This window comes from Schistocerca serialis, chromosome 1 (assembly GCF_023864345.2).
Source record: "Schistocerca serialis cubense isolate TAMUIC-IGC-003099 chromosome 1, iqSchSeri2.2, whole genome shotgun sequence".
Classification (NCBI taxonomy): domain Eukaryota; kingdom Metazoa; phylum Arthropoda; class Insecta; order Orthoptera; family Acrididae; genus Schistocerca; species Schistocerca serialis.
The window spans coordinates 1,093,270,604-1,093,758,190 of record NC_064638.1 but is presented as its reverse complement, the minus strand read 5'-3'; the positions used below and the strand labels follow the sequence as shown (position 1 = coordinate 1,093,758,190).

The following is a 487,587-nucleotide window of genomic DNA, read 5'->3' as shown; positions in this document are numbered from 1 at the left end:
GTCACTGAGGTAGGATCTGGTCAGAGATAGTTCTGAGCCTCTAAAACCAAAGCAGTAAACTTTTCTAGCAGGAGTCTATAGTTTTTGATTACAATTTTCACAATAATTGGACAAAATGCCCTCCAACATGCACTCTACATTAACTTATGGAGTATCTCTTTAGATGTGGATGAGGTGTAAATGTACCGATTCTTTTAAATTACTCTAGTGTAGAGAATAATGTGAAAGTTATGCAATAAAAAGTCACTTCCATTTAGTCTTGTGGCAAATAAATCCATAAAACATTCTATCACAGATGTACGGATTAAGATTTTTGCTATTTAACAATCTGTTTCTTCACTGAATCATCGCCACTTTATAAATTCTTTTACTAGCAGTGAATAACAATCTGAAGCTGGTGCAGGTAGGCTACTTTTCATGGAAAGATGCGGTGGTGATGGTGCTAGTATTAATAGTAGTAGTAGTACTGGCAGCAGCAGCAGTAAGTGATTATTGTACAATTAGTGTCTGTAGACGAGTTATGATACTGGAAAGTTTCTGAGACAGGCTTAATTACATCTGAAGGAAACATAGATCCCATTTTTTATTGTACAATATATATCAGAATAACAGTAAATACATTTACATCTGGTAACAAAGTTTATCAATACATAAATCAGCACTCAACATATTATAAAATCACTATACACAAACTTTTATAACCTAAACATATTTATACTATAAAACCTTTAAATAACAGGCCCATTTCTAGCATCATTCTGTCACTTTATGCTAAATATTTATAATTATTTTACTATCTGGCTTTAAAATCTTCACATAAGCAATCCCCTATGTTAACAAAAACTCTGACAAGAATACATAACAATTTTTATTATGTATATATATTTCCAACAAAAACAAAAATAGAAATCTTCCTGAGATGCTAACACTAAAGAACAGCCTTTATATTAAACTCTCTCAAAAGTTTTGTTGACATAAAGTAAAATATATTTCAGTAACAGCTATAATTTGGTGATGTCAGTAGAGAAGTTATTTATTTTTCCCATTTCCCACACCACTGCAGAAAAAGAAGACTTAAAGTGAACCACATTCTCGAAGCTGCCTATTGCCAAGTGGCACAGGAGGCCTGTAATTTTTCACTACAAGGCCTTGAAGTTCATCACAAGGACATTGCTCTCCTGGTCCATAACAGCGCAGACTACGAAATGCTGAAAGCTGTAATAGAGGATAAATAATAAATATAAAGAAATTAACACTTAGTAAAGTAATGAATGATAAAATCTGCCATACGACTAAAATTACTTACATACATAAACATGCATGCTCTTACAAGCATGGAAGGAAAATTAGCAAATCCATTCTTTTGTAAATATACATTTTTTGTGTGTTATACATCCTTGAAGGTCTCATCACTATGGATATATGGAATGAAGAATAGATCTATCTATCTGTCCATAGCTCACATGTCCAAACAAAACTTCTGCATTTTTTTAACACAATAAATTTTTGAAGCCTGATGGTCAATAGTAGTCTCTACTCTTAGATGAAAGTGTTGCAAATCCCTATAGCAGCATATTATTGCCAGTACTTTAAATTTAGTGTAAGTGATTGCCACTTATAAGAGAGGTTGCAGCAAGGCACACGACATTCCTTCTGTGTATCACTGATAATAGTAGAATGTAGGATTTTAGAAGTTAAAAAAGAAATAATATAGTAATAATACAATGAAAAAAAGCAGTTACAACTGTATTAACTAAACAAATGCTTTTGTAGCCTTATTTCACAAACTTTATTATTACTATATGACACGTATTGGGTAGTAAGGTCATTTATTATTGGCAACAATATTCTGAAGTCAGTGGATAAAGCTCACCAAGTTTTTACAAGCATTCAATCAGGATCTATAACAATAGTCCCCTAGACAACTACTTCACAACAATGAGTACAATTTCTGCTGTTATTCACAAGAAGTATTGTAACTTGGAACATACGAACCAGCTTTACTGCCAGTGTTGTTACATTCTTAACTCATGCCATGGAATTCTGTTAACAGTATTTATTGTGTCTCCTAACTACTTGAACATTTCCCAACCTCTATAACAACCTGATCACTTTCTGCACCTTTCCAAACTTCAGTTTCTTGCCGTATTGTTGATGTCCTAATGACCACCTGTGCAAAACTTCTTATGTGCACACTTCTATCAAACTCTATTCCAGCCTCATCACTGATTCAACTTACTTGATTATAGTGGTGGAGGGCCTCCTTATAAATGATGTATACAGGATGAGAAAACTAAGATATGCCTCCCAAAATATATCTAGAATAAGCCAAGGTGTGGTTTCTGCTAAGTTATAGTGGGCACTATGGTGAGTTTTCTAACACATGAAAGTAGTTTTTAAGGTATATGGCTGCCAGAATGGCACTGCTTTTATTTTTTAAATGGAACCATACAATTTTTTCCTTAGCATTGGAAGGAGCCTTTGAGGAGAAGTTCAGTAACTTACTGTATAGAATCTGAGCTGCTTCTGGTGGTGTGACTGTTTTGCCACACCACTTATCTTTTTACTATTTGATCAAGATACACACATTATGTTTAAGTCTTCAATGAGTGCTCTTACCACTGCCACAAAATAGTATATAGTTCCATTAAAACATTAAAAAAAGAACTATTTCCTAGTTAGGATGCAATAAATATTAAAAATTACTGATGCACATCAGTAAATTCAGCACAATGTCTGTTATAGCATAGCAAAAAAAGCACCCTAATAGAGTTGTTTGGGGTGTATTTGGGGTGGCCCATCTTAACTGCCACATGTTATGTGCAACTTTTCTTCAGCTTTCTATGCCTGCATGATGATTGTTGAGTATAATAAGTGGTTCTCTCAGTAATAAGTGTATGCTGCAGTGAAACTCGTAATAGATGAAAACTGTGTGTCACATTGGAACCATAAACTTTCATATGAGTTGTAAAAAAACCATTAGGAGGTTGCTAAGCCTTTCACCATGATGATATTTCTCTCAGGAAAGCTTTCCCAGCAAAGTATGCAGGAGAACATCCTAGTCCAATCAGTGAAGGAAAATCAGGGGAAAAATTCATACAGTCACAAATTATTGTACAGTCATAGGCAGGTGTGCCATGAACAACGTGCTAAGAATCCTGAATGATGGAATGGGAGCAGCCATGTGGGCAGATGATTAAAGGTCACTTTATGGGGGCAGATGATTAAAGGTCACTTTTTTGTTATTCTTCAATAATGCCAAAATCACAGCTTTTGGTGAAAATGTTTCTTGGTACAAAACTAAAATACATTAAATTTCCTACATAAAAAGGGTATCATTTTTTCTGGGACTAACAGTTTCCACATTTCAGGGGAAATAAATTTTGCAGATTATTCAAAAATAGCAGTTTAGTCGTATAAATTGTTAAATGAAATGGGTTAAGGACAAGTATTTAATGTGTGTAACACACAATGATGCAACAGAACTTCATTAAGGAAAAAATTGTGTTATGGGGGTGTGACGGGCTGGAGGGGGGAGGGGGGGGGGGGGGACAGGGACAGATGTGTGATGGAAGGTAGAGTAGATCACCAGATTGTGGTCATGCACTCCCTTCCTTCATAGATCTGCAAACTGAAGAGCGAGCAAGAGAGTCCCCATCTCCCTACACAATTAGTCACAAAAAACAATGACAGGGTGTTTCAAAAGTTATACCAAACCTCAACCTCCAGTAGGTGAATATGGATTGGGGCTAAGGAATGAAAGAGGAAGCCACCTGGAAGAATTTTGCACAGAGCATAACTTAATCATAGCTAACACTTGGTTCAAGAATCATGAAAGAAGGTTGTATACATGGAAGAACCCTGGAGGTACTAAAAGGTTTCAGATAGATTATATAATGGTAAGACAGAGATTTAGGAACCAGGTTTTAAATTTTAAGACATTTCCAGGGCCTCTGACAATCTGTTGGTTATGAAATTATAATTACAGATAAAAACAGGTACAGTGTTCTGTCGAATAGTAGTGATGCCTGCAATAAGGATATGCAAAACGCTAGTGAAGTGATGCAAGACAGTGAAACAACGTCCGAGTGGATAAAAGTGTCGCTAAAAGGTAATCCCTTGTCCACTAAAAGAATAACAAACTCCGTAAAATCTGTCACATTTTGCGATAAAAACAAATACAACATTTTGCAACAAAGTGAAAATACAAATAAACAAAAACCGACGTGTGTGACAAAGAAGAAAGAATCAAAAGTCGACGTCTTTGGAGACAGTCACACCAAAGGAATTTCTCAAGAACTGCAAGTAAATAGTAAATCAACGACAGTCACAGGCATGGTTAAACCAGGTGCTGGTTTCAAAGAAGTGATGAAAAACATCGTAAAATATAACTATGACAAGCAGGACAGTGTTGTAATCTGTGCAGGAGCTAAAGACATTTACGAAAACAATGCTATGAAAATGTATAAACAGCTCTTGAGTCTTTTGCTAGTACTGTCAAATACAAACATTTTACTGGTGAACTTTACCCACAGGCATGATTTACCTGAATGGTCATGTGTGAATAAGGAAATTCACAGAATTAATGTGAAACCTAAAAGTAGTTGTAGGCTATTCAGCAATGTGAAATTAATTGACTCAAACACACTTGACAGAGAATGTTTTACGAAACATGGGCTTCACCTTAACAGAAATGGAAAGGTCAGGTTAGGAAACTTAATAAGGGAATCAATTAAATGCAATTACAAAGTGACAGCCACTGAACTGGGATGGTATAAATCTCCAATAGCAAAACACCAGCAAAAGCAGGAGCAGCACGCAAATGGACCATCCAAAAAACAGTAGCAGCAGAGGAACCTACTACTGAACCAACATTAGCAGCAGCAGAACTAACAACAGAAGCAATAGTTACAGCATCAAAAACCAACCAACCAGAATCATTAGCAGTCACAGCAACATCAGAAGCAGTAGTTCCAACATCAATAACCAAGCAACCAGAATCACTGGCATTCACTGCAACAGCACACAGCAGCAGCAGTGGTAACAGGAGCAGTCATCACACCAGAAGAATGCAGCCACCCTTGAGAAGCCAGGATTTTTGCTGGGGCAAAGCCGTGAACAACAGCACACAACAGGGAAAGAGATAAATGCTTGCAAGCAGAGGAATCCACAACAAGGATTTTTGGTACCCGGCCTCAGTTACAAGACTAACATAAGGCAGATACCTTTAGATACACCAACTTCCAAGTCTAACTGGCAACAGACTCACCTCCACTGTCATCAACAGAAGAATAACCATGCCACCAGCCCATCTAAAGGATTTTTTAGCATCAGGTCTAAAGGGAAAGGCGCCACCAAGATATGTGAAAACAAATGCCTAACAGTGTTTCACCAAAACATTCAAGCCATAAAGAACAAAGCACAACAGCTAGAAGTAGAATTGGAAAATTTTGATAGCCAAATTTTGTGTATCACTGAACACTGGTGCAAAGGGAAGGAAATTGAACACATTGCATTAGCCTCATTTGACCTTGCATGTTACTATAGTAGAATTTCAATGAATGGTGGAGGTTCATGTATCTATGTAAAAAAAAGGTAGGTCATTTAAAGTTAGATATGATCTTTTAGATCTAGGTGAGGACAAACATTTCGAACTTTCCGCTGTTGAAATAATAGGACCTGGCATAGCAAAAAAATTAGTCATATTTTGTGTGTACCGCTCTCCCAGTGGAGACATTGATATATTCTTCTCAAAACTGAATCAAAGCTTAGACAAGGTTTCTGGACCAAAAGCAAATGTAATTATCTGTGGTGACTTAAACATTAATATGATGAAGCCTGATAAGGCTAGCAACATATACGTGAATATTCTAAGCTGTTATGGAATATCCTCCCTTGTTAATTGTCCAACTAGAATAACAAAAGAATCCTCTTCATCCATAGATCATGTAGCTACAGATATTGATAGTAAAAAATGTCATATTGTTGTCCAAAACCTGGACCTATCAGACCACCTCTGCCAGATCTTAAAAACTAACATTCATGTTTAAACTCCTCCTAAACTTTGTACATACAAAAGAATGTTTTCCAAATCAGCCCTGTATCAGTTTAAATCCCAGCTAGAATTGAAGATTGGAGGGAAGTCTATGCAGAAACCAATGCAAATCAGAAATTTATCAAGTTCATTTCAATTTTTAAACTCAGATTTGAAGAGATGTTTCCCAAAACTCTTTATCAAATTAAAACTACAAAGAGAAATCAATGGGTGACTACAGGTATCAAAAAATCCTCAGAAACTCTTAGATATCTCAACTCCCTAAAAATTCATCAATCTAACCCAGAAGTTCTGCAATTCTACAAAAAGTACAGGAAAATATACAGAAAGGTGTTGCTAGCTGCAAAAAAACTTTCAAACAACAAAATATTACTTGAAGCTGAAAACAAGAGCAAAGCAGCCTGGAACATCGTCAAACAGGAAACATCTAACTGCTAAAAAGGACTTCAATTCACAAATAAAAAACAAAGATGTACCAGTAGGTAACCTTAAAAAATTAGCTGATTTTGTAAACTCATATTTCAGTAGTTTTACAAAAAAATTACAGCAGAAATTTCCAGATACGTATGATTTACCTACTCAGAACCAGCCAACAAACTCAATGGTGCTCTTGCCAACTACAGAAAGGGAAGTGGCACTAGTAGTACACCAACTAAAAAATAAAACTTCAGTAGGACTTGATGAAATCCCAGTCTGCGTAATTAAAGATTGTATAGACTCCATAAAGGGCCCATTAACAGACATAATTAATGAATCTTTCGAAAATGGATACTTTCCGGAGTACCTAAAACAAGCAAAAGTTATACCTATCCTTAAAAACGGAGATGTGGAAAATGTAGAGAACTACAGGCTGATCTCTATACTGTCTATCATTTCTAAAATAATAGAAATACTAGTCAAAAAAATGCTAAATTACCTGAATAAATATAATCTTCTTTCCAATGACCAATTTGGTTTTAGGCCCGGAAAAGGCACACAGTCTGCTATAGCACAGTTCACTAAAGTAATTTTAGAAGCACTGGACAAAGGTGAAAATGTAAGTGGTATCTTTTTAGACTTGTCCAAGGCCTTTGATACAGTTGACCACAAAATCTTACTTCATAAATTAGGGCAAATAGGAATAAGAGGTGTGACAAAGAAGTGGTTCAAATCATACTTGGAAAACAGAGTTCAACGAGTTGAGATATCACAAGTTTCAAACAATTCCCTTATAAAACACCTGTCTGACCCAGAAAATGTGAATATCGGCGTCCCACAGGGAAGTGTATTAGGCCCAATATTGTTTCTTATATACATTAACGACTTCCCTCAAAGTATCGGACATGGAGAAAAAATACTTTTTGCTGATGACAGCAACATAGTAATAACAGGTGAAAATCCAACACAACTGTCAGAAAGAGCAAACGAGGCTCTCAATGATGTCCACAACTGGTCATTAAAAAATAAAGTAACCCTAAATGTAAAGAAAACTAACTATATTAACTTCCAATTGAACAAAAAACACAATGCCACTAGTTAATAATAATGTGTAACAAGTACCAAATTCTTAGGGATGAATGTAGACAGCCAACTGAAATGGACAAACCATGTCAACATTTTGGCAAAGAAATTATCCACAGCATGCTATGCTCTTAGAATCCTTGCACCAGTATGCAATAATACCTGTCTTAAAATAACATATTATGGATATCTACACTCAGTCCTCAGCTATGGGATCATGTTTTCGGGAACAAGTGCCAGTAACATACAAACTGTGTTCAAAGTACAAAAAAGAGCCATAAGGATAATAACAAACAGCAACAACAGGGCCCACTGTCTAGCATTATTTAGAAAGCTAGGCATTCAACTGTTTCTTGTGAGTATATCTTTCAGAACATAATATTCATTAAGAAAAATCTCAAAATGTACAACACAAACAGCCTAATACATGACCATGAAACAAGAGCTTGTCACCACCTCCATCTAGATAGAAAGAACAAGGCAAAGACGCAAAAAAGTTATTTTATAATAGGATAAAACTGTATAACAAATTAACAGAAGAAATTAAAGAAATAAATGAGCCCCTCACTTTCAGACAAAAGCTTAAAACCTTTTTAATAAGTAAAAGTTGTTATACTGTAAAAGAATAGTTAACATAGATGTAGATTATTAGCAACATATGACATCCATACAATATTTATTGTTCCACAGATGAATAAATAAATAAATAAATAAATACATGAACTGGAGATTAAAACTGAAGAAACTGCAAAAAGGTGGGAATTTAAGGAGATGGGACCTGGATAAACTGAAAGAACCAGAGGTTGTACAGAGTTTCAGGGAGAGCATAAGGGAACAATTGACAGGAATGGGGGAAAGAAATACAGTAGAAGAAGAATGGGTAGCTTTAAGGAATGAAATAGTGAAGGCAGCAGAGGATCAAGTAGGTAAAAAGATGAGAGCTAGTAGAAATCCTTGGGTAACAGAAGAGATACTGAATTTAATTAGTGAAAGGAGAAAACACAAAAATGCAGTAAGTGAAGCAGGCAAAAAGGAATACAAACGTCTCAAAAATGAGATCGACAGGAAGTTCAAAATGGCTAAGCAGGGATATAAGGATGTAGAAGCTTATCTCACGAGGGGTAAGATAGATACTGCCTACAGGAAAAATAAAGAGAACTTTGGAAAAAAGAGAACCACTTTTATGAATCTCAAGAACTCAGATGGAAACCCAGTTCTAAGCAAAGAAGGGAAAGCAGAAAGGTGGAAGGAGTATATAGAGGATCTATACAGGGGCGATGTTCTTGAGGACAATATTATGGAAATGGAAGAGGATGTAGATGAAGATGAAATGGGAGATATGATACTGCGTGAAGAGTTTGACAGAGCACTGAAAGACCCGAGTCGAAACAAAGCTCCGGGAGTAGACAACATTCCATTAGAACTACTGACAGCTTTGTGAGAGCCAGTCCTGGCAAAACTCTACCATCTGGTGAGCAAGATATATGAGACAGGTAAAATTCCGTCACACTTCAAGAAGAATATAATAATTCCAATCCCAAAGAAAGCAGGTGTTGACAGATGTGAAAATTACCGAACTATCAGTTTAATAAGTCACAGCTGCAAAATACTAACGCGAATTCTTTAAAGATGAATGGAAAAACTGGTAGAAGCCGACCTCGGGGAAGATTCAGTTTGGATTCCGTAGAAATGTTGGAACATGTGAGGCAATACTGACCCTACGACGTATCTTAGAAGAAAGATTAAGGAAAGGCAAACCTATATTTCTAGCATTTGTAGACTTAGAGAAAGCTTTTGACAATGTTGACTGGAATACTCTCTTTCAAATTTTGAAGGTGGCAGGGGTAAAATACAGGGAGCGAAAGGCTATTTACAATTTGTACAGAAACTAGATGGCAGTTATAAGAGTCGAGGGGCATGAAAGGGAAGCAGTGGTTGGGAAGGGAGTGAGACAGGGTTGTAGCCTTTCCCTGATGCTATTCAATCTGTATATTGAGCAAGCAGTAAAGAAAACAAAAGAAAAGTTTGGAGTAGGTATTAAAATGCATGGAGAAGAAATAAAAACTTTGAGGTTCGCCGATGAAATTGTAATTCTGTCAGAGACAGCAAAGGACTTGGAAGAGCAGCTGAATGGAATGGACAATGTCTTGAAAGGAGGATATAAGATGAACATCAACACAAGCAAAACAAGGATAATGGAATGTAGTTGAATTAAGTCGGGTGATGCTGAGGGAATTAGATTAGGAAATGAGACACTTAAAGTAGTAAAGTAGTTGTGCTATTTTGGGAGCAAAATAACTGATGATGGTTGGAGTAGAGAGGATATAAAATGTAGACGGGCAATGGCAAGGAAAGCGTTTCTGAAGAAGAGAAACTTGTTAACATCGAGTATTGATTTAAGTGTTATGAAGTCGTTTCTGAAAGTATTTGTGTGGAGTGTAGCCATGTATGGAAGTGAAACGTGAACGATAAATAGTTTAGACAAGAAGAGAATAGAAGCTTTCGAAATGTGGTGCTACAGAAGAGTGCTGAAGATTAGATGGGTAGATCAACATAACTAATGAGGAGGTATTGAATAGAATTGGGGAGAAGAGGAGTTTGTGACACAACTTGACTAGAAGAAGGGATCGGTTGGTAGGACATGTTCTGAGGCATCAAGGGATCACCAATTTAGTACTGGAGGGCAGCGTGGAGGGTAAAAATCGTAGAGGGAGACCAAGAGATGAATACACTAAGCAGATCAGAAGGACGTAGGCTGCAGTAGGTACTGGAGGATGAAGAAGCTAGCACGGGATGGAGCAGCATGGAGAGATGCATCAAACCAGTCTCAGGACTGAAGACCACAACAGCAACAACAACCAAACCTTCCACAGTTCGCCTTGTGCCAGATCTGTGGAATGTTCTACACTGATTCTTAGTTATCCTGAATGGCAGTTGTAGTGTTCTTTCAGGATAGGCAGCTTCCCCCACCTTGAGCACCGCCCGCTTTTCAGTTTAGAGACAGATCATATCTAACCAGCATTTGCTATCCATTTCTCATATGTGAGTAGACAAAATAACTTCACTGAACTTGTGTTTGTACAGTGGAGTTATTTTCACTTTCCACTTTGCAATCCATTGTTTACATAGGTTGCTTTGGTCTTGTCCTGTCTGCTGTCAGTCAACTGTACTCAGTTCAGCTTCCGCTTGGTGTCACATTCTCTTCTGCAAGTGATCCTTCTGGCTTTTGGTGTAAGGTGTTTCTCTCCTGGGCTCTGATATCCGTGCGGGCATTCGGCCACTCAGATATAGTATAGGTGACAAGGAAAAAGGTAGATGTTGAGTAGTATAATGCTAAATTAGTTTGCCTGCTGGAGCAAAAGCAGCAGCAGCTAATGCAACAGCAGCAGCTTCAGGTGGACAAACTCTGAGCGCATAAGGCCACTTTGCTCCATGCCTCAGCCGCCCTGCAGTCAATGCCACTATTCATCCCTGCATATGTTCTTTCTTCTCCATAAATTGGTGCCTCTGTCTGACCTCTGTTGACTAATTATTATTTCCAGAAATATCATGTGGTACCCTCTAGGCTCAAGTTTCACCAACACTGTAAACAACATGAACAATCGTACCTGTCCTGGGCCACAAACTTCAAATGTCTAAGCCACAAATGCCATTTCACTTGTCCCAATCAAAGCTGCAAGGCTTTTTATGTGGACTCCATGATTTGTGGTGTTGTTTAGCTGGAACCCGGTCCTGAGAACCACTCACAGGATTTAAAGTAGATAACCTATTGTTTGAGGATGTCTTGCACATCACACACTCCTTCAGACTGCACACATTGCTATGAATGATGCACGGTGAGGCCATAAATTTCTGCGATTAACATGCCACCATACGTTCCACCCTATGTCACAGACATTGGGCAATCTGCAGGTTCCAGCAATGTTGCAATTCATTGTTATCCGATGTATCCACGGTGTCTGAGTGTCCAGTTGCACCTTGTCAGTGGTCCTTCAAGCCTGCAGTGATTTTCCGCTCACTCCCGAGCAGATTGTATGGATTGCCAGGGTCCTGCATGTGCTCACGCTCTTTGCTCAGAGTGTCAAAGCTGCACATGCTGCTCCCATCCCACCCAACGAGTGCAGTAGGACACTGTAAATTCACTGCAGTTGCCTCGCATACTGGTCTCCAATAATGGGCCACAATTCACGCCATCTGCTTTCTAATATTTCTGCAAGGCCAGTGGCATAGAACATATTTGCAGCCCTCCATTCCATCCTTACTCAAATGGTGATGTGGAATGTCTCAGTTGGACCTTTAAGCAGCAAATAAAAAAAAAATTTAAAAATGAAAAATGTGTCGTATCCTCTGCCTCTATGTCAGACTTCACCCTGTTTTTGAGCACTTATCAAACCAAACCGATTAACAGTTGTAGTGCTATTGAGCTCCTCTGTGGTTGGCAACCGCAGACCCTGTTCCATCTTTTGATGCTAACCTCTTCAGAGACCCACTCCCACCCCTCCCAGTCTTACATACCTGACAGAGCTATGCACGCCTGACACTACAGCTGTTAGAGGGCACAGTCTTACCACAGCACTGTGCTTGCAGCATGAGTGCGCCACTCGTCTGGCCACATGAATACACCAGCCAGTGCCATGTGAATGGTAAGTCAGTTCTGTTCTTGCATCTGATGTTGCCAGTTACTATCATTGCTGTACTCAGACTTGTACACCAGTGGAGACCCATGGGCTGCAGGTTACCTCAGTCCAAACACAGAAGGGACTCAAGCTGTACTATCACAACCCGCTCTGGCCTCCAGTAGAGGTGTTACCACCACCACCACCACCACCACCACCACCACCACCACCACCGCCTTCTCCACTTCCTCCTGGTGCCAATGTGGTGCCAGCCTATGTCTCCACACTGTTGCACCAGCAATTCCCAATTCCTTCCACATCCATGTGGATTGGTGGAACACCTTGGCACACCCAGCACCAACTATGCCTTAATGGACACCACTGAACATCCTCCCTTTCTGCAACTGGCTGTCAAGGAACCAGATCTTCAAACATGACTCCAGTCTACCCCCATGGCATTGTCTGGGGTGTTTCCAACTACGTGCCTGTTTCAGAGGGGAGGATATGGTATCTGGCTGCACAGAGGTTGACTGCCTGCCAGAGGAAATAATCCTAGATGGTTTCTAGAGGGCACAATCTCACCACAGCACTGCAATTGCAGCATGAGCAGCCACTCATCTCGCCATGTGAATTCTCCAGCCAGTAGTGTCCCTTGTGGCTGCTGTAAATATGGCCACCAAGTGAACAGTCAGTCAGTTACATACTTGCATCTGATGCTGTCGGTTACTGTCACTGCTGTACTATGGACTATTCAATAATAACCTCGCTTGGCACTTGGTCTGGTCATGATTCAAATTGTCTCTCTCTTTGCTCTTGACCATTGATATTGTTGTAGCAAAGGTTTCCACTTTCCACTTGATTGTTTGTGGGTTGCTGTTTTCTTCTCCTTCTCTGTGTTCTATCTAGTGTCAGTCAGCTGTGTTTGACTTGGCTACATCTTGATATCATGCCCACTTCCACATGTGACCATTCCACTTTGCAGCCTGCCTTAACAGTTATGACACAATAATGGTCTAACAACTTTTAATATTGTACTTGAGAATGGCATAAAAGCCAGACTCTGGATAAAACAAATGTAGTAATACACAGTCAAATGGCAGTTTACTCTTTTAAACAGTATTTCATGACTGTAGCTCAACATCTTCGAAAAGAATTTCTTCACTATTTCTACTATGCACTCCACAGTTTTGAGGTTAAGTTTGTTAGTAATCTCATTTCTGTTGCTTCTCAGTAGTTTTTTTTATTTTTGCATTGCTCTAAGTCCATATTCTATGCTCAATCTACTGACCATTCCATTCAGTACACCTTGTTATTCCTCCTCCTTTCACAGAGAATAGCAATATCGATAGTGAATTGTATCATTGATATTCTTTTACTCTGAATTTGAATTCCACGTCTGAACCTTCCTTTTATTTCTTTATGACTTCTTTGATATGCTGCTTAAAATATAGAGTAGGAAGAAATTTCAGTTTCCTGTTACCTTATCCTGATTTGTCCCTTTGAGCCTATATTTCAAATAGTGTTTCATATGAGCAGTCCAGTGTCATCCAACTAAATCCCTTTTTTCAAAAATACTCGATTTTTGCAAGTTGCTAAGGTGAATGCTGGGATGGTTCCTTTGATTAGGCCATGGTCAACTTCATGCTCTGTCCTTGCCTAGTCTGGTCTTATTTTGTTTCTGTTTTTTATTTGTATATGTTATTTCTGTAGTGTATCTAACAAGTCCAGTATTGTTTTACTGAATAGTCTAAGGATAGTAAAAAAAAAAAGTGAAAAAACTTCTGGTTCTGAGAGGTTCTGTTGCTTTTGTTCATGTCTATAATCTGCTGCCCGGTAAAAAACAATTTGTGCTTTCCAGATGATCCACATAAGGTGTTGGTTTACTTTTCTGCTGAATGCTGTATTAAGTTGTCACTTAATTCTACTAAACATACCTGACTTCCAGATACTCGAATTGGTTGTTTCGGGATCATCCATATCACGCTTTCGGTGCATGGTGGGGTTGTCAAGGAGCCCTCATAAGTCCAGTACTGACTGAAGTCTGAAAAATAAACAGGCATTACTTGTAAAGAAACTAATAACTTCAATAGCTGATAAAAAAATTGAAAAATGCTGTCAAAACAATTAACAGCTCTCAATCATAAAATCAGTGTTAAGTTAAATTGCAGGTATCATAATTATGATGGATATTGCGAAATTATAGAAGAGTAATGTTTAACCAATCAAAATGGTACAACAGATTAAAAATAAAATCATTCACCACATTATGTGTTTGCTACCAAAATAGTAATTGCTCTATAAATGAAATAAAATAAATAGAAGAAACTCTAACTTTTCTAGAATGACTTTGAAGGTGGTATTGACTTATTAAAACAGAAATATAGTCTTCTCTTTTGAGTACCCTGTTTACCTTAATGAAAACTTTCTTTGTTACAGTGGTATGCATTTCAGCAACTTTATCACTTCACTAATTCCATATCAGCTCTAAAAACAACATGCTTTAGCTCATGTAGTGCAGACACTGTGAATTGTGAATTATGGTTTATTTGTGTCATGACATACATTTGCAATCCATTTTGTTTGTTTACAGGAGACATGTCAAATATTTACAATACATTTACAATGATTTTTGCATTAATAAATAATAAATAACACTATAATGATTACATTGGGATACATAAGTTGCATCCAGCTCAAATTACCAGTTTGTCCTGCAGGAATTCATCCACTGAGAAATAGTTTCAGTATCTGTACCTCATTGTCTTTCTTTTGGGAACCTAAAGTCATCTGAATTAACCTACTCCATTTTAATCTGTTGTATGTATTCATTCGCATATATTGAGGTGCCTAGGCATACAGTTCAAGGTGGAGGGAAGCATAAAGTTTTCTCTCTCTCTCTCTCTCTCTCTCTCTCTCGTGTGTGAGCCAAATGGTTTCCCCTCAAATAATTCCAGCCTAGTGTACCTCCTAAGGGCCAACGGCCTTGCCGCAGTGGATACACCGGTTCCCATTAGATCACCGGGGCTGTCGGGTGTGGCCGGCACTTGGATGGGTGACCATCCAGCTGCCATGCGCTGTTGCCATTTTTTGGGGTGCACTCAGCCTTGTGATGCCAATTGAGGGGAGCTGCTTGACCGAATAGCAGCTGCTCTGGTCAAAGAAAACCACCATAATGACTGGAAGAGTTGTGTGCTGACCACACGCCCCTCCTATCTGCATCCTTAACTGAGGATGACACGGTGGTCAGATGGTCCCGATAGGCCACCTGTGGCCTGAAGACGGCGTGTACCTCCTGAAAGTCATCAGGTGCGTTTTCTTCAATGTTTCAGCAGATATTTGCAATTTTGGTTTTACATTATGTAGATGGAGTCAGCCCAAAACAATACTGCTCATTATGTATTTCATGTGATGCCCATTGTCAATAGAAAGTGTCAGTTTGGTCTGCAGTCCAAACAAAATCATTTTTAAAGTAGATTTTTACATATCCAGTCAATAGAGCAGACCCACATCAGTCTAGTACTATATTTGTTTTATCTGTATTGGAAGGGACAGTAAAACATTAAAAATAAACAGTACTACAGCTGCACTGGCCCATGCTGGTTGCTACTGCCATGCAGCACTGTTGCTCAATCGCTGCTGGAGTATTGGTTATTGTTCATATTTTTATGTCCATATCAATAAATATTGATAAACAAATATCACACAAGACTAATTTGAGACCTCTAAGGAAATGGTCACATAAAATTCCACTTCCTGTGTAGTCTGGGGGAACAAACCTAGCCTCGCTCTTTAAGATTTGGCAGTCTACACACATGTTCTGTGCTAATGGAAAAGCAGAACCAACACATGGTTTTAGATGTAGATCCCTTGAGTCATATTCAAGCACCATGATGGGCTTCCTCACTCATTTGAAAACAAGAGAAGAAAAAACAAGCAACACACACCACAAAGCAAAGCAGAGTATACAAAGCATCTGGTAGTGGCTGTCATACTTGCTGGTCAAAAATTTGGTGATGTAAGCCCAATCTTTATTTTGTCTTAAGCAACCTTAGTTTAAAACACCTGCTGTCTAAAATTGTTAGAGTGTAGCACTATCTCTCTTTTTGCAAACACCGGGTGGATTTGACTCTAGCACACTTGCATGAGCCAACCTTGAAACATTGTGCACATGCGTGAATTTTTTCCCGCCTGTTGATAGCATCAGTTTCTGGGAAGCAGCAGTTGAGTGAGGTAGTGTATGGTGCTTGTGTAAGTTTTTCATTGCAAGTGAAATGACAGAACGACTGGAGGAACGCTACTGCATTAAATTTTGCCAGAAACTGGAAACTGCCAGGTGGAAACCATTCAGAAGATTCAGACGGCTTTTAGTGATGATGCTATGGGCTTCATGTAGATTAAGGAGTGGTACAACCGGTTTGAAATCTAAGAAGTGGTGAGAACCAGCAACTTTTCAACACATTCCATTATGATGAAAGATTAGGCCATGAAGAGACTTGACAAATTCCTGCCAAAGCTGCTGACAATGGAGCAAAAGCAATTTCACATTGAAGCCTCACAGGACATGCTGGCCTCCACAAACAGTGACCCTGACTTCATGAACACCATAATCACTGACAACGTGTACTGGGTGTACGGAAATGCTCTGGAAGCCAAATTCCAGTTGTCACAGTGAAAGCATTCAGCATCACAAGACCAAAGAAAGCCCGCCAAGTGTACAGCAATGTCAAAGTGATACTGGCTGTTTTCTTTGACTCAGTGTGATGCATCATGAGTATGCACCACAGGGTCAAACAATCACCAAAGGTCACCACTTTAGCTCTGAAGAAGTCTCCCGTAGTTGGAGAGGAAATGTTAGGAGAAAGTTTTATACATTGACCCCGACCTATTAGCCTGGAAGTCTGAAGTGAAATCACAAAACATTACTACAGGGATGTTCTCCATTGCCTACACGATGTTGTGTGGCACAAAAGACTGGGCTTGTGGTCAACAGGAAATTGGCACCACTGTCACGACAATGCTCCAGCAGATTCCTCACACTTGGTTCAGAATTTTTTGGCAAAAAAAAACAGATTCCTGTGCTTCAACAGGCTCCTTACTCTTCTGATATGGCGCCCCAGTGACTTGTGGCTATTCCCCAAACTCAAGAGGCTATTGAAAGGATGGCGATTTCAGACAAGAGGATGTTGTGGCAACAACGACAGCTGAGCTAAAGTCCTTTCCAAAAGATGCTTTTTTGGCATGCTTCCAACAATGGTGGCACTGCTGGGAGAAGTATGTGGAGTCACAAGGGGACTACTCTGAAGGTGATAGGAGACTGGAACACCCCTCAACCTAGGGTGAACTTCCCCTCCTTTCCAATCTTTCTCAATTCATTCATTCATTCATTCATTATGTACTGTAGCTCCCATCAAGAAGGAGAACCATCAAGGTTGTGGAATAAATGAAGGTATACTTTGACATAAGGCAAAGAGATCATAGAAACTTAATCTGTATACTGTATAAACAATAAACTATTACTAAACTGCACATATGCTTTTCATACTTACACCATTTACATTAGACCAAGTGAATTAGCAGGGACGCTGCTACCTCATAAAAGGCTGCTGCTTTCTCAGTTTTATGAAATAGCTGCTACTAGTAGCTTAATATGCATACTTGACAGCACAAAAAATGGCCATGGCTGGTATTTGAATTACCCACCATGTTACACAGGAGCCAAGTACATTACAGGCTTTACAGATCTGTTCACAAAAGTAACAAAACTTCTAACACACTCACAATTATGAGTGTTAACACCTTTCTGACACTTAGCATAAGGGCTTACCCTCTAAAAACATGCAAGAAAACTGTGCGACATCATTTGTAGGATTGCAAACCTAGTAAAGGCACTTGATTTTGTGACGAGGAGTCAAGTAAGAAGTATCTAAATGTCAGCAGCTGTATCATAATGCATTTGTAGCTCAGTGATAACATTGGTGGTCTGCCTGACAGTAATGTTTGGTTTGTATCTGGCTTAGTGCAACTTTTCACAGTATTATGAAAAGGAAAGTTGCTGCTCACCATATAGCAGAGATGCTGAGTCACAGATAGGCGCAAAAAAGACTGTCAAACAAAACTTTTGAGGAGGAGGCTGGGGAGGGTATGGGGATGGATAACAGGGTAGGGGTGGCAAATGGTAAAGTGCCACTTGTGTAGTGCTGGAATGGGAGCAGGGAAGGTGATAGGTGGGTAAAGGACGTTGACTGATGAAGGTTGAGGCCAGGAGGGTTATGGAAACATAGAATATATTGTAAGGAGAGTTCCCATCCGCACAGTTCATAAAAGCTGGTGTTGGTGTGAATGGTCCAGATGGTACAGGCTGTGTAGCAATCACTGAAATGAAGGACGAAGTGTTGGTCAGCATGGTCAGCAACAGGGTGCTCCAGCTGTTTCTTGGCCACAGTTTGTTGGTGGCCATTCCTGCAGGCCAACTGCTTGCTGGTTGTCATAGCCATATACAGTGCAGCACAGTGGTTACAGCTTAGCTTTTAGATCACATGACTGGTTTCACAGGTAGTCCTCCTGTTGGTGGGATAGGTGATGTTTGTGATCAGACTGGAGTAGGTGGTGGTGGGAGGCTGTATGGGACTGGTCTTGCATCTACCTCTATTACAGAGATGTGAGCCTTGAGGCAGGGGGTTGGGAGCAGGGGCTATGTTGTTTGAATGGACAAGGATATTGTATAGGTTTGGTGGGTGGTGGGAAGGATAGTGGGTAGGACATTCCTCATTTCAGGGCACGATGAGAGACTGTTGAAACCCTGGTGGACAATGTCTTTCAGTTGCTCTAGTCTTGGGTGGTACTGAGTCACAAGGTGAATATTCCCCTGTAGCCAGATGAAGGGACTTTGGGAGGTGGTGGGTGACTGGAGAGATAAAGCAAGGGAAGGTAATTACAGTCTGTGAAAACCTCAGTGAGAACCGTGGTATATTTCGAGAGGGACTGCTCATCACTACAGACGCAACTGCCATGGGTGGCAATTGTTGAAGTGGAGGTGGTGTTGATGGTTAGTAGATGTGGTATGGACAGAGGTACTGTTGTAGCCATCTTTGAGGTGGACAATAACATCGAGGAAGGTGGTCTGGTGGATAGAGGAGGATGAAGCAAACAGGGGAGAACGTGTGAAGGTGCTGGAGGAATGTGGGTAGGGTGTCCTTCAGATGTCGTCGCTGAATCTGAACTGTGTGAGAGGTTTGGAATTCTGGGTGGTTAAGAAAAAATTCATGGAGGTGTTACATGAATAGGTTGACATAGGATGGTGCCAAGCAGGTGCCCATAGCCGTACCCTGGATTTGTTTGAAGGGTGATATCTTCACAGGAGAAGTAATTGTGGGTGAGGATATAGTTGGTCATGGCCACTAGGAAGGAGGTTGTAGTTTTGGAATCCATTGGGCTCTGGGAAAGGTAGTGTTGAACAGTGGCAAGGCCATGGGTATTAGGGGTGTTAGTGTATAGGGGGGTGGTGTCAATTGTGACATGCAGGACACCATGCGGTAAAGGAATAGAAACTGTGGAGCATCAGTGGAGGAAATGGTTGGTATCTTTTATATGAGAGGGTAGGTTGTGAGTACCAGGCTGAAGATGTAGGTCTATAAGAGAAGAGATTCTCCGTTGGGGCACAGTAATTGGCCATAATTGGATGCCCTAGGTGGTTGGTTTTATGGACTTTAGGAAGCATGTAGAAGGTAGGTGTGTGGGGAGTGATAGGGGTGAAAGGAGAGATGGACTCTGGGGAGATGTTCTTGGATGGGCCTAGGATTTGAGGAAACACTGGAGATCATGTTCAACTTCTGGAATGGGATCACTGTGGCAGGGTTTGTAGGTGGATGAATCAGACAGCTGGCAGACTCCTTTTGCCAGGTAATCTTTGCAGTTGAAAACAATGGTGGTGGAGCCTTTGTCAGCAGGTAGGATTGTAAGGTTGGGATCAGTTTTTAGGTGAAGGATTGCGGTTCTCTCTGTAGATGTAGGATTAGCATACAAAGGTGGCATGCTGCACTACTTCCTGGAGGGCAAGAATTTCAATGTGTGATATGGGATCCAGGAGAGACTTTACCAGATGAGATGCGTTAGTCTCCCCTGATCCAGGGTTCTGGGTGGCTTTTCTGAACTGTGCCTTTTTACCTAAACCTCTACAGTCCTATTCCTTCACCTCTCTTCCTTCCCCTTCAACTCTTCTGCCAGAAGAAGAAGCCACTGGCTCTGAAAGCTTGTAAAAGTTAAACACTTTTGTGCGTGTGTTCCCCTGCCACGGCTTGGTGAGTAGATTTTTGATCTATCAATAAATTATTATTTCTGTTATTATAAAAATTCTCTCTTATTTATGCCATTTGTTCAAAGGAAATTATACATACAGTATTATGTGCTTTATTGTACATGATACATAACTAATTCTTTTTTACTAGGAAGCTATCTATAGTCATTTGTTTCTGCTTATGATTCAACACTTGGCGAAGACGTGACACAGCATATTGTCAAATAAATTTGTAGTGCGTGTAGCCACTGCTTTATTGGGGTGATGATTTTTCAATGTACAGTGCACCTGATTCCCATGCTTTCAGTACTGCACCAGAAGGTTGCTGCTTTGCTGTTACCACCTGCTGTATGTGTGTGTGTGTGTAGCTATCCTTTTCATAATATTGTTACATTCCTCCCAGGTTTTCCATTGTTTTATCTTTAAGACACATAATTTTCATTGTTCAAAAACATTCTGTAAGGATAATCTTGGTGTTCACCCATGACCATCTTGTAGACATCTGTTTAAGGAGTTACCAATTTTGACTATGTTGCTTCTTTATTTCATCATGAAGTTTGTTGTAAATGTCCCATTACATTTAAAAGGAATGATGATGTACATAATAACAACAGAAGAGAAAATAACATTGATTATTTCATATTAAGGTAGCCTTTAGCACAGAAAGGGCTGCACAATGCTGACACTAAAATTGTGAGCTCTTGCGCAATGATATAAAATGTCTGACAGTCAGCAAAGCTAAATCTGAAAACAAACTGAAGAGATTTCTGTTTGACAACTCCTGTTTGATAGAATAATTTTTATTTATGTAAAATGTCAAAGAAAGATGTAAACAACCATATAAAAGTCAACACATTTACATGTGAATGTATAATATTAATGTAAAATGTCTCATTCCATATCATTATGATTAATCATACAAATTGTCCATGTAAAATAAAACTAACCAACCTAGTAACCAACTGTGTAATTATTATATGTATATTATTCAACCAGTATTTACTGAAACTGCACACAACATTGTAACTGCATAGGCGTTGTGAGCATATTAATTCTTGGTAGTCTCCTCAGGTTTGCTGCCAGGTACTAAAATCTAGATCACTCATTATTTCAGCAATGTATCTGTCCATCTTCAGGAGAAATGCTGCTGCTAAGTCCTGCTGAACACTGAATTTAGTGGGACTCAGCAGCAACAAAGGCACCATCTCTCCTGAAGATGGGGGATCAGGTGGATCACCAAAATGTTAATTTACATTGATTTTAGGATCTGGCAGCAAACCTCAGCAGACTACCCACAAATAACATTTTCAGGTAAAATTTGTCAGTCAGTCATTGTATTATTAAAGTGTTGTTATACAACATTAAGTGCTTCAAAATGTATAGACGAAGCCTGATGTGACTTACAAGAATAACTGAAAATACTGACCAGGTAATAATTTGTTGGGATCCACAGGATCACTTAGTTCAGTCTTCTGCCCTTTTAAGGTGATCTTTGGCAGAGCATCAACTATCTTCTGAAACTCCTCATGAACATCACCTTCCTATGCAAAAGAAGGACTATGTTAGTTGATGAAATCATATTTAACTTAATAACAAGAAATAATGGATAACTCGTGAAGATGGTAAGCATTACATGGACACAATACTTTTAAGAGTGTACATTTCAGTTTGAGAGCAACAGAGGGGCATGTAGGCAAATGTTTAATAAATTAAATATCTTACCTCAACAAATATCCCAAGGACACCTAATCCATCTGGTTGCCTAGCTGCTTCACTGAAGCTTTGGTATTTGCTTATGTTCCAGTGTACAAGATGCAACTGTCAACAAAAAAGTTTTTTTTTTGGCAATGTTGAGCTGGTGGTATAGAGTAAGTTATGATTGGATGACTCAATTTCATGCATAATAATGCAAGATTAATGCTTTTATGAAACAAGTAATTAATTAATTATGAATATTATACATTTCTCCATCATCATAAATTGTGTGATGATGCAATCATTTTCAATCACTAAGGCAGGTGATGATTGAACGAGTAGTGAATGAAGTACTGTTCATTCAACTGCTTTGGCTGCTTTACAATGAATCTATTTATTTATTTTATTGATCCATCCGTTGACAATGAATGTTGTATGGATGTTGTCAAGGGTACATGTAAGCCATTTCAAAGAAATGGGACACAAACAATATATACATAAAAAAGTACAAAACAAAATAATACAGTGAAGTTAATAATAATACAATGAAATTAATGTAGTCTATATACATCACTGCTTGTTATTTTAAATGCATAGTCTGTTTTTCATAAGGCTTTAATTTTCTCCTCCCTTAACGGCAAGTCCTCATATACACAACACTGCTTAAGTATATATTTACATCACACAACAGCTGTCCTTTAAGTATGTAAATGTAATGAATGATTAGGCACAGATAGAGTTTTCCATTTTGCCTTTATAAATATCATCAGAAAGAATACATAGTCATATACAGAATAAAAACATTGATCTACTAGAAATTTTTTAAATTCTATTTTAAATTTGTTATCATCATCTAACTGCCTGATGTTGACTGGCAGTGCGTTGTACAGTTTTGCACCAATATGGCTCACATGCCTTTGTGTTTTCGTTCTTTTTGTTCGCCGAGTATGGAGTGCTGAGCTATTACGGGTATTGTAGTTATGAAAGTCGGTATTTGTCTGAAAATCTGCAATGTGGGTCCTGACATACAAAACACATCTGTATAGGTATAATGAAGGTACAGTAAGTATTCTAAGCTTTTTGAATATGGGTTTGCAGTGTGTCTGTGGATAACTGTGAGTTATTATTCGGATGGTCCTCTTCTACAACAAAAAATTTGTTTTAGGTGCCCTGTTGTGGAACCCCAAAATATTATTCCGTATGTGGCCAGAGATTAAAAATAGCCGAAATATGCCATTCTGGCACCCTCTGAGGTACAAACATTTGCAATAATTCTGAGGGCAATAATTCTGACATTAGGTTACATGGTGTCTTATTTTGTTCCTAATAATACATGCTTATATGGTGACACGCAACTTTGAGGCAATCAGTTTGAATCCTCATAGTAGAAGGAATTTTTGTCATTAGTATCTGGCTAGAAACAAGAGGGGTCATGGTGTTAAGTTGTTGATCACCTTATTTTATGCCAATTCCTGGATTAAATCCCAAACTTCACTACAGTGTCTCAAAATGAGAGACTGTTCATTTCCTCACTCGCACTCCCACACACACCATTATGCAACATAAATATGACAACTTTATACCACATGCACATTTGTTACAATTGTCTATACGGACAACAGCTAAACTTAAGAGACAGTGCTCACACAATGTGTGGAAAGGGGCCTTTGTCACAGGGGAAGCAAACCATTCTAATCAGGTGGCTGAGCCTACCAAAGTTTCCCAGTCAAGAATCCCATATGACCTTATTCTCATTGGCATCAGAACCATAGATGAAATGTGATTTTGGTAAACATTTTTGGAAAGCAGTGATCAATTAATTGTTATACTTTGACTAAAGTTTAGTCTTGATCACATCATGTATGTTTTAATATATAGGTAACCGGTTTCGGTTCTTTCTACAAAACCATCATCAGACCTGTGGATAAATTTTAAGAAATACTAGATACCAATCTTTAAATAAAATGAAAGTGTCTAATGATGTTAAAATTTAACAAGATAAAATAAAATTAATTATACCCATGGCTCCCTTAGGATGGTAGGCGGAGCTCTCCTCGCTGCTACGCAGTCAACTGATGGTTATGAGTGCTGAGCACGAGCTTAAATATGCAGAGGCTCCGCCTACTTCCTGTCACACTACTTCACAACTGCCAATCAGCGTTCATAATATGACGCCATCGTCAAAGTATAAAAGTAGGAAATACACTAATAACATAAAATTGATTCATTTAAATGTCTGATTAACAGATAGTTAGTATGTCTACAGCTTATTTAAATTTTAGATAAAAATAGTGAACTACGATGTGTAATAGTTGTGCCCTCTATGGGCAACCTTAATACTACACTCCTGGAAATTGAAATAAGAACACCGTGAATTCATTGTCCCAGGAAGGGGAAACCTTATTGACACATTCCTGGGGTCAGATACATCACATGATCACACTGACAGAACCACAGGCACACAGACACAGGCAACAGAGCATGCACAATGTCGGCACTAGTACAGTGTATATCCACCTTTCGCAGCAATGCAGGCTGCTATTCTCCCATGGAGACGATCGTAGAGATGCTGGATGTAGTCCTGTGGAACGGCTTGCCATGCCATTTCCACCTGGCGCCTCAGTTGGACCAGCGTTCGTGCTGAACGTGCAGACCGCGTGAGACGACGCTTCATCCAGTCCCAAACATGCTCAATGGGGGACAGATCCGGAGATTTTGCTGGCCAGGGTAGTTGACTTACACCTTCTAGAGCACGTTAGGTGGCACGGGATACATGCGGACGTGCATTGTCCTGTTGGAACAGCAAGTTCCCTTGCCGGTCTAGGAATGGTAGAACGATGGGTTCGATGACGGTTTGGATGTACCGTGCACTATTCAGTGTCCCCTCGACGATCACCAGTGGTGTACGGCCAGTGTAGGAGATCGCTCCCCACACCATGATGCCGGGTGTTGGCCCTGTGTGCCTCAGTCGTATGCAGTCCTGATTGTGGCACTCACCTGCACGGCGCCAAACACGCATACGACCATCATTGGCACCAAGGCAGAAGCGACTCTCATCGCTGAAGACGACACGTCTCCATTCGTCCATCCATTCACGCCTGTCGCGACACCACTGGAGGCGGGCTGCACCATGTTGGGGCGTGAGCGGAAGACGGCCTAATGGTGTGTGGGACCGTAGCCCAGCTTCATGGAGACGGTTGCGAATGGTCCTCGCCGATACCCCCGGAGCAACAGTGTCCCTAATTTGCTGGGAAGTGGCGGTGCGGTCCCCTACGGCACTGCGTAGGATCCTACGGTCTTGGCGTGCATCCGTGCGTCGCTGCGGTCCGGTCCCAGGTCGACAGGCACGTGCACCTTCCGCCGACCACTGGCGACAACATCGATGTACTGTGGAGACCTCACGCCCCACGTGTCGAGCAATTCGGCGGTACGTCCACCCGGCCTCCCGCATGCCCACTATACGCCCTCGCTCAAAGTCCGTCAACTGCACATACGGTTCACGTCCACGCTGTCGCGGCATGCTACCAGTGTTAAAGACTGCGATGGAGCTCCGTATGCCACGGCAAACTGGCTGACACTGACGGCGGCGGTGCACAAATGCTGCGCAGCTAGCGCCATTCGACGGCCAACACCGCGGTTCCTGGTGTGTCCGCTGTGCCGTGCGTGTGATCATTGCTTGTACAGCCCTCTCGCAGTGTCCGGAGCAAGAATGGTGGGTCTGACACACCGGTGTCAATGTGTTCTTTTTTCCATTTCCAGGAGTGTATTACAGTGCCAGTTACATCAAAGATGTGACAGTCCTTGGCGTTGTGGTATATATCGATTATACCGAGTCGCCTACATCACAATTGCATCTTTGTTGGATGCTACAGAATCGTTTTATTTTAACTGTAGTTTTTATAGCAATATTCTTTATAGCAGTAGGGTAGCAGCCACGAGTACATTCCACATTATGTATATCTGAATAACTGATGAGACTGCTGATTAAATGTTTTTAAAATCATCGATCTAATAGTTTTTATAACAATCAATGTCAATTTAATAATTTTTTTTATATATATGTAGTGCAGCATATTTTACATACATTGCTTTTGCCATGGGTATAAATAGTCTTATATTTTTAAAAAACAAAAGAGTAGATGCTTTTATTATAAAATTTCGTCAAAAAGGTCATAATAATATTTTTCGCGAAAATCTAATTGTTCATTGAGCAGCATTGATGATTTGGTTTTCAAATGAGCATATATCTTGATTTCTTCTAGGATATTCATAAGTAAGCCTTTATTTGCATAATGAAGAACTTGTAAATTCTGTTCTACTGTCCCCTCAGCATGATTATTGAATGCTATATGATGGCCAAATACAGACTTCGTTCGTGAGGTACCCGACGTATGTTCTTTGTACCTTACTGCAAAATTTCGACCTGTTTGGCCGATATATATTTTCTCACAGTCTCTACATTGGATCTTGTACACTCCTGATCTGGTAGATTTTCCATTATCTTTACTTACGGTACGTCTTAATTTTTGTTGTAAAGTATTGTCAGTTGTAAATGCTATTGCTATTCCAGAATTTTTGAATAAATTAGTAATTCTATCTGATATGTTTCCCATATAGGTCATCTTCATATATTTTGGATTACCTATTAGTGGAGTACTTTGTGATTGTTGTACTTTATTAAAAATGATATCTACCTGTCATGTGTCGAAAGAGTTGGTTTTTGCAATTTGTTTTAACATCGTCATTTCCTTTTTGATCTCATTAGCTTCTAGCGCTAATTTTAGTATTCGGTATATCATGGACTTAAAAATTGCTTTTTTTATACTTGTCAGGATGACATGATGTGGCATTAATAATATCAGTGGTTGTAAGTTTCCTGTATATGGTGAATAAATGTTTCCCATTGTTATTAGTTACAGTGAGATCTAGGTAGTTAATAGATTTTCGATTTTCATGCTCAACTGTAAATTGTAACTTTGGATGCATAGAATTTAATTTTATAGCAAGTTTCTCAATTTCATCTTTTGAACCATTATAAAGTGATAATGTATCATCTACATATCGCTTGTAATATATGATTTTATTTGCAATATCAGGGTTATTTTTCAGGAATTGCGTCTCAATGTGGTCCACGAAAATGTCTGCAACTGTCCCAGCCAAAGAATTTCCCATTGCTAAGCCATCTTTCTGACAATAGATTTTAGTATTAAAAGAGAAATAATTGTCATCTAAAGTGCATTCAAGCAGTTCTATAAATTCGATTATTTCGTCTTTAGTCATATTTTAGTATTGTATTAAGTTATCCCTAATTATATTAATCGTCTCATTAATGGGTATATTTGTATATAAGGCGAAACTTGCACTAGTTGGAATGTCTATATTGTGGATTTGTTGTGCTAGTTCTTAACTGTTTTTGATACTGAAATTGCTGTCATATGTATAGAATGCTTTCAAAATTTTATTAAGTTTCAAATTTAGTTTATATGAAGGACTACTTTTGTAGTTGACAATAGGTCGTATAGATTTCTCTTTTTTATGCAGTTTAATCTGTGATCTTAATTTAGGTATTTGGGGATGTCGCTACTTGACAAAGGCTTAAAATATAACTTAACTCCCCCACTAAATAATACGAATGTTAAACACATAATTGCTGATGTTATAGCAACAAGCAAAATATCGAAAATAAATAAACCCAAAGCACGTAAGATAGCCTTAAAAAGGAAGGATTTAATTTTAAAAGAGAAAAATAAACTGCATAGAAAAACTGAAGATAAAACACTTAAAAATATCAATAATAAACTACTAGCAGAGAAAGCAATTGTGGTAAAGGCCGATAAAGGAAATACCCTTGTTATTATTAAAGAAGACGATTATATATTTAATACACTCTCATTTTTTAATGAAAATGGGATCGTTGAAGTAACTAAAGGCCCAACTCCAAAGTTCCAGTTAAAGATCAAGAAATTAGTCGATGAAAATAATCACCTCTTGACTCCTGAAGAAAAGAATATGATGAAAAATATGAATCCCCAAATACCTAAATTAAGATCACAGATTAAACTGCATAAAAAAGAGAAATCTATACGACCTATTGTCAACTACAAAAGTAGTCCTTCATATAAACTAAATATGAAACTTAATAAAATTTTGAAAGCATTCTATACATATGACAGCAATTTCAGTATCAAAAACAGTTATGAACTAGCACAACAAATCCACAATATAGACATTCCAACTAGTGCAAGTTTCGCCTCATGGGACATTAAAAATTTATATACATATATACCCATTATGGAGACGATTAATATAATTAGGGATAACTTAATACGATACTAAAATATGACTAAAGACGAAATAATCGAATTTATAGAACTGCTTGAATTCACTTTAGATGACAATTATTTCTCTTTTAATACTAAAATCTATTGTCAGAAAGATGGCTTAGCAATGGGAAATTCTTTGGCTGGGACAGTTGCAGACATTTTCGTGGACCACATTGAGACGCAATTCCTGAAAAATAACCCTGATATCGCAAATAAAATTATATATTACAAGCGATATGTAGATGATACATTATTACTTTATAATGGTTCAAAAGATGAAATTGAGAAACTTGCTATAAAATTAAATTCTATGCATCCAAAGTTACAATTTACAGTTGAGCATGAAAATCGAAAATCTATTAACTACCTAGATCTCACTATAACTAATAACAATGGGAAACATTTATTCACCATATACAGGAAACCTACAACCACTGATGTTATTATTAATGCCACATCATGTCATCCTGACAAGTATAAAAAAGCATTTTTTAAGTCCATGATATACCGAATACTAAAATTAGCGCTAGAAGCTAATGAGATCAAAAAGGAAATGACGATCTTAAAACAAATTGCAAAAACCAACTCTTTCGACACATGACAGGTAGATATCATTTTTAATAAAGTACAACAATCACAAAGTACTCCACTAATAGGTAATCCAAAATATATGAAGATGACCTATATGGGAAACATATCAGATAGAATTACTAATTTATTCAAAAATTCTGGAATAACAATAGCATTTACAACTGACAATACTTTACAACAAAAATTAAGACGTACCGTAAGTAAAGATAATGGAAAATCTACCAGATCAGGAGTGTACAAGATCCAATGTAGAGACTGTGAGAAAATATATATCGGCCAAACAGGTCGAAATTTTGCAGTAAGGTACAAAGAACATACGTCGGGTACCTCACGAACGAAGTCTGTATTTGGCCATCATATAGCATTCAATAATCATGCTGAGGGGACAGCAGAACAGAATTTACAAATTCTTCATTATGCAAATAAAGGCTTACTTATGAATATCCTAGAAGAAATCGAGATATATGCTCATTTGAAAACCAAATCATCAATGCTGCTCAATGAACAATTAGATTTTCGCGAAAATATTATTATGACCTTTTTGACGAAATTTTATAATAAAAGCATCTACTCTTTTGTTTTTTAAAAATATAAGACTATTTATACCCATGGCAAAAGCAATGTATGTAAAATATGCTGCACAACATATACATATAAAAAATTATTAAATTGACATTGATTGTTATAAAAACTATTAGATCGATGATTTTAAAAACATTTAATCAGCAGTCTCATCAGTTATTCAGATATACATAATGTGGAATGTACTCGTGGCTGCTACCCTACTGCTATAAAGAATATTGCTATAAAAACTACAGTTAAAATAAAACGATTCTGTAGCATCCAACAAAGATGCAATTGTGATGTAGGCGACTCGGTATAATCGATATATACCACAACGCCAAAGACTGTCACATCTTTGATGTAACTGGCACTGTAATAGTATTAAGGTTGCCCATAGAGGGCACAACTATTACACATCGTAGTTCACTATTTTTATCTAAAATTTAAATAAGCTGTAGACATACTAACTATCTGTTAATCAGACATTTAAATGAATCAATTTTATGTTATTAGTGTATTTCCTACTTTTATACTTTGACGATAGCGTCATATTATGAACGCTGATTGGCAGTTGTGAAGTAGTGTGACAGGAAGTAGGCGGAGCCTCTGCATATTTAAGCTCGTGCTCAGCACTCATAACCATCAGTTGACTGCGTAGCGGCGAGGAGAGCTCCGCCTACCATCCTAAGGGAGCCATGGGTATAATTTATTTTATTTTATCTTGTTAAATTTTGACATCATTAGACACTTTCATTTTATTTAAAGATTGGTATCTAGTATTTCTTAAAATTTATCCACAGGTCTGATGATGGTTTTGTAGAAAGAACCGAAACTGGTTACCTATATTATTAAAACATCCATGATGTGATCAAGACTGTACTTTAGTCAAAATATGAAATGTGATTGACAGAATCCATATCAATATCAGACAACATTTTAAACACTAATTACAATAAAATAAAGAAAATGACAGAAGCTGATTGCATTTAAGTGCCATTTCTGGGAAAGTAAACCTGTCCTGGATCGAACCCCCTCTGGAATTAATGGTGAGGATAGTTGAGCTGGCCATCCTAAATGTAGTTTTAGGTGATTCCCCCACATCCAGCTAGGTAAATGTTGGAATGGTGCCCTTGTGCCACATTGGATACATGCTATACAAACAGATATAAAATGTCCCCACACTCAAACATGAGATTTACACAGACCAATAGGATACCGGTACACAAATTCTGTTTTGGGGGAGTGGTGACATCAGGAAAGGCATCTGGCCACATACTGTCACTAACACTGCCAAAATCCATATAACAATTCCCTAGAGTAGCTGGAACAGGGAAGAAAGAAGAATAAGAAGAAGACTATGAAGTGCAATTCTGCTATCTTAACCTGTTTGTTTTGCAAATATGTTACACAATAATTGAAGTAACTTTTTTAGATGCACATATACTTGCATCATTCTAAATCTATTGTAACAATTTGGCTGATTTCACATTTTAAAAAATAAATAAACTAAAAGAACAATACTGCAGTTTATGTGACAATGAACATACAATCACTAGCATTACTGACTGATCTTAACTAAGTGAACAGTTACCACAATACAGTTATTCAATAATTATAAGATCAGTTTTATGTTTGTGACATTCAACGGGATGCGCAAGTGAGAGCTCAGGAAGACGTGTTACCTCGCCTGCATATCCACGACCATCGACTGTGTGCTCTGAGCAGCCCCAGTGGCAGTGGAACTGCTCAAGTACATAGGTATCTGCCAGAGGTCCTCCTCTGAGCTCTGAAACACAAACACACTTATATTCAAGATTTTTTTCCTTCTATGCAATAAGAGAGACTGAAAACTGATGCGTGCACATGGGCTTTGCTTACTCTAAGGACATCTACCATGACATTGAGTGCATGTTCCCATTTGATTGGTGGCCATTAATGGCGTATTGCACTGGAAATCTTTTGAGTAAAACCCTGTACTTTGACAAATGTTTTGTCAGATATTCTACAGTGCCACTTAATCTGTCATTCACCTGAAGAAAATCTGTTAATCAAACCAGTTATCCCCAGATTGAGTATTACTATGTGACTATAATTTAGTGGTCTCAGGGCATTTTCATTAGACAAAAGTTACCTTATTACATTAGACATATCATATAGAGCTGTATATTTGTTTAGTTTTAGAATTATTTTACATTAATACAGATATAAAAATAATACAATATCACTGGAAGCCTCCCAGGGATGAGTGTCTGCTGCTAATCTTACAGAATACTGTAGATATCATCGTTTGCCAATTTAGCCACATGTAACATGACTCCATACACTAGGCTTATTCTGTGTGCTGTCTGTTTCCTACAGTGTGGAGGGAAAGTAAAACGTTTGTCATGCTGAGTGACTTAGTGGAGATTCTACGTTGTTTATCATCAAAATATTCGTTTTTCTGTCTCTGTTCTGATGATGAATGTGTGGCCTGCAATATAAATAGAAACAGCTGATTGTGGATTTGACATTTTATTTGCAACTGATTGAAAGTGTTGTGTGAGAAACCCAACCTAAACCTAATGAAAACCAAGTTCCTGAAAAAGCTCAAAACATAGGAGCTATGCAAATTAAGAAACAAACCACTGCACAAATTATAAATGGAGATCATAATGCAATCAGTTATTTTCAATCCAGGGTGATTTGAAATATGAATATGGCATGTGAGACTTCCTTTGACTGATGACCACCTTACAAGAATTTAGACAAAAGTGACACCAGAAACAAAACAAAAATGACTGAATTAGAATTGTGAAGTATCACAGACATATCCTCAAACTCAGCCTAATGAATTGTTTTTAGCCACTTCTGACAAAAAAAAAATCATAAATAAGTCTAAAATTTAACCATATAAAAACACGAAAGATGAAACCCAGAGAACAACAGTATAACTGAAGAGTAACACAGCATCAGGTGGAGACTTTGTGCTTACAGAATTTTTCCTGTATGCAGGGGAACTATTAGTCAGTTAACTGGAAGTATTGTTTGACAAGAATCAAAATCAAATGAACATTTTAAAGTTTATAACCTATTTTCCCACTTGAAGAGTATTAATCAGTGACATATTAGCATGTTGCTTTTGCTAATAAACAGGCTTATCTAAAGTTTTCAGACTTTTTTATTTATTCCAGATTCTTAGCTTTCAGGGTGAGACTCATGTAACTGGTATAGGCCAAAAAATATCTGTTCTGAATATTTTGATGTTTCTCTTATAATTCATTGCACGTAATGAATTTAACCATATGGGAATTTAATCATATAGGAGATGCAATCTCTGTTAAACTGAAAATGTGGAATCTGCATTCATATTTATTTATTTATTTGTCCATATAAATCTCTTTTTAAGTACATATTTTGTACACATACTGATAACATAAGAAGATGTACTTTGCACATTTGATCTGCCACAAAATGGACTTCAGTTGCGTGATATCCCCAGGAATTGGTTACTTCTGGAGCACTTCAACGTGGGTGGACATGAAGAGAATGACAGAGGTGCTAAAGATATGGCCTAAGTATTCATAATTATCAAGATTGAAGTGCAAGTTTACCTTCTGGAACACCAAAAACAAGGCCCATAAAGCGGCAGTTTTCCCTGTGATCAAGATGTCATCAAGATAAGTGGCCTCAAGTCATCGAGTAAAACAGAAGTAATATCTGGCGTTCCCCAAGGAAGTGTTATAGGCCCTCTATTGTTCCTGGTCTATATTAACGACATAGGAGACAATCTGAGTAGCCATCTTAGATTGTTTGCGGATGATGCTGTCATTTACCATCTTGTAAAGTCATCAGATGATCAAAACGACTTGCAAAATGATTATAGATAAGGTATCTGTATGGTGCGAAAAGTGGTAATTGACCCTGAATAAAGAAAAGTGTAAATTTATCCACATGACTACTAAAAGAAACCCACTAAATTTAGATTACGCGGGAAGTCAGACAAATCTGAAGGCTGTAAATTTAACTAAATACTTAGGGATTACAATTATAAATAACCTAAATTGGAACAATCACATAGATAATGTTGTGGGTAGAGCAAACCAAAGATTGCGATTCATTGGCTGAACGCTTAGAAGGTGCAATTGGTCTACTAAAGAGACTGGTTACACCATGCTTGTCCACCCTATTCTAGAGTATTGCGTGTGCGGTGTGGGATCTGCATCAGGTGGGACTGACTGATGACATCGAAAAAGTTCAAAGAAGGGCAGCACTGTTCCTCACAAGCGTCTTCTAACCAAACTGCGTGCCTACGGAGTATCGCCTCAGTTGTGTGACTGGATTCATGATTTCCTGTCAGCAAGGTCACAGTTCGTAATAATAGACGGAAAGTCATTGAGTAAACAGAAAATATTATCGCAAAATAGGGAAATAGTGCCACAGACATGATACGTGAATTGGATTGGAACTCATTAAAACAAAGGCGTTTTTCGTTGCGACGGAATCTTCTCATGATATTTCAGTCACCAGTTTTCTCCTCCGATTGCGAAAACATTCTCTTGGCACCCACCTACATAGGGAGACACGATCATCACGATAAAATAAGAAATCAGGGCTCGCACCGAGAGTGGAACGGTAGAGAGACAGCTTGAAGGTGGTTCATTGAACCCTCTGCCAGACACTTTATTGTGAATATCACAATAATCACGTAGATGTAGAGAGTTATTCCTTCTCATTTTACTGATGATACTTGCTGCATATCTATTAGTTTCAGTTTTTATTGCTTTCATAATTTCGTCTGTCATAAAAACACTGAAACAATCTTAAGCACCTGAGTTTCCGTTTATCTGTGCAGTAACTCCACTATGTTCCCAAAAACAGGAGCATGCGGCAAAACATCGTCTTCTGTCCACACTGTACCTTCGTCTTCATTTCGGGAGCGCCGTACCTTTTTGGGTGGCGGAGGAGTTTCAAATTCGGCGGCAGTTTTACGGCGTTTTTCTTGTTCACTTATTTCATCAGCATCGCTATTCTCTGCAAATTACGATGTATGTATCTTAGCAGTGTTGCCTGTTATATACACGTAAAGAGAAAATCAAATAAAATCTCAGTAAATATATATTTTTCACTTCGGCAACTTATCAGTAGTAAATGTTTCATCATTATCTGAAGCACTACCCCATTCTTCAATATCTCCTTCAGAATCAGAATCGTCTTCTTATAAAAGAGCTTAAATATCTTCATCCTAATTCGCTTAGAAAACGATCTTGCACACTTGCTGAAACTAGATACACATGCAAAAAACGCAGGAATTTTCGTAGTCGAAATTCAAGCTACACACACGCAAAAAGTGCGAGAAACACTCAACAGACGGCAGCATATGATGCAGGAAGCTCGACGGGCACAATAACATGCGACGGGAAACTCTACCAACTTAGAAGGCAGTGAAAAATCAGCAGTTGACTGCCTCCCGAGTCACACTCAGGCGCAGGCCGCTCAGCAATAGCAGTAAGCCCGAGTCAGCACTTGGGCGCCGCCACGAAAGTGTTAATATTGTACTTGCCACATGTAAACTATAGTGTTAGGTTACTACACTGTAACAATCTCATTACAGGACATCTATTGAGTGTCATAGCTGTTTATCGGCGTATAAATTATAGTACTTGATACTCAGTTTGGCCATAAACTGTATGTTATCTCATATCAAAGTGCATTTAAAGTATTTGGACTGTAAATCTGATGTGGGCTACATCATTTAAAACAGCCTACACTTTTCATCCAGATTCGACAGAGTCACAGCTACCGAGTGCATATTAGCACAGGTAGATACAACTACACTTCACGTTCCCTTTCTTTATTTCCTGCATACTCTTCTATAGATCCAATGAAATAACTTCGATACTGACAGATTACAGGGGTGTTGCTGATGTGCCGACAGCCTCTCTTTACAAGGCTTTGCTTCAACTTGAAACGCAGAGCACATGTGCAATTCAGAAAGAACTGAGTGGGTAACAGCTGGCGCCTACCATCAGTCTCTCTGAAAGATCAATCATAAATTTATTTTAACCCATAGTATAATTAAAATAACTTGCGACTTTTTATGTTTAGTTCATATTAGGAGACATGGCGTTGACACAGTCCTTCTAATGGTGAGCCAGACTCCTCTCCCACACTACTGATTGTTTTGTTGGTGTAGTACTGTCTGTTGCCAGTCTACCAATAAGTAGGCACACCTTCTGTCACCCATGCAACATAACATGTGTTGTGCACTCAGTGAGTGCTGACAACAACTCACTCTCCCTCCCTCCCCCCCCCCCCCCCCCACCTCACTGTTTTTTTAATCATACTCATAAGTCCAGGTTATCCTCATATTATGTTCACAACTTTTATACTCAAGTAATTCCAAAACTGTACCAGATAAAGACAACTGACTTCCAACATGCGACATGATAGCTTGTAAATTTTTTACATTCTTTTTGTTTTCCAGGTGCTGCAGATTTGCTGAAAAAGTCAGTACCACAGGAAAAAGCTGAGTATCTAGCCTGATTCAATGAGCCAAATTGTGATAACTCAAATGTAATGAAACTGAAGGACGCAATGTGGAAGGGAATCACCATACTGACTCTGCTCATGTCATTTATTGAAGCAGTTAGTGTTCTTTAGGAGTCAAGTTTTCCATCAGTATATATGCCATTGTGGGCAAGATATATCAGTTGTGTACCAGGAATCCAATAAAATCAGTGTGTATGGCAGCTGGAGAGCTGGAAATGCCATGATCAACAGTACATAAAGTCATGCATAAGAGGTTATGTCTTTATGATTACATGGTGTATCTACTTCAGATACAAAAGCCGATGAACCAACCCCAGTGCCAATAGTTCGCAGTGAATATGCTAGCTGAGACTGACACAAACAATGACTTTTTTGAAAAAGATTTGTTTATCCTATGAGTCAATTTTTCATGACAACATCCATGTATGGAGATCAGAGTGTTATCGTGTTATACGTAAACTGATGAACTAAAAAGAGACAGCCCTAAGGTCAATGTGTGATACAGACTTGTGCACAATTGCTTTATTGGTCCACTTTTTTTCCATAAAATGTGCCATCAACAGTGATGTTTTCCTGGATGTGTTACAAGAGGTGGTGTGCCACAACTGGAACACTTGTAATGTGACATCTTCAAGCAGGATATGGTACCACCTCATTGGTTACTAAATGTCCAGTTCCTGGATGAGAAGTTTCTGGATAGATGGAATGGACAAGATGGTCCAACTCAGTGGCCGCCGTGATCACCTGCCCTCACACCACTGGACTTCTTCCTACAAAGTTTGATAAAGAAGTAGAAGCAGTCAACCAAAGCTACAGATAAACATGACTTAAGGACATACATTCTAAATGGCTCTGAACATGTTGGTGTAGTGTTCAGAGAGGATAAGTGGAGAAAAACTGAATATCAATTGGTTGTTGTGACAGCAGGTGCATGTGTATGAATGATGAAACAAAACTTTTCAAGTTATCTTGCCACTTATTGAAAACTAGTTGTTAGGATCTATTATAGTTTGAAAGTCATGAAAGTCTAAAGTTGAAACATAATTTATGGACACCCTGTATAGTAGTGTGCATATTTGCACATACAAGAAGACACATAGCGTCTCTCAGAGTTGTGGCCACTTCACCGAAGCCTTTGGTGATTTTTAGGCTGCAAGCTACTTCCCAGAAAACTGTATGTGCACTATCAAAAGTATCCGGACAACAATTAATGGACATTAATATGAGGCGTGTTCATCTTAGCGTTTATGACGACTTGAACTCTGTTGGCGACACTTTCAGTGAGGTGTCTGAATTTCTGTGGATGAATGACGGCCCCTGCTTCCTGAAGAGCTGAGAGAAGGTTGTGATGTTGGATATTGGGATACGATGTAACTCATCCCAAAGGTGTTGCATAGAGTTCAGGTCGTAACTCTGGCTAGCCCAGCCCATTTCAGGAATGTCATGACCAAGAACCATTGCCTCAGAGATGCTGCTTTATGACACTGCGTCGTCATGCTGATACAATCATTATCTCCAAACTGTTCCTTTACTGTAAGCAATACAGAATGTTGTAAAATATGTTCATATCCTTTCGCTGTTAACGTTTTCTTGAGCACAATAAGGGGAACGCACCCTAACCACAAAAAATACTCTCATAGTAACACTACGTCCTCTGTACTTCACTGTCAATAATATATATGAAGGCGGGTAACGTTCTCCAGGCATTCGCCAAACCCAAAACCTTTCATTCGATTGCCACAGGGTATAGTGTGATCCATCACTCCAAATTACTCATTTTCAGCCATCTGTCGGGCAGTAGCGTCACTCTGTACATCACCTGAAGCAGCGCTTAACAATGACTACGGAAATGTGTGGCTGCTCGATTGTTATACCCCATTCTTTTTAACACTGTACATATTGTGTTAGCTGTACTGCCGGAATAACTTTGGAACTAGTAAGTGTTTTCTTCCGCTGATTTCATGTGATTCTATACAACCACCCCTTACCATCCACGATGGTCCATGTCCGTCAGTATGAGAGGTCTGCCTGGTCTCTGTTTAGCTGTGGTTGTTCTTTCGCGTTTCACTCCACAAACACATCACCAACAGTCGGCTTTGGCAGCTTTAGAAGGGCTGAAATGCCACTCATGGACTTGTTACTCACGTGACATTCAATTATCAGTTCTACATCTACATTTATAAATGTAGATACTCCGCAAGCCAGCCAACGGTGTATGGTGGAGGACACTTTACATGCCACTGTCATTCCTCCCTTTCCTATTACAGCTGCGTATGGTTCGCGGGAAGAACGACTGCCAGAAAGCCTCTGTGCGCGCTCAAATATTCAGCTTCGGTGCTTTCTATCAGCACTTGAAGTTCCGGTACTTCACCAATGCAGATTCGACAGCTTACAATTACAATGCCGAATGCTGCTTGGTCCCTTTATGTCCTGACTTTGCCCCGCACCCTTTGAGGTTGTTCCCCAGTCGGTACTTGCCTGATGCCATCTAACCTAAAAAACCGCCCAGTCCATGCCACACAACCCCTGCTACCCATGTAGCCGCCTAATGTGTGTAGTGGACTCCTGACCTATACAGCGGAACCTGAAACCCCACCACCCTATGGCGCAAGTCAAGGAATCTGCAGCCCACATTCGCAGAAACGTCTCAGCCTCTGATTCAGACCCTCCACTCGGCTCTGTACCAAAGGTCCACAGTCAGTCCTGTCGACGATGCTGCAGACGGTGAGCTCTGCTTTCATCCAGCTAGCAAGACTGGCAGTCTACACCAAATCAGATAGCTGCTGGAAGCCAGAGAGGATTTCCTCCAATCCATAGCGACACATATCGTTGGTGCTGACATGAGCGACCACCTGCAGATGGGTGCATCCTGTACCCTTCATGGCATCTGGAAGGACCCTTTCCACATCTGGAATGACTCCCCCGGTATGCACATGGAGTGCACATTGGTTTTCTTCCCTTCCCTTGCAGGTATATCCCTAAGAGGCCCCATTATGGGACTGATGCTGGAGCTCCCAACTACCAGTAAGCCCACCCTCCACGACTGCCCAGATCTTGCAGACTGAGGGGCAACATCTGGAACAGAACAAGCAGCCATGTCTGGCCAAAGATCAGTATCAGCCGGAGACAGAGCCTGAAACCGGTTTGTCAGACAAACTGGAGAGGCCTTCCGTTCTGCCCTCTGGAATGTCTTTCGCCCCTGCCACACCTTGAGATGACCTCCCACTCTACCACGGGTGAGGGGTCAGCCTCAATGTGGGCAGTATCTTGGGCAGTCACAGCCGTAGTCTGATCGGGGCATGCGTGGGTGAGCTGGCTGTCCCCAGCCAACCCCCATCCGGACCCCCCACAGTGATGACCATTGGCAACAACCTCAAGCTGTGTGACCGAAGCCAACACTGCCCGAAGCTGGGAGCGAAGGGATGCCAACTCAGCCCACATCCGAACACAGCACCGCAGTCCCTATCCGTGCTAAATACTGTTGTGCAAAGAACGTCTGAGCTAATCGACAAAGAACACAAACAATTCAACACAAAATTTAAACGGTTATTAAAATACAAGTCTGTCTAGTAAATGCAGTAATGCTGCTACTTGCGCACTGCTGACACACTGCTCGGCGGCAGAAGGCTAACTGTACTGACAGTAACGTACAAAGACTATTTGAAAGAAATAAACAAATGACAGACGACTACGCGACTTTACACGTCACGGATATTAAAATGCAAATCTGCCCCTGCTAATTACGAAACTACACAATGATTTGACGGATTTAACTAAACACATGCGCTAAGAACACTCAAACAAATTGGAAGCTACTGTTACTGATTCTCTACTGACAACACAATACTCCCTGCCTCCTTTCCTTTTATTCTAAAGCCTAGTTTACATGATGACATTGGGTTGCGCCACTCGTGTGGAATGAGCTGCATGCAAGTGGTTTCATATATGCCTGTAGACACGGCGACACCAGTATACACTTCAGTTTCGCCGTTTTGTAGGTCCCTGAGTCGTGTCTGAAATGAAAGTTTTGGCAGCTGCACGTCGTACGAGTTGTGAGGGAGTTGAAGCTTGTTGCGTCGAATCACTGCAGAAGAAAAAAAAAAAAGAAACTTGTTTCGATTCGTGACTGGATGGAGAAAAGACGTCAGCTCGGTTGCTCAGTATCCCTGCTGAAATAATTTGTAACTGAACATCCAAGAAGTTGTTTTAATTATATTAGAATGTCACCAGAACTGTTTAAGTTTCTTCTAAATAGAATTAATTATGTGATAAGGAATAAAGGTATTGTAATGCATGAAGCACTGTCGCCAAAACTGAAATTACGTATCATATTGCGTGCATTACAATCGGTTTTAGTTGGTGATGACGCTATTTTCTTAACACAATAATTATTACTGTTAATGTTAATAATTATTGAACATTAGCAACAATAATTATTCGAAGCAGGCCGCATTAAGGAAAGAATGGTTTGCAAATTACTCTCTTTAAGATAGATCTGTACAGCGACAACATTTCCAAATTCTAACATATGTGAACAGGGAGCACTGCAGCGACGTTTTAAATAGATGAATATTAAATAAAGAATGCAGCTTCTTAAATTTGTATAGCCTTCCCTCCTGTCAACAATATTCCTTAACAAAGAGTTGGCCAACTCGAACGATGGAATTTTAGTCTTGTAGACGAGAGCATTGCCACAGCTAGAATTACACTTGCTTGTATTTTCTTAATTCAGTTGTATATATGCTGCTAACTCAATAAATTTTGCCCTGCAGCTCAGATATTGCCAAAACGTCTATGTTATGATCGCATATGACAGTCTCAACGGCAGCAATATGTTGCTTATTTTTGTAGTCAGCCTCACTGAAATCCTACCAACACCTATGCAAACCACAGATATCCAAAAAGCGAACATTATTCTCCATTCCCCACATCACATTTCAATTTGTCTACACTCTATGAACACACACAACCTCAAAACTCGTGCAACTAGTGTCGCCAAGGTTGGAACACGCCTAAAGTGTTTAGTTTCACCAACGAGTTGCGCAAACGCACAGCGCGCATGCGCAGTGGCTGGTAGCACAGTTGCCTGCAACCTAAACAGTGTCGTCGTGTAAACTAGGCTTAAGGGGAGCCAGAGGTGCCTATGCTGCCCATGTTAAAATCACTAAGTTTGAGGAACATTTATGAATAAACTACCAAATAGAAAAATTTGAATTTTTTTACATATAGAGTGGTTTAGTATTGCACTTATGACACAGGGGTTTTGGAGTATCTTTTCTAGTTTCCTTTCAATTATTTTTTTTATTAATGACCCAATTTTTTTTACAAATAATTGCTTTATAATTAAACAGAAATGAAACTACTGAACATATTGCCAAATGTCTGTGTTACAATGTAAGTTTGACCACTAGGAGTGCTGTATGAAATTTTCATCTCTCTAGGTTGAGTGGATTTTGAGAAAATGTTCCTTATATTCGAAAAATTCTAATTTACGGGAAATGGCTATCAAAGTTTCCCAATACATTCCTGTACTATAGGATGGATTATCAGGGTCTTCTTCTTCATCCTCCAAAAGCTTCCTCTTCTGTCTTCTTTTCTGGCCTGTTGTTCCATCATACTTCATATGCCTTTCTCTTCTTTCTGCTCCTCTTATCCTTTCTCTGTCAATATTTCTTAGTGCTCGTACAGTGTTCACCCCAGCTGTAAATCCTAATGCCTTCAGAACTTCACACTGTTCCCTTGGTTGTAGGTTGCTATTGCATCATAAATGCCAAAGTGCAGCGTTTTTATGCTTACAAACACCCTTTTAGGAATCACTTTCCAACTCAAATTGTTTACGCTCTCATTAGGATTCTGCTTCTTTCCGTGTAGACATTTGTGTAACAATTCTGGTTGTGCTGTCATGAAAAATTGGTTTTATTGCATTTATCACAGCTGCTGGCAAACCATGTTTGTGATCATAGTCCTTTTTTGCATTATATTTGCACCAGGAATCTTTTGGGCACAGGCTGTGTTGAGGGTATTCATTGGAAGAGGCAGTATGAAGGAACAATGCCCACACTGCTTTCGCATGTCACTAACATTACTAGTATTTTGCCTTATAGCATACCCATAGTATCTCTGTAGACGTTCAATCACCTCATCAGTAAGCCTGTCTCTCCCTCCTATTGTCTTTCCCTCACTGAGTTTACTTGAACCCAAAGTTTGTTTGAGCCTTCGAAACTGTGCACCCGTACGCTTTTGCACATGCCCAATGCATTCCCACTTTTCAACTACAAATTCATTTCCATATGGTTTCAGTTCCTCTATAGTCTTGAAACCTTTGGAGTCACCATCCCCAAGGTAGTATTTGCTAGAAGATGTCACAGGGCCGGCCATGTGTTGTTTAGCAGAAGAACGCACTGTTTCAGTAATTGTAGTATCGCAACTTGGCATTAGTGTTAATTTTCTTTTCCCTACGTTCTTCCTCTTCTTATATACACGGTTACTAAAACGTGGCATCGTAACCAGAACAATGATTTACACAAGAAGTATAATACTACCAACAACAGGCGCAACACTGAACTAATTCGAAACGGTAAACAGCAAAGAGACGATGTTCCGCGCTCTTAGCGCTTCATTTGTCACAGAAAACAATGTAGCCAACCCTTGCACAATCGCTGTATGCGTAACATAAGGCGCTGTATGCGTAACAGGCCGAGAAAATCCCAAGCAGTTCGCCAGGAAGACACGAGAGGGTGTTAAATGCATTCAGCGGCCGCTCATTTCCTCTGCAGGCGTGGGGGAAAATGGTAATAACTCCACTTCTAGGGCGAGTAGGACAATAATTCAAAGTTTACATTAAAGAGGAATGTTCCAATTAATTTTCGGTAGCAAAAAAAAAAAAAAATCGTAATTTTTTGGATTTGACCACCTCCGGCTCCCCTTATGGGTCCACCTCGCGTGACATCTAGTGGTCTGTTCCGCAGTTCTTAGGGGTGTACGGATACATCTGATGAGATAGTGTACACCGTACAGCGAGCGCCGCGTGTGAACTCACCGGAGCCGTGATAGTCGAGGTCTGCGCGCCAGCCGTGGCCCGTGTTGACGAGCACGTTGGCAGAGCACGGGTAGCGCCAGGTGAGCGGCCGAGAGCTCAGCGACGCGTCCGTCAGGGTCCTGCTCGTGCAGATGTCGACGGGCGACTGCCGCGTGCCCGCCGCCAGCGGAAATTTCTCTGGCCATGTTTCTGGTCCTGCAGAGAGACGACAGTTGCAATTTATCACTGGAGCTTTACCGTTCTCCTCCTTCAACGTTTGGAATCTAAAACTGATCGACTTAGGACGACACCTTAGAATGTTCATACTAATAGATTTACCAGTCGATAATGTGTGACAATTTACGTACATGAAGAGTAAAGCAACATGTAATGCCTTTTTAAAAATAAGATGCTGCATTAGCATTAGAAGTAGGTAAAGCTGTCGGCTAGCCGGAGGTTAGTCTGGATATCCCTTGCCTTCCTGCCAAGTTCTAACTGACGTACTAAGCCAGTTATAGAAGAACATCAAGTTAAAGGTACACTGAGCCACAGTACAATTTATACTATGAAGTTATATTTCATTCAATGCCTACGTAACCCGGTAGTTGCTATAAAGGTTTCGGCTGTCAACTCATTAGCAATAGCCCATAAATGTTCTTTGGCTGACGGCTGTGTCAAATCTTTACTGAAACTCCTACAAGAGTACTAATATATTCATTACCCAATATGCCTGACAACTGAATAAAGCTTTACAGGAGAAACTAATGCGCTCACTGATACTTTCAACCAAAAATGTGACAAATATGAACGGTAAAATTTTGCGTTTGGCTCTTCAACCCATCTTTCCCAGAGTTGAAAGACCGGTACCGATCGGAAGTTGAACCTTAGATGATTGGATTTATAGTCCGTCACATACCAAGTGAGCCACTGAGCCACATGTAAGTAGTGTCGGAGGCTCTTATGTATGGCTAAGAAAATGGAGTTTCTGATATCAACAGTCAACCAAATGAGCCACGTGAATAAACATCACTGCCGGTTCATAATTTTTTATTTTTCTGTTCTTCTCCAACGACTTTTCCAAAACCGACGAGGGTTCTCAAATTTACATTATAACTCACGGAGACGGGGAGGGGGGAAAAATGGTTCAAATGGCTCTGAGCACTATGGGACTTAACAGCTGTGGTCATCAGTCCCCTAGAACTTAGTACTACTTAAACCTAACTAACCTAAGGACATCACACACATCCATGCCCGAGGCAGGATTCGAACCTGCGACCGTAGCAGTCACGCGGTTCCGGACTGCGCGCCTAGAAGGAGGGGGGAAAGCGCAGTGCAAAATGCGGTAGCCGCAGTGATCAGTACCAGAATGAGATTTTCACTGCGCAATGTAGTGCATGCTGAAATGAAATACAATCATGTGGTAAATGTAGAAATGCATACATCTTTTCAGTTATTCGACTTCGAGACATTGAGAAGTTTCTTCACGATAACAAGCTACTGCAGAAACTGGTAAACAACAGCACAGTCATGAAAGACTCACATTGGCACCTGTCCCCAAAGTGGGAAGACCAATAATGCTCTTTTTTAACTTTTAGTATGTAAACCAGTGGTCTTTGTGGCAATAAAGAAAATAAGTGAACAGATACAGGAAGAAAAAAAATGGTCCAAATGGCTCTGAGCACTATGGGACTTAACTTCTGAGGTCATCAGTCTCCTAGAACTTAGAACTACTTAAACATAACTAACCTAAGGACAACACAGACATCCATGCCAGAGGCAGGATCCGAACCTGCGACCGTAGCAGTCGCGCGGTTCCGGACTGAAGCGCCTAGAACCGCTCGGCCACCGTGGCCAGCAGCACTTGCTTTACAGAAAAATATCGTAACACTGCGCTACAGATTAATTAAAAAAAAAAAAAAAAGAAAGAGATAGCAGTTTCTGGGTATACATCGCACATGATTCCTATCTCCTGGGATACTGTGAATGGCGACTTTAGTAACAGAAAGAGCATCAGGCTAGAAATTTAAAATAATATAAATCTGGAAAACCATGAAAATAGCAGAAAACTTCGGTAGAACAGATAAACGCCAGGAAAGAGTGTGGCAGATAGTTTTTGGGGTAATCATCATAGGTTTTTGTGTTACCCTTCCGATAACTATTTTATTGTTCCATTTTCGCGAGAAAACTCGTCGCACTACAGTTGCCAAAATCTCTCAAAGGAATGGTTACCGGAATTTTAGCAATATGAAGTGACTTGCATTTCATGGAAAGCCTGTTTCATCATTACCTCTTTTTATTCAATTCCACAAAAAGCTAATTTCTTTCGCCACACTGATTCTTGAGTTCCTGAAGCTGGCGTAAAGTTTTTTATTATTAAAATGTTATACTGCGGGAAATGTACAAAATCTCCCAAGATCCATAACGTCTGACAGAAAGCTTACTTGAGCCTTGACATCACAGCAATCCACACGACCACTGTGAATGAGCGAGACGTTCAAAAATGAAATCAAAAATTTGTTTAAAAAGAACGAATTTTAATATAACAATATTTTTGCCGGTAGCGACTATATTAAAACCACCTGAAAAAATTCAAGAAAATTTGTCAACACCCCTTTTACATCATTATGACGGGTGCAACCGTTATGAAGATATAAGTAGCTTCGATATTATAGAGTATAGAGACAAAACCAATTAGCCAATAAGATAATTTGAAACTTTCAGTTTAAGGGTAATTGATTAAGAATGCAGGTAACATTTTTTTTGGTTGTTGCATTAATGTTCCTATATTGAATTTGTCTCAGAAATTTTAATGTTTTCAACTTTTTTTATTTCTTAAATCTCGCCAACGTTAAGTGATGGGTTACAAGCTTTTAATAGAAATATTGCTCTTTTCACGTTAGTTATGACAAAATTTCTTCTAGTAAAGCCCGCATCGCAGACTCAGCATAGATAGTTATAGAACCTAAATACGGCCTGTCACACAGCACTTACTTTATTGCACGCGGATTGGCTACGTCCCACACATGCGGAAAGTGAATTCCTCAGAAAATATCCCTTTCTTCAGGAAATCGCCATTTTTACCTAATCGCTGAAGAATGTGTACAGCATTCGTTGCGGCTTTCAATACCTGCAACAGTTGCAAGTAGTGTGTGTGTAATTGTAAAAGGTCTCTCGGTCACTGTAGGGATCTGGAGCTCCTGGTTCAAATGGCTCTGAGCACTATTGGACTTAATTTCTGAGGTCATCAGTCCCCTAGAACTTAAAACTACTTAAACCTAACTAACCTAAGGACATCACAAACACCCATGCCCAAGGCAGGATTCGAACATGCGACCGTAGCGGTCGCGCGGTTCCAGACTGTAGCGCCTAGAACCGCTCGGTCACCGCGGCCGGCTGGAGCTCCTGTGAAGCTTACTAACAAGGGGAGGCCGCCAATTGTGAAATTCAGATTCGATTCATACTGCGCATAATGAAAGCCCATGGCCAGAGGTGTAATGTGGGAAAGCACCAAGATGCTCTTCTCAATTTCACAATTGACGGCCTCCCCTTGTAAGAGATACGTGCGAAAGACAACAGGATGTGCCCCGGCTAAGCTTTACTTAAGTTGGACGACCAATACGATATTACACATAAAAACTACAGTACACCTGCATATCGACGTTTGTGGGTGTCGTTTCTTCCCATACGAAATTTGGGAGTATCTTTGCATCTACATTACGGGTTTGATCTGAATAGTATATCCAATACACATCACTCTTGATATCGTATGGAGCACACACAAAGAAAGTTCTGAGTTTATGAATTACATAAGTCAAAAACTGTTCCGTGCGTGTTGCATAGTTCGAATTCTATAACTTGTAGTTGTGGAGTACCTATTGTTTCATAAGATTGTGAGAAACCGCTGAATGTGAATGTTCTGATGGTTCTGTGAGTCCACAGCCGATTTCCTATCCCATCCCTGTACAATTCTCTAAAGACCTCATCAACGACGGAATGTTAATCACTAATTTGCCTTCCTTTCTACCATCAGTTCAGGTATTGTAGTGTTGAATGCGACGTTGGCGGAGAGAATCTCCCATGAGCTGATAAAACTGAAGTCCAAGTTTGGTCTACTGCATTATCGTGTTACAGTGCCATTTGTCTTCTAGCTCTCACGTCAAACTTCTGCGAGGAAGATGCGAGATGACGGTCCAACAACCAAAGGGAACAATACCTGGGTAAGTGGAGTTCTGTATCATGTACACCATCTGTGATACTGTCCATATTCAATTCAATATAACAAATATCCATGGCATGCTGCTTCTCTAAATAAACTAACCATCTTGCCTCTCTAAGACACCATTTCACTTACTTTATGTTGTTTGTCTCTTGTTTACAAAGCTATGAATTTTCAGTGAAAATTTGTAGTCAACTAGAAAAACATGAGATGCACCCTATATTGGAAACAAGCTCAGTACCCTATGGAATAACGTACGGAATTTTCTGGTCCACTTTCAAATTCTCTTGCTCGCCTAAACATTGCGTTGACAGAGGGATGCACGTTATTTTCGCCAATTTTGTTTCCTCTAGAAATCTATACTGAGGTGTCAGTCTTTGGCCAATGTGGGTAAACTTATGACAATATGCACTTTTCATCATCGCTCCCGCCTCAGTCCTGTTAATCAGTTAACCGTTCTGATCGGAGTAAGCACTACTGTAAAAGAGCACGTGCCATCACATCCTGTTGGGAGCAGTAAAAAGCGAGCTCACGAGAAAGTGTTCTCCTCTAAGTGCCGACGTCCACTTCAGCGTGTGTGGGCGGGCTAATTGTCAGCCGTCAGCGTCACGACGCTCCGGATCTGTGGCACGGCTCCGTGCGCACGCGAGGTCAGCGCCTCCGTGACTCACCGCCCGTGTGAAATACGGTTCAGAAGACGCACCGGCTCCCTAGCTTTGCACTCCGGCCACTGGAAACACCAGCGCCGACATTTCGAATGGGTGGTAAATTATTGTAATCCTACAGCGACAGTTGTCGCGTGAGCAGAGTAGTGTTCGTAAACAGTCGTGAACTGTGAGTGAACCAGCATCTATAGGATGTGCTGAAACTCTTGCACCAGAGGGATTAATACCTGCCCCAATTGTATCTTTATTATACGCAAATGGTACAACGTAAGATATTCAAAAAGCTGAAATAGCTCTTTCAGTTGCTAACTTGAGTAATGTGATGTGAAGGAGAAAATTTCTCACCCTAGTATAGAGATGGTCTTAACGTTCAAAGAAAATAGTATCCTCTTTATGTTCGTACATGTTGTGCAGTGATGTTAGTCAAATGTCAGCTTGTTCTGCGGAGCAGTTTTGATTGTACGGTTTTTTAAAGTAGCCGTGTTTGGTATGTTTCATTCAAGTGGATAAATTGCAACTTTTTTTTTGTTTTCGTCGATTCATAGCTAACGAGAACTTTCACTCTAAAGTCGACAAAAGTTGATAAGAAGTACGCTCCTAAATTTTCAATAGCGAGGAAATGGACAGCTAAATTCGAATGTGGTTCTACTTCTTCTGAGGACGATCCGTGCGAGAAAAGTTCAAACAGTGCAACCACAGATGAGGATATCACGAAAGTTCACAATACAGTACTCGGCGATCGGAAACTAAAATGTATGTGAAATAGCTATTGGCGTGTCAAAATGAAGAGCGGAGTACATTTGACAAATAGCTATGACAAAGGTTTGTACAAGGTTTTGCGTCGCATTGTTGAATGTTTATCAACAAAAAATTCGAAATGAATTCAGCAATTATTGGATCATTTTAAAAAGAATATAAATGTTTTTTGAGCCTGTTTGTTAAAGCGGATGGGATATGGGTTTACCAGATTAGGCCAGAAACGAGACTGCAAACAAAAAAGGCACTGTTGGAAAGCTAATGGCACTGTGCAAGAGAAGACGAAGTCAATTTAATTTGACGGAGGGGTTATGACTATTTTTTCTAAGATGCAAAAAGAGCTGCTTCTTATTCATAGCAAAGGATAAAACAATAATAGGTCATTATTACGTAAGCGTTCTGGACAAAAAGAATGGAAAGTGCTTGAGCAGAGAGCTGGAAACAAAAAATTATCTGCCAACAAGATAATGCACCTGCCCACTTAAGTGCGTGGCAATGGGAATCGAAAGATTTGAAGTACAAATTGTAGCCTAGTTAGTTAGCTTTATGTTCCGTGGATCATTTGCACGCTACATCGTAATGATGTGGAAAGAGTCATTTTACAGTCACATCGCAAATTAATCTGTAAATATGGCTAAAGGCTGAACATTAAAAGCTTTTTTTTAAAATATACAGATGTGAATTAGTAATATCTATCAATCACCTTTTACACATTACAATAACACAAATTATTCTATGGAATAGAAGTAGGTGTTATGGAGAAACTTCTTCAGTTTGTTTTCAAATTATATTTTGCTGTCAGACATTTCGTATCATTGAGTAAGTTATCAAAAGTTTTAGTTGCAGCATTGAGCACGCCTTTTTGTGCTGAAGACAACCTTAATGCGAATTTGTGAATGTAATTTTTCCTTTTGGTATTGTAATTGTGTACATCTTTGTTCCTTTTCAAAAGTGGCGCCCCCTTTAGAATCGTCGAATAATTAAAGAAAAATACTCATTCTTAAAATCATTTGAAGCACATGTTAAGAAAATAAATGTAGCTTACAATGCTAATAATTTACGTAAAGTGTCATGTTTGTCTAAGAATAAGCATACAGTTCGTTTCATGTTTTACTATGTACACGACAATGACACTTTCATTATTCTTTCATTACCTTATCTGGTCTGATCTTAAGTTCGTCTGTACTATTGCTGCCTTTGTTCTGATGAATATAAGTGTAACTTCTGATTGAAATAATAATTACTGTAAGGATTCAGCATACTACTTTTACGTCGTTTCCTATCCTTTACTATCCTGTAGTACCTAAATTTAAATGTGGCCTCTGAAATTTTACTAGCTGAATCTGGTGTGGTTTTGCGGACTGATACTGAATTATTTGCGGTCTTAATAGTCTTTACTTTTAGCTTTCGTTTAATAGAATAGGTCTCATTTGTTTACCAAGTTCGATACTTTGTCAGGTTACGCGGTGTAGATCATTTATTCAGTAAAGATATTTTAAACGCAACCACACAAGCCGAAGCTACTCAGTAGCTTTGGCTGGAGCAGAATTTACTGTGTTTTCCTTGGAAAAGAAATTAATTAATCCAAATAGGAATGAAAAACATTATTACGGGCTGTCTTTGCTCGTAAGGAAGCGCATAGATCTTGTTTAACGTTGGATCACATTCCTCTCTGTTGCGAGGAATTTGTAGTTAACGCGCATGAAATATTAATCCAAACCAGAAAAGAAAGATGTCAATCTTCTTATGTTGAAATATATTAAATCGATGTTAGAGGTCAGTTTTACAACAAACTTCATGAGAGATTACTGTGACGCAGTACTCAGATCGCCCCATTTCTTAAACGGACGTGTACAAGGTGTCGTGAATGAGCGTCACGTATTATTCTCACTGCACGTTTTTATCGCAATGAAGACTTTCTTTCTTAAAGATGAGTCATCCCAGAACATTATTCCATATGACATTTTTGAATGAAAATATGCGAAATATGTTAATTTACTAATTTGACTCTCCCAAGATTTGCAATAGTTCTAAGCGCAAATCTGGTTGAACTAAGTTGTTTTAGGAGTTCCAAAATGTATTTTTTCCAATTTAAATTCTCATCAATATGGGTCCCTAAGAATTTTGAAGTTTCCAACCTATTTATTATTTCCCCGCCATGTGTTACACTTAGCATTGGTGTAGTACCTCTAGATGTGAGGAACTGAATATGTTGTGTGTCTTTAAAATTAGGGCGAGACCATTCGCATACAATCAGTCAATGATACTTTTAAGAACTTTGTTTATCATTTCTTTTGTTTCTGTACGTATGCTTGGATTGATTACAATACTAGTATCATCTGCAAAAAGATCTAATGGTGCTTATTGTATATTATACGGAAGATCATTTATATGTACAGGGAACAATAGTGAACCTAAGATTGAGCCTTTGGGAACCCAATACGTGATTTCACCCCAGTCAGAACAATGTCCCCAAACTATAGTGGCTGAATTACCAAGTACAACTCGATATGACATCCATTTGTTGGTTATACCATCAATCCCCTAAATCTTCAATTTATTTAGGAGGATACTGTGATCCACACAGTTCAAATGCCTTAGATAGGTCTCAGAAAATACCAACCAGAGCTATTTTATTATGTAATGCTTGTAATATTGGTGAGTGAACATGTAAATGGCACTCTCAGTAGAGAAACTCTTGTGAAAACCAAACTGTAAATTGGCGAGAGCATTATTGTTGCTCGGATGAGGTACTATTCCAGAATACCACACATCACTTTCTCAAAGTTTTTTGGAGAATTATGTCAGCAGTAAAACATGTCTGGAGTTATTGAAATCTCTTTTATCACCTTTCTAGGTGTCTGACATTGGCATTTTTCAATCTCTCTGGAAAATGCGTTGAGTTAGTGACGCATTACACACTTCAGGTAAGGCAGGGCTTATTATGTGCGCACCGCCGTCACCTTAGAAACCATATCTGATACCGTTCTTCTGTCATCTAACCCCACATCTAAGGAAAGGGTTCGGCTGAAAGACATTGAGTCAAATGGAGAGAGAGAGAGAGAGAGAGAGAGAGAGAGAGAGAGAGAGAGAGAGAGAGATATTTTGATGAATATTTTATACATTTTTTATTAAAAAGAGTCGCATTTTGGGGATGGGATTTACTATGTGGAAGGACCTTGTAGAGAGAGCATTAACCCAAAAGGATACTAAGTCGAAAAACTTGGCAGTAAACTACAAAATGTGATGTCTGCACGGAACTGTAAGCGCCTCATCCATATACCGTTGAAGAAGACAGGAGCATTGCGAAAATGGTAACAACCTCCACCGCAACTCTCCAGGGACTCGTACTGCTTTCACTGCGAGCGTGTCTCTCACTACACGGGATGTCACTGGTGAAAAGCCAAGGACGGTTCTGTGTACGATTAATTTGTTATTTCGTATGGCAGCGAAACGAGGTAGTGCTAATATGTTAATGGAGAACCCATTTACACTGGAAAACAAATTAGTTCCAATTGTGGTCACTAGGTGCAAATCTGGCACTGTAAGACGGCGTGACATCCACGCTATCGTTTGACAAACCACAACGTGAGTGAACTGTATGGGTATCGAGAAGAGAGACCGGGGGCTGTTAATGGAACTGTTTTATGTGAACGGCAGCAATCATAGCGCAGCACTGACAGTCTCGCCGACTCAAAGGTCTAAGGAAAGTCCCGTCATTAAACGGTCTAAAGACGATGTAAATGGAATTCGAAAACACAGATGAGCTTGGCGTGGCATACGGAAGAGGAAGGCGTCCTATACCGATGGAAGTTATTGACGAGGTTGATGTTGCTGTAACAGACCATGCAGCACGTGACTCGGATATTGTCAGCGTCCGTGCATTTTCACGAGAATTGTCCATCCCGTGGTCAACAGTACGGAAAGTTTTGCTGTCTATTTTACACTGGTACCCGTACAAGATCGACACGGTGCAACAACTGAAACCTCATGATCCGCAGCTACGTTCTGAATTTGCTTTTCCGTTTATGGCACGGATCAGTGTGGTCGAACAATACTCTGTTGAGTGACGAGGCACATTTTACACTACACGGTGCAGTGAATACGCAGAACTGCCGAATTTGGAGTATGATGAAACCACGTGCTGTGCACGAAGTGTCATTGCACTCGTGGTAAGTGACTGTGTGGTGTGGATTCACCAGCACTTTTGTTCTCGGTCCGTTCTTTTTAGAAGGCAATACACTCAGAGATCCTGTCAGCTGTACCGTAACGTCTGCACGTCATCGAGACCACCTTGTACCCATGCACCTCATACTGCTCGCCCAGTGAAAGTGCTTTATGCAACGTTCCACGAACATATTATCTCCAGAGGCTTTCCAAATGCGTGGCGCGCACCGTCACCTGACGTGAATCAATCTACCTTTTGGCTCTGGGGATGTCTAAAAGAACGCGATTACCAGGGACACGTTCGATATGTACCTGATCTGAAGGCCAGTAAACAGGAACGAGTTTCCACCGGAACTGCTGCGGCAACTATTGATCACGCCGTTTGACATATGCAGCATCTCGTCGACTTCTCCGTTGCTCTTATTGAACAACCTGCGTAAGCAGTGGTTAATAATAAAATCAACATCATGCCTTTCTCAACTGTTTGACTTTTGCAGCTCACGTTCAGTTACTAATCCATTACATATAGAATCATTTCTATACCTCTTTCTTGCATTCACAGCGCCAGATTTGCACCTGGTGGCCAAATTTGGAAATAATTTTATCCTGCGTAGTTCGGTTCCACATTAACACATTAGAATATCTCCCAAGTTGCGCTGTCATACGTAATTACAGCCCACACTGGACCTCTGCGAGTAGCCGCACTTTAAGGGGAGGTTTACTGTCTTTTGGTACAAAAAATTCATTTTTTTGAAATTTTTGGTTCCATAAAAGTGTTTAGAATCCTTCCATGAAACGGTTTTTCCGAATACGGAACGGAAATGTTTGTTATTCGCGGTTGAACAAAAAAATGCACCTGCTTGAAATCGGCCTTTTTCACGCACCAGTTTTTTTTTCTTTCGGAGGACGAGTTACTGTACCGGTGCTTGGGAGGAAACACACAAAATTCAAATGAAAGTTTGAACGCGTGTGTCTGGAAGTTAGCCCCCAAGCATTTGCATTCTGGTGCGAAGACTGTGGAGGTAGCGACTTTCCTGCCAGTGAGCAGCTTCAACGAAGGGTATTCAGCAATTCTCAGGACCATGGCAACGATGGACGTCACTCTGGGACTCTATTCGGCGCAGTTCGCCAAGCATTCGGACGACCGCCGGATTCAAGCGGCCGAAAACCACTTATCACCGGCAGTGTGAGCGGCTCTGGAGCAGCGCAGAATGGCCCAGATCGAGCAGAACGCCCTCTGTGAGGAAGAGGAAGGACTAGTTTATGGACCCGGAATAGCAGATTGGACGTAAGTTGCACAATATTGCATTTATATGTAGTCAAAACTTCCAACACGTTTTTCTCGAAATGCCTTTTTTATCGCACGTATGCTAACTTCAAATCTACTGAACCGATTGACGCGATTCTCTGTTTCCGACGAAGCTAACTAAATTGTCTAGGAGTTGTACCACTTTTATTCCGATCCATCGACTATAAATATTTTTACTTTGCCGACGAAGTTGAAAAATCGATGAAAAACCCTATTTTTTCAAATGGGCGCCATTTTGTTTCCTGTGGTCCAAATAACATAAGCGAGGTACAACTCCTAAAGAAACTTATATACTTCGCTAACGTCAACTCAATTTTGATTTCAGACGAGCCGGCTGACCTGTGACATACCGCGCGTGGAGGTCTACATCGAAATTTTGTTTCGTTCCGACGGCACTTCAGCCATTGCTCTTCGACGTTCCCGGTCGAAAACATTACAGTTTGTAGAGGGAATATCAATAAACATTTTGACCAAATTTGACATTGATATCTATGACACATCCCGAGAAAAAAATTCTCAAAGAATATGCTTTTTCCGGGCCAAAGGTAGTAAACCTCCCCTTAATTATAAATACCCCGTACTTTCCGAGCCCGTAAGCTGCTCCGTGGGAAGTGGTCGTAGTATTTCATCAGCGCATTTGTTTTGCTAGCCAGTCAGTCACTTTTTTTCAACTGTTTTAAATACAAAATTGAACTTGCCCTGTCACTTCATTTCTAATTTGAGACATTTTCGATGTGTTGGCTGCACAAAATTTTAGTCGTCTTATGGTTTTCAGGCCTCCTTTCAAACTAGCTTTATTAAATTCTCCTCAATAATATCTTAGATGCATTTACTATTAGTACTGAGGACAAGAATGAATCGGGAAGTATAATGTAGCTGTGTGTTTCGAAATCATGTGATAATGTCCACTGTAATTTGTGGACACGTAAGTGAATTGGCACGCCGTGGACTGCAGAACCTATTCCTCGATGAGCATTGAAAGGAAATTAGTGCTTCTTATACCTCTCTGCTTAACGTCGTCGTTGAGAGACTGATAAGCTTTTCAAGAACCACGCGGCCCAATCGATTATAGTCCTCAAGCGCACTGGAGTTCAGCTGAGCTTGCGAGTCGAAAGTGCTGCATCGTCCCTTTGTCGTCAGACGAGTATCGCTTGCAGCGCTATGGCTTCGAAAATAGCTGGCGACGCCTTTCTTACTCCTCAATATTATATCCAAAGACATCGCTAAACTTTTTATGTCACTCGTAAGTATTGTGTCACATCGGGCACTCTCGTCTTATGTTGACAATGAGTATCTGAGTGTTTCTTAATTTTCGTCCTGTCGGTGCAAGATCCGCAAAAATATACACATGTATGAAGTAATACATTAGGATTTATTAGTTTTTAGTGCTGGAAAATTTTCTTTAAACAACGCCACGGCCGATTAGTTGCTCTGTTTAACACTAATCATCCTCTTTCTTCATCTTGACATTGGGAACATGAAATGATTGGGAAGGGATTATTCAGTCATTTTTCGTTAAGAATGGAACCAGTGAGTCTTTCAGAAAAATGCGTCTCGCAAGGATACTTCATTCTTTCTACATTTTTTTGTCTTTCTAGCAACGAGACTCTTAAATTCCACGATTCAATGTTCTACCAAAAACGGTTAGACTGGCTGAAACATTACGTCTGTGTCATATTCCTAAAACTGACTAGACTTTCGTTTTCTTAACTTTTTGTGAGTCAGGTAGGAGGCTATTACTCTCCATAAAGTTTCCGTTCTAATGCTATAAAGACTGCAGGTGCAAACTTTCCTTTATCAATGCACATCTTTAAAATAAATGTTTCTCTCGAATAAGAAAAAACGGTTGTCAAAACTCATGCGCTGTTCTCAGTGGTTTCCGGGACATAAATATTTGAAACTCATGTGCATGCAATGCTGGCCACTTGGCTATACAAGAATGAAACCCTAATATTTATGTACACAGTAATTTTTGACGTTTCTTTTTAATCGGGGTATGGTGCGTTATCGTTAATCTAAATGGCCCGTTTTGGGCAAAAATTACATATTGTCAGACGAGATCGTGACTGACGGATTCTCTATTTTCTCATGAAAAGAATCACAAAAACGATTCACTATGCGGTAACCGGTTCAAACAGCCAGTGGTCATCAGACTGCCAACAAGAAGACGGGACAAAGAATTCTTATAGCATCTGTAGCGCATGTACTTTTACTAGGTATCTTTTTTTATCATTACGTTGATAATTACGCGACAGATTTTTCCAGATTCTATAATGATTCATTGTCTCCTCATTTTTCTACTGGCAGTCTGATGATGACTGCGTTATTAAAGGCTTTTGTGATCGTTGTGATAAGAAAGTAATAGAAGATAGCCCGCATCTCGTGGTCGTGCGGTAGCGTTCTCGCTTCCCACGCCCGGGTTCCCGGGTTCGATTCCCGGCGGGGTCAGGGATTTTCTCTGCCTCGTGATGGCTGGGTGTTGTGTGCTGTCCTTAGGTTAGTTAGGTTTAAGTAGTTCTAAGTTCTAGGGGACTGATGACCATAGATGTTAAGTCCCATAGTGCTCAGAGCCATTTGAACCTAATAGAAGATAATTGCTCCCATTTTATCTAGAATATTTGAGAAATTCATAGCCGGAGCACTTACATGATGTTTGATTGGCGACAAAGCTGGAAAGCACTTGGAAAAAGGTTGGAGTCGTTCACACTACCCGCAAACAACGGTAGGCGCCATGAAACCGTACCTGGAACCTGGACTTGTAGCGCGGTGTTGCATGGCCACCAAGCCACCCAGCTATTCCCCCTTAGAAAACTGTTTGTGGGACTAGTCTACGGGCAAAAAGGGAGAAATTGGCTGCTAGCGTCTTATAAATGCTTGTGTGCGTGTTAAAAAGTACAGACGAGCTTCAAAATCATTAAAATAATGGGTGACTTTTGGAGATAGTTTGTAAAGGGATTCTGAAAAATAAATGCAGTATTAAAAGGTCTAAATGGTTCAAATGGCTCTGAGCACTATGGGACTTAACATCTGTGGTCATCAGTCTCCTAGAACTTAGAACTACTTAAACCTCACTAACCTAAGGACATCACACACATCCATGCCCGAGGCAGGATTCGAACCTGCGACTGTAGCGGTCACGCGGTTCCAGACTGAAGCGCCTGGAACCGCACGGCCACACCGGCCGGCATTAAAAGGTCTGTTGATGACGATCTCCTGTCCCATTTACGCTTTTGACAGTATCGAATAGCTGCACTTCGGAAGCTAATGACAGCAGCTTGTTGTACAGAAGATTTGAAATTCTGATCAGTTGTCAAACGCCACATGCTATTTATGCCCTTGATGCTGCTTCAATAAAGTTCAGCATTGTGTTCTATTTTTCCGCCGACCTTTCTATTTCTCTTTTTTTCTTTATTTTTTACAGGCCACCTATTGACCATATTTTTCTTATGCTTAGTATTCTTAAAAAGATCTTCTTTAAGGTTTGCCGTATCTGAATACAGTATATTTTCATGTTATGAGATACAGGCGTAATAAGAAGTTATATTGTTCTGGTGATATGACTGTAGAGTCCAATTTGAACTTCTTTTGTAATATTTTTCATCATTCAAACCAGGGTACGCAAGGACTCCGGACTTCCTACATTTGGCTGAGGGCTAATATAAATATTACAATTTCGTTGCCGGCCGCTGTGGTCGAGCGGTTCTAGGCGCTTCAGCCCGGAACCACGCGGCTGCTACGGTCGCTGGTTCGAATCCTGCGTCGGCCATGGATGTGTGTGATGTCCTTAGGTTAGTTAGGTTTGAGTAGTTCTAAGTCTAGGGGACTGATGACTTCAGATGTTAAGTCCCATAGTGCTTAGAGCCATTTGAGCCATTTTGAACAATTTAGTTTCACAAAGAAGAGTTTAACCTGGCGTGTACACAGTTTTTTCAGAACCGTTTCCACCTTCAACTTTTTCATTCTTGTAATTCAAACCTGGTCCCGGCGGAGGTTCGAGTCCTCCCTCGGGCATGGGTGTATGTGTTTGTCTTTAGGCTAATTTAGGTTAAGTGGTGTGTAAGCTTAGGGACTTATGACCTTAGCAGTTAAGTCCCATAAGATTTCACACACATTTGAACATTTGTAATCCAAACATTCATATAATAAGAAAGAAACTTGTTCATTAGTGTTACGTACTTCTCAGCCTACATCTCATTAATACAGTGATAGATGCATCTGACTATTAAATACACATTGTGTACAGACGTTCAGAACACGTGGAACATAAACACTCTGTGGAAAATACACAAAATTATATGCGCAGGTTACAATTTTCCTTGCCTACAACATTTGTTATACAAACAGACGATACTGGATTATAATTGACATTGAAACAGAAGTGTTATTAAAGATGTACTGTCGATTCCAGCGAGATTATTTCACAAGGCGTCAGAGTAAGGGGCTCTGCTGCGTTACAAGAGCGTATTTTTACAGAATACTCTCCCTTCAGAGCGGTCAATACTATCGTTTTATATAAGCATGCTTCCTTCTGAAACATGCTCATTGGGAACCTCAATGTACTGTCAGACAATAGTCAATTACGATTGCAGTTGGATCGTCGGGTTTAGACCGTGGATCAATGGAAATATGTCGCCTAGTCGGAAGACCCACGTTTCGAGATACGCCAGATAGATGGTAGGGTCTGGATGTGTTGTCATCCAGGTTAAGGCTGCCCAAAACATGCACCACACCACGGACGCCGAATGATGGGGGCGGTATTATGCTGTGGGGTACACTCGCCTGGGCTTGAGTGGGACTTGTTGCAGTAATTAAGAGACACCATGGCAGCTGTGATCTACATGAACATAATTGCGGATGACCTGAATTCTTTCTTCATGCTTGATATCTTTCCTGACAGTGACGTAATCTTCCAGCAGGATAACTCTCCATGTCACAAGGCTAGAATCGTAGAATCGTGCTACAGTGCCTTGGCCACCAAATTCACCTAATCTGAACCAAATGGAACACGTCTGGGACGCTACCGGGCACCAGATCCGCCGCTACACGCCACGTAATTTACGGGAATGGCGTTACCTGTCTTGCTTAATCACATGCTGCCACATACATTCAGACACATAAGGAGGGCTTGTCGAATATGTGCAACGCAGAAACGCTTCTGTACTTCGTTCCATAAGAGGATCGACACGGTATCAAGTAGGTGGTCAAAGCGTTTTGGCTCATCAGCATAAACAGGAACGTAAAACTAGCACAGAGTATATTTGGCCAACGGATAGAATTATGAAAACTACGGTTCCGATGTGACGAAGATAAAGTTTCCAATCCATTGTTGGGTATTACAAGTTCGACATTGACTTTTTAATGCAAAAACTATTCAAAAGTGGAGAGATGATCAACAAGCGACGGAAAGATGTGTGTTGGAAATTGTCAGGAGACAGACAGACAGAGAGAGAGAGAGAGAGAGAGAGAGAGAGAGAGAGAGAGAGAGAGAACGATCGAGGAACGAATGCGAGAGGCCGAAGTAATTATCATCGTAATGGAAATGGAGTGGCGACAGGAGGAGCCTATACTACCAGCATCGGCAAATGCAGATTAACATGTTGACCTTGTGAAGGTATGGGGTAGAGGCTAGGAAAAAGAAGAATGAACATGAAATGGAGATGGAGATGGGTAAACATGTAGCCAGACGAATGGATGGTAGATGGACCAAGGAAGTTCTTTCCTGGATTCCAAGAGATAAGAAAAAACCGAGACAACATAATGGAGGATGAAGTGAGAAAATATGCAGGAATATTGGGTGCATGTAAGTGAAGACTAATGCATTTAACAGTCTGTAGGAAGTCTCTGTCCAGCAGTGGCTATCAAATGGCTAGTAATGATGACACTAATGAGGAAGCTATTGTTGATGGTGGGGAAATCTGCTCGTGACTTAGCGCAACGCTCTAGTTTGCAAGACAGGCTTGGGGGGAGAGGTCGAAACAGACCCAGATCGAATCCATGCAAGTGACGATCGTTGGAAGTAACGATCGTTAGTGTGGTACAGTGGTCATCCGGACTGTGGCCTTATGGAAGCCACAGTGGTTGTTCGTGGTAGTTTCAACATACGTTTTACTGTGCGAAAGTACACCAATGCGCCAAAACATTATGACCCCTGTTTAATAGTGTGTTGTTCCACTTTTCAACTACAGTACAACAGAGATTGTGAGGATTCCAGAAATACCGGGTGATCAAAAAGTCAGTATAAATTTGAAAACTGAATAAACCACGGAATAATGTAGACAGAGGTACAAATTGACACACATGCTTGGAATGACATGGGGTTATTAGAACCAAAAAAATACAAAAGTTCAAAAAGTGTCCGACAGATGGCGCTTCATCTGATCAGAATAGCGATAATTAGCATAACAAAGTAAGACAAAGCAAAGATGATGTTCTTTACAGGAATTGCTCAATATGTCCACCATCATTCCTCAACAATAGCTGTAGTCGAGGAATAATGTTGTGAACAGCACTGTAAAGCATGTCCAGAGTTATGGTGAGGCATTGGCGTCGGATGTTGTCTTTCAGCAGCCCTAGAGATGTCGGTCGATCACGATGCACTTGCGACTTCAGGTAACCCCAAAGCCAATAATCACACGGACTGAGGTCTGGGGACCTGGGAGGCCAAGCATGACGAAAGTGGCGGCTGAGCACACGATCATCACCAAACGACGCGCGCAAGAGATCTTTCACGCGTCTGATAATACAGCTTCACTAAAAGCGCCTTTTCAGGTAACGTCAACATGCTGCGACTGCTGGCGCATCTGATTCTCTCTCTCGTTACAGCTCCTTCTATACACGATTGTCATGCACATTCACTGACGTTTTGCTGTCCAGCGCCATCCGTCGGACATTTTGTGAAATTTTTTTTGTTCTAATAAAACCCCATGTCATTCCAAGCATGTGTGTCAGTTTTAACCTCTCTATCTACATTATTCATTGGTTTATTACGTTTTTAAATTTATACTGACTTTTTGATTACCCGGTATGTGACACCTGTTGTCTACGTACAGGTCAAGCAATTCCCGTAACCTGCGGGATGGTCGTTTACAGGCATGCAGCTGCCGCCCGATTGTGTTACAGTGGGTTCGTGTAAGGTACATTTGTTAGCCAAGGCATCCCTATAATGCCCCTCAAACCACTGTAGCACGATTCTGTTCTTGCAACACTGACATTTATCCTGCTGGAAGGTGTCATTGCCGTAGAGGGAGCCTTCAAGCATGAAGCGATGCAGGTGGTCCGCAATAATGTTCTCTTAGTTCACTGCTGTCGTGATGGCTTCGATTGCCACCACAGACCCCACGGAAGCACAATCAATGTACCCCATAGCACAATCCTCCCCTCATGTCTGCATGTGTGGCGCGGTGCATATTTCGTGCATCCATTCGCCTGGATGACGGCGTGTAAGACGCAACCATCGACCTGGTGTAACAAGAAAAGGTGATATGTTTCTAGTAATCTACGGTGAAAACTCAGTGATGCTATACCCACTGAAATCGTAACTGACGACGTCGTTGGATCAACACAGGAACTCATAGGAGTCCTGTGATGTGGAGCTCCGTGTTGAACAGTGTTTGAAAAGTATGCTCCGAAACACTTCGCCGTACTCTTCTGATCTGCCACAGATCGCTGCCTATCGTGGATTACACAGAGGGGGACTCTTCGACCTCTACGTTTTGACGAGACGTGGTCGTCCAATACCATGCGGTCTCTCGTTATTTCACCATCCTTCAACCACTTCCCATGTCCATTCGTCTCTGTTCCGCTTACAATCTTTCCTTACTGCGTCACGTGTCCGCATCACCACCAGGAAACGTCCAGTCTCGCGGTGGGCTCATCAATTGTGTGTGTGTGTGTGTGTGTGTGTGTGTGTGTGTGTGTGTGCGTGCGCAATAATATTCAGGTAGAACAAATAAAAACTTAGAAGTTTGTGAGTGACGTTGTTATTCTGTTAGAGTCGGCGAAGGACGTGGAAGAGCAATTGAAGGGAATGGATACCGTCTTGAGAATACGAGGTAAGATGGATAACTACAAAAATAAAACAAAGGTAATGCAGTGTAGTCGAATTAGATCAGAAGACACTGAGGGAATTACAAGCTAAGTGCAGAGGGGCGATTTTTGTTATTTGGATAAAAAAATAAGTAAGATGAGCAAAGCTGAAAGGATACGAAATGGAGATTAGCAATAGCAAAAAAATGTTTGCTGAAAAAGAGAATGTTGCTAACATCGAATATGTTGGGAAGTTTCTATTCAGACAAGAACAGAACAAACTTTTGAAATATGCTGCTTCAGGAGAATACTGGAGGTACTAAATAGAATTGTGGAAAAAAGAAACTTGACTAAGAGAAGTTATCTGTTGGTGGGACTCCTCACGAGGTATCAAGGAATCTCAGTCTGGTAATGGAGGGAAGTGCGGGTGGAGGGGCAGGGGGGGGGGGGAGGGGGGGGAGTAAAAATCGTAAAAGGACCATGACTTGCCTTTAACAAGTAGGTGCAAATGGACGCAAGTTGTAGGAGTTATGCAGAGATGGAGAGGGTTGCATAGCATATACTAGCGTGGAGAGCTTCTTCAGACCAGAACTCAAACTGTATACCAGAACAACACCAACAACATACGCCTGTTCATTGACGTAACTTTGTATCGTTTTGTATAACATTGCTTCTCATTTATTCCCTTTCTTCATACATCTCAGCCAGCCGGAGTGGCCGAGCGGTTCTAGGCGCTTCAGTTTGGAACCGCGCGACCGCTACGGTCGCAGGTTCGAATCCTACCTCGGGCATGGATGTGTGTGATGTCCTTAGGTTAGGTAGGTTTAAGTAGTTCTAAGTTCTAGGAGGCTGATGACCTCAGAAGTTAAGTCCCATAGTGCTCAGAGCCATTTGAACCAGCCATACATCTCATCCGGCCAGTGTGGCTGAGCGGTTCTAGGTGCTCCAGTCTATAACCGCGCGACCGATACGGTCGCAGGTTCGAATCCTGCCTCGGGCGTGCATGTGTGTGATATCCTTAGGTTAGTTAAGTTTAAGTAGTTCTAAGTCCTAGGGGACTGATGGCCTCAGATGTTAAGTCCCATGGTGCTCAGAGCCATTTGAACCATACATCTCAGATTCTGATGATGGCGTAGGCTAAAACGCGTTAAGTTGCTTTGTGTATGTGAATAGATGCAATCAAGAAGGAACATTGTGATAGTTGAATAACTGTGCTGTTATGATCGTGGACTAGTATTCATTGTTCACATCTTTTATTGACATAATTATGAATATGGGTAAGTAACGCATGTACCAAAAACCTTCAAATGGCTCTGAGCACTATGCGACTTAACTTCTGAGGTCATCAGTCGCTTAGAACTTAGAACTAATTAAACCTAACTAACCTAAGGAGGCAGGATTCGAACCTGCTCGGCTCCAGACTGTAGCGCCTAGAACGGCACGGCCACTCTGGCCGGCCCAAAAACCTTCCAAACATCTGCCAGGGAGAACGTGGATACGACCAGGAGAGGAACACAAAGAGGGCGCAGACACAATACGAGATGGCACGTAATCTCCCATTCTCTGGTGCTCATTAGCCAACGCTACCTGTTGCGCAGCTTGCAGCTTGTCACTCGCAGTAGCGTACTCTGCTTTCATGAAGAGACAGGTCCGTCACGGAGTCGTGATGTGGACACACTATCCTGCCGGCGTATGAGTAAGCACGCCTCGCATCGGCGTTGTGTAAGAGCGCGCCGTGCCGTGACCTTACCTGTCCACGTAATTCACAGACACTAGCGCCGACTCAAGGCCGTCTCTCTCTCTCTCTCTCTCTCTCTCTCTCTCTCTCTCTCTCTCTCTCCCTCCCCCTCCCGCCAGCCCCCCCCCCCTCTCACTCACTCCCCCCTGTCTCTAGCTGCCTCTTCCCTATCTCTCTACACGTACCTGTTGTACATTTCAGTAGCTGCGTCATTAGCAGAGTTCGTTCAGCGAGTTTATGCTCCTAGATGTCTGCAACACTCTCCACTCAACACCTGTGGAGTGGCCATCGGCCATATGAACAACCCGCATGCAGGCAGTTTCCTCTTATCTCCGGCGATTTCGGTAGCTTTCAGGCAGTGTCTCTTTCTCGCAAGTGCAATGCTGGATTTCATCTCAAATTCCACCTCTTCTCTTTCACACAGCATCAGAATAATGTTGAAAATCAAAACCAACACACACCAACACAGCTAGAAATACGCTTCTCACATATGTAGAGTTTTGGGATTATCCAGGCAAAATATGTTACTGGAAAACCACTTTGAGGATATTTCGCAGCAGAAGCAGTAGCAGTAACAGTATATTGTTAAAATCTGCGACCTGTTTTCCTCGCGCCGGCCGAAGTGGCCGTGCGGTTAAAGGCGCTGCAGTCTGGAAACGCGGGACCGCTACGGTCGCAGGTTCGAATCCTGCCTCGGGCATGGATGTTTGTGATGTCCTTAGGTTAGTTAGGTTTAACTAGTTCTAAGTTCTAGGGGACTAATGACCTCGGCAGTTGAGTCCCATAGTGCTCAGAGCCATTTGAACCATTTTTTTTTTGTTTTCCTCGCTTACTAGTTCAATGCTATTTACCTCGTAGAAAAGAACAGCTGTTACAAATTTTTTACAACTGTATTTTGTTTTGTTTCTCACTCAAAAACGTTTCATTTAACTGCTTTAGGCATCTTCAACGGCATGCACATGCGTGTGGAGGTAAATGGTTGAGTTCAAGGCCGATCAACGGCTACGGTGCCAAAGAAGAAGAGGTGTAATACAGCAGAATTATTCCAATAATCAATTTCTTATTATACATACTTTGTTGTTATTTGACTGGGTCAAATCGGAGATAAGAAATCTGTTTACTGAAAATCGTTGATTCAGAAAAAATCCTTTATTGGTCAAGAGTCAACATCGTACATCCGTTCTGATGTCTTTTGAATAACATAGCGTGTCAGGTATGTGCTCACTATGAATGTGTGGACAATGTTTGATCCTATTATTAGTTGAAAACCGTCTTGGTTGCAATTTTAGTTTTTTATTTATCAACTACGCGTTTCACCTTTTTTAGGCATCTTCAGACTGATCTTAATTTGGTATTTCTTAGGACGATCCAGTAGACAGTGTAGCTAAAGGGCATCGTCGAGTACATCAGGCCAACATCGCCCTCGTTAACCTCAGTGAATACTTTTTAGATGGACATGAGTGACTCCAAGAACTCCAGGGACGTGAACGCGTTATGCAGGTCTTGGAGTCACTCACGTCCCTCTAAAAACTATTTAACGAGGTTAACGAAGGCGATGTTGGCCTGATGTACTCGATGATGCCCTTAGCTACACTGTCTAATGTATCCTCCTAAGAAATACCAATTTAAGATCAGCCTGAAGATGCCTAAAAAAGGTGAAACGCGTAGTTGATAAATAAGAAAACTAAAATTGCAGCCAAGAGTGTTTTCAACTAATACTGTTAAAAACACTGGTTTGCTGATTCATGCCACAGATGGACTAGAAGAATTTCTAATGTTTGATTCTATTATTACACTACATGGCACGCTACGATCGCGTAAACTGAGGTAAGACGTGTACTTTCAACTTACAGATTCTTGTGACGTGTTCATGCACTATATTATATCGTCATGTTGTAAGTAAGTCGTATAGGTAATTTTACATTGTTGTTCCATGAGGCTGTATGTAGTAATGAAGTTTAATCAAGGTATGACAACGTGGCCCGCTAACAGGTTACTTACACTAAACAAAAAGTTTTTGTGGTGTGTAATTTGTGATATAACTATTTTATTATAACAATTTATGCAATAATGAGATTTTCGCTCTGCAGCGGAGAGTGCGCGGATGTGAAACTTCTTGCCAAATCAAAACTTTGTGCCGGACCGAGACTCGAACTCGGGATCTTTGCTTTTCGCGGGGAAGTGCTCTACCAATCTGCTAGGAAGTTTCACATCAGCGCACGCTCCGCTGCGGAGTGAATATTTCATTCTGGAAACATTCCCAGGCTGTAGCTAAGCCATGTCTCCGCAATATCCAGTCTTCCAGGAGTGCTAGTTCTGCAAGATTCGCAGAAGAGCTTCTGCGAAGTATGGAAGGTAGGAGATGAGATACTGGCAGAACTGAAGCTGTGAGGACGGGTCGTGAGTCGTGCTTGGGTAGCTCAGATGGTAGAGCACTTGCCCGCGAAATGAAAAGGTCCCGAGTCTCGGTCCGGCGCACAGTTTTAATCTGCCAGGAAGTTTCAGTTTATACAGTATTATTTTCCTAGATACAAGTTTCTATGTATTACACATCTGAAGATGCCTTATTAATTCAACCGAAATTATTTATCAATAAAAAATTATGCTTACGATTTTGATTAATGAAGGTTTTTTTTTTGAATCCTCAACTTTCAATACGTATTTTCCTAGAAGAGGTTCAGTTTAAATACACTGTGTTCCTTAGGGGCACTTTCAGACTATCTGGTTGTTTACCTCAGTTATGAGTGACGTACATAGATCAATCACTTATTTTTATTTCTCCAATCTTCTACTGTTCCAATTGCTGATCTGTTTGCTATTTTGGTGAAGGAACAAAATAAAATTCAGTTTGCGGAATACGGGTAATAGTTTCCGTGATATGCTGGGCAGAAATTGGTTGAAATGGTTCTGAGCACTGTGCGACTTAACTTCTGAGGTCATCTGTCGCCTAGAAATTAGAACTACTTAAACCTAACTAACCTAAGGACATCACACACATCCATGCCCGAGGCAGGATTCGAACCTGCGACTGTAGCGGTCGCTCGGCTCCAGACTGTAGCGCCTAGAACCGCACGGCCACTCTGGCCGGCGGCAGAAATTACACTCCTGGAAATTGAAATAAGAACACCGTGAATTCATTGTCCCAGGAAGGGGAAACTTTATTGACACATTCCTGGGGTCAGATACATCACATGATCACACTGACAGAACCACAGGCACATAGACACAGGCAACAGAGCATGCGCAATGTCGGCACTAGTACAGTGTATATCCACCTTTCGCAGCAATGCAGGCTGCTATTCTCCCATGGAGACGATCGTAGAGATGCTGGATTTAGTCCTGTGGAACGGCTTGCCATGCCATTTCCACCTGGCGCCTCAGTTGGACCAGCGTTCGTGCTGGACGTGCAGACCGCGTGAGACGACGCTTCATCCAGTCCCAAACATGCTCAATGGGGGACAGATCCGGAGATCTTGCTGGCCAGGGTAGTTGACTTACACCCTCTAGAGCACGTTGGGTGGCACGGGATACATGCGGACGTGCATTGTCCTGTTGGAACAGCAAGTTCCCTTGCCGGTCTAGGAATGGTAGAACGATGGGTTCGATGACGGTTTGGATGTACCGTGCACTGTTCAGTGTCCCCTCGACGATCACCAGTGGTGTACAGCCAGTGTAGGAGATCGCTCCCCACACCATGATGCCGGGTGTTGGCCCTGTGTGCCTCGGTCGTATGCAGTCCTGATTGTGGCGCTCACCTGCACGGCGCCAAACACGCATACGACCATCATTGGCACCAAGGCAGAAGCGACTCTCATCGCTGAAGACGACACGTCTCCATTCGTCCCTCCATTCACGCCTGTCGCGACACCACTGGAGGCGGGCTGCACGATGTTGGGGCGTGAGCGGAAGACGGCCTAACGGTGTGCGGGACCGTAGCCCAGCTTCATGGAGACGGTTGCGAATGGTCCTCGCCGATACCCCAGGAGCAACAGTGTCCCTAATTTGCTGGGAAGTGGCGGTGCGGTCCCCTACGGCACTGCGTAGGATCCTACGGTCTTGGCGTGCATCCGTGCGTCGCTGCGGTCCGGTCCCAGGTCGACGGGCACGTGCACCTTCCGCCGACCACTGGCGACAACATCGATGTACTGTGGAGACCTCACGCCCCACGTGTTGAGCAATTCGGCGGTACGTCCACCCGGCCTCCCGCATGCCCACTATACGCCCTCGCTCAAAGTCCGTCAACTGCACATACGGTTCACGTCCACGCTGTCGCGGCATGCTACCAGTGTTAAAGACTGCGATGGTGCTCCGTATGCCACGGCAAACTGGCTGACACTGACGGCGGCGGTGCACAAATGCTGCGCAGCTAGCGCCATTCGACGGCCAACACCGCGGTTCCTGGTGTGTCCGCTGTGCCGTACGTGTGATCATTGCTTGTACAGCCCTCTCGCAGTGTCCGGAGCAAGAATGGTGGGTCTGACACACCGGTGTCAATGTGTTCTTTTTTCCATTTCCAGGAGTGTAGTTGCATCTCAACATCATAAGCAACTGTCAAATACCGGAACGCTCACATTTTACGGAAGCAATGTACGTGCTGAGACGCAAATACGAGAAAGCAACTACAGTTGTGAAACGTACCTTGTAAAGTGCACGGGGGAATTTACTAGGTTGTCCTCCTCTGCAAACGTTGCTAACTATTAAAGGGGAAATGTGTACGTAAAAAAAAAACAGGAAGAAATGCGAGCTCGACTTCGGAGGCAGTATCTGTACACTTGCTGTAACATCAAGATGCTTGGGTACAACAGTTCATATAGTGAGCGGGATGGCACTGTTCTGCATCGTGAGCAAAGCGACAAGATTGCCTACAGTAGCTCTCAAGCTTGGCTACCACCGGTCCCAGACAGAGACGGAAGAAGATTAGAGATTACGTCAAGCCATCGTTAAGATAATTTAAGTTGAAGACTGGTTTATTAGGAAAGGGATAACAAGAAAACGGCCGTGCGGTTCTAGGCGCTACAGTCTGGAACCGAGCGACCGCTACGGTCGCAGGTTCGAATCCTGCCTCGGGCATGGATGCGTGTGATGTCCTTAGGTTAGTTAGGTTTAACTAGTTCTAAGTTCTAGGCGACTGATGACCTCAAAAGTTAAGTCGCATAGTGCTCACAGCATGAAAAATATAAACTAGAGAGGGCGAGACCGTTCTCAATCCATTCCTTTCAGAATACGGGTCAGGTTCCGTAATCACAACCCTTAGCACTCATCCATTGGTGGCTCAAGCTCTTTTTTCCTGCCGAAGGAGACACTATGGGCTGCCTGGAAGAGAGAAGGGTTAGCGTTGAACGCCCAGTTGATGACAAGGTACTTAGAAACTGTTACGAACTCCGATTGGGAAGGGATAGGAAAGGAAATGGGCGATGTTTTTTTTTAATGGAACCATCCCAGCATTCGCTTTAAGTGTCTATTTTTGTAAGTCAAGCTCCCAACTGGGAATGTTTAGGAGAGGATTACAAATTTAAGCTCTTGATTGACAACCATGGGAAACCACCTCATAACCTTCGTTGCAACCGGAGAATTGAACATAGTTTAATTGCTTGCTGGGTAATACTATCTCCGATGAAGATATTGCTTAGCAGAATACAAACAAAAATTGTCACATCGAAAAAGCTTCGAATAAAGAGATGTTAAAGTGGTAGCTTCCCAATGGAGAGAATCGTGATTCCATTTCCTGCGTGTCCATCTATATTTAAGATCTGAGTGCTTCGCTGCGACATCCAAGATCAATAGTGAGATCTTCTTCGTACAAGGCCGCGAAAGTTTGTCTTCCTCGATGCAAGGCGGATGTTCCGTCCAGAAATACTTCGAAATTGACAGACACAATATCCTGCCTGGCAAAGGAGTATTGCCTCCATATTCCATAAATAGAGAAAGAATAAAATTATCTCCTGCCTTTGGATGTTATTACTTCAGTAGAGTTCAACACCTTATTCGCAAGTAAAGCCTATTTCTGATAGTAGAGCGATACTTAGAATCAGTGATACACTCGATGACCACATTTTCAGATAAACTGGCATATTATTTACAATAGGAAAGGTTAACTGTGAAGTTTCATATAATTTTAGCGGAAAAAGCTGTACGCCTATCTCCTCCACAGGATGGGAATATTATTGTTGAAAAGGGTTCCATCTTAGATTCAAACCTCACATTTAACCCTAGACAACAAAGATTTGGTTTCTATATGTCCATCCTTGTGATCGATGGTCCGTGGGGCTTCGGCTGTTCACTTACTTTCACTATGTGTTCGTTTCAGTGTTATTTTATTATACGGCAACTAGTTTCGGTGATTCAGAAGCCGTCTCCAGGCCTTAACTGATGCTGAGGGCGTGAACCCCGATCGTATACACGATCCCATCAGTGGCCATCGTCTGTGATCTGGGTTCCGTAGCATACTGTATCAGCGATGATGTGTCAACAACCACCAACTGAGTCACCGGCCGGGGTGGTCGAGCGGTTCTAGGCGCTACAGTCAGGAACCGCCCGACCGCTACGGTCGCAGGTTCGAATCCTGCTTCGGGCATGGATGTGTGTGATGTCCTTAGGTTAGTTAGGTTTAAGTAGTTCTACGTTCTAGGGGACTGATGACCTCAGAAGTTAAGTCCCGTAGTGATCAGAGCCATTTGAACAATCAACTGAATCAAGAAACATGTTACGTAGATGTTGGCCACTGATGGAGTCGTCTATACGATCGGAATTCGTCCCCTCAGCATCAGCTAAGGCGTGGAGACCGTGTAGTGAGATGCCGAAACTGGTTGCTATATAATAAAATAGAATCGAAACCACGGCAGCATGTGTTTCATTTAATTATGCAAGATTTGGTTCGGAAAAACGTGTCCTGATGCAAGCTACATAGTGAAAGGGTGTCCTCTCTGGAGATGAAACACTTGGCAAATGTAAACGCCCGCGCTCTCGCGACTAGTGTTTGTTCGAGGAATTCTAAGCTCACAAAATTTCTATATTGTCTCCTTCTACATTATATCCATTAATACACTAAATTACAGGCCCATATCATTAACGTCGATATGCAGCAGAATTTTGAAACATATATTGTGTTCGAACATTATGAATTACCTCGAAGAAAACGGTAGATTGACACACAATCAACACGGATTTAGAAAACATCGTTCTTGTGAAACACAACTAGCTCTTTGCTCGCATGAACTGTTGAGTACTATTGACAAGGGATCTCAAATTGATTCCGTATTTCTTGATTTCCGGAAGGCTTTTGACACTGTACCACGCAAGCAGCTTGTAGTGAAATTGCGTGCTTATGGAATATCGTCTCAGTTATGTGACTGGATTCGGATTCCCTGCCGGCCGCTGTGGCCGAGCGGTTCTAGGTGCTTCAGTCTGGAACGACGCGACCGCTACGGTTGCTGGTTCGAATCCTGCCTCGGGCACGGATGTGTGTGATGTCCTTAGGTTAGTTAGTTGGGTTTAAGTAGTTCTAAGTCTAGGGGACTGATGACCTCAGATGTTAAGTCCCATAGTGCTCAGAGCCATTTTGAACCATTTTAGGATTCCCTATCAAACAGGTCACAGGACGTAGTAATTGACGGAAGGTCATCGAGTAAAACAGAAGTGACTTCTGGCGTTCCTCAAGGTAGCGTTACAGGCTTTTTCCTGTTCTTTATCTATGTAAACGATTTGGGAGACAATCTGAGCAGCCGTCTTAGGTTGTTTGCAGATGACGCTGTCGTTCATCGACTAGTAAAGTCTTCAGAAGATCAAAACAAATTGAAAAACGAATTAGAAAATATGTCTGTATGGTGCGAAAATTGGCAATTGACCCTAAGTAAGGGAAAGTGTCAGGTCAGCCACATGAGTGCCCCGGAAGTAGTGAGCACTTAAAATTACTCGACGTTCCAAATTTGAATTAAAATGTGATAATAAACAAATGGAGTATGTTCTTGAAGTTCTAGAGCTATCATTTGATTCTTACATCATCATAGTGATGCTATCCTGAGAAGTCAAAAACCAGTTAATGAATAAATAATAATACTATAGTTGTAGAATGTCACGAAGAGTTCCTTTTTGTTCATATCAAGATGTTCTGCCAAGAAACAATGGAGAGTTCAGTTAATGCTAATATCTGAACTTCGTAGGAATCTTCGTTAAAAATACCACAGAATCTATAGTGAAACAAATATATCTTACAATGGGCAGTAGCATGCATCCTAGTATTTTGTCTGTAAATTTATAACTTCTTAGGATGTATTTGGATCTAAGTTCGAGTTCCAGTCTGCTACACAGTTTCAGTGTCGCATAGGATCAATATTGACTAGTTTTCTCGTTGAAATCTCTCACGCTGAACCGAACGTCTTCCATGATTCAGAAATAGATAGCCTACATAACGGTATCTTTGTAGCTGTTTACGGTGGCAGATAATTGTGGCATCCAACTAACATTTCGACAGTTACGGGGAAGATAAGGTGAGACAATAGATTACGGAACGGCGAAACGAATTTGTCAATATAGCAGTAACACTCACTTCGCGCTTTTTATATATAAGAGAGCTGTTTCTAAAGAGACAAACGGCTATGTGCGAGTAGGATTCGCACACCGAGGTTTCTGTACAAACTGAAAAGAATGTTTTAATTTCAAGTTTGAAGTCAGATAACAAATGACAAAATCATTTTTTTCGTGTTATATAATTACAAACATTAGCAATTTTCTATTTTTTCCTTTACTTGTGCTGTGAAACCTTTTTCCTTACCAAATTTCATAATTCTGGGTCAAGGGGAAGTACCATACAGGTTTTAGTGAATGAGTTTACGAGTATCAAAATACGTGACATACATGGCCGTACTTTTGATTCCATTGACTTAGAAGTTTCACTTTTTTACATCGCCATGGGACCGTAGACTTTAATATTTGGCATAAATTTAAATTTGATACGCCGACCCATTCCTGAGAAAGAGAGTTCTGAGCAGTAGGATGGACAGACAGATATACGGACAACAAAAAAATGGCTCTGAGCACTATGGGACTTCTAAGGTCATCAGTCCCCTAGAACTTAGAACTACTTAAATCTAACTAACCCAAAGACATCACACACATCCATGCCCGAGGGAGGATTCGAACCTGCGACCGTAGCGGTCGCGCGGTTCCAGACTGTAGCGCCTAGAACCTCTCGACCACACCGGCCAGCGACGGACAACAAATTGATCCCATAAGGGTCCTGTTTTTACACACTGAGGTACGGAACCCTAAAGGGAATAATAATAATAAAATGGAGTAACACAGACCTAGAAGCACTCAATACACTTACACGATCACAATGCCACAAATATAGAATACATCACATACATTCAGCAACAGAAAGATTCACATTAAGCAGAAAGGAAGGAGGAAGGGGATTTATCGACATAAAAAACCTACATTATGGGCAGGTAGACAATTTAAGAAAATTCTTTCTAGAACGAGCAGAAACTAGCAAAATACACAAAGCAATCACTCATATAAATACATCGGCTACACCACTGCAATTTCATAACCACTTCTACAACCCTCTAGATCACATAACATCAACAGATACGAAGAAAGTAAATTGGAAAAAGAAAACAAACACTACATGGCAAGCACCCGTATCATCTAACACAGCCACACATCGATCAAGATGCATCCAACACATGGCTAAGAAGACGGGAGGATTGATGATTGCAATACAGGATCAAACAATAAACACCAGATATTACAGCAAGCATATTATTAGAGATCCCAATACCACAACAGATAAATGCAGACTTTGCAAACAACAAATAGAAACAGTAGATCACATCACAAGCGGATGTACAATACCAGCAAATACAGAATACCCCAGAAGACATGACAATGTGGCAAAAATAATACATCAACAGCTTGTCTTACAACATAAACTTATAAAACAACATGTTCCCACATACAAGTATGCACCACAAAATGTACTGGAGAATGATGAATACAAATTATACTGGAACAGAACCATTATAACAGATAAAACAACACCACATAACAAACCTGGCATCATACTCACCAATAAAAGAAGAAATTAACACAACTAATCGAAATATCCATACCCAATACAACAAACATACATAAGAAAACAAGAGAAAAAATTGAAAAATACATCCAACTGGCTGAGGAAGTCAAGGACATGTGGCATCAGGATAAAGTTGACATTATACCAATTATACTATCAACTACAGGAGTCATACCACACAATATCCACCAGTACATCAATGCAATACAGCTACATCCAAACTTATATATACAACTACAGAAATCCGTAATTATTGATAGATGTTCAATTACCCGAAAGTTCCTAAATGCAATATAACATATACCGTACAGTTAAAAGGAAGTTACGCTTGATGAAGGTCCGCGTCACTTTCCATTTTTGACCAGACATAACGTATGAGAAAAGAAAGAAAGAATAATAATAATAATAATCCGTGCCTTAACTACGCTCCACGTGAGAAAACCTACGTGTTCGCTGCTAGTAATTTGTTTCATCTTGCATTTGCGACACACTTTGGTCAAGAATGCGCTATGAAGTTAGCAATGAATCGTGTACGAAAATGACCTCTTATTGACCAAAGGGACGATTTCGAACTTCGTGAGACTTATTTGACTCCACTGTGTGACAAGAGCAGTAGCTCCAGCGACAGCATGTCGCAGAATCAAGACGACGTCAGACACATACGAAGAACTTTTCCTGTTCCTTGTTCAAGCTGTGTCGCTGCTTTCTGAAAAGTCGCGCTTCCAGGTACAGGATGTCGCGGTAACGGTTGACCACAAGCGTGACTGTTGCTAAACTAGCTCGAGCCGTCAAACGCGTTATGCCATAAACCTCGCAAAATTCTGCACAGCGGCGTGGGTGCAGACATATGGCCTTAGGCAGTTTCGAGAAAAATACTCTCCCTTTTTCAAATAAAAAGGCAGCTTACGTTGCAGGAGGTAACTCTGTGTCACGAAGTATTTCACATCGAAATAAAAAGTATTGGCTCAGTCTATAAATATGATCAAATAAGTTCACGCGCCAACACCTAGTTACAAAACTATATTTCCTCATTGTGTTAACGTATCCATTTCAGACTACACCAAAGCAGAATGTCAAGTTTAGGTAGTGAGTCAATGTTTTAATTCAGCTTTCCTAGTCAAAGTAAAATCAGTGATTAGAAGTAGTTTACGTTCGATGATTTAATTTGTTTGGCCTTTTCTAAAATTTGATGTACGGTCGAACTAGAAAGGGGAGATGACAAGGGAATTAATGCTTCATAGAACGGAAATGACCACGCGTTTGCATGTCTATTCTTTATACCTTGTTACGCCGTATTTTATGATAGTAATATATATAAAGTCGAGTAGTTGAAAGTCCCCTGCAGATACACTGAGCCATTCTGCCTCCTTAGCCGTCCGTAATTGCGAAAGTGTTGCCAGTGCAGGATTTTGTGCACGAACAGACTTCTCGATTATGTCCCATGTCGAGCGATCTGAGTGGCCAACTAACTCACTTGAATTGTGAGGAATGTTCTTCAAACCAATCACCGAACAATTGTGGCCCTCGCACAGTGCTTTGTTGACAACCTGGTTCCACGGTTTCGTGGGACCTGCGCCATTCTAACTCTACCACCAGCTCTACCAACTGAATCGGAACTCGTATGACGAGGCCACTGTGTTCCAGTCGTTCAGGGTCCAACCGATAGTAATAACTACTGTAAAAGAAATCAGATCCAGAAATATTTCAAGTCTATTATTTTTCCTTAGTCTCTGGACTCTTAGGTACTGTAAGGCCATCTTTTCATTAGTCTACAGCTTGTCATCTGCAACGAAATCGTTATTGAGAGATTAGCTGGAGAGCTCACAAATAATGTGATTTATAAATAGTATTTTGCTGTGCGAAAATATTTCGCTGCTATGTTTTGCTATTACTTAAGTTTAAGTTCGAATTGGAATATGGATCATGGATACGAACTTCGGAGGCAAACTGTAGCCATTGAACTCTTGTTTCTCCTGTCATCATGTGCCCTATAGTCGAACACAGCCTGTAGTAATTTTTGAAATTTTGACGTAACTTGTTAACTTTCACTCAGTTTCAAATCACAAAATACGTTAGTTTGGCGAATCACAGCTTTAAATATTATGGATGGGATGGAAACAACGCGAATACGAGCGCAGAGCGGATTTTCTGTGGTATGAGGAAACATAACTTATTCTCCGAGGTCTTCCTAAAGCATTCGTTTAAAATTATAATCAAGCTCTGGCAGAGTTCTTCGAACAATGAACAGACCGTTGATAAAGTGGAGATGGGCTCCGCCATTTTGATTTGGATCCTTTAGCGGCGTCCTATGCTACCGTGGCGCGTGGATTTCAACGTGTACCAGCCCTACAGTCAAGTTTATAAAGTTAGCTGTTACAATGTAAGTTTCAGATTTCAATTTGCTTTTTTACACATTTCAGTTACTTTGGGTACTATCCGTCCCAGGTTCTGTACCTAGTATCGATTGCGAAAACCTTGGTTACCATAGCGATAATCTGTGAGGTTTACGGGCAGTATCGTTTGGGTTGCCTAGTGAACGAAAGAAGCAGGTCGCTACCTCCCGCGCTAGGAACGCAAGGCTTGAGTTTTGAATGGACCTCTCTCTCTCGTCACACTGGGCGAAGAATGGACGCGTTTGTTGTCGAGTGCCACATACTGCTAGGCGCTGGTCGATTAGATGGTTGAGGTGTTGCTAGGACGCATGCAAGAAATGCACACTTGATGTGTGGTCTCGCTTATCATTTGCGTCGAATGTGTGATTCTTGCTTAACTACTTTCTTCATCAGCTTCGCGAAGTTGCTTTACTTTCATGTACTGGGCACGCTTCCCACATGTGGATCTAAGTTCTTCGTGTCTCTGTGAGGCGAGTTCATTTCAAGGCTCGGTACAGAATCTGCTTGCTATTAAATCATCCGAAGGACAATACTGTCCATGGAGGCACTCAGTCTACTAGTGGATCTTTGTAAATGGTTTGCTGTCTGTTGGATCATACTTGTACTTTGGTTATCTGTAATGCTCCAGACAAACACAGTGTCTGTATAGTTGACTTATTCACTTTGCTGATATCAGTTATATTAATTTAGACGTTTTTTCCAATCATTCTTCTTGTCATAAATTTTCCTATTTCAAAAATTAAGATGATTTGCTAATACACTCTCTCTTGATCTCAAAGCGTGTTACTTGTCCACCTCGCGTCGTATAACTTCATGATTTACTCACAGCATTTTAGATTAACAACAGTCGTAATCTTTACTTTTCTGTGCATGCTTTCAGTAAACAAAGTTAGTTTTGGAGTTAATGCGGGAGGCAGAGATGCAATGCTTGTTCCACGGAAAGTGTGTTTATCAAGTACCTTATGTTTTATGTATTACTGCAACAAAGTGGGTGCCCATTCTCATTGCACTTGAAATGACTACAAGTCACGTTGCTTAAACACTCATGGTTTTAAGATATTTGGTGTGAATGCACAGGCTTGCTTACATTCAAATTTCTTTTTGGTATGCGCACTGTAAACCGTTGTGCTTATAAAGTAACGTTAAATACTTAGGTAAATTACAACATATTCTTTGTAGTCAGATTGCGTTCAAAAATTTGATTCATGGGCCAAAATTTTGCATATGAAAGGAATAAGTTTTCCAATGAGAGCATATTCGGATTTACTTTCAAATGTAATCCAAATTTAAAAACCTAGCAGTAACGTTACAATGATCCTCCGAAACAAAAAAAAGTAATTTTTGAGGTAACAATTAAACCTTCATGAGTAGCCTTCGTATTTTTATGAATATGGAGGTTACGAAATTGCATTGGACATACACTGAGGCGACGTAAATCATGGCATAGCGATATGCACATGTACTGATGGCGGTAGTATCGCGTACACAAAGTACAAAAGGGCAGTGCATTGGCGGAGCTGTCATTTGTACTCGGGTGACTCATGTGAAAAGGTTTTCGACTTCATTATGGCCCGTCTACAGGAATTAACACACTTTGAACCCGAAATGGTAACTGAAACCAGACGCATGGGACACTCCATTTCGGAAATTTTAGGGAATTCAATATTACGAGATCCTCAGCGTCAAGAGCGTGCCGAGAATACCAAATTTCTCGTATTACCTCTCACCACGGACAACGCAGTGGACGACGGACTTCACTTAACGACCGAGAGCAGTGGCATTTGCGTAGAGTTGTCAGTGCTAACAAACAAGCAACACTGCATGAAATAACCGCAGATATCAATGTGGACGTACGATGAACGAATTCGTTAAGGCAGTGTGGCGAAATTTGTCTTCAGTAGGCTATGGCAGCAGACAGCCAACGCGAGTACCTTTGCTGACTGCACGAATTCGCCTGCAGAGCCTCTCCTGGGCTCGTGACCATATCGGTTTGACTCTAGACGACTGGAAAATCGTGGCCTTGTCAGTTGAGTCCGGAATTCAGTTGGTAAGAGCTGATGGCAGGGTTCGCCTGTGACGCAGAAACCACGAAACCATGGACTCAAGTTGTCAACAAGGTACTGTGTAACTTGTGGTGGCTCAATAATGGTGTGGACTTTGTTTACACGGAATGGACTGAATCCTCTGGTCCAGCCGAGCTACCTGGAGACCGTTTACAACCAGTCACGGACTTCATGTTCCCAAACAATGACGGAGATTTTATTGATGACAATGCGCCATCTCACCGGGCCACAATTGTTCGCGATTGGTTCGGAGAACATTCTGGACAATTCGAGCGAATGATTTGGCCATCCAGATCGCCCGTCATGAATCCCATCGAATATTTATGGGACATAATCGAGCCGTCAGTTAGTGCACAAAACCCTGCACCAGCAACACTTTCGAAATTATCGACGGTTATAGATGCAGCATTGCCCAACATTTCTACAGGGGACCTCCAACGACTTGAGTCCATGCAATGGCGAGCTGCTGTACTACGCCAGGCAAAATGAGGTCCTACACGATACTAGGATGTATCCCACGACTTTTGTCAACTTAGTGTAATTTGTTGCCGTTAGCAGTGGAGCGTCATCTACACCCATACTCCGCAAGCCACCCAACGGTGTGTCGCGGAGGGCAACTTACGGGCCACTGTCACTACCTCCCTTTCCTGCTCCAGTCGCGTATGGTTCGCGGGAAGAACGACTGCCGGAAAGCCTCCGTGCGCGCTCGAATCTCTCTAATTTTACATTCGTGATCTCCTCGGGAGGTATAAGTAGGGGGAAACAATATATTCGATACCTCATCCAGAAACGCACCCTCTCGAAACCTGGCGAGCAAGCTACACCACGATGCAGAGCGCCTCTCTTGCAGAGTCTGAGACTTGACTTTGCTAAATATCTCCGTAATGCTATCACGCTTACCAAATAACCCTGTGACAAAACGCGCCGCTCTTCTTTGGATCTTCTCTATCTCCTCCGTCAACCCGACCTGGTACGGATCCCACACTGATGAGCAATACTCAAGTATAGTTCGAACGAGTGTTTTGTAAGCCACCTCCTTTGTTGATGGACTACATTTTCTAAGGACTCTCCCAATGAATCTCAACCTGGCACCCGCCTTACCAACAATTAATTTTATATGATCATTCCACTTCAAATCGTTCCGTACGCATACTCCCAGATATTTTACAGAAGTAACTGCTACCAGTGTTTGTTCCGCTATCATATAATCATACAATAAAGGATCCTTCTTTCTATGTATTCGCAATACATTACATTTGTCTATTTTAAGGGTCAGTTGCCACTCCCTGCACCAAGTGCCTATCCGCTGCAGATCTTCGTGCATTTCGCTACAATTTTCTAATGCTGCAACATCTCTGTATACTACAGCATCATCCGCTAAAAGCCGCGTGGAACTTCCGACACTATCTACTAGGTCATTTATATATAACGTGAAAAGCAATGGTCCCATAACACTCCACTGTGGTACGCCAGAGGTTACTTTAACGTCTGTAGACGTCTCTCCATTGAGAACAACACGCTGTGTTCTGTTTGCTAAAAACTCTTCAATCCAGCCACACAGCTGGTCTGATATTCCGTAGGCTCTTACTTTGTTTATCAGGCGACAGTGCGGAACTGTATCGAACGCCTCCCGGAAGTCAAGAAAAATAGCATCTACCTGGGAGCCTGTATCTAATATTTTCTGGGTCTCATGAACAAATCAAGCGAGTTGGGTCTCACACGATCGCTGTTTCCGGAATCCATGTTGATTCCTACACAGTAGATTCTGGGTTTCCAAAAACGACATGATACGCGAGCAAAAACATGTTCTAAAATTCTACAACAGATCGACGTCAGAGATATAGGTCTATAGTTTTGCGCATCTGCTCGACGACTCTTCTTGAAGACTGGGACTACCTGTGCTCTTTTCCAATCATTTGGAACCTTCCGTTCCTCTAGAGACTTGCGGTACACGGCTGTTAGAAGGGAGGCAAGTTCTTTCGCGTAATCTGTGTAGAATCGAATTGGTATCCCGTCAGGTCCAGTGGACTCTCCTCTGTTGAGTGATTCCAGTTGCTTTTCTATTCCTTGGACACTTATTTCGATGTCAGCCATTTTTTCGTTTGTGCGAGGATTTAGAGAAGGAACTGCAGTGCGGTCTTCCTCTGTGAAACAGCTTTAGAAAAAGGTGTTTAGTATTTCAGCTTTACGCGTGTCATCCTCTGTTTCAATGCCATCATCATCCCAGAGTGTCTGGATATGCTGTTTTGATCCACTTGCTGATTAACGTAAGACCAGAACTTCCTGGGATTTTCTGTCAAGTCGGTACATAGAATTTTACTTTAGAATTCACTGAACGCTTCACTCATAGGGCTCCTTATGCTAACTTTGACATCGTTTAGCTTCTGTTTGTCTGAGAGGTTTTGGCTGCATTTAACCTTGCAGTGAAGCTCTCTTTGCTTTCGCAGTAATCTCCTAAGTTTGTTGTTGAACCACGGTGGGTTTTTCCCGTCCCTCACAGTTTTACTCGGCACGTACCTGTCTAAAACGCATTTTACGATTGCCTTGAACGTTTTCCATAAACACTCAACATTGTCAGTGTCGAAAGAGAAATTTTCGTTTTGATCTGTTAGGCAGTCTGAAATCTGCCTCCTATTACTCTTGCTAAACAGATAAACATTCCTCCCTTTATTATATCCCTGTTTACTTCCACATTCAGGGATGCTGCAATACAATCAGAACCTGACGCGGGTTCACGAGAACGCCAGCGGAGCCAGTTTGCGGGCTCACGCTGCCTACGCGGAAGCTACGGGGAACGGCGAGGCACGGCGCCGAGTTCCGCATGTGTTGCACGGACACGTGCGGCGTGCCGCTGCCGACTCGTGCCCAGGAATTATCTAATCGCCGCTGCCGGTGGGCGGGCGCGTGGCGCGTCACGGCCGCAACTCTTCACGATGCCCGGACATCGCCTGTCTGTCCGCTGCCTTCCTCGTGGCAGCTGCTAAGCCGAGTTCCAGCCTATCGCCTTCACAAACCAGTCTTGTTCGTGTATAAGTTTACTGAAGCCACTCCCGTGATTGCCCACTATATGATCCAAAGCATATGGACAAAAACAAATAAGTAAATAAACATAAATGGCTCTGAGCACTATGGGGCTTAACTTCTGAGGTCATCAGTCCTCTAGAACTTAAAAATACTTAAACCTAACTAACCTAAGGACAGCCGGCCAGTGTAGCCGAGCGGTTCTAGGCGCTACAGTCTGGAACCGCGCGACCGCTACGGTCGCAGGTTTGAATCCTGCCTCGGGCATGGATGTGTGTGATGTCCTTAAATTAGTTAGGTTTAAGAAGTTCTAAGTTCTAGGGGACTGATGACCACAGCAGTTAACTCCTATAGTGCTCAGAGCCATTTGAACAATTTTTTAACCTAAGGACATCACACACATTCATGCCCGTGGCAGGATTCGAACCTGCGACCGTAGCGGTCGTGCGGTTCCAGACTGAAGCGCCTAGAACCGCTCAGCCACCCCGAGCGGCAGTATATGGTCATCCCCTTGTAAAGCGGAATTGACGACTCACCAATATAAAAAGGGGTGGACAGTATGTCAATAGAGAACATGGATGGCGTGGCTACGGCAAGCTTCTTAAACTCAGTTATAGCTAATTTCTTTGTGGAAAAATTCGAGGAGCAATCATTGGAAGCTGCCAACGGAGTATTTCGATTATTTGGTTCCGGTACGTGTATGATATGTGTTTTGTGGTGGCATGGCAGAGAGGAAATAGCTCGTGTTCACAAGTATCTTAACTAATAGAACCTCTTAAGTAATAGAACCCAGTACGTTGTCCTCGATGGTGAGTGTTCATCGGAGGTGAGGGTATCATCTGGAGTGCCCCAGGGAAGTTTGGTAGGTCCGCTGTTGTTTTCTATCTACATAAATGATCTTTTGGATAGGGTGGATAGCAATGTGCGGCTGTATGCTGATGATGCTGTGGTGTACGGGAAGGTGTCGTCGTTGAGGATACAAGATGACTTGGACAGGATTTGTGATTGGTGTAAAGAATGGCAGCTAACTCTAAATATAGATAAATGTAAATTAATGCAGATGAATAGGAAAAAGAATCCCGTAATGTCTGAATACTCCATTAGTAGTGTAGCGCTTGACACAGTCACGTCGATTAAATATTTGGGCGTAACAAAAAAAAAAAAAAAAAAAAAAAAAAAAAAAAAATGGTTCAAATGGCTCTGAGCACTATGGGACTTAACTTCTGAGGTCATCAGTCCCCTAGAACTTAGAACTACTTAAACCTAACTAACCTAAGGACAGCACACACATCCATGCCCGAAGCAGGTTTCGAACCGGCGACCGTAGCGGTCACGCGGTTCCAGACTGAAGCGCCTAGAACCGCTCGGCCACTCCGGCCGGCTGGGCGTAACATTGCAGAGCGATATGAAGTGGGACAAGCATGTAATGGCAGTTGTGGGGAAGGCGGATGGTTGTCTTCGGTTCATTGGTAGAATTTTGGGAAGATGTGGTTCATCTGTAAAGGAGACCGCTTATAAAACACTAATACGACCTATTCTTGAGTACTGCTCGAGCGTTTGGGATCCCTATCAGGTCGGATTGAGGGAGGACATAGAAGCAATTCAGAGGCGGGCTGCTAGATTTGTTACTGGTAGGTTTGATCATCACGCGAGTCTTACGGAAACGCTTCAGGAACTCGGGTGGGAGTCTCTGGAGGAAAGGAGGCGTTCTTTTCGTGAATCGCTACTGAGGAAATTTAGAGAACCAGCATTTGAGGCTGACTGCAGTACAATTTTACTGCCGCCAACTTATATTTCGCGGAAAGACCACAAAGATAAGATAAGAGAGAGTAGGGCTCGTACAGAGGCATATAGGCAGTCATTTTTCCCTCGTTCTGTTTGGGAGTGGAACAGGGAGAGAAGATGCTAGTTGTGGTACGAGGTACCCTCCGCCACGCACCGTATGGTGGATTGCGGAGTATGTATGTATATGTAGATGTAGATGTAGATCTTAGCGGGATTAATCCAAAGATTCAGTTTAACATGGAGAACGAGGCAGGCGAAAGATTGAATTTTCTTGGTGTGCTAGTTTTCAAGAAAGAAGATGGTAGCTTTGGACACACAGTTTCTGGAAAACCCACGCACACAGACCGTTACCTACACCGGGATTCGAACCAACACCCACAACAAAAGCGAGACGACAAAAAAACGTTGGCGGACAGAGCAGGGAACATCTGTGGACCAGAGCTGCTTGACGCGGAATTGAAACACGTCACCAATGCACTACTCAAGAATGGTTATTCGCCCACTGAGGTAAAAAGAGTGTTAAGACCACAGCTCAGAATTAATAGCGATACACAAGCGCATGTGAAATCGAATGTTTTCCTACGTGACTTACGTCACTGACAGCATAGGAAAATTCTTGGAACAACGGAACATCGCGGTACCTTACAGACCCAAACGGAAGACAGAAGATCACTTTAAACTGGTTAAGAATGCTCGCAAACCGCTGGAATAAGCAAGAATTTATAGGATTCCACATAGTTGTGAGGTGTGCGTAGGTACTGCAAAAAAAAAACTGCCAAAAAAACGACTAGAGGAGCACAAGGGCGATTGTAGAAGAGGATAGACTGACAGATCAGCTGTTGGGGAACACGCTTTCCAGCTAGGGGACCACCTCATTCATTTTGATAGGAGTGAAGTACGTGCAGCCACAAGCGGATACCATGGCAGACTATACGGAGAGGCTATAGAGATTGTGAAACACGCCAGGAATTCCAACAAGGAGGAGGGCATGAAACTGAATGACATTTGGATGCCGGTGCTGAGCTGCGCGGAGTGGCCGCGCGTTTAAGGCGTCATGCACGGACTGCGCGGCCCCTCCCGCCGAAGGTTCGAGTCCTCCCTCAGGCATGAAAGTGTGTGTTGTTTTTTGCATAGGTTAGTTTAAGTTAGTTTACGTAGCGCGTAAGTCTAGGGACCCATGACCTAAGCAGTTTGTTCCCTTAGGTATTCACACACATTTGAACATTTTTTTATCCCGGTGCTGAAGAATGTGTGTACCAATCTTCCATCATGCATCATGGGGTGATAGCAACAGCTGACTTCGACAATCGACAAGGGCCATTTGCAGTTGGGTTTTCAAAACACGTAACTGCGAGGAAGAACGCATAAACTGAATTTTGCTTCAGTCAGTAGCGACACAGGTTCTGAACCGGACACTCAAAGGTGTTTGTAAGAAATCGCATGAAATCAGTGGAAGCAATCACTCGTGTGTTCCAAAGTGCTACCAGCAGTACACATAGTGCAATGACTGTACGTAGGGAGTTAAAACGAATGGGAAAAAATGATCTAACAGCTCCTTATCAGCCATACATTTTTGTGGACAGTGCTAAGCGACGCTTTAGGGTGGTGTAAACAGCGACGCCACTGGACAGTGGTTGACTTGAAACGACTGATGAATCACGCTACTTCCTCTGGCAATCCAGTGGAAGTTTTCGGATTTGGCGAATGCCTGGACAGTGTTGCCTGCAGTCACGTGTAGTGCCAACAATGAGGTACAGAGAGGCTGGTGTTACGGTACAGGGCTGTTTTTCGTGGTTAGGTTTAGGTCCCCTTATTGCACTTGAGAAAACGCTAAGTGCGGAAAGGTATGAACACATTTTACAGCATTTTGTACTGCATACAGTAGAGGAACAGTTCGCAGGCGCAATGGATCGTATTAACACGTCAATGCACGCTGTATAAAGCAGTATCTGTGACGAATTAGTTTTGGACAATAACGTTCTGAAATGGACTCATCTGCCCAGAGTCCCTACTTGAAACCAATGGAATACCTGTGAGATTAGTTAGAATGTCGACTTCGCTCCCAAGCCCAATACCTAGCTTCGGCTCTCGAGAGAGAATGGGCTGCCAATTCCTCCACAGACTTTCGGACACGTCATTGAAAGTGCACCCAGTAGAGTTCAAGCTATCATAAAGGCCAAGAGTGGACACACGGCTTATTAATGTCCAGTAATAAATCTCCGGATACCTTGCATCAGTTAATGTATGCTGATAATAAGTAAACACTTCGTAACTACATACTACACTTCATTATCTACTAATCTCGACGCGCTTCGGAAGGTTGGTCCCATTATCAGTTTGCAATTTAGGGTCTTGGCTCATATCTGTTCTGATGCTAAGCTCTCGAAGAAGATACGTTCAATAAAAATGAACTGCACATAAGCAACAGCACTTCCAGAAAGTATTGTTTTGCTCTTTCTTCTAATGCAGATGTGATCGCAGAGTTAGGTGTCACTTATTTCTAAAATTTGCATCATTATTCTTTTCTTGAGGATCACGCGTCTGAGTTAACACTCAAAACGTTCACATAATTGTGCGCCTATATCGCTGACGTTAACCCATTTCAGAATTATGGAACTCATCTTATGCTTGCATGATACAACTTTTTGCAGGACGGAAGATCTCTTCTGTAGGAATCAACATGGATTCCGCAAACAGAGATCTTACGAAACTCGGCTTGTCCAAGAGATCGTAAGAACCATAGTTCATGACGCCCAGGTTGAAGTCGTGTCCTTTTAACTTCCAGAAAGCATTCTATGCAATTTCGCACTGTCGTTTACTTAATAATATACGAGCATGTGTAACGCCGATAAACAAAATACCATCATATAGAGCGTTGTACCAGTTTGTGATTGGATTCAGGATTTTCTGGTAAAGAGAACTCAACAAGTTTTTCTTAACGGGGTGAATTCGACAAATGGGAAAGTATCTTCGTGGGTATCCCCCTTCCCCCCCCCCTCCCCCCTCTCCCCCCTAAGGATTGTTATAGACCTTTCATTACTCCAAAAACATACCAATACTCTTGTGGCCACCGTAGAAAGCTCTGTGAGACGATTGTAAGTATGAAAACGGCAACCCCAGAAAATACAGGAAGACCATCACAGGATCAAGGATTGGTTTGGGGACTGCCAGTCGATCCTAAACGTAAGTAAATGAAAGACGCTTCGCATAAACATGCGGAAAACCGACTACTGTTCTATTCCTTTATTAGCGAAATATTAACTTTTAACAAGAGCAAAATATCTAAGGGTACCCATTCGGAGTACCTAAACCGAACAACCATATAGATCTAGCTGTAGGAACAGTGGGTGCAAGGCTGAAACTTATTGAAAGATGCGCAATGGACTTTAATTTATCCGGAAAGGAAGTGGCTTACAAAACAGTCGTTCGATCGATTCTCGTATATTGTTCGTCAGTCTACGACCATTACCAAGTGGAAGTTGTAGTAGAGAAAGGAGAATCCAAAGTAAGAAGGTAACTATCGCCACCGGCATCTTTAGTCGACTACTTCATCAGGTTCCTTTAAAAAAATGGTTCAAATGGCTCTGAGCACTATGCGACTCAACATCTGAGGTCATCAGTCCCCTAAAACTTAGAACTACTTAAACCTAACTAACCTAATGACATCACACACATCCACGCCCGAGGCAGGAGTCGAACCTGCGACCGTAGCGGTCGCGCGGTTCCAGACTGTAGTGTCTAGAACCGCTCGGCCACCACGGCCGGCAGGTTCCTTTACGTTGGGGGCTCTAACGCATATGGATAGTACTGGTAAACTACTTCTATTGACAACACTGGTAAACGTATTATTGTACACTTTATTAGATCACGTCAGTTTAAAATAAACTTTGATGTTATACTGCACTAAGAACTATATGACATGCTATACGACGAACATAACATGACAAACGACAAGACATGACAACAGCATGTACACACCGGTAAGTAGACAAGCAATCAAGTGGAGACGTAATGAGAATGAGCAAAGCAAAGACACTGGTACATAAAAGCAAAAACATACAAAGATTACGGCTCACTAGAGTCCACAGATGTTCATTTGAGTGCTTTCCGACTAAACTCCAGAGTTTAGTAAATGCAAGAGCATTACAGAGATGCTCATCAAACTCCAGTGGCAGATATTACGACAGGCGCAGTGTACTGCACAGAGGTTTAATCTTACACTTCTGAGAGGACATATTCCAAGAAGAGTCCAACAGTATATCATTTCCTCCCATATAGACATTGTGTGACTACCATGACAGGGAAACACAGAAATTAGAGCTCATTGGACGCTTGCCAACGGATGCACTTCACAAGTGTTATTCGCGAATGGAACGGGGAAGGGGAGAAACGAAAGTAGTATTGACAGGACCCGCCCCCATCCTCTGTAAGGTAGCTTGCGGAGTACAGATGTAGAGCAAAATTGTCACCCAACACGCGTTGTAAATATAATAAATATTTAAGTCTAGTCGCTGGTCACGAAGTGTTTAGTTGGGGGGGGGGGGGGGGGGGGGGGGGGGGAAACTTCAAAAATTAAGTCGCACATTATTATGGCAGGCCAAGTAACTTCATCTGAATGCTGCATTACATTTCACTGACATCGGCACATGGCCATATTTTTCAACATAGTCACCACTTATCTGTAAACAACAGTCGGACAAATCCACGACGACAGAAATCAGTTCCTTGCTCAGGGGGCCACTCGAGAACCGCTGTGTAAACGTCGACATCGTTAGAAAAATCTTCCCCCCCCCCCCCCCCCCCCAGACGTTCACTTAGTTTACCGAAAATATGGAAATCGCGTTGTGCAAGACCTGAACTGTTTGGTGGGTGCTTCCAAACCTTTAATCGAAAACGCCTGAAGCAAAGCTTGTGTTTTTCTCGTCGTGTGCGCTGCTGCACTGTCGTGCAGAAGAACAACGTCTGCTCTTAATTTTCCAAGCATCTTGTTCTTCATGGAGGTGTGCAGTGACGTCATTGTTTCACAGTACGAATCAGCTTAATGGTTGTGCCCTTTGTCATAAACTCTATTTGCAAAACTCCTTCACAGTCGATGAAAAAGGTGGGCATGACCTTCCCTGCTGATGCCGCAACTTAGCATTTCTTCCGTGGAGGCGAGGTGGTGTGCGCCTATTCTATAGGCGCTCTCTTCGTTGCAGGCGTGGAGCGGTGGATCCGTGTCACATCGTCTGCAGTAAAGCTGCTAAGGAAACCAGTTTTCTACGGAGTAACGCACAGGGAGGTCCAGAGACGCCACAAACCTTACGCCACTGTGCAGGTTACAGCTATCGCGCAATGCAGCTAGAGCACAATTTAGGATATTGTAAACGATCTCTGACTAACTACAGATATGTCCAGCTGCTGAGCAAAGCCCACAAGAATCCAGTTGCGATTCCTGCGAACCAATTCCTCAATTCCCTGGACATTATTGTATGTCTCTGTTGATCCATTGTGGACGTGGGACAGCAGCTGGTCAAATGTTTAACAAAGAAATTCGCCAAACATCCGTGAAAATTGAGAAGTTATTTTATTTAATTTCATTTTCACTACCAGTTTCGGCAATTCAATATGCCGTCTTCAGGCCCCACATGCACCTCTCAAACTTTATCAATATTGGGATAATGGGGACATTTGTTTTTGGATGTCGTGAATTCTCAAGTCCTTCCTTCGAAAGCTTGACTGCAACTGTTGCAATCAAGTCATCACACAATCCGCTGCAGAAAGGAAGGTTTGCTCTGTAAGTAAAATATTTCTTCTTCTCTACAATTTCCACGAACGTTTTAGTGGGTAAAAGTAAATTTTGAGAATTAAAGTTAGTTTACTTTTGTTCCAACATGTAGCTATTCTTACATACTAATCTAAGGCATGAAAATAAATATTGTTTGCTTCTTCGTTCTTCTTCTATGCGTTAGCAGTCATCAGCTTACGATGGAACTTTGGTGAGTTGTTGTATGCGCGTCGGTGAAGATTTTTGTGCGTGTAAGAAATACCTACCACCCAGAGGGATGGGGGTGAAAAACGGGTGACATAGAAGCTTAACTCGATGACGTCTGGATCAATTTCACTCAAATTTTGTATGAAAACATTGTGCTGGAGAGAGGACGTGACGTGTCAAAGTATTCGATGAGGACCGATAGTAGTTTCAAAGCTGTAGTTTTCGGAGTCGCTAGACTTGCTGGTGACAGTCAGCATAACGTTTCAACATTGTAGTTGCGAGAGGTACAGAGATAGTGACGTATCGGCATATCTTTGTAAGGTCTGAAAGAATTTCTACCAAAACTGGCACAACTATCTTGAAAAATTTTCTGTGCCACTAAGATATCCGAGAACCCTCATGGCTGAGGGTTTGTGGTGAAAAGGCATGACAAAAAAGGGCAACTCGGAAACGGCTGGACAGTTTCAACCAAATCTAAAATTAACATGACTCATTACTTACATAAAAAATACTGTGGGAGAAAAACACTCGTACTACTGCTAGGGGTGAGGATGACGCCGAGGAGGGGTGATATCTAGAAACTTTCGAAGCCAACTTATTGGTATTTCTTTCCTACCCTTAGCTGACGTGGAATACTTTAGAAGTATGAAGAGCAGCCTAACGCTTCTTTGCGTTCTTCAGTGCGTCAATTACATCGTGAGAATGAGCAGTGCCGCGAGGTAACACTTTCGGCAGCGTCTTTCGGAGCCAAAGATTATACCACAATGCTCAAAACCACAGATAAATTTAACGTCCTCTGGAGTCACCTGGTGTAAAACAGCGGGGTATCAGACAGTAGCCAGCGAAAGTCGTTTTTCTTGAAACGACAGTCAAGTACCTGCAGATTTACAATTTTCCTCAGAATTCAGATGAAGCTGCAGGGCGAAAATGATTACAAATACGAATGAAATGTGTGTGAAATACGTTACACGTAAGTGAAATATACAGGCTATAACTAGTATAAGTGCGGATATTTTTACACGTGGTACCTTAATATGTACACACTTCAGTAAATGATTAAAACAACTGTGCATCAGTCAGTCTTCCCGCAAACACATTACATAATTTACTACCTGATGTTTCCTGATCGGCCATGAGGGCACAACTAACTGGACTACAACTGTTAGTACAGATGATCCGTTTTGCATCCACGTGTCCCCCACTTCAACACATGAGGTATTGCCCAGGAGAAATAATCTTTAATGTTTGCTTTTGTGAAATATACTTTCTTTCTTTCCTTTGCTTGCGCCTTAGTCCCACAAAGATGCAGGGTCGGCATGGTTAATCGGATGTGGCAAGGTTAATTGAAGGGGTGGCCGGATGCCCTTCCTGCGGCCCCCCCCCCCTTAACTCCCGGGACGGAATTAGTGTAGCCCAACTGCCTGCGACTAGTGTAATCCATGGAATAGTGCGAATGTGTTCAGATGTCTGCGAGCCGTGTAACTGAGGTGGGACGGGGGGACCAGCCCGGTATTCACCTAGTGGGTTGTGGAAAACCGCCTAAAAACCACATCCAGGCTGGCCGGCACAGCGGCCTCCGTCGTTAAGCCGCCGGGCGAATTCGATCCGGGGCCGGCGCGCCTACCCGAGTCCAGGAAGCAGCGCATTAGTGCTCTCGGCTAACCTGGCGGGTGAAATGTACTTGGAGGCACTAAAACCAGAACTATCACGCAGCCTGCAACACACGACACGTGGTCAGAGCAACTTCCATTTGTCAGCGTCATCTACCGTGGCAACGATGCATTTCCGGACACATGTCAGAGGACCTTTTTCCCTCCATTTCCGTGTGTGAGTGTGTGTGTGTGTGTGTGTGTGTGTGTGTGTGTGTGTGTGTGTTATCCATAAGCAGGTAAGCCGGAGGAAAAAAGCTCGTTAATTATACCAGAAGGGCTACTGTACGTCAGCAGAGAGTCATCTTCCTTGGAGTGACCTCCGTATAAGGGAAGCCTGCAGTGGGCATCTCATCGCATTGCAAGTGAGTACGTGGCTGGAACGAAAACAACACTGTTACAAAGGAGAAGGCTCGCTGCTGTGCGGAGAGAATTAATGGACCAGAACCTGGCGTGAAGCCATTACTGGTCACTCACTACGTCCACCCGCCTTCACTCTAATAGAACTACTCTCGGGAAACGCAGCTGTGTCAACCTAAACGTTTGGATGGCGCATCTAGAGGGTATTTCCATGATGGTGATACAAATTCACAGAGATAATGAATTTAACGATTGAATCGAAAGCCTTAAGCGAAATGACATCACTGCACCGCACCATTCTGCCACACCTGTTTGTATGTGTCCGCACGTAAAGAAAAAAGAAAAGAAAAAACAGTCTCTGTCTAATACTGTGATGCGTGTCCTCTTATAATCGTTAAAGAAATTAGACGCAATTATTTTGTGAAGACTTATTCGCTAAGTTCTTCCGTACAGTTTATTGGAATGAAGACAGCATTCACCTCTCTCAGGCACCGCGTTCCCTCGCATCAAATTTCGGATGGCGTCCGGTCAGTGGCATGACACTTCAGTTGGCAAAGATGTTAAAACTTTTGCAAGAATTGTTAAAATAATTTTGGCGGTTTGAAATTAGTTGCATTTCTTCCATACCTTACTTCATTCAAATTAGTACCCATTGTTCCCAGGCGCAGTTTCTGGAGCTCCTTAAGCTTGGGAAAACCACATTCGGATTACTTTATTCGTTAACAAGATATTGCGGGAAGGGGCGGAACACTGACCTTAGTCCATTAATCTGCAGCAGGTTTCCTATCTTGCTACTCGTTGCCCCACAGCATAGAAGAAACGCATCCGGATTGGACTCTTCCTCCGATTCGCGAGCCGTATTTAGTTGGTGGCACCTGAAAGCTTTTGCTCCTCCAAGACGCTAGATATGTTACACCCCCTTAGAGACAACTTAAGTCTTAGAGTACCTGGGTTGTATGGCGTACCCTTCGAATGTGGTAGAATACGACAAACTCCTCGCATTTACATGGGGGCATACAATTCGCATTCACGCAGGACAAACTATTCATATTGTTGCTGAGCGTTATGCTGAGCGCTCACTATACATTAAACAAAGGGACTTGAGAAGGCGGCTGTGGCTGAACAGTGCCTAGAATACGGACATAAGACACAATTCGAAGAGACGAGTATCTTGGCTCATGCATCATCATTCCGTTATAAAGGAGGCGGCCGAAACTGGAGTAAACAGGATCGGTTTTAACAGAGCCGATAGGTACACACTTAGCAAGACGTGTGGCGCGCTTAGGATACGAGCGAAAGCGAAAACGGACGCTTGACGCTTTTAGTGTGGTGGGAGCGACAGCTTCAGATGTGACATCGGCCCCTCGTGGCATCTGACGTCACTCGGTCCTGCGGTTGGTCTGAGCTGCCACTGAATCCGCGAAAGACTCAGAGGGCATATTTTTATCTTAGTAAGTACACTACTTGCAGTCTGAAACACCTTCATAAAGTTTGTCTACATCCCTGATAGTGTTGTGATAGCTGCAACAGTTACGAAGGTACTATAAGTAGCTTCTTTTATATGAAGTATACGTGCAAACCATTTGAACAACAACATTATTTGAAACTTTCAATTTAAGGCTGATCGTTTGGGAATGTGTTGTATTTGAATTAAACACAAGAAAAATTTGCTTGGTCCTCACATTCATTACGTTGTCTTCCATTTGCTTAATGTTTGCTTATACATAATTACGATACGTCATTTCTAATAACAGAATACTGATTTTGCGTGGACATGATCAACTGCTTGTTCTTCCCTAAACAATATATTATTTATAGCAATGTTAATCATGTTGAATTGTTTATTGATTTCAATTGTTTTCATTTTTTAAAATCATCAATTCGTTACATAAAAATTTTTGTACTATTAAATACTAAACTTTAAATGATGCGTTATACGCTTCAATTTCGAATATTATTCTAAAACGTAATTTTTTACGAGTTACCAGAAAAAATTTCCCGGGTAATGTCTGCTCCGAAGGTTCAGTCTAGGGATCTATAGATCATAAATACGGCCTTGACAACCATGGTGTCGTTCGAGCGACCCCTCGTCGGCAGCAAGAAATAACAATAAATGTGAAAAAGGTAGCTTCTGAGTTGTGCATACAATTGAGACTACCATCAAGAGGTTTCTGTATGGTCGTTCTAGTGATAAATGCAATGGAGATACTTTGAAATGTGTAAGTTGCTCTTAGGGAGATCGGTTTGGTTCAGACTTTTTTATTAGCAAGAAAGCAAGCCTCGTGTCAATGGTAGCATTCTTAAATAAATCGTATCTACGGTGTCGAGAGGATGGATTCAGTACAGTGTGTGCAGAAACAGACTGAGAAACTTGCAACCTAAGAATTACCTTCTGCTTTCCCACACGATTTTCATTTGCGTTCAGTCTGATTCTAATCATAATTTCACAAGTTCAAACGTTTTCTACAGGGGCGTTCAGGAATTATACTACTTTTTGGACTTAACTTTTCCTCAAAATCATTTTGGCTAGTACGCTGCGTTTTGCTTCGCACCGCAATATACTGATATGTGACTGTTAATGTAAGTGAACGGCGGCTCTTTGAAGAGCAAAAGCTCTGCAAACACCTCCATCAAGAAAATAAACGTAACGTAAATTACGACATAATTGCCCAGGCTGTTTAGCTAGATATTATCAGATATCTGAGGATGTGTCACGCTTAATCTTGCGGTAATATGCCTGATGACGGAACGACGCACGGTATCTTCTACAAACACTACTTAATCCCTATGCATAGGTTCAGCCAGGCCTCTTGACTCAGAGGAGACAATACACTGATGAGCCAAAACATTATGACCACCTGCTTAATAGCTTGTTTGTCCGTCTTTGGAACGAAATACATCACTGATTCTGCATATCAGGGATACGACAGTTTGTTGGTAGGTTTTTGGAGGTATGTGGCATTATATGTCTACGCACAGGTCATGTAATTCGCGTAAATAACGAGCCATTGATTTGTGTACCCGTTGATGGCGCCCGATAGCGATGCAGATGGGTCCCATAGGGTTTACGTCAGGCGCATTTCGTCGCCGAGGCGTCAAAGTGAGTTCATTATGATGCTCTTCAAACGACTGTAGAACGGTACTGGCTCTGAGACACGGACATCTATGCTGCTGAAAGATGACATCGCCGTTTGGGATGCAGGTGGTTCGCAGCTGTCAGCGTGTCTTCGGTCACTACCACAGGTCCCATGCAAGGGCAGGAGAATGTCTTCCATAGCATGATACTGCTCCCACCAGCCTCAGTCCGTGGTTACACGTTTCGAGCCGCCGTTCACCTCGATGATGGCGTTTGTGGAGACGACCATCGACGTAGTATAGCAACAATGTGGTTCACCCGAACAGCTGACACGTTTCCATTGACTGATGGTCGAATCTTGATGGTCCCCTGCCCACTGCAATCGTAATGGACGATGTCGATGGGTCAATATGTGAACTCGTAGGGGCGGTAGCGGCGGAGCTCCATGTTCAACAATGTACGACGAACAGTGTTCTCCGAAACACTTGTGCGTGCATCAGCATTGTGCTCTTTCAGCAATGATGTCGGATCACCATCTATCCGACTTTACAGAGCAGATAAGCCTCCAAACCCCACGTTTTGTGAAGAGTCGTGGACGTCCAGCCATTTAGCACCTAGTGGTAATTTCACTGTCCTCCTACCTCTTTCTGTAGATATTCACGACAGTAGCACGTGAACATTCGATCAGCTTCGTCATTTTCGAGGTATTCGTTCACACGCTCTGCGTAATAATAACATGCCCTTTGTCAAAGTCGCTTATCTCAATGGATTTCCCCATATTCAGCCCATATCTCTGGTAGGGTGGTGATTCCTCGTCCGTGTTTTCTCCGCTTACATACTTTTTGTTACCCCGTCACGCGGGCAGTGGACATAATGTTTTGGCTCGTATTTCTACTTTACTGTTGACGAGAACGTAGAATATACTTACGCTGTGATGAGCTGCATCAATAAAGTCAAGCTCATTGAAACACTCATGCTCTGGAGAGAGACTGTTGATCACTCACAGGTTAATTTGGCGACATGAAACAGCTCAGCAAATTCTTAAAAACTGCTTAATGGAACAAGCCATGAAAAGAACGGGATAAAATAATGTTCTCATCGTTCCTATTTCTCTCATTCTCGCGCTGCATTATTTGATGATATCGTAGTGCACAGTGTATAGATGCCGCAATAAATTTTCGCAGAAATAGAAGAAGGAACCGTATGGCATTGTTGACTGGGACGCCCCTAAAAAAATTTCGCTCACAATTGCCGCTTTCCACGCAGGGTGTCAGTTTTGTCCTAGGTGTATCTGATGAGTGTATTTGACTGTAATGGGTTTTTGTGTAGTGTGGCGTCATGTGTGTGTTCCATGGTGATGAGGGAATGGAGAGGGTGAAACTCGGTGCCGGCACAGCTCAGGAATAGCACCAAGAGAGCCGCCGGACTCCATGTCCACATCCAACAGGAAGATCAAATGTTTTTTATTCCAGTCTCTGATCCAATATCAATTCTTTAGACGATGACCGGTTTCAGTCCGTAATGACCATCCTCAGATCTAAAATATATAAATATATACATCTAGTGAACAGTGTGTCTTTCAACATAAAACAGCACTATGTATCACAATATACTGTCATACAACCAGGGAAATGTACGGATAAAATATGGTATAACATACCGTTTTTACACCATGTCCTAAAGTGATAAGGCCATAATGACATAGTCAAAACATATCAATATAATCAGCACAGCATCGCCACATGGATCTAAAATGAGGTGTAGAATAGGCCACATCGTTCACACAGTGATTATTGCAACTGGCTACTGAAGTACAGTAGCAACCAGAAACCTGTCCTGTTTGCCTACATTCTCCCTAGATGTAGTTACTGTGGGCTTACTTAGATGTAGTCATCGTTTACACAAAAAACATAATCTGATAAAAACACATTAGGTAAAACGCATGTAGCAGACTTATTAAAATTGATGACTATCATCCTAGCGGCCGACCCAACAGAGGGCGCTGATCATTGATCTGTCTCTTTTTCAACTGTCATATAGACATTTTATCTTTCATAAGCAATTTATAGGTTGCCACAGGTAATGTATTACGTATATTAATTGTTGACCGTAAATTCACCATAAAAAAAGGATCGGACCTATTCTCTTCATATATTTCCTTGTAATAATTTTATATGGGTAACGGCATTCATCATCTTAATGTATTACAATTAGTTTCTGTGATAGTCATCAATTTTATGTCGCAGTTGGTGACAACAAGATCACTGAACAGTGTCATCAGCCCTAATTTCCTAGGACACTGCGGGCTGATTTGGAGACTTTAATTCAGGAAAATGGAGCAAAGTGTGTGAACATGAACTTTACCTTACCACCTCTCCTGCCTTTGGCGGCCAAATACTGGTAGTGAAAGTTCCTTTTCCCTTAAGATTCAAATCCGCTACCTCTGGGTCGTGCGTAAGTGCACAGGCATGAGTTACCAACCTCGGATACGGACACGAGTTTATAGCAGAAAATGTTAACGCAAGCCGGCCGGAGTGGCCGAGTGGTTCTAGGCGCTACAGTCTGGAGCCGTGCGACCGCTACGATCGCAGGTTCGAATCCTGCCTCGGGCATGGATGTGTGTGATGTCCTTAGGTTAGTTAGGTTTAAATAGTTCTAAGTTCTAGGTGACTGATGACCTCAGAAGTTAAGTCCCATAGTGCTCAGATCCATTTTTTTGCTAACGCAATCTTCGCTCAGCGTTATAAACTGATTTTCTCCAGATGCAATGAAAGAGTAAAAAGGAGGAGGAGGACATTAGTGTTTAACGTCCCGTCGACAACGAGCCTATTAGAGATGGGGCACACACACTGATTAGGAAAGGAATGGGAAAGAAATCGGCCGTGCCTTTTCAAAGCAACTATCCCGGCATTTGCTTGAAGCGATTTAGGGAAATCACGGAAAACCTAAATCAGGATGAGCAGACGCCTGTCTGAACCGTCGTCCTCCCGAATAATGCGAGTCCAGTGTGCTAACTACTGCGCCACCTCGCTCGGTTATGAAAGAGTAGGGAAAACAGAGACAAATGAGTGGATTAGATTTACAGTTCTGAGGACAGACAGCCTACTAAAGATGATCCCCAAGCTCTGGCTCCTGACTGATTAAAATTATCTATCCTGCTTCCATTCTTCCTAGGCCTTCCACCGCACGGCCACTTCGGCCGGCCTGACGTCATCGCTCACGTGGTTGTCCGTTGACCGGAATGCCATTTTCCGCGTAGAACATGACTTAAATCACTTAATAAAGGCAAGGCCTCCGGTCCAGATTGTATACCAGTTAGGTTCCTCTCAGAGTTGCTTATAAAATAGCTCCATATGTAGCAATTATATATAACCACTCGCTCACAGAAAGATCCGTACCTAAAGACTGAAAAGTTGCTCAAGTCACACCAATACCCAGAAAGGGAAATAGGAGTAATCCGCTGAATTACAGGCCTGTATCACTAACGTCGATTTGCAGTAGGGTTTTGGAACATTGTATTCGAACATTATGAAGTACCTCGAAGTCAGAACGGATCCAGAAAATATCGTTCTAGTGAAACACAACTAGCTCTTTATACTCATGAAGTAATATGTGCTACCGACAGGGGATGTCAAATTGACTCCATGTTTTTAGATTTTTAGAAGGCCTTCGACACCGTTCCTCACAAGCGTCTTCTAACCAAACTGTGTGGCTATGAAATATCGCTTCCGTTGTGCGACTGCATTCGTGATTTCCTGTCTGAAAGGTCACAGTTCGTAGTAATAGACGGAATGTCATGGAGTAAAACAGAAGTAATATCCGGCGTTCCCCAAGGAAGTGTGAAACCTTCCCGTCTCCTCAATACCTCTTTTGTTATTGATAACCTTCCCTTTTACAATACACTATGAAACCTTTCCTTAGGATTTCTGTCTCTTGCTTAATAATAACAAATGAAATCTTCCCTTTGAAATTTATTCTCTTTCTCTATCTTCGCATACAAATTTAATTGCTGCTTATTAAAAGTGATTTTCTGATTATTTCGACGAAACATAGAATGTGTCGTCGTCGTCGTGGCCCTCAGTCGTTATCTGCAATAACCCAAAACTGTTCCTTACCTGTTTTAATGTTACTGGATCGCCATCTGACTGCTACATCGAACTGCGACATGAATATACTTACTCTGTTTTACTACACTCTAGTAGCTGCTGGTGGGCTTTCATAATAAGTGGCTGTATTTATTACCAAAGCTGACGTTATTCTTTAATTAATTTGACTGAAGTTACGTAATTCATAGTTAAACTTTTTCTTGATATCAATAAAATTTTGCAAAGTTTTACGTCGATGGTTTTTGGGATGGATTAATAATTAGAAATGCAGTATTGCTGGCAAAAGTTAATTATATTCTGAGTGAAATGATTTTACAAACGTTCAAATGGGACTTACTTTTTACAATAATTTACAACTAGCAATGCGCAAACATACCTTCAGTAGTGTTGAGTTTCTCAAAAAATTAATTCAATAATGTTAGTTCCTCTTATTATAATAGTTAGCTGATGTCTCTGTACATCCGTTTATAATCTCTTGTAAATCATAGCTAGTGGCTGGCAGGCACACAGCTCCTCTCAACCTCTCGCTTCAGACCTGCTACCAACTCGCTTCACATCTCGCTTACTACTGACTTCCTACGAACGCTAAAGTGCGGTCTCTCCTGCCAACAATGCTTTCTGGTGCAGACAATCCCTGCTACCATTACAAAATGTATCAATGCGCAGTCTTTCCCGCTCTTTTCTTAAAATGTATCCATACGCGGTCTCTCCCGCCCTTTTTAAAATTATATCAATTTTCGGTCTCTCTTGTCAACAATACTTTGGTGCAGCCATTCCCTGCTACCACAATTATTTCCAACATGACAAATATTAATTATTCCTACTTAATCCTATTAATAAAATATAAACAACTTTCATAAATTGTGATTTGACAATAGACAATAGAAATATACACGTCTTACAACTGTTATAGTCCCTCTATTGTTCCTGATCTATATTAATGACGTAGGAGACAATCCTAGTGCTTCTTAGATAGTTTGCAGATGATGCTGTCATTTACCGTGTTGTAAAGTCACCAGATGATCAAAATGATTTAGATAAGATATCTGTATGGTGCGAAAAGTGGCAATTGACCCTGGATAAGGAAAAGTGTGAAGTTATTCACATGAGTACTAAAGGAAATCAACTAAATTTCGATTACGAGATAAGTCACACAAATCTGAGGGCTGTAAATTCAACTAAATACTTAGGGATTACAATTACAAATAACCTAAGTTGGAACGGTCACATAGATAATATTGTGGGTAGAGCAAACCAAAGACTGCGATTCATTTGCAGAACACTTAGAAGGTGCAACAGGTCTACTAAAGAGACTGCTTACACTACACTTGTCCGCCCTATTCTGGAGTATTGCTGTGCAGTGTGGGATCCGCATCAGGTGGGACTGACGGATGACATCGAAAAAGTACAAAGAAGGGCATCTCGTTTTGTATTATCACGAAATAGGGGAGATAATGTCACAGACATGATACTCGAATTGGAGTGGCAATCATTAAAACAAAGGCGTTTTTCGTTGCGACGGGATCTTCTTATGAAATTTCAATCACCAGTTTTATCCTCAACATTCTGTTGGCACCCACCTACATAGGGAGAAACGATCATCACGATAAAATAAGAGAAATCAGGGCTCGCACCGAAAAATTTAAGTGCTCGTTTTTCCCGCGTGCCGTTCGAGAGTGGAACGGTAGAGAGACAGCATGAAGGTGGTTCATTGAACCCTCTGCCAGGCACTTTATTGTGAATAGCAGAGTAATCACGTAGATGTAGACTATACGGACATCAGTTGACAGTTTGCATGATTATACGGTGAATTAGACACAAGACGGGGAAATAGCGTTTGGTTGCTTTAATTTTGGCCACCAGTATACATTATTCGCGTAGGATGCCAAATTACTGGTGATGTAGGAATGTGAGGTAGTACGATGACCAGCGGCAGACGTCACAAGTATCCACTGGCAGCGCGGCGGTGCGCGAGGCTAGGGCAGGACGCAACAGGTAGCGCCGCACCGAGGCCAGCTCTGCAGCGCGATGCGGCCCGCGTCGCCTGGTGTCTGTCGCCTCGCGCCGTGCCAGGAATCACTCGTTAGCGGAAGCGTGCGGCCGCCGCTTAGCGTGCCAACGGCCCGGGGCGCGGGGGCCTTAGCGGACGGCTAACTGCGGCTCGCCACGTGGGCTCCCCATTATCACCGCCAGCCACGCTCTACATATAGAGCTGCCAACCACGGGACGTCACGGCCAAAGTGATGAGTTCGCGTCTGACGCATCCGGGCGCGCTAAACGTGTTACGATCTCACCCTGTTCCTATCCTCTCCGCACGATTCCCCTTTTTCGTCTCGCTCTCTGTCTGACTCACTGCTCTGATTTTTTTTTTTATATTGAATATCGATTCCCCCCGAAGGGGGCGGGCTGGCAGCAGCTTAGTACGCTGCTCTGCAGCCTACAGACTTTTTAAAACGTAAGAAGAAGTGAAGAAACAATAAAAGCAGGCGATAAAACGGCGACTTAAATTGTAAAACTGAGGAAAATTGTGGAAAGTTAAAACATAAAGCAAAGGGTTGGCAAAGCGAATAAAGTACTCAGGAAGCAGACAGGTAACATAGTAGACAGATAATTAAAAAACATGGCGACTGTCTGGGTTCTGTTCGCAAGAGATATAAAATCACACCCAGTGACAGTATGATGTCCGTTCGCAGCACTTCGGAAAAGACACATGACACTGAACACTCACTGTAAACACTGCACTAAAATGTCGGCACAAAGAGGATACACCATAGCCTAGGGCAGATTGGGGGGGGGGGTGGACCTGGACAGATGAGGGGGCAAAACAAGGAGGGAGGAGAGGAAAAACGAAAGAGGGGGGGGGGGACCAAAGGAGGCAGAGGACTCATAAGGGGGGGGGGGCAGGGCAGACGCGAGAGGGAATGGGAAAAGGCAGAGGAGGGAAATACAAAAGGACTCGGGGGAGAGAAGGGGGACAGAGAGAGGGTAGGTGGGGGAAAAAAAGAGGATGGAAGGGGGGGGGAGAGGGAGCCCAGGAAAAGGACGGAGGAAAGGTGGGGGGTGAGGATCAGAGTTGATAGGAAGGATAAATGGAGGGAGAGAGGGCATCATCCGGGAGGGGGAGTTGATGGAAGCTACCTTGGGAAAGGAGATGAAGGCTGTAGAGATGGAGGGTTGGGGGGACACAACAGTGAAGACATTGCAGGGAGCGGGGATGGGAGAGGAGAGGAGCAACCAGGGGGTGAGGGGGATCAAGGCGGCGGGAGGTGTAGAGTATGCGGACATGTTCGAGGAATAGGAGCAGATAGGGGAAAGGAATGAGGTCATAGAGGATCCGCGAGGGGGATGGGAGGCGAGGCGGAGTGCGTGGCGCTCAAGGATCTGGAGGGACTTATAGAATTTAGGTGGGGCAGATATCCAGGCGGGACTGGCATAACAGAGGATGGGACGGATTAAGGATTTGTAGGTGTGCAGGATGGTAGAGGGGTGCAACCCCTATGTCCGGCCAGAGAGGAGTTTGAGGAGTCTGAGGCGGCTGTGGGCTTTGGATTGGATGGAACGGAGATACTGCTCTGATTTTTTTTCTAAATATATACACCGCTAACCGTTGAAGTTGTACATGCAACAAACGTCGAATTGGTCTGAAGAGTATTGCGTGCTTGGATAGGCAAACAATTAGCATTTCAGGGCAACTGCGCTGTCTATATTCAGTATACAGGGTGGTATATTCATAGTGACTGGGCCAAATATCTCACGAAATAAGCGTCAAACGAAAAAACTGCGAAGAACGGAGCTCATCTAGCTTGAAGGGGGAAACCAGATGGCGCTGTGGTTGGCCCGCTAGATGGCGCTGCCATAGCTCAAACGAATATCAACTGCGTTTTTTTAAATAGGAACCCCCATTTTTATCACATATTCGTGTAGTACGTAAAGAGATGTGAGTGTTTTAGTTGGACCACTTTTTTCGCTTTGTGACAGATGACGCTGTAATAGTCACAAACGTATAAGTACGTGGTATCATGTAACATACCGCCAGTGCGGACGGTATTTGCTTCGTGATGCATTACCCGTGTTAAAATCGACCGTTTGCCAATTGCGGAAAAGGTCGATTTCGTGTTGATATATGGCTATTGTGATCAAAATGCTATGTGCTATGTATGCTGCTCGGTATCCTGGACGACATCATCCAAGTGTCCGGACCGTTCGCCGGATAGTTACGTTATTTAAGGAAACAGGAAGTGTTCAGCCACATGTGAAACGTCAACCACGACCTGCAACAAATGATGATGCCCAAGTAGGTGTTTTAGCTGCTGTCGCGGTTATTCCGCACGTCTGTAGCACACAAATTGCGCGAGAATCGGGAATCTCAAATACGTCGGTGTTGAGAATGCTACACGAACATCGATTGCACCCGTACCATATTTCTATGCACTAGGAATTGCATGGCGACGACTTCGAACGTCGTGTACTGTTCTGCCACTGGGCACAAGAGAAATTACGGGACGATGGCAGATTTTATGAACGCGTTCTATTTAGCGACGAAGCGTCATTCATCAACAGCGGTAACGTAAACCGGCATAATATGCACTATTGGGCAACGAAAAATCCACGATGGCTGCGACAAGTGGAACATCAGTGACCTTGGCGGGTTAATGTATGGTGCGGCATTATGGGAGGAAGGATAATTGGCCCCCATTTTATCGATGGCAATCTAAATGGTGCAATGTATGCTGATTTCCTACGTAATGTTCTACGGATGTTACTACAAGATGTTTCACTGCAAGACAGAAGGGCGATGTACTTCCAACAAGATGGATGTCCGGCACATAGCTCGCGTGCGGTTGAAGTGGTATTGAATAGCGTATCTCATGACAGGTGGATTGGTCGTCGAAGCACCATACCCTGGCCCGCACGTTCACCGGATCTGGCGTCCCCGGATTTCTTTCTGTGGGGAATGTGGTGTCACCGCCAGACACCACACTTGCTAGGTGGTAGCCTTTAAATCGGCCGCGGTCCGTTAGTATACGGCGGACCCGCGTGTCGCCACTGTCAGTGATAGCAGACCGAGCGCCACCACACGGCAGGTCTAGAGAGACGTACTAGCACTCGCCCCAGTTGTACAGCCGACGTTCATAGCAACAGTTCACTGACAAATACGCTCTCATTTGCCGAGACGATAGTTAGCATAGCCTTCAGCTACATTTGCTACGACCTAGCAAGGCGCCGTATTCAATTGATATTGAGATTCTATTAATGTATCATCAAGAGCGATGTTCTACAAATGTGGATTAAAGTTAAGTATTCCAGAAGCTACGTACTTTTCTTTATAGCATTCATTACGTATTCTACAGCGTCAGCACATTGTCAATGCATGTGAGGACATTACGGAAGGCGAACTACTCGCTGTTGAGAGGAATGTCGTTACACGTATTGCCAAACGCATTGAGGTTGACGGCCATCATTTTGAGCAGTTATTGCATTAATGTGGTATTTACAGGTAATCACGCTGTAAGAGCATGCGTTCTCAGAAATGATAAGTTCACAAAGGTACATTTATAACATTGGAACAACCGAAATAAAATGTTCAAAGTACCTACGTTCTGTATTTTAAGGTAAAAAACCTGCCTTCTACCAGCTGTTCGTCAAAAATTGTGAGCCACATGTTTGTGACTATTACAGCTCAATCTGTCACAAAGCGAAAAAAGTAGTCCAACTAAAACATTCTTATTTCTTTACGTGCTACAGGAATATGTAATAAAAAATGGGGATTCCTATTTAAAACGACGCAGTTGATATCCGTTTGACCTATGGCAGCGCCGTCTAGCGGGCCAACCATAGCGCCATCTGGTTTCCCCCTTCAAGCTAGACAAGCTTCGTTCTTTGTAGTTTTTTCGTTTGACGCTTATTTCGTAAGATATTTGGTCACGATCAATGGACCACCTTGTATAAGGAAAGATCACGCAGCGTGTTTCTCATTAGGAGATCACATTGTCGGATCGTGTTACGCGTCGTGTAAAAACAGAACCTACTATCAGCACATATTGGAATTCCACAGTGGCAGGATCGTGGCCTATCGAGACTGCTATTTCTCGTCCCCTGATTTTACAGCTCTCGTTGGTCGGGATCCCACGACTCTCGTACGAATATGGAAGCGATGGATTCAGGAGGACCACACTCAACGCCAAGCAAGGTCTCAACGAGTCCCGTGAGACTAGCGCCCTAGAGGACACATATTTTACACTAGATCATGGTGACTCTTAAAGCACCCCTCACGCAGCTTCAGTCGGGAAGTTAGGCCTGTCCACAGCATGACAGTATTCACTGGGACAGTGCGGCGACGTCTGGAACACCACGAACCGTGAGGATCATTGGCACGGCAGAGAGAGGCGCACCATCAGTGATACGTCCTACGACAATGCTTGGTTCAAATGGCTCTGAGCACTATGCGACTTAACTTCTGAGGTCATCAGTCCTCTATAACTTAGAACTAATTAAACCTAACTAACCTAAGGACATCACACACATCCACGTCCGAGGCAGGAATCGAACCTGCGACCGTAGCGGTCGCTCGGTTCCAGACTGTAGCGCCTAGAACCGCACGGCCACTCCGGCCGGCACGACAGTGCTGGATACAGGAGTAGCACAATGTAGTCCTTTCAGACAAGTCCTACTTCTGTATACGACATCACGATGGGCGTGTCCGTGTATGGAAGCTAAGAGGCGAACAAACGCTACCACATAACATTAGTCATCATACGGGCCCAGCACCTCGCATGATAGTATGGGATCCACTCGATAGATAACGCAATCACCTCTGGTTCGTATAGTTGGTAATTTGGACAGCTGGCGTTATATTTCTGACATAGTAGGGCCAATGGCTGTGTTCTATCTTAGAGGTCTCTGTGACGTCAACTTTCAACAAAATAATGCAAGACTGCATGTTGTCAGCGCTGTCGTGATTTATCTCGATAGATAAGGTGATGGACAGTTGCTCTGGTCAGCATGGTCTGCTGATATATATATATATATATATATATATATATATATATCATTGGAAACGTCTGGTCGTGTGTTGCCTATAGAGTGGCATGCACCCACTCACTAGCCGCTACGGTTGATGAACTGTTGCACAGAAATGAAGTAGCGCCCATGCTCACAGTCAATTCGACTCAATGCCCATCCATCTTAGAGTCTTTGTTGCTGCCAGAGGTGGCAGGTCTCTATACCAAATTTCGCATCCTGCCTACCCCTAAATCGCCTGCAAATTTAATCACATAATGATCCTACTACACTGCATACACACGACACACAAATTTCGTTAATTGTTATCCTTTCTGCAGTTCCAATTTCAAAGGCCAGCAGTGTAGATAAGGAGGAGGAGAAGGCCAGGGCGACAGCAGTGACTTTATTTTGGATAGGGAGGCTTTTGCAACAAAACCAGTTAATTGACAGGACTGCAATGCACAGCCGTAAAGTTTCGACTTGGTTTTGAATGTGTTAAAACTCACTGAAGCTACCAGTAGACGGTAACAGTTGTTTAAGGATGAGTTCATGTTGCTTTGAAATTTTTTCCTAAACCGAAACCGTGTTTTTTATATGTAATGTGAATATAAAAATGTGTTTCATTTTTTATAAGTAAAGCCATCATCATCATATTTTACCAGGAATAGTTTTACTGTAAGTGATGTATCTTTTCTTCCTCATACTAAGTATTGCAACAGGTGAAAGTCACATTGAGTGCCAGACATAGTTTAGTACATACTGGGGATCGAAGGACAAATTTCTACTCTTTGACATTTACTCTTTGGAACAAGAAAGGAAATATTTACGTAAATGTATTACTTGTCTTCTCAGAACCGATGCAGCTGTTAACCAAGTAATGCTATCTTAGAGATTATTTTGCGTCAATATCGCAGCTGATTTAGACCCACGCAAATTTCATGTAGCCATCTATCATTTTATTTTACTTCCTTCTCGTAACGAACATTTTCTCGTTAGTGATGTTTGCTCCGGATGAAAAATTCAGACAAAAGCCTGCGAGAGCGGTGGTGCGAAAGCTTGTAGTCTGGAAAAATGGGGATCAAATTCTCGACCGGCTCTCCTGACTGATGTTTCCTGGTTCCTCGCATCACTTCAGGCCAATTCCTAGACGCTACAATGCAATACGGCCACAGTCATTTTCGTGCCCTCCTTTCCCGTTATGGAGCACACCAGCTACTTCTCTGTTTCTGACACTAACGCCTATGAGGCAGTGTATAATATTTCTTTCATCCTTCATTCGACAGAAAATTCGGAAAATGAGCCGATCCTTTAAAGCGTACTTTTTGATAATAGCCCTGCACGTCTAAGAAAAGGATGTAAAACCAACGGAGAGAGTCACGAAGTGATTATCCCCTAAACATCTATCAAGCGATCCTATCTCCTCTAGCTGAGACTCGTCGGCCATTGCCGCTTTGTACGAAGACTAGACTTTCCTGGCACAACACAATTGTGTGATGGAGCTGGACCTGGTGCATCATCCACATTTCGCTGGAAGCAAAGCGATGTATATTGCACCGTGCGTGATTACAGATCCCATTCACCCAAACTGCATTCGCGGATCTCTACTTTCTTCATATTCGAGGATATGCGTCAGGTGCACAGCATCGATCTTATCACGAACAGTAATTTCGTCATACAAAAGTTGCGACTGTACGTCATTCCTCTTTAAATCTGCTATCCTCAAGAAGCATTTGCGTCTATCTCCCGAAGCTGGTTAAGCTGTTTCAAAAGTGAGACAGAAAACTTGCTCCTCTTTAATCTTCATGCGGGACAACATGGCCATTGTTCACATGCCAGAGCGCGAATCTCTGAGCTAAACACTCGGCTACACTTTCATCATTTGCTCAGGTGCGGTCTAGCTGCACAGTGAGGCCAGCGCTCTCACGGACTCCATTTAACACCCCGTTACTTAGAACAAAAGCGACAAACGCGAGGGAACATCCTTCTTTGAGACTGTTAGCTCTTCTCTGGGAACGTCGCGCGAGAACAATGGTCTCGCCAGACCGGTGGCCGGCGATTACCCGCGAGTGTGTTGGCCAGGTGGCCGCCAAGTTTGCGTCCCTGGCGCGTGGCATTTGGTGACCAAGTTCAAGGACGCTGCGTCGCGTGCTGCGTGCGTGCTAACTGACAACCAGGACTAGTCCACAGCTGGCTGACCGCGTGCCAGGCAATGTAATGACACACGCCTACCACATTTCTGTCTGCCTTGTACTAGGTCCACGAAAAAACGAGCGGGAACAGTAAATGAACCAAACGAGTGATCACTTTTCACATCATCTCAGAGTCGTATTAGGAGGAGGAAGCGAACTATTACGAATCTACGGAGCGGAGAAAAATTACAGCTTGTGTAACACGCCGATCAAGGCTGAAATAGCTTTTATTCTTGAAACTTCCAGGCAGTTTAACATTGTGTGCCGGACTGAGACGCGTGCTTCGATAGTTCATTTGGTAGGGCATTTGCCCGCGAAAGGCAAAGGTCCCGAGTTCGAATTTCGGTGCGGTACATAGTTTTAATCGGCCAGGAAGTCTCATATCAGCGCACAATCCGCTGCAGAGTAAAAATTTCATTCTGGAAGCTTTTATTCTTGTTACACATCTTCCAACCTTTCAAATTACTTACCCGGGCAGCCGTTGGAGGAAATTAAGTTTAACGTGGGCTTCTAACCACGGTACAACTTGGCGTATCTCTGGGACCGAATAAACACATTTACACCACAATTCCGGGAGGGAGCATTTAAAGACCCGATATTGCACCGGTGATATTCGTTTATTCGCAAACCTTAACAGTCGTCCATTAGAGACTGTTGAGTATGCAAAGCAGAATTCGATCTTTAATTGCCACTACATCCAGCCGAGACGAAAATGTGTTTGTGAAGTTATTTGTGTAGTGAAGCGTGAGATGAGTCGGTGATTGGTAATCAACACTGCGTATGTACTGCGAATGGTTACGATGAAGTTATGACGAACTCTTCTTCGTGGATATGTTACGGATGTAGAAGACTGATCATTCCCATGTTTTCTTGTATCTGTTATGGTGCAAATATATTATCTTGATTCTGATGCTAGTGGTGATAATGATGAACACATCACTGCAAGCGGTACTGAAAGGCAAGTTCGTAAAGGAGCGATGGAAGCAATGAAAGTGGATTCCAACCTTCTCCTATTAAGAAGTTTAAAGTCAAAAGCGTCATCACGGTATCTGATGATAATACACTAGAGAACATACACGATGATTATAATGTCAGAGGTTTCGAAGCATATGACAAGGTCCTGAACAGATACACTGTACTGTAGGCTAAAAGCAGTATTAAAAGCATACTGAACTATGTGACAAAGAAAAGAGAATGCTATACAGTTTTCAAAGGAAATGTTACGCTGCAGTTCAACGACGTCAAGAAGTGTGTAATGGGGAAGTTGGACGAAGCCAGAGAATGTAGTTCTTCCGTTCATTATTGACATTTACAACATTGAGCTTTGGACGTGGCCAAAAGTCTCGGCTTTAAAAACTGTACAGCGTCACTGTAATTCATTACTAATTTGAAAAAGTAGTTTAGGATAATATCATGCCGTATAACTATGCTCCAAGCACGAAAAGATAAGGACGATGAAGAAGAGAGGATTCAAAGAGCTCAAATATTTGTTGCTGAAGTCAGTGCGCATATCACGACAGTTTGCATCCGCATGGTTCTGTATGAAATTGCGATCAGAGTCAGTTCAGCTACGAGCTTTCTGCCGGAAGAAGGCTATCCATGAAAATGGAGAGAAACATGCCTCGACGTTGCAATCAGTTAAAAGTGCAATACACAGCTACACGATCGATGGTCCTGTATTAATGGACGGACGAGTGGCAGACAGCTTTCAAAAACCAAACAAAAATCTTGGACCCTGTGTGTCAACAAAAACAGGAAAACGGTACCCTCCAAATGTCTTCGTAGATGCAAGTGTGAGCAGGGAGATGACGAAAGAACATCCGCAAACGTTTCCTCTGTCAGTTTAGAATCCATGTTTGCCAACAAAGTCGCTAGTACTTTGTGACTCATGGTCTGGACATAAGAATGAACAAGTACTACTGAAAGCCTTTTGAGAAAAAAGTGTAGTTTTAAAATCATGCCACCTAAAACTACAAAATGAGCACAACCTATGGAAGTGTATTTCTTTAGGAAATATAAAATATATGTCGAGAGAACAACATACTTCCTTAAAGTACGTTCCAGAAACATGAAGCCAAAATTGCATGACAGATTCTTTATCATGAAAATGCACTGTGCGTTTTGTAGTCATTCATTTGAGCATAAGTACTCACTTAAATTTACAATTAAGTTATCTGCATTGCGTTTGGCTTCTACGACGACATCTGTAGTGCACATTTGCAGTCTTGCAGGAAAACGACACTCACCAGCACATTGAGAGGTAGTACCGGTCCTGCAGCCAAAATTTCATACACGTAAGTTCCTTCGAACGTAAATAGTTTCCTTCTCAGCTACGCTAATCACTGCCAAAGATGGAAGAAGACGTTAGCGACAGCAAAAATCCTAGAACAGACTGAGGGTTAAACCTCGTGTCTTTGGACTAGACTGGCACTTAATTATCTATTCAGACACTGTATGAATGATACCTCATTATCTATTGTTAATTACCAATTATTATGGCAGCCCAAGTAACTTAGACTGAATGCTGCAGTGCACATCAAAATGACACAGATACATACCACTGTTTTCCGCATCGACACCAAGTCTCTGCAAACACCAGTCGGAACGTTCTACAAATAGCTCAATTTCTCGACAATAGAAATTCGCTCCTTGGTCACGGGGCCATTCGAGGAACTCCCTGTGGACGTACTCATCGTCGGAAAATCTCTTTCGCTCCAGATGTTCTTTCAGCTTACCGGAAAGATGGAAACCGCAGGGTGCAAGCTCTGGACTTCCCGACCAGCACCAACGCGCCTGTGCGGCCCTTGTCACCTATCGTCACCGTTTCACCGCAGCTGGTCACGACATTGTATTTGGTCCATTTACCGCCAAAATTTCACAGTGAATCTGTGTGCAGTTTTGCCCACACTGTCCCGCATACTTCAGCCACGCCATTGCACTTCCACAGTGTTATGCACCTGTTATCCGTACATCGGCAGAACTGTGTCCGCAGGATATCCGGAAGATGTACTCTCTTCTACGTACCACTCTTGTGCAATGGTCTTAGCGTGGGACGACGCGTGTAACTTACTTTCTGAGGTCTTTACGCATTAAAAAAGCGGTAAAGTCCTTCTTCTGGCGATTCAGGCATAATAATCTAATAAAGCCCGCCAGTATCAGTAAAGATAAACGAAATTTCGTTGAAGAATTGTAATTGGTTCCCTCAAAACTTTGAGAGAACGCAGTTCAGTCGATAACTGTACCAGATCTGACATCTTGATTAAAGTGGACGAGGACAAATCAATAAATAACTATGAAGCTTTTTTAAAAATTTGGGTGTACATAATGATGAGAACTAAAATTGGAAGTTACATGTTAAATATATTGTTAGATGATAGTCTCGATAAATCTGCAATACAATCAGTTTAAATGTAAATAAGTTAATGATTTTTATTGGATCTTGTAGCTTGATATTCTGTGTTTAATCCTTGATTGAAGAACGAAGTGTACATTGTAGAGGAGCGTGTACCGAGGACAATATATGGTGTACGCCGTAAGACCTGTAGAAAATCTGTAGACAGCTGAGTATTTTTAAAGCAACAGCCTAACAGTATTATATTTACCCACTTTTGAGTTTCAGTATAAAACTACAACACCTTAAATGAGGAGGAATTCGAGTGCGAAAGTTAACGGCCAATAATGTGACATTCTGAGTTCTAGATTGCTCAGATGTGGATGTCATTTCGATCTTTGAGCCTCAGCGACCTCCTTACAGAATTCTGGTGTAAACTACTGAAATGGAGAAGCTCTATTTGATGAAGGGTCGACTCCTAGAACGCAGAAGTGAGTGAAGGGTCGCCTTATCATTACGTTCACGTTTCATCTTCATTACTTGAATGACAGACTTCGAACGCTGGATAATATTTGGAATGGTCTTTAGTAATTTGTGTAGCGCTTAAGGTCTCCAGTTACGAGCAGAGTCGGACGGAAGTGGAAAATCGAGATTGTTTCACATTGACAACGTGGAACAAAATCACACAGTCGAAGGACCGAAAAGGGGAATAGGCATTATAAAACGGCCACCTAATATTTCCGCAGCGACATCCCCGGTAGCAAAAGTATACAGTTTCAAGCGAAAGATTTTTCTGACAGCATGCGGCAAACTGTATAATACGTGGAAGCTTTTCTGCATGTCGGTCATCATTTCGACTATCGATGATCCTCGAATATCGATACTTGTGACTGTAATGCCATTGTGAACACAGACAGTCGCGATCAGATTGCAACATGTTGTTTCTCGCGAATCATCGCACTTTTTGTCGAACAACCTTGGCTGAGCGGAGTACTGGATAACTTCAAAGTGTGCGAGAGGTACCAGCAAGTATTCGTCACATCACGAAGCCAGCACAAAAGAAGCAAGATTACACCTGTAGAGATGAAGCAAATGTTCAAATTGAGGGAGGATGAGCAGTGAACTTGGCCGCGTGATGACCCGACGGAGATTTGAAACGCCATTCTCCAGAAAGCAAGTTCATTGTGTTACCACTCGTCACCTTACGTGGTCAGATAGCAACGAAGGATGTGTGAAGTCCGCCTGCTTAGCTGCAGTGTCAGATTGCTAACCGACGGGGCCCGGGTTCGATTCCCGGCCAGGCCAGAGATTTTCTCGCCTCTAAGATTGCGTGTTGTTTTGTCCTTACATTCGCATCGTCATTACCGAGACGAAAGTCAATTCGAAAACATTGTTGTATAGTCTTTCCACAACTAAGATGGCTGCATGGGCAGGAAACTATAGTCAGTACATTGAAATAAACAGAAAGCAAGTGTGTGTGAATTTGTTAGGCTCATAAAACTGAGTGCGTTCTTTCTGATCGCAAGGGGGCACTAAACCGGCATGGGACAAGGCGTTCACATGTAATGTGAGAGCCAAATGAAGAGGTACAGCAAAAACCACTATGCTAGTGGTGGCGCCCAGCTGAAAGCGAAAAAACCCGGCGAGTCACAAAGTTGTCAGCTGATAATCAGCCTGGAGGAATCTAGTGCGACGTTACAGCAGTTAAAAGTTGCAGGCTGAAACATTTGCAAGAATTTTACTGTCAAGGTCTACCACCTGTCACCGACTGATGATTCTGTTACTGCTTCCGGCAGTAAACATACGCAGTTTTACAAGCCCCGGTCAAAATATCCTTATTATACAGATGTTCAACAGAAAACACTATCTCTACAATTGTTCCATTGTAATCTTTAATCGTATTCGTGGATTTCCCACCCGTCTGATACATATCTTCGTAACCGACCACCTACACGACCAATTACCGCCACTGTGACGTAATAGATGGTTCTAAATCAGCCTTGCGGTGCCTTTGGACTTCGAGCGTTTCTCAACTGATGGTTTGTTCATCACTCGACGTGTGTACGAGGACGACTTTTGCTAGCAGAGTTTCCTGTAACACTTATCCCTATGTTTGCAATCTCCAGCAGATATTGCATAGCCAGCAGATACTGCTTATTTCGTGAACTATGTATTCACTCGCATCTCGCTGAGACATGAGACGAATTTGATTCTTCACGTATCCACGAGTTAAGCGTCAATACCGTTTCCATTGTCGATATTCAGACTCGTAGTGAAGTAATATGTAAAGTCACAAGAGGGCCTCTTCTTGTAATCGTCTATGCGATGTCATCGCACTATTTAGCAAGATCTGCTAAGATGAGTCTAAAACCGCCAAGAACAACATAGTATGAATCTAGTAAAAATAATCAAGAACAGTTTTTAGGTACCAGGAAGCTTTATATAAGATCTGTAACAGTTCTGCAATCAATAAATGATACTGTCGACCAAAGATTCAATTGTTGTTAAAGTGTAGAAATGGAGATAGAGGAGACATGCTTCACATGCACATACATAGCCTGACAAAGTGAAGCACACAGAAGACACTGTCAGATGTCAACCTAACTTCGTACAGATACACTCCTTCAACGGGTATATTAAGTAATTCGAGTTGCAATTCTCTCTGACTGGTAGAATGGCCACCAGAGTGCATTAGTGTTGTTCAGAATTTGAAAGCGGGCCTCATTGTGGCTGGCTAGTCGAATCGTGGAATATCTAGATTTCTGGGGCATTCGGATGTGACAGCTGCCCGATATTGGGCTGCATGCTCGTTGTCACAGTTATGATCGACCACTTCTGACCACCGAGAGATACTGTGCACCAAGCACATCGTAACATCTGAACTTTTCATGCAAGAACAAGTAAGGGACACACTAAATGTTCTGTGTCATCCTGTACCATTGGTCGGAGAGTAGCAGCACCCGAACTAGGGGATTACCGTCCGATGCTTAGGCTGCCGTTGAACCACAGCACAAACGGCTCTGTTTGGAGTGGTACCCTGACCGGGAAGCATGCAATGCTCATGAATGGCGTCGCATTGTGTTCGGCGACGACACGCGTCATGGTCGGTGAGTATGGCAGCGACCTGGGGAGAGATCCCATTATTCCAGTGTTTTGGAGAGGGAAATGGCGGTATGATGATGTGAGGAGACTTCGGGTATGTATTCGATCACGGCTGATAGTGATTAATGGAAATCTGATGACAACAGTACTTTACGGGCATCCTGCGTTCTCATGCGACAGTATCGTGCTTCCACTTTTCAACAAGTCGGTGCCTTCAGCGTATGAGACGTGTCTATGAACATTCTTTGTTGAAGAGTTCCTGTGACCAGCAAGATCCCCAGATCTGTTCCCGAGATAGCATGTGTGGGTACACCTCGGTTGTCAACGCCATCCCAGCGCCAGTATTCAAGATATCAAGCACCAGTTACAAAAGCTGTGAAGCGGCTTGCCTCGGGAGACGATGCAACATCTGTACGTTAGCTTTACCAGACTAATCAGTGCATGCTTTTAGGCAAAAGGGAGGCGAGTGGGGATGCAACATCACACTAATATCGGGGCTAATACTGCCAAATTATTTGTAAGAATTTTGACTCAATTTTGTAACAACCGAAATAACATCACACACCCTCTCAACCCATGCATGAAGTTTCATTTAGTTTCTCCCTCTCCCTGTCGCCTCCACCCCTGTCGTCTATATATATATATATATATATATATATATATATATATATATATATATATATATATATATATATCTCTCTCTCTCTCTCTCTCTCTCTCTATCCCCCCCCCCCCCCCCCTGTCTGGGCGCTTCACATTTTTGTCTGGCAGTTGAAATACTCAAATTAGAAGAAAATGATCACCTTATCATCTTACTATAGCAAATTATTCTGAGACTATTAAGTTATTTATTGTTTTTCTATTTTGTTGATCACTTTTGTTGAGATACATTTTATGAAAGTGGAACCCCACAACTCCTAAATAATCAAAGAAAGTCTTGTTTATGTGCTTCCTAGAGCAGCTGAGAAAATAAACCAGTTTCGATAGAATGTGGCAGCAAATCAAGTTGTACTTGAAAGTTCGTGGCTGATTAAAACTGTGTGCTGGACAGGGACTCGAATCTAGGACTTTTTGTCTATCGGGGGTTAGTGCTCTACCGGCTGGGCCATCAAGAACTTTGCACAGCAGCGTGAAAATTCATTCTGCAAAATTTTATTTTATCAGCAGCTTTTGACGATACTAAAATACGGCTTACTTTCATTGATTCGTTGTGCCTTCTTCTTAGTAGCATGGTGTGACCGTAACTGCATTTTCCCCGCAAGAATACTGAATTTTTAACTGAAACTGATATTGAATTGTTCTTATGCTGAAATGAATTTTTCGTTCTGTCTCCAGTATGCCACGAGAAGATCAAGGAACAACCACGAAAATGTATCACTTTATAAACATATGTATGAAGATATTAAACTTTCACGTGTAAGCCGATGACTGGCGTTCATGAAAGTGGCGAGATTGGACTGAGCAAAGTTGGGAATTTGTACGGGCGTTCATAACCGCGCAGATGAGCGCCCCACAAACCAAACATCATCATCATTATCAACACGTGCAAGCCAAAACTTCGACATAAAAGCGTGACTTGGTATTGTTTTTACCTAATTTGTTAGTAACTTCTTTTTACGTCTTTGGTAAGGCCGAATATAAATGTTTGCTTCCAAAATTATGGTGAGTGCTGTAAACATGAAAATTAATTTTCTGCTCACCTGTGTATTCCTCTTCCTACGCCACTATGCGCCGCTAGATGAAATTTAATTGGTACGTACAGTGATACGTGAGCAGCTACTTATTACAGTGCTACGAACGAGACGATGCCCGAGAGCGCGTTAAAAACGCATTAAGATTCCTACAACCATCGGCTGATAGGTTCAGGTCGACTGGATGTCCTCTTTGAATCAGGCGATGCACGGCCGTGTGCGCTGCATCGCAGGCAACGCAATCTGTCTGTGTTTTCGTGGCAGAGCTAACGAGCCGAATGAGTGTCTTCCTCATCTGTGAGGGGGAATGGGGGAGACGCTACACTCGCCGCGTGTATCTCAGCGCCGCCGGTGTTTGCTATGGGCACACGTGTTCGCCTAACTTCCGCCAAGTCCCCCATACCACATTCCCAGTCTCCTAGAAAAGTTATGTATCTTTTACCATAGAAAGTTTATTTCATTCAATCCTCACGGTAATGCTCGCTGAACAAACTACCAATTCCAAATAACCCGTCCAAAAACTTAAAATTTAAGAGTCACTTGCATACTCCGATCTTTCTTATACCACAAATATAACTTTCAACTGCCGGCCTTATGGCCGAGCGGTTCTAGGCGCTTCAGTCCGGAACCGCGCTGCTGCTACGATCGCAGGTTCGAATCCTGCCTCGGGCATGGATGTGTGTGATGTCCTTAGGTTAGTTAGGTTTAAGTAGTTCTAAGTCTAGGGGACTGATGTGCCGCAATCGTTTCTGCATCCTTGCTATATTTTCCTATTTGGATGTTGCTTACCCAATAAATACATACGACGTACAACCACCGTCGCTCCTTTAATTATCTAGACTTCAATCTCCCTTTCTAAGAGTTAGATGGGTTAGACAAGAAAGGAAACATCGCGAGAAATGCGTGCTTGAACACGAATCCAGATGCTAACTAATCCTGCTGGTTCGCTGTTGTATTTGACCATGTGAGGCACTTGTGCAAGTGTCCTTACGTTGCAAGTGTTGAGGTCAGAACAGTGATCTGTGTAGTTGTGAGCTCATTATATCTGAGATAAGTGAATTCGAACGTGGACAATTTGTTGGTACTCGTATGGTGGATGCTTCCACATCCCAGCTAAACAAACTGTTTAGTGTTTCAAGAGGCACCGTATCGAAGATTTCTACCACACACAGGAAAAGTAAAAAAAGCATCTTCTAATCATACAATGTAGGCTTTCACGGCGGCGTTTTTTTCGGGTTAAACTTCCGGGCTGAGAGGCCGTGGTCAATGTATAAAATTTCCACCTAACGTTTCGTCTCCATCTGCGGGAGACATCTTCTGAGGTCGTCCGGCTACTGCCACTGAGGCTCAAGGTACTCTCGCATTGGTAGAGCGCATAGAGGGCACCATCATTCGTCGCGTGATGCCGACGGTATGCCGATCTTTGGCAGGCGTCATCATTCTCGATTAAGAGTAATCGATTGTCATTCTGCTGGCCCAACGTCGACATCCGTATTGTGTCTAATTTTAAAACTTCCTCTTTTCTATTGAAACTGTTATGATGTTTGTGAATCTCTATCGCTTCTCTGTACATGCGCGCATGATAGTGGGATGCTCGTGCTAGAACGCTTTCTCATTAAATTTAATTTCGTGGTTCTCATCTCGAAAAACATGCTCAGCTCATCTTCTAATTCACAGCACAGCCAAAAGCGTGCGTAGTCAACGCATACTATATCTGCATACTGGACCAAAAGGCGGACCTCGCCCTTTACTTCTTCCCAGTCCCTAATGACATGAAAGCTGGAGAGAACGGTGATCGTAGAGGTACAAATGCTGCCTGCCGACAAGAAGCACAGCGTGAGACGAATTTTATACACACCTTTCCTTTAATTTAATCCGCGAACCATATGAATGGCAACAATGGGCTCAGCATATGCACATATGTAAATGGAGAATGTGCTGCATGACGTAAAAATCGGACGTTTTTCAAACTTTATGTTGATATTCATATAACAATTATTAAATTATTAAACTTTAGATGCATCCAGAACTGATGTCCATCATGAACAGATGACGGTTGTATATGCCCGTTTATTAAATAGCCACCAATTTTTCCGCTACCGAAATAAATCCTTAGCAATTGTAGATATTCCTCTTGTGATTATCTCGCCGTAAAACGTATGTGGCGCAGACGTGGGATTATTTTTTCAGTTATTGTGAGGCAATGAGAATTAGTATGACGACAAATACTAAGCTATCCGCTGTACAAAGTTCCTTACGTAACTAATTATCGGTAATTAGATAATCTTGTTATTTCTGTTTACATGCGAACAACTGTGAGAAACGTGGGTGATAAATGCAGCCTCTGAAAGCAAGCAACTTCTGTTCTCTTAATTATCTGCACGGCAACGCTTCTTCTCGACAAGCAACTCACAGGATCCGCGACTGTACAGGAAAACAGCTGCGTAGTGGAGAATTCTGCAACTAGTATTGTTTCCAACATCCTGCACGCGATATTCCCTCTTGCCTTGCGTGCACGACGTGCGCCTCGGTCCAAAGAAGAGTCAACATAAGGCCTTTCGCGCACGTTACCGTAGCGCAGATAATAGTCGAGAGCGTATCTGACGCTGCGATTAAACGTTCTTACCAGAACGGTGTCACAGAAAACCAGAAGACTTTCAGGTTCACTCTGAAACCAGCAACTGTGTTTTGCTAAACATCAATGGTGTTCATTACTGCCGAACTTCCTATCCCATGCCGTTACAAGGCCCTGAAGTTCAACTATCGCTATACTTTCGGAAGATTTATTTTTGAGAAGATCAAATTCAAAGACATTTGGGTATCGTCTAGAAGCACCTTTCGTTTATACACAATATCTAGCCAGAATTGCGAGTGGTGAACAAACAATCAGTTGAGTAGCGTGAAAAGTCCAGAGGCACCGCAATCCACGACCGCTTTCTACATTTTTGCTGTTGCGAGACCGGTCTGGAACCCTCTTCTACTACATCACAGCGATGGTAATTAGTTGTGTCGGTGGTTGGTTACAGTGAGATGTGCTAGGTCAATGGAGAATATACGAATACCTATTAAATATTACAATGGAGCAGACTTGAAAATATAGTGTTTTCTGCTGAATATCTGTAGAATAAGAATACTTTACCTGGTTCTTGTAAAACTACGTATAGTTACAGGTGGAAGCAGTCGCAGAATCAGAAGTCGGTCATTTAAGGTATATCATCTCCATCTATATCTGCATCATACTCTGCAAGCCACCTAATGGTGTTTGGCAGAGGGTTCTTTCGGTACCACTATCTGATCCCTCCAACCCTGTTCCACTCGCGAAGAGTGCGTGGGAAGAATGATTGTCGGTAAGCCTCTGTATTGGCTCTAATTTCTCATTTTCTCCTCGTGTTCAATGCGTGAGATGTATGTGGGGGGAAGTAATATGTTGTCCGACTCCTCCTGAAAAGTGCCGTCCCGAAACTGTCACTCTCTCCGTGATGCACAACACCTCTCTTGTAACGTCTGCCAGTGGAGCTTGTTTAGCGTCTCCGGACGCTCTCTCGCCAGGTAAACGATCCCGTGACGAAACGCGCCGCTCATCGCTGGATCTTCTCTATCTCCTTTATCAGTCCTACCAGATAGGGATCCCAGATAGATGAACAACACTCAATAATCGGGCGAACAAGCGCCTCATAAGCCACTTTTTTCGTGGATGAATTACATTTCCTTAAGATTCTTCCGATGAACCTGAGTCTCGTGTCTGCTTTTCCCACTATCTGTTTTATGTGATCATTCCACTTAAGGTCGCTCTGGATAGTTACGCCTAAATATTTTACGGCAGACGCTGTCTCTAACTGTTTGTCATCAATAGTGTAGCTGTACAGCAGTGAATTTCTTGTCCTATGTATGCGCAATACGATACATTTATTTACGTTCGGGGTCGACCGCCAGAGCCTGCACCAATCATCAATTCTCTGCAGGTCGTTCTGCAAGTTCTTACTATGTTTTGGCGTTGCTACTTTGGTATAGACAACTACATCATCTGCGAATAGTCTTAAAGAGCATCCGACCCTTTCTACTAGATCATATACATATAATGTAAACAGCAACGGTCCTAACACACTACCCTAAGGTACTCCGGATATTACCTTTACTTCTGTCGAATTCGTTCCGTTAAGAGCGACGTGTTGAGTTGTGTCTGCAAGGAAGTCTTCAATCCAGTCGCAAGTCTGCTTCGGTACTCCGTAAGCTCTTACTTTTTTCATTAAATGGAAATGCGGGACGGTGTCAGATGCCTTGCTGAAATCTAGGAACATGGCATCAACCTGAGCGCCGTTGTCCTCTGCGCTGTGGATCTCATGGAGGAACAGAGCGAGCTGAGTTTCGTAGGATCTCTGTTTGCGAAATCCATGTTGATTTTTATAGAGGAGATGATCATTTTCCAGAAAATGTCATAATTCTTTAGCATAAAACATGTTCCATATTTCTACAACAGTTTGACGTCACCGATATAGGTCTATAATTGTGTGGATCTGTCTTACGACCTTTCTTAAAAACGGGAATGACCTGTGCATTTTTCCAGTCGTTAGGTAACTTTCGTTGCTCAAGCGATCTACGATAAATTACTGCTAGAAGGGGAGCAAGTTCTTTCACATAATCTTTATAGAATCTTATAGGTATTTCATCTGGTCCTGACGCCTTTCAAAACTACTAAGCGATTTTAGCTGCTTTTTAATTCCACGATCGGTTATCTCAATATCTGCCATTTCAACGTTCGCACGACGATCGAAAATTGAAAGAAGGGACAGTGCTACGATCTTCCGTGGTGAAACAACTTCGGAAGACCGAATTCAGTATTTCGGCCTTCTCTCTGTTATCTTCCGTTTTGGTACCGGTGTTCAAATTCAAATGGCTCTAAGCACTATGGGACTTAACATCTGATGTCATCAGTCCCCTAGACTTAGAACTGCTTAAACCTAACTAACCTAAGGACATCACACACATCCATGTCCAAGGCAGGAGTCCAGCCTGCGACCGTAGCAGCAGTGCGGTTCCGGACTGAAGCGCCTAGAACCGCTCGGCTACAACGGCCGGCTGGTACCGGTGTGGTCGATGAGAGAATCAATAGATGATTTTGACCCACTTACTGATTTTACATACGGCCAAAATTTCACTCAGGTCGGTTGACAACTTCTTACTTTCAAAATCATCGAATGCTTCTCACATTGCTTTCCTTACGCTCACTTTCGCTTCGTTTAGCTTTTGTTTGCCAACAGGACAGTAAAAATCTTGCAAATGTTTCAGCCCGCAAGTGTTAACTGCTGTAACATCACATCGCATTCCTCCAAGCTGATTATCAGCTGACTGCTTTGTGACTCGCCGTCTTTCTTCGCTCTCAACTTGGCACCGCCACAAGCATAATGGTTTCTGATGTACCTCTTGGCTTGCCTCTCACATGACATGTGGACTCCTGCTCCGAAGCCAGCTTAGTGCTCCCCTGCGATCGGAGCAGACGCACTCAGACCCATGTGCCATACAGCTGCCTAACAAATTCACTGGTGCTTTGTTGGTGTCTCACCATGCGAGGTGATGCAGTGGTAACACAATGGATTCACATTCTGCAGGATGGTGCTTCAAATCTCTGCCTGATCATCCAGAGTCAGGTCTTCCGAGGTTTCCCCGGTACTTAGAGACTTCAGAAAGTAGGTTACATGTGTAGCCCCACGCTAAGACCATTACGCAACAAGAGTGGCACAACATCAGAGGGGAATACATGTTACGGATATCCTGCAGGTACAGTTCTGCTGCGGTGTGGATAACGGATGCATCACAGTGCCCGATTGAAATGGTGCGGCAACTGAAAAACTTGCTTCAGAGTGGAAGTACTCAGGAAGGTACGATTTTTGTGGGTAAAATGTCTAAATTGCACAGATTCACCGAGAAATTCTAGTGGCGCAAGAACCAAATGCAATGTCGCGTCCAGCCGCAGTGGAATGGTGTCAACGATTTGACCAAGGACGCACGGACGTTGGTGTTTCTGATGGGGATGTCCAGATTTTGCTCCATGTGATTGCCATCTTTTCGGCAAGCTAGAACAACGCCTGAAGCGAAAAATATTTCCAACGGTGACGAATCTCACAGAGAGGTCCTTGAATAGCTCCGTGACCAAGGAGCGGTTTTCTGTTGTCGAGGAACTGAGTGACTGGTAAAACGTTCCGACCGTTGTGCCTATGTTGAAAACTAGTGTTATGTACCTATACCACTAAAGTGTAGTGCAGCATTCAAAAAAAGTTGCTTACTCTGCCGTAATAATGTGTAGCCGCGCGGGATTATCCGAGCGGTCTTAGGGCTGCAGTCATGGACTGTGGGCTGTTCCCGGTGGAGGTTCGAGTGCTCCCTCGGGCATGGGTGTGTGTGTGTGTTTGTCCGTAGGATAATTAAGGTTAAGTCGTGTGTAAGCTTAGAGACTGATGGACTTAGCAGTTAAGTCCCATAAGATTTCACGCACATTAGAACAATAATGTGTAATTTACTTTGTCCCCTTGTAGTGTCGAGGTACAGCGCAACAATTTCTTTTCTAAACACAATACAAAATTTCAACGCGGTCTTCTTATTCGCTGCTAAGAAATGCTTTTATCTTTAACAACAACCTATTTTTATCGTGATATTTTGTGTGTACTCTGCATGGCACTGTTTTCGTGAACACTGGTATCTAGTAATCAAATCAAAAGACATATATAAAAGACCCACCAGATGTCATCGTGTATAATTTGGTACGATTTTAGGCTAGTGGCAATATTGATACATACGTACATTAATTTAAAAAATGCAGATACTTTTAAATTTTTACTTTGTCAATAACAGTCACGAAAGAAACACTACTATATTCTTTGCTGATTTCACTGCACTTTTATTCGCAGCGAGTAAAACTGCTGTAAGCTCTCAGTCTCGAAGTGGTCTTAAATTGTATTCGATAGTGGAGCTTTCTTTGGTTTCAGTACTATCAAATCCTTTGGGATTTTAGAATTTAAACAACTGATACCGTCATGGATTAGTTCCAGAAAAGAAAATTAAACGAATAACCCATTGCCTTTCATTGATTAAAAACTGTCCCAGAATTTTTCTGGTGTGACGTATTTCCGATCAGTTGCTACTTGCTGCAAGCCAGTGGTTTCACAGTTAAGTGTATTCCTCCCAAAGTCACTGAAGGATAGCGGGCAAAATAACAGACATTCTTAACTCTCAGATTAGATCCACCCACTTACTGTTTAGTCTTGGAGTCACCTACAGGATTCGGAATAAACGGGTACGCTGTACACAGAGGATGTTGGATAATAGCCAATGCCTTCAACGCCTCTTGTCCCAAGTAATGCAGCATCTGTCAGGAACATTCTTCACAGATCCACTGATACGATAAAACGCTAAGAGCAAAACAATAACGTTCTATCCGATGAGAGCTATCATAATTGTACGAGAAAATATTAGTTTCTGATCTACAGTAACCTCTTTATGTATATGTGCATCAAAATTCTGCATGGTAGAGTGTGCTTGCATCACAAGTTACGGTTTCTCCCCGAGACACACGGAAAGGCCATTGAGAATAACGACTGCTTGCATGGCTCTGTGCAAGCTGTTACTCGCCTAATTTTACGCGCGCGGTCTCTACGGGCTGCATGTGGAGGGTGTACGTAGTTTCTGCGTCCGAAGCTCTTTTGAGGTTATCTCACTATGTTGTTTCGACACGTACGGCGTCTTTATTAGTGTATCTGTTCGTTAAGATTTTTCCTTTCTGCTACACTCTCTCTCCACTTAAACATGGCTGTGACCGCTCGCGCCGCCTATCTTTACAAACTTTCGATGTCTTCTGTCAGTCCGTCCAGGTATGGGTGTCAGACACTTAAGCATTATTAAAGAATGAGCCTTCCAGACGTTTTTTTTATCTGTAACTGTACTTAGGTTATGATTTTACATCATATCTTTTCACATTGTTAATTCCAAATCTTTGTACAACAGACAGGATCTGATTGTGATTCATTAGTAGTAGTCAAAAGATATTACGCATTTACATTTCGTTAAGAGCATTATTTGCGCTTCTCTACATTAAGAGCAAATTGGCAGACTCTGCACTTAATATCTAAGCTGATTCACTGTATTTTCTAAGCAGACGTTCCATCGACCTCTGTTTATTGCTCCTCCTCACCGTGGTCAGCAAGACGAGAATTTTCTAGTCACCATAACTCGACAAGTTTCATAAGTATGCTACATTTTTAGAGCTGATGACCGCGAACAAGTTTATCTTGCTTGTCACGTGCGACCAGTAAGAACACAAAAAACACTAAAAATATGAGGACTGTAAATATTTTGTAATGATCCTTGTAATAGAACATATTAAAGGCTTTACTTTACCGAAGTATGTGATACCCGCCAAATTCAACCAGTTTAACGAGTATTTATGATTATAGAAAAGTTATTGTGTATGTTAACAATGATTGCACAACATGTCTCCATAAACAGTCAACCCATTAAATCATACTGAATAACTGACCCACACAAAAGTTAATATCACTTGATCACTGATACAGCAAATGTCATCATGTAAAAACACTAAGTTTATCTTAAATAATTTATATGAAGTACGAAAAATAGTAGCCAACTTAGGTATTTTGGATCTCCTTAAATAAAAATCACCCAGTGAAACCTATTTGTTCACTAGGAGTGTTTTCACTCAGTATTCACGTAATCAATCCTATTTTAGACGAAAACCAATGTAATTCTTAATAATTCATGTTACTTACTTATTTATGCAAATTAGAGAAGTCAATTGACAAACTTCTAAAAAATGGCCTTTTTGTAACAGAGAATTATTCTGTCAAGTCAACAAATCTGTCTGTCATTTTCATAACATGTTAAATTATGTCACTCGATGCAAATTAATAACTTATCTGCACAAATTATGATAACAGATGTACATGTGACTTATAAACTATATCTCTTTTTAGTAGTTCTTTGACAATGTTATAAATACAAGCAGCAAGAAGGGTCGAGGAGGCAGTCGGAATGTCACTCTGGTAAAGTGTGTTTGTGTGTTATTGTTTGAGGTGGATAAACAATGCAAAGATCATGTAATGGAAGTACTACTTTGTGTTGTGTCATGGTCTTTGGTAGACAGTGGAATTAAGATGGCCACCATAATAAATATTTGAAGGTTACATATTTGTTGGTTTCGCTCGTTCTTTATCATCAAAAGCACATAAAAAACACGGGACCTCATGTTTTTAACCCTAGACAACCAGATTTAGAGCCAGCATCAGCATCGAGACACAGCAGCGATCCAGCAAGCAGCAGCGATTACTACAACGCATTTGTAATGGTGCCAACCTAACATCAAGTGCTAACAAGCTCCGTAAATGGGAGTGAAATAGTGCGATTACAGCAATTAGCTATATCAACGACTAGGCGACCATTACAAAAGTGGGGGCTCGTCCGGGATCTTTAAGTGCATCGATGATAATAGTGCAGCGATAAATTTCGTAAGTGCTTAGCACTTCAAAAAAAAAAAAAAAAAGTTTATTTGTGCAGTGTGGCAACAGTGAAGATATGTCAAAGTGAAAAACAAAAAAACGTGTGTATGTGAGATTACGAAAAACTATCATCACACCGCTCAGAAGATTAACGTCTGGATTGTCAATGGAATTCATCAATCAAGATAAAACCGAATAGATGTGAAAAAAGCCAACAAGAACACCGATCACATCAGAGTATAGCTACATAAAGCAAGGTATTTTGTTGTTGTCATTAAAAAAAAAAAAAAAAAATTTATAGTTAACATGTCTCTACCTGAGACCGTAGGAAATGTAAAAATTGAACCAGGGGATGGTGAACAATTAAACTTAACAGAGTGGCTAGTAGAGTTTGCAACTCAAATAAGCTCGCAACTTAAACAATCGAGTGGACAAGTAAGTTTGAAACTTAAAGAAAACACAGATAGACTGGGTAAGTTAAGTTTGAATTTTGATCTATTAACTACTCATCTCAATGAGAAGTGTGAGGAAATTAAAACTACCCTCAGTAAGGACACTAGCGAACAGCTGATACACTTCAGAAAAGAATTTCAAATTAAAGTTGAAAGTTTAAATGAAAATATACAAGCTAACACAGACAGTATTGCTGTCATCTACAACAGAGTAGATACTGAAGTTGAAAGATTAGATCAGAGAATAGACAAAACATCAGAAAACCTTAAACAAGAGTACAACCTGTATACCACTAATGTAGATACAAAAGTAGAAAAGATACACACTAAATATACACAATTGGAAGATGCATTGATGTCAAAACAAATGTTTTACAATCAAAATACAATGTATGGGCACATCCAAGTGAAATGCTTTCCTGGTGAAAATCTGCACCCTATTGACTTTATTCATCAATGTAAGGATATGTTTGTTGTAGGAATGACAGATAACATAAAAATTAAGTTAGTAAAACGGTTTCTAGAAGGGGAGGCCCTATCCTGGGCAAATGAGAATAATGATTCTTGGAATACTTTTGAAGAGTTTGAAGCTAAATTTATTTGCAAATTTTGGTCACAATCCATACAAGCCAGATTAAAGTCAGAATTTCTAAATGGACCAGTGTATAGAGGGAAAGTAGGGGGAATGCAAAAATTTTGCAGAGATCAATTGAAAAAACTTGCTCACTTGAATAACTCTTTTGATATTATGACACAAATTGATGTTTTAAAAAGAAGGTTACCAGAGAGACTGCAGTGGGAATTGGTCCATGGACCAGACGATTCAATGGAAGAGTTCCTGAAATTTGTAGATAGATTAGATAGGGCCTTGGAAAGAGAGAATAACCAAAGTTTTGGCTCTGGCAACAATCAGTATGGGGGGTGGAACAGGAATGTAAATAGAGATTATTATGGGAGGAGAGACTTTGAAAATTCTGGAAATAATGCTCCAAATAGGGGAGATAGGAGATATGAAAATGATTTCAGAAACAATACACAGGAGGGAGGATGGAGGAGAGATAACAGGAATGATAGAAATAGGTATTGGGGAAGAGAACAAGATAGAAGGGGGTTTGTTGAAACTAGTGAACAAAACGACAACTACAAACGGACAGACCGAGGGAACCAGCCGGGAAACGGTGGACAGTCCCACTAGATGTCCGTAGTTTTGGGGCTAGACAATATTATGATAGGACAACACATAACCGAAACTGGAAAAGGAGAGAATACAATGTAAAGAGTAAATACCATGAAAATACTGATGTTGTTAGAATGAATAAATTAGAATTTAATAAAAGGTTTTGGGATACTATGAGTAAAAGTGATACAGTTAATAAAAACAGTGTTCAAGCACAGGTAGTTAGTGAAAGTGCAGAAGTTGAAGGTATTGCAGAGTTCCTTAGTTGGGCTGAAAAAGATACTGGTGTTAATAACAAGTCAGACACACCACAAATAGAATCTATTTTGGGGGGTTTATTTGATAAGAAGGGGGATGCCGAAGTGTTTAATGGAGCCAAAGGCCCAATTGCTGAGATTCAGATACATAGGGGGGAAACTGAAGATGGGGTTGTTGTGGAGGAGGAGGAAGAAGTAATAGAGGGACATTTAAATAATGATCCTAAATCAAGTGATGTTATTGATGAGAGTGTGGAGGAAGAAATAAAAGTATTTGTAGAATTGAAAAGTGATTATGTAGTAAAGGTAAGTGATGTGACAAACATGGGTAATAATGAGGTTAATTTAAGTGAAATGCAGACTAGGGAATGTGTATCTGAGGACAAGCTATTGCCTATTGGGAACTATGAAACACTAATCTATGAGAATGGTAATAATAATAAAGAAAATATAAAGGGATGGAATGTAAATGTGTGTTTTCAAGAAAAAGGGGAAAAGTTTTTGGAAGTTTTGTGGAACAACTATGGAAACTGTATAAACAAAGATGCCTTTTGGAAAGAATTAGCAAAGGTAAGTGCAACCTTGTATCCTACATGGTGGACAAGAATCCGTAGTGGACTTTATAAAAAATGGGGTGAAAACAGTAGTTTGTTAAGTGACAACACAGTGTTAAGAGGAACAGATGAAAACAAAGGTTTATGTTTAATTGTCAATGCTTTGCAAAAAGAGAGGGATGTGTCTATGTGTAGGAAAGAGACATTAGACTTAGGAACTAAAGAAATTGAAAATGATCTATTGTTTGAAAATACTGAAATAGACAAAGATGTTGAGCTAAGTTGTCCATATGTTAAAGTAAACATTTACATTTGTCCATTTGAAATAAAAGAAAGCCCACATCCTAATGCGTATAGACTTATCTTTCCCAGATCAAGAAGGTTATTTGGATTAAGAAACATCACTGAATTGAAACCATATAAACATGATTAAGCACATTTCCCTGTTTGTATACAGTTACTTACCCATTTTCCGTAAAGCATTTTATCAGCAAAGATTTTTACTGGGTGTGTCAAATAGCAACTACCACTCATCCTACAGACCCTGGAAAAGTTGCAGATCTCTGAGAGAATGTTTTTATATTTTTATTGTCACTATTGAATATTAAATTTGGAGACATCTTCTTTACTTGCAAGGGGCAAGTTTAAACATGCACCCAAAGAGGTGACAAACATTTATTACTTTCTGTTTGTATTGTTGAATATGGGACATACTTGCACCAAATATAAAAGACAATGTAAAAATTGTTGTGCAAGACCCATCATTTTGTTACTATTTTCTTAAGCATAAGATTTGTGTACAATTTTCTACAGCTAATCAGATGTTCACCAAGTTTGATGTTTGTGTTATGTTGTGACCAATTTAAGTGTCCAATTTTAGTATTAATATGTTCTTGTACTATCTTGACTGTCTCAATGGGAGACAAGTTTTTTAAATATTTCCTTTTTTTAAAATGCATATTATATTCATACATGTGACTTCTCTAGTGTTTGTGTTTATATATCATGTCCATACTTCTAATTATGTTTTTTGTTTTCATTTCCTTTATGTGGCTCAAAAAGAGCAGACAGTTGCAATATTTTCCTATGGACATCTGACCTGTCCATCTATGTAATATATATTATGTTCCTTCTATTATCTTGATTATTCTGTGACTCAATGAGAGCTGGCTTTGAAATAATTTACATATATTTTTTTATATATCTTAAGATCGCATGTGATATATTTGTGTCTGTTTTTGATCATTTTCCATGTGGCTCACTGGGAGCAAAGATTAAGTTTTTTTTTTACTTTCATATATTACTAAATATTTTTATTATGCTGTCGTACTGAGAGCCATAACACAAAGTGCATTTGAAAGAACATAACTAAAATATTTGCAGGAAAAAGTCATTTTGAAACGGTGTAACGGTCATGGTATACATACACATTATGCATAGTAAAACAAAAAAAATTATTAAAGTAGTACTTTTCCAAATTTTAAGCATTTGACACATTTGTCCTAGTCGGCTAATATCATTAACATTCTGTAAATGATATTACCGGAGGGGGGTATTGTAATAGAACATATTAAAGGCTTTACTTTACCGAAGTATGTGATACCCGCCAAATTCAACCAGTTTAACGAGTATTTATGATTATAGAAAAGTTATTGTGTATGTTAACAATGATTGCACAACATGTCTCCATAAACAGTCAACCCATTAAATCATACTGAATAACTGACCCACACAAAAGTTAATATCACTTGATCACTGATACAGCAAATGTCATCATGTAAAAACACTAAGTTTATCTTAAATAATTTATATGAAGTACGAAAAATAGTAGCCAACTTAGGTATTTTGGATCTCCTTAAATAAAAATCACCCAGTGAAACCTATTTGTTCACTAGGAGTGTTTTCACTCAGTATTCACGTAATCAATCCTATTTTAGACGAAAACCAATGTAATTCTTAATAATTCATGTTACTTACTTATTTATGCAAATTAGAGAAGTCAATTGACAAACTTCTAAAAAATGGCCTTTTTGTAACAGAGAATTATTCTGTCAAGTCAACAAATCTGTCTGTCATTTTCATAACATGTTAAATTATGTCACTCGATGCAAATTAATAACTTATCTGCACAAATTATGATAACAGATGTACATGTGACTTATAAACTATATCTCTTTTTAGTAGTTCTTTGACAATGTTATAAATACAAGCAGCAAGAAGGGTCGAGGAGGCAGTCGGAATGTCACTCTGGTAAAGTGTGTTTGTGTGTTATTGTTTGAGGTGGATAAACAATGCAAAGATCATGTAATGGAAGTACTACTTTGTGTTGTGTCATGGTCTTTGGTAGACAGTGGAATTAAGATGGCCACCATAATAAATATTTGAAGGTTACATATTTGTTGGTTTCGCTCGTTCTTTATCATCAAAAGCACATAAAAAACACGGGACCTCATGTTTTTAACCCTAGACAACCAGATTTAGAGCCAGCATCAGCATCGAGACACAGCAGCGATCCAGCAAGCAGCAGTGATTACTACAACGCATTTGTAATGGTGCCAACCTAACATCAAGTGCTAACAAGCTCCGTAAATGGGAGTGAAATAGTGCGATTACAGCAATTAGCTATATCAACGACTAGGCGACCATTACATCCTCCAGAGCTCCGTCCTCCTTGTACCAGCTCCGCAACAGTCAGAACCAAGTAATTTCCGAAGTGGCTAATATAAGAGGAAAGGATTACTTTCAGCGAAGTCCCTTGACCCTCGAAAAATGACATTTAAACTGTTTTCAAAGCGGAATTTCCTTTGCCTATTCAAAAGTGCCATGCAGCAGCGCTGCCCAGTCGCTGTTGGAGTTTGTAACGGGAAGCAAACCGACGCTTTCTGTGGACATAGGGCGTCGCATGAAAGATGCGATGAGCAGTATTTGCTTGGACTGACCTCAGCTACACACTGATTAAACGAAACTGCAGATATCTGGCGAAACATAAGAGGAAATGTCTCTGAAAACTCTTGCGAGGGACACTCAGTGTTTGGTACGACTTAAAAAAAAAAAAAAAAAAAAAAAAAAAAAAGGTTCAAATGGCTCTGAGCACTATGGGACTTAACAGCTATGGTCATAAGTCCCCTAGAACTTAGAACTACCTAAACCTACCTAACCTAAGGACATCACACAACACCCAGTCATCACGAGGCACAGAAAATCCCTGACCCCGCCGGGAATCGAACCCGGGAACCCGGGCGTGGGAAGCGAGAACGCTACCGCACGAGCACGAGCTGCGGACGACTTCAAAAAGTAAGTTACAAATTATTATGGCAGACCAAGAACTTTTATTCAATGCTTTGCTACACTTCAGAGTGACACAGATACGTGATACTGTGTTGTGCCATTTTGTTGGGAATGCAGGAGGAAGGCGATTTCAATACGGCTGGACATAACAGTGCATTTGGTCCACATATCGTCAGAAATCTGTGTGAAATTTTAACGTATTGTCCGCAACAATCATACTGCTCTACGTACTTCAACTTTAGAGAACGTGTCCAGTTGTTACGCCATTTTACTCCCACCTTGTGATGCACTTTTTGGCCGTACCACAGCAGAACTGTGTCTGCAGGAAACTCAGCAAATGTACTCTCTTCTGACGACGCGCTACTCTTGTTGCACAATGCTCTTAGAGTCTGACGATATGTGTAACTAACTTTTTCAAGTCTCCTCGTTTATATATATGGTGTATTATAATCCAGGGCAATATTATGGAGATGAAAGGACATAGATGAAGATGAAATGGGAGATATGATAATGCGTGAAGTGTTTGACACAGCACTGAAAGACCTAAGTCGGAACAATGCCCCGGGAGTAGAAAACATTCCATTAGAACTACTGATAGCCTTGGGAGAGCCAGCCCTGACAAAACTCTACCATCTGGAGAGCAAGATGCATGAGACAGGCGAAATATAATTCCAATACCATAGAAAGCAGGTGTTGACAGATGTGAAAATTACCGAACTATCAGTTTAATAAGTCACAGCTGCAAAATACTAACGCGAATTCTTTACAGACGAATAGAAAAACTGGTAGAAGCGGACCTCGGGGAAGATCAATTTGGATTCCGTAGAAATGTTGGCACACGTGAGGCAATACTGATCCTACGACTTATTTTAGAAAATAGATTAAGGAAAGGCAAACCCACATTTCTAGCATTTGTAGACTTAGAGAAAGCTTTCGACACTGTTGACTGGAATACTCTCTTTCAAATTCTAAAGGTGGCAGGGGTAAAATACAGGGAGCGAAAGGCTATTTACAATTTGTACAGAAACCAGATGGCAGTTGTAAGAGTCGAGGGGTATGAAAAAGAAGCAGTGGCTGGGAAGGGAGTGAGACAGGATTGTAGCCTCTCCCCGATATTATTCAATTTATATATTGAGCCAGCTGTAAAGGAAACAAAAGAAGAATTTGGTGTAGGTATTAAAATCCATGGAGAAGAAATAAAAACTTTGAGGTTCGCCGATGACACTGTAATTCTGTCAGAGACAACAAAGGACTTTGAAGAGCAGTTGAACGGATTGGGCAGTGTCTTGAAAGTAGGATATAAGATGAACATCAACAAAAGCAAAACGAGGATAATGGAATGTAGTCGAATTAAGTAGGGTGATGCTCAGGGAATTACATTAGGAAATGAGACACTTAAAGTAAAGGAGTTTTCCTATTTGGGGAGTAAAACAACTGATGATGGTCGAAGCAGAGAGGATATAAAATGTAGACTGGCAATGGCAAGGAAAGCGTTTCTGAAGAAGAGAAGTTTGTTAACATAGAGTATAGATTTAAGTGTCAGGAAGTCGTTTCTGAAAGTATTTGTATGGAGTGTAGCCATGTATGGAAGTGAAACGTTGATGATAAATAGTTTGGACAAGAAGAGACAAGAAGCTTTCGAAATGTGGTGCTACAGAAGAATGCTGAAGATTAGATGAGTAGATCACGTAACTAATGAGGAGGTACTGAATAGAATTGGGGAGAAGAGAAGTTTGTGGCACAACTTGACAAGAAGGAGGGATCGGTTGGTAGGATACATTCTGAGGCATCAAGGGATCACCAATTTAGTATTGGAGGGCAGCGTGGAGGGTAAAAATCGTAGAGAGAAACGAAGAGATGAATACATTAAGCAGATTGAAAAGTATGTAGGTTGCATTAATTACCCGGAGATGCAGAAGCTTGCACAGGATAGACTAGCATGGAGAGCTGCATCAAACCAGTCTCAGGACTGAAGACCACAAGAAGAAATTATAATCGATAATGATGGAGCTGTTGAGAGTGTCACAAAAAGTTTTATTTGTTTTTGAGTGTTGAACTCGATGAACAGTTTCATTTTCAGCATGGTTCGTACTTTTAAACGGAAGAAATAGTATTATCATACTGGTATTAATATTTAAGCGGTGTTATGCAGAATGTATCGCAATAATGGAATTATGATCACTGAAGCCGGTTTCTGTTTGACCTTACTTTATGTGCAACGTCAGCCTCGTAGTATGGGTCATGCAAGAATCAGATGGTAGTATACCATGTAAGCATTTTTTAATTGTTTTGTTTTTAGGGCAAAATGACAGGGTTGAAAATGAGGCATGCCAGTGCAGGTCGATGAGAGTGGTCTGATACTGCAATGAAGTTAGAGGTTTCAGGTGTTTTGGAGGGCGAAATTACCAATAAGGGCTGCTTCCGATAGATATGTTCTTAGAACTTCACTACAAAGGAGATTAAAGTCAGTTGTAGGTAATCGGAAAACATCTGTGACACTTCAGATGCGTTTTTCTGAAAGCAACTTTTGAAGAGAAGTACGAAGAAATGCTTGTAGCACACATGAGAGATTTAGATTCCAGATTAATGGCGCTAGCTAAGATTAAGTTTTGGAGGCTGGCTTGCTGTTAGGGGCAAAATTTAGAACTGCATCAGATATATAACAGAGAAAAGAATTTGGCAGGTAAAGATTTCTGTCAAAACTAGATGAAGGAGCATCCAGAACTATCTTTCAGAAAACCTCAATCCATAAGTTTAATGCGTTTTGTTTTGTACAATAGACCAGAAGTTGAAAGATGTTTTGACCAACTGTGTTTTACAATCTTTTACTTTTGATATATAAACAGATTAATTTGTTTGTGAACTACAGAACCACTATTTTTATTTAAAAAACTCATTTTCTTTTATGACCAATTTACGCAATGCTTTTCTTAACGTCTCTAATCGTAAGTATTGGAAAATCTTTTCTTCTAAGTGTCTTTTTGGGTAGAAATATTTTTTCACCATTTACACCCCAACAGTCAAGAAAAGCTGTTATGGAATTCTACATTATTTCAAAACGACAAAAGTTTGACAGATTTTGGCCTAAGTGTGCCATACCAGCCGCCATTCGCCTACGTTAACCCGTGTCCATTTTCATTATTAATTCTGATAGCCACAACCCGTGCATGTAAGTATTCTGTCTCACAACTGAGACATGCAGTTTGAATGAAAGACAGCCATGTGGGACGGAGCCAGCGAGTGATCTAGGTTTCAGTGTTAGCGAGATCTCCAGCCAATGAATCCACATCACATCAGTTACGTCACACTCGATAAACTACACTGGAGAGCCGATTAAGTAGCGTACAAACACCTAACGATGCTTATCGTGCGTCTTATAGGTGCTCTGAATCCGAAAAATCACGTTTCCACACTCGTCAGTGGATTAAACCATAGCAGTGGATAAGTTGCTTGAGGCAAATGAAGCTTAATAATCCCTGCATAAACAGAAAATCGTCAGCACGATTTACTGTACGTCTCAGAATTTGTAACTGTAGCAAGTTACTAGAAGAAATGCAGCAGCCAGCCATTTTTTGTACAGCTTTATTTGTGTGTTTCGGGTAGTCGCCTGTCTTCAAATATGCATAATACATTTACCCTGAGATGGCAACAGTCATCTGATAGCGACCTGCACATATTGGTAGAGCTGCCATTTGACCTCAGGTGATTTAGGTGGAAAGGTTTCCGACGCAATTATGGCCGCGCGACGAGAATTAACGGATTTTGAACGCAGAATGGTAGTTGGAGCTAAGACGCACGGGACATTCCATTTCGCAAATCGTTAAGGAAATAAATATTTCGAGATCAACAGTATCAAGAGTGTGACGATAATACCAAAGTTCCTTGTCACTACGGACAACGCAGTGGCCGACGGCCTTCTCTGAAGGACCGAGAGCTGCAGCGTTTGCTAGAGTTGTCAGTGCTAACAGTCAAACAACACTGTGTGAAATAACTGCACAAATCGATGTGGGTCGCACAACGAAAGTATCCGTTAGAACAGTGCGGCGAAACTGCCGCTAATGTGCTATGGCAGCAAACAACCAGTGCGAATCCCTTTGCTGACACCGCATCGCCTGCAGCGCCTCTCCTAGGCTCGTGGCCGTATCGATTGGACCCACTGGAAACCGTGGTGTGGTCAGATGAGTCTAGATTTCAGTTGGTAAGGGATGACGGTAGGGTTTGAGTGTGGCGCAGACCCCACGAAGCTATGGACCTATACTGTAAACAAGGCACTGTGGAAGCTGGTGATGGCTTCATAATGGTATGGGCTGTGTTTACATGGAATAGACTGGATCCTCTGGTCCAAGTGAACCAATTGTTGAATGGAAAGGGTTATGTTCATTTACTTGGAGACTATTTGCAGCCATTCATGGTCTTCATGATTCCAAACTACGATGGGCCGCAATTGTTCACGACTGGTTTGAAGAACATTCTGGACAATTCGAATGAATAATTAGGCCACCAGGTCGTCCGTCATGCACCCTACCAAACATTTATGGGGCGTAATACAGAGGTGAGTTGATGCACAGAATCCTGCACCGGAAGCACTATCGGAATTATGAATGGCTGTAGAGGCAGCACGGCTCAGTATATTAAGACCCACTATATGCAGTTCAGACCTTCCAACAGATTTCCTTCTGGTGTGTGTATAAAATACGATGATTTGGAAATAGGAAAAGTTGAGAGTGTAAAATTCTTGGCATTACAACTTGATAATAAATTCAGTTGGGAGCAACATACTAACGAACCGCTAAAGCGCCTAAACAAGTCTGTGTTTGCAGTGCGAATGATGTCAGACATAGGAGATATAAATATAAAAAAAACTGGCATATTTTGCTTATTTTCACTCCATTATGTCATATGGTATCATATTTTGGGGTAACTCCACAAACAGAGAAAATATTTTTAGAGTACAGAAGCGTATATAATAAGAGTAATGAGTAGTGTAAATCCAAGAAAATCATGTCGAAACCTATTCAAAGAATTGGTCATATTAACCACAGCTCCTCAGTATATTTATTCCTTAATGAAGTTTGTTGTAAATAATACATCTCTTTTTCCAACTAACTGCGTAGTACACAGTATCAATACGAGGAATAAGAACAGTATACATAAAGATTTAAAATCACTTACTTTTGCCCAGAAAGGAGTCTACGCCATCCATGAATTTCTCAACAAGTGCAGTAGACCATTTTAATGAAAATTTATTATACTTTAATTTTTGACAATACTGGTTGTAACAGCCAAATAACTACCTACTGTGTGAATGATGGATGTATGGAAAGCAGCTGTAAGTCCTAAGTCTGTAAATAGTGGAAATTTAATTTTAAATCTTGTACATAATCTGACTGTTCTTAACTGAGGATCACTGAAATGAATAATTTACTTTAATTTTTGACACTACTTGGTTGTAATAGCCAAGAAACTAGCAAATGTCTGAATGATGGATTCAATGAAAGCAGATGTAAGTATTAAACCTGTAAATATTAGAAGTTTAAATTTAATTCATGTACGTAATTTTACTGTTTATTGACCGAGGATTATTAAAATTAATGAAACTCAAGTTTTTCTAATTACATTTTTGTAATGTGTTTATCTGACATGTTCCAGACCCAGGAGGGTTCCCTCTTTTATGGATCTATGGAATGAATAATTAATCTAATCTAATCTAATCTGCAGGTGACTTCCAACGACTTGTTGAGTCCATGACACCTGTAGATAGAGCACTATGCCGCGGTAAAGGAGGTGCGACACGATATTAGGAGCTATCTAATGACTTTTGTCACCTCGGTGTGTCTTACTGCACTGAGTCCATACAACCAAGTGGCTGCTGCTACTCTCATTTTTTACTTTCCCCTCTTTGGGGAAGTGTGAGGGGGAGTTTGTAGCCTTTTGGCGTTTACTCCCCTGTGTACGTGTGTGTATGATTTTTACTATACTTGTTAGGTGTCTGCGATATGTGATGGTGTAAGTAGGCTGTTTAGGTTTTTTTATTGGTAACGCCACCTCTGTATGAAAATCACTGGCTGTGCTGTGTGCAGTCTGTGGCTAGTTTGCATTGTTGTCTGCCATTGTAGTGTTGGGCAGCGGCAGCTAGATGTGAACAGCGCGTAGCGTTGCGCAGTTGGAGGTGAGCCGCCAGCAGTGGTGGATGTGGGGAGAGAGATGGCGGAGATTTGTAATTTGTCATGAACTGCTATATTTATATATGATGATATCAAGGTAAATACATTGTTTGTTCTCTATTAATATCTCTCATGTGCTAACTATCCCTATCAGTAGTTAGTGCCTTCCATAGTTTGAATCTTTTATTTAGCTGGCAGTAGTGGCGCTCGCTGTATTGCAGTAGCTTGAGCAGCGAAGATTTTTGTGAGGTAAGTGATTTGTGAAAGGTATAGTTTAATGTTAGTCAGGGCCATTCTTTTGTAGGGAATTTTGAAAGTCAGATTGCGTTGCGCTAACAAAATATTGTGTGTCAGTTTAAGCACAGCCATATATAAATTGTTCAAAGGGGACGTTTCATATGTCGACCCTTAGCCTAGGATACCTCACTGGAATCTTCTGATTTTTCTTGTAGTTTGTGTAATTAGTGTAGATTTTGTTTATTGCTAGCGCGTAATTGTAGAGAGAATCTCCTTTGTAGTTGTAGCCTTTCATTGTTTTACAGTAAAACAGTTGTGGCATGCATGTAGATTTGCACCAAGTATTTCGCAGCTGCGCTGGCAATTAAGTAGACATTATTTCCATTGCTATGTTATTTTATTTTGCTCTTCAAATTGTGCTTTTCTGTGTTATCGTGTGAAATATTGTGACAATTATGGCGTGTGAAAAACGTAATACTAGGCTCCAAAGTAAACTGAGAAATGACAGTGAAGACGAAGGCAGTGTGTTAGCGCCGCAGAGTAATGAATTAACTAATGTTCAAAGTAGTAATTTGGTAATTGCGCGTAGGGAAATGGAGCGGGCGGCAAACAATAGTGTAGACAGTGAAACAGGTAGTGAACAGGGAAGCGTTATCGATCGATTGGTCGGCAACAGCTCGCCTCAGGAATCGGGAATGACAGAACACAATATTGCAAATACTGCAGACTCAGGTTTTGGATTCTCACCGTTTTCTCAAATGAGTCAAGACACATTTTCCGCTTGTCAAAATGTGAATGTTGCCGGTGCAACTTCACTGCCTAAAAGCACTGAGGAACATGTTTCAGACACCACTGCATTGCTATTACAATTAATGCAACAAATGGGACAAAAGCTTGAAAAGTTAGACACAATGGAACAACACCAGAGACAAACACAGCAACAGTTAGACACAGTGGAACAAAATCTCAAAAAGTTAGACACAATGGAACAAAATCAGAGACAAACACAGCAACAGCTTCAAAAGTTAGACTCATTGGAACAAACTCTTGAACAAACGCGTGAAGATTTAACTACTGAGTTACATAACATTGAATCGAAATGTCAAAAAGTCTGTAATGACGTAAAAACTCAAATTTGTGAGCATTTTCAATCTATTTTTTCGCGGCATGAAAATGCATTACAGAATCACGAAGCAGCCATAAAAGAACTGCAAATTATTGTTCATGAAAATCATGAGACCTTGCAAGCTAAATTTGACTCAGTTGCATCTACCGATTCGGTTACGCAACTTGCAAAAACTCAGGAAAACTTTAAGGACACAGTAGATACTCTGAAACTTGGTTCAGAAAAACACACTGAGGAAATAAGTACACTATCGGAGAAAGTAGCCGAACTTTTGGATCAGTTCACTAATTTATCTACGAAGGTAGATGATAATCTGATTGACGCAAGACTGGTAGTCTTTAATGACACAGAAGAGTAGGAACAAATTAGGAAATTCAAACAAAATCAGAATCAAATTAATACACAACACCAAAGAGAAATCCGGGAAGTACAAGATCAGCTGACACAGGTAATACAAGAATTACGTATTTCAGAGGACACTCGCGCTCCAACACGGGAAGAGGGACTTAGAAATACGGAAAAGCCGCAAAATAAGAACACAGGGCATTTCGGAAGTTATGAAAGAAATTGGCAATGTGCACCGAATTTTGAGATGGAACGGCCGACACGACCTAACAATGACCGATATGCGACTCGCCGACATGATGATTTTGACTATAAGCCGTTCATTACTACACGTAAATTCAAAACATTTAAGAATTCTGGCAACGACATTCATCCACAAGCATGGCTCCATCAATTCTCTCATTTTTTCCTCCCAACTGGTTGTTGGAACACAGATTAGAATTTATGTGTGGCTACTTAGAGAATGAACCAGCTGTAAGAATGCGATCGGTCATTCACGATTGCCACAGTGAAGGAGAATTTTACCATGCCTTCCTCTCAGCATATTGGTCTCAAGCCACACAAGACCGAGTAAAACATGGTATCATAATGATGAAACATTTCGAACAATCTGAATTCTCCAGTCTTGTGAAATATTTTGAAGACATGTTGCACAAGAATCAATATCTTTCAAACCCATACAGCCCCTCAGAACTCATCCACATTTGCTTACTCAAATTGCCTGAACATTTACGACATATTATTTTGGCAGGACGTTGCAAAGACGACATTGAAGCTCTTCAGGAACTGTTACAAGAACTGGAAAGTGACACTGACAATCGCGGAACGCAGGAGCACAACAATTACAGATCACATCAGTCGCAATTCCGCGATGAAAGAAATAATAACTGGACGCGACAAGGCTATTCTCACAACACAAATCGTGACCAAAACAGACACCACCTGTATTACAACCGTTGGCAGAGTAGTAATAATTACAGGGAAAGATCACCTCTCCGCGGTAGTGACTATCACAGAGACAATCAGAGAAACAGACAATTTGGGAACCAAAATAATTATTATCAAGGGAGACAAAATAACTTCAGACGCAACAGTTCAGCGCGCAGTTACGATTCCGGGAGAAATTCTCCACCACATGACCGACAAGAAAGAAACTACAGGAACTACCGACATGACGACAGACGATATGGTCGTAACGACAGATCTGAATTGCATCAGAACTGGCGGGATTCGAACAGAGCAGGGCCTTCTCGTCAGAGTGAATTTGTAGAAGTTAGGTCTCCTAATCCCAATAACGACGCGCGCCAACAAAGAGACAGACAATGACTCGCACAGCAGGCAGCTGCGTGCGGCCGCTGGCTCAGGGAAAAATAACAAAGACGCTAGCCTTGAGAAAAGATTTAGCATTCTTTACCGATGTAAACCACATGATAATTGCGTTGAAGTTGAAACTCTGCGTACTAGGAAGAGTAAAGGTTTACACCACATTTCATATGTAAAACCGTTTATTGAAAGATAATCTGCTTTTTAACTTAGTCTTTGTCATAAAATTTTTCGCTTCACATTACTAATATGCTTTGTCAGACTGAGAATCTGTTAACATACAACAATGTTTGAAGTTAAATATCCAATCAAGAACCAAGAGAACTTATTTAAACAGAAATGACGAATGCATTGTTATAGTGAACAGACATCACAGTGTTATTGTGTGTGTACATTCTTGCTTGTTTGTTGCACGATTACGTAACGACTATAAGGCTCACATACTTAGAACATTTACCAGTACTGCTAATGAGATTTTAATGCAACATTTTGGTTTATTTGAAAATACATTCTGAATTTAAAGTGCTTTCTGAGAGATACCAGATGACACAGAGGTTAGTTTATGTGACAGCTACACGATTTTTATCACGACGCTACTAATGTGTGACAATTTACAGTGTTACTTTTGCGGTGTATCTGTTCTATATCTGCACAGTTTTCTGAATTCTTCTGGAAAGAAAAACATGTTTTAGTAGTAACTTTTGTGGTATAGCAACAATGAGACAGCCTTTTTGTGGCACAACAATACGTTACTGCACAGTACTTTCTTCATCACGCCAATAAGCATAATAACTACGATATCTATACGCAAAGCATTTCACTTTGTTTATCATGAGGTAAGTACATTGGCTTCTGCAGAACTTAGCTTTCGGAGGAAAATAACTACGACACTTCCACAGAGATTATCTTACAACAAGATGCACATTTAGCGCTACAGGACACGCATTTCAGTGATTAATTTTGTACTTAAAACATTTATTTTTAAAGATTTTTGAATTACAAAGAAAGTTTTCCGTGATATATTTCATTCCATTGGTGTAATCTGTAACACCTGAGGGTATAATTACATTAATCCTCAGGAGGGTACACGCTTACTTTGTGTACCATGTGTGTGGCAACCACAAGGAACCCTAGCTAATATGGTATTTGCTTATACAACTTTACACATTGGTACCATATTTCTCTAACACACAAATTACACAGCTATCTGATCATTTAACTGAGAGAGAAACATTTTTTTACTACATCAGTGTCACATGTTTACTCAATACACAGTTGGGTAACTTCACACTTTTGAAACTGTATTTTGTCTGTACTTTGTAAACTGTTCATATTTTTTCAGAACCATTGTGATACTACGAGAGCTTTGAATGATGTATTTGGTAAGGGAGCATGATTTTTAAAGTACGTTTGAGGTAGATGACACTATTGAAATGAGCAGAGAATTTTTTTTAGGTTTTGAAATTATTGGAGGAAGCTACGACGATTTTGAGATTTGACTGAGGTGTTATGATGTTATTATTACGACGACGATGTGTACTATGCTGTTGAGATATGTTTATGATCAATAAGATGATGCTACCGTATATGAGGAATAAGAAGTATGTTGGAAACCAAGAATCGTACTTTAAGAGTTATGAAATGTGCGTAAATGCGTGACTGTATCACAATGCTGACGAATATTTTATTTGGACACTTATATTTATAGGATTTTGTTTCTACAGATTTGCAACGCTAATTCTTGACCTGTGAAATATTTTTATCTGAGACTGTCACTGTAGCGAAAATTGCTGTCGTAAATATTTCCGTAAGAAAGTTAAGTGACCACCTGCACGTGCGTCGTCGGCACACCGCTGTGTCAGACGCCTGGAGAAAAAGCCATTATTGCGAGCCCTTTTGAGCGGCACAGGTAGAACAAAAAAAAAGGGGAGGCCATTATCCTCGGAAATATTCTTACATCTGCAAACCTGATAATGACAAGTGTCTTTCTACAAGAATTGAGAGCTACTGACTTACGAAATGCCACATAGCTATTGAATGATGTTTTTATGCTTTGGTTTGCGTAATTGCTTATTTCATTTGATATCTGGTTTCCAGCTGTGTTGCAGCATTGCTTTTATAAAATGAAATGCATTTGCTAATGTGAACACTTTCTGTCAACAGATCTATTAAATAATTATTTTATGATCCACATTCTTTAAAAAAGGAAAGGAAAGAACAATAAGAAGGAACTAGTAACAGTAACACATAATTTTCTTTTCAAGTACATGGTAATATTTTTTTTTACAATAATTTGTTATGGTGCACCACTTTAATTAGTTAGACATTAAGATGTGATTATACATTTCCCTTATCTGCATTGTTATCTTTAGTGTAGTATTTTTTCTGCTTGAGCTATGTCATGTTTAGGTATAAGTTACTGCTGTTTGCCAGGCATAGTGTTATTGAATTTGACTTTGTGTTACTCTGCTAAGCCAGTTTTACTACTCATTTATTTTTATTGTTGCTGCACATTGGCTCATATTAGTTGTAATGTTGCATTGCTTGGTAATTTAGATTTACTGTAGCTTGCTTTCCGATTTTCCATTTTTTTATTGCTGTTTATATTGCCTCGTCCCTTAGTTTAGCATCTGAGCTCAGTAGATTTAAGTTAGCTTAAGAGGGGGTAGACTATATGAGAAACTGACTATGGAGAATAGGTAAAGAATGCATTGCGAAGTTATATAAAAAAGATTTGGGCCCAAATGAGTATTGTACAATCAGAAATAATTATTTTGAAAGAAATATGAACAGAATACAGAAAGCAGGCTTAGATAGGACTTTTTGGGAATAATGATGAACAAAGGGAGATCTCCATGCAAAATACTGCAGTAAACAAACCCTGTCCTTTCCTTTTCTATTATTCCGCTATATGTTTGTGTACCCTTGTGTATTTGTGTTCATCCTGTCTTTATGTGTTTATCTGATACGATTTATGTTGTAGAATTTTTCTAATACTCAGCTACATTCACTATGATGAGGAATACTGTTATCCTCAAATATAATTGGCATTAATAATATGTTATTTACCTTAGAAATATGCTTACACATTATTTATTCTGTTTTGTTTTAATGCTCATGTGTGAAGTTGATGTTTCGAAAGTGATTCTGATCTTTTATTTTTGTACTCATGTAATAATTCCTGTAACACTGATGTATATGTTTATTTCTATTCTTTTGTAAAGCCTGTACTACTAATGTTATCTGTATTGTTATGTACTTTAATGATGTATTTTGTACCTTTGTAATTGTATTTTTATGTTATCAAATTGTAATTGTTACCAGTTCATCAAATTAAGTAACTTGTAAGTTACATTTCACTGCATACGTTTCAGTTGGTCATAGTATATGGACAATATGTGAGAAGTAGGGACTGATAGTGTTTGCATGTGTGTTAATAATTCAGCAAGGGACTGGATAACAGCATTGCTGGTTCTAAGGACAATTCCAAAAACTTTGTGAGTGCACAAGTGGTGGTTTATGGACTTGCTATGTTCTCCGCAAGACTCTTCGATGGTGAATGTGCACCTGCACAATCGCAACAGATGGCTGCTGGCCTTCTCTACAAGGACTACAGTGGGTCTGCATCTATGATGACCCACCAATACCACAATCTCTACCAGGACTACAGTGGGTCTGCTCTGTGATGACCTACCTACCAATATTCTTCAAACTGTCGAATGACTCTGCTGTGGGTTTGCTCTGTTGTGGCCCATTACCTGTATGCATGTCAAGAGTCAGCACTGTCTTTCCGTTGGAAGGACAACACTACTTCTTCAAGACTGCATGGAAATCCACTATTTCTGTGTGCATTTTCTTTTACTGCTCAGACTTTGAGAAAAACTCTGCATTTTTACTGTGATGAACAATGTGGACTGTCTTTATGGACTGTGAGAAATTTTTAGCTTTTGACCAACATTGTATCAATAAGTGTGTGCATTTGATTTCTTTGTTATTGTAATTATGAAAAATTTTTTTCAAATCTGTATTGGCCACTGCCCAATCCAATTTGTAAAAATTTTTGTGGGGAGCATGGGGGCTATGTAAGTAGGCTGTTTAGGTTTTTTTATTGGTAACGCCACCTCTGTATGAAAATCACTGGCTGTGCTGTGTGCAGTCTGTGGCTAGTTTGCATTGTTGTCTGCCATTGTAGTGTTGGGCAGCGGCAGCTGGATGTGAACAGCGCGTAGCGTTGCGCAGTTGGAGGTGAGCCGCCAGCAGTGGTGGATGTGGGGAGAGAGATGGCGGAGATTTGTAATTTGTCATGAACTGCTATATTTATATATGATGATATCAAGGTAAATACATTGTTTGTTCTCTATTAATATCTTTCATTTGCTAACTATCCCTATCAGTCGTTAGTGCCTTCCATAGTTTGAATCTTTTATTTAGCTGGCAGTAGTGGCGCTCGCTGTATTGCAGTAGCTTGAGCAGCGAAGATTTTTGTGAGGTAAGTGATTTGTGAAAGGTATAGTTTAATGTTAGTCAGGGCCATTCTTTTGTAGGGAATTTTGAAAGTCAGATTGCGTTGCGCTAAAAATATTGTGTGTCAGGTTAAGCACAGTCATATATAAATTGTTCAAAGGGGACGTTTCAATGGCTGTTCGGTATGTGTCTGGTATTTGTCTGGGGTTTGCGAGATGTTTGGTGTAATATGGGCAAGGAGCAGGATTTGGGATTCGGTAGCCAAGTGGCACAGACACCACTTCACTGCCATGACTCAAGTCAGTGGTGGAGCGCCACATCACCGCCTGGTACCAAATGGTTCAAATGGCTCTAAGCGCTATGGGACTTAACATCTGAGGTCATTAGTCTCCTAGACTTAGAACTATGTAAACGTAACTAACCTAAGGACAGCACACACATCCATGCCCGAGGCAGGATTCGAACCTGCGACCGTAGTAGCCGCGTGAATCCGGACTGAAGCGCCTAGAAGCCTGGTACCAGTACCATTTAAAGACCTCAAAGTCAACCAGAGCGCTTTATTAAGTGGGCGAGGGCAGGGGGCACTAATATTTGTCCAGTGCGATCTGATCAGTTAAACTTTGAACAATGCCGAGCTGCACATCAGTGGCATAAACGAGACCACGAGAATTTCGGATGTCTGTTGAGAGAGCAGCTGTTGCAGCACGTATTACTCCCCGACAGCCTTAGATGACATTACAGAGCCTATCCTTGGCGAGGGGACCCTGCACGCTCGTCGAACCATTGCTCTGCTGGTGGCAACCTCGTTGTCGTTGAGACCCTCTAAACAGAAGAAATGGAGTGGCAGGCAGGCTGCCAGGGAAAGAGCCATTCTCATTTCTATTTATACGGTTGCGAGTGCAGCATCCGCCAAAACACGCAGCTTCTCGAGCGCGGGCCTACAAACTCTCGCCGGGCCCAGAAATAAGCGCGGCAGCGCGCTGTTGAGGTCTCTGTTGGGTAGAGAGACCCGCGCGCCGCAACTGGACCCCACAGCCTACAGACTACAGGGTAGCCTTGGCCGCCACATGGCGCCGGTGCCTCCCAGCCGAGACAATGCTCGCCCAACACTTTCCCTGCGCAAGGCTAGGCAGGCCGCTTTTTACAGCCGAGCGTAAGGCCGCGCTTGTTGTGGTCACCGCTCAGCTGTGTAAATTGTTGTCCGAGTCCCCTCTCAGAAGTAGGGCACGTCACAAAGTACGCTCGTCAAACTACCGCCCGATATGTGGCAGAATCTGGTCACGGCCCTTGCAATGTATAAGAAATCAATGGTTCTACAAGACCGAAGATTTATTTGTGTAGTATACAGAAGTCTACTACAAGAAGCGTTCAAAAAGTTTCTGATCGAAGGCTGTACAGTACTGATGGGTCGTTCGCGAACTAACGGGTCCAAAGGAACGGTTCACCAAGATGAACGGAACGAGCGAGGAACGAATTCTAAGGAACGGTCTTTCGTAGTTCACTTCGGTCGCGGCTTTCTACTTACAGTTCGCGGGAACGGGGAACGGTCGGCCTTGTTCGCGAACGGCACGTCGGCCGGTCTCGTTCCAGCCTCGGTCCATGTTTCCCTCGGTCTAGGTCTCGCTCGGCCGAACTCGTCCTCCTTCGCAGTTCCACTGCCGACTGCTCATAGTTCAGTATCGAGTTGCTGTTGTTCGTTTCGTTCGCTTCGCACGCCCATTCTAGATCTGTTTCAAACCTTTTTTAACTCTGAACTTCTGGTTCTTTTCGTATTCTATTCAGCTTCCACTACCTGTAATTAAAATGTATTTTATAATTACGTAAACTACACAAAAATTACGTGGTATATAAAACACACATCTTTTCAGGTAACAAAACGGCGTATCAGCTTAATTCACTCTTTCGATAAACAGCAGAAGAAATACTTGTAAAAAAGCAATATTTTTTGTTATTAAACATCAAAGGACGTCGGCACGGCACACACGAGTGGCGATTTTCCGTCTTATTTTGATGCAATGTAAAAGAGCATGTTCAGTGTTGTGCAAGGTAGACCGAGTTACAACCGAATGAGGCCCGCGCTTCGTAATCGAGTGTGTGGTGTCACATTTTGTAGACAGAACATGATAACTCCTACAATATTATTTCACTGGCACGAAAAATCGGCCCCGAGGACTAGACTGCTCATTGTCGCTTACCAATCGTCATCTATTGTTTCGAAGTTGTTTGCATTAGCTTGTTATTTCTTCACTGCCTAATTATTACATGTTTAGCCGGTCGGAGTGGCCGACCGGTTCTAGGCGCTACAGTCTGGAACCGCGCGACCGTTACGGTCGCAGATTCGAATCCTGCCTCGGGCATGCATGTGTGTGATGTCCTTAGGTTAGTTAGGTTTAAGTAGTTCTAAGTTCTAGGGGACTGATGACCACAGCAGTTAAGTTCCATAGTGCTCAGAGCCATTTGAACCATTACATGTTTATCTATTCTGCTCGTAGCGGCCAACAACTTGTGCATAACTGGCGAGCATTCTATACTCGAAGCCGGTTTTTGATGCGCCACCTTACATTATTTCACTGCGTTCAGCCACATAATGCTACAGTTGGCTAAACGAGATGTTTTGCAAAATCATGAAAATTACTAGTGTCTGAGAATCCTGTTATGAATAAAAGCTCTGTACTCCAGGGAGGAGATAAGTCCCCCTCTTGGCGCATTCCTTCTTCAGTCACCTATGCTACTAATTTTCAATTTTTCATAAGAACCATATACCAAGCATAATGAACGATAAACGAGTAAAAATGAACGTTCCCAAAAAGAACGATCACCAGTGAACTAGTTCCCAAGGATGAACGACTTTACCCATCTCTACTGTACAGTCCAGAATCGGTATGCCAATCAGGCGAAATCGCCGTGAGCAATGACGCAATCACCCCACCGACGCACCCGGTTGAAGATACATGTGTATTAACACACCGTGTCCTGCTGCATGACGAATTCCGTAGCTACCTGCTGCACATCTTCGTCCGGCAGTAATCGTTGACCCCCCAGGGCCTTTTGTAAGGCACCAAAGGCGTGATAATCGCTTGGGGAGAGATCAGGACTATAGAGCGAGTGCTCGAGTGACTCCCATTTGCATTGGCGTAACTTCTGCATTATATTTGCGATATAGGGACACTCGTGAAACAGAAGCACCCACCACGAAACGTGGCGCACCATTCCACAACAGTGGTTTTTGACACACATGCTGTCCCATACACATTCTTCATTCTCCGATCGATGTCTACTGGTTTTCGTCCTTCGGCAGCCAAGAAAACAACAACAGTGCATTGTTCCTGTGTGGACGCATTTGGCAATAGCGTCGCCATAGTCCACGTTTCCGTATTTATCGTAAGCACCTTGGAAAGACACGAATCCACACACATCCCTTGCCTACGTGGCGGTGCTTATATACCCACATCGGAGTCTCCTTACGTTGCATCTACGCTGCAGCAATGCCCTCAAACGGTAACTTTTTGATCGTCCCTTACAGTATCAAACATGTGGAAGAAATTTCTGAGAAAGTTCATCAAGCACAGCATTGTATGGGAGAGAATTATGAACTGCGGTAAAATCAGAAAAGAAGAGAATCAAAGTGATAGACATGTGATGTTATAGGATAATGAAATTGAAATGGTCTGGAAAGAGGTGACGAAGATGTCCGCAGAATAGGCCAGGAAAGGACTACATGGAAAACAATGACCTGAAAAGGGACAGGATGATAGGACATACATTAGGGAGCAAAATAAGTTACACGATAAGTAGAGAGCAAAAACTGTGGAAGAGGACAGACATTGAAATATGTTCAACACTTGTGGATGTAAGGACTATTCTGAGATGAAGTTGACACAGGAGAGGAAATTGTGACGGGCCACATTTAACAAATCAAAAGACTGAAAAAAAGTAGATTTGCTCTGTATATGATCACAAACGAAGACTGCCTACTCCAAATGTACCACCGAACAAAGTGACGCAGTCGTAATAAATGGACTCGCAATTCGTGAGAATGGAGTTTCAAATACCCATCCGGACATGCAGATTTAAATTTTCTGTAGTTTCCGAAATCCACCCAAGACAAATGCTGTTATTTTTCTTTCAAAATCGTTGACTGGAAAGGGTTAAGTTCGGCTACTTTGAGACCATTTGCACCCATTCATCGACTTCATGCTCCCAAACAAGTATGGAATTTTTATGGATGACAATGCGCCATATCACTGAGCCACAATTGTTCGCGATTGGTTTGAAGAACATTCTGGACAATTCGAGCCAATTGTTTGTTCACACAGATCGCCCGACATGAATCCCATCGAACATTTTTTGGACATAATCGAGAGACCGGTTCGTTTACAAAATTCTTTCGGCAGGGGACTCCCGACAACTTGGTAAGTCCATGTACGTCGAATTGTTACAATACGCGGCCAAATGGAAATCCTACTGGATGTTCGGCGATATCCCTTGACTTCTGTCACTTCACTTGCTTAGGAGAGCTGTATTTTGGGAAGCCACTAACAAGCAGTGATGCTCGAATTTCCCTTCACCTTGCAAGGTCATTTTACATTATTCTTGTTCAGTCTGGATCCGAGCTTGGGAAGTGACTGTCACTTGTTGCAATGTAAGAAATGTCATTTTCTGCATTGAAGAAATGTCCCAGCAGACAAATGCATGAGCCTAAATCACGAGAATTTGTATTATGTTTTTATTATACGTCTTATAGTGCCAGGAGCCTCCAAACAGGTTCAATGCAGCTCTTGTCATTTAAGCAGAGGAGCTGCATCTTTATGGGAGCTGGAATATGTTAGGAAAGAAAGGTACTCGGAAAGAATTGACTGTGGCCTACAGTGAGGGACCAAACGTAGCTTTTGCCCAAATTGAAAATAGGAAACCACAGAAAACGATTTTCAAGATTGCCAGCAGACGGACTGAAACAACCTCTCATCCCGAATCCAGGGAACCGTACCTCACCGATTCTATACGCAGAGCTACCCGAAGTCAATGGAGAATTTGGAAAACTGGTTGTTGTACACCGTTTTAAAATAAAACGACATCCGTCATTCCTTGAAGCTCTTGTGCCACTCTTCGACTTCAAAGACTGACATGCACCGCTCTTCGCACACTTGTTCCATTCTTTGATTAATTTCCGTTCCCCGCACTGTCAGCAAACACACTACACCCCTTTGCTCTTCTTTTGAAGCCTAAATTTCTCTGTTTTCAGCAAGACAGTGTAGTAGTGGACGGTCAACGCGCGCACGTGCTCGCTCTGTCCTCACGTGGGTGTGCGCACGTGTCCCTCTAGCGGCGAGTTTGAGGCCTCAGCGCTGTTATAGGGACCACACCTTGGCACAATGGCATTACAATCTCTTCAGAGGTTTTCATTTCACAGCCTCCGGCTTTTTTTTCCCCCTTCAACGCCCCTAACAGTTACGCGGTGTATAATTACATTGTCTTATTTATCTCGTAGAAGTTTTGAGAAACATTAGTGAATCGACTTAACGTCACTCATGCTTAGTATTGCAGCGTTTATCAGTTTGCCGTATTATGAGAACATTCATAATGTATCGCTAACTAAATTTCACACACACTTCATATTCAGCCTGTCTTGTGTTGTGTGACCTGTGTTAAGGAGACGAAAATCTTTGTGCAGTTTATATTAGCAAAACAGACGAACATCGCTCTAGCTTGCCGAGTGAAACTTCGCCGGCCGTGATAGGGAAACGATTTCAGTTCGACAGCGAGCAACGACTGGACACTCAAAAAATTGGAAATTTGTGGCAAGGACTTATGGGACCAAACTGTTGAGGTCATCGGTCCCTAAGCTTACACACTACTTAATCTAACTTAAACTAACTTGCGCTAAGGATGACAAACACACACACACACACACACACACACACACACACACACACACACACACACACACACACGCCCACGCCCGAGGAAGGACTCGAACCTCCGACGGGGGAAGCCGCGCGGACCGTGACAAGACGCCTCAGTGGTCACTCAGACCGATGGTTAAATGAATGCAAAGTACATCAAATGTTGTGTTAAGTGACATATGAGACACTGAAATTTGACAGTTATCTGTGACAATCACTCCCTGTACAGAAACGCAGTGCCATTCACGAATGTACTATTTCCACAATAGGTGGTTTCATGTTTAGGAAAAGACAGCTATTAATTTTCTTACTTCCGTCTGGAGGACTAGTAGGGGAGACATACAGTAGAAAAAGGGGATGTGGGGGGGGGGGGGGTAGGGGATGACAGGGTAGTCTGGAGCATATGCAGTGGAGTAATTGACGAGATGCGATTCACAAATACAACATCCTGTGTATGTAAAAGTTAACCATAGCTTTAGAGTAAGTGCTGTAGTATGGTCGACGAAACAAGATCCATGACAACTGATAACGCTGTTGTCAGCTGCCAACTGCGAAGTGCAAACAGCTGCAAGGGAAAACAATAATCGTCTATAGAGCAGCGACAACACTGAGGCATTGCCATGGAAACGTATACAAAATAGTTTACGTGACTGAGGCAGGTGCGCAAAGCAGGTGCGCCAAAACCCCCCTGCAACTGCCAGGGAGGGAATTTCATTCGTCAACTTTAGCACAATGAACATCTTTCGAGGTTCTGGTTGTTCTAAACATCGATCACGCCCCTATATTTCGGGGAATAAAGAAATGTAAAAAGAAGAATCACATCAGAACTAAGGGACGACAACGAGAACACTAAAAATACTGACCAGAATTACAATGCATGTTGAGTCGGAGAGCATGAAAATGCTGCTGGCTTTGAAATTGCCCAGACACCTGACACGTGGTAACAAGAATTGTACTTTTTCTTATCACTTTCTTATAATTCGGTTGATGAGGGAATTGACAGAGTTGATAGCCATTTCTCGCATAGAAACTTAAAAATCATATTGCCTTCAAGTGATGTACTGTAAGCAGACAACGAAAGAAGACATCTATTGACAGATCTCGCAAGTAATTTTAATTTTATCTGACATAATTGCAATCGCCCGTGTATTGTGATAGCTGATGTCACAACAGAGGAATGCCAAGTACATCAAATGTTGTCGTAAGTGACATATGAGTCGTTGAAATGCGACAGTTATCTGCGACAATCACTCACTCACTGTATGGAAACGCGATTTCATGCGATAAAAACTGAAAAAAGTTCCTACAAATCGAACCGAAGATCCAATTGAAAAAATTATTATTTTGTTGCCATGCATCTAAATAATTATTACCGAGTAAATTGCCTCGAAAATGAGTAAAACAATGAAGAAATTAAGAACATAAAATAGAGGGAAAGAAAACACTTTAATTTCATAACTGATAATGTAAAAAGAAAACGTTAGATGCTTCATAATTTCAGCAGTATGTTATTGAACAGCTAGCCCAGGGAAGACCAAGAAGTCGGCTCACGGGGAGTGCTCGTGCACGCGTGCGAATCTCTCTCTTCGGTGTGCGTACTGCCCTCCTCCCCCCGCTCTTTTCACGCCAAGCTGTTTCAGTGAGAAGACGGAGAAGGTGAGGATACTGCGAACACGCTGCACTCGTTTGTGTTTCATATTTAACATATTTCTGGACATCGAGGATGTGCTGGAAAGTAATGCCTCCGATATTTTCATACGAAAACTCTTAAAGCCTTTTTACATAAAACGAACGTCATTAACATTCTACATCTTTATTCTTCATGACTATATATTTGCAGCCCTCTGCCGCTTGACGGCTCTGAATTATAGCGGGTAACATGGCGGTGTGTAATGTAGCTACCTCAGTGCGTGACGAATATACTTGTATGTTGATCGAAAGATCTAAATCACTTTTGTAACATCATTGTGAAAACGTGAAAACTCTTCCCAAGGCGAACAACATAGAAATCCTGGACAGTTTTAAGATAATCGAATTTGTCTTTTAAACGGGAATCATACTGCAGTTCGACCAGTTCAATCTGCAGATGCACAGGGGCGCTTTCAGATGAAATGACAAACGGTCTCGAAAACAACTCAGAACAGGTGTAGGACTAACAGTGTCCTCAAACGTTTAGGAAGCTATTATTATATTTCTTTCAACGCCAAAACGTATTGTTCAGAATCGCGTCAGGGGGCTATGCATTCCACAATACGATTTTCTTTTTAAATGCATCCACTCTGACCATGAAATTAGAAATAAGTTGCTTCTCACTTTGCAGTGTCTTTCTGAGAACAGTCTGCAGTCAACTCCATTTATAATACAAGACCTTTCTTCTTTTTCCGGCTTAAATTCGATAGTAGTGGGCCTTAAATTGAAAACTCGTTCCAGAAACATCCTTTGACTTCACTAACGCCGGCAGCGGTGGTCGAGCGGTTCTAGGCGCTTCAGTCTGGAACCACGCGGCTGCTACGGTCACAGGTTCGAATCCTGCCTCGGGCATGGATGTGTGTGACGTCCTTAGGTTAGTTGGGTTTAAGTAGTTCTAAGTCCAAGGGACTGATGACCTCAGATGTTAAGTCCCATAGTGCATAGAGCCATTCGAACTTAACTAACGTACTTTGCAGCAATACGAGGTGCATTCAAGTTCTAAGGCCTCCGATTTTTTTTCTCTGGAGTGGAAAGAGACAGAAACATGCGCATTGTTTTAAAATGAGGGCGCGTTCATTGTCAATATGTCCCAGAGATGGCAGCACCGTATGGCAGATGGAATTTTACTGCCAGCGGCGAGAATGAGAACTGTTTTAAATACTTAAAATGGCGAGGTTTTCCTTACTTGAACAGCGTGCAATCATTCGTTTTCTGAATTTGCGTGGTGTGAAACCAATTGAAATACATCGACAGTTGAAGGAGACATGTGGTGATGGAGTTATGGATGTGTCGAAAGTGCGTTCGTGGGTGCGATAGTTTAATGAAGGCAGAACATTGTGTGACAACAAACCGAAACAACCTCGGGCTCGCACAAGCCGGTCTGACGACATGATCGAGAAAGTGGAGAGAATTGTTTTTGGAGATTCCGAATGACTGTTGAACAGATCGCCTCCAGAGTTGGCATTTCTGTGGGTTCTGTGCACACAATCCTGCATGACGACCTGAAAATGCGAAAAGTGTCATCCAGGTGGGTGCCGCAAATGCTGACGGACGACCACATGGCTGCCCGTGTGGCATGTTGCCAAGCAATGTTGACGCGCAACGACAGCATGAATGAGACTCTTTTCGTCGGTTGTGACAATGGATGAGACATGGATGCCATTTTTCAATCCAGAAACAAAGCGCCAGTCAGCTCAATGGAAGCACACAGATTCACATCCACCAAAAAAATTTCGGGTAACCGCCAGTGCTGAAAAAATGATGGTGTCCATGTTCTGGGACAGCGAGGTCGTAATCCTTACCCATTGCGTTCCAAAGGGCACTACGGTAACAGGTGCATCCTACGACAATGTTTTGAAGAACAAATTCCTTCCTGCACTGCAACAAAAACGTCTGGGAAGGGCTGTACGTGTGCTGTTTCACCAAGACAACGCACCCGCACATCGAGCTAATGTTCCGCAACAGTTTCTTCGTGATAACAACTTTGAAGTGATTCCTCATGCTCCCTACTCACCCGACCTGGCTCCTAGTGACTTTTGGCTTTCTCCAACAATGAAAGACACTCTCCGTAGCCGCACATTCACCAGCCGTGCTGCTATTGCCTCAGCGATTTTCCAGTGGTCAAAACAGACTCCTAAAGAAGCCTTCGCCGCTGCCATGGAATCATGGCGTCAGCGTTGTGAAAAATGTGTACGTCGAGAAGTAACGCCAGTTTCATCGATTTCAGGTGAGTAGTTGATTAGAAAAAAAAAAAAATCGGAGGCCTTAGAATTTGAATGCACCTCGTATATAACGTCTCCATACTCTTCTTTCAATTCCATCAGAAAACGTTGGAACTGACGCTGTAGTAAAGCATGCGACCTCAGTAAATTTGCTGTACGGACTACCAATTCCATCATGTGGTCCATGCCCACACAAAATGCTTTTTGTACAGAACAACGAATCCCGTACAATTCGTCTATCGATTTTCATAATTTTTAGCTCTTTCATCATCAACTAAATCTTTAAATTCTTTCTGCCTAGTGTTGTAATGCCGTTTCATAGCAAATTTGCGGTACCCATCGATTATGCGACTACGTAATAGATACCGACGGTTCTCATCCTTCTCCTCTATTCTTACCATTCATTTTTAAACACTTTGCGAAGATAAGTTGCTAGATAACCAAATGAAAGTAAACAGACTAGGTGACAAGATTAAAAATACTAGAGGACTGCAAGAACAGCATTTTGGGATGACCGCAACAGCATAAAGACAACTTTAGCACGGGAAAAACATGTAACAATGTAGCAGTCTAAAATCCAACTCACAGTGCCACAAGGTGATTTCAGATATCTTCAGCAAGTCCTGTCTCTTATTAAATGGTTTATATTTCAAAAATAGTCTATTCTACCATTTAATAAGCATGTGGAAGATGCATCACGAAACAAAGCTTCCCAACATAATGTTTTCATAGCCTAGTAAAATAGAACAAGTCTATACTATACACACCGCCCAGTTCCGATTTAATTTTTAGTTATTATGTCAATTTTCTATAGCAACAGAGACAGCTTGGAATATTAAGTGTTTTTAGGGACCTCCTCAGGAAGACCAGTATAAGTATGTAGTAATTATCAGTCTCGAGATATTTACATTTTATTGAGGTCATATATTACAGTACCAAAATTACGCTTAACAGTCCTGTAAATACCCACTCATGAATTTGTACTGAAGTGTCGCAAATACTCAGTTTAAAATAGTTGGAGAGTGGTTTGGCAACCAAGCATTAAGTTTTCGCGGAACTCCTATCAATAAATAATCATTCTCTCTCTTCTGAAATTTGTTACAATTTTCGAGTATCATATGAGCGATATTTATGATAAGTTTTGAACATGGCTGCGTTGTCAGCGACCATTTACCAAGTAAAATTAAAGCAATAACAGACTTCGGTCGCAAAAAGAAGTCTAAAGAAGGAGTTTTTTCCTAGTCCTTTCTTGGGTCCCATCTCCTATCAGATTCAACGCCTTCTTCGTAATAAATACAACTGTAATGTCGCCTTTTCAACCAATAATAATTTGAAAAAAATTTTTATTCATAATTTAAAATTGACCCGTTAACCTTTGAAAAACTCTGGCGTCTGTAAGATTTTTTGCAACACTTGCTTTTCTTACTACATAGGACAAACAGGATGTGCCTTCACAGTCAGATACAAAGAACATCTTTTAAGAAAAAATAGTACTAGCACCCAAAATTCGTCTTTTGCTGACCATCTTTTGATTACAGGTCACGCGCCTAAAGCTGTTCACGATATCAACATTTTGCACACTGAGAAGAAAGGGCGTAGATTGGGTGTTCTGGAAGAACAGGAAATTTTTAAACATCTTTCTCGAAATGATGGCCTCATTCTTAATGAGCAGCTACAATTACCTTCTACGGTATAAAGCCGTTACTTGATATTTGATTTCGTGTTCCCTCGTGCAGTTACCGAAATATTTTTTCTGTCTAAGTCGATTCATAATTTTTTGTTCATTAAATTGTTTATATTCAATACATGTCATGTTATACCGTTTTTCTACTCGCTGAGTTATTCAGCTTCCTTTGTAATTCCGTAATGGCCTTTTTCAGCCTTTAAACTGTACTTCTAAGTTCTTATGTTGACAAATTGTTACCATGTCTGCTGTTGTCAGATAAAATATTGCCTCTTACTTCACGTATTAAATAATGTTCATCATAATATTCGTCTGTCTATATTTTGAATGTTAAGTAGCCTGTTTGTATTTGCGGCTACTAGATGGCACTTTTGGTATGTTTACCTGACCGCAATTGCTAACGCGGGCACTTCAGTCTGATGCTACCGCAGTTCGGTATGTGTGAGCAGCCCTTCTATGTTTTCTATTTTAAAGTTTTGTGATGAAAGCCTTATCGCTTGATATTTATTTTATACATGACATGTAAGTACAATTTCTTTTCTTTTTTGTACTGCTAGTCACTACTTGCAATTAAAAAAGTTTCCTAAAATTTTGTACTTGTGTTATCGGCCAGTTTGAATGTTTTACTTCTGATGAAGGCACTCTTAGTAGTTGCCTAAACCTAGGTCAAAAGACTTCATTTTTGTAACCAAGGGTTATTGCTTTAATTTTATTTATGTTGTCTATCCTATATTACAATTAGCAAGATTACTTCCATCAATGCTCCTATTTTCTTTTGAAAATCTATGACGATTATTACAGCAGAGACCCACTACCCCCCTCCCCCCTCGCCCAATTGGGGAGTACATGAGCAGCATGTGTGAGGAAATGTGTACCTACAAGAATAAGCTGTAGCTAAGATGCGTACATATAATGTACGTGATGCATAACTTGCCCTCGAGCCAGAGACAGAGAAATTCGGCTCTTAGCATCATTTCAGTCCCAACAGCAGTCTTTCTCCTCCCTTGAGTATGAGGTGATACTTTTGGATTGAAGGGTGAAGCCTTACATTTTTTTGTATGAGTCCACTATGTTTGACGGAAACCTTAACCTTGTTCTAAAAGCAGTCGGGATGGCAGACGTTATCTAACATTCTAATCAATAAAAGAACTGGCAAGGTTTCGTATCTCAGTCGAAAATGACAGATACTGCCGCACCATAGTTGTGGCACCGCTGTTTTGATAAAAGGTTAATCAGTCCGCTTAATGTCTTATGCCGAGATAAGCTGCGCATATGAGTCAAGTGTCACACGTAACAATAGATGGAATCGGGCCGATTTAAGTTTTAGACACGATGTATACCTTCCTCGAATCCTTAGAGACGCTGTGTACACAGGAACAGCATGACGCGTTAAGTATGGCGGCGTTAAGGCGGGAGCGTGGTGCACACTCGAGAGGCGGTGCTACACAGGAGACGAGAGGCGGTTGTGATACGAATAGCGCCAGATGCATCCTCCTCATCCGATGGAGATAGTAATGTACCACATCCTTCGCAGCTCGTGACTATTCAGTAGCGAAGATGATCTGGCTTGCATTCATTACAGTTAAAGAAGGGGAAGAAATGTGCCACACTTGACCCAATGGAGGAACGAAATAAGTTTTCCGAAAACTTTCATAATTTTTGCATAAAATGTCAGAACTTTTGTCTTTATTATGTTAGACAAATCAGGGACAGCATTCAGAGAAAAGCAGTAAACTGGAGCCAAATGAGAGGAAGGAACGCACCCTTTCGTCACTCGGGGGAATCTGTCCAACTACGTCGGTAGTCTTAACGGTAAATACAAAGACTCTAGCATGTTCTGGGGTCTGTTGCAGTGGAGTACAAACTATTTCTTGAGATGTGTTGTTAAGATTCGCAGACGGAGATTGTTTACATGTACTAGTGGTTGTGAAAAAATATGGTTGCAACAGCGATGGACAAGCGTTTCGGAACAATAATTTCAGACGAACTTTGTAGGAATGGCACCTTAATTCCCATGCAAAATGCAGAAGGCTCTTCTTTTGCCGAGTGGAAAGAAGTTTCCTTTCTTTACGAAGTGAGACTATAAGGTTTCTGTTTCTTGACACAAGGGGTCACATTTATAGTGAAATCATTCTCACTGAATCAATTGACAGACAAGGGTGAAAAAAACGAGCCGAATGTGAACTTGGTATTTTATCACATTCAGAGCCACGAATACGGCAGTGTATTCTAACTCTTCTAAAGTTGATATGATTCAAGCTATTTGCAAGTTATCTGGAATTCTGGTTCGAGATATCATTGTGGCAGCGTAATAAGAAACCAAATGAGCAATACATTACAATCAAAACTGACAACACCGCAATGTACAGGGTGGGCGAGGAGTCCCCGTACCCCTGTAACCTCTGTTTAGTGCCAACTGTTATACAGGTTGGTAGCTATGTTACTTCTTACCAAGCGTTGGAATCAATAATTGGAATTCATGTTCACTTGCTTTCGTAGTCGCAGTCGAGTTTTAATTTGTAGCTATGGCAGATGTGAGCGGTCATAATTACACAATTGCTGTGTTGTTGTGGTCTTCTGTCCTGAGACTGGTTTGATGCAGCTCTCCATGCTACTCTATCCTGTGCAAGCTTCTTCATCTCCCAGTACTTACTGCAAACTACATCCTTCTCAATCTGCTTAGTGTATTCATCTCTTGGTCTCCCTCTACGATTTTTACCCTCCACGCTGCCCTCCAATGCTAAATTTGTGATCCCTTGATGCCTCAGAACATGTCCTACCAACCGGTCCCTTCTTCTCGCCAAGTTGTGCCGCAAACTCATCTTCTACCCAATTCTATTCAATACCTCCTCATTAGTTATGTGATCTACCCATCTAATCTTCAGCATTCTTCTGTAGCACCACATTTCGAAAGCTTCTAGTCTCTTCTTGTCCAAACTATTTATCGTCCACGTTTCACTTCCATACATGGCTACACTCCATACAAATACTTTCAGAAACGACTTCCTGACATTTAAATCTATATTCGACGTTAACAAATTTCTCTTCTTCAGAAACGCTTTCCTTGCCATTGCCAGTCTACATTTTATATCCTCTCTGCTTCGACCATCATCAGTTATTTTACTCCCCAAATAGGAAAACTCCTTTACTTTAAGTGTCTCAATTCCTAATGTAATTCCCTCAGCATCACCCGACTTAATTCGATTGCATCCCATTATCCTCGTTTTGCTTTTGTTGATGTTCATCTTATATCCTACTTTCAAGACACTGTCCATTCCGTTCAACTGCTCTTCCAAGTCCTTTGCTGTCTCTGACAGAATTACAATGTCATCGGCGAACCTCAACGTTTTTATTTCTTCTCCATGGATTTTAATACCTACACCAAATTCTTCTTTTGTTTCCTTTACAGCTGGCTCAATATATATATTGAATAATATCGGGGAGAGGCTACAATCCTGTCTCACTCCCTTCCCAGCCACTGCTTCTTTTTCATACCCCTCGACTCTCACAACTGCCATCTGGTTTCTGTACAAATTGTAAATAGCCTTTCGCTCCCTGTATTTTAGCCCTGCCACCTTTAGAATTTGAAAGAGTATTCCAGTCAACAGTGTCGAAAGCTTTCTCTAAGTCTACAAATGCTAGAAATGTAGGTTTGCCTTTCCTTAATCTATTTTCTAAGATAAGTCGTAGGATCAGTATTGCCTCACGTGTTCCAACATTTCTACGGAATCCAAACTGATCTTCCCCGAGGTCGGCTTCTACCAGTTTTTCCATTCGTCTGTAAAGAATTCGCGTTAGTATTTTGCAGCTGTGACCTATTAAACTGATAGTTCAGTAATTTTCACATCTGTCAACACCTGCTTTCTTTGGGATTGGAATTATTACATTCTTCTTGAAGTCTGTGGGTATTCGCCTGGCTCATGCATCTTGCTCACCAGATGGTAGAGTTTTGTTAGGACTGGCTCTCACAAGGCCGTCAGTAGTTCTAATGGAATGTTGTCTACTCCCGGGGCCTTGTTTCGACTTAGGTTTTTCAGTGCTCTGTCAAAGTCTTCACGCAGTATCGTACCTCCCATTTCATCTTCAGCTACATCTTCTTCCATTTCCATAATATTGTCCTCAAGTACATTACCCTTGTGTAGACCCTCTATATACTCCTTCCACCTTTCTGCTTTCCCTTCTTTGCTTAGAACTGGGTTTCCATCTGAGCTCTTGATATTTATACAAGTGGCTCTCTTTTCTCCAAAGGTCTCTTTAATTTTCCTGTAGGCAGTATCTATCTTACCCCTAGTGAGATAAGCCTCTACATCCTTACATTTGTCCTCTAGCCATCCCTGCTTAGCCATTTTGCACTTCCTGTCGATCTCATTTTTGAGACGTTTGTATTCCTTTTTACCTGCTTCATTTACTGCATTTTTATATTTTCTCCTTTCATCAATTAAATTCAATATTTCTTCTGTTACCCAAGGGTTTCTACTAGCCCTCGTCTTTTTACCAATTACACTAAGCGCTTCTTAATTACACAATTAAGAAGCGCTTAGTGACAAGTGTGTCGATGCACGAACGACAACACACAGAGAAGAAAGCGAGACAGATTATGGGAGTATTGCAGGAAAGATGCAATAATGCTCCATCGCGAAAGACAATGCTTATGGTTGGGGAAAGACGTGCTCTGCTTTTGACAGTGTAAAAAGACAGGTCTGCTGAGTAGAAGGAAGAAGACACGAGAAGAAACATTTGGCGACATTCTGCTTCAGTCGAATAGTTTCCTATGGAATCGACAAGTAAACGGGCTTCGGAACTCTATATACCTAGGACAATCCGAGATCAAATAAAAAAGACCTTAAGGTCAAACCTTTTCGACCGACGTTCGTAAACGAGTTATCGGACATAGACTGAAATCAACCCGTTTTAGCATGTCGGGCTTTATTAACTGAATTTAAAAGTGCGGTGTACTGTTCCAAGGTTAACTTTTCAGATAAATGTGCCATTTATCGGAGCTCGTGTGCTAGAAATATTGTCATTTGTACTAGAAAAAATCCTTATTACACAGTCAAATTATAAAGGAACCCGCCTCACGTCATGATATGGGCAGTGACGACATACAATATCTGCTTCGAACGTTATTTTTTGAGGGGGCTGTCAATAGTGCAAATGATTTAGCCACGTTACAACATAGCTAATGCATCAGCTTGAGAAAAGGGACCTAGCAGAACGCATAAATTGCAGCACCTCCTCAGTTCGCTCTTGCAGTGTGTGAGTTCCTAAATGTACACTTTCGATGACGGATAGAATGTGGTTCATCAGCAGCAGTTTACCATAACTTGCACTCGTTACGGGGAGTCATTAAAGCGCATGTATCTGCACGTCGTTATGCTACAAACGAGGAACTGTACTGTGCCGCTGAGGATGCATTTCGCACTATAACACCAGACATACTCAGAAATATGCCAAGAACAACATGGAGGCGCATAGAAATGTGTTTACAGCATGATGGGAAATATACCGATACACTGGATACGTAATACATAGGTAAGTACTTGGACTAAAACAAATCTATTAGCATTAGATACTAAGGGGGGGGGGGGGCGGGGGGTTACGGGGACTTCTCGCCGATAGTGTATTACAGACTGGGTTTGACAAAGCTTCGTAGAACCCTGTACATCCCTATTTCAGGATAGATGTTGAATTCGCTAAACGCTCATAATAATAATAATAATAATAATAATAAGCAAAATAACCGTCAATGGACGTAGCGCGGGCCATGAAAAGATTGTCTGGGTGCATTGCTTTCTTCATTTGGTAATATGGATATGACTCCAGACAGCGCCATACCTTAAACCCCCCTGTCTAGACATTCGCGCCACGCCCCATACATGTGCACTGCGGTTTAGAGAGAGACCATTGTCACGCGAGGTTGGCATGAGACTACAGTACGGTTTCAGAAAGAGCACAAGGAGGAATTTTAGAAGACATAGAAGGTAGGAAGAAAGGAAGTCGGCTGTGGTCTTTCTGGAACCTGGAATTGCCTTTAGTGATTTAATGAAATAACGAAAAGTCTGAATCAGGATTGCCGGAAGGGATGGGAATCCTGTTTATCCAGCGTAATAACCTTTCTCGGTAAGATGTAAATGGAATGACTCCAGAGAGGCCAAAATACGAATATGAATAGAGCGTACTGAAGGTTCGGCAAGTTGCAAATTCTCATATTTCTCTGCTCCTACCTTTATTTGTGCTAGGAGGGAGAGGGGGGGGGGGGGGATCTGTGGTCAGCGCATATGAAGTGAGAGTAAAAGAAAGAAAGTAAGCTTTCCTATTCAGTAAGTCAAATACTTCAGATAGCAGCTGAGGATGACGACGAGGTACGTTGTAATATTGTGCCAAAACAGGCGACATACGAGCCACATACGTTGTCTGAATATGAACGTGTGATGTTAATCTCAGTGAGAAAGTAATTCCATAATCTCGGCTGAAACGTCCTCACCAAATCACTGGAGTTCACTTGAAGCTGTTGACTATTGCACATAGCGACACGCGATGCTAGAGCGTTCCTTTTGCCGAAGGAGATTTAGGAACCGTGGATAAAAATTACTGGCTTTATGAAAGCTGTTTAAAAGGATATGTGACTGTGAGGAACCTTTTGACCTGACTCCGAGTCCATGGGCACTGCCTCGCCTCATCTGCATCGCAGCTAATATTCCCTTAATGTCTGCACAAGGACTCAATTACTGGTGAATAGCAGTTTTATTAAGGGCGCTCCGGTTACTCTGCCATGCGGTATTAACGTATTTACGCACCGCAGGGATAATTATTGTTCTTTCAGCGGCATTCGGATGCAGCTAGGTTTCAGTGACAGCGTATTACATGTTATAGTTTCCAGATTCCTCACTTTAATTTATTGCAGTACTTTAATACACTTTATGAAACCATTTATATTAGTATTCAGTGTTTTAATGGCGAGCTTTGCATTTCTTCGAAGTCTGTAGATTTATTTTAACTTTTATTTTTGTGAGTTGCCACTCTATTTCTGAGCCGGAAAATTTTTTGTTTATTGACCAGCTCGTAGCACGTAGTTGCGTAGCTCACGAAGCAGGGAAGTAAGCCAGAATTGGATCGGAACCGCGTGTCATATTGACAAACATTTCTCTGATACACCCATAACCCTAGGTCTTATTTTGGACTCATCAAACATACAATGCCGTGACATAAATACACACAGCTCAAATTATTCACAGACAGGTAGAATGTACGGCTCTTGCCTTTGTTTCGCGATACTGTGACGTGCAGAAATGAAGAGTACTTCGCGAAACAGCGTTATGTATACGGGAAAACGACCATAATTCACCATATTTCCCAAAAATGCAACAAAAGTGCTGAGAAAAAGGGAGTGATTAAACTTTATTTGCCCTTTGACTTGGATATTTTCTACCTGGATTTATCCTCGGCCTATTACCAATCACACATAAGCAAAATGTCGGAATGAAGGAGTCATTTTTGTACAAGCTAATACGTACACTCAATACCTGGACGGCTTATAGTACTATCATGCGCTTTTTAAATGCCAGAAAGCGAAGTCCGCAGGACAATGGTACGATTTCTTGTATAGAAATCATATCTGTTGGAAGTGTACCTCACCTGCAGTCGACTTCAAATTTCTACAAAATTCCTTAGGAAATTATTATTAACTCGCAGTGTCTGTAGCCATGTACACTAGCTGACAATGGGGATACTTTCATGGAACATTGAAGCATACTGCTGTTTCACCACATAGTATGACATACAGAAATTTCAGAACCCGATTCAAAGAACATTTAGACTGCTACAGACTTGATAAATGTAACAAATCAGCAGTAGCAACTCACATTAAAGACACAGGCCACCCTTTGAAAATCGAAGACATTTTACACAAAATAGGAAAAAGTAAAAGAATGGATATCATGGAAGAAATTGAAATTTTCATACGCTCATAATACAAAGCATGGAGATAGCATTCTTAATGAAATAACCGAATTCAAAAACTCAAAATTCTTCAACAGTCTTAAGCCAGTTCTAACTCAATAGATTCAAGATATGTGACTGTAAATAATTGACTACAAATCTGAAACTTCCAGGCAGATTAAAACTGTGTGCCGGACCGAGACTGTAACTCGGGACCTTTGCCTTTCGCGGGCAAGTGCTGTACCAACTTATATATATATATATATATATATATATATATATATATCATTTTGTTCGCTTTTGTTCGCTGCATCTGTTGGGGGCGGACGTCGTCAGACACCCGTTTTAAGTTCGTTGTTGATCGATTAATTCAATTTTTTTTATTACAGAGGGAAGCTAACCCTCTGACCGAACACGCTGAGCTACCCTGCCGACAGCAACTGAGCTACCCAAGCACGACTCACGCCCCGTCCTCACAGCTTTAATTCCGCCAGTACCTCGTCTCCTACCTTCCAAACTTCACTGAAGCTCTCCTGCGAACCTTGCAGAACTAGTACTCCTGGAAGAAAGAATATTGCGGAGACGTGGCTTAGCCACAGCCTGGGGGTGCTTGGGTAGCTCAGTTGGTAGAGCACTTGCCCGCGAAAGGCAAAGGTCCCGAGTTCGAGTCTCGGTCCGGCACACAGTTTTAATCTGCCAGGAAGTTTCATATCAGCACACACTCCGCTGTAGAGTAAAAATTTCATTCTAGACTACAAATCTGTCAGTAGCAACAATATCGATACAAAACCTCGTTAATCGATACAGACTCACATGCTACAGTCCGCCATCTTGTCTTGTGCGCATAACGTCGAAGCAATTTGTGCAGTGAATTACGTTGACAATCAGTGACAAAATACGAAGTGCAATAGTGTAATGTCAATCAACAGCTCCGCCATTACACCAGTGATGCGAGTGAAGCAGCAAGATGATGAAATCGTAAGTGATCAACTGTCATAACAGCCTTTCACACTATTCTCGTAACACATAACTGATGCAAGTCTGTCTGCATCCTATACAGGCTGTGATATACATAGTCAAGGAACAAAACCAGCAGAAGACATCACTGATTTCGATTTCTAGCCGTACACTGCCCCCCTCCCCCCCCCCCCCCCCCCCGCCCCCCCAGCCGCTACAATAACAAACAATGGACAAAGAGTTCTAGATTAATCTAGTTTAAGACTGTGTAAGTAACATTTCTCTGTATCTATGTATGTATAAACTCCTGAAGATAATAGAACATGTTCAAAACGCGTTGCATTATGTTAGATTAAACATAAAGTAAAAAAGTGACTGGTTGCAGAAACTAGAAATAAATAATTACTTGTCTATCTCATTCATTAATAACTTATCAACACTATAATATCTCCGCTTACTTTTAGGAATAACGCAAGTATTTTGTATTATTTTTATGGATCTGAAAATGGCCGATGCAGACTGAAACATGCTACTACTGTGAAATAACTTGTAATTTTGCTAGTAAATAAAAATTTTAAATTTTTTACTGTGGGTGCCCTTTCAGTACCAACAGCCACGCCGCTAAATAACCTACAAACTCGAACAAAGGCGTTCAGGAGCCAGATGACGGACATACAGAGCGGGTTCCCATTGAGGCGGCAAACGCGCGCAGCCCACACAATCTGGGTCGCAAGAAAACCGCCTCGGCCGTGCTACGTGCCTCTGACGGCGTGTTGCTTCTTACCTCACGTCGCCACACGCACCTGTTTTTATTCGCAACATGCCTCCTCAGTACATGCCAATGGATTGGCATGTCACGCTATACACTACGTGTTGCAACCTGTTTTCCCATGACGCGCGGGATGAAACATCTGCGGTGGAGCAGAGCTCAACACTGGCGCAGTGACGACAGCGGAACGCTCGAACTGTTGAAGGGAATTTGTGAAACCCAGTTGTTTGTGTTCCAACAATAAAAAAATTATTAGTCCTGTTACGTCTACGTCTACAAAGTCTTACCTAACAAGTTAAGTATACAAGATGTCCATGAAGTCTCTTTACAATTTCAAAAAAAGTGGTAAACGCAAGCGGTATCTTCTTCAGGTTTGTACTGTGCACTCAGTAGTTATCGAAGTATTTAAATTTAAAAACACGAAACTGAAACCAGTCAGTTTTTTAAATAGTTATTTATTGATTCTATGACCCGGTTTTCGAACCTTTCCAGGCTCATCTCCAGATAGTTTTCCAGAAGTTACGTAGCTGTTTCAAGCATAATGCTGGGTGCTGGCTTGCGACAGCTTGGGTGGCTTTTTTTGTTAACACCCATCTGTCTGCTGCCGCTGTGATAGCCAGTTGGCTCCACGTGTACTGGATGCTGGCAAAGTTTCTTTATAATAGTGTATATGCATACAAGTTGTATGAAAGTGTGTGAGTGGTACCAACTGGCTATCAACGGCAGCAGTCGTTTAATGAACAAAGTAAAAGCATATGGATTATCAGACCAATTGTGTGATTGGATTGAAGAGTTCCTAGATAACAGAACGCAGCATGTCATTCTCAATGGAGAGAAGCCTTCCGAAGTAAGAGTGATTTCAGGTGTGCCGCAGGGGAGTGTTGCTATTCACAATATATATAAATGACCTTGTGGATAACATCGGAAGTTCACTGAGGCTTTTTGTGGATGATGCTGTAGTATATCGAGAGGTTGTAACGAGGGAAAATTGTACTGAAATGCAGGAGGATCTGCAACGAATTGGCGCATGGTGCAGGGAATGGCAATTGAATCTCAATGTAGACAAGTGTAATGTGCTGCGAATACATAGAAAGAAAGATCCCGTATCATTTAGCTACAATGTAGCTTGTCAGCAACTGGAAGCAGTTAATTCCATAAATTATCTGGGTGTAGGCATCAAGAGTGATTTAAAATGGAATGACCATATAAAATTAATCGTCGGTAAAGCAGTAAAGCAGATGCCAGACAGATTCAGTGGAAGAATCCTAAGGAAATGCAGTCCGAAAACAAAGGAAGTAGGTTACAGTACACTTGTTCGCCCACTGCTTGAATACTGCTCACCAGTGTGGGATCCGTACCAGATAGGGTTGATAGAAGAGATAGAGAAGATCCAACGGAGAGCAGCGCGCTTCGTTACAGGATCATACAGTAATCGCGAAAGCGTTACGGAGATGATAAACTCCAGTGGAAGACTTTACAGGAGAGACGCTCACTAGCTCGGTACGGGCTTTTGTTGAAGTTTCGAGAACACACCTTCACCGAGGAGTCAAGCAGTATATTGCTCCTTCCTACGTATATCTCGCGAAGAGACCATGAGGATAAAATCGGAGAGATTAGAGCCCACACAGAGACATACCGACAATCTTTCTTTCCACGAACAATATGAGACTGGAATAGAAGGGAGAACCGATAGAGGTACTCAAGGTACCCTCCGCCACACACCGTCAGGTGGCTTGCGGAGTATGGATGTAGATGTAGACAAATGGATACTAACAACCAAAGCCGCCCAAGCTGTCGCAAGCCAACACCCGGCATTATGCTTGAAGCAACTATGTAACTTCCGGGAAACCATCTGAAGATCAGACTGAAAAGGTTCGTAAACCGGTTCATGGAATGAATAAATAATTATTTTAAAAAACCTGACTGGTTGCAGTTTCCTGTGTTTAAACCGAATAAACAATGACGGGGTCTAAAACACCCTAATGGATAAGTTTAATAAGTTAGCGAAGTTTTTAATCACATCATTTGAGCGTTTCAGGTACGCTGCTCAAGGATGAGATATGAAGCAAACTTCGTACAAAATGGCTACTACTCAAGAGAAAGCACAGTGTGTATCACGCATTACTGAAACATTATCGGACCTGCAGACTCAACGAAATTTCAGAACGAAGTGTGGGAAAGATCCACCGTCAAGTCCATCAAGTCGTGCATAATACAAAAATATATTTAGGCAGGGACTGTGTTGGATAAAGAGACGAGTGGACGACCAAAATGATCCGAGAAAAACATCGATCGTTTAACACAAGCCTTCGATCGTTATTCTAGAAAGTCTATCCGTACTGCTGCCAGACAGTTACAACAACCACGTTCAACAGTTGACAATATCTCACACCAAAATTTGTGGTTGTATGCGTACAAAGAGCGAGTGTTACACGCAATGGAGCAAGGTGATAAAACTAAAAGAGTATATAGTTAACATGAGGGAACGAACGTCTGCGGATGAAACATTTCATAGTGAAATGTGTGGTGTGGGATCATGTGTAATCGCAGCCCGTTTTTCTTCGGGGAGACGTCAGTAATTTCAACCAACCATCATGTTCCACTAAAACGGTACATCACCGCAAGGGGATTGCATGTTCGTAATCTTAAATATAAAGTATTTCCATGTCAGCTGACGAAAGGGAGGTCCAATTCCTTGGTCACCTAGTTTACCACATATCACACCCTTCGACTTCCTTCTATGGAGTTGTTAAAGACATGGCTTATGGAACGAAAGTACGGGACATCACTGACCTTAGGCAGAATAACTGATGACATTATCACTACTGATGAGAGTGTGCTGCATCGAATATGGCAAAAAAAAAAAAAAAAATCTGGGACAGACTCGATTTGCGCCCTGCTGTTAATGGTGCCGATACTAAAATAATTTTGCAATAAATTTCAAATATCTGTCTTTTGATTTCTATGTAGTAATTTTTTTAATTTGTACAGAGACTCTATAGACAACCGGTATATACGCACGTCTATTGCAGAGTCACAGTCAATTCCGGGAAGACCTTAGACCGAAAGACTGACATAATCAACCTTCGCACAAGTAAACACACTAATCAAGGCTCACTTGGGAAGCCATTGTATTCCACGTTACCTAAAACCCTCCACGTAAAGATAAGGCCCTCATGTTCAGACAGGGACTTAATTCCAGAATGAGATTTTCACTCTGCAGCGGAGTGTGCGCTGATATGAAACTTCCTGGCAGTTGGTGGAGCACTTGCCCGCGAAAGGCAAAGGTCCCGAGATCGAGTCTCGGTCCGGCACACAGTTTTAATCTGCCAGGAAGTTTCAGGGACTTAATTCCTTGCCAAAGAGAACGCCAGACTCATTTTCTGAAGCTAGTGACTGTACTCCTGTTCGTCGATAGCAGGTAACGGTACTGGTTATCATCTTGGACAAGAATGTGAAATCCCTGAAGTGCACACTCGAGCTCGGGTCTGCTTCGAGAGCAGCGGGGACGGGTTCCCATATAGCAATCCGAAACTGAGTATTACGTGCTTTTCCTTATTCGTGAAAACACTTGCTTGGTTCCTTCCTTTCCCATTCTTGTCGAGCCGATCTGGAGCTCGATCAACAATTAATCCGATCATTTTCTTCTGCGTGGGCGCCACAGCCTCAATAAATTTCAAGAACGATATTTTTCCGCCAGACTGTGTATATTTTTTTTACTTTTTACACAACCGATTTCGGGCATTGGCCATTCTCAAGTGTGTCGGAAAACAGAGCAACACAACGCAGCAAAAAACAGCAAAACACATATATAACTAACTGCACTTACCATTACACAAATATAATTTTTAACTCTAGTAACATATGTGGCTACGTCGTCGTCATTAATTTAAAAATCGCATGTCGTGCGTAATAGTGCAAAGCACAGTCATCTAACGTCCTAATCTAAAATATAATGGTGCATGACATGAAAGTGCTTATGAGAGCAAAAGTACTACCGCGTTATTTAAATGTCACATCCAGCGAGAACCACTAAGAAAACAAACCTTGCAATATTTCCTACGAAACACACTGTATACACTTACTCAACGAACTGTCACATCTGCAATTTGCGTGGGGAATTTTGATCTGTCACCCAGTCAGTCACACGCTGTAATTGTGAACGCTTTGTTTTACACTAAACATGTGGACAAACTTTCACATTTTTATATTTTACGTATTAAGATGCTACAATTGAGATTCGAGATTATATCAGTTAACAATATTACGAGGAATTTATACGAAGTAAATAGTTTTTGTCAGTCCATGAAACTCATCTCGACATATGTACTAAAAATTCTGTAACGATTGCTTATGTTGACATTTATATAATACGTATTTCACATAACTGTTACTAAAAGACAGAGATATTTGTGAAATCGTATCAGTAGTTGTAAGATCCTTGTATTTTTATTGTGTAACTGACAGTTCAAAATTTCCCACACAATTTACATATGCGACAGTTCGTTGAGTGTCTGTATACAGTATGTTTCGTAGAAAATATTGCAAGGATTGTACAATTGTACGCCGCACGCGATCTCTAAATTAATGACGACAATGTAGCCGCGTAGGTTATTAGAAGTACATATAATATTTGTGTAATGGTACGTCCAATCAGTTACATGATTTGTGTTTAGCTGCTTTTTACTACGGTGTATTTCTATCTTTCCAGACACACTTGAGAATGGGCAATCCCCGAAAACCGGTGGCGTGAAAAAGTAAAAAGAAATTATACACAGTCTGGTGGAAAAATGTCGTCGTTCAAATGACTACTATGTTGACGGAACGATAAACTTGAAAATTCCTTTGTCCTTTTGTTCCAGCATGCAATTTAATTGAAGACGTGGATTCCAAACGATAAGGTTTTTTTCTGAGCCCTATAAGAATGGATATAGAAAATTTATTTAGAAATACCATTGTACCAACAGATATGGGAATGTGTGAATTCTAACTTGGGTTCACCAGCAACCTGCACTGAAACGAACTACCAGTTCGTGAACAGGATCACTCCTTTTCACATTAAAAGAGTGTATGCTGTTGTCTAGTTTTGCCAATCCATGTAATTACCGATGAGGTAATTTTTTAAGAAACCTCTCATCCCTTAAAATGGTACTGTCACGTAATGACTTTTTTTTCGGACAAAAACCGTAACTGCTCTTACTTTCGTAACTGGAGTTTTTATAATTCGTTCGAGGAGAGAAACGGTAAGTTCTGCCCCAATGGCATCACTAAATAGATCAAAGAATAGATATAAAACAGAACTGGAAAGGAAGAACTTGGGATTCTTGGAAAGGCATGATCTTTTCTCGTGAGTTCTGCTGAAAGTAATTTTCTAGATTAGGTCGTTGCATTGAATGCACGACGCCAGAGCTGCACCTTAGGCACGTAATTAATTTTCTCCGCAAGTCGTGAGTATAATGGCTACCAATTTACGGTTCAATATTCTGAATCGTATATAGTATTCCTTTTGTGAAGCTCGCCTAGCTGGATATGGGGAGTACCTTTAAGGACAATGACGACTGGCTTGCCACTGTTCAGCATGAGACTTTCGGACTCTTGCAACAAGATGGTTTTCCGCTTCAAAGCTCCTGAGAACTCTCGGGTCCAACATGAACTTGTGATGTTTCGTACTAGCTATTGGGAGAACACCATAGAAGACCGAAGGGAAGGTGGGAATAGTAACTTGTAGTAAATAGATTAAAACGGGAAGTGAACGAGAGGAAAAAGGTAAAGAGTGTGATAAGCTGACCCGCTTCTGTTCAGAGTGATCATCAGATGCAACAGCCTTTGTTTTAAGCAGGTCCAGTATTTACCAGCTGAGAGTTGCTGCCGATTCCGGTCCATTAAAAGTGGCAGCGTGGTGTCGATAACTACTGAATGCGCACGAGTAGCTTTTTTACGCCCGTTGTGCTAGATTGTTATTCTTCTCAGGAGAATAGGATTACAAGCCCTGCGCGCGTTAACGAGGATGAAGATCGCATTGCAGTTTTTTTGCATCTTGCGGGTGGTCAACCGACCATGTTGTGAACTGCAAGGGACTGTTGCCAGAGAATGTTGGACCAAATACAAAGCCAGAAAACGCACCAATGCGAGCAACAGAAACACTAGTCCGCAGTAAGAATAATGGTTGTTATTGTACCATCGCTGAGAACAAAACAATTCTACTCAAACTAGCAACAGCTGCCGAAAACGTATCCACCCCCCGCGCTCTCTCTCTCTCTCTCTCTCTCTCTCTCTCTCTCTCTCTCTCTCTCTCTCACACACACACACACACACACACACACACATTTATTTCTCACTTACACTCACGAAGGAGACCCTTGTGCCATAAGTAAGTTTCTTCTTATGTTTTCAGCAATGTTGGAGTCATTTGAAATTGTCCACTAGATGTCAACTTTTTCTTTATGAATGTTCTTTAATAAAGTCATTACTAAGACAAGTAAGTTATGCAAGTTTCGATGACTGTGTTTGGCTTTATTAGGTGTGTCGAATACAGGTTCGTTTTGAGTATGCTGACACGAAAGCTCCGGAGCTCCAAACTTACTGCCGTCCAGAGTATGCTGATACAGTAGCTCCATACTTAGTAATAAAAAATCCAGACTCAAAGACTGGAAACTTCCACAATTCACACCAATACCTGAGAAAGAAAATAAGCGTAATCCGCTGAATTACAGGACTATATCACTAACGTCGATTTGCAGTAGGATTCTGGAACATATTCTGTGCTCCAACATCATGAATCATGTAAAAACGATTTATTGAAAAATACCCAACATGTATTCAGGAAATATCGTTCTTATGAAACACAACTAGCTCTTTATTCTCACGAAGTACTGAGTGCTATCGAGAGGGGACTTCGAATTGATTCTATATTTTTAGATTTCCAGAAGTCTTTTGATACCGTTCCGTATCTGGTAATAACCGACGGAAAGTCGTCGAGTAAAACAGAAGCAATATCTGGCATTTCCCAAGGGAGTTGCATAGGTCCTCTGTTATTCCTGATCTACATACATTATTTAGGACACAAACTTCTTAGGGGGTTTGCAATGATGCTGTCATTTATTGTTATTTAGATTCAGCAGATGATCTAAACGAAGTGCAAAATGATTTAGGCAAGATATCTGTATGGTGCAAAAAGTGGCAATTAACTCTAAATAATGAAAAGTGTGAAGTCATCCATATGAGCACTAAAAGGAATCCGCTGAATTTCAGTTACACGATAAATTATGCAAATGTAAAGGCTTTAAACTCAACTAAATACTCAGAAATTACAATTACGAATAACATAAATTGAGACGATTACATAAATAATGGTGTGGGGAAAGCAAACCAAAGAATGATTTATTGACAGAACACTTAGATAAAGTAACAGGTCAACTAAAGAGAATGCTTATACTAAGATTGTCTGCCGTCTGCTGGAGTACTGCTGTGCAGTGTGGTATCCGCATCAGACCGGATTGAAGGAGGACATCGAAAAAGTTCGAAGAAGAGCAGCTCGTTTTGTATTCTCACAACATAATGGAGAGAGTGGCATGGACGTGATGCACGAACTGGGGCGGCAGTCATTAAAACAAAGGCATTTTTCGCTGAGGCAGGACCTTCTCAAGAAATTTCAATCATCAACTTTCTCCCCAGAGTGTAAAAATATTTTGTTAGCGCCCACGTATATAGAGAGAAATGATGATGAAGAAATAAGAAAAACCAGAGCTCGCACAGGAAGAGTAACGCGTTTGTTTTTCCCGCGTACTGATAGAGAGTGGAACGGTAGAGAAGCAGCTTAAAGGAGTTTCGATGAAGCCTCTGTCAGGCACTTACTTGCGGAATGCATAGTAATCATGTACATGTAGATGTACTGCTGTGTTGCAGCGAGAAATTTCGCCCCTAACTGAAAAGGTAGCACAGTACTTTTGTTTTAAAGATGAAGCGGAGTTCGAGTAGTACTGATTATATACTCGAAATTAATTATATGATTAACTATGTCAATCCTTTCTTCAGGAGACTTTCTACAAATTTCATTTCGACATTCATATGGTACGACTTGGCGAAAGTACATAGTGTATGTGCATCAGGATTGTTTGTCTAAATTTAAAAACAAGTCGAAGTTACTATATCGAGTCCCCACTACCTCGCTCATAAATTCCATTAAGATGAAGTACAGCTACGAAAAGCCCGTAGGGTGAAATGCCTAAACAGATGGCTAGGTACAAATTGAGAAAAGACTTCAGGTTATATTTGGACAAGTCGCATCCAGCTTCAGGGTTCCTTTATATCTGTCCTCGTATGCATTATAATCAGTCTTTCCGTAGCTGTTAATCTGTTAGCATCAACAGACGTCGAGATTTGGAAAGTACATTTGCATACCATTTGTGATATAATAGTTGCCGAGGCAGGCGACACATAAGAGCTTTGAAAGCTAGAGAAGACTACCTACGACGTCTTAACACAATACTGTGGTTAATATCGAAACGGCAAGGAATATGGTTCATGCGCCGATTGACTTCGTCTTTCACTAAGCAAAATGTTGTTACACTACGAGAAACAGTTTAAGAAGGCCAGGATGGTCTAACCATCTGATAGTGTCACAATCTGCACCTTCGTGAAGACAGCATTGAAGTGAGTAATTGTGTTATTTTTGGGTGCTACTATCCTTGAGTGATGAACATCGCATCATACTCCTCAGTGATAAGCAATGGCCAATTTGTAAGGGTATAGCCCATTATACGAGGGCGGTTCAGAAAGTAACCTCCGATTGGTCACAGTGCGGGTTGTGGGGGGAGTAGCGACGCCATCTGTGCGTTCACGCACTCAACAGGTCAGTCGGCATCAAGCCGTGGTCGAGTGAACGTTTTACCTGCGCTAGTTTAGTTTTTGTGGCAATTTGAAATGTGTGCTGCAATAGAAAACCCCGCCAAATGTGAAGTGCGTGCTGTCATAAGATTTTTTACAGCCAAAGGATATTCTGCAGCAGCTATTCATCGTGAGCTTTGTGCCGTGTACGGACCAAGAGTTATGAGTGAAGGAGTTGTCCGTGAATGGGTATGTTTATTTAAAAGTGGACGAGAAAACGTTCATGATGAAGAGAGGAGTGGTAGACCATCATTGGTGACTGACGAACTCGTTCAGACAGTTGATGCAAAAGTTCGTGAAAATCGACGTTTCTCAATGTCGGAGTTGTCTACTGGTTTTCCACAGATTTCTAAGACTCTCTTGTACGAGATAGTGACAGCAAGATTGGGTTACCGTAAGTTCTGTGCACGATGGGCGCCCAAAATTCTTACCGACCACCACAAAACTCAAAGAATGGCCTCTGCATTAGACTTTCTGTCACGTTATGAGGACGAAGGAGAACCATTGTTAAACAGAATCGTGACCGGTGACGAAACCTGGATTAAGTACGTGAACCCTGAGACAAAAGAACAATCAAAGATGTGGGCACATTCAAATTCGCCTACCAAACCAAGAAAAGCCTCGCAAGATTTTTCTGCCAGAAAACTGATGGTAACGGTGTTTTGGGATGCCAAAGGGGTGTTGTTGGTTGAATTCATGGAACGTGGTACGACCATTAATCAAGACGTGTACTGTGAAACAATAAAAAAGTTACGACGGGCTATACAGAACAAACGCCGTGGTATGCTGACTTCCGGTATCGTTTTTTTGCACGATAACGCCCGTCCTCACTCTGCTCGCAGAACAACGGCCCTTCTTGAGTCCTTCAAGTGGGACGTTATCAACCATCCACCTTACAGCCCAGACCTGGCGCCAAGTGATTATCACCTCTTCATGCATTTGAAGAAATGGCTCGGGTCACAGCGGTTTGATGACGACGAAGAGCTCAAAGATGCGGTCACAGGCTGGCTCCAGGCACAAGCGGGTGATTTTTATGCAGAAGGAATTTCAAAGCTTGTGAAGAGATACGATAAGTGCCTCAATCGCTATGGAGACTATGTAGAAAAATAGTGCAAAGATGTAGTTGTAAGATGTATATATTAAAATATTTTTATTTAACTTGGTGTATTTTTTTAAATCAACCGGAGGTTACTTTCTGAACGGCCCTCGTAGGTAGAGAAACCTCGCTTTATTGCTATGATATTTCAACCAAATTACTGAGCCGGCCGCGGTGGTCTCGCGGTTCTAGGCGCTCAGTCCGGAGCCGCGCAACTGCTACGGTCGCAGGTTCGAATCCTGCCTCGGGCATGGATGTGTGTGATGTCCTTAGGTTAGTTAGTTCTAGGGGACTGATGACCACATGTTAAGTCCCATAGTGCTCAGAGCCATTTTTTGAACCAAATTACTGATCATAAATGAGTCTGTTTGGGGATTGAAAGCCGAAGCCGCAGGATGAGTTACTGGTCTGCCAGGAAAATAATGCACTTTGCTTCCTTGCTCCTCATAAGCTGTTGTTTGCAACTAAAACAGTAAGTGCTACAAATACGAAATGAGAAAATATCTCTTTCCAGGCATTTCGTTTTTAATACAATCTGAGATCATATTACCTTGTGTTGAGCTAAGTAAACTCATTGATTACGCCATCGAAGTCAATCTTCGCAGCTGTATCGTGTTCTATCGATAAGACAGGTAAATTTAACGCTGTCTTGCACTCACACTCGACCTTAAGAAGTTCTTTATCGTCTATAATTTGCTGTAACTGCTTACACAAGAATCCGCAGCCGCTGGAGCTATTATAAGTATCCTCAAAACAGTTTCAATGTTTGGATAAGCATATCTTCGAAAAAACTTAGAGAACATCCAAGCCGGCCGGTTTGGCCGAGCGGTTCTAGGCGCTACAGTCTGGAACCGCGCGACCGCTACGGTCGCAGGTTCGAATCCTGCCTCGGGCTTGGATGTGTGTGATGTCCTTGGCAGAAGTTAAGTCCCATAGTGCTCAGAGCCATTTGAACCATTTGAAGAATATCCAAACAGGAAGCCGTATCAATGCTCATCATCCGTTCTTTCGCCTGGAACTTCAAAGTAACTATTTTGTTCACTAGCTCCGCTGCTGTATCTGAAACCAAAATCAGCTGCATATTTTTCAAGTCAAGCAGGCCTTTGCTTACAGGAAATGAGTCATCTGAAAATGGTGTGATATACGATCTGCAGCTGTGGCAGTTCCAGGGATGCAGGACTGCCTCGGTAAGGCTGTGATGTGATCTGAGAAAAGTGGCAAATTGGGTTTGCAGAATCGGTGCCGGATAGCACGGAGGAAGTCATTCTGTTCGAGGTAGCTTGCCTCTTGAGCATATGACAGAAAAATGACGCCTCCTGTGGAATTTCCCCGGCTGTGAACACAAAGTGGTCTGGCGGGAGAGCTATTTGGCGGTGCGCGAAGACCCGCTGCATAAGAGAGAAGCCGTTAGCCGAAGCCTGCGGCGCTAAGCCAGTTATGTAGGCTCGTCCGTACTGCGCCGTCTGCCCGCGGACACCGCTCACACGTCCGCTGCCGCTGCTCGTGGAATCCTACAGTGAAGAACTTACAACCGTAACTGGTCACCGAACACCTAACCTTACTCTTAACAAGCCTAAGGGCCAAGAACTTTGTTCCAAACTTTTTGGTGAATCACCAGCCAATATCCACTTTCTATTTCAGGAGTCACTTTCGAGACGCATTGGGCACGATAGAGCATCGCTAAGATACCTGTACCGAGCTTGTGATTACCGAATTCATTGACTCAGGCCAAAGATTGGATTATTACAGACAATAGATAAAAAGAGCAGAGAGTTATTAACGTGATCGCCTGGCACTGCAGTATTGGATATCGAATTTCAGACAGATAGCCATCATCATTTATTAAGCAGTATATAAATCAATATGGCTGCCAGACGTTGCAAAGACTATTTGATTGAAAACAGCATTGTCCGTTTTTCACGGGCAGGTGAATTCCTGAGAGTTATTTTAGTGAGTGCAGCGTCGGAACTTGAGAAACCTTGCCGCCCAAAGAAGAACCTATGCGGTATCAGCTGAGCAAACCGGTATAGAGCACCTTCCGCGTCATGAACACACTTTCTGTTTTTAACGCTGAATCTCAGCGCCCCAGGACCACTCTTGTCTGATCTTTAGAAAGATCAATACACTGTTGGATGCAAGTGAGAGATAATTCGGTTGGTGCTATCTTACGGCCAGAAAAGTTTCCTTCGATTCTGGTGATTAGAATTGCGAACAACAAACTGGAACCGTCACACAGAAAATGTTCTGAAGAAGGCGAACCAAACATTGCAACAAGTGTGATAAAGAGATTTATTGCACTGCGTTTGTCCATTTTCTTCTGTAATACTGCTGCATGGTATGGGTCCTTACAAGACTGAAATAACGGAAAACATTGAAAAAATCCAAGGACTGGCAACTCGCTTTGTATTACTGTGAAATTGGGGAGTTGGGAGAGGGGATATGATAAGTGAGTTGCGGTGGCAGTTATCAAAGCAAATGTGTTTTTAGGTGCGGTGAACTCTATACACGAAATTAAAATCACCACCTTTCTCCCCTGAAAACAGGTATATTTTGTTGACTGCCACCTAAATAGGGAGAAGTGACCATCGTGATTAAATAAGATAAATCAGAGTTCGCCCGGAAACATTTAGATGTTTACGTTTTCCAAGCGCCATTCGAGGGTGGATCGGCAGAGAAATATACTGAATCTGGTTCCGTGAGCCTTCTCCCAAACATTTAATTTGAATTGCAGAGTAATCATGTAGATGTAGACATGTAAATGAACCCCAAACAAACGATTAGGTGAGACAAGCTGCAGTGTTAAAGACGATCGCAACGCTTTTTAAGACGACAGACCAAGGCGAGACACCGTATGAATGGCGCCGGACTCTTCGCAGTCGAACCAAGTAATCACCTAACACCAAACGATTCTCTCTCTACTATCAAGTCATTGCTCACTAGTCGTCTTATCAAATACCCTGGGCCCGTAAGTGAATCAAGTTGCCTTGTTATACAATGTGTGTTGTATTTCGCAATCTGGCCACCGCGTGGCAGATTAATTTTGTTGGTATTGTAACGAGTGTTCCTGTTTCAACCGTTTGAAAGATCAAGATCGTTGGTGTTACCTGCCTAGATATCTGTCTTCCTGACTGTTCTAATTTTTTTTGTAGTATCGCTAGCCCTTACTGACCCTAAGAGCTAAATTATGTATGTGCCTGCCGGTAGGAGATGTATTCCGACGACTTATCTACTGGATAATGACAGGCGCCTCACTAGCGGCAGAACGTCATAAGAACCACAGGGCCTGGATTTCTACTAACATTAAAACTGTGTCCAGGGTTAAGCTAAGTAATAGCGAAGACACAAGAGACGTTCCGAGCTGCAAGTCGTCCAGCGTCGGTGTGACTGCGCAATCTAAGTGCGGGTCCCCTAGACACGAACCGAGTACGTCCTGCGACAAAATGTGAGATGTCATGGCTACAATGCAAGCTACGAAGTGGTCATCCCAAACTTCCCGTGCAGTAGTGTAAAATGAGACGAATATTCTAACGCAGAATACGAGCTACAGTGTCCTCCCTGCGAACCGTAAGGGCCCAGTAGACACTAAGAAGAGGAGCAAGCCATAGTGAAACTGCGACAACAGCCAGGAATAAAAAACGAAAGTGACAGTTCATAGCTTCAGAAAACATTTAGTCCAGCCGGGAATCTGAAAATCCTAAAGCAAATTCAAGACAGCGGGAAGGTTCTAATACCAGTGACACAGGTGATAATTTTCTGATGGACTCAACTGTGAACAGACTCATCCACAACAAAAACTTATCGTCACTGACTTCCTCTGAAGCACTTTGCTGCCAATATTGGACGTACTCCATGGTCATGACATATGCACGTCAGACTTAAGTTATTTATTTCATTTACTGTTATCGAGGTTTCATTATTTTGTGCCCCACAGTTTCAACATTCATATTTTTAATTATAATAAAATAGTCGTCGTTTAGAGGTTGGTTGATTTGGGGGAGGTGACCAAGCAGCGAGGTCATCGGTCCCATCGGATTAGGGAAGGATGGGGAAGGAAGTCCGCCGTGCCTTTCTAGGGAATCATCCCGGCATTTGCCTGAAGTGATTTAGCGAAATCAAGAAAAAACCTAAATCAGGACGGCCGGACGCGGGTTTGAACCGTCCGTCCTACCGAAAGCTAGTCCAGTGTTCTAACCACTGCACTACCTCGCTAGGTGAGCCCCGAGGTTGTAGTGATTAAAAAGGAAACGTGCTCTGCAGTTTTGTCCGCCAACTTCTACGATGATACATCCATTATGCTGCAAAGCTTGTTCTGGTGCCATACTCATGATACATAACATAGAAGTATGTAGCGCACGATACAGCAAAAGGAAGTTTATACAATTACTTGTTTCTCTCTAGTCTAATGTTTTAGTGAATGGACCCAGGCAAAAATAATTATCCATGTTCCTCCTCCGTGAGTATGCTAATACCTTTACCTCGTTCTGAAGGTATGCAACGGAAGCGACAGAATCAGTTCAGAAGATAATCGGATAATGCCTCTCTAGACGTACAGAAGAGCCGTTAGCGAGTATGTGTTATTTCTTGAACGAATTCCATTGTAGTTTCCTGAGCACTTACACTGTCTCATCAAAAATATCCTGCTATCCATATGTAATACGGAATTGACCACTAGATGTCACAAGAGGCGCACCCTGCGGTATAAAAGGACGCGGGGAGTGTTGTGCTTTCAGAAGAGAAACAGCAACGGCAGGAAGGGTCAGGCAGGAGAGCTCACTGACTCCCATGGCAGACCTGAGCAACAAATCAGTCTCGGACATTTCAACTTCTCCTTTTTTAAGAAAACGCTAAATGCGGGAGTATAGGAACACATTTTACAGCAGTGTATATTTCGTACATCAGGGAACCAGCTCGAAGACGACGATTGATTGATCAGCACGACAATGCACCCTGTCACGAAGAAGCATCTGTGAGGCAACGGTTTTGTAAGCTTCATATAAAAAAATTGTATGTGAGAAAACCGAATATATTGATTTCAGAAATTCTTTCTTCAAGTAACGTGTACTTCAATTTCTGAGCAAAACAGGTTGACCCTGTGTTGCGCATGTGAAAGGCGTCGTGGAATAAAACTATAAACCTCATGACACTTCGTATCACCTAACGTTCGTAATGTACTTCGGTACTGAGTTATAGTTATATAGTGGTTGGAATACCCACAAAAATAAATTACTGCTCTACTCGGAAGAAAATAACTGTTTGAAATTAGCAATACTGTTGACTGAAAATCTAGGATGCAAGACGACATCTGCGCTGAAATAAAAGTGACTTACCTCTTGTTCAGCTTGCTGTTTTGTGTCTGGGGTACTGACGTTTTAGAAAGCATATGCAAATCAGTAGGTGCAGCAGTGAAAGATAAATAATCTACTCTAAATTTTGCTGTTTGCTTGACGGAAACGATCTGTTGCTGCGTGTCGCGTAAGGGGCAAAGCACACAAGACAGAATATTTAAAACTTTGGTATGTATGATGAAGGTGGGCTTTACTTTAAAGAAATTCGTTCTTGAGAATCGAACTCTGATTATTGACAAAAAGACTGCACGACGTAAGAATACTAACAATTACAAAATTCTCTCATTAGAAATAAACTATAAATATACGTTTGAAATTCCTCCAAAATCTTCTCCGTCAGTATAAAGAACAAGAAAGTATTATAAATGAGTTTTTATCTCCATAATAGTCAGTTCCAGATAGTTTCCCCAGACGTGAAGTAACAGATCTCTTTCCCTGAAAAACTCAACTGCTCGCTACTATGCCTCAAATACGTAAGAACACCTCAGCGCTGCACAACTGACTAGCAAGTCAACCACATAGAAAACTAAACACAGACTCAAAGACTCAAGGATGTTATTCACTACTCAAGCTGTATGCTCATTCATCTTTGTGCCAGTACAAGAAAGGTGAATTACAATTTATAATAGCAGAAAACTTTACAGTTTGTCGACAGTAACATTGCTGAATGGGCTAAATTGGTCAGAGCCCCGACCTGAACCGAATGCAACACCTTTGGGATGAGTTAGAAAGTCGAATTCGCTCTAGACCCCAGCGTACAATATCACTGCCTTCTCTGGTTTCGACTATGTAGAAAACGCTGGCATTCTAACTTCTCTACATACATACTCCGCAAGTCACCGTACGGTGCGTGGCGGTTAGTACCCTCAATCACAATTAGCCGTTTCCATTCCTGTTCCACTAGCAGATTCAGCGAGGGAAAAACTACTATCTACATGCCTCCGTATGAGCCATAATTTCCCATATCTTATCTTCACGGTCCCTATGCGAAATGTATACTGGCAGCAGTAGGATTGTTCTGCAGTCAGCTTCAAGTGCGGGTTGTTGAGCTCCCGAAGCATATCCGTAACACTTGCATGCTGATCGAACCTACCGGTAACAAATCTAGCAGCTCGCTTCTGAACTGCTTCGATGCCTTCTTTCAATGCGACCTGGTGTGGATCCCAGACACTCAAGAATAGGTCGCACTAGCGTCCTATATGCGGTCTCCTTGACAGATGAACCATACTTTCCTAAAAGCCTTAAAAAAAAAAAAAAAGAAACGAAGTCGTTCATTTGCCTTCCTTACCTCAATCCTCATATGCTCGTTCCAGTTCATATCGCTTCACAATGTTACGCCCACACATTTAACCGACGTGACATCAGCATTAAGTTACACTTTTCTACATTAAGAGACAGCTGCCATTCATCACACCAAGTAGAGATTCTGTCTAGGTCATCTTGTATCAACATACAGTCACTTATCTTCGACATCTTCCGGTGCACCACAGCATCATCAGTGAACAACCGCAGATTTGTTTCCCACCCTGCCCGCCAGATTATTTATGTATATAGAAAATAGCGATGGTCCTATCACAATTCCCTGGGGCACTCCTGATGTTACCCCTGTCTCCGATGAACACTGGCCGTCGAGAGAAACATACTGCGCTCTATTACTTAACAAGTCTTCGAGCCACTCACATATCTGGGAGCCATTCAGTATGCACGTACCTTCGTTAACAGTCTGCAGTGGTGTACCGTATCGAATTCCTGTCTGAAATCTAGAATTACGGAATCGACTTGTTGCCCTTCATCCATAGTTCGCAGTACATCTTGTGAGAAAAGAGCAAGCTGGGTATCGCACGAGCAACGCTTTCTAAATCCGTACTGATACGTGGACATGAGCTTTTCGGTGTCTAGAAAATTTATTACTTTCGAACTCAGAATATGTCCTAGAATTCTACAGCAAACCGATGTTAAGGATATTGGTCTGCAGTTTTGCGGTGTATTATCGTATTAATGACTGTACGGATGATTATTGCGGTAAAGGGAAAGTGTGAGACTCGCTGCTAGCTACCAGAGGGCAGGAAGGCAGCGCTAAGTTTGACGTGCGAATACTATCGTACCGCAAGCTAACAGTCCACGCTTATATTTAGTTTATACTAAAAAAAAAAAATTCAGTGAAATGAACTACAAATGCTAAGCAGTTATTTGTGACTATGGTGGCACAGTTGCGTAACATTCATAACGGCAATTTCACTGCTCATGTTTTGCTTATTTTCTTCTCATTCATTTCTTTCACTCGAAGTGTCCCTAGCAGCGTTCAAGCAGTCAAAAGGCGAAGGGTAGACTCAGTTCATCTTAATGTCTACTAATAGGTATCAGGATACTTCGGATAGGATAGCGTACTTAAAACTGTCCTGTGTACGAAACACGACTTTGCGTCACGACTTTGACCTGTTTCAGCTCTTCCTCTCATGTCTACTAGATCAACGTCAGCTGTAAGTCATACTCTAGAATGAATCGCACGACTGTGTCGTTTCCTCTGCAGATGCCGGCCGTTGTGACCGAGCGGTCTTAGGTGTTTCAGTCTGGAACCGCGCGACCGCTACGGTCGCAGGTTCGAATCCTGACTCGGGCATAGATGTGTGTGATGTCCTCAGATTAGTTAGGTTTAAGTACTTTTAAGTTCTAGGGGACTGATGACCTCAGATGTTAAGTCCCAAAGTGCTCAGAGCCATTTGAACCATTTGAACCTCTGCAGATGCGTGTTTTTCTGTAATTGTACCTGTACTGTTGCTGCAACTGGTAACGTGTGTGTTCCGCTTCATACCGTTTTGTAGCGACACTCCTTGAAACTACTATGACGAGAAATTGTTAAAAGCTTTATGATTCCGAATCTTAAATTTTGTAAAAATATTTAGCATTTTCGTACGGAGCTGTCAACTTTCAACGAAAGTATTTCGTTCAACAGGCTTTCAGTAGGCGTGAAACACGTACTGTACCTATATTACGATACTTTCGTGTAAAGTAATTCGTATTTACTTCATAACTAGCTCAGCCTGTATGAAGACATTATGTGCAACGCTACATCCGAAAAATGGATTACGCATCTACGCTTTGCTAGCTGACTTCACTACTTACAAAACAATTTTGCTCTTGCTGTCTCTTATTACATTTAGCGGCCTCCAAATACCGAAAGCTAACAGTCCACACTTCCAGTTAACACATTTAGTCTATACCAACAAAAAAAATTCAATGAACTCTACCACAGATGCTAAGCACGTGAGTCTATGGTGGCACTGTTGCGTAACATTCATAACGGTAAATTCACTGTTCACGTTTTGCTTATTTTCTTCGTCTCATCCGTTTCTTAACTCTGTCACAGGTTCCGGACCGCGCTCCTTCAAGGATGTTTATCTCAGTTACGTCACCCCTTTCTCTTATGCAGGCAGCCCCGGCGATACCGTGAGGTTGAAACAGTTTTCTCATTCTTCTTTACAAAGGAAAGAAGTGCCAGAACTTCATGACAAGATTTGCAGCAGATGGTCATGCTTGTAGGCGGTGAAGACCGTTGTTCAACAAGCGAGTCACTGAACTACGATTAACGATTCCTCATGTTTATGTTCATCGCCCGAAAATTTGTAAATGAGTCATTTTTGTGTAATACTGGTCTGTATTACTGGGCGTGATGCTAATGCATATAGCTCTGATCGTTCTCGCCACAAGGTTCTAATGGAGGTCTGCTGTTACCTTGCTCTAAACTATGGGCAGTTTGCAACTGTTTAGTGAGGATGTCAGTACAACGTACTTATGCTGTGTATTATCGTGTTTGTGACTTATGGATGATTACTGCGGTGAAGGGAAAGTTGAAGACCCGATGCTGGCTACTGAAGAGCACCGAAGGGACTGCCAACTTTTGACGTGCGAGTACTATTGACAGATCACCGTCCACCGTGTTCTGTATCTTTAATCCACGATAAAATACAGAGAAGCAGGAATGTTAACCCAAGAGATTAGAGGATTTATTGGTGATCATGAAATGTATGCCACTATGTCTCATTTCTTTACTGGGCATACATTTACTCCACGCCCAGAGAAGCGGCATATGTCATTAATAATAGAATTTTACAGAATGACGTATGAATCGATTATACAAGAGGGTTTGAGTGTGGTATGGATACCTCAGCGGCAGTAAGTGGATGCTAAGAAATCTACAATATTCAGAATATTTGGTATTCGGTGCGACTTGCTTTTCTCAACGAGATACTGAAGCATTTAAATCGCATTCTTAATTGTTGTCATGTTCAAATGAAAATCAAAGAGGCAACCTGAACACCACACTGATGCTAATGCTGAACCGGTTCAGTCTCGCCGTCCTACACCACTGAGACTGGCATAGCCATGCTTGTTCATCGTTGATTGGCCATAGTGCAAATATTCTTATGGAGACCTAGATGGTAGGCTACCGAAAAACATACGGGAACATTATTACTGTAAAGGCCAACGAAAACAGAGATGACTGTGAGAAGTAAACTGCCATTTCGTAGCAATGAGAATAGAGATAAACCTCCAGAACTTAAAATGCAAATTTTACTTTACGCGGCTTACGTAACTAGAGCTCTGTGGTAGTGATTTACGCTTGAGTGATATCTTCACAATTAACAGACAAGGAAGTTACGGACACATTGTAATCACTTCCTGGAAACCTAAGAACCATATGAATTTCTTAGGTTCTTGGAACTGTTACAACAGGTGAATCACGGATTAACTTATTGAGGCTGACACCGTGTACACGTTAGAAGATTAGATACACATTTATTTATTCTGTTCATTTCTTGAGACATATTATTCTCCATACTGTGGGATGAGAAAGGTCTCAAGTCCAAAGACTAAATGACAAACTGCTCTATCGTCAATGTAGCATGTAGCATCAATATTGGCAAGTGGGGCAACACACTAAAACAACTCACTGTATTCACGAAATGCAGCGTTCGTATTCCCGTCCGCCCATTCGGATTAACATTTCTTGGAGCCATTCGCGCGAATACTTGAGTGGTTCTTCTCAATACACCAATGGCAATTTTCTTCCCCGTCCTGCCCCTTCACAACCTCTGTCCTTGTATAACGACCAATGAAAAACTTGACTCAAGTACCCTAGCTTGCTTTCTGAAATACAATTATTTTTCTGTTGAGGAGGCACAGTTAAGCAGGTACTTTGTATACTCGTGTAGTTCCCAAACGAATTCGACGGTACCACACTGTCAACTGATAGAGATACTACTTACGAATTTTCTATTCAAATGTGTTATTGTCTCGAAGAATATTTGATAAACAGAACACAAATCATTGCACTGGAGAGTGAATGTCGTACAAAAAGTAACCTGTAATACTCTCAAAGAAAGCATAAAAGGACCACTAAAATTCTCAAGATAAATTCTGGTACTATCCGAAGATCGTAGTGCACACCAAATTCGGGAACGCCCATCGATACCTCAGACATTAGCGAGGTCTTCCAATCTGCAAAGACGAATGGGAGGCACTCCAAGAGACGCACCTTCTTTCTTGCACCGCAGCGCCCTCACACAGAGGTCAATATAGAGTTGAGATGCGAGGAGCTCCGCTCAGTTCGTGACCTCAGCCGAAGAAGTCAACGTTATCCCGTAGGACTATAGAGTTTTTGAAGTCTCAGATGCAAACGTACTTTTGTAAATGTTGAACACTGTACTTCAAGACAGGAGGTCGTTACTTAGTGCATCAAGTGATGGTTTTATAGTCAGTTACAGTTTTAAATTAGTAAGCACTCTTGTGGCAAAGGACTGAATCTAGTTAAGTAAATCTTATCATCATTCAAGCAATAAAATGAACTAATATTTCACATTTTATAGTTCCAAGGAGCCATGTTCCAGAGCAATCAAAGAATCCTCAGGTATGGTCATTGGTTTGCAAATTCCGTCTGGTCGTAACATAAATAAACTACAGGTTGTTTCAGATGATCCATCCACTTTTACAAAACGGTGTCTTCTGCACGAGACTTAGAGCGAATTTTAAACTACACACGGAACTATAAAGCATTTATTTTCAAGGGAAACATCCGATTTTACAATGATATGTCTTTTACCCACAGGCATGTACAACCTTGGAGTATTCTTTGAATTTCTACTGAATTTATCATGTCTCGTGTGGTTATTGTGAGAATAAAACAAAAGAGAGATGGAACAACCCAGTAGCAATACAAAATTGCTATTTAGATAATAATTACAGTATAAAAAACACTCCGTCTTCAGGCCACGAGTGGCCTACCGGGACCATCCGACCGCCGTGTCATCCTCAGGGGAGGATGCGGATAGGAGGGGCGTGGGGTCAGCACACCGCTCTCCCGGTCGTTATGATGGTATTCTTGACCGAAGCCGCTACTATTCGGTCGAGTAGCACCTCAATTGGCATCACGAGGCTGAGTGCACACCGAAAAACGGCAACAGCGCATGGCGGCCTAGATGGTCACCCATCCAAGTGCCGACCACGCCCGACAGCGCTTAACTTCGGTGATCTCACGGGAACCGGTGTATCCACTGCGGCAAGGCCGAATAATTACGGTATAAGATTCCCCAAATGTCGAGCTATCGCGTGAATTCGTTTAGAAGCAGTTGAGAAACTCCAGAATGAATTTTCACTCTGCAGCAGAGTGTACGCTAATGTGTTGGACCGGAACATGAATCCGAGACTCGGGCTCGAGTCCGGTCCGGCAGACAGTTTTAATCTGGCAGGCAGTTTCACATTTGTGCACACTCCGTCGTACAGTGAATATTCATTCTGGAAACAATGCCACAGGCTGTGGCTAAGCCATGTCTCCGCAATATCCTTTCATTCGAGAATGCTAGTCTCGCAAGTTAGGCAGTTGAACTTCTGTGAATCTTGGAAGGCAGGAGATGAGGTACTGGGGGTAGGGAAGCTGTGAGAGCGGTTCGACGTCGTGCTTCGAAAGCTCGGTTAGAGCACTTGGCCGCGAAAGGTAAGGTCTTAGGTTTGAGTCCCACTCCGGCATACAGTTTTCAATCTGTTCAAAATGGTTCAAATGGCTCTGAGCACTATGGGACTTAACTTCTGAGGTAATCAGTCGCCTAGAACTACTTAAACCTATCTAACCTAAGGACATCACAAACATCCATGTCCGAAGCAGGATTCGAACCTGCGACAGTAGCGGTCGCGCGGCTCCAGACTGTAGCGCCTAGAACCGCTCGGCCACTCCGGCCGGTTTCAATCTGTTGAGAAATTATTTTACGTTCAGTACAGCTTAGTCAGGGAAGAAACAGTTGACTACCTGTGTTAAACTCATATGCAAAAATTTCACGACCCTCTTAAACTTAGTTCATATGGTTCAAATGGCTCTGAGCACTATGGGACTTAACTTCTGAGGTCATCAGTCGCCTAGAACGACTTAAACCTAACTAACCTAAGGACATCACATACATCCATGTCTGAGGCAGCATTCGAACCTGCGCCTAGAACCGCTCGCCCATACCGGCTGGCTAAGCTTAGTTGTTTGCAACATTGATAACTCGCGTGACGCAGTGATCATCGTCATTACCTGCCGAGGCGTAGGTGCCTCGTGCAATGCCTTTTAACTGTCTCGGAAAAAAAGTGTTTGAAGCTTCTGTACCAGGATCCACTCACATCCGTGATCGCACAGGAGAAGCCGTGCCATACATAAACAGCCAAACTGACACGCAAGTTGCCGAAATGGCGAGGAGTGAGAAAGCCTTTCAATAGGACGAGCGGCACCTGGCCTGCAGTGTTTAACGCGATCTGTGTTTGTGATGCACGTCAGCGCTAACGGGGATAAATTTAACGAAGCTGACAGCGGCGAGAGGAGCGGTGCGCGGCGTGAGGCGCCCGCTGCCAGCCGACATCTGCGTGCTTTGGGCAGGCGCGCAGTGCGCAGCCAAGGCCGCCGCCTCCGCAGCCACAACCGGAGGCGCTTCCGGCCCGGCCGCGAGATACGCGGCCAGAGCGCTCATCACCCGCTCCTGTCATTGATAGTCAATATGGCAGATAACAAGACTTTTCTGGAGAGTAGAAAGCTACTCTGTAGGTTTCGAAAAAGACGATCGTGTGAAACCCAGCTCGCGCTATTCGTCCACGAGACTCGGAGGGCCAGCCATAAACACGGGTTCCCAGGTAGATGCCGTGTTTCTAGACTTCCACAAGGCGTTCGATACAATTCCCCACAGTCGTTTAATGAACAAAGTAAGAGCATATGGACTATCAGACCAGTTGTGTGATTGGATTGAAGAGTTCCTAGATAACAGAACGCAGCATGTAATTCTCAAAGGAGAGAAGTCTCCCGAAGTAAGAGTGATTTCAGGTGTGCTGCAGGGGAGTGTCGTAGGACCGTTGCTATTCACAATACACATAAATGACTTTGTGGATGACATCGGAAGTTCACTGAGGCTTTTTGCGGATGATGCAGTGGTGTATCGAGAGGTTGTAACAATGGAAAATTGTACTGAAATGCAGAAGGATCTGCAACGAATTGACGCATGGTGCTGGGAATGGCAATTGAATCTCAATGTAGACAAGTGTAATGTGCTGTGAGTACATAAAAAGAAAGATCCTTTATCATTTACCTATAATATAGCAGGTCAACATCTGGAAGCAGTTAATTCCATAAATTATGTGGGAGTAGGCATTAGTAGTTGGTTGGTTGGTTCGTTGTTGTGGGGAAGGAGACCAGACAGCGAGGTCATCGGTCTCATCGGATTAGGGAAGGATGGGGAAGGAAGTCGGCCGTGCCCTTTGAAAGGAACCATCCCGGCATTTACCTGGAGCGATTTAGGGAAATCACGGAAAACCTAAATCAGGATGGCCGGACGCGGGATTGAACCGTCGTCCTCCCGAATGCGAGTCCAGTGTCTAACCACTGCGACACCTCGCACAGTGGCATTAGTAGTGATTTAAAATGGAATGATCATATAAAGTTGATCGTTGGTAGGGCAGATGCCAGACAGATTCATTGGAAGAATCCTAAGGAAATGCAATCCGAAAACAAAGGAAGCAGGTTACAGTACGCTTGTTCGCCCACTGCTTGAATACTGCTCAGCAGTGTGGGATCCGTACCAGATGGGGTTGATAGAAGAGATAGAGAAGATCCAACGGAGACCAGCGCGCTTCGTTACAGGATCATTTAGTAATCGCGAAAGTGTTACGGAGATGATAGATAAACTCAGGTGGAAGACTCTGCAGGAGAGACGCTCAGTAGCTCGGTACGGGCTTTTGTTAAATTTTCCAAAACATACCATCACCGAGGAGTCAAGCAGTATATTGCTCCCTCCTACGTATATCTCGCGAAGAGAGATTAGAGCCCACACAGAAGCATGGCGACAATCCTTCTTTCCACGAACAATACGAGACTGGAATAGAAGGGAGAACCGATAGCGGTACTCAAGATACCCTCCGCCACACACCGTCAGGTGGCTTGCGGAGTATGGATGTAGATGTAGATAAACTTCAGAAGTTACCGTTTCACGGGGTTTGCATCCAGTGTCTGGGTACACAAACTGCTTTACGATCGACTCCGCTTAACCCTGAAGGCGTAAACAAAAAGATGTGCTGCTGAGTCACAGCTTCATAATTATTGAACTATGTGAAATTAAATTTCATAACTTCTGACCGGTCTGCGATAGCACGTTCAAACTGCACGGTTGGCCGCGAGGCTTGATGGGAATTACACTACTGGCCATTAAAATTGCTACACCACGAAGATGACGCGCTACAGACGCGAAATTTAACCGACAGGATGAAGATGCTGTGATATGCAAATAATTAGCTTTTCAGAGCATTCACACAAGGTTGGCGACGGTGGTGACACCTACACCGTGCTGACATGAGGAAAGTTTCCAACCGATTTCTCATACACAGACAGCAGTTGACCGGCGTTGCCTGGTGAAACGTTGTTGTGATGCCTCGTGTAAGAAGGAGAAATGCGTACCATCACGTTTCCGACTTTGATAAAGGTCGGATTGTAGCCTATCGCGATTGGGGTTTATCGTATCGCGACAATGCAGCTCGCGTTGGTCGAGATCCAATGACTGTTAGCAGAATATGGAATCGGTGGGTTCAGGAGGGTAATACGGAACGCCGTGCTCGATCCCAACGGCCTCGTATCACTAGCAGTCGAGATGACAGGCATCTTATCCGCGTGGCTGTAACGGATCGTGCAGCCACGTCTCGATCCCCGAGTCAACAGATGGGGACGTTTTCAAGACAACAACCATCTGCACGAACAGTTCGACGACGTTTGCAGCAGCATGGACTATCATCTCGGAGACCATGGCTGCGGCTACCCTTGACGCTGCATCACAGACAGGAGCGCCTGCGATGGTGTACTCAACGACGAACCTGGGTGCACGAATGGCAAAACGTCATTTTTTCGAATTAATCCAAGTTCTGTTTACAGCATCACGATGGTCGCATCCGTGTTTGGCGACATCGCGGTGAACGCACATTGGAAGCGTGTATTCGTCATCGCCATACTGGCGTATCACCCGGTGTTATGGTATGGGGTGCCATTGCTTACATGTCTCGGTCACCTCTTGTTCGCATTGACGGCACTTTGAACAGTGGACGTTACATTTCAGATGTGTTACGACCCGTGGCTCTACCCTTCATTCGATCCCAGCGAAACCCTACATTTCAGCACGATAATGCACGACCACATGTTGCAGGTCCTTTACGTGCCTTTCTGGATACAGAAAATGTTCGACTGCTGCCCTGGCCAAGCACGTTCTCCAGATCTCTCACCAATTGAAAAAGTCTGGTCAATGGTGGCCGAGCAACTGGCTCGTCACAATACGCCAGTCACTACTCTTGATGAGCTGTGGTATCGTGTTGAAGCTGCATGGGCAGCCGTACCTGTAGACGCCATCCAAGCTCTGTTTGACTCAATGCCCAGGCGTATCACGACCGTTATTACGGCCAGAGGTGGTTGTTCTGGATACTGATTTCACAGGATCTATGCACCCAAACCTCGTGAAAATGTAATCACATGTCAGTTCTAGTATAATATTTATCCAATGAATACCCGTTTATCATCTGCATTTCTTTTTGGTGTAGCAATTTTAATGGCCAGTAGTGTAATATCTGGGTACACAAACTGCGATACGATCGACTCCGCTCAACTCTAAGGCGCAAACAAAGAGATGTGCTGCTGAGTCACAGTGTGATAATTATTGAACAATGTGAAATCAAATTTGTTAACTTCTGAACGGTCTGCGATAGCACGTTCAAACTGCACGTTTGGCTCGAGGCTTGATGGGAATTAGTAAGCGCATGTATGGTTTGGTTTAGCGACGAAGCCCACTTTCATTTGCTTGGGTTCGCCAATAAGCAAAATTGGCGGGTTTGGGGAACTAAGAATCCGCATTTCGCGATCGGGAAGTCTCTTCACCCGCATTGTGTGGCTGTGTGGTGTGCAATGTCCAGTCATGGAATAATCGGTGCGATATTCCTTGACGGCATAGTGCCTACCGAACGGTGCATGAAGGTTTGGTTTCATCCCCATTATCAAAAGTGACCCTGATTTCGACAAGTTGTCGTTCATGCAAGATGGATCTGGACCCCATCAAAGCAGGGGAGTGTTTAATGTCCTGAGGGACCACTTGTTGACCGCATTCTGGCTCTGAGGTACCCAGAGGCCACTAGCATGGGTCTCGATTAGCTGCCATATTCTCCGCATCTGAATACATGCAACTCTTTTTTGTGGGGATATATTAAAGACAAGGTGTACAGCAATAACCCCAAAACCACTGCTCAGCTGAAAACTGCCGTTCAGGAGGTCATCGACAGCATCGATGTTCCGACACGTCAGCGGGTCATGCAGACTTGGTTCAAATGGCTCTGAGCACTACGGGACTTAACTTCTAAGGCCATCAGTCCCCTAGAACTTAGAACTACTTAAACCTAACTAACCTAAGTGTATCACACACATCCATTCCCGAGGCAGGATTCGAACCTGCGACCGCAGCAGTCCCGCGGTTCCGGACTGAAGCGCCCAGAACCGCTCGGCCACCGTGGCCGACCCTAAGATGGTTAAATGAAAATATATGGTTACTTGGCTCTCATTGGTTTGGTACAAAGTCGCTTGGAGAAAAACAGGTTTCCTGATCTCACGACAGTATGAACACTACCCGCACAAAAGTAACTTTCGTCTTAGAGAAAAAGAGGACAAGACGAGACAGAAGCTTATGTCCTGTTCTCAGACTTATTGCTTTATAGAAGAACGAATCGGAAGCTTGTGAATATACTGTTTGTTGGTCACATTACTAACCAGCTACTGGGCTTCCTTTTTAGTGCGCGACTGATTTTCGACCTTGAACTGTGTTTTTACGTTGCGACAGGTCTCATCAAACCAAACAGTTTAATAAAGGAGTGCTTTTTGAGCTCCACCAATTAACGAAAATCACTGGAGCTCTTCAGATCGTCGCAGAAAACGAAGAGCAGAAGTAATTTGAGCAGCGGAAGGAATATCTATGCTCAGAGACGAGTTTTAATTTGAAGTTGACCGTAGCTGGAACGTGGACAAATTAGTATACGAATACCGTTGTTGTTAGTCAGACCTTGTGTTCTACGTTTGATGGAGGATCACAAAAACACAGCCGTTGAGCAGACCGACTTTGGTGAAATAACTCACAGCTCAAGAACACAGTTCAAAGTAGGGAGACAGTCGTGCACTAATTACCCACGACAGCTAGTCACTTTGTAATGTGAGCAGTCTCATTTATTTGGTGTTGAGTATTAGCAAACCCACGAACACTTAAAGATGTTTGGACGCCAATACGCAATTCCATCCAGTACAGAAATAAACAATGGTAACACAATATCTTCGAGCGCTTTCAGGATCAGTGACTATGATAACCTTGAAGCTGAGTTCACACACTTGATAGAACCACTGACAGGCAAAGCGTATGCCGACAGATCCGCAGAGAAGGCTGCCATATATAGGTGTAACGAAAGATCTAGTTAGACTCGCGACAAAGCTTCATATATTTAAGTGGTGTGTGTCGAACATATCCGAAAGAATAGGCACCACTCGCGATGACGCGGCTGGCGCATACATTTATATGAAATAAAGAATGGGAAAGAAAGGGAAGGGCTGGATGGACATACGTGATTTCCGCCGCAGAGGGCAGTGTGGTAGGGCAATGGCGGAAGTTGAAAATTTACGCCGGACCTGGACTCGAACCTAGATTTACCGCTGCTCATGGTTGGTTACCGTCTGGACACGGTCTCTAACCAACTCAAATTTCCAGCTTATCGCACGCTGCAATGCCGTCCCTCGCCTATTAACACCCTACTCGAAAATTGTATTTTCCCGTAGCAGTTCGGAAGCCATTAGTGCATCCTTGACGTTTGTTTCAGTGCTGATGCACTAACGCCGTCCGAACTGCTACGGGAATCAACAATTTTCGAGTAGGGGGTTAATGAACTTTATATAAAGAGAGGTAACTGTTATAAATCCGGGTTGGAGTATGGTTTGGCTAAATTTTCAACTTTAGCCATTGCATTACCACAATGCCCCGTGCGGCTGGAAGTCACGAATTCCCACCCATTCCTTCCCTTTCTTTCCCCATTCTCTATTTTAGATAAAAAAAGCGTTACGTTTCTCAGGCAGCCTCCCTTATGTCGTACAGGTCAAGTGTTCCGAAAGAAAGCGCAGGGAACTATATTTTTTGCCAGAATGAAAAAAAGCACTTCCTTCTGACCCCTCTGGGCTCGCACTATCGCCTTTACAAGGTTTTCTGGTATAATGTATACAGCCACACCTACATTTACATGTAGCCCCATACTCTGCAAACCACTGTAAAATGATGGCAGATAGTACTTCCGCATGCACCACGAATCAGCGTTTCTCCCCGTTCCATTCGCATATGGAAGAACGCAAGCTGCAGCCCCTATATAGGCCGCAGAAGACCCACAACGCGTGCGCGAGAAGGTGCCGTAGCTGCCCTCTAGCGCAGTAAACATACCGCGCCGCCAGTGGTGGAAAGAGGCGAAATCGAGATATCGCTGTCAAAAATTAAAGAAATTTTAAAAATTTTTATTCCGACGATTGAAAAACAGACCGTTGTTTTTTTAATGTCAGATAACACCGGGTCCCAAGTCTTACTTAAAAGATAACCCTTGTCTCTATTAATAAGATTGTCAGATAAACGAATCTCTATGGATTCTTTTAAAACACAGTCCCAATAGCGAGATGCAGGGGCAACCATTTGTGTCGCGTCATATAGCATTCTGTGTCCCTCGGTGAGACAGTGCTCCGCCACTGCGGATTTCTCAGGTTGAAGCAGCCGTGTGTGCCGCTGATGCTCAACACATCGGTCCTGAATGGTCCGGATTGTCTGACCAATACAGGGCGTTTCAAAAAGAAAGAGCAGATTTCAAACATTTATTTCTCAAAAACTACAAATGATAGAAACACAATTCAAACGTTTCTTGTCAGAGAAAGGTTCAAAGTTTTTCAATGGTCCGCGCAGAAGTTCCATGCAAATCCGCAGTGGCGCTGGCGTTTGTTTGTAGGAAAATGGCGACGACACCACAGGAACGATCATTTTGTGTGCTGCAATTTGCAAAGTTAGAGTCCATTGTTGGTGTGCAACGTGCATTCCGCCGTCAATTCAACAAACAGCCGCCTCGTCATAAGCAAATTTATGAGTGGCATCACAGATTCGTAGAAGATGGTTGCATCTGCAAGCGAAAAAGCACGGGTCGTCCACGCACATCGGATGAAAATGTCGAGCGTGTCCGTGCAGCTTACGAAAGGAGCCCTAGAAAATCCACGGCACGGGCAAGTCACGAACTAAACATGTCTAAAACAACGGTATGGCGCGTTCTGAGTAACCGTCTGCACATGAAGCCGTACAAACTGCAGTTATTGCAAGCATTGCGTCCTGACGACCACAACAAAAGGTTCGAATTTTCAACTGCAATTCTACAGGACATGGAAGAGGACAATTTTGCCGAACGATTAATTTTTTCAGATGAATCAACGTTTCACATTTCTGGTAAAGTTAATCGGCATAACGTACGAATTTGGGCGAGTGAAACTCCGAGGGACGTTATTCAACATGAAAGAGACTCACCAAAGGTTAACGTCTTTTGTGCAATTTCGGTAAACAAAGTTTATGGACCTTTCTTTTTCATGGAGAAAACTATCACAGGAACCATTTACCTGGACATGTTAGAAAACTGGCTATTTCCTCAACTTCAGGAAGATTCAAATCACTTCATCTTCATGCAAGATGGCGCCCCACCACACTTCTCTGAACCTGTACGACGGTACCTAAATAACACCATTCCAGGACGGTGGATTGGAAGAGCAGGAGCACAAGATCAATGTCATCGTCTGTGGCCTCCCAGGTCACCAGACCTTACTCCCTGCGATTTTTATTTGTGGGGGTACATAAAGGACTGTGTTTATGTCCCACCTATGCCCGCTACTCTTCAAGAGGTACGACATCGAATTGTTGCGGCCGTGAATTCGGTAACTAAAGACCAGTTGCGTCGTGTGTGGCAAGAAATGAGATACCGGTTTGATATTTGTCGTGTAACAAATGGTGCTCATATTGAGGTACAGTTTTGATATTTGTTGTGTAACATTTGGTACTCATATTGAGTGAAGGACCGTTGGAATTGTGTTTCTATCATTTGTAGTTTTTGAGAAATAAATGTTTGAAATCTGCTCTTTCTTTTTGAAACGCCCTGTATAAGCCTTCCCACAGTGGCAAGGGATCTTGTACACACCGGGCTTCCTCAAACCCAAGTCATCCTTAACAGAGCCAAGAAGCGCTCTAATCTTGGCTGGCGGACGAAAAATACTTTTGATATGATATCTTTTTAGAATTCTTCCTATCTTCGAGGAAATGCTCCCAGCAAAAGGCAGAAAAGCCACCGATTTGCAGGTATCTTCTGGTGGTTCAGGCGATGGTCCAAACTGGAAAGCACGACGGATCTGTTTATCTGTATAGCCATTCTGCTTGAACACAACCTTAAGGTGGTCCAATTTTTTTGTGTCAAGCTTTCTCCATCTGAAATGGCATAAGCTCTTCTTGCCAACGTCCGCAGGACCCCCGTACGCTGGAACGATGGATGACAGCTAGAAGCATGCAGGTAACGGTCCGTGTGCGTAGGCTTTCGATAAGCACTGTGTCCCAGTGTCCCATCATCCTTTCTGTACACCAGAACATCCAGAAACGGAAGCTTTCCATCACTTTCCACCTCCATGGTAAACTTGATGCTAGGATGCAGGGAATTAAAATGATATAGGAGGCGGTCAAGAGCTTCTCTCCCATGAGGCCACACTATAAACGTATCGTCAACGTACCTCCAGAAACAGGTTGGTTTTAAGGGCGCCGTCTTCAGCGTCATGTCCTCCAAATCTTCCATAAAAAGGTTGGCGACTATTGGGGACAATGGGCTCCCCATAGCCACTCCGTCAGTCTGTTCAAAATATTTGTCATTGAATAAAAAGTACGTCGACGTCAGCACATGGCGACAAAGCCTGGTTGTTTCTTCATCCAGTTTCTCACCAATTAATTGCAAGGATTCTTCCAGAGGAACCCGGGTAAAAAGCGACACGACATCAAAGCTCACAAGCAAATCACAGGGACTAAGAAACAAGGACTTCAATCTCTGAATAAACACCATAGAATTGGGAATGTGATGTTCGCATTTACCGACGTGAGCGCCAAGAACAGATGCTAAGTACTTGGCTAGATTGTAGGTAGGAGCACCCAAGTTACTCACGATCGGACGAAGCGGGACCCCTTTCTTATGAATCTTGGGTAGGCCGTATAGTCTCGGTGGCACGGCAGCACCAGGACGAAGTTTTTTGAGAACGTCGTCAGGTAAAGAACTCTTCCTCAGCAGTGAAAGCGTCTTCCGTTTTATCCGTTCAGTTGGGTCGTCCTGCAATGTTCTGTATGCTGAGTCCTCAAGTAAGAGATCCATCTTTCCCAGATAGTCATCACGTGACAGAAGAACCGTTGCGTTGCCTTTGTCCGCTGGTAGAACTATCAGATCGTCGTCTTCTCTAATGGACCGGACGGCTGCCCTTTCGAGAGAGGAGATGTTACTCCGTGGAGGCGGCGCCCGCCGCAATGTATGTGAGACCTCTTGCCTAATCTCTTCAGCTTGGTCCTCCGAAAAGTTGGACACTGCTTGTCCGACTGCACAGATGAATTCGGTGATAGGCACTTTCCTCGGTGTAGGGGCAAAATTCAGGCCTTTCTCCAACACTGACAGCATAGCGTCGTCCAGTTCTTTACTCGTGAGGTTAATCACTGTCCGTCGACGGGTGTCGTCATCAGATATCATAGGTTGAGAACAAAGCCGTTGAAACTTCGAAGACTGTTTCCTGACGGCGCTCCTATGCGTCCAATCTGATAGTGCCCCAGAAGAACTATCCACCCATTCCCAGGATGCATCCGACAGCAGCGACGATAACTCCAAGTGCAAGAAAAGTAAATCCTTGGATATGAGATCCAGTTGTCTTCGAGTGAAGCGAATGCGCTCTTTGACTAAGGCGAAACTGGCACGCTTCTTGATGTTGTTGGCCGTTTTCGTTTCAATAAAATGCACAAATCTAGCAAACTTAGGTATTACTCTTCCATCGCGGCATCTCAGCAAATAGGCGAGGGCACTCAGCAACTTGCCCTTCTTCTTACGAAGTTTATCAAACTTCTTCACAAGTTCCACCATCTCCTCCCCGTAGAGGCTTCTGATGTGACTACGAAGGCTTTCCCGGAGTAATAATTGATAATATTCTTCTCGGGTATGCAGCCGGATCATAACGTCTTCATGACACAATATTTCCGCGGTCCAACTGGCCGCCATCTTCAGGCGAGAGTGCTGGTGCACGATCTCGCCCGGTGTGTACAAGATCCCTTGCCACTGTGGGAAGGCTTATATTGGTCAGACAATCCGGACCATTCAGGACCGATGTGTTGAGCATCAGCGGCACACACGGCTGTTTCAACCTGAGAAATCCGCAGTGGCGGAGCACTGTCTCACCGAGGGACACAGAATGCTATATGACGCGACACAAATGGTTGCCCCTGCATCTCGCTACTGGGACTGTGTTTTAAAAGAATCCATAGAGATTCGTTTATCTGACAATCTTATTAATAGAGACAAGGGTTATCTTTTAAGTAAGACTTGGGACATCTGACATTAAAAAAAACAACGGTCTGTGTTTCAATCGTCGGAATAAAAATTTTTAAAATTTCTTTAATTTTTGACAGCGATATCTCGATTTCGCCTCTTTCCACCACTGGCGGCGCGGTATGTTTACTGCGCTAGAGGGCAGCTACGGCACCTTCTCGCGCACGCGTTGTGGGTCTTCTGCGGCCTATATAGGGGCTGCCGCTTGCGCTGGGAAGTCAGATCCGGCGAGATCGTGCACCAGCACTCTCACCTGAAGATGGCGGCCAGTTGGACCGCGGAAATATTGTGTCATGAAGACGTTATGATCCGGCTGCATACCCGAGAAGAATATATATATATATATATATATATATATATATATACTTCTGCAGGCAATTCTACATTTATGTATACACCTATACTCTACAAGCCACAGAAAAGTGCATGGCAGAATGTCCCATCTCCTGTAACACGTATTAAATTGTATTCCTGTTGGCGTAAGAAGCGCAGGAAGAATGACTTTTGAAGCGCTCCTGTACGCGGTCCCTGTTGGAGACATGTAAAGTGCTGTCACATATCCCTAGATTCCTCACTTAACACTTGTTCTTGAAACGTAAGTAGGCTTTCACGGTATAGTTGGCATCTATCCTCAACCGTGTGCCAGGTCAAGTTTTCCAGCATTTCTGCGACGCTCTCCCCTGCCTCAAACATATGGCCATTCGCGCTGCCCTTCTTTGTGTCAGTATCTTCCTGTTGATCCTGTTTGATAATCGTTCTTACACGCTTGAGCAAAATTCCAAGATGTAGCGCAAGATATATTGCAAGCAGTCCCCTTTGTAGATTGATTGCCGGCCGGAGTGGTCGAGCGGTTCTAGGCGCTACAGTCTGGAACCGCGTGACCGCTACGGTCGCATGTTCGAATCCTGCCTCGGGCATGGATGTCTGATGTCCTTAGGTTAGTTAGGTTTAAGTAGTTCTAAGTTTACAGGTGAACCATTCTTTCCTAAAATTCTTCCAACAAACCGAAGTCGACATTCGCTTTGCCTACCACAGTTCTCACTTGCTAGTTCCACCTCATGTCGCTTTGCAACGATACGCGCAGATATTTAAACAACTTGACTGTTCACGCATGACATCAGCTAATTCTGTATCCGAACATTACAGATTTTATCTTTCTACTCAGCCGCATTAACTTACATTAATCTCCTCCTCCTGCAGAGACAAGTGTCCTGCGGTAAGGACAACAGGTGCATCACAGTGTAAAACTGGAATGGCGCGGCAATTGGGACCGTTCTCCAGAGTTTAAGCACGTGGGGCAGTACGACTCTTGTGGGGGAAAAAGTCTAAACTGCATGCTGATTCACCGTGAAATTCTGGCGGTATTTGGACCAAATGGAATGTCGCATCTAGCCGTAGTGAACTGGCCCAATAATTTGACAAAAGCTGTACAGATGGGGACGATGCTCATCTGCAAAGTGTCCAAATCACGCACCATGCAATTTCCATATTCTCGTCAAACTGGAAGAACACCCGAAGGCAAAGGGATTTTACAAAGATGGAGGCGCACAGAGAGTGGTTCTCCAATGGCTCTGTGATTAAGGAGCCAATTTCTGTCGTCAAGGAACTGAATGCCTGATAGAACATTCCGATCGTTGTATAGAGACTTTATGACTACCTTGCAAGATAGCGTCATATATCTGTGTCACTTTGAAGTGTAGTGAAGTTATTTGACCTACCCTAGTAATGTGTAACTTGCTTTTCGAAGTTCCCACGTAGATCTCAATCTTAAGAGACACGTTGGTTTCATTTTAGCAGTTTCGCAGCTTCCGACCGTTGAGTAAACAATTGGCGGTCTACATAGATTGTTAAATAAGTACACAAATGGCATCCGACAAGCTAGCACTGTCGTGTAATGATAAAAATATGTTACAGTTATCGCCACTTCCCTTAAGTCTGATGTCAGTACATTATTTGACTTATTAAATAAGAGCTGTATACAAACGAACCAGTAACAACAGCCTGTTCTGTAGTTACCTTGAGAAACATTGAAAGCCTTGTATACATCGCCGTAAAGCATAAAGCCAAATTTAACTGCCTAAGAAGATTTTCTTCAGGTATAAATGCTATTTCAACAGTAAATAGTCACTACAGAAGTGCGAGGCGGCTCATTGGAAAGACGTTGCACTCGTATTCGGCGGTTCAAACCTCCGTGCGGTCACCCAGATTTAAGTTTGCGTGGTTTATGTAAATAGCTTAATGCAGATCCTGGGATGATTCCTTTGAAAACGACACCTCGCATATCCTTTCTCGCCGGCCGCTGTGACCGAGCGGTTCTAGGCGCTTCAGTCCGGAACCGCGGTGCTGCTACGGTCGCAGGTTCGAATCCTGCCTCGGGCATGGTTGCGTGTTATGTCCTTAGGTTAGTTAGGTTTAAGTAGTTCTAAGTCTAGGAGACTGATGACCTCAGATGTTAAGTCCGATAGTGCTCAGAGCCATTTGAACCATTTATCCTTTCTCAATCGGAGCATATGATTCACATCTGTCTCGACGTCGACAAGAGGTTTCCCACTAATCTCCCTTCTTGCACGTTACCCTATTATAGCAACTGGAATGTTGTGGCTGTAATGATTTGAAACATGGCACAGTTTAATAGGTTAGAAAATTTTAGATTATATTGTGCGTCTACCGCAGTCGATTTCGGAACGTAAGTATAATTACACAGACTTATTCGTTCTTACCTTGCGCATAAGATTATAGTAGTCTTTCATACTTCATCTTGGAAAAAAGTTTCGCCACAAAGTGCAATTAGTTCATAGTAAGTACTTAACGTCACGTGTGTATAAAAATGTGGTGCCTGTCCGATGTACACTAAACGGGCAGATCTTTTGATATGTGTTTGAGAATTCGGTAACATAGGTAGCAATAAAACAATCCACGGTTCTCATTTTAAAACAATGTGGACATAAAGTAGGAAGAAGAGAAAAACATCTTCATAGCTGTCATCATGTTCCTTAAGGATGCTCCTGAAGACAATCTAAATTTTAACTAGCTTAGAGAAAATACCCAAACGAGTTGTTAGGTAAACAAACCGATTTCCCCAACAAAATCTTTTTTGAAGTATTTTCTTGCCTGTTATGATGTTTCTTCTCCCTGTTTTGCCATTCTGTTTTGTTGTGGTTTCTTATTCTGCCGCATCACAACTTTCTAATTAGTACCTTGATGAGTTTTTCCACACTGGCTACTTAGTCCATTGGCGGCCTCTAGATACTAGTTTACAGTCGCGGATCGCGTCTGCAGACGTGCGTAATCTATATAGCGTGCATCTACTCGTAGCTTATCTACACCATTAGTTCAGTAGATTTTTACTAGTTGATACTCGGAGAAGGTTTGTCTCAAAATTTAAGAAAGCTTACATCGTGCATATTCTTAATCATACGTTTGCAATTTAAAAGTTACCAACTTTATGTTATTACGTAGTCAGTTCGAGACTTCAGTTCCAACAATCAGATCTTATCTGTTTACATTGTGAGTACCTGTTCAGTGGCAGAGTTCTTGTATAAAATACTGAAGTACGTCCTGTTGTGTATAGACGTTAATTTTATTTGTAATTCCTTGTATTTTAGCATCGCCCTTTTCGCTCTCTTCAAACAGATCATTTGATCATGACCTGGGTACAAGATCATATCGGTCATGATATCCCTTCTGAGGCTGAAATATGTAATTAAAAAAATCTTAAGTAACTACATAAAACTTTGTAAAATGGCAGAGAGCCATAAAAATTTCGTTAGAATGAATGTCGAACACCAATCGTGAGAGCTACAAGAGCAATCGCTGTCCACAGTTCTGATCTCTCTGATCTTGTGCCGAGTATTGTTACGGAGAGCTCTGCCGGTGCACGAAGAAGTCTTGCTTCGTTAAGCGTGAACATCTCTCAACTGTGGCGTGGATGTCTCGAGAGTGTGAAGCGAAGTGTGTTTTTTCGTTGTTGCTGCTGTGATGAAGAATGGTCATAAGAGAGGTCTTTGTTTGTCTTTTTAATTAATTTAATCTTTGTGTTGCTTCTACAAATTAATTTTACTTGCTTTACTCTTTCGCTGTAGACGGGATCGAGTGCGATAAAGTTAATGCGATGATATATATGTTTGTTTATTTGCGATACATTAGAGAGTAAATCATTATTAGATCCGTTAAAAACCTGTAATTACAGTTTTTAATCGATCTGACGCAATGCTTTTGTTTCAAGTTAACCTAATGGGTAAAGAGCAAATTATGCGCCAACATGAATTTTGTAACTGAAGACCATAATTCGCTTGTTATTTTTATCTAAAGTGAACCTACATAAAGCCAACTCCTGGAAAACTTCGATCGACTATCATAAGGGCTTTGTAATTTAGCGGAAACACCCCTTATTAGAACGCTCCTTTAAATCTGACCTCGTGCGCAGCCATGGGAATGTTGCCATTCAAGTGGACACAAAGGCCGGATACATCATTGCTTGACATGCAGCACATGACCTTGTGCAGCCTGCGGCAGGAAGACGCACCGTGCCACAGATTACATATGAAGTGGGACGTTGCCCTGCAGGGGCCGAAGTGGCAAAGAGTGTCGGCCCTGAATGGAGCGTCCAGTGTTCATTAGCGGGGAGGAGTGCGCATCTCACGGGAAAATGCAGCTGCCATCAGTGGCCGGCATGGTAGCTCAGCGTGTTCGGTCTGAGGGCTGCGTGCTCTCTGTAATAAAAAAAAAACTGAGTCAAGGAATCAACGATCAACTTGAATGGATGTCTTGTGACCTCCGCCCAGACCAAACGCAACGAACTATATCGGAAAAATGTGGTCAGCGCGACAGAATGTCAATCCCTTAGGTGCACGGGTTCGATTCCCGGCTGGGTCGGAGATTTTCTCAGCTCAGGAACCGGGTATTGTGTTGTCCTAATCATCATCATTTCATTCCCATCGACGCGCAAGTCGCCGAAGTGGCGTCAGATCGAAAGACTTGCACCTGGCGAACGGTATACCCGACGGGAGTCGCTAGTCACACGATATTTGTTTTAGTGAAAACTGCACCAAGATTCAAATGGGGTACGGACCGGTCGGCATGAAGCTGATAATCTCTCGTGTGTCGAGGTTAGTGTCATACGAGCAGGAATGTCAAGCTATAAACATACTGTATAGTTCTAATTATGTACAAGTCCTGCATAACAAGTCACACATGGTGTGTCACTAAAGCTGAGTATGAAATATAGAAACCAAATACAAAACTTTCGCTTTTACTCAAACAGCAGTGAAGCATCTCCGTTCCCTTCTCGGAAACTGGACATTGGAACTTCCGTGACAGAGAATAGATGACTCTTTGCGGAAACAGAGACAGAGAAGGAAATCCAGATTCTACGATTCCGTTGGCTGCTTCCAAACGGATGCCGGCCGGAGTAGCCGAGCGGTTCTAGCCGCTACAGTCTGGAACCACGCGACCGCTACGGTCGCAGGTTCGAATCCTGCCTCGGGCATGGATGTTTGTGATGCCCTTAGGTTAGTTAGGTTTAAGTAGTTCTAAGTTCTAGGGCACTGATGACCTCAGAAGTTAAGTTCCATAATGATCAGAGCCATTTCAGCCATTTTATTTCTAAACAGATGTGCTGTCCGCCTCCGGAGCTAAGTGGTGCCGGCACGGTAACTCAGTGTGTTCGGTCAGAGGGTTAGCTGCCCTCTGTAATAGAAAAACTGTCTTAATGGATCGACGACGAACTGAAATAGGTGTCTTACGACGTTCGCCGCAAACAGATGCAGCAAACGAAATAAACGATCAAAATGAAATTAAAAGACAAACAAACAAACGTGGTCAGAGTATATGACTGTCAAGCGGAGGACCCGATTCCCGATACTGCCAAATATTATTTTCTTAGTGGGAAGCCTGGTACGTGGTGCACTCAGTCTCGCGATGCCAGTTCAGTAGCTATTCGGCCGAGCAGTGTCGGCTCCACGCTCCCGAAAATCTGCAAAACGGCCAGGGAACTGGTGTGCTGACCACATGCCAGTTTATATCGCAACCACACAACGTCCCAAGACTGAGGGTGACTCGGCGGCCGGTGTACATCACTTGCCTCTTCATGACCTGGACGAAGAGCTCCTTTTGTCACTCTGTGCTAGTGTTTCCACTGAAACTGCGTGGCGCATTAACAACTGTAGATCACAAGAAGTGACACTTGTTCTTACGAACTAAAACTTATTGTCCGCCCTGATATGACAAGAGAGATTGTCGTAGAAAATCTGAAAAGCGTGGATGTTATGGGTGGTAAGGTTACTTACAGAATACTCCCATTATCTGTATTGTATGTAATCTTTTTTTAAATTTAAGGGAGTATATTGTAGACAATAGAATGTGATATATTTGTTATTCATTTATGAATGAGAAACAGCTTGTGATTATTATTCAAATAAATGAGAAGCACTGTATGTTTTCATGAATTTAATTAGGGATGAATATTTTGTGGAAACAAATGAGCTGTAGTGGAAGTTGAGAAACACACCTCTGCAAAAGTGAGCAGGTTTTTGTATGGAGGCATCAATCCGTCATTTAATTACGAGGGCCGGCCGGAGTGGCCGAGCGGTTCTGGGCGCTACAGTCTGGAACCGTGCGACCGCTACGGTCGCAGGTTCGAATCCTGCATCGGGCATGGATGTATGTGATGTCCTTAGGTTAGTTAGGTTTAAGTAGGTCCAAGTTCTAGGGGACTGATGACCTCAGATGTTAAGTCCCATAGTGCTCAGAGCCACTTCCACTTTAATTTCGAGGAACTTGCGCGGATTTATTGTAATAAAAGGAGAGACGGCAACTGTGGGAAGATTTCATCCGCAATAAATGATATTGGGCACAGAAATCTAAGCAAACGTCCACCTATTTGTAGAAACAAGATCATGCTTTAAAAAAATCAACCTTTCTTGTAAAAGAAATGATATGGAACGGGGAGATTTTTATCTTTATAAAAGCTCAACAACCAATATTAATTTTGACTCAGTTTAGATCAGTGCACTTAGAAATACAGGATAGAGATGAAATTTAATTTTTAATGGAGCAATGTGTACAGAATGGTCAGCAATTTTAAAAAAAAAAAAAAAAACCTGCGTATCTGCAGTTATTTAAAAGAAAACGCTTTATTCATTTATCAACAAATGTAAATGTCAATAAGTATCAAACTTTTTTGATAAAAACAATATCTTATTTTTAATTACTTTTCATATGAAAATGAACTAAAATTTGATACAGACATGCGAAATGTCTTTTTGTGAGTTGAAAAACAATTATACATCAATGACACTATTCAGTCTGAATAAAAAAATCGATTTTCTGTGTGGTATTTCGCTTTTTTTCTATCTAATTTCAATATACTGTGTGTACTCGTTTATTCATATATATAGTAATTAAAAATAAAAAGATGCTATTTTTATTAAAGCTCAATTATCATTTAAGTTTATTAATAAACGTGAAGTTGAGAAAAAATTAAGGAAAATGGCGAACAAGGATTTTGATTTCTTTTTCTGCTATAACGTATTTCCTTTGTTTTTTATTTTGTGTTCAATAGTGCTACAACCTCACGTTTAAACCCTTTAAAAACTCTCCTGTTTGAATACTTGAATAAAAACTAAAAAGTAATTTAAGAAGCGATCTTTAAAGGAAACAAATAGTCAAGAAAGTACAATAAATAGGAAGCCTTCGGCTTCTTCCAAATAAATTTTTTTTGGATCCTACTATGTCTCTTTCTTCTGATATCCTTTCTCTTGATTGTGACTGTAATATAATGTCGATTTAATCTCACAAATTTGAGGAAATGGAAGCATTTAATTTCTCTGTTCGAGTACCAAGGACCTCATGTCCGGTTCAGCTGCACGTCTCGCTACCACCGTATTCGTTAAAAGTCAACAAATGTTTTATGTTAAACAGCGCTCGGAAATCATCAGTTTTTAAAAGACGCTGCTTTCGAGTTTTTAATTTTGACGTACTGCTTTAGGGGAAATTGATGCCCAGATGTGCGGCGACAGATATTCAAATCCTATAGTTATGGGGAAAACTAGAGAAGACAGTAGTTCGTAACGTCTCCTTGCAAGTTAAAGACAGTGAACATGCAGAAGGTTATATTCACATTTGCTACAATTTTAAAATGACGTCATTAAACAGTTATAAATCTCTGTTACAAAATTAAGGAAAAGACTCTTGCAGAGGTCGAATATGAAATGCAGACGCCTGTATGAGACTGAACAAGAACTGCACGAGATGATACATCTCGATTGCGTGTTTGAACGCAAATGCAGATGCTTTAAGCTTGCAGGTAGAGCTGAAAACGAACGGCACTTGTGCAATGTCCGCAAGTGTCAGTCGTGGTCAGAGAAATATTTGTGCAGTTGTATTACGTCGGGGTTATGACTTGGAATGTCGGCAAATTGTTGGTGCTCTTATGATGGATGCTTCAATAACCAAGGTAACCAAAGTGTTCGGTGTTTCAAGAGGTAACGTATCGAAGATTAATACCGCATACAGGGAAAGCGGGAAAACATCATCCGGTAAGTCATACGCGGAAGAAAGTGTGTCGAGTGATCGCGACAGAGGTTAATTGAAGAGGATTCTGACAAAAATCATAAAAATGACAGTTGCAAAAGTCGCTGCTGGACCGAGTGTCGCACTCACGAACTCTGTCAGAACCAAAACACGAAGGGAGCTGCAGAAGTTCGGAACTGCAAGAATGTAAGAATGTCATTTGGTCGTATGAGTTATTTCACAATGTTTCCAACTTCTGCCCGAGTTTAGGTCTGAGGAGTGAAAAATGGCAGGGGTTCGGCGATGATTTGGGTAGCCATATCTTGGTATTCCAAGGGCCCCACGGGTGCTCTGCAACGTAGCATTACTGCGAATGATTGCGTGACAATTTTGGGTGATCAGGTCCATCTCACTGTACATCAACTGTTTCTCAATGGTGATGCTGTGTTCCAAGATGTTAGGACTCCTGTTCTCACATCGTTCAGAAGCGGTCTTGTGAGAACGAGTATGAACTGGCCACCGCAACCATCCAGATCTCATTATAATTGAGCATTTGTGGTCTGCTTTGGAGAGAAGAGTGCGTGATTGTTATCCACCTCCATCGTTTTTACCTCAAATTGCCACTATTTTGCAGGAAGAATGGTATAAGCTTTCCCTTAAAATCATACATATTCTGTATTTATCCATTCCGAAACGACTAGAACCTGCTTTTAAAGCCAACGATTTCTCCACACCGTAGTAGTCGCGATAATGTGTTGCCTATTTTGATATTTCCACGTTTTCGTCAAAACTCCTGTATATCTATTACGACTACTTTTACACCTGTAAATTAATATTCTAACAGTAATTTACGTTTTCCCGTGGATGAATGTTTTTACTGACATTTTTTTTACCTCAGAATTGTATTTTTATTAATTTATATGTGAAAATTTACATCCTCGCGAGATTGCTAGCATGGAACCTAGCGGCATTGTCCATAGACAAGAATTCACATTACGTAGTAACTGTTAGTAACATTCAACGATGTCTCTAGTTTTTGTTTAAATCGAAAATATATAGTCTGTAGTATCTGATATTCCACTTGACAATGAATTGAACAGGAACTAAAACATTTCTTCAAGTAATTCAATGGAAATTTCAGAAGTTAATTTCCTGAATAGCCACTTCAGTCGGTATTTTCTGCTTCAATCGTTTGCCAGAGCGTCGTTTGGGAAACACCAGTTGACGATGGTACTTCATTTTTTAGATTACATTTACTTTAAAACAGAGTGAGACTGAGTAACTCGTCTGTGCATAGTACTGTCACCGTTATTTGCATGGGCTTCAGTATGTTTGTGACGGGAGACTGCCACTGAGGGAGATTTTATACTTCATTAATTTTTTTTTTAATTCGATAGGGAAAGTTCGTAAATATAACATTTATTTTGCAAAGTCTCTTATTAAATGTATTCCCGTTAGCAATGCTGGTTTAAGGCCATTTGCAGTGCAGGGTGCATTTCACTTACACTCGAACTGATCTTGTATTTTAGCATGATATATACCAATTTCGCTTCTCTTTGCATATAGAAGACTGGAAGCGGAGAATGGTTCTACGCTGTCGACAAGCAGGGAATAAATTTGAATGTGGTAGTGCTACTTGAAAATACTGAGCTATGAGAGAGAAGTGCTGCACAACTATGTTCAAGTTCTAATGGTTACATAGATATAGTAAGTGATCCGCCACTGAACAGAATGTGAAATGAGGAAAGGTATTAGAGGATGAAACAAGCATCATAGTGAAAGACGTGAACAGCTAGGTACAACAAAACACGTTGCGCTTAGCTGCAGGCGTAGAAGTTTTATTAATATAACATTTTTGTCGCAAGACTTTCGAGGAATCTGCGCTGACGGACAGTTTCACTTTACGGGACCAGAGGTAGCCTGAAAACTTTCTTCGAAGTATCACATACGAGGGTCACTCCAAAAGAAATGCACACTATTTTTGTAAAAATACAGTTTTCATTCTGCATGTGTGAAAGATTTACAGTGTGTAGATACATCCTTCCCGCTTGTTTTCAAACTTAGTTCAACCTGTTCCCGTGAGTGGCACCGCCACAGCATGTCTTCAAGATGGCTGCTACACTTGACGTTCGTCAGAAGCAACGTGCTGTCATAGAATTCCTGTGCTGTGAAAACGAGACAGTGGGAAACATGCACAAGAGGTTGAAAAAGGTCTATGGAGATGCTGCTGTCGATCGCAGTACAGTTAGTCGGTGGGCAAGCAGGTTACGTGATGAAAGCGGGCACGGCAATATTGAGGATTGTCCTCGCAGCGGCAGGCCTCGTACTGCACACACTCCAGACAATGTGCAGAGTGTTAACGAATTGGTGGCTGCTAACAGACTCATCACAATTAACGAATTGTCATTCTACGTTGGGATAGGGGAAGGAAGTGTTTGCAGAATACCGAAAGTGTTGGCGATAAAAGAGCTTTATGACAGGTGGGTTCCCAGGATGTTGACAGTGGCTCACAAAGAAACAAGAAAAACGGTACGCAGCGAACTTTTGGAACAGTAAGAGAATCATAGAGATGAATTTCTTGGAAGAATTGTGACGGGTGATGAAACATGGCTCCATCATTTTTCACCAGAGACGAAGAGGCAATCAATGGAGTGGCATCATGCAAATTCACCCAAAACAAAAAAAAAATTTAAACCACAACTTCTGCTGGAAAAGTTATGGCTACTATGTTTTTCGATTCCGAAGGACTCTTGCTTGTGGACATCATGCCAAGTGGAACCACCATAAATTCTGGTGCATATGTGACGACACTGAAGAAACTTCAAGCTCGACTGGGTCGTGTTCGGCCACATCGGCAAAAGCAGGATCTTTTGATGTTGCACGACAGTGCTCGGCCACATGTCATTCAAAAAACCATGGAAGCGATCACAGAACTCGGATGGACAACACTGAAACACCCGCCTTTCAGTCCTGTCCTGGCTCCATGTTACTATCATCTCTTTGGGAAACTGAAAGACTCTCTTCGTGGAACAAGGTTTGAAGATGATGACTTTCTTGTGCACGCTGCCAAACAGTGGCTCCAACAGGTTGGTCCAGAATTTTACCGTGCGGATATACAGGCGCTGGTTCCAAGATGGCGTAAGGCAGTTGGGAGGGATGGAAATTATACATCTACATGACTACTCTGCAATTCACATTTAAGTGCTTGGCAGAGGGCTCATCGAACCACAATCATACTATCTCTCTACCATTCCACTCCCGAACAGCGCGCGGGAAAAACGAACACCTAAACCTTTTTGTTCGGGCTCTGATTTCTCTTATCTTATTTTGATGATCATTCCTACCTATGTAGGTTGGGCTCAACAAAATATTTTCGCATTCGGAAGAGAAAGTTGGTGACTGAAATTTCGTAAATAGATCTCGCCGCGACGAAAAACGTCTTTGCTTTAATGACTTTCATCCCAACTCGCGTATCATATCTGCCACACTCTCTCCCCTATTACGCGATAATACAAAACGAGCTGCCCAGGATCCCACACCGCGCAGCAATATTCTAAGAGAGGACGAACGAGTGTAGTGTAAGCTGTCTCTTTAGTGGACTTGTTGCATCTTCTAAGTGTCCTGCCAATGAAACGCAACCTTTGGCTCGCCTCCCCATAATATTATCTATGTGGTCTCTCCAACTGAAGTTGTTCGTAATTTTAACACCCAGGTACTTAGTTGAATTGACAGCCTTGAGAATTGTACTATTTATCGAGTAATCGAATTCCAACGGATTTCTTTTGGAACTCGTGTGGATCACCTCACACTTTTCGTTATTTAGCGCCAACTGCCACCTGCCACACCATACAGCAATCTTTTCTAAATCGCTTTGCAACTGATATTGGTCTTCGGTTGACCTTACTAGACGGTAAATTACAGCATCATCTGCGAACAACCTAAGAGAACTGCTCAGATTGTCACCCAGGTCATTTATATAGATCAGGAACAGCAGAGGTCCCAGGAGCTACCCTGGGGAACACGTGATATCACTTCAGTTTTACTCGATGATTTACCGTCTATTTCTACGAACTGCGACCTTCCTGACAGGAGATCACGAATTCAGGCGCACAACTGAGACGATACCCCATAGGCCCGCAGCTTGATTAGAAGTCGCTTGTGAGGAACGGTGTCAAAAGCCTTCCGGAAATCCAGAAATACAGAATCAACCTGAGATCCCCTGTCGATAGCGGCCATTACTTCGTGCGAATAAAGAGCTAGCTGCGTTGCACAAGAACGATGTTTTCTGAAACCATGCTGATTACGTATCAATAGATCGTTCCCTTCGAGGTGATTCATAATGTTTGAATACAGTATATGCTCCAAAACCCTACTGCAAACCGACGTCAATGTTATAATGTGGAGAAATGAAAATATTGTTCCTAAAGGATGTATCTACACACTGTAAAACTTTCAAACATGTAGAATAAAAGATGGATTTTTAAAAAAATAGTGTGCCTTTCTTTTGTAATGACCCTCGTATATGATTTTTCTATAGAAACTTAGCACTGATGCGAAATTTTTGCAGGCCACTGTTCATATCTGAACAGGTGGCGACCCACTCTCGTACCGCAGGTCAAGGAGCAGCTGCTCTGTGATGGATGTGATGGATGACGAGGCACAGGCAAGAGCTCTTCCGAGAGCTGAACCCGGATAACAGGTTGGGCCGCAAGCGCAGCGCCCAGCGGTCCAGCGTGCTCCTGGGACTGGCCCGGCGAGTTACGCACCAGAATACGAGTAGAAAGCGCCGTAGTACACACAGCGCTTCGGGGAACCGTCGTGGTGCGACGTGCGTCCGGTCAGGAGGCATCGCCAGACGGAAGCGGCTGTGCTGCCCGTATGGTCTAGTGGCGCAGAAGCTCTGCACTCCACCACAAAGTCAGTCTCGACTTCAGTCTGCGATTGCATTTCGCGCTATTGTACTGCGGACGACGTCCCCATTTCATTAATTCTCTGCATTTGCACACACCACTTTAATTATTACTGAGGGATGTCTAACCAGCTGCAAATGCTTTTAAAAAGTTTTATTTTGTTGCCATGACCTGTTTCTGGCTATTATGGCCAACTTCACATGTGTACACTTGTTTTATTAGTATCAAAATCGTCAGCAGCAGGTCGTCTGCTTCTGTAGTCCAGAAAAATATTAAAGTACTTAGCGCCACTTTACATTGAGATGAAGATAGTCATGGGATAGCTGTATGCACATATACAGATGCCGGTAGTATCGCGTAAACAAGGTATATAAAAGGACAGTGCATTGACGGAGCTGTCATTTCTAGCCAGGTGATTCACGTGAAAGAGTTTCCGACGTGATTATGGCCTCACGAGCGGAATTAACAGATCCTGAAAGTGGGATGGTAATTGGAGTCACATGCATGGGACATTCCATTTTGAAAAGCTTTAGGGAATTCACAGTGTCAAGAGTGTGCCGAGAATATCATATTTCAGGCGTACCTCTCAGTAGGGCAACGCCAAGGGCCTTGACTAACGACCGAGAACAGTGGCGTTTGCGTAGAGTTGTCGGTGCTAACAGACAAGCAACACTGCGCGAAATAACGGCAGACATTAATGTGGGACGTATGACGAAGGTATACGTTAGCACAGTGCGGCGAAATTTGACGTTATCGACATGAGTGCCTTTGCCAACAGCACAACTTCTGCTGCAGTGCGTGTGCTGGGATCTTGACTATATGGGTTGGATCCTACACGAATGGAAAATCGTAACCTGGTCAGATGAGATCTGATTTCAGTTGCTAAGAGCTGATGGTAGGGTTCGAGTGTGGCCCAGACCCCACGAAGCTATGAATCCAAGCTGTCAACAAGACACTGTACAAGCTCGAGGTTGCTCCATAACGGTGTGGGCTGTTTTACATGGAATGGCCTGGGTCTTCTGGTCCAACCGAATCTATCATTGAGTGTTAATGGTTACGTTCCCAAACAACGATGGAATTTTTAGACGTGACATTGCGCCATGTCACCGGGCCAGAAGTGTTCGCAGTTGGTTTATAGAACATTCTGGGCGGTTCTGGTGAATGATTTGACTATCCAAATCTCCCAACAAGGATCAGATCGAGCATTTATTGGACATAACCGAGTGGTCATTTCGTCCACAAAATCCTACATCGGCAACGCTTTCGCAATTAGGAACGGCTCAGTATTGGTCAGAGGACTCCCAACGACTTGTTGAGTCCATCCCACGTCGAGTTTCTGCGGTATGTCAGGAAAAAGGAGGTCAAACACGATGTTAGGAGGTACCCACGACTTTTGCCACCTCAGTGTATATACTGCATGGATGACTTGCGTAGTGCAGAAAAGTATGTTAACGTACAAGTAACTGAAAACAAAGCAAGCCAGTTACGTGCCCTTACATTTGTTATAGTGAACGTAGATTTCTTCCTTTTTTGTACTTCAGCAATCTCTTCCACTTCCCTGGTATAATTCTTTTGTCCTCGTACAGTCTGTTCCTCCGTCCCTTTCAATCGTGGTGCCTTACAAACTTTACTTCTGTATACATAGTTTTATGATTTCCCTGAATCCAGGAAGGTCATCAGTAGATCATTCCAGTACTTAGTGTTGTTCCTGCAGCTGCCTCACTGCAAATATGAGATCTCTTGCGGATGGTCCTGACTTGAAGATGGAAGGCAAGAGAGACAATTTGAAGAAAAGGCAAAGCCATAACTTCACAAAACTTTCTAACAATTAACAACGAGAATTTTCGACACTCTTAACTAACAATCAAATATTTAGGAAACATAATACTGCTGATGGTGCATAGAACATTTCTTTCACGATTATCTGCAAAAACGTAGCAGTTTTAATTTGCAAGGAAGTTTTCAAACCGTACCAGCCTGCATAAGAGTATCGTAAAATAATCGAACAATGACGTTTATTGTATGTAATAAACAACTGATGAACGTGCATACTCCGCCAAGACTCTTGCTACCTCTTCTGAGAGTTTGTCTTCTAATATACCAAACAACTGGAAGTGAAGATGTTGAAAAATGGCGTGGAATGAGTGAGATCTAACACAGGTACTGCACTCTGGTGGGTCATCTTTTTTGTTTTAGGGCGCAAAACATCTAAGGTCATAAGCACCCAGTATAGAACCATCGAATGCATGGACCGCGAGGGTAAAAAACCGTTTCGAAGTCCAATACAGAAAGGAAGAAAAAACAAATATAAAACGTCAAGACGTTACGGAAGAGTATCTAAAAGACGTAGACAAGACACCGGAATCACCAAGTAGAAATCAAATCTCTTGTCATATTACTGCTTTTTAAAAAACCTTAAACGCGAGCCACAGCTCGTTCTTCATCCGCTAAAATGTCCGGCAAAGCGGGCGGCAGCCCGACCCTGAAACGTAAGTGGCCAAAATAGGGGCGGAGGATCAGGAAATGCCTGACTGTTAATGGCTGGCTACAGAAACGACAGCTGAGTGCAGGGTCGCCACTCAACAAGTGGCGGTGACTAAAGCGGCAGTGCCCTATTCGCAACTCAGCTAACATTACTTCCTCATGGCGAGACGGCCGCGAGGAAGTCGACCAGGCTGTTGGGAAAAGTTTGACTTCTCTGTGTTTGTTCCCACGAAGGGAGCACCAATGGTCATGCCAAAGTGACGTGATACGCCGATAGAGAAAAGTACGAATGTCGTGCGAGGGAACAGAGTAAGAGGCGGGCCGACCGAGATGAACTGCGGCCTTGGCTTCAGCATCAGCAGAGTCATTCCCAGGCACACCAACATGGCCAGCAACCCACATGAACATCACTTGGGCTCCCCCTCTGGGAACAAATGGAGGCAGTCCTGGATCCTTCGAACGACGGGGTGGACTGGATCTGGATCATCCAGACTCTGAAGGGCACTGAGGGACTCAGAGCAGATCACACAGCGAATGAGCTGGTGCCCCCAGACGTAATGAACAGCCTGATGGAGGGCAAAAAGCTCGGCGGTGGTGGGTCATCTTGCCGGAGCAGAATCAGTATGCGTTGGAGGCCGCCACCAATTTCGCAGGTGATTGTGAACAACCTCAACACATTTCTCCTGTGATTCCGTTTTCAGATTGTCAACTTACCACGATTATCACAACCTATATGGAAATAGCTCACCACCACCACCACCACCACCACCACCACCACCACCACCACCACCACCGTCATCGTCGCCGTCGTCGTCATGATGTTCTCCCCATGGTGTAGAGCTTAGCACCACTGACTAATGATGGAGATTCCCGGTGACCGACCCGGATGTTCTATGTTGAAGAGCCTCAAAGGTAAATGAGAAGCTGCTGGCTTGAAGATATAACCGGCTATCATCAGCACCAGGCTGTATCCTCCGTGTAACATGCATTCATCTATTCTAAATTTATCATGTATGTCTGACAGTAAATGCTCTCGCAGTGGCAACAACGTTGCCTCAACCAAAGACGGTTGTAAGATAGCTACATGCTTCGTACTTTACTTGCAGTTCTAGAAATATTTCTCGGATCTAACGCATTAGAAGGACAAAATCAGGATAAGAAGTGAGCTTCGCATCGAATAGGTTACCTACGAGGTTTACAGAATGTCCATCCCCAAGGTGTATCACCAGACTATATGCCGTATATGCCGCTGTAGCCACACTAGACACTAATTTGGGAGTATCCAAGTTCAAATCGGCGTCTGACCCTCTAGCTGTATGTTATTCACCGTTTCTCTTAGCCATTTAACCCCAATTACTGCATAGTTTCCTCATTCAGATCAAGACCAATTACTTCTCATCCGTTTGTCGAACCAAGCGTTTGTTTATCCCCATCTTTATTTGTGTCATATTATTCTGTTTATTAAACTGTACCAGTGCCTAATGTATTTTCTCCCCCTCCCCTCCCCAAAAAAATGTCAATCGTTCTGTCTGGGACGAGTGGTTGTTAACGCTTCGTCACGATAATTATTTTTATAAGGAGAAATGGCTCAAATGGCTCTGAGCACTATGGGACTTAACTTCTGAGGTCATCAGTCCCCTAGAAATTAGAACTACCTAAACCTAACTAACCTAAGGACATCACACACATCCATGCCCGAGGCAGGATTCGAACCTGCGACCGTAGCGGTCGCGCGGTTCCAGACTGTAGCTCCTAGAACCGCTCGGCCACTCCAGCCGGCTATAAGGAGAACTACACTGAGGGATAAAACCGGAACAACAAAAGTTGACGTAAATTAATGAAATTTTGGGAATATATTTCTGTAGTTAACATACTTAAGAGATTACTATTGCAAGATCACAGGTTAATGTATTCGCAAGATAAGCCATTTGCAAATATGAAATGCTGGTACATCAATAACCAGTGTTACCATCAGAATGTAGAATGCAAGCATGCAAACCTACTTGCACTGTATTGTATTGTATAGGTGCCGGATGTCCGTTTGTGGGATAGAGCACTTTTTCAGTCAACGAAGGGACGGTTAATGCTGTTTGTAGATGACGCTAACTTGTCCGATGATGACCCGTATGTGCCCGATTGGAGACAGCTCTGGTGATCTAGCAGGCCAAGGCAACACGTTGACTCACTCTACAGCATGTTGGGCTACAACAACGGCATGTAGACGAGCGTTATCCTGTTGGGAAACACCCTCTGGATCGCTGGTCATGAACGGCATTAGGACAGGTCGAATCACCAGACTGAAGTATGATTTTGAAGTGAGATGCCTGGGATGATCACGAGAGTGCTCCGGCTGTCATACGTAAACGTACCTCGCTTGGCACCATTGAAGTCGCGAGTGGCTGTGGTTTCGGGTCGGTGGAACAGAAGCTACAGGGCACCTAGGTGTGAGCTGTCCTTGAAATAACCGATTTGTAATAGTTTGTAGTGTCACTGTGGTGCCAACTGTTGCTCAGTTTGCTGCAGCGAAACCAGTGTGATGGGCCAGAGCCATAAACCGAACAGGAAGGTCTACCCCCTCGTTAGTACCACGTGGCCATCCTGACCACGGTCTTCTGGTGACCGTACATTCTCGTGAGTACATCCACCAGGAATCACATACAGGAATCACATACAGGAATCACATACAATGGCTATATTACTGTCTCGTCTTTCTGCAGGAGGAACATCCAGTTTCTCGTAGCCCTATTACATGACCTCGATCAAACTCAGTGAGGTGTTGATAATGGCGTCTTTGTCGCCTTAAACGCATTTTTGACTAACATCAACTCACCAAGTTCACTCACAAAGGATACAAACCCTCACGATCGTTACAGCAAGTTTTTAAAGCAAACCTGATTTGCAACCTTATAATGGCGCTACTAGCGCCTCTCTTTTGGGACTGGCGCGAAATCTGAAGAGAGACCATCTTCCAGATGTAGATACATGCCTACCAACTTTCGTTTATGTAGCACAACTCCTTCTTGGTGTTGCAGTTTTTTCCCCTTTCAGTGTAAAATGTACGTCAAATACAGACTGTAACACTGGAACAGAAAACATAAATCATTTAAATTAAGTAGATTTATATTAACAAGATGCGAAATCAATTAAGTTTTGACCAAAAATAGCCGAATTTCTTCATCATGTACGTCTTTAAAATCTGACCGACTTAGTAAAACATCCTTATATTTCTTACCATAAATTGAATGACACGTTAGCCTTGATGACTATTCTGAACTAGTCCGCTTGCAGTTGTACAAGTTATGGTACCATATACAGATGAAATACGAAATATACTGACTAACGCAGACACTTACGAAAACTAATTGACAAAAAAGATATTGTTACGTGTCCTAATTTTCTTTTACGTTTGAATCTGGTCCTACATATACACTCGCCTTCGGGAGGACGACGGTTCAATCCCGCGTCCGGCCATCCTGATTTAGGTTTTCCGTGATTTTCCTAAATCGCTCCAGGCAAATGCCGGGATGGTTCCTTTGAAAGGGCACGGCCGACTTCCTTCCCCGTCCTTCCCTAATCCGTTGAGACCGATAACCTCGCAGTTTGGTCTCTTCCCTCCAAACAACCCAACCCAACCTACATATACGAGGTGCGACAATAAAGTAATGAGACTGATTTTCTTCGCAAGATGTGGCAACCCTACAGGCTTGCGTAGGCACAATATCTTTGAGCTTGGTCTATAAGCTGCTTCTAGTCCAAGTGGCACATTGATGCAACTGCTCAGTCGTGAGTCGTGCTGTAATAAGTTAACACGTGTTTGTGTCTCTCGTCACGGAAATGGAACCGCATAATATTGCGCATCGGTATACCATTTCTTTTGCTTTAAACTGGGTGAAAACGCGACGGCAACTTACGCTAAGCTTCAGAACGCTTTTGGAGAGGAGGTTATGTCAAGAGCTCAAAGGGATCACTCAGACCAAAAAAAGCTCGCATGTCAAAGTTAAAAGTGAAATGCATGCTTGTGTGCTTCTTTGATTCCAAGGGAATTGTTCGTAAACAGTGGGTGCCTCCTGGACAAACAGTTAACCAAAATTACTACAAAGAAATATTAGAAAGACTTCGTAGAAGAGTTCTTCGTGTCTGTGCCAACATTGCTGATAATTGGATTCTGCATCACAATAATGCGCCATCCCATACTGCTGTCAGTACAGCAATTTTTACCCTTAAAACAAATTTCAGTTCTACCACAGCCACTTTATTCACCAGATATCGCTCCATGCGACGTTTTTCTATTTTCGAGAGTCAAAACGGCGGTCAAGGGACACCATTTTCAAACAATGCAGGATGTGCAAGAAGTTATGACGAGGGTCTTTGAGGATATTACAGAAGATGAGTTCCAGAAATGTTTCATCAATGGCAGAAGCGCTGGATAAAATGTGCGCAATCAGAAGGGAACAACTTTGAAGGAGACAACACTAAACTTGACTAAAACGGTAAGCAACATTTTTTTCACATCAGTCTCATTACTTTATTGTCGTACCTCATAAACCTGTTTTAAAATTTATAGTTCTTTACACTTTCACGCACTCCAAACATAATGGAAGTCGGGCTATAAACTGGTTACAAGCAGCATGATCATTACAATAAATAAATGTGGATCAGCAACAGAGAAGCAAATTTCTGGTCCAGTTACTAATTAGCAAACGTTACGAAGCGAACTAATTCATCCATCCTTTCACGCAGAAGAGGCGTGCGCTTCCTGCCTCTGCACGCTCAGCTGTGTGCTACAGCAGTCAACATGCTGCGTTGCGAGACGGTAGAACCGACTACTGGTAAGCCACGACGCAGAGGCAGAGGGGCGAGTCAATTAGAGCAGCGAAAGCAAGCGGCAGTGATCAAGCTGCGTCCATGTGGGCCAAGGTTGCGCAGGCGCAGCGGTCAGCGCACCTGTTGCTGCAGCCGACACACCGCGCCGCACCCCACCGCTTTCTGTGTCGAGGCTCACGGAGTACAAGGACACCGGCGCCGAGATGCAAACGCCGATACACCGGCCAGGCTGGAAATCCGACACAGATGTTTATGGCTGCCGGTCCGCCGTGATCACAACCGGGTAGGTGACTCAACGCGGCAGGCCGCTCGCTGGAGCTAAGTTCACGGCGTCTAGCTGGACAGCAGCTGCTTGGAATAACAAGCAATACCTCGGGACACTTCAATGACAGCGCATTATCCAATTGTCCAACACGTCAAATTACACTGTGTAAGTAGGCTGTTTAGGTTTTTATGTTGGTAACGCCATGTAGCGCTCTATATGAAAATCACTGACTGTGCTGTGTGCAGTCTGTGGCTGGTTTGCATTGTTGGAATTTGCTATTGTAGTGTTGGGCAGTTGGATGTGACAGCGCGTAGAGTTGTGCAGTTGGAGGTGAGCCGCCAGCAGTGGTGGATGTGGGGAGAGAGATGGCAGAATTTTGAGAGCGGATTATCTGGACGTGTGTCCATCAGAGACAGTAAATTTGTAATACTGTATATCATGAACTGATATATCACTTTTGAATATTATTCAGGTAAATACATTGTTTGTTCTCTATCAAAATCTTTCAGTTGCTAACTGTGCCTGTCAGTAGTTAGTGCCTTTAGCATTTAGAATCTTTTATTTAGCTGGCAGTAGTGGCGCTCGCTGTATTGCAGTAGTTCGAGTAACGAAGATTTTTGTGAGGTAAGTGAGTTACGAAAGGTATAGGTTATTGTTAGTCAGGGCCATTCTTTTGTAGGGATTTTTGAAAGTCAGATTGCGTTGCACTAAAAATATTGTGTGTCAGTTTAGTAATGATCAGAATAAGTAAAGAGCGAAATGTCTGAGTACGTTCAGTTCTGCTCAGCTGTTTGAAAATCAAATAACGTAAGGGGTTTACCAGCACAGTAATTGAATAATTTTTCTAAGGGGATGTTTCATGTGTTTGAAAATCAAATAACATAAGGGGTTTACCAACAAAGTAATTCAATAATTTTTCTAAGGGGACGTTTTAACTGCTAAGCAGGGATACCTGCTCGTACAGATATCCTACACTGCAGGTAAAAAGACAACTGGAAAGACGACGTTGATTTTGATCCAGTGGCGGCATATGTCACTTGGGAGATAGTAGGCGTACTCAAAATGGTTTGAACGTCGTCCACCAACAGGCAGGGTAGTGGCATAGCTAACAGAGCGCCATCTGTGTCTACCCTTTAATAGGGAACGCTAACAGCCAGAAGACGCAGTGTGGTTCAAACGTGTGAAGTAAGCAGGCAACCATATCACGGAGACGCACTCGTGCTTCCTACAGCCAACTGAGGGAGTCAGAGGGGGTCAAATTAGGCTTCCGAGCGACGGGATGGTGCTTTCGCAGAACTGCCACACACGTTGGACGTGCTGCGTCTGTTGTGCAAGGACGCTGGTAGCAGTGGTCAAGTGCATATTCTCACATTACAAATAACCTAAATTGGAGCGATCACATAGATAATATTGTGGGTAGAGCAAACCAAAGACTGCGATTCACTGGCAGAACACTTAGAAGGTGCAACAAGTCTACTAAAGAGACTGCTTACACCACGCTTGTCCGCCCTATTCTGGAGTATTGCTGTGCGGTGTGGAATCGGTATCAGGTGGGACTGACGGATGACATTGAAAAAGTACAAAGAATGGCACCTCGTTTTGTATTATCGCGAAATAAGGGAGATAGCGTCACAGACAGGATACGTGAATTGGAGTGGTAATCATTAAAACAAAGGCGTTTTTCGTTGCGACGGGATCTTCTAATGAAATCAGGGCTCGCACAGAAAATTTAAGTGCTCGTCTTTCCCGCATGCCGTTCGAGAGTTCAAATGGCTCTAAGCACTATGGGACTTAACTTCTGCGGTCATCAGTCCCCTCGTTCGAGAGTGGAACGGTAGAGAGACAGCTTGAAGGTGGTTCATTGAACCCTCTGCCACGCACTTTATTGTGAATAGCAGAGTAATGAGGTAGATGTAGATGTAGACACCTGTAGACGAGGTTTTGGACGTTTAAGTAGCACTGACGCCCGCCAGGATAATCGTATTGTAAGGGCAACAGTGGCACATCGTACAGCTACCACGGCACAAATAAGAGGCCTGGTGAGCCCATACGTGTCAACACTAACTCTTGCGAACCGGTTATTAGCAGTGGGACTAGGGTCACGCATACCTGTAGCCCGCCTCCCGCTCGCGCCGCAGCATCGACGTGCGCGGCTCAACTGGTGCAGTTGGAGGATCACTTTGAGGATGGCATGGCGCGCCGTGGTCTTCGACGATGAAAGCAGATTCTGCCTGCACGCAAGTGGTCATTTGTGCATACGGCGTAGACCTGTTGAGCGCTGTCTCGTAAAGCGCAGTCGTCCAAAACATACTGCTCTTACGGTCTGGGGTGCGATAAGAGACAGCTCTCGTTCACAATTGCTATTTCTGAAGAGGACGCTAACCAGCGCTCGGTACGTACATAATTTTCTTAGATACTTTCACATGCCGTTCTTGCAACGGGAAGGTAATATGTCTTTGTAACAGGGTAATACTCCCCCACACACTGCTGGAAAACTCTAACAGCTCTGCAAGACATGCAGCAATTTCTCTAGCCAGCATTGGTCTCCAGTCGAGCACTTCTGGTACAGACAGGATGAAAAGTGACTCGTGGGATTCGTGAACCAACAGCTCTTACAGAACTACGTGGACAGTTTGTGCACGCATGGCATAACGTATCCCAGGACAGTATTCACCTTCTGCACGATCGACTGCATGCCGGAGTCAGCGCCTGCTTTGCCTGCTACACGACGTACTAATATGGATGTTTCATCACGGATCGATACCTGGTACCTCAGAACCGCATCTGCTATTCATCTGTAAATATAATCATTTCATGTGCTCCATATGCGCCGGCCGAAGTGGCCGTGCGGTTAAAGGCGCTGCAGTCTGGAACCGCAAGACCGCTACGGTCGCAGGTTCGAATCCTGCCTCGGGCATGGATGTTTGTGATGTCCTTAGGTTAGTTAGGTTTAACTAGTTCTAAGTTCTAGGGGACTAATGACCTCAGCAGTTGAGTCCCATAGTGCTCAGAGCCATTTTTGCTCCATATGCACTTTTGCAACAAAAAATTTTGAGTGAATTGGAAACCTCTAAACGGATAATTTTTCGGGCAGTGTAAATGACAGATACGGACAATTTATGTTATATCGTTGTATTTGATTGTAACTATATCATCGGAGAAAATATTTGTGGCACTGTGTAAAAGGAATGACAGAAGGATTTAACGGCCCATCTACGACAAGGTCATCAGAGGCGGAGCACGAATTGGTGTAGGAGAATGATGGGTGAGAAAATCTGCTGCGTCGTTTCGAAGGAACCATCCCGAAATTCGTCTTAAGCTGTTTAGGGAAATCATGGAAAATATAGTTATGGATGGCTGGAAGAGTACTTTAATCGTCGCCCTCCAGAATTCGAGTCCAAGGTCTTACATGACGCCTTCGTGTTCGGTGTGGCACTCCGTCTTCGAATTCGCACAGGTCCCGAGCTTCATATGAGACTGCCTCAAGTATCTGGTTTCGGGTGAAACTATCAGCTCTAGGGTCAACTGTCGTGGTCATCAGCGCAATTGTTACAGGGCTCAGTATTGGATGGGCTCAATTTTGTTGTTGATCGGGCAAAGGAAGCACGACAGCGCGGTAACAGAAAGAGTCTTGTAGGACTGTTAGTTGGCTGATCCCAAGTGGATGTTCAGCCGCCTAATCAGAAAAGGTGTTTATTCCGCACACAATGGCATCTTTCCAAGAGGTGTATGAGAGCTGGTAAACGGGGTATGCGAGACCCCATTTACTGCCGAAGCTATGAGGATAGTAGCTTCAGTGAGAGTATTTCGCATAGTTTTAACCTGCAAACGGATAGGATTACAAAGTTTCGGACGATTCAGGTTCCGTAGTATAATTCCAATCGTAAGTCGATAAGCCATGAATACAACAGTCTTGTTGAAACCGACTGCAAGGAAGAAAATAAAACAGAACGTAATTGTACATACAACGTTTGAAATTATATAAAATACAAAGAATATATTTCGAAGAAACAGTTTGTCTAATGGTTTAAATGCTTTCCCATCGCAGTTAAAACTGACTGCAAGAAAGAAAACGAACCCGCAAACTCTCACAGCAAAGCATTTTCTTTATCGTAGTGTATTTCGACAGAAAACCTGTATGTTGTTGTTTAAAACAATGTATATAGGCTACGTGTGTGCGAATGTTTAGTAGAGTATCGTGTAAAAATTTTAAGTAACTCGGTCAACAACTTCTCGAGATTTTTTGCTAACAATGTTTACCATTCATATAAATAATATATGTATTTATATACAATTTATATCAAAAATATGTAGCCTACGTCCATCCAACTGGTTATTGGAGTGTCGTATAAGAATTTGAGTTAATCGGTCAAAAATTTTTCGAAATTTTTAGTTAGTAACGTTTCCAATTTATATACCGCATATATTAAAAATATGTAGCCTATGTTCATCCGTACATTTATTGCAGTATCGTGCAAAAATCTGAAGTAAATCGGTCAGGAACTTTTCGAGATTTTTGGTAACAACGTTAAACAACCACTTATTTAGTAGTAATGATGATGATGAGAGAATCGAGAGGGTAAAATCTGGTGCTGGCAAGTAGCCTAGACCTCTGGATCACCACCAATGACACCGTCGTGATATAGCGATCTGACGGACAGACGAACAGTTTCACTTCGTGATACACAGCGGAGAGGTTTGGAATTTAATCCAGGACACTGGCACATGGTCTGGTGATAAGGAACTTGATACCACCACCACTACTCCACTTGCCGGCCAAATACTGGAACTGGTTTTTTGCCCATTAGGAAGATTCGAACTGCGCTATTTCAGAGTCTAGCGCAGACGTGCATTAGTGCCCTCGGCTGCAGAGATAAGTGAAAACGCGCTCGTGGTAAACAAATTACAAAGTGAAATAAAATAACTGAGCACAAAGATAGTAATAAAATAGCGAATTGTCAGATGAGGATAACGGCATACAAATGAGTTTGAAAATAAACAAAGAGCCAAAAATTAGAATGGTTTTAAAGTCTGCCATCTGGGGCATATCTTAATAGATCATTCCGAAAAATTTTGGTAGGATGTAGACACGGAGAGAGAAAAAACAGGGAATAAGTATCGGGCACATGAACGTCGTCACCGCGCGACTGCTACGGTCGCAGGTTCGAATCCTGCCTCGGGCATGGATGTGTGCGATGTCCTTAGGTTAGTTAGTTTTAAGTAGTTCTAAGTTCTAGGGGACTGATGACCTGAGATGTTAAGTCTCATAGTGCTCAGAGCCATTTGAACCATTTTTTGAATGTCGTCATCCAAATCAGAGGGCAAGATCCGAGCCAATTCATCGTCTGCACTCAAGATTATAAAATGTGTCGAACAGCTGCAGATGCGCTATAGATACCGCACACAGGTGTGTCGTTTTGAAAGAGATGGGATCAATGGGTCAGGGAGCAGTTTCGAGTTCAGAGGCGTGTTAACAGGACTGCATTCCATGTCGGTGGCAGCAAGGAGGTACTCCACAGCTGGATAGGTATACTCACAAGCTCATACTTCCTCTCTCACCAAGAGAGGTGGCGTAGTCGTTAGCACACTGGACTCGCATTTGGAAGGACGACGGTTCAAATCCCCGACCGGCTATTCAGATTTAGGTTTTCAGTTATTTCTCTACATCGCTTCAGGCAAAAGCCTGCGTGGTTCTTTTGAAAAGAGCACGACCGATTTCCTTCCCCATTCTTTCGTAACCAGAGCTTGTGCTCCGTCTCTTATGACCGCACTCTAATCCTATCTTATTCGATCTCACTTCCGTCTACTCTTCCTCACAATGAAAAGCGGTCCATTGCCTCGAAACGGGTTCACTGCACGTGTGATGACGAAACAGTGTTTCGTAGTAGAGGTCATAATAGAGGTCGTGCAGGCCTTCTGCGTTCATGCTCCAACAAGATTAAGTCCGTGGTACCAAATAATACTCAAATATCCATACCATCCAGAATAACAGCTCGCAGTGAGGTACCGAAGCCTCTGTCCCTTAGGAATACCGTCAAGAGGCACACAAATTAGTGTAGGCGATGTAACGCCCTATCGGACGCCCACACCTTTAAAATGGATCCATGAAATGATAAGTGGCAATTTATTTTCCTACAAACCAGTTACAAGTTACGAATGTTTTGAAAGCCATATCGAAAGCGCTAAGGGATCTAGTGAGACTCAGCACGACCGTACCTGAGCCTTTTCACCCCAGAATTTAGTCAGGGTACGTCGATGAACACATCACGAGCTTGAGGTTGCTAGCTTGCTCCAAAGGGCAACATGAGTTGCTACATCAGCCTTCTTGAATGTGTTTGTGGCTTTATCTACTGTCCGTCGGCCCTTCCCCGATCAAACTTCGACTGTTGGGGGAGGCTGCTGAGTAGAAATTGGCTGTCGGAATCTTCAGTTCTGTCCCAAGACGAGTTTTCGACGACATCTCGACGGAAAAGGATGTCAAAAGCTACGGCAGAGATGCGTCTAAGCGACCACGGATTACTTTATAGCATCCAGAATGTATTTTGTGCAGATGTTCACAGCTGCAATATGATTCTTCTTTATTCACTGCTAGTTTCGCTAATGCAATCTTCTGGTCGATCTATTAATACAACGTCTTATTTCAGAAAGTGTGTACAAATACAACAGTTAAGATATACAGACACATAAGCAGAATCTTAATAGCAAAAGTACATAATTAAGAAAGTCACCGTACAGTTTTGCCAGAAGTACGGAAAATCTTTACAATCTGTCATACGCTGACAACATGAAATTGTTGACGGTAATTTATCTGTTGGATAAGGAGATTAGTCTCAGTAGATCTTTCGGCGATTTTCGATTTCAGTACACTTGTTTCAGTAACAGGTCTCTTTATTTCTCACTAATGCAGATAAAAAAAAAATGGTTCAAATGGCTCTGAGCACTATGCGACTTAACTTCTGAGGTCATCAGTCGCCTAGAACTTAGAACTAATTAAACCTAACTAACCTAAGGACATCAGACACATCCATGCCCGAGGCAGGATTCGAACCTGCGACCGTAGCGGTAGCTCGGTTCCAGACTGGAGCGCCTAGAACCGCACGGCCACTCTTGCCGGCGCAGATAACACTACATTAACACTCACCATAGTCAGTAACACGATATATGTATACGCTTGACTCTTCATACGAATTTAAAAAAAGGCAACTTTCAACCACCTCCTCGAAGTGGAATTCCCCTATTCGCTTCCATATGGCCGGCCGCTAGGGCCGAGCGGTTCTAGGCGCTGCAGTCCGGAACCGCGCTGCTGCTACGATCACAGGTTCGAATCCTGCCTCGGGCATGGATGTGTGTGATGTCCTTAGGTTAGTTAGGTTTAAGTAGTTCTATGTCTAGGGGACTGATGACCTCAGATGTTAAGTCCCATAGTTCTTAGAGCCATTTGAACCATTTTTTGAGCTTCCATATGCGTTGACTAGTATCGAACTGTCTTGACATTCTAATAACAGATTATCTAGTACATTGTTGACGGTCTTGATAATTTTGCAGCTCTCGATGAAATAATTGTTTATATACAGTTTCCATTAGGTAAAGATAGTTGTGTGAGTCGGCGTGGCGCCCACTGCATGCTGTATCTCATTGTCGAACAGAACGTTCGTTCGTCAGTGGGAACACGAATGGTGGAGGTGGTAAACAACGAAGTGCGGTCATGAAATCTACCTCCCAGACGTGGCGAACCTCATACTGGGCACATCTTGAAAGGAACTGATGGCCTCGAGACTAAAGTTCCTTCACTGGCGGGATGTTCCACTGATACGTAAAGCTTATGGAATACCACTATTAGTGCAACATATTTTAACAACGTGTGTTTCATGTACTGACATAAGGGCAAACCTCTGGATGGTCTGAGACCTGTCTATCATCCTATATGACAACAGTTAAAGTATAACACGCATTTTAAAATTTTGTGAAGTGTCAGATCTCTTACCTAAAGAGCTGGTGAGAGGAAGTCAGTGAGCTCTGAATGGATGCCTGTCATTGTTTTCTTGCTTTAGCCAGCAATCCATATAAAGGTAGTGTGTCAGTGACGTCTTACCAAACAACTGGTGAGCTTTAATTCGAATGAGCCACATATTTGTGCCAACATAGTCAGATATTCTGAAGAAAACTGCCAACTGTGTTCCTGGGGAATCGCCGGAGCAATTTTGCTTGTGCGAACAGAAAGTTCAAACTGCGAGATATGTTTATTTCCAACAATGGCGCTGATAACAGTGCTGTTGAGCGTTATAAACCCAAAATCATTAACCTCAGTTGCGACAGATGGTATGAACACGGGACAGATTCACAGTACTAAGGTTAAAGACAAACAATTAACTATTGGTTAATTGAGTATTAAAAGAAAAAAAAGCATTATGGTGGTCGTCAAACATATTGCCCAAATAATGCTACGCTTCGTACATACGCACATTTTCTGCACAAAGCTACGACCAGTATTATCTGCTGTGAACCCCCGCAATAACCGTCAAAAACTGGAAGGTGCCGAGCACTCTTTATCAGTGGACGACCTTGTCTGCTGCGAGCAGCCGCTCCGATGTTGCCGACATACCGATGGCCGGTGTTCCTCGCAGCATTTTCAGCGTGACGTTGCACACGGGAGACACCCACTGGCTAATTAATTTCGGCTGGTACTGTTATAACCGACTCGTCTGTTTCATTCTGTTCTAGATTCGCTGCTGGCCGTGTTTTCACTGGCAGGCCGCCCACTGCCCGACACAGACGTCTCGGGGACTTTTTCATCCAGTTGGAAGAAGTCTAAAGGTGAGCCTCGCGTGGACGTCGAGGTCGTTACGCACACAACACGAGCCAAGATGCGAACTGCTCGATGCGAGTGGGGAGGAAATTGGCCGTAAGCCCTTTGTTCGTAAGACCATCCAACCTTTCGACTTATGAGGTTTAGGGAAGTAATCGAAAAGTATCAGAATGGTCCTATGAGCGACTTTAGGTTGCGGTTAGGCGCTGCAGTTCGGCCAGAGTCGATGAGAAGGTAACGTTCTATTGAGTTGTCTGACGACAGTTTTATGTACGCTCTCGCAGCTGTAGGTAGCTAGTCATACGAGGTGACAGCTCTACGTTTCACGGCATTCTGTTAATGGCCAGAAAAAGTTAGAGCAAACATCGTTTTTCTTTGAGATTTAATTTGAAATGCCCCTTAAATTCGGGTCGACAACATAATTGCCATATACAGTATATTAGTTTGAGGCAAAGTATCAAAATTATATTTTAATTTTAAAAAACATCATCAATCTACTAGAAACTGTTATAACGTACATTTATTCATGCACGACCAGTTACGGATAACACTGCAGCAAATTACATGTAGGCTGCTTGGCGTCAAACAATTATTTTCAGATGCAGCATATATCACATATACATACATCACACTGAGGTGATAAAAGTCATGGGATAGCGATACCCACTTATACAGATGGTGGTAGTATCGCGTACGCAATGTATTAAGGGCAGTGCATTGACAGAGCCGTCTTTTGTATTGAGATAATTCAGGTGATAAGGTTTTCAAAGTGACTATGGCCGCAGACGGGGATTAACAGACTTTGAATGTAGAACAGCAGCCGTAGCTAGACGCATGGGACATTCCATCTCTGAAATCGTCAGAGGATTCAGTATTCCGAGATCCACAGTGTGCATAGTGTGCCGAGGATACAAAATTTCAGGTATTACCTCACACCATAGACAAAGCAGTGGCCGACGGCCTTCACTTAATGACCGAGGATAGCGGCGTTTGCATAGAGTTGTCAGAGCTTAGGGACAAGTAATAATGAGGGAAATCAATTGGGATGTATGGTGAACATATCAGTGAGGACAGTGTGGCGAAATCTGGCGTTAATGGGCAATGGGAGCAGAAGACCGACACGAGTGACTTTGCCAACAGGACGCCGTCGCCTGCATCGCCTCTTCTGGTTTCCTGACCATATCGGTTGGATCCTAGACGACTGGAAAACTGTGGCCTGGTCAGATGAACCCCGATTTCAGTTGGTAAGGGCTGATGGTAGGGTTCGAGTGTGGCCCAGATCCCACGAGGCCATGGACCCAGGGCGTCAACAAGTCACTGTGCAATCTGGTGGTGGCTTCATAATGGTGTTGGCTGTGTTTACATGCACCAGATTGGGAAATGGTTAAGTTTGGCTTCTTGGAACCATTTGCAGCCATTCACGGACTTCATGCTCCCAGACAACAATGGAATTTTTATGGACGACAAGCGAATCATTTGGTTACCCAGACCAGACCAGCCGACAGTAATCCCGTCGAACATTAATGGTACATAATCGAGAGTCATTTCGTACACAAAATCCTGTATCGGCAACACTTTCGCAATTATGGACGGCTGTCGAGGCAGCATGGCATAATATTTCTGCATGAGACTTCGAACAACTTGTGAATCCACGCCATTTCGAGATGGCTGCACTACACTGGGCAAACGGTGGACGCTATGTTAGGCACTATCTCATGACTTCTCTCACCTCAATGTATTATCTTATACATTTTTCATCTATCGCCTAGTGCAAAAATCTTCAGTCCATTGCAGTGTTCAGACAATTTGTGGTTGTTACATGACGCAGTTCTTTAAAACATTGAAACTGTGCAGCCCTGTTTACAGAAAATGTTTTAATTTCGCAGTGAAATTACTAAAATTGTTTGTGTCTAACAACTATGCCCATCAAAGGGAAAATTTCATAGATCGAGATTTCTTTGCCTGTATGTGGCTTATCTCTTTCCTGTGGGGTTCCTGCAACTGTCGTCGCATCCCACCCACCTGCTGGCATTGGCTTCTATCGCCCCATGCTTCCTCGTCTTTTTCGATTCCTCTTTTTCCCGTGGCCTCCTTCATCCCTTCTACCTAGGCAACCTTCGTTCTACGTCTGCTTTTCCCGGAGGGTGGTAATTAAGATCTTTTTAGGCTACCGCTCATCTATCACTCTCATTGTATGTTCATAGTAGCCGTTCTTGCGCCTACAATGATTTCTTGAGTCTGCGTCATTTCCCTAATGGTAGTATTTCTTACGTGGTCTCGCCGAGATGATCTATACGATGTTCTGCGATAGTACATTTCTACAACTCTCATTTTTTTTTACCCATAAGCTCCTAGCACTCACGTCCTTAAGTAGTTAGAGGTTTCACAATACTTCTGTAAAGCATCTTTTTTTTTACTTTCCAACTTATCTTAGAAGACCATAGCAGAGGATTTAGTTTCTGGATTGCCGTTTTCCCGCGGGCTACTCGTGGCTGTATTACCCAGTTCCGTCTTCCGATAGGACGCTACCAAATGTTTCAATTTTCTACGTGCCTTCTTGTGCTGGCCATCTACTGTTATATCTGCTACACTTTCTCCGGTGCCTAAGTATTCAGTCTTTTCAGATTTTACTTTCAATCCTCACTTACAATTTTCTTAGCACAGAGCAGATATCTTCCTCTTCACTAATCACCACTACCCGATCATCTCTGAAGAACAAGTTCTACACACCCTGATTCTACACCACAAGTTTAAAGCTTTCTCAATGTATATTTTAAACCATGTAGGAGACAAGCTGCATCCCTGATTCAATCCTTTCGTAATTTTGAAAGGCTGTGACGAAACTTTATTTCCTACCTTGATAACATACTCTGCAAGCTTATACAGGTTCCTCATCTTTGTAACATATTTCTTTTCAAGCCCATTCCCCCTGAGTTTCTTCAGTGGCACTGTGTCACGCGCCTTCTCGAGATTTACAAAGCCTAAAGGATTTGATGTGGCTAAAACTGCTGTCTCGATGTAAATGGTGTCCAGAAATAAATTATCAGACTCACCAACCCTATCCGGCTGGATAGCCGGGCACGTTAGCATGCCGATTCCTGGATTCGGGGAGGCGCGCTGGCCCTGGTTCGAATACGTCCTGCGGATTAACGACGAGGGCTGGCGTGGCGGACAGCCCGGATGTAATTTTTAGACTGTTTCCCACATGCTGATAGGTGAAAACCGGGCTAGGACCCACATTCTGCTAGAGCTACACGATTCGCGAACGTTTAGAAAACGCGCTTGTACTTTCACATCCATAACACCAGACCCAGACACTAAAATGCCTGGCAGAGCATTCACCGGACCACCTTCGGACTATTTCTCTGCCGATCTACTATCAGCGCGGGGAAAACTGAACACTTAAATCTTTCTGTGCGTGGTTTTAATTACGATGGTCATTTCTCCCTGTGTAGGATGGCGAACACCAAATATTTTGGCATTCAGTGGAGAAAGTTGCGAAAAGATCTCGCAGCAACGAAAAACGTCTGTTTTAATGATTTGGCAATGAGTGAATGGGTGAGTGCTACTGGACTGATTACGGTAACTCAGTTTTGATAAAATTAAAATCTGTTCTGCAACGGATTTTCCTCAGGGCTGCACTGATTTCTAGCTGCTTTCATAAACGAATCTGACAAGGGAACCTCCCCATCGCACCCCCCTCAGATTTAGTTATAAGTTGGCACAGTGGATAGGCCTTGAAAAACTGAACTCAGATCAATCGAAAGAACAGGAAGAAGTTGTGGGGAGCTATGAAAAAAATAAGCAAAATATACAAACTGAGTAGTTCATGCGCAAGATAGGCAACATGAGGGAGAGTACGGTCTAAGGAGCGCCGTGGTCCCGTTGTTAGCGTGAGCAGGGGCGGAATGAGAGGTCGTGGGTCCAAGTCTTCCCTCGAGTGAAAATTTTAACTTTTTATTTTCAGTTTATGTGACAAACTCTTATGTTTTCATCACTTTTTTGGGAGTGATTATCACATCCACAAGAAAACCTAAATCGTGCAAGATAGAGAATCTTTTTACCCATTCGCCAAGTGTACAAGTTAGGTGGGTCGACATCATATTCCTGTCATGTGACGCACATGCCGTCACCAGTGTCGTATAGAATATATCAACGTGTTTTCCTGTGGAGGAATCAGTTGACCTATGACCTTGCAATCAAATGTTTTCGGTTCCCACTGGAGGGGCACGTCCTTTCGTTTACAAATAGCACGGTTTTGGGGTGCGGTCGCAAAACACATACACTAAACTTATTATAGTGAACAGAGACGTCAATGAACGAACGGACAGATCCTAACTTTGCGAAAATAAGAAAGTAAACTTTTCACTCGAGGGAGGACTTGAACCAAGGACCTCTCATTCCGCAGGTGGTTACGCTAACCACGGCACCGCGGCCCTCTTGAACTCACATTATCCTTAATGTTGCCTATCTTGCGCATGGACTACTCAGTTTGTATATTTGGCTTATTTTTTTCATAGTTCCACACAACTTCTTCCTGTTTTCTCGATTGATCTGTGTTCAGTTTTTCAAGGCCTATCCATTGTGCCAACTTATAACTAAATCTGAGGGGGGTGCGATGGGGAGGTTCCCTTGTGAGTCACTTTTACGTCAAACCACTCACGTCTAGTTATCGCCTATTCGTGAGCACAATTACAATCTTCCCGGTTTATAGCGCGTGACACGGCTGATGTACAAGTTGAAAAAAAGGTTAAGATGTGTGTGAAATCTTATGGGATTTAACTGCTAAGGTCATCAGTCCCTAAGCTTACACACTACTTAACCTAAATTATCCCAAGGACAAACACACACACACACACACACCCATGCCCGAGGGAGGACTCGAACCTCCGCCGGGACCAGCAGCACAGTCGATGTACAAGTATGTTGCGATTCTTTCGCTACATTTTGTACAATAATAATAGTATCCTCAGACTTTTTGCACGTGGTGCAGCACCTATAATTGAGTATTATCTGAAAAAACTAAAAAGTTACACATTGAAATTTTGGTAAGATTTCAAAGTGGTGTAACTTACCTTTATCGTACAGAAATGTAAAATTTAGCACTTTCCACAACGCAGAAGTTTAATGTTCTAGTGATTACAAAAAGGAGTCAAAATTTCCCGCTATCATACACAAACGATCTGTAGCGGTCTCCAATTCTAGGAAGGGCAAGTGGTAGCCTTCCTTGCATTGGCAAGAACTGAGGAAATGCAGTCATTCTGCAATGCAGACTTCTTACAAACCACTTGTGCCCCACATCTCAGAATATAGCTCAGGTGTGTGGGATCCATATCAGATAGGACTAACAAGGGTTACTGAACGCATACAAAGAAGAACAGCACAAGTGGTCACAGCTATTTACACAGTCCAGTCACATTAAAGTGACCACCTGTCAAAAGCCTGAATAACTACTTCTGCTGCGCGGAAGTGTGGGAAGAGTGTCATTGAGGTTGTGGAAGGTATCGGCAGGCATGTGGAGCCAAGCTGACACCAGCGCCTTGGTAAACTATGCTAGGTTTCTCAGTTGAGGATCCGTGTCGCGAACAGCCCGATCGAGATGGTCCCACAGATTCTCGACTGGTTCTAAATATTGGGAGTTTGATGGGCGGGGGAGTATGGTAAACTCACCCTGGTGCGCTTCGAACCACACACTGTACTGTGATCTGTTTGACACGTTGCATTGTCCTGCTGGAAGCCGCCATCGTGGCGAGGAAAAACAAACTGCATGTAGGGTTGGACATGGCCCCCAAGGACGGATGCATGCATGTGTTGATCTATTGCGTCTTACAGAATAACGAGATCACCCAGGGAATGCCACGAAAACATTCCCCAGCCCATAACGCATGCAGGGTGTTTCCTTTCAGACATATCACGCCGTACACGCCAGCGACCATCTCTCCAGTGGATCCTAAAACATGATTCATCTGAAAAGGCCACTTGTCGCCGCTCAGTGGACGTCCAGTTACCGCTACAGACGCAGGTTCGAATCCTGCCTCTGGCATGGATGTGTGTGATGTCCTTAGGTTAGTTAGGTTTAAGCAGTTCTAAGTTCTAGGGGACTGATGATCTCAGAAGTTAAGTCCCATAGTGCTCAAAGCCATTTGAACCATTCTTCTTTTTCGCCTGTACATAAATCCGCAGCTGTCGTTCAATCCTGTCATTTATGGCTCGTGGTCCACCACAGTTGCATCAGTGTCGGTTTTTGATGCGCCGTTTTGCCATGCTCGGTATACTTTAGCGACGGCGGCGTGCGAACAGTTGACAAACTTCGCCGTTTCGGAAAAGCTTCCACACTTGGGCTGATAGCCAATGATCACCCCCTTTCGGACGTCAGATGAATCATTCTGTTTCCGCACTGTTTTCCGCATCCCCCGACACGCTTTATATACCATAGACTGCTAGTGCTGCTGATGCGTTGGCAAATGTGCCAACACCTTGTAGATAGAGGAGGCCGAAATGCACGCTATCTAACGCAGACGGGCTTGAATTCTGGAACAGGATAAGTATTGAATGCTAATAAGAAAAGTATGCAGCTCCTCGAATACTTAACTTTTATTTATCCTTGTGGTACATCGCTCTTGATAATACAAATAAGACTATCTTCAGATACGGTTAATGGCGCCTTGCTAGGTCGTAGTCATGGACTTAGCTGAAGGCTATTCTAACTGTCTCTCGGCAAATGAGAGAAAGGCTTCGTCAGTGTAGTCGCTAGCAAAGTCGTCGTACAACTGGGGCGAGTGCTCGTCCGTATCTCGAGACCTGTCTTGTGGTGGCGCTCGGTCTGCGATCACACAGTGGCGACACGCGGGTCCGACATGTACTAAATGGACCGCGGCCGATTTAAGCTACCACCTAGCAAGTGTGGTGTCTGGCGGTGACACCACAGCTGCCACCTGATGTTTGTGAGTGGTTATCACACGTTGACGCCGAACGTAGGTGGTCGTCACATTAATGTGTCTGGTCCGTTACGCCTCACAGGAGAACGTCTCGGAAATTCTGAAACACCCGAAATGGCAATGCTTGAAGTAGTCACCAATTACCCCGCGAGAAATTAATGAAGAATCTAGAGACATCATTCAATCCCCCTTATGTATAGCTCTCACAGCAACCGCGAAGATTAATGACAGCACACACAGACACATTTAAACAGTAACTCTTTTGACGCTCCGTACATGAATGGAACATTTAGCCGAATGTCATGAGCGGTTTTCTTTTTTGTGCGTCCAAGCGATATTCGTGTGCTGGCGTCTCCAGCATTAACAGCGATTTATTTTACAATCCAGTTATGTTCCCCATCAACTTCATTCCGATGACAGTCGCTTTCATTATGCCATTAATAAAACTAGTTAACGTCTCTCGACTGTTGTGATTGTATCTACAGCATCCATGCAATGAACGGTTTCGCACGTGACAGTGAAGCGTCTGTTTAGTCCATATGCACCGGGTACAGGAACAAAGTATTGTAGCTCAGTTCGGTGTGTAGTTTTCAGTGTGGACACACACACACACACACACACACACACACACACACACACACACACACACACACACAGAGAGAGAGAGAGAGAGAGAGAGAGAGAGAGAGAGAGAGAGAGAGAGAATCTCCAGACGTATTGCAAGGACGCACGCGGCCACATCGTTATTGTTCACGACAAATGTATGTGGCAGGTAACATCGGTCATTTTCTGAGACTGTTCGCGGACTGTTTAGCTCGTCGTATGCTTAGAACATCGTAACGAAATTTAGGGTGATGTGCAAATATTAGCAAGTGCAAAGACTGTCAGTTTCCGCGCAGCATTGGCAAATACTCGAGCTAGTAGAAGGCACATGAAGGCAAGGGTTCCGAGTTCGAGTCTCGGTCCGGCACACAGTTTTAATCTTCCAGTAAGTTTCATATCAGCGCACACTCCGCTGCAGAGGGAAAATTTCATTCCAGCTCATGGGGTTAAAACACTAAATAGTCCAACACATTTGCGGCTTTCAGAAGATTAAATAGAACAAAAAGACGTTTAACTGTAGGTCCATGGGTTTCTTTTCTGTTTCGTGTTATGAACGCCGCAGATAGATTGGTAGACTTTTTAATGTCTGTGCCTCGTGAGCTGATTTTGACACTCTAATGATGAGAGCATTGTCTCTCGAAATGCTCTTTTTTTAGTTGTGTGGAGGACATAAAACAAAACGGTTAATTGCAACCAATTATTACTGAGAAAAGGTTCGTTATTGCTTGACTACAATATCAGTGATCAATAAAACACACACACTCATCCACTGGAATTCAGCTCTTGAGAGAGTGGAACTACTATATAAATCTGCACGCGGGAAGACAGATGCCAGACAGATTCGTTCGAAAAATTCTAAAAACGTGTAATTCATCCTCGAAGGAGGTTGTTTATAAAACTCTCATCTGACGATTTTGTTAGAATTTTTCATTGGTGTGAAACACTTGCCGACTTCCATGAACGAAAGAAAGAGAATATTTAGAGAAGATCTGTATATCCCGTCGTAGCACATTTTTTTCGAAGAGAAAGGGCATGAGTGTTTCATTGGGAGCTGAGGGCAGAATGGAGACGAAGGAAGTCTCTTATTTAGAGGATAGAGTCGGCTGAAGATAAAATGTGGTTGATCTGGATGTAGCTTTATCTTAGATGGAAAATTGAGCAGGCGTCAGCTGTTATAGATTGTAACGCCACTGAAATGAATAGCTATTCTGAAGACCTGTCGCTATGATACGAAATGTCTTCAGCGTTAGGTAGAGGACGGAGGAACTGTTTCAGTGGAAGAGAGTGCGATAAGATAAATGAGCTCGGTGGAAGAGGTTAAATTTATATTTTATGGAAAAGACAGGATAGAAATGGTTTCACTTATTGGAAATTGGAGAGTACTTAATGCATTTCGCTAGTTTTCAGGAAAAAAATTGTTCGCTTTTCGTTGTAATCTTTCCTCTTCGGTGAGATCGCAGAGAGGGAATGTCGCTTCGGTTTTGATACCGATGAGGGGGCAGAACTCTTCAAGAAATATTTCAGACAGTCACATAGTATCACTTAGTGAAAGCTCGGTGGCTGCAGCATTATTTGTAGACCAAGATTATCTCAGATACGAAATGCGGTGACGTTTGGAGCCGTCTTAAGTTCTTCGAATGGAAAAACAAGTGCAGTCCTGCAAACCATGCAGCATTTAGCATGCGAACGTGCACCAAGAAAAATTAATTCTACAACTGAAGAGACTACTGGTGTGAAAGTGAGCTAGAAACAGAATCTGATTTAGATGTCGCTCCCAGGTAGTATATAGCCGACCTAGACTGAGTTTTAATCCAAGAATTCAACGGGGGCCATGTTGATTCCGCGGCTAAATGTATGGCCTCTTAGCCGGTCCAGTTGCGTCGTCGACGCGATGCCAGTAGGGCAGCGTTAGGTGGGACGCTGGTCCGCCCACATCGCCGAGGACAGCGGACTACCTGTTGCGACACACAGCTGCAGCGCCTGCAAGCCATCAGGAACTCTACCTGCTCCCGCGTGAAGTAACCGCTCGTAACGTTCTTGTAAAGGCAGGCGGTTCTTCGGTAGCAGCAGTAAAATACTGCTTACAGCAGTGACAAGCATGAAGAAGTGCCCAAAACCTGTCGGGCAATTCGACTGTAGTAAAAACACTTCGCGCTAAAGTTTCAGCCCAAACTGGAAGAGATGTTCCAATAATGAAGCTCGCAGCAACAACCAACAGCAGTTATCCCAACTTGACAATGGCCGAAAGCTGGTGGCATTTTAATCACATGAAGCGGCTGGAAGCCTGGTTAAATTTTAATGTGTGCCACAGTACGATTTTTCTATCAGTGCACTGGTCATAATAAAATTAACTAATATTTTTCTACGGAATGTATCAATAAGAACGAGATCAAAACTTAACGTAGGTGCGGGATCTCTACCTCAGCTTGAGAATCTACACAATGATCGAGGAGCTATATGTATACAGACGCACTTTACATACAATCGTTACAAAACTCTTTATAACGCCGTTTTCTTACATCTAACTGCAAAAACTATTACCGCAAATCGTGGTCTCCGCTTAATCCGCACAGAACTTCATTGTTTACCGTAGTACAATCTTTCCGCACGCTATTAAAATCAAACACCGCAATCCCAATAAAGTTAAACGCTTTTCTGAAAAGTTCTAGACCTTTACAGTTTTATGCAGTCATTAGTCTGTATTTTTGTTCAGATAGATTTTTTTCTGCTACATTTTACACTCCATCGATGGCGGTAACCGACTTCTGTTTGACCAGTACATTGGAAGACGTAAGTGGGCACGTTAAACGCAAGATTGAGGTATTCACTGGAACAGAAACTACGGGAGACGTGAATGGGTAGAAACGAAGCGGGGTGTAAAGGCGGCCTCTTTCCCAAAAGAGGCCAGAGATATCTCAGGATAATAACGAATGCTGGAGCTTGGTGTTCCAAGTATCCGTGTGTAGTTACAGTTCGTAATCGCCACCCTCCCTCCTCCCCACCCTCGGCCAATTTAATGCTAGTTGTCAGTGGGCGTCTGTCGTTAATTACCAGGTCGCAGCACTGGAGGTCGTTCGTGACGTGGCTGAGTTAACAGCGACTCAGGTGAGTGAGACGGTAGTGCCTGTTGGGAATATCGTCGTGTTCACTGTTACTAGAAAATTCTTACAAAGGGACTCAGGAGCTCAGCCGAGAATTCTCAGAAGACGGGTTTCTTCTAAGAGTAACCTTACATGTAGTAACTTTTAACAATATTGCAACACTGTCAGTGGCTATAGACATGAAAATGAAAGAAAAAATAGCTCTTCGTGTACAGTGGAGAAGCGTAGAGCTTAGCTGGTAATTGCCACCTACATCTACATCACTACTCTGAAAAATCACACTAAGTGCCTGGCAGAGGGATCACCCAACCGCCTTCACAATAATTCTCTGTTATTCCACTCTCGAACAGCGCGGGGAAAAAACAGACACCTACATCTTTCGGTGCGAGCTCTGATTTCCCTTTTTTTATGACAACGATCGTTTCTCTCTACGTTGGTTAGCGGCAACAAAATATTTTTGGATTCAGAGGAGAAAGTTGGTGAGTGAAATTTCGTGAGAAGATTAACCGCAGCGAGAAAGTCCTCTGTTTTTACGATGTCCACCCCAAATCCCTTATCATATCCGTGACAGTCTCCCCCCTACTTTTCGATAATACAAAACGTGCTGCCCTCCTTTGAATTTTCTCGATGTACTCCGGTAATCCTAGCCGATATGGATCCCATATCGCGCACTAGTACTCCTAAAGAGTACGAAGAAGTGTAGTATACGCAGCTTTAGCAGAGCTGTTGTATCTTCAAATTGTAGTGCCACCTAAGAAGGCTTTTACTACATCATGTTTAACGCGAAACTCAACAGAAATATTACTGACCATCCACGAAATTATAGGATACAGATTAGTTGAATTTCGAGTAATTACTTCTTTTCATCCTCTATCCCCTCTTCTCTCACCATCTTTATACGCCCTTCTCTCTGAGAGAACTTCCTCAACAGTTCAGGTCAGTGCCACACCACAAAAAAGTAGCAATGGTTTTATTGGAACGACGACGATTTCAGGTACCTCACTTAACTTCATAACGCGATAGACACTCAGACATATTATAAAAACGAGACCAAAAATGTCTTTGACTACATTCGGGAAAATGAAAAGATTATTGCAATGATCGGTCTGACGGAGGAGATAGAGAAGATCCAAAGAAGAGCGGCGCGTTTCGTCACAGGGTTATTTGGTAACCGTGATAGCGTTACGGAGATGTTTAATAAACTCAAGTGGAGACTCTGCAAGAGAGACGCTCTGCATCGCGGTGTAGCTTGCTCGCCAGGTTTCGAGAGGGTGCGTTTCTGGATGAGGTATCGAATATATTGCTTCCCCCTACTTATACCTCCCGAGGAGATCACGAATGTAAAATTAGAGAGGTTAGAGCGCGCACGGAGGCTTTCAGACAGTCGTTCTTCCCGCGAACCATACGCGACTGGAACAGGAAAGGGAGGTAATGACAGTGGCACGTAAAGTGCCCTCCGCCACACACCGTTGGGTGGCTTGCGGAGTATCAGTGTAGATGTAGATGAAAATGCAAGATATTTCGCGTATTTCAATTACCCATAATAGTAGACACATGTCCCATAGCGTCTAAAAGAACTCGGTGGTAGAACAGATTACAATCCTTTGTTAGCGACTGCCTAATTGTCTTCTTCCATCACGTTAGTGTCACATTGTACCACAACTATTCTCGCCGCTATAGCACGAAGAGGGTTAAGTTCTGGTCTGTTCTGAGGAACAGAACTGTGATCAAGGTTAAGATTTGTCTTAAATGCGCAATCGGATTCCCTTCAAAAGGGTAGTCCAACTGTATATCACTTTAAGTAGTGGTGCATGTCGAGATTACGATATATATCGCAGACAAATACGCAACAGCGCCGTGTCGCAATTATTTAGATAGCATCACTTCGGTTGTGAAGTACTCGATATTATTTTATTACATTGCTCGGCAAAATATGAGAGTGATAGTAGAAGGTGCAAGTCTTCTCAGTTCACGTGCAAAGTAAGGAGGTACTACATGAACACGCGTTCTGCAACGTCACATGAACGTAGCCTTCTAGTAATACGGGGTCATGCTCCAGATCTGCACGGCAATCGGAGTTTGCCTTGACCAGTGAACGTGCGTATTGGCACAGAGGTAGATAGTAGATATCCTGTATAAAAGATGTTATCTTTTTTTTAAAAAAAAGCATCTTAATGTGTGTAAATAATTAGAATGGTGGTAGCATTCTCTAGATTAGCAAGCCTGCCAATAAATTTCATTTATTTCATGGGAGTCAGAAACGCACTGGGTGTTACGTTCGTTATGAATTGCTGAGTCAACTACTATAACTACTGATGATTAATAAATTTTAGATTTTAATTAACATTTAGTACATTTAATACATTTAGAATGTTTGGAACATCGAAAGGTCAGCATCAGGCAACTGATTTTCGATTGCTTTTGGGTCATTTACGTTTTAGCGAACCTGAATTCCAGCCACTAATCTTTGCACACATTACGTTAAAAATAAACGACGGTTGTAAGATACATTAAGTGTATTTTTTAGCAAACGTAAATTGAGAACGGATTTGAACTAGTATTTGAGGTGATTGCATTCTTAGCGTCGGGTAGCTGAAATTAGGACTGTACATTGAGTTTGGTTAAAATAATACATGAGCATTTAATTTTTTTCTTTTGATTCTAGTACTTTGACTCTTACCAGTGATAGCGTAACGGTTGTCACTGAATTGAAATGAATGGAATGATGGGATGAAATCGATGCAAATGCAGTAAGATGAAACTGAATGACGTCTGGAGGCGTGCTCACATGGCAAAGGTAAGGCACCTGCTCGCGAAGTGTAAGAATCGGATTTCTACACGATTTGCACTGATTAATTTCGTGCCATTTCATCTTCACTGATTTCATCTCCATCGAACAATTCAGTTTAGTACGTTTAATTCACTGCACATAAAACTCATTTGCATAGCGCTAGCGAAAGGGGAATGGGGTTGGACATTAGGTAATATAGCCAGCACGTCTGTCTGATGTTTCACTAAGACAGATCGTTTTCAATAACCGCCACAGATAATGGCTCAGAACAACCTGTGCCGAGTACCTGTCTGTCAGACTGCTGCGCGCGATATTGTGTGCAACATGAAGGGTCATCTGCTGCCAGATAACTAAATGACTGTGTCTCCTCTCTCACTTCTGATAAGAATTTTCCCCCGTCGGGATGACACGTGCATTGCATCTGCACTGCTGTTAAGTGCGAGAACACGGAAAACAGAATGACAACAGCATCTCACTTCTGTAAAACAGCACGATGAATGTGTTTCGGTAAGGGCAATTAGCATGACTAGAAGTTGGCTAGAAGCACGCAGCACTGCTGCCGAGTTTCGCTGAGCCTGGTGAGCTTGCTGGTATGACGTCTGCAAACAAAATGCGATTCATGTGACTCGACGAATGTCAACAATTCTGTTTCAGCAAAGAATTTTGTTGCAGTAAAATCAGATGTGATCATCAACCTTGACATTTGCGAAGAGAGTCGAGAAAAAGGACTTGTAATGTTTGAAACGACAAGCTGTGTAGTGTCGTGTAACTTGCAAAATAGACTGCATTACTGTGCAAAACCACGGTGCGAAGCAACGTATAAGGGACTGCATTTATTATTGTAATCGGCGGCTTACGAAGAGTTAGATTAGGAAATAACGCAGTAAAAGTAATGAATGAGTGTTGGTATTTAGGATGCAAAATAACTGACGATGGCAGAAGTAAACAGGATATAAAATGCAGACCGACAACAGTAAGAAAAACATTTCCTAGAAAGAGAAGTTTGTTAACATTTCATATAAATTTAAATATAATGTAAACTGAATGTGGAGGGAGGAGAATGGAAACGGAAGGGAAGGAACTATTGATGTCCGCTGCATCGGAACTGTAGGCGGAATCAGCGGCGACGAGTGAAAATATGTGCCGGACCCGGATTCGAACCCACGATTTCGTGCTTACTAAGCAACTGCGTTAACCATTGCCCCACCTGGACACTGTGTTTATCACAATTGCGCAGGCTATATCGGTATGGCCCACGGACGACCCACATTCTCATCTAGCGCCATCTAACTGCAATCTCCATCCATGTTCTCCAAGCTCGGTACTTTGAGATTCCCGCAGGAGATCTAACGTAGTTGTGCATCCGCATTGAAGGTGGTGGATTCATTGCCCACTGGAGCGAATCAATTGTATGTATGCTTGTAGTCTGTTTTTTCGGACATATCCGAAAGAACAGGCGCCACGCGTACATATAACAAATTTAAATTTTAGAGAGTCCGTTCTGAACGTATTTGCCGGGAGTGTGGTCCTTTAAGCAAGTGAAACGTGAGAGATAAATAGTTCATACAAGAAGAGAATAGATTTTGTAATGTGACGCTACCGAAGAATGTTCAGTGTGACGGGTGGATCGAATAGCTAGCAAGGAACTACTGAATTGAATTAGGGCAGAAGAAATGTGACACAAAAGAAGGAATCGCTTATTATAAGGGACTGTCAAACGAGGACCGAATATTCACCACAAAGGGACCATGGAATGAGTCCATTCAAAAGTAATTACCACACGCCTAAAGTCACTTACCCCAGTGGGAGACGAGACGATCAGTTACTGTTTTGTTGCATGCGGTCGGCCGCTGATGGATACACAATTGCATCCACTCTTGCACATATGGCTGAAACCGAAGTCAACGCATGTTTTTCTTCAGGTTGCCAAAAATGTGGAAAGCACAAGCTGAAAGATCCGGGCTGTCCAACTCAAGAAATACATGCGTGGCCCTCAATTTCATCCGGGCGAGGAAGTGCTACAGTGGGTGCGGTTGTGGATCCATCAGCGGCCGAAAGCGTCCTACGAAACAGGAATTGATCGTCTCGTCCCCTCGTGGAATGAATGTCTCAACGCGTATGCTGATTAGTTTTGAACGAAACCGTTCTATGGTCCCGTTGTGGCGGACGTTTGGTATTCATTTGGCTTCCCGAAGATACAGTCCGCCTGTTTAGCTAAGTGTTACATGCCCACCTATCATGCAGCGGGCCCGCTCGTGGACTAGGTGTTGTGTTGTCCTCATCATCGTCTTATCATTACCGACGCGCAAGTCGCCTAATGTGGCGTCACCTGAAATGACTTGTACTCGGCCGCCGAACTTCCCCGGATGGAGCCTCCCCGCTATCAATGCCATACAATTTTTTTTTTTCATATGACACAACCTGAAGCGTAGAGAAATCGTCAGTTTCGTAATGTAAGGAAGTGTGGGGATAACTGTAGAGGGAGACTAAGGCTTGAATTCAGTAAGCATGTTCAAATGGATGTACGTTGCTGCAGTTGAGTAGAGATGGGGAGGCTTGCACAGGACGGACTAGCATGGACAGAGTATAAAACCAGTTTTCGCACTGAAGACCACAACAACAACAATGAAAGAGTATTAGCGAATAGTTTGGTATAGGTTTCTGGGCGTGGGCTAAAATGTAAATGTCGTGTGAGTAGGGCCTCCCGTCGGGTAGACTGTTCGCTGGGTGCAAGTCTTTCGATTTGACGCCACTTCGGCGACTTGCGCGTCGAGACTTGGGCCAAGATCTGATAAAATAACTTTTCATAACTAGAGACATGAAGTAACGATGTATCGAAATTTTATAATGCAAAGGATATTGTCATACAAGTAAAGCCTTCAAATCTCTCCGTTTAATAATTTCGTTGTTTGTCATTTGATACAAATTACTTTCCTTCTGGTGTTGACATACTATCTATGCCGTATCTATGTATAAGGTACGACTGAATACATGCACGTCTTACTAAGTGAGTATCGTTTTATTTTGCACCCATCGTCGGCAATCTGAAATACATACGCTTTTAATTACAAATTACGTGTTCAAATGAGATCTGTCTTATATTTACAGTTAACTGCAAGAACTGCTCTTTTGATTATTGTAATGCGTATTATTACGTTGTAAGAGGTTGGGCATAGCATATAATGGTCCAAAGCGGAAAAACTGGAACCTGGCAACGTCTGTGTAAAGGCGATACAATTTCAAGCAGCATTTGAACACGGAATTTTCTTGCTAGATATACAAATATTTCACGTCATTCAGAACGTACTAACAAAATGACACGAATTTAATGCAACAGAAGTGTATTTAACCTTTGCAGAAATCACAGATACTGTAACTAAGATCTCTGTGGAACAAATATATGAAAGATAATAAGTAGTGCAATTAGAAAGTTTGAGTTTTTTAAATTTCGTTTTTATAGAATATAAGCTATGGTACTTCATTTAGACTCAGGTAGCGTGAATTGACGTATAATCAGATAAATCTACATTTACTTACCCTGTATAGAGAAGCATTTCCTAGTGCTGCTATCCCAACCAGTGTGTTATAGGAAACCTACTCTTTATCTATTATACCACCCCTTCCTTTCGAATTACTTCACGTATTTTCCTACTGCAAGTTTCAGTTGTTACACTTACGCCGCTGTATGGCGAGCTACAAAAGATTATTGCAGCTAATATTTCTAGTTTATCACGAAGCTTTCTTTCCATAGAGATAATAAATTAACAATTCGTAAATAATTGACCAAACTTAACTCGCTTGCATCGTAAGCGACGAGAAATTTCTCAAGATCAATCGAGGCTAGTATGACTACAACACACGTCACAAGTTACGTAATCTCTCTATTTAATCTCCTGACGACATCCAAGACACAGTCTAAATACCCGCCTAAGAATCAGCTCTTCCGAGAACACAACTAAATCTAAACAAAATTATTAAGAATGCTAGCTTTGGCTAAATAACATTTACGTTAAAAATTTGACATAGTAAGAACGCAAACTTCGTATTAACGAAGGATAGAAATTGTAATACTCAAACTTCCTTTTAGCGACAGGCTGTAGCTGCTGAGTATAAACTCACAACATTGAACGCCAATAAAATTTATTTCTATATTAATTTTATGGGAGTCACATTATAGCATGGCAACAACAAGGGAGTTTAAGATGAAATTTTTATTGCGACGGCAGTAAAATCAGTTTCACGTCTCTTATCATCCAGGATGATCGAGTTCATTCACCTCAATCGGAGGATAACTAATTTTATATTATAAAATGTGAAGGGCATGGTCATCGAAAGACAAAAGAAGCGTCGAATCTATCATAATTTCACCAATAACGAAGCATTCGGATGATCCTGCGAGATTTCAAGGAAAGTTTGAAGCACTGAGACTGTCAGATTTATATTTTAATAATTCCAACAGCTTCCAACGGCCACTTTGAGATCAATGTGCAAAGCGGCAGTTTTAGTCACGTTATACATGCTCAGAAAATAAAAATTGTTTTGGACGAATATAGTAATCACGGTAGTTTTCACGCGATAAAAATATCGTACGTCATAAAAGGGCCATTAAATTGATGCTGGGCGTGAGTGGTCTACACAAATACTCGTAGAAGCCGTAACGTCTATAATTCAGCCTCGCTAACGCAAAATTCATTTTATCTGTATTCGCCGTTCCAGGGAGATTCAAGTTCGTCTCCGTCACGCCACGAGAGGCATGTCTTGATACTTAGGCTTTCTACTGCCCCATAACACAATCCTTACGTTTCGTTGTAGCCTGCCCCGTCTACTTGCATGAGTTTTGATGTGCGCTACTTTTTCGCCACTGTTCGAACGTAATTTCACGTAATTCCAACGAGGGTGATGTTGCTTTTCACTTTGTTGCAAACAACATTTGGCATAGATTCTTGATAATCAGAAAGTAAACTGAGATGCAATATTCTTCCCACTACTCTTTATGTATTTCTTAAAACAACACAAAATATATGCAAGCTTTGAGGAGAGGCTGCCCAAAACGACACTTTTTTATTTTTTGCCTTGTACAGCTTCCAACAATGATTTCTGGCAAAAATTTACTTACAAACACACACACACACACACACACACACACACACACACACACACACACACACACACACACACACTGCTCCGAATTTACGAAGGTCCACAACTGTGTAATTATTTCATATAGAACACTTGTTTGTCAATGTTTTACAAATGTTTACATATTTTTGCATGGCTGTTCTACTAGTTTAATGCAACCAAATTTGTTTTTAATAAGCTGACGTTAGGAACACAGATAGAACTGTTTCCAAATGCGATGTCATTCCCGACGGAGATATGAAAATCACTGGAAGTATTACGGAGGAGTAGAAAATAACAGGTTTTCAGTTCTAAAGCAGACATGGTGAAGTCTGTAACAACAGGAAATGCGGATTACGAGAATTGTGTCGTGATTCAAACTAAGAAGCATACTGGAAGATCTCAAATACTGAACCGCTACCAGCGAAGCATTTTGATCTACGTCTGGGTTTTGAATATAACTTAAGAACCGACTCGACAGAGAGAAGAAAAATGTAAGAGATTAGTTGTAAATGCAATGTCCTGGTGGATTAAAGACTGAGCTCTCTTCGAAGAGCTCACCAGCGAAAGATCCTGCGTAGAGCCACGAGTTGTGACACCTCTGAAAGTATAGCCCGTAAACCAGCGTGGATGCTTCAGGGACGACTATCATTTCCTCCCTTTGTTGTTCTCCATTTGTGAAAGGCGTGCGAGAAGAATGGCTCTCTGTTAACCTCCGCATGAGATCGATTTCGTCTTTGTTTACAACCATGGTCGTCTGGCGAGGTATACAGTGTATCGCGAGAAGTGACATGCTGTTTAAGTTTTCTTGGAACGTTAAGTTCTAGGAATTTTAACGGTAAACTTCTTTCTGACGTACGTTGCTTTTGTAATGGTGCATGAGACCTTGCTCTTACGCTTTCTACACGGATCCGATGACGGAATACACTGCTGTTATTTGTATATTCTCTGTTTCCTCTGTTAATCCTACTTTCTAATGGTACCGAAAGGTGAGCAACACAACGATCGGCAGAACAAAGATTTTGTAAACTTCCTTCTTTACAAGATCCTTCCTGTTCATTAAGATTCTGCCAGTGAAACTCAGTTTGGCATTTGCTTTCTGTAACAGGGCGACTTAAAATCGCTCAGGGCATATATATCGAAATATTTAATGGTTCTGATTATTTCGTGCATTCATGCATCAGACATTTAAGAATGTTAATTTCACTGCACTGCAAAGTAAATTGTGTTCGTTAGTAGGTGATTCTCAGATAAGCTCCATTAATATTAGGCTAGAAGGATATGATTCCTACAACACGAAGTTAGTTTTACTGCCAGTATCAGAACAGAGCATCTAGAAACAAGAAAATAAAGAGGTGACCGCATCAGAGAATGAGTGCTTCTTCGCGGGCGACTTCTACTTCGTGCAGAATAACACTACTGTTGGGCCTACTACCACATTATATTACTACGGATAGACCTAGTTTTATTTAGACTTTGGTTGAGTTTGAAGCATACATTCATTAACTGTTGATAAGTTCAGTAAATTTCGTTCTTCACGTATCAATGGACGAACTTCTGCCTGGGTCCCTTCCTGCTGTTTTCCCCCCACAATGCCCTCCAATGTTGTCTTCACCAAGTTTTCAGCTCTTAATATATGTTTCCTGCGGTGATTGTGAAGTAGTTACTTTTTTTTTACAATGCTGAAGCGTTAACTGTTAAGCTAAAGAGAAAGACCAGCCGTAATTTAATATAATTATCATTTAAGTAATCTTAGGGCGTGATTTTTGTCGTTTACGCAGCCTCAACTAGAATACTGTCCACCGATGGCTGTAGCATCTATAAATATCTCCTACTTTTATTGGTAGAGGTGGAGACGGATGCAAATTATTTTCCACGGAACGAGGTTTGTGTACTGAAGCCGCGCCTCCCCTTGCCTAGGCAGCAGGGAACAACTGGTGGAAGAGACTATCGTATCTTATGGCCTTGATATTTTGAAAATGAACTGAAGATTAGATTTACAGTCCCGTCCCGTTATATTTATTGCAATAAAACAATGAAGTAGATTCGACAGCACAGCAAGCAAACTTGACGAACCTTTTACAGCAACCGCGCCGTCACTTTATAAGATCACGCCGAAATTCATTTTCACTCTTCCCGGCTATGTAATCATACAGAAGTTTGCTGACAGATGAAAATTTCGAGGCTGTGTGGCCCAAACTGGTTCGTATTGTAAAAGAGAGGAGGGTTGGAGTTTGGCGTCCAGTCAACACGAAGATCCTTAAAGAAGGTGCGCAGTCGTTCTGTTGGACAAGGATATGGAGGAAATGGACAGTGTTATTTTCAAAGGAACCGTCCTGCAGCTCGTCTGAGGTGATTTTGAGAAACGATTGGAAATATGAGCTTGGTTTGTAACACGGGGACATGAATCCCGCTGCTCGCGAGTCCGAGTGTTTGGTCTTAACACTTGCTGCAAAGCTTCAGTTCGCTACTCCATCTGCAATAATTTCTCGAGCTCTGGTGGCTCACTGGGGGAGATTTCGGTACATGAATCCTCAGCCAATCACACGCTTCTATTCAGCTAGGGAGGTTGAAAGTGGCTCCTCCACAGAAGACTGTTCCCATAACATTGAAGAACTCAGCTAGTCGCTAGTCAAATTAACAATGACTCAAAGAAACACGATTTTTTTTCCAGTGAGTAATGAGACTTTTCTCTGCCCGTTAATATAACATCATGATTACGTATTACGAGTTCCTTTTAAAGGCCGAAATACTCCTTCGCAGGTTCCAACACATATTTCTCAGGTACCGTAAGTGCGAAACTCAAGCTGTTATTTTCTTCACGAGCTCAATAAATACCTCGATATAGCTCGTATCTGTTTTCCAGCAAACAAAATACGAACTTATCAGGCCAGTTTTTTGATTGATATAAGATATTCTGGCAAACAGAACTTTCACATTCTTCTCAATAAGACATAGTCGTGAGATGTGGTAGTAGCTCCGAGTGCACTCCAAGGAAGTACTATAGCACCTCTACCTTTCATGATACATATATGTAACCTTCTGGCTAACAGCTTCAGCAGGCTCTTCGGGAATGATGCTGTTACATATGGGATACTTACACAAAACTGTAGCGAAATAGGAAACCAGCAGAAACTCAGAGTTAGCGCAGAGATTCGTTGCTAACCTTCACCATAAAGAGAGACACAGTTGAACACTGTTAGCGATTTATCACCGGAAAGACAACCATAAAATGTCTACAGGTGAGAGACTGGAATGATTTAAAGTAAAGTCGTATGAAATCGTTGTCTGGGACACACTAAAGGGGTAGGTTCAGCTGCCGAGTGGGAAACGGTTTTCTCTTCCTCCGCGTACAATGGGCCCTTTCCTCCCGGACATGTGGGAATTGTGTTCTTTGTGTATGTGTGAAGTGCAGGTGAACGTAATGGATGCTTCTGTGATGATGTCCTATGTTTGTGATGTATGCTGATAATGGGAAGGGAGATGATGAAACCTGGTGCCGACACATTGCCTACTCCTCTCGAAAAGCACCAAAGGGGCCGCCGGGCTTAACGTCTTCGTCCGACGAACGCATCATCATCAACACAATGCACAGGCCCTCGCTTCACGAGACACTCTGAAGAGGTCTGGAATTTAACCTAACACAATGACCCAAAAGCTGATGATCATTAGATCTAAGCCACCATTCATCCTCCCCTTGCCAGCCAAATAATGGCCATGAAAATTTCATCCGCCACTACCATTGTAACCAGCTTACCTCGCAGTCGCGTGCCACCGCATAAATGATCGTTAGGGTTCACGGTTGCGTAGGCGGGTAGTGATTTAGCCTGTTCAGACTCTCTGGCTACAGCTGTTTGTACTAACTTTTATGCCGGCAGTTGTGGCCGAGCGGTTCTTGGCGCTTCAGTCCGGAACCGCGCTGCTGCTACGGTCGCAGGTTCGAATCCTGCCTCGGGCATGGATGTGTGTGCTGTCCTTAGGTTAGTTAGGTTTAAGTAGTTCTACGTTCTAGGGGACTGATGACCTCAAATGTTAAGTCTCTTAGTGCTCAGAGCCATTTGAACTAACTTTTATTGTGTGTCAACTGCAACAGAATTGTGTTTTCCCAATAGAAACCTAAGGGACACATTTGTGAATGTTCAACCTTTTCATCATGCGCAAGTGCTGCCTACTGTTTGGCATCACGATGAAAATATTAGCAAGTCAGTGCGCAGCAGGTCGTGACCACCATAATACAATGATGCGGTCGATTCGCTATATTCCACTGTATAATTGAATATTGTTGTCGTTATTTTGCATGGTAATTATTGAATGATAATTTTACTATTTATTACAATGGAGAATATTTCGCAATTAGTTATTTTAGCCCATAAATGAAGTCAAGTGTACAATGTTTTGAAAACGGGTACATATTTGTGTATAAAACCTGCATTTGAAATCATTAAAAAATCACGAGTATTACCACATAAACAAAACTTTTCTTTCCACCAGAGAAAACTCAGGTCTCATCGAGTCAAGGTGGAACGGACACAAAAAATAAGTTCAAACATAGCCAGATTCTCGAAAGATTAATTCAAAGAATCGTACAGAAATTTAATTTACGAACGAGATAAGTTATAAGACTCCCGTTTCACCAGTTAGTCGCCCGCCGGGGTGTCCGAGCGGCTCTAGGCGCTACAGTCGAACCGCGCGATCGTCACGGTCGCAGGTTCGAATCCTGCCTCGGGCATGGATGTGTGTGATGTCCTTAGGTTAGTTAGGTTTAAGTAGTTCTACGTTCTAGGGGACTGATGACCTCAAATGTTAAGTCCCATAGTGCTCAGAGCCATTTGAATCATTTGAACCAATTAGTCGTTCATAAGTTTGCAAACTTTACAAAGCTGTTAACAAAAGAGATGGAGAAAGTTCAACCGCTGCGCGTTTCGTCACTGGTTTGTATAATTAGCGCGGCGCTTCTGTTCAACAAAGTAGTGATATGCCACGAGAAAACGGTTGTACATCCCTCAGCTATTTACTCTCAGATTTCGAGAGCCCACATTCCGATAGGAGGGAAAAGACATTTTATCCAAAATACGTGTAGCTAAATAACGATGATGGTAAAACTGGAGCCTTCGGAGTTCTTCCCACTAGGAGTTGAGTAGGAAGGCGGGAGATAATTATACGCTGAGGTGGCAAGTGATAGCCATATGCACATATACAGATGGTGATAGTATCGCTTACACAAAGGGTAGTGCATTGGCGCAGCTGTCATTTGTACTCAGCTGATTCATGTGAAAACGTTTCCGATGTGATTATGGCCCCACGACGGGAATTAACAGACTTTGAACGCGGAATGGTAGTTGGAGCTAGACGCATGGGGCATTCCATTTCGGAAATCGTTAGGTAATTCAATATTCCGAGATTCACAGTGTCAGAGGGTCCCGAGAGTACCAAATTTCAGGAATCACCTCTCACCACAGATAACGGCCGAGAGCAACGACGTTTGCATAGAGTTGTCAGTGCTGACGGACAAGCGACACTGCGTGAAATAATCGCTGAAGTCAATGTGGGACGTACGACGAACGTATCCGTTAGGACAATGCGGCTAGCGTTTATGGGCTATAGCAGCAGACGACCGAAGCGAGAGTTTTTGCTAACAGCACGACATCATCTGCACCGCGTCTCCTGCGCTCGTGACCATATCGGTTGGACCCAAGACGACTGGAAAACAGTGACCTTGTCAGATGAGTCCCGATTTCAGTTAGAGCTAATGGTAGGGTCCGAGTGTGGCGCAGACCCCACGAAGTGGCAACTGACCCTTAACATAGACAAATGTAATGTATTGCGAATACATGGAAAGAAGGATCCTTTATTGTATGATTATATGATAGCGGAACAAACACTGGCAACGGTTACTTCTGTAAAATATCTGGGAGTATGCGTACGGAACGATCTGAAGTGGAATGATCATATAAAATTAATTGTTGGTAAGGCGGGTGCCAGGTTGAGATTCATTGGGAGAGTCCTAGGAAATGTAGGACATCAACAAAGGAGGTGGCTTACAAAACACTCGTTCGACCTATACTTGAGTATTGCTCATCAGTGTGGGATCCGTACCAGGTCGGGGTGGCAGAGGAGATAGAGAAGATCCAAAGAAGAGCGGCGCGTTTCGTCACAGGGTTATTTGGTAAACTTGATAGCGTTACGGAGATGTTTAGCAAACTCAAGTGGCATACTCTGCCAGAGAGGCGCTCTGCATCGCGGTGTAGCTCGCTCGCCAGGTTTCGAGAGGGTGCGTTTCTGGATGAGGTATCGAATATATTGCTTCCCCCTACTTATACCTCCCGAGGAGATCACAAATGTAAAATTAGAGAGATTTGAGCGCGCACGGAGGCTTTCCGGCAGTCATTCTTCCCGCGAACCATACGCGACTGGAACAGGAAAGGGAGGTAATGACAGTGGCACGTGAAGTGCCCTCCGCCACACACCGTTGGGTGGCTTGCGGAGTATAAATGTAGATGTACCCATGAATCCAAGCTGTCAACAAGGCGCTGCGCAAACTGGTGGTGGCTCCTTATGGTATTCGCTGTGTTTACGTCGAATGGACTGGGTGCTCTTGTCTAGCTGAACCGATCATTGGCCATTTACCGCCATTCATGGACTTGGTATTCCAAAACAACGATGGAGGACAATGCGCCATGTCACCGGACCACAATGGTTAACCTTTTTTGTCCTGAATGTTTGAAGGACATTCTAGGCAATCCGAGCGAATAGTTTGGCCACCCTGGCGAATCCTTTCGAACATTTATGGGACATAATCGAGAGGTCAGTTCGTGTAAAAACTCGCACATTTTAACAAGTATGGACGGCTGTAGAGGCATGCATGACTCAATATTTCTGCAGGGGGCTTACTATGACGCCACGTTGAGTTGATGCACCACGTCCGGCAAAAGGAGGTCCGACAGTATATTGGGAGATATTCCATGACTTTCGTCACCTGAGTGTAGATTTAGGAGCTGGGCTTAAAACTGAGTCAGGGGGAGGCCACAGCGCTGTTGGAGTACCAGTGGCAGGAATTCGCCTCGGACTGCGTGGCAAGGCGCCTTGGCTGCAGTCGGCGATGCCGCCAGTCGCCGCAGCTGGCAAGCCGGCACGGCGCAGGCGACGCCACCTGATTTACGCGGCAGGCGCCAGTTCTGGCGTCGCTGCTGCCACGGCACCCGCGGGGACGCCCTTCGCCGGTTCTGTTCAGGCAGCATCGATTTTCAACAACTGCTACATTTCTACATTTTTGTTGTCTACTGGGCGGTTGCATCGCGAGGAGACTGTAGTGAAATGCAGGAATACTTGTGTAGTATCGTCGTTTGACGCCAGGCCTGGCAGTTGACGCTGGACGTAAATAATGTTACGTACTGCGCACTAGGAAGCGAAGGTATCACTAACCGTTCGATCCTTTCCGGGCGGGAAGGAGCGCCGGTCCCCGGCACGAAGCCGCCTGGCGGATTTGTGTCGAGGTCCGGTGAACCGGCCAGTCTGTGGATGGTTTTTAGGCGGTTTTCCATCTGCCTCGGCGAATGCGGGCTGGTTCCCCTAATTGCGCCTCAGCTACACTATGTCGGCGATTGCTGCGCAAACAAGTTCTCCAAGTACGCGTACACCACCATTACTCTACCACGCAAACATAGGGGTTACACTGGTCTGGTGTGAGACGTTCCTTGGGGAGGGGGGGGGGGGGGGGTGGGAGGGATCCACCGGGGACCGAACCGCACTATAACCCTGGGTTCGGTGTGGGGCGGCGGAGGGGTGAAGTGGACCACTGCGGCTGCTGCGGGGACGAAGCCTCTCCGTCGTTTCCAGGTTCCTGGTTAACATAACATAACATAACCGTTCGATCACGCCATTGATAGAAAACATCGAAAAGTTCAAAGACGGGCAACTCGTTTCGTATTATCGCGAAATAGGGGAGAGAGTTTCACGGATTGTATACGCGAGTTAGGGTAACACTCTTTCAAACAAAGGCGTTTTTCTTTGCGGCACGACCTTTTCACAAAATTCCAATCTCCGACTTTCTCCGAATGCAAAAATGCACGGTGCTTTCGCTACTTTAGCCATTGTAGACGGAAAACTATTTACCGTATCTGTACCCAACTTAATAGGAACGATGTTCTGACCGTGCGCTGCAGGCTTTCCGTTGATAGTAGTGCTTGTGCTATGGCTCGCCGTTAGGCGCCGGTACTGGTTCGGCGACGTTGGAGGAACTCTGACCCAAAGGACCGAGGATATTCTGCGTGAACGGCAAACGTTACTATGATCTGCTTCGCCAACATGGGATCTCTGCTCTGCGGAGGAGAGGTGCTTTGGACCCAACTGGTTTGATGCACAATGGAGCTCCATGCTTCGTGAGGTCACTCAGTCAGTAACACGCTTTGAAAAAATTGAATCGTTGGCTTATCGTCCCAAACTGTGTGGCCACCAGAATTACCAGACTGGAACCCGTGTGATTTCTGACTACGGGGTTAGCTGAAGAAGAGGGCTTATCAACGGGATAACTAACACACGGCGGAGGTTGAAGATGAGCGTGCAGAGGGAGGTAGCCAAAATCCCACCTGAGATGTTTCGGGCAGCAGTAGGGCGATCTCTATTGCGGTTCCAGGCTGTCGGCAAGCAGATGGTCGTCTCACAGAGCAACGTTTGTAACCTGGAACGAGAAGTTGGTATGCAGTAAACAACTATTACCCTCTCATATCGAAATTAAAACCTGACTCTTCCAATGGTTTATTCGTTATTTATCTTCTGCATGCCCTTAAAAACGTTTCCACAAAGTTTCGATTTCCTACGATCATTCGTTTGCTTGAGGGCTCTCTCAACTAGCGAAAGTTTAATTATAACCGCCCCCCCCCCCCCCGCGTATTTTGTTGACTTATAGATGTAGACGTAGGTTTTGTGTCGACGGTATGCAACGCTCGTAAATCATTAAGGGAAATCAGTAACGTGTATCACCAAGAGTTGGTGACGAAACAAACCATTATTTGCTGCCAGTTTCAATCGAAATAATCATACGAACTGTGTTAGAAGAGAAGGAGTACATATTTCATCATCTAATTATTAATGGAACGGGATGTAGTGAACATGCTCACGAAACAAATTAAGTCCAACCCATTTAAATAAAGTTGTATCCGCCTACTTTTATCATTACAACACAGTGTGATGACACAAGGTAATAGAAAGTAATTCTGTGTCACTGTAAATAAAATATTTAGTAATATAGTTAGTTAGAAACGCACGCTTTTATCTTGTATCCGAACTATGACAGGTACCACCAGCAGCGATTCAGACAACAGAGCCATTGTACGCGAACGAAAAGGCGGTTCACAGGCGACATCCTGCCTTCTGAGTGACTCTCCCTCTATAAGGTTTCACGTCGATATCTTGATCTGATATTCGAATCGGAATTGGAGTCACCAAACAAGAAGCAACCTTACAAATGTTGGACGGACAGAAAGCAAATTTCCCGAAAAACCACGTTCATGTAACTGACAGCAGCCACGCTTCTAAACGAAAGGTAAAATCAGTCTACCGTTTTCCTGCTGAGTATGAATCAAATAAGGACCTAGAACGGAAACATCTCAATGGATACTTACTGAATTTCGATAGAAAACATTCAGACACAGGCCAAGCTGCTTTTGTACGTTGAAGAAAAACTACGAAGTAATAAACACCTGACTACTGAGAATTCTTCACCTATTTTCTGCATGCTTGCTGCACAAAGGTATAAGTGTTTATTGAGAAGATATTAGAACGAATACGTCTTGCTATCGGTAGCATAATGTATAACTTTGGTGTCTCTAGACTGTCAGAAAGTTTATACGCTACGTAATGGGTCGTTTTTCTCATTTATTTAAGCGCCAGCATTTACGAAACATTGTTGTTATGAATCTATGAGTGGACAATAAAACAGTTTGCGATTTATTGATCAGCAGATATCGCTCTACGATTTTGTGAATCAAGCGTGCAGTGACACAGTTATTAAAGCTCTTCTGGTGTAACTGATAGATATAAAACATTCCATTTTTACTCACAATATTTCAACGTCTGAATCGAAAGTTTTCTTCGTCTGTGGCGAATTCTCAGTAGTCAGCTGCTTATTACTTCGTAGCTAATGTCATCGGGGTCAGGGATTTTCTCTGGCTCGTGATGGCTGGGTGTTGTGTGATGTCCTTAGGTTAGTTAGGTTTAAGTAGTTCTAAGTTCTAGGGGACTGATGACCATAGATGTTAAGTCCCATAGTGCTCAGAGCCATTTGAGCTAATGCCGTGATTCTTCAACGTGCAAAAGCAACTCGGCCGGTATCTGAATGTTTTCGAACGAAATCCAGTAAATATCAGTTGAGATACTTCCGTTCTAAGTTCTTATTTGAGTGTGAACTCAACAGGAAAAGGGTAGATTGATTTCACCTTTCGTTCAGAAGCGTAGCTTCTGTCAGTTACGTGAACGTGGTTTTCGGGCAATTTGCTTTCTCTCCGTCCAACATTTGTAACGTTGCTTCTTGTTTGGTGACTCCAATTCTGATTCGAATAGCAAATCAACATATCGATGTGAAACCTTACGGAATAAGGGTCACTCACGAGGCAGGATGCCGCTTGTGGACCGCCTTTTCGCTCGCGTACAATGGCTCTGTTCGTCTGAATCGCTGCTGGGTGTACCTGTCATAGTTCGCGTTCATGATAAAAGCGTGCGTTTTTATCTAAGTATATTACTATACATTTTACTAACAGTGACACAGACGTTTGCAGCCCAGGACGAAGACATCTAGGTCAGCAGGCGAAATACTGAGCGTAACCGGAAAATGTAATCTTCTAGCAGGCTATACACTGAAAATACGCCGTCCATTCAGATAGGAGTCTGTCATTCTTATCGAAAACAATAATAGAATGGCCCCATTACCAGGACGCTACGGAAAGCGACTGATGTAGAAATAAGTTTGATACTACTAATATTTCGCTAAAAACTTATATCGAGCAGCCGGCATTTATCGGCCCACTGGAGTATTACTTTATCTTTCCTCATAGTGTGAATGCAAAAATATTTCCGCGACAGTACGAAGTACGAACGTGGTGATCCACGTTGCGGCTTAGTTTTACGATAAGACAAGGTAACTGAAATTCCTCGTAAGACCATTTCATAACTGACAACTTACAAATCAGATAGGGCGAACGCTACTTGTTCCCAGAGATATTCCTCGAGAACACGTAAACGCTTTTGGGCCTTAGAGTCGAGTCTGAATTTTCGTTACAGGAGTAAACGCCCCACCTGTTCCGTATTCAGCTAGTCGGGGAATGATCTACCCTTACTGTACACGCCTCATATCTAAACTCTCCCAATCAATGTAGAAGCCTAGTATTTTGACAGTGGTGCTGTACTTCGGGTGCGTAATGCTTTTGTTTTTTGTGCCTTATCTGGTCTGCTGCAAGAAATCTGTTTAATATGAATTATTGCCTCCACTGTTAGTTATATACCCAGATTCCAGCAACTAATGCAATCTTCTATCGTATAGGTACGTAATAAGAAAATAAAAAACCAGAAAATGCTCAGTAAAGTTATATTAGAAAAGGCTCAGTTTTGTTGCAACCCGTGTTCACTCAGGTACGAGCAGCCCTTAGCGGGTCGCCATCTTATCTTATTTACAACTTGTCATGACGTCGCCTTCCGGCTTAGATTTTTTTAGAATGTGACTTGCAAGTACTGCATCTCTTTCCAGTCAGTACACACTTTAGTTTATTAATGTCTTATATACCTATTATGCTTTAGAACAGTTAGTTTAATTCTGAAGACGACGCTCATAGTAGCGTCGAAACCGGGTCAATTTTGACTTAATATTTGTGACCGAGGGCTTATTTGTTCTAATATAATTCTGACACGGTCACTGAATCTTAGCAGCTATGTTCAAAGTTTTGCTCAGTAAAGCGTCAATTAAAGAAGGATTTGCTGAAGATTGTTATAAAGGTAACGGTTTTGGCTGCCTGGAAGCCTTCTTGTCAACTGAGAAATAATGTATAAAAATGTTTCGTATCCCAGCTCAGTATACAGAAGAGTTCTTAACTAAAATCATCAACTTTAAGACTTGATCTCTGATTGTTTACTCTTGTTCGTTATTAAGAGCTGAAGCCAAATTTTTTTATTCTTCCGAGGGCTGGTTACATGTGTGATGTGTGAAATAGTACTGGGTACTGATTTCTCGTCCTTGATTCTTCTATTTTTCTTTTAGGTCTATCACATAGATGCAAAGTTAGTTCGGTTGTTTGGCTATGGCCTCTTTGCCTATGAAGTTTTGCTAATCTTTCTACATCACTTCGTTATTTGAAGGGTCTTAGACATCAGCCAAGAAACGAGCAAGTAACAGCTTGTCGACAATCGTTTGCTTTGTACGGTTACAAGCGGGAGAGAGGACCCAGCGGCCGGTGAAGCACGCTGCCGTGTGTGTAAACAGACGCGCGCCTTTGAGGGGGGCAAGCGGCTCGCCGCCGGGGCCGGCGGGCAGCCAGCCTGCAGGCGCCAGGGGCACTTACCGTTGCTCTGCGCGTACCCCCAGTCGCTCATGGTTGCCTGCTGTGTGCTGCCCGGATCAGAACCCGCCGCGAACTGTGCGAGCGGAGCGCCCGGCCGGCCCGCGACGGTTCCGTCACGTGGCCGTGACGTCACGCCCCTCCCACCTCTGTGCAGACGGGCCTTCCGCGGCGGCGGAGGGCAGCCGACCACTTGCGCAACGCGGCGCTTCTGCTGCCGGCGCTGATTAGAAGCCCCGGCCGTCTATCTCTCTACTAGTTTATCTGTCCACCGCGCGGCGGGCGGCTCGGAGCTGCTCTCTGCGAAAGAGAAAAATGACTGTAATACCCTGCCATTAGCATCAAGGCAGACACACAGTCGCCTAGTAAGATGATTACTTAAATGAGTGGTAGCGCAGGTGACACTAAGAAGATGGCCCTACGGCAGCGGAAGCTACTGCTTCGACTCGTCACGGACGGCCTCTGATGTCTCGCCTTGGCGGTGCAGCCTCTCAAAGAAGGCATCTCTGGTTCGAGTCCAGCCTCGGGCAACATATATGTACGGTGGAATCTTGTGTACACGGTCTTAATTAATCCCGATCTCTCATTCATTTGGATCTTTTTAGGGTTCTGCACCTCCATCGGTAAAAACGGAACCTATATGGGATCAGTTACATGAGTGCATGGTGTCTGTTCTTTCAGACAAGTGAATCCACCACTTCCAGTGCGGATGCACAACTACTTTCGACCTCCTATGGGTCGGCCGTGTGGCCGAGTGGTTCTAGGCGCTTCAGTCTGGAACCCCGAGACCGCTACGGTCGCAGGTTCGAATCCTGCCTCGGGCATGGATGTGTGTCATGTCCTTAAGTTTGTTAGGTTTAAGTAGTTCTAAGTTCTAGGGGACTGATGACTTCAGGTGTTAAGTCCCATAGTGCTCAGAGCCATTTGAACCATTTTTGAACCTCCTACGGGAATTAGAGATTAGCGAGCATGGGTGACATGGAGGGGACCGCGGACAGGTAATAGCAGGTGGGAATGAGGGTCCGCCGGCAGACCTGCCGCAACAGTCCGCGCAGCTGCGATAAACACTGTCCGGATGGCAAAGTTGTTGACGCAACTACCTAGTCAGCAGGGGATCCCGGGTTCGAATCCCGGTCTGGCACGCATTCTCATTCGTCGCCGCTGATTCCGCATGAAGTTCCGATGCAGCTGACATCGATAGTTCTTTCTCTTTCCTTCCGCTCTCCCCCAACCATAATACTTACAGCATCACTTTGTTGTCCACCTGTCTGTCCGATTATTAAGACTCCTTTTTCGTAGGAATGGGTAGAGGTATCAAATGACATTCATATCACATACTAAGTTCTATGGCCCTTTGGCAATACGGAAAATGTAAGCTTCTAAGGCAATTCAATCAGATTTATGTAACATATTCCTATACTCAAAAACTCACTCATCAAAATGTGTAGGGTACTTCCACTTGACCTACAATCATGAAATTTGACAAGAAGCAAGGTTTCACAGTACAGGTAAAGGAAAAAAATACGAAACATATTAATTTGTCATTAAAAGCATTCCGTCGTCAGGCCACGAGTGGTCTACCGGGACCATCCGACCGCCGTGTCATCCTCACTGGAGGATGCGGATAGGAGGGGCGTGGGGTCAGCACACCGCTCTTCCGGTCGTTATGATGGTATTCTTGACCGAAGCCGCTATTCGATCGAGTAGCACCTCAGTTGGCATCACGAGGCTGAGTGCACCCGGAAAAATGACAATACAGCATGGTGGCCTGGATGGTCACCCATCCGAGCGCCGACAACGCCCGACAGCGCTGAACTTCGGTGATCTCACGGGAACCGGTGTATCCACTGCGGCAAGGCCGTTGCCCATTAATTTGTCATTATATCAATTAAATGAAAATATTGTTTTTGCCATACTTTGCCCATCTGTCTGTCCTTCCGTTAACCCACTGAGTCCCAATAATACGAAAAAAATACAGTTTTAAAATTTTTCAGAAGAGTTACCCTTATTGTCATGGTAAGCAACGAATACAAGCAGACCCCAATCGCTTTAAGGTGGTGGTTTCACTTTGGATTATAGCTCCAAAATTTCGCTCAAAATTAGCTTTTATTATCGATAGTAATCAACGAATATAAGAATAAATTGCCTCAAAGTAAACGGTCAATGGTTTTAAGGAGGTGGTTTGGCTTTGGAATAACTAGGCCATACAGTTATCAAGCACCCTTCATTTCATGTGATGTATTTGAAGGCTAATTCACATTTTTCCTAGAAACAATACGATATCTCGAAACTTAACGAGCTTATAATACCTAAAATAAATTATGAATGTAAATAAAAAACAAAAATTGGCATAAAATTTAAGACATTTTCTATAAAAACTACTTACTGCCCCAGTGATTTCATTTCGAAACCACACATAAAAGCAGTAGTAGAAACTCAAGTTTACCTTACCGTAAGTTTAGGTACACTCACCTTCATTGTCAAATGGCTCTGAGCACTATGGCACTTAACATCTGAGGTCATCAGTCCCCTAGAACTTAGAACTACTTAAACCTAACTAACCTAAGGACTTCACACACATCCATGCCCGAGGCAGGATTCGAACCTGCGACCGTAGCGGTCGCGCGGTTCCAGACTGAAGCGCCTAGAACCGATCGGCCACACTTACCGGCCCTTCATTGTCCATGACCTCCTTAATACAGACACAATAAAAAATAAGCACGTCACAATCTCCGTACTGACAGTTACTTTGCATGCTACATGTGACTGCCACAGTCCACTACATTCGTGGAAGTATCTCAGTGTAGCAATAGATGTCTCTGTCTCGCAGATACATTGGTGGTTTCATGCTAAAGGGACTGGTATTTCAAAACAAAATTAATAAAATGCTAGTTTCAGGCAAAAACCCCTTTTTCTAGGGGGCAGTTATGGATATAAAGTTGAAATTTATACCAAGTACAAAGACCTCCGGTCCCTTGGCGGTGGCCGGCCGAAGTGGCCGTGCGGTTAAAGGCGCTGCAGTCTGGAACCGCAAGACCACTACGGTCGCAGGTTCGAATCCTGCCTCGGGCATGGATGTTTGTGATGTCCTTAGGTTAGTTAGGTTTAACTAGTTCTAAGTTCTAGGGGACTAATGACCTCAGCAGTTGAGTCCCATAGTGCTCAGAGCCATTTGAACCTTGGCGGTGTAAATAATTTAAGCTTCTAAGTCAATGCAGTCAAAAGATAAGGCAATCACATCTTTTGATCCTCGCAAATTAACTCATCAGAACCTATAGATGACTGTCTATATACATGTCGGGTCCGGGGGTCTAGCGAGTGTGTCGAAACCACGCATTTTTCAGTCTCCGTTTTAACCTAGCCTTCGCCTTTCAACGCTGTGAGAAGTCGGCAGGAACATTACATGTTTTGGATTCCACATTACACTGTTGGTTCTCTTCCCCAATTGGATAAGTGGGACAGAATAGGGACAGGCAAGTAGTCGAAGTGGCGTCCAATAGAAAGACTTGGACCAGGCCACTGAGCCACATGAAATTATTATCATTATTACTATTTATATACATTATATAATTTAGTTTATACGGAACTCTCAGTCTTAATCGCTCTTGTCCGCTTTCTTTTAATTACTGTAATGGTACAGCATCTAATACTCCGGACGTAATAGCGGCAGCGACTGATGATGACAATTACTTAAGTAAAATTCAGCCAACCACCATATATCGATCGTGGCAGGGAGTCCATTAACAAGTTAACACTGAGTAATGTACTGTCCCTGTTTGTTCTCAGTATAAAATGACATCAATGAGAGCGAATGTGGTCGTGTCCACGGAGAAAAAGTTAGATGCACTGCTTAGAATGGGTAAATGAGAATTGTTGAAAAACACTGCTGCCAAATTTCGTTTTAATGTCAACGGCGTCAGAACGGAAGAATAACGGGGAAGAAATTGAAGGCTTTTGTTTCAAAATGATGGCGAAGGGGAGTTTAGACAGTCACAGGATAACGAAAAAAGTAAAGGATGAATGACTAGATGACACGCTTTTCATGTGGTTTAACGCAAAGACGCAGAGTACCATAGCGATTTCAGGTCAGATATTACTGAAAAAAGTGGTAAATTTAAACCAGAAGCTTTCTAATGGCCATCTTAACTTTACGACCAGCCTGGGTTGGTCACAAATGTGTAAGGACCGACATGGAATACGTTATCTGTCACTGAACGAAAGCGTTTCAAAGGATACAGCGGCTGCTGAACATTTGAACAAGACATTTGAAAAAGACATTTGAAAATCTTATTTCCTCTGGCACATTGCCTCCACATCAAATTTTCCGAATTTCCTGAAGTTTCATAATTGGGATGAGCTACGGTCCTATAGTCCGGATAAATGGGTTTCCACTGCATAATTAGTTACCATACGTAAATACGATGTGTGACGAGTATTTCCAAAAGGCGCGTCACATTTAACATGATATACGGCTGAGTTGTCTAACAATCTAAGAAAGAAGGCAGAGACTCAGTATGTATTAGTATACTGAAGAACATGTACATCAACCTACAGTTTCCAAAAGATTTTATCAGGATAGTAATAAACAAAGAATTGAAAGAAGAGTGAGGCAAGGAGGTTTCATATCACTAAATCTATTGTCAGTAGCCACTATTCGAAGGGGCCGATAGTTTATAGATTTTCAATATTTTTGAAAATTCACTACATACTCATTCGTCACCAGTTAAGATTTGTATTTCTAGTATGTTGTTCGTGACATTCCCTCCCACCACTGTTCAAAAATTTCCGACTACGCGAACTATTCCCGATATTCGACCTCTTTTGGTCTCTGTTGATTGGGCTGTCACCTCACCAACATAGTCGGCAATTTCGTTAATATTATTAATTTAAACGTGTCCTTGAGAGTATTAATTTAAACGTGTACATGAGAGTAATAAAAAAAGCGAATTTGTAAACGTTAGGCTAGTATTAAATACGTTGAAAATTCATTCCAGACTTACCCCTACAAGAACACTAGTAACGAAGTCAGATGGTACGACGAATGCAACGATGTATGCTGTTAAAATTCGCAAAACTATTAGACAAAATTTACACAAACGTTAATTTCACAATTTGTAAGTGGTCAACTAAGCTTATGACGTAATAAGGCCAGTCAATGAAGGACAACAAAGGTCGAGTGTGGGAAATCATTCGTGCAGTCGAAAAGTCTTATACAGTGGCAGTAGAGAGTGCCACGAACAACATGCCAGAAATCCCGACCGGTGGGGGTTGAGTGGAGGGGAGGGAGTGGGGTGCGTTTGAAGGACATTTTTGCACGTTTTTCTTGAATAACTCTAAAACTACGACCTCTGTCGAAATGTATCCCAACAGGAAATTTAATGACGTTAAATTTCCTACAAAAAGTCCTATTGATCGTTTTTATATAGGAGTAATAGTTTGCGCTTGGTGAGCGAACGAATCTGAAAATCTCGCGTGTGGTTTATGAACGCCAGCTATAACATTGTGAGTTAGATAAAACGACAGCTGTGGGGGCAGCTGAATCACGAAGTATATCTGAAGACGGTCTGTTGTTTGACCGAAACTGGTTATTTTTAATAAAGTCATATACAACCACTAGAACAAAAATATGGTTGCGCTAGCCACTCTGTAGCAATTCTGGACATGTGGGGTGTAGCATTGTCCTGCTGGAATTGCCCAAGTCCGTCAGAATTCACAATGGACATGAATGGATGCAGGTGATCAGACAGGACGTTTACGTACGTGTCACCAGTCACAGTCGTATCACTCCAACTTCTCACGCCACATACCATTACAGACCTCCCACCAGCTTGAACAGTGTCTTCCTGACATGTAGGATCTACAGATTCATGAGGTTGTCTCTATATCCGTACAAATCCATCCACACGATATAATTTGAAACAAGACTCGTTCGACCAGGCAACATGTTTTCTGCCATCAACAGTCCAAAAAATGGTTCAATTGGCTCTGAGCACTATGGGACTCAACTGCTGAGGTCATTAGTCCCCTAGAACTTAGAACTAGTTAAACCTAACTAACCTAAGGACATCACAAACATCCATGCCCGAGGCAGGATTCGAACCTGCGACCGTAGCGGTCTTGCGGTTCCAGACTGCAGCGCCTTTAACCGCACGGCCACTTCGGCCGGCTCAACAGTCCAATGTTGGTGCTGACGGTCCCAGGCGAGGAGCAAAGTTTTGTGTCGTGCAGTCATCAAGGGTACAAGAGTGAGCCTTCGGCTCCGAAAACCCATATCGTTGATGTTTCTTTGAATGGTTCGCACGCTGACACCTGTTGATGGCCCAGCATTGAAATCTGAAGCAATTTGCGGAAGGGTTCCACGTCTTTCACGTTAAACGATTCTCTTCAGTCGTTGTTGGTCCCGTTCTTGCAGGATCTTTTTCCGGACGCAACGATGTCGGAGATTTGATGTTTTACCGGATTCCTGATATTCACGGTACAGTCGTGTAATGGTCGTACGGGAAAATTCCTACTTCACCGCTACCTCGGAGATGCTGCGTACCACCGCTCGTGCGCCGCCTATAACACTACGTTCAGACACAGTTAAATCTTGATAACCTGCCATTGTAGCACCAGTAACCGATCTAACAACTGCGCCAGACACTTGCTGTCTTATATAGTTGTCTTACACAGGCGTTGCCGACCGCAGCGCCGTATTTCGACTGTTTACATAATTCTGTATTTGAATACGCATGCCTATACCAGTTTCTTTGGTGCTCCAGTGTCCAATCTCCGTTCAATGCGACGGCCTTACGCCACCTTACAGAGGGAGGGGGGGGGGGGGGGGTTGTATGCCCTCCTGGTACCACTCTGCTGGTTGACGTCGGAGCCACCGTCTTGCTCCATCAATAACGTCCCCATCACCCATGCACTGCTTCCCGTGGAGTGCATCCTTCATTGGGCCAAGCAGCTGGAAGTCGGAAGATGCGAGATCCGGGCTGTAGAGTGGACAAGAAAGAACAATGCAACGAAGTTTTGTGAGCTTCTCTCGGACGCGCAGACTTGTGTAAGGTCTTGTGTTGTCTCAGAGAAGGAGAAGTTCTCTTTGCATTTATTTGGCGACGAACACCCTGAAGTCGTATCTTCAATTTCATTAGGATAGCACAAGACATTTCGTACTTGATCGTTGCACGATGAGGGAGGACATCAAACAGAATAATCCATTTAGGGTTCCAGGAGATCCTCGCCATGATTTTATCGGCTGAGTTTCGGCTTTAATTTATTTTCGGAGGAGAGGTGCTGCGGTGCCACTCGATGGATGGCTGTTTTGTTTCCGGGTCGAAGTCATGATGTTTCCATCGCCTGTGAAGATGTTCGACAAAAATTGTCATAATCAGCCTCGTAAAGTGCAAACGATTCCACACAGATGGTCCTTTATTGTTCTTAATGGCCTCCCGTTAGGTAGGCACACACCTTTGAGTAACATTACTGGTGGACGAGTGTGTCAGCACTAGTAACAAAGACTCCAGTCATGCAGCCAGTTGTTTGATTGTGATCCGTCGACCTCCTCGAATGAGAGTGTCCGCAACTTCCAACACTGCAGGAGTCACAGCTGTGTGCAGCCGATCGGGGCGCGGGAGATAGGACACGTTTGCAAGACCTTATTGCGTTGATCACAGACACCTCGCCCAACGGCTCACCGTGCGTTTGTTCACTGCCAGGTCTCCGTGAACATCCTGCAAGCACCTACCAATATCTGCGATGCTCATGTCTTCCGCCTAAAGAAATTCGATGACAGCTCTCTGCCTGGAACACACCCGCGTTACAGACGCCATTTTGAAGGCTATGTGTAGTGCGACCACCTTTCGAAACTTCTTGAACCACTAGGGACTGAAACGGGAATATTTCACGACTTTCCACAACAATTTCCGAATTTCTTCAACCGAAACTGGCCCAGAAAAAATGCGTCACCTTACTTATTGCGCAACAGATTTCTCTTTCATAAATCGGGTTTGGATGTTGGTTGTTTGTGACAAAATAGTGTTATGCTCCCTGCCGCCGTTGGATAAGCAGCTGAGCAGCAAGTCGTATACTCCTAGCTCACTCGTTTGTTACATAGTTTAATTCTTAATTTCTTTGAGTGTTTTTGGTACTTGCATTGTTTAATTCATAAATTTCGGGCGTATTATAGTATTTGAGAGTTGTAGCATCGCGTTTTAGTACCTGAATAGTGTAAATTCGCGTAGTCGTTTGTCTACTGTTTTTGTTTTGAACGGCCAGTGTCGGTTGGTCACAGTCAGTGTGCTCCCTGCCGCCGTTGGATAAGCAGCTGAGCAGCAAGTCGTATACTCCTAGCTCACTCGTTTGTTACATAGTTTAATTCTTAATTTCTTTGCGTGTTTTTGGTACTTGCATTGTTTAATTCATAAATTTCGGGCGTTTTATAGTATTTGAGAGCGTAGCATCGCGTTTTAGTACCTGAATAGTGTAATTTCGCTTAGTCTCCTTCCGCCGCCGAGCAGTGTCAGCAGTGCGCAAGTAGCAGCATTACTGCATTTACTAGGCAATCTTGTATTTTAATAACCGTTTAAATTTTGTCGATTTGTTTGCGCTCTCTGTAGATTAGTTCAGACGTTTTTTGCAAAACAGTTTTTAGCAAGGATAGGGACTGCAACTGCTGTGTTCGGATGCAGGCTGAGTTGGCATCCCTTCGCTCCCAGCTTCAGGCAGTGTTGGCTTCGGTCACACAGCTTGAGGCTGTTGCCAATGGGCATCACTGTGGGGGTCCGGATGGGGGTTTGTCGGGGACGGCCAGCTCGTCCCACGCATCCCCTGATCGGACTACGACTGTGGTTGCCCGGGATACTGCCCGCATTGAGGCTGGTCCCTCACCTGTGGTAGAGTGGGAGGTCGTTTCAAGGTGTGGCAGGGGGCGAAAGACATTCCGGAGGGCTGAACGGAAAGCCTCTCCAGTTTGTCTGACGAACCGGTTTCAGGCTCTGTCTCAGGCTGATACTGATCTTCGGCCTGACATGGCTGCTTGTCCTGTTCCAGAGGTTGCCCCTCAGTCTGCAAGATCCGGGCAGTTGCAGAGGGTGGGCTTACTGGTAGTTGGGAGCTCCAACGTCAGGCGCGTAATGGGGCCCCTTAGGGAAATGGCAGCAAGAGAGGGGAAGAAAACCAACGTGCACTCCGTGTGCATACCGGGGGAGTCATTCCAGATGTGGAAAGGGTCCTTCCGGATGCCATGAAGGGTACAGGGTGCACCCATCTGTAGGTGGTCGCTCATGTCGGCACCAATGATGTGTGTCGCTATGGATCGGAGGAAATCCTCTCTGGCTTCCGGCGGCTATCTGATTTGGTGAAGACTGCCAGTCTCGCTAGCGGGATGAAAGCAGAGCTCACCATCTGCAGCATCGTCGACAGGACTGACTGCGGACCTTTGGTACAGAGCCGAGTGGAGGGTCTGAATCAGAGGCTGAGACGTTTCTGCGACCGTGTGGGCTGCAGATTCCTCGACTTGCGCCATAGGGTGGTGGGGTTTCGGGTTCCGCTGGATAGGTCAGGAGCCCACTACACGCAACAAGCGGCTACACGGGTAGCAGGGGTTGTGTGGCGTGGGCTGGGCGGTTTTTTTAGGTTAGATGGCCTTGGGCAAGTACAGAAAGGGCAACAGCCTCAACGGATGCGGGGCAAAGTCAGGACATGCGGGGACCAAGCAGCAATCGGTATTGTAATTGTCAACTGTCGAAGCTGCGTTGGTAAAGTACCGGAACTTCAAGCGCTGATAGAAAGCACCGAAGCTGAAATCGTTATAGGTACAGAAAGCTGGCTTAAGCCAGAGATAAATTCTGCCGAAATTTTTACAAAGGTACAGACGGTGTTTGGAAAGGATAGAGTGTATGCAACCGGTGGTAGAGTGTTCGTCGCTGTTAGTAGTAGTTTATCCTGTAGTGAAGTAGAAGTGGATAGTTCCTGTGAATTATTATGGGTGGAGGTTACACTAAGCAACCGAACTAGGTTAATAAGTGGCTCCTTTTACCGACCTCCCGACTCAGCAGCATTAGTGGCAGAACAACTGAGAGAAAATTTGGAATACATTTCACATAAATTTTCTCAGCATGTTATAGTCTTAGGTGGAGATTTCAATTTACCAGATATAGACTGGGACACTCAGATGTTTAGGACGGGTGGTAGGGACAGAGCATCGAGTGACATTATACTGAGTGCACTATCCGAAAATTACCTCGAGCAATTAAACAGAGAACCGACTCGTGGAGATAACATCTTGGACCTACTGATAACAAACAGATCCGAACTTTTCGACTCTGTATGTACAGAACAGGGAATCAGTGATCATAAGGCCGTTGCAGCATCCCTGAATATGGAAGTTAATAGGAATATAAAAAAAGGGAGGAAGGTTTATCTGTTTAGCAAGAGTAATAGAAGGCAGATTTCAGACTACCTAACAGATCAAAACGAAAATTTCTGTTCCGACACTGACAATGTTGAGTGTTTATGGAAAAAGTTCAAGGCAATCGTAAAATGCGTTTTAGACAGGTACGTGCCGAGTAAAACTGTGAGGGACGGGAAAAACCCACCGTGGTACAACAACAAAGTTAGGAAACTACTGCGAAAGCAAAGAGAGCTCCACTCCAAGTTTAAACGCAGCCAAAACCTCTCAGACAACCAGAAGCTAAACGATGTCAAAGTTAGCGTAAGGAGGGCTATGCGTGAAGCGTTCATTGAATTCGAAAGTAAAATTCTATGTACCGACTTGACAGAAAAGCCTAGGAAGTTCTGGTCTTACGTTAAATCAGTAAGTGGCTCGAAACAGCATATCCAGACACTACGGGATGATGATGGCATTGAAACAGAGGATGACACGCGTAAAGCTGAAATACTAAACACCTTTTTCCAAAGCTGTTTCACAGAGGAAGACCGCACTGCAGTTCCTTCTCTAAATCCTCGCACAAACGAAAAAATGGCTGACATCGAAATAAGTGTCCAAGGAATAGAAAAGCAACTGGAATCACTCAATAGAGGAAAGTCCACTGGACCTGATGGGATACCAATTCGATTCTACACAGAGTACGCGAAAGAACTTGCCCCCCTTCTAACAGCCGTGTACCGCAAGTCTCTAGAGGAACGGAGGGTTCCAAATGATTGGAAAAGAGCACAGGTAGTTCCAGTCTTCAAGAAGGGTCGTCGAGCAGATGCGCAAAACTATAGACCTATATCTCTGACGTCGATCTCTTGTAGAATTTTAGAACATGTGTTTTGCTCGCGTAAAATGTCATTTCTGGAAACCCAGAATCTACAATGTAGGAATCAACATGGATTCCGGAAACAGCGATCGTGTGAGACCCAACTCGCTTTATTTGTTCATGAGACCCAGAAAATATTAGATACAGGCTCCCAGGTAGATGTTATTTTTCTTGACTTCCGGAAGGCGTTCGATACAGTTCCGCACTGTCGCCTGATAAACAAAGTAAGAGCCTACGGAATATCAGACCAGCTGTGTGGCTGGATTGAAGAGTTTTTAGCAAACAGAACACAGCATGTTGTTATCAATGGAGAGACGTCTACAGACGTTAAAGTAACCTCTGGCATGCCACAGGGGAGTGTTATGGGACCATTGCTTTTCACAATATATATAAATGACCTAGTAGATAGTGTCGGAAGTTCCATGCGGCTTTTCGCGGATGATGCTGTAGTATACAGAGAAGTTGCAGCATTAGAAAATTGTAGCGAAATGCAGGAAGATCTGCAGCGGATAGGCACTTGGTGCAGGGAGTGGCAACTGACCCTTAAGATAGACAAATGTAATGTATTGCGAATACATAGAAAGAAGGATCCTTTATTGTATGATTATATGATAGCGGAACAAACACTGGTAGCAGTTACTTCTGTAAAATATCTGGGAGTATGCGTGCGGAACGATTTTAAGTGGAATGATCATATAAAATTAATCGTTGGTAAGGCGGGTACCCGGTTGAGATTCATTGGGAGAGTGCTTAGAAAATGTAGTCCATCAACAAAGGAGGTGGCTTACAAAACACTCGTTCGACCTATACTTGAGTATTGCTCATCAGTGTGGGATCCGTACCAGATAGGTCTGACGGAGGAGATAGAGAAGATCCAAAGAAGAGCGGCGCGTTTCGTCACAGGGTTATTTGGTAACCGTGATAGCGTTACGGAGATGTTTAATAAACTCAAGTGGCAGACTCTGCAAGAGAGGCGCTCTGCATCGCGGTGTAGCTTGCTCGCCAGGTTTCGAGAGGGTGCGTTTCTGGATGAGGTATCGAATATATTGCTTCCCCCTACTAATACCTCCCGAGGAGATCACGAATGTAAAATAAGAGAGATTAGAGCGCGCACGGAGGCTTTCCGGCAGTCGTTCTTCCCGCGAACCATACGCGACTGGAACAGGAAAGGGAGGTAATGACAGTGGCACGTAAAGTGCCCTCCGCCACACACCGTTGGGTGGCTTGCGGAGTATCAATGTAGATGTAGATGTAGAAGAAGCAGATGCGTCCACGAACACGTACACTACTGGCCATTAAAATTGCTACACCACAAAGATGACGCCCTACAGACGCGAAATTTAACCGACAGGAAGAAGATGCTGTATTATGCAAATGATTTGCTTTTCAGAGCATTCACACAAGGTTAGCGGCGATGGCGACACCTACAACGTGCTGATATGAGAAAAGTTTCCAACCGATTTCTCATACACAAACATCAGTTGACCGGCGTTGCCTGGTGAAACGTTGTTGTGATGCCTCGTGTAAGGAGGAGAAATGCCTACCATCACGTTTCCGACTTTGATAAAGGTCGGATTGTAGCCCGTCGCGATTGCGGTTTATCGTATCGCGACATTGCTGCACTCGTTATTCGAGATCCAATGACTGGTAGCAGAATATGGAATCGGTGGCTTCAGGAGGGTAATACGTAACGCCGTGCTGGATCCCAACGGCCTCGTATCACTAGCAGTCGAGATGACAGGCATCTTATCCGCATGGCTCCAACGGATCGTGCAGCCACGTCTCGATCCCTGAGTCAACAGATGGGGACGTTTGCAAGACAACAACCATCTGCACGAACAGTTCGACGACGTTTGCAGCACTATGGACTATCAGCTCGGTAACCATGGCTGCGGTTACCCTTGACGCTGCATCACAAACAGGAGCGCCTACGATGGTGTACTCAACGACGAACGTGGGTGCACGAATGGCAAAACTTCATTTCTTCGCATGAATCCAGGTTCTGTTTACAGTATCATGATGGTCGCATCCGCGTTTGGCGACATCGCGGTAAACGCACATTGGAAGCGTGTATTCCTCATCGCCATACAGGCGTATCACCCGGCGTGATGGTATGGGGTTACACGTCTCGGTCACCTCTTGTTCGCATTGACGGCACTTTGAACAGTGGACGTTACATTTCACATGTGTTACGACCCGTGGCTGTACCCTTCATTCGATCCCTGCGAAACCCTACATTTCAGCAGGATAATGTACGTCCGCATTTTGCGGTCCTGTGCGGGCCTTTCTGGATAAAGAAAATGTTCGACAGCTGTCCTGGCCAGCACATTCTCGAGATCTCTCAGCAATTGAATACGCCTGGTCAATGGTGGCCGAGGAACTGGCTCGTCACAATACGCCAGTCACTACTCTTGATGAACTGTGGTATCGTGTTGAAGCTGGATGGGCAGCTGCACCTGTACACGCCATCCAAGCTCTGTTTGACTCAATGCCCAGGGGTACCAGGGCCGCTATTACGGCCAGAGGTGGTTGTTCTGTGCTCTGATTTCTCAGTATCTATGCAAAATGGTTCAAATGGCTCTGAGCACTATGGGACTTAACATCTATGGTCATTAGTCCCCTAGAACTTAGAACTACTTAAACCTAACTAACCTAAGGACATCACACAACACCCAGTCATCACGAGGCAGAGAAAATCCCTGACCCCGCCGTGAATCGAACCCGGGAACCCGGCGCGGGAAGCGAGAACGCTACTGCACGACCACGAGCTGCGAACAGTATCTAGGCACCCAAATTGAGTGAAAATGTAGACATGTCAGTTCTAGTATAATATATTTGTCCAATGAATACCCGTTTATCACCCCTGCATTTCTTCTTGGTGTAGCAATTTTAATGGCCAGTAGTGTATTAGAATTCAACAGCGGCAGGATCGTGGCCTGCAGAGACTGCATTTTATCAACTGAAAATTTCTCCTCGCATTGGTCGGGATCCCTCGACTGTTGTGTTGATACTGAACCTCTAGGCTCTGGATGCCCACTCTCGACGTCATGCAGAATCTCAAGGGTTCCATGCATGTAGCACCTGAGGACGCATACGGTGGCAACGGGCTTGCGCCATCCCAACTTCGGCGCGCTATCCCTGCGAGGTAGTAGCTGCTACCGGGCCGCCGAGCCCCACAGTTGTGTGCGCAGCCCTGGGCCATCACACTAGAAGGCGCTGTTCCATCGTCCCAGCGGCCGCCACCGGCGCTACCTCCGCCAGCACCGTAGCGACCAGCCCACGTACTATCTGCCGGCATTTAAGCCGCCTCTCCCATCGCCCAGCACTCACTTGCCAGATTTGATACTACCTACATTTCCACAATCCTCGTGTTTTGATATAACTTATAAGTAATAAACTCAACAGCTCGCCTCTGAACTGGCTTGGTGAGGATCCCAAACACTCGAGCAGTTCTCAGCAATGGGTTGCACTAGTGTTCCTAACACGACTTTTACAGATGAACCACGATTACCTAAAATTCTCCCAGTAAATCGAAGTCGACCATTCGTCTTCCCAACTACCTTCCTTACAAGCTCGTTCTATCGCTTCACAACGTTACGCCTACACATTTAAACGACGTTACTGTGTAAAGAAGCACATTACAAATGCTGTATTCGAATATTACAGGATACTTATCCCTACTCATTGTATTAACTTACATTTGTCTAGATCTAGAGCTAGTTGCCATTCATCACACCAACTAGAACTTTTGTCCTAGTCATCTCGTATCCTCCTACAATCACTCAACGACAACGCCTTCCCGTACACCACGGCATCATTATCAGTAACCGCAGACTGCAGCTCACCCTGTTCTTCAGATCATTTATGGCCGCGCGGAGTGGCCGCGCGGCTTGAGGCGTGATGACACGGACTGCGCGGCCCCTCCCGCCGGAGGTTCGAGTCCTCCCTCGGGCATGGGTGTATGTGTTGTTCTTAGCATAAGTTAGTTTAAGTAGTGTGTAAGTCTAGGAACCGATGACCTAAGCAGTTTGGTTCCCTAGGAATTCACACACATTTGAACATTTGAGATCATTTATGTATGTAGAGAATAAGAGAGGTCCTATTTCACTTCCCTAGAGCACTCCTGGCGACAGCCTTGTTTCTGATGAACACTCGCCGTCGAGGACAGCGTCCTGGACTCCCGTTACATAAGAAGTCTTTGAGCCACTCATGTATTTGTGAACCCATTCCGTATATTGGCACTGTGTCAATTGGTTTCCGGAAATCTAATAATATGAGCCTTTTTGTTGCCCTTCATCCATGGTTCGCAGGTCTCTTGTAACAAAAGGGCAAGCTAGCTTCCGCATGGGCAATGCTTTCTAAATCCGTGTTGATTTGAGGACAAAAGCTTTTCCATTTCAAGAAAATTTATTATATTTGAACTGAGAATAAATTCAAGAATTTCGCACTAAACCGATATTAACGATAGTAGTCTGTAACTTTGTGGGTCAGTTCTTTTACACTTCTTACGTGCAGGAGTCAAACCCATCCGTACCAAAGGAAATTTTATATTTTCGAACACACAATACGGTCAAGAACTCTACAGCAAACTGATGTTAATGATATTGGTCTGCGATTTTACGGCTACGTTCTTTTCTCCTTCGTATGTACGGAAGTCAACTGCGCCTTTTTCCAGCCATTTGCGACTTGGCGCTGGGTGGGAGATTCGCGATAAATGCAATCTACACTACTGGCCATTAAAATTGATACACCAAGAAGAAATGCAGATAATAAACGGGAATTCATTGGACAAATATGTTATACTAGAACTGAGGTGTGATTACATTTTCACGCAAATTGAGTGCATAGATCCTGAGAAACCAGTACCCAGAACAATCACCTCTGACCGTAATAACGACCTTGATACACCTGGGCATTGAGTCAAACAGGGCTTGGATGGCGTGTACAGGTACAGCTGCCCATCCAGCTTCAACACGATACCACAGTTCATCAAGAGTAGTGACTGGTGTATTGTGATGAGCCAGTTGCTCGGCCACCATTGACCAGACGTTTTCAATTGCTGAGAGATCTCGAGAATGTGCTGGCTGCTGAAATGTAGAGTTTTGCAGGGATCGAATGAAGGGTAGAGTCACGGATCGTAACACATCTGAAATGTAACGTCCACTGTTCCAAGTGCCGTCAATGCGAACAAGAGGTGACCGAGACGTGTAACCAATGGCACCCCATATCATCACGCCGGGTGATGACGAATAGACGCTTCCAATGTGCGTTCACCGCAATGTCGCCAAACACGGATGCGACCATCATGATGCTCTAAACAGAACCTGGATTCATCCGAAAAAATGACGTTTTGCCATTCGTGCACCCAGGTTCGTTCGTGAGTACAGGCGCTCCTGTCTGTGATGCAGCGTCAAGGGTAACCGCAGCCATTGTCTCCAAGCTGATAGTCCATGCTGCTGCAAATGTCGTCGAACTGTTCGTGCAGATGGTTGTTGTCTTGCAAACGTGTCCATCTGTTGACTCAGGGATCGAGACGTGGCTGCACGATCCGTTACAGCCATGCGGATAAGATGCCTGTCATCTCGACTGCTAGTGATACGAGGCCGTTGGGATCCAGAATGGCGTTCCGTATTACCCTCCTGAACCCACCGATTCTATATTCTGCTAACAGTCATTGGACCTCGACCAACGCGAGCAGCAATGTCGCGATACGATAAACCGCAATCGCGATAGGCTACAATCCGACCTTTATCAAAGTCGGAAACGTGATGGTACGCATTTCTCCTCCTTACACGAGGCATCACAACAACGTTTCACCAGGCAACGCCGGTCAACTGCTGTTTGTGTATGAGAAATCGGTTGGAAACGTGCGTTGTAGGTGTCGCCACCAGCGCCAACCTTGTGTGAATGCTCTGAAAAGCTAATCAATTGCACATCACAGCATCTTCTTCCTGACGGTTAAGTTTCGCGTCTGTAGCACGTCATCTTTGTGGTGTAGCAATTTTAATGGCCAGCAGTGCAATTAAGGGACCATTGCCGTAGAGTTCTCTCTGTAACAATCGAGTGGGGATTCCAGCCGAACCTGGTGACTTATTTGTTTTCAACTCTTCCAGTTGCTTCTCTTTTCTCTACGCCAAGGTTGCCCATCACCATATCCTCCATACGGGAATCTGGGCGACGGTCAAAGGTCGGTATATTTGTACGAACCTCCTGCGTGAATTATTTTTTAAGTGCGAAATCTAGACATTCAGCTTTCTTTTGGCTATCTTGTATTACCACATTAGAATGGCCAACGAGTGACTGGATAGAAGCCTTCGACGCACTTAGCGATTTTACGTAGGACCAGAATTTTCTTGGGTTCTCGGCAAGGTCTTTTGCGAAGCTATGACTGTGGTTTCGTGCGTCGATCTTTTTACAGACGCACGAATTTCCTCTAACTTTTTCCTATCGTCATGTGTGTGTGTTCTTTTTGAAACAGAGTGTGGAACAGTCTCTCTTTCAGAAGCTTTTTCCGAGTTCTGTTATTAAACCACGAGGGTTTTTTCCCGTCTTTAATCCATCTACTTTGTCTATACTTCTCCCTGGCTTGTTTTACAGTTCGTTTAAACTTTGTCAATAATTCCTCTACGTCCATCATATTGGAACTAAATTATGGCCATTCATTGTCTAAGTCGGGTGCTAACAACTGTTTATCTCCATTTTCTAGCAAAAATACCCTCTAGCCTTCTTGACGGATTTATTTTCGTAACAATCGCCGCTATGATGACATCACAACCAAAAAAATGTGTATCTATACTGAGCTGTCAATAAGGGCAGTCCTGGTTGTAGCAAGATCTACAATATTTGCATTGGGTGTGGGTTCGAGACAGTTTTCGGAAAAATACTTCACAAGACTGCTTGTCCGTACCACCTGCAATGAACGTATATACGTCACAGTCTATGTTCGGTAGGCTGAAGCCACCCCTGACCAATATTGCACGATCTGTGTGTTTCCGCGTTACTGAGCGCAGACTTTCTTTGAACGATTCTGGGATCGGGTAGTTGGTAAAATTAGCCGATATTTAACTTAAGTTCACCTAGGCCTGCTTCTAGCGTCCAGACAACTTTACAGTCAGACTCACTTTCTACTTCGATAGATACAATATTTTCGTTGACAGCAATGAACGCACCCTTTTTTATGGCGGGTAATCTGTCTTTTCGACGTGACTGCCACCTGTTCATTCACAGGGTGAATGGGCAAGGCCAGACAGGCAGCCTGCACATTGACTCCCTGCCCCGAGCGACGCGAGCGCGCTACAGCCTGTTGCTCATCCTGCATTGAGGGCGGATCCACCGCGTCGGGTGCACTACGAGGTGCCTCAACAGCAGAGCCAGTGGGCGAAAGATTCGACACCTGAGGTGCCTCTTGCGACAAGCCAGATGCTCCGCCACCGCTACACCCCGAGGAAGCAACGTAAAGTCGGTGACTGTGGGCAAGAACGTCTTCAAATGCTCGCAAATTGCGGCCAGTTACTGCTGAATCTGACGCGACATGCACACATCTTATCCAAAAAAAAGGGTCTAAGCACTATGGCACTTAACATCTGAGGTCATCCGTACCCTAGACTTAGAACTACTTAAACCTAACTAACCTAAGGACATCACACACATCCATGCCCGAGGCAGGATTCAAACCTGCCACCGTAGCAGCAGCGCGGTTCCGGACTGAACCGCTCGGCCACATCGGCCGGCCCATCTTATCCAATTTGATATTACTAGACTATACAGGGATACAAGGTGTCTTATACAAAAATTCTAGTTGGTGTGATAAATAGCAGGTACACTATATGATCAAAAGCATCCGGACGCCTGGCTGAAAGTGACTTAGAAGTTAGTGACGAATTACATCGGTAATGCTGGAATTCGATATGGTGTTGGCCCACCCTTAGCCATGACGGCAGCTTCCACTGTCGCAGGCATGTGTACAATCAGGTGCCGGAAGGATTTTTGGGGAATGACAGCCCATTCTTCACGGAGTGCTGCACTGAGGAGAGGTATGGATGTCGGTCGGTGAGGCCTGAACGAAGTAGGCGTTCCAAAACATCCCATAGGTGTTCTATAGGATTCAGATCAGGACTCTGCACTCTAGTCCATTGCAGTGATGTTATTGACGTGTAACTACTCCGCCACAGGCCTTGCATTATGAACAGGCGCTCGATCGTGTTGAAAGATGCAGTCGCCATCCCTAACTGCTCTTCAACAGTGGGAAGCAAGAAGGTGCTTAAAACTTCAATGTAGGCCTGTGCTCCGACAGTGCCAGGTGAAACAACAAGGAGTGCAAGCCCCGTCCATGAAAAACACGACTACACCATAACACCACAGCCTCCGAAGTTTACTGTTGGCATTACACACGCTAGCAGATGACGCTCACCGGGCGTTCGCTATGCCCACACCCTGCTACCTGATCGCCACATTGTGTACCGTGATTCGTCACTCCACACACACTGTTCAATCGTCCAACGTTTACGCTCCTTACACCAAGCGAGGCGTCTTTTGGCATTTTATCACCTCCCGCCTAACTGTCGTAGTACTTTCAGTGGATCCTGATGCACTTTGGAAATTCTGTGTGATGGTCTGGATAGGTGTCTGCTTATTACATATTACGACCCTCTTCAACTGTCGGTGGTCTCTGTCAGATAACAGACGAGTTTGGCCTGTACGCTTTTGTGCTGTACGTGTCCCTTGACGTTTCCACTTCACTATCACATCGTAAAAAGTGGACCTAGGGATGATTGGGAGTGTGGAAATCTCGCCTACAGACGTATAACACAAGTGACACCTAAGCATCTGACCACGTTCGAAGTCCGTGAGTTCCACGGAGCGCAACATTCTGCTCTCTCACGATGCCTAATGACCACTGTGGTCGCTGATATGGAGTAGCCGGCAGTACGTGGCAGCACAATGCACCTAATATGAAAACGTATGCTTTTTGGGGGTGTCCGGATACTTGTGATCACATAGTGTACCTCTAAACTTAGAAAAATGCAAGTTAATACGGATAAGTAGGAAAAACAAACCCGTAAATTTCGGATACAGCATTACTAGTGCCCTTCTTGATACAGTCGTTTGAACATCTGGGCGTAACGTTGCAAAGTGCTATGAAACGGAACGAGCATGTGAGGACAGTGGTAGGGAGAGCAAATTGTCGATTTCGGTTTTGGGAGAAATATGGGAAAGTGTGGTTCATATGTAAAGGAGACTGCATATAGGACGCTAGAACAAGAGTGCTCGAGTGCACGGGTCCCGCACCACGTCGATTTAAAGCAAGAGGCCAGCTGCTATATTTGTTCCCGTTAGGATCGAACAAAACGCAGGTACTGAGGAGATGCTTCGAGAATTCAAATGGAAATTCGTGGAGGGAAGGCAACCTTGTTTTCCAGGAACGTTGTTGAGAAAATTAAGAGAACCGGCGTTTGAAGCTGACTGCAGAACGATTCTGCTGCCGCCAACATACATTTCACGTGAGGACCACAAATAAAAAATACGAGTGCTTGAGTGCACGGGACCCGCACCAGGTCGATTTAAAGCAAGAGGCGAGCTGCTATATTTGTTCCCGTTAGGATCGAACAATACGCAGGTACTCCATCGTATGGAGGCATGTAGACAGTCGTTTTCCCTCGCTCTAATTGCAAGTGCAACAGGAAAGAAAATGAATAGTAGTGGTACAACGTACTGAGGCTAATGGCGTATGTACGTAGATGTAGATATAGATGTAACTATAAATCTACAAATAGACAGATAAACATGTGAGTTGACACCCTCCTAATGTCTGCCTAAAGCAGACTGACGCTTTAGTGAGCTGTGTAGCTTGCCGTTGAAATGAAATGTCAACCGTGCTACAGCCTGCGCGAATTTACACTTTGCAATTACACCTCTTAAACACAAAACCACACACGGAATTTACGAATTAAACTAAGAAAAACACAGATAAAGCAAAATACGTAACTTGCTGCTCTGCTGTGGTGGCACAGGCAGCAGCTGTAAACTCATAAAAAAATGTCAGTCGCTGAAAAACTTTCCTTGTGGTAAATAGCGCAGTAACATGAAATATTTTCGGATTGGATGCCTTCTCTTCGTTCAGACTTGTCTTTAGCGATTCAGTTAACCTTATTTCAGAAGATGTTCCTTTCCAAGAAGTGGAACAGATATTTTCCCGTGGCTAGGAAAAGTAAATACACAGGCGGAAAAATATTGCAACACCAACAAGGAGCTGGCCGGGGTGGCCGAGCGGTTCTAAGCGCTTCAGTCCGGAACCGCGCGACTGCTACGGTCGCAGGTTGGAATCCTGCCTCGGGCATGGATGTGTGTGACGTCCTTAGGTTGGTTAGGTTTAAGTAGTTCTAAGTTCTAGGGGACTGATGACCTCCGATGTTAAGTCCCATAGTGCTCAGACCCATTTGAACCAAGAAGGAGTTGGTCGGCGTGTTTCTACATCTGAGAGATGATGTCTCTTTACATTTCGCGCCAGGCGTATAAGAATGGTGCTAGTAGTGCCGCTATGAGGATGCAAATCAGGTTTACTTTAAATATACGCTGTAACGGCCATGAGCGTTAGTTACCTTAGAGGTTAAACATGATGAGCTGATCTTAGTCAAGAATGCCTTTAAGGTAACAAAGGCGCCACTAAAAACACCTCACTGAGTTTGAACGAGGTCGTTTAATAGAGCTCTGGATGTTCTTCCTTTGCAGAAAGACTTAGCAGGAATGTAGCCACTGTACGTGATTGCTGGCAGCGGTGATTACGAGAATAGACAGTCGCAAGAAGACCCGCCTCCGGACGGCCATGTGGCACTACCGAGAGGGAAGACTATCGTGTTCGGCATATGACTCTGCCGCATCCTGCTACATCTGCAGCAGCAATCTGAGCAGCTGTTGGCACCACAGTGACACAACAAACTGTCACAAACCGGTTACTTCAAGGACGGCTCCGGGCAAGAAGCCTGCAGCGTGCATTCCACTGACTCCAAACAATCACCAATTGTTACGTCAGCGTTTAACCAGTAACGGCTGGATAGGTCGTGGTACGTCTCCCGAATCTTTGCCTCTAGCGGAGGGTGAGCTGTTTTGGTGTCAACAAATGGCACTGTGAGAAGTGGCAAGCGGCGGAGCAGGAAGGGCTGCTCAGGCACGGCGTGTTGAGATTTGAGTCGTGCGATTTCCCTATTGGACGATTGGACGGCTGGACTTCAGTATTCCGTCTGGGGCCGCCTGACCGAGAATAATTTTCCATCCTGGCGCCCCCCTTTTTTTTTATACTGGAGGACTTGGTTTCTGCCCCTTTCTTACTTTGTATGTGGACGTGTAATTTCGGTCTTAGCCATATTGTGTTCAGTTTCTTGATTGAGGGGTTAAAGATCATTTATGATTTAATTATTTGTTGAACTTAGGCATCCTTTTTCTTGCCTTTTATAAACCCCCACAAGAAACATTTGGTCCAGTGCGACCCATCCATTGTTCAATAATCCTTTGATTTAAAAATTCCCGCACTTCCAAGTGCTAGTGTGGCGGTACCCCACCTTTTTGGTAAATGAAGTCGTTCGAATCAATCTCCAACTGTGGGGAAAAGAATGTTGACAAGCATATCGAGATATATGCTTCCTCAAACAGTGTTCTCGGCAAAGAAAAATGGACCATACATCTTTTCCCGTGAATCTGCACAAAATACATTAAATTTTGGAGAGTCCCTCTCATATTGTACTACTTCATGTGGTTGTTCCGTACCCCATAGTCTCACATTATGACTATTGTCTTTTCCATTTAAATGGAATGTTGCCTCGCCACAAAACACTAAGCGTGGAAGAAAACTGTCATCCACCGTCTTGTCAAAAATGGAATTACAGTACTCCACACGTTGTTGTTTGTCACCTTCACGAAGAGCTTGCACCACATAAATTTTGTATGGTTTCGTGTGTATACGTGGACGCAACAAACGCCAGACGGACAACGAGGAAATGTTGAGCAGTCGGGCTGCACGACAAGCGGATTTCTGCGGACTCGTTGTGAAACTACGGCGGATGAGTTCGCCGTCTGTGTCAGACAATCGGGGACAGCCCAGCGATTTACCTTTGCACAAACAACCTCTTTCTCGGAATTGTTCATGCCATCGTCTAATACTTTGTGCTATAGGAGGATCCACACAATACCTATTGCGAAAGTCACTTTTGAAATAAAACAACCCCCTGTTTTGCATTCCTTTTTCGATACCCTAATGGAAAACTCTCCGTAGAAGCAATTAATTGAAAGTTTCGTAATTCCAATTGTATCTAATAAGTGATTTCGTGTAATACATTAAATTTCACAAATTTCATTAATTGATTTGTTTACGTGTATGTCATGTTTGTCCAATACATGCTAGCATTATTTTGTATTCACTAATTAAGCAACAATTCAGAAAGATTAGGTGGCAATGTTGTTTTTCAATATATTGTATAATGTGATGTATATCTTATGTAAAAATCTTTTATATTGGATACGCCAGTTTGAAACTTTTAATTGTTAATTTTATAAATTTGCGCTATAGTTTTGTTAACTTCATTGTTAAGAACATATAAAGAGGGGGAACAGAAGGCTCAGGAAAGGTCATTTGGAGACAGTTCATGACGCGACCACTATGTCGCACATCAGTGTAATAATCTAATTGTTGTACTACGGTTTTGTGACTATGTAGCCTGTTATGTGGAGTGGGCTCCCACCAAGGAGAAGTTGAGCAGCTTGTCATTAATAAAGCACTATAAAACGACTTGCTACCTGGATTATTTCATGGAATTCACGTAACTAGAACCAGTTTGCAGATGAAATGGACCGGGACGACGACTTCAGCAGCAGTGGCAGGAAGCAGATTACTCAGAGTTACACCGAACTAAGATATGTATAAGCAGTGAACTAAACTTTATATGTCACTGCAGAACTAATTACTAAATTGTAATGTTTGGAAACTGTTTTAGCAGTAAACATATGTATCTGTTTCAAAGTTATCCTTGAGTGGTGGAGGCCAGAGTGATCAATAATAGACACTCCCATGATCACACGTTCTTGATATCATTGGGACACAAGTATAACAAGAAACTTTTCAAATTCTCTGTTTAATCAAATAATCTTTCAATGACTATTTTTGTTGTATTTTTGCCACAATTCCAGTATCCCCCCTGCCAATTTCGTTACTCGCTGAACAGTTATTACCGACCCGCACTGCGCAAAACGTAGAAAACAAGACGCTTTCTGTCGTCCCGACACCATTTTTACTAGAACTGAAGTGAGCGCACACTGCTGCTATCTTACGGGAACCATGTAAAACTCTAGAGTTTGCTTTTTCCTACAGTACGTTGATCAAGTACATATCTCAAATAACAATTATGATTTTTTTTTAAATCGGGTGATTCTTTGTGATACGTCTTGTACATGCAGTTAAGAATTTTCATCTATGCTTGTAAATTCCATCTCATAACAAACTATAAACCGCTCATTCCGGTGTTCAGATCTTATTCTCAACTACCAGATAAGACAACATAGAATCTTCAACATATGGACACTTTTTTTAGTCATTGCAACTACGGAATTCAGTTTTACTCTCTCCAACATGCAAACGCTGATGCATTGCCTCAGTTACCTTTGGGCCCACATCCATCAGTCAACAGTGACGAAATTTTAGGCTTCCATTTGGATGATGAAGCCCTGTGGACAATAGACCCCTTGCTACCACCAGCACCATACTCCACATTCAAGGAAAGTTCATGGATTTGGGCCTCGTGAATGGCTGCTGAGACGGTTGGGTGCCATCAATCTTACAGCAGCAGACCAATTAGCGTCTTTTCACACTACACTCCTCCAGTTGGCAGATAGCTTACGGCAAGAACCAGCCATGTCCTCACCGGGACAAGCATCTACTGGCAGCGCCTCACCACCAATGGCTCTTCGGGCCAGCACTATAACACCACCAACTACCATTTGCTGCTGAACCCTCCAACCTGCCATCCAATACCTATGCCTCCATCTTCATACCTCACCGGTTCCGTAAGCAGCACACCTCGACTGCGCATGCTCCAGGTTTCTTCTGAATGCCCCACTATCAAAGTAAGCAGTCAGGAACCGTGCGACTGCTACGGTCGCAGGTTCGAATCCTGCCTCGGGCATGGATGTGTGTGATGTCCTTAGGTTAGTTAGGTTTAAGTAGTTCTAAGTTCTAGGGGACTGATGACCACAGCAGTTGAGTCCCATAGTGCTCAGAGCCATTTGAACCACTATCAAAGCCACCGGTAGCCCTGCTCTAAGCATTTCCACCTGTCATGTCATGAGCAGTCGCTGTCAGCCCCCAGGACAGGAGCAGGACAGAAATGCTGCCTGCACCTGTAGGAAAGCAACCGGCTATCACAGCCGGCATACCGGCACAATAGCATTGCCGGAGCAGCTCCTGGAGTGTGTGGTACCAACTGTATGTGGCTATTTCGGTCAACAGAGATCTAATGTGGCCTCTGTCGCCTCCACGGCTCGAACACATGGATGCCAGCGGGTCTGCCGCCATGACGAAGTTCGCGGCACTGACATCACCACTGGCATCATCGGACCTGTTGGGACTCGGAACAATGTCTAAATCAGCGCCCTAAAGTGGGCCTTTCATTCTCTGTCTGCATCCACGTCTTTGGCGCCGGCTTGCCATCATCTCTGCATGCGTGGAGGACTGTGGTAACGGGCCTCCATAACCACAACTTCCGTGCGCTATCCCAGCGAGGAGGTAGCAGTTATAGGCCCACCGAGTGCCGCAGTTGTTTGCCCAGCACTGTGCCAACACACCAGGTTACTAGTCAGACACGGGTGCCGTTGAATACCCAACACGATCACCTCTGGTTCGCATAAACGGCAAATGGCACAGCAAGCTTTACGTTTATGAAGTGTTAAGGTCAGTGGTTGTGCCCTATTTTCGAGCTCTCTGTCTTTCAACGAGATAACGCAAGACCGCATCTTGTCCATGCTGCACGACCTGCCTCGACTGTCAATTTGGTCACCACGTTCTCCAGATGTCTCACCCACTGAAAAATTCTGGACGTGGGTTGTTGAGAGATCGGCACGCCACCACTCGCCAGTCACTACGACTGATAAACTCCGGCATAAAGTTGAAGCAACACAGAACGACGTACCCGTGTCTGTCACACAAACTCAGTTAGAACTAAATAGCTCCGCTGGGCTAGAACCGTTGTTGTTGCCAAAGATGGCCGTTCTGTGTACTAAATCTTGCATCCTGTACACCTACAAATTTAATTTTCTATTCTTCGTTGTATATTGCATACAAACAACAAGTAAAACTTCGTTTAACTTTGTTCACATTGCCAATCAGGAGATACGCGATCTGTTGTAATTTTTTGTATAGTTATAGACTGAAAACTCATGAAGATTACACACGAAATCTTCTTTATTTGGATTGGTTACTAGTTGCGGCTAACAATATAGCCATTTTTAGATCATAAAATCAAGAGATCAGTGTCGGTGCCATTACGACTTCACACATTGTTAAAATCTTTCTTGAAATCACAACATCCGTACATGACATAATTAAAAACAGCTTTTCATCGTTCGTGGCCAGTGTATATGAACAGCGATCACAAAACAAAGAAGTTATGTTGTTTCAATTTCCTAACTGACACGATCAATATTTATATGATTTCGTTAAAGAGTTCATCATCAGTATTACTCTGAAGATGATCTCTGTTACGAAATATGCAAATACTATAACATATTCGTTTTATAACCATAGTTCAGTTATACTGGCCACGAACGATGAAAATCTGTTTAAATCATGTCATGTACCGACGTCGTCATTTTATGAAAGTTTCAACGACGATTTAGGCCGTATTGGCGCCAAACTAATCAAGAATGTTTTATGATATGGATATGGCTAGACTGTTTGCCGAAACTAGTAATCAATCCAGTTAAAGATTTCATGTGCGATCTTGACTTCATAGGTTTTCTGTCCCTAACATAAGTAAAATTTCGTTATTTGCTATCCTTATTGGTAATGTGGTTTTAATGCCTCGTAATGCGGTTCCAAGAGCTCACGTTCCAAGACAATAAGAAGCACAATTTCTTCCTTCAATATTCATTTCGAGTAACGAGTCGTATGGTAAAATAAAATTTGAACTCATGCAGAGATGTCGACGATATATCTTCCTCCATACGCCATAGGAAGATATCATAATGATTGTGGTAAACTATGTACTCCCTTCCACGCACATTTCGGTAGCTTTCAAAGTACAGATGTAAATGTAAATCAAGCGTTCTTTACACGAACCTGAAGTAACCAGTAGACTAACGTCGTTCCAAACTCTACGGGAATCATTTCGAGCCCGCGATCAAAAACTATCAAATCACAGTCAGTAGTATTTTGCAGGTGAAAATGAATATTTCTTGTTACATATATAGACACGTACAGAAGTCACGAATGTATCTACAAATCGTTACTAACTCTCTAACATCTAAATGAGCTGACGAAACATTCTATCTTATGGGTATTAGATCTCCTGCTCCAAAAGAGAGAGGAGTGATTGCTTATAAGAGAAAGTTAAAAATAGTATCATAAATCCTGATCTGCCTCTTTCCCCAAGTCCAAAAGCACACAGCATCCTTCAAACGAGTGTTCAATAGAAGGAACAAGCCATGCTGAACAATTCATATGCATGACAATTAAAAGGCAACACTTTAAATGTTAGCTGAAATGCGAGTGGCTCCCGGGAGAGTAGCGTCCAGCATCGGAAATAAGCTACACGTACTAGGTGCACGTGCAAAACGCCAATAGCAATGACGTTTATGTCCCGCTATGTGCATTAAAAATTGAGAAAACAGCAAGTCTAGGTCTCAACTAAAATTTATTTATTCTGGTAACCGATTTCAGTGAAACATGACCATCTTCAGCTATCTGCATTTCTGACACACACTACCGTTCGCTAATCAAGTAAATAGAATGCAATCTACCATTTGAGCTTTATCGTGCACTGGATCCCCGCTAGCTGCAGCTGTACAGGTGTTGCGTTTCTCCTGAGCTCCTAGCCGGCCTGAGTGGCCGAGCGGTTCTAGGCGCTGCAGTCTGGAACCGCGCGACCGCGCGACCGCTACGGTCGCAGGTTCGAATCCTGCCTCGGGCATGGATGTGTGTGATGTCCTTAGGTTAGTTAGGTTTAACTAGTTCTAAGTTCTAGGGGACTGATGACCTCAGAAGTTAAGTCCCATAGTGCTCAGTCACTTCATTTCTCCTGAGCTCCGTCTCCTAAAGCAGGTCAACTAGATTAAATTGTTAGTTCATGCAATTACGCATAAAAAATTTACTTGACGTCTAGGTTTTGAAACGCTTAGCATCGGTCCTGCTCTCATTTATATCTGACAATATTGTGGACGTTTACGAGTTATCCCATTTTAGCAGCACTCTGATGCCGTCTTTAAGGCTCGTAGTATCTGCACTCTAAATAATTAAATGCTTCCGCCGATAAGTCGCCATTACTCAAGCTATTCTTATTGGTAACTTAACAACTGCGTTAATGGAGCTGTCCTAAGGCACTGCGGACTGAGTCTCAAACACTAGACCCGTATACGGAACATGCTGGGTTACGTTTTCCGTGATTCCCCTAACATACTGAAGAAAGACGCAAGAATTGTGCAATAATCTCGGCCATGAAATATTTTGTTCCCAATCCTTGTACAGTTCGGTACAATGTACGCTTGAAGTCCAGGAAAAAAGAGAATCCGCATCAATAATACCCAAATTTAGCAATAGAAAATCACTTTATTTAAAACGATAAAATACTTTTAAGAAATACAACACTCGCAACTGAAGCTATAGCAGTTAATCTCAGCCGTCAAGTGGTCGCAAAATCAGATAAGCGAGATGCAGTAAAATCACAACGTATTTTACAAAAAGGACCCGTTTTCATCTTGGACGAACCGTATTTTAGAATAATAAATAGAGATATTATACCCACTAGACTCCTGCAAAATACTAACACGAATTCTTTACAGACGAATGGAAAAACTAGTAGAAGCCAACCTCGGGGAAGATCAGTTTGGATTCCGTAGAAACACTGGAACACGTGAGGCAATACTGACCTTACGACTTATCTTAGAAGAAAGATTAAGGAAAGGCAAACCTACGTTTCTAGCATTTGTAGACTTAGAGAAAGCTTTTGACAATGTTGACTGGAATACTCTCTTTCAAATTCTAAAGGTGGCAGGGGTAAAATACAGGGAGCGAAAGGCTATTTACAATTTGTACAGAAACCAGATGGCAGTTATAAGAGTCGAGGGACATGAAAGGGAAGCAGTGGTTGGGAAGGGAGTGAGACAGGGTTGTAGCCTCTCCCCGATGTTGTTCAATCTGTATATTGAGCAAGCAGTAAAGGAAACAAAAGAAAAATTCGGAGTAGGTATTAAAATTCATGGAGAAGAAATAAAAACTTTGAGGTTCGCCGATGACATTGTAATTCTATCAGAGACAGCAAAGGACTTGGAAGAGCAGTTGAATGGAATGGACAGTGTCTTGAAAGGAGGATATAAGATGAACATCAACAAAAGCAAAACAAGGATAATGGAATGTAGTCGAATTAAGTCGGGTGATGCTGAGGGAATTAGATTAGGAAATGAGGCACTTAAAGTAGTAAAGGAGTTTTGCTATTTTGGGAGCAAAATAACTGATGATGGTCGAAGTAGAGAGGATATAAAATGTAGGCTGGCAATGGCAAGGAAAGCGTTTCTGAAGAAGAGAAATTTGTTAACATCCAGTATTGATTTAAGTGTCAGGAAGTCATTTCTGAAAGTATTTGTATGGAGTGTAGCCATGTATGGAAGTGAAACATGGACGATAAATAGTTTGGACAAGAAGAGAATAGAAGCTTTCGAAATGTGGTGCTACAGAAGAATGCTGAAGATTAGATGGGTAGATCACGTAACTAATGAGGAAGTATTGAATAGGATTGGGGAGAAGAGAAGTTTGTGGCACAACTTGACCAGAAGAAGGGATCGGTTGGTAGGACATGTTCTGAGGCATCAAGGGATCACCAATTTAGTATTGGAGGGCAGCGTGGAGGGTAAAAATCGTAGAGGGAGACCAAGAGATGAATACACTAAGCAGATTCAGAAGGATGTAGGTTGCAGTAGGTACTGGGAGATGAAAAAGCTTGCACAGGATAGAGTAGCATGGAGAGCTGCATCAAACCAGTCTCAGGACTGAAGACCACAACAACAACAACAGACTCCTTCGTCGATGAGCACAGGTTTTTGGTATCCTGCCCGTTAACTCAATCCTGTCGAGTAGAGCTTACACATTATTAGCGGCAGAAATATACCAAACGTTAGTGCCACTGGCTGTGGCATGTGCAGTATTGTTTCTTCATGAGCTTTGCGTAGCTAGGAAATAACAGCCAAATATCTATGACAAGACAGAATGTGAATTTTATTGCCCTCGTTTAACTCGCAGTAATTTAAGCTGTCCTCTTAGTTTTCTATCTAACTACACACTCGGAAATCGCCAAATATTCGCAAATAAACAGCCAAATATTTGTGACAAATAATAATATGAATGTTACCTCTGGTCGTTTCACTCACTGCAATGGAAACTGTCCTCTTAGGTTCCTACTAACCACACCTTGGAAAATCGCCACATTCGGAAATAAACATCCTTCGTTTTCTGATGAGACGGAAATGTAAATAACGTCGAATATTGCAGATCGTACTTGTATCCGATCCCAGATGTTATTCAGTCTGTGCACAGAGCAAGCAGCAAAAGAAACCAAAGAAAAACTTGCTGGAGAAATTATTAAATTTCAGGGAGAAGAAATAAAACTTTAAGGTTTGCCAGTGTCGTCGTAATTATATCAGAGACAGCAAAGGACTTGAAACAGCAGGTGAACAGAATGACCAGAGTCTTGAAAGGAGGATATAAGATGAACGTCAACAAAAGCAGAACAAGGGTAACGGAATGTAGTCGAATTAAATCAGGCGATGCTGAATGAATCTGATTAGGAAACGATACACTTAAGTTAGTAGATGAGTTTTGCTGTTTGGGCAGTAAAATAACTGATGGTGGTCGGAGAAAAGGAGGTATAAAATGTGAAAAGTTAATGACAAGAAAAGTGTTTCTGAAGAAGAGAAATTTATTAGCATCGAATGTAGATTTGAGTGTTAGGAAGTCTTTTCTGAATGTATTCATCTGGAGTGTCGCCTTGTATGGAAGTGAAAAGTGGACGATAGACAGTTCGGACAAGAAGAGAATAGAGGCCTTTGAAATGCGGAGCTACAGGAGAATGCTGAAGATTAGACTGTAGCTCGTATAACCAATGAGTTGGTACTGAATAGAACTGGGGAGCAAAGGAATTTGTGGCGCAAGCTTTTTAGAAGATCGGATAGGTTGATAAGACACATTTTGAGACATCAAGGGATCACCAATTTAGTACTAGAGGGAACTGTGGGAGGTGTACTGTTCCTGTATTTTGTCCTGAATATCATAGTATCTCTTGAAGGCTTATGTCGTTAATGTGTCATTAACTGGCATTTAATGGTAATGGTAACATGTTTGTGATAAATCTTCAATGGGCCGTTGCCTTTAAACGGCATTATGCAGTTTATAATATAAGACAGTCAAATTTGCCAGAACTAATATGGCGTCTGCCACATCGAGTCATAGATTGTACCAAAAAATGGCTCTGAGCACTATGGGACTCAACTGCTGTGGTCATAAGTCCCCTAGAACTTAGAACTACTTAAACCTAACTAACCTAAGGACAGCACACAACACCCAGCCATCACGAGGTAGAGAAAATCTCTGACCCCGCCGGGAATCGAACCCGGGAACCCGGGCGTGGGAAGCGAGAACGCTACCGCACGACCACGAGATGCGGGCATAGATTGTACCAGTATGGTGTAATAGTGTCTGGTCCTAAACGGAAGTAATATAATCCTGCCGTTAACGTCTGCTGTACGGCTGAGCCTACTTACGCGACTATTTCAGTTTATATCTTTCGGAGTATAGGTGTTTAAGTAACATAGCTGTTTCCAGTCAGATATTTTAATTGTATAGTTGGAGGCTGTTAATAGCTTACAGTGAAAGGTGTACACTACAAGGGGCATTCATGAAGTTTTAATTATCACATCAAAAAAATTAATTTCCATAGTTAATTTTTTTCTTTTTTTGTTTTTTTGTTTTTTGCAGGTGTATACCTGCATGCCTGGTGCACATAGAAATCTCATCGCCACATTATTGTAGCATGCTGCAAGAGGAGGCAAAACAGAATAGTGCAGACCATTTGTAAAGAGGAGTATTGTCGGGTAGTTCATGTTCTGCGTTAAAAGGGGAACAACGCTGCAGCAATCCATGGTCAATCGTTGGAAGTGTACGGCAACAATACATCAGTTGTGTCTGCAAGTTGGTACGGTACTGACCGCACACTTTTATTTGGCTGCTGAGTGGATGATGCTGGGAACGGAAGATTGTGGTCGGCTCGTAGCACGTTGGCTAGTGAGACGAGCCCTGCCTCCTTTTCCCTGAGCAGCCAATTTATAGCGTAAAAAGAAACGAACTGTGATGGATTAATGCATCGCTGAGATGACACGAACGTTTATGGCGAACCGCTCATTTTCGTAAATAATATCAGTGACAACGCACAGCGTCAACACTGTATTCACAATGGGTACTTACTGTTAAGGCGAACAATACTGTTGCATAACTAAGGCTGGCGACGAGCGTAAACATTCCGGAACAGTACGGAATCAGACGATTTCTACCGATCACATAGGGGTCAAGCAAAAGTGTGTGACAGTAAGCAGTCACAGACGCAGAGGGCGCCACAAAGCGCGACCCCTCTCAGCGTAGTGCGACGTAGTTGCGATCAGACGCCGTATAGAGCGCTCATAACGGACTGGGTTATGCTCCCGTCAATCGTGATACAACTGGTCCTATTCATCCGTCACAGTTATGATCCAACGCAGTAGATAGCGCTGACATCAGACAAATCCACTGAAGAGCCAAAAGAAACTGGTACACCTGCCTAATATCGTGTAGGGCCCCCGCGAGCACGCAGAAGTGACGCAATACGAAGTGGCATGGACTCGATTAATGTTTGAAATAGTAATCGAGGGAATTGACAGCAATCCTGAAGGGCTGTCCATAAAACCATAAGAATACGAGGTGGTGGGGATGTCTTGTGAACTGCACGTTGCAAAGCATCCCAGATATGCTGAATAATATTCGTGCCTGGGGAGTCTGGTGGTCAGCGGAAGTGCTTAAACTCAGAAGAATGTTCCTGGAGCCCCTCTGTAGCAATTCTGGACGTATGGGGTGTCGCATTGTCCTGCTGGAATTGCCCAAGTCCATCGGAATGCACGATGGGCATGAATGGATGCAGGTGATCAGACAGGATGCTTACATACGTTTCACCAACCAAAGTCGTATCTAGACCTATCAGGGTTCCAGTCCCTTATCACTCCAACTGCACACGCCCCACACCATTACAGAGTCTCCACCAGCTTGAAAAGTACCCTGATGACATGCAGGGTCCATGGATTCATGAGGTTTTCTTCGTACCCGTACACGTCCATTGGCTAGATACAATTTGAAACTCGACTCGTCCGACCAGTCAACATGTTTCTAGTCATCAGCAGTCCAATGTCGGTGCTGACGGTCCCCGGGCGAGGCGTAAATCTTTTCGTTGTGCAGTCATCAAGGGCCTTCGGCTCCGAAAGTCCATATCGATGATGTTTCGTTGAATGGTTCGCACGCTGTCACTTGTTGATGGCCTAGCATTGAAATCTGCAGCAGTTTGCGGAAGAGTTGCACTTCTGTCATGTCGAACGACTCTCTTCAGTTGTCGTTGGTACCGTTCTTTCAGGATATTTTTCTGGCTGCAGCGACGTCGGAGATCTGATGTTTTACCGGATTCCTCGTACTCACAGTACACTCGTGAAATGGTCGTACGGGAAAATCCCCACTTCATGCTATCTCTGAGATGCTGTTTCCCATCCGACTATAGCACCACGTTCAAACTCAGTTAAATCTTGATAACCTGCCATTGTAGCAACAGTAACTGATCTAACAACTGCGCCAGACACTTGCTGTCTTATACGTATAGCTGTTGCTGACCGCAGCGCCGTATTCTAAAAAATGTGTGTGAAATCTTATGGGACTTAACTGCTAAGGTCATCAGTCCCTAAGGCTTACACACTACTTAATCTAAATTATCCTAAGGATAGACACACACCCCCATGCCCGAGGGAGGACTCGAACCTCCGCCGCGACCACGCCATATTCTGCCTGGTTACATATCTCTGTATTTGAATACGCATGCCTATACCAGCTTCCTTGGGGCTTCAGTGTAGTTCGCAAATGAACATACATCCGTGAATCGCGGCTAAAAGCGAACGCACAGCACCATGCAGCCGGAGTCAGTCCCAGTGTTGCAGCATCCGCCGAGTGTTGCAGTGAGTGTATCAGCAGACAATGCCAGAACATACACTGGATGTCCCAGGTGGGATAGTCAACAGTCAGGGATATGACAGGAACTATAATTCGAAGCAAAAAAGTCTACTAACAAGGGGGTTAAAATGCATACCTTAAGAGTTATGAAAACTTGGTCATCTTCGCTGCTGTGAAAAGCATCTCTTTTACTGAACTAGTGCTCATAGCTCTTAAGGTATGCATTTGGATCCCATGTTTATTAGACTTTTTTGCCCTGAATATTGAGCATTCCTCTTGGGACACACTGTATACTGTCACCTCCAGTAGAGGTCGAGTTGACCTACTACTAGTTCAGTTATTCCTTTTTCAAAAAATGGTTCAAATGGCTCTGAGCACTATGGGACTTGACTTCTGAGGTCATTAGTCCCCTAGAACTTAGAACTAGTTAAACCTAACAAACCTAAGGACATCACACACATCCATGCCAGAGGCAGGATTCGAACATGCGACCGTAGCGGTCTCGCGGTTCCAGACTGCAGCGCCTAGAACCGCACGGCCACTACGGCCGGCATTCCTTTTTCACTGGAGTCAGAAACTAGACCAGTGTTCATAGTTAGACCTGTGACGAGACAGTTGCTGCATGCCTAAAAAGCCACTTCAAATACAATAATAGTTACTTGCTGTGGTAACGAATTTTTTTTCATGTCACCTTTACGTTGGACGCAAAGGGTATTTGGTGATCACAGGATAAAAGGGTGACAAGAAAAAATGCTATACCTGACGACGAGGAAAAACGCTGTAGCTGGTGGCGAGGAGCAACACCATAACTCGCAACAAGTAATAAAGTGTGACACAATAACTGGCGACAACAAAAAACCAACGTAACAGGCAACGAAGTAAAAACATTGCCAGCACAACATAATTGGCGAGTGCATGTGAACTTTTCCTGGCAACACATAAGACTAAAATTATTTGAGTGTAGCATTTTTGTAGATACTCAATACTTTCGTTACTACCCCCATTTCTTTTCAAGAAGGTAAGTGAGAATTTCATGAACTATTAAGAGTTTTATATTTCAGAAATACCTCAATCCAAAATCTTGCAGCCTATGATTCTGCTGCTACAACAGCTATCAATCAAGGGACTACTCGTGAAGTGGCTGTCCGAATTAGAAGTAGGGAAGGAACCTGACAAACAAATTTTTAAGACGTCGACGCCGCCATTTCATGTATCCTGAATGGAGTAACATTTCATCACGCACAAAATATAAGACGGCGTTGAGGGCTGAGCTTTTCTTGTCGCTGATTGTGCCAAGGAAATATTCAAATTAATTCAAAAGCTATGTCCAGAAATAGATCCGGTGAAACTGTCACATTCAGAATTTAAAGATAAGCTTGAATCTTATTTAGTGGCTCAAGTACATCTCGCAGCTTTTTCGGTGCTTTAAGACAGCCAGTCGAGATTACAAAGAGTGGATGGCACAATTACAAAGGCTAACTAGAGATTGCAAATTTGAGTGTGAGAATGAGAAGTGCATAAAAGTCTTAATGCTGATTCTCTCTTTTGTCACATGATCATTATGCATTCACCAGATAATAAGTTAGAGAAAGACCTTCTTAATTTGACTACTCCATCATTACAAGGGTGTTTGCCTTATAGCTTGGCGCATAAGCAGATGTTACTATCAGCTGACGTTCTTTAGTACGAATACTCCTGTGTGTTTACGATGCATACACAATCCACACGGAACAGCCATGAGCGCGACTGTGAGCAGACGTGACAGGACAAAAGAAGGCAACAGCAGATCGTCAACAGAGGAAAGTTACGTTCGTGTGAATGCTGTGGTGCGAATCCCAAGTACGAAGACTCTTACGTCAGAAATGCGAACTGCATTCACTGCTGAAAGACAGGTCATAAATGAGTGTGCAACACAAAGCAAATCAGGCAACATAATAAGACATTTAAGCACACAAAAGTGGTTCATAATAAAAATAAAAATGTATTCAAAACGAACATAACCTCGCGGTCTGGGATGTCTCGTCATGGTACGCGCGGCTCCCCCCGACGAAGGTTCGAGTCCTCCCTCGGGCATGGGTGTGTGTGTGTCGTCCTTAGCGTAAGTTAGTTTAAGTTAGATTAAGTAGTGTGTAAGCTCAGGGACCGATGACCCCAGCAGTTTGGTCCCATAAGACCGTATCACAAATTTCAATTTTCAAGAAAACGAACATACGCAAATCAATAAAATTTCATGGGCGAAAAGTAAAGTGAATGCTATCTTCTCAGCTAATGACAGGAATAAATAAAATGCCATTGAAATTTCAAACTTACACGGGCTCTTCCATTTATTTGATTTGCCTACAGAGGTGTAAAAATTTAGGATATCCAAAATTAACTGAATTTCAGAGTTCACTATTTACCTACAGCGACCAACTAATATCGGTCGAAGGTCAATCCATAACGGACGTTGCTTGTGAATAGTTTACTAAAGAGAACAGATATGTAGTAGTAAATTCACACAAAGCTACCAATTTTCTGGGCCTCGGTTTGTTGAATCAACTAGGCTTCACATCTATGAAGAGGCGGATTAGACTCATACTGACGTTCATAACGAAAAGCTGCAAAAACTGTTGCAAAGTATGATGTCTTTTTCTGATACAATTAGCATGAAAATGACATAATGCATATCACGACGAAACCGAATACCATGCCAGAATTCTGTCACCGCCAGCTGAGACTGTCTGGGCATCTTTTCTGCGATATCTGTATTTCATTTGGTATGAATTTGTCATCATATGCTCCTACAATTATGAACTATCCATCACCTCACTTGTAAATAAAATGATGGTGTTTCATTTTTTTCTGATAGTGTATAAAGGAATAATGCAAGCAGTGGGAACATGTGGATTCACCACCACCAAAAATTGCGAAGACCCAACCATCATCGGGCAAGGCGATGCTGAGAGTTTTTTGGCACTGCAAAAATGTGGTACTGATACATTACGGCCGTAAGGAACATATTATCGAAACCTTCTCACAATGTTACGGGAAGATGATGTGACGACTCACTGCTGAAAGCCAACATCAGAAGTTTCTAGTATGCTGATGACCTTGCTGTTGCCACTCAGAGCTCAGACTTCGAATCAGAGGAGAATACCCCCACGAATGCTTCTGAAGGTCTATCAAGATAATAGCACAAATTAGCTTAAACCAAACCGCTCAAAGACTTTAAGTGTGTGCTTTTCGTTTGAGAAGTAGGGAAGCTATTCGTAAGTTGATGATAGTATGGTCGAGAGTTGAGTTACAACATTGCTACACACCAAAATACCTAGGAGTGACGCTGTACGGATCTCTTATTACTTTCAAGAGACACTGCATGAATTGTAAGTTGAAACTTTCCACAAGGAACAATCAGTTAAGAAACATGGCCGGATCACAGGAGGCAGTCAACCTGAAACCATCCGAACCTCTGAATTTGCATTAGCCTATTCTGCAGCAGAGTAGGCTTGCTCTGTTTGGTATAATTCATCATATGCCAAACAGGTAGACGTAGCTCTCAACTATACCTGCAGAATTATAACAGGTTGTTAGAAGTCTGCTTCTGTAGAATGGATTTACCACCTTGCAGAAATAGCACCCCCTGCCATTCGAAGGGAAATTGCGGCGAATAAGGAACGGAAGAAAGTGAAACAAGAAGAAACCCATCCCCCGTAGGAGTATAAGCCGCATTCGCAGCGATTGAAGTCAAGTAAGAGCTTCCTTAGAATATCAAAGATACTTACTATCACTGCTGAAAATGCCAGTGCGCCACATTGGAGGGATAAGACTCCTCTGCCCTCTGGTTGGAAAAGAGCTTCTCAAGCTCTGTCTCCAAGACATGACGGAGAATGCATGACCTGGAAATCTTTGAATAGGCTGAGGTCAAGAGTGGGTAGATCAAGGTTTAATCTGGAAAGATGGGGCTACAGTACAGAAAACAGTAGTATGTCTGATTGTGGAGAAGTCCAGACTGTCTAGCACATGCTTCAGTGTCGCCTCTGTCCAGCTTCCTATATTACAGAAGACCTCCACGAAATGACAGAAAACGTACTGGAACTGGCCAAATTTTGGCCAAAGATTGTATGACGCGTTAAATGTACACCTATGTACGTTTATGAGACGAGAATAAATAAACCGCTGACAACTTCTCAAGGAGATATTTTTGTTCCGTGACAGCGGCCCAGTTAATTCTGCACACGGGACACAGTCACACAAGCTGTTCCTTTGGGCTATCAAAAATTTACCTAATCCCCCATTATTCTCCCGACACTGCTCCAAGATATTTGTTCCTCTTTCCTCGAATGAAAAAAATATTACGTGACAGACATTTCCAGGAAAATGACGACGTTGTTTTCGAGGTAGAACATTTCTGGACAGCCAAATTACAGACTTCTGCAACCAACATCTCCCACAAATCATCTATCTCTGGGATAATGTGTCGTACTGAAGGGTGAGTATGTAGAGTAACGGCAAACACCGTCACCACGTTTCTTGGTCACAGTTTCATTTTTTCTACATCTACATCTACATTGATACTCCGCAAGCCACCCAACGGTGTGTGGCGGAGGGCACTTTACGTGCCACTGTCATTACCTCCCTTTCCTGTTCCAGTCGCGTATGGTTCGCGGGAAGAACGACTGTCTGAAAGCCTCCGTGCGCGCTCTAATCTCTCTAATTTTACATTCGTGATCTCCTCGGGAGGTATAAGTAGGGGGAAGCAATATATTCGATACCTCATCCAGAAACGCACCCTCTCGAAACCTGGCGAGCAAGCTACACCGCGATGCAGAGCGCCTCTCTTGCAGAGTCTGCCACTTGAGTTTATTAAACATCTCCGTAACGCTATCACGGTTACCAAATAACCCGGTGACGAAACGCGCCGCTCTTCTTTGGATCTTCTCTATCTCCTCCGTCAACCCGACCTGGTACGGATCCCACACTGATGAGCAATACTCAAGTATAGGTCGAACGAGTGTTTTGTAAGCCACCTCCTTTGTTGATGGACTACATTTTCTAAGCACTCTCCCAATGAATCTCAACCTGGTACCCGCCTTACCAACAATTAATTTTATATGATCATTCCACTTCAAATCGTTCCGTACGCATACTCCCAGATATTTTACAGAAGTAACTGCTACCAGTGTTTGTTCCGCTATCATATAATCATACAATAAAGGGTCCTTCTTTCTATGTATTCGCAATACATTACATTTGTCTATGTTAAGGGTCAGTTGCCACTCCCTGCACCAAGTGCCTATCCGCTGCAGATCTTCCTGTATTTCGCTATAATTTTCTAATGCAGCAACTTCTCTGTATACTACAGCATCATCCGCGAAAAGCCGCATGGAACTTCCGACACTATCTACTAAGTCATTTATATATATTGTGAAAAGCAATGGTCCCATAACACTCCCCTGTGGCACGCCAGAGGTTACTTTAACGTCTGTAGACGTCTCTCCATTGATAACAACATGCTGTGTTCTGTTTGCTAAAAACTCTTCAATCCAGCCACACAGCTGGTCTGATATTCCGTAGGCTCTTACTTTGTTTATCAGGCGACAGTGCGGAACTGTATCGAACGCCTTCCGGAAGTCAAGAAAAATAGCATCTACCTGTGAGCCTGTATCTAATATTTTCTGGGTCTCATGAACAAATAAGGCGAGTTGGGTCTCACACGATCGCTGTTTCCGGAATCCATGTTGATTCCTACATAGTAGATTCTGGGTTTCCAGAAATGACATGATACGCGAGCAAAAAACATGTTCTAAAATTCTACAAGAGATCGACGTAAGAGATATAGGTCTATAGTTTTGCGCATCTGCTCGACGACCCTTCTTGAAGACTGGGACTATCTGTGCTCTTTTCCAATCATTTGGAACCCTCCGTTCCTCTAGAGACTTGCGGTACACGGCTGTTAGAAGGGGGGCAAGTTCTTTTCGAGGTGATGATTAAAAATTTACTGTTACACCTCGCACTTTTTATCTTTACGGCCTTTCATGTCGCTGCGTCATCCAACTCGAACCGAGTGTCCATTCCGTCTTTTCGTGACAGTAGTATGTTTCAGATAACAGTAGCGTCTCTGACGCATGTGATCAAAACTTACGTTTGTTAACTCAGTGAAATATATTATGAGTAACAGTAATACTCTCTCAAAGATAAAGTTTATATCTCTTATTGTTTCCTCTTGCCTCTGAAGGAGTCTCAGTCAGATTAATCCTTGCCAACTTATTAACGTGTCATACAATCTTCTGAAATTACATAGTCATATCCTTCTTCGGTTATTAGTTTACAATTACTTAGAGTAAAGATGGAAGGAATATTAAGTTCTAACACCCCAACGAGAAGTGACTATTAGAGGTGGAGCAAAAACACAGATTGGGGATGCATAGGGAAGAAAATGTGGTGTGAAGTAAAACACTCTATATGAAAGAATTTTTTGAAGTAAATGCTTAGGGTGCGATTTGATGACGCAATGTTACTTGCCATGCAGTCTTACAGTAATCTGTCCAAACACAGGGGTTCTGAAGGAGGTTATCGACCATAAAGACTAGACTTCAAAATATATAATAAGCTATGAAATATTAGCATTTTTTTTATTTCTGAGGTACCTGATAGAAGACATATAGGTCCCTATAAGAGTTGGAACTGAGGAAGAAGGTCTTTGGAATACATGCCTGGAGCACAAAGTTGTGTAGAAGTGAAATATGGGCCATGTGATATCTGGGGAATAAGAAAGTAGAAAAATTCGAAATATGATACCATTGCACTACTTACAGGGCAGACAAGGTAAGAAATAAAGAGGTACTAAAAACAATAACCGAGAAAAAAGCTTCTTTGCGAAACCTTTACCAGCAGAAGGGAAAAGCTAGTGGAACATCTGCTACGACATCCAGAAATAGTTAATTTGTTGTTGGCGGATAGGAATAGTAGAGAGAAAGACTGGAATAAGCAAAACTGTAACAATGGTGGGTGTGTTGGTTACACGGAACCAATAAGACAATCACTATATAGTATGAGACAGAGGACAGCAATAAGTCAATCAAATGAAAGGAAAAGCGTTTGTACCTCCATTCTGAAGAGACTGGACTTTCATACTCGTTATCTCTTACAGCGGTGCGAGGCGTTCACAGTATTTCCCACTTCAGAAATACCTCAAGATATCTTATAAGCAGACACATGTTCTGCTCTGGTGAGACCTGTACAGATACTGGCAAGTTATAAAACTGCAAAAGTAGTTTTGAAAATTGGACGAAGGGTAAAGGAATAATTTGTCACTATCATCGTCAAAATGATTGTCATCGGCGTCATCATCAAAATCATCGTCATCATCTCCATCATCACCAGCACCACCACATGAACGACTATGGGACAAGTTATAGTTTCTCCTTAACACCAATAACCAGAGTGTGATGATATAAGAAATTATCATGTATTTAAATATGCTTATACCCACTCCAATTGTAGACATTGAGAGGCAACTGCTGTAGGAAAAAACTGAACAAAACAAGAATTTTCCAGCAATGAACGATGTAGTTTTGAAAATATTGATCTAATCAAACCATGTAGAGAACTACAGAACATCTCATTGTCGAACGTATGCCATCGAAGACAGTGCTGCCAAAGCAGAGTTACTAAACATAGCTTTCCTAAATGCCTTCACAAAAGAAGACGAAGTAAATATTCCAGAATTCGAATTGAGAACAGCTGATAACATGAGTAACGTAGAAGTAAATATCCTCGGAGTAGTGAAACAACTTAAATCACTTAATAAAAGCAAGTCTTCTGGTCCAGACTGTATACCAATTAGGTTCCTTTCGGAGTATGCTGATGCATTAGCTCCATACTTAACAATCATATACAACCGTTTGCTCGACGAAAGATCCGTACCCAAAGACTGGAAAGTTGCACAGGTCAAACGAACATTCAAGAAAGGTAGTAGGAGTAATTCACTAAATTACAGGCCCATGTCGTTAACGTCGATATGCAACAGGATTTTAGAACATATATTGTGTTCGAACATAATGAATTACCTCGAAGAAAACGGTCTATTGACACACAGTCAATATGGATTTAGAAAACATCGTTCCTGTGAAACACAACTAGCTCTTTATTCACAAGAAGTGCTGAGTGCTATTGACAAGGGATTTCAGATCGATTCCGTATTTCTGGATTTCCGGAAGACTTTTGACACTGTTCCACACAAGCGGCTCGTAGTGAAATTGCGTGCCTATGGAATATCGTCTCAGTTATGTGACTGGATTTGCGATTTCCTGTCACAGAGGTCACAGTTCGTTGTAATTGACGGAAAGTCATCGAGTAAAACAGAAGTGATTTCTGGCGTTCCCCAAGGTAGCGTTATAGGCGCTTTGCTGTTCCTTATCTATATAAACGATTTGGGAGGCAATCTGAGCAGCCGTCTTCGGTTGTTTGCAGATGAGGTCATCCACATGAGTGCTAAAAGGAACGCGTTAAACTTCGGTTACACGATAAATCAGTCTAATCTCAAAGCCGTAAATTCAACTAAATACCTAGGTATTACAATTACGAACAATTTAAATTGGAAGGAACACACAGAAAATGTTGTGGGGAAGGCTAACCGAAGACTGTGTTTTATCGGCAGGACACTTAGAAAATGCAACAGATCTACTAAGGAAACTGCCTACACTACGCTTGTTCATCCTCTTTTAGAATACTGTTGCGCGATGTGGGATCCTTACCAGATAGGACTGACGCAGTACATCGAAAAAGTTCAAAGAAAGGCAACACGTTTTGTATTATCGCGAAATATGGGAGAGAGTGTCACAGAAATGATACAGGATTTGGGATGGGCATCATTAACAGAGAGGCGTTTTTCGTTGCGACGTAATCTTCTCACGAAATTCCAATCACCAACTTTCTCCTCCGAATGTGAAAATATTTTTTTGACACCGACTTACATAGGGAGGAATGATCACCACGATAAAATAAGGGAAATCAGAGTGGATTTGGGTTTTCATTCTTCCCGCGCGCTATACGAGATTGGAATAATAGAGAATTGTGAAGGTGGTTCGATGAACCCTCTGCCAGGCACTTAAATGTGATTTGCAGAGTATCTATGTAGATGTAGATATAGATGTAGGGACTTCAGAAAGTTACACATGTTGTCCCAGGGTAAGACTATTGCGCAATAGCCGTAGTGAAGCAGAGAGTACATGTTCTTGGTTTCCTGCAAATACTTTCTGCTGCGGAACGGATAAGAGGTGCATCACAGTGCGCAACTGAAATGGCGCGGTAACTGGATACGTACTCTTAAAGTTGAAGTATGGGGGACAGTACGGTTCTTCTGGGCAAATTGTAAAGAGCAAGAGCGGTACAAAAATAAGCAGGCATTGTTCACCTGCACGACAATGCACCACCCCACACGACGCGCACAACACAAACTTTGCTTCAACGTTTCCAGTGGGAAGTTTGGAGGCATTCGCCGTAACGTTCAGATCTTGCACCATACGTTTACCATCTTCTCGGCAGTTTCAAAGCACATCTGAAGGAATGAGTTTTTCCAATGACAGGTTCATACAGAGCTTCTTGAATGGTTCCGTCACCAAAGGGTAGATTTCTATCGTCGAGGGATTGAACGCCTAGTAGAATGTTCCGAAAGTTGTCTACAGAAACTTGGTGACTATGTTGCAAAACAGTGTCTTGCATCTGTGTCACTTTGAAGCGTAGTGCAGCACTAAATAAAAGTTAATTGGCTTCCCATAATAATGTGTAACTTACATTTTGAAGCCCCGTCGTATGTACAACATCTTGTCGATGGTGGTAAGCAGGTCCGAGGTTTCGTCAATGCGTACAAAGTAAGTTCAATAACACACAAACACATTAGTCTATCGTCCGCACCCGCTGCGATGAATTACAAGAGAACTGATTGAAGTTTCATGTGCTCCTTCCATCAGTTGGTTTATTTGTAGAAAGCGTCTCGAAACAACACAGCGTGCACAAATAATTTATTACTTTTGTGAGACAGGAAGACAAGGACGCTGAGGGGGTTGGACGTGGCCGTTGATCAATACACTGAAGAAGATGGACAGCTTGATCATGTCCGCCGCGTAAAGGATGGACAGGAATGGAGATAGGACAGAGCCCTTTGGAACTCCAGCAAGAGGATGGAAAATGTACGAATTCGCGTTGCTCATGGGCTCATAGTAGTAAAAAATGATCATCAGGATAGAGGGAATTACAACTGCGAAAGTGTGGAGTTTGAAGAAATGACAGAATGTCATAAACTTTTTCGAGGTCAAGGGACACAAAAAATTACCAACTTTTCTGCTATTATGTTGCTGAGATAGTAGATGGACGCACAGGAGTTGGTGGTCAGAGAACAAATGTTTAGATGCGCCTCGTACTGTTATTTTCTCCGCAGACCAGCATGACCCTGGTACCATCTTACTTCATTATCTCTGGAGTTCGCTGCTGACCGGACGTTGAGTGATAAGTAAACAAGTGACCAGATACTTGAGCGGCGGAGTGCTTTTTCACCGTGAACACTCACGGCGGCAGTGTTTTGTGAGCGCTCTATAATTGAAAGTCCTCTCTCAGCGATTGCTGGACGCAAACAAGGTCACTGGTAGCAAGCTGACCGTCATGACAATGCATTAGACCGTTCCAGACTCACATCACTCGGCACTCGCCGCCACGTTACTGCACAGCAAGTGATACAGCAGATAAATACAAACGTCATGTTTGTTCTGATTAACTATGAAATGAGACTTATGGAGCTAACTAATGGTCATATCTACATCAATCTGACGTCAGTCAACTCTCCCACAAGGAGCAGCGTAGTGTAATCAGTCCGGACAAGAAACCGTCATCAATTGTAGCAATTATTGCATGTGGCCTTCCTTAGAAATCATATACAACCGCTCATTTGACGAAAGGTCTGTCCCTAAAGACTGGAAAGTAGCACAGGTCATAACAATATTCAAGAAAGGAAATAGGAGTAACTTGTATTACAGACCCATATCACTAACTTCAATTTGCAGTAGGATTTTGGAGCATATACTGTACTCGAACATTATGAATCACCTTGAAGAAAATGACTTATTGATACATAACCAACACGGATTCAGAAAATATAGTTCTTGTGCTTGTTCCCATGAAGCAATGAGTGCTGTCGACAAGGGATCTCAGATGGATTCCACATTCCTAGATTTCCAGAAGGCTTTTGATACCGTTCCTCACAAGCGACTATTAATCAAATTTCGTGCATATGGAGTATCGTCTCAGTTGTGTGACTGGATTCGTGATTTCCTCTCAGAGAGGTCACAGTTTGTTGTGATAGTCGGTATATCATCGAGTAGAACAGAAATGATATCTGGCGTTCCGGAAGGTAGTGTCATAGGCCCTCTGCTGTTCCTGATTTATATAAATAATCTAGGTGATAATCTGAGCAGCCCCTTTAGATTGTTTGCAGATGACGCTTTTATTTACCGTCTAGTAAAATCATCAGACGATCAATTCCAATTAGAAAATAATCTAGACAGAATTTCTGTATAATGCGAAAAGTGGCAATTGGCGCTAAACAAAGAAAAGTGCGAGGTCATCCACATGGGTACTAAAAGAAATCCGATAAATTTTGGGTATCCGATAAATCGCACAAATCTAAGGGCTGTCACTTCGACTAAATACCTAAGAATTACAATTACGAGAAACTTAAATTGGAAAGACCACATGGATAATATTGTGTGGAAGAAGAAACAAAGACTGCGCTTTGTTGGCAGAATACTTAGAAGATACGACAAATCCACTGAAGAGACAGCCTACATTACACTTGTCCGTCCTCTGCTGGAATATTGCTGCACAGTGTGGGATCCTTACCAGATAGGATTGACGGAGGACATCGAAAAAGTGCAAAGAGGGCAGCTCGTTTCGTGTTATCGTGCAATAGGGGTGAGAGAGTGTCACTGATATGATACGCGAGTTGGGGTGGCAGTCACTGAACAAAGGCGGTTTTTAGAATGAAATATTCACTCTACAGCGGAGTGTGCGCTGATATGAAACTTCCTGGCAGATTAAAACGGTATGCCGGACCGAGACTCGAACTCGGGACCTTTGCCTTTCGCGGGCAAGTGCTCTACCAACTGAGCTACCCAAGCACGACTCACGGCCCATCCTCACAGCTTTAATTCCTCCAGTACCTCGTCTCCGCAATATCCTTTCTTCCAGGAGTGCTAGTTCTGCAAGGTTCGCAGGAGAGCTTCTGTGAAGTTTGGAAGGTAGGAGACGAGGTACTGGCGGAATTAAAGCTGTGAGGACGGCGCGTGAGTCGTGCTTGGGTAGCTCAGTTAGTCTTCTGGTAAACCTTCCGGGATGTAAGGTCATGGTCCATGAAACTCTTCAGCTCCTAACGTTTCGTCCAGAGCTGCGCTGGACATCTTCAGAGGGGTGTTTCTCCTCCGGTGAGTCTTACCGGAGGAGAAACACCCCTCTGAAGATGTCCAGCGCAGCTCTGGACGAAACGTTAGGAGCTGAAGAGTTTCATGGACCACGACCTTACATCCCGGAAGGTTTACCAGAAGATATGTCATCCGGTCGTGAAAGCTTTCATACTAAGCTCAGTTAGTGCCGAAAGGGTAGCTCAGCGTGTTCGGTCAGAGGGTTGGCTACCCTCTGTAATAAAAAAACTGAGTGATTGGATCAATAACGAACTTTAACGGGCGTCAGGTGACGTCCGCCACGAACAATTGAAACGAACAATAACAAACAAAATGAGAAAAATAGTTGGTAGAGCACTTGCCCGCGAAAGGCAAAGGTCCCGAGTTCGAGTCTCGATCCGGCACACCGTTTTAATCTGCCAGAAAGTTTCAAATGCGGTTTTCTTTGCGAGATCTATTTACGAAATTTCAATCACCAACTTTCTCTTCCGAATGCAAAAATATTTTGTTGAGACTCACCTACGTAGGGAGAAATGATCATCATAATAAAATAAGAGAAATCAGAGCTCGAACGGAAAGATTAAAGTGTTCCTTTTTCCCCACGCGCTATTCGAGAGTGGAATGGTAGAGAAGTAGTATGAAAATGGTTCAATGAACCCTCTGCCAGGCTTTTATGTGTGAATTGCAGAGTAACCATGTAGATGTAGATGTAGCCGGACATCTTAAGCATTAAACACTACAGGAAATCCCATCTCCAGTGTGCGATGCTCTCCTTCGCCCTAGAACTCTAACTGACGAAGTAACGGCATCAGTGTTCCGCCCCTGTCCAGATCTGTATTCAAAATATGTCTACTATTTACTAAAACAGATTAGTTATTTCTTCCACAAGTAAACTTTTTTCATTTACACACAACAGCAAACGATGTTTACATTGGTTATTGGTTTCTGTCATATATCAACCATCTTCAGAATATGTACGTAATAAGCAGCATTTAGCGATGAAGTAGTCGACGACAGTTATTGTCATACAACAGCAGTAGCAGATGTCCCAGTAGCTTGTCATTTTTTTTTAGAAATGATTTTCCACAAACAGAAATAGTTTGGGGGGCGACTTCTATTCCCTTCTCGGACACAAACAAAACTTCAGGGATTTATTAACAAACTTACTCAGCTAGACGACACGTATGCTGCCCTAAAAACTAGAAATGTAAGAAGCAAACCTGCACCTTGGCTATCCGAAGAACTAAAACAGCTCGTGAACCTCAGAGAAGCTGCACATCGTGTGTACAAACCTCGCCCCACGTCTGAAAATCGTATCTCTTACAGGCAGAAGCGGAACAGAGCCAGCCAAGGCATGAGAAAAACAAAGCTCAGGCATTCCCATATATTAACTGACAGCAGAACTAGACCAGCTGTCCTATGGAAACCCTGCGTGGTCTTGGTATAGGCAAAGGAAAAGCTGTAGCCGACCCTATCGTCCCAGCCGAAGAACGGAATCGGTATGTCACATTACCTACAACCACAATTCAACCGCAAACGAAACAGAGAATCATACATTGCTTCATGGGATGAACGACTGCAGTCACGAAAAATTCTATCTAAACCATGTCACTTCCAATACCGTCAAAAATGCCTTCGTGCGTATCATATAAGCATATACTGGATACGATGGCAACAAAATCCAAATAACGAACTCTATTTTCGCCTACTACTGTACTCTGTAACAGATATCTATCTTTAACGACTCCTTGACCACAAGTGTTTCTCTTGAGGTCTGGAAATAGCCACTACCAAAAAGGATGTTGCCACAGCACCCTCTGATTAGAGATCTATTTGCATTCTTCCGGCACTGTCCAAGGCCTTACAATACATAGTTCAAGACTTGCTAACAAACTACTTAACTACAACCAACCTACTATATAAATAAAAATCATAAACGTCGCAGCAAAACATCTGTCTTAATAAAGCTAACAGATGACTTGAAGCTTGTCATGGATGAACAAAAAGCGACTATCATGCACTTCTTAGAATTCAGCAAAGCACTTGACAAAGTCGACTTCGACGTTTTACTTACCAAGCTTGGCAGCCTAACTTTCTCGCCAAGTGCAGTGCAGTGGTTTCGCTCATACGTGACGTCTTGCTAGCAATGTGTCATGTCCTTCACCATAAAGTCACAATGGAGGCAGGCATTATCAGGCGTCCCCCGTGGTTCGGTATTTGGTCCTATACTCTTTTTATTGCACGTAAATTATATGTTATCAGTCTTGTCCTACTGCAAATACCACATGTATTCATGACCTCCAGTTGTATCTAAGTGCAAAACCTATAAGCGTGAAGACAGATATCGAGAATTTGAATAGTGAGCTGTATGCACCATCAAAATGGGCATGGAATATAGAGTTAAAGCTCAACCTAACCAAAACTCAAGCGCTACCAGTTAGTCGTCCTAGTTCACAGTATGCAACGTCGGGAATCTAAACCATCCTTAATTTTAAACGGATCAAACATAAAATTCTCTTCCTCAGGAAAGATTCTAGAAAAATGGAAATCTAAATTTGATTGAGCACTTAACTGCAATGTGTAAGAAGCCACCAGTGTCTCTCTATGCCTTACAGATGTATAAAAAATTTTCCCTCTTAACTCAAGAAAGGAACTTATACAATACTTATACTTTCAATTATTGATAACAGCGATGTTATCCCGCAAGGTCCTTCTCTGGAAAGCTCGAGGCGCCTGGAACTGGTTATGAACGTCTGTGTTCGATATGTCTCTGACGTTCAACTCACCATCATATATGAACAGCTATCCTGCCTGCGCACAGACAAGTGCTGTGATTTCCGTATATCCTGCCTCCTCTACTGTCTTATCCCACATACACTGTCCATCATATCTCTTCTCTACCTTATGCTCTTGTCTGAACAACATGATAGAAACATCTTTTCTGTCTCACTCCTTCGCTCTGCCCTTTTTCGAAGTCCTTTTCAGTAGCAGGAACCTGACCCTGCAGTAATCGCCTCATTACGTTAGAGAACTGAATAACATCTCCAATCTCAAAAGACAGTTAACGACATACCAACTGAAGCAATAATAGTGACTACCATTGTCACTGTGGGCACTTGTTACACCTTTAAATCCTTGTTTCCAACCAGATCTTCCGCATTTACCAGTGTTCTTAGCTAGTGCGGTCTCCTTAAATTTCGTTTCCCCGGAAATCGATATATCGCAAAATATCTATTTTGCACACCTATGAATTCTTTTCATGTCTGCGAGAATCATTATTGTTATTATTGTCATTATTATTATTATTATTGTTATTGTTGTTGTTACTGTTATCACTATTACTGGCAACAGCTGCAGTAATACAAGTACTGACGCTATTAACTTTATTAGTTAATAGTCAGTATTATTTACTTAGATAACCACTTCAGACATTCAAATCATTTTAATACTAGTTGTCATACTGAAATTAGTATTTCTTAGATAACTATGGTGTAATAGATACTGTATGTGTGAAACCCAGATCCGATGTAAGAGAGGACCTGAAGGCCCTAATCTGATCGGGTCAGATAAATAAATAAATAAGTAAATGTCTTTCTTCCTTGCAGTACCTCTTCATCTGGTAAGCCACCTGCCAACCTAATTTAAACTTTCTTCTGTAATATACTTTTTTGCAATTCTCCCAGTTTCTCGTCTTCCACATTTCCGTAGTTCGAGTTTTCCCTTCCATTCAAACCTTTGCTCTAGACTCTATTTAAAGGAACTTCTTTCTCAACACTGATACCGGTAATATAGGTCTCGTTGTTGAAAGCTCTCTTCGCCTGCACCAACCTTTTTTCTTGATGTTCTTTGCTTCACCTATTCTGGGTAAACTTTCCTTTTGTATATTTTGTTGAAGAGTCGCCTGTCTCTGAGCATTATGCCAATTCGTGACAGCATTTATGAGATCATATTTCGCCTTGAAACACGTATGTAACATAGCAGCGATGGCGAGGCATTGTAGCATCTGTGACCAGAGAGTATGCGCTTGACCGCGCGAGTGTTGCGAGCGGTTCTCAGTCTGTCAGTAGTCGTTGCGAGTCTGTCAGTCAGTCGTTGCGAGTCTGTAGCTCTGTCTAGTTGAGAGCAGTACTCTGTCAGTAGTCGTCGCGTGCTGTACGCTAATAGTCGTCATGCAGAGCGGTCGGTCAGTAGTAGCAGCCCAGTGCGGTTGTGTGATGTAGGCGGTCGGCAACACTGGTCAAGATGGTGAATAAGGTATACCATTAATTAATATAATCATTAGATAATGTAAAAATTTTTTTATTGTAATTATTCTCCAACAAGTTCCCCAATAATAATTTTTATTTCAAAAGCATTTTTTCAAAAATTTAATTTTTTATTGAAGTAAAGATTTCGTTGCACTTCCCATTTCATTCCACTTCTTTTGAAGAAAAATTTCACCAAAATCACAAAAAAAGAGAATATTATTATTTGCAATGCAGTTCCTCCAAGCGGTGCGCAACAACAAGAGCAGAAATGTGACATCCATTTATTCTGAGGTAAGACTTTAATTCTGATTGTTTTACACAGGGCCAAAGACCGATATTTCGGTTTAATTAAATTTTCTTATCACTGAATGGACTTTAATTTTTCATGAGGAATTTATATTTGAGTCAGATTGCGAATTTCACATTTTTTGTTGCCACTGTCAGTACATTTCATTGTGGGCAGGTTACGCTTAGCGCAATGTCCATTAGGATTCATAATTAAATATTGTCATATTTCTTTCTTTTAAATTTCGGTGGGGAGGTTACACTTGGCGACACCCAGTCCAGGATCGTATTTCGTTGAGAGTCTTTTGAACAACAGTCAGATATCTGCTCTTGTTTGCTTAGATATAATTAGGATTTAGCGCAACGCTTTTAATAATATTGTGACTTTCTCTCTACAGGTCAACGGCAATTTGTTGCTTTGTTGTATTTGTGTGTTGCTTTTGCATTGTGTTGATTTGTTTTGTAAAAAATTTTGACTATTGTAAAAATGCCGCGAAAGACTGTGAATAGTGTATCGCGAAGTATTGTGAATGAAATTACCGACTTAAACAACGTGACCGATAGTAATTGTGATACGCAATGTAATGATGACAATCCTGCGTTCACTAACAATCAGTGCATTCCAACCACTAATGATGACTTTCACCTTAATGATGAACAAACGAACTCAATTGTCTCGTCTGTTAACTTGACGACAATTGATGACGCAGAACGCTCTATTGTAATGAGCGCTGCAGAGCTTAACACACCCGATTTGGAAAACCCAAGTAACGAACAGACAAATTTGTCTAATGAATATGAACAGATCACACAAAGTAGGGCGGATTTATTTAATTCCGAAACAATGACTGATAGTGTACATTTGACTGGCAAACCATTTTCTAAAATACAGAATGACCAAATGGTCGCACAGAGCATGACAATTGCAAGTACTCCATCACAGAGCACTGAGAATGCAACTGCTACTTTTGATTTGAATCAATTTATGGCAATAATGCTACAATTTAAGAACGACCTTACTGTAAATTGCAAACAACTTAGTGTAGATGTCAAACAACTAGATAAAAAACAAGATAAAAATGATGAAAATCTCAGACAACTTAGTGAACAGGTCAGACAACAGAGTGAAGATTTTAAACAACTTAGGGAACAGAACAAACAAGATAATGAAAATCTCAAACAACACTTAAATGATAAATTAGACGACAATTCCAGACAGCTTAGTGAACAAATTAGAGACGTTGCCGCGCAGTGCCATGACACTAAGGAACAGTTGCGCGTGGAAATTGAGGCTTGTTCTCAAAAAAATAGCGAAGAAATTAAGTCTGTTGCGCAAGAATTAAGGGAAATGCAAACAGCCGCAACAGAAACACTCAGAGACGAAATTAGCGGAGTCGCTAAACAATGCTCTGAAAAAGCGACACAATTACGGGACGAGTTTAAAGCAATGACGGTAGAACTTTCGCGCTCAGTGGACGCAAAGATGGACGCGAAATTCGAACAGCAGAACACTCAGATAAACGAGCGCTTTAGTCAGCACATACAGAACAGTGATACGCGCTTCCGCAAATTTATTCAGGATCAAAACAAAGTAAAACGACAAGTCATGGAAACAATTACGGCTCAGAGACAAGAGGACAAACGTAAAATATTCGCGAAAGCGAAGACGTATGTAGACAATAATATTACTACAGTGTCCGACAAAATTAATACCATAGAACAATTGAACGCGGAATTACGGGATGAAATTTCTGATCTTAAATCAAAAACAGATACACACACAGTAAATATTCAAACAGTGACAGACAGATTCGAACAATTAGATCTAACACAGGATTGCGATGTCATCAAAGCTGATGTTAAAAAACTGAGCGAAACTACGCGTAAGTTGCAAAAACAGATTAATGCGTCTGATTCTAAAACCGATGATCAGGTTAAGATACTGACTGAAAAATGTGATGAATTGGCCAGTCGTATTGATGTTATCGAAAATACTAATGACAATAAATCAGACGATACTGCACCGGTTTCATTTATCCAAACACCTGAATTTCAAAATTTACAGCAGACAATTAATGAGATCGATTCATCTCACAATACGTTACGTAGGAAGTTGTCAAATTTACAACAAGAAGTAACAGAGATGAAAAACATTTCAGTTAATAACATACCGCAACAGACGCCACTTTATGAACATGTGTCAAACTCACGCAGCGCGTATAATTTGGGTAATTTACAGAGAATACGTGAATTAAGATCCGAAAAGCCACGCGACTTAAAATCTGAAAGGCTACGTAACTTGACATCCGAAATGACACAGACAAACAGATTCACACACAAACCCGAACGTGTTTTCAAATTCAGTGACGAGAACGTTGATTATAAGCAATTGGCATTTGTAAGAAAATGTAAAGAATTTAATAATGACAGAACACAGGTACACGCTTTGAGCTATATACGACAATTTGTTTTTGTACTTTCACCGCTATTGCCTGTAATGGAGAAGCTAGCTTTGAACCAGATGCGACAATTTATTTTTGTATTTACAACAGCATTGCCTATAATGAAGAAACTAGAATTAATTTGGATACAACTATTTGCTTTTGAATTTATACCGCTATTGCTTGCAACACAAAAGCTAAAATTTATTTGCAGTGCGTAATTGACCTCAGGGGATTCATTACGCTTTAATGAATATGTGCCGTAGCGAGCATAGGGCCCCGAGCTGTAGTAGTGCTGTTTCATCTTTAGTTTTCTGCACTGCTGCCTTTTCTTCTACTATCCTTTATATCTATCAAAACTGCTCTTCAACTATTGCTCTATGTAGAATTAAGAAATATTGTACTGAAAACCCGATATGACAAGTCTTTTACCGAATGTGACAATTTTCAGTAGGCACTCCCGTAATGACAACTACCGCCGTAATTTCAATTACAGATAAAATCGTAATCATCAGTATGTACAAAATTTTCGGCAGTCGCAACCACATTTTTGTAACAATAGATGTTTTTCACCACAATAGCATGAAAGTCAACCGCTTAGCATACCTAACCAACAATGCAGTCTACAAGGTCAACCAAACTTTAATGTTTCGCCGCGTGCACGTATAGTCCCAGCTCCAACAAATGGTAACGCATGGCAGCAAAGAAATAACTACGTACAGACAACACTCTATTTCAACTGGTATCGCAATACACCGTATAGGAATGACTATCACGACAGACGTAAAAATGATGAGCACAATTTTCAGCGTACATTTTAATAACAGTCGATCTTATGAGCAGCAACAACATCAGCAACAACAAATAATCATGAATGAAACAGACAATAGGTGTCATCCATAGCATAACACGTCAGTAAGAAATAACAGAACAGTTCATATAGTGGATATGCCACAACATTCTCCCGTAAATAATAACACATACGATAGTTTTTAACCAGATACAGCACAGATTGCATATTACAGTAACGCAAACATTACTTTTGACACGCAGAATTTTGCTCACGAGAATGTTATTTGAAACATGCTTTGTTGAATGCTCCACTTTTATCGCACCCCGATCTTACTAGAAATTTTTCCATTGCCACTGACAGTTCCAGCGCCGCTTTAGGCGTACACATTTTCCAGGAAATTGAAGAAGATGGTTCTACAGTAATTAAAAACATCGCGTTTGCAAGCCGCATTCTGTCACCTGCTGAACGAAATTATTCCGTTACAGAACTGGAAACATTATGTGTTGTATGGGCTTTTACGAGATTTAGGCACTTTCTTTATGGCAGACATACCACCGTTTACACAGACCACAGAGCGATACAATTTTTACTTTCAGCTAAATTCACTCACGACAGGTTAAGCAGATGGAAACTATATTTACAGGAATTTAATTTTACAATAGTTCACTTTCCCGGCACGCAAAATGTTATAGCAGACGCACTATCGCGTTCTCTCGGCAACAATCAGCAAGACGTAGCAACCAACTTCTGCAAAGCAAATTTCAGTGTCATGTACATTCAACAAGTAGCATTTGAAAATTTTATTTCATCGTCATTACAGGACATAGCACAAGAACAAAATAAAGACAACGTGTGGAAAGAAATTAAACACCTTTGGCAAGATAGGAATAATGTTACGATTAGAAACCATTACACTGTACGCAATGACATTTTGTTTCGCCGCTCTAATCCTGACAGCAACAGCTGGTTATTATGCATTCCTGACGAACTGGTTAACAAATTAATCTGGTACACTCATTTAAGTTACGCACATTACGGAGCAAGAAAATGTTTTCTTATACTGAGACAGAACTGTTATTTTACCAACATGGAGAAACGTATACGACGAGTTTTAGCGTCTTGTAAAATTTGCCAGAAAGCTAAATCAGACACCACTTCACATATTCCTCCATTATATCCCATTATACCTGTTAAATTAAGACATATGGCCGCTGTAGATATTTTTGGTCCGATTCCGAGAACTAACAGAGGTTTTTGCTACATCTTTGTCGCTGTTGAGCTCACTTCAAAATTTGTTACTTTCACTCCATTACGCAAAGCTACTGCCAAAACTGTTTCGAAAGCATTTGTAAAACATTTTCTATCTCATGTAGGGCATGTAATGAAAGTAATTTCTGATAATGGATCACAATTTCGTAGTAGCGTATGGACACGCATGTTACGAGCCAGAAACATTTCTCCGATCTATATATCCAAGTACCACGCTTCTTCGAACCCTTGTGAAAGATTAATGAAAGAAATTGGTAAGCTGTGCCGAATATACTGCCACAAAAGACATATTGATTGGGATACATACATACTTTCATTCCAAGATGTAATTAATTCCATTCCAAATGAATCCACTATGCTATCTCCGTCTGTTATACTGAAAAATGCTGAACCACCTAACAAAATTAAAGAATTAATAACATTTCCTACATCTCGTCGATTACGACACCACGAAATAATTGACATTGCGCTGAACAACATCAAACGTGCCGCAGAGCGCCGGAGAAGACAGCAAAAACAGGTTTGTACACGCCGCGACTTTCACGTTGGACAGAAGATACTAGTACGTACACACTATTTATCCAGTAAATTAAAAGGTAAGTGCAGTAAATTTGAACTTCTATACGCAGGTCCATATCGGATTCGCAGCATCCCTCACCCCAATGTTGTACACGTCGAAACTTTGAGAACCAGAAAATCGAAAGGCAATCACCATATCTCAAACATTAAACCGTTTATTGAATGAAGACACTTTATGATTCAACACACTATGATGTCATTTACTAATGCAATTAATTCACCTGACTAATTACTGATGATTATCGTATTTTTTCTTGGCAAGTGCCCGGCAAGGTAAGGTTAGCAGGTCGCTTTTCTTGTCGTTACACATCAGACCGTGCACATTTTCCACTTTTTTGTGTGTATGATTGTTTTCAAGTTTTGTTTGTATGTACTGTGAAATAGTTAAGATATAACACACACCAGTTGACTTTGACATTTTTTGTTGCCATATGACACCTCAAGATCGTGACTGTTTAACATTTTTTTTTTTTTTTGCTACTGCATTGTATTATTCTGTGTACATTTTTGCATCTGAACACTGTCAACGTCTTTAACATATTACGTTTTCTGTCATGTTATGCTGTATGGCTAATTGTGTCACCATAAACCAGTCATTATTTAGTGGGTATATGATTTAAATGCAAGACATTAATCTCTGTCATCAATTTCAGAAAGAAATGATGTATGTAAGAAATAAATTCAACAGAAATGGGAATTTCACCTACGGAATAAACGAAAGGAGATGCGATAACTTTATGAGGAAGAGTAAATGGATCAGGATTAACAAACATTAACAAGAATATACTATACTCATCACAGAATAGCAGTCTTAACTAATTTTTTCTTTCAGAATACAAGGTGATTGATGCAGGCTGTCAGAGAGAACTACACATCTTAGTTTTAGTGATGAAATATGCTAGAGTGATTTTTTGCAGATGATAATGAATACTGATGGTAGTTATTTAAGTATTTGTTGCAGTTTGCTTTGACAGCAGGTGTTATATTGCATAGTAGGATGACGGAAAGTTTTGGAAAGGACAGCTATGGAACACATTTTTATACACATTTCACTACCTGTTAATTCGAAGTTCACTACTTTTCAGCATAGTGTGCGTTTCCTCTTTCAGGTCAATAATCCATTTTGTATTTTTTTCAGGAGAAGCTTTTCATGATACTTGCTAAACCTGTTACTTATTATACCTGTTCTAGAACTTGCATTTTTTTTTTGTATTTTACCCATTTGTGTTTATCATTTATAAATGTGATCACATGTACTGCCTTGTTACATAATCTTGCTACAGCTGACTCATGACGAATGACGTTACCTATCCTCATTTGCTGCAATAGGTCAAAAGCAAATAGTGTTATGTTTCAGCAATTAATTATCGATCCCAACGCAATGCATTGCTACCAAAAAAATGTATTACCAGTCCCACATAATGTCACTAGTTTATGATAATTCTGAATAATACTGATCAACTCTGAATAGCATGTCACTTGAGTAATGACCTCTTAATGAGACTATATTCAAAATAATGCTTTGTCACTAGCTAATAACTGCCACTGTTTATTGTAATGATACTACTTATAATGCCTGTGATTACTAATGATTTGACTGTAATTAACTGATTTTAATAATGACTTTGTAATGATCTGAATACTACTGAAGGAGGAACACTGTTTATTGTAATGATACTACTTATAATGCCTGTGATTATTAATGATTTGACTGTAATTAACTGATTTTAATAATGACTTTGTAATGATCTGAATACTACTGAAGGAGGAACACTGTTTATTGTAATGATATTACTTATAATGCCTGTGATTATTAATGATTTGACTGTAATTAACTGATTTTTAATAATGACTTCGTAATAATCTGAATAATACTGAATGATGATTCTATTCAATACTTGCTGGCCACTGAGTGCCAATAATTAATGTCACTTGAAGAATTGTTATTAATTATGCCATTAATTAGCCCTTTTTTTTCCCATGTTGAGTTTTCATGTTTTGGTTAATGGCCAATGAGTGCCAATAATTTGTATCACTCAATGTATTATGTTAATGCTAGGCCAATAATTGACTCTCCTTTTCAATTAAGGCTTCTGATGAACATTATTCTGTCTTACTAAATATACTTTGTAACTGGCCAAGGACCGCCACTGTTTATTGTAATACGATTACCCATGATGCCAGCTAGTGATTCTTAATAGATTGGAATGACACATAATTAATTAACTATGGTACTGTTTAATAATGCTTTGTAATTAATTAAGGCTAATAATTCTTACTATATTGAAATGACAAATGATTAATTAATTAACTGTAATTAGACAAATGATTAATTAACGACAAATGATTAATTAACTGTAATTAGACAAACGATTAATTAACGACAAATGATTAATTAACTGTAATTAGACAAATGATTAATTAACTGTAATTAGACAAATGATTAATTAACGACAAATGATTAATTAACTGTAATTAGGAAAAGGCTAATGATTATTGGAATGACAAATGATTAATTAACTGTAATTAGGAGAAGGTTAATGATTCTTAATTATACCCTGTAACTGAAAAGAATGCGATTATTTCATAATGCTTTGTAACCAGGAAAAGAAGGCTACTGATTCTATGTAAAACAATTAATGAACATTTTTCTGTAATACTACATACTTGGTACAGAAATGTTCAATAACTGGGCTATGAATGCCACAAACTGCTAATTAAGTCTGTAATTGTCAATATTATGTGACTTGATGTCCTTCACCTCATAAGCTGACTACCCTGAATTACTGCAATGTCCATTTGTCCTGTTTATCCTAGTGATCATGGAGCACTATATTTGGTTTTGCACTAATTCTACGTTGGTGCGCCTTGTAAGAGTGTGGTGTTGACACGACATGCTGTCCACCACCATGAGCGATGAAGACATTATTATGGTCCCACTGTTTGGTGTACCTAATGTACTGCCAAAATGAAAACATGGAACATTACTACGACAGTTCAGTGTCTTGGCTACACTGATAAATTCTGATGGGAAAAGAACTTTAAGTTGTGTCACTTGGTGTTGTACTTCTGTGGAAAGATATGGACTTTCAGAACAGCTGTGTGCAATCTAAAGTGCTACAACCATGATGCAATCCTTCCCTTTCCTATCCTGATTCTTGTCACATAAAAAAAAAAAAAAATTTTTTTGGTAACATCATTTATGTTCATAGGTTATACATTTTTCGATTCGCTGAACTCCAATGCGAGTACACTTATGTCACTTGTCAACATAATATTTTTTGCCAGTCTATTTATTTGTTCTGAATATGCTAAAGAATTTTTTTTCAGTGCCTGTGCACTTTATCTGTCAAAAAATTTGTATATACATTTTTCTGATTTGCTACTATCTTTAGTATTCACATTTTGTCTTTGTCTGTTATATTTTGTACTTAGTGCGTGTGCACAACATTTAAATATTCTGTAAGTTGTAGGATTTTGTTAATTAATGAAAAATTTTGCCGCGCTTGGCAAGTCCAAATGACTCACCATCGCTGCCAAATTTTTGCCCCCCCAGTGGAGGGTTATGAAACACGTATGTAACATAGCAGCGATGGCGAGGCATTGTAGCATCTGTGACCAGAGAGTATGCGCTTGACCGCGCGAGTGTTGCGAGCGGTTCTCAGTCTGTCAGTAGTCGTTGCGAGTCTGTCAGTCAGTCGTTGCGAGTCTGTAGCTCTGTCTAGTTGAGAGCAGTACTCTGTCAGTAGTCGTCGCGTGCTGTACGCTAATAGTCGTCATGCAGAGCGGTCGGTCAGTAGTAGCAGCCCAGTGCGGTTGTGTGATGTAGGCGGTCGGCAACACTGGTCAAGATGGTGAATAAGGTATACCATTAATTAATATAATCATTAGATAATGTAAAAATTTTTTTATTGTAATTATTCTCCAACAAGTTCCCCAATAATAATTTTTATTTCAAAAGCATTTTTTCAAAAATTTAATTTTTTATTGAAGTAAAGATTTCGTTGCACTTCCCATTTCATTCCACTTCTTTTGAAGAAAAATTTCACCAAAATCACAAAAAAAGAGAATATTATTATTTGCAATGCAGTTCCTCCAAGCGGTGCGCAACAACAAGAGCAGAAATGTGACATCCATTTATTCTGAGGTAAGACTTTAATTCTGATTGTTTTACACAGGGCCAAAGACCGATATTTCGGTTTAATTAAATTTTCTTATCACTGAATGGACTTTAATTTTTCATGAGGAATTTATATTTGAGTCAGATTGCGAATTTCACATTTTTTGTTGCCATTGTCAGTACATTTCATTGTGGGCAGGTTACGCTTAGCGCAATGTCCATTAGGATTCATAATTAAATATTGTCATATTTCTTTCTTTTAAATTTCGGTGGGGAGGTTACAGCCTTACATTGTCTTAGAGTTCTGAAGTCCACAGTTGCTATGAAAATACAATAGTTTCTCTTATTTCTCCCGTCTGTTACTAAAAGTAAAGCCAATGTAGCTTCCCCTTTCGTTTCCTCAACTTTCCTGTCCTTTTGCCTACACATTAATTTAAACGTCACCTTAGAAACATGAGTGCCAAACAGTCTATTAAATAGAATTACAATCAGCCGCTTTTGGCATCTTCGGTAATGATGAAATGACTTCTGAAAATAAGATGTTACCTAAATCTCTTGTTTCATATACTGCCCAACCTTTCATATACTGCCTGATCTTTTATTCCCTATATCGAAAACTGACTTTAATACCTGCAAGGACGTCGATTGTCTCTTACTTGTTTCACATTCGATCGTTAAATTCTCTATAAAAATCTAGATGCATCACTGGATCATACAATTTTTTATACATCAGCCTCCTTCGCTCTTGGATATGTCTTTATTACGGTACAGAGCTTCTGTTTGCACCAGTTGTTTGTTTGTCTTTTCTCCCCAAATTTCCAACAACAACCCCTTAATCACACCTTTGCTATCATTTCTCCGAAATTACTGTTAATCTTCCTATTATTATTTCCTACGATGAGCAGTTTCTCATTTTTTATTACATGTTTATTTCTTCCATTCTGGTTTAGCCTTTATGCAGTTCCAGTTGATTTCATTCGTACATTCATCTGTAGATGATTACGTTAGATGTACTTATCGTTCCAGTTGATCCATAGTAAGGAGATCCTCTGGGGTTTGGAACATGTCAGAAAACAAGAATACGTAATAAATATTTACAAAATAAGAACTGATATGCTAAATACCTTCCACAGATCCCAAATGAAATTTCCCTTGTGGATGCGGAATAGGTCAAAAAATCGTCTTGAGCATGTTGTTGTTGTTGTGGTCTTCAGTCCTGAGACTGGTTTGATGCAGCTCTCCATGCTACTCTATCCTGTGCAAGCTTCTTCATCTCCCAGTACCTACTGCAACCTACATCCTTCTGAATCTGCTTAGTGTATTCATCTCTTGGTCTCCCTCTACGATTTTTACCCTCCAGCTGCCCTCCAATACTAAATTGGTGATCCCTTGATGCCTCAGAACATGTCCTACCAACCGATCCCGTCTTCTGGTCAAGTTGTTCCACAAACTTCTCTTCTCCCCAATCCTATTCAATACTTCCTCATTACTTATGTGATCTACCCATCTAATCTTCAACATTCTTCTGTAGCACCACATTTCGAAAGCTTCTATTCTCTTCTTGTCTAAACTATTTATCGTCCTTGTTTCACTTCCATACATGGCTACACTCCATACAAATACTTTCAGAACTTTCCTAAATCTCTGTCTTACCATTATATAATCTATCTGATACCTTTTAGCTTCTTCCATGTATACAACCTTCTTTCATGATTCTTAAACCAAGTGTTAGCTATGATTACGTTGCTCTGTGCAAAATTCTACCAGGCGGCTTCCTCTTTCATTTCTTAGCCCCAATCCATATTCACCTACTATGTTTCCTTCTTTCCCTTTTCCAACACTCGAATTCCAGTCACCCATGACTATTAAATTTTCGTCTCCCTTCACTACCTGAATAATTTCTTTTATCTCATCATACATTTCTTCAATTTCTTCGTCATCTGCAGAGCTAGTTGGCATATAAACTTGTACTACTGTAGTAGGTGTGGGCTTGTGCATACAGATATTAAATGTTTAATATACTTAGGTACATGCGATAATTCTTAGGCTATTGTAGCCATGCATCATCAAATAAAAGAAATAAAATAAAAAAAACATTCTACATCACTTATTTACAATGATCGCATTACTGCACAAAATTTGTACACAAGTCAAACTGTATCATGTTAAGTGATATTATTAGTAACATATAGAAATCAATGGGTCTCTAAGAAATTCATTACTTGAGTAGGAGGAGTTGGGCACCAGTAAATCCTTTCAACTCTTCTCAAGTTGAACTTTATTATTAGTTAAACTTCTGTGGCTGCTGGCATTTTACTGAAAATGTGTATTGCAGAGAAGTGGACACCTTTCTGAAAAAAAGTAAATTACTTTAAATGTTCCTGAAAATTACTCTTATTTCCGGTACTGATCCCACGAACTGAGCTGTTGGTTTGAGAAAAAGATATATTTTTTGAGACAAGTTTTATTAAAGAATAAATATATTGGGAAGCACTAATTAGTATTCCCAGTTCTTTAAACAGCCCTCTGCAGGACGTTTTCGAACTCATGCCACAAATAATTCGTACTGCACCTTTTTGGGCTCGGAAAACTTTAGCTTGACCTGATGAGTTACCCCAAAAAATAATTCCGTTTGACATTATGGAATGAAAGTAAGCATAGCACGCTAGCTTTTTTAATTTTATATCACCTACGTCTGACAACATTCGCGTAGCAAATAGAAATTTGCTTAGGCGCTTCAGAAGCTCTATGATGTGCTCCTTCCAGTTAAATTTATTATGAAGCTTAATCCCAAGAATTTAACAGTGTCAAGTTCTTCTAGGTGCTTGCCATCATATTTTACGAGTTCTAAGCTGAATATAGTATGTTTCTTCAAGGTTTAGTGACAAAGAATTGGTTAAGAACCATGTATTAACGTCCGTGAAAATTTCTTTAGCTGACTTTTCTAAGGTTATACTTGTATCTACAGCCATACTCAGCAAATCACTGTCAAGTGCATATCAGAGGTTACCTATCATTGTGCCACTTATTAAGATTTTTATTAATGTTCTTCCCTTATGAAGCGAAGGAAGAATGTTTGTTTAAATATCTCTGTTAGTCTTTAATTTGTCTAATCTTGTGTTGCACCCTCTAAGAGCGTTAGGGAGGCGGGGGTGGGGGGGGGGAGGGGGGGTGGGGGGGTGCTGTAACATATTCCTACATTCTTCAATAATACTGTCTCTTGAAACTTTGTAAATATCGAAACTATCTGGACACCTATCAGTGGATATTAATATGGGACGTCCACAATTCACCTTTATGATGGCTTCAACTCTGCTAGGGATACTTTCAATGAGGTATCCGAATGGCAAACCACTCTGCCTCAAGAGACGAAACCAGAGAACGTACTGATGTCGGAGGCTAGCGTCCCTAGCGGAATCGATGTTCTAACTCATCCTAAGGGTGTTCGATAGCGTTCAGGCAGGGGCTCTGGGCAGGCCTCTAAACTTCAGAGCTGTTGTTGCCCACAAATCATTTCCCTTTGTGACAGCGTGCATTGTCTTACAGATACAAACAATAATCGTCTCCTAAATGTCATCTTCTTACGCACAGTAAGGGAATCTCTCGCCCTAACCACGGAAAACACCGCATACCGTAACTGCATATCGTCCTTACTTCACTGTGGCACTACACGTGACGGCAGGAAACGCTCTAGAGGCATTTCCTCAACCCAAACTCTTTCATCGGCTTGCCACCAGGCGTAATATGATTCATCACTCCAAATCACTCCTGTACAGTCACCCATTGTCCAGGGCGTCGCTCTCAACTCCATCTCTTGCGCCGCTTAGCGCCGGCTACGGAAATGGGCGGCTTATGAGGAGCTGCACAATCGTTGTACCACAGTCTTTTTAACTCTCTACGCACAGTAATTGTGCTAGTTAAAGTACGGGTAGACAAATGGCTCTGAGCACTATGGGACTTAACTTCTGAGGTCATCAGTCCCCTAGAACTTAGAACTACTTAAACCTAACTAACCTAAGGACATCACACACATCCATGCCCGAAGCAGGATTCGAACCTGCGACCGTAGCGGTCGCGCGGTTCCAGACTGTAGCGCCTAGAACCGCTCGGCCACCACGGCCGGCTCTACGGGTAGCACTTTAAACTCATGGGTGATTCCTTCCCCTTACTTCATGCGATTTTTTACAACTACCCTTCGCAGTACTCGACGGTCCCTGTCCGCCAGTACATTAGGCTTGTCTGTTCTGGGTTTATCTATGGTCGTTCCTTCGCGTTTGAACTTCGTAATCACATCACCTACAGTACACTTGGCTATCCTTAAAAGGCTTTAAATGTCGTTGATAGAATTGTTACTCAGATGACCTCCAATGGCTAGTGGAGGTTCGAAGTCATTGAGCTCTCCTGAGCGACGTATTCTGGGGTTACAGTTTGTTTACGGACAACACAATACCTCCCCCCCACCTCCCCGCCCATCTTTTACTCTGGCGGGTCCATCTCTCGTGATGTCTAGTAGCTACCTGCACATCACTAGAGGTGTTTGCTCAGACAACGTACGCTTTCTCCTCATAATATGCATCTATCTTCAAGTGCCTCCCAATTTACGTTTTCCATCACTTCCGTGACGTTTACCCGTGAGTCAAAGAAACTTGTGACCATACGTACTGCTGTTATTCGTATACGTTCTACACTGAAGAGCCAAAAGAAACTGGTACACCTGCCTAATATCGTGCAGGGCCCCCGTGAGCGTGCAGATGTGCCGCCACACGTCGTGACATGGGCTCGACTAACTTCTGAAGTTGTGCTGGAGGCAACTGACACCATGAATCCTGGGCGTGTGGGTTGTCGCACATGCTCCTCACCATTACAGAGCCTCCATGAGCTTGAACAGTCCCATGCTGATATGCAGGGTCCAAGGATTCATGAAGAAGTCTCCATACCCGTACGCGTCCATCCGCTCGATACAATTTGAAACGAGACATGTCCTACCAGGCAACATGTTTCTAGTCATTAACAGTCCAATGTCGGTGTTGACAGGCCCGGGCGAGGCGTAAGGCTTCGTATTGTGCAGTCATCATGGGTACAAGAGTGGGCCTTCGGCTCCGAAAGCCCATATCGATGATGTTTCGTTGAATGGTTCGCACACTGACACTTGTTGATGACCCGGCATTGTAATCTGCAGCAATCTGCGGAAAGGTTGCACTTCTTTCACGCTGAACGTCTCTCTTCAATCGTCGTTGGTCCCGTTCTTGCAGGATTTTTTCCCAGCCGCAGCGATGTCGGAGATTTGACGCTTTACCGGATTCCTGATATTCACGGTACACTTGTGAAATGGTCGTACGGGAAAATCTCCATTTCATCGATACGTCGTAGATGCTGTGTCCCATCGCTCGTGCGCCAACTATAACATTACTTTCAAACTCACTTAAATCTTGATAACCTGCCATTGTAGTGGCAGTAACCGATCTAACAACTGCGCCAGACACTTGTTGTCCTATATAGGGGTCGCCGACCACAGCGCCGTATTCTGCCTGTTTACATATCTGTGTATTTGAATACGCTTGCCTATACTAATTTCTTTTGCACTTCAATGTATTAGCACTATTAGTCCTATTCGCTAAGAGCCCCATTCATTTCAGCAATACTCTAGGAGGAGTTGCAAAAGTATTTGATAAGCAGTCTCCGAATTTCATGTACATGTATCTTCAATGAATGTGCAAACAAAGCTAACTAACTGGTGTACACACACACAAACACACACACACACACACACAGACACAGACACACCACACTCATACACGCGCACACACTGTGTGTGTGTGTGTGTGTGTGTGTGTGTGTGTGTACTGTGCACTGTATACGGCACACTGTCAATATAGTCTTACATAAAGCCCTCCTTCAACACTTTGAAATACAGAGTGTTTCACGTTCGGTGTTGTGAGGGAACCAATGGCAGGGGGACCGGCTCTGATCGTCGGTGAAGTTACGAGCCGTTCCTCGGTCTTTGGCAGGTTGCGTAACGGTTTTGGAAGGACGACCGAGAAACCCATTCTGCCACTAAGAATTTCAAAGAGGTGTGTCAGTAGGATCTGCGCACGGAGCTGCATAAAAACTAAAATTGATTCCTTAAAAAGTTACGGTAGTGCATCGGCTCTCCAATTAAGGTGCTGGTGATCCTGAAATGCCACACTTTTTTATGTGCATTTTTCAGGATACGTAACTGGCAAATCAATTTACGCTGCAGTTCCGAAAATCGTCATCGGTACTTCATATGATATGAAAATTGGGGTGAAATGTGGAATTAGTATACTCGACTTACTGAACCGATGTTTTTCCAACAAACCATAACTTCTGATATGTATGTAAACAATTTAATGCAACCTTTTTGAGAGAACTAACAACTAAAGAAAAGACTCACGGTTACAGTGCAACAGCATACAGCGGCCACACATCCATGACAAGAACTCTCTTTAGCAACCACGAGAGCGTTATGAAAGCCCTCAGCAAATTCCATTGACAGACGTTACAAGACAGGCGTTGCGCGTGACGGAGAAAAACCGTTTTGCAAGATATTCTTTCGTTACACATACGTCTCGCGAAATGTACGTGACGAGAAAATCAGACATGCTTGACCTTTTAGCAACAAATAATCCAAATAGGGAGCACCGTGAAGAATACTGGAGTTAGTGAGCACAAGGACCTTGTAGCGAGACTGAATACCATAAGATTCAAATGCACCAAAAATTAACGCAAAATATATCTATTTAAAAAAGCAAATAAAAATTCGCCTGACGCTTTCCTAAGAGACGGCCTCCATTTCTACCGCACTCACAATGTAAGCGTAAACCAGATGTGGATTGGATTCAAAGAAATAGTATAGACGGCAATTCAGAGATATTTACCACATTCATCCAAACTTACATACTAATATTATAAATGCGAAAGTAACTCTGTCTGTTAAGCTTTCACAACTAAACCGTTGAACCGATTTTGATGAAATTTGATATGGCGATAGCTTGAACGCTGAGGAAGAACATACGCTACTTTATAAAGTATGTAGTACAAGATATTTAATGATCTGAATAATGTAGCGTGAATTATGGAGCATCCATACTTCTATTCTAGCTTCAGTCACAAGCCCGTTGCATTCTAGCCGCTGAGCGTCAGGCGACTGTTAAAGCTTCACAACCACATCCTTTAAATGTCGTACGGCAGAGAGACGTGCCTTTACAAGTAGAGCGTGGGAGGCTGTCAGAGACGCTGCATTTGATCATGATACGCAAGCGCAGCCGCAGGTAATAGGCAGAAACGTGAGTGTAGCTGACGTCATTGCACGTACAAATGATTTACAATTTGTGCTTCGCCAAACTACAAATTAGTTATTTTCTTTCTTCGTCAGTTTAACGCTATTTAATAATTTCGAAAATTCCTCATTTGATTTTACTGCCATCACCATCACTCATCGTAACAAAACTACTCATAAACGGCAACATCTCGTGGTCTTTTGCTTAGCTTTACTGACCTGTGATCAGAGGGTCCCGAGGTCGATTCTCAGCCGGGTCGGATTTCCTTCGTTCGGAGCTGGGAGTTTGTGTTGTCTTTATCATCATCCTATCATCATCAAAGCGCAAGTCATCGAACTTGTATCAAATAAAAAGACTTGTACCAAGCGGCCGAACATCCCAAACGGGACTTCCTGGTCGATAAAGCCATACGCAAATTTCATTTAATTTTACTGACATGCGAGCGCAGATGCGGGTAGCAGATAGTAAGTTAATAAGAGTTGGTACAGTCCTCCATGGTACACAAAACGGGTCAGAACACTGTTGCAGAAGCAACGAAAAATGCATGCCAAGTTTAAAGGAACGCAAAATCCCGAAGACTGGGAAGTTTTACAGAAGCTGTAAATTTAGCCCGAAATTCAGTGCGAAATGCTTTTAATAGTTTCCACAATTAAATTCTGTCTCAAAATCTGGCGAAAATCCAAAGAGATTCTGGTTGTATGAAATGTATGCTAGCAGAAACACGCCGTCACTACCTTCACTGCACGACGGCAATGACACTGTTACTGAGTACTGTTTTCCGAAGTTTCTCCACCAAAGACCACTAAGCAAATATTGCAGAGTTCGAATGAAGAACAGCCCCCAATAAGAAAGGTCGGCGTAGCGAGACAACTTAAGTCACTTTATGAAAAGTCCCCTTAGAAAAATTAAGCATGACTGTGCTGGTAAACTTCTACATTATTTCATAAAAAGACAGCTGAGTAAAACTGAACGTACTCAGACATTTCTCTCTTTACTTATTCTGACCATCACTAAACTGACACACAAATTTTTAGCGCAACGCAATCTGACTTTCAAAAATCCCTACAAAAGAATGGCTTTGACTAACAATAACCTATACCTTTCATGAATCACTGCCCTCACAAAAATCTTCGTTACTCGAACTACTGCAATACAGCTAGCGCCAATACTGCCTGCTAAATAAAAGATTCTAACTACTGAAAGCACTAACTACGGATAGGCATATCCCCAATTGCCCAACGCTACGCGCTGTTCGGGATTAGCCGAGCGGTCTCGGGCGCTGCAGTCATGGACTGTGCGGAGGTTCGAGTCCTCCCTCGGGCATGGGTGTGTGTGTTTGTCCTTAGGATAATTTAGGTTAAGTAGTGTGTAAGCTTAGGCACTGATGACCTTAGCCGTTACGTCCCGTAACATTTCTCACACATTTGAACATTTGCTATGCGCAGTTCACATCCAACTGCCCAACACTACATAAGCGCATATTCCAACAATGAGTCCAACCAGCCACAGACTGCACACAGTCAGCGACTTTCATACAGAGCGCTACGTGGCGTTACGAACATAAAAACCTAAACAGCCTACTTACAACTTAATAAAATCAGTCTTCCGGTCCAGGAAGTATGCCAGTTAGGTACTTTTCAGGGTACGCTGGCAAAACAGCTCAAAACTTCTCAGTTATGTACAACAGTTCGTTCGACGAAAGATCCGTGCCTAAAAACTGGAAAGTTACACAGGTCACACCAATACACAAGAATAGAAATAGGAATAATCCACTTAATTACAGACCCAAATCGCTAACGTCGATTTGTAGTATAATTGTAGAACGTATACTGTGTTCGAACACTATGAATTACCTCGAAGAAAACGGTCTATTGACACAGAGCACGGATTCAAAAACAATATGTTTTAGTGAAACACAGCTATTTCTTTATTCACACGAAACAGTGAGTACTCTCGACAGGGGATATCAGATTAATTTCATATTTCTAAATTTCTAGAATTCTTATGTCTCTGTTCCTCACAAGAGACTTTTAATCAAGTTGCGTGGTTATGGAGCATCGTCCCAGTTATACAAATGGATTCGTGATTTCCTGTCAGAAAGTTCATATTACCTGACGGAATGCCATCGAGTAAAACAAATCTTATACGGAGATCCCCAAGGATGTGTTGTAGGTCCTCTGCTGTTCTTGATCTATAAAAACGATTTAGGAGACAATCCGAGCAGCCCTCTTAGATTGCTAGCTGATGATGTCATCCTTTACCGTCAAGTAAGAAGATCCAAACCAATAGCAAAAGGATTTAGACAACACTGTACATGTGTATGGTGCGAAATATGGTAATTGGCGCTAAATAATGAAAGTGTGAACAATAAAAAGAATCCGTTAAATTTCGGTTACACGATAAATCGCAAAAATTTGTAGGCTGTCAGTTCAACTACATACATTGGGATTACCATAAGAAGAACTAGGATCATATAGAAAATGTTATGTACAAGACGAGCCAAACACTGTTTTATTGGCAGAACACACACAAGATACCAAAAATCCATTTCACTACCCACACTGTGCTTGGCCCTCATCTGATGGAGTATTGCTACGTGCTTTGCGATCCTTACTAGACAGTATTGACGCAGGACATCGAAAAAGTTCAAAGGAGGGTAGGTCGTTTTGTACCGTCGCGAAATTGGAGAGAAAGCGACTCATATTTGATACACAAGTTGGAGTGGCAGTTATTAAACCAAAGGGATTTGTCGTTGCAGCGACACATTTTCAGGAAATTTCAATTAGCAAGGATCTCCTCCAAGAGCATAAACATTTTTGACGCCCTCTTACATAGGGACAAATGATCATCGTAATTATATAAAGACTCATCAGGCCTCGCACGAAAATATTCAAGCTATCATTTTCCGAGCTTGCTGTTCGTGAGTGGTACGGTGAAGAAATAGTCTGAAGATAGATCAATAAATCCTCTGATAGGCACTCAAGTGAGAATTGCAGAGTTGTCGTGTAGAAGTAGATGTAGAAATAAGTACTGATCTGGAGGCTCAGCGATTGATACTCGATCTTGGTTCAAATGGCTCTGAGCACTATGGGACTTAACAGCTATGGTCATCAGTCCCCTAGAACTTAAAACTACTTAAACCTAACTAACCTAAGGACATCACACACATCCATTCCCGAGGCAGGATTCGAACCTGCGACCGTAGTGATCGCGCGGTTCCAGACTGTAGCGCCTAGAACCGCTCGGCCACTCCGGCCGGCTACTCGTTCTTCCCATGGACCTTTTGCGAACGACCAGTGAAGGGGTGAATTGCTGGTGGTACCAGATATACCCTCTGCTACACACCAGAAGATAGATTGAGGAGTACAGATGTAATTGGATATGAGTTCTAGATAGAAGTACAAGGATAACCATCTGCACCCTGATAACATAAGATCACCTTGTTATTAGGCAAAGTCTGAATTGAATAATTCTTGCATAGATTATATCAAAGCAACAGTCCTGAACGAATCGTAATGTTCTTGACAATCCAGGATAATTTTAATGTTAATGCCTAATAGAACGCTAAGGCAATATTAGTTTCAGAGGCATAACAAATTATATATGTAATTAGTCAGTCTGATTAAAAATTAGAAGGTATCGTACAGAATATTCTATATAAGTATATACTGAGGTGACTAAAGTCATGGGATAGCGATATACAGATGCCGCTAGTATCGTGTACACAAGGTATAAAAGGGCAGTGCATTGGCGGAGGCCGGCCGGAGCAGCCGAGCGGTTCTAGGCGCTACAGTCTGGAGCCGCGCAACCGCTATGGTCGCAGGTTGGAATCCTGCCTCGGGTATGGATGTGTGTGATGTCCTTAGGTTAGTTAGGTTTAAGTAGTTGTAAGTTCTAGGGGACTGATGACCTCAGAAGTTAAGTCCCATAGTGCCCAGAGCCATTTGAACCATTGGCGGAGCTGTCATTTGTACTCAGGTGATTCATGTGAGGGTTTTCGACGTGATTGTGTCCGCACGAAGGGAATTAACAGACTTTGAAAGCGGAATGGTAGTTGGAGCGAGACGCATGGGACATTCAGTTTCGGAAATCATTAGGAAATGCAATATTCCGAGATCCACAGTGTCAAGAGCGTGCCGAGAATGCCAAATTCCAGCCTTTATCTCTCACCACGGACAATGCAGCGGCCGACAGTGTTCACTTAACGACCGAGAGCGGAAGCGTTTGTGTTGAGTTGTCAGTGCTAACAGACAAGCAACACTGATCGAAATAACGGCAGAAATCAATGTGGGACGTACGGCGAACCTACTCGTTAGGACAGCGCAGCGAAACGTAGCGTTAATGTTCCACGGGAGCAGACGACCGACGCAAGCGTCTTTAAAAGCACAACATCGACTGCTGCGCCTCTCCTGGTCTTATGACCATTTCGGCTGGACCCTAGACGATTGGAAAACAGTGGCTTGATCCGATGAGTCCCCATATGAGTTGGTAAGAGCTGATGACAGGGTTAGAGAGTAGCGCAGGTCCCACGAAGCCATGGACACAAGTTATCAACAGAGCGCTGTGTAAGCTGATGGTGGCTCCATAATGACCTATCAATGACTGGAAATAGTTATGTTCGGCTACTTGGAGACCATTTTCAGCCATTCAAGGACTTCATGTTCTCCAAACGAAAATGGAATTTTTATGGATGGCAATGAGTCTTCTCACCGGGCGACATATCTTCGTGACTGATTTGAAGAACATTCTGGACAATTCGAGCGAATGATTTGGTCACCCATATCGTCGGACATCCCATCGAAAATTTATGGAACATAATCGAGAGGTCAGTTCGTGCACAAAATCCTGCACTGGCAACACTTTCGCAATTATTTACGGCTATAGAGATACCTTGGCTTACTAATTCTGCAGGGAATTTACAAAGTCTTGTTGCGTCCATGCCACGTCGAGTCTACATCTACATTTATATTCCGCAAGCCACCCAACGGTGTGTGCTGGAGGGTACTTTACGTGCCACTGTAATTACCTCCCTTTCCTGTTCCAGTCGCGTATGGTTCGCGGGAAGAACGACTGCCGGAAAGCCTCCGTGCGCGCTCGAATCTCTCTAATTTTACATTCGTGATCTCCTCGGGAGGTATAAGTAGGGGGAAGCAATATATTCTATACCTCATCCAGAAACGCACCCTCTCGAAACCTGGACAGCAAGCTACACCGCGATGCAGTGCGCCTCTCTTGCAGAGTGTGCCACTTGAGTTTGCGAAACATCTCCGTAACGCTATCACGCTTACCAAATAACCCTGTGACGAAACGCGCCGCTCTTCTTTAGATCTTCTCTATCTCCTCCGTCAACCCGACCTGGTACGGATCCCACACTGATGAGCAATACTCAAGTATAGGTCGAACCAGTGTTTTGTAAGTCACCTCCTTTGTTGATGGACTACATTTTCTAAGGATTCTCCCAATGAATCTCAACCTGGCACCTGCCTTACCAACAATTAATTTTATATGATCATTCCACTTCAAATCGTTCCGTAAGCATACTCCCAGATATTTTACAGAAGTAACTGCTACTAGTGTTTGTTCTGCTATCATATAATCATACAATAAAGGATCCTTCTTTCTATGTATTCGCAATACATTACATTTGTCTATGTTAAGGTTCAGTTGCCACTCCCTGCACCAAGTGCCTATCCGCGGCAGATCTTCCTGCAGTTCGCTGCAGTTTTCTAATGCTGCAACTTCTCTGTATATTACAGCATCATCCGCGAAAAGCCGCTGCACTATGTCGGGAAAAAGGAGGTCCGACACAATATTAGAAGACATCCCATGCATTTTGTCATCTCATTGTATATGAAACAGCATGAAAAGCTGAGTGACTGAGTTTAATTATTACTGATTGAGGTTACGCTAATGTTTATGGAGAAAGTGTTGTCATAAAGATAAACGGCTGGCACCACTGTAGCCTTATATTTTCATAGCCTGCATTAAACCGGTAGTAAAAGCTCACATTATCACCACTAAGGATCTGTAGAGGAAGTACGAGGGAACTTCAGAAAGCAAATTACACTTATTACGGCAGCCCAAGTATCTTTTACTAACTGCTACACTACGCTTCAAAGTGCCGCGGATACGAGACACTATTTTTTAACATAGCCACCAGGTTTCTGTTAAGAATGGTGTGAATGTCCTGCCAACCGTTCAGTTCCTCGATGACAGAAGTCTGTTTCTCGGTCACGGAGCCTTTAGAAATCCGCTGTGTGAAGTCCTGATCATTGGAAAATCTCTCTCCTCTTGTTTTTCGGCGGTCCCCTAGATGTCGTGATCTGTGGTCGTGTCGATCGCCTTCCTTCCTGATCAGCATCGCTCAGGTATGTGCGGCCTTGGCCAAATTGTTGGCAGAATTTCAGTACGGTTGGACACGACATTGCATTTTTTCCATATACCGCCATAATTTCACGGTTTTATGAGCGTATTACATTGGTGACCGGGAGACCCCTCGCGGGGCGGTTCGGCCGCCGCTCCACAAGTTCTTTAACGCCACTACGGCGACTTGCGAGTGAATGAGGACGAAATGATGATGAAAGACACACAACACCCAGTCATCTCGTGGCAGAGAAATTCCCTGACCCCGCCGGGAATCGAACCCGGGACCCCGTGCGCGGGAAGCGAGAACGCTACCGCAAGGTCACGAGCCGCGGACCTTTCACAGTGAATCTGTGTGAAATCTGGAAGTTGTGCTCACAAGAATCGTTCTGACCTGCGTAGCTCAACAGTGGATTAATTGTTCAGTCGCTGCCCCGTTTGATTCGCGCAGTGTTATGCAACTGTTATCCGTACCACAGCAGAACTGAGTCTGCGGGAAACGCGGAACATGTACTCTCTTCTGACATTGCACCACTCTTGTTGCACAATGATCTTAGTGTGGTACGACATGTGTAACTGGTTTTTTTTATGTACCTGCATACTAGTCAATAACTCATCTGAGTCGTGCAGGCGGCGTAGCCACAGAACTACATCGGTAGGGGAGTGCATGTTGTTCCACTTCACTCTTCGTCCGAGACTTACATTTTCTATTATCGCACGTTAGCCCATCTCTGAAGGAAATATGGAGTCATTAGAGTCACATTATTTGAGCTGATGGACAACAATAGAGAATAAAATAATCTGCGATATTTTGAAGAAAGGAAGATAAATATTTAATGCCTCACTGACAACAACGTCCCTAGAAACAGACAATAGGCTCAGATAGGAAGAGGACGGGAAAGAGAATCGGCTGTATACTTCTCAACGGCCGGCCGCGGTGGTCTCGCGGTTCTAGGCGCGCAGTCCGGAACCGTGCGACTGCTACGGTCGCAGGTTCGAATCCTGCCTCGGGCATGGATGTGTGTGATGTCCTTAGGTTAGTTAGGTTTAAGTAGTTCTAAGTTCTAGGGGACTGATGACCACAGCAGTTGAGTCCCATAGTGCTGAGAGCCATTTGAACCATTTGAACTTCTCAACGTAACTATTATACCTTACACTTTAATCAGTTTAGGTAAACCGCGGTCAAAGTAAATCTGGTTGGTCAGATGGTACTTGAAAGGCCTTCTCCTGAATTCCAGTGAATTTCCATTGCGCCACCTCGCTCCTTATGCACGGAGGCGTCACCAAATTACTAGCTTGAAGGCATTTTTCTGATCTCTGTTGCCGGCCGTGGTGGCCGTGCGGTTCTAGGCGCTGCAGTCCGGAACCGCGGGACTGCTACGGTCGCAGGTTCGAATCCTGCCTCGGGCATGGATGTGTGTGATGTCCTTAGGTTAGTTAGGTTTAATTAGTTCTAAGTTCTAAGCGACTGGTGACCTCAGAAGTTAAGTCGCATAGTGCTCAGAGCCATTTGAACCATTTGATCTCTGTTTTGCATTAATGAAAGTGAAGTTAGTACTCTTGTGTTTACGTGCGCTAGTATTTCAATACTGAAGGAACTGATGTCTTGTTAATTAGCGTTTAGAAACCAGTCGTCACTTGAGCTGTTCCTGTCTCGCTTCTGGCGCGGAATAAGTGCGGATTTAGACTTCTCGCCTGTGTTTCGTAATTGAACTAAATAAAAATCGGTCACCTTTATCTTCTAATTCTTCTTCTTCGAACCAGCTACTCTATCCGAAGTGCCAGGTTTCATCAAATTTCTTCTCCTGGCAGTTTAGGCTGCGCTCTAAAGCTAAAAGAAAAATGCTGTTATCTTCTGCAACCTACTAAATGACGAACACCTTTCTTCAATTAACTGTCCATAGCACATAAAAAAGTCAAAACATCCTTCGGTGAAATTAAAAGCAAATGCGCTAACATTAAGAACGCAATGGGAATTCAACAGTTAAATCAAGAGGAGAGAGTGGACAGGTGGAGAGGGCCTCTTTGAGGGGAAGGACTTATCTGATGACGTGACAAAAGAAGAAACAGGAATCGATAGGGAACAGACAGGGGGTCTAATATTCGAATCAGAATTTAGAAGAGCTTTGGAAGCCTTAAAATCAAATAAGGCAGTAGGGATGGATAAAATTCCATCGGAATTTCTATAATCATTTGGAGAAGTGGCAACAAAACGATTTTATATGTTCGTATGTATAATGTATGAGAATGGCGATGTACCATAAGACTTTCGGAAGAAATATTATCCACAAACTACCGAAGACGGTAAGAGCTGACAAGTGCGAGAATTATCGCGTAATCATATTAACAGCTGAAGCATCCAAATTGCTGACAAGAATAATATACAGAAGAATGGAAAAGAAAATTGTGGATCTATTAGAAGACGATGAGTGTGGCTTTAGGAAAGGTAAAGGTACAAGACAGGCAATTCTGACGTTGTGTTTGATAAAGGGAGCACAACCAAAAAAATTCAAGACACATTTATAGGATTTGTCGACCTGGAAAAAGCGTTTGACAATGTAAAATTGTTCAAGATGTTCGAAATTTTCAGAAAAATAGGGTAAACTGTAGGGAAAGACGGGTAATATATAATATGTACAAGAACGAAGTTGGTGCAATAAGAGTGGAAAACCAAGAAGGAAGTACTCGGATTTAAAAAGGGTGTAAGACAGGGATGTAGTCTTTCGCTGCTACTGTTCAATCTATATATGAAGAAACACTGATGGAAATAAAAGAAAGGTTCAAGAGTGGGATTAAAAATCAAGGATATCAGGGATACGATTCGCTGATGACACTGTGAAGAAGGAGAACAGTCTCTGTTGAATGGAATGAACAGTCTAATGAGTACAGTATATGGATTGAGAGTAAATCGAAAAGAGACGAAAGTGATGAGAAGAAGCAGAAATGACAAAAGCGAGAAACTTAACATTATAATTGGAAATCACGAAATAGTCGAAGTTAAGGATTTCTGCTATCTAGGCAGCAAAATAACGCTTGGCGGACAGAGCAATAAGGACATAAAAAGCAGACTAGCAGTGGCAAAAAAGGTTTTCCTGGCCAAGAGAAGTTCACTAGTATCAAACATAGGTCTTAATTTGAGGAAGAAAGTGATGAGCACGGGACTGTATGGTAATGAGACTTGGATCTTGGGAATACTGGAACAGAAGAGAATCGAAGCATTTGATATGTGATGTTACAGAAGAATACTGAAAATTAGGTGGATAGGTTCAAATGGCTCTGAGCACTATGGAACTTAACATCTGAGGTCATCAGTCCCCTAGACTTAGAACTACTTAAACCTAACTAACCTAAGGACATCACACACATCCATGCCCGAGGCAGGATTCGAACCTGCGACCGTAGCGGTCGCGCGGTTCCAGACTGAACCGCCTAGAACCGCTCGGCCACACCGGCCGGCGATAAGACAAGAAATGAAGGGGTTTTCCGTAGGATCGGCGGGGAAAGGAACATATAGAAAACAAGAAGATGGAACGAGTACATGGGAGTGTCTTATTTCATGAGACTAGATCTGATCTTCTGCTACGCAACTCATTAATCATAACAGGATTATATAATTTCCACTGTTTTTATAACTTCTCGCAGATTATTCGTGGCTGGCGTTTCATGGCCATAGCTGATCTTTGGGCTGCACTTTCCGAGACTAAGTGCCCCCCCCCCCCCTTTCCGCAAGTGGTGACACCAAGTTCGTCGTTCTACCCAGCCGATATGCTACGTCCATGAAACCCACGATATCTCCTCATAGCAGCATACCTACACAGTGGGCTTTTCTTGCCTTAATTCTAAAATAAAACGAAGAGTTAACTTCACGATCACCTTTCCTCTTCTGGAAGGACATAGGTGTGACCTACAAGGTCCCCTGAAATGACATGTCACACCTCACACTATTTTGAGCATTTTGTTGCTTGTAGATACTTTCTTGAAAAAGTGCACACATTTTCTGTTGGATAAATTCTCACATCGGCTAAAAAAATTAGTCCTCCCAGGTTTCATCACGCTAATATCACGTAACACCACGTGTAGTCTTGATAACGACATCATTCCACTAGTTTATTCAGCTATGCCAATTCCAGACGAAGCAACTCATTGGTATTCACCCCGAAGAGCTATCTAATGCCGAGGTTGTTGGTTGTTGCGCTTCACCCGCTGTTACAATTGAAACGTCCGCTTAGAAAAATTATGAGTGACTCTGCTGGTAAACTTCTACGTTATTTGATACAAAGACAGCTGAGTAAAACTGAACGTACTCGGACAGTTCTCTCTTTACTTATTCTGATCATCACTAAACTGACACACAATATTTTTTAGCGCAACGGGCAATCTGACTTTCAATAATCCCTACAAAAGAATGGTCCTGACTAACAGTAACCTATATCTCTCATGAATCACTTACCTCACAAAAATCTTTGTTACTCGTACTACTGCAATACAGCGAGCGCCAATACTGGCAGCTAAATAAATGATTCTAACTACTGAAGGCACTAACTACTGATAGGCATAGTTAGCAAATGAAAGATTTTGATAGAGAAGAAACAATGTATTTACCTTAATAATGTTCAAAAGTCATCATATATATATCTATCAATTCATGACATCCATCTTTACAAATTTCCTTTTTCTGGCGGACACACGTCCAGATCGTCCGCTTATAATAACCTCTCAAAACTCTGGCATCTCTCTCTGCACATCCACCACAGCTGGCGGCTCACCTCCAACTGCACAACGCTGCGCGCTGTTCACATCCAACTGCCCAACACTACACTAGTGAATATTCCAACAATGAGTCCAACCAGCCACAGACCGCACACAGCGCAGTCAGTGGTTTTCATACAGAGTGCTACGTGACGTTACCAACATAAAAACCTAAACAGCTTACTAACACAATCATATATATTATTGTGCGACCTGAGTTTCTCCTGGCGTGTACAAATTTCAAATAACTACCGGGAATTCAGCCAGATAACACTTTCAGCGACCGCCGATATTTCGGCGAGATAACACCACGCCATTTTCAAGGCAAACTGCAACGGACAGGCGACGTACATGCAAATTTAAAACCTCGGTTCTCGGACTGATGCAAGAAAGATAACACACACACTGAACACTAGTACCACCAAAGATGACCAAAGTCAGAGATATCGATAGTGAGACTACGAACTCGCAGGTGAAGTAGCATTAACTCTGTTCCTCTGTTTCTTGACAAGGGAGAGAGCCGGATTCCAAACAGTGTTTAAACAAAAACTTCCATCCCTGTTAACGAGGTTGCTCGCTAATTTAATCTCAACTGCCTCCTTAATAACACTGCCCCAATAGCTGGACGTGCATGCGAATATCTCGGTGTTATTATATAACATGGGGTGACCAGTATCCTAACAATGTTCGGCAATAACAGATCTACTTGGCTGCTGTAATCGTGTGTGCCGTTTAAGCTCAGTACATCGGTCCTCCGCGGTCTTGATAGTTTGACCAATATATGCCATGCCGCAGCTACAAGGAATGCGATTAATCGCATGTGATAAATCTCACAGAGAAATCTTTTGACGACGCAACCTCATCCGTGCTTGGGAAGGGTTTAAATTTTGCACCCTCTCTGAAGAGTTTGCCGGTAGTTGATTTTATTAGTTCAACTGAACAGGCAGTTTGCAAACTACCTCCTGACGCTACATAGGAGGTTAGGATGGAGGCATGCCGAGTGTTGACTAGGGCTCGTCCACCCAAGAGTAATGTAACAGCAGCAGAGAGGGCTGCTTTACGCTCTCTCAAAGCTGATCCTAATATTGTTATTTTACCTCCGGACAAGGGCAATGCCACCATTGTTTTAAATAAACAGGATTATGTACTTTTACTATCTGATTCAGCGTATCGCAGAATCGATGCTGACCCCACAAAAAGTGTTGAGAGAAAGACCAACAGCCTCCTGAAGAAAAGTGGTTTGTCGCAGGACACTATCAAGAGTCTTAACACCTATAGTGCTGCTCCCCCTAGGTTATGTGGCCTTCCGAAGGTTCACAAGGAAGGGGTTCCTTTCCGTCCTATAGTGAGTAATATCGGCGCTCCGACATATCGTGTAGCCAAGCATCTTGCTTCTTGCTTGCCACAAGTAGTTCGGTGTGAACATCATATCAGGAACTAAGCTGATTTTTTACTTTGTTTAGAGGGACTGCGGTTGAATGACTCTGATATTTTAGTGAGTTTCGATGTGGTCTCTCTCTTCACTGGTGTTCCTCTGTCTAATTCGTTGCGTTTAATTGAGACTAGGTTTGGTGCTGAATTAACTAATCTCTTTTGGCATGTGTTGACATGCACTTACTTTTTATTCAATGACCAGTATTACGAGCGGACAGATGGAGTTGCGATGGGTAGTCCGTTGTCTCCTGTGATCGCAAATTTGTTTATGGAAGACTTCGAGGAACGTGCATTGAAGTTGGCGCCTTTGAAACCCGCATGTATCTTTAGATATGTTGACGATACCTTTGTTGTTTGGCCTCATGGTAGGGAGAATTTGAATATCTTGCTAGAACATCTGAACTCGATCCACCCGAACATTCGCTTTACGATGGAGGTGGAACAGGATGGTTGTCTTCCCTTTCTTGACGTGTTGGTTAGGAGGAAGGATGATGGATCATTGGGACATGCAGTCTACAGGAAACGTACTCGCACCGACTTGTACTTACAGGCTAATAGTTGTCACCATCCGGCTCAGCGTGAAGGAGTACTTCGTACCTTGGTACACTGGGTACATTCGTTTCCGACGGTGAGACCTTGCCAGCTGAGCTGTCCCATTTTGAAGTTACGTTTCGTCAAAACGGTTATAGTGATAGACAGATTGAACGTGCGTTGCACTATCGACCAGCTGTATATCGGGTGATTGATGATAATTCTGAGTCAACAACTAAGCCTACTGCCTTTTTGCCTTACATAGGAGACACTTCCAACAAGATCGCTAGTATTTTACGGAAATACGATGTAAATGTGTTGTCCGACCTCCATCTAAAATTAGAGTGCTTTTGATTTCTGCTAAGGAGGATCTTGGTCTGCGTAAGGCGGGGTGTATATCGCATTCCTTGTAACTGCGGCATGGCATATATTGGTCAAACTATCAAGACCGCGGAGGACCGATGTACTGAGCATAAACGACACTCACGATTACAGCAGCCAAGTAGATCTGCTATTACCGAACATTGCTTAGATACTGGTCACCCCATGTTATATAAAACACCGAGATATTCGGATGCACATCCAGCTACTGGAACAGTGTTATTAAGGAGGCAGTTGAGATTAAATTAGCGAGAAACCTCGTTAACAGGGATGGAGGTTTTTGTTTAAACTCTGTTTGGAATCCGGCTCTCTCCCTTGTCAAAAAACAGAGGAACATAGTCAATGCTACCTCATCTGCGAGTTCGTAGTCTCACTATCGATATCTCTGACTTTGGTCCTCTTTGGTGGTACTAGTGTTCAGTGTGTGTGTTATCTTTCCTGCATCAGTTCGAGAACCGAGGTTTTAAATTTGCATGTACGTCGCCCGTCCGTTGCAGTTTGCCTTGAACATGGCGTGGTGTTGTCCCGCCGAAATATCGGCGCTCGCCGAAAGTGTTACCTGGCTGAATTCCCGGAAGTTATTTTAAAATATATATTACTTCTCATGTCAGCGTCCCTTTTTCTCAACAAATACTAATCTTACAGGGATGAATGAGGTATAGTTAGCAAAGTTTTTTAACCAGCTTCTGACACTGCATACCGATTCTGCGCTAAACTTACTATTTGTGGAAAATTTAGAAACATAAAAAGAGACTTTTAACTGTCATAGGCGAAAGGGTATCATGGATGCCCAGATTCATACCTACATTTTACAAACCTAAGTTATTAATTATGAACTATAGTTTCCCCTTTTAATTTATCTTATTAAAAATACCATTTTATTTCTTCTAAGTTACTTAATAACTGGATAATTTATGTACAGCATTGCCATGGATATCACTACCCGTCGTACAAGATGACTTTTCTAAATGAATATACTCTCCGAAACAACAAACACATTTGTCATTGTCGCCTTGAATTTTGATTTACCTATCGAGCTTACAGTAATTGAATTTTGTTCAAAACTTTGTGCCTGGAAATTTATATACAAGGATGTGTCTTAAATTCATGGTTATTATTTAACGTCGGTAGATTCACTTCTGGAGCTGTTTTCTCTTCATTCTCACAATTACCCTTATCCTAATGATTACACATATTCCACGTACTGTCATTATTTAAAACCATAAAACGGCGAAAGTTTCGCCCGGATTCCCTGTTAAAAACTAATATTCAGCCGATTAACACCGGGAAAACTGTTGTATTCCCACGGATGAACTTAACACCATCTGATCCAAGCATGCCTTTTCAATTGACAAGAAAAAAATCCCTACTAAAAATGCGTGTGTAATGACTGTAAACAAGTCGCAGGTGCAAACACTTCAAAGAACCCGATTGTGTTTACCAAATCCCGTCTTTACTCACACATAATTGTATGTAGCCTTTTCTAGGGTAACTAAATCAACTAACATTTTTGTATCCCTTAAAGAAAAGGAAAAACGATGTTAGGTTTAAGTAGTTCTAAGTTCTAGGGGACTGATGACCTCAGATGTTGAATCCCATAGTGCTCAGAGCCATTTCTTATGTGAAATATCGTTTACACCGAGGTATTGTAATGCTCTGTAAATAATTTTGTTCAAAATGATATGCATGGAAATGTATGCTCAAGAATGTATCACAGATTCATGTATATTATTTCACATCGTTCGGTTCATTTTTAAAGGTGTTTTCTCTTCTTCCCACAACTCTCCTTCTGCCACTGACTACTCTTATTCCAAATACTGTCATTATTTAAAAATACAAATTGCGAAAGTTTCGCACTGGTCCCCTTGTTACAAATATTCCAGGGCATTTTTAATAAGATTAAGATGGAGTATGTTTCGAGTCAGCTGAGATGCGAGACGGTGCGTGAGAGTTCGACAAGCAAGAACATTGCAGTTGTTATCTTAGCAAAGGGAATATCCAGAGCATACTTATTACGAAGATATGGAAGAAAGGACTACATCTGGTCACTGAGAATGTTGAAGAAAACGTCCTGGTTCGTGTTAACGATAATCTGAATGAGTAGTCGTAAGTTATCGTACGAAGAACTCTTATGTGACTGTTCCCAGATCAGTGTAATACTTCCATAAGTTCTCTGGCCGAAATTATTCTTCATCTCTATGTTAAGAAGTAAAAGCCTGGATAGAACTTGACCATTATGTAGAACGCCATACTGTCTATTTGGGTTATCATTTATTTTTACAATATTTTTATGCTATACGAGTATAACTGCGTAGGTTTCCATAGCCACAGTCAATTGACTTCATGGATTTCTCGGTGTGTTGCAGCATCATACTGTAAAAAACTATTATTGATGAATCAACGGTTTAGCCACGGTTACCGTACGCAGAAGGAGGGCGCTGTAGCCGTGGCCGAAACGTTGGTTCATCAGTAATAGTTTTTTTTAACATGAAGGGCGTGGCCGAAACGTTGGTTCATCATTAATAGTTCTTTTTAACATGACGCGGACCAGATTTGACTAGATAGCTACCATAACAAGGGAAGAAATAACAGACAAACGTAACTTAAAGACGTGGCAGTCAGATAGCTGGCAACAGGAGAGATAAGAGCCGGACAGTTTATACCTTACTCTCCAACATTAAGGAACGGTTAGGAATGAGACACGCCGAGTCAAGCAGAGGTATGATCCACTTCCTGATTGGAAATGAGCGTTTGGCGTCGTTGGCCGGGAGGCCCCTTACGGGGCAGGTCCGGCCGCCTTGGTGCAGGTCTTATTACATTCGACGCCACATTGGACGACCTGCAAGCCGGATGGGGATGAAATGATGATGAAGACAACACAACACCTAGTCCTGAGCGGAGAAAATCCCCGACCCAACCGGGAATCGAACCCGGGCCCGTAGGACGGCAATCCGTCACGCTGACCACTCAGCTATCGGGGAGGACACTTCCTGATTGAACATTGCCCTTTGCAAGGCATGCATCTCAGGGAAAGAGAAGTAAGAACTTGTGAGGAGAGACGTTCCCCACACAGCATCGTGATACACTGCACACTTCTCCTGCAGGCCAGACGACTAAGGCATACGTACGAGGACATGCACAACGCGGTTAGAGACGAAACGAAAGAGATCATCAGGACGGCAGACTTGATCTCAAATGCCCTACACATTCAGTATATGAACGAACGACAAAATAGACCTGACATGGGGTCCAGGACGCGCAATGAGTCAACATGAAGCTACATCACAGGAAGCTGGCGAAGCTCACCCAAGAAACACCACAGACGATGAAGACAACAACTTCCCTCGTCCAATCACTTAGCATATAAGACGTGACAGGTAATTGAACCTAGAGTCACGTAAAACCTGTACAGCAGAAGTGGGCACATAGCACACACTGAGGTGACAAGAGGCTTGGGATCGTGTCGGATCTCCGTTTGCCCGGGTAGTGCAGCAACTCGACGTGGAATGGACTGAATAAGTCGTTGGAAGTTCCTTGCAGAAATATTGAGCAATAGTGCCTCTATATACGATCATAATTGCGAATGTGTTGCACGTGCAGGATTTTGTGCGCGAATTGACCTCTCGATTGCGTCCCATAAATGTTCGAAGAGATTCATGTCGGGCTATCGAACTGTGCAGAACATTCTTCAAACCAATTCCGAACAACTGTGTGCCGGTGCAATGGCCCATTGTCATCTATAAAAATTCTGTTGTTGTTTGGGAACATGAAGTCCATGAATGGCTGCAAATGTTCTCCAAGTAGCCGAAAATAACCATTTCCTGTCACTGATCAGTTCAGCTGGACCAGAGAACCCAGTACATTCCAAGCAAGCATATCCTAAACCAATACGGAACCACCATCATCTTCCACAGTGCATCGTTGACTACTTGGGTCCGTGGCTTAGTGGAGTCTGCGCCACCCTCGAGTACTACCATCATTTCCTACTCATCTGACCAAGCCATTATTTTCCTGTCGCCTAGGGTTCAACAGATATGGCCACGAGCCCAGGAGAGGCGCTGCAGGCAATGTGCTGTTAGCAAAGACACTCGCGTCGGTCGTCTGCTGCCATAGCCCATCAACACTAAATTTCGCCTCACTGCCCTAACGGATACTTTCGTCGTACGTCCCACATTGACTTCAGCGGCTATTTCAGCAGTTCCTTGACTGACAACTCTACGCAAACGCCGGTGCTCTTGATCGTTAACTGCAGGTCATCGGCTACTGAGTTATCAGTGGTGAGAGGCAATGCCTGAAATTTGGTATTCTCAGCACGTTCTTGACACTGTGGATCTCGCAATACTGAATTCCCTAACGATTTCCGAAATGGACTGTCCCAAGCGTCTATCTCCAGCTGCCATTCCGCGTTTCACGTCTGTTAATTTCAGTCGTGCGGCCATAAGTCTGAAACCTCTTCACACAAATCATAAGAGTACTAATGACAGCTCCACCAATGCACTGTCCTCTTATACTTTGTTAACGTGCTACTGCTATAGTAGAGAACGTACCTGACGAAAAACTGAATTTTCCACTATACGTGCTATCAAATGTAGTTTTCAAATGAGTTATTTTATGTCATTGTTAATTTAAGGTACGTACAATGGCGTTTTACTACAGGAAGTGTTTACACCGTCTGAAATATAAGGGGCAATAAAAAATTTTCCATTTGAGAACGTTGCTGTTGGCTATATGAACCGCAGCCCGGTTCCGATGCTGTTCTATAAGCACCGACACGTAGGCAAAGGATTAGCATGGTATTCTTGTCTTTCTGATGTGCGTGCACTAAATGCGAAAAAGCGAACTACGGTGACGGTATTATCAAATGCGTCCAAATAGGACCAACGCGGGGGTCAGGGATTTTCTCTGCCTCGTGATGACTGGGTGTTGTGTGATGTCCTTAGGTTAGTTAGGTTTAAGTAGTTCTAAGTTCTAGGGGACTGATGACCATAGATGTTAAGTCCCATAGTGCTCAGAGCCATTTGAACCATTTGAACCAGGACCAACGCCTGTTATTCTTGTCTTGGCTGCCAAAGGACAAACACCAGAAGAATTACACCGGAGAGTGAAGAATGTGTACGGGGCAGCATGTCTGTCAAAAACCACTGTTGTGGAATCATGTGCCAAATTCCGTGAAGGGCGCTTCTCTTTCATGCCGGCCGGGGTGGCCGAGCGGTTCTAGGCGCTACAGTCTGGAACCGCGCGACCGCTACGGTCGGAGGTTCGAATACTGCCTGGGGCATGGATGTGTGTGATGTCCTTAGGTTAGTTAAGTTTAAGTAGTTCTAAGTTCTAGGGGACTGATGACCTCAGAAGTTAAGTCCTATAGTGCTCTGAGCCATTTGAACCATCTCTTTCATGATAACACACGTCCCCACATCACAAATGTCGTAATGCAGAAGTGACGCCAACTCAAATGGGAGATACTCCAGCAACCACACTATTGTCTTGATCTCTACCTATACGATTATCACGGCTTTGGTCTCTTAAAAAGGAAACTGAAGGGTCGACGATTCCTATCGGACGAGGATATGAAGCAGACAGTTCCAGACTTCGTCACATAGCAGGACACAGTGTTTTACGAAACGGGTATCTTCAGCCTGGTGTGTCGGTGGGATGATGTCTCAATGCTGACGGCGATTTTGCCCGATTGGGATACCGATTCTGGACTGTATGGCCTTCGAACGGAAATTTCTTAATCGCCCTTTTGCAATGTGCCTCCTAGTATTCACCAACTGAAAAATTTCCAAACGTATTGGGCCATTGAAGCTATCTGGAAACCATCAAATTAGTAACCATAGATTTTTTGCGGGGACTTTTTGTTGTCTAATTCTGTTGAAACAGATGTTGGCAACATTTCAATATTACACTATGCCATTTCGTTTCTTAGTTCTGTGCACGAAACAAATTTGCCAATGTCAGTATTGTGTGGCCAAGCCTCTTCAGTCGCTGGATTTTCTTCCAAAATTCTATGCATTCTCCGACTTTGAATTATCTTTGTGCGTAAGGTATCGCAGTAAATGAGAGTGTTAAAATACCGTTATTTCATGAACAAATGCCACACATTTCCCATCAAACAGCGACATGAACCAGTTACAAAACTGTGGGACACAACTACTTACTCAGGCGAAAGAAATGTTTAAATTTCCTACCAGTATATTTCAGCGGAAGGGATGAAACAGAGATAACGGAAAAGTTACTGCAGCAAATCATAGGAAGATAAGAGTAATGAACATTCTCAGCAGTAACAAAGTGGAAAACAACATTTTAGTAAGGCACACATGATCTCGTTTATTTTACGGCTATAATAAGCAGCAACAGATATGTGAAATAACAAACATCTTTCGAAATTACGTCTATACCGTCACCTTTTAGCTCACACTGAACTATAATAATTCGCTCATACTAAGTTCATTCCATACGTGAACGTACGATTCTTCAACCCACACTCCTCTTTTCGTCGTCCACTATTCCCAGTAAGCATGCTAGCTCTCTAGGTGTCCATATACACCGCTCGCTGCACGCTCCTTTTAACTAAGGGAATGTGCTATTATCTGTTGCATTAACTAGTCATTAGGCTAATGCAAGTGCCAGCACATTAAACTGTCGTTAATCTGAATCTCAGATGTAGACGAATTATTCTGGAAGAAAGCGTGACTAAAGAGGCAAGACAAGGGCGCAAGATCCTTACCAAGTCACATTCGATCACTATGCTTGTAGAATTTTGGAAGTTCTAGACAGGTAAATGGCTAATAAGGTAAAGAGAAATACAGGATGTGAGCAAAGGCATCCTAGCAATAGCAGCCGTGCTGCTTGTTTCAATATTGTCACGACCCATTTCTTCCGCCTTTATCGAACTCCAGTAACACTGCCACTCTGCTGACCTAGTGGTCGAGAGGGCAAAACCGCTAATCAACGTTCCCATCTTTCTTCTTCTAACAACCGTCCCTAATGACCTCGCTGCCGACGGTACCTTAAACACAAATCTTCCTTTTTCTTCATTTTTCCAACAGTGGTAGCGTATGGCTTCTAATGACGTATATGTCAACAGGACGTTAAACTCTATTTTCCTTGTTTGCTTTCTTGTAAAATCACATAATAGAATTCGTATGGAGGCTGAGTTCTTTTCAACAAGTTTCTCCTAAGGCTTTAATATGTACAAACATCAGTGTGTTGGTTGGTTTTTCTCTGAGACGAACAGTGTTCCCGTAAATATGCCACAGTCTGCCCCTCGAAGCTGAAAAAAAAATGGCCAGAGCGACGGATTGTCATGTCTAACGGCCCGGGTTCGATTCCCGGCAGCGTCGGGGATTTTCTCAGCTCAAGGACTGGGTGTTGCGTTGTCCTTATCATTATCATTTCATCCTCATCGACATGCAAGTGGCCGAAGTGGCGCCAAATCGAAATACTTGCGCCAGGCGAACGGTCTACCCGCCGGCAGACCCTAGCCACATGGCATTTTATTTTAACACACCACAAACTTTATGATCTGATGTTTACTGCACCGCTAACGGGAACATGGCAGGTGCCATCACCAGATTTCCCAGGAACTTCGTTCAGTGGAAGAGGTGTCAAAATAAGCGAACAAATGTGTCTGCTTATCCGCAGATACGCGACCGTTTCTGAAAAAGCGAAGGTCATAGTTTTCGAGTATTTTCGAGGCATTGTATACACGTTTTACGGCACAGTAGCGTCAGACGAAATGGTGGCTCAGTGGTTAGCGCCACGGCTTCATAATATTGCGCCCACTCTTCGAAACCCGATTATTCTTTTAATTTATTTTTTTAATTTTAATCTTATTGTTTTTGTTCATCTACCCACGTCCATGGAAGGTTACTACAAGAATGTTTCTTATCAAATTATGGGATACAGGGGCGTTATATTAATTGTAAAATTACAATTGGATTTCACTATAAGCGTCACATGTTTATTATGTAACGAACGATTGTATGGTATATTAGAGGTTGCAAACTTTTTAAATTCATATTCCGATTTTTCATTTTTGTACAAATTCTTATATTTCATTCATATATTCATTCTTCTTCCTCATGAAGAATGAATGTATGAATGCAATATAAGCATTTGTACAAAAATGAAAAATCGGAATATGAATTTAAAAAGTGCATTCCCTCGGATGATACCGATCGTACAAACATTCGAAACAGACATTCCGAACATCATTGTGTGAAGGCAGGGTTACAACAGTGACATTTCTTCGTATGAGTCTCACTCGGTAAAAGAAGGTCATTAACGTTGATGAAGGACTCGCACATTGGCAATAATTTCGCGGCAAATCACTTTTCCGAAAACTGGCGCTAGCAGTTGATTGTGAAACAAGATGCACTACAGGAATTTCATCGAAAACAATTTCAAATAATATTCTCATGTTTTAAAAATTCATTCGTCTGACATACAGTTAGCAGACGAGTAAGGACAACTTTATATCAATATACACTAGAAATCATTCGTGTAGTAATCTTCTACAGAAATGGATATATAAATGAAAAGCAAAAATAAAAGTAATAATCGGGTTTCGAACAAGAGGCGCAAAATTAAGATGCCGTGACACTAACCATGTGTCATCATTTCTTACACGTGTATCATGAGGTAAAAGGCACATACAGTACCCATAAAAATACCTCGAAAACTTTGACCGTCGTTTTCTCAGAAATGGTCAGGTATCTACAGATAAGCCAAGTCTCATATTCACTTATTTTGACCGCTTTTCCACTGACTGAAGGTTCTGAAAAATCGGGTTGTGGCACTTGCGGATTCTCCTCGTAAGTGGACTACATCTGCCAGTATAGACTAAACGTTTTGCGTTCCCACGTCAACACTTCAGCCCATGACCTCTGTCCAGCGGAAAATAAGCATCTTTGTACATCTAAATGGAGTTACTACCAACCTAAAAATATACGACATGTAACAGCTATAAGTACGTCTGAAAACGACGTAAATTCTGGTGTGACATTGTTCAATACACCGTCCTCAATCATCAATAGAAATATTTGCGCTTATACCCGTTACAACTTGTATATTATAAATTAACGACGGCCAGCGCATTTTTCTGTCTGTAGCTGACTCTTAATCTGAACAACTACAGCAAAGAATTTGATATGATTTTCACTAACAGATAGACTGATTCAGTAGGAAGGTTTGCGGTGTAATTTATTTCCGCTGCGGCAGAGAAATCGGCCGGCTACCCGTGTGAAGCTGGTTCAAAAATGGTTCAAATGGCTCTGAGCACTATGGGACTTAACATCTATGGTCATCAGTCCCCTAGAACTTAGAACTACTTAAACCTAACTAACCTAAGGACATCACACAACACCCAGTCATCACGAGGCAGAAAAAATCCCTGACCGCGCCGGGAATCGAAGCTGGGACGGATCGCTAGTTCTCTCTAAAATTCGATGTCGATGGCAGATTAATTGCTTAGAAAAGTACGATCCTTTACGGTCAAGACCAATCTTTTGATTGCTAACGTTCTCTGTTATAATAGAATATTCACTGATCGATAGGAAAATAGGAGAAACTGGAATTTCAATCTGAAAAACGCCTTTCCTTTCGCGTAGTTCTGCTTTTACTTGTCCGGAGCCACGCGGCAGCTACGGTCGGAGGTTCGAATCGTGCCTCGGGCATGGATGTGTGTGATGTCCTTAAGTTAGTTAGGTTTAAGTAGCTCTAAGTCTAGGGGACTGATGAACACAGATGTTAAGTCCCATAGTGCTTAGAGCCATTTGAACCATTTTTTCGCTTTTACTTCTATCCTGTGACATTATGTCCATCTGTTCAATTTATTACATCTTAGCTTCTGAGACATTCGTTTCATTTTTTCGACATTTATGTTGTTTACTTTTACGTATTTCGTAGGAGGGAAATTCTTGTCCAGTGCTGATTTTAATTCCTGTAGTGCATGGTAAAATGGACAGAACGTCACGGCGCGGTGTTATGCGGCTGCAAGCATCTGATATGTGACTAATAGTATTTCACAGAGAGAAGCATTCTGATAGATTTGAAACATATCTTTCGTCTGTTACCTGAAGAGTCTTGTAGCGTTTGCGAAGTGCCACGCGCAGCCGTAGCCGGAATTCATGCGTTGTTTGCGCACCAGGCAGTTATGCGACGTTATGCTGCGAAGATTAACTGGGGAGCCGTTTATCGACAGACCCGCATGAAGTCTCAGTACTACTACAGTTCAGAAAACTGTCTTCACAAGGGTCGCCAGCGTCGCTTATACTGTCCTGACAGCGTCAAACTCGTTACTATTCAAAAAAAACGATGCCTGTCCCGTAACTCTCCAACTGAATTCAGAAAGATTCAGAGACCCGACCACTGGACTAGAAAATTTAGACCGCAATCGGTTCGTACACCATTTCCAGTTAGTTATCAGTAACTTCCCCCAAGTATCTCCACAAGGGTACAGTTCAAAGATAATTGGACAAAAGATGGACAAAACACCCCACTTCACGTTTGCACGGAAACGAACAGTATTTATTGGTTTTAATTAGATCTGACAATGCCGGCATCGTTCAGTAAACACCACCTCCAGCTAGTTACTGGCTCCACGATCCGGTACAAGATCTTTGCCTACTGAACACCTGCACGATCACTAAACAGAAACACTTGTCCAAAAGACAAGAAAATAATTAATGAGAATCATTCGTCCACACACAGAATCACACTTGCAAACTTTTTTAATTTTTCCATATTGAAAAAATTACATTACGAATCTGTTTTCCATATTGAAAAAAATTACTTTGCGATTCACAAAGGACGACCCTCCTAAAAGGTCACGATAGCTCCACATAGCCCAACGCACATCTCCCGCAGCCACGAGGGCTGCCTGCTGACTCCTTGATCTCAATAGCTCCAAGCTGCTCCATGAAATTATTTCAAAATACAGGCCAGCCAACCTCTGGAACAGAATGTAACCACGCTGACTGACCATCTCCTGCTACCACTTCTCTGCACAGCGCGCTTCCGGCCAGTACTTCTCAGAAGTTTATTTCCAACATGTGCTGAAAAAAATCTGCTTATTCTGGAATGTCATCGGCCCATTAAATATCCTAATATGTTCAAAATACAAAGTGCTTAGATGGATTACGGAAAGATGAACCCTGCATCTCCAGGCTGTCCAAAGCCCCTCCACAGGGTGCCAGAAACGGAATTACGCCCATGGTGATGGAAGGAATGGTATGTCATCAACTTTACTGCGGGCATTATGGCGATGTAGTAACTGTTGGTACGCCATTATTACACGGCAATTTAGGCCAAACTGTCACATAACCTATTTTATTATGTATTATGCTGATCCTGGTAATCAGTATAGTTAATTCTTTAACGTTGCATGAATGCTGCAGAGAATATTCACTATTTCCAGTGATTGCAGTGGTAATTACTTCTTCTTCACATTTCCTTTCATATCAATGAGAGAGGCCTGCTATTTTCTGGGACCTTGGAGCCTTCTTTAGCTGGCTCGTGACAGGGAAGTTAACTTAGAAGGAATCGAGTGTTATAAACTTGTTCAGCACTGAAAGCTGACCCCGAGCAAGTACATAATAGGGAAGTCTCGGTATCGTACGTAAGATAAGATTTGAAAGCCAGGCGAGAAACTCAGAGGTTGAGACTGTGGAACCGGTCATTGGCTGCAGCTGCACTACACAGGAACGTTTGTTTGCATCCGAGTAACAGGGACAATCATTCATTCACAGTAATTATTTCAATAGAAGGCACTATTTCCAACGTCTGTCTATGTGCAAGGCTTTTGGTTGGCCAGGGTTGGAAATCTACAAAGTAGTGAGAGAGATTTTCTGCCTTCCTTCCTGTTCCACACCATGACCAAATCCATGATTTGTTAAATCTGTTTACAAAAACGTCGAGATAGACTCAGAATTTTCAGCCACTACTGGAAGCAATTTCCATACTCATACCATTTAAGAGTAGTAACCATGAGCTATTGATGCTATCACTGAGTTGTGGGGGTCATGAATCTAGTTAATTTGCATCGGGTTTAATTGTACAATTTTAGTATGTGGTTCATGGTGTGGGTTCCTGTAGTCATGTCCTAGTTCATGAACCTTGGGCAACGTATGAGTGGCCAAGTAAGTGGTCCCGACAGTCGGGATACCAGTTACTTTGGAATAAGGCAGGGCATCTCGGACATATTCTGAGTCGTGGTCACCTTTGTGCTCATATGGCAAAGACTACCAAATCCACCGGTTAGTCCCTCAACCGTTAGGGGTAATACCCAATGGGACTCAGGGCAAGTAAGGCTAGCAACCTGCTTCCCTGGTACGTTAAATATGATGCTGGCAACAATCAGAGCAAAATGCCTCGGACCTTTGGAGGTGACGGAGTCCCACCTCTAACTGACAAACCAGGGACTCCTAAGATACGACTTGGCAAACAAATTGTAATGAGATGGGGAGCTATTAATATCTATGGGGGCTACTCTGGGAAGAAGGTAGAACTGGCAGAGGCTGCAAGTAAGATGGGGCTGGACGTTTTAGCTGTTAGTGACATTCGGGTAAGGGGTGAAAAGAAGAGGAAGTGGGAGAATACAAGGTCTACCTGTCAGGAGTCAAAGCAGGAATAGCACAATGGGGTGTAGGGCTTTACATCAGGAAAGAAATGGAACCCAGCGTAGTTGCAATAAGGTATGTAAACGAACGACAGATGTGGATAGATTTGACAGTGTCTAGCAAGAAAATTAGGATTGTGTCAGTATATTCGCATTGTGACGGGACAGATCAAGATAAGATGGATAGTTTTTATGAGGCACTCAGTGATTTAGTTGTTAGAGTAAAGGACAAGGACAGTGTTCTGCTCATGGGTGATTTTAACGCCAGGATTGGAAATCGAACAGTAGGGTATGAAAAGGTTATGGGTAAATTTGGAGGGGATATGGAGGCCAACAGGAACGGGAAACAACTCTTGGATTTCTGTGCCAGTATGGGCTTAGTAATCACAAACTCCTTTTTTAAACATAAGAACATTCACCGGTATACCTGGGAAGGCAGGGGAACCAGATCTGTCATTGACTATATAATAGCAGATCAGGAATTCAGAAAGGCTGTGAGGGACACACGTGTATTCAGGGGATTCTTTGATGACACTGATCATTATTTAATCTGCAGTGAAACTGGAATTGTGAGGCCGAAAGTGCAGGAGGTCAGGTTCATATGTAGGAGGATAAGAGTGGAGAAACTTCAGGATAAGGAAATCAAGCACAAGTACATAACAGCGATCTCAGAAAGGTACCAGTTAGTTGAATGTAGTCAATTACAGTCATTGGAAAAAGAATGGACAAGGTACAGGGACACAGTACTAGAAGTGGCTGAAGAATGTCTTGGAACAGTAGTGTGTAAAAGTAGGAAGAAGCAAACAGCTTGGTGGAATGACACAGTCAAGGCAGCCTAAAAAAGGAAAAAGAAGGCGTATCAAAAATGGCTACATACTAGAACTCAGATAGACAGAGAAAGTTATGTTGAAGAAAGAAACAAAGCCAAACAGATAATTGCAGCATCCAAGAAGAAATCTTGGGAAGACTTTGGAAACAGGTTGGAGACATTGGGTCAAGCTGCTGGAAAACCATTCTGGAGTGTAATTAGCAGTCTTCGAAAGGGAGGTAAGAAGGAAATGACAAGTATTTTGGACAGGTCAGGAAAACTGCTGGTGAATCCTGTGGATGCCTTGGGCAGATGGAGGGAATATTTTAAAGAGTTGCTCAATGTAGGTGAAAATACGAAAAAATGGCTCTGAGCACTATGGGACTTAACTACTTTGGTCATCAGTCCCCTAGAACGTAGAACTACTTAAACCTAACTAACCTAAGGACATCACACACATCCATGCCCGAGGCAGGATTCGAACCTGCGACCGTAGCAGTCGCGCGGTTCCGGACTGCGCGCCTAGAACCGCTAGACCACCGCGGCCGGCAGGTGAAAATACGATCAGTAATGTTTCAGATTTCGAGGTAGAATGGGATAGGAATGATGATGGAAATAGGATCACGTTTGAGGAAGTGGAGAAAATGGTCAATAGATTGCAGTGCAATAAAGTAGCTGGGGTGGATGAAATTAAGTCGGAACTCATCAAATACAGTGGAATGTCAGGTCTTAAATGGCTACACAGGATAATTGAAATGGCCTGGGAGTCGGGATAGGTCCCATCAGACTGGACTAAAGCAGTAATCACAGCAATCTTTAAACATGGAAACAGAAAAGATTGTAACAACTACAGAGGGATCTCTTTAATCATCGTTGTGGGTAAAATCTTCTCAGGTATTGTTGAAAGGAAAGTGCGAGTATTAGTTGAGGACCAATTGGATGAAAATCAGTGTGGGTTTAGGCCTCTTAGAGGTTGTCAGGACCAGATCTTTAGCTTACGGCAAATAATGGAGAAGTGTTATGAATGGAACAGGGAATTGTATCTATGCTTTATTGATCTAGAAAAGGCATATGACTGGGTTCCTAGGAGGAAGTTATTGTCTGTTCTACGAGATTATGGAATAGGAGGCAAACTTTTTCAAGCAATTAAAGGTCTTTACATGGATAGTCAGGCAGCAGTTAGAGTTGACGGTAAATTGAGTTCATGGCTCAGAGTAGTTTCAGGGGTAAGACAAGGCTTCAACCTGTCTCCACTGTTATTCATAGTATTTATGGATCATATGTTGAAAACAATAGACTGGCTGGGTGAGATTAAGATATGTGAACACAAAATAAACAGTCTTGCATATGCGGATGACGTAGTTGTGATGGCAGATTCGATTGAAAGTTTGCAAAGTAATATTTCAGAGCTAGATCAGAAATGTAAGGACTATGGTATGAAGATTAGCATCTCCAAAACGAAAGTAATGTCAGTGGGAAAGAAATATAAACGGATTGAGTGCCAAATAGGAGGAACAAAGTTAGAACAGGTGGACAGTTTCATATACTTAGGATGCATATTCTCACAGGATGGCAACATGGTGAAAGAACTGGAAGCGAGGTGTAGCAAAGCTAATGCAGTGAGCGCTCAGCTACGATCTACTCTCTTCTGCAAGAAGGAAGTCAGTACCAAGACTAAGTTATCTGTGCACCGTTCAATTTTTCGACCAACTTTGTTGTATGGGAGCGAAAGCTGGGTGGATTCAGGTTACCTTATCAACAAGGTTGAGGTTACGGATATGAAAGTAGCTAGGATGATTGCAGGTACTAGTAGATGGGAACAATGGCAGGAGGGTGTCCACAATGAGGAAATCAAAGAAAAACTGGGAATGAACTCTATAGATGTAGCAGTCAGGGCGAACAGGCTTAGATGGTGGGGTCATGTTACACGCATGGGAGAAGCAAGGTTACCCAAGAGACTCATGGGTTCAGCAGTAGAGGGTAGGAGGAGTCGGGGCAGACCAAGGAGAAGGTACCTGGATTCGGTTAAGAATGATTTTGAAGTAATAGGTTTAACATCAGAAGAGGCACCAATGTTAGCACTGAATAGGAGATCGTGGAGGAATTTTATAAGGGGGCTATGCTCCAGACTGAACGCTGAAAGGCATAATCAGTCTTAGATGATGATGATGATGATGATGATGATAGTATGTGGAAGCAACTAGTTCTATCCATCATGCACTTTGGTGAATCTATCAGTGTTCATTCTTACTTTTCTGGGGCTCTGTCATCACAAACCATTTATGCAATTATTGGCTGTGCCCTTCACATAGTTCCATATTATGCTCTCATGTATTCTCCCACCCATGATGAGGCTATAGTTCATAATTACTACCTTTCATCCATTTATTAAATGTTTATAGTCTTGATGCAGATCGTAAATAATTTTTTTTATGTTTTATGGCAATAAACCAAAGTGTTATAGTGATTGCTAGTTTCCTTTTGTATTTAGATGAGCCCCTTCGTTAATATATCCATGTGAGGTACAACACCCACACTTTCGTGCTTAATTGACCCATTCCTAGTAATTTTCATTGAATAAGACGTTATTCCTTGCACGGAATTGTTTCTCTTAAATGTTCATGGTCTTGTGAGGAGCCTCCCTTCTCTGTAGATCACCGGGGATCGGAATTATAGTATGTTAAACAGCTCAACCGACACTTCACACCACGTTATCAACGTTGTTAGCAAACTATTACCAAACTGCTCCAAGCAGTTCACTACAGTTTACAGGATACTTACTCTCTCATAATTTCTTCTGATATGCTTTGCAGACTTCAATGAAGCCTAAATTACTGGGATATCACTATAAATGTTTTTGCGTGTCCATTTGAGTAACTATCCATCACATGACGTAGTGATCAATACCGAACCACCTCTTCTCACCCATCAATTAAAAAAAATGGTAGTTCTGAAAGATTCAAACCCATGCCATTATGTGTGTCTGCTGATGCAAACTTCATTTTTCCCTTATCACACTGGACTACTGACTATAGTGAGGCAATGAAAGAAGTGACTGGTTACAAATATGGTTAACTGTTGCCTTATAATGAAGTATGATCGTGTTGCTCAGTTATCTGTTTGAAGTGAAAAGAGACACTTTACTTCGCATACTTGGAATGGAAGGGCGTAATATTAGGGTTCAGCGCTGTTTGGAATCAGTTCGTGCAGTTAGGAACAATTGTTTAACATCCCTTATGCAACCCTGTGATGGTGTTGGTGTCGACGCATTATGGACGGATTCCAAGAGATTCCAAACGCTCTAAGGAACTATCCTGAGCCGAGATCGTTTATCTTTCTGAGTTTGGAAGGAGTCCCGTGGTATCTCGCACCAGCACCTGCTGTTGCGTTGGTGAAGGTCGTGCTTGGTGTCTATCAAGGGGACGGAATCATGAGTAAGCCATCACTTAGTTTCACACCCACGTCGACCGAGTTCAGACCGATTCAGACGCTTCACGTGTGCCCATGGGTGTTCGTAGATAATTTTCCAAGAGAAGGTAAGATTCTGAAACTGTCAGTTTTTGTGTAGCTGATTCAATGAGTTTGTAAACGTATAATGGCTGAAGATCGAGCGAGGTGCAGCAGTGGTTAGCACATTGGACTCGCATCCGGCAAAACGTCTGTTCAGATCCCCGTCCGGCTATCCACGTTTAGGTTTTCCTTGATTTCTCCAAATCGCTCCAGGTAAATGCTGGAATGATTCCTTTTAAAAGACACGGTCGATTTCCTTTCCCATCCTTTCGTGATCCGTGCTTATGTTCGTCTTTAACGACCACGCTGTCTATGGGACGTTAAACACCAGTATTCCTTCCTTCCCTCCAACAACTAAATTTAGCAAAAAGTACACGAAAATTACTGTATGTCAACAAGTTGACAATTGTCCTCGTACGTCTTATAAGATAGGTTACTCTGATACTAGTACCTAAAGGGAAAGTATATTTCAATAGCAAATGCAAAGCATATATTTCTATGTTATTAATTTGATTATGGATTTCGCATTTTCTTATTCAATGTTTTGAAATTACATCATGTTATGATTAAGTCCAGACTATCCAAATATTTATGATATAAAGCTAGAAAATGTTATATAAAATTTATTCCTATTTCCATAGTGTTTGGTTGAAACTAAAAATGTGAAATATAAAAGAAAGGTCAGAACGATTAAGAAAATCCTATTGGGTATCAAGAAAAACAACCAACAAAAATGACATACTATCAGATAATTCATAATTCCTCAAAATGGCATAAAACTGCATAAGTTCCAGTTAACGTTGGTTTCAAAAATCCATGCTAAGGCGACAGCTGCGCAGAGGGACAGTGGCGTATCCGACGACTTGGCGCCAACACTGTGACGTCAGCCTGTCCGTGGGCGGGTTGGGCGACCCCTCGGTTGTAGGCCTAAGCGGTCCTCGGCATTCCCATACCACTCATGCTGGCAGCAGGGACCTTTTGCTCTCGGAGGAACCATACATTGTGCGTGGATCCGTTATTGCAAAACGGTCGGGAGACGGCCTCTCCGCCGTCCGCTGTGACCAAGCGGTTCTAGGCGCTTCAGTCCGGAACCGCGCTGCTGCTACGGTCGCAGGTTCGAATCCTACCTCGGGCATGGATGTGTGTGATGTCCTAAGGTTAGTTGGATTTAAGTAGTACTAAGTCTAGGGGACTGATGACCTCAGATGTTGAGTCCTATAGTGCCTGGAGCCATTTTCTGAAATCCTCTCCGACTCCTTTCGTCGCAGTACTTCGTAACCAGCACTCGCGCGGTAGTAACCATTATATTGCTATTCATCTGCTCGTTTCCATCGCCTTGAGAGTCACCATGCACAGTTACGTTCAAATGGCTCTGAGCACTATGGGACTTAACTTCTGAGGTCATCAGTCACCTAGAACTTAGAACTACTTAAACCTAACTTACCTAAAGACAGCACACACATTCATGCCCGAGGCAGCATTCGAACCTGCGACCGTAGTGGTTGCGCTGTTCCAGACTGTAGCGCCTAGAACCGCTCGGCCACTCCGGCCGGCAGTTGCATTCAGTTTCAGTCAATTCATTCATGGGAGAACTATCAGAGCGAAGCCGACCATATTTAAGATGCAAATATTCGTTTCGGTCTGCGAGAGTTCAGCTTCATTGTTTTATCAATGTTAGATCGGTAGGCTTTGTCACGCAATACTCTTTTTGAGCTCGCAACGTAATTCTACTCATGGCCCTTTTACCTTCATTTGTGTTTCTAATACTGGAATTCGTCTTTATTATGCTGCATTAAAATTAGTCGTCTTAGCCTCCACCAAGAATCCTCAACGTCTGTAAAGGGAATTTAGTTACACCCTGTTTATGTATCGAAACTGTTTCTCATATCCATGTGTTTTCGAGAATATATCCGCTTTTCTTTTATTGGTCTGTAGCCTACCCCTTTTCTACTCATTAATCAGTTAATTTCAGTTAGCATTCTAAACCCCTGGAATACGTGAAGAAGAGCCCGACCCCATTACGATTCAGAGAGCAGCAGACTATCAGTGGAAGTTATTCTAGTGTGACGGTAGGGAAGACGGTGACAGGCTGAATTCATTTATTTGTTTCATTTCAGTTCCTCCGAACCACAAACCAGATACACCCAGGTGCAACTGAGTTAAGGCTAGCCTCTAACTGAGGGCTCAATAAGTTAGATTTATTTTATGCTTCCGTTATACGTCATTGAAATAGTTCCGATGTGGACATCCGATCGCCAGACGCGGAAACAAATGGACACACGGTTCCAATCAGCCAGTATCAGCGATAGTATCAGCAAAAGTACCTCAAAACAGCATCAGGGCCTTGTTTACAGTTGCCTTAAAGAAGCGCTGGTTCAAAATGGCTCTGAGCACTATGGGACTTAACATCGGAGGTCATCAAAAATGGTTCAAATGGCTCTGAGCACTATGGGACTTAACATCTATGGTCATCAGTCCCATAGAACTTAGAACTACTTAAACCTAACTAACCTAAGGACATCACACACATCCATGACCGAGGCAGGATTCCAACCTGCGACCGTAGCAGTCGCGCAGCTCCGGACTGAGCGCCTAGAACCGCTAGACCACCGCGGCCGGCAGAGGTCATCAGTGCCCTAGAACTTAGAACTACTTAAACCTAACTAACCTAAGGACATCACACACATTCATGCCTGAGGCAGGATTCGAACCTGCGACCGCAGCAGCAGCGCGGTTCCAGAATGAAGCGCCTAGAACCGCTCGGCCACCGCGGCCGAAGCAATTATATCTATCAGTCACTGGTTCCAGGACTAGATCAGAGTTGCAGACACATCAGTGGAAGTGAATTTTGAATTGTTGCCACGCACCAACTTCGTACTAAAGTTTAGGAGTATGAGGTTTCTGGAGATAAATTATTGTAAATTATTGCTTATCGCCAGTTCGGGTTTTACAAAGAGTGCTGTACGGTAATGTCGCCTTACTTATCTTCTATTTATCGTGAATCTCTCACCCAGCGCAAAGTCCCAAGCGAATGGAGGAAAGTGCAGGTGAGTCTTGTATATAAGAAGAGTAAAAGAACAGACTTGCAAAATTACGAACCCGTCTGCTTAACATTGGTTTGCTGCAGAATCCTTGAACGTATTCTCAGTTAAAATGTAACAAATTTCCTTGAGATGGAAAAGCTTTTTTCGACGAATTGGCCATTTTAAAAGGCATTGCTCGTGCGAAACTCAGTTTGGCCTTTACTCACAGGATATCCTGCGAACCATGGCTGATAGGTAGCAGGTGGATTCCATATTCTCAGATTTCCGAAAAGCGTTTGTCACGGTGCCCCACTGCAGGCTGTTAACGGAGCTGCGAGCATACGGAGTACATTCCTAGATACGTGAGTGGCTCGAAGACTCCTTAAGTAATGGAATGGAAAATATTGTCCTCGATGGCGAGTGTTCGTCAGGGACAAGGGTATCGTCAGGTACGCCCCAGAGAAGTGCGTTAGAACACAAATAAATAATCTGGCGGACAGGGTGAGCAGCAATCTACGGTTGTTTGCTGATGATGCTGTAGGGTATGGGAAGGTGTCGTCGTTGAGTGACTGTAGGGGATACAAGATGACTTAGAATTTCTAGTTGGTATGATGAATGGCAGCTAGCTCTCAATGTAGAAAAATGTACTTTCAAGCAAAGAGTAGGAAAAACAATCCTATAACGTTCGAATACGGTATTAGTAGTGTGCTGCTTGACACATTCACTTCAATTAAATATATAGGTGTAAAGCTGCAAAGCGATATGGAATGGAGCAGCATGTAAGGACCTTAAGAGGGAAACAGAATCGTCGGCTTTGGTTTATTGGGAGAATTTTAGGAAAGTATGGTTCATCTGTAAAAGAAATTGCGTGTAGAACACTAGCGGGGCCCATTCTTGTGGACTGCTTGAGTGTTTGGGATTCCCACCACGTCCGACTAAAGGAATATGTTGAAGCAATTCAAAGGCGACCTGCTAGATCTGTTGCCGGTAAGTTCGGTCAACATGTGATTACTACAGAGATGCTTTGGGAACTCAAAAGGAAATCCCTGGAGGAAAGGAGAAGTTCTTTATGAAGAACACTGTTGAGAAAATTTTGAGAACTGGCATCTGAAGCTGACTGTAGATCGATTCATGTGCCACCAACGTATATTTCGCGTAGGGAACACAAAGATAAGATAATAGAAATTAGGGCTAGTAAGGAAGTATATAGACTACCGTTCTTCCTTCACTCTATTTGCGAGTGGAACAGGAAAGCAAATAACCAGTAGTGGTACAGAATATCCTCTGTCACTAAACCCAGTGAGGCAGCAGCAACTGGCCGAGACACACGCAGCAACAGGGAAGTAATCGATTTTATGACTTTTACGAGTTCCTAACTAGAAGCGAGTTTTATAATATCATCTGTGTGCTTTAATAGTTTAGTTTCTTGAGTTTCTGCGTGTTAATTTAATATCTAATAGCCACAGATCTCGCATTTAGTGTGTGTCGGGAAGTAAACCGATTTTGTGGCATATTACAGGCTCCTAATCAGGGGCGAATTATTTAGTTTTCACCTTAGTGCTTCGGCAGTTACGTTTTTGAATCTCTAGTAATAATCTAATTTATTAGACACAGTTCCTCCATTTTCGTCAGTGTCTACAGTAAAGTTGCACAGTGCAGCCAATAGTCCACTTATCAGCATAGTTTAGTTTTCCACTGTCTTTAGTACGGACAGGGACTGCGATTGTTGTGTGTGGATGCGAGCAAGTTGGTGACACTTCACTCTCAGCTCCAAGCTGTGATGACTTCGGTTACACAGCTTGAGGCTGCAGTGGATGGGCACCACTGTTGTGGGCCAGCTGTGGGGATCCAAAGGACGTGCAGCATAGCCGAGTCCTCCGATCGGTCCTCACCGGTAGCCAGCCCAGTTACTGGTCGCACTGAGGTTGACCCTTCACCTGTGGTCAAGAGGGAGGTCGCCCTGAGGCGTAGCAGGCAGCGAAAGACTTCCCAGGCGGCCGCACGTAAGGCCTTCCCCATTTGTCTGACAAACAGGTTCCAGGTGTTGTCTGTAGCTGACACTGTTGCTGAGCCAGTTGCTGTCGCCTGTCCTGTTTCAGAGGAAACCTCTCAGCCTGCAATGGGTGGGATTATTGATAGTTGGGAGCCTTATGGTGCCCATTAGGGACATGGCTGCCAAGAAAGGAAAGAAAACCAACGTGCACTCCGTGTGCATACCAGGTGGAATCATTCCAGACGTGGAACAGGTCTCCCAGATGTCATGAAGAGCACAGGGTACAGCCAACAGCAGGTGGTGGCTCACGGTGCTACCAGTGATGTGTGTCACTTCGGATGAGAAGAGATTCTCTCTGGTTTCGAGCGGCTAACAGAAGTGGTAAAGGCTACCAGTCTTGCTTGCAGGTTGAAAGCAGAGCTGACAATTTGCAGCATAATCAACAGGACCGATTGAGGACCTCTGGTACAGAGCTGAGTGGAGTGTCTGAATCAGAGGCTCAGACAGTTCTGCGACCGCGTTGGCTGAAGATTCCTCGACCTGCGCGAAAGGATGGTTGGGTTTCGGGTTCTGCTGAATGGGTCAAGAGTCCACTATACCCAGGAGGCGGCTACACATGTAGCAGGGGCTGTGTGGCGTGGACTGGGCGTCTCGGGAAAACAAAAGAAGGGCTTCAGTCACAAAGGAAGAATGTAGATATAGAAATCGTCGATATAACAGTTGTAAACTGTCGTAGCTGTGTCGGGAAAGTGCCTAGCTCCAAGCGCTAATAGAAAGCACTGATGCACAAATCGTTATAGGAACTGAAAGCTGGCTAAACCTGGAGATAAGCTCAGCCGAAATTTTTGCGATGAACCTAACGATGATCCGAAAGGATAGGCTAAATACGGTTGGCGGTGGCGTGTTTGTTGCTGTTAGAAGTAGTTTATCTCGTCACAAAATTAAAGTAGATAGTTCCTGTAAGTTAGTATGGGCAGAGCTCATTGTTGGCAACCGGAATAAAATCATAATTGGATCCTTTTGCCGACCTCCCAATTCAGATGATAGTTTCTGAAAGGTTCAAAGAAAACGAGTTTGATTTCAAAAACGTATCCAACTCATACGATTATAGTTGGTGGTGAATTTAATTTGCCCTAAATATGTTGGCCAAAATACATGTTTAATTCCGGAGGTACGCATAAAACATCATCCGAAATTGTACTAAACGCATTCTCTGAAAATTATTTTGAGCAGTTAGTTCATGAGCCCACGCGAATAGTAAACGGTTGTGAAATCACACTTGACCTCTTAGCAACAAACAATCATGAGCTAATAACGAGCATCAAAACGGATACAGGGATTAGTGAACTCAGGGTTGTCGTTGCGAGATTGAATACTGTAATCCCCAAATCCTCGAAAAACTGTAATTCCCAAATCCTCGAAAAATAAGCGAAAAATGTACTTATTCAAAAAATCAGATAAAAATTCACTTGACGCCTCCTGAGAGACAATTTCCATTCATTCCACATTAATAATCTAAGTGTAGACCAATTGTGGCTTGAATTCAAAGGAATAGTATCGGCAGCAATTGAGAGATTTAGACTAAATAAATTAACAAACGACGGAGCTGATCCTCCTTGGTACACAAAACGGGTCAGAACACTGTTGCAGAATCTACGAAAAAAAGCATTCCAAATTTAAACGAACGCAGAATCCCTAAGACTGGCGATCTTTTACAGAAGCTCGAAATTTAGCGCGATCTTCAACGCGAGACGCTTATAATAGTTTGGACAACGAAACTATGTCTCGAAACCTGGCATAAAATCCAAAGAGATTTGGTCGTATGTGAAGAATGTTAGTGGCAAGAAACAATCAATGCCTTCTCTGCGCGATAGTAATGGAGATACTATCTAAGACAGTGCTGCCAAAGCAGAGTTACTAAACAGAGGCTTCCGAAATGCCTCCACAAAAGAAGACGAAGTAAATGTTCCAGAATTCGAATCAAGAAGAGCTGCCAACATGAGTAACGTAGAAGTAAATATCCTCGGAATAGTGAAGCAACTTAAATCACTTAATAAAAGCAAATCTGTATACCAATACGGTTCCTTTCAGAATATGCTGATGCTTTAGCTCCATAATTCACAATCATATACAAGTGTTCGCTCGACGGAAGATCCGTACTCATAGGTTGGAAAAGACTGGAAAGTTACGCAGGTCACACCAATATTCAAGAAGGGCAGTAGGAGTAATCCACTAAATTAAAGGACCATATCATTAACGTCGATATGCAGCAGGATTTTGGAACATATATTGTGTTCGAACATTATGAATTACCTCGAAGAAAACGGTCGATTGAAACACAGTCAACATAGATTTAGAAAGCATCGTTCTTGTGAAACACAACTCGATCATTATTTGCATGAAGTGTTGAGTGCTGTTGACAAGGGATTTCAGGTTGATTCAGTGTTTCTGGATTTCAGGAAGGCTTTTGACACTGTACCACATAAGCGGCTTGTAGTGAAATTGCATGCTTATGGAATATCATCTCAGTTATGAGACTGGATTTGTGATTTCCTGTCAGAGAGGTCATAGTTCGTAGTAACTGACGGAAAGTCATCAAGTAAAACCGAAGTGAATTCTGGAGATCCCCAAAGTAGTGTTATAGGCCCTTTGCTGTTCCTTACCTATATAAACGATTTGGGAGACAATCTGAGCAGCCGTCTTCGGTTGTTTGCAGATGACGCTGTCGTTTATCGACTAATAAAGTCATCAGAAGATCGAAACAAACTGCAAAACGATTTAGAAGAAATATGGGAATGGTGAGAAAAATGGCAGTTCACCTTAAATAACAAAAAGTGTGAGGTCATCCACATGAGTGCTAAAAGGAACTCGTTAAACTTCGGTTACATGATAAATCAGTCTAATCTAAAAGCCGTAAATTCAACTAAATACCTAGATATTACAACTACGAACAACTTGAATTGGAAGGAACACATAGAAAATGTTGTGGGGAAGACTAACCAAAGACTGCGTTTTATTGGCACGACACTTAGAAAATGTAACAGACCTGCTAAGGAGACTGCCTACACTACCCTTGTCCGTCGTCTTTTAGAATACTGCTGTTCGGTGTGGGATCCTCACCAGATAGGATTGACGGAGTACATCGAAAAAGTTCAAAGAAAGGCAGCACGTTTTGTATTATCGCGAAATATGGGAGAGAGTGTCACAGAAATGATACAGGATTTGGGCTGGACATCATTAAAATAAAGGCGTTTTTCGTTGCGACGGAATCTTCTCACGAAATTCCAATCACCGACTTTCTCCCTGAATGCGAAAATATTTTGTTGACACTGACTTACACAGGGACGAACGATCACCAAGACAAAATAAGGGAAATCAGAGCTCGTACGGAAAGATATAGGTGTTAGTTCTTTCCGTACGCTACACGAGATTTGAATAATAGAGAATTGTGAAGGTGGTTCAGTGAAGCCTCTGCCAGGCACTTAAATGTGGTTTGCAGAGTATCCATGTAGATGTAGACGTAGATGGTAAGCTGGCTTGTGAAGTATGTATGTAGATGTAGATCTGTACTTCCATCATTTCTGCCATAGTGATGCCTAACCCTATTTGTGAGGCTGTATGATTGCTGCGTGCAAGCAAACCACGTCATCATAGCAACTACTTTCCATGATAGAGGGTTCTCTTCCAACCACACGAAGTAGGTTGAGTCATCTAACTCGATTGTTTTTCTTGCTTGGCACATAGCGGCACCTTTGATGAGCGGTAAGCGGGACTTGTGTCTTAGGTCATTTGTTTAGTATAGGTGACTACGATGACTGAGAGAGACAGAGAGAGAGAGAGAGAGAGAGAGAGAAGAGAAGAGAGTGTGAACCCCGGCGCCGCTACACGGCCTGCTCCTCTCGAGAAGAATCAAATGGGCCACCGAGCTTAAAGTCACCGCCCAACTGACGGTTCAAAATGGTTCAAATGGCTCTGAGCACTATGGGACTTAACTTCTGAGGTCATCAGTCCCCTAGAACTTAGAACTACTTAAACCTAACTAACCTAAGGACATCACACACATCCATGCCCGAGGCAGGATTTGAACCTGCGATCGTAGCGGTCGCGTGGTTCCAGACTGTAGCGCCTAGAACCGCTCGGCCACTCCGGCCGGCGCCAACTGACGGGTTACTATCAACAGGGACATTTGACATCACATTACGAGACACTGAGGAGTCGTTTGGAATTTTATCCAGGCCGTCGGTGCGAAATGTGGTAACCAGTAACCTTACGCCCCCTCCTCTCCTCGTCTTACCGACCAGACACTGTCGGTGAAAATTTCTTCCACCATTAGAAGTCGAACTGTCTACGTACAAGTCATGGTGTGCTTTGCAGACCACGGATACGAACGACCCTGAAGTCGCAGCGGTCCCGAAAGCCATTTGTCGAAGTGCAGGATAAGATAGTTGCTTCTTCTTCTGGCACGCGCTTTAAAAATATTTAAACTATTTAGCTGCATTGCGTTTTGAAATTCTTGAACGCCTTGTGTATAGTCATATTTGCTAAATGGCTTCCCTCAAGTGAACTATCAGTGAAAGTACAGTTAAGTTTCAATAAACAAGTGATTATGTAATTGAAATGTGCCCTTAGAAAAATTAATGAATTACTGTGCTGGTAAACCCCTTACGTTATTTGATTTTCAAACAGCTGAGCAAAACTGAACGCAGTCAGACATTTCTCTCTTAACTTATTCTGATCATCACTAAACTGACACACAATATTTTTAGCGCAACGCAATCTGACTTTCAATAATCCCTACAAAAGAATGGCCCTGACTAACAATAACCTATACCTTTCATGAATCACTTACCTCAAAAAAATCTTCGTTACTCGAACTACTGCAATACAGCGAGCGCCAATACTGCCAGCTAAATAAAGGATTCTAACTACTGAAGGCACTAACTACTGATAGGCATAGTTAGCAAATGAGAGATTTTGGTAGAGAACAAACAATGTATTTACCTTAATAGTGTTCAAAAGTCATAATATATATATATATAACAGTTCATGACATCCAGTCTTACAAATTTACTCTCTCTGAGGGACACACGTCCAGATCGTCCGCTCTCAAAACTCCGCCATTTCTCTCCCCACATCCTCCACTGCTGGCAGCTCACCTCCAACTGCGCAACGCTACGCGCTGTTAACAGCCAACAGCCCAACACTACAATAGCAAATTCCAACAATGCAAACCAGCCACAGACTGTATACAGCACAGTCAGTGATTTTCATACAGAGCGCTACGTGACGTTACCAACATAAAAACCGAAACAGCCTACTTACATAATATAGGAATTATCACTGTACTCGGATGCCGGAATAAGATTGCAATATAATGATTTGATCAGCGCTTTATATTGGTGAAGAGCTGCAGACGGGAAGAAGAAATTATTTTTAACATTTACGTTATTGGGACTAAAATGCGAAATGCTGAACTTCGCTTCCAGGCTAAGTGTCCAGCTGAATGCATTAGACAATTCTGATACTTTGCTCGCCCTTCACTGTAATCTCCACCTTACACGAGCACGTCAGCTTTTCCTTCAAGCTAACCCACAGAGGAGCGGAGTTAACTACACGTTGTGGACAATTATGCTCTATTTGGTTTAGCATAACAACAAGGAACCAAAATCTCCTATGTTTGCGTATTTACTTTCTATGCCCAGTATGACAACGACAGTGCATATATGGAAGCACTCTTAGATCTCTTGGTGTAGGAACTTGATGGGTTATGATAATATTAATCAAAGGCGAAAGTATTCCTAACGGCTAGTCTCATGTAAGGTGTAAATGGAAAGAATGTTGAAATGCGAAGCAGGAAATAAATTCATTATGAATGCACAGCTCATCTCTTGGCGCTATGATGAACTACCCAAACTCAATACCGTCACTTATGGTTATTAAAGCAATTGATTCGTATAAAAGAACAGGCAGCGAATGTCGTCTTCGCGAGATGTACGTAGCGTCTTTGTGAGTGAGTGATGTATGGCTTAGCGCCTTGAATTATAAATGAACAACGGTAACGAATGGCTCTATTTTCAGGACGAGTACTGACAAAGAGATGACACTTCTCACGCTGACATGCATTTTACTTGGCCGAAGTGAATCCAGATATAGACGAAGAACACACAAAGGGAACCTTGTAAATTGATTGCAACGCTGCAAGATGAAATCCATTAGCAAATGATCTACAATATGATCGACGTCATTTCCAAACGATCACTGGTCCCCGTATACTGCGACTTTGATGAGGTAATATAGTTTCTTTCTTTACGTCTTCCGTTCTTGCTTCTTGTTTTCAGTAACTGTAGGAATACACATTACGTATGTTTCAGGGCGTTCAACGGTCCTAGAACAGAGTATATATATATATATATAATGAAATTCTATCAGTTTTTAGAGATTTCGATCGACTGAACAGAATACGTCACAATAAATTAATACATTTTAGCTTATTGCTCTAACTTCCATAGTCCCACAGGAATCACAATATCAGTACTGATATTCTGGAACAATAACCTATTTTGAGCGGTGCTGTGGCTGAAGAGTATTTGTAACAGATCTAGGCGTTGCAACATGAGAAGAGTTACTAAAACTGTCCCGTTGTCCCGCGATTTACCAATCTCATTGTCAGAATAGTGCAGTTGATGTTACGTCATACAAGCTGCACCGATGACTTCTCGTACTCGCCGCATTGTTGCCATTGAGTTGCAAAATGCAGAGTCGAAACGTGCCTGCAAATTCAAGACAGTTATTGTAAGGGGTGGAATTTTATCAGCAGGGTCTAGCTGATTACGATGCAGTGTTCGGTGTGTAACTGTTTTATTCGTATCAGTAAAGGTGGGCGTTCTGACGTAGCTGATGACATGACATCAAAGAAACACATCAGTAGATTTAGTGGACTGATCTGTGTTAAAACTCAACAAAACTATTTTGTAAAACATTAACCAAGCGAAGACACAAAAGTTCGAGCAGCCGAGCTTACATTAACCTACAACCCAGTAAAACATAAAAAAACAAAGATACGATCAACAAAGTTGGAAACGGTGAAAAATTCCCTTTTGTCCATGGGCAATCAGCCGCTTCTACTAGCGTTCAGTAACATTTAAAGCTTGTGTTAATTTTATTTTACTAAAACTTCCATGGCTATAATATTTTGAAAAATAATAACAAATTTGTTTTCATTATGTATATTAAATATCATTAATTAAACAGAAGTTGTAGAGATAAATCAGAGTAAAGATTTGGTCGCCCTAGCGTAATCCTCTCCGTAGACTCACTATTAATTCCTTTGCCGTTACTGTCAATACTAACTATTATTTGAGGAACTAGATGATGATTTACTATACAATAACTACAAAAATGATGGACACAACTTGCATTTAACAATTCGCTATGAATTGTCTGATAATTTTTAGCCAATTTCTTTTTCACAAAAATCGCCGTGTGCCGTGCTCTTCTGGAAGACTTTTCTGACAAAAAAAACTTGCGTAATGTTCATTGTATGGCAATGATAAACCTATAATTCGCATGACAGTGAACTGTGCTGCATGAAAGTTCTGGTACCAACCAGAAAAATCAAGAGAATCATCAGCCTACTCGCTCTGTGGGAGCGTACAATCTGTGCAGTCAAAAATTTCGATAATGTTATTTAATATTACTGCCTCCGTTATGTTAGCAGACTTAAAAGCAGGGCTGTAACGGGGCCGTGACGAGATAACCCCCATCTATGGCGCAGACACAGAGGGGACAAAAAAACCGACGATAAAAAAAAAAAAAACAAGAAAGAAAGATTATTTAAGAATTTACTGAAAGAGGTACATGATATCTCCTTCCCCTTGTCTTCCTATCTTCTGCCTAAGAGAAGAATGATTTTCCTCGGCCGGCATCTGTAAACTCACGCTATTGTCACAGTGTTATTTCTACTGTGTGATTTCACACAAAATGCATATAAAGAAACGACTACTGGTTAACTGACGCCTACCGCTTTCGCTGTTTGTGCGGCAAAAGTGCACTTTTTTGACACAGCTTCCACCTGCACTGTGGGAATGGAAAAAACTGACCGGTTAAAACCGATACCGGCATTTTAGTTCTGAATAACCGGTATTTTTCGGTATCTATTTAGTCTCGGTTACAACAGGTGTTTTTATTTTGTACTAATATCAGGATAAAAACACCGAAATATCAATTAGTGTTTTGAAATATTGCATTATTATAGAAAATGGGAAAAGCGGTCAGTGCTATTTTGATAAGACCGCCGACAGAAACGAGCAACGAAGACATGGCATAAGAATTGATATAGCATTGCTCAGTCAATAGCACACACTCTTACCAAACGGCGTGGCCTATTAGATGGTACGCGTGCACCTGCAGTGTGGATCTATATCATAGTTTCTCGCTGTCGTAGCCGAACATCAGTCGTATTACAGGACAGCACCGTTCCTGGTCGGGGCGTATTTTACGAAGTGCGGGATCACTGAAGTAAAATGTTCCATTTGTTTTAAAAGATTAAAAACGGAACAAGCCACAACAAATTTGAAATATAATGTAAGGAGAAAACTTAAAACTTATCAGTTCATTCATAGTTTACAATAAAAATAGAAAGCAGTTGATCTGCTGGCTTGATTTACATAACACACCACTGTCTGCCTGTAGCCCTTGAAAACGGACAAATTAACACGAAAAACAGAGTTCTTCAGCCACAGTTTTCACTCTTTAGAAATAACTACTCACTATGTCCAAATAGTGGTATGATCCCCGACTTCAACAAGAGTTTTGAGCGGAGTTTCAAAAATAAGAATAAGTAGGAAAATACTGCTGATTTTTGTAGCACTTACCACTTTCTGAAAACAGCAGCGAATGGCGCATAGACTAAGTTTTCTTTAATTTGCCTATTTAATATTTTGATTCTATGTATCTTGAACTGAGGGAGTGGTAATTTTTGAACGTTTGTTCAACTTGTACGTTTATCACAGGAAATAATAGGTACAAAAAACCGAAAATTGGTTATTTCAGTAACCGGTTATTTTGATCGGTTTTAACAGACCAGTTAAACTGGTATTGAAGAAAAAAAACGATATAACTGAAAACCGACTGTTTCAGAGATAACAGCCATCCCTAATGCACAGATCGTTCACGTTCAGCGATAGAGTTCTTGCTGCTACTTAGCTACGGTACTACAGGAACTCAAAGGCCGGCCGTCAGTGAGCGGGTACTGTAACAAGTGTTCTGTCTGGCTGAAGGTTCCCAGTTTTTTTCCGATTTCTGCGAACTGAGCACTGGTGGGGGACACGACGTTGTAGGAAGCATGCAACAACAAGAAGGGTGTAGTTGAACCTTAAGTCAGTATTTTTGCTGCTCCCATGTTCCGGTTGGTAAGACATGCTGCGTAAAAAAATTAAAAATTAGCCTTTAGAAATAAAAACTGGCCTGAGACAGAGGGACGCCTTATCACAAAAGCTGTTTAATTCGATTTCAGTAAAAAATAGTAAAAATCTGGAGTGTGGGGTTAAAAATGTTACAAAATTCCGGCAATAATTCAGGGAAAGCAAACAAATAGAAATTTGTGATAAGGTCCTATGGGACCAAACTGCTGACGTCATCGGTCCCTTGGCCTACACACTAATTAAACTAACTTAGGCTAAGGACAACACACAAACCCATGCCCGAGGGAGGACTCGAACCTCCGACGAGGGGAGCCGTGCGAACCGCGACAACCCGCCATAGACCACACGGCTACCCCGCGCGGCGAAAGAGAATTTAAGTAAATGCCTAAGTTTTGCGGACGATTTTGCAATACTTTGAGAAAACCTGACACAAGCAACTACTCGAATAAGTCTTCTGGGAAAACAGCGAATAGAACTGGCTTGAAAATATTAAGTGAAAAAAAACGGAATTATTGACAAATATAAAAAATTCACCAAAATACATTGAAACACAGATAAGCAAAACAGAGCGAATTATTAAATTTAAATATCTCGGAGAAACTACAAATCAGAATGGACTAGAAAAATTTGCAATAATATAATAGTTAATAAAATGGAAAGAGTATACAGAGTGGTCCATTGATAGTGACCGGGCTAAATATATCACGAAATAAGCATCAAACGAAAAAACTACAAAGACTAGCTTGAAGGGGGAAACCAGACGGCGCTATGATTGGCTCGCTAGATGGCGCTGTCATAGGTCAACTGCGTTTTTTTTAATGTATGAACCCCCAATTTTTATTACATATTCGTGTAGTACGTAAAGAAATATGAATGTTTTAGTTTGACCACTTTTTTCGCTTTGTGATAGATGGCGCTGTAATAGTCACAAACGTATAAGTACGTGGTATCAAGTAACATTCCGCCAGTGCGAACGGAATTTGATTCGTGATACATTACTCGTGTTAAAATGGACCGTTTACCAATTGCGGAAAAGATCGATATCGTGTTGATGTATGGCTATTGTGATCAAAATGCCCAACGGGCGAGTGCTATGTATACTGCTCGGTATCCTGGACGACATCATCCAAGTGTCCGGACCGTTCACCGGATAGTTACGTTATTTAAGGAAACAGGAAGTGTTCAGCCACATGTGAAACGTCAACCACGACCTGCAACAAATGATGATGCCCAAGTAGGTGTTTTAGCTGCTGTCGCGGCTAATCCGCACATCAGCCGGCCGCGGTGGTCTCGCGGTTCTAGGCGCTCAGTCCGGAACCGCGCGACTGCTACGGTCGCACGTTCGAATCCTGCCTCGGGCATGGGTGTGGGTGATGTCCTTCGGTTAGTTAGTTTTAAGTAGTTCTAAGTTCTAGGGGACTGATGACCTCAGAAGTTAAGTCCCATAGTGCTCAGAGCCATTTGCACCATTTGAACCAATCCGCACATCAGTAGCAGACAAATTGTGCGAGAATCGTGAATCTCAAAAACGTCGGTGTTGAGAATGCTACACCAACATCGATTGCACCCGTATCATATTTCTATGCACCAGGAATTGCATGGCGACGACTTTGAAAGTCGTGTACAGTTCTGGCACTGGGCACAAGAGAAATTACGGGACGATGACAGATTTTTTGCACACGTTCTATTTCGCGACGAAGCGTCATTCACCAACAGCGATAACGTAAACCGGCATCATATGCACTATTGGGCAACGGAAAATCCACGATGGCTGCAACAAGTGGAACATCAGCGACCTTGGCGGGTTAATGTATGGTGCGGCATTATGGGAGGAAGGATAATTGGCCCCCATTTTATCGATGGCAATCTAAATGGTGCAATGTATGCTGATTTCCTACGCAATGTTCTACCGATGTTACTGCAAGATGTTTCACTGCATGACAGAATGGTGATGTACTTCCAAGATGATGGATGTCTGGCACATAGCTCGCGTGCGGTTGAAGCGGTATTGAATAGCATATTTCACGACAGGTGGATTGGTCGTCTAAGCACCATACCATGGCCCGCACGTTCACAGGATCTAACGGCCCCAGATTTCTTTCTGTGGGGAAAATTGAAGGATATTTGCTATCGTGATCCACCGACAACGCCTGACAACATGCGTCAGCGCATTGTCAGTGCATGTGCAAACATTACGGAAGGCGAACTACTCGCTGTTGAGAAGAATGTCATTACACTTGTTGCCAAATACATTCAGGTTGACGGACATCATTTTGAGCATTTATTGCATTAATGTGGTATTTACAGGTTATCACGCTGTAACAGCATGCGTTCTCAGAAATGATAAGTTCACAAAGGTACATGTATCACATTGGAACAACGGAAATAAAATGTTCAATCGTACCTACGTTCTGTATTTTAATTTTAAAAGCCTACCTGTTACTAACTGTGCGTCTAAAATTGTGAGCCATATGTTTGTGACTATTACAGCGCCATCTATGACAAAGCGAAAAAAGTGGTCCAACTAAAACATTCATATTTCTTTACGTACTAAACGAATATGTAATAAAAATATGGGTTCCTATTTTAAAAAACGCAGTTGATATCCGTTTGACATATGGCAGCACCATCTAGTGGGCGAACCATAGCGCCATCTGGTTTCCCCCTTCAAGCTAGATAAGTTTCATTCTTTGTAGTTTTTTCGTTTGACGATTATTTCGTGAGATATTTGGCCCGGTCACTATCAATGGACCACACTGTACAGTTTGACAAAAAGTGCGTACAACGAGAAATGAGGATCTGGAAAAATAAAACTAAAACACTATACCATTCTGCTAATAGCAAAATGTACATATACATGTGAATGCTTAACGACGAATTATAAGCTGGACAGGGAAGAAGTACTTGAATGAGAGATTATTAGGAAAACAATGGGTACAATAAAAACTACAGATATTGGAAAATGAGAAGTAGCGAGTACGTTAGGAAAATATAGAACAAGTATCAGAAAAGTGCCAAAGCGAAGACACCTCTACCGAACGAACGGGAATAGGCCAACGAAACAAATATTCCTGTATTTTCAGAAAAAGAAATCGACAATAGCACGGATTACAAGAGTAAGAAAATAATTAGAAAGAAAGAAAGAAGAAACGTTTTTAAGGATAAAACACTACATTTAGAAGACTTTCAAGCTAGGAGAAATAAGAGGAGGAGGAGATTAATGTTTAATGTCCCGTCGACAACGAGGTCATTAGAGACGGAGCGCAAGCTCGGGTGAGGGAAGGATGTGGAAGGAAATCGGCCGTGCCCTTTCAAAGGAACCATCCCGGCATTTGCCTGAAGCGATTTAGGGAAATCACGGAAAACCTAAATCAGGATGGCCGGAGACGGGATTGAACCATCGTCCTCCCGAATGCGAGTCCAGTGTGCTAACCACTGCGCCACCTCGCTCGGTTAGAAATAAGAAATCGAGCACAGCATGGACATAATAAAAGAAAAGACAACATGGGGAGAAGATGAAGGAGTACTTGAAAAACAGGAAACAACAAAGAAAGGAGAGGAACTGGCGGAGTTACGTGGTCCTAGTTGCTCAATACGAAAATTAAAAAAAAAGAAAAGGAATTCTGTGGCTGATTAACAACACTGCGGACGTTGTTAGTAATTGTGCCCATAAAGAGCTATATTGTGTTCATCTAACAGTAGGCTGTGCCCTGATATAAACAAACATATGTTTGGCCACTGGTCTTGGGCTGCATTGCTCAGCTTGGTTCTGTTAGACCACTGTAAGTATGCCTTACTTTCGAATGATGTATCTTTTGTTACTCAATTGTGAAACTCTGACATGCGCTACAGTTTCTTTTCTAATCACTGTGTTGCACGCTTAACCCACACAGTTCTTGTATCAAATGCCAATGAACAGTCGCTCTCGCTGTATCTTTACCCATATGGACGCCTGCTCGGTTAGCCTTGCGGTCTAACGCACTACTTTCCGGGCTGGATTAGTCCGGCGGATTAGTGTCGAGATCCGGTGTGCCGGCCAGTCTATGGATGGTTTTTAAGCCGGTTTTCCATCTGCCTCGGCGAATGCGGGCTGGTTCCCCTTATTCCGCCTCAGTTACACTACGTCGGCTACTAACGCGCAAACACTTTCTCCACTACTCGTACACCATCATTACTCTACCACGCTAACATTGCGGTTACACTCATCTGGTGTGAGACGTTCCCGGAGGGGGGGAGGGGAGGGGGACGAAGCTTCTCCGTTGTTTCCAGGTCCCCAGTTCCATAAAATACAATACAACACAATATCCATATGGGCATGTAACCTAGCGTAGAAAATACTGCATAAATTTACTTTTCACAACTGGGATTCACAGTCATGTGAAATTTCTTGAAAGACATCATGTTTACGTCAGTGACTGTTAAACTTTTTATTTCCACTATTGCAATTTCGGCCTTAGGCCATTATCAGGTGCGGATGTTTTGGCTTTAAGTCACTTCAGCTTGTATAAAGTAGACATGGCTGGCTTAAAGCGATGTCTACCTTATACAAACTGACATGGCTTAAAGCCAAAACATCTGCATTTGATAATGGCCTAAGGCCGAAATTGCAATAGTGGAAATAAAAGGTTTAACAGTCACTGATGTAAACATGATGTCTTTCAAGAAACTGCATAATTGTAGTTTTGTTGGCCGGAGGGACGGTAAGGGAGCAGATTCTGGGTGCAGTTTCACCTCGGCACGTCTCTGTTTACAGAAATAATGTTCACACATATTATAATTAAATACGCTGCTAACACGGCATGCACATAGTAGCACTTCTCCATCAATCTGGAAGTGTTCTCACTTATTGCTCTTTACTGGGAAGTCCTTTTGACACTGCTGCAGCGTGAAACAGAAATGCAAGCAACACCTCGAGCGCTAACAGTTACTACACATACATGAAGACGAGGTGACACAGTTCATTTGTCGTGCTAATGTTTTATCGCCACGACACCTGACTGTATAAGTATCTGGTTAAAGGTTTGGATGACAAGGTCATCGACTGACTGCAAGGTACTCGTGTCTACTTCCAACTGGAGCCAGATAAACGTTAAAGGTACTCTGTCCGAAAAAAAATGTGAAGCACCCAGAAAGGGGCAAGGAAACGGAATCAAAATTCAAGCGTTGCCAGGCTACGAGCTGTTATACCAATGATTAAAAAACGGAGACAAATTTATAAAACACTTGGCAACATGATTCCACTTAACAGTACGTCTCTGCACCCTCTCTGGCCTGGGTGCTTGCAATGATTCTGTTGACAAGTGTCATAAAGCCCTTATTTCTTCTCCTAACACATGGCTGTTGTAACTGATTCTTGACGTCCTGGCCCTGGAACGGAGTTGACATCTGAGCTGGTCCCCCACATGTTCTATCAGGGATAGATCTGGGAATCTTGCTGGCAATGGGAGAATCACAACCTCAGACAGACAGTTCATCGAGAAACGTGCCATGTATGGACGAGCAATGTTCTGTTGGAAAATGGCCACACGATAGTGTTGTATGAGAGATAACACATGTGTGTATGTGTGGATTCCTAAGGGACGAAACTGCTGAAGTCATCGGTCTCTAGACTTACACACTACTTAAACTATCTTATGCTATGAACAACACACACGCCCATGCCCGAGGGAGGACTCGAACCTCCGTCGGGAGAGGCCGCGCAATCCTTGACATGGCGCCTCAATCCGCGCTGTCTCTTCGCGCGGCGATAACACATGAAGATACCATGACTACACCCATGTGCCTCACCAAAACATTGGAAAAAAGGGCCTCTACCCATGTCCATGCCATAATCATCGACGATGGTCGTCCGGGGATAAGCAGAATACGATTCGTAGCTGGACAGAATGCGACACCATTCATCAGCAGGGTATGCTTCCCGGTGTCCGCCCCGATAGTTGTTGAGTGGTCAGCGCGGCGGTCTGTCACGCCAAGCGGCCCGGGTTCGATTACTGGCTGGGACGGAGATTTTCTCCGCTCAGGGACTGGGTGTTGTGTTGTCCTCATTATGATTTCATCATCATCACTGGAAGGCAACGGGAACCACCACTTGAATCATTTCCCTAGACGCTCATGCGTTGGACCTCTCTGACGGGGCTCCCCCCATGACAAGACCTGCCGCAAGGCAGAACACAAAGTTTCATGCTTCCCGGTCACGGCACCACTCCAAATGCAGCCGGCTATGTCGTAATGTTAACAGCAACCTACTCATGGAACGGTAATTCCCAGGTCAGGCACCATGGTGCGGGATGACACAGAATGGCAGGCGCAGATGTGAAGGGGTTACGAAGTATGGCATTGCAGAGCCGGTGTAATTCTGATGACGATGTACTGCGGCGATCACAGCCGTTACTAAACACAACAGGTGAATTCGCAATAGCGAGTAATGACTACCATCAGCCGTAGAATGGAATGACGACAATGAAAATTCGTGCCGGACCGGGACTCGAACCCGGATATCCCGCTTATCGTGAGCGGTCGCCTTACCATTTGACTAACCGTGCACGACTCACGAGCAGACTCACACTTCCACTGTCGTCATTCTATTCTACAGCTGATAGTTGTCATTTATTCGCAATTGCGAATTCGTCTATTGTGTTTAGTAACGGCTGTGGTCGCAGCAGTGCGTCGTCGTCAGAGTAACACAGGCACTGTAATACCGTATTTATCTGCTGATACCGGGCAAGCGACTTTCAAGCACAACGTCTGATCTGTACGGGAATACACATAGCGGATGTGCGAGTCAGATAGTAGACGTATGGGTGACGACATATGGAAGTTTGGGTTGGGCCGCGAGTCGTGCACGAACAGCCAAATTGTAAGGCGACCGCTCGCGATAAGCGGGAAATCAGGGTTCGAATCCCGGTCCGGCACAAATTTTCAGTGTCGTCATTCCATTCTACAGCTGATGGTAGTCATTATTCGCTATTGCGAATTCATCTGCTAAGTTACGAAGTGCTTGGTGTACAGAACGGCGATCATCCCTTGTGGTGGTCAGACGTGATCGACCAGAAACTTGATGAAGAGTATGCCTGCCCTCACGTTCGCATGCTGTCCAACAGGACGCCACTGTCACGTCCGACTGCCACACAAATCTGGATATTTCATGAATCGTCTTGCTGACCAAAGGAGACACCCAATGACGCTCCTTTCAAACCGTTTCAGACGCTGCCGACGTTGTCTCTCAAGAATATGCGGCATCTGTTCCTCCTTCAGTGATCACTCGACAAGTGACTCTGTTCACGCCCCTTATAATACCTATCAGGCGTGGTAACAACACTAAACACGAAAAATACAAATGCACTCTGGTGGGCGCCCTACAAAGGATTGCAGCTCTAAATCATTTATATACCCACCAATGCTGTGTACGTGTACGAAGTTACACTGACATTCGACCATGTCTTCTAGAGGCTTCACTTTTATTATCAGGCAGTGTGTTATAACATGCGCAAATCAATTCCATATTCGATAATATTGCTCACACCCCTTGTTTTGTTAAACAAAAAGCATAACATGGAAGCCTAATGTAATCGTCGATACGTTTCAGATATTTATCATTATGCGAGTTTCTGCAGTGAATGTCCAGCTACTAACAAGAGGAGTGATGCGGTGATTAAGACCTTGTTCTTGCTATAGGAGAAACCGTTACCCAAATTATTGCTCAGTCCTGAATAATCTGTTCTAGTTTCTCAAGCGCACAAGATATGTGCTGCCAGTGATCCTTGAACAATACCATCAAACACAGCTTACACCATTCCTTTCTTGTTAAGTTTCCAAATACTTTATATACTTTATTGCCTTCTAACAGATTGAAGCTTAATTATCGTTCTGGTCAACAGTTGTAATTTATCATGAATTTTTCATTTTCATTCACACAAGAATGAACGCTAAAGATTTAAAACCCTCCCTTCTGCAAAAAGTGTCGAATAAGGTGACACCACAATTCCGGATTTCCGTGCATACACAGCATAATCCAAAGCAGTGTCTGGATTTAATCTGACGTAATTATTACTCTTCGTCTATACAGGGTAATAGTTATTGAACTATACGAAAAAAAAACTTAAATTAGTTGCAAACTAGAGCGTGCACACACTTTATTCAACATATAAACGTCACTACAGATATTCGGATTTAGGTTATGACATGTTCTGTATGCCTGCCATTCTTGGCGCTGATGTGGCGCAGACGAATAGCGAAATTCTGCATGACCCGCTCAAGCGTCGGAACATCGATGCTGTCGATGACCTCCTCAATGGCTGTTTTCAGCTCAGCATTGATTTTGGGGTTATTGCTGTACACCTTGTATTTAATATAGCCCCACCAAAGGGAGTCGCATGTGTTCAGTTCGGGAGAATATGGAGGCCAATCGAGGCCCGTGTCAGTGGCCTCTGGGAACCCTAGAGCCAGAAATTGGTCCACAAAGTGCTCCTCCAGGACATCAAACACTCGCCTTCTTCGACGGGGTCAAGCTCCGTCTTGCATGAACCACATCTTGTCGAAATCAGGGTCACTTTGGATAATGAGGATGAAATCATCTTCCAAAACCTTCACGTACCATTCGGTAGTCCTCGTGCTATAAAGGAACATCGTACCCATTATCCCATGACTGGACATAGTACATCACACAGTCACCTGTTGAGGGTGAAGAGACTTCTCAGTAGCAAAATGCGGATTCTCAGTCCACCAAACGCGCCAATTTTACTTACGGACGAACTCATCCAAATGAAAGTGGGCTTCGTCGCTAAATCAAACCAAACCATACTAATTTGCATCATGCCCCGCGATCAACTGTACATTTTCAACGTTCTAACGCAAACCGTTCAGAAGTTGTGATGATTTTATTTCATATAGTTCAATAATTGTCACCATGTACATTACGTTGTACTTAGCGCTGAATCGTCGGGAAGGACCCGTTCCACGTCTGGAATGACTTCACCGATATGCACACGGAGTGCAAGATGTATTTCTTCCCCTCTTTGGCACCCATGTCCCCAAGGGGCCCCATAATAGTGCCTAACAATGGAGCTCCCAACTACCATAGAATCCTGTAGAGCGTAGAATATAACGAACAAAAGGTCCGCAAAAACACCACGTATCCGCTTTGGCATAGAAGTTCCTGTGACCTCGTGTTACCACCACGAGGGAAGATAGCCGTATTGTACAACAAGCACATCGAAACACTTCACATCTGCGCTTGTCATTCTAGAATAAGTAACGGACTCACTGCAACATTCTGTGTCATGCCACTCCATTTGCCAGAGACCAGCAGTTGCGGGACAAGGGAATTACCTTCCCGTATGTAGGCTGCCGTTAACACCACAACACAAATGGCTGTGTGTGGAGTGGTGTCGTCATCGGGAAGCATGGCCTGCTAATGAATGACATTACGTTGTACTTAGCGCTGAATCGTCGGGAAGGACCCGTTCCACGTCTGGAATGACTTCACCGATATGCACACGGAGTGCAAGATGTATTTATTCCCCTCTTTGGCATCCATGTCCCCAAAGGGCCCCATAATAGTGCCTAACATTGGAGCTCCCAACTACCATAATCCCACTCTCAGTGACTGCCCGCATCTTGCAGGCTGAGAGGATTTCTCCAAAATCGGACAAGCGACTACATCTGGCTCAGGGACAGTGTCAGCCACAGATAGTATCTGGAACCTGTTTGTCAGAGTAACTGGAGAGGCCTTAGGTGTGGTCCACTGGGAAGTCTTCCACCGTCCACCACACCCTGTGTCGACCTTCTAGTCAACCACAGTTGAGGGGTCAACCTCAGCGCGAGCAGTAATTCGGCTGGCCACCGGTGCGTGCCGATAGGCAGACTCGTGAGTCGTTCTGGACGTCCGTTGGATCCTCGCGGTCGGCACACAACAGTGTTGCCCAGTCATTGCAGCCTCTAGCTGTGTAACCGTAGCCATCACAACCTGAAGCTGAGAGCGAAGTGTCACCAACTCAGCTCGCATCCGCACGCAGCAACCACAGTCCCTATCCACACTAAAGATTACTGCCGGAAATCTACACTACACAGACAAACAAAGGACTATCGACACGTGCTACGGAACTCTACTGTACACACTGACGAAAGCGCAAGAACTGTGTCCAGTAAGTTAGATTAACACGCAGAGATTAAAAAACTAAACTACCAAAGCACTCATTTGAGACTAAATGATTCTCTCCTGATATGCCACAAAATCGGTTTACTTTCCGACACAAACGAAAACTCGAGAACTGTGTCTATTAAATATTAAATTAACACGTAGAAATTCAAGAAACTGAACTACCAAAGCACACAGAAAAATCTATATAGTTCGCTCCTGGTTAAGAACTCGTAAAATGTCACAACATCGGTGACTTTCCTGTTGCTGCTTGTGTCTCTACCGGCAGCTGGTGCCTGACTGGTAGTGGAGTTGCGCTCTACCAAAAGTAGGGTTCGGCAGTTTTGGTACACAACATAAGTGACGCAGTAAATGGTAGAATTACCAGTAGTATTAGTAGCATTGGTAGAGAAGTTAGTTACATGTTCTGCTGATCAATCTCACGGTAACCATTATGATTTGGAACGTGCCAAGTGCATAAGAAATGCACACTTGAATCAAGGGTCTTTCTTTTCTTTTTTTAAAGCTTAAAATTTTTATCACCTACCCCATTCCCTTAAATGGCACAAAATGCATATATTATATCTATAGATTTATTCCTATGCAAGAATTCATCTACTGTATAGAAGGAGTTGTCAAGGAGACATGATTTCAATTTATTTTTAAAACTATTACTGCTGTCTGTCAGGCATTTTATTTCATCTGGTAATTTATCGAGAAGTTTTACAGCAGCGTATTTTACCCCCCTCTGTGGGAAAGATAGGTTAAGTAGGGAATAGCGTAAGTCTTTCTTTCTTCTAGTATTATAATCATGAATATCACTGTTGGTTTTAAACTGGTCCATGTTGCTGAAAACAAATTTTATTACTGAGTAAATGTACTGTGAGGCAGTTGTAAAAATTCCTAACCTTTTAAACACATGTATATAAGATCTGCGACTATTAACCCCTACACATTATTCTAACCGCTGAGTTACTACAAAATATTATTCCGTATGACATCAGAGAGTGAAAGTATGCATAATACGTTAGCCTGCTAATTTCTATATCTTCAAAATTAGCAATTATTCTCACTGCAAAGGTTGCTGAACCTAGTCGCTTAGCGAGACCCAGAATTTGAATTTTCCAATTAAGATTCTCATCTATATATACACCCAAAAACTGAGTATGCTCTACCCTGGTTACTGACTTCTGTTGATGTGTTTATTGAAGTAACTATACTCCTTGCACTAGATAATTGGATGTACTCTGTTTTTTCAACGTTCAGAGCAAGCCGATTCGCAGAAAACTAATCAATAACTTTTCCAAAGACATTAACTGTATGATTTTCTATTGGAGTTTCTTTCACTGGATTTATAATGATGTTTCTATCATCAGCAAACAGTGGCAGTATACCTTCTTGTTTCAAGTAAGAAGGGACGTCATTCACATATATCAAGAGCACAAGTGGATCCATGATCGAACCTTGTAGAACACCTAACGTAATTGCACCCCAGTTAGAGGAAGTGGGAGACTTCCTTAAATCACTTAAACCATATAAAGAAACTTTTTGCTTACTTTTCTGTAGATATGACTGCGACCACTCATACGCTGTACCATTTATACCATAGTTTCTGTAACATAATGTCATGGTTCACACAATCAAACACTTTGGATAACTTACAGAAAATTCCTATTCGTGACATTTTGCTATTTAAAAACTCTATCATGTTGGCAGCGAAATTGTATATTGCTGTCTCAGTGGAAACTGTGATTTACTAAGTATCCCATTACTGTTGAGATGGCTGACTACTCTTGAGTACATTACTTTCTCGATGATTTTTGAAAACGCTGTAAGCAAGTATACTGGCTGGTGTCCCCTTTTTTGTAGAGAGGCTTCACAATGCCATATTTTAACCTGCCTGGGAAAATAGCTTGAGTTAGTGATGCATTACAGATGTGACTTACAACATCAGCTGTAACTGCTCCACGTTCTTTTAATATCTAGTTAGAAATGTCATCTACTCTACAGAACTTTTATTTTTCAAAGATTTAATGATTTTCCTTATTTTACAAGAAGTTGTCGGATGAAAATTCATGTGACTAGGATTTCTCAAAACTGACTCTTCCATGTACTGCTTGGCTTTTTCTCTTGAACTATTCACACCAATTTTTTCAGTTACACTTAAGAAATGGTTGTTAAATACATTAGCTAGGGCCGCGAGGGGTAGCCATGCCATCTAGAGCGCCCTGTCACGGTTCGCGCGGCTGCCCCTGTCGGAGGTCCGAGTCCTCCTCGGGCATGGGTGTGTGTGTTGTCTTTGGCGTAAGTTAGTTTAAATTAGATTAAGTAGTGTGTAAGCTTAGGGACCCATAACCTCAGACGTTTGGCCCATAGAACCTTACCACAAATTTCCAAAAAAACGTTAGCTACTTGCGTACTATTGGTTAAGATTGTCTCATTCTCCCTAATAGTAATGCTACCTACCTCAATGGTTACTTTTCCTGTCTCTCTTCTAACAACATTCCATACTGATTTGACCTTATCGTCCAAGTTGTTAATTTCATCTCTAAATTACAATTTTTTTTAATTTTCTGACAATTTTTTTCAGTATGTTACAATAATATTTATATTGTAAAATTACTTCAGGGTCTTTACTAATTCTTGCTGCCTCATACAATTTTCTTTTACAGAAGACACTTTAATACCTGTAGTAATCCAAGGTTTCTTTGAAGACTGTTGATGTAATTTTTCTAGGACAACAGCATTCAAAAAGAGATGCAAATGTTTCAAGAAATATGTAACAACTATCATTGGTATTTGGGTGATTACACGGTGGTCCATTGATCGTGAGCGGGTCAAATATCTCAAGAAATAAGCGTCAAACGAAAACGCTACAAAGAATGAAACTTGTCTAGCTTGAAGGGGGAAACCAGATGGCGCTAGGGTTGGACCGCTAGATGGCGCTGCCTAGGTCAAACAAATATCAACTGCGTTTTTTAAAATAGGAACCCACATTTTTTACTACATATCCGTGTAGTACGTAAAGAAATATGAATGTTTATTTGTACCACTTTTTGCGCTTTGTGATACACTACTGGCCATTAAAATTGCTACACCAAGAAGAAATGCAGATGATAGACGTGTATTCATTGGACAAATATATTATACTAGAACTGACATGTGATTACATTTTCACGCAATTTGGGTGCATAGATGCTGAGAAATCAGTACCCAGAACAACCACCTCTGGCCGTAATAACGGCCTTGATACGCCTGGGCATTGAGTCAAACAGAGCTTGGATAGCGTGTACAGGTACAGCTGCCCATGCAGCTTCAACACGATACTACAGTTCATCAAGAGTAGTGACTGGCGTATTGTGACGAGCCAGTTGCTCGGCCACCATTGACCAGACGTTTTCAATTGGTGAGACATCTGGAGAATGTGCTGGCCAGGGCAGCAGCTGAACGTTTTCTGTATCCAGAAAGGCCCGTACAGGACCTGCAACATGCGGTCGTGCATTATCCTGCTGAAATGTAGGGTTTCGCAGGGATCGAATGAAGGGTAGAGCCACGGGTCGTAAGACATCTGAAATGTAACGTCCACTGTTCAAAGTGCCGTCAATGCGAACAAGAGGTGACCGAGACGTGTAACCAATGGCACCCCATACCATCATACCGGGTGATACGCCAGTATGGCGATGACGAATACATGCTTCCAATGTGCGTTCACGGCGATGTCGCCAAACACGGATGCGACCATCATGATGCTGTAAACAGAACCTGGATTCGTCCGAAAAAATAACGTTTTACCATTCGTGCACCCAGGTTCGTCGTTGAGTAAACCAGCACAGGCGCTCCTGTCTGTGATGCAGCGTCAAGGGTAACCGCAGCCATGGTCTCTGAGCTGCTGCAAACATCGTCGAACTGTTCGTGCAGATGGTTTTTGTCTTGCAAACGTCCCTATCTGTTGACTCAGGAATCGTGACGTGGCTGCACGATCCGTTACAGCCATGCGGATAAGATGCCTGTCATCTCGACTGCTAATGATACGAGGCCGTTGAGATCCAGCACGGCGTTCCCTATTACCCTCCTGAACCCATCGATTCCATATTCTGCAAACAGTCGTTGGATCTCGACCAACGCGAGCAGCAGTGTCGCGATACGATAAACCGCAATCGCGATAGGCTACAATCCGAACTTTATCAAAGTCGGAAACGTGATGGTACGCATTTCTCCTCCTTACACGAGGCATCACAACAACATTTCACCAGGAAACGCCGGTCACCTGCTGTTTGTGTATGAGAAATTGGTTGGAAACTTTCCTCATGTCAGCACGTTGTAGGTGTCGTCACCGGCGCCAACCTTGTGTGAATGCTCTGCAAAGCTAATCATTTGCATATCACAGCATCTTCTTCCTGTCGGTTAAATTTCGCATCTGTAGCACGTCATCTTCGTGGTGGAGCAATTTTAATGGCCAGTAGTGTAGATGGCGCTGTAATAGTCACAAACATATGGCTCACAATTTTAGACGAACAGTTGGTAACAGGTAGGTTTTTTAAATTAAAATACAGAACGTAGGTACGTTGAACATTTTATTTCCGTTGTTCCAATGTGATACATGTACCTTTGTGAACTTATCAATTCTGAGAACGCATGCTGTTACAGCGTGATTACCTGTAAATACCACATTAATGCAATAAATGCTCAAAATGATGTCCGTCAACCTCAATGCATTTGGCGATACGTGTAACGACATTCCTCTCAACAACGAGTAGTTCGCCTTCCGTAATGTTCGCACATGCATTGATAATTTGCTGACGCATGTTGTCAGGCGTTGTCGGTGGTTCACGATAGCAAATATCCTTCAACTTTCCCCACAGAAAGAAATCCGGGGACGTCAGATCTGGTGACCGCGCGGGCCATGGTATGTATGGTGCTTCGACGACCAATCCACCTGTCATTCAATACCGCTTCAACAGCATGTGACGGACATCCATCATGTTGAAAGTACATCGCCATTCTGTCATGCAGTGAAACATCTTGTAGTAACATCGGTAGTACATTACGTAGGAAATCAGCATACATTGCAGCCGGCCGGAGTGGCCGTGCGGTTCTAGGCGCTACAGTATGGAGCAGAGCGGCCGCTACAGTCGCAGGTTCGAATCCTGCCTCGGGAATGGATGTGTGTGGTGTCCTTAGGTTAGTTAGGTTTAATTAGTTCTAAGTTCTAGGCGACTGATGACCTTAGAAGTTAAGTCGCATAGTGCTCAGAGCCATACATTGCACCATTTAGATTGCTATCACCAATTTAATATTGGAGGGCAGTGTGGAGGGTAAAAATCATAGAGGGAGACCAAGAGATGAATACACTAAGCAGATTCAGAAGGATGTAGGTTGTAGTAGGTACTGGGAGATGAAGAATCTTGCACAGGATAGAGTAGCATGGAGAGCTGCATCAAACCAGTCTCAGGACTGAAGATCACAACAACAACAACAACGATAAAATGGGGTCAATTATCCTTTCTCCCATAATGCCGCACCACACATTAACCCGCCAAGGCCGCTGATGTTCCTCTTGTCGCAGCCCAACAGTGCATATTATGCCGGTTTACGTTACCGCTGTTGGTGGATGACGCTTCATCGCTAAACAGAACGCGTGCAAAGAATCTGTTATCGTCCCGTAATTTCTCTTGTGCCCAGTGGCAGAACTGTATACGAAGTTCAGAGTCGTCGCCATGCAATTCCCGGTGGATAGAAATATGGTACGGGTGCAATCGATGTTGATGTTGCATTCTCAACACCGACTTTTTTGAGATTGCCGATTCTCGCGCAATTTGTCTGCTACTGATGTGCGGATTAGCCGCGACAGCAGCTAAAACCAGTATATGGGCATCATCATTTGTTGCAGGTCGTGGTTGACGTTTCACATGTGGCTGAACACTTCCTGTTTCCTTAAATAACGTAACTGCCCGGCGAACGGTCCGGACACTTGGATGATGTCGTCCAGAATACCGAGCAGCATACATAGCACACGCCCATTGGGCATTTTGATCACAATAGCCATACATAAACAGTATATCGACCTTTTCCGCAATTGGTAAACGGTCCATTTTAACACGGGTAATGTATCACGAAGCAAATACCGTCCGCACTGGCGGAATGTTACGTGATACCACGTACTTCGTTTGTGACAGCGCCATCTACCACAAAGGGAAAAAAATTGTCCAACTAAAACATTCATATTTCTTTACGTACTACACGAATATGTAATAAAAAATGGTGGTTCCTTTTAAATAAATGCAGTTGATATCCGATTGACCTATGGCAGCGCCATCTACCATACTAACCATAGCACCATCTGGTTTCCCCCTTCAAGCGAGACGAGTTCCGTTCTTTGTAGTTTTTTCGTTTGATGCTTATTTCGTGAGATATTTGGCACGGTCACTATCAATGGACCACCATATATACATCTTCCAAATTAACATCTCTTAAACTTTCTCTGAAATGCTATGTAGATTCTGGGTTGTGCAGGCTTACACTTTTACTTAATGGTTTCTGAATTGTACACCCTGCTAGGTTTTGTAAATCAATCAGAAAGGAACATAATCAGGAAGAAACGTAAAGAGTAAGAGAGAAACTATGAGCCGATAATTACTCTTTCTGTTTGTTTGTTTTGCACATAATTAGAACCGCACATCATTCAATGTTAGTCCACTGTGCATATCATATCCTTACAGAACATAAATTACGTTTTATGAGTAATAAAAATTAGTTGATCACGTAAATTCTGCGCTTTTATACAACCAAAGCAATTATTTTTGGTACAAGTATAGTTTACAAGTACAAACATAACGAAAAATATGTAATTATTCTTGTTAACATGTACTCAACAGAACGTTCTTCATCATGATTGAAGTCAAGAGTTTCCCGTTATTATTGGTACGTGCGAAAGTTGTTTATGATTAACAGAAACATGATTTATTTATATAAGTTCGACGAAGTATTGAAGTGATGTTTAATATATTGGTGTTTTGCGTTTTCTTTTATTTTACTTTTTGTTGAGAATATCACGTTTTCTACCACTGAATGAAAAGTCTGTGTTGTTTTCTTTATTTTTACTACAACTCGTCTGTTTCACATTAGAAATCAACAGTTTTCGAGTAAAACCTGAATTAAACATAGACAAGTTCAATTTTGCTGCAAATGCTGTTTATTTTTAAATAACAGACCAGAGGATAACTATGTAGAACAAAAATCTTACATAGGTTATTCGGCCCTTTATATATCCTTACTCAGTTTCTAGACGGTTTACGCATCCGGTTTTTAGAGCAATCTAGTACGACACTGAGCGCGTACATAAGGAATGCCGTCGTTATGAGGTAACCCCCGACAGGTATGTAACCCACATAACGTACAACACAAGTACGACCTTAAATGGCTAAAGCTACTAGGAAAACTAGCGTAGTCTGCGCTTTCTTATGTTAGTCTACAGTAACCTACCATAGTTTTACAACTCCACAGAGTAACCATTAAAGACTTAAATCATACACAACATTCCCTTCATGATTGAATAAACTCATGCTTAATGAAGGAGTACAAAACACCTGAAAAAAAGCCTCAGATCACAAACCAAAATAATTCATCACGATACGCAGGAATTAGTAACACTTTTCGGACAGTTAGTGTAGAATTTGATCTCTCTCATTTTCGCGGCGGGATTGATTAATGATGTTGTTCTGGGTGTTCAGCCGCATTGTTGGCTCCATTTTATGTACAATAAATCACGATAAGAAACATATCTTCAATATAGCGAGAGGAGATGTTCCATAAGATACAGCTCACTGTCTGGTTATAGTCCAATCACCGACTACTTATAACAGTACAGCTGAGAACACCTGAAGAATACGATTGGGTCGGTCTCCGAAATATTGCATATAAAATGGAAACAGCAACTCGCCCAACATCTGGAAGAACATTATTAATTAGTGTTGCATTTATTTATTTATTTAATGCGCTCTTCCCAGTTCCTGTACAGACATCGTGGCGTTGCCGTACCAATAAACCCAAGTCTGCCACCAGCTCTGTGATGCCCTTCTCTTTTGTAAACTGATTACATCCATTATTCTACAACTAAACCGAAATCTACCATCTGTTTTATCTACGACTGAGCCTATATGACTGATCCATTTTATAACCCTACAAAGTGGTACATCCAGGTATTTTTATGAGTGGACCGTTTCCAAGAATGACTCGTTCCTACGGTAGTCAAAGGTACTACGTTTTTTTCGTTTTGAGAAGTAAATAACTTTACATGATTAAACATTTAAAGCAAGTTGCAAATCTTTGCATCACTTTGAAATCTTATCAAGATTTGACTGAATATTTCTGCAGCTTTTTCAGACAAAACTTCACTACAGATAACTGCATCAACTGTGAAAAGTCTGAGGCTACTATTAATATTATCTGCAAGTTCATTAACCTATAACATGTACAGCAAGAGTCCCAGCACATTTCCCTAGGTGACTGCCGAAGTTAATTCAACATATGCCGAAGACTCTGCATCCAAGATAACATGTCGCGTCCTCCCTACCAAAAAATCCGCAGACCTGTCGCAAATTTCGATGCGTACCCCATACGATCGTACTTTTGATAATAATCATGGATGTGGTACTGAGTCAAATGCTTTTTGGAAATGGAGAACTGCATCTACCTGACTACGTTGGTCCGTGGCTTTCAGGATATCATGTGAGAAGCATGCGAATAGCATTTAACGTGATCAGTGTTACCGAAGTCCATGCTAATTGGCATGGAGGAGGTCATTCTGCTTGAGTCATTACATTTACGCTTAGAATATATTCTAAGATTCTAGGACACATATATATGTCAAGTAAACTAGCTGGCAGTTTTCTGGGTCACTGACGCTACCCTTCCTGTAGGCGGTTGTGACGGTACGTCACATAAATTGACATTTTAGTAAAAGAAAAAAGGTTTTTGCTTGTGTCACGCGTGAATTATAAATTATTTAAAGGCTGCGTACGTGTGCGCGATGTATAAGAAAGATTAAAAAAGTTAAATAATACCACCAAAAATCACAAACAGCGATGTGATATAAAAAAGAACATTCTTTTTACCTTTGTAATGAAAATGAACATGACCAGAGACTATTGCTTTATTGAAAGCTCTCCTGTCTCTGTTTCGTCTAGAGGTAGGCCGCCATTGTAGCGCTGCATAATATTTCATGCAAATTTGATTGTAATTTAGTAAAATATACTTATAATTGTTATTAGAAAGTTTGTATTACTGACTTAGTTGTCACCTCTCATGATCGCAACCATTAATTATAATTAACAAAAATTTTACAGAACTTCGTAGCGCAGGGAGCTCATCTCCCCTAACTGGATTTAGTCGGCCATTACGCTGAATGTATTATTTAATTAAAATTTCATGTCATAATATTAAATGTAAATGCGAGAGACTTCTCAATTTTGATCTTTCATTAATTTCAAAGCTAAAAAGAGTAATGACAGATTTAATTTACTAAAATCCACAGCATTGAATGAGTTCAGTATGTTTCATTTTGGCCGCCTAATGGCAGATGAAATTCTCTCCAGTTTTGCCTTGCAAATGATGAACAAGAAATATTGAAAATAATTCCATTCAATAACCTCAGCAATATCTCAGTTAATCCTTGTGTAGTTTGGTACATAAATAATCAGTATCCCCTGAGACCCATATTAATAATTACAGTTTGCCTAAGAATACGCATATTTTCTCTTCTAAATAGCAGCGCTCATACAAACTATTTAAACTATTTATTAGAAGGCAGTGAGTCGCGCGTTGTGCTTAAAAATATTATATCGTACGTACTTTGGAGCAGCCGATGTCCTTACGAGTGTTATCGCGGTATAAGTTAATTAGAAGTCTCATGCTAGCCCACAATATTTAAAGACACCCCAACCAAAATCATAAAATATATAATTATAAAAATAAAAATATATAATTATCCCTTGTTCTTTTTTTAAATCGCATAGTTGTTCGTGATTTTTGGTGGTATTATTTAACTTTTTAAAATCTTTCTCATACATCGCGCACACGTACACAGTCTTAAAATAATTTATAATTCACATGTGACACAAGCAAAAACCTTTTTTCTTTTACTAAAATGTCAATCTATGTGACGTACCGTCACGCGGTTTTACTTGTACCTTCTTCCAATTCCTGGTCACTTTTTTTTTTCAAGGTATCTACAATAGATTTTAGTTAAAAGAGAGGTTAAATCAGCCGCAAATTCGGTATCTGATAGGGATTCCACCTGGCCCTGAAACTTTCTTAAATTTTACTGATTTCAGTTGTTTCTCAACACCACTGACACTAATACCTATACGTCTTATCTTCCTATACGTCTTACCTTTTCTGTGGTGTGAGAGTTAAACTGAGGCAATACCTCTGGATTTTCATTTGTGAAGAAACATTTGAAAGCCGAGTTCGGCGATTCAGCTTTGCTGCCCTTAATTTTGCTTCCTGTCTCGTCGATGAGTGTCTCGACACTACCTTTGTGTGTGCTACCAATAGCCTTTACATACAACCACAATTTCTTTGGTTTTTGTGAGAGATCCTTCGATAATATTCTACCACGATAGTCCTCGAAGGCTTGATTCATTGCCTTCTAACGGCCAAACGCGTTTCACTTAGTGTTTTGAGATTTTGCTGGCATCGGAACAATATCAGTAATTTCTTGCAGTGTGAGTTACATAAAAAATGTTGTCTTATTATTCAACGCGGCAAACAGCAGACATAATATTCTGCTATGGTTTAGCCAATGGCGTTGATCAACGGGCAAGTGTCAACTACGTCGAACGAAACTCTCAACCTATATTCCATCCGGAAAACTATTCAGTGGGATGTTATAAAGACTTTCAGACGCGAGAGCATTCACAATAAAGAAAAGTGATCGTCGTAGACCTCGCATAATTCGCAGGCCAGATGTGGAGGACCGGATATTGCGACGAGTAAAATGTGGTGTGAAACAAGTGTGCCATGAAATGGAGCTGCTGAAAGCATAAACCACGCTCTTGCGAAATCAGTTCAATATGAACAGCTACTTTTGCCGTCTTCGTACTACTTACATCGTGTGCTAGCTCCAAGGCCACAATGCCTCCATAACGGATTAGTGTACTGCCAAAGGATTCTAAGACGGAGAGGTAAAAATCAGCAGTTCACAGAATACACGTTATTTACGGATGGCGCGTGCTTCGGACAGAGGTAAATGATAAATTACCACAATAAACATGTGACGGCAGATGCAGATCCACGAGCGGTCCAGGAAGTAAGGCAGCAGGTTCGCTTTAATATGAGTACATGGGTAGGAATTGTGGGTAACGGACTATTAGGGTCGTACACTTTACCATACAAATCTACAGGTGCTATTTATCGCCAATTTCTTGGCGACAAATAACCGGCGCTATTGGCGAATGTTTCCGTTGAAGAAAGGCAGCGAACGGGGCACCATCTCATTGTCTACACCTCGTACGTCAGTACATAACACCGACGTTGAATAAGCGATTAATTGGTGGAAGAGGTCTAGCGGCGTGCACCTCCCGTCCATCTGATCTTAATCAATTAGTTTTATGGCTGTATAGACGTTTAAAGGTTTTGGTGCATTCGGTATCCACCATCAATTTGGAAGCTGTATAGGTGCGTGTGACACTTGCATGCGACCAAATTAGAGGGCAACCATGTGTCTTCCCAGAGTTCTTTATTCTCTGCGGAGAGCTGGAGAATATGAAAAAATGAGTCATCACATCGAGCATCTCCTTTAGTGCCCACAAATAGGTGCCTATCGTCAGACAAAATAGTACATATCTGAACAAATTTTTGTAACAAAAAGAGACTACTTTTGCAGACCACCTGCTTAAAGAAGGCCTAGTTACAAGGTGAAACATGAAGTACTTCATCACATTCATAAAGGCAGGAAGATGTTTTATCTTGAAATAATGGAAATTAATAAACGTAAAAACCCTAAAAGAAACTCGTTAAACTTCGGTTACACGATAAATCAGTCTAATCTAAAAGCCGTAGATTCAACTAAATACCTAGGTATTACAATTACGAACAACTTAAATCGGAAGGAACAGATAGAAAATGTTGTGGAGAAGGCTAACCAAAGACTGTGTTTTATTGGCAGGACACTTAGAAAATGTAACAGGCCTACTAAGGAGACTGCCTACACTACGCTTGTCCGTCCTCTTTTAGAATACTGCTGTGCGGTGTGGGATCCTTACCAGATAGCACTGATGGAGTACATCGAAAAAGTTCAAAGAAGGGCAGCACGTTTTGTATTATCGCTAAATATGGGACAGAGTGTCACAGAAATGATACAGGATTTGGGCTGGAAATCATTAAAAGAAAGGCGTTTTTCGTTGCGACGGAATCTTCTCACGAAATTCCAATCACCAACTTTCTCCTCCGAACGCGAAAATACTTTGTTGACACCGACCTACATAGGGAGGAACGATCACCACGATAAAATAAGGGAAATCAGAGCTCGTGCGGAAAGATATAGGTGTTCATTCTTTCCGCGAACTATACGAGATTGGAATAATAGAGAATTGTTAAGGTGGCTGGATGAACCCTCTGCCAGGTACTTAAATGTATCCATGTAGATGTAGATGTAGATGTAGATGTATCTTAATCAGTCCAAGCTTGGTGCTAAATGACCAAACAGAGTTTGAAACGTCCCATTAGAAAAATTAAAGACTAACTGTGCTGGTAACCCCTTACGTTATTTGATTTTCAAGCAGCTGAGCAAAACTGAACGTACTCAGACATTTGTCTCTTTACTTATTCCGATTATCACTAAACTGACACACAATATTTTTAGCGCAAAGCAATCTGACTTTCAATAATCCCTACAAAAGAATGGCCCTGACTAGCAATAACCTATACCTTTCATGAATCACTTACCTCAAAAAAATCTTCGTTACTCGAACTACTGCAATACAGCGAGCGCCAATACTGCCAGCTAAATAAAGGATTCTAACTATTGAAGGCACTAACTACTGATAGGCATAGTTAGCAAATGAGAGATTTTGATAGAGAACAAACAATGTATTTCCCTTAATAATGTTCAAAAGTCATTATATATATATATATATATATATATATATATATATATATATATATATATATATATATATATATCAGTTCATGATATCCAGTATCAGTATTACAAATTTACTGTTTCTGGCGAACACACGTCCAGATCGTCCGCTCTTAAAATTCTGCCATCTCTCTCCCCCCACATCTACCACTGCTGGCGGCTCACCTCCAACTGCGCAACGCTATGCGCTGTTCACATCCAACTGCCCAACACTACAATAGCAAATATTCCAACAACGCAAACCAGCCACAGACTGCACGCAGCACAGTCAGTGATGCTCATACAGAGCGCTACGCTGCGTTACCAACATTAAAACCTATACAGCCTACTTACAAGTTCACCTAGTCGCCACTTCTAACTACAGATACTACCCATATCCCTATCCAAAACCTGTTGTAAATTTCCATCTTACTCTCATGCCCCATTTTCCTTTATTTCAGTTACTATAAGTTCTCTTGTGTTAAAAAAAACATCGTATAATCAAAGCTGCTTCAGGTACCTGATTGACCTTACTAGCATATCTTAACTGTACGTAATTTAGGATCTATTAACGACAAGATTATTTTGTTTCATCACCCCTTTGGAACAGATCACCAAAGTTTATAGTTTTATTTATTGTCTTCTATGAACAACTGTTATAATTTGTATATAGTTTAGGGGTCAATGTGTCACATTTTTTATCTTATTTAAATAGTCTTACATCGCATTTACACTGAAACAAGCAGTCAATAATTTCTAGATGAACACACCGCCATTTGACTGTATTGTTGTTTATTTAATTACGACCCATCTTTGGCCTTTTATGCCATTTTCAAGTGATCGAGTTTATGTCATTAACATATGCGTTCTGAATATATGTTAATGATATAAATAAAATCAATCACTTGAAAATGGCATAAAAGGCCGAAATCTGGATCGTAATTAAATTAACGACATTACAGTCAAAAGGCAGTGTCTGCATTTAAAACAGTCTGTTTTATTCCTAAAACTAACCTTAACATTTTTCATATTTGAAAATGAAGATGCACTGTAGATGCGCTAGTTCACGATCTTGCATCAAACAAAATTTCACTACACATATTTTGTTTTGTACCTGATGATGGCGTAACAGCCGAAAACTGGTTTGTGAAAAAATAATAAATATTGTAGAATTCATAATGTATAAAATATTCTACCAAGAACTGACGGAACAGTCAATCAATGCAACCTACTTTTATTATAATTACCTTACGTGTATTAGGAGCCGGCCGAAGTGGCCGAGCAGTTAAAGGCGCTGCAGTCTGGAACCGCACGACCGCTACGGTCGCAGGTTCGAATCCTGCCTCGGGCATGGATGTGTGTGATGTCCTTAGGTTAGTTAGGTTTAAGTAGTTCTAAGTTCTAGGGGACTTATGACCACAGCAGTTGAGTCCCATAATGCTCAGAGACATTTGAACCATTTTTGTATTAGGAGAAAATGAAATAAGTATTTACACTCTTCGACACACTGTCCCAAATTTTTCATAAGAAATGAGAAGATATTTTGAATAAAGCTATTACGGATTGCCAATGCATAGTAGTGGTAAGTGGTCGAAATATAAATACTCTGAATATAATACAAAAAGTTCTGTGACCTGATAGGCTTTTACAATCTCATGTTAGCAGTACATGGCCCACATCAACGGATCTACAGAGCGGTCTGAAACAGTCTGGAAAAGCCTGTAAAGGTGTTGCAGGGTGCGTTGTGCTGAGAAATATTTGTTAAGAAGAAAAATTCGATGCGTTGCGCAGTTTTCAAGTTAATTTACGTTGAAGTTAGCCAATGAGGCAGTTGAGTACGCAAATTCTAGCGGACCGCGAGAGACGGTGTCGCCAAACGTGTTCTTCGTCTTGTTTGCTAAAACCGAACAAGAGAGCGATACAAAAATTGCACATGGGACGGTAATAAAGATCGAACTCGATCCAAAGACTGAGCTGAGTCGTGGACTATCATCTACGCTATGAAGGCAATTGACACTAATTGTATCTGGCGAACCGCTTGAATCTGCGCGCTCAACGGCCTGATTGGGTAACCTCAATGCTAATTTTCTCGAAAACGGCGCAACGCATCCAGTTTTTTCTTAACAATTATTTCTCAGTACAACCTAGACTGCAACACCCTTACAAGCTATTCCAAATTGTTTCTGACCGCCCTGCATGGTTTAAAGACAGTTAAAAACAGAAATATCAGATCATTATGGTCGTTTTGCTGAAATACTGAATTGCAAAGTCAGAATAGAAAAAGAAAGATGTGGGAGGAAGGAAAACACAAGCAGAAAATTTAATCGAATTATCGTTTCAGTCATTTTATAAAATGTGCAAGGAAAGGAATAGACATTTGTCAAAAACACCAAGTTGTTACAATTCTAATTGCTCTACCGTACACAGATATTTAAGTAAAGAGATGAGTAATTAGACGATTACAATAATTATTACATAGTTTAGGGAAGAATACAATAACCGGAATACTGCGGCATATGCAAAATACAGGCCATTTCTGATCCTTACAAGGAAAAAAAATCATATGCTAAGCTAATGAGGTAAAGCAAAGCCACGTTCCACCAAAAATGAACTTACAGTTTCAAATAATTCTTAGTAGATTTTGTGATCCCACAGAAATAGAGACAGCAAAGGTTCTGATAAAGGAGGTTCTGGAAAATAATGCTGGAAAAGGAAATGAAGGAGTGGAAGGACCCAAAAGAGCTCATTAAAATTTAATCATCATTATGATGAGAAACTTTACCAATGCGTAAGCCTCCAAAAGTAAGAGCCATAAATAGTACCAGTGTGGGAAAAATTGTTAGTTCTTGTTATCCACTAATAAATCGTAAATGTCAAGAATAATAATCCCTTCTACAAAAGAACACATTGAGTGACTTGATGTTACAGCTATTGGACTAATAAGATATTGTTCACATTGACAGTTGAGGGCACTGGTTGGTTCGATACGTTCAACCGTGAAGAAAGGAATATTTCCTAAACGACTTCGCACAGTACAGCTGTACAAGGACAATCCTGAAGTTTCGGAGCCACTTGCCATTACATCAGTTTTGTCTGAAACAGCGCAGACTGTTATAATAGATAACGGTATAATACTGAATGTTGTAGGGAGAGAAAAGCAGTTCTCCAGTCACTTGTAACCTCCCCCTCCCTTATCGACCTTAATGACAGTGAAAAATTAAACCGCGTGTACCTAATGGAAATTTGGGAAAAGCAATCGTCACCGAAGTTAATCTGTCGGTAAAGAAGGAGGAAAGGGTTACATCTAAATGAAAGGAAAAATGCAAATGAAACTGGTGGAAATTAATTTTGAAAAGGGGTAAAGTTAATAAAGAAAGTAAATGTACGGCCGTTACGTTAACAATCAACTAGCGGTGATTAGATATTTGAGATTTTGGGAAATTACGGTCGCCAGTCCTGTGGACAATTACTATAGTAATTGAAAAAGAAAGGTTAATGCACATATAATTAGCACTAAAAGCGTGGCAACTGAAGGTTGACACGTGTTGTGTGAAAACTGAATGTTTGTCAGAAGTAATAAATTTCGCTACACAAAACAAACCTATTATACATCGACATAAATGCATATGTATATACAAATAGTAAAACAATTACAATGTACAAAGACACAGAAATGTCATATCTTCAGGAAACAAAATAAGGAAAAAAATTTATAGTACAACAGATGTAAATAGGAAGATATGCATTTCCGGCGTTACACGTGCCCCACATTGTCTGAGGATGTTCGTGTAACCTAAACAGACTCAGAAAATGTCCCAAAAAGGAAAAGAAACAGCGGAAATGCATATGCTCGAAACAAGAAGAAAATTTAGCATTAGGCGAATTAACCATAAACCAAATTTTTAGACCATAGTAACTGAGTGGAGACACTCCTAACCTTATTCCACTCTGTCATCTTACACAAAAGAAAACAGGTTGACAACATATTAAAATTTATAGGAAACACAGAAAATGGTTTAGTTATTCTAAAATCATCAAAATTCCTAACAGTATCAAGAAATAGAATGCTATTTACAAAATTAATCAGAGTGCATGGTCATAAAAAACAGGTGTATCAAAATACGCAAATTAATAATTAATTACATAGAATACACATTTTATATAACCTTTTCATAATTAATATTCTCGTCATGAGAGTCCACTTAACGCTAAACAAGAAAATAATATACAGCAGATCGAAAAAAAACATACATATTGACAACAGAATTCTTTCACATCAGCTGTCCGGGAAGAAAAATAACTCCGCCTTCCGTACCCGCAAGTACAAAGAATGCCGACAGCGGCACAAGAGCCGACAGCGGCTCCGCCTCGCCAGTATTGTTGCGCCCGTTTGTGCGGCACGCTTGATCTCACTCGCCCTTGTAACGGCATTTCCAGAACGTCCGTTTCACTGAATTCTTTTGGAAAAACTCACTCCCGAGTAATCTCAAGGAGTCCATTAACACTATCACAGTGGATAACTCAACACTGTCCATCATCACAGGCATGTACTAGCCTGAAACCTAAAACAGCGTCTAAGTACATCGGCAATGACTAGTAAATCACATATTTATGAAATCTTACAGCTAGTTACAAAATCATATTTACATTCCTTAATCTACTGTGACTCAGCTGAAAACTTAAACTAGCAGCTTGGATTTTTCAACTGATTAATAATCGTTACTCTTAAATCATTTAGTCAAAAGTAATTACTTATTAATTACTACTTCTTTAATGTCCTCTTGGTCAGGCAAAAGCATGGCAATCTAACAAATCGTTAAATATTACACTCTATATTTACATACTGTACAAATTACCAATTGTGTAGTATTAATCAATCCTAGGTTGGTACAATTTCAAGTCTACAATGTTCCGTATACCTAATAGTTTTCCAGAGCTTGGATACTCTAAGCAATAAGCACTTGTGTGAGGTAAACCAATGACTTTATATGGTCCATTATAAACAAACTTAAATTTAGAGATTTCATTGTCTATCTCGCTCGATTTCTCATGAGCTTTAACAAGTACTAAGTCTCCGGTTGCAAACTTATCAAAACGCGCTTTAGCGTCACGACGACTTATGCGAGCATCGGCTTTTAGCTTCATTATTTCTCGCAAACGATCTCTTTTCACACCAATACTAATGTCAATCCGTGGAGGGAATTTGATAGTCTCTTCCACAAGTCCTGGTTTGTCTGAAAACACACTCTTATTCGTCATTATTACTTCATACAGGCCTCGTCTTTGTTCGTGTGTTGACACTCCGTCTACAATACTTCCCAGTTCACTTTCTACATTATTGACAATGCTGAGATTCCTCACGTTATAGTAGTTCAAATTCATGCCTACGTCAATGACATCCAGCCAGTTAAAAATGTGTATAGGCTGGTATTGCCTATGCACACCGTCTCCTGCCTCGTCAAAACTAACTACTATTGTTTTATCTGGTGACGTACATGTCAAAGTTTTGCTTTCGCAATTAATCACTGCACGGTACTTTAATAGCCAATCTAACCCGATAATTACTTCCGTAGTCAAGTCTGGCACGACGACAAACTCTTGCTCAAATCGTGCCCCACATATCTCGAAGTTGACAAAAATCTATTTTGTGACCGGTTTACTGGCCTTCCCAGTAGCACCGATAATTTTCACTCCTGTTACTGGCATAACTACGATAGCAGGTCTGTCTTTCATTAACTCAAATCTTTTCCCAGATACAGCACTCAATTCTGCACCGGTGTCAATCAACTCGTATAGTTGTAGGTCGTGCATATTAACAGACACTACTATCTTTCTACACTTGTCCTCGACTGTTCCTTTATTTTCCCATAATAAATCCTCGTCTATATCCATGTCATTCCAGAAACAACCATCCGGTTTTGATCCTAAATCCGGCTTATCTGGCGGCTTTTTCAGCCTCTGTTCACATACAGTTTTAATTTCAACACGTTTGTCCTGAGGCTTAGTCTGTAGCTCCGCCTCCAATACCGAAATCTTTTCCTGTAACTCGTGAGTGTTGCTTTGCTATCAATTCACTAATTGTCACCTTCGTTGATGCCTCTTTGGCCAAATTGATCTCGTCTGCCAATCTAACTGGAGGAATGTGCCCAGCAGTATCTGAAATTACTTCCTCTGGATCTGCGCAACCCACACTGCTACCGTCTGACCGCATAACGTCAGCTCTAACCTCATACACGCTGTAATCTACGTGCTTTTCTACCAATCGTGTTCGGCTATCACTAAAATTCTCGTAATATTTCTCCTCAATACTTTCGCAATGTTTAAACTGGAGTTTTGCGTCGGATGGGTCGGCCACTTCTAACACTATAACTTTCGGTAAAGTCTGCCGGTCAGGGCCAGAACTTTCCGTTACTACTTCAACATCCAACTCTTGCGGTATGAAATACGACGAATCTTGCTCGTGCTCCCCATTAACATCAACTATTTCTGGTAAAGTCTGCCGGTTAGGGCCAGAACTTTCTATCATTTCACAAACACTATCTTCCTGCGGGACGAGAAGGGGCAAATCGTGCCCACGCTCCCTATAAACACTTCTTCCGCACAGGCCCCCATAATCTCTTAGTTCGTCGTATAAGCGACCGAACTGCCTTAACCAAACCTCATCCCTCTCTGCATCCCCTCGCTCGATGACGGACGTGTTATCCGACATCTGATCTTCTCTCAACAATTGCGAATCATTCTTAAACTCAATCTCCAGTTCCGCTGTGGGTGTTACAGCTGCCACTTTATAATCGATTTCCGGAACACTACTTAAATTGTTCTCAGTGACAGTGAATGTATTTTCTACTGCCGTGTCTACAGCTGATCTACTACTCGTGGGCGCACTCCTTTCTCCTAACTCTGGCACACTCTCCCGCCGTTGATTATTCCACACGGAATTTTCATAACGACGACACCTGGGTTTTCTCCTGTTATTGGGCCGCCAAAATTTCTCCACCCCCGGTCGGCCCCTCACCGGTGCGGCTAATGGCTTCCCTGTCTCGTCCCAGCAGATCCGCCCCCCGGATGCTGCTGAGGCGGCTGATCACACCCTCTGCCGTTATTACTATTCTGCAAAGCCCTTATCACGTTAGTATGATAATGGTTTCCGTCATTCCTGGTATTATTTGCATTGTACCGATTGTTATTACGGTCCGAACCATTATTGTTATTGCTGCCATGGTTGCAGGTATTTATCGTTGTTGTGGTTGTTGTGGTACCTGTTGTTGTTACCACGGCCTCTACCACTGTCCAATTATTGCACCAATTGTCCTCGTCCTCAACTCTTTCCAGGAAATCATTGATTGTCCTGTAATTGCTTCCTACGTAGCGTTTTGTATCATCTGGAAGCTTCTTGTAGAGTTCCCAGACTATTTCGGATTCCGTGCGGCGATCACGCAAATATTCCAACTTGCGGATCCAGCCCTCACAAAACTCCTTCATCGAACAGCGCGAATTCGCATCGAAAGGCCTCGATACGACAAATTCGCGCCAGACACTTTGTTGTTTTTGCTCTGACCAGTATTCAGCCAGAAACAAATTTTTAAACTCGTCAAAAGTCAGGTTCGTAATGTTGAGGTTTAGGCCCCAACGCTTGGCATCACCAGCCAACACGTCAATAACCGCATTAATTTTCTCTCATTAGTCCATGATCTGCGTAAAACTCTTTCACAATTTTCAATGGAATCGGTCGCGTGTATACCGCCTTTTTTCAAGGGGTCGAACCGCTCCTCTTTCGTCAACAGTTCCGAACTATGTGCACAGATTGGCACATAGCTCTGTTTTTCGTCAAGTTTCTTTTCTAATTCCGACACTCTCGCAATTACTTGGCAAGTGGTTGTCGCAAGCGTTTCCAGTTCCCTCTTTTTCTCTTCACAGGTATTAGCCTGCTTCCTCACTTTAATATCTACTTCGGACACTAAAGCCTTTAAAGTTTCCACCTTCTGTTGATCCTCTTTTTTCACTAATTGAATTTGTTCCGTCACCTTATTCTCAATGATCGGAGCAACTGCTTCTCTTACACTTTTCTCGATTCTGCTAATTTCGGAATTAAAACGAGTATTTATGCTCGCAATTTCCGCCTGAACGCCTATCATTTCCTGTTTAAGATTACCTATTTCGGTATTAATTACAACAATATCTTCTTTGATTTTATCAACTTTTGTGTTAACAACTCCAACATTGTTGTTAACAACATTAATAGCTTTGTTCTGATTGTCTAGCTTCCGTTCAATTTTTTCAGACTGAGCTTCTTACTTGGCAGACTGAGCTTCTTGCTTGGCAGCCTGAGCTTTAATTTCTGCCGATTGACTCTTGATTTCGTTAATCAAAACATTCAATAAATCAGTTAAATTCCCGGAAACTACCGGTTTTACTTCCGTAGCGGTTTCCTCTTTAATTGTCCCCCCGTATTCGTCATCAAGGGTTTCAGATTTGATTTTCACTTCCGATTCCGAAACATTTTCTAAAGTTTGGAGTTCCATTTCTGCTCTTTGTTCTGTTTCGGCGGTCGCGTCTTTCATGCTAGCCGCCTGACCCTGAACAATGGGTACCGCGGTGCGCGTTTCCCACTGTTCTACCATTTGTTCCGTATCCAAGTCTACCAAATTTTGGTAATTGTTGCCTTCACTCATTTTAATAATTTTCAATATAAATGCCAAATCTCAAATCTAATTAGGATTCCTCACACTAATATTCTCGCTGACGTATCGACCATTTCGTAACCAGTACTTTGTTACGAGATTTGCACAATGCAAAATTCGTGTCCAGAACAACCTCAAATCCGAAGATTGTCCTGTCACCAGGTCGCCACGTGTAACCTCCCCCTCACTTATCGACCTTAATGACAGTGAAAAATTAAACCGCGTGTACCTAATGGAAATTTGGGAAAAGCAATCGTCACCGAAGTTAATCTGTCGGTAAAGAGGGAGGAAAGGGTTACATCTAAATGAAAGGAAAAATGCAAATGAAACTGGTGGAAATTAATTTTGAAAAGGGGTAAAGTTAATAAAGAAAGTAAATGTGCGGCCGTTACGTTAACAATTAACTAACGGTAATTAGATACTTGAGATTTGGGGAAATTACGGTCGCCAGTCCTATGGACAATTACTACAGTAACTGAAAAAGAAAGGTTAATGCACATATAATTAGCACTAAAAGCGTGGCAACTGAAGGATGACACGTATTGTGTGAAAACTGAATGTTTGTCAGAAGTAATAAATTTCGCTACACTCTGACTTAATTTAGCTAAAGAATTATTAAAACTGGAAAATTGAAAGTTAATTTAGTGACTGAAATTAATAGTGAACTTTGTTTTTGAAGCATTACGAAATTCAATAAAATAAGGTTAGTCTTGGGATACCTCATCAATCATTTCAAAAGCTACTTGAATCTACGCAATTTAGAAATAAGAGATTTAACTTTGAACTTGGATTAAATGATTCTGGACAATTAACAATAGCAACATTTAGTACGTACCAAGCTGAGCTGCAGTCACAGGTAAGCTAAAATATGGTAACAAAAGTCGCACTCTTAGTTTGTGCTTGCGTAATCTAAATACTGTAGCCAGCTATGAATACATTAACTGAACTTTGAAATTAAAGCAGTGAAATGGATAGATATTACTTCAACGCTGGCGTCTGAATTTCAACGACACTCGGGTTCATTTCGGAAAAGGAAGGGACCCTGCTTGGTAATGCAATTGGGAGAATGAGCAACAAAGGTTCATGCTAAGTTGCTGTAATTTTGTGATGCAACAATTTTAAAAGCTGAGGTCTGCCATACAGTTCTAAAACTTTACGTGCTACCAGTCTTCCTTGTTGGTTGATTGATGGTTTGAAGTCGTCGATCGAGGAGGTGGCGACAGTCACTCATTGTCTGCCGTCGCTGTTGCAGAAGCTGGATGTTGGCGCGCCTTCTTCTCGACACGGTCTCCAGCCGAAACGGGCTCTTGATGTGTGCCAGCTAACGCTTCCCGTCCGCGACACCATGTCAGAAACTAGCATAGCAAGTCGAGCGCAATTACATGCTGCCAAACCCCGAAAGCGCGGCAACTCGCGGGAGCGTCACACAACACACCTGCTCCACTGCCCTCCTCCAGCCAGACCCCCCTCTGCCCGCGCTCCACGCGACAGAGTTAACACTACCAAAGATCCTGAACACTTTGGTTCTCCACACGACCTATGGATGTATTCGTTCGATACCATAGTTTTCCCTAGGCCAGACCCAGCGTATAAATACAAATAATATTCACAAAACAAACCAATTATACATCGACATAAATGCATATATATACAAATAGTAAAACAATTACAATATACAAAGACACAGAAATGTCATATCTTCAGGTAACAAAAATAAGGAAAAAAAATTATAGTACAACAGATGTAAATAGGAAGATATGCATTTCCGGCGTTACACACTGTAAGAATAAATGTGTACTAAAGACCAAATGCAGTTCTTCCTGTATAAAGTTACATCAAATTAATCCATTTCACCAAAATTTAAGTTGAAATGATGTTTCAGAGAAACACATAACTCAAGCGATCATCGCGTCAAAAACAAATGTATCATATTATTTATACATATAATGTAAATTTTTTCAAGGATTTGTTGTGAGAATGAATCCGTGTAGTTATATTACTGCGTGTCTGTCATCGTCTAGCAACAGAAAATGAGCAACACACCAGCTCAGATGAATACCGGCCCAGTAAAAACGTTTTAGAGTGTAGACTGTTACCGGCACAACTAAATGCAATCGAATTTATACCACGATTGAAACAAACAGTGGAAGGGCAGACGGTTTAGTGGACACAATAGACAAAGAAATACGTCTACCGACGCCAAGATCAGATATAAATCTTCAACAATGCGGCGCTGAAACTGGCATCGCTCCATGGCTCGCCACTGACCACTTGACCTTTTACTGTTTTTTTTCAGATGACAAAATGGGCTCATTACCAGAGTCGTAGTAGGGTGGCGTCGTACGACAGAGGCACCTAGACCTCGGGATTATGTGTATGACGTGACCCTGCACCAATGTATGGAGTCAGATACATTACACAAGATATTTTACTGCGCAATATTTCAAACGGTACTGCTTGCTCAAGTTGATAAATAAAAAATTTAAAAAATCGTTCTGAATGAGAACGATTCTCATAATGGTGTCACTTAACTGGTACTTGAGATTTACAGATTTCCTGCTGCTGTTCAGTTACCGACTATATCCATTACTACGATCTATCGTTAAGTTCTTTGAACCAGTGTTGTAATATCGCATACGTCAGGTGAAAGGTAATACAAAAACGAGATCGATAGGAAGTGCAAAATGGCTAAGCAGGAATGGCTAGAGGACAAATTCAAGGATTTAGAAGCACATATCACTAGGGAAAAGACAGTTACTGCTTACAGAAAAATTAAAGAGGCCTTTGGAGAATAGAGAAGCAGGTGGGTGAATATGGTTCAAATGGCTCTGAGCACTATGGGAGTCAACTGCTGAGGTCATTAGTCCCCTAGAACTTAGAACTAGTTAAACCTAACTAACCTAAGGACATCACAAACATCCATGCCCGAGGCAGGATTCGAACCTGCGACCGTACCGGTCTTGCGGTTCCAGACTGCAGCGCCTTTAACCGCACGGCCACTTCGGCCGGCGGGTGAATATCAAGAGCTCAGATGGAATACCAGTCCTAAGCAAAAAAGGGAAAATTGAAAGGTGGAAGGGGTATGTAGAGAGTCTATACAAGGGAGATGAACTTGAAGGCAAGATAGAAGTGGAGAGTACGTAGATAAGACGAGATGGGAAATGTGACACTGCGAGAAGAATTTGACAGAGCACAAGAAGACTTAAGCCGAAGCGACCCCCCGGGGTTAGCCGAGACTCCGTCAGAACTACTGATAGCCTTTGGAAAACCAGCCATGACAGAAGTCTTCCATTTGGTGTGCAAAATGTATGAGACAGGCGAAATACCTCCAGACTTCAAGAAGAATATAATTCCAATTCCAAAGACTGCAGGTGATGACAGGTGTGAAAATTACCGAACTACAGATATCATTTTAATAAGTCGTGTTTGCAAGATACTAAAGCGAATTTTGTACAGAAGAATGGGGAAACTGGTAGAAGCCGACCTCGGGGAAGATCAGTTTCGATTGCGGAGAAATGTACGAACATGCGAGGCAACACTAACCCTAGGACTACTCATAGAAGATAGGTTATGGAAAGGCAAATATGTGTTTATAGCATTTGTAGACTTAGGGAAAGCGTTTGACAATGTTCACTGTAATACTCTCTTTGAAATTCTGAAGGTAGCAGGGGTAAAATACAGGGAGCGGCCGTACGGTGGCTTGCGAAGTATCTATGAAGGCGTAGATGTAGATATTTAAAACTTGTACAGAAACTAGACAGCAGTTGTAAGAGTCGAGGGCATGGAAGGAAAGCAGTGGTTAAGAAAGGAGTGAAGTAGTTGTTGCCTATCCCCGATTTTATCCTATCTGTGCATTGAGCAAGCAGTAAAGGGAACCAAAGAAAACTTTGGAGCAGGAATTAAAGTTCCGGGAGAAGAAATAAAACTTTGGGTTTGCTGATTACAATGTAATTCTGTCAGAGACAGCAAAGGATTTTGAAGAGCATTTGAATGTAATGGACAGTGACTTGAAGGGAGGATATAAGATGAACATCAACAGAAGCGAAACAAGGATTCCGGAATGTAGTCTACTTAAATCAGATGATGCTGAGGGAATTAGGTTAGGAAACGAAACATTTAAACTAGTAGATGAGTTTTACTATCTGGGCAGCAAAATAACTGATGATGGTGGAAGTAGAGGACATAAAATGTAGACTGGCAATGGCAAGAAAAGCGTTTCTGAAGAACAGAAATCTGTTAACATCTAATATAGATTTAAGTGTTAGGAAGCCTTTTGTGAAAGCATTTGTATGGAGTGTAGCCATGTATGGAAGTGAAACATGGATGTTAAACAGTTTAGACAACATTAGAATAGAAACTTTTGAAATGCTGTGCTACGAAAGAATGCTGAAGATTAGGAGGGTAGATCACGGAACTAATGATGAGGCTGATATGTTCCTTACGGAGTCACAGGAAAAACAGTGATTTTTTTTTTCTTTTTTGTTATTCCATCCCACTCGCCCCATATGGGCGGGGGGAGGAGTGTCAGCAGCACAATATTCCACCCTTCAACCGAAAGATTTAAAAAAAAAATTAATCACACTTAGAAACAAAATATGCGGTTGCTTTTCTACTTTGAATTGAAAAAACAAGTATGGACAGTTAAAAAACGAAAAATATATATTTTAAAAACATATTTCAGGAAAGTGAAATTCTTCTGACAAAAAATTGAAGCAATACACTTTCACTTAAGATCTGAAAGACTTGCACTGGGTGAGAAGTATTGTCAGAGGAGAGGAGATGTTCCATAGGGTTGACGGGTGTATGTAAAAAGATACTGGTCCGTTAAGTAGAAAAATTATGGAGATGATAGGTAGAAGCTGAGAGGGATAGTGGTAAATACAGTCAGTGGGAAAGGCAGAGAGTGAGGACCGGTGTGATGTTTGGGACGAGACGAAAGGGATGGGGATGAAAGGAGAGAAGAGCCTTGTTGTGTATTGGGATAGGTGGGGGAACAGTTAAAGTTGGTAGTAGACATAAATATCGGGGCAAATTTTACGAGGGTGAGGCAAATAAAAATCTTAAATATTTTTTAAAATATTATTGATTGTGCAGAAGTGGTACAAAGCTGTATCACTTTTCAACATAATTTCTCCCGCGCTTAATGCAAGTCCTCCAGCGCTTACAAAGTGCATAAATTCCTTTAGAAAAAATTCTTTTGGTAGCCTGATCACTCATGCGCCGCTTGGCGCCCCTCTTCATCAGAACGGAACTTCTTTCCTCCCATTGTGTCTTTGAGTAGTCCAAACATATGGAAATCAATTGGGGCAAGGTCTGGTGAGTATGGTGGATGAGGAAGACACTCAAAATGCAGGTCTGTGATTGAAGCAACTGTTGTCGCGTAGTCTGGGCCCTTGGATTGTCATGTTTCAAAAGGACACCTGCTGATAGCAATCCACGTCGCTTTGATTTTGATTGCAGGCCGCACATGATTTTTAGGAGATCTGTGTGTGATGCACTGGTGACAGTGGTCCCTCTAGGCATGTAATGCTCCAAAATGACGCCTTTTTCGTCCCAAAAGAGAGTCAGCATAACCTTCCCTGGTGATGGTTCTGTTCGAAACTTATTTGGTTTTGGTGATGAGGAATGGCGTCATTCCTTGCTCGCTCTCTTCGGTTGGTAGGAGTGATCCCAAGTTTCGTCCCCAGGTACGAGTCTTGCAAGGAAGCCATCACCTTCTCGTTCAAAGCGCCGAAGAAGTTCTTCACAAACATTAACACGTCGTTCTCTCATTTCAGTAGTCAGCTGCCGTGGCACCCACTTTGTGAAACTGGAGCACATCATGCACAATGTGGTGTGCTGACCCATGGCTAATCTGTAAACATGCTGCAATGTCATTCAATGTCAGGCGGCGGTTTTTCTTCACTATGGCTTCAACTGCTGCAATATTCTGTGGAGTCACAACTCGTTGTGCCTGACCTGGACGAGGAGCACCTTCCACTGAAGTCACACCATTTGCGAAATTTCTTACTCCATTCGAAGACTAGCTGCTGTGACAAACATGCATCACCCTAATGAACCTTCGTTCGTCGATGAATTTCAATAGGTTTCACACCTTCTCTACGCAAAAACCGAATAACAGAACGCTGTTCTTCCCTGGTGCAAGTCGCAAGTGGGGCGGTCATCTTTATACCGATACCGTCACGGTATGTGTGCATCTGCACTATGCTGCCACCTACAGGCCATTCTGCACGCTGTTTGTAGCACGCTTACCAACTTCCAGGATAACGACGTGAAATTTCGATTTGTTATTATATATTTAAGGTTTTCATTTGAGTCACCCTCGTATTGTCTGGTCGAGAGAGTTGGTTGAAGTTTCATTGGGATAGGGTATGGAATATGTGTAAGTGTGGGGATGGAGGGATGTGTTTGTGAAGGTGCAGCAGCATGCAAGGGTTGGTGATCAGAGTGGAGACAGTGGGGTTATTAGAATCTTGTCTGCGGGCAGTACAGCAGATGCGGAGGTGTTCGGTATGGGTGAGAAGGGGCGGGAATTTGATGAGATGGTTGAGAATTCATGTGGGGGAAGGTAAACGGATGCAAAAAGCGAGACGGAGTGCATGGCTTTCAAGGATTTAGAGGGACTTATAGAACTTCGGTGGGGTGGACGTCCGTGCAACATTGGCTTAGCAGAGTTAGTAGTTTCAGTAGTTTAAAACATCGATCAAGTTTCAACAAGTTTCTTGGCAGCAAAGATACGTCTGCTTTTGCGGTAAGAACAAAAGGCACAAATGACAGCTTGTGACTAGGTACTGGTACAGAGGCTTGATAGAGCTGCTATTTAAAGTCGCCTGACTGTTTCTAGTATGTAGCAACACCACTAAGAGCTTCGTAGGAAAATAAACTTGCAGAGAAATAATCCAAGTTCCAAGAACGTTGTCCTGATTAAGTTCAACAAAGGTACAGAAAAGTCTATCATTAATGTACTCTAAGTCTGGCGAGGAAACAACAATGAAAGCTCAGAACAGTGGTGTTGGTCTCTACGATGGGCTTCGAGAGCGTCCTGAGACGGTGAGATGAGTAGCATCCACCCAGAGGCCAGGGGAGGTTCTCGAAGCTGGAAGAATTAACTCGTATACTACACTCCTGGAAATTGAAATAAGAACACCGTGAATTCATTGTCCCAGGAAGGGGAAACTTTATTGACACATTCCTGGGGTCAGATACATCACATGATCACACTGACAGAACCACAGGCACATAGACACAGGCAACAGAGCATGCACAATGTCGGCACTAGTACAGTGTATATCCACCTTTCGCAGCAATGCAGGCTGCTATTCTCCCATGGAGACGATCGTAGAGATGCTGGATGTAGTCCTGTGGAACGGCTTGCCATGCCATTTCCACCTGGCGCCTCAGTTGGACCAGCGTTCGTGCTGGACGTGCAGACCGCGTGAGACGACGCTTCATCCAGTCCCAAACATGCTCAATGGGGGACAGATCCGGAGATCTTGCTGGCCAGGGTAGTTGACGTACACCTTCTAGAGCACGTTGGGTGGCACGGGATACATGCGGACGTGCATTGTCCTGTTGGAACAGCAAGTTCCCTTGCCGGTCTAGGAATGGTAGAACGATGGGTTCGAAGACGGTTTGGATGTACCGTGCACTATTCAGTGTCCCCTCGACGATCACCAGTGGTGTACGGCCAGTGTGGGAGATCGCTCCCCACACCATGATGCCGGGTGTTGGCCCTGTGTGCCTCGGTCGTATGCAGTCCTGATTGTGGCGCTCACCTGCACGGCGCCAAACACGCATACGACCATCATTGGCACCAAGGCAGAAGCGACTCTCATCGCTGAAGACGACACATCTCCATTCGTCCCTCCATTCACGCCTGTCGCGACACCACTGGAGGCGGGCTGCACGATGTTGGGGCGTGAGCGGAAGACGGCCTAACGGTGTGCGGGACCGTAGCCCAGCTTCATGGAGACGGTTGCGAATGGTCCTCGCCGATACCCCAGGAGCAACAGTGTCCCTAATTTGCTGGGAAGTGGCGGTGCGGTCCCCTACGGCACTGCGTAGAATCCTACGGTCTTGGCGTGCATCCGTGCGTCGCTGCGGTCCGGTCCCGGGTCGACGGGCACGTGCACCTTCCGCCGACCACTGGCGACAACATCGATGTACTGTGGAGACCTCACGCCCCACGTGTTGAGCAATTCGGCGGTACGTCCACCCGGCCTCCCGCATGCCCACTATACGCCCTCGCTCAAAGTCCGTCAATTGCACATACGGTTCACGTCCACGCTGTCGCGGCATGCTACCAGTGCTAAAGACTGCGATGGAGCTCCGTATGCCACGGCAAACTGGCTGACACTGACGGCGGCGGTGCACAAATGCTGCGCAGCTAGCACCATTCGACGGCCAACACCGCGGTTCCTGGTGTGTCCGCTGTGCCGTGCGTGTGATCATTGCTTGTACAGCCCTCTCGCAGTGTCCGGAGCAAGTGTGGTGGGTCTGACACACCGGTGTCAATGTGTTCTTTTTTCCATTTCCAGGAGTGTACATGCGCCGGTGTTTATAGCTGCCGCCATGGATTAATCGTGGTACTGTTTTCTTGTCACGTGTTGTGCGGAGGCGAAAAGAACTCTCGGAAGAGGCAGCCTCTGGCAGATCTGATACGTCACTGCGACATGGAGAGCTCGCGATGCTGAACGTGCAGGGGCCATGTAGACTTCACGCGTGCCCAAGGTGCCCAATAGGTTGCCGCTTCGTTTTTCGTAGCTCTCCGATAAGCGAAGGTACTTAATAAAGGAGAAAATAAATTGGAGGCGCAATCTCACTAGAAGACGGGATCTGTTTATAAAACACATTCTGAGGCATCAAGGGCTCACAAATTTAGTACTGAAGGGTAGTGTTGGAGGTAAAAATCATAGAGGGAGACCAAGAGATGTATAAACATTTAATGTAGGCTGAACTCCGCTGCAGATCATTCCCGAAGATGATCCTAGTACAGGAACTCGGGAACAACCCTTGAATGAAATTGTCGCCATAGTATTCGCTCTATAGAAGGCTGCACTGACGAAACTAAAACGTTGCAAAGTCTCATTGTGAACCGATATCCAACTGCAAAATCTTGGTTGGAGCGTAGTTACCAATTCCGATTATTTGCTACAGGTGGTCTCGGAGAAGTCCAGCATAGCACCACAATAAAGAGAGCGCAGTGCATTAGATCGGAGACAGTAATGGAGTACTTGCAGGAAACTTATAAAAGCTGAATGCAAGAAACGTAATTGCTGTTCGATGTAAAACTAATCGTAAATCCAACACTTAAAATGTAGAGTAAAGTCGGTCTCAAGGCAAATAATCTGAATATATTTACGAAGTCATCTAATGAATAAAAGAAATTTCGGATCCATACAAATATCACAGCAACAGTAGTTAATGTAAGTGTGGATAAAACCGAACACCCTCACATTATATACAAACTATCGGTCCGGGTGCTTCGGGCGTATCATAACGTCGTCTTTGGAACTATTACCACTCTTGCAGCCAGTATATGGGCGCATCACCGCTGATACTAGCGGTACAGAAAAGTACCGGTGCCGACTGCAGGGGGATGCAGAGCTTTCTGGCACCTTCCAGATTACCATTGTGAGTTCATCTATAGTAATCTTTTATACACAAAAATGGTCGACTCATTAGTTCTGGCGAAAATATACTACTATGATGTAGTTCAACAAGGCAGAAATAGCGAAAACTCGAGACGACTCGAGCTAGCCCTGCGTGTTTGCAAAAGATATGGGTGTAATTTTGCTCGATCACGTCAATCCTTCCTGTGATCAGTTAAAGTGGCTGCGACTGGAATGGCGATGTCATTTTCTCGTGCTCCGTTTTCTCCACTGGTGACCTCATATCTCTCCTCGAATATCAAATATTACTCGTCATTCCATAACTGCAGTACAAGATCTGATACATAAAAACAAACGGGAATAAACGAGGTTTTCGTAAAATACACTTAGATGGAAAATATTGATGATTCTTTAAACTCGTTTGACCATTTTATATTATAGTTGTAATATGATCACTGATGAACGGGGATGGTGCCATGGTGTAATGGTGGTGCAAGGTGACGCATAAGAAAGAAAGTCGTGATGAAGGTATGATGATGAGTAAGACTATGGGGTTCTGCAGAACCGCAGGTAGCGACTAGTAGTCAACAAGGTGGATGGAGAGGGAAAGAGAAAATGGAAAGATGGTGTGAGGTGGAGATCTGTGATTAGGGTTGGAAAGGGGGTATATCTCTGGATGGATTTTATTGTTGTGGAGTGGGATCTGGTTAAATTTCCGGCGGGAAAGGATGGATAAGGCATGACGGTGAATGGAGAGTATAATATTGATATAGTGGAGGAAGCAGGGTACCTCATTGGTTATTAGTGGGTGAAAAATGGAGTACTGGGAAAGGGTTTCGCGATTAATGTATCGGATGCGAAGGTGCTCTAGAAAGAGGAGTGGGAAGTTGAGTTGGTACAAGATGCGAGTTGGGGAAGGTAGACAGATGCGGAAGGTGAGACGGAATGCGTGTTTTTCCAGAATTTCATGGGACTTTTAGAATTTAGTCGAGGCAGAGATCCTGGCAACGTTTGTGTAGATTAGGATGGGGTAGATGAGGAATTTATAGATGAGGATAATGGTAGAAGAACGTAGATCTCAGCTGCGGCCTATAAGCAGCTTATTAGTAGTTTTAGTTAGTTTCGGACTTTATGTTGGCTAGTAAGGAGATGTGCGTTTCATGTTACTTTCCTGTTGAGAGTTAGTCCTAAATATGGTACTGTGGTCGTCAGAGGGACGGGCTAGTTGTAGATGGAGAGATGGACTTGCCTGAAGTTTTCACGTGTTACACCACTCGACTACGAGATTCAGGAGGCGTTGAGGGAGGCATGGGAGAGTTGTAGGGTGTGGTATCGTCAACATATGGGAGAATGTACATTGGGGTTGGCGGTTTGGGAATGTCTGCAGTGTATAGGATGTGAAGTTGAAGAGAAAGGACAGAGCCTTGAGGCACACCTGCAGCGAATTGAAAGATGCTGGAGCAGGCATGGCCAAGTGTGACATACGTGGGACGATGGTGAAGGAAGGATGCTATAAAGTGGACATAGATAATTGGAAGTGCATAGATTTGTGGTTTGAAAATCTGTCCAAAATGCCATACCCGGCAAAGGCTCTTTGAGTATGAAGATTAACGAATACGGTGGACTTCCTTTTTTCAGTTGATGGAAGATTAGGTGGATAAGGTGAACAAGATGGTCATTGATGGAATAGTATGGATGAAAGCCACGTTGGGTATTGCGAATGGGTGGGTGAGTTGCAAGGTGCTGATGGATTACTTGGGTAATAATGGTTTCAAAGACTTTCCTGAAAACTGACGTGAGGCTGATAAGTGGATATAATGAAGTTTGCGTGTGTGGTTTATCAGGTTTCAGAAATAAGAGGACTTTACACATTTTCCACTACTTTGGGTGATAATCTTTGTTGAGGATAATGTTGTAAAGGATGGGCAAAGGTTCCGTGGTACGCTCTGGGACACTCTCTGAGGTGGCATTAGCTAACTGTATCGTGATCAGGTGCAATGTTTCACTTTTTATCGAATGTTTGTGAAATGTCTTCAGTTGCTACTGACGTGTTTAGTTCTGTTCGTGGGGGGGAGGGGGGGGGGGTGCATAAGTACTAGAAGTTTAATGCGATAAATGAGATTATCATTTAACAGCTCTATTACAAATACCTTTCCTGGTCGTTACCAAGTGTAGATCGCATTAGATATATGTTTTATTTTGTTTTGCTGTTCTTGTAGCATTCTTGCTTAATTGTCTCCCTTCTGTTTGTGTGATGTATTTAATTGGTTATGTGATCTTATTAACTGGCTAGCGAAATGGTTTGTGATCCTTTACTTGACGCGACGTACCGCGAAGTACGAGGACTCTCTGACGGTTACGTTTCTCTTGTCAATACTCGCCTATGGTGCATTCCGGTGGCTGCGTTGACACAATGCTATGATTACTTACTCCAGTCCTATTTTTCATCCGGGTGGCATCCTTTAAGTAGCTATTCTATCATTTTATGCAATTTTGTGAACTACTCAAGTTTGTACATTGGTACTTGAAAATTACCGCAAGAGTGTTTCAGCATCACAAGTTGTTACTTACTCATTTCCTTTTTACTAATTTTAATATTTTATTTAATGAGCTTTTTTAATGTATCTCATGTTATTACTGTAAAAGACTTAACAACAATCTGTATTCACAGAATAGTTCTCATCAGACTGAACGTTTTTACTGCATTTTGTATAATTGTACAGCTTTTTACTGTATTTTGCATAATTGTACAGTGATCAAATACGTATACAGTTCCAACACTCAACGAGTTTATGACACAAGCATTTTTTTTTCAGTTGTACCCCCACCTGTATAAACTGTAGCGCCGTTCACATGAATGCTAGCTTTTTCTATATCTTTAGTTACTGGTATGTTCGGCGATGACTAGCTCATTTTGTTTACATCTTCCTGACGATACCACTCTGCTTTATTGTACTAGGAAATCTTTTTAATAGGTTGATACATCACATTTTAAGTGTGTGTATTCTAAATCCATGAAAGTAATAATTTTCATTGTCATAACTTATTATTTACATGATGTAGACTATCCATTAGTTTCATCTGATTTCTTCCTTTTTCTGTAGATCTGAAGATGGTCATCACTGACCGAAATTGATAGCCTGAGGACTAAAATTTTTTATGGTCATAGACTGAAATAAAAGAAATAAAGTCTACACTTCCTGAATCAGCCGTTTTATTCGAGAGTACCTCGCAGCCTGAGATGTCTTACACTAGTTTGCACTGATCAGCCAGAACCTTATGACCACCTACCTAATAGCCGGTATGTCCACCTTTGGTACGGATAACAGCGGCGACGCGTCGTGGTATGGAAGCGATGAGGCCTTGATAGGTCGCTGGAGGGAGATGGCACCTCATCTGCACACACAAGTCACCTAATTCCGGGGAGGGGAGCGATGAGCTCTGACGCCTCGTTAAGTCACATCCCAGATGTTTTCCATCGGGTTCAGATCTGGCGAACTTCTAACGCTATAGACGGTGCGTGTCACCTATTCCCCAATAACACAACTTCTAGTCCTGTCACAGGAAAGCCAAGTATAACGCTACCGCCGCAAAGTAAAATGCCAAATATGACCTTAACATGCAGCAAGCGTTACCCTCTGGGAGGAATTTTGGAAAGTGAATTTGGAAAGTCAATTAACCTAATGGGTAGAGGAAATCGAACATGAATTTCTTAAGGGTGTCAATTAGTAGAAAGCAGAAAGACTATAATTTAGAAAATAATGAAAGTAGGCAAAATTCACGTACATGAAACAAAAAAAAGAAACGCTCGCCAGCCTAATTAGACATAATAATGTGCAAACATTATTGTCAGTGGATTGGTATATACTCTTGCAAAAGGAACTTCCATAAATTACTAAAGTGCAATGAATACCTACAACAACCAGACGAACTAATTTGTGGGTAACAGTAGTTATCAACAGCATAGGTTAGCAATCACAGAAACGTTAAAGACACTTTACCCCTGTTAACTACAAACATCACTTCAACCTTTGATTAATTCAGCACAATATTTGTTCTCCAAGGCAACATGAGACTAAGTAGTACCTGATAAGAGTTCAAGTTTGACTAATACACATATAAATATCACAAATGCAATACTGTGACACTGAAACAACACTTTTCATATTCATTCCACTGGGGTAATGTTTCAGATTCATGAGCAATAACCAGATTCAAATTAACTTTCACCTGCTAGTAAAGATTAAAGTGGGGCCCTTAAACTGTTTCTTCCTTTATGATCAACTATGCACACCTTACAGACATACTTTTCTTTACAATAATACTGGTTCCCAATCCCATTTGATATTAATTATCTTGCAATGCTTTATAACCATTTTCACTGACGATATACTTAATTAACTTCAAGCTGATTTCAAGTTACAGCTAAATTTCAAATAGTATCAAAATTAAATGCCTTATAACACCACCTGTGAGGCAAGTGATTTTAACTGACCACAATTATGTTCATTAGTACTAAAACTTTGGTATTTTCAAAGTAAAAGCTGTTCATAGCAAATTAAAACTTTTCATAAGTTTAATATTATGTGCGTCTTTTACTACTTGTGAAGCAAGTAGTTTTAACTAAAATCATTTATGATCTTTAGCACTAAAACTTAGACATATTTAAATTAAAAACAAGTTATTAGTTCTTCATAAACAGGATACCTTTTAGGATAGGACCCTACTTGGTATCATGAAGTGGTCAATTTCAGTGGTCAAACACAAATTTTGCAACACTTGAATTATTATTGCAACAAACACTCACAAGCACACTGATTCACACTGATATACATATTGTAAGTAGGCTGTTTCTGTTTTCTTATTGGTAACGCCACGTAGCGCTCTGTATGAAAATCACTGGCTGTGCTGTGTGCAGTCTGTGGCTAGTTTGCATTGTTGTTGGGCAGCTGGATGTTCACAGCGCGTAGCGTTGCGCAGTTGGAGGTGAGCCGCCAGCAGTGGTGGATGTGGGGAAGTGAGATGGCGGGTTTTTGAGAATGGATAATCAGGAGGTGTGTCCATCAGAAACAGTAGATTTGTAAGAATGGCTGTCATGAACTGCTATATATATTATGACTATTAAGGTAAATACATTTTTTGTTCTCTATTAAAATCTTTCATTTGCTAACTATGCCTACCAGTAGTTAGTGCCTTCCGTAGTTTGAATCTTTTATTTAGCTGGCAATAGTGGCGCTCGCTGTATTGCAGTAGTTCGAGTAACGAAGATTTTTGTGAGGTAAGTGTTTTGTGAAAGGTATAGGTTAATGTCAGTAAGGGCCATTCTTTTTTAGGGATTTTGAAAGTCAGACTGCGTTGCGCTAAAAATATTGTGTGTCAGTTTAAGCACAGTCATGTATAATTGTTCAAAGGGGACGTTTCATATGTCGACCCTTAGGCGAGGATACCTCACTGGAATCTTCTGATTTTTTTTCTTGTAGTTTGTGTAATTAGTGTAGCTATTGTAGAGAGAATCTCCTTTGTAGTGACAGTCTTTCATTGTTGTTGTGCCATGCATGTAGATTTGCACCAAGTATTTTGCAGCTGCGCTTGCAATTAACTAGATATTATTTTCAGTGCTATGTTAATGTGTTTTCTTATTTTACTCTTACAATTGTGTTTTTCTGTGTTATTGTGACAATAATGGCGTGTGAAAAACGTAATACTAGGCTCCAAAGTAAACTGAGAAATGACAGTGAAGACGAAAGTAGTGTGTTAACGCCACCGAGTAATGAATTAACTAATGTTCAAAGTAGTAATTTGGTAATTGTGCACAGAGAAATGGAGCGGGCGGCAAATAATGGTGTAGACAGTGAAACAATTAGTGAACAGGGAAGCATTATCGATCGATCGGTCAGCAACAGTTCGCCTCTGGAATCCGAAATGACAGAACACAATATTGCAAATACTGTAGATTCAGGTTTTGGGTCCTCACCGTTTTCTCAAATAAGTCAAGACACATTTTCTGCTTGTCAAAATGTGAATGTTGCCAGTGCAACTTCACTGCCGGAAACCACTGAGGAACATGTTTCAGACACCAGTGCATTGTTCTTGCAGTTAATGCAACAAATGGGACAAAGGCTACAAAAGTTAGACACAACGCTTGATCAAAATCAGAAACAAATGGGACAAAATCTTCAAAAGTTAGACACAATGGAACAACACCAGAGACAAACACAGCAACAGTTAGACGCAATGGAACAAAATCTTCACACCACGCTTGAACAAACACGTGAAGATTTAACTACTGAGTTACATAAAATCGAATCGAAATGTCAAAAAGTCTGTAATGGCGTAAAAACACAAATTTGTGAGCATTTCCAACCTATTTTCTCGCGTCATGAAAATGCATTGCAGAATCACGAAGCAGCCATAAAAGAACTGCAAACTATTGTTCATGAAAATCATGAGATCTTGCAAGCTAAAATTGTCTCAGTTGCATCTACCGATTCGGTTACGCAACTTACAAAAACATAAAGGACACAGCAAATACTCTGAAAATTAGTTCAGAAAGACACATGGAGGAAATTACTCGTAGTTCATCATCAGAGAAAGTAGTTGAACTTTCGGATCAGCTAAATAATTTATCTATGTAGGTAGATGATAATCTGAATGACACAAAACCGGTAGTCTTTAATGACACAGAAGAGTGCGAACAAATTAGGAAATTCAAACAAAATCAGAATCAAATTAATACGCAACACCAAAGAGAAATCCGGGAAGTACAAGATCAGCTGACACAGGTAATACAAGAATTACGTATTTCAGAGGACACTCGCGCCCCATTACGGGAAGAGGGACATAGAAATACGGAACAGCCACAAAATAATAACACAGCGCATTTCGGAAATTATGAAAGAAATTGGCAAGGTGCACCGAATTTTGAGATGGAACCGCCGAAACGACGCAACAATGACCGATATGCGACTCGCCGACATGATGATTTTGACTATAAGCTGTTCATTACTACACGTAAATTTAAAACATTTAAGAATTCTGGCAATGACATTCATCCACAAGCGTGGCTCCATCAATTCTCTCAATGTTTTCCTCCCAACTGGTCATTAGAGCACAGATTAGAATTTATGTGTGGCTATTTAGAGAATGAACCAGCTGTAAGAATGCGATCGATCATTCACGATTGTCACAGCGAAGGAGAATTTTACCATGCCTTCCTCTCAGCATATTGGTCTCAAGCTACACAAGATCGAGTAAAACATAGCATCATAATGATGAAACATTTCGAACAATCTGAATTTTCCAGTCTTGTGAAATATTTTGAAGACATGTTGCACAAGAATCAGTACCTGTCAAACCCATACAGCCCCTCAGAACTCATCCGCATTTGCTTAATCAAATTACCTGAACATTTACGACATATTATTTTGGCAGGACGTTGCAAAGACGACATTGAAGCTTTTCAGGGACTCTTACAAGAATTAGAAATTGACACTGTGAATCACGGAACGCGAAAACAGGAGCACAACAATTACAGGTCTCATCCGTCGCAATTCCGTGATGAAATAAATAATAACTGGACACAACGAGGCTATTCTCACAACACAAATCGTGACCAAAACAGACACCACCCGTATGACAACCACTGGCAGAGTAATAGTTACAGAGAAAGTTCACTTTTCCGTAGTAATAAATATGACAGAGACAATCATAGAAACAGACAATATGATAACCAGAACTATTATTATCAAGGGAGACAGAATAATTTCAGACGCAACAGTTCAGCACGCAGTTACGATTCAGGGAGAAATTCTCCACCACATGACCGACAATAAGAAACTATGTAAACTACCGACAAAACGGCAGACCTGAATTTCATCAGGACTAGCGAGTTTGAAACAGGACAAGGCCTTCTCGTCAAGGTGTATTTGTAGAAGTTAGGTCTCCTAATCCCAATAACGGCGCGCGCCAACAAAGAGACAGACAATGACTTGCACCGCAGGCAGCCACGTGCGCCGGCTGGCTCAGAGAAAAATAACATTATATTCAATATATATTAACATATTAACATATATATATATATATAACACACACACATATATATATATATATATATATATATATATATATATATATATAACATATATATAACATATTAACATATATATTAACATTATATTTACCTTGAGAAAAATTCCAGTATTCTTTACCGACATATACCACACGATGATTCCGTTGAAGCTGGAGCTCTGCATAGTCGTAAGAGTAATGGTTTACACCACATTCACATATAAAACCGTTTATTGAAAGATAATTTGCTTTTTAACTTTGTCTTTGCCATATAATTTTTCACTTTACATTACTAGTATGCTTTGTCAGACTTAAAATCTGTTAACACGCAACAATGTTTGAAGTTAAATATCCAGTCAAGAACCAAGAGAACCTATTTAAACAGAAATTACGAATGTATTGTTATTGTGAACAGACGACACAGTGTTATTGTGTGTGTACATTCTTGCTTGTTAGTTGAACGATTACGTAACGACTATAAGGCTCACATACTTAGTACATTTACCAGTACTGCTTATGAGATTTTAATGCAACATTTTGGTTTACTTGAAAATACATTCTGGATTTAAAGTACTTTCTGTGAGATACCAGATGACACAGTGGTTAGTTTATGTGACAGCTACACGATTGTATCATGACGCTACTAATGAGTGACAATTTACAATGTTGCTTTTGTGGTGTTTCTGTTTTATATCTGCACAGTTTTTCTGTATTATTCTGGAAAGTAAATCATGTTTTAGTAGTAACTTTTGTGGTATAGCTACAATGAGACAGCCTTTTCTGTAGCACAACAATACGTTACAGCACAGTACTTTCTTCATCACGGCAATAAGCGTAATAACTAAGATATCTATACGCAAAGCATTTCACTTTTGTTTATCGTGAGGTAAGTACATTAGTTTCTGCAGAATTTAGCTTTCGGAGGACAATAACCACGACACTTCCACAGAGATTATCTTACAACAAGACACACAGTTTAGCGCTACAGTACACGTATTTGAATGATTAATTTTGTACTTAAAAACATTTATTTTTAAAGATATTTGAAGTACAATGATACAAAGGTTTTCTGTGATACATTTCATTCCATTGCTGTAATCTGTAACACCTGAGGGTATAATCACATTAATCCTCAGGGGGTACACGCCTGCTTTGTGTACCATGTGTTTGGCAAGCACAAGGAGCCATAGCTAATATGGTATTTGCTTATACAACTTTACACATTGGTACCATATTTCTCTAACACATAAATTACACAGCTATCTGATTATTTAACAGAGAAACAAACATTTTTTTACTACGTCAGTGACACATGTTTACGCAAATACACAGATGGATAACTTCACACTTATGAAATTGTATTTCGTCTGTACTTTGTGAACTGTTCGTATTTTTTCGGAACCATTGTGATACTATGAGAGCTCTGAATAATTGGTATGGGATCACGATTTTTAAAGTACGTTGGAGGTAGATGACACTGTTGAAATGAGCAGAGGTTTTTTATTTAGGTTTTGACATTATTGCAGAAAGCTGCGACGTTTTTGAGATTTGACTGAGGTGTTATGACGTTATTATTACGATGACTACGTGTATTATGCTGTTGCGGTATGTTTATGATAAATAAGCTGATGCTATATGAGTTATTTGATTATGCTACGTATCTGTTATGATGAAATATTGAAGAAGTGTCGACGAATAAGGTAAGGGATAATGAGTAGTCGTTAGGGACTCTGGTTTGTGAAAAAGGTTGTTGGAAACCAAGAATCGTAATTTAAGAGTTATGAAATGTATGTGTATGCATAATGTATCACAATGCCGGCAAAAAGTTTTTGGATGCTGTTATATTTATAGGATTTTGTTTCTACACGTTCGTAACGCAAATTCTCGACCTCTGAAATTTTTTTATATGAGTCTGTCACTGTAGCGCAAACTGCTGTCGTAAATATTTCGGTAAGGAAGCTAAGTGACCCAGGTGGCGCCCAGGTGTGCCAGTCGCCTGGAGAAAAAGCCATTAGTGTGTGCCTTTCAGAGGCACAGGTGGAAAAAAAAGGAGGCCATTAGCCTCGCTATTGACATTCCTTTGTATAAAGCATCGCAAATACGACACGCTCAAACTTGGAAACGTATGATAATACTGTGGAGCTCTTAATTTATGATATTTACTGAATGTCTAATGAAATGACGAGAAATATTTTATGTCTATACACCTGATTATGACTACTGTCTTTCTAGTTGAGAGATTTTTTTTACTACCTTATGAAATGCCATATGGCTAATGAATGATGTTTCATGCCTTCCTTTGTACATATTTGCTCATTTTCTTTAATATCTAGTTTCTAGCTGCACTGCAGCATTGGTTATAAAATTTAATAGATGTACTAATATCACTATTTTCTGTCTACAGATCCAGTAAATAATAATTTTGTGATACTTCCAAAAAAAATGAGGAAGCACAAAAAGACATTTCCCTTCACAGGAACTGCATACATAATTTTCTTTTCAAGTATTTGGTAATTTATTTCATAGAATAAGTTTTTGTGGTGCACCACTTTAATGACATAGACATTAAGATTGTTGTCTTTACTGCATTATTTTTCTGCTTGAGCTTTGTCATGTTTAGATATAAGTTATTGCATTTGCTGCTGCTGTTTGCCAGGCATAGTGCTACTAAATTTCACTTTGTATTACTCTGTTAAGCCAGTTTTACTACTGATTTATTTTCCTTGTTGCTGCACATTGGCTCATATTAGTTGTAATGTTGCATTTGTTTGGTAATTTAGATTTACTGTAGCTTGCTTTGACAGTTTCCATTTTTTTATTGCTGTTTGTATTAATTGTTTTGTACTGTTGCATTGCCTCGTCCTTTAGTTTAGCATCTGAGCTCAGTAGATTTAAGTTAGCTTAAGAGGGGGTAGACTATATAAGAGAATGAGTTGTGATGCATTGGAAGAAATGCATTGAGAAGTTCTACGAAAAAAGTATAGAAAGCAGGTATAGATGGGACTTTTTGGAAATAATGAAGAACGAAGGTAGATCTCCGAGAAGTAAAGAAAGTTTTGTTAGCAAAATACTGCAGTAAAACAAACCCTGTCCTTTCCTTGTGTTATCCCACTACGTTTTTGTGTACCCTTGGGTATTTGTGTTCTTCCTGTCTGTATGTGTTTATCTGATGAGAGTTACGTTGTATAATTTTTCTGATAATATGTTATTTACTTTGTAAAGATGTTTAGACATTATTTATTCTGTTTTGTTTTAATGCTCATGTGTGAAGTTGATGTTTCAAAAGTTATTCTGATCTTTATGTATTTACTTATGTCATATTTCCTGTAACACTGATGTATATGTTATTTCGATTCTTCTGCAAAGACTGCATTACCACAAATGTTATCTGTATTGTTATGTTCTTTAATGATGTATTTTGTACCTTTGTAATTGTATTCTTATGTTATAAAATTGTAATTGACAACAGTTCATCAGATTAAGTAACTTGTAAGTTCCATTTCACTGCACACGTTTCTGTTGGTCATAGTATATGGACAATATGTGAGAAGTAGGGACTGATAGTGTTTGCATGTGTGTTAATAGTTCAGCAAGGGACTGGATAACAGCACTGCTGGTTCTAAGGACAATTCCAAAAACTTTGTGAGTACACAAGTGGTGGTTTATGGACTTGCTACATTGTCCGCAAGACTCTTCGATGGTGACTGTGCACTTGCACAGACGCAACAGATAGCTGCTGGCCGTCTCTACAAGTACTACAGTGGGTCTGCATCTTTGATGACCCACCAATACCATTATTTCTTTAAGGACTGCAGTGGGTCTGCACCTCTGGTGGCCCACCAATACCACAATCTCTACCAGGACTACAGTGGGTCTGCACCTCTGGTGGCCCACCAGTACCATAATCTCTACCAGGACTACAGTGAGTCTGCACCTCTGGTGGCCCACCAATACCGTAATCTCTACCAGGACTACAGTGGGTCTGCTCTGTGATGACCTACCTACCAATATTCTTCAAAACGTCGAATGACTCTGCTGTGGGTTTGCTCTGGTGTGGCCCATTACCTGTCAGCATGTCAAGAGTCAGCACTGTCTTTCCGTTGGAAGAACAACACTACTTCTTCAAGACTGCATGGAAATCCACTACTTCCATGTACATTGTCTTTTACTGCTCAGACTTTGAGAAAAGAAACGGCAGTTTTACTGTGATGAATGATCAGGACTGTCTTTATGGACTGTGAGAAAATTTTAGCATTTGACCAACATTGTATCAATAAGTGTGTGCATTTGATTTCTTTGTTACTGTCATTGTGAAAATTTTTTTAACAAATATGTATTGGCCAGTGCCCAAAACAATTTGTAAAATTTTTTGTGGGGATCATGGGGCCTATGTAAGTAGGCTGTTTCTGTTTTCTTATTGGTAATGCCACGTAGCGCTCTGTATGAAAATCACTGGCTGTGCTGTGTGCAGTCTGTGGCTAGTTTGCATTGTTGTTGGGCAGCTGGATGTTAACAGTGCGTAGCGTTGCGCAGTTGGAGGTGAGCCGCCAGCAGTGGTGGATGTGGGGAAGTGAGATGGCGGATTTTTGAGAATGGATAATCAGGAGGTGTGTCCATCAGAAACAGTAGATTTGTAAGAATGGCTGTCATGAACTGCTATATATATTATGACTATTAAGGTAAATACATTTTTTGTTCTCTATTAAAATCTTTCATTTGCTAACTATGCCTATCAGTAGTTAGTGCCTTCCGTAGTTTGAATCTTTTATTTAGCTGGCAATAGTGGCGCTCGCTGTATTGCAGTAGTTCGAGTAACGAAGATTTTTGTGAGGTAAGTGTTTTGTGAAAGGTATAGGTTAATGTCAGTAAGGGCCATTCTTTTTTAGGGATTTTGAAAGTCAGACTGCGTTGCGCTAAAAATATTGTGTGTCAGTTTAAGCACAGTCATGTATAATATTTCATAGGGGACGTTTCAATATCTGTTCTCCAAAGTTTTTGAAGCAGTTGCGCAATAGTGGTGGCAAGCACGCACGTGGCGACTATCTGGTCCCATCCCTGGCGGTTTAATGCTCTATTTCAATTCTTCCTGGCGGCGAGTTAATAATTTTTAAGCACTACTTTACAGCCGAAACCACATCCATTCCATCACAGATTTGGTTTCAGAACGCCTCACTTGGCACCTGCGGTGTTGACTATGCGACTGCTGGCCACTGACTGCCTACCGAGCTCTCTGTCTTGCCGCCCAGAATGACCGCCACTTCCACATTTTCTTGTGAGCCAAGGCCCTTCCGTAGTGGAGGGGGATCCCTACGCCTTTTAAGTCACATCATATAATTTAAGTATAAACCAGTTATTTACATACAATTTTGTTTTTACAAACAAACATATTTCATAAAATTCCATTATTTAAGCACACTGTTAAGTTAAACAAATGATACATCATAAATTTCCATTTTCGTCCAACAATTCAAAGAACTTAACGCATAAAGAATAAACACCTCATAGTTATACACACTCAGTTACTCTGTACTAGGTTCTCACAATCGATAATAGTGTTACAAACTGAGGCGCCAGCACATCAGTTGGAACTCACCATTGTGTTCCTCGAACACACTCTTGGCATTGTGACATGGTGCATTATCTTGATGAAAAATGCCACTGCCGTCAGGAAACATGATCGTCATGGTCTGCAACCAGTGTACGATTCTCCTTGGCCTTCATGGTGTCTGGCCCGAACTACCCTGGATCCATGGATGCCAACGTGAATGTTCCCGAGAGTATAATGGAGCCGCAGTAAACTCCATCCCGCAGTATAGGTGACAAACAGCTGGAAGAAGACATATTCGCACCCTCTCATCATCATGATGAAAAATGTACCGGAATTCATCAGATCATGCAATGCTCTGCCACTGCCGAACGTCCGATGCCGACGGTCACGTGTCCATTTCAGTCGTACTTGCTGGTGTCGTGATTTTAACATTGGCACATGATGGGTCGTCGGCTACGGAGGCCCATGTTCGGTGCAGTGTGTGATCAGACACATTTGCCCTCTGCTTAGCATTAAAGTCTGATATTAGTTCCGCAACAGTTCGCGTCCTGTCCTGTTTTACCAGTCTGCCCAGCCTACGGCGTCCGACATCTGTAATGACGCGTGGGCGATGTGATGGGGTTACGATGTGCTTGGTGCACAACATGACGAGGCGATCCTGCCTTGTCGTGGCCAGACGTGGTCGACGAATCGTGTGCCCGCAGTCCAACATCACGCCACTGTTCACATCCGAATGTGGTTACTGCACAATTCGACTGGCCGGTCAAATAGAGACCCACGAGGCCCCTTTCCTTTTCAAGTTCCTTATACTGTATCCTACCAAGCATGGTAACAACAATAAACACGAATAACGCTAATGCACTCTTTTGATCCTTCCACTCGTCTCATATAATTGCAACTCTAATCATTTACATTTTTGTACGAGTATGAAGTTACATTGATATCCGACCATGTATTCCGGTGCTTCACTTTCTTGTCAGGCAGTGTATAACAGAATATTTATAATTTTGAAGTTTGCACAACCTTTTATATTGTATCTAAGGTCTATACATTTTACTTACAAGAGGGATAGTTTAACTTTATACATTACAAGATAGAGGTTTGCGTCATCAACGTGAAACACGTTGAAACATGAATTATTAGACCAAGGGCAACATATACGACACACGTGGCTACATCTCATATGTTTACACCTTTCGTCACGTCAGCTAAGTGATTTCATTGGTTACTGCAAAGATCCTTATTCCTAGATCGTGATGAAAGTTAAATATATGCATGCTTTTTCTTCTCTTTTGCAGGGTAATATTAAGCTTTTCGTGTTGTGGAAGCTACCACTGTCCTCATCCAAATCATCCAACGACATCAAAGAGAGAATTGTTTCTTATTAATGTTTTGTTATTCGGGATTTTCTTGCAGCAGTCTCAGCCAAGTACCTGCACGTACTTATCACTGTGTACATGTCGAGGTAAACATGAAAAGCGGCCCTTTTTTCTTAGGCAACTTGCTGGCGGAAACTAAGATATTGATAAAAGCGGAAGTAAGAGAAATTATTTTTGAAGATGTAAATCGTCATTATCAGAGAAGTTGCCTTTTAACATTCAAAAACTTGTAGTTACTGTTCGGTCGTGGTCAAAAAGGAACATCTGGGCGTTTATAGTGGCGTAAGCATACTTTCGGTCGAAGAAGATGTCGGTGAAAATACTTCAGAAAATGTTTCCCTAATCCACTATTCCGTGTGGGCGTAGAAAAGGTAATAAACGATGTTCATAACAGAGAAAGACAAAATGGCTGGGTATTAATGGTAAAAGAACCACACAGTCCAGATACGGGCGAACACGGGGCGGCCTCCCATCTGCCGTTGCGTTAAGAACGCCTCCTGCTATTCTTCTTCTCTTCCTGTGGTGCCCAGTCGTATGAACTCTTAATATGCTGAAGGAACACAATTATCAGCTATGCCTTCAGATGAGTGGTGAAGGGGAAGGGGGGAGAGATTTTTTCCTACAATTAGCAAGATCAATATCCAGTAATTAGAAGCGCTTAGGTTCGTTCGTTCTCAGACGGGATCGGTAAAAGCGAGTGAGCAGTGACGAGAGAGTACTGTACTGCGCAACTCGCAAGCTTCCACGAAATGTTCTACAGTTTGTCTAATAAATTTTTATGTACCCTGCGTTACGTTACAGTAACACATTTAGACAGCAGCACATACCACCTGACTGTCTGTGAACAATGCATCAAAACTGTCGAGCACTCCTCGAAACGGAAACAAGTTTGGCTCTTAGTCCTCTGACGAAGTACTTTCAGTACACAACCTAAAAGCCTGTTAGTTTATCTGCGCTTAATTCTGTGATAGTGTCACGTTCGGCTGATCCCGGCGGAGGTTCGAGTCCTCCCTCGGGCATGGGTGTGTGTGTTTGTCCTTAGGATAATTTAGGTTAAGTAGTGTGTAAGCTTAGGGACTGATAACCTTAGCAGTTAAATCCCATAAGATTTCACGCACATTTGAACATTTGAGTGTCACGTTAAACGACTGAAGGACTAAGCATCTCCTACGGCATTTATTCTCTTTCCCAACTTCTCCATTTACACTTTCAAAACACTGAGCAATGCAAGGCAGAGAGTACTTTTTTCATTGAGCTGAATGATGTTTTCTCTCAGTCCAATCACAGGTGGTGCGTGGGGAGAACATCTCCCTTGCGTGAAGTGTTTAGAGTAATTTTATTTCCACATTTTCTAGTTAAGCAAGCAGAATATTCTTAGATTACTGAAAATTGTTTCTTGAAATTTTCTGTTTCCGCGAGATACAGTACTAGACGTGTTCTTCGAGCGTCTGCCATTCGATATATACATCTTCATCTACATGGATACTCTGTAAATCACATTTAAGTGCCTGCAGAAGGTTATGGTTTTTTCTGTTAGACTATGTTAATATTATTGCAGGATTAATTAATACAGAGGTAAGTTAATAACAACATTTTGTTGTATTCCTGTTATCTTCTGCCAAGCTTCTCTATTCGGTGACTCCTCCTTGCGTATTCCGCGAAGCTCCATTACTCCGCTGACGTCATCATTCCAAGAACGTAGTGGTCTCCCGCGTTTACGTCTGCCAGGTGGTTTCCATTCAAAAATTTCTTTTGGCCATCGATGATCTGGCATTCTCAACAGATGTCCATACCACTTTAGAGATTTTCTTTCAATTTTGTCTGTCAGTGTTTCATCTCCCTTCATTCGAGTTCTCACTTCATCATTAGTTTTCTCTTCGAGTCTTGATATTCTGGTACTCCTTCGTAAATAATCCATTTCCACAGCTGTTATGCTGCTTTCCAGATCAGCATTTAAAATCTATAGTTCTGACCCAGCGCATAGAGTAGATTCAACTATAAACCTACCCATTCTTTTCTTACTGTTATTAGAGATGTTCTTGTCCAACCAAACAGAATTCATACACACTATTACTTTTCTGCTTTGTTGCATTCTGAATTTTATTTCCGTAGTATCCAGTCCATCTTTGTCAATATCTGTCCGTAGCCACTTAATTTTTTTTATCTGTTTCATAACTGCTCCATCATTGATGTGAACTTCAAGTTTAGTGCCACTATTCACTACCATATATTCCGTTTTTGTCAGACTCATTTGCAGTCCCCATTTATCATATTCCTGACATAAACGCCGTAACATGAACTCAAGGTCGAATTGATCTTGTGCTAGAACAGCTTGATCATCAGCAAAACTTAACGATAACAGCCGTACATCGTTAATAATAACTCCCACTCCTCCACAGTTATTCTTCCACCTTCGGAGAGCCACTTCCATATATAAACGGAACAAGATGGTGACATACTACAACTTTGTGTCAGTCCATAGGTTCTGATAATTTTGACCCTCTTCTGATTTGTAGCTTATTATCTCAGTACACTTCAATTATAATCTGTAAAAGATAGTCATCCATATTTAAATATTTCAAAGCTTTCCAGAGTTTTCCTTTAGGAACCGTGTCATAGGCTTTAACTAAATCTCCAAAGGCGATGAGTAACTCCTTCCCTACTGCTATGAAATTCTCCATTGTTGTTGTTGTGGTCTTCAGTCCTGAGACTGGTTTGATGTAGCTCTCCATGCTACTCTATCCTGTGCAAGCTTCTTCATCTCCCAATACCTACTGCAACATACATCCTTCTGTATCTGTTTAGTGTATTCATCTCTTGGTCTCCCTCTACAATTTTTACCCTCCATGCTGCCCTCCAATACTCAGAACATGTCCTACCAACCGATCCCTTCTTCTAGTCAAGTTGTGCCACAAACTTCTCTTCTCCCCAATCCTATTCAATACCTCCTCAATAGTTATATGATCTACCCATCTAATCTTCAGCATTTTTCTGTAGCACCACATTTCGAAAGCTTCTTGTTGTGGATTGGCAAGAGAGCCAACCCACTATGAGAGGAAGCCGAAAGGCACGCGTTTTAGCTCACGCAGGCTGGCGTGAGGTCTGGAACAGGTCAAGGAAAAGAGACTAACAAAAAACGTACATAGCTGCTGGAATACTTAACTTTAATCCATAATTGGTGAACATCGCTCTTGACGGTACATGTTTTACAGCATCAATAGTAACTGGTAATGGCGCCTTGCTAGGTCGTAGCAAATGACGTAGCTGAAGGCTATGCTAACTATCGTCTCGGCAAATGAGAGCGTATTTTGTCAGTGAACCATCGCTAGCAAAGTCGTCTGTACAACTGGGGCGAGTGCTAGGAAGAGTCTCTAGACCTGCCGTGTGGCGGCGCTCGGTCTGCAATCACTGAGAGTGGCGACACGCGGGTCCGACGTATACTAACGGACCGCGGCCGATTTAAAGGCTACCACCTAGCAAGTGTGATGTCTGGCGGTGACACCACACTTCTATTCTCTTCTTGTCCAAACTATTTACTGTCCATGTTTCATCATTTAACCATACAGTAAAGCTGCATGCCCTCGGGAAAAATTACGGCTGTGGTTTCCCCTTGCTTTCAGCCGTTCGCAGTACCAGCACAGCAAGGCCGTTTTGGTTAGTGTTACAAGGCCAGATCAGTCATTCATCCAGACTGTTGCCTCTGCAACTACTGAAAAGGCTGCTGCTCCTCTTCAGGAACCAGACGTTTGTCTGGCCTCTCAACAGATACCCCTCCGTTGTGGTTGCATCTACGGTACGGCTATCTGTATCACTGAGGCACGCAAGCCTCCCCACCAATTAGCTGTTGTAAAATGAATAGTTTATCCGTATAGGATCGGTTCTGCCTGACCCACTCTGATCTTCTCTAGTATGGTGTCCAACATTCTGTCTTATTTTCTCATACATAATTTTGGCAAATAAACGGCTCATCGTGCAGTTCACACTGATGCCTCTGTAGCAGTTAGTATCTCTTCTATTTCCCTTCTTGAAAATGGAGACTATATACGACCTTTTTCATTTCGATGGAACTTCAATCCGTTGACAGCAGTTATTCATAAGGTATAGCATTCTTTTCTTCAAATGGTGTCCTCCAGCTTTCAATAACTCCACAGGAATATTTCCAGAAGCAAGTGATCGTCGTTCTTCATTTTAGCTAATGCGCTGTGTACTTCCTCTATCGTGATGGCCATATTTGAACCGTTTGTACAGTCCTACCTTCTTCGTCTCTAGTGTACTGGGGTCTGTCTTCAGTTAGAAGAGCTGTATAATGCGTTTTATTTTTGTTTAAAAGAATAAGTTGTCTACTGTAATGTTTACTGGTATTTTCTTCATACCAGTGATTGTTCTCATTACTTCTGTCGTTTGTGATCCACCAATTAAACTCTCAGTTTGAATACTGTCTTGTAATTTTCTCTATCTTGAGGTAATTTAGTTGATAATCATTTTTGCATAAATTTTTCTATTCCCAAATTTACTCCTTAAGGTCATGTGACATCCATAGAGGATCCATTTTGTCTACACCCCTACTCTCAGTCCCCAGTACATTTAGTTCTTATATTCCGTGTCAGCATTATCATCTTCTGGCACCATTTTTAGTTCACACTCTAATCTTCGTTTAAATAAATCATTCATACTTAATTGCTTTACACGTTACAATATATTACAGCTAAATAAGCTTATCACCATTTGCACGACTCTTCTTTGTACAGACTCGGTGACCAATCGGGTGAGAAACCAATTGGGGGAGGGGGAGGGGAAGGTGTTGATGGTAGTAAGCCCTCCTCCTCCTCCTCCCGCTCCCCATATCACATTTTACTTACAGCGTTTATGATTTTACATACATCTACGTATAAGTTTCTCATCGTATTTTCGGAAAATAAAATAGCTTGAAAACAACCTTAAAAATGAGAAGGAATTCTAGGAAATTACAAACTGTATTTAACGGAGGATACTTTTTAATGGCTGACTTTAAGACTAGCTCCTATGGATGCACTTGCAGGGTGACTGGCTACAGAGTACATTTCAGCCCGGTAAAAGCGCCCACTTACCTGCTGCCAACAACAAACCAGACTCGGTTCAAGAGCTCACAGGTAGAACGAGCAAATCACAGCAAGTTGTGTAAAGGAAAACTGCAAGGGAGAGACCCTCCACTCTTGCTGAGGCCTTCAGCCCGAAGACAGGTTTGGTGCAGTTCTCCATGCTAGTCTATCCTGTGCAAGCCTCTTCATCTCTGCATAACTACTACAATCTGCACGTTTTTGAGCCGGCCGAGATGGCCGAGCGGTTCTAGGCGCTACAGTCTGGAACCGCGCGACCGCTACGGTCGCAGGTTCGAATCCTGCCTCGGGCATGGATGTGTGTCATGTCCTTAGGTTAGTTAAGTTTAAGTAGTTCTAAGTTCTGGGGGACTGATGACCTCAGAAGTTAAGTCCCATAGTCCTCAGAGTCATTTGCACCAGTTTGAGCCTGCTTATTGCATTCAAGCTATGGTCTCCCTTTGTATTTTTTATTTTCCATTACCGAATTGATGATTCCTTGATGCCACAGAATGTGTACTATCTCTCTTTTAGTCAAGCTGTACCACAATTTCTTTCGCCCCAATTCGAATGAGTACGTCTTCAATATTTATTCGATACATCCATCTAATCTTCATCGTTCTTCTGTAACACAACATTTGAAAAGCTTCAATACTTTCTTGTGTGTACGTTTTATGGTCCACATTTCACTTCTACACATGGCTACACTCCAGGCAAATGCTTTCAGAAAAGATTTCCTAATATTTAAATTTATATTCTGTGTTCACGAATAACTCCTTTTCAGAAACAATTTTCTTGCTACTACCAGTCTGTATTTTATGCCCTTTTTACTTCGGCCATCATAAGTTATTTTACTGCCCAGACATCAAAACTTGCGTACTACTTTTAGTGGTGATATAGTGTAACATGTAAAGCAATTCAGTATAAAGGATTTATTTCAACGAAGATAAGAGTGCCTCCTAATGTAATGCCTTCAGCATCAGTTGATTTAACCCGAGTACAGTTCATTAGCCTTGTTTTATTTTTGTGGGTATTCATTTTATAGCCCCTCTTCAAGACTTAATCCATTCCGTTCAACCGACATTCCAAATACCTTGCTATCAGTAAACCTCAAAGTTTTCATTTTTTTTCTCCTTGAACTTGAATTCCCTTGATGCATTGACATCGACCTAGCGGTTATCGATCACGTCTGGCATAAAGTTTGCCTATGCAGGGTGTTACAAAAAGGTACGGCCAAACTTTCAGGAAACATTCCTCACACACAAATAAAGAAAAGATGTTATGTGGACATGTGTCCGGAAACGCTTAATTTCCATGTTAGAGCTCATTTTAGTTTCGTCAGTATGTACTGTACTTCCTCGATTCACCGCCAGTTGGCCTAATTGAAGGAAGGTAATGTTGACTTCGGTGCTTGTGTTGACATGCGACTCATTGCTCTACAGTACTAGCATCAAGCACATCAGTACGTAGCATCAACAGGTTAGTGTTCATCACGAATGTGGTTTTGCAGTCAGTGCAATGTTTACAAATGCGGAGTTGGCAGATGCCCATTTGACGTATGGATTAGGACGGGGCAATAGCAGTGGCGCGGTACGTTTGTATCGAGACAGATTTCCAGAACGAAGGTGTCCCGACAGGAAGACGTTCGAAGCAATCGATCGGCGTCTTAGGGAGCACGGAACATTCCAGCCTATGACTCGCGACTGGGGAAGACCTAGAACGACGAGGACACCTGCTATGGACGAGGCAATTCTTCTTGCAGTTGACGATAACCCTAATGTCAGCGTCAGAGAAGTTGCTGCTGTACAAGCTGTAAGTAGGCTGTTTAGGTTTTCTTATTGGTAACGCCACGTAGCGCTCTGTATGAAAAATCACTGGCTGTGCTGTGTGCAGTCTGTGGCTAGTTTGCATTGTTGTCTGCCATTGTAGTGTTGGGCAGATGGATGTGAACAGCGCGTAGCGCTGAGCAGTTGGAGGTGAGCCGCCAGCAGTGGTGGATGTGGGGAGAGAAATGGCGGAGTTTTGAAATTTGTAAGACTGGATGTCATGAACTGCTATATATATTATGACTTTTGATGACTATTAAGGTAAATACATTGTTTGTTCTCTATTAAAATCTTTCATTTGCTAACTATGCCTATCAGTAGTTAGTGCCTTCCGTAGTTTGAATCATTTATTTAGCTGGCAGTAGTGGCGCTCACTGTACTGCAGTAGTTCGAGTAACGAAGACTTTTGGTGAGGTAAGTGATTTGTGAAACGTATAGGTTAATGTTAGTCAGGGCCATTCTTTTGTAGGGATTTTTGAAAGTCAGATTGCGTTGCGCTAAAAATATTGTGTGTCAGTTGAAGCACAGTCATGTATAATTTTTCTAAGGGGACGTTTCGTATGTCGACCCTTAGCCGAGGATACCTCACTGGAATCTTCTGATTTTTTCTTGTAGTTCGTGTAATTAGTGTAGCTTTTGTTTATTGCTAGCGCGTAATTGTAGAGAGAATCTCCTTTGTAGTTGCAGTCTTTCATTGTTGTACAGTAAAACAGTTGTGGCATGCGTATAGATTTGCACCAAGTATTTGGCAGCTGCGCTTGCACTTAACTAGATATTATTTTCAATGCTATGTTAATGTGTTTTCTTATTTTGCTCTTCAAATTAAGCTTTTCTGTGTTGTCGTGTGAAATATTGTGACAATAATGGCGTGTGAAAAACGTAACACTAGGCTCCAAAGTAAACTGAGAAATAATAGTGACGACGAGCCTAGCTTACCAGCACCAGTGTGTAGTGAATTAACACACATTCAAAGTAGTAATTTGGTAACTGTGCATAGGGAAATGGAGGAGGCGTCAAATAATAGTAGACAGTGAAACAGGTAGTGAACAGGGAAGCATTATCGATCGATCGGTCGGCAACAGCTCGCCTCAGGAATCTGGAATGACAGAACACAATATTGCAAATACTGTAGACTCAGGTTTTGGGTTCTCATCGTTTTCTCAAATGAGTTAAGACACATTTTCCGCTTGTCAAAATGTGAATGTTGCCGGTGCAAATTCACTGCCGAAAAGCATAGAGGAACAGATTCCAGACACAAATACATTATTATTGCAATTAATGCAACAAATGAAACAAAATCAGAGACAAACACAGCAACAGTTAGACACAATGGAACAAAATCTTTAAAAATTAGACACAGTGGAACAAAATCTTAAAAAGTTAGACACAATGGAAGAAAATCTTCAAAAGTTAGACACCACGCTTGAACAAACACGTGAAGATTTAACTACTGAGTTACATAACATCGAATCGAAATGTCAAAAAGTCTGTAATGACGTAAAAATACAAATTTGTGAGCATTTCCAACCTATTTTTTCGCGTCATGAAAATGCATTACAGAATCACGAAGCAGCTATAAAAGAACTGCAAACTATTGTTCATGAAAATCACGACACCTTGCAAGCTAAAATTGACTCAGTTGCATCTATCGATTCGGTTACGCAACTTGCAAAAACTCAGGAAAACTTAAAGGACACAGTAGGTACGATTTCAACACAAATGGACACTCTGAAACTTGCAAAAACTCAGGAAACTTAAAGGACACAGTAGGTACGATTTCAACACAAATGGACACTCTGAAACTTGGTTCAGAAAAACACACAGAGGAAATAATTTCACTATCGGATAAAGTAGCCGAACTTTCAGATCAGTTCACTAACTTATCTACAAAGGTAGATGATGATCTGAATGACACAAGACCTGTAGCCTTCATGGACACTGAAGAGTATGAACAAATTAGAAAATTCAAACAAAATCAAAATCGAATCAATACACAGTACAAAAGAGAAATCTGGAAAGTACAAGATCAGTTGGTACAAGTAATACAAGAACTTCATATTTCAGAGGACACTCGCGCTCCAGTACGGGAAGAGGGACATATAAATACGGAACTACCACAAAATAATAACACAGGACTTTTCGGAAATTATGAAAGAAACTGGCAAGGCGCATTGACTTTTGAGATGGAACCGCCGAAACGACGTAACAAAGAGCGATCTGCTACTCGCCGACACGATGATTTTGACTATAAGCTGTTCATTACTACACATAAATTCAAAACATTTCAGAATTATAGCAACGACATTCATCCACAAGCGTGGCTCCATCAATTCTCTCATTGTTTTCCTCCCAACTGGTCATTAGAGCACAGATTAGAATTTATGTGTGGCTATTTAGAGAACGAACCAGCTGTAAGAATGCGATCGGTCATTCACGATTGTCACAGTGAAGGAGAATTTTACCATGCCTTCCTCTCAGCATATTGGTCTCAAGCTACACAAGATCGAGTAAAACATAGCATCATAATGACGAAACATTTCGAACAATCTGAATTTTCCAGTCTTGTGAAATATTTTGAAGACATGTTGCACAAGAATCAGTACCTGTCAAACCCATACAGCCCCTCAGAACTCATCCGCATTTGCTTAATCAAATTACCTGAACATTTACGACATATTATTTTGGCAGGACGTTGCAAAGACGACATTGAAGCTTTTCAGGGACTCTTACAAGAATTAGAAATTGACACTGATAATCGCAGAACGCGAAAACAGGAATACAACAATTACAGGTCACATCCGTCGCAATTCCGCGACGAAAGAAATAACTGGACACGACAAGGCTATTCTCACAACACAAATCGTGAACAAAACAGACACCACCCATATAACAACCACTGGCAGAGTAATAGTTACAGAGAAAGATCGCACTTCCGTAATTATGAATATGACAGAGATAACCATAGAAACAGAGAATATGGGAACCAAAATAATTATTATCAAGGGAGACAGAATAACTTGAGACGCAACGGTCCACCACATGACCGACAAACAAGAAACTATGTAAACTACCGCCAAAACGACAGACCTGAATTCCATCAGAACTGCCGAGCTTCAAACAGGGCAGGGCCTTCTCGACAAGGTGAATTTGTAGAAGTTAGGTCTCCTAATCCCAATAACGACGCGCGCCAACAAAGAGACAGACAATGACTCGCACCGCAGGCAGCCATGTGCCCCGGCTGGCTCCGCGAAAAATAACATAGACACTAACCTTGAGAAAAATTCCAGTATTCTTTACCGACGTATACCGCATGATAATTGCATTCGAGTTCAAACTCTGAGTACTATGAAGAGTAAAGGATTGCACCACACTTCACATGTAAAACCGCTGTTTTTTAACTTAGTCTTTGCCATAAAATTTTTCACTTCACGCTACCAGTACAATTTGTCACACTGAGAAACTGTTAACATGCAACAATATTTGAAGTTAAATATCCAGTCAAGAACCAAGAGAACTTATTTAAACAGAAATTACGAATGCATTGTTATTGTGAACACACGACACAGTGTTATAGTGTGTGTACATTCTTGCTTGTTAGTTGCACGATTATGTAACGACTATAAGGCTCACATACTTAGAACATATACAGCTAATGAGATTTTAATGCAACATTTTGGTTTACTTGAAAATACATTCTGGATTTAAAGTACTTTCTGTGAGATACCAGATGACACAGTGGTTAGATTATGTGACAGCTACATGATTGTATCACGACGCTACTAATGAGTGACAATTTACAACGTTGCTTTTGCGTTGTTACTGTTTTATATCTGCACAGTTTTTCTGAATTCTTCTGGAAAGGAAAACATGTTTTAGTAGTAACTTTTGTGGTATAGCTACAATGAGACAGCCTTTTCTGTAGCACAACAATACGTTACAGCACAGTACTTTCTTCATCACGGCAATAAGCGTAATAACTAAGATATCTATACGCAAAGCATTTCACTTTTGTTTATCATGAGGTAAGTACATTGACTTCTGCAGAACTTAGCTTTCGGAGGACGATAACTACGACACTTCCACAGAGATTATCTTACAACAAGACGCACAGTTTAGCGCTACAGTACACTTATTTGTTTGATTAATTTAGCACTTAAAACATTTATTTTTAAAGATATTTGAAGTACAATGATACAAAGGTTTTCTGTGATACATTTCATTCCATTGCTGTAATCTGTAACACCTGAGGGTATTATTCATTAATCCTCAGGGGGGTACACACTTACTTTGTGTACCATGTGTTTGGCAAGCACAAGGAACCCTAGCTAATATGATATTTGCTTATACAACTTTACACATCTGTACCATATTTCTCTAACACACAAATTAGACAGCTATCTGATCATTTAACTGAGAGATAAACTTTTTTTTTACTACATCAGTGACACATGTTTACACAATTACACAGTTGGATAACTTCACTCTTATGAAACTGTATTTTGTCTGTACTTTGTGAACTGTTCATATTTTTTCGGAACCATTGTGATACTATGAGAGCTTTGAATGATGTATTTGGTATGAGATCATGATTTTTAAAGTACGTTTGAGGTAGATGACGCTATTGAAATGAGCAGAGAATTTTCTTTAGGTATTGAAATTATTGCAGAAAGCTATGACGTTTTTGAGATTTGGCTGAGTTTTTATGATGTTATTATTATGATGACAATGTGTATTATGCTCTTGAGGTATGTTTATGATCAATAAGCTGATGCTGTATTTATTATGGTGAAATATTGAAGAAGTGTCGACAAATATGTATATGCGTAATAAGGTAAGGAATAATGAGTAGTGGTTAGGGACTCTGATTTGTGGAAAAGGATGTTGGAAACCAAGAATCGTACTTTAAGAGTTATGAAATGTGTGTAAATGCGTGAATGTACCACAATGCCAACGAAAATTTTTTGGACACTGTTATATTTACAGGATTTTGTTTCTACAGATTTGTAACGCAAATTCTAGACCTGTGAAATTTTTTATATGAGACTGTCACTGTAGTGCAAACTGGTGTCGTAAATATTTCAGTAAGAAAGTTAAGTGACCACCTTCACATAATGAGTCATGGGCACCCAGCTGCGCAACAGTCGCCTAAAAAAAAAAGCCATTAGTGTGTGCCTTTCAGAGGCACAGGTGGAAAAAAAGGGGGCCATTATCCTCACTATTGACATCCCTTTGTAGAAAGCATCGCAAATACGACACGCTCAAACTTGAAAACATATGATAACACTGTGGAGCTCTTAATTTATGATATTTACTGAAATGCCTAATGAAATGACGAGAAATATTTTTGTGTCTATATGCCTGATTATGACTACTGTCTTTCTAGTTGAGAGATTTTTTTACTCCCTTATGAAATGCCATATGGCTAATGAATGATGTTTCATGCCATCCTTTGTACATATTTGCACATTTTCTTTAATATCTAGTTTCTAGCTGCACTGCAGCATTGGTTATTATAAAATTTAATAGATGTACTAATATCACTATTTTCTGTCTACAGACCCAGTAAAGAATACGTTTATGATATACTTTCTTAGAAAGAGAGCACAAATAGACATTGCCCTTCACAGGAATTGCATAAATAATTTTTTTAATGACTTGGTAACTTTCTTGCAGAGTAAGTTTTGTGATGCATCACTCTAGTGTTAAGATGTGACATAGGTATTAAACATGGCCATTTTTACTGTAATATTTTTTCTGCTTGGGCTATGTCATGTTTAGATATAAGTTATTGCATTTGCTGCTGCTGTTTGCCAGGCATAGTGCTACTAAATTTCACTTTACATTACTCTGTTAAGCCAGTTTTACTACTGATTTATTTTTCTTATTTGCTGCTCATTGCATTATATTAGTTGTAATATTGCTGCTTGCTTTGCCAATTTGCATTTTTTTGTCATTGCTGTTTGTGTTAATTGTTTTGTGCTGCTGCATTGCCTCATGCCTTGGTTTAGCATCTGAGCTCAGTAGATTTAAGTTAGCTTAAGATGGGGTACGCCATGTAAGAGAACAAGTTGTGATGAATTGGAAGAAATGCATTGAGAAGCTATAAGAAAATGGTTTGGCCAAAAAAGTATTTTGAAAGAAGATATGAACCAAAAAAGTAGGGTTTAGGGACAACAGGTTTAGGTAGGATTTTCTTGGAAATAAATGATGAGGTAAAATAATGGAAAGTAAATAATGAGGTAAGGAATGTGTGAACATATAAATACAGAAAGCATGCTTGGATAGAATTTTTTTGGTGGAAACAAATGTTGAAATAAGAGGAAAGATGTATGGAATGAAGTTTTGGGGTGGACTGCAGTACCAAATGTCACACTGAAAACAAACCCTGTCCTGTATTTTTATGTTATTACACTATGTGAATTTGTGTTAATCCTGTCTTAATGTGTTTAGCTAATAAGAGTTATGTTGTAGAATTTTTCTGATAATATGTTATTTTCTTTGTAAAGATGTTTAGACATTATTTATTCTGTTCTGTTTTAATGCTCATGTGTGAAGTTGATGTTTCGAAAGTTATTCTGATCTTTTATGTATGTACTCATGTCATAATTCCTGTAACACTGATGTATATGTTATTTCGATTCTTTTGTAAAGCCTGTACTACAAATGTTATCTGTATTGTTATGTTCTTTAATGATGTATTTTTACCTTTGTTATTGTATTCCTATGTTATAAAATTGTAATTGACACCAGTTCATCAAATTGTAAGTTCCATTTCACTGCACACGTTTCTGTTGGTCATAGTATATGGACAATATGTGAGAAGTAGGGACTGTTAGTGTTTGCATGTGTGTTAATAATTCAGCAAGGGACTGGATAACAGCATTGCTGGTTCTAAGGACAATTCCAAAAACTTTGTGAATGCACGAGTGGTGGTTATGGACTTACTATATTGTCCGCAAGACTCTTCGATGGTGATTGTGCACCTGCACAGTCGCAGCAGATGGCTGCTGGCCATCTCTACAAGGACTACAGTGGGTCTACACCTTTGCTGACTCACCAATACCATTATTTCAACAAGGACTGCAGTGGGTCTGCACCTTTGGTGGCCCACCAATAGCATAATCTCTACGAGGAATACAGTGGGTCTGCTCTGTGATGACCTACTTACCAATATTCTTCAAAACTTCGACTGACTCTGCTGTGGGTTTGCTCTCTTGTGGCCCATTACCTGTCTGCATGTCGAGAGTCAGCACTGTCTTTCCGTTGGAAGGACAACACTACTTCTTCAAGACTACGTGGAAATCCACTACTTCTGTGTGCATTTTCTTTTACTGCTCAGAGTTTGAGAAAAACACTGCAATTTTACTGTGATGAATGATCAGGACTGTCTTTATGCACTGTGAGAAAATTTTAGCTTTTGACCAACATTGTATTAATAAGTGTGTGCATTTGATATCTTTCTTACTGTAATTATGAAAAATTTTTTCAAATCTGTATTGACCACTGCCCAAAACAATTTGTTAAATTTTTTTGGGGAGCATGGGGGCTATGTAAGTAGGCTGTTTAGGTTTTCTTATTGGTAACGCCATGTAGCGCTCTGTATGAAAAATCACTGGCTGTGCTGTGTGCAGTCTGTGGCTAGTTTGCATTGTTGTCTGCCATTGTAGTGTTGGGCAGATGGATGTGAACAGCACGTAGCGTTGCGCAGTTGGAGGTGAGCCGCCAGCAGTGGTGGATGTGGGGAGAGAAATGGCGGAGTTTTGAAATTTGTAAGACTGGATGTCATGAACTGCTATATATATTATGACTTTTGTGACTATTAAGGTAAATACATTGTTTGTTCTCTATTAAAATCTTTCATTTGCTAACTACACTCCTGGAAATGGAAAAAAGAACACATTGATACCGGTGTGTCAGACCCACCATACTTGCTCCGGACACTGGAAGAGGGCTGTACAAGCAATGATCACACGCACGGCACAGCGGACACACCAGGAACCGCGGTGTTGGCCGTCGAATGGCGCTAGCTGCGCAGCATTTGTGCACCGCCGCCGTCAGTGTCAGCCAGTTTGCTGTGGCATACGGAGCTCCATCGCAGTCTTTAACACTGGTAGCATGCCGCGACAGCGTGGACGTGAACCGTATGTGCAGTTGACGGACTTTGAGCGAGGGCGTATAGTGGGCATGCGGGAGGCCGGGTGGACGTACCGCCGAATTGCTCAACACGTGGGGCGTGAGGTCTCCACAGTACATCGATGTTGTCGCCAGTGGTCGGCGGAAGGTGCACGTGCCCGTCGACCTGGGACCGGACCGCAGCGACGCACGGATGCACGCCAAGACCGTAGGATCCTACGCAGTGCCGTAGGGGACCGCACCGCCACTTCCCAGCAAATTAGGGACACTGTTGCTCCTGGGGTATCGGCGAGGACCATTCGCAACCGTCTCCATGAAGCTGGGCTATGGTCCCGCACACCGTTAGGCCGTCTTCCGCTCACGCCCCAACATCGTGCAGCCCGCCTCCAGTGGTGTCGCGACAGGCGTGAATGGAGGGACGAATGGACACGTGTCGTCTTCAGCGATGAGAGTCGCTTCTGCCTTGGTGCCAATGATAGTCGTATGCGTGTTTGGCGCCGTGCAGGTGAGCGCCACAATCAGGACTGCATACGACCGAGGCACACAGGGCCAACACCCGGCATCATGGTGTGGGGAGCGATCTCCTACACTGGCCGTACACCACTGGTGATCGTCAAGGGGACACTGAATAGTGCACGGTACATCCAAACCGTCATCGAACCCATCGTTCTACCATTCCTAGACCGGCAAGGGAACTTGCTGTTCCAACAGGACAATGCACGTCCGCATGTATCCCGTGCCACCCAACGTGCTCTAGAAGGTGTAAGTCAACTACCCTGGCCAGCAAGATCTCCGGATCTGTCCCCCATTGAGCATGTTTGGGACTGGATGAAGCGTCGTCTCACGCGGTCTGCACGTCCAGCACGAACGCTGGTCCAACTGAGGCGCCAGGTGGAAATGGCATGGCAAGCCGTTCCACAGGACTACATCCAGCATCTCTACGATCGTCTACATGGGAGAATAGCAGCCTGCATTGCTGCGAAAGGTGGATATACACTGTACTAGTGCCGACATTGTGCATGCTCTGTTGCCTGTGTCTATGTGCCTGTGGTTCTGTCAGTGTGATCAAGTGATGTATCTGACCCCAGGAATGTGTCAATAAAGTTTCCCCTTCCTGGGACAATGAATTCACGGTGTTCTTATTTCAATTTCCAGGAGTGTATGTCTATCAGTAGTTAGTGCCTTCCGTAGTTTGAATCTTTTATTTAGCTGGCAGTAGTGGCGCTCGCTGTATTGCAGTAGCTCGAGTAACCAAGATTTTTGTGAGGTAAGTGATTTGTGAAACGTATAGGTTAATGTTAGTCAGGGCCATTCTTTTGTAGGGATTTTTGTAAGTCAGATTGCGTTACACTAAAAATATTGTGTGTCAGTTTAAGCACAGTCATGTATAATTTTTCTAAGGGGACGTTTCAAAGGTAACGTTGACCACGTCACTGTATGGAGAGAGCTACGGGAGAACCAGTTGTTTCCGTACCATGTACAGCGTGTGCAGGCACTATCAGCAGCTGATTGGCCTCCACGGGTACACTTCTGCGAATGGTTCATCCAACAATGTGTCAATCCTCATTACAGTGCATATGTTCTCTTTACGGATGAGGCTTCATTCCAACGTGATCAGATTGTAAACTTTCACAATCAACATGTGTGGGCTGACGAGAATCCGCACGCAATTGTGCAATCACGTCATCAACACAGATTTTCTGTGAACGTTTGGGCAGGCATTGTTTGTGATGTCTCGATTGGGCCCCATGTTCTTCCACCTACGCTCAATGGAGCACGTTATCATGATTTCATACGGGATACTGTACCTGTACTGTTAGAACATGTGCCTTTATAAGTACGACACAACATGTGGTTCATGCACGATGGAGCTCCTGCACATTTCAGTCGAAGTGTTTGTACGCTTCTCAACAACAGATTCGGTGACCGATGGATTGGTAGAGGCAGACCAATTCCGTGGTCTCCACGCTCTCCTGACCTCAACCCTCTTGACTTTCATTTATGGGGGCATTTGAAAGCTCTTGTCTACGCAACCCCGGTACCAAATGTAGAGACTCTTCGTGCTCGTATTGTGGACGGCTGTGATACAATACGCCATTCTCCAGGGCTGCATCAGCGCATCAGGGATTCCATGCGACGGAGGGCGGATGCATGTATCCTCGCTAACGGAGGACATTTTGAACATTTCCTGTAACAAAGTGTTTGAAGTCACGCTGGTACGTTCTGTTGCTGTGTGTTTCCATTCCATGATTAATGTGATTTGAAGATAAGTACTAAAATGAGCTCTAACATGGAAAGTAAGCATTTCCGGACACATGTCCACATAACATATTTTCTTTATTTGTGTGTGAGGAATGTTTCCTGAAAGTTTGGCCGTACCTTTTTGTAACACCCTGTACAGCGCGCGCCTGAGGCGAGGCACGTGAAGAGAGAGTGAACACGGAGCCGTTAGGAGATGTGAGGCGCGCAGGCACTGTGTATGGAAGCACGCTGGACGGCAGTATAAGCTGGCAACGGATAGAACTGAGACTGTTGGACTGTTGGTACTGGCGTTGGTGATTCTGACGTTCATTGGTTGATGGGACTCTGAGTGGATAGCCTTGTTTCTGCTCACGACGGCATTGGAACCATAGATAGATTTCTTTTATGATCAAAATTTCATCCCATGAACTGTGGTAACAACGTGGTTTAATGTTATGCTGCCTCTTGTTGCCTCATTAGAAATTCTCGTCAGCTACTTCAATCTGTGCCAGTACTGAACGATTTCCTTAGTAGTGAAATGCCCGTGTTTTGATGGTTTATCAATTGTGGTTAAATTTTTTTATTTAATTTACTGGACCAATTGGTTGCTTGAAGTTTTCCAGGTCATAGTTTAAATTGTCATTATTGTCTGGCCTGTATTCCCACTGAATTACAGACCCATATCACTGACCTAGATTTGCAGTATGATTTTGTAGTAGGTATATACTGTACTCGAACATTACGAATCACCTCGAAGAAAATAATTTATTTATACATCTCCCAGTACATACTGCAGCCTACATCCTTCTGAATCTGCTTGGTGTATTCATCTCTTGGCCTCCCTCTACGATTTTTACCCTACACGCTGCCCTCCAACACTAAATTGGTGATCCCTTGATGCCTCCGAACATGTCCCATCAACCGATCCCTTCTTCTAGTCACGTTGTGCCACAAACACCTCCCCACTTCTATTCAATACCTCCTCATTAGTTATGTGATCTACCCATCTAATCTTCAGCATAGTGATACACGGTAAATCATCGAGTAGAACAGAAGTGATATCTGGCGTTGCACAAGGTAGTGTCATAGGCCCTCTGCTGTTCCTGATTTACATAAATGATCCAGGTGATAATCTGAGAAGCCCCCTTAGATTGTTTGCAGATGACGCTGTAATTTACCGTCTGGTAAAATCATCAGACGATCAATTCCAATTACAAAATGATCTAGAGAGAATTTCTGTATGATGTGAAAAGTGGCAATTGGCAATAAACAAAGAAAAGTGCGAAGTCATCCACATGGGTACTAAAAGAAATCCGATAAATTTTGGATATACGATAAATCGCACAAATCTAAGGACTGTCAATTCGACTAAATACCTATGAATTACAATTAGGAGCAACTTAAATTGGAAAGATCACACTGATAATATTGTGGGGAAGGCGAAACAAAGACTGCGCTTTGTTGGCAGAACACTTAGAAGATGCAACAAACCCACTAAAGAGACAGCCTACATTCCACTTGTCCGTCCTCTGCTGGAATATTGCTGCGCGGTATGGGATCCTTACCAGGTAGGATTGACGGAGGACATCGAAAACGTGCAAAGAAGGGCAACTCGTTTCGTGTTATCCCACAATAGGGGTGAGAGTGTCACTGATATGATACGCGAGTTAGGGTGGCAGTCACTGAAACAAAGGCGGTTTTCTTTGCGGCGAGATCTATTTACGAAATTTCAATCACCAACTTTCTCTTCCGAATGCGTAAATATTTTGTTGACACCCACCTACGTAGGGAGAAATGATCATCATTATAAAATAAGAGAAATCAGAGCTCGAACTGAAAGATTTAGGTGTTCCTTTTCCCCCCGCGCCATTCGAGGGTGGAATGGTAGAGAACTAGTATGAAAATGGTTCGACGAACCCTCTGCCAGGCACTTACGTGAGAATTGCAGAGTAACCATGTAAATGTAGATGTAGATGAAGCACGTATGAACATGTTTTTGAGGCTTGTTGAATTAACACCATCTGTTTGTGTGTTTTAGAAGCTTGCCTTGTTAGTTTGTGTTCTCTCCCGTGTGTACAACGACCTTGCTGAGGAGACGGGCGACTGGGCCTGTTGATTGCTGGAGAGTAAAAGGGCTCGTACCAAGAGCGGCAGTTCTTGTGTAATGAAAGAAAAGCTGTGTGATTCTGCTTTAAGTATACGCCTCCAATTATAATCATTATTTCTGATGCATTTGCAGTTACGTGAGTGGTGGCTTAATTTTATGAGGGCCACTCCAAAAGAAATGCACACTGTTCTTTTTAATCCATCTTTTATTCTACATGTTTGAAAGATTTACAGTGTGTAGATACATCCTTTAGGAACAATATTTCCATTTCTCCACATAATTTCCATCCCTCTCAACTGCCTTACGCCATCTTGGAACCAGCGCCTGTATACCTGCATGGTAAAATTCTGGACTAACCTGTTGGAGCCACTGTTTGGCAGCGTGCACAAGGGAGTCATCATCTTCACACCTTGTTCCACGAAGAGAGTCTTTTGGTTTCCCAAAGAGATGATGGTTACATGCAGCCAGGTCAGGACTGTAAGGCGGGTGTTTCAGTGTTGTCCATCCGAGTTTTGTGATCGCTTCCATGGTTTTTCGACTGACATGTGGCCGAGCACTGTCGTGCAACATCAAAACATCCTGCTTTTTCCGATGTGGCCGAACACGACTCAGTCGATCTTGAAGTTTCTTGAGTGTCGTCACATATGCATCAGAATTTATGGTGGTTCCACTTGGCATGATGTCCACAAGCAAGAGTCCTTCGGAATCGAAAAACACAGTAGCCATTACTTTTCCAGCAGAAGGTGTGGTTTTGCATTTTTTTTTTCTTGGGTGAATTTGCATGATGCCACTCCAGTGATTGCCTCTTCGTCTCTGGTGAAAAATGATGGAGCCATGTTTCATCACCTGTCACAATTCTTCCAAGAAATTCATCTCTATGATTCTCTTACTGTTCCAAAAGTTCGCTGCATACCGTTTTTCTTGTTTCTTTGTGAGCCACTGTCAACATCCTGGGAACCCATCTGGCACAAACTTTTTTTAACGCCAACGCTTTCGGTATTCTGGAAACACTTCCTTCCCCTATCCCAACGTAGCTGACAATTAGTTCACCGTGATGCGTCTGTCAGCAGTCACCAATTCATTAACATTGTCTGGAGTGTGTGCAGTACGAGGCCTGCCGCTGCGAGGACAATCCTCAATATTACCGTGCCCGCTTTCATCACGTAACCTGCTTGCCCACCGACTAACTGCGCTGCAATCGACAGCAGCATCTCCATACACCATTTTCAACCTCTTGTGGATGTTTCCCGCTGTCTCATTTTCACAGCACAGAAATTGTATGACAGCACGTTGCTTCTGACGAACGTCAAGTGTAGCAGCTATGCCGGCCGAAGTGGCCGTGCGGTTAAAGGCGCTGCAGTCTGGAACCACAAGACCGCTACGGTCGCAGGTTCGAATCCTGCCTCGGGCATGGATGTTTGTGATGTCCTTAGGTTAGTTAGGTTTAACTAGTTCTAAGTTCTAGGGGACTAATGACCTCAGCAGTTGAGTCCCATAGTGCTCCGAGCCATTTGAACCATTTTGTAGCAACTATCTTGAAGACATGCTGTGACGGTGCCAATAACGGGAACAAGTTGAACTAAGTTTGAAAACAAGCGGGAAGGATGTATCTACACACTGTAAAACCTTCACACATGCAGAATGAAAATTGTACTTATACAAAAGTAGTGTGCATTTCTTTTGGAGTGACTCTCGTAAGACCACAAATTTGTTCAATGTTGTTTAATGTTCCTTTGTTGAACTCTTGCAAAAGTTAACTCTAAAGTCATTTACTTGTCAGCTTGAATTTGTTTTAGAGATTTCTATATTTAATTAGAGTGATGTTTTTATGAGAAACTTTGTCTTAATATTTTATGCTTGGTGTTTTTTTTTCTTTTTCTTTAAATTGTGAGCTCATTGGTAGATGCCGGCTTAGAGTAAGACCAAAGGCTATATTCTGGCCTAGCTATTTTTCTAGTTGAAGTACCAGGCTTACTGGTTTCTGATTGCTTTGGTAGTCGTTGTTTAAATATTAGTGTGTGGTAAAATATATTTTACTCTTTTATTATTTTAATAGCTTGCCTATGCTAAATGAGCTGGTGTTTGTCTACCCTTGCTTAAGAACATGTCTGGGAGTGCAATGATTCTATATGTATATTTTGTTTTAATTACTAAGTACCAAGGAATGAATCTTGCTCAGAGAGTTATATTGTAGTAAAGTCAATCATGTTTGAGAATTGTGGTCTAGTCCTTTCATTAACTGAACCTATCCTGTGCTAACGTAAAGTTGCGCTACATCCCTCTCCAGATTTTTCCTCAGTTTCCTTTACAGCTTACTTAATATAGAGAGTGAATACCACTGGGGATATGCTACAACCTGTCTCAGTTATTTGTCAACCTCTGCTTTCGTATTCATGTCCTTTGATTGCAATCATGTTCCTCCACGAGTTGTGGCTAACTTTTACCTCCCTCTATTTTATCTCTGCTACCTACACACCAACTAGCTTCGCGTTCTGGGCCTTTGGGCCAAACAGGACCGACAGACCGCCGTGACTTTCAACGCCAATGGCGTCGTTGAATGCTGTATCGAGGAGCGTGGCATCAGCACATCTCTCCACCGGCCGTTGTCAGCTTTATTGACAATGCGCGCCTGTGTCTCCTTTTAACGTGACCTGATACGGATCATTCCTACTTTAGGGGGGTATTAGTATAGGCCAGTAAATGCTTTCGCAAGCTAAGGCACAGGTGAACTCAGTATCACAGAACCTGCCACTGAATCTAAGTGTGGCGATCTTGTTTAACCAACAACTGAGGCCATGTGAATGTTTGACTTGATGTAGCAGTAAACCATGTGAAATGGTTCAAATGGCTCTGAGCACTATGGGACTTAACATCTGAGGTCATCAGTCCCCTAGAACTTAGAACTACTTAAACCTAACTAACCTAAGGACATCACACACATCCATGCCCGAGGCAGGATTCGAACCTGCGACCGTAGCAGTCGCGCGGTTCCGGACTGAGCACCTAGAACTGCTCGGCCACCGCAGCCTAAACCATGTGATCAGAAGTATCCAGACACCCCCAAAAACATACGTTTCTCATATTAGGTGCATTGTGCTGCCACCTACTGCCAGGTACTCCATATTAGTGACCTCAGTAGTCATTAGACATTGTGATAGAGCAGAACGAGGCGCTCCGCGGAACTCACGGACTTCGAACGTAGTCAGGTGATTGGGTGTCACATGTGTCATGCGTCTATACGCGAGATGTCCACGCTCCTAAACATCCCTAGGCCCACTGTTTCCGATGTGTTAGTGAAGTTGAAAAGTGAAGGGACAGTTCTAGCACAAAAGCGTACAGGCCGACCTCGTCTGTTGACTGACAGTGACCGCCGACAGTTGAAGAGGGTCGTTACGTGTAATAGGCAGACATCTATCCAGACCATCACACAGGAATTCCAAACTGCATCAGGATCCACTGCAAGTACTATGACAGTTAGGCGGGAGGTGAGAAAACTTGGATTTCATGGTCGAGCGGCTGCTCATAAGCCACACATCCCGCCCGTAAATGTCAAACGACGCCTTTCTTGGTGTAAGGAATGTAAACATTGAACGATTGAACAGTGGAAAAACGTTGTGTGGAGTGACGAATTACGGTACACAATCCGGTGGCAGGATGTGGGTATGGCGAATGCCCTGTGCACATCATCTGCCAGCGTGTGTAGTGACAACAGTAAAATTTGGAGGCGATGTTTTTCATGGAGGGGGCTTGCACCGTTTGTGGTTTGCGTGGCACTATCGCAGTACAGGGCTACATTGATGTTTTTAGCACCTTCTTGCTTCCCACTGTTGAAGAGCAATTCGGGGATGGCGACTGCATCTTCCAACACGATCGAGCACAGTCTGTGGCGAAGTGGTTAGACGACAATAACATCCCTGTAATGGAGTGGCCTGCACAGGGTCCTGACGTGAATCCTATAGAACACCTTTGGAATGTTTTCGACGCCGACTTCCTGCCAGGCCTCACCGACTGACATCGATACCTCTCTTAAGTGCAGCACTCCGTGAAGAATGGGCTGCCATTCCCCAAGAAACCTTCCACACATGATTGAACGTATGCCTGCGAGAGTGGAAGTTGTCATCAAGGCTACGGGTGGGCCAACACCATACTGAATTCCAACATTACGGATGGAGGGCGCCACGAACGTGTAAGTCATTTTCAGCCAGGTGTCCGGATACTTTTCACGTCATGGCATATGTCGTCCTTGTCAAGTATTGCATGGCGTGATTCATTCAAACGATGAATTACACTACTGGCCATTAAAATTGCTACACCAAGAACAAATGCAGATGATAAACGTGTGTTCATTGGACAAATATATTATACTAGAACTGACATATGATTACATTTTCACGCAATTTGGGTGCACAGATCCTGAGAAATCAGTACCCAGAACAACCACGTCTGGCCGTAATAACGGCCTTGATACGCCTGGGCATGGAGTCCAACACAGCTTGGATGGCGTGTACGGGTACAGCTGCCCATGCAGCTTCAACGCGATACCACAGGTCATCAAGAGTAGTGACTGGCGTATTGTGACGAGCCAGTTGCTCGGCCACCATTGACCAGACGTATTCAGTTGCTGAGAGATCTGGAGAATGTGCTGGCCAGGGCAGCAGTCGAACATTTTCTGTATCCAGAAAGGCCCATACAGGACCTGCAACATGCGGTCTGCATTATCCTGCTGAAATGTAGGGTTTCGCAGGGATAGAATGAGAGGTAGAGCCACGGGTCGTAACACATCTGAAATGTAACGCCCACTGTTCAAAGTGCCGTCAATGCGAACAAGAGGTGACCGAGACGCGTACCCAATGGCACCCCATACCATCACGGCGGGTGATACGCCAGTATGGCGAAGACGAATACTCGCTTCCAAAGTGCGTTCACCGCGATGTCACCAAACACAGATGCGACCATCATGATGCTGTAAACAGAACCTGGATTCATTTGAAAAAAGGCCTTTTTGCCATTCGTGCACCTAGGTTCGTCGTTGAGTACACCATCGCAGGCGTTCCTGTCTGTGATGCAGCGTCAAGGGTAACCGTAGCCATTGTCTCCGAGCTGATAGTCCATGCTGCTGCAAACGTCGTCGAACTGTTCGTGCAGATGGTTGTTGTCTTGCAAACGTCCCCATGTGTTGATTCAGGAATCGAGTCGTGGCTGCACGATCCGTTACAGCCATGCGGATAAGATGCCTGTCATCTCGACTGCTAGTGATACGAGGCCGTTGGGATCGAGCACGGCGTTCCGTATTACCCTCCTGAACCCACCGATTCCATATTCTGCTAACAGTTATTCGATCTCTACCAATTCGACCTTTATCAAAGTCGGAAACGTGATGGTACGCATTTCTCCTCATTACACGAGGCATCACAACAACGTTTCACCAGGCAACGACGGTCAACTACTGTTTGTGTATGAGAAATCGGTTGGAAACTTTCCACTGGCGCCAACCTTTTGTGAATGTTCTGAAAAGCTAATCATTTGCATATCACAGCATCTTCTTCCTGTCGGTTAAATTTCGCGTCTGTTGCACGTCATATTCGTGGTGCAGCAATTTTTATAGCCAGTATTGTATTATTCGTACAGTCAAAGCCTACTACTTTTTCTATGTATACTGAAACACCAAGCGTCACATCTTTCTTCATCAAGAGGTAATTGTTAATCTTAGCACCAGGCTGAGATTTTGCACAGATGTAACCGGGTACTTCTGAAATATTTATCGGTTAACACTTCTCATCAATAACGAAGTGAACTACGAAATGCCTGGTTTTGCAGTTAACTCTATCATTAATATAAGGTGTCACTGTAATGTTTCAGTAACACCTTTACGCCGCAATGCAGGAAACACTAGTGTGGCTGTGAGAGAGGGTCCGTCAGGGATAACGGACTGCGTTCTACCTGGCACGTTTCCCTCAACCCCGCAGTCCTGCCTGCATGCTGTTGTTGTTGTTGTGGTCTTCAGTCCTGAGACTGGTTTGATGCAGCTCTCCATGCTACTCTATCCTCTGCAAGATTCTTCATCTCCCAGTACCTACTACAACATACATCCTTCAGAATCTGCTTGGTGTATTCATCTCTTGGTCTCCCTCTACGATTTTTACCCTCCACGCTGCCCTCCAATACTAAATTGGTGATCCCTTGATGCCTCAGAACATGTCCTACCAACCTATCCCTTCTTCTAGTCAAGTTGTGCCACAAACTTCTCGTCTCCCCAATCCTCTTCAACACCTCCTCATTAGTTATGTGATCTACCCACCTAATCTTCAGCATTCTTCTGTAGCACCACATTTCAAAAGCTTCTATTCTCTTCTTGTCTAAACTATTTATCGTCCATGTTTCACTTCCATATATGGCTACACTCCATACAAATACTTTCAGAAACGACTTCCGGACACTTAAATCAATATTCGATGTTAAAATATTTCTCTTCTTCAGAAACTCTTTCCTTCCCACTGCCAGTCTACATTTTATATCCTCTCTACTTCGACCATCATTAGTTATTTTGCTCCCCAAATAGCAAAACTCCTTTACTACTTTAAGCGTCTCATTTCCTAATCTAATACCCTCAGCATCACCCGACTTAATTCGACTACATTCCATTATCCTCGTTTTGCTTTTGTTGATGTTCATCTTATATCCTCCTTTCAAGGCACTATCCATTCCATTCAACTGCTCTTCCAAGTCCTTTGCTGTCTCTGACAGAAGTACAATGTCACAGGCGAACCTCAAAGTTTTTATTTCTTCTCCATGGATTTTAATACCTACTCCGAATTTTTCTTTTGTTTCCTCCACTGCTTGCTCGATATATAGATTGAATAACATCGGGGAGAGGCTACAACCCTGTCTCACTCCCTTCCCAACCACTGCTTCCCTTTCATGCCCCTCAACTCTTATAAATGCCATTTGGTTTCTATACAAATTGTAAATAGCCTTTCGCTCCCTATGTTTTACCCCTGCCACCTTCAGAATTTGAAAGAGAGTATTCCAGTCAACATTGTCAAAGGCTTTCTCTAAGTCTACAAATGCTAGAAACGTAGGTTTGCCTTTCCTTAATCTAGCTTCTAAGATAAGTCGTAGGCTCAGTATTGCCTCACGTGTTACAATATTTCTACGGAATCCAAACTGATCTTCCCCTAGGTCGGCTTCTACTAGTTTTTCCATTTGTCTGTAAAGAATTCGCGTTAGTGTGCTTTTTAAACGCACGAGAGGCAGTCGCGAAGTTTTAAGTAAAACCTAGTAAAATAAACTTACGTAATTATTATTTTTGTTTGTTTGCAAGTAGATGTCTGCAGACCTGGTACACATTAAAACAGTACCGCGGCGCATGGTTAAAGGAGCTGAAACGAAATGGCGCAGCGCAATGATGTAGTGGAGTATCGTGCGGTAATTCGGCATTAAAAGGGGAACAACGCTCAAAACAAATCATGCTGAGTTGGTGCAACTATACGCTAACAATACACAATCATACGACGTACTGGTTAGCTTGCCAAGACGCTTTGAGTACTGTCAAACAAGTGTGAATGACGAAGTACAAAGAAGTAGGCCATCTCATTCTCAAGAATCTGGAATCGTAAGATACTTGCAAGCCCTGGTACTCGAAGACTAGCGTAACACAATCAAGGTAATAGTGGAAAAAGAGAAAATCAGTCACGGATCACTTTTCAACTCCTTGCTGCGTTCCGCGGCTGCTGACGTCCATTCAATAAGTGCAGCGAACCGCGGCAGGAGCGGAAATGTTGCAGCTATGTCAGGCCATACCAGATGGCTTCTTTAGCCGCCTAATCACCGTGGAAGAAAGCTCGGAGTATAACTATTAACTATGACTCGAAAATAAAGGAGCGATGGAAGTAGTGGCAACATGTGTATTCACCTCTGCAGCAAAAGTCGAAGACGCAAACATCACCGAACAAGGGGGTGGTGAATGTGTTTTGGGACTGTCATGATGTGGTACTAATAGATTATGGGGGTAAGGGGCAAACCGTCGTAGGAGCGTGCGGTGTAACTGCAACGTTGGGGATAAAAGAATGTAGTCCCAAAAAAGAAAATAAACAGAGAGTTACTCGTCTTTTCTTAATGTTAACGATCGCTGAGAATGAAAGTCTAGCAGTTTGGTGGGTGTAACTCAGTATCTTCAGATTAATAATTGACGGCGTCAGCTTATCTTGCTCTTGAAGCTTAACTGCAGGTGAGGTTTCCTGAAAATTTGTTAAGTGAAAGCGGGCCGGAGAACGGCATGGTTCTCAGTAATCGGTAAAGACGGTGTACTATTTATTGCGTCACAGAGTCCTCGTTGAAAGCTTACATCGTACTGGCCTCCTTGCGTAATTTCTCGGTGGTCTTGTACAAAGACAATGACAATCGGAGCACTGTTACATATAGAAAATTCATTAATACAATCATAGTTGTTCAGAATTACAGAGAATGTTATCATTCAGTGGTTACAACAGAAATACGTGAAATAGGATACAACATCAAATGTATATCTGTCGTTTTCATGGAAAAACAAGTGAAATAGTTCAAGAAAGGATTCTTATTACATTTTTGTTAATTGCTCTGCAGCTACACCATCCCAGATCTTCCTAACGTGTTTTTCATTTCAAATGCACATACATTACTTTTTAGGGTGAACCTAATTTCAATAAATATTACAGTAGTCCAAATAATCGCATTGTTTACATCGTCAGTAAGATTTCGCTTCATGAGTTTCAGTAATTACTAACTAATTAGCAGTTTCATAGTGCACTGACAGTTTGCTGTTACAGATTTCAAGCATTACACAAACAATATTTTTGGTTTCTCTTTTATTATTTAATTGTTCGTAACTGCACGGTTCTGATTGTAATCAAGTGCATTTACATATTCCTAGCAATGAATGGAGGTAATATTGACGAGTAAGCGGAGATGATATTATTGAAAATTACATTTTGGTGTTCAGAAGATGAAATTACCTACATGGGTATTACCTATGATATAACAGTTAATTAAGCAACCTGAATTATCTTTAGTGTCGTGTGAGAGATAAGCGAAATTAGTTCCTGGAATCATATGAAGAATGAGCTGTTACGTTTCAAGCGTACTACAAAAATTTGCCGACGAGATTACGGCAGACTGCCAAGATGAAGCGTCATGGAAAGCTGTCCAAGGGGGTGTTTCGCTCTACGGAAACGCCTCGGCTCATTCGCACAGGACGCAGTCATACATGCTTCTTCTTCGAGCCATCAAATTTTGCTTCAACCTCCACCCCCCTCCCTCCACTGTCCTGTATTCTCCTGACATGTCAGCCAGTGACTTGTTTCTCTTTCAACCGAACACGTCATGTTTCAGTTATCACAGTTACGCACATTATTACATTTGTTTTGCGCACAATGGTCTTGACATCGCGATAGAGCCAGAAGTCTACAGTATCATCTGGCGAGCTTGTTTTGGTTGCCTTGGAGCGGTGGCCTTCTTTTCATCTCACTCAACGGTTTATACCATGTGGAATCGATCAGACAGCTATCGCCAGGCCTCATTAGCAGACTGAGTCAGAGTAGAAGGGATTACTCGTTTGCAAAATATTAGTGTTCCGTTTCTAAAGCCACTCTTACGTGAACGAATATTCACAACAACCAACACTCCACTGCAGAGTGAATGATTCATTCTGAGGACTAATCTCTAAGCAACAAGTGGAGTATACAGGGTGGTTCATTGATAGTGACCGGGCCAAATATCTCACGAAATAAGCATCAAACGAAAAAACTACAAAGAACGAAACTCGTCTAGCTTCAAAGGGGAAACCAGATGGCGCTATGGTTGGCCCGTTAGATGGCGCTGCCATAAGTAAAACGGATATCAACTGCGTTTTTTAAAATAGGAACCCCCATTTTTATTACATATTCGTGTAGTACGTAAAGAAATATGAATGTTCTAGTTGGACCACTTTTTTCGCTTTGTGATAGATGACGCTGTTATAGTCACAAACGGATAAGTACGTGGGGCACGTAACATTCCGCCAGTGCGGACGGTATTTGCTTCGTGATACATTACCCGTGTTAAAATGGACCGTTTACCAATTGCTGAAAAGGTCGATATCGTATTGATGTATGACTATTGTGATCAAAATGCCCAACGGGCGTGTGCTATGTATGCTGCTCGGTATCCTGGACGACATCATCCAAGTGTCCGGACCGTTCGCCGGATAGTTACGTTATTTAAGGAAACAGGAAGTGTTCAGCCACATGTGTAACGTCAACCCCAACCTGCAACAAATGATGATGCCCAAGTAGGTGTTTTAGCTGCTGTCGCGGCTAATCCGCACATCAGTAGTAGACAAATTGCGCGAGAATCGGGAATCTCAAAAACGTCCATGTTGAGAATGCTACATCAACATCGACTGCACCTGTACCATATTTTTATGCACCAGTAATTCCATGGCGACGACTTTGAACGTCGTGTACAGTTCTGCCACTGGGCACAAGAGAAATTACGGGACGATGACAGATTTTCTGCACGCGTTATGTTTAGCGACGAAGCGTCATTCACCAACAGCGGTAACGTAAACCGGCATAATATGCACTATTAGGCAACGGAAAATCCACGATGGCCTCGACGAGTGGAACATCAGCGGCCTTGGCGGGTTAATGTATGGTGCGGCATTATGGGAGGAAGGATAATTGGCCCCCATTTTATCGATGGCAATTTAAATGGTGCAATGCATGCTAATTTCCTACGTAGTGTTCTACCCAAGTTACTACAAGATGTTTCACTGCACGACAGAATGGCGATCTACTTCCAACATGATGGATGTCCGGCACATAGCTCGCGTGCGGTTGAAGCGGTACTGAATAGCATATTTCATGACAGGTGGATTGGTCGTCGAAGCACGGCCCGCAAGTTCACCGGATCTGACGTCCCCGGATTTCTTTCTGTGGGGAAAGATGAAGGATATTTGCTATCGTGATCCACCGATAACGCCTGACTACATGCGTCAGCGCATTGTCAATGCATGTGCGAACATTACGGAAGGCGCACTACTCGCTGTTGAGGGGAATGTCGTTACACGTATTGCCAAATGCATTGAGGTTGACTGACATAATTTTGAGCATTTATTGCATTAATGTGGTAGTTAGCCGCGCGGGATTAGCAGAGCGGTGTAGGGCGCTGCAGTCATGGACTGTGCTGCTGGTCCCGGCGGAGGTTCGAGTCCTCCCTCGGGCATGGGTGTGTGTGTGTTTGTCCTTAGGATAATTTAGGTTAAGTAGTGTGTAAGCTTAGGGACTGATGACCTTAGGAGTTAAGTTCCATAAGGTTTCACACACATTTTTTAATGTGGTATTTACAGGTAATCACGCTGTAACAGCGTGCGTTCACAGCGTGCGTTCTCAGAAATGATAAGCTCACAGAGGTACATATATCACATTGGAACAACCGAAAATAAAATGTTCAAAAGTACCTACGTTCTGTATTTTAATTTAAAAAACCTACCTGTTACCAACTGTTCGTCTAAAATTGTGAGCCATATGTTTGTGACTATTACAGTGCCATCTGTCACAAAGCGAAAAACTGGCCCAATAAAACATTCATATTTCTTTACGTACTACAAGAATATGTAATAAAAATATGGGTTCCTATTTAAAAAAACGCAGTTGATATTCGTTTGAGCTATGGCAGCACCATCTAGTGGGCGAACCATAGCGCCATCTGGATTCCCCCTTCAAGCTAGACAAGTTTCGTTCTTAGTAGTTTTTTCGTTTGACGCTTATTTTGTGAGATATTTGGCCCGGTCACTATCAATCGACCACCCTGTATACATGGTCCAGTCACATTAACGTGACCACCGCCTATGTTCGACTTCAGCGTGGAATAACCACCCACAGTCGACTGGTTGCAAAACTAGCAGTGGAGGGTATATAAAAGCATGTCCGGGGGACTCGGAAAACAGTGCAGTCTTTGTCGTAATACGGAGACGGAGCATTTTGCCTAACGCCCAAAAGGGCATGATCATTGGCTTTCAGGCCAAGGGTGGAAACTTTTCCGAAACTGCTAAGTTTGTAAACTGTTTGCTGGTCGCTGCGTTTCAGTATAACGTGCTATGCAAAATGTCGCTGTCCAAAACCGGTGACGAGGCAACTGTGGTGCACCACGGGCCACAGATGACAAGGGTGAACGACGACAGCAGAGATGTGTACGGACGAATAGACGTGCAACTGTTGAGAAACTCAATAAACGTAAACATGGTCCATAGTAGGCTGTAATGCGATTTTTATTTAATCGTGCGTTTAGCTCGTTTCGACTACTTGTCATTGTCAAGCACCTGCAAAACCAACGTCGAAAAGGCAATGCATTGTCTGTCTGTATCGTCACATATAAATAACACTTTACACACCTCTCATTAAGATGAAATGTTACTACACAAATTTCTTATAACCACGTGGCAACTGACAGCAGCTGGTAATTTGCTGTCGCAGATGCATATTCATCCAAAGACTTTAAGACTCTCGATAGCATATATCATAGGCACGTTACATATATTGCTGGCGTGCTAGACTTGGTTGGGGTCATGTATAAAAACAGTCAGCAACCAAAGACTACATTAAGGGCATACAGATGGACATAAAATATTATATACAGGACTTAGCATATCATCGGGCAAACTGCATTATTTTAAACATCATATTAACAAAAATGTACGTACAAAATTCCACAAATAATAGAAATAGAATAGTCCATCAACTGCTGGCGTGCCATGTACAACGACTGCCTTATATCGTAAAGCATCAGCGTCTGAAAGCTGTTTCTAGACACGCAGAAGCCAGACATGACAATTTGTACGGAAAGATAACCCATAGAATTTTTTTAAGTAACAACCAACATGCAATGCGTGAAAGGGTGGTAACCAAATGTCACCTGCGTTATAAAAAGTATCAACCAGTACTGAGAACTTCATGACTTACATTCTATGACAGTATCATAAAATAAAATACATTAAAAATCATGGGATCTGTTCAGTATAAAGAGAAATAACGTGGTAAATAACTGTAACCGGGAAGAAAAGAGTCCTCAAAACAGGAAGGGGTATAAGGCTACATAAAGTAAGCATAAAACCAAAATATAAAATGTGTAAAAATCAGTATCATACTCCTAAAGGAAGAGCAGTTTGTTACTCAACACTCACTACATCAAACATTATTAGGTATGTAGTGTTTCCAAAACAATGTTCTCACAGTCATATACGTGCCTCTAATATTGAGCAAATACATGGTAACATATCACGTTCTTTGAGGACAGATATATGATAACCAACAGCAGAATTAAGACGGGAATAGGTATACATTATTGTAAGATATATATCAAGTAAACAGATGAGCTATTACACACAATATGTTCAGAATAAAAAAGGTGTCAACAATTGTAAAATTTAGGGAGGGGCAGCAAACACATAATGCTTGCAACAAGATGTGTGGGAGCCGCCATTGGGTACACGTTATAACAGGTATACTGCCGTCATGAAATAAATTCCGTTACAAAATTATAAAATACCTGTAAAACATTTTGGTCAGTTCAATAAAAATACTTTCTATTGCAAAATGACATCGGAAAAATCGGCAATAATGAGAAAGTGTTAGAACTAGAAAGGTTATGAGGCCAAGTAAAAATTATATATGAACCATATTCCTAAGGCAGAGCAGTCTGTGCTGATCCATATTCAACATTACAAATGGTTCAAATGGCTCTGAGCACTATGGAACTTAACATCGATGGTCATCAGTCCCCTAGAACTTAGAACCACTTAAACCTAACTAACCTAAGGACATCACACAACACCCAGTCATCACGAGGCAGAGAAAATCCCCGACCCCGCCGGGAATCGAACCCGGGAACCGGGCGTGGTCAACATTACAACATCATGCATTATCGGATACGTAAATATGCCGAAACATCGTTCTCACTATCATATGCATGACTATAATATTGAGCAGATACATGGAAACGCATCACATCTTTTGAGGAGAGATGTATGGTAACCAATAGCAGAACTAAGGAAGGAACAGGTATAAATTATTGTATGTACATTGACGGATGAGCCAAGACAAACTACTTATTAAGAATAAACACGGTGGCAGTAGATACAAATGTAGGGAGGGGCAAACCACACTCACAATACGAAATGAAGGAGCATCTATTGTGTACACAATGTAATAGAGACATTACAAATATACTGTTGTTTCGATATACCATACGTTATAAGCTTATACAAATAAAAAAGACTCTTTGGGAGCCGTGCAATGTAAAGCCAAATTGTTAAAGACAAGAGCCGTTAAAAATGACACCGATTACACAGCAAAGGGGCAGAGGTTGCATTAAGATGAGAAAGCAAACACCGAAGTACAATGAAACAGAGCCTAACATAAAACCTTTTTTTAAATTATGCAGGAAATTCCTGCTTTTCAACTCCGTTCGTTCATTTAGAACACGTCCTGAATGCTTATTAAAAGCGATATAAATTTCCATTTCTTCGTAAATATTATGAGTCTACCTTCACTAGTAACCCGTAAAACATCTAGTGCATTAGGGCCATTAGCAGTATGTTTGCTAGCACGTAAGTCACTGCTGAAGGAAGATTTATTACTGGTACTAATATTCCTATGTTCCCTCAGTCTAGTTCCAAAATTTCTCCCCGTTTGTCCCACGTAATATTTTTCAGTCATCACAACTGACTTTATAGATCCCAGATTGCTTCATTACTTCCGCCTTGTGGGTATTATGACGGGGGGATCTGCCAAATTGATTTTGTGTGCGAAAATTTATCAGTACCTCCGTATTACGGAAAGCCTTAGCTATCTCGTCAAAATCGCGCTCTTAGTATGACAACGTAGCATAATTAATTTTTCTTTAGGCTGCTCCTTTGTTAGTGTACTCGTAATACTGTCTACTTCCTTTTCTACGAAGGTATTCAGTATTATACGGTTCATAGATGAAATCGTTGTATTATCCTAAGCGTTTCTACAAGCTATTTCCTTCAACGTGTCTAATTCTTTACTTACTACCTTACTATCAAGAGGATTGTTTGTCATCCTACTTATCATCCCTTGAAAAAAGGCACGTTTCTGTGAATCAAGGTAATATGAATCGATACGAGGCTGCCAAACCTTTGTTCTATATTTTCAAATGTAAAGAAGGCTGTGGATCCCCACAAATACAAAATTTTATGTTGAGAAACTGATCGTCCGGGTAAATGAAGGAGTGTCCCCTCAACGACAGTCCAGGGAACGTTGCTGCTTGTACGTGCTTAGTTAGAAAAGCAGCAGGATGAATTTAGCGTACTCCTCTGGCCACCAAGCTCCTCGGATTTAAATCCAATTGACAATCTGTGAGACCACCTCGGTCGGACTGTTCAGGACATGGATCCTCAATCGAGAAACCTAGCATAGTTCACCAAGGCACTGGAGTCGTCATGGCTCTACATCCCTGTCGGTACCTTCCAGCACGTCACGGACTCCCGCAGAGGTCCGCAATGCAAAAGGTGGTTACTGACAATTTTGGCGGTGGTACATTAATGTGACTGGACAGTGTGCAACCCCAAAAATCGTCTGTACAACATTAACAAACAAGCAGCCATTAAATCGTCGTATTTCTGAAACTATTCCTGGAAGAGAAGGAAGGTGAAGAGAAATCCTAGACTAGATGCAGCGTGAATGACTCATTCTGAGGACTAATCACTACGCAACAAGCGGAGAATGTACGACCGTAACGATCGTATATACAACGTTAACAAACAAGCAGTCATTAAATCGACGTTTCCCCAAAACGTATCGTAGGAAGAGTATGGAGATGAAATGCGAGAGTAGATTCATAGGACACACGATGAGTAGGCTAATTAAGAAATAACAATCAGTCTACAAGACACAAAAATCTACACCCTCAAAACAAAATGAGGAAATCAGCCAACAAATCTAAAATCGTGTACCACATTCCTCTCCTTATTAATTGAAACAGAGATCATGATACGATTTCATTTGGCAATTACCTTCTTGTCATAAAGTAGTGTGACAGAACTCTCATTTTCACTCGGCAGAAATCAAACCTGCGTTTGGATCGGACTTCCTTAACTCTCAGAAAGGTGTGCAGTATACTGTTGCATCCATTTTCAATAAGCTACCATTCGAATTCAAAAAACTTAGCAGTAATCCACGCGCTTTCAAATCGAAACTGAAGAGTTTCCTCTTGGGTCACTCCTTCTATTCTGTCGACGAGTTCCTTGAAAAAGCAAGCTGATTCTTGTTGTATTGTTGATTGCGTTTACTTAAATTTATGGATTGACTTTCTTCGGGTTCATAAACATTTTATTTTTATCTGTTATGACTTTTATGTTGTAGTTTCATGTACTTGCACGTTCCATGACCTTGGAGATTTGCTCCTCAATTTGGTCCTACGGAACATGACGTGTAAATAAATAAATAAAACCATCCTGCGTTCAAAGTCTGTTAATTCCTTTCGTGCGGCCATAATCACGTCGGAAATTTTTTACATGAATCACCTCAGTATAAATGACAGCTCCATCAATGCTCTGTCCTTTTATACCTTGTATACACAATACTACCTCTATCTGTATATGCGCCTATCGCTATACCAGGACTTTTGTCACCTCAGAGCACATGTTTTCTTAGGCAGAGCCAAAATCAAACACGAAAAAGTAGGGGCATTCGGAATTTAGTTTCAGAAGAAGAAGGACTTCAGTACTGGGTGAAAGGGCCGTAACGCCAGACTCTGATGTGAGCTTCCTTCTGATTACAGCAGGTGGACCTACAAGATTTCGGATCGCGATGGGGGGTAACACTGATTTCAGATGTGATCTTGACTACTTGGTGGTAAGCTTTGTTTGCGATTTGCTTGATAAGTCTGATTAACTACTGTTCGTTCTTTCATCAGAAAAAATTCACTTGTTGTTGTTGTGGTCTTCAGTGCTGAGACTGGTTAGATGCAGCTCTCCATGCTACTCTATCCTCTGCAAGATTCTTCACCTCCCAGTACCTACTGCAACATACATCCTTGTGAATCTGCTTAGTGTATTCATCGCTTGGTCTCCATCTACGATTTTTACTCTCCACGCTGCCTTCCAATGCTAAACTGATGATCCCTTGATGCCTCAGAATATGCCCTACCAACCGATCCCTTCTTCTAGTCAAGTTGTGCCACAAACTCCTCTTCTCCCCAATTCTATTCAATACCTCCTCATTAGTTATGTGATCCAGAGCCATCTAATCCTCAGCATTCTTCTGTAGCACCACATTTCGAAAGCTTCTATTCTCTTCTTGTCCAAACTATTTACCGTTCATGTTTCACTTCCATACATGCCTACACTCCATACAAATACTTTCAGAAACGACTTCCGGACACTTAAATATATACTCGATGTTAACAAATTTCTCTTCTTCAGAAACGCTTTCCTCTACTTCGACCATCATCAGTTAGTTTGCTCCCCAAATAGAAAAACTCATCTACTACTTTGAGTGTCTCATTTCCTAATCTAATTCCCTCAGCAACACCCGATTTAATTCGACTACATTCCATTATCCTCGTTTTGCTTTTGTTAAAGTTCATCTTATATCCTCCTTTCAAGACACTGTCCATTTCGTTCAACTGCTCTTCCAAGTCCTTTTCTGTCTCTGACACAATTCCAATGTCGTCGGTGAACCTCAAAGTTTTTATTTCTTCTCCATGGATTTTAATACCTACTCCGAATTTTTCTTTTGTTTCGCTTTACTGCTTGCTCAATATACAGATTGAATAACATCGGGGAGAGGCTACAACCCTGTCTCACTGCCATCTTGTTGTACAAATTGTAAATAGCCTTCCGCTCCCTGTATTTTACCCCTGCCACCTTTAGAATTTGAAAGAGAGTATTCCAGTCAATATTGTCAAAAACTTTCTCTAAGTCTACAAATGCTAGAAACGTAGTTTACCCTTTCCTTAATCTTTCTTCTAAGATAAGTCGTAAGATCAGTATTGTCTCACGTGTACCAATATTTCTACGGAATCCAAACTGATCTTCTCCGAGGTCGGCTTTTACCAGTTTTTCCATTCGTCTGTAAGGCATTCGTGTTAGTATTTTGCAGCTGTGACTTATTAAACTGATAGTTCGGTAATTTTCACATCTGTCAACACCTGCTTTCTTTGGGATTGGAATTATTATATTCTTCTTGAAGTGTGAGGGTATTTCGCCTGTCTCATATATCTTGCTCACCAGATGGTAGAGTTTTGTCAGGACTGACTCTCCCAAGGCTGTCAGTAGTTCCAATGGAGTGTTGTCTACTCCCGGGGCCTTGTTTCGACTCAGGTCTTTCAGTGCTCTGTCAAACTCTTCACGCAGCATCGTATCTCCCATTTCATCTTCATCTACATCCTCTTCCATTTCCATAATATTGTCCTCAACTACATCGCCCTTGTATATACTCCTTCCACCTTTTGCTTTCCCTTCTTTGCTTAGAACTGGATTTCCATCTGAGCTCTTGATGTTCATACATGTGGTTCTCCTCAGTTTTCCTGTACGCAGTATCTATCTTACCCCTAGTCAGATAAGCCTTTACATCCTTACATTTGTCCTCTAGCATCCAAGCTTAGCCATTTACATTTCCTGTCGATCTCATTTTTGAAACGTTTGTATTCCTTTTTGCCTGCTTCATTTATTGCATTTTTATATTTTCTCCTTTCATCAATTAAATTCAATATTTCATCTGTTACCCAAGGATTTCTACTAGCCCTCATCTTTTTACCTACTTGATCCTCTGCTGCCTTCACTACTTCATCCCTCAAAGCTACCCATTCTTCTTCTACTGTATTTCTTTCCCTCATTCCTGTCAGTTGTTCCCTTATGCTCTCCCTGAAACTCTGTACAACCTGTGGTTCTTTCAGTTTATCCAGGTCCCATCTCATTAAATTCCCACCTTTTTGCAGTTTCTTCACTTTTAATCTACAGTTCATAACCAATAGATTGTGGTCAGAGTCCACAACTGCTCCTGGAAATGTCTTACAATACAACACCTGATTCCTAAATCTCTGCCTTACCATTATATAATCTATCTGATATCTTCTAGTATCTCCAGGCTTCTTTCATGCATACAACCTTCTTTTGTGATTCTTGAACCAAGTGTTAGCTATAATTAAGTTATGCTCTGTGCAAAATTCTACCAGGCAGCTTCCTCTTTCATCTCTTACCCCCAATCCAAATTCACCTACTATGTTTCCTTCTCTCCCTTTTCCTGTTATCGAATTCCAGTCACCCATGACTACTAAATTTTCGTCTCCCTTCACTAACTGAATAATTTCTTTTATCTCATCATACATTTCATCAATTTCTTCATCATCTGCAGAGCTAGTTGGCATGTAAACTTGTACTACTGTAGTAGGCGTGGGTTTCGTGTCTATCTTGGCCACAATAATGCGTTTACTATGCTGTTTGTAGTAGCTTACCAGCACTCCTATTTTTTTTATTCATTATTAAACCTACTCCTGCATTACCCCTATTTGATTTTGTATTTATAACCCTGTATTCACCTGGCCAAAGTCTTGTTCGTCCTGCCAACGAACTTCACTAATTCCCACTATATCTAACTTTAACCTATCCATTTCCCTTTTTAAATTTTCTAACCTACCTGCCCGATTAAGGGATCTGATATTGTCCGCTCCTATCTGTAGAACGCCAGTTTTCTTTCTCCTGATAACGACATCCTCTTGAGTAGTCACCGCCTGGAGATCCGAGTGGGGGACTATTTTACCTCCGGAATATTTTACCCAAGAGGACGCCATCATCAGTTAACCATACAGTAAAGCTGCATGCCCTCGGGAAAAATTACGACGGTAGTTTCCCCTTGCTTTCAGCCGTTCGCAGTACCAGCACAGCAAGCCATTTTGGTTAGTGTTGCAAGGCCAGATCAGTCAATCATCCAGATTGTTGCCCCTGCAACTACTGAAAAGGATGCTGCCCCTCTTCAGGAACCACTCGTTTGTCTGGCCTCTCAACAGATACCCCTCCGTTGTGGTTGCACCTACGGTATGGCCATCTGTATCAAATGGGTCAAATGGCTCTGAGCACTATGCGACTTAACTTCTGAGGTCATCAGTCGCCTAGAACGTAGAACTAATTAAACCTAACTAACCTAAGGACATCACACACATCCATGCCCGAGGCAGGATTCGAACCTGCGACCATAGCGGTCTTGCGGCTCCAGACTGTAGCGCCTAGAACCGCACGGCCACACCGGCCGGCCCATCTGTATCGCTGAGGCTCGCAAGCCTCCTCACAACCGGCAAGGTCCATGGTTCATGAGGGGGAAAACTTCAGTAATCTCAGTAAATTTTCTGATTCTTAGTTCAGAAATAGGTTGCGGATTAGCTTCTCGTTCCTTATGCTTTTCTGTCATGAACTGCCCATACAAATATCTAACGGGTGGCTTCGACTTCCTTTTGATCTAAGATCATCTCTTAGTCATAATATGATGATAAGTGTGGTTGTTTCTCATATTACCTTATTGTATGAGTTTTAACCTTCAACTATTTACATTTCTTTCGTGTCTTCCGCTTTCCCCGTGTTTCACGTACGTGTTGTCCACGTAATATTAGCGCTCCCATACGGAGAATAATCACCGTTTAATATTGTGTTGTGCGTATGTTAATGTTAATTAAATGGTTTTAATACTGAACGTAGTAAGAACTACTTTGAATAACTATATTTAATAGAGATTAAGCGTTTCCTTTATGCAGTTACTACTCCCATCTTAATCTATTAATAGAGCGTAACATGTGTCATCAGTTGCAGATGCAGTGTTACTTGAATATCGGGTCCACTTCCCATCTCAATTCGGAATATATGTGTATTATGGTCACTCCGTCTACCCGTTATACACGGAGGTTAAAATGCAACGACATACTGGATTAGATTAGATTAAATTAGATTCAGTTTTCGTTCCATAGACCCAAAAACGAGATGATACTAGTGAGTGTTTACATATCAGAAAGTATAACATAAAAAACATAGAACATTTGAAAATAGTAGCCACTTCCCTGATCATTTATGAGGAGATTGGCAAAATATGTGAATGCATTATAGTAAACTGGAACTGCTAGGCCGGTCGGTGTGACCGAGCTGTTCTAGTCGCTTCAGTCTGGAACCGAGCGATCGCTACAGTCGCAGGTTCGAATCATGCCTCGGGTATGGATGTGTGTGATGTTCTTAGGTTAGTTAGGTTGAAGTAGTTCTGAGTTCTAGGGGACTAATGGCCTCAGATGTTAAGTCCCATAGTGCTCAGAGTCATTTGAACCATTTTTGGAACTACTAATATTTACAGAATTAATACATTGTCAGGATGAAACATATTTACGAACTTTTCATATATTTGTCATACACAAAGTACCTAATCTTGACTTTTGTGACCAAGTACTGTCAAACTGAAATCTAGCAGACATTTTCACATAAGCTGGTCTAACACTCCCTGTTAAGATATTCATCTGTAGAACAGAAGGAGTTACCTACCTTCAGGCTCTGTTTAAACTATGCTTTATCTGAAACCAATTTTTTGATGGTTGCTGGCAATTTATTGAAAATGTTGACTGTGAATAACTGGACCACTTTTGGACCAAGGTAGTATGTGATTTTAGGTCTTTATTTAGATTGTTCTTATTGCTAGTATTGATACTATGTATTGAGCTATTAGTTGGAAACAGAGACATATTATCTGCAACAAATTTCATTAAGGAATAAAAATAATGAGAAGCTGTGGTTAGAATATCCACTTGCTTCAACAGATTTCTACATGATGTTCTTGAATTTACGACACAAATGTGTCTTATTACATGCTTTTGCACTTTAAAAACTTTTTCTTGGTTTGACGAATTACCCCAAAATATGATCCCATATGACATAATAGAAGGAAAGTAAGCAGAGTATACAAGTTTTTTATATTTATATCTCTCGTATCTGTTGTCATTCTCACTGCAAATACAGACGTGTTAAAGTGCTACAGAAATCTGTGGTATGCCCTTCCCACCCAAATATATTATAGAGTTGTAATCCCAGATATTTAGCACTGTCAACCTCTTCTACCTGCATGTATTAATACGTTATACATATGCTGGAAGGAAATCTCTTACAGGTTCTGAACTGCACATAGTGGGTCTTTCCAAAGTTTAATCACAGTAGGTTAGCTTTAGACCATTTATTAATGTCAGTGAAAATTTGATTAGAAATTTTGTTCCAGTTGATCCATAATGAAGAGATCCTCTGGGATGTATAACGTCTCAGAAAACAAGAATACACAATAAAAATATATAAAATAAGAACGAATATGCTAATGTACCTTCCACAGATCCCAAATGAAATTGCCCTTGTGAATGTGGAAGCTGTAAAAAAAGTAAAACTTCATTTAAAAAGATATTAAATTTGTCACCAAGTATTAAATATTCAATACACTTTGGTGTATATGAAAATTCTTATGCTACTGTAGCCACACATCATCAAATAAAAATAATAAAATAAAAAACATTTTACAGAACTTATTTTCCATGATCGCATTACAGCACAAAATTTGTGCACAAGTCAGATGGTACGCAATATTCACATTATGTGATATTATTAATAACATACACGCATCAATTGGTTCTGCTAAGAAATTCATTAGTGGGCTAGAATGAGTTGGCCATAAATTAATCCTTTAGATCCTTCTCAAACTGGACTTTATTATTAGTTAAACTTTTTATGACTGTTGGTATGCTGTTGAAAACGTGTGCCACTGAATAGTAGACACCTCTCTGCACCGAAGTAAGTAATTGTAAATGTTCAAAAAAATGTTCAAATGTGTGTGAAATCTTATGGGGCTTAACTGCTAAGGTCATCAGTCCCTAAGCTTACACACTGCTTAACCTAAATTATCCTAAGGACAAACACACACACCCATATCCGAGGGAGGACTCGAACCTCCGCCGGGACCAGCCTCACAGTCCATGAATGCAGCGCTTAAGACCGCTCGGCTAATACCGTGCGGCAGTAATTGTAAATCTTTGTGATGATCATGCATGAGCTAAGTTCATCTGTTGTTTAATCAACACCCCTTAGTAATGCTGACTGTTTATATTCACACCATAGAAGAGTCAAGACATCTGTGATTTTAAAAAGTTTTCTTACCATTGTAAGAATGCTATGCGCAACGACAAAGGATGCTTACTTGAGAAATAATCTTATTCTTCTTTACTGCTCATTTTTCCAGAGCGACGTTGTACGGTATGAAATATCTTACATGCTGCTATTGACACTTTGTGCGGTACGAGATATCTTACCTGCTGCTATTGGCACTTCGTGCGGTGTGTGGGAAATACTGAAACTGAAAATCAAAGGGATGTCCGAGGAGAAGGAAAATAGAGCCCATAGGCGGCCTTCTGAGTCACAAAGTGTGGCATTCTGAACTTACAATATTTTTAGAATCATTTCATAAGAACATTGAACATCACGATCCCCTCTGGCTACCGATATAAAAGTACATAGCCTATTTCACAATCAGGGACTGGTACCAAAGTGCATGCTAATCATGAGGAGCTAAAGGGTAATGATAGTTCATAACATGGGCAAAAACCTATTGAGAAATATCTGCATATTTAAATACACTCTGGTGTAGAAAGAAAGAGTACTTCGACTAGTATGTAATGGTCCGGACGTATTGGCCCATTTTCATAACCATGCTAGAATACAGAAAGGAAGCACAAATTACGTAAAGAGGGAAAGCAGAATGGGGAACCGTGCCAAAACCATAACACAGAACACTCACCATGACTCAGGTCCTACCTGCAGCTCCAGATAACCAACGAAAGAAAAGGAAATCAAATAACTTCAAGACACATAAATTAGCATCTGAATTTCAAAGATTCCTAGTACGTTCAGTCGAGCGTTAGTCACAAAGCGAGGACAAAGGACTTGAAAGTCGCTGTGCAAAGCACATACCAGAGGTGTCAATCAAGTAACGTCACAATTGATACTGCCGCTTTGTTCTAAGTCAAAGATTTCGGTAGCTAAACTAATTTCTATTTGTAGCCGGAATACATTCATTTCCAGGATTCAAACTGAGAGTAGACTAATACATTAAATCCGTTTCGGGTGTAAAGAACAGTTTGTGTTTACCGGGTACTACTGTCCCGTCGCACCTGTTGCTGTCTCGTGTGTGGTCCTCTGAGACAACATCGTGAATCACATTAACGTCGATATAATTAAACGGTTAAACCTGGGGCACCATCCCAGTGGCAAGTTGCCTATCGAACGGCTTCCAGGTGCAGAAAATTTGATTTTCAATATTTCAAACAGTTATTGACCGAATTTAAAATTTTTAAATTGCATCATAATCCACTCATTAAGAGTTATGGAAATGGAAATGAGCGTTTGGCGTCATTTGCCGGGAGGCCCCTTGCGGGGCAGGTCCGGCCGCCTTGGTGCAGGTCTTATTACATTTCGACGCCACAGTGGGCGACCTGCGCGCAGGATGGGGATGAAATGATGATGAAGACAACACAACACCCAGTCCCTGAGCGGAGAAAAGCTCCGACCCAGCCGGGAATCGAACCCGGGCCCGTAAGACCGCAATCTTTTTTTTTTTTTTTTTAATTTTGTTCGTTGTTGATCGTTGTGTTTGGTCGTTGTGGACGTCATATGACATCCGTTAAACTTCGTTTTGTTGATCCTTCCACTCAGTTATTATTATTATTATTATTATTATTATTAAGAGGCCAACCGGCTCTCTGACCGAACACGCTGAGCTACCGTGCTGGCTTTATCGGGGCGGACATTAAGAGCTATAATCTTATATAAAGGTTTAACCCAATAAGTCAAGTGTATTTCATAATACACTCCTGGAAATTGAAATAAGAACACCGTGAATTCATTGTCCCAGGAAGGGGAAACTTTATTGACACATTCCTGGGGTCAGATACATCACATGATCACACTGACAGACCCACAGGCACATAGACACAGGCAACAGAGCATGCACAATGTCGGCACTAGTACAGTGTATATCCACCTTTCGCAGCAATGCAGGCTGCTATTCTCCCATGGAGACGATCGTAGAGATGCTGGATGTAGTCCTGTGGAACGGCTTGCCATGCCATTTCCACCTGGCGCCTCAGTTGGACCAGCGTTCGTGCTGGACGTGCAGACCGCGTGAGACGACGCTTCATCCAGTCCCAAACATTCTCAATGGGGGACAGATCCGGAGATCTTGCTGGCCAGGGTAGTTGACTTACACCCTCTAGAGCACGTTGGGTGGCACGGGATACATGCGGACGTGCATTGTCCTGTTGGAACAGCAAGTTCCCTTGCCGGTCTAGGAATGGTAGAACGATGGGTTCGATGACGGTTTGGATGTACCGTGCACTATTCAGTGTCCCCTCGACGATCACCAGTGGTGTACGGCCAGTGTAGGAGATCGCTCCCCACACCATGATGCCGGGTGTTGGCCCTGTGTGCCTCGGTCGTATGCAGTCCTGATTGTGGCGTTCACCTGCACGGCGCCAAACACGCATACGACCATCATTGGCACCAAGGCAGAAGCGACTCTCATCGCTGAAGACGACACGTCTCCATTCGTCCCTCCATTCACGCCTGTCGCGACACCACTGGAGGCGGGCTGCACGATGTTGGGGCGTGAGCGGAAGACGGCCTAACGGTGTGCGGGACCGTAGCCCAGCTTCATGGAGACGGCTGCGAATGGTCCTCGCCGATACCCCAGGAGTAACAGTGTCCCTAATTTGCTGGGAAGTGGCGGTGCGGTCCCCTACGGCACTGCGTAGGATCCTACGGTCTTGGCGTGCATCCGTGCGTCGCTGCGGTCCGGTCCCAGGTCGACGGGCACGTGCACCTTCCGCCGACCACTGGCGACAACATCGATGTACTGTGGAGACCTCACGCCCCACGTGTTGAGCAATTCGGCGGTACGTCCACCCGGCCTCCCGCATGCCCACTATACGCCCTCGCTCAAAGTCCGTCAACTGCACATACGGTTCACGTCCACGCTGTCGCGGCATGCTACCAGTGTTAAAGACTGCGATGGAGCTCCGTATGCCACGGCAAACTGGCTGACACTGACGGCGGCGGTGCACAAATGCTGCGCAGCTAGCGCCATTCGACGGCCAACACCGCGGTTCCTGGTGTGTCCGCTGTGCCGTGCGTGTGATCATTGCTTGTACAGCCCACTCGCAGTGTCCGGAGCAAGTATGGTGGGTCTGACACACCGGTGTCAATGTGTTCTTTTTTCCATTTCCAGGAGTGTATTTTGACGATTTCGATGGTCGTCATTTATCCGATGTAGTATTTCATAAGTTCAAAAGGTTCAAATGGCTCTGAGCACTATGGGACTTAACTTCTGAGGTCATCAGTCCCCTAGAACTTAAAACTACTTAAACCTCAATAACCTAAGTGTTGTGACTTGGCAAGACAGCTAAGCCACTATGAGGTAGCCGAAAGGCACGCGTTTAAGCTCACGCAGGCTGTCGTGAGGTGTGGAACAGTTAAAGGAGTTGAGACTAGTAAAAAAGGTACGTAGCTTCTGGAATACGTAACTTTAATCCATAATTGGTGAACATCGGTCTGACGGTACATGCATCACAAGATAAATAGCAAATGATAGTGGCGCCTTGCTAGGTCGTAGCAAATGACGTAGCTGAAGGCTATGCTAACTATTGTCTCGGCAAATGAGAGCGTAATTTGTCAGTGAACCATCGCTAGCAAAGTCGGCTGTACAACTGGGGCGAGTGCTAGGAAGTGTCTCTAGACCTGCCGTGTGGCGGCGCTCGGTCTGCAATCACTGATAGTGGCGATACGCGGGTCCGACGTATACTAACGGACCGCGGCCGATTTAAAGGCTACCACCTAGCAAGTGTGGTGTCTGGCGGTGACACCACACTAAGGACATCACACACATCCATACCCGAGGCAGGATTCGAACCTGCGACCGTAGCGGTCACGCGTTTCCTGACTGTAACGCCTAGAACCGCTCGGCCACTCCGGCCGGCATTTCATAAGTAAACTTGAATAAATGATGTACCTTGTGTAAAATGTTTAACTTTGTTTCGCGATTAGTTTGTGTGTTACACACATTTTAAATCATAAAAAAATTGTGAAACATCCTGCGTTGCAGTTAAATCTATGTCTGCTCTGTGTCTTGAGCCGGCGTAACTCATGGTGTGCAAATTACCCAGACTGTATTCATCCAGTATTTGAGAATAAGAGCACTTAGCGACTCTCAAAAAACTTTTCACATAATTTCGAACCTTTACGAAACTTTTTCTTTCTGAAAACCCTTACAAGATGATGAAAGAAAATGAGTTTATCGCTAGCCACATTTTCTTTGTTGATGCAGTAAAACTTCGGCATCATTCGTGACGTCTTAATTTATTACTCCTTAACTACTAATTCTATCCGCCACATATTTCAGACAGTATACATATATACCGCCGAATGTACCTGCAGAATTGTATCACTGTACGACACGTACTTCAGTAGATATTACGTCATAAACATTGAGATGCACGAAAAACGAACTTTTCTTGAAATGATGTTAGATTGCTTAAGGAATCAGTGGTTGGAGGATAGGGCGTTACTGGTTATCGGATAATGCGCTCGAAACAATCAGATGTTTCACAAATAATGGCTGCCAAACGGGCAACCAATTCTTCTGGAGCGTCTATCGGTGTTTCGCAGGATACGCTTCATCTCCTCCTGCCAACAAAATCCGCAGGAGGTCAACAAAATGTCGAAAACAATATTCATCACGCGGCAGTTTGAACACGTCTCTGGAGATCACTTGCGCCAGTACCTTCATGGGTCCTTAGCGGAGAAAGGGTGCACCTGTGACCTAGTGTTTCTTTTATCTCCTCTAAACATTCTAAAAGTTTTTACACGTAGTTTTTTACACCTCTTCAAGTGACAAAAAAGTAAAACTGCATTGTCTGTGCAGTTCTGAAGAACGTGCTGCGTCACTCGTCGTAAACATGATAATACGGCTTGTCTACACTTAAGTGGCTGTCAGTATTCCTCGAAGAGCCATTTAAAGCTTTGGATGTACGTGCGTTGTCACTTAAGAGCAGATGGGTTCCCAGCACGATAAATATGGTCGTCAAATTGGCATACACCGCAGCGACCTCATTCGAACGTTCAGCCGCTATCGTCAGAAACAAAACATTGAAAATCTGTGTCGAAGTGGTCCTCTGCGATGAATAACATCAGTTGATGACTGATACGTACAAATTACGGCTCGTAGCTTAAACAACCACTACCAACCTTTATCCTCTCTTACGAGCAACTAGATGTTAATTCTTCTCCGAAGTCCGGTCGTGGTGACCGAGCGGCTCTAGGCACTTCAGTCTGGAACCGCGCGACCGCTACGGTCGCAGGTTCGAATCCTGCCTCGGGCATGGATGTGTGTGATGTCCTTATGTTAGTTAGGTTTAAGTAGTTCTAAGTTCTAGGGGACTGATGACCTCAGATGTTAAGTCCTATAGTGTTCCGAGCCATTTGAACCATATTCTCCGACAATAAGCGGCAGCTGGAGATCCTCCAAAATTCATGTAATATTTTAATGGTCTTTGAACAAAAAGAACGCGTCAGTTATATAAATTACAAAGACGTTTTGTTGTTCCTCCTTGGATTCAGATGGTTCTAATGGCTCTGAGCACTATGGGACTTAACATCTTAGGTCATCAGTCCCCTAGAACTTAAAACTACTTAAACCTAACTAACCTAATGACATCACACACATCCATGCCCGAGGCACGATTCGAAACTGCGACCGTAGCAGTCCCGCGGTTCCGGACTGAAGCGCCTAGAACCGCACGGCCACCGCGCCGGCTCCTCCTTGGACTTGACAATAGTAGAATAATTTATACATATCAAGTACAGAAATGGGGCCTTTCTTATACTCCCTATACTCCCGCGTATGTTTCGTTTTTATACCTATGCAGTTTCATAATCAGGACAAACATAAGTCATTTCTTGGTTCTCCAATTTTTCCTGAAAGTAGTATTTTATCAGGTCTAACAGTCGTCGGCTGCACAGGTAAACCTCAATAGAACTGTCCAGCCAATCGAAAAGGCTAAAATAGCAGAAAAGTACACAAATGTTGTAACCGTCTAGCTACATATATTTTTCTGTTCCCTGCTAAAATATTTATTTCATATATAAAGTAGGAAAATTGTAATTTCGAATACAAGATAGGGAAATATTGATTTCAAATTATTGCTAATTGATGGGGGAAGCGCGACAGGTGGGGAAAATTTGTTACATGTAGACGACAAAGAACTTCCTAGCCGCCACTCAGCTTCAGGTTCCGGCGGATGCAGAACCCAGAATGCTGCACATGTCGTGTAGACGCGGAACAATGATTCAGATCGGATAGGATTTACAACCTGCTGTAGCCATGCAGAAACACGAAAATTAATATCACGTATTACTCGGTCAGTGCTTTGTATTCATTTTGGACCGACCTGTCGACTTATCTGAACAGACTGTTTGTACAGAGAAATCGTTGCGTGTGAAAGAATCACCGACTGAAAAATTTGTGCTACTGCCTGTGCTCGGCTTGTGCGAAATCTGGCGGCGCCCGAATTGGCGCAGACCAAATGTGCAGCACAGATGAAGTGCTTTATGTACGGCGCGACACGTTTCCGCCATGATGTGGCTCAACGATGAAGATGAAACTGCAGGAGGAAAATTCAGGTCAGCCTACCTTCTGCCAATTCCCAAGAAGCTCAGTGTTACTACAAGTCTTTCATAATCACTTATAGATTTTCTCATTACAGTGTAATTTCTCCTTATATCCTTTGCAAGATACTGCAGCAACAAAAAGAATGTCTCTTCGTTCAAGGTAATTAAAACAGTCTTCTTTTTCAGTTTTTAGCTCCTTCAAAAGGTTAACACGCAAAAGTGTTACACGTTTTGAAAGCCACTCATTTGTCCATCTTCTGCGCACTTATCTTTTTCTTATTATAACTCCCAAAATAACAGCATTAGACAGAATAATTATTTGTTTTGTGAATAAAAAACGCCTTCCCTTGCTTCTCTGTGTTTTATTTCTGCCATACGCCTTTCGCCTTTTTCTCACTTTAAGGCAACATCAGTGGGACCTAGAATGATGCAGTCTTGTTTCGATATGTGGTATTTACAGATTATAAAACAGTTCACGGTTCTTTCTTTATAATAATTCCGTTTCCTACAGTTTTTCGCGTTTTTGGTTGGCATCTGCGTTTCCTCTCATCTGGTCACAAGCTGGAGGTCGCACTAAAGCTCTATGTACAAAACATAAGCGTGTTTTTATGTCCCGAACTTTTTTCTTCCCACTTTTCATCTTGTTTTCACTTACTATTTTATAAGAAATTTACTTAATGTGGCCATGGCCAGAAAATACTTTGCACCATCGTACTACTTACTCAGGACAGTGCCAAAGCTGCAATATGGTCGGAAGGTGTAAATGCGAACTGAGTGTTGCAGACTAGATGTGCAGATGGTCGCTGCAAATACGGTCTGCTCAGACAAACCTGAGCGTGTAAAGGGTCCTTTTACGGGAGGCAGACTCTCAGAACGATCGAGGAGAGATGCAAGGGACGTCACCGACAGACCCGACTGAAACAACCAAGCAAATCAGCTAATGCCGAGCACTGCGTCGAATATAATCATAAAATGAAATACGATGAGAACAGTATCATCGTGCAAACGCCAAGATTCTGGGACAGCATAACTGAGGACTCCACCGGAATAAAGATTCCAGAAAACATAATGAACTCTTGGGCCTCAGCACTCAGTTTATTAAAATATCGCCATCCATCACATCTACTAGATCAGGAAAACGCTGAGAGAAATTGCGTTCACCGAATATCAGCGCCAACTCCTAAAAACGAAAAGAGTAGCAAAGGACGTAGTGGGTGTCGGAAATCGAACTTAGCTACAAAAAGCGGCATGAGACCAATATTGGCTCACAGCCTGGTTGGAGTCCAGGCAGCTGCAAAACTCGTTGCGCCTGATGAAGACGGCTGGGTCGATCGTCGAAATATTGAGGTAAAGGAAAACAATAACTAGGGGGAACATACGGAAGCACACTATTAATTTATTTATCGTTTCGTCATGAAATATTCCTAGGAGCTTAACCACACCTGGAGTGGCGAAGCCTTATTAACAGCAATCAATTCGTATTTTAGCGCCGAAGTCGTGATTCTTATACTAGTAGATTAATATTTCCAGGGTATTTCCGTTTTAGGCCCCTCAAAGTGGTGGCTGATCCGAGACAAACTACAAAACGTTAAGTTATGAGCTCGGGTTTGAAATCTATTTTTTTTTCTTTTTTGAAAAGGTCCCGCCACAACGCTACTGGCGCAAATCGAGACTGACTGCCTTACTTTCCCCAGAGGTGGCGATATCACGAACAGGAGAAGCAACAGAACTGCGTGCCATCTTTTTAAAGGCAACAGGAAGGGCTATTTGGACGCGACCGTTTCAACACAGTAAATTTGGCTTCCGGACGTCCATTACGAGCAAGAGCAGAAATCTTCCAGCATCGTGGTATGCGGAGAAATGGGTGAGAGTACACTTCTAATGGAAGCTGGTTCGATGGCTTCGGATTCTGTTCAGCAGCGAGTACATGATTTGTCACACGCCTGATGATGGTCATAGAAGGCCGAGAAGCGAAAAAGATACCAATGCACGTCTCAGGCACACGGTCCCACATATTCAGGGGGAACAGATGGCAGCCAGATTTTGGGCCATCCCATGGATTCAGTGGGATCAGGAGTCACCCAGATTTTGAGCCAGCCCACGAATTCAGAGAGAACAATGGTCAGCTGGGTTTGGACCAGCCCACAGATTCAGCCGGAACAAGGGTCAGCCAGAGTTTTGGTTAGCCCACAGACTTTGTGGGAACAGGAGTCGGACAGAGTTTTGGCCAGTCCACGGATTCAGTGGGAACAGGAATCAGCCAGATTTTGTGCCAGTATCACTTATGGATGTGGGGTGCCTCTCATGGCTAACGAAAGATTATGCAGTATTGGAACAAAATGCCAACAGGATTCTCCAAAGTTTTCTCCAACCCACATTCAACATTTGGGTGATGGGTTGACCTTTTAAGATGATAATAAGATGAACATCAACAAAAGCAAACGAGGATAATGGAATGTAGTCGAATTAAGTCGGGTGATGCCGAGGAAATTAGATTAGGAAATGAGACACTTAAAGTAGTAAAGGAGTATTGCTATTTGGGGAGCAAAAAACTGATAATGTTCGAAGTAGAGAGGATATAAAATGTAGACTGGCAATGGCAAGGCAAGGGTTTCTGAAGAAGAGAAATTTGTTAACATCGATTATAGATTTAAGTGTCAGGAAGTCGTTTCTGAGAGTATTTGTGTGGAGTGTGGCCATGTATGGAAGTGAAACATGGACGATAAATAGTTCGTACAAGAAGAGAATAGAAGCTTTCGAAATGTGGTGCTACAGAAGAATGCTGAAGATTAGATGGGTAAATCACATAACTAATGAGGAGGTATTGAATAAAATTGGGGAGAAGAGGAATTTGTGGCACAACTTGACTAGAAGAAGGGATAGGTTGGTAGGACATTTTCTGAGGCATCAAGGGATCACCAATTTAGTATTGGAGGGCAGTGTGGAGGGTAAAAATCGTGGAGGGAGACCAAGAGATGAATACACTAAGCAGATTCAGAAGGACGTAGGTTGCAGTAAGTACTGGGAGATGAAGAAGCTTGCACAGGATAGAGTAGCATGGAGAGCTGCATCAAACCAGTCTCAGGACTGAAGACCACAACAACAACAACAACAACAACAACAGTGCACTAGTGTACCATTATCCGCTTACCGAACACTTTCTGAAAGAGGTATGAATCGTCCAAATAGAATGGCGTACAATATCTAAGAACACCGTATGCGATTGAGCTTGTTTGGGATGAGCTGCAATTTGCAGGAGCTTCCTCACACGGTGGATGGTTTTAACAGGCCCGCCATACAAGAATGGGATAGGCTAGTGCAGCACCATCTCAACCACCTCGTGGACAGCGGCCCAAAGAGCATCCAGGTGGCAGAGCAGCACGGTTTTCATTTATATCCGGCAGCAGATTTTGATTTCACAGATGTGCAAAGTTGTGTGCTTTCGAACAGACTGCCTCTGCTTTGTTTTTATTGCACAGTAATATCATTTCTTAATTTAAGAGGGCTTCGAATAAAACAACAGGTTACTGTTACCACTCACTGTTAATTTAGTTCCACAATTCGTTTCAAGAGTTAAACTTCCGTCATCAAGTGGATTTGTGGATATTAATTTCATGGCATGTATGAATTGTGTTACGACTTTGGGGTGACCTGCGACACTGTCTAGACTCTAGTATCTAAATTAATAGATTTGTGCACACACACACACACACACACACACACACACACACACACACACACACACACACACACATCGCTCACCACATACTGCCTCCATCCTCTCTTTCGTAATTACCATTAGTTAATAAATTATTTACAAGTTTCCATGATATTTGCTAAATGGACAGTGGGACGACCCTAGACTCACAAAACGCAACAGGTCCACCTACACACCAACCATTTGTACCCCCTCCCCCTCCTCGTCAGCTTGAGAATATACGTATATTAGCTTATATTATATTATAAAGAGTATATCTATCTACATGTTATCTTAAATTACAATCAGCGTATTAGCTCAAGCTTTATTTGGTCCTATAACGTAACATACGCAATCTCAAGAAACTCACAGCTCTGGCATAACCAAAACTTTGCCCTCCTTCTGTCCCTCCTTTCTTCCTCTATCTCTGAATCCAGGACGAAACTGTTACTTACGTATAAATTTTGTCGCTGTTGGCAATGCAATTATTACACTTAATGTTTTCGACATGTCACCTGATTACATAAATGTGTACGAAGTATAAGTTATATGAACTTAACGCAAAAGAATTTGTGTACCACTGGACATATTCACACAACTAACAAACTCGTATCTATTCATCTACATAATCAAAGATCTCCATAACGCTTTAAGACTTGCTCCAAAATAGTGTTTTTGTTTTGCTACGTGTTCTTTGCACTTTCAAATAGTGTTTCTGCTTTGCTACGTGTTCTTTGCACTTATTAATGTCTAGACACGTCTTCCTGTATGAAATTTGACAGTATAATGGCGAATCACATAAAACTTACACTGCAAATATTGCGAAATGTTTCAGTGCCATTGATGTGCGGGTTTCACAGAATGGATTGGTAGTCAGGAGCTCGTGTCGTTTACCAAGAAATGGATTGTACAACACTTAGAAAGTGTCTTTTTTGTTCCAAAATGCACTTTTTTACATGGAACAATGCCTATTGGTACTAACAGACTAACATTAGAGTGAATTAGAATTTTAGTGGCGTTTAGTGCAGGATTCTAGTGCGAGTCGTTTACGAGATATCGTATCGTAATACTATTGTATTTGTTGTGGTATTTTATATTGTTTTATGTTGTATTGGAATATTATTTGGACGATGTTTTGGTTTGTACTGTTTGTTTTCAAGTGGTGTGCTGTTAACTAAACTTTGGTTAATATGTTGAGTGACTAAATCTGATAAATTGCTGTTAATGCTATTAAATTACGAGTTCTTGAGTCTGTAAAAAATCGCTATGTGATTGCAGGTACGTTCACCACGTCTCCAGTGTCTCTCCAAATGCACGTCAGCGTAGATACGCCGAACTCTCTAGATATTTATGAGAATGTAATTGTAGAAGAACAATTAATTTCGAGTTTCACCTATTAATAAGTTAACATGAGCTCTTTTATTTCTTCTGATACAAAACAATATATCTATAGAGCTGTGTAGTTTGAAGATAATCTTAACGAGAACAAAAGTCAGAATAATTAACATTCCAAGTAACAACAAAAATTATATATAAATCAGAGATAATATTATTGTTCATATCTCTGCGAGATTATAAAGTCTTTGATTCCTACATATATCGCACAGTGTCAAACAGTCATTTGACTAATAAATTTGTTCATATTAAATTATGACATTACATTATTTTGAAAAGTTTCCACATCGATACTTATTTGTACCATTCAACGTGCCTAGTTGCTAGGTACGATGTTGTTATGTTTGCTTACAGTGTGTTTGTGATCCTCAAGTGCAGTGCGACTTGACAGTCAGTTAGTATGTGATAGTCCAAGCAGTAGGTCGTGAGTGGACGATGGAATTTACCAATGCAGAAAAAGCCAAAATGCTCGTGGTTTATGGAGAGTGTAGAAAAATGCAGTTCGTTCTTGTCCGGTGTATGCGGCAAGATATCCCAATGCCCATCTCGGGAGTTATACTAGTGTCCAAAATTATAGAAACAAACGAAAATTTTGCAAGGATTCATTTATTTTGCCACGAAACAGTATAAATATGTGGCAGTATTATATGAACAATGTAAAGAAAACAAAACGTAAACAGCTGTAACATGCATAATGGTAGACAAAAATGTTCTTTGTTCTTTTCCAACTTAACAGATGTGCCCACACGTTCCGACAACTGGTTAATCTAAACAGTATGAGGTGTGACCACCTCTGGTAGCAAGGCCTGACAACATCGGGGAATGCTGTGAATGATGTCGTCAGTCTCACGTTGAGGCATAACGCCCAATTTTTGTTGCAGAGCTGCTCGCAAGTCTTGGAGAGTGATTGGTGGATGGTGACGTGATGCAACCCGTCTCCCTAGTGCATCCCAGACATGCTCTGTGGGATTCAAATCGAAAGAGCGAGTAGGCCACGCCGTACGTGCAATATCTTCCGTTTTCAAGAAAACATCCGTAATCCGTGATCGGTCAGGTCGAGCATTATCATCCATCAGTACGAATTCTGCGACCACAGCGTCTCGCAACAACCGCACTTGACGTCTTAAGGTCTTTTCACGATACCTGAGAACAGTTAAAACTTGCCAATTCATCCGTACAATTTCACGAAGAGCTGTTCGAATGGTCAACGTAATCCTTGCCTACACCATTACGGATTCTCCTCGATATCGGTCTTTTTCCACAATGTTTGGGTCCCGAAATCGTATTCCACGTTCCTTCCAGATGCGAATCCGTAAAGAATCACTTTCCAGACCAAATAGGGACTCTTTGAAAAGAACATTGGCCCGCTGTTCGACCGCCCAGGTGGCACGTCGACGATACGACTCTAGACGATCCCTTCTGTGAAGACGCGTCAGAGGTAAACTTACAGCAGGTCTCTGACAGTAAAGGCCACTCTGCTGAAGCTTCTGTACACCGTTTGCCACGATACAACACGTCCAATGGATGCTGCGAGGTCAGAGGCCAGTTGCCGCGCAGAACTAAGACGGTACCGTTGTGCGCTTACAGCCAAATAACGGTCCTTTCTGTCTGATGTTACACACGATCGGCTCTGCCGTTGTCTTCGGGATACAATTTCCGTCTCTATAAACTGTCGCCACATCCGAGAAGCAACAGAACAGTTCGCATTAAGCCATTGGGCCACATCAGCTTGCGGCTGTCCTGCTTCTATTCTCCCTAAGGCCCTCCACCACAGAAAGTCTGGTAGGCGTAATCTCTGTGCCATACTGCACTGTCTGTGACTGTGTACACAGCGATTGTGGATGTGGGACTATTCGACAAACGCTATCCAGTTTGGTAGGTGCCCTGGCGTCATCGTTGACGTGGTTGTCCGTTGACTGGAATGCCATCTTCCATGCAGAACACGACACGGAGATCTGTTGACAATTTATATGATATATCGTGAATTAGACGTGGGACGGGCAAACAGCGGTTTTTCGCATTAATTTTGGACACCAGTGTATTTTTCAACCTCTTCAACCATTTACTTGAAAGTGGTAGTGTAACACATAGCCAAAGTAACACAAGGAAGCAAGTGAAGATAGACAACTGATGTGTATGCTACATCCCGCGCAATCGCACGAGGAAGTGGCACGAGTCAGGCAAGCGTCCTACGCATTCGCCATCAACAAAAGTTTCATCCCTATCACATCTCTGTCCATCAAGAGCTTCATGGAAACGATTATTAGAAGCGTGTTAACTTCTGTACGTGGACATTAAGACAGGATACTCCATATGTATCGTGTATCTTGTTTTGTTTTTCTCCACTAGGCAGTGCCACATGTTATCCCAAAGTTGAAGCCACATTTACCAATCATGACCAGGTAAATCGCCAAAACATGCACTATTGATCTGTTGACAACCCCGTTGGCTTCTATCAGTTGGAACGTCAGCATTCATGGAATGTGAACGTTTGGTGTGGGATAGCGAATCATCAGCTCATAGGCCCGTTTTTCACTGAAAGTGCACAAGTATGGCAACCTTCCACGGATGCTAGAAGACGTCCCCCTGCAGGCAAGGAGGAACCTGTGGTACCAACATGATGGCTCTCCAGCCCGTAATGCACGAAGTACTACAGCAAGTCTTCACGGATTGTTTCCAATCGTTGGACTGGACACAGAGGACGTATACCTTGCCCAGACCGTTTCCCGAATTTGTCGCCTGCAGCCTACTCCGCAGAAATGTTAGTACGTGTGTAGCAGTCGTTCCATACCAAACTCGAAGCGTGTATTGCCGCTGCCGGTGGTCATTTTGACCACAACCTGTGATGGTCAGTTTCTCGTTACTGGACAGAATCTACATAACTAGAGTATGCACTTGTGTCGCACTTTAGTGTGTGCGGCCACGGGTATTGTACGAGCGTCCGTGTGGAAAGTTTTCAAAATACGATATCTCGTAAACGATTCGCACTAGAATCTTACAACAAACACCACTGACATTCTAATTCGCTCTACTTTTAGTTTGTTAATGTCAACAGGCATTGTACCATTTAGAAAGTGTATATTTGCACAAAAATGAACTTTCTGAATATTATTACAATCCATTGATTTGCTTAACAATAAGCGCGGGATTAGCCGAGCGGTCTCAGGCGCTGCAGTCATGGACTGTGCGGCTGGTCCCGGCAGACGTTCGAGTCCTCCTTCGGGCATGGGTGTGTGTGTTTGTCCTTAGGATAATTTAGGTTAAGTAGTATGTAAGCTTAGGGACTCGTGACCTTAGCAGTTAAGTCCCTTAAGAAAATGGTTCAAATGGATCTGAGCACTATGCGACTTAACTTCTGAGGTCATCAGTCGCCTAGAACTTAGAACTAATTAAACCTAACTAACCTAAGGACATCACACACATCCATGCCCGAGGCAGGATTCGAACCTGCAA

The 487,587-nt window shown here is 42.2% G+C and overlaps 1 protein-coding gene and 1 non-coding gene across 2 annotated transcripts; both read right to left on the bottom strand.

Annotated features, from left to right (window-relative positions):
* Nucleotides 1–564: 564 nt before the first annotated feature.
* LOC126416140 (carbonic anhydrase 13-like) lies at nucleotides 565–260,545 on the bottom strand. Its single transcript, XM_050083689.1, has 7 exons — nucleotides 260,347–260,545; nucleotides 43,205–43,399; nucleotides 31,320–31,423; nucleotides 22,187–22,282; nucleotides 21,891–22,005; nucleotides 14,106–14,212; nucleotides 565–1,215 (listed from the first exon to the last, which is right to left on the bottom strand). Exons 1-7 carry the CDS (start codon nucleotides 260,375–260,377, stop codon nucleotides 1,075–1,077), a joined length of 789 nt encoding a protein of 262 aa, XP_049939646.1. The 5' UTR covers nucleotides 260,378–260,545; the 3' UTR covers nucleotides 565–1,074.
* A 46,598-nt stretch (nucleotides 260,546–307,143) lies between these two features.
* Nucleotides 307,144–307,218, bottom strand: Trnas-cga (transfer RNA serine (anticodon CGA)). The gene has a single exon. It is a non-coding gene; the product is annotated as a tRNA-Ser (tRNA).
* Between the last annotated feature and the right edge of the window lie 180,369 nt (nucleotides 307,219–487,587).

What these genes read in the sequence shown, in the direction of transcription:
- LOC126416140 (XM_050083689.1), bottom strand. Translation starts at nt 260,377, where the DNA reads ATGAGCGACTGGGGGTACGCGCAGAGCAACG. An exon ending in GGGGTACGCGCAGAGCAACG is followed by an intron (nt 43,400 to 260,346) that starts GTAAGTGCCCCT and finishes GTCTCTCTGCAG; the next exon opens with GACCAGAAACATGGCCAGAG. An exon ending in GTCGTGGATATGCAGGCGAG is followed by an intron (nt 22,283 to 31,319) that starts GTAACACGTCTT and finishes TTTTGTTGACAG; the next exon opens with TTGCATCTTGTACACTGGAA.